At 44.7% G+C, this 576,716-nt stretch overlaps 2 protein-coding genes, 1 long non-coding RNA gene and 1 pseudogene across 5 annotated transcripts; 2 read left to right on the top strand and 2 right to left on the bottom strand.

The window, feature by feature from the left end:
• Positions 1–161,636: 161,636 nt before the first annotated feature.
• DDX1 (DEAD-box helicase 1) lies at positions 161,637–197,115 on the bottom strand. Of its 2 annotated transcripts, none has more exons than XM_047745108.1 (26): positions 197,010–197,115; positions 194,154–194,205; positions 193,797–193,860; positions 192,619–192,648; positions 191,689–191,785; positions 189,754–189,801; positions 187,051–187,134; positions 186,738–186,821; positions 186,289–186,365; positions 185,320–185,392; positions 183,591–183,667; positions 183,363–183,477; positions 182,502–182,640; positions 177,501–177,561; positions 174,537–174,635; positions 173,369–173,458; positions 172,451–172,639; positions 171,546–171,597; positions 169,650–169,796; positions 165,636–165,727; positions 164,233–164,305; positions 164,007–164,079; positions 163,884–163,926; positions 163,041–163,136; positions 162,638–162,758; positions 161,637–161,965 (listed from the first exon to the last, which is right to left on the bottom strand). In XM_047745108.1, exons 1-26 carry the CDS (start codon positions 197,023–197,025, stop codon positions 161,835–161,837), a joined length of 2,223 nt encoding a protein of 740 aa, XP_047601064.1. In that variant the 5' UTR covers positions 197,026–197,115; the 3' UTR covers positions 161,637–161,834. The 2 variants fall into 2 exon arrangements, with proteins under 2 accessions (XP_047601064.1, XP_047601063.1); XM_047745107.1 differs by lacking the exon at positions 197,010–197,115 and adding an exon at positions 195,322–195,430.
• Positions 197,116–197,732: 617 nt separating this feature from the next.
• LOC125108780 (uncharacterized) lies at positions 197,733–200,710 on the top strand. Its single transcript, XR_007130009.1, has 3 exons — positions 197,733–198,043; positions 198,620–198,916; positions 200,635–200,710. It is a non-coding gene; the product is annotated as an uncharacterized LOC125108780 (long non-coding RNA).
• An 18,846-nt stretch (positions 200,711–219,556) lies between these two features.
• Positions 219,557–549,372, top strand: NBAS (NBAS subunit of NRZ tethering complex). 2 transcript variants are annotated; one of them, XM_047744603.1, is made up of 52 exons: positions 219,557–219,731; positions 221,887–221,941; positions 224,065–224,101; positions 227,062–227,139; positions 227,497–227,544; positions 233,758–233,801; positions 243,682–243,815; positions 246,118–246,251; positions 247,941–248,039; positions 271,129–271,267; positions 278,876–278,944; positions 290,655–290,783; positions 299,454–299,517; positions 300,438–300,631; positions 302,074–302,331; positions 303,103–303,228; positions 306,399–306,550; positions 307,832–307,969; positions 308,228–308,306; positions 314,033–314,137; positions 314,753–314,889; positions 341,424–341,507; positions 347,517–347,670; positions 352,483–352,668; positions 354,227–354,400; positions 363,620–363,753; positions 368,668–368,730; positions 370,885–371,007; positions 374,903–375,005; positions 379,092–379,321; positions 382,622–382,734; positions 389,884–389,997; positions 395,495–395,608; positions 397,953–398,110; positions 398,901–398,990; positions 416,170–416,334; positions 419,645–419,758; positions 420,297–420,420; positions 438,047–438,123; positions 438,504–438,641; positions 450,829–451,058; positions 454,607–454,717; positions 463,947–464,197; positions 465,697–466,031; positions 494,215–494,433; positions 497,520–497,722; positions 499,755–499,844; positions 511,030–511,225; positions 524,916–525,055; positions 531,147–531,285; positions 537,211–537,339; positions 548,946–549,372. In XM_047744603.1, the coding sequence occupies exons 1-52, from the start codon at positions 219,615–219,617 to the stop codon at positions 549,219–549,221; spliced, it is 7,113 nt and encodes a 2,370-aa protein (XP_047600559.1). In that variant the 5' UTR covers positions 219,557–219,614; the 3' UTR covers positions 549,222–549,372. The 2 variants fall into 2 exon arrangements, with proteins under 2 accessions (XP_047600559.1, XP_047600558.1); XM_047744602.1 differs by having other exon boundaries at positions 531,141–531,285.
• On the bottom strand, positions 268,234–269,010 carry LOC125108583 (60S ribosomal protein L12-like; annotated as a pseudogene).
• Positions 549,373–576,716: the final 27,344 nt, after the last annotated feature.

Genomic DNA, 576,716 nt, shown 5'->3' with positions numbered 1-576,716 from the left:
TGGATGGTGGGATGAGTCATTCATTCGTCCACTCCTTGCATGACGGGGAGCCCAGCCTGGCCCTGACTGAGCCAGGGAAGGGGCTGAGATGAAGACGCCTGCCATCCACACACTTGCACACAAAGCAGAGTAAGAAGAGGACACAGCAGAGGGAAGGAAGAATTTCCGTGGGAGCCCAGAGAAGTGGGAGGTGGAGGGGGGCCGGGTGAGTATGCATTCTGAGGGCTGTGGGGTTTGGGCCGGTCAAGTTCGTGCTCTCCTCCCATGTGCCCTTGCTTTCAACCTTCATGTTCCACCAGGGTCCCCAATGGGCACGTGTCCTGAAGGCTCTAGGGAGGACCTCAGGCCATGGCAGCCGAGGAGAGGCCTCTGGTCTGCAGCAGGTGAACACAGAGGGGGCCTAATTTTTGCACATGGCACATAAAATCTAGGTTCACTTACCTTTTAGGGTTGGCGGGATTACAGTGACCACCTCCCATTTTCCAGATAGAAGACTAAGGCCCAGAGACGGAGGGTGCACGGCTCAAGGTCACACAGGAGGTTAATGGTGGAGCTAAGGCTCTTCTCTCCTCATCCAAGGACAGTCTCCAACCCCCATAATAAAATAGGTCTTAGAATATGCCAAATGAGCTTAAGCAAACTCTCTTTTGGCCTCAGTCTTCTCAACCATAAAAAGAAAGTTTGCTGCTGACTTCTAATCAACCTTCCAGCTGTATTTTCTAGATCTCTACCAAAATATAGACTGGCAGGCAGTCATTCAAGTTTCAGGGAATATAAGTCTGCTTTTCACTTAGAATAGAACGAATGTGTCAATGGATTTTACTCAAACACAGAGCAGTCGTCCATTAGTATTATTAGTCCGTTTGGAGCCTTCGGTGGCCTGGCCCGGGGGACCCCTGGGTCTGTCTTAGACAGTGGGCACTGGGGGAGCTCGAAGCCTTCCACGTTCGCTCATTCATCGAGCCCACCAGCCATCACTCAAGCAGCAGACATCAGCAACCGGACCCTGTCTCGTCTGGTGCAAGCCGCTTTAAAAGACCCACAGAAATTCAGTCAAACAAACCACCAGTGGGCGGGCCACACCGAGAGCAGGGACCGTGTCATTCATTTCGTACCTTAAGTGCCTGCACGTCGCACATGCTTCGTAAATGGTTGTGAGTTGAATGCACTGTCAGTCGGGGAGCTCCATACCGGACTGAAGACGATGGGCAAGATCACCTAACCTCTCCGAGCCTCTCTTTCCTCACGTCTAAAATGAGAACACTAATAACAGGAATGTGCAGTGGTTCTTAGGAGGTTCCAACCAAAAGCACTATGTGCAGAAAGACCTTGCGAGTGACAAAACCCCAAGGAAAACATTAGCTCTGCTGCAGGCCTGCGGAGTGATAGAAGTCCATGGGGCTCCCGGGATCAGAGGGACACATTCGGCTGCGCATGATCTCGGGGGAGGGGAGGGGGAAGAGGGGAGGTGGAAATGCCAGAAGAAATACAGTATTTAGGGCGCCTGGGTGGCTCAGTGGGTTAAGCCGCTGCCTTCGGCTCAGGTCATGATCTCGGAGTCCTGGGATCAAGCCCCGCATCGGGCTGTCTGCTCAGCAGGGAGCCTGCTTCCTCCTGTCTCTCTGCCTGCCTCTCTGCCTGCTTGTGATCTCTCTCTGTCAAATAAATAAATTAAAAAAAAAATCTTTAAAAAAAAAAAAAAGAAATACAGTATTTAGAACCTAAAAGATAAGATATACTCTAAGCTCTGGCAGTTCATTTGTTTGCTTTTCACCTAGAAAAATAATAATAATAATAATAATAATAATAATAATGGCTAAGTGAAAGATCCTGTGACCTGAACAAGAATTTTAGTGAAAAACGAGCTTTTCTTTTTGTGGCTTCGGTGTGGCCAAGCTGCGAAGAGGTACCTCACCTCTCCTGAGCCCTTGAGATGCACAGGCATGCTTGGTGCCTTATCCCATTCAATTAGGAATTTGAGGGAGATTCAAAACTGCCTTCCCCGTAGTCATTTGAGTTCTGGAATCCAGGGATCTGGGAGGGCTCAGGTCAAAGGTTTTCCCATTATTAAAGTGTCCAGAATGACAGAAAGATCCAACGCCTGCCGCCTGACCTCCACCTCCACCTCTGTCCCTCCCCTCCCGCAGCCCCAGCCACGGTCTTATTCAAATAAACAGTCCTGGGTCCCAAGCGGGGGTCCTTCGAAGCCAGAGCAGAAATCCTAATTGTGGTTAATGAGGCCCGGGGTTTGCTCTGACTGGGCTGTTTACTGAAGCAATTTCAGTTGGCTCCTTTTGCTCCTTCTGGGCAGAGACCGCAGCCACCGGCCAGCCTGTTCAGGATAAATGTCACCACGGACAGCCGAGGGTCGGGGGCCTTGGACTAGCTCCCACCCCCTCCCGTGTCACCTCACTCTGTGAAAGGAGCCTAGGAATGAAGAGCAGGAAGGCGCAAACCTTGTCTCTGAGGTCTGGGAAGGCAATAGTTGGAGAAGGGACAGCACTGGGAAGGCGGGGGACAGGGGTGCCCTGGGGGCCCGAGCCCGGCTTCCCTTGGTCAAAGGAAGGGCTGGTCCCGGAAGGCTTCTCACCTGGAGGCTGCAAGGTGGGGTACGGAGCCCTTTCTTGCAGCTGCATTGGTGAGGTGGCCACCCCAGGGGGCTGTCCCTCCCCTCAGCCACGTGCAGGGATGACAGGAACCTCACCACCCCCACTTCTGCAGTCTCTGAGCAGGGGTGGGGGGCGACTGCAAAAATCACAAGCTGGTGGCCAAATCACAAAGAAACATACATTCTAGGTGACGATCCGGTGGGCCGGGCGCCCTCTGAAATGGGAAGTGCCCCACACCGGGGGGCTCCGCGCAGACCAGCACCCATGCTGCTTTGTCTTGGCTCCCACACCTCAGAGAGCAGCAGCAGGGGAAAGAGAAGGGAGCTAACATCTCCTGAATGTGTATAAGCACGTATTTTGAAGGATCAGTCCTTATTCCCAATGTGCAGAGAAGGAAACTGAGGCTTGGCGAGGCAGTGACTTACCCAAGGTCACACAGCGAGGGGACCAGAATATATTCTGGAATTACGTATTCACCCACCAATTACTGCCTGAGCGCTCACTATAAGCCAGGCATGGTTCTAGGTGCTAAGGCTCTATCTGGGAATGATCAGGGACCTGGTTGCACAGAGACGGGATTCCGGGCAGGGAGGCAGCCCGCGAACACGTTGATCTATAATATAACATCACATCTGTAAGACTCAAAGCTGTTCTCTCTCTCCCACAATGCACAGCTCCCCTGCAAGCCCTGAGCATCTGGCCTTGGACGATTCCCCTGATCCCTTTTATTTCCAGGGGCCCGACATCCAGGCTTAATAACGTGCCGCCTATCCACACGCCCTCCATAAACCCTAAATGCTCCTTTGGGGTTTTGTGCCATCCTCACAAAGGCAGTCACGGCATCAAAGAAGAAGTCTGTTCTCTTGATGCCTGCACAGCAGCTGTCCTCAGCAGGCCTGGAATCCTCCCCAAAACAAGTCGGCCCCTGGGGTTCTCCCGTCCTTCCTGGACGTACCCTCTGAAGTTCCTAGCGAGGAAGTTCTGGTTCAGATAAAGGTTACCCAAATAGCTCCAGCCGCCTGAAATGTGGTGGGAGATTTACAGGAAGCAGGGAGGGGTGGCACTTCCAGGAGCCGTAAATCTCTCCTGCCCGAGGCTGGGGAAGAGAATGCACCGCCGGCACTAAATCAATTTCATTGGCGTGCTCCGGGGTTTCTGCACTTGGAGGCTGGGCCCGGGGTGGGAAGGAAATAGTTGTCAAACATCGGGACTGATGAGGACAGACGCCGGAATCAGAGGTTGTGATTTCCTGTGGACCAGAGAGTTGGCGTGGTCTTGGCCTTTCCTTGGGGGTCTCGTTCCCCCAGTGCCTCTGTCCCGGGAGTAAGGAGCAAAAGCTCAGTGGCACTGGGTACCAGATGGCATCAGTCGTCTCTGAGGTCTTGTGGGTTTTTTCACAAAGCCCCCTCCACCTGGGCTTCCTCCTCCCAGCCGCTTGCACAGCTGGTTGCTTCTCACCAGGCACGTCCTAGCTCAGACGGCCCTTTCCAGAGAGAGAAAGCTTCTCTGGACATTCTACCCGAAGGAAGCGCCTAGATCTGACTATGGTCTCAGTATCTTTCTGGCCTAGTGCCTTCACACGCAATCCTATCTTACAGAATCTTGTGTATTTAACCACTGATAACAGTCTGGTAACCCGCACTGTGCCAACTCCATGAAGATCGACATGTCCGCTACTGTATGCCTGGTCCCTAGTGTAGGACTTAGAATATACTAGGTGCTCAATAAAGACCCACTGAATGACAGACCTAACAGGTAAGTAAATTACCATCCACTCTCAGCTTCCTCTCACAACCAAAGTAGCAGAGCTGGTGGGGGCCGGGGGCTAAATGTATTTATCTCAAACATGAGGAGTGTTGAAAGCTTTCACGGTGTGCACTCGGCCCTGGAAAAGATGTTTCTGTGTGCATCCCATACAACAGAAAGACCCTCACAGAAGCAGTGAATTCCCTGTTACATCTGATCCCTGAGGCCACGTTCTTGGGCAGGCACAGCTGGGATTGCTGACCCCCGGCCCATTCCTCCTTCCTTGTGTCTTACTCTTTCCTCCAAGGGCTTTTTCCAACTCCCAAGGCCACGCTGAGCTGCAGTCCAGTTCGATCTCTTCTCCTGCTCTTCTGCTCTGACTCTGCCCCCATGCCATGGTCTTCCTGCTTCCCAGCCCTTCCTGCTATAGACTGGCCACGGCCTTTGCACCTCTCGGCCTCTCTCTTTGGTGTAAGAGCACGACCCTCCCTGGAGGCAGGGATCCTGTGTCCTTGTAGTCAAAGGCTTTGGAGGTCTTCTGAGCCAAAACTGTCATTTTCAGAGGGACACGATGAGCCTCAGAGGGGGACTGTTCCAAGGTCATCAGTCAGTCAGAGGCAGCCCTGGCCTAGGGCTGGGTGTCCTGACTCCCAGGTTGGGGTTCCTGTAGTGAGAAGGAGAGGAACCTGGCTGCCGGGAAGGGACCAAATGGGAGGAGGAACCCTCTCTCAGCTGTAGAGCCTCCCGGTCTTGTGGGTATGATGAGGGAAAGAGCACAGCATCGGGTTGGAACAGACCTGGTCTCCCCACTGCCCGGCCTCGGACGGACGTCGGCCCCCCAGGTTGCTATGCAAAGCCTCCCGGAGATGAGCCTCTGGAGGGGAAAGAACAAGGAACGGGCAGCACCTGCGCTCACTGTGTGCTCAGTCAGGGTTACGGCTCTCCTCTATTGCTTCCTTTTCCTCCCATTCAGTTTTTCGGTGCTTCTTCTCTCCCTCCCAAAGATCCTATCCGCCGCTCCACGTATACCCCAATTTGCCCCCAGTTTCAACTTCCCACATCTCCCCCGTGGTCCCTGCTTCAGGGGTGTGCCTCTCCTGCTATTGATCTGATTGAAAAAATTGTTTTAATGCCCAAGGACCTCTTCCAGAAAGCCTTCGAGGATTGCCAGTCCCTTTTTGGTGGGAAAAGTGTCAAATAACACGTTCAGCTTCTCTTCCTGGTTACAATTCTAAGTAGCCGGCATTTTTCAGTATCCAGTTCATTCCACTGACACACGTTATAGGAACGATCACCCACTGCAAGAATATGGAGTCAGACCAGACTTGGCTCCTTCTCGCTGAGAGCTCCCAGTCTAGCGAGAGAGACACAGGAGCAATGACATAACTGAGCGGGGTCGCTGCATTAGCGCTGGCTGCGGCAACAATAGCCCTCAAATGTCAGCTGCTCGCACAATAGAAGTTTACTTCACACTCATGAAACGTCCAGTGCACACGCACTGGTTGGCAGGAAGCTGGGCGCAGGCACAGGACCTGCCAGGGAGTTGGGGAGCTCCCCCAGGAAAGGAGGGAATGAGCAGTTCAAGGGCAGACCAGCTGAGCCGGCTCGGGGGGTGGCGGAAAGCTAGAGTTCAGGCACTGAGTATGTGCTCAGGGTCGCCCATCCAGGCAGACCCTACGAGCGGCTTTCCTTAGAGTGGACACACACAATACTCAAAAAGGATGAGAAGGGACACCAGTTGGGAAAATCTCCATTTGCCTTTCTTGCCCAACTCTTTGCAGTCTCTCTGAAGACGAAGTCACTTTTTGGAAAAACCACAGTGTCCACTTTCTGTCCTTGCAACAGGGTTAGATGAAATCCCAAAGGAGGCTGGGTTCAGCTCGGATCTGTAACATCCGCCTGGGCAGGTGAGGGGCAGGGGCGGGGGAGGGGCAGGGAGGGGCGGGGGAGGGGCGGGAGAACTGGAAAAGCCAGAGAAGCACCTGCTGGCAGGTGCGGGAGCACGTGATTGGCAAGGCGAGGGCCACCCAGCAAAGTCCACCGCTGTTCTGCAACATGGAGTTTGCCCGCCTCTGCTCTCTGGGCCAAACCCTTCACGATTCGGCTCTCTGGTCAGCCTGTCCCATGAGGGTGGCCTGGCCTGGGCCCAGATGATCTCACTAGGCAGACCAGGGGGGTGGGGAGCTCCAAGAGGAAGATTTCCCCAGAATCAAGTAAAACCCAGCTCCAGGACCTTCCATTCTCAGGCTCTCATTCCTCCTCTTAGACCCACAGATTGTCTTCGTCCCTCATCCTACCCTCCAGGAAACAAGGGGAGGAGGGGCCCACCCATCATACAGCAAATTCAAGGCAGGTCTGGGATTAAAAGCCAGCTCTCCTCAGATGCGGGCTCGGGCTCTTCCCACTTGGTTTTGTCAAATCTGTTTACAGAAGAGAAAAACCAAAAGAGCTGTATTTCTTCCAACTTGGTTTCAAATCTCGAATCTCTCCGAGGTTTTCCTGGTGAGACAGAAGGCACGTGGGAGGGTGGAGGAGGGGCCCTGCTTCTCCAGGACCGGAGGTGTCAGGGAAATGTGACACGAGGAAATGCATTTGCACAGAATGAAAATGGGGGAAAGGGAGCAATTTTCAAACCTTCAAGCAATTAGGAAGAAAGGCATCTCAGGAAATAAAAAATGACCCTTTCAGGAATGTTCTTTCAGAGAGTGAATGAGAAGCCCACACATCTATTACATAAAGTAAATAGTCTGGTTACCTGATTTTCTGCATAACTGATGGGGGTATCAACATAAGCACGCTGGCATTCATTAACAGAGCTGGAAAACTAGTTTTAACACTTGCTACACGCAAAAGGAGGAGGAGGAGGAAGAGAGGAAGAGGAAGGATGGAGGGAGGAAGGAAGGAAGGAGAAGGAAGGAAAGAAGGGAGGGAGGAAGGAAGGAATGGAGGGAAGAAAGGAATGAAGGATGGAAGGAAAGGGGGAAGAGAATCCAGGAAAGAAACCCTCCCTGGAAGGAACTAACTTCAATGCACCACAGCTGGTTGTGCCCGGATCAGAGAGGCCTCACTCAGCAAACTGCTCCTCTCACCCGTCCTGCTTCGGTCTGCCCCTCTCCACCCGTAGGACACTCAGGAGCAGCTCCTCCAGGCCCCCCTGCCTGGTCCCCTTACCCCGGGGAGGGAGCAAGGAAAGGCCGAGGAGAGGACAGCCAGGCGGCTTGAATTCCACTCTGCCACTTCTTTGCCATGACCTTGGGCCTTAGTTTCCTCCTCTCCAAAATGGAGTGGAGTTCAATCCCAGGCTCAGGAAGTCATCCCCACGGAGAGCTTAGCCACGGGCCAGGCGCGTGCTCAGTGCTCTATAGAAGCGGCCGCTCCCCGTTTGTGCAGACACCTGCCGGCCCCGAAGAAGTCCCCAGGCCCTGCAGGGCAGACAACGCCGAGACAGCATCATGGGCTCCATAGGAAACGCTGGCAGCAGAAGCAGAGATGCAGGGGAGAGGGGGGCAATTCTCTCTGCGGGGAGGGAGGCCGGGTGTGCCTCGCTGAGATGCTTCTGCCGGGGCGGCGCTCTGTAGGGTAAGTGTAAGGGAAGGGGAAGATGCTCCAGGCGGAGGGAATGGCCTGCACAGAGGCTCAGAGGGAGACCCGAGGAGGGTGTGGGCAGCAGACTGCTGTGACCCTGGAGGTGCACGGGAACAAAGGAAGGGCTAGACTCGTCTCCTGAGCCAGGACAGACTGAGGCCCACCCTATGCTAGGATCCAAAAGTCACAGTCACCTGAGAAAGGCGACAAGGAGTCTGGTCTGGAGTCCTAGGGTCTCAGAGGTGGCATTGCCTTCTGCCAGAAGCTCGCCACGCACAGCCCCACCCTCCTCTGGGTCGGAACGGTCAGCCTGCTTTGTAGCTGCCCAGAAAAAAGTTCCACTTGCCCAAATTGGAGACCTGGCCGTGTGGCAAAGCAAACAGAATCCCCCTAACATCCAAGAACTTGGAACAGGGCCCAAGGAGAGCCCGAAGGAGCCAGTGCTTTTGAACACAAAGGGGGGAGCTAATGCCCAGAGAGGGAGGGACATGAATATGGCCCTGCGGGGAGTTGGCAGCTGACCCTGACCCAGGCCAGCTAGAAGCCAAGTCTCCAGATTCCCAAGCCAGCGCTCCGATGGTGGTGCAGTGCTGCCTCCCAGCCAGCACCACTGGGCCACACGGCTCCCTGCGGACGATGGAAAGGGCTCCCCCAGGCTTTGTGCAGGACACAGCCTATGCAGCCGAATGGGGCAGACCTTCTCCAGTGGGTGATTCTGATGTTGTGTGGACACAGAGCCTGATGTCATTAACCATGGACAGGAGCTAAGAGCTCATCTGGTCCAGGGTCAGGACCATGGCCTGTGCCCCACCCTCACCCTGCCCGTGGCCGACACCACTCATTCATCACCGTACACTGTCCAGCTATGCCAGGAAGAAGCCTCCCTAGTCTTCTCAACATAGGGCCTGGGACAGCCACTGCCAACTGGTTCACTCAAAACGGGTTTGTTTATTCAGTGCTAGGCCCCGCTCCAGGTACCGCTTGAGGCTGTGATGACCCAAATCCACACGATGCCATAAGGCAGGTCCGTGTCATGCATGAGGATGCTGAGTGGGCTGACCCTTCCTTGGAGACCCCGCAGCCAGCCGAGGCTGAGCCAGGCCCCTGCCCACACTCGCAACGCCTCTCATCTCCCCCTGCCACCTCTCGGTGCAGACCGAGAAGCCCCAGTGCCATGGGTCTCCCTGCGCCTGCCCTCGGACTTGTCACCGTGGACGTACACTGTAAACTCAGTCCTTTGAAATATCCTTCTTGCACTTGGCATTGGCTTCTGCAACTGTGCAGTTTCAGAACAATATGAAAATCAGCATTTCATCAAGATGTAAAGCTGGTTAAGTGAGATCTTGAAATCCCTAAAATTATTCTTCCCGGATCAAGCGGAACAAAGGATGCTTGCGTTTTAAGCATTCCTTTTGGAAAACTGAAATCTGTATCCGTGAATTTCTAACAAATGAGCCCAAGTGGAGACAGTCAAGAGATCTTCCATCCTGGAGGGGCTTTTCCACTCTTCCTGGTGAACAGAGTCCTGTCGCAGTGGGGGGCGGTGGGGGGCAGTGAGCGCTGCCCAGCGAGGAAACTCGGGAGCGGGAACTCGGAGACCTGTGCCCTTGCTGTGTGTTTCTGGATAGACCCCTGGCTCCGTGTGGGTCCACGTTTCTCCATCAGTCCCATGAAGAATTGAAGAGGGTGTCTATCGGTTCCCTCCCACCCATGGCTGTCTATGAACGTGGCCTCTACCTCTGCATAAACTTGGACCTGTTTGATGGCTTGGGACCCTTCAGGAAATTCAGTCCCCTGTGCAACAGCAGGGATGATGTCTGTACCCAGGGGGTAACTGGGTGGTCAGGGAGTTCAGCGCAGACCACACCCACCCTATCCCAGGCCTTCAGAGAGCTCCGTGCCAAGGGAGAGCTTGGAGGTGGCCCTAGCCCCCTTCTCTGTGAGGTCCCTCCAGCTCCTGGAGGGAGGCACAACCAAACAACTGGCCACAGTGACAGCAGTGACAGCTCGGAAGAAGGATTCGGACAGAAGGAAGAAGGAAGATGATTCCTGGAACCTTGCGGAACCTAGAAACCATCGCAGAAATTCAACGAAAAGGCACGCTAGCAACAAATTCTACCTGTCTGGAAGCCAGCGTGGGTTAGAGGAAAAGACACATGCTCTGTGACCTGTCAGTTCTCCTGCCCACTCCCTGCACAAATGGAGATAACATTACCTACCACAAGATTGTTCCAAAGATTTAAATAGGTAATATATATAAGGCATACGATACGGTTGCTAGCACACAGTGAGCACCCCATAAATGTCTGCTCAATTAAAATGGAGGCTTGCACGGTGTTAACGATGCTTTGGGGAAACGGTGGATTAAAGGAAATTCTCGTCATCCTCCACTCCTTTTCTTTTCTCCTTTTTTCTTATGTTAGCACCTGCAACCAGAGAAAAGATTGGGATTTGGGAGAATTGTCTATCTTCTCAGCAGGCTCTGTGTCTGCACAACATCAGAATTACCCACTGGAAAAGGGCTGCCCTGTATGGTTGCACAGGCTGTGCCCAGCACAAATCCAGGGGGCACCCTTCCCATCATCCCCAGGGCACCGTCACCTGTGCCTTTGCAACCTCCTTGACTCTGTGTGTAGGACCCTGGGTAGTAAAGAAGGGAACTCTTCCCTGGGGGTTTCTTAGTCATTATTATTATTGAAGTATAATCAATATACAGTGTTATATCAATTTAAGGGGTACAATACAGTGATTCAAATATTTTCCACATTATTCAGTGCTCTGCACAATAAATGAAACCTTAGTCCCCTTCATCTTTCTCACCTATCCCCCCCAAACCCCTCCCCTCTGGCAACCACCAGTTTGTTCTCTGTATTTAAGATTCTGTTTTTGTTTTTTTTTAAAGATTTTATTTATTTATTTGACAGAGAGAGATCACAAGTAGACAGAGAGGCAGGCAGAGAGAGAGAGAGAGAGGGAAGCAGGCTCCCTGCTGAGCAGAGAGCCCGATGCGGGCCTCGATCCCAGGACCCTGAGATCATGACCTGAGCCGAAGGCAGCGGCTTAACCCACTGAGCCACCCAGGCGCCCAAGATTCTGTTTTTTTAGTCTCTTTTTCCTTTGTTTGTTTTGTTTCTTATGTTCCACATACGAGTGAGATCCTGTGGTGTCTGTCCTCCTCTGACTGACTTACTTTACTTAGCAAAATACCCTCTAGCTCCATCCATGTCATTTCAAATGGCAAGATTTCATTCTTTTCATGACTGAGAGAGTGTGTGTGTGTGTGTGTGTGTGTGTGTGTGTGTGTGTGTGTGTGACATCTTCTTTATCCATTCATCTATAGGTGGACATTTTTCAGGATTTTAAAAAAGATGCAAACAAAAATCAAAACAAACCAAAAACCCCATTCCTTCCTTTACGTCTTTGGCTCTTAGCAAACAGAGTAGGTCCATAATATCTGTGCATTCCCACTTTACTTCTCAGATCAGGGGCCTTTGAGATGTCACTGGAGTCTTGCACATGCTTTCCAAGAAGCATTTCTTCCCTGCCCTCCTCTCCACCGCACTGGGTCCGCTGTGCCTCCCCTGCTCCCCACACCCCTAGTCTTGCTTCTCTAAAAGTGCCTTCCAAGCTGGCTTGCACAGTCCATCTCCCCAAGGCAAGGGCCATGCCCTGTTTCTTTCTCAATGCCCAGCTCCTCCAGCCTAGCCCCTGGCCAAGAAGAGTGGTCCATGAATGTTGAACTAAATTCACCTGACTCGGGTAGATTCCATTTATTTAAAATGTGCACAGTGGCCTGTCAAGATAATAACGTGGGGTTGACTGTTCGGTGCCCACCGGGAGCCTCTGTGAGTGGTAAGAGCTTGGCAGGGCGGTCTCCCTTCCCCGGTCCTGAGGTGGGCTAGCATGAGTCTGAGACGGAACGACATTCTCGTGGAGTCCTTTGTCCTTGTTCTTTTCTGAATGGCCAGAGGCAGCCTTCTAGCACAAGGGTCTGAAACAGTAATTGGACCAGCCCCGTCTCCATTGTCGGGGAGCCTCGTGCAAGGATGCTATGTGAAGACTTCAAGACTGATGGAAGAGCCATGACAGAAGAAAGTGTCCAAAAAGGCCTCCTGGCTCGTCTTCCTCCTTCTTCTTTAGGATGATGACAGAGGGGACTGCCACTCATCTTGGAAAGGGAGCAAGGCTGGCAGAAAAAGCCTCGGTTTTGGAGTCAGAAAGATCTGAGTTCAAAATCTGGATCTGTCGGGCACCTGGGTGTCACAGTCAACTAAGGGGTCTGCCTCCAGCTCAGGTCATCATCCCAGGATCCTGGGATCAGACCTTAAGACGGCCTCCCTGCTCCGTGGGGAGCCTGCTTCTCCTCCCTCTCCTCCTGGCTCTTGCTCTCTCGCCATCTCTGTTTCTCTCTCTCTCTCTCAAATAAATAAAATCTTTCTTAAAAAATTCTAAATCTGGATCTGTAACAAGTAATGTGACCTTGGGCAATTCTACTTACTCTCTCTGAACCTCGGTTTCTTTATCTTTAAAGTAACAACAACAGGGGACCCCTGAGTGGCTCAGATGGTTAAGTATCTGCCTTCAGCTCAGGTCATGATCTCCAGGTTCTGGGATCAAGCCTCAGTTTGGAATCCCTGCTCAGCAGGGATCTGCTTCTCTCTCTCCCTCTGCCCTTCCCCACGGCTTGTACTCTCTCTCTCTCAAAAGAATAAATAAAATCCTTTAAAAATAAAATAAAACAACATAACATAACTAACATAACATAACATAACATAAGGATAACAGTACCCACCAAAGCGTTGTTGAGGATGAGAAAAAGAATGCAGGGGCCTGGTGCACGGGAGGTACTCAGCAAGTGGTCCCTTTGACTTTGTTGTCTTAAGGTGACTTCAGACAAGTTACATAATTCCAGTTGGGGGGTGCAACCTGCCTCTCGAGTGGATCTTAACTAAGTAAGCTGAGGACATCCGGACAGTCTGGGACTCTCCCTGGCTACATAGGACCTGAAAAGAGGTAAGTCAGGAGAAATCATTTCCCTGTAAAGTGCATCTGAACCCCTTCACCCACCCACCCCCAGGCCTGTCCTCTCTGAGGATACATGGGTCTCCTGGGAAGGGAGTGAGGACAGGGGGCAGGGCCATTGCGCCGTAGGATACCCAAGGAGGAGGTACGTTGGGACTTTGGCATCCCATTGCTGGATCCCCTCTGGTGTTATTTACCCAGAATCTGGTACAGACCCTTAAAGCTCTTTATATGTTAATACTTCCCCAACTTTTTGGTAAGTAATTCTCAGATCAGTCCCATTGGCAGACATTTCCCGCCCCCACAGCCGTGTGGGTCCTCCCCACTGGCACCAGGCAGCTCTCAGGACTCTGTCCGTACCCATTGGCCTCATTCATACCCTCCCCCAAGGCGTAGTCAAGCTTCAGTGCAAAGCCATGTTCTTGTGTTGGACACCTGCAACCTGTCTTTCAAGTTCAAGAACTTCGTGGGCTGGGGAATGGGGTGATGTGCCCACAGTAACTGTAGACGGGCAAAGAAATGACTCCAAGCCAAGACCTTCACCCTGAACAGGCAGCCTCCGTCAGGGCGTCACGTGGAGCAAGGAAGCCGAGGGTCACCAGGCTGAAAACTTGGAAGGACCAAGGCGTGGAGCTGGATTTATACTGGCCGAGACAGGGAGACACGCGGAAGCTAAGAGAACAGAAAGCTGGTTTCAGGAAGAGATTGCAATCCCTTTATTAAAAAAGGATTTTCAGAAGCTTTGCCCTGTGTTAAAAGCGCAGTCTTCCTTGGATATTCCCCCTAGACCCTGAAGCTATGATTTCTGTTGCTTTTCAAATTATTGTGGATGTTGGATTGTTGTTCATGGGATGAAACATGGGGCAGAGACCAGGCCTCGTGGCCCCTTAGCCTTGGCGACCTTGTGCCTTAGGCTCAGAGTGTAACAAAACGCCTTCTCCCACTCCCACCTCGACCCCTAGACCAACCACAAGCTTCTCAAGAGCCTGGTGAGTGTCTTCTTCTGTCCCCGAATCCCCATGAACATTGGGGGCTCAGTATATGGCGTTCAAGGAGCCAGTGCTGAGGACAAAGGTGGAAGAGGGCTGAGGGCATGTCCTCGGCCCCTGCTCATTTTTCCTTCCCACCACCTGGTAGGCCTCCAGAGGGCTAGCACATGCTGGAGACCTCGGTCTAAAAAGGGACTGGGAAGGGCAGAGAGGAATGCCAGTGCCAACGCTCTTGCCAGGTCTGTTGGTAGAGTGGAGTTTGAGTTTGAGGAGAAAGGGGCCCTCCAGGAAGTGAAACCACACGGGGCTCGGGGCTCAAAGACAAGAGGAAAAAGTAAGACAATGGGCTGGAGGTGGAGAAGGAAGGCGAGAGCGGGGGGACAGGGCAGTCCACACCAGGACTGGGAAATGTGAGAGATGGAGGGAGGAGGCAAGGCAGGGCCCCTGGAAGTCGCCGTTACAGGAAAGGCTCAGCCGGGCTCATCTCCGACGTGACGAGCTCTAGTTCGTTGAACAAATATACAAGAGCTTTCCAAAGAGGGCCGGTACTTCAGTCAATGGTTCCCCTCCAACTTCCTCTCTTTTTCTGACACAGTCCTGAGGCTTTATCTCTGGCCGTGTACACAGCATTCCAAATGGATCTGCCTGATAAGGCCTAGTTGGGACAAGACCCTTCTCACCAGGTGACTCCCTCCTCCTCTCCCGGTGTCCCCTCCCACTTCCCCTCCTTCTGGGTGAGAGACAGCCGGAGCCATGTTCTGAGGATGGCTGGAGGCCCACTTTCGTGAACAAAGCAGTGATTTCCTCCAGCACCACCATGGCCCACCCCCTCCCCAAGTCCTCAGGGAAGGGCAATTTGTGGAAACGGAGCTGCTGGGTAATAGATTTCTCTGTCAACATGATGAGTGAAAGAAAGAACGAGGTAATTACCAGTAATGCACTTCAATTATGGCTCTGCCTCCCATCCCCCAACCCCAGCTCCATGTCCCCATTTAATTTTCATTTAAAACAAAACAGTTGCCACAGACCCAAAGCTAAAAACAGAAATCCCTTTCAGCTCCTGGCAAATTAGCAGGACTGTCTTATTATGGAAGCCGTGGGCGACGAACTTCTTCTAGAGCAATACAGGAAGCGGGCCTCCCGGTCACCCGGCATCCCCTCCACTCTCCACGCCATTCTCCAATGCTCCAAGCAATTAACCTTGTCCCTCAGGACCTCAGATCGCCCTCCCCTCGCAGGCCCGGCTTAGCCTCTTTCAAAGTCCTTGCCTGAGGAATTCTGTCAAAAATCAGTAGCACCTTGAGGAGGCCCGAGGTCAGGGGACTTCCTTGCTACACAGGAAGGCATGTTCTATCAGAAAAGGGAAATGTTCTCAGTCCCTCAGATCTTGGGCGACTAAAAATAAACTAATAGGCCTTAAATTAACGTTTTCTTTCCCCCCCCTTCGCCCCCCACTCTCCACCAAGACTTTTCAGCTTGAAGGAAAAGCATTTATTATCTGAGAGTGACACACAGGAAATTAGACTTATAAATTGTGCTTAAAATGTTATAGTTTCCAACTTTCTTTAATGCTAATCTTAATGCTAATAGGTTGTGAGATATGTGTTTTGACTTGAGAGAATTTTTTTCTTTTCTAATTAATTCTCAGCTACACCACATGAAACATTTGTGTGGAGGGGTTCCAGGAGTTCGCACACTGTTGGAGAAAGGGCCTCTTGGCAGGGTTCAAATGGCCACTGTCCTCGAGGGGCTTCAGGAAAAATTCTTCTCAGTAGTGGGAGTTCAGTCCATCCATAGAGTCAAGGGCACTCGCTCACAAATGGCAAAACACAAAATGAAGTCTTGGTGTTGACATTCCATTATGACCTCAAGTTATCCACACAACGCCGGTCTACCCCATCCTCTCTCAGGTACTTTCTGAAAGCCCTTCTGCTTCCCTTGAGGAAGCTTACCCAGCGCCCCACAGTTTTCTTCACACCACGTCCCCACCTGGAACCCCACTCGATGCCTCCATTTCCATGTCGATTCTCACCCCTGTGGCTCTTGTTGAATTATTTTTGATATTTGTTCATATCTACTCTTCAGTACCATTGTTACGTGAGCAAGGCTCGGGCTACACCTGGGAAACACCTTCCTCCAGGGAAGGGACTGACATCCCTGTGTTCAGCAGCCCTCCAAGATGCCGCGGTCACGCAGTAGACACAAAATCCATGCAGTGGCTTCAGGGCGCCAAGAATCCTGGGTGTCACTAAGTTGACGTCGGTCATCCAAGACAGGAGGATGGTGTGAGATGCGAGAGGAGACTGTTTTCATGGCTTCCCAGATAAGCCATGACCTTCTAGAAGGTTTGGTTGGATGGGTTGAGAAACTTACTAAGCCTCCATTGGTGATTTGGGAAAAAACATTTTCGCATTTTCTTTCCCTCAAGAATGAAAATAAAATACGTGAACTCTAAGAGTGGAAGGGATTAGCTCATTTTTCCCCAAACTACTTCCCCTTTCCTCCCAGGCACAGTTATGCCACCTTTCCCAGATTCCCTTGCAATTAGTCGTACTCTCGTGACTGATGCTGTCCAACAGAATGTGAGGAGTCATGTTACACATCCCCTCCAGTCCTGGCCCTCAGTGGGCTTTCCCTTTCCTCCTCTGCTGAGTGGACGTGGGGGATCCAGAGGAACACTCCAGACTCTAGAGGAGGGTCGAGCCCCTACATGAGCGATCCTCAGCTGGGGATGATTTTGCCACCCAGGGGACACTGTCATAACCATGAGTGTGGGTGCCCTGCTGGATCTACTGGATAGCAGCCAGGAACACTGCCAAGTGTCCTGCAAAGCACAGGACAGCCTCCTACAGCAAAGAACTCCGGGGCTCCACAGGGTCGGTAAGCCACGGTTGAGAAACCCGGCTCGACATGGAAAGAGCCTGGGTCTCGGAATCATTATGTGGATGCCTGCCAGCCTGCGCTGTCTTTGGATGCAAGCAAAACATGAACCTTTATCGGCTGAGTCACTGAGAATTGCTAGCAGTTAGGGGGTCAGCCCCCTCGGATGAACACCTTGCTCACGGACATTAGATACATACCTTGAGACAGGAGGCATACTTGTCCCTTCCAGGAAGCCCTCCACGCTCCCCCAAATCCGAACCAAAGAGCATTCCGCCATGCTTGCCAGCAAACCCAACGCCTTAGATATCTACCGCCAACCCCTGCTCTGAAGAGTTATTCGTGCCTCTGAAACTCGCTGTGAGCCCTTTAAAGCCAGGAACTGAATCTCAGCCAAACTAGGATGGATGTGGTCAGCTTTTCCAGGGAGCCTGCAGACAGCTGGAGATAGAGACTTTGATATGCTCTAGTCCTTCCCTCAAGGACAGTTTGGTCCAGCAGGAGAGGAGCTTAGAGACATGATGGAAGAAGGCTAGATGATGAATGTTGTCCTGGACATGTGTGTAAGGAAGAATGATTTTATAATCTGTCACATGACCTTATGGTTTCCTCCCATCAGGACACACTCCCGGAAGCCAGGCCTCCTGGGCCACACCTTATGGGAGTGGTTGGGAAAGCTGAACGGTAGCTAGATCCCACCCACACGCTGGTCAAGGTCTTCAACAAGGCCCGTGACCCCTGTTCTTCTCCCCATTCCCTTAACCCCATGCTGGTCCATGCGCCCTCTGCTCTGTGTACCTGGGTGACCGTGAGGGGGTCTCCTGCCTGTGGTCATGCACTCAGTAAAGACCCGCATAAATGTGTCTGTTGCAGATAGCACTCATTGCTAGAGCAGAACTGTCACCAAGAGCGGCCTGCTTTTCTGGGTGCATCTTCCCATTGCCATGATCTGGTGGGAGCACAGGCTGTCAGGAGGCAAGCACTGAAACAGTGCAGGCTGCATGGGAAACCCAGGGTAGGAGTAGCTCCCCTGGCCCCGGGGGACAGAAACACTTTCCAAATAGAAAGGACCCTAGGTTAAGATTTGCAGGAGGAGTGGCATTGGGAGGGCTAGGGTTAGGAAGTGAGGAGAAACAGGAAACTCCATGTTTGTGGGCCCAGAAGAGAGCTAGAATGTGCTATTTGGAGGAACAACAGGTTTGTTGGTACACAGAGGTTGAGAGAAGAGTGGCAAAGGCTGGGGTTGGCAGGTGACCAAACCACACACGGACTCTCTGGGGGCACGGCAAACTCCAGACAACCTTCAGCAGGAGCAGTCACCCGACCTCTTGGGGCAAAGCTGGAGGTAAGAGATGACGGCCACCAGATCACTGTGCCGAGGGGGGGTCCACAAGGAATACTGGTTCCAGGCCAGTTTCAGCCTCATCCTCCCAGCAGCTGCTAGAGAGACATGCTGAGACACTCACCCATCATGGCGCTCTCCCACTCCGAGTTCTTCCATGGCTCCCATCGCCTATAGGACCGAGTACTCACTCTCTACAGTCAAGGTCCCGCAGAATCTGCTTTGCTGTGTCTTCCTACACAACATCGTCTCTCATTATCACGAAGCCCAATCCTTGCTCCGGATAATTACGAATGATCACCTTCTTTACAAAATTAAGTCCTCTTTATTTCTGTCCACACTGATCCAGCCAGCCTCTGTCTCAGCCCCACAGCAGGGGGCTGAGCGAGGGATAAAGCAGTGAGTAGAGGGGGGGTCTGGAGTTCTAGGCCTGCCTCGGTCATCCCTGCCTTGGGAAATGGGTGTGTGCCTCTGAAGGCCAGTTTTCTCTCTTGTAAATGAAAATCCACCACCTGCCCCCTGGGGCTGTTGGGAAGCTCAAGGGAGGTCACACGTGAAAGGTATTTGGAAATAGTAAAGGGCAGGATTTCATTTCACCCTAAAAATGTGTATTTCCCAGAATACTTGATGTTTTGTGGTCTGATGTGTCTACATTACCACATTCCTTCCCCACCCCCCACCCCCGGGAAGGGTGGGGAAGAACAGAATGGAGGTGAAAGATATCTTGCAATGCTCCTTTCAGGCCAGGGCACTCATATCTGGCCCACCTCTCCTTCCTGGGCACCTGGCAGGACACCTGAGCTGGGAAGTGAGGCCATGAGAACAGTCTAGCCAACAAAATGGGGGCAGAATGGTGACAAGAGTCACTTCTGGGCTGTGGAACTTAACGGCCCCGTTGTGCTGGGATGACCTTAGATGTCACATGTAGAGATGGCGGCCTCAAGGGATGGAGGGAGTTGGGCTCCCTGAGTCTTGAGAGCTCACATAATTTATCACTCAAACTAAGACACTTTTGAGAATGAAGGAGAGGGGCCCATGATCACTTAGGTGGGATCGCAGTTGTAAACCAACCTGGCCCCAGGCAGTCCTTACATACATGGTCCTCCTACTTGGGTTGGAGGATAGCGGGGAGTCCCCGCTCTCCTGCACCAGCATCGGAGCTGACGATTTGCGCTGTACCATGCCACCGAATGTTCGAGGTTCATCTGTCAGTGGCAGTTAGTGAATACTTACCTGATTAATAGAGTCACACCATCGGATTCCATTTCCACAAACATCCGTGAGGCAGGCATTATTCCCCCAGGTAACACAAAATCAAAAGGAGGAACTTGCCCGAGGAACTTGCTAAGATCACACAACTAGGCTCAAACTAGGTCAAAACTCAGTTTTATGTGATTCCGAAGTTCACGATCTTTCTTCCACTCTGTGCTCTTGTCTGCCTCGGAGCAAAGCTAGACTTCCCAGCACCAACAGACCGATGGAGGCCATGGTTTGAAAGTGACATGTCTTTGCCCCCCGCCCCCCGTAGCCCCAGAAACACAGATCCCTTGGCTTCTCCCTCCATCTGTAGGGTTCTGAAGGGAAGTTCCCATATTTCATTCAAAAAAAAAAAAAAAAAGATCAAACGCCCTCCACCGGTGACTTTAACTTATTTATGGGTTAGATTTTTTTCCCTCCCTGGATCATTTCCTTTCATTCTTGCCAGAACTCCTTGCCTGCAATCCTCCCCAGTTATTAATAAAAGAAGGCAAACAGTAGCGAGGGCAGTGGAACGTTCTTGGCTCCTGCTGATGTGTTTAGTTTGTGTTGGAAGCAGATGTTTTCACCCTGATCACAGACACTTGCCAGGCCTTTCACATCTGTCCTGTTTTCGGATGAGGACAAAAGAATTCAGAAGACCATGTCTATTTCCAACCCAAATAAAAGGTAATGAAGAATAAGGATGGCCTCCCACATCGTGTATGACCCCCACGAGATTGTCCAGCTCTGTGCGGGACGCGAAGGACCCCAAGGTGAGCCGGCCAGCCACAGACGGTCACCCAACGCCCCTCCTACTGCATCCATTGGCTGGGATGGTTCGGCCTTTTCTGGCGTGGGGATGGTAGATGACTGCCCGGGCCCGGGGTGTATTGCTCACATTTGACAGCAGGGGTAAAATATTTTCTGTGTCTTTTGCCCTTTTTTTTTTTTTTTTTAAGTTCTGAATTAAAACAAAACTCAATGGAGAAACCTGGTATGTATATTTAGGCCAAGTACACTCCACAGATCTTTTGCATGAGGCCTTCCGTCCCCAGAAGCCAGAAGGATTGTCACCCATCGCCCTGTCCCCACCTCTGCCATGCCAGTTAACGCGGGTGATTTTGCCCTGGGTGTCCGAGTGGACAGCTCTCTCCCCCAGCAGAACCAAGGTGAAGCGTTCTCTCCTGGTCACTGTCATTTACCCATTACGATCTTCCGTTCGCTGGCCCTGAGCAGGAGGAAACCCTGGGACTGGTCCCAGCTGGGGCAAGAGGACCCAAGAGCCAGGCCACCGAGGCTGACCCCAGGTTGCCGCGAGCTTCCAGAACAACACAGGAACGGGGAGCATCGAGGGCCGGGCGGTGTCCAATGAGGAGGTCCCTGTGGGGAGAACCCAGGCCCGGGGCAGGCAGGCAGGTGCAGGGACCCCCAGCATGGGTGCGGGTAGGAGAGGAAGGAAGACATTTGCCGAAAAGCCGCCAAGTGCTCGTTTCTAATGCCAGCTTTGTGGCCCACGGGCATCTTACCTGGTGTAAGTCCCCTATACTGGCCAAACCAGAGCTGCTTTGTCTGGAAAAGATGTTTTCAGGGGAGAAGTCTTCTGCTTTGTTGAGCTCCAAAGGGGGCTGTGGAGTCAAGTGAGACAACAGAAGGGGAATGGCCGGGGCACAGGTGGGTTCGTTCAAGCTCTGAGGTAATTTTAGGATTATTTGCATGTTGCCAGGAAGGTTCGGGGAACCATTTGCATCCAGGGATGCACCTAGGCCTTGACCCCATGTGCTCCTGCCTGAGTGCGTGGGCAAGACTGCGTGAGTGCACACGCGGGTTTTGTTCAGTTCCGGAGGGAGCCTGGACCAGCAAGGCATTGAGGCCGCCAATCTGCGTTCCTGTGGCATTGGAGACTTGCCTCCGCGGAGGGGCGCAGGCCCAGGCAGCCTTCCCCTGGGTCTTGGCCAGCAGCGGCCCTGAAGGGTGAGGCTGCGTGCCCAGGGTTCCTCTCTGGGGCTGAGTCTGGCCCTTGGCCGCCTGCCCCCCACGAGCTGGCTCATTAGCATGTGGTCCCGTGGGTCCCCGTGATGGGGGCCACACAATGAGGCAGTTACGCCGGTGGGGCCTGCTCCATCACGTGGGCTCCATTCATCCCAAAGGACCCCCAACCCCCCCTCTCCCCCCACCTCCGGAGCCCACCCTGGCTTGGGAAGGCTCAGAGCCCAATCCTCCCCTGGGGGCAGCTGAGGGGCTGTGCCATGCGTCATTGTCAAGCATTGCTCAGATTCTTGGGGGAGGAGGACAGAAATGCCGGGTGGGACTTCCTGGTGGGGCCAGCCAGAAGCGCACCGCCAAAGGCATTGCTGCCACCCCTGAGGGTCGGCTCTCTTCCTGACCCTTTATTCCGCTCATGCCACCCCAAGCTGGCCTGTCGCCCTGGGCGGATAAGGAGTAGCCTGGGGACAACCATGCCGTTTTTGTCAGGTTCCATTTTCTGCAGACCAGCTTGTCTGGCTGGCTGACAGATGGTGGGAGTCCCGGACTTGCCGGCGACTCACTATGTGACTCCGGCCGAATTACTTTGTCTCCTGCGCCTCAGTTTCCCCTTTGTAACATGAGGATATTCATTTCTGCCTCTCGAGATTGTCGTGAGAAATTAAGTCAGAGGAAGCCTGCCAAGTGTCACCACCCCAGTGCTGAGTCAATGTCAATAAGGGATTGGGGAATTGAAAGGAGGAGCAGCCGCTGGGCAAGGCATCTTCTCTCTCCGGCCGGCTGTCCACCTGGGAAGGGGGGTGACTGGCCCTGCGCACCCAGTACCCAGTGCTGTGGATACGGCTGAAGGGATAGACCCGGAAACGCTTCATGCCCCGGAACCCTACTTTGACTTTGTTATATGCTCTGGGGCTACTGAGAAGTTGCTGAAATGATTTCAAAGCTCTTGGCAATCACTGCCCTTGGGTGGGTGTGGGGGTGTGAGGCTAGGGGTGTGTCTAATGCCAAGGGCTACACCAAACACACACGGCACACAGCTCTGGAGTTCTAAGGGTCCCATCCGGTGGGTCTTCCCCTCAAAGTGCAATTTCCCAGGTTCACTGAACCCACACAGACCCTTTCATGCATGTGTTTCTGATTCTGATTTCACGCGCTGACATCACTGAATCGGTATGCCCGGGGTTAGGCTCATGACCACCGAGCTGGGAGCGTAGGAATTTTGGTGCCAGAAAAATTGGATAATGTGGGACATTCTGACTTTGCTCTCCAATTTCCAAATCCTCCTGGGACACTTCTGAGCTTTTCAGAGGCTGTGGTCCCTGTCACTCATGTACAGAGAGAATCAGGCTGGGGTCCCAGTCACCAGGCACCTGGGCCCTCACCGGCATTGCCTCCGCATCCAGGAAGTAGCCAGGATTTCATGGCGGGGGTCTCAGTGTGCAAAGCCCTTCTGAGACCTCTGGGTGTTGTGCACACAATCTTCCTGCTGGTCCTGGGACCACCCTAAAGCCGGGAGGGTATTAGGGACATTGGCGGGGGGGAAGGCCAGTTGGGAGTCCAAGCAACATGCATTTGAGAACCGGCTTTGCCCTTTTGGGAATTTTCATGGGGGCAGGGGTTTCTTCTCTCTGTTACAGCATCCCAGTTGGGAAACAGGCTACATGCATTTATCAATGGGTTTTTTAAAATCTTTGTTTGCATAGTACCTAGCACAACGTCTTGAAGCCATAGCTGTGCTTGTGTTTGGGTTTGTCAGGTCAGTACTGAGCACGTGGGACCACGCGGGGAAGAACGAGCCACTTGTTGAGAGAGCCCCAGACCAGTAGAAGCAAGACAGTGACGTGTGTTCACACCGCTAACCCTAAAACAAAACAAAACTGGAGCCAGAGCCAGGGGCTGAGAGAGGGCAGCCCTGGGTGCTGGGTGCTCGGTGCTGAGTGCTGAGTGGGAAGGAGACAGGTGGACTGTACCCATCAGAGAGAGGATTTCAGGGAAAAGGGGAATTCTAGGATGGAAGGGAATTCTCAGACAGCAGTAGAGGAAGGACAGCAGATGACTCAAAGCACGCGTCCTTTGTGTCCACCTGCCCTGCTCACACTCCTCCTGGGTTCAGGGTGCCCCAGGTCACTCTCTCAGCCTCCAAGTCTTAGTCTGGGCAAAGCTCTTTCTGACTCCTGCCCTGAGCAGCCTCGGAAGCTCCAGCTTATCCCAGAAGCCCCTTTGCTGTAACACTCACGACCCTGCAATGTTTCATCTACTTTGTCTTCTGAGAGCGGAGCATTCTTCATGCTGGATGCCAAGGACGACCAAGGACAGCCCCTCAAAGCAGGGCAGGGTGCCTCCCAGGTGGGCCGGGGGCTGAATAGCACAGACATGGGAGGGGGAGTCAGGCAGCTTAGTGATAGAGCCAGACCACGGGCAGCGGTATGAGGGAGCATTTGTATGAGTGTGTGTGTGTGTGTGTGTGTGTTTCATTCATAATGAGAGAGAAGGATGGAAGGATTAGGGCCAGAACTCCAAGGGGGTCTTGGAGTTCAAACTTCGGAGGTTGGGCTTTTCCCCAGAAGCAACTGAATCAGCTCAGCTTTCTTACAAATACAGACTCACCACGTCACCCTCTCCGCGCCCCAGCCAAGACCAGTGCCACCTGGTTCAGTATCCCAAGGATTTCCTCCAGCTCCTCCTCCTTCCCTCCCTCCCTCCTTTCCTGCTTTTCTTCCACCCTTTCTCTAGTTCTCCTTTCCTTACTTCCACCAATATTTATGGAAGTTGCCAGGTCCAGACTATTAACTCTCAGATTAACCAGATAAAAGCCTTATCCTCAAAAAGGTCACAGTCTGATGGAGAAAACGCATCAACACAAGCAAATAAGACAGTGTGTTGCATTGTGTGATAGAAGTAGATTTGGTGGGAACATGGAGGAAAGTGCATAACCTAAGCCACATAGTAATCCGGAAGACTTCTTGGAGGAGGCCGCCTCTAAGCTGAGACGAGCGCAGTTGAGAGTTTTCAGCAGGGGGAGAGGAGAAGCTGGGAGAAGGTCTTCCAGGCAGGGCGAAAGGAGTGTATGAAGGTGCAGGAGTGGGGAAGGCAGGGAGTCGGGGTGAGAATGGGAGGTGGAGCTGGGGTGCGGAAGAAGCATCTGACAAGACATGGGGAGCTGACCGGCCACAGCCTGAGGGGTCTTGTGCGCCAGCCTCGGGAGCTGCCGAGACCCAGGGCCACCTCGGCGCCTCAAGCAGAGGAGGTGATATGGTTTCTCCTTGACAGAAGCTCAGTCTGGCTGCCATGTTGCAATCGGGAGATCAATTCTCTGGACCACCCAAGGGTATGCGGACGGCGGCAGGCCCACGGGGGGGCTGGCCTGCCGATAACACGAGGATGGCAGTGGCCAAGTGAAACAGACCTAATGAAACGCATGGGCATGAGGCAAGGCAGGGAGCAGGCAGAGCTCTGGCACACCCTGAGGGGGTGGGGGGTGCCAGAGCCCAGGATCAGCCCTGAGAGGAGGAGAAGACCACCACCAGGTGACCCACACCCTCCCTCTGGACAGAAACTGGCCAGACTCCCACACCAGCCCCATGTTGGTCTTCCAGGGGTCAGAATGAACTGGGTTTTTTGTTTTGTTTTGTTTTTCTGGCAAGGCCACATGTCTGATCCTGGCCCATCTTTGGGGACCTGGTTATTAGATCATTTGTATCTATTTGGGACCTCGTGCCCTCACAGGCAGCATCCCCCAGGGGGCTGGATCCCAGGCAGGTGGTGATTGCCCACCTATGTGTGCTGGGCTGCCTTTGGTCATGGGGGTCTCCGGTCCGGCATTTCCAGCCAGACCTAGCAATGAGGGCAGAGGGCTGCCCAGGGACCTTGGAGTTGGATAGTCAGGGCACTTCAGACGCCCTCTGGCACTCGTCCTCCACCTGGCTGGTGCAATCACGGAAGCCTTCCTTCGGGAGGTGCTGTTGAAGCCAAGACTGAGAAGTGTGGGACGCTTCTCAGTCGGGAAGGAAGGAAGAACAATGGTGGGTTCAGATAAAGGAAATTAGTTTCGTCCCACAAAAGCAGAAAACAGGTTTGTTGCTTTCCCCACCTGTGAACACTTGCTGGGGGGATGGGAGAAAGCTAGGAGAAAAGAGGTCCTCACACAGTCCTCCTATCTCTTCTTAGGGAGTCACCATAGAATTTGAGGATCCAGGAGCTCAGAGGTGGCAAGACAGTGGTGGCTGGGGCAGTCAAGGAAGGCTTCCTGGGGGGGAGGGGCTGGGAAAAGGAAGGCAGGCCCGCCCTGCATTGTGGAGCAGCAGGAAGCAGGCCCAAGTCTTCCAGGAACCGTGAGCCCCAGAAGGTGGCCTTGGTGGCCAGGCTGAGGGGCTGCATGCACCCAGAGAGCCAAGGTCGGCCTCTCTCCATCCCTCACTGTGTATTTCCAGCTCTGTGGTTTCCTAATTTATTTGGCTTGAAATTTGTGTCAAACTTTTTTTTCCAGGTGTAATTGAAACCAACCCTCCAAATGCCTGTTCATTCCTGGGGGAAATTAAAGGTGATTTCAAGCAGGAAGATCACAGATTTCAGAAGAGCGGCTGGGGAGGCGGGCGGTTGCATTTGGGACTGGATGGTGGGGCTGCCGGAGCCCCGTTTGGGCAGATTAGCTGCAGCTGATTGCACTTTCCGGAGGGAGGGCCCCCCAGGATGAAGTGGGGAGACACCCATCCTCCTCCCCTCCTCCACACAGCAGAGGTGGGGAGATCTACAGCCCCAGCCCCTGCCACATGTGACCCCTCATCTCAGAGGGAGCGCAGCGGGACTGGGGGTGGTCAGGGAGTTAGAGAAAGCACCCCGCTCTGATGGGGCTCCCTGAAAGCCCTCCCTGGGAGCCTGTGTCGGGAACCCAGAGAAGGAATGGAAACCTCGCCCAGGAGCCGTGGGGAGGATCCCATGAAGTGAGATGGCACCCGTGAGCCCCCAGGGGCCGAGTCATCGGGGAACCAACAGACACCAATTGAATCTAAGTTGGCATCCCCGCCCTTGAGGGAAATGGCTTCTGGTTGAAAATAGGGACTCAGCCGGGACACCCTTTTTCCTTAGAAAGTGAGGGCTGGCTCCACACGTGCCTCAGAAACCAAGCTATCTTTTCCTCCCTTTGTTGCCTGGGAAAAAATACTTTAAAAGGCTGCAAACTCGTCTGGGCACTGGGCCCCGTGAGGACCACGTTCTGCGCGGCTGAGACTTTACTAAGGACCATGGTCATTCGGACGTGGTTACTGTTATTCCCATTCCACAGATGAGAAAACTAAGATTGAGAAAAGCTGTGTTATCTGTTCTAGGACACAGGGCCAAGGGGTGGCAGCGTCCAGCCTGGGCCCTTTCACACCCAGCGAGGAGCCCCTTCTTCCCGGCTGGCTTGGGGACGCGGGGACACGCAATCCTGACCCACGGATGTGGTCCCTATGCGTGTCCGCAGCACTGAGCGCAGCACCACATGCCGGGAGGCTCTGGATCAAACGCTCCACAACGGAGCTGCTTCCGCTCCCTGTCCAACCTCAGCCTGCCTCTCTGGCCTCAACCCTCCTGCCCCCAAGTCTCGGGCTTCTCTCCCGGTTGCCCACCCTCCTTACTTTCCCAGCAGATGGTCTTGGATGACTCTGTTTCCTACCCCCCACCCCCCAGCCTGGGACCCTCCTCCACAAGGACCACACAAAAGGCAGGGGTATCCCTCTCAGTCCCCCAACCCCCAGAACTGGGCGAGGTGTTGGTTTCCCGTACCTGAAGAGCCGTCTGTGTCTTTAAGGTGGAAGTCTGGAAGCTTCTGGAAAGAAGACTTCAGCTTCTTTTAGCTCTTCAGCTTCAAAGGAAGCTTTTCAGGGGTCAGGGGTCTGGGACATGAAATTGGCTTCCTCAAGCGGAAGTGAGCTCCCTGCTGCTGGAGGTATGCAAGCAGAAATTGGCAAGAATATCACAAAGGGGATTTGGGATTCAGCTGGGAGTTTGCCGTGGCTACCTTCCCTCACCTCTGCCACCCTCCGGAGGAAATTCTGTCCCAATGGGACAGCACGGAGGATTCTCTTGCTTGCTCCTGGTCTGGACCCACGTGGGATGACGCTCAGGCCTTTCTCCACTTGCCACGGGTTATTGTGGTGGAAACTCGCACCAGTCTACTCTCCCTCCAAGACCCACAGTCTGCCCCCTGCCCGGCTACAGCCAGCCGGGGATGAACACTCAGCCTGCTAATCTCATCCAGCTGTCCCCCACCGGCTCCTCAATCCTCGTGCCTGTCCTCTACAGGGAAAGCTTCATCTGTTGAGCACATGAATATGAACTTGGACCGAAACTCTCCTAAAGCTTCCTGCTCTCCCCAAAGGCTGTGCATGCCCATGAGAGTGCCTCCAGCTTGGTGCCTGGACCCGAGTCCTAACATCTCACCTCCGCCTTTCCTCCCCACGTGACCTTTGCCAAGTCACTTAATCTCACCGAACTCCCGCTTCCTCATCAGCCCTGGGAAGGCTCCATGATCTCGGGTAGGACTGCTCAAGCTGTAGGTGCATCAGAATTTTCCAGGGAGTCCTGTTAAAACACTGATTCAGCAAGCCCGGGGTGGGGGCCTGAGAGTGATGCATTTCTATCAAGCTCCCTGTGGTGCCCACGCTGGTGGCCAGAGGGTATCTGGGTTAAAGGCCAGGGGCATGGCCAAGGGCAGCACAGAGGTTGAGAGATGAGGTTCTAGACCATGGCACCTACTTCTTGGCCATGTGACCTTGGAAAAACTCACTAAACTTACTATGCCTCAGTTTCCCCACTTGTGAAGTAGAGATAGTTTTATTAACTAACCCCATAAGGTTTTTGTCAAGATTAAGTTAATTAACACTGTCCCCCAGATAGTCCTGCGGCCTTCCCCTCCTTCTTCCCTCTTCCTATTTCTTTCTCCCAGCCCCAGACATCCCAGCACACTCCCGAAATATCCTCGCAGCCCAGACTGGAGTTCTGGAAGTACGGCCTCTGAGTTCATAGCAGAGCATAGGGCTTGAGCAGAGCCAGGCAGTGGAGGAGGCCCAGGAGAGGAGGTAGCAGGGCCCCGGGCTGTCATTCTTCCCTGGGAAGATGGCCTGGGTCGTCTGGACCTCCCATGGAACCAGAAGTCCCGCCGAAGATCTACTATGAGAGCGAGCCCACGGCTGTCGCTCTGGCTACAGGGATCCTTGCTGGCTCTTTCCCTGCCACAAACCTAAGCTCCCAGCCTCCCTGGGGCCCTGGGGCTTCAGCACAGCCCCGGGCTGGGGGTGGGAGCCGAGCATGAAGTGTCAGAGATGTTGGCCTCAGGGATGGTCCTGCACCCTGTTGCACAGGCTGAGCGGCTGAGGACGGCATCTGGAACCCAAATCCAGAAGTCCTTACACCTAAATCCAGCATTTCCTGCTCCTTCCCGTAGATGCATGTATGGTGGGGGACACCAACTTCCTCTGCTCCAGTGGGGACCCTCAGTCAGCCACTGACTCCCCAGTGGCAGCTACCACTCTTCTCTGGTGCTTCTGACAATACCCAGGACAGAGTCAAGCCTCTGATCAGCTCTGGGCCACACAGCGTCAGAATCACAGGTCAGCTTGTGTCTGCACCACAGCACGACAGAGAACCAAGACAACGGACCACGTGTGTGTGCACACACTCCTTGGAACACATCTGTGCACAGTACAGGCACCCCGGATAGAGAGGAAAATACGGTGGGCTCCTGACCTCACCTTATTCCCAACTGGATAGTTATGGTGGAAACAGAAAGAGATCATTTGACCCCTCTAGGACAGGGGTGAGCAAGCTTTCTCTAGAAAGGAACAGGTAAAATATGTTTCAGCTTTGTGGGCCATAAGGTCCCTGAAGGACCTACTTACCTCTGCCACCGTAGTGTGAAAACAGCCATAGATAATACAGGTAAAGAAGTGAGCATGGCTATGTACCAATAAAACTTTATTTACAAAAACAGGCCATGGGCCACATTTGGCCCTGGGGCAGTAGTTTGCGGCCCCCTGACCCAGGGCATGGGTTATAGAAGAAGTAATTTGGAGACACCAAGAAGGAGGGATTGGTTACCCCTTGGGGGGTGATGAGGTGCTGGACAGCCTTCCAGGAAGGAACGACGGGCTGTTCAATAGGCAGAAACTGAGGAAAGAAGGAGGGAGGGGAAGGGATCCCAAGCCCGGGAAATAACCTGAGGAAAGGATGGTCAGCATGAAATCACAGGTGTGTTCAGAGCACATGGAACAATCTAGTTCATGCGGTGCCTTGGTGCTGTGCACCGGAAAGGAGAACTCTTGGGCCGGCAACTCCAGGGCCTCTGATTGGAAAGAACTCGGGGGCCAGGAGAAGGAGTTTGTGGTTTACTCAACAGCAACGGGGAGCCACGGTGGGTGCGCAGGAAGTTGTCTGCGGAGAGGTGTTGACATGATTACGGCTCCACCTTTGATCGGCTGAACACATCTGGTGACAGTGCCATCCAGCAGTCCCCTCTCCGCAGGCAGCATGGCAGAGTGCCTTCGGGATTGGTGGAGCCGTCATCATCATCCCTCTCTGGGTCTCTGTCATGCAGATGTTCCCACCGTGTGGCCCAGGTGGGAGGGTAGTGGAGGGAAGAGTCAGGCGTACCTTGTGAGTGCTCCATGGGGACACAAATCCCTGTGACCAACATGTCCTTACCCCTCCTGATGAGTCTTTTCTGTGTAGGGATGGATTGAGCACCTACTGTTTGCTCACGGAGCACCACAAGGAGAAAGCCTTACACCGGGCTCTTGACACCAACAGTCCCATCAGACATTATTGTTCTATGCATTCTTAGACAAGGATGCTGATAGAGGAGACATTCTGATTTAGTAGGTGCCTGCTGGACTCAAGCTTCTCTGTCCTAGACACGGAGGTCTGGTGTTATGGGACAAGGCCCTGTTTTTCTGACCTACATGTTTATACTGGTTCCTCACTCACTCTTCGGGTAGGAGAAGACCTGAACTCTGGAGTTGAGCTTCCCCACCTGTAAACTGGGACTACTGGGCCCACCTCACAGGATCTCCATGAGAACCGGAGTATGGTTGCCGATGCCTGCCATGATGCCTGGCGTGTAGTGGGTGCTCGGTAAACGGACCCTGGAGAAAGAAATGCGGGGCGACCTCAGATCGCAGACTCCGCGGTAGCAACTATGCAAACTTCTCGCACTTCCTTCCCGGAAGCCTCTGCTCGGGGGGAGATCTTTGGCTGACCCCGGGACCAGGGCAGAAGGCCTCACTTCCATGTGGTTACAATTGGCCCTTTGAGGGGCCAACAGCCGGGGGGACGGAGCCGGCCTCCCCCCCACCTCCACATCAAGTGGTCCGATTAGAGCCAGCCACCGGAGTGAGGCATCCGGGGGCAGAGGCCGGGCAGTGATGGATAACCCCATCCAGGGACGCGCACACAGGGCTATTTTGGGGCCTCCTGCCTGGGAGGCGGCCTCCTCGGGGCATGGGGGCCGCTGACCTGGAAACAAATTAAAGGCACATCTGTTGGGAGGCCATTTCCAGCAGTGGCTCCAAGGAGCCGCCTGCATTCCGGGAACAAGGGGGCTGTGTGTTTGGTGAGCCAGGCGCGTACCGTCCATGCCGAGAAGCAGGGGCCGGAGCCTCTGGCCAGGAAGGAGCAGCCGTGGGGGATGTGAGGCCTGAACAGAAAGGAAGGGCCATTTCTGGGCCAAGTAAGTCTTGCTCCTCTAAAGAGGGAGTTGTTTCATTCTTGAGTGACTAAGGACACAAGATATCAGGATATTGGGTGTTGAGGGTATCCTAATACTCCGACAAGTGCCACATCAACACTTTCTGCTTGAAGAAGCCTGAGGAAGAGCTCTCTCCTTCAGCCCTCAACTGACAGTCAAAGCCCTTCCTAGGATCACGTGTGGACCACCTTGGCTCAGGGCCAGGAATTCATTGCCCTCCAAACTGGGCTACAGAGCACCTAAAGATGCTTGCTTGTTAATAATAAGATAATATTTTTTCTCAGGGACCCCCATCCATGGCCTCAGCGCGCCTCTGAGGTATGTGCTCAGTAAGTGTTCTACGGATGGAAGGATGAAGGAGACTGGATAGATGAAGGATGGATGGATGGATGGATGGATGAAGAAGGTTATATAGAGAAAGGATGGGTAGAGGGATGGATGGATAATAGAGACTAGATTGAATGAACAGCCTGTGCTAGACACAAAGAACAAAAAAGAGACGATAAAAAGAGGCCTCAGGCACAGCCCCTGGTTTCAAGACTCTGCATTCTGTCCACATGAAAAGAAATCTAACATGAGCTTCCCTATGCCAAATCATCCCGGTGCATTCTTTAAGTCTCCGTACAAACACTTGCTCTGTGGAAGCTTCCGTAACGGACCTGTTTCCTCCCTCTTCCTGGGGGAAACGAAATGACAGACGTAATCAGAGAGAGAAGAGTTATAAGTTCTGGGACCTTGGGTCCAATCACTGCATTTGGGAGAAACAGGGCAGCCAGCTAGAATTTCTCCAAAAAGGAATTCAGGGGAAATGTTTTCCTGTTTTGTTGTCTGCCTATGGAATTTGAAAACCTAGCGGAGTGTGAAGGTCTCCATTGACTATGTTCATCGATCCATTCATTGAACAAATACATTCTACAAGCACTCTGGGCCAGGCTTTGTGTGAGGAGCTGGGAAATCAGCATAAATCACCAGACTCCTGCCTTCAAGGACCCACAGTCCGCTGGTGGGGGCAAGGCCGTGTGATGGTGGCCACACTCCACACTGCCCCGAAACCACGGTATTTGAATGCGAATCCTGGCTCTCCCGCCACCTAGCTGTGTGGTCTTCCACAACGGTACAGCCGGAAATGCAGAGATTTCCTGGGGCTGCCCCTTCTTGATCAGACTTAGTGGCGCAGACTCAGGGACAACGACCTTACGATGGAGGTGGCATCTCAGACGGACCGCGCTGTCTCAGCCATTCCTCTCACGTATGGGCACCATGTCAGGCCTGTGTGTACCTGAACTCATCATCCCCTAGGAGACAGGTGTGGTGCTATGCTCACGTCACACACGAAACAGACTCAGCAAGGCCAAGTAACTTGCCCGAAGTCACACAGCAGGGCCGGGCTGCACATCCAGGGAGTCTGGCTTTCGGCTTTGCCATGCTGCTGCGGAGAATCTGAAATAGGGTTACTCCCCACTTCTGTGCTCGGCTCTGCTCCGTGGGGGATCAGGACAGTCTCTGATTCCAGGGAGGACATCGTGAGTGAGCGCACGCCGTGAGCTCAGAACAGCACCAGGCTTGCTGGAAGGGCGGGGAGAGCCGGCCGGTAGCTTTCGGCTGAGGCTCCGAAGCCCTACTCTGAGCATGCTGCTCGGTGGCCTCAGAGCGCTGTGGCCTCCCTCAGTGTCCCCTCCGAGGAACCGGTTCTGTGCTTGGGGACTGATGAGCCTTCCACTTCGGTGGTAGTGGCCGGGGAGGGGGGCGGTGTCTGTGCTTTGAGGGTGGCATGTGGTTTGAGTTTGAAACTTTACTTCCTCGAAGTCTAATGAGCCTCTGAAAGTGATTAAGCAGAAGACAGAAAGGTTAAGCCAACGCCTTTTTATCGGAAGAAGTAATATCGAGGCTAATGTCCCCAAATCCGTTTCCCACAGCTCCTGCCATCTCTCCCAAGAAGGGGCTATTTCCTGGTGGGGTGGAAATTTGAGCCCAAGTCCCCACACATCCAGGCCAGATGAGGGGCCGGCTGACAGCCCCCGGACCACCATGTACAGTGGGCTCCTTCTTTTCCATTCTCAGGGAGCCGGGCTGGGAGCCGAGAGCCCTGGGTCAGGCACTGAACAGGCCCCTTCTCCCCCCGCTGTCCTCAGGGACCAAGCCTCCCCCCTGCCCTTGTTCTGCCTCTTGGCTGGGGGGACACTTGTCCACACGGACTTCGGACTTCAACATTTATCCCTTAGAGGGGATAATCTCCCTTACAGAGATGCCCCATTCCTGGAATCCCAAAATGAAAGTTTCCTGGCACCAGGCAGGGATTGCTGAGGGAAGCTTCTGCTCAGACACCAGAAAGTGGGTTCCCACCCAGCCCAGACAGGAGCCCCAGGGTGGGCAGATGAGGCAGAGAGATGCCTCGACTGCCCCCAGGGGGTGTGACAGATGGGTGATTTGTCGATCACAGGGCAGCGGAACTGTCCCTGCAGGCAGGTGAACAGCACTCCACGCCTGGCAGGGACAGAAAGGGTCAGCCACCTCCACTTTTCCCCTGGATCCTGCCACTTCCCCAATCTGGGGGTGCTATTTGAAGTCTCCCTCCAAAATGCTTCCTTCTTCCGAAGCTTCTCTGTAACTCCACAGTCTCTGCTCCCCTTGGCCTATGTTCCCACGGTGGTGCCCTTGGCCCTTCGTGAGTCTGTCTTCCCGGGAGGCTGAGAAAGCATTCCCCAAATTTCCTGAGGGGCAGGACTCCGAAAGCGCTCCTTTCTTCACTTGTTCTTCGAATATTAGCGTCTTAGACCTGACTGGAGCCTTCCAGATCATAGAACCATCCCTTCAATGTGCAGATAAAGCCCAGAGGTCCCTCAGGGGACCTGCCCGAGGTCACACAGTGAGTCAGTCACAGTAAGCCCCAAGAGCCTGCCTGAGTGCTGGTGACTGTGCTCGTGACCTGAGTTGGCAAAAAAAGGCCGCAGATATGTTGGAACTTGAAGTGGGGAGTGCTTATGAGCAACACGTGCTTTGTGTATTGTGTGTTGTGTCGTGGATGTTGTGTCTGTCGTAGCTGGGTTTGGTGTGTATGTGTGTCCATGGTGTGTAGCGACACTCACTTGCTACTGAGTAGGGCAAGAGCGGATGGGGGTTTCATATGGACCAACGAAGTTGTTGGGACCATCAGGCAGTTACCTTTTCTGAGCAGAACATGCTTTCTTAGGGGGGCTCCAGACCCCCCACCCAGAAAGCATGTTCACGGACAAACTAATATCCTTCTATGTGATGGGAACACACCCGTGGGTGGGGGTACATGATACGGCAGAAACGCAAGGTAGGGAGGACATGGTTAAGTCCCCGACAGGGAGGCTGGTGGTCAAGATGCTGTTCCTACAGAACGTGGTTTGAGCGGAATCTTGAAGGATTAGAATAGACAAGGTTCTCAGAGGAATAGAACCATGTGAGCTATAGATGCAGAGAGAGAGAAATTTATTATAGGAATTAACTCATGCAGTTATGGAGGCCAGAAAGTCCCACGATCGGCCCTCCATAGCCTGGAGAACAGAAAGTTTGCTGATGTGATTCACTCTGGGTTGGAAGGTCTGAGAACAAGGAGCACCAGCATCTGAGGGCAGGAAAAGATGGATGTTCCGCGTCAAACAGAGCAAATGCTATTGAGGGTGGGGCCTGGAAGGTAAGTTTTCCTGCAGCTGAAGCTCAAAAGGAACTTATTGTCATGGACTCCAGCACACAGGCAGCTCTCAGATGTCCCGGAACACAGCTGTCCCAAGTCCTTCATCAACTCACATGCAGCCAACGCCGGGCACGGGGACCTCACTACTCTTTAGAACAAACGTTCCCAGCTTTTAAGCTCAAATGTATTTCTGAATAGTGCATTGGGAATCTTGGGACAACTCCTGTCCATTTTAGGGTGGGAAATAGGACCACCATCATCTTCAGGGCAGAGGGCTTCTTTTTGAGCATGGAACACAAAGTTAGCCCTTGTGATTGTCTAGAGATGGTGAGAGCTAGTCACCGCTAACAAGTGAGGAAACTGGGGGTCTGGCCCCACCCCTTCCTTACTGGCCTGGTGCCTGTGACTTCATCTCCCCAGGCTTCAATCTGCTTATCTGAAAAAAAATGAGGGTAATCTATGCCCATTTTATACAACTGTGGGGAAGAGCAAATCGACTCTGTAGTCCACTGTGAAAAGTCGGTGGCACTCTTTCAGTGCAAGGAATTATCGCTAATAATGTGATGATTATCATTAGTTTGGGTGGTCATGAGAGTAATAATAATTCATCTGTAGAAACTTTCTAAAGCCTAGGAGTAACTTAGAGCACAAAGCCAAGGTAAACAGGCATTCAGCCTGCTGTAGGGGGGTGGGGGGAGACGATAGCCTAGCCTTGGGGAGATTTTTCTGCCAAGCTGCCTTCCTCAAGGGATAAACCTCTCTTCCTTGGAGGAGTGAGCTCCCCATTCACTGGTGGCATCCAAGCTGCCCTGATTAGCCCCGTGTCTCCGAAAACGTAGAGGGCATTCCTGTCCCAGGGAGAGGCTGTTCGGCTGCATGGAGTAGCAACCAGGGTCTCTCAGAATACTTCCCCCAGAGGGTGACTCAGACCGTAAGCCCCTTGCTCCGGTTCCTAGTTCCTACCCGCCACTCTCCCCACCCGGAGCAGACCTTAGCAGCTCAGCCCCGCTCTCCCGCAGGGTGTGAAGACAGGGGGTCCCGAGCTCTGCTTGCATTCCTCTGCTGAGCTTGAGAAAGCCGCCCCCTGCCCACACCCCTCCAGCCAGCTAGAGTGTCGGGGTGGTCAGCACCCGCCCCCCCGCCCGACCAGGAGATGGGAAAGAGGCCTGGGCGACCTCCCGCGGCCGTTATCTGCCCCCATCTGTAAACAGCGCCCGGCCCTCCCCGGGCTGCCTCTGCCTCACACTCGGGGTGACAGGGTGTTTGGACATTCGGAGACCCTCACCCAGCCGCCTTTGTTCTCCAGGCTAATGAAGGGACTGCTAAAACCTCACTGGCCAGATAAGATGACAGGGCAGTCTTTTAGGGTTATGGATGGTACACAGAGGTGACAGGACGAATTCCTGTGGGCAGAGGGGTCCCAGGGCACTGTCTTTTGTCCAGAGGGGAGCCCATCTGAGCTGGTATGAGTTTGGTCCTCGGCCTCCAAACAAACACTAGCAGAAAGCTCGGAGGGGGATCCAAGAGACAGGCACTTGAGGGGAGCAAAGAGCCTTGTGCCCCTGGGCATAGCCCAACCCACCCGGGAGCGGTTGTGGCCACCTCCGGCCCCCCTCCAGACTGGCTCCCCACTGACCCCTCCCTATTCCTGAGAAGAACCCCATCGCCTTCTGTGCACGGGAGCTTGCAAAGCATTCCTACTTATTTTTACTTCCTTGTCACAAATCCTTGGGAGTTAGGAGGTGCAGGAGGGCCTCTGGGTGACGTTATCTGGTTTGAACTTGGGCTCCATCCCTCGCCTTCCCAAAGATAGAGAGTCTCACGTAGCTGTGGTGGCACCGCCGTGAATTAGCATATTGGGAAATGCTTGTAAGCCGCTGCCTCCTGTGTGCGCTCTCATTTATCTCTCTGTGGGAGGGCCGCTCAGGAGGGACCGTGCGCCCTGCTGCCTCCAGCCCCAGCGAGCGCGCGGAGTAGGAGACGGGCCATCGTGCATGTTTGTTGGCGGAGCACACAGTTGCGGGGGCGGACTCCAGGGCTCTTGGGCTCTGCCAGGGAGGTAAGGGGGAGCTGGTTTGGGGCCCACACATAGGTTCAAGGGTCTCTTGCTCTGGCTTTGAGGGGTCTGCCCCCCACACTCCCTGGGGGGCATCTCTGGCTGTGGATGGAAGGCCTGTTCCCACTCAGCCACCAGGCGCTGGGCCCACCCTCGGCTTCCACGCGCCAGGCAGGCCAGGCCCCACCGGGTGGGTCCAAACTGGCACCAGCTCAAAACACAGCCTCCTCCCTACCCCACCCCCGATACACTCACACACTCACACACACACACACACACACACACACACACACACACACGTTCCCAGAGGGCTCTGTTGCGGCTGGTCTAGAGAACAGGGACGCTTCCTGGGACCCGCACAGCCTGACACCACACAGGCATCTCCTCGCTTAGGTTTCCAGAGCAGCCTCGAAAGACCAAAGGGGAAGGAGGGCCCATCACAACATCAGTGCTGGAGGTGATGGTCCACTTAGGGACAGATGGTACCATTTCTATTTTGTTTTCTTCAACACTGAGTGATCTCTTTCTGGCACTGTCCATTTCGACAGAATCCTGTTCTCTTGCAGTAAAGTGAATGGACAGTCGGTCATTGCAAGGCAAACAATTGCATGTGGAAACTGCTTTCCCCCCGTTTTGAGACCCCTCAAATGGCCTGCCTTTGGGCCTCGGCCAGCACCAGGGCTGGAAGCCCCACCAAGGAGCTCAGCTGCCTTGCCGAATCTGCCCACCCCCGGGGGACACAGGAGGGGTTGGTCGGGGGACCGTCAGCCTGGCCGCCCAACCCCAGGCCCACGGGCGGAGGCCGACAAAGGCCTCTGGGGCAGAGTCTGCGGGTAGGGTCAGCCTGATGCATTATGTAACGAAATAGACTGTGACAGAGAACAATAAACACTGCGCCTGGCAGAGCGGTGCACTTTCTGGCCATGGCCCCGTTGGCGGAGAAATGCTTCTTCACCCACTTTCTTCCTCCCACTGACGCAGCTGCAGGAGGTGACACTCCTACTCAGGGAAGCTCCCCTCCTGACCTCCGTCCACTTGGCTTTATTTAGGAAGAGCCTCTGCCTTGCTGTCCTTGCGCTCTGCACGGCCGCCCCAAATCCACAGGCACACTGAGACCACAGCCACCCTTTCTCCACCAACTGCAATGGCTCCATGTTGCCCCAGGATGAACACCAATGGTCTCGGTTGGGAACCCAAGGCTTGGCCCAGTTCCCGCGTCACTTTCCTCCCCTCAGGAGCCAATGTGATGCCCACCCTCCCGGATTCTTCCTCCTCCACAGATCTAGCTCATCTTTCAAATTTCCAACAAAAACTCCCCACGGCACTCACCCCCTCTGTACACTTATTTCTTCCTCCAAAGCATATTCCTTACGCATTCACTTTGTAGTTGGCTTTGATATGTTTGTCTTCCCATGTCATTGTTGGTGGCTTGAGCAAGAGGAGTGTGACTTATTCATCGTCGTGCACCCGTCCCTGCTCTGAGGGAGCTCAGATCAAGGCGGGGGAGGGGTGGAGGGCAGACATTTAACCAGATGCACGCAGCCAAGTTTTCAAGGTGCCGCGGCAGAAGAGCGAGCACGTAGTGTATTTGCTCAAACGTCAAGGTCATGGTAGCTGTTGGGCAAAAGCGAAGAGGGGGATACGTGTATGTAAGGGACCACAGTGGTTAGTTGAGTATCGCTGGGATGTTCCTGGGGGAGAGGACCAGCTATGTGGGCCATGCTCACGATGGGTCATTGTCCTGTAGGTGATGAGAGTCCTGAAAGACTTTTTTCACTATAAATCATAATAAACTACCTTCATATCAGTAAATACCACAAACCCTCACTTATCGGAGTTTAACTTTCCATTCATCTAAGAGAGCCAAAAGAGCACCAGTCGAAAGAATAATGAGCAACAAAGGAAAAAGAAAAACCTGGGGAACTCAGGGCATACTCTAATTGGCCACTTTGCTGACCAGAAGATGCACCCCCAGCAGATGTCAAGCCCTTGGCTCTAAAGGTAACAAGTCAACAGGACAAGGGGCAGGAGAGAGGAGAGGCAGAGAGGTGACAGAGGGCAGAAGGTGGGGGAAGGGCTGGGTGAGATTGATCAATAACTTCAAACAAAAGGAAATCAAGTTGACAGACTGATAACAGGCAAGGTGTATTTCTTATCCTTTGCTTCATTCCAAAAGACACTTGTCAAGGTAGGGAGAAAAAAAATTTAAAGAGCAGATGTTAAGAGAAAGAGTTAACGAAGTTGAGGTATCCCAACCTGGTATGAAATAGGTACGGCGATACCAGAGCTGTTGACAAACACGGGGGAAGCCGACATGTCACAGGTAACTCATTCTGCTTTCTGCCCGCCCAAATGCAAATATAGAGAAGAACGACTTAGGTGGGGGAATCAATGGTGAAGTCAGTTAAGCATCTGACTCTTGGTTAAGGCTCAGGTCATGATCTCAAGGTCATGGGATTGAGCCCCACGTCGGGCTCCACACTCAACGGCGAGTCTGCTTGAGATTCTTTCTCCCTCTCCCTCTCCTGCCCTCCCCTTGCTCTCTCTATCTCTGTCTCTGTCTCTTTCTCTCTGAAATAAACAAATAAAATCATTAAAAGAGAGAGAATGAATCAATAGGTAGGAAGAAAACTCTGTATATTTCAGGTTACTTCCCAAATCGCAGACTAGACCAATCTTTGGAAGATGTCTCCTTCCCCTAACCAAAAAGCCACCATCATTTGGTAACACACTGATTGACTTGCCAATTATTTAAAAAATGTCTGGCCATCCTGCCTGAAGGAAAATGCTATGTCCATGTCCCAAGTCTTCCAACCCATACACGCAAGTGCCTGAAATAGAGCCAGACAGATAGTGGACGACGGCAAGGATAGGCTGGTAATAAAACGTGGTACATACACCACGTGGATACTCTTCAGCCCTAAAAAGGACCGAAATTCTGACACAGACTAACATGGGTAAACTATGATTTATATATTGATAATCCCTATAAGAGTCAAAGTCATAGAGACAGAAAGTTAGTGTTGCTGTTACTGTGGACAGGGAATGGGGAGTAACATCCTGTTGCTGGGGAGGGAGTTTCAGACCAGGGCAATGAACTAGGTCTGCAGTGGATGAGGGTGACAGTCAGACAACCGTGCGAATGTTGTACTTCACGCCGCTACACTGTACGCTTAGAAATTGCTGGAGGCACCTGGCTGGCTTAGTCTGTTGGGCGTCTGCCCTCGGCACAGATGGTGGTCCCAGAGTCCCAGGATCGAGTCCCACATCGGGCTCCACACTTGGCAGGAAGTCTGCTTCTTCCTCTGACCCTCCCCAATCTTGTGCTTTCTCTCTCTCTCAAGTAAATAAATAAAATCTTTTTTCAAAAGATGAAACGGTACGTTTTATGTTATATAAATTTTACCACGGGGGAAAGAGGTGCTGGGAGATCAACAGGGTTCAGTGAGAGGAGCCGGCAAACACGCAGCTTTCTCCTACCGTTCGGCTCGCCCCAACCCAGTTTTCTGGGTTGACCAAAGAGTGACTGGGCTGTCCCCTTCCCTTCACCATTTACATGGGTCAGAAATTAAATAGCCGGCCAGCAGGTAGGGCGGTACCATGGGCTGACAGGAGCACCCGGGCCCCCCCAGTGTCCCAAGGGGAGAGGGCAGGGTGCCTCGGGGCCGGCCAAAAGAACGGGACAAATGACACGGTCTGCAATGTCAGCACATGCCCAGGGAGTGTGGACATGCTCCCCTCTAAAGCTGCACGGGGAAGCCGCCCCATCTCCTCAGCGGGACAGACCGTCATGTGAGGCCGGGGGGGCGGGTCCCAGTTTCTAGCGTTCATGCCAGGCTTTCACTTCCTTGGGGTGTGGACTGTGCATGTGGAAGGGAGACGGTGCACACGTAGAAACTCCCCCAGCTCCCACCACCTGTGTGTCGCTGCCTGAGCAGAACTGGCCACATGCTGACCTCCTTCTCTCCCCGCACAGTAGAGACTCACACCCTCATTGCCCGACATTCTGTCATCCCCCTCATTTCTTGCTGGTAGCGCCGCCCGTCCCCTTCCACTGTGTCTGTGGTCGGGCCCTGCCCCACCATGGCTTGTCTGGCGGGGACAATCACTCTGTGACTCAGAGTCCCAGAGCCTTCTTCATTCCTTCCCTCCTGGAACCCCCACAGTGGTCCCCGAGGTTGGCGGTGTGGGGTCATTTTTCCTTGACGACTGAGGACCCTCAGGCTGGCGAGGACTTGCCCCGACACGCAGCACGAACCAGTCAGACCTTCTCTCCAGTCCTCCCCAGCACCCCTCCCAGGTTTGTATGCAGCTGCCTCAGTTTCCCCTCTGGACCTTTGCTTGATCAGTCAGTCCATTCAGACTCTTAGGCCCGTGAGAGGCAGAGCACATCCCCTCAGCCCCCAAAGTCTTCCTTCAGAGAAGTGTCGTCCCCTTGGAAGCTCTCAGGCCTCCCGCCCCTGGGCTGCTTCTCTTCACATTGCCGATCCGTGCGCCCCCTCCTCACACTCAGGCAGTGCGCCCGAGGCCCTGGACTCCACCGAAGCCAGCTTACGATCCCGTGTGACCAGCACTTGCCTGTGGAAGCCCACAGGAGCCGCGGGGGTGCTGGAGCCCAGCCAGCCTCACTCCCAACCTCTCCCTTCGTGGGGGGATCCAAGGCCGCCAGAGGGACGGCGTCTTCCTGGGCTGCATTTAGAAGCCAGCCCTCACTCACTCCTGTCAGTGGCTCACCTGACTGGGACAAACAGGCCAGGGAGGGGTTGGGGGGAGAGGTCATGAGACAAAAATGCCTTCGCAGGGACTGGTAAGGGGAAGGGTGTGCAGTCCTGGCCCTGAGGACAGTCTGCTGGGCCAGTGGGAGATCCGGGTCCCAGCCCTGATGCCGTCACCGTTGTGCGAGGTGACTCAGAGACACCGCTGTACTTCGTGACCTTCAAGCTCTGGGCCATCCTGTCCCTCCTACTGAAGAAAGTAAGGCACAGGGAGCTCTTCAGGGACAGAGGAAGTGCTCGCCACTCAGACCTGAAGGGTGGCTGTCACATTCTCCGTCCAGCCCAGGTGTCCTTCCTCACCTGAACTGCCACCATTTGAGGTACAGAAGGGACCCGGAAGGAGCTGACTCGTCTGGGGTGACTAGAGGGGCCCATCGTGAGCAGGGCCCCCACAGGATGTTCCTGAATGGGGAGGACATGCTGGGGGCTGTGGGAGCCCAGAGACTGGGCCCCTAGCCCTGCCCCAGGCTTCAGTGGGGCCTGTCAGGGCCCAACGGTGGACGAGGGGGAGCAGAAAGCATCTTGAGGCAAGAATCAGGACCAAGGACCGGGCAGGATTTGTCCCTGTGAGGGAAGTTGGGGAAAGCTTCCGATTCCTCCTCAGGAACGCTTTGCTCAGTTGGCCCTGGAGGAATCACGTCCTCCCTAGCTCTACCCTGATTTCTCTCCTTTACCTCTGGAAGGGCAAAGGCCAGCGCAGTGGCCTGGGGTGCTCCAGAAGGAGTGGGGCTTGGCCTTCTCGGCATTTCTGCAAAGCAAAGATGTTGCTGCTCTGAGTGTTTAGCTCTGAGGCTGTGTCTTCCCTTGCAAGGTCAGGCGCCCAGAAGGGACATGAGGGTTACAGGCATGGATAGACCCAAGCACATCAAGAAAAACCACATTCAGAATCAAGTTTCCAAAGCCCGAGGGAAATTGGACCAGAGGAATCAGTGTGGAGATCTGAGAGAAGAAAATAGAAGGGCCCGGAAGTGAGCAGGAGGCAGGGCGGCCGGCGGGGACGTCCTCGAAGAAAACTCTGTAGCGGAACCCAACCACCCCCTTGGTGGCTCCTGCCAGAGGGCAGCTACGGCCAGCAAGGAGGGACCTCAGGCAGGGGCCAGGTTGAGAACAGAGAGGCCGGAGTGGGGCTGGCGCTGGGCAGAGGCATGTGCACCTTATTTCCACCCTCCTGGCTACAGTTGTCTTGTGTGCAAAGCAAGGGGCTGAATTCCACGGTCTCACAAGACTTTCCCAGTCCTGGTTTCCTCGTTTCTGTGATTGCAGAATTCTGATAGGCCTGGAGTGGACAGCTCATCCGGTCCCTGAGTCCAGCCCCAGCTCACCGCTTCCTACCTGTCTCACGTCACATGTGCCCTTTAAACCCCTGAACCTCAGTCTTCTGGGCTGTAAAATGGGATCGTCACGGTAGCCTCCCTAGCAGGAGTGGCGTGAGGATTCGGTGGGAAAGTGCTTTTCAAGACCCGGCACAGTCACTACCTGACCCACAGGAGGGCCTGGAGAGAGGGGAGCTCCCTCTCTGTCCCGCTTCTCTGTTTCTCCCAGCTCAGTCATTCCCCCAGGAGGGCGAGCTCTGTTAAGGGGGAATCGGGGGCAGGGGGCGGACTGGGGCGAGGCAACTCAACTTCCCTAAGTCCTCCAGCTGCCCTTGGAAACGTTGGCACAACTGAGGAGACAAGACAAGCCTGGAGGGAAGGTGGTGGGAGGGCCTGGCTCCAGGCTGATGGGGACGGACAGGGAGGTGGCCGGTCCCCTCGCAGTGTATGCTTTGCTAAGTCCCACAGCCAGGGTTCCAGGCCGTGGGTGCTGTGCCCGCCACTGAGTCCCGACAGCGGCCAGCTGAATAAGATCCTGCTGTCCCCAGTAAACTCGCAGACCTCGAGTCTCAAGGAGTGACCCGAACCTTTCCTGCTGCCTGGGGCCCCTTGAATGCCAAAGAGCGAAATGGACAAGAGAGACCGTTTCCGGACAATATCCTATTAACACTCATTACCCATAAAACGGGTAGGTTTCAAATAGCCAGATAATTGAGGCCATTGGGTGGAAAGGGGCTGAAATTACCTGATTAATTGCCTCACTTCTGGGCCTCACGTGTTTAGACACGGCCTAGGAAAAGCTGTTGGTGCTTTGAAGTCTCGCTACACTTTCCCTGTCCCTCTGTTTCCAGTCTCGGCATCCCAGCCTTGCTTCCTGCTTTGTCCGTGAGCTTGCACACCTCATCAGTCAGCCCGGGGCAGACATAAACTTTTATTTTTCATTCTCATTTTAAAAAGCAACCCCATCTGGCCCTTTCCTGGCTTTTATCTACACCCGCGGACCACAGGTTCATTCACGTATTTGTTCATTCAGGAAAAAATGGATTGAATGTCTCCTACCAAGTTCTGATCTAGGCTCCAGGGGCTACAGCAGCAAAAAATAAAGTTAAAAAAGGAAAGAAAGAAAGAAAGAGAGAGAGAGAGAGAGAAAACAAAAGCAAAACCAGAAATAGAATGGGGCCACCCAGTTCAAACCCAGGCTCATCTCCGGAGGGTGTGGGCAAGTGATTGAACCCCTTCCAGCCTCCGTTTTCTTCCTTGTAAAACCAGGGCGATGACAGTACCTGCCCCTGGGGGTTATTTAGAGAATAAAAGGGCACATTATCTAAAATTAAAAACAAAATGAAATTCCCTGCTCATATGGAGCTTACACTCTAGAGGAGAGAGGGGGACGAATAAACAGGCGTGCGTACGCTGTTCCAGATGGTGATTAAAGTCTAGACCCAGAGGAAGGCAAGGTGAGAGGGGCGCTGTGTCACATCTGGCGGTCAGAGGAGGCCCGAGCTCAGGGGCGGCTGCAGCCTGCGTGGGCTCCGGAGGTGGGGGGGCCAGGGGGTGGGAGGGGAGTGTAGGTTAGAGCTACAAGTCCCACTCCCAGAGAACCCCTCAGTGTGGGGGAAATCAAGCACTGGTCACTCCAGAACAGGAAACGCAGAGCCCTGAGTGGGGAGCACAGGAGGCGGGCACGGATGCAGCCAGGAGAGCAGGGAGGAAGTGCGGCCTCGTGGGCAGAGCCTGGACAGTGTCAGCCCCATGGGCTTTGCCCCTCCCAGGCCTTACCCTTCCCTAAACCCCCAAGAGCCAACCCTGAAATGTATCAGCTGTCAGGGTGTGTTTTCAATGAGAAAAGAATGGAGAGGCTTTTTTTTTTTTTTTTTTTTAAAGCAAACCCCTAGAATAACAGCTGGTGTCCTAGATGATGCATCAGCATAACCCCAGGAGGCAGGCACAGTCCCCATCCTTGTTTTACAGGGAAGGAAACTGAGGCTGGGGCGTGTTCAGTCGCTTGCCCGCTCTCCTGGCAAGCCTGGGTTGGACCTTCCCAGGACCCCGCCATGCTTCGGGGTGTCAGGCAGGGAATGTTTCTGTCACTCTCTCCACATGCTGGAGAAGCAGACAGGACAGGGAGTGATCTCCCAGGGTACAGCTGGGGAAACAGAGGCAGAGCTGGGAGCGACTGGTGTACAACGTGGTAGTCTGTTTGGATGCGGACATTCTAACTGAGGCCTTCTGAGGCCCATCCCTGGTTTGCTGGTTCCATGCGGTAACCAGTAATGCCCATAAGGAAAAACAGACCTTCTCTCCCCAAACCCCAGGCCGGCCTCCTTCCAGGGGTCGAATTCCAGAAAAAGAGGTAGAAGGCTAGGGCTGCAGCTGAGGGAAGGGGCATCGCCAGGAAGGGACAAGGTGTCCCCTCCCCTCCCTCCCCTTCCCAAGACTGCCACTCCCCATGGCCAGGGGGCAAGGGGTCTGCTGCATGGGGGCAGACCGCTGAGGGAACTTGCCTGGACAGCTTTCCCCTCACCCCACCCACCCACGTCCCTGCTGCTCCTTTCCCAAGGGGGAAGAGAATTATTTGTTTTTCCTGTTGCCCTGATTTATGGGCCACTTTGTTCTTTATCTATTTGCACAAACTCAGTAAAGTGACCCTCTCCTTCCCAGAGGCCAGAGATTCTGTCAACACCTCGGGGTCACAGGTCAGTCGACCTGCCCAGGGTGCAAGGGGTTGCGGGAGGTCACCTGGGGATGGAGGGTAGATACCAATTTTGCTCAGCCGGAGCGGCTCCATGGTGGGGCTCCTGAGGGGGAGAGGGAGGAATGATCTCGTACAGAACTCCTATGATGCACCAGGTCCTGAGTCCTTCTGGATCCTTCTGGGTCCTTCTACCCATAGTCTTGACAGGCAGACGATCTGTGTCTCCATGTCACAGACATGGGAACCGAGGTCTGGAGATGCAGGGATGGGTCATCGAACATGACACCAAGCGGGAGTCACATCAAGGTCTCCTGCTAGCCTCACCATCTTCCCATCACGCATGTCCAGCGAGACACAAGGACCAGGAGGGCTCCACTGACCGGGACAGATTTATGCCTCTTCTAGCTGGGGGCTCGGGTCAGAAAAGGCAGCCCAGCTCACCGTCTTCCTCCTCCTGTCAGGGACCCCAGTCTTGTCCTCCCCCAACGCCTCTCCGTGAGTCCCGGGACTTCTCCATTCCAGGGTCACTGCACTGTGTCCATGCAAACGCCAAAGGAGGACAAAGTTAAGCCACGCCATGGGCAGACTTCACCGCAGACATTTGCAGGCATGTTGGAACCCCTGTCGAGCCTCCAGCCTCGAGCCCCAGTGAGGTTCCTAAAGGCTCAGTGAGGAGCCCCATCTGGAGGGCTCTGACAATGGCAGGTGCCCCCCCCCAGCCGTGTGACTTGTCAGAGCCTTCATCCTCCGCAGTGACGTCTGCGGTCAACAGCATGGACCTCACAGGGATGCGGACACAGGTCCCAGGGAGCGACACACAGGAGTGCTCTGTGAACTGTGAGTGATTTCCTTCCCCTCCTTTCGCAGAAGCCGGGACAGAGGCTCAGGGAAAAAAATGGAGCTTAGACAGGGCAGCCAAATGGACCCAAAGTGGTATTGCCGGAGATGTGGATTCACCAAACTGTCCCGAGACCACAGCTCTAACTCTCCCTCTGGAAACGTAGCACCAAATGGATTCACCAAACACTCTCAGGAAGTTTCGGGAATCTTCCAAAGACCTGCCAGAGCCAACCAAAGCTAACCTAATGTAATCCAGGCTCTTCCAACTCATCCCAAGTCAGCCTCTCGGAATTCTACGCAGGCCAGCCATCTGAACTCCTTGAAGCCTAGAATAACCAAAGAAGCTCAGGGCAATAAACACAGTTCAGTTAAATTTGACCCATACCAGTCCAATATTTCCATCTCAACAAATTCCATCGGATCCCAGTTAGTACCCGAACAACCCAATCCAACATAACCCAACCCATCCATTCAGCTTCTTTCAGAACAATCACCCTCGCCCGTGCTAATCCAGTTCCGTCTAATTCATACTGATACGACAGCAAATGCTTCCCATCCCAAACAGTACAGTCCAACCTATCATGAGCAAATGTCTCTACACATATCTTGAAGATAAAAACGCTTTTTAAAAAAAGATTTTATTTGAGAGAGAGAGAATAAACAGATTGGGGGAAGGGCAGAGGGGGAGGAAAAGCAGACTCCCCGCTGAGCAGGGAGCCCTACCTGGGGCTTGATCCCAGGACCCTGAGATCATGACCTGAGCCAACGGCAGACACTTAATCAGCTGAGTCACCCAGGTGCCCCTAAAAACAATTTTTAAAACACGAGAAATCAAATCTGAGGAAAATCACTTTGTGACGTTTCCAACCATTTGGGTTCCAATAATTCCTTCAAGGTAGGTCTTTTTTTGGTCTCTACAGCACGCTATTCTCATTCCAGCCTCTCCCTGGGAACCTCTCCTTCCTCCTACTCATATCTACCCATCAGTGTCAATGCCTTGGACAACGCTTGCCTCTGACAAGGATGACTTCCCCAGAGATGGGAGCACGTGGTTTCTCTCTCCATTCTCTTCCCTCACGTTTCCTGAGACCCTTCCTGGCTGAGGTGAAAGCTTTGACTATGGTGTCCTTCACTGTTAGTGTGAATGGGGTCTTGCCTAGTCACAACGTCTGGAACCAAGGATCAGAGCCACAGTAAATTCCACATCCAAAATTTGGCGATACATGTACTTTCAATGATCATTTCGACCCCACACATTTTTTTTTGTTCTACCTGTTGTCTTTGTCTGGAGAATCTCACCATTTCAAAGGATGAAGTTCACTTGGGCTGCTCTTTCCTCATTCTTGCTGGCTTCTGATTTATTCTTACTCTGCAGCTATATTCAGTTCTAAAAACCTGTCACTCACAACCTTAATATCCTTGGATGGCTCCCCAATATCCTTAGATGGCTCCCCATTTCCCTTGACATAGACCAGACTCCTCAATAGGGCTTCTAAGGTTTTTCCAGACACGTCCTTTACTCCCCCCATAACCATCAGCTTCCACTGTCCTCTTCCCTCCACCTTTCTTGGGCCTTTGTATTTACTGTCTCTGTTAAGGGACTGTCATCTCTACCCCTCTCCATCCAGTTAGTTTCTTCCCATTCTTCAGTTTTTAGCTTAAGAACCATTTATTTCAGGAGGACTAGACTGGTTTCCCTTGCAGTCCATCCCCGTATCATCCTACCTTTATCAACTGCACTGTAGTTTCCCGGGTAATGACTCTCTTTCCCCACAGTTATAAATTCTATGATGGCAAGAACCATGTCAGACTTTTTCCTTGACATCTGTGTTCATGATCCATATTGAATGAATGAATGATTGAGCTACTTTGCATGGCCTCTGACCTAATTATGAAGTCTCCAGGTCATTCATTCACTCATTATTTCTCTTAGTGTTTTAGCAAGAATTCCTCAAATACATTCCCCACACCAGACTCTGCTCTGAGCTCCAAAGAGTTTTCCCTCCTCACCCGTGCACAGGTCTACGTGCTTCCACACAAGGATTTTCCAGTTTACCAACACGCTCCACCATGTGGAAGGACTGACCTCGCCCCCAGCCCTGTGAAGACACAGAGGGGAAACACGGGGCTGAGCAGCTCAGATGGGGTGTGTAGATAGGTGGGGGTCAGGGAAGGCTTCACAGAAAGAAAAACACTTGAACGCCTCATGGAATGAGGGGCATTTTGTTAGGCTGCTAAGGGAACGAGAACATTCTAGGCAAAGGGAGAGACTCCACAGCCCAAGGTCTGGGCCGCGACCCAGGAGGGCACTAAGAGAGGGCAGGATGCAGGAGAAACAGCAGCATGTGGTGAGGGACAGAGCTGAAATTCAAGCCCAGGTTTTCCCAAACCCACAGAACGATCTCTTTTTCCCTCCACACCGATTTTCAGGGAAGCTTTAAGAAACCCCATATCTTGGTCTGGGGAGAACTCTCACTTTACTGAGGTTACTTCTAAATAGGCCAAGTAAATATCTGAAGCAATTATTCAGGTAATTAATGTTAGAAACACTCCCACAAAGTTTTTTTCTTCTCCATTATTAGCATATTTGAGGTGTAAAGTGGTGGGTTTTTCACTTAAATTATCTGGTTAATTGTCTTGCAGGTGTAGACACATTCTCAGAGGGAAAAGACTGCCAGAGCCGTGGGCCCAGACCCCAGCCCCAGGCGCCTTGGCACAGAGAGACTTTTGTGAGTAAACCACCTTGTAGAAATCACGGTTATTACTATTTGAGAACATGAGAAGCTGGAAAGTTGGCCTGTGCACGAGTGCAGAAAGTGTGCCCCTCCCTACGCCCCACCACCCCCAGACCAGGAACTGCCTGTATGGGCAGAGGCACTAATGAGCTCCCTTATTTCCAAACCATTATTTCAAAACTGACCTGGTAGGAAATTTGGCCCCTGGAAAGACCGCCAGGGGCTCTGAAATTAATACATTTAGAGAATGTTTAAACATCAGAGATGAAGAGCTCTTAAAATCATCTAAGCAAACCACAACCCCCCTCCTTTTATAGATGGGAACACCAAGGCCAGAGAAGGGCAGTCACTCGCCCTGGGTCACACCAGCTGGCCTGTCCCCACCCCATCGCTGTGTGCAGTCTGACTTTGTCCTCCAGTGGAGGAGAACCTGCCACTTTCCCCTCCTCTGTGCCCTCTCGGTGATTTGTCCCGGCCAGACGTGGGGACTGGGAGCATCCAGCAGGGGACAGACACATGGACTCTCATTCTACGTCGTTGGCCACACCTGTCCTCACTTTCCTTCCACTGTCTTCAAGAAACCAGGCATTTCATCTTCACGGAGGTTGGTGCTACTATCCCCATTTTACAGATAAGACAGACTGAGGTTCATGAAGTCAGGTGACCTTGAAAATCCCCCAGGGGTCGTAATGGATTTACAAGTCTGATGGATTTGTAAGGCAGTGTTACTCATTTTCCCAATGGTACCCCACGCCCCCAACCCCCATGTATCTGATGACCACAAGCTGGTGGGCAACACGACCAAATAAAGGAAAAGAGACTACGGGGCCAGGGATAAGGGCATGTGACTTTGGGAAAGCTCCTTCCTGTCTCTAGACCTCAGTCTTGCTGCCTTTAGAACGATGCTATACAGCCTAATACAAACCACGGCATGAGAGATGAACACATGAGCCACTCCCCAGGGCCCTGCGGCAGCCCTCATGGAGGGAAAAGTGCCCTCCACGTCCCCTCCCTTGGCTCCTTCCCTGGTTCACTCCTGACATGGGTTTTCATTAGGGACCTATTATGTACCCTGTGCTCTGAAGCTTTCACACCTGCCAGCGCTATCATTCCTCACGTTGTTATTATCCCATTTGTGGGGAGAGAAAATTGAGGCTTAGCACAGTTAAGTGACTTGCCCAGGGCTGGGCACATAGGCTGCGGCAGATCTGGGACTGGTGTTTGGATCACGTGACTCCAAATTCAGTGCTCGTCCCCCAGGACCAGGTGCTTCTCCTCGCTCCCAGCCTGAAGCTGCCGCAGGGGTTTCTTGATGGCGCGGGCAGGTGCACGGACTAAGGTGAACTGCGCTGGGGGCCGCGGGAACAGACACACATTTGCCAGGATGCTTTTCCACCCCAAGGTCCAAGGTCGAGGGCCAGAACCTTCCCGCTGCCTTCAGGTGACCTCAGTAAACGAACCACGGGCCAGGCTACCAGTGAAGTCCAGCCAGGGTGTCCTGCCCTTTGCTGTTTGAACTTAGAGTCAGCTGAGGCCCCAACATGCCAAAAATGCCACCAGCTGTGGCCTGGGAGAAATGCCCTCCATGTCCCCACGGAGACCGACCGACGCATCAGGAGCCCCTGGTTGCCCGCCCTGCTGAAAGAATGGGCATTCTGGAATTCCGCCGCCCGCGCACCATGCTCCCACACTGTGCTCCCACACGGCCCTCCCGCGAGAAGCCCGGACAAGAGGCGGATTCACTTTGGGCACAATAGACACACAGAACGCTCGGCCGCCCCGCGTCTCCGATCTGATACTCGGTCCCTGCACCCCGCCTCCCCAGACCAGATCGAGTGTCAAACAGGCCAGGCTGGTTCAGAGTCGAGCCCTGTTGCCTGCTGCGCCCTGGTCTCCACATACCGCAAAGAGGCTGGAGTTGGAATCCGAATTCCAGGGTACGAGGCCGGCCAGCTTGCGTTCATGAGCTCCGTGACCTTGGGCACTTCCCTGGCCCTCCCTGGCCCTTACTAGGCCTCTGTTTCTCCCCCTGTAAGCTCTGTCCTATAAGCGCTGCTGTGACGCTGGAGGGCCCATGGGGGACGATCTGGGTTTAGAGCTCTGGTGCTGAGCTTCTCCGTACAACACGCTTCTCCTTTGGAAGCCCCAGTGGTCAGGCCTTGCACACAGCATGTGCCCTGTAACCGTGTTGAATGGATGTCTGTCATTCTCTTTGGCCCCCAGAATCAGAACCCTCCTTCCATGTATTAGCCACGCATCAGTGGTGATGGAAGGCAGAGAGCCCACCCCCACAACACGGTCTGAACAAGACCAGCCCCGACTGCCAGCTCAGAGCACGTGCTCCTGGCCTGGTCACGGCCAGCAGCAGCTGCCTAGATGGGAGTCAGGGTCAGGGAGGCAGGAAGCGGGGTCAGGTGGGCACAGGCGGCTGTGTCCGTGACCGTGACCAGGCTAGTCCCTATTGCATCCTCGAGGAGCAATAGTGCCTGGCACGTAGGCGGAGGCATCTGTGTCCCCGCATTCATTTCTGCCATTGGATCCCCACCCCAGACCTCGGTCTCCAGCCCTCCTGGACTCTCTGACCTTTTCAGTGAACTCCCTCTGTGTTCACATCGGCGGGGATGTTTGGGGGCTGGCACGTAAGAACCCTGACGGCTAACCATGCCACCTGTGTTCCAAGTTGTCGAAAGCCATGGGTTCTGGTCTTGTCCTTGTCCTCACCCTCTGTGTGGCCTTGAGATTAGCGCTAACCTCAGAGCCTTCGCCGCCTTCTCAGTAAAATGCAAACTGCAACGCGACCCCATGGGAGGGCTCGAGAGAGTAAAGGAGGCCACGTACGGGACAGCTGGTGGCCTGAACACGCCGCAGGAAGAATTCTTCTCCCATGGGGAGGTTTTGAAGCATGGATTGGCGCCGTCCGCGTGAGCGGAAGCCAGCAGCTCTGCAAGCTCTAGAGGGTGCATCTCAGTGCAAGGTCCGGGCCTAATCCCCAGCGAAAGATGAGAACCACCGCGGACCAGAAATGACTTGCCCGAAGCCCGAATTTGCACCCAGGTACGGACCCGACCCCCAGTGCCTCCCCTTGCACCTGACCGAGCCGCCCTCTCTAGGAAACTCGACGTCTCTGTATTCTCCCCGCGGGCCAAGGGACTTCAGTGGGAGTTGTTTGCTAATTGTTCTTGTGATATTCCAGAAATATGACAACCTTCTTGCTTATTTTGCACAATTTCTTCACTCCGTACAAATGTCTGTTCTAAGAGGAAAAAAACTGAAGAAAAAAAGAAAAAAAAACCACTTTAGTGGGGAAGAAACAATTACTGCCTATAGATAATTAGGGGCTGTTCTGGTGCCGGAGCAGGGAACGCGCTGAGGAAGTTGACAAAGACAATTCCATGAACAAAGAAATGATTGGTCTCACTTTCTCCTGAAGCACAAATAATTTGCAATTTTTTCCCCATCCTCACTAGAAAGTGAAATCAGCCAGCCTAAGGTGACCTCAGGCCTTGGAAAAGTCTGAATCACAGGGCAGAGAAGAGCCCTTGGACACCCTCCAGCCCGCACCCTCGCTGTGCAGGAGAGGAAACTGAGGCCCCCACAGGGTAAGGGTCTTGCCTGAAGCCCACACAGCCAGGCAGGGGCAAGGTCTCGAGAAGCCCACAGTCCAGGGCATCGCAACCCAAGGAAGGCTCCCATGTCACCAGCCCACCATCAGAACCCATTTAGCTGCAAATACAGTGGGCCACCATGTGCTCCCTGCCCTTATTCATGACATTCCTGCCGCTTAGAGTGGCCTAACCAACTCCTTGACAGTCCAAGTCAAATGTCACCTTCTCTGGGAAGCCCTCCCTCCCTGGCCAGTTAAAAAGAACTGTGTTTTCCTTCCTGAGCTCCCATTCCACAGACCCTGTTCTCTCTCTAACTGTTCCAGACACATCACAATGAAGTATACATTTCTGGGTACTCCTCTTCCTCTCCTGATAGGATCTTCCTCTCCTATGAGTCGTTAGAAGGCAAGACCATGTCCCACTGTAACCCTAGGACCTGACAGCATTCTTGGCAAAGAGTGGGCTCTTAGTATTTGTTTCATGAACAAACGAGACTGGTTTAGCAACCTTGCAGAGTCTCCTTTGATTTTAAAATCCGTGAGTCCAAATGAACCTTTGGCATATCTACTGTCCCATTTCCCTGCTGTCTTAAGGACATGAGTGAACAGGGGATCGATTCCTTTGCACCTCTCTGGGTTAAAACAGCAGGTTGGTCTTTAATTCTATGCAGGCTTTAATTCTACACCGGGCTGGCCCTCCTTGGGTCATGAGTCTTCCGGAGATTTGTGGGCAAGTGAATTTCCCTACATCGAGTTATATTCCAAACACACTTGAACAACCTCTGTAAGGGAATCCCATCAGAATTCCTCCAAAAGGCAAATGTCTCAGTCTTCGCAAAGCACAATAGGGCACCTGGGCCCCGGGCCCAAACTGGAAGTCCCTATACCCGACGTGTTCTCCTCTCCTTCCGGGGTAGGGGGAGATGTTTTCTTGTAGGCAACACGGGGAAGGGAGGGAGCCTCAGGACAGATCAGGTGGGACATGGCCCATGTGCACTAGCTCAGTGGTCTTGAGAGATCACCTGATCTCTCCGAGTTCCACCTTCTTCCTCTCTGAGATCCATAACTTCCGGGAGAAGAAAATGAGATATTTCACGGAACGATAATGGCACAGACTAGCCCTCCATACACAGTAGCTCTGCAAACATTGTCAAACGATAAATCACACTGCAATCATAAGCTGTTCGAGTCAGGGGTCTGTATCCGTGGTCCTTTGGTGACAGCAGAGAAATAATATATAATAATAAAAGGGAGACCATCAATCCCAAAAAGATGAATGTGAGTTAGAGCATACTCTAAGAAGGGAGGGTTGGTGCTTTAAGAGGCAGACTTGAAAACTAAACTGTTAGTGAAACTATTTTCTGAAACCTGCGAACGAGCTGCTTCATCCTCATATCATAGGCGAGGCCATCAGCAGCGGGGTCTCCTCCCCCCTCTCCCCACCCCAGCAAGTCAGGCGGGAGCCACTTTAGGGTATAGACAGCGGGGGACACACTTTCCTCTTTTTTTAAATCATGGAAGTTGAATGATCGTATCCAGTCCTCTCAGACATTTTTACTGATTCTCCAAAATGAGGAACCATGCAAATTCAAAGTGCGCATAGAATCAAATAAAAGCATCGCTCGGATTGAAATCTTTGCTGAGGTCTTGGATTTGCGGGCACTTGAATGTGGCCAGTGTCTTAGTCCAACCACGGTAACAAAAATGCCACAGCCTGGGGAACAGATCCGCCACCGAAATGGATTTCTTACAGTCCTGGGGGCTGGACGTGGGAGATCAGGGTGGCGGTATGGTTGGGTCCTGGTGAAGGTCTTTTCCAGGCGACAGACGGCCCACTTCTTGCTTCGTCTTCACCTGAAGGAACAAGAACGCTCTCTGGGTCTTCCTCATGAGGGCACTAATCCCATTCCTGAGGGCTCCACCCTTGTGACCTAAGCACCTCCCAAAGGCCTCGCCACCTGATGCCATCACCCCGGGGGTTAGGGTCCGAATATATGAATGGCGGGGGAGGTGCCTACAAATATTCAGACGGTGACAATCAGTGAAAAAAGAAATTTTATGTTATTTGCACTTTATTGTTCTTTACTATGTACTTTGTGTAAAAGGTTAGGCTAACACCTGACACCATTCAAGTCCTCAGTAAACATTAAGCTGTTGTGTTATTAATGTTCACACTGAGTTTCAATGTGTACCGCTGCTGAACTCATGCTAAAAAAGCAGAATGTCACTACGGATCGCAGATAAGCTCTTAAGAGCTGTGGGGCACTCACTCACCTCGTGCCGGTCACAGGCATTCTCTTGCTTCATCCTTAAAATCACTGTTACACAGATGAGGAAACGAAGACCCAGCAGGACTCGGAGACCTGCGCCAGGTGAAGCCCTTGGGCCGAGCATCTGATATTATAAGCCTTCACTGCCCCCACAAAGCACTGGTCCCCACATGGTCATCGGACGGGAAACGTAGGGGTCAGGGACATTCAGTAACAGCCCCGCAGTCCCACACCCGGCAAGTGGTATGGTTAGGGTGAACGTGAGAACCAGAGGACACATCGGGATTCCACTGTGCCCTCGTGTGTGAGTTGGCGTGGGCTGCCATGAGCATGTACCACAGAGCGAGCGGCTGAGGCAACAGAGCTGTCTTCTCTCACAGTTCTGGAAGAAGTCCAAAGTGAAGGCGTTGCCAGGGTTGGGTTTTTCTGAGGCCTCTCTCCTAAACCTGTCGACGGCCGCCTTCTCTCTCTAGCCTCACACGGCCTTTTCTTTGTGGACGCAGCCTTGCTATGTCCTCCTCTGTTATGAGGACTCCAGAGAACCTGGATTCGGGCCCCCATGCTCACAACCTAATTTTATTTATTTATTTATTTATTTATTTATAGTTTATTTTTTAAAGATTTAATATATTTATTTGTCAGAGAAAGAACAAGGGCGCAGGCACGGGGAGCAGCAGGCAGAGGGAGAAGCAGACTCCCCACTCGCTGAGCCGGGAGCTCGATGTGGGACTCGATCCCAGGACCCTGGGATCATGACCTGGGCAGAAGGCAGACACTTAATGGACTGAGCCACCCAGGCATCTCCTTCACTACCTAATCTTAACTTCATCACCTCTGTAAGGACCTTAGCTCCAGATACAGTCACATTCTGAGATACTGGGGGTTAGGGCTTTAAGAGAGCCCAGATTAAAGGGCACAGTTCAGCCCATAACATCCCTGACTTCACAATGAAGGTGACTGAGCCCAGAATCGAAGTTGAGTATGTGCGTTGGGAATAGAATCAGCCTTCTGGAGCATCATTTGGGCTCTTTCCACCACGGGAAAACCACTGGGTTCCGTTCCCTGACATCGCCACGCTCTCCTGGCTGACCTAGGAACCAGCCACGTTCCTAGATGCTTCGCATAAATTCCCTCCCTAATCCTCAGAACGCCACATCATCGTGCCGCTGCCTCTGTGAATAGCTTCAGAAAAGACTGTCCAAAAAGCACACATCTTGTTCTTCATGCAGAACAAAAGAAGGGTCTCACCTTAACGGGAATTCGGTCCTGGGTCATCAGAATAATGCAATTTTTCAATTCAGCAAATACTTATGAATTCTTCCCACATGCAGGAGCTGGTCTGGGGGCTGAGGGTATATCAGTGAAAAAAGCAGACCAAATTCTCACTCTGTGAGACAATTTCTGGAGAGAGACACCAAACACATAGCTCTCTTCTACAATAGGTGTTAAGAAGACAACACAGGGAGAGGTGATAGGGAATGATGGGCAGATGCCATTTTATATAAGGTGTTCAAAGAGACTTTTCAGGTAAAAGATATGCTTGAGCCGAGACTGACATGAGAGATCAGGCCAGGCAAATATATGAGAAAAACAACATTTCAGGCACATGCTAAGGTCCTGAGGCAGGAACACACATGGAGTCTAAGGACAGCAGATGGGTAGGGTGGCTGGAGGGGTGACCTGGGGGAAGAATTGAAGAAGATGAGCTCAGAATGCTAACAGGGCTATGACAATGAAAAGCTTTGCAGGCCATTATAAGCCCTCAGCTTACATTTTGAGGAGACAGAAGAGGAGGAAAGTTTGAGTTAGAAAGTGACATGATCATCTGACTTATTCTGTTTGTATTTCTTTTATTAGTGGTGAGGTCGAGACTCTGTCCATAGGTTTAAAGCCATTAATATCCTCTTTTCTGTAAATAGTCCAAACACTGCCCCTTTTCTTTAAGGTGAACGATAATCAAATTCACACAGCATCCAATTAACTATTTTAAAGTGAACAATTCCGTGGCATTTAGTACATTCACAACGTTGTACAACCACCACCTCTAGCCAGTTCCCAAACATTTTTGTGATCCTAAAATAAAAGCCCACACCCATTAAAAAGTTGTTCTCCATTCCCCCAGCCTTCCCCCACCCCATCCACCAGCCCCTGGCAACCACGGATCTGCTTCTACGGACTCAGTCTATTCTGGATAGCTCACATCAGAGGACTCACACAATACACGACCATTTGCGTCTGGCTTCTCTCACGAAGCATGTCTTTGAGTTTCGTCCAAGCGGTAGGATGTGTCATTCCTTTTTAAGGCTGAAGGGTGTGTACCTACCGCATTTTGTTCATCTGGTCACCCACTGATCAATGTTCAGGTCATTTCCACGTTTAGGCTATCCTGAGTGCTGCTGCTATGAACATTCACGTCTGAGTGTTTGTCTAAGTGCCTAGTTCCCATTCTTTAGGGCAGACACGAGGGATCGACACCACCAGGTCATCCGGGGACTCCATGTTGAATTTCTGGAAGTAACAGCACGCTGTTTCCCACAGCCGCTGCTCCGTGTGTCCTCGTCACCAGCAGGCCACCAGGACTCTGGTTCCTCCAAATCCTCACTGACACTTGTTTTCACTTTTAAAAAGTGATTATAGCCATCCTCGTGAAATCTGGAAGGGCATCTTGCTGGGGCTTGGGTTTTCATCTCCCTAATGATTAATGACGCTGAGCATCTTCGCATGAGCTTTTTGGCCATTTGTACAAGAGGTTATGTTCTTGGTATCACTCTGGCTATTGTGTGGCTAACAGACTGGGGAGGTATGAATAGGGCAGGGTCCGGGGGCACCTGCAGTCATCCAGGGGAACCTGATGAGGGCCCAGGCCGGGGGTGGCCCTGAAGGGGTGAGAAGGGGCCAGGTCGCACTTTCTAATTTGAAAGTGGAGCCAACAGGGTTGGGAATGAGGGCCTCACCTCACTGGGTTATCACCTTTTCCATCAGTTAATGGCCGAAGACGCCCCAGTGCGGGGACCCTCTCCCCCATCCAGAGGGATTTCCCTCCTGCCCTCTTCTGCTGAAAATCACATATCGGGCAGAGGTAGGTGCTGAGAGTAAGGAGGAAATCTGAAAAAAGAAAAGATTCTAAACTCTCAGCAACAATGAGGCCCTACAAGTGGCTTTGGCAAGAAGCAAAAAGGGAGGGATGTCTCGGTGGCTTTCTGGGTTTTGTTTTTTTTTTTCAAACTGATGCAATGCCTGTATTATCTAGACGAATAATCGGTCCCTTGTCTTCAGCATTTGGCAGCTCCCAAAATACTTTCACACTGATTATCTCAGCAGACTGGTTCTCTCTAGTTTACTGATGGGCAAACTGAGGCCCCAGGATTTGAGCCAGAATTGAAGCTCTTTCCCCAAAATCTTGGAGAAAGGACTTCACAGAGAAAGTGCAACTCACATAGAACAAATATTCAACCACAGCGATTTTCCTGAGTCGGGCACCCCTATCTCCTTATATAAATGATACTGTGACTTAACCACAAAAATGATGGCTACCATCTTGTGAGCTGCTTTCCTCTTGACTGTCTTCATGTCACCATTTCATTGGACTTTCCCAATAACATTACAAAATGTGTGTGATTAGCATTCCCATTTTGCAAATAAGTCAGCAGAGCCCCCAGAAAGATGACTCAAGGTGCCAGGGCAGCGTGGGAACAGGATTCAAGCCTGTTGAATGAATCAGGTGACTGAATCGAGGTCCCACACTGGCCACTCCAGATCTTGGGATCTAGCCCAACCTCCATGGGGTCTTGTGCCTACAAGTTACCAACCCAATGATCTCAGCCAAGCCACTTAGCTTCCTCGATGTTTGGTATTCTCATCTACAAGGTGGGGATAAATATAACTTCTTTCCTGAGCTGTCGTAGAAATTTAATAACTTAGCCAAGGACCTACTGTAGTACCTGGCAGAGAGTAAGCATTCAACAGCAGCTCTTAAGCTGAGTTGAATTAGCCCTTAGAGCTGGAACAGGGGAAGGCAAGGAATGTAGAGAAAGCGTCAAGGCGTGCAGTGGGAAGGGGACAGGTTGAGGAGAGCTGTGTTACCCTGCCCTTCAGAGGAGGGGATGTCACCTTACATGGGCATCAAGTGCTTGAAGGCCACCCATCATGCGCGCTTCTAGGTGAAGGGAGGCAGCTTGGAGCCTTCGTGACTGCAGGTACCCATGCCCCCCCAGCCTCTACCACTTCCTACCTGACCACACATCACTCTCCCAAACCCCTGCTCTAGCTCCTCCTGCCCATCAGACTATACCTGTCACCTTGGGGTGAGGGAAGGCACAGCCACCATGTCCTCCTGCCCTTGAGGCTTTAAGGAACCCTCCACCACTGCCCAGGGATGAAGGATGACAAGCTGGCCACATGTGCAACTCTAGATATCTGTGTAACTCGGGCAGTTGGGGTGGCCTCTCAGTGCCTCATTTGCTACCTCTCTTCAGCTCAATTACCTCCTGCTCTAGACCTCTTTCCTTACACATAAAGTGGAGGAACCCAATAAACAAGTAGCACAAAGGAGGGAATATCAGCCTGACTTTGGGTCACGCTCACCACCACTCGGAAAACGCCGGCTCGTTGTACATTTCAGCGAACATGTGTTGAATAATGAATGAGTCACGGGAGCCTTGTTCAAAGAAGAGAGAACACCATAGCTGACTCAGGATAAAGGGGTAGGAGATGCTCAGGCAGAGGGGTCACCTTGTGCCAGGTGACCTAACAAATCAGCGGAAATGAGATCACGGGGGTCTGCTAGGGATGACCTTTGACATCCTGCGATCCCTGACTGCCAACCACAACCAAAAAATGTCGTAGCCCCATTGTAACCAGGCGGTTGTTGATAGCTGCTTGTTTTTGATCTTCCTTGGAACCCAGACAGGATTTGCAAGGGGCCGGGATCACCGTGCCAGTGCGTGCACCTGCCTCTGGCTTGGCATGTGATTGTTTCTGGAGCGGTTGTCCAACGGCCGGGAAGTGCCTATTTCACACTTGGTTGGAAGGGACAAAAGAACTTAGGGGCCAAAACAGAAGTCGGATTGTTACATTGTTCTAAATAAGAATGTGTTGAGTGGTTGCCAAAGATTCAAAAAGGACGAGAATGGACGCAGTGTGTTTTGCTGCTGGAGAGCGCAAATATTATTTTTGGAAGGTGTCCTGTAGACACACCCTCCACCTCATGTCAAGAGATAAAATGTCTCCGTTAATGTGCTCTTGGCATTGAGAGATGGAGGGATGGAAAGACCTTTAGGCCACGAGCGCCAACTCAGAGTGGTGGAGGCAGTGCTGGGAGCCGGGGGACCAAGGGCCGAGCCCTAACCACACCTCCCTCTCCCAGGCCAAGTGACTCGGAGCACCGCACGTCCCCGCTGTCGCTGGTGTGTTCTCAGCACTAACCAACAAGGAGACCCCGGAAGTGTGCCCAGCATGGCCCCCATGGCAGCAACCTGGTCAGGCTGACCCCCTGGGGGACAGGGGCATGGGTCATGTGGACCTGAGCTGGGACAAAAGGATACACACCTCAACGAGAGGCGAGAAGCAAACGGTGACACCCTACAACAGTGAGGCACACGGTGTCCGAAACAGTCCTTCCCCTCCGCAGACCCAACTTCTGCAGCCGGCAGTCCCCGTCAAGGATGGCCAGTGGAGTATCCTGGCTGTGGTCCTCGAAAGCACCGGGAGGCGATCAAGGTGGGGACTCTGAACTCAGCTTTTCCCAGCAGAAAACTGAGGCTCCAAGAAGCCACATCGACGCCACTCCTTGTCCAGGCATCCTCTACCCCTGTCCTGCCTACCTCCTGGGGAGGCAAAGCCCACCTCCGAAAGCTCACCTTGTCTGAGCTTTGGGAGGTGGGCTTTGTCTGCTGCCTCGGTGGGGGCTTCAGGTGGTACGGATGAAGAGGCCTGAGAGGCCCATCACTCAATGCTTACAGGCCTTGTTGGAGGGACCTGTCAACTCCAGCCCAGCTTAAAGGTCTCCCTTCTCCCTCCCAGCTATCAGGTGTGTATAGGGCTTGAGGGAAGGAGATAGAAAAGGGACCTTCACTATCCTAGAGCTTTTAAACCATGCTCGGCTCAGTCCTGGCCACAGCCCCAGGGGGTGGGGGGGTGGGGGAGGAGATGCTTTTGTCCCCATTTTACAGACAGAGAGACAGAGGTTTAGAAAGAGGTGCGTTTTGCACTCACTCACCCCAAGTGTAAAGTGATGTTCATGTATCCAGTGTTGGAGACAGGAACATCAAAAACCAAACTGCTCCCATCCCATATCAATCCATTTTTTTTTTAATGGACTTCAGTTTTCAGAGCGGAGACTGCACAGAAATTTCCCATTTACTCCCTGTCTCTCTGCACGTGCTCCTGCTCCTTTCAGAAGCCCAGGAAAACCCTCCCTGCAGCCACTCCCTGTCCTCGGGCGAGGGAGGCAAGTCATCTGTTCCACCAAAGTCCTCCAGATTACTGACATTTTCCGTTCCAGGCGATTAGCTTTTATATTTTTAGCCTCTTGTATTGGTAGTATAAGGTGGTTTATAAGCGTTCTTCACTTCTTTAATGAAGGAGAGGCAATGAGGGCCAGCTGGTTGGCTCAGTCAGTTAAGCGCCTGCTCAGGTCATGATCCCAGGATCCTGGGATCAAGCCCTGCATTGGGCTCCCTGCTCAGTGGGGAGTCTGCTTCTCCCTCTGCCCCTCTCCCTGCTCGTGTGCACTCTCTCTCTTTCTCTCAAATAAATAAATAAAATCTTTAAAGTAAATAAATAAATACTCCAACATTTTCTTAAAGAGGAAGGAGCTGAGCGGCACATGCAGGGAGGGCAGGGACACCAGGCTAGCAGCCACTTCTCAGGCTCTCCTCCATTGAGCCAAACAGCTCAGCTCTGGCCTTGACTGGCACGCACCATTCAGCAAAACCAAAGTCCTGCCATTCACAGAGCTACGCTCCTGATGTGGCAATTTGCCCAGCATCCCTCTTAGAGACCTCACCTCCCCACCTTCGTCCCAGTTGGCTTACCCCTTTATCCTGCCCCCCTCCGAAAGAAGTCCTGGTAAATCTCTCCATTTGATTCTACTTCCTGCATTTCTGAGCCCCGCGCCGGTAGATCGGCACCCCACGCGGCTGTTCGACTGTCCCTCTCTCCACCCAGCTACGGATGCAGCAGCCAAGTACAAAGACTGGTGACCTCTTAAATGTAACAAGTCAATACCACACAAACACACACACGGAGCTCTTTCTAGAATATATTTCCAAATGTTTGAAATGAAAGAGCTCCCTAAAAGTTTTTAAATCCAATTTCCGGTTAAACAGCAGAAGGCACAGAATCTCCAAAAGGTCAAGAAACTGATCAAGGTCACACCCAGGAAATAGCAAGCTGGGAGGTGAGCCCCGGTCTGCCTCTGTTGTAAGCCAACCGCTGTCCCACAGTGTCGCCGGCGTGGCTTCTGACATAGGGGGACATGGCAGATCTGCTGGCGCATCAGCCTTCCCTGTGCCTAGTCATGCCTGGGGAAGTGAATGAGTCGAGAAGTGACCCAGGAAGGTCTAGGTCTCAAAAAAAAAAAAAAAAAAAAAAAAAAAGTCTGGCTAAGAAAAGCAGGACGGGGACACCAGGGCATGGCTAGGGTGGCTGAAGGCCCCCGGTCGGAACCTGTTCAATCCCTCCTCCCTCCAGTCCCGCCTAGACCTTCCTGGATGTGGGGTCCCGCTGGGGTTTGTGGGCCTGTCCATGCAGCCCCAGCTCTGAGATACAGACAACAGGAGGCCGGAGACAGGCAGGTCCTAGACTCCTGTGCACACCCAAGAGGAAAAGCTGTAAAGAAGTGTATTTTCATTTAACACAGGAAAGAGGTAATAAGTATTAGTCAGTGGAATGAGGAAGAAACAATGAGGGCCCCATCCTCAGAGGCAGGGGAGCAGGAGAACATAGTGGAAGGGGTACAGAAAGGAAGTCGAGTCAGAGAACATCCAAGGTCGTCTCCTGTTCCGAGATTGCACAGCTCTTGGAGGAGGGGGCAGGTGGCGCTGGTACCCGAGCTTCCCTGGTTGCCACGGTGACTTGGCCCAGGGAACTCAGCCTTGCAGGGGGCCAGAAAACAACCTATTCCGAGAATCATTGTCCCGGAGCTACACGGGGCTCCTTTCCACGCACGGTCTTACTGAGTTGGTACCATAACACTATGAAATGGGTGCTTTGGGCCCCTCTCTTCCCATGGAGAATGTGAGGTTAAAAGACTTTAAGAAGGCCGCCCTCATATCTGAAGCCAGCGGGGCTCAGAGTCGGGATTCAAACCCAGACAACCCAAGTCTACACTTGGTGCTTCACAATCAGGCTTGACCGCTACATGGTGGCTCAGTGTCATGCTCCATCGGGGTCCGAGAGCCCCACTGGAAGTCATAACTTGGGGAATTGGAAACCGAGTCATCCATGTTGACGACAGGACCTGATTAATCCTGGACTAATTTTAGATTTCCTCACAATCGCTCATCTGAATACAGAACAGCTCCTAAGGGTGATGTTGGCGAACGCTTTGTTTTTGTTTGATTGGACCAGAGAAAAGGACAGCAAAGGAGATGAGGTCATGGGTATATTACCACCCACTCGCCATTCTGCTCCTTTGAAGGGTTTCAGGAAACCCTGATAGGGAACAGCGCCAAGAGTCTCCATGAGTTTTTCCAGCTAGCGCTCAAGGGTTGAAGGAAAATTGAGCTAGCCAGCCTGGGCTCCCTGATGTCTCCAAAGAGTGCTGAGTCCAGCTGTGCTCTCCAGGCGCAGTGGCGGGCACGGTGCCAGGGTAGGCGAGGGAAAGCAGGCAGCGGTCCCTCTGGGACTGTCACAAACATGCCTGCACACGCGTGCAGCCCACACTGTGCCTAACGCACATTTCCCATTTTGTACATATTGCGATGGATGTGTGAAAATAATCGTGGCAAACGTGATCTCGAATGTTGAGATTTTTATTATTATTATTATTATTATTATTATTATTATTTTTAAGTAGGCTCCATATGTGAAACCCAACTCGGGGCTTGAACTCACAACCCTAGGTTCAAGACCTGAGCTGAGATCAAGAGTCGGATGCTGAACTGACTGAGCCACCCACATGCCCCTCGAATATTGAGACTTTAAAAGCAACATCCAGGTGGGTTGTCTTTATGTAAATCATTGTGTCACCACAAAATAATAGTTGTGCTCGTTGCATGCCTGCTCTGCAGACATACTACACATCTTCCGGCTGTTCTGAGATTTGACAGGCGGTTAGCGGAGGGTGGGGGGCTCCTCTGCTTCTGATTGACAAAAGCAAAGCCTTGCCGCACCCCCGGCTGCCTCTGAATCCTCATAGGATTTGCGTTACCTTGAGTGGGTCCTCCCCTCCCTCAGCCTCACTTTCTTCATTGATAAAAAGGGGAGACATCCTGCCTGGGGGCCGTCAGGGTGGGGGAGGGAGCAACGCGTGTGGATCTCCCGGCACAGGGAGTGCTCAGCCAAAGGCAGGGGAGATGTCTAAGGTCTCCAACCCAGCAAGTCCTTCTCTCCTCTAATTTCCAGGTGCTTTTTAAATGAGAAGTATAAAGAGCCACACAAAGGAAATCACATTTAGATACTGAGCAAAGTGCCTTGTAGAAAAGAACAACCACAGAAGAAACCTGTGCCATCTCAGAAACTCCAGGACCTGGGGCCACCCGGTCTGAGGGACGCTTCAGAGACCCTGCACCAGACAGGAGCAGGAGGAAAGGGAGGAGGCAAGCTCACCCTGAAAACCTGCTCCCGCCTTAATCCACCGCGAGAGCTCACAGCTATTAACCCACACTGTTTTCCAGTCGAGGAGATGAGGTTGGAGGGACACATGGGGGAACTGTGCATCTGCCTGAGCTTGACCTGCCCCCGTCGGCCAGGCAGCCTTAGGAACGGGGTTTAGATGAAAGAGATTTCAAGAGCTCCCTCCTTCCAGAATTTTCCACAAGCTTTGCTGGAGGAAGAGAGCAAGCTAGCTAGCACTGTGCTCTCCCCTCTGCCTGTGAGTAGTCTGGACGAGTTCCCTTAGAGGTCTGAGGTCATCAGAACCAGTACAGTCTACAGAGACCATCAGATCCAGCCTTCTCATTTCTAGAGTTGGGGAAACTGAGGCCCAGGGCGGGAGGAATCTGAGAAAGAACATTTGATCCCAAAACCAAAAAATCCAGAGTCCTGGCATGGCCCTGGGGCCGGAGAGCCCTCAGTCACCAAACAGAGGGGGTGAAGGAGGGAGGGGATGCCGTGAGAAGCTCCAAGACTCAGCATCCTTCCGGGGCTCACCTGTAACGCATGTGGAGGGATTCGGGAAGCTCCAGTGCCCTTCCTTCCGGCCTTGTTAGGCCAAGATCTTCCTTACCACCAGCAACACCCCCCACCCCCCCACCCCCCCCACCTCCCCCACCCCGCCAAAACCAGAAAGAGTCAACGCCACCTCTCAGCAGCACAGGTGCCCCGTCCTCATTCTTCCTGGGCCTTTGATTGATTAGAGGAAAGATAACATTCCAGGGGGCTGGTGTGGGGAGGCCCAAGAGGTCCAGATCAAGGCACCCAGCCCGCCCCCCACCCCCACCGGGTCTGGGGCTGTTCTCTCAGCTGTCTGTCCATCATGGCTCCAGGCACTCCTGCCCCCATCCCCCGGAATGCTAGGAATCCCCTCCCAAACTCAAGGCTCCCCTCTCTCCAGAACCTCCCCCTCCCCCCCAGGCATCCATCAGCTCTGGCCTTCCAGGAATGCGCTCCATCCTGGCACCACCAGGGCCAGGAGCCATCGGCTAATCCTAGGCACATTCATCACTGTGTGTGGCTCAGGGGGGACCCCGCAGCAGGCCGGACGAGGCTCCTGCCCTGACCTGCCCGTTTGGCCAGGACAAACGGGTGGATGGAAGGACAGCCACGGTCTGCGGGGGCGGGAAGGGGGCCGAGTAGGACACCGGACACAGAAGACCGAGCAAGAGAGCCGTTCTGGGCATCTTGCCAAAGCCTCTATATATCCAGAAATCCCGATGTTCAGGAAGCTCGGCTTGTTTGATGGGGAGGAGGGTGAGGAGGAACGATGGCTTTTAGTGTTGTTGGTGAATAGATACAGTGGGCCAAGGGGACAGTTCCATGGCGACACAGAGAGCTCGCGTCAGAGAACGGCCAAGGCAGCGTTCTCTCCTGCCACTACCTCCCCGCAGCTGCCCACGGAGGGGTCTGAGTCCCGGGTCCCGTCCTGCGAAGCCCTGCATTTCAGGGTTCCTCGCCTCCCATAGGCCTTGCCCCGTGCTCCCGCCCTGCTCCACGGGGCAGACGCTCGAGCTGTCAGTGCCCTCCTCCCTCCAGCTTCCCACAGCCCCTTGCCCCTTGCCTCTACACTCTTCCTAATGACCTGCCATTATCCTCGTAGCTGTGTGTCTTCTGGGCTGCACGAAAACCCTGCGATGAGAACAGCACAAAACTTATGAACAACGTGACGGCCCCAAACCTGTCATTTTCTAGCGCCTGTGTGACCCTAGCTGTGTACTGAACCTAAGATTCTATTTTTTTTTTTTTTTGTAAAATAGGGGTAAGTAGGACTGAAGACCTGCCAGCAACAACATCTAAAACCTGTATCCCAATCATCCCATCGGAAAGAAGCTGAGACATCAGCAGAAACCGAGTGTTTGCTACTCCTACACCCGGAGCCTGCGCAAGGGTTGTGTCCTCATCCAGGACCTGAGTACTGGAATGTCTCACGTCTTTATGTCTCTGGACATCCCTGAAGCTAGAACCTAGAGAAACCTGCACTGTTCAGTCTTCACCCAGGACATCTTTGCTTTAATTAATAAATTTAACAAACTTTACTGAGTATCTCTATATGTTGGACATTGTGCTGGGGGGTTAGGACACAGCAACAAATCAGCTTCTTTTCTCAAGGAGGCAGATTCGTGGACAGGCAGAGTGTGAACAGTGGAAAAATCCTAGGAAGGGTGAGCAGTGTGCCCTGGATGGGGAAAGGCGTGCAACCAGGATGGATGCGGGAGGGAGGTATGCAAAGAGGGCATCCTGGAGTAAGGTCCATCTAGAGGAACACTCTGGCACAAATAAGGGTGAGCCAGGCAAATGGGAGCCAATGAGAGGGAACACAGAGCCCCAGCAAAGCCTCCACCACTCAAGACACATGGGGCAGAGCACTAGGCCCCATGACAAGCCTGCCCCCAATGGGCTGCATTTCCAGGGAGCCCTTCCAGCCCTCTAGCCTAAGGAAGCCCTGTGGCTGGGAGACAGTTCCCAATGCAAACCATCCAAACCCACAGAGCGCTGTCTCTGGGCTGGCCCAGCCTCCAGAGGAATGCAGGAAGGGTGGAGGGCACACAGCCTTCAGCTGGGGTAATTTTAGACACATTGTCATGCCTGCCTTGGGCCACCTCTCAGCCAGGTCCTGCCTGAGCTGGGAAGGGCTCCTGGTCTCGAGACCTTGAGAGGATGTGGGTTTTGGAAGGAGGCCAGGCCAGCAGGATGGGAGGCCAGGCCCAGTCAGGGCCCTTCCTCAGTGGGAGCCAGACGCGGGCAGGGGCTTTGCCCCCTAAGGCCCTGCTCTGTACAGACCCTGATGCATCCCTGGTCAGTGCCACGAACGCTGTGGCAGCCCCACTGACTGATAAGGTGCCCCTAAAAGGAAAACAAAGCAGATAAAAGGCCATTTGTTCAGTTGTGGAAGGATCCTGATGCTGAGAAATAGGGGGATAGGCAACAAAACGGGAAAGACAGGCAAGACTTGGAGCAAAGGCATGGCACCCAGAGCACCTGCTGGCTTCCAGGCTTTTTCAGACACTGGTTGCATGAGCTTGGACAAGTCAGCAACCCCTCTTTGCCTTAGTTCCTTCATCTATAACATGAGCTCAATAGAAGGCAGGGGGGTAATAGAATCTCTCTGCTAGGGTGTGAAAAAAATGAGTTCGTCCATGCAAAGGGATTATCAGAATGTCACAGGATCAAGTAAGTGCTCCATAAATGTTAGCCATGATCAATTTCTTATTAAAGAGTCGCATATATGAATCCAGATCCCCAGCTCTGGTCTCGGTTCTAATCCCTTCCTCTCTCCCGGCCTGCGTTCCACTCTCCTCTAAAATGAAAGGTTTTGAATAAAATCAGAGCTTCCTCTCCAGGCACAGGGAGAGAAGGCACGCCCTTTAAGGTAGAAGGTGATTTCTCAGACTACAAAGTTCTAGGCTGTTCAGTCGTCCTCTAGTGACTCTGATATGCCCCCTCAGGGCACAGGCACCTGCAAGGAGTCATTGCACATGGACACAGAGAAAAACAAAAATGCTGGGGAACCTCCCAATGGGTGGGAGCATTTGGAGAAAAGAAGATCAGACGGGCATTATGGAAAACAGCATGGAGGTTCCTCAAAAATTTAAAATTAGAACCACATATGATCCAGCTATGTTACTACAGTACCCACCCAAAGGAACCAAAACCATGATCTCAGTGAGGTGTCTGCACTCCTGCACTCATTGCAGCATTATTCACTAAAGCCAAAACATGGAAATCAGCTCAGTGTCCATCAACAGATGCACGGATGAAGAAAACCGGTAGGTGCGTGCGCGCAAATGACGGCGTATTATTCGGTCATAAAAAGAAGGAAATCCTGCCATTGCCAACGGCAGGGATGAACCCAGAGGTCATTAACTGAGATAAGCCAGACAGAGATAGACAAACACCGTACGGTATCCCTTAGATGTGGAATCTTAAAAAACTGAGCTGATTTCATAAAAACCGAGAGTAGAATGGTGGTTGCCAGGAGCTGGGGGGTAGAGGTGGGGGAATGGAGAGAAATTCATCAAAGGGCCCAAACTTGCAGTTACAAGAGTAAGTTATGAAGGTCTAGCAGAGAGTATGAGGACTAGAGTTGACAATGCAGTATCGTACACTTGGAATTTTTGATCTAACCATTCTTACCACACACAGAACAGAGCCAACTATATAAGGTGATAGACATGCCATTATATTCTTTTTTTTTTTAAGATTTATTTATTTAAGAGAGAAAGAAGGGAGCAGGCAGAGGAGGAGTAAAAGAGAGTCTCATACAGATTCCACACTGAGCTCAGAGCCCAATGTAAGGCTCAATCCCAGGACCCTGAGATCATGACCTGAGCCAAAATCAAGAGTCGGATGCTTAACCAACAGAGCCAACAAGGTGCCCCATGTTAGTTATCTTGATAATGGCAATAATTTCTTGATATATACGTATGCGTCACAGCATCAAGTTGTACACTTTAAATATACACAAATAAATTTGTCAACTATTCTTCAATAAAGCTGGAAAAAATAAACATCCGTGTCCCTAACCTAGGAGGGAAAAAAAAGGGCAGGAGAGAAGAGATTTGAGTTCTAGAATGTTCTGTGACTATTTTGTAGCGTGGATCTAGACAAGTTCCTTTGCAAAGCTTCCGTGTTCTCATCCTTGAGTGGAAGGATGAACACTACTCTCACAGCGAGATGATCATAGGAGAATGCACCCTGCAGAGCATTGCACGAGACAGAGCTCCCCCTGGCTCCAGGCCTTTGTAGAGACTGGCTGTCCCTCCATCTTTTTCATCTTTATGACCCGGAAACAGTCTTGCAGTTCGCTCAGGTGTCCTCTCCCCTGGGGTTCCTCTCCTGACCCTTGACCCTTGCAGTGGAAAGTCCCCCTTGAAGGTGGGGACTCTTTTGTGAACACGTAGACTCTTCTTACATGTGTGAGGAACCCCCTTTCTGGATGCAGGCTCCTAACTTGTTCTTTTCAAACTCTGACTTACAATTAGGCATTCAGAAAGTAAAAGGAGATGTTTCATTACTAGGATATAGCTCTCCTGAGAGACACGTGCTCAGTCAATCAGCAGTAGGCACAAATATAGTTGAGATAAAGAGGCAAATGGGCTCCAATTCTGAACAATGAAGAGTACGCAAAGTCTGCTCTGTCTCTCCCACTGAACAACTAAGAAACCTGGACAGAATGTATAAAAACATTACACTAGGAGACGCCAAAACTCCTCTCAGTAATAATAGATAGAACTAATAAACAGAAAATCGGCAAGAATGTTGAAAAACTGAACCAGACATCAGCTAGGTGGGTCTAAATGACATTTATAGAGCACTCCACCCAACAGCAGAATACGCATTCCTTTCAAGTGTACGTGGGACGTCTACCAAGATATAATTTACCCTGGGTCATTAAACAAGAACCTTAACAAATTTAAGAGAACTAAAATTTTGCTGGTATATTCTCTGATCATAATGAAACTAATTAGAAGCCAGTAACTGAAAGGTAACTGGAAAATCTCTAAGTACTTGGAAATTGGACAGTATGTTCCAAATAATCCATGGTCAATGAGGAAGCGTCAAGGGAGATTAGAAAATCTTTTGGGGGCACCTGGGTGGCTCAGTGGGTTAAAGCCTCTGCCTTCGGCTCAGGTCATGATCCCAGGGTCCTGGGATCGAGCCCCACATTGGGCTCTCTGCTCAGCGGGGAGCCTGTTTCCCCCTCTCTCTCTCTGCATACCTCTCTGCCTACTTGTGATCTCTGTCTGTCAAATAAATAAATAAAATCTTAAAAAAAAAAAGAAAATCTTTTGAACTGAACATAAAAGGCAACATGTCAAAATCTGTACTAAGCAGCTAAAGCAGTACTTAGAGGAAAACTTAAAGCATTAAAATGTTTGCACGACAGAAGAAGAAAAATCTCAAGTCACAGATCTAAAATCCCACCTTAGGAAACAAGAAAAAAGAAGAGCAAAATAAGCCAAACACAAGCAGAAAAAGGAATATAATGAAGAATAAAAGTCAATAGACCCAATGGAATTAAAACATAAAGTAATAAGAAAATCTGTTAAAATGAGCTGGGTGTTGAAAAGATCAACAAAATTCATAAGCCTCTACAAAGACTGATAAAGGAAATGAAAGAGAAGGCACAAATTATCAAAATCAGGAATAAAAGAGGGGAAAGCACTGGGAGAGCACAGACATGTGAAAGATAATAAAGAAAGAGTACAAATAACTCTAGACACATAAATCTACCATTGCGGGCGGGCACCTGGGTGGCTCAGTCCGTTAAGCACCTGCCTTCAGCTCAGATTATGATCCCGGGGTCCTGCGATTGAGCCCCATATGGAGCTCCCTGCTCAGTGAGGAGTCTGCTTCTCCCTCTCTATTTGCCTCTCCCCAAGCTCATGCGCTCTCTCTCTCTCTCAAATAAATAAATAAAATCTTTTAAAAAATATAATCTATCATGTTAACATTTGAATGAAGAAACCCCACAATCATATCAACTGATGAAGAAAAAGAATTTGACAAAATTTAAGACCCATTCATTTAAAAACACCTAGCACACTAGAAATAGAAGGAAATTTCTTCAGTCTATAAAAGGACATCCACCAAAAGGTAAACGCTATTTGTATCCTAAAGGACAGGGACCACAGCAGGCTGGAGCTATGGAAGACACCCAGGGGTGGCAGGACAAGCTGAGGATTTAAGGAAATTAAAACAGGTTGGAGAGCTTAGGAAACAGGAGGCCCCATGAGGTCAGCTAGAGAGAATGCCCACGGAAGACGTGCTCTGGCTGGGTCCCAGAGACCCTCAGAGAGGACATGCCTCCTAGAGCCAGGGGCTTCATGGGCACTGTGTCATCCAATCCTTGTGACCATCCAGAGAGAACGGTGTGACTAGGAGGAGTTGTGACCTCCAATCTACAGCCACGGAAGCTGTGGCTCAGCATGGTCATCTTGGACGCTCGCTGAAGTGCCCCCACTGATACACGGCAGAGCTGGGATTTGGGGTTGGGTCCGACTGCTAAGGGCATGCTTATTTCCTCTACAAATTGGCTACCAGACAGGCTACATACAGAATCCTCCAGAGGCATTTTTAGAAATGTAGAGTCCAAAGTCTCATTCTAGACCTTCTAAAAGAGAGTCTCCAGAAATGGGATCTAGAAAGCTACAGTTTCTAAATCTCCAGGCGATTCTGAGGTGCCTGGCAGTTTTATAGAGACCCGTAGGAATCACTGTCCTTGGGGCCACTTCCCTCTTGGCCTATACCTATACCTCAGGATCAAAGCCCGGAACTGCTTTGTTGCGAATCATGGATTAAAGATCACACCAGCTTTTCCATGCAGGCCATCGTCTGGGGTTGGGAGAACACATCCAGCATTTATTAGCTATGCAAGTCATTTCATTCTCTAAGTCTTGGTTACTAGGTCTGTAAAAAGGCAAAGTAGTATTACTCTTGTGTAGGCATAGGCATCAAATATGATATAGACGCAAAAATCCTTCGCATCACACATTTTTCAAGTGGCCCACTGCACGGGCCTACAGAGATGATCAGGACACAGTCCCCGACTTCAGGCCCTTGGTGAGTGGACATTAGACCTCCACAGAATGATCCAGAAACCCAGGATCCTTCCATCCTAGAACTCACTTTCAGCTTAGGGAAGGAGCGCATAGGACTTCTGTTGCATTTGTTTGATTTTCCTGTGATGACCGGAACTGGCAGGATCACTGACATTCCTTTGGCTGGAAGTCTGTCCTGTGGTACCGGCTCGCTGCAAGAGAGGCAGAGAAATGTCTTGTGTGCATAGAGAGAAGAGGGAGCTGTGGCCGCCAGGCCCTGGGAGACAGGATGAGACCCGGGAGAGATGCCATTCGGATACTCTCTGCATCACCCTTGCACACTCTTCAAATGTCCTGGAGCTCATTTATTTTGTTCTTAAGGGGATTGGTATCATGAAATCAAGCCCAATGACATTGCAAAAAGAGGACCTGGTTTGCATTTTCCTACAACAGGAAGAGGAAATACATTTCCCCCAGGCAAAAACAGTTTTCTCTGATCAGCTGGGTGCTTCTCTGAGGGGAGACTTTCCCAGCACTCCAGGTCATGTGGTTCCTGGGGGAGCCAAAGACATACCAGGGAAGTACCAGGAGCAGATGGCCCCCTGCATCCCCCGTCCTCTCCCATCCATTCCTTCCCTCCATCTTTACTGACATCTTTGTCCCAGATGGGTCCAAGAGAACCAAGTCTGAGAAGGGGCACTACGGATCCCCTGAGAGAGAGAGGAAATCTCTGCCCTCTGTCTCCTCCCTGGAAGGGCTACTGTTGTCATCTCTGATGGGACCCAAGGCAGCCACAGACAGGGAATATGGGATTGAGCTGATCCAAGCAGGTCAACAAAGATAAGGCGGTTATGAGGCTGGACTTCTGAGGCCCTTGAATCTGAATTTGCTCCCCAGCTCTCTCACTTCCTAACTGGAAATGGTGAACAATTAATTAAACTCTGTAAGTCTCAGTTTTTTAATCCACAAAATGGGTCTAATGTAAGGTTCAAATAAGAAGCTATGTGAAGGCACCAGGGCCTTTAGTACCATTCCTACTGTGGCCTTTCCCTTACAAACGCCGTGCTTATTCCTGCGATCCTTTCTTCCTATAGTCATTCCCTCCCTCACTCCTTTCTCCACAGAGCTCCTAAACACTGACCTTGGGCGAGGCCATATGAGGAATGGGGGGACTCCCTCCCAGCATAACAGGGGAGCACACGCCTGAATCAATCATTACAACACGGAGCAGTAAGTCTCGTACGGGGCAGGGGAGTAAGATCTCTGCCCAGGGAGGCAGAAGAAGAAGGTCTTGGTGATCTTTAAGCTTGACTAGCTCATCGGGTAGGCAAGCTGTTAGCAGGGCATTCCTGGGCAAAAGAAGATCAAGGGCAAACATACGGAAGCATTAAAATTGCATATGGCATTTTTGAGAAACAGGAAATGTCCCCTTGTGGTGGAGACTGAGGCAGGAGATGAGGTGTTCTGAGACTACAGGGGGCCAGATTACCAGGGACCACATGCTCCATGGTAGGGACTTAGAACCCAAACTGAAGACACGAGCACCACTGAACTGCGTGAGGCAGGGATGTTTCAGTAAGTTCCTCCTGCAGCCAGAGTGGACACCAGTGCCTACAAGACAAGCCTGGAGACAAAGGACTCTTCAGGGGTCCGTCATTTCAAGGATGGCAGCTGGGGAATGCTGTGGCCCTGGGGATGAAGAGGCATTAAGGGGAACCATATTTCAAGCCAGAGCTATTTTGCCTTCAGCGGCCCCCAAAGTTTCAGCATCACCTTCTCCGGGAAAATAACCAGCAACCATGGGATGCTACTCAGAGGTCATCCGCCACCTGATTCAGGTCCCATGATCTCCCTTGACTTAAGGCCACTGGTGAACATGCACTTGGAATCCCACAATGCCATCTGAATTTCACACCTTACATGTGATTTCATGAATTTCATGAATTTCACACCTTACACTCCGTTTTCTCCAGGAAAATCATGAAGCAATACTTATAACCAAGACGTAAGATCTCGGACTACAAATCATCCTTGATCATGGGCATTGACCATTCCTTTTCTCCCACCAAGATGCCCCAGCGAGCAGAGGCGTGGATGTCAAACCCAACCCCTGTCAACTCTCTGCTCTCACAAGCGCCAGGACCGTAGATCCCCTGACCTCAGTCTCTGATTTTTAAAAAGCGGGGATTATAGTATCTATTCCATGGTTCCGTTTAGTCCTGCCTAGCCCATGGCCTGATGTGTAACAAATGTTCAGAAATGCTTGTAGCACTGTAACAATGGGCTCTCCCGGCCAGAAAGGGCTTTTCTCTATGTGACTTGACTGGGGACCATCAGAGGGCAAGTAAATTGCTCCTCAGGGAAGATGGACACATGCAAGCAACCAACTTCTTCTGTGTCCATGTGCAAGGAGCCCCGTGGGTCAGAGGGCTCTTCCAATCCCTGAGGCTAAGGGATGAGCCCCATTGAGGGACTAGCCCTTTACGGGACAACACCTGCTAGGGGACAAGTCCCCGAAGGCACCAGACCCCGATAGAGCTGCCTCCTGCCTTCCTGGAGAAGTTTCGATCCAACACCCGCCTTCTGGGGAGCAATTTCCCTCCTCCTTCTGGGAAACGAAAAAGCAGCCAGATGCATGCTTTAAAAATAAACCCTGCAAGAGAGAGAAGACTATCATGTGTTTGCTCCCAAGCTGGTCTGAAATATTTGAAATGCGGAGAGACTCAAACTGTCAGGAATCAGCAGAGCTCTTAGGTTTGTTTCAGCATTTGGGGTGAGAAACAAAGGGATCCGAATCTCCTCTCGAAAGCTTCCACACAGCATCTGGGATTGCCCTAACAATAGGCATGTTTCTCCATCAAAAGAGAAAGTCAGATCAGGCTCCGCAGACAGTAACCGCTTCACTGATTGGACACACCCGCGACCCGCCGACATCACACAGACAAGGCTGCTGGGCCGTTTAAACGGTTAAGAAGACAGAATCTGCCCTGTGGTCAAATGAAGAGAGATTTTTAAAAACACATCTAACTTAGAGGTTTACATCAAACACTCCAGAGCCTGACGGCCCAAGTCTGAGGCCCTCGCCCCACCGCCTCCGTGTGACCTTGAGCTAGTGGCTTACCCTCACTAGACCTCTGCGGGCTTCGACAAAATTCATTGAGCAAATATTTGTAAAGCACACTGTCTGGTTTAGAGCAAGGGCTTGTAGGTGCTTGGGAAATAATACACAGCACTAAAATTAAAGGTGGATAACGGCCAGCCTTTTCGAGGTTTTGTCTTGCATTCACTGGGTCCTTTACATTTCCGTCTTAGCAGATCATGAGTATAGATTAACCCTGGGGATCGCTCAAGGTCCTGATGAAGGCCTCCAGCCGCACCCCTGTGAAGGGAGTCTCTAGCTCAACCTTCACTCCTCAGGGGCCTTACTCCTCAACACACAGAGCAGGAGGAGGACTCCTCTTTTCCAATGGAGATTTGTCAAGTTCCTCACTGAGAGGTTCTGATCAAGCAGGTTTTACAATCGGACAAGCCCAGGAACCACTAACAGCACACGGAATTCCTTCCCAATTAGTAGGAGTAACAGGGGTCATCTGGCGGCTTTCTTTCGGGCCCGGATTCGAGCTATTCCTTCTCTCACCCAAGTGTCCAATGCCAAAACAGAAGGGAATTTCCTGCACAAAACCTCCCTTAGGAGAGGCAGGACAGTGGGTCCTGGGGAAATCAAGGCAAGCCCGTCCTGGGAATTTCATCCTGCCCGGAGCTCCATTCAGATAAAACCTCCTACCGCCACAGCAGCGCCTGGCAGAGGCTTCCCGTCGTCCCGAGTGGGTTAGGCAGGAAGGAATCACCCAAAGATATTGACAAGCTCGGGTAAGAAGCTTTTCGAGTTTGGGGTTTTTTGTTTTTGTTTGTTTTTGTTTTTGAGAGAGAGCAAGTGCAAGCTGGAGGGGAGGGGCAGAAGGGCAGGGGGAGAGAGAATCCCATGCAGACTCCACGTTGAGGGCAGCGCCGGCTTCCGGCTTCCATCTCAGGACCCTGAGATCACCACCGGCCCCAAATCCTAGAGTCAGAAGATCAACCGACTGAGCCACCCAGACACCCAGCTTTTGGGGTTTTAAATGTATTTTTAAAGACCTTCTCAAAAGAAAGATGCAAATCGGGGTCAGAGCTCGTTGGAAAAGATCGAGATCTTTGGGGGTTTTGGCAGAGGCTGGACTTCAGAGACGTAACTGGGCTGTTTGGAGACATGTGACCTAGCCACGCCCCTGTCTTTAGTCCCCTGACCAGGACAGTTTCCCGTCTGTAAAATGGAGACCACGATAACGCCCATCTCACAACGACATGCGTATAGTGGCTGGAGAGGCTGGAAGATGAAAATCACATGGGGAATGAGGTCCCAGTCACACAGATGACACTTGGAACCAGGCCACGTGGACAAGCCGGCCACTCAAAGGGACAGACAGAGCCCATGTCCCTCCTGCTCAGTCCCTGCAGCTGTGTCCCACACCTGCACCATGTGGGGGACGTGACCTAGTCCCCGGGGACAGCTGAGCTGGGCTTCCTCTCCAGAAACCAGAAACACTGGGCAGCTGCAGGTGTCCCAAACCATGTGGGACCTGGCAGAGTGGTTCATTTATGCCAATTACACGGACACCCCGCCTCATGAGATTAAGGCTCATGTGTTGTTTTCTTTCTGCCCTTTTGGGAAAGCTGAGATGAACTCAATCCAGTCTCTTCATTCATTCATTCATTCATTCTCCAACTGAGCACCTGATACATAAGGTACCCCGAGGGTATAAAGGAATAAATACCAGCCTGGCTCGGAATTCCAGAGGATCCCAGTCTGGTGGAAAGAGCCAAGCAGGAACACGTGACCCGGGATAGTCAAGTAAAAGTGGACGGGTTTGCAAAGGACCCTGGACACGGGGGCGAAGGGATGCGTTCAGGAAGAGGCACTAAACTGGGCTGACAGCACAGAAAAGTGGAGGCAAGAGGTTCCCGGCAGAGGAAGCAAGCTGATCAAACACAGGACAATGAGAGGTGATGGGTGGGGTGGGACTCAGGGAGTGCGGGGGGGGGGGGGGGGGGGGGGGCCAGGGGTGACAGGGATTGGAATACAAAGCTCGAGAGCTGGAGGAAAGTGCTCCAAAGTTAGGGACCTGCCTGAGATCAAGGACCTGCTAAGCAGTGCTGCGTGGGGGGAGGGGGGAAGCCCCCCCACCAGCTCTACCATGGAAGGGTCGGCTTCCCACACTGGCTTCTGCAAATGGTGAAGCACTGGGCCGATTGTCATTTCCACAGGCAGCTCTCTCCTCGTCCTCTGCCCCCACCGGCACCTGGCTGAGAGCCGCCCGGCCTCACACTCGCCGGCTCTGCACTCCTGGGCTCCGGCCCAACGCCGCGTGACTCTGGTCAAGTCACGTTCCTCTGTGACTGTGATGCCAAGTTTTCACATTGTGAAATAGAAACAGTAGCACACAATCCTGGGAAAGTCAAGGGCAAGAGTGAAGCACATTACGAGCCATAGGGGGCCCTCGGGCTGTGAGGAGCTAGAGTAGAGGTCGTGGTTCTCTCTAACCCATGCTGCAGGGTCCAGCACCCCAGAAACGAGAGACAGCTCTGTCCTCAGGGGACAGAGGCTGACCACCCAGGGACCACAGGGCTGCATGGTAAGTGTCCAGACAGAGGCTCCCCAGAGCCCGTCTCAGGCCGTGGGATGCTACAGGAGTCTTGGGAAAGGAGGCACTTACTAAGCTGGGCTCCGAGCGCCCCCGGGAGTCAGGCCCTGAGGAACTGGGGCAGGGTGGCCCAGGCAGAGGACCGTCCCAGCAGGTGGAAGAAGGCCGGTGACGCAACCCAAGGAAAACCTGAAGGAAGCAGTCGGCCGGGGGAGAGTCCTTGGGACGTCAGTTTGCCAGGCTGGGGAGCTGGGGTTCCTGCCTCCGAGGAAGCAGGGGTGCCTGACAAGTGACTCGTGCTTTTAGGGCCCAAGTTCCCAGGGGGCACCTGCGGGCCCCTTCAGCCCGCAGGTGCCCCCATGCTTGCTGCACGGTACTAGCCCCCAGGACACCTTCGAGGAGCACTGGGCTGGGACGTCCTTCCGGCCGGCGCCTCTTCCTCCCAGGCACGGCCGAGGTGTTTGATAGCCATTGACTGATGAAGAGTGCCGGGAAGGCCTGTGAGCAGTTCCGCCCTTGGGGGGGGTCTCCCCTGTAGACGTGAATCAACCAGGCTCAGCTCAGACCCCGAGCAACGTCCGCACAGGGCCTTCAACTCTGTGCACCTGTCTCATCGCACTCTGATTGCATTTCTTTCCTCTCCCCGGGCCCGCCCCTCTCCGAAGCGGCCCAGAGCCCGGATTCCTGTGGACCCACTGCCATCCCCACAGGCCAGCCCCGGACCCCTCGTCCCAGCTGTGGACCTGCTGCCAAACCACAGTCACCAGCACTTGTCACCAGGCTGGCCGAGTGACCCGGCTCTGTTCCCAGCTGGCACAGCTGGGGAAGATTGAGTCAACAGGGTCCCATGTCCGCGACTTGGGGTGGAGCATGACCCAAGGGCCACAAGAAATAAATGACTTGAGGATGATCCCAGCAGGGAACTCTCTAAAACCTCAAAGTCTCAGGGAGGGGAAAATCTTGAAGGGCTTCTTGCTCGCACCCTCGTCAAGAGCTTCAGGAGCTCAGACCCTGGGGCCACACTGTACTGTACAACCTTAAGCAAGTTGGCTACTCTCTGTGCCTTGATGTTCCCATCTAGAAAATGGGAGTAACCACAGTACCGACCTGAAAGCATTGTAGGGAGAATCAAATGAGTTCATTAATGTCCTCATCAATAAAGTGGACATGGCACATGGTAACACCTGGGGAATGTTAGCTGTTGTCACTGTCGCCAGTACTGAGAGCATTTCTGGCTCTACCAGAACAACCATCCATACACGAGGCTCTAAGGTGTCTGTCCCCGGGGCTTGCACAAAACACGAGTACTCTTTCCACCCCGGCAGATAAGAGAGATCTCTCTTCTGGCTATCTCTCCTCAACTCCAAGATGAAGCCCCTTGCTTCCTTCTAAAGATCTCCAAAGGCAATGTCTCCGTGTCTCTTTACTGCCCTGGTCTCTGTCTTGTCATGACTTATTAATTTGTCCACCCTCCACTGAAAACAGGGTTCCAAGGATGTCACTGTGGTGTCAGCTGCAACTGTCATTGGCTCCCAGTTCATCCATTGATCACAGTCCCTCTGACCCAGCCCCACATCCCTTTCCTGTCCTCCAAGGGGTAGCACGGGAAGGACACCATCCTTCTGCAGAGTCGGCAGGCCCCTTGTGGACCCAAGAGCCAAACGCTGAGCTCACCCAGGGTGAACGGAGCTATGAGGTCCAAGAACTGATCAGAAAGCTTCAGAGACCAGAGGCAGATTTGAAAGAACAGAGAGAAGACAAATAGAAGACCTGGGTCCTCCTCCCACTTTGACACTGACCCTGGAGTGTGACCTTGGGTAAGAGACACCCCTCTGAGCCTCCCCCCTTATCTGCTGGGCTTGATAGCTGAGGCTCTGTCTCCCACAGACGCTGTCACCCCTCAAATGACTGTTGCCCAGAGCCCTCCATGCATTCCGCTCACCCCAAGGGTTAGGACACACACAGGTCCCTCTCCCCATCACTGGGGGTGAGAGCACTGCGGAGCTGCATTAGAAACCGCCCCCAGGTGATTCTCTGATGCAGTCAAGGCTAAGAAGCACACGTCTGACAAAGGAAGGACAATTGGGACTGCTCTACGCCTTCTCCGGCTGCTGCTTCACCTTCTGTGACATAAATCTTGTCTCTCCAGCTAGTCTGCAAGTCCCAGGAAGGAGGAAGCCAGGTTTTATGACTCTCTGTCCCTCAGTGCTCTAAACCCAGAGCTTGACATTTAGGAAGAGGTTGACAAATATTACTTCACCCTTAATTGGTGGATACCATTAAGATTTTCTCATTCAACCCCACGTCTCTATAGCACTGAATAAAGTCTAGGAATTCAGTGACTTCTATTCCGAGGAGGGGAAGGAAGCTTTTCCCCTATTCAAGAGCCCATGGTTAGGACCATGATAGATCCAGGAGGTCTCACGAGTGGGACTAGATTCCCTCCTCCCAGCCCTGCCCAGAGGGAAGTTAACTTATCCGACCTACATGGCCATCCATCCATCTCTCACCCAGGCCCACGGTCAGCTCCCTAGACAGCTGCCAGGATGACTGTTAATGACAGACACTTGATTATCCCCCATGTGATTCTGCTCATGACGCCAACTACAGAAGCCTCATTCCCCTTTGGCTTGGTCTTTTTTTTGTTCTCTATTCAGACTGGCCGGGGAGCCCTTCCTCAGGGTGTGACCTCCTCCCAGGTGGAGGACCACGGCCAAGTCTCAAGGAGGAAGAACACCGGAGGGCAATGCACATCTTGGGATGGTACAGTCCTAAAACAATAGTGGGTATATTAATATTTAAAAATATATGGCTTTTGGAAAAGGTCATGATAATACACCTTGTTTACGTAGGAGGTCTCAAGTGTAGAAACTAAATGTGAGCCTGTTGGTTTCCTGTGAACACATCAAGCTTGCCCCTACCTCAGGGCCTTTGCACTTGCTGCCCTCATCACCCAACATGCTTTCTCCTCCTACAGCCACATGGCTTATACCCTTACATCCTTTTAGGTTTCTATTCCAATATCGCCTTAGTAGAGAGAGTTCCCATGTCCACACTACACAGTAGCAGTCCTCTTCTGCTCTAAGATGGTCCCTAACCCTCTCATCCTGCCTTATTTTCCCCATTTGACATGCCATCAGTGTGTTTATTATTGATTTTCTCCTCTTTTTGTCAGTTTGTTAACTTCCAAGGCCCCCAGTGCCAAGCACAGAGCTTGGCTAATCACAGGCACTTGACACAGAGCTAGCAGATAAGTTCCTTAGTAAGGAACTATTTGGGGAACTAGGACACTGGACTAAGTCATTCCAGTGTTTAATCTCAAGTACTTCAATCTGCTCAGTGCTAGGCCCTTGCTCAATCACTCAGGCTTTCTTTCCAGGAAATGTGAGCATTTCTCCTGTCTTCCTGACGCTACAAGCATGAGGGGATTAAATAAAGTAAAATGTATAAGAAAGGCTTTGTACAAGTAAAGCAGGCTGATGTGAGAAATGGCGCTGTCACAATGATTAGATATTTTTAATACCTGACTCAGGGAGAACTGAGAATCCAGGCCAAGGACCCCCAGATTAGGAAGGCCCGGAGAGGGACACCGGCTCATCCAGAGCCACCGAGCTTGCCCTGGCAGCTCCCCCTTGATGCTCCCTAGAGGCTCCATTCTGTCACCGTTGGTAGGGGTCCCAGGCTGCTTGCGGGGTGTGTGACAGCACACCAGCATTGCCAGAAGTGTCCTCCTTTGAGGGAGTAGTTTCCACCATGGGGAGCTGCGATCGCATCCAGCCAACCCCCCACAGGCCCCCTCAGTCTGCAGGTCAGCACCCAGGAAAGCTCAGCATAGATCGCTCTCAAATCCTCGTTATTCCAAGAGGCAGACCACACACCAGACAGAGCCTCATCCAGTTTCCACCTCTCATAAAGAATTACAAAAGGGCTGCTTCCACCCTGGGACCTTCCTCATAGCATCTGTCCTTGTCGTGGAGGCGCTCACCTACCGCCCGGAAAACCCCAGCTCCTGGGTCAGCCTGGTGTCGATTTTCACTTTGTCTTCCACCACCCCGTGCTTACACGTCCCGCAGCCACCTTGCTCCCGTTGGACCCTGGACGGGATGGAATCGTGCCCCCCACCCCCAAAGTCCCATCTTTCCCAGAACCTCAGAACGGGACCTGACCTAGAAATGGGGTCGTTGTGGGGTATAATTAGTCACATGACCATGAGCTCAGACCGGAACAGGGCAGGCTCTAAATCCTCTATGACTCGCGTCCTTGTAAGAAGAGGCAAAGACAGGACACAGTTAGAGGGAAGAAAGCCAGGTGACAATGAAGGAAGGGATTGGAGCGAACGGTCTATGAACCAAGGAATGCCACCAACGGGAAACATGGCCTTCCTATGGGCTTCCCATACCTCACGCTGCCTGTGTCCCACCCCTCCTCTCTCACAGCTCCTGCGTCTTGCCAGATTCCCTCCTCCCTGCCATTGGGGCTGGGCTCTGTCCCTCACGATTCATGGGCTGAAACCCTCACATAGCTCAGCATGTGACCACATAGGGAGATAGGGGCTTTACAGAGGTGGCTAAGCTCATACGAGGCTGCTGGGGTGTGTCCTGATCCAGTCCTATCCGAGTCCTGGTGAGAAGAGATGTGGACACAAACACGTGTGGCCATGGCAAGAAGATGGCCATCCACAAGCGAAGGAGAGAGGCCTCGGCAGACGCCGACCTTGACCTCACTGACACCTTAACCTCAGACTTCCATCCCCCAGAGCCATGAGAAATACGTTTCTGTTTTAAACCACCCAACCTGCCGTATTTGTTAACAGCAGCCCCAGCCCGCTAATATATTTCCCGCCTTGGCCGTGCCCTCCCAGCCCCCCACCACCACGCTCTCAGCGCCACCAGCTCTGAGACCACCGCTGTCCCCCTTGCCCCGTCATAGCCACCCCCGATTCCCGCGGCCCCAGAGCTCGAGGGCTTCCTAGGAGCCTGCGGACTTGGTTCAGAGCCAAGCAAGCAGCGGACCCTCTGGGTAGCCTTGAGAAATTCACTTCTCCCTCTCAGGGCCTCTTTCGTCCTCCAAATTGGGCAAAGCATATTCTGGTGAGGGTTACGGGTCATTCAGACCGGACACCGGTTTGTTAAAAGGTGAGAGTCCTGGGGCGCCTGGGTGGCTCAGTGGGTTAAGCCACTGCCTTCTGCTTGGGTCATGATCTCAGGGTCCTGGGATCGAGCCCCGCATCGGGCTCTCTGCTCAGCAGGGAGTCTGGCTCCTCCTCCTCTCTCTCTCTGCCTGTCTCTCTGCCTGCTTGTGATCTCTGTCTGTTAAATAAATAAATAAAATCTTTAAAAAAAAAAAAAAAAGGTGAGAGTCCTGGCGGAGAGTTACCTGGGCAGCCACAGGGGGACGAAAGCCAGGAATTACCCAGTGCACTCGAACCAGTGAACAACACACAGAGATGCGAGTTTTGGACCAACAGATGTGCTAGTTCAAGAACTGGAACCAGAAACCAAGATTCGAAACATTCTGGACCACGTTCTAGGTTACTTCCCTTCAGATTCAGACGTCGTGAAATTTCCACTCCCTGGTGACCCTGGAGGGACATGTGAGATGCGATCCGTGGTGAGCTCCATCATACCGCACAGAGAAAAGCAAACGGAATGGACACACACTGAGCTTCCTCCCCGGGCCAGACACAGTCACATAAGTCATCTCATTGGACTACAAACCGGGTAGAGCCAATATGGTGCCCATTTACACAGGAGAAAACAAAGCTGGATGTGACTCAGGGTCTTGCCTGAGGCCACATGATAGTATGATAGTCACCAGTACAGCCTGGATCAGAGCCCACGACAGTCCGGCTCACAATCCGTATTCTTCCTATAACACCGTGATGTCAGGCACCATGCTAGGCATGTCTGGTAATAAAAGCGGAAGTGCCCACCTGGGGGTGGGGGTAGGGGCCTGGCGTCCCCCGGGGACATTTGGCGATATCTGGAGACATCTCGTATTGTCGCAATTTTTGTGTGGGGGGGAGGAGCAGGGAAGGCCATGAAGCAGGCGACAGCGCACAGGACCCCCCAACCATAAGAAACGTCCATCAGTGCCAGGGTTTAGATATTCTGTATTAAGGGGACACCTGGGTGGCTCAGTGGGTTAAGCCTCTGCCTTCAGCTCAGGTCGTGATCTCAGGGTCCTGGGATCGAGCCCCACATAGGGCTCTCTACTCAGCAGGGAGTCTGCTTCCCTACCACCCCCCCGCCTGCCTCTCTGCCTACCTGTGATCTCTGTCTGTCAAATAAATAAATAAAATCTTAAAAAAAAAAAAGAAATTCTGTATTAAGGTGATGACCATAATCACCTTACTGAAAAGCCAGAGGCTGAGTCAGGCCTAGAGAGAAGACACTGACATACACCACGCCACGGATTCCCACAGCAAACCGAGAAGGAATTTAGGATGGTTTTCAGGTTGAGGAGACTTGAGTCTCAGGCACAGCACGTAAGCTGAGACAGAAAGACCAGGTTTCAAACCCAGCCTAGCTGAGGCTAAACCATCCTTCTTTATACACTGTGGTGCTTCTTCAAGGCAGAGAGAGGAACGAGGTGTTTCTCAGAGGGTCTCGGCTAGGGAGAGTCCCCGGAAGACCGTGCTCTCAGGAGAAAACAGCTGAGCCCTGCGGTCAAGTAAGACTGGGGCTCTTTACAGAAGGTCTCCCAAGAGGCCGCACTCCTAATCCTAGGGGCTGTGAGAACCTTCTCCAGCTTTGTTGGACAGCCAATCGTCCACACTGTCTTGTCCCCACTCTGCTTCCATAATGAATGAATGGTCTTTCCCTTGGCCTTGCACTTGACAAGGGACTTGGGACTTCTAAAAGCTGGCGTGTGGCTCTGCACACGGCCTCGGGACTCCTTGAGATCGTGAGTGATGCGAGGCTGCCTACAATAAATGGATCTTTATTTGCACCGTGGGGCTTCGTTTCCTACAGGACACCAGGCGGGGTGGTATTCTGGAAGACGGTGCAGGGACAAAATCGTGGCGTAAGTAAATCCCTCCCTCCTCTTTGAAGCCAGGTTTGCCCATCTGCAATGTGAGACAAGGAGATGAAATGGTCTGTCGGGTTCTCCCCTTAGGGACATTTCCCGAGTCTATCATTCTGGAAGCTCCACAGGTTATCACTGCAAAGAAGGATCTGAGCCTGTGGCTTTGGGGAATTCTAAGTTTCTAGTTTCCAGTCCAAAAATAAACAGGCGTCCAAGTTCAAAGAGCCGTGCCTCCCCCGGGGAGAGCTCGCATGGCAGCAAGCAGCCTGTCCCGGGAGGGTCTCAAGGAGCCTAGTGTGAAGAAGCTAGAGCCACGTGAAATGATTCCCCTGAGTTTATACAACCTTGTCTGTGTGCGGGAACCGCTCCAGGCACACTGCGGCCGAGGCGTTAGCAAACCCAAAACATTTGGCCACTTCGCCAAACCCTCAGCGCCTTGTTCTCTACCTTTGCAGAGTGAAACACGATCCGCCCCCGCACCCCCCGCTCCCCACTCCTTGGTCAGAGACTGTGGGTGAGCAATGCCGGGCATGACTCCCAGATTACCCCTGGTGTCTTGGCACAATTATTTAACAGCATCCCATCCCCCCCTCAAGAGTCCCAGATAAGCCAGATAGATTGCAAGATAAATTATGTGGTCACCCGATCCAGAAGGGGTTAGTGCTACCAAGCGTGGAATCCGGAAACCAAGGCCATCAGCTGCACAGCCCCGCCAGCCTTGTTTGGCAAACCCGATATGAAAGAGAGAGAGAGAAATCCGAAATCAACAAAGCAGTAAACGTGTATCTGCTCTGAAATGGGCAGAACTGCCTCCAGTCTCCGCGGCACCGACTCCAAGGCTATGACCGACTTGTCTCATTTCTTCTATTACTCTCCCTTCCCTAACCTCATGCAACCGTAGAGGGGTGGAAAGAGGTACCTTGATTCTATGTTAAAACAGAGAAGGAAACGGACGGGCGGTGAACCCCTGGAGAGAAACCAGGACAACACGGGGTCCTGGAAACCAACAGATGTGCTTTAAGAAGTTATTTGAGATTCATTCCCTTCTGAACAGACTCCCGGCCTGCGATACCGGGAAGATCCAGTAGCTGAAAGAAACACATATTCAAGCTAGACATTTCACTAATGAACCCAAGCAAGCCAACCAGAGAGGGCTTCTCCCCCTGGGCTCAGCATCTACAACGATTTAATGAGTGCTTGGACACGGAAGTGAGGGGTAGGCTGGTCTATGGGGGAAGCACCCTGAGGACAAAGGTAATCTTAAGTGACAGTTAAGTTAGGGTCCACAGGACGGATGACCCCCAGAAGCTGGGTGATGGACGCCCCCCGTAACAGAATTCAAGAAAGCAGCTACAAGTGTGAAATCTAGTTCCTCGTTCTAGCCTAAGGACTCCACGAGGAGCTATAGGGCGAAGACTGAGGGGCTCCGTCTGTGCAAGGACAATGTCAGTGAATAGGAAGGAGGCCGTCTGAGTAAGCGAAGACAAGTAAGTGTTGCGTTGAGAGAGATAGCATGCCTGGAAGAAGGGATGAGAGGGCCCCAGCCCACAGCAGGCTGGACTGTTCTGACCTGAAAAGGGGACCCAAAGGTCAAGTGCCAAGCAGACCAAACAAAATCCACCCCCTGCCAGAGAAGGTAGGGACATGATCCCATCTATTGTGGGGAAGCAGGAAACCCAGGGGGCAGCGTGGATGAGGGATACAGGAGATGCTTTCGGCCCAGTGTGCCGGAGGATTTGAGCAATCTGAACCATCCAGAGCTGGCACCGTGTACCTTGATAGATGGTGAGCTCCTTGTCACTGGAGGCATGCAAGCAGGGGAACTACAAGCTGCAAGCTGTTGGAAGCAGGAGGGTTCAAATGGTCCATGGGAAACATCAGTTCATCTTCAGGGTCACGTCCCGCTTAGAGCCTGACACACAGCAGGTACTCGAAAATATTTGCACCATCAATGCATGGATGAGCTAGCTAGCTACTTGGCCGGGGACCCCTCACCTCCCAGGCCAGGACCACCATGATCAGACCAACAAGCCATCGCCACCTGTATCAGGGCGAATGGATTTTGTCTTCCCTCCTCCCCTCTTGGGGCTGCCATAAACATCGTATCAAAGGAGAATTTTATGTTGTGAAGATCACATGAATGGAAGGATTTGGCTCTGAAAGAAGAGGAGAAGCCACGGTCTAAGGCCACCTTCATTTTTTATTCTCAGCCCCAGAGTGAAAGTCTCGTGGTGAGTCTCTTGTTCTCATCATAGCAATCCAGACAAGAAAAGGACCCCCAAAGAATTTGGCTCTGGCCTTTTCAAGGAAAAGACATGGAAGTCTTCAAAGAGAGATAAAGTAATTTGTATTTATATGAAGTCAGCAAATTCTCTTTTTTTCTCCCCAGTTCCCACAATTTAGACTGTTAAAAGAACCGTATTACAAAACAAACCACTCTAAATAAAGAGAGGAAATCAATCCCAGTTTAGACCTTGTTTAAAGAAATCATTTCAAATCCCACACAAGAAAAACATACACAGGGCCTGATAAATGCCCTGGAAGCCGACGGGACCGGGGAGGAGCGTGAGGCCGTCTGGAGCAGAAACGTAAACACACGCGTGCCGAGCGGAAAAGCGTGACCAGCTCCCGTGGCCTCGGGTGGCCACAGGATGGGCCTGGCGGGTGGGGTGCCCAGGGGCCACGAGGGGAGGCAAGCCTGCGGGGGTGGGCAGGAGAGCCCGGAGTCCTACACCCCACTCCCGTCAACACGCCACCATCCCACCCCCACCCCCCGGGGAGACGGAGGCCAGGGGACCCCGCCTGGAGACCTCCAGGGAGCTTCAGCCGTCTCAGAAGAAAGACCAGACCCACTGGCCAGGGGCGGGGGAGCCCGGGCTGGAGCGCGCTCACGAAGTCTCTGAGACCCCAGCTCTGCTCTGAGCTGCTGTGAGATTCATTGTCCTTACCAGCCAGACACAGACAAGTGAGGACCCCAGGCCCAGGCCCGCGGCAGCAGGTGCATGGCAAGTGCTCAGCGAGGTTCTTCCCCATCTGGCTCCATCACTGACCCCAACCCACGGCCCCACCACCACCGAAAGCCTCACAGCCCCCCAGTCCCATGGAACCTCCTGCATTCCCAAAGTGTCGCAAGGCTTTGCCTTGGCATGGGCTCTTCTCTCTGCCCAGAAACCTGTCCCCTTCTTATCCCAACACAGTCCTAGCCAGCTAGCCCATGTGCTCGGAGCCCGGTCTGAAGCTCCAGACTAGAAGGAGTTGCTCTCTGGATTTTTATTCCCATCGCATGGCTTTGCACGCTGGGTTGATGAGAGCCCCTTTCTTGATGGTCTCCCCTGCTAGGCCGTGAGTTACCTGAGGGCAGGGAGGAGGCTCTGCCCCTCCACGAATCTTCCAAGTTTATCAGGGAGACTGGTAGAGGGAGAGGTGGGGGGCCAGGAGCTAGGGAGGGCGTGCAGCCTAAAGGTCTGGTCCTGAGAGGCAAGACCAAGGAGGACATACGGAATGTGGGCTAAAAAGGAAGCAAAGGACCGGAAACCAGGAGCCCCGGAGGCATTCCTGGCCCAACCTCAGCATCCACTCGGACCCCTTCCTAAACCAAACATCCCACACCCGAGTCTTCAGTGCATACGGCTTCCTCCCCAAAGACACTTCCCCTCTCAGTACCTGTCCTCTGCCCCTTGCGAATTCCCTTTTCCTCCAAGGAACCTCCCCTGACCCTGGGTTGAGCTCATCATCTTTGGCTTTGAGTTTCCTCCAGCATCTCTCCTCTCATGGCACCTCCACTGTAACTCCTTGTGTGGCCCTTTGCCACCCTGGCCACTGATCTCATTGAAGATTCCCAAGGACCTTCCACAGAGAGCTCTGGTGCCCAGGACTTTGGGTCAGGAAACAGGTTCTCTGGGCAAGGCAAGGCTGCTCCTCCCGCCGCATGTCCAGCAGGTGGGTCCTCAGGCAGATGGCCCTGAGCTCGCTTCCTTAGATCCTGTTGTCTCAATGTTGTGATGTTGTTCCCAAACACGCCAAATTTAGCAGCGACCGTCCTGTGTTCCCTCTACCACAGGAATACAAGAGAGGGATCATCTGGAGCCCGGGATGGAACGTTCAGCTGGCGACAGAAGGTGTGAAGACACACAGTTAGATTCCTGTTAAAAAGTCCTGATAAATTTCTCCGCTTCGGAATCGATTGCTCCTGTTCATGCAAATGCCCTGTGTTACTAGAAGTTTTCATTTCTCTAGCTTGCAGCCAGGATGTGGGCACACTGGGAGTGATGTGCTAGGAAGGAGAATACCAAATGCCTGCACAGCGCAGGCTCCCTCATAGCTGTGGAAGGGATGAAAGGAATGAGAATGAGGAGAAAAGACTGAGAATGATTGCAGAAGCCCCTCAGGCCAAGTTAGAGACCCCCCCCTCTTCCTCGATCCCCACGATCCCCTCCTAGTAGCGTCAGTCACTCCTGCAAGGCTGTCCGTCCACCGGGCTGAGAACACCACAGGGACACGGTCAGCACCCGCCTGCCCCTGGCTCCCATCTGGACCCAGCATCAGACTCACGGTTGGGCCTCAGTCAGTCTTTGAATCAACAGCATCAACAACTCCTAGATAGCGCCAGGGAGAAGGAAGAATGGCGGGCAGACCACCGCCCTCATGAGCCTCCATTTTCTTGCCTGCAGAGTGAGGTGTGAGTCTGGGAAAATCTGTTCTCGGTACCTCCGTGGCAGCTCTTACATCATTGAACTGGTTCGTTTGTTTTTGTGCCTCTCCTGTGAGACTGACTCTGAGCCCCTCAAGGTCAAGGACTGTAGAATTTTTGATCCTGTACTCCCAGCACCCAGCACAGTGCTGGCGTCTAAGAACGTTCTGCAAATTTCCATCTGACTGCAATTTCTTGAGGCCCAGGTTCCCGATTCCCGTGTCCTTTAGGAATAAAGCACGTCCAGGCCAAATCTTATCCTATCCTGCGTCACATGGGTAGGAAGCTCTCCTCACTCAGCTGAAACTCTCTGTGGCAGCATCCGGGCCTGGCACTGTGGGGAGAGAGAGAGAGAGATGCAAACAACTTGATTCCTGCCCTTAGGGAGCTCCCAACCAGGCTGAGAGAGGGAGACGGTCATGGGATCCAGCACCCCGTGGTGGTGAGCACAGATCTGGGGTAAGGGGCTTTCTCTGGGCTACTGGCCTGTGGGATGATGATATGTTCCAAGAGAAAACAGTTTCGCCTTGGAAATTCCAGGAAAAATCTATCTGTGCTTGAAAAAAAAAAAAACCAAAAAACAAAAACCTCTCTGAGTTTAGCGGGTTATTGGGACTATGCCCTGGGAGGGCAGTGCCTTTACAAGCTAGAAGTTCCTACCTTGAGTCAGGGCAGGGCCTACACCCCTGGCTGGGGCTTGTCTCCTTCCTAAAAGGGCAGATTTCCCTTCCAGGCCCGGGGAAACCAGGAACGCAGCTGCGTGGGCTCCATCCATGGAGCGTAGACTCCTGGTGAATTGTGGGACCACCTCCAACAGCCCCATGCCCAGAAAAAGCTCGGAGCCGAAAGAGCTGCTCAGTTCCCAGGGTGGCTCACGGATCCAGGAAGAAATCAGTCCCAGGGATGGAGGTTCTTTCTGGGGCCTCATTCCTGTAGATCGTCATGTGGCCCAGAACCTAGCCCAAACCTTCTATGTCAGGTGGGGTCTTGCTGTGGGCCTCAGAGACTTTGTCTGGAGCTTCGTCTAATAGACAGGTGACTGGGGGGGTGAACCCAGGGGGCAACACAGCTCAGGAAGCAGGAGCGAAGGCATGAAACAGCCCCCTGAGTAGGTCAGGGCTGTCTGCAGCCTTGCCCATGGGGACACCCGAGAGATCTGCAACTACTCCCATCTCTCCCCACCCCCCAAGGGGTCATTGAGACTCCAGGTCCTAGCCAACGGAGCCTAACTCACTGTTCCCTGCTGTGTCAGAGCAGGACAGGGAAAATCCAGCTCATCAGCTTCCCTAGTGGAAGGATGTTATCTGGGTTTGTCCTTCCACCAAGACCATACATTCAGGGTAAACTGATCCCCACGGGAAGTTGGGTTGTTACCATAAGGGGTGGTGGATCTGGGCAGCCAGGAGGACTGAATGGCCCTCAGACGCTGCACTTAAGGAATCCTGAGGGTCTCCTCCATTTGTGGCTGGTCCACAACAGGACTTCAGGATTTTGCTGAATGAATCAACAAAGAAAGACAAAAATCTATGGAATGGAGGTAATAGTTTTTCTCTTTTTTTAGGTTATTGTGCGTGTAAGGGGTCATCTGTGAAAATTACAGAGGAGAGCATCCAGCATAAGCACACACTCCCTAAAGGCTAGGAGTAAATATCCAGTTCAGCCCATCAACACACTACAGCGCCGGTGTGGCCTGTGCCCAGTGTAGACCGAAGTGCACAGAAAAGGGACTCAAACGGATGATGTCTGTTAAGTGGAAGTGGGGGAGAGTCCAATTTCATAGCCATCATCTGGCAAGAGCAGACAGTCCGACAGCATCAAGGATTACAGATACTGGAAAACCAGAGGACCTCATCTCCACTACAGAGAGTGCGTGCGAACTTTGTTGGAGAACAATTTGATGATATCCAGTCATGGTGAAGATACATATACTCTATGAGCCAGAAGTCAGAGCTACATACATATAAAGAAGAAGTTTCCGGATGGATTCCACAAGACATATATAAGATATTTGGAGGGGCGCCTGGGTGGTTCAGTGGGTTAAGCCTCTGCTTTCGGCTCCGGTCATGATCTCAGGGTCCTGGGATCGAGCCCCGCATCGGGCTCTCTGCTCAGCAGGGAGCCTGCTTCCTCCCTCTCTCTCTGCCTACGTCTCTGCCTCCTTGTGATCTCTCTCTCTCTCTCTGTCAAATAAATAAATAAAATATTTTTTTAAAAAAAGTTATTTGGAGCCATTTGGTTTTGAGAGGAAAAATCAAGGGGATGAGTGAATATAGATAGACAAACTGTAAGCTAGTCGTGTTATAGAGTCCTACAGAATGAAGGAGGTAAAGCCTGCTTTTAAGCCTGAATGAGTCTCCCAATAATTTAGACCCATATCCTGCGAGGACATTTCCTAACAAGGCAATCCATCCCAGATATGACATATATAGGTAGTTATTGCCTTGTTTCTTAGGAAAACTGTGGAATATGTCTCTCTTTCAAACTTTCCATATGTTCCAAAGAGATTGTGGCCCATTCCAATGAATTGGGAAGATTCTATTCTGTTGACAAGTTAGAGACCAAAACAATCAGTAAATATCAATTCTTACAATGGTAGGTAAGTGCTAAGCCAAGGACATGGGTTGGGCAGGCATGGTGAGAAGATTCCATGCACACCAGAAACCCCAACACGGATCCTGGGAGCCTGCATCAGGATTCCCCAGACCTGCGTGTCCTAGCTGTCTCGTGGGGGGCAGGGGAGAAGGCGGGCATTTCAGGAACTTTCTGGTAACATCCTCATACCTTTCAACCTAAATCCTTCCTTCCTACCTAAATCTAGCCCACTCTCCAGAGCTCACCCTTAAATTCCATCAGCCTTTAGAGGCTGGCCACATACTTAAGTGACACATGATACACTCTCTAGGTGTCCTCAAATCCACCTTAGGTGGCTAGGACAGTCTGTGCATGAGATGCTGGGACAGCGGCCACACTTGGATAGAGACACGCTCAGGATGATTTCAGTACACGAACGTCCTTCTGTAAGGTGCCTGTAGGTCTGGTTTGGGTCGGGACATTCGGCATGTGCAGCTAACACCGTACACATGTTATAGAGAAATTCCCCTGGTTCAATCAGGATTCTGATTCCAGAAGCGATGGAGGGGGTCTAACAGGGAGCTGAACTCTGACCAAATTCAAGGAGGTTGTCCCTCCCCCACCAAAACCTGTTATGCCCCTATATTCCCTCTTTGGAAGATGGCTTCACCTTCCATCAGGCTACCCAGTGCAAAACCAACAGGTTTTCCTAAACACCTCCTTTTCCATCAGGGGCTAAGGCCCCTGCTGGCCCTGAATTCTTCCCAGCTCAAGTCCGTCCCGTCCCACGGCCGTGCGTCCCCTCGCACCCACACCACTGCACACTCTGTAATGAGCTCTCCACCTTAACCTTCTCTCTCCCTGCGGCCCCCTCTCTGCACTTCAAGGACTGCGATCCTTATCCACCAACACATCCCACAGGAGGAAATTCCAAGCTCATAAGTATCCTCCATGATCCATCCCTGCCTCCATTCCAACATCAGCTTCCACCGTCTCCTTTCTTGCCACATTCTGTATGGAAGTGCTGGGAATTTCTAGCATTCTCCACACTGTTCTATACCCCTGAGTTTCAGCGTATGTTGGTACCTCTGACTGGAAGACTTTTCCTCTCCTGTAGTCCTCCTGTTGTGCCTCAAGACAGCTCGAGACCGATTTGCCTGTGGCGCCTCCCTGCCTTCCACCTCTACAGAGCACAGCACCTGTCCTTCCTTGCCCGTCCACCTCCCTCATGGTCAATGCCACTGGGTTGTTTATCTGTCTGCCTCTCCCACCAGACGGCTTGTCGCTGTAGAGTTTGCTCAGCGTCTGTTTATGTCTCTAGCCCCACCATCTATGACAGAGTTCAGGAAATGCTTTTAGACACATTTTCTAGAAATTTAAGAGGAAAATTTGATAGTCCTTGGCAACTCATTAATAATTTCTACTGAATTCAGCAGGACTGGTCTTTCAGGAAGAAAAAAAAAGTCAGTTCAAACTCAAGAACCTAGAACAGAACAGACAGGAGACCATGAATATGGGTCAAAGTAAATGGTTTAGAAGAGTCCAGGGAAAAGATCCTTATGAAGAATCCTTTAAGAATTGGATGACAGTATGTCAGCTTCTTTCCTAAAAAATAGACTCGTGTTCATATGTACAGCATTCAAAAGCTCATGGCTATTCTTAGAATCATGGGCCCCAGGTGCAAATGCTGGGCCCGGGTCAGAGGCAGAGTCCAGATTCTCATGGAACAGTAGGCCCCCAACTTCTGGGTTCCTAGGAGCCTGGGGTATAACTTCCCAGAGCACAAGCTCCGAGCTGGTGAGCATCAGATCCCCAAGAGCAGTGGTCCTGGAGCAGGAGGGGAAGTAGCATTATTCTATCTATCCCTCAGCTCTGGTCTGATCCTCTGTTCTGCCGACACTCCCATAGAAGCTATGGTAAAAAATTTCACATGGTTAGGGGTTTTTTCCCTGATTTTATTTCATCAATTTCTAAGGTTTGTGAGAGGGAGGGAGGGTGAGAGGGAGAGAGAAAGAATGAGCAGGAGGAGGGACAGAGTAAGAGGGAGAAGCAGACTCTCTACTGAACATGGAGCCCAACGTGGGGCTCCATCCCAGGACCCTGAGGTCACAACCTGGGCTGAAGTCAGATGCTTAACTGAGTGAACTGCCCTGGTGCCTCTGATCAATTTGAAAGGCAAGCAGAACTGGATGCGGGTGTGTAGAGAATGAGGGAGATCTCCTCCTCACTCCCCACCTTGAACCTGACAGGAGAGGTAAGACACAGATATAAAATAATAAAGTGAGGAAGGAAGTGTCAAGTTTTAAGAGAAAGGGCTAGCCGAGAGGAGCAGGGGTCTGGCCTGTCTTTTTGAGGGCCTGCTGAATTTCTCAGTATAGAAAAGGAGGGAGGGAAAGAAGGAAGACAGGTCTCCATGCCACGAGGCCCAGGAGAGCAAACGCCACGAAGTAGCAAATGTCAGGTGCACCAAAGCCCGGGATGCTAAGGACACTGCGCCCTGCTGGTTCCTGTTCTCCTCCTGGGGGGCGGGAGGTTGCTGCCTCCGGAGAAGCCTGCTAAACTTCTGAATACACATCCCCTGCCCAGCCTCCCGACTCCCAGCTCACTAGCATCCCTTTCTCCCCACTCGGAGCAGCAGATTCAGTGAGAAGATAGCAGTGAGGACGAGGGTAGGGCATGTCAGTCACCCAAGGGCAGGGAGCAAGTTTTGGAGGAGCCCTTGGCCTTGGAATCAGTTCTCCAGGCTGCCTGGGGTCCCCACACCATGGTCTCTGCTCTTGGTGCACCTCCCACCAGCTCCTAGAGGGGCCGCAGTCCTATGCTCCTGCTGGGCTGTCCCCTCATGAAGATGGGATTAGTGGTGTGAGGCAAGGGGACATCCACGGGTCCCCACAATGCCGCTCAAGTCACCCACCCTCCAAGAATCAGTACACACCTGAGAGGCACATCTTATCAGTCATTCTCACTTTAGCATGATGGAAGAGAGGGCCGTAGAGACGAGATTTTGAGGCATGGCCAAAAGTCTCTGAGTCCTGACTCTGCATTTACTAGCCACGAAGCCTCAGGAAAGTTACTTAGCACCGTAGGTTTTGGCAGAACCCAGACACCAACCTTTCTGAATCCTCTGTCCCTTACTGTCCAGGCCCTGGGGTTCTCTCTTCTCTTCTTGTGTCTGAGCCCCCCTTGCTCAGCACTGGGCCACCTCACCTTGCTCTCCAGAGCCTGTTCCCATGCCATGCTCTCTACACCCTTCAAGGCCATGCCTTGGAGGGCAAGACAGAGATCTTGACCCCTGGTTTCAGAGCTCCTGCATGCCCCCTGTGCACCCCCAGTTAACCTGAGGGGTATGTCCAGCCATCGGTCTCTTGGTCAACCAAGCTTTGGCACCGAGTGAGTCCCCTGGCCCTGTTCCCGGCTCTCTAAGGATTCCCTCCAGGGCTCTGGGGAGCTGCTCATCTAGAACTATTTATTCAGGCAACAAAATGATTGCCACCAAACTGTCAACCCCACCTTCTAGTACTTGCAGGCTGCACACCTCCACTGCCTCGGGCTGTCCTCCCACATCACAGGTGAGTAAACCAAAGTCCAGAGAGTCACACAAGGAAACGGTGACCCAGCAAGGACCAGAAACCAGGTCTCCTGACTGCCGGTCCCGGCTGTGTCCCCTGAACCTCCCCGCCGTTTCCCTGGTCATTCCCACAAAAGCTCTCGAATTCACATGCTTGGCAAAGAAGGTTCCACGCCTTCCCAGCTTCCCTCCCAGCGGTGTTCTGAGAATGTGCCGAGGCAGTGAGTGTGACAGCTCTTAAAGGAGCAAGAGGTGTTATAGAAACACGAGTCTCAACGACAGCCAAACCTCTGCGGGCACGTGGCTGCAGGTCACCTTCCTCTCTCTCTCTCTCTCTCTCTCTCTCTCTCAACTGCAGAGGAGCATAAAGCGGGGCCCTTCCGGAGAGAGGCTGCTAACACCTTGAACATGAGGAAATCCTTCCACTGCAGACCAGCTCCAAGCTGAACAGAGAGAATTGTTCAGAAGGGGCTCTCATTTCCTCCTTCCTCCCCCCTCCCTCAGGCAAAGTATTCAACAGGCACTAATTTCACTTTATAAATGGAAACTGAATCACCGCATTCCAGGCTGGAAAATGATTGGAAATGAGAGTATGTCCGAGGTCAAGACCTAGCCACTTCCTCTCTGGACAGGAAGTGGACCCTCCAAATCGTCCTGCAGGGCCTCTCACTGATAAGAGGCTGACTTTGGCCCTGGACTGGGGGAGCTCTCTGCTGTTTCCAAATCACACTTTAAAGGAGAGAGAGAAAAAAGAAAAACCCGGATGTCCCTCTCTAAACAGGGATGTCAGCTCAGGAAGGAGGGATTGTGCAGCTGCATTTTTGCGGGGGGTTGTCGACAGCATACAAATTGTTTAAAATCTGTTGTAAACACAGGCATAGAGTTATGGTGAGTCAGGCAACAGTGCTGGGTTCTCTCTCAAGCACTGCATCAGGCCTCCCAGAGCCACCAGGGCCCGGCTTACACAATTGGCTATTCCATATTTGAAGATACTGGGAAAATCGGGCCTCTGAAAGACATGACTCACCAGGCCCTGAGCAGTGATCAGCAGAGATTAAAGGGGCCCCACGCCTGTGGATGGACCTGGAGAGCAATGCAGGGAAGGGGGCTGGGAATTGGAGCTACGTTTGCTGGTCTTCACTGGTCTGGGAATGCTTAAGAACAAGGACTGGTCGTCTACGTCCCAGCTCCCAGCTCTGGGTGGGACACAGGGCCCTCATTAGCAAATGCTGTGAAGCAGACCAGGAAGGTAAAGAGCATCATGTGTTGGCTCCTTTGGCCTACAAACAGCCCTAGGTTCAAATGCGGACTCTTTGTGTCTTGGGTGTGGGGTCTCGGATCAAGTCACTTAACCCCGTGGGATTGCCACTTCCATGCCTATACATCGGGCCTAATGCTGCTGTTGGGATGAAAGGTCATGTCTGGAATTGCAAATTCATTTTGGTTTGGAAAGCCTAATTTGTTTCTTCAAATAGCTGTTGAGTCATTCTCAAAGATCATCAGCCCCTATCCTCGACAAGCCTAGATCTTAGTAAGAAGAGGCTGAGACAAATATGTTTGCCCGTTATGGCAGCAGAGCACATACACCATAAAGCACTTGGGGACTACAGTAAAGAATGCATAAACAGGAAAACAATCACCAAAGGCAACCCCCATTAACGTGCCAGCAGGTTTTCTCACTCATTTTTTTATAAGTGATTATGCCATTCTGTACTGGTTTCTATTGCTGTGTAACAATTTCCCACAAACCCAGCGACTTAGGGCAACACCCATTTATCATCTCACAGTTCTGTGGGGTCTGAAGTCCCAATGGGCTCAACCGGGTTCTCTGCCTAGAGTCCTTTAGGCCCAAGTCAAAGGGTCAGCCAGTCTTGTGTTTTTTTGGTTTTGTTTTTAAGATTTCATTTATTTATCTGACACACAGACAGAGAGATTACAAGTAGGCAGAGCAGCAGGCAGAGAGAGAGGGGGAAGCAGGATCCCTGCCAAGCAGAGAGCCCAATGTGGGGACCAATCCCACGACCCTGAGATCATGACCTGAGCCAATGACCTGAGCCGAAGGCAGAGGCCCAACCGACTGAGCCACATGGCCACCCCCAGTCTAGTGTTTGGGAGCTGGGATGACTGTCCTGCAGACTCATTCAGCTGGTTTGGCTGACTTCGGTCTCTGGCGGTGGCAGGCCTGAGGTCCCTGTTTCCCTCTGGCTGCTAGCAAGGGACCTCTCCCAGCTTCTAGAGAGGCTTCTCTCCAGGACTTGCTTGAAGTCTTCTCCATCTTCAAGCACAAGAGCATGTCAAATCCTTCCCATGCTTTCAGTCTCTGACTTCTCTTACTGCCAGCCAGAGAAAACTCTTGGTTTTCCAGGTGCATAGAATTACATCAGACCCACCTGAGTAATCTCCCTTTCACCATGGAACATAACATAATGCCTGCCATGAACAAAGGTCACTGGAGCCACCATACACTGTGTACCCAATTTGTGTCCCTTTCTCTCCCCTTGCGCCAGAGTGACAATGAGAGTGAATCATCACACTGGCTACTTATGGCTGGAAGCTGTTTGGGCCACACCCTGCCTGATTGGCCAGTCATTAACTATTTTGAATATAGCCCAAGCTTTTGCCCCACTAATGACTGTCTTTTCACACATGAAATGATTGCATAAAGTTCCATTGCATGGATGCAATATTATCTATTTAATAATTATGCTAACAAATAGCCACAGTGTAGAAAGTATTGATTGTCTCAGTAGGGATGGCAAGCCACTGACACTGGGGAATAACCTGATCAGTTTTGTATTTATAAAGATTACTCGGTCAGAAGTGGGGATGGTCGACAGAAGGGAAACCACCAGCATCAACAGAAACAAATTGGAGGGCCCTGCAGGTAATTCAGGTGGCAGAAGTGTGAGTCAACTCATGAAGTCACTAAGAGCAACAAGCTTTCAGTGACCCATTTATCCAGCAAACACTGAGCACCTATTGGGCACTCGTCATTATTCTGGGCCCCGAGAACACACAGTGGTAATGCACTCTCCCTGAGAAACTCACAGTGTAATAAGTAAGAGAAACCTGTGCATAGCCCAAAAGCCAAGTTCTAGGTCCTCTGATGGTCTTTGTACAAAATCCAGTGAGGGCACAAAAGAAGGGGCGGCCCATTCTTCCAGGGAGCAGAAAGAGGACAGAGGGGAGATGAGAAAAGGAAAGTCTTAAAAACAAAGGTGTTATGGGTTAAATTGCACACCTCCCCAATCATATATTGAAGTCCTAGCCCCCAATATCCCAGAATGGGGCCTTACTCAGAGAGTGGGTGTTTATAGAGGGAATCAAGTTAAAATGAGATCATTAAGGTGAACTCTAAAGAGAGCAAGTCTGGACACAGACGCACGGGAAGAATGCCATGTGAACATGAAGACGAAGAATAGAGTGGTGCTTCTAGGAGCACCAATGACTGTCAGCAAGCCAGCCAGGAGGGAGTGGGGCACAGATCCTTCCCTAATGCCTTCTGAGGGAGCATGCTAACACCTAGACCTTAGACTAGAAGCATCCAGAATTGTGGGCCAATAAATTTTTGTGGTTTATGCTATTCCTCTTGTGGAGCTATATCACAGGGGCCCTGGGAAATGAATATAGTCAGCAGACCCAGGGAAACCTATTTGAGGGCAACACCATGGCATAAACCAGCTGGTGAGCTTGGGGCACGAGGCATGAATGGGGAAGCAGAAACTGAGATGCAGAGGCAGGCCGGGGCTGGACGACCTGCAAAGGGCTGCACCTGCTGAATCAAGGACATTGGAGTCTGTGTCTGGAAGGTGCTAGAGGCACGTGGAAGAATTTCAGCTGGTAAATGCATAGGGCTTGGTCACCAGTGGCGTGTGAGACAGGTGGTGTTTTAGATGACGCCCAGCTTTCTGCACACAGGTTTTTCTAAGTGTCTTTCATTTCTAAAGGAGGGAAACACAGCCCATCCGTCGAAAGGAGCTTGTTTCCCGAGTCGCCAGGAGCAGCAGCTCCTCTGGGTTACTGTGATAGCATCTACCATCCGATCTCAGGCTGCCTCCTCTGATAACCACTGCTGTCCCTGTCCAGAAAAGGGAAGCTAAGACTATCACTGTCATGTGCCCTCCACAACCCCACAGGAGAAAAAAAAAAAAAAAAATCAGTGTTTCCATAATCACGACTGCCTTGGGAGCTGCCAGGAAATTCCAACAGGAAACTCCCATTTGGAAGTGTTTTGTTTTGATTAGGATGTGTTTATTCCCCTCCAAGGATGCGTTTTGGCACTGGAACTGAGCCTAGTGCTTGTGCCTAACAAGGCTCGAGAAGGGCATTAGCTGCTTCCAGAGGCGGACCAAGGGGCCAGAGGGCTGCAGGCTGCATTCAGGGAGCACCCCCAGGCTGGCGTCTGGAGAGGCATCCACAGTGAACCAGGATAAGCCATTTCAAGAAGCACCAGATGCCTTTTACTTCAGCCTGGGACTCGTGGGGCCCGGAGGAGCTCAGTTCCTGCATCACTGTTCTAATCACCCTTTGGCTTGGTATTTACTTTAAACAAAGCTCTAGGAGGAGGTGAATCCGCCTCAGCCTTTGTTTAGAAAGCTCCTGCTTGAGCTCTTCCCAGATCAACTCCACCTCAGCTTCCAGGCATCAGGAAGGCCGTGCCCATGGTCAGGACAGGATTCGAACCACAAGACCAAATTCCACAGTGTCATCACCCTCACCCCCAGCTGCCCTGATGAAGCCCACCAGGCCTCCGCTCCTGCCCGCCATGCACTGCTCGTCAGGGCCCCCCCCCCGGGTAAGGGTCCCAGAGCCTCAGGTCCGGGGATATCCTGCAGCTGCCCCAGCACAGAGCCCCCCAATTCTGTCTGGGGGATCAGGGGCTTTTGGCCTTCTAAGATGGCTGTGATCAGACTCCCAAGTCCTCTCCTTCCCTAGACATTTTCATTGGTGCTTCACAAGCAAGCCTCCCAGGCAAGAGTAGGGATCCAGGGCACAGTCTTTGGCTCCAAGGATGAAGAGCAGGGTTGGAAATTCCATTGCCCACTTCCTTCAGGCTCCCAAGGCCGCTCCCTGGTCCAATGTTGAGGGGATTCTAATCAGCTCTCCATAGCACAGCTGGGGTTGGGTATTGTGCATTCGAAAGGACCAAAGTCACAACCAGCATGCCCTTCCTTCTCAATATTCTAAGATTTTCAAACGGTCCATGAGGCCCAGGCTGCAAGGGACACGGTGGCTCCTGTCTTTGCCCCTCATCTGGGCTGGGATGCCACAGGAGCCAAAAGAGTGAGACTCCCACTGAGTTTCTTCAATACTGTCACAGAGAAGGCTCAGAGATGAAATTCCAAAAGAGAAAAGTGAGTGACTCCTTACTACTCACGTGCTCCCGCCTCCCTCGCCCAGCTTCCTGCTTGCCCGGGCTGTTCTCAAACATGGGTTTTATTATGAGTCAGGTGCGATGAGGCCACTGAAGACATAGTTTGTTGCTCACACATTCTAAGAGGAGGGGGCCACCACACCACAGAGAACTACATGAGGAAACACCAGGGTCGCTCAGGAGGCAGATGGGGTGATGTGAAAATGTGGGCCAAAGGTCTTATCATGGTTTTCATGGGAAGGAAGGGGAGAGGCAGGTAAATTGGCCTAGAATTGGCTGGGTTGGATCGTTTCGGCAGGCTCTGGGGCATGGGGGCTGGCCCTGGTTGTCTGGTATGTGGCCCTGGGGTATCTGAGAGGCTGATAAAGGAGCCATTGGGTGTCAGCTCTGGATTGGTGGGTTTACGTAGGACAGACACACTCAGTGAGTCATTTACTGTCTCTAGGAATTAGCTGACCCTCAGAAGGGTGTCCTTCCAGGGTTAGCCAAGCCCAGGCATCAGAGCATCAGAATAAAAAGACGTGCTTAATATGAGGGCTCATAGGACCGAGAGCAGCCTTGGTGGTGGATGCCAGCGATCTCCACACAAAGGCTATGGAGCATCTGACAGCAATCAAAGAGGTTTGTGTAGCCTCAGCCTCCTGGGAGTCTCAGGGCAGTTTCGGTAGGTAGTTGGGGCAGAATAAATAATCTGCATTTATAGGTGATTAAAAACGTAGTGAATGATGTGACTTTCCCAGGGTCGTGCCCAGCAAGAGTAGATCTGGGCTTAATTGCAGGCACCCTTGGCAATGTTCACAGAGTCCTGTTTCAAGTACATCTCCCGGCCTTTCTGGGAGAAGAGGAATAACCAGGCAGTGGGGAGGCTGGACGGTGATCTTGTCCTTAAGACTGTCTTTGGAATGGCAGAGAGAGAGATTGTCAGAAAACATCTGTTTTCCATTGGCTACACAGATAGCTACATCAATAGCCAAATAAGTATCTGTTTAATTGAATGAAGGTCATTAAAAGACAATGAACACTTGAGTGACTTCATCTGTCAACTGAATCCTCTCTCTCGTTTCCCACCTTGTAGTTAATTCAACTTCTCATGCTTCGTGCCCCTCGATTCAGTTCGATTGAACACTTACTTAGTGCGGTTTATTCTGTGCCACGCTCTGTCCTAAGAGCTGGAGACACAGAGAAAGTAAAACCCTACATCTGCCCTCAGGATACAGTGGTGTCAAGGGAGGGGTGACGCCACGTTATAATATGTCTGCAATAAATACCAGTGTAGGGGCGCCTGGGTGGCTCAGTTGGTTAAGCGTCTGCCTTTGGCTCAGCTCATGATCCCAGGGTCCTGGGATCGAGTCCTGCATCAGGCTCCCTGCTCAGCAGGGAGTCATCTGCTTCTCCCTTTCCCTCCGCCCCTGCCCCCTGCTTATGCTCGCTTTCTCTTTCTCTCTATCTCAAATAAATAAATAAAATCTTAAAAAAAAAAAACACATGAGTGTGGACTGGGTATAGTGAACACACAAAGAAGGAATAATAAACTCTTTGGGCAATAATATTCCTGCAGAAGGTGACATCCAATTTGACCTTTAGGGACTTACTTAAGCATTCATCAGATAGATAAGAAAATATTCTCAGTTCTGTCCATGGGAATAACATGTGCAAAGACCCAGAGTAAATGGAATATTTTTCAATGAATCATTTTTTATTGCTCTCAACTGCAAGTAAAAAATTCCATTACAGGTGACTTAAACAAAACAAATATGTATGCAAAAATAAAACATTAAGCTAAATTTATGTCACATAATAAGTAATCCATAGGGAGGGCAGTTCCAAGGTTGGTTAATTCAGCAGTTTAGTGGCATTACCACAGACCCAGATTCCTTCTTTCTCTCCTGCCATCCTCAATGATAGACTTCTATTCTCAGGCTTGTCCCCTCATGGTCACAATATGGCTGCAGTAGATCCAAACATTACAGCATCATATAACAACATCAAAACACCAGAAGGAAGCACATCCTTTTCTTGTGCTCCCTTTTTACAGTGTGCAAACCTTCTCCAGAAGGCCCCCAGCAGACTCCTCGTTGGCTAGAATTGCATCATATGGCCATTCCGTGATTTAAAAAAAAAATTATTGGTCCAGGAAATGGAATTAGCACTCTTGGTTCTTAGACTACTCACACTTCTTTCCTAGGGGCTGTGGAAGGACCCTACTTCTCCATATGTACATGGCCTCTAATACCTGAACAAATTGGTATTCTGTACAGGGGATACTGGTAGGCCACAGCTATTGCTGTAAGGCCTTACTTAGAAGAGAGGTCACCTAGGCTCTGGCTCTCATGGTGTGATGCTAGGCAATCATGTCCCCTTTCTGAGCAGTTTTCTCTGCCTAAAATAGGGACTCCAATATATGGCTGAAAGCTTTGCTTAAATGAGCCAGGAGGTACGGAAGCACAGAGAATACAGCCAAGGCCAAGTCCTAGCAGGAAACCCACCCAACAGTCTCTGGTTTGCCTTCACGTGAGTGCTCTTCCATTGGCCCCACATGGTGGAAGACACCCAGACCTTTGGCCTTTCTAGAGAACCGCGCTCCACTCGTGTCTGATTGCTACAGAGATGTCTGGTGCTCAACAAAGAGCCAAGCGCACCTCTAGATCTCCAATACCTCCCACAGTTAGGTTGGGAAATGTGAGTGGGTCCAGTGACCTGTGGCTTCGCCTTAACAGCATTCTGCATAGCTCACCCTCAACAGCTCCCTGAGGGGCCCCAGGTCCAAAATGGCAGGGGGACAAGGTGACCCACATCTCTGTGTCATCTGATGCTTTGTCAGCTTGTGAGCAGGGTCAAATTAGTTAACTGGTATGAAGAGCTTCATAAACTAGGAAGTGTTATATAAATGTGAGCAAATAGTAGAATTGAAGGTAATAACAGCGTTAGTTACAATGGTACCAGCAAAGGTGGTGGGAGGGGCAGTAAGTCTACAGGCTGCAATTAGAGGGGTGAGAGCATCTGAGGCAGAGGTGGAGGGAGAACCACAGGTGTGACTGCATGGCAGTGGTCTTATGGTCATAGCAGCATGGTGGTGAATATTTAGAAATAAGCTAAAATCTGTACAATAATGATAATAGGAAGAACGGTGAGAAAAGTGGTGGCAGTACAAAGGCTGCTTGCTTCCTGAGCAATGAGGGGAAAGCCAACATGGCAATGCCTGGGTCCTGCCCAGAGCTGTCCCTGTTTCTCTCATCCTACGCTCTGGACAATTATTTTAATCATGCACCGGTCTGGCCAGTCTGACCTTTGGAAACTCTGCCCCCTTTCAAAAGAAAATGCTTGATTTAATTCACAATAAAGAGACATTTATAGATCATCAATGCCCTAGTTCATTTGAGTCCCTATAACAAAAGACCCCAGACTAGATGGCTTAGAAACATTAGAAATTAATTTCTCTTAGTTCTGGAGGCTGGAAATCCACGATCAGGGCACCAGCAAGGCTGGGTTCTGGCAAGAGCCCTCTTCTGGGATGCAGATGGCCAACCCCCTGTTGTGTGATGCTCAGATGGCAGAAGGAGCAAGGGAGCTGCCAGGGGGACTCTTTTATAGGGGACCTAATCCCATTCGTGAGGGTGTTGACTTTACAAATAAAGCTATCAGTTATTTTACCACCAAAAATGAGTTTATTTGGGAATAACGGACAATTATAGTCCAGGATCTACAAACTCGAGCAAAACCATAGGCAAGCCAGGAGAACAAAAGAGAAGAGCGTGGTTTTTCAGAGGAAAGGGGGGAGTTGGGAAGGCTGTTGTAAACAAAAAGTCATTGGAGTAAACTGGGACCTCAGAGTACACTGGCTTCTCATTGGCTGAGCTGTAACTGTCTCTCATTGGTTGGGCTGTTGCTGGGGGAGGAGGAAACCTCTATTTTTCATCCTGCTAGGATGATAAAATAGTAGCTAAAGGGGTGTCAACTTGCGCAGTGCGTCTCGTCCTGTTGGGTCTCCAATTGGCCCCCAGTGGTAGGGCCCGTCCCCCTTCTGGCTTTCTGACTCCTTTTTAAAAGGGTTTCCTTTTATTGATTTTCAGAAGAGCTCCACCCTCATGACCTCCTTACCTCCCAAAGGCCCCACTTCTTAGTATCACCTTGTGGGGGTGGGATTTCAACATACGAATTTGGGGGCAAAGAGAGACAAATTCCCTCCGTAGCAATCAGACTTCCCAGATGAAGTATATATTTCTAAGAGTTGAGTTCCAGCAGACTGTTCTATAGACGTCCAATTAAATACTTATTAAATTTAGTTTGGCTGTTTGCTTTACATATTTTGGAACAAATAAATTTTTCAGGCCTCAAACATTTTTGTACGTCCTTAGAAAGCTAATAGAACCTGGACCCTGCACTTAGGTTAATGGTCAAGCAACTCTGGCCCAGAGGGCTATTCAACAAGGAAAGAATGCATTATTTCCACGCACAGCCCACCTTACCCCTGGCCCCCAGGCCTTGAACTTGACTGGCTCTGAACTGAGGAGGGTACCAGAAATAAGTGGCAACAAAGGAGAAAGCCAAATACAGGCCCCTTTCTCTAATAACAAAAGCCCAGGAAGCTCACACACACACACACACACACACACACACACACACACCAGTGCACCCCCACCCCCACACATGCTCCTCTAGGCCCAGAAGTTGGGAAACCAGGGCTGTCATCACCTGTAACCAGCATGCCAGGGCCTCCTGGGACAAGGGGGGATCAAGGCCCAGCCCTAATGACTCATGCGTGCCCAAGGACCCCACAGCCCTGTGGGCCTCAGTGTCTTTCCTAAGAAACAGCAACAGTAATTACTATTCTTAAGAGAAACAAAGGGAGAAAGACAAGTGGCAACAAGAGGTCTTGCTCTCTGGCCTGAGCAGATGTTTCTATCAACGCCCTTCTGCAGAAGGGGCCCCTAAGCCTGGGGGCCAGTTCCTAGATGGAGTCCTAAAAGTTTGGAGCTGCTTGGGAGTGGCCATCTGAAGGTGCTGGCGAATCCAGGTGAGGGTCTGGGCACCACGGTCAGCTGCCAGCCAGAAGCCTCCAGAAGGAACCTCACCAAGGTCTTGGTGAAGGAACCTCAGACTCCAGAGTCTTGTTAGACCCTGGAAGATTTCCTACTCGAGGGGCAGCTCACAAGGAGAGCCAAAACTCATTGAAATGGTCAGCACAGCTGCTCATGTCTGGCCTGAAAAGAGTAAAAGTGAAAATTTTCCATGGCTCCTGTTTCCTACGAGGCAAAATACAAACCTCTAAACATGGCACCCAGGGGTGTCTATGATTCGCTCCTTAGCCTTATAAAAATTTTTTAACTTTGACTTTTGTATAGGCCAGGGACTTCCTACTTACTCCTCTGCCTTTTCTCCTACATCTCAACTACACTGAGCAATTTGTTCCTCCAGGTCCAGTCTTATATCCAGACTTACCCATTCCTCAAGGTCACGTCCTCCTTGAAGCCATCTGTGATCTTCTTTTCTACTGGGCCTTCTGCTGGACCCCACTCAGCTCCTAAGGAGCTGAAAACTTAATGTGCACACAAAAACATTCGGAGGGATGTTTCTAGCAGCCAAAAGTTTGGGTGATCATGATGTGTCAGTGCCGCACCGGCCGGGGGGAGGGAAGACAGATGCTGAAAATACGGGAGGCTATGCCTATTGGGTTGAGGGGGAGAGATCTTGCGCCAGATTTGCCACAACTTGGAAGGAACCAGATGTCATGCCGTTGCTGAATGGATACACAAGTGTGGCCCATCCAGAAAAATGGGGGATTACCCGCCTCAAACGAAAAGCTGCAAGACACGAAAGCTACAAAAAGGAAATGTAAATGCCTATTGCTACATGACAGAAGCCAATCCATAAGGGCTGATTCTAACTCTAAGACATTCTGGAAAGAGCAAGATGATGGAGCTGCGGAAAGATCCACAGCTGTCCGGGCTTGATGGGGGAAGAGAGAGGGATGAACGAGCAGGCGGGACAGAGGGTTCTTGAGCTGTGGCCGTGCCGTTACATATTTGTCCAAACCCACGGGACGTGCCACACCGACAGGGAAGCCCACTGTAAACTCTGGACTTCGAGGGGCAATGATGCATGAGCACGGGCTCATCACCTAGAACAGGTGCTGCCCTGGTGGGGATCGGGGGGGGGGGGGGGGGGAGGGGCACATGTGGGACAGGAGGTATGTGGGAAATCTCCATACCTACCTCTCAACTTCACCATGAACCTAAAAGTCCTCTTTAAAAAACTTGTCTGTAACAGAGGAGCAGGGCTTTTCTCCCCCAGGGAAGACACCCCCCCCCCCCCAGTCGGGGCTGCAGAATGGCTTTGCACCTGCCGGTAATCCTGACCGTGTGTATCACGTTGGGTGGATGGGCCAGCCATTTCATTACTTTGTACTTAAGGAAATGCCTCCCAGCTCTGCACTTGCCTTTTTAAATTTCACAATTGCTAAATCCACTCCCAGCATTTTTTTTTTTATATCAATCGAAAGCAGTGTGGGGATCAGCAGCAGAGAACTCCCCGTGCAGCTGGCTGGTGAGTCCCCTGGGGCCAGGGGACCCATGGAAGCCCAAGGCAGCCTCTCCAGGGAAACCTGGTCCCTTAGTCGGATCAGCTGAGCTGGAGTTAGGGGAAAATTCTCACCATGATTAAAGGCGAGTCCTTTAGTAGTTGACAGGTTCTAGAGGACACTCCACTAGGGACCAGATCTGTGTGGGTTTAAATTCTAACTGTGCTGATTTACCCCTCTGGGCCCCAAGACCACATGCTGGCTTCTCCTCTGAGTTCCTGGGGGGTTGGGGGGAGGCTTTTTCCTCTATTTGGTTTTATTTACCCTGCTACCAAGCACAGCACCCAGTCCACAGTGGACCTGATGTGAAAGAGTGCGGAACAGGATGAGGGACGGGCAGGACATCAGTAACTCAGAAGGCCTGCATTAACTGAAAGGGGCGAAACACCCACCCGGGTGGGAGGCTCGCTGCCTAAGAAGAGCCCTGGGGTCCTACACTGGGGTCTAGCTCCATCTCTGCTGCCTGGGTGGCCATGGATGGGCCAATGCCATGGGGAGGCCCTCCGCATGCTCACAGGCAGGGTGTAGAGATCAAATGAGATCCTGGGAGTAGAGGGTCCTGGGGTCTGTGAACTCTAGGCTCAGGGATACAGAAGTTTGGAGGACAGAAGGACCATCTGCTGAAATTAAGCTGCTTGGCTACTCCTAGCCTCTGTAACACAGGTGAAATGCAGGCGAGCAGGTGGGTCCCATGTGCCTCCCATACGGAGGCTCCATCTTTCTATGACTTCATGGCCTTCATGAAGCTGAGTATGATAGCTTCCAGGCTCTTTGCCAAAGGGTCAATGTTGGGTTATATTGTCTAATTTTCACAGTAACCACCGCGCGCCCCCCACCCACCGCCTGAATCAGGACGAAGATCGCTCTTTTACGTATGAGGAAACTGACCGGCAGGAGCCAGGGGCGGAGCCAGCATTTGAAATCAGCCTTTTTGGCGGACCCCATCACTCTTGCTCTCTTTTCCTCATTTCCGTCCCATACGGAAATCCACCTTCATGCACATAGACTAAGTGTCCAGGAACCACCTGCTCAGGGCACTCCCGGCCATTTGCATGAATGACTTTCCCGGGAAACGTCAGCCGTCCGACCCTCCTGGCGCTGCAGTGGCTAGGGGTCCGGGGCTGACGAGAAACCAGCCACATGGCTCAGAGAGAGCAATGCTGGTCCAGGCCTGGAGTGGCCTGAGCCGGAAGGCCAGCTTGTGGCTATCATCTTCAGGGCCGGCTGTCCTACAAACCTTAGGGCTTCTTTTGGTAGAGTGAAAAAGGAGAAGACGATTGCAGATCTGTACCCCACCTCGCCTAGACTGAAGGATCAATGCTGCTAAGGGCTCAGTTTTCCAACCTTGGCTCCACTGCGCCCCCCCGCCATGCCCCCCGCCACAACCCCATGTCTACGCCAGCCACTTGCTTCGACCTAGAGACCAAGGCTCGCGCCAGCCTCCAGCCAGGACCCTCCTCCCTTTTACTCCCACTCAACAGAACTCACTGAGCTTTCTCTGTTTGCAGTACCAAGGATCCAGAGGTGACTCAGACATGGTTCCTCCCTCAAAGGAGACCGACAACAAGGGACGGTGGCAGTCTCATGAATGAAACAACCTGTCTGTCCAGCTTCTCTCCACACCCCTGCTGCCTTCTCGACATGAAGGTTACAGAGATTGTGCGAGGTGAGAAGAATGAAGGGAGAGGGAAACCAGCCTTAGGGCAGATTCTGGCAATTTGGAAAACTGAGGCAGGGAGAGACTTTGTGCCCATCTGAGGTCACCCCTCCTAGAGGAAATGGAACACTTGGGACCAGAATGAGAAGGGTGAGGACCCCCCCGGACATAGCTACCGTCTCCAGGAGACTACTTGGTAGGCCATCAGCTGGACCCCTCCAGGCCCCCACCCTTGAAGGCCACTGGATCCGTCCCCCTCTAGACGGCATGCTTGTGTACAGTGGCGTAAAAGTGAGGCTCCCAGATTCCAAGCATCAGCCGATGCTACTGTTCAGCAACCGTGTGGGAGCCAGACCATAAATAGTGCCCCTCTGAGACCCAGGGAGCAGGTTGGTGCCCTGAGCCCAGGCTCTAGAGGGCCCCCCCCAACCACCCTCTACCAGGCATGGAATTGTCTGGAGCCAGGCAACATGCTCACTCTGGATCTATGCCCAAACCTGCTTCCTAGACTGTGCTCCAAGTACCAAGCCGCTGGAATGCCATGCTGTCCGCATAGCTCCGAGCCTGCTTCCAGAGTCCATTCCTCTAAGGGCTGACCTGGCCACTGGGGTGCTTGCTTCTAGTCCGAGGGTGTCTGGGGTCAGGGCGGTCAAGGTGGACATGGCTTGGATCTGGGAACTAGAATGTTCAATGAGCTCCCCTCCCACATGAGAAAGAGCCAGATTTGTGGAAAGAGAAGGGAGGCAGGCTGCAGGCCTGGAAATCTCAGTCCTCCTCTGACCTCAAGCTTATCCAATACAAGAGGAGAAATTATTTGCAGAGCTCTCCCAAACTGCCCTCCTCTCCACCCTCCTCCCCTCCCTTTAGGCAGGTGCTGAGCAGACAGCATTTGCTAAGCAACCAGGAGCTCCTGGGCTGTTTCTCTCAGGTCTCTTCGGTTGCCATGGAAGCTGTTCTAGAAAACCTCTCTTGCCAACAATGAAGCCTTTTTTGTCGGAGCCTGGTTCTGAGCCCCTTGCCTTTTAGTCAGAGGGTGATGGGGGCGGGAGAGGCAGACGCTCCCGGAAGTGTGGGCTAACCACGCTCTTGCCAGACCCAGACTGTCCCCAGTCTCTATCTGTGGCCCTGTTTGTCCCTCCTCCCCGCCCCCCACCAAAGAGATCCTGTCTCTTAAACCTTCTGTCCTTCCTCCCTAGACTGTCTTCTTTGCCCTGGGCTTCCGGCCAGCCTGTCTGTCCCTGGGCACCATGGCTTTACCTTGAGGGCGTGAAATCCTTCATGTGACCGGGCGGGAAGATGAGGAAAACCAGTGCTCAGGGTGAAGTACCTACAAACACCCATTTTGCTTCTGCTGAGATGAGCCATCTCTTAGCAGCAGCCCAGTGCACTACTGCGCTGAAGGGGCCCCTATCTTCTCTCCCTGTGTTGCCAGTGGCCCACACGGCCATCAGAGCTGCGCAAGGGGACAAGGCCCCAGCGTGGGGAAGAGTAAGAGGGAGAATGTTCGCTCTGCCACTGGGGCTTTAGCCCACCCTGCCCCGTTAGGCAGCGCTCTCCTTCCTCAAGAAGAAAGTAAAACCTTGATGCAAAAGGGACCAGGACCACGAAAAATCGGCCTTGGAGGAGGAGAGGGAGCCTGAGGCACTGGAGCTTGCCCACCTGTGCCTTCTTCCAGGATGCGGGGGAGCCTGGAGTGCAGCAGAGACGGCAGGGTTCTCAAGTGTGCCTGCCCCAGGGGGAGGAGCCGCGCCACAGACTTGCTGGGTGATCTTGACCAAGGGCTCCCGTGGCTCTGAGCCTAGGCTTGCTCATCTTCCAAATGGCATTGACAGTTTCTCCCTGGTATTGCTGTGAGCTCTCGAGATCTGTGCCGCCCAGAGGATGCCCTCCGTCAGTGCTGGTGCCCGTCAGTGCCGGTGTGCGCCCCTGCAGGAGCTCTGTGCCTCCTGGTGGCTGCAGCCGTGCGCGGTGCGAATCGCGTGGTGGCTGATGGCACTGAATGGCGCGGAGCTGTGATCGAGCCTGATGGCTTTATTTGACTGATCTGAGTGTGTGCTCCTCCGAGGGCAGGGAGCTCATCGGGCCTGTTCCCAGATGGAATGAATGAATGTCCTTTCAGTGCCAGCAAGCGACTCACACTCGGGTCCTTGAGCCCAGGTCCCCAAAGGCAAAGATTCTTATTATAAAAGGGGAAATGTTTTTGCAAAGATGAGAAATAATCTGACATGCTCATTTCTGAAGGCTGAATTGCTCGAGCGAAGAGAACACAAATGGGAAATAAGAAATAAAAGCCAAAAGAGACAAAGCCCAGCAAAGCCCAGTCATATTGGGCCCCTTGAATATCAGTTTGTGCTGCTCCCTGCTGGCTCCCCAGGGATGGCTTCCAGCACGAGGACAGATGTCCCCTGCCCATTTGCAGCAGGAGCTCCATTCATCACACTGTTCCCTTCTTGCTTCATTGTGACTTTGGCCAAAAATACCTGTTGAGGATCTGCCTTTCTTCTCAAAGGAAGAATCGGAATTGTCAGGTGAAAGAAGTAAAATGTGCTCATTTAAAAAAAAAAAAAACCTCCAATAATTGCAAAGGGCTCAATTAAAATAACAAAAAAGCGATTGCAACTGATTTCTAAAAAGTCTGAGTTATTGTTATAATTTTGCTTTGAATTTGAGATTGAAAAGCTTCAAGAGGAAAAAACTATAATGAATACAGCCTTTAGCGGATTCCTTCATTTTTAAAGAAACAACTCTGTCCTCTTTTCTCAGATCCTAAGAAACACAGTTGAATATTTGAAAATGTATTTTTTATTAAAGACCCGGTTGCAGACTCTTGAGCATCTCTTAGATTTCAAAGCTAGAAAAGCCTCAGAGTCCCAAAACTCCAACCAGTTCTTTAGTGAGAAGAACAGTGGCTTGGATTCAGAGGGGCCTGGGTTCAAATCCCAGATTTACCACCGGCTGGGGCCAGCCTCAAGCAAGTCATGCACTGCTCCAAAGCTCTGTAAACACTTCTCTACAAAATGCTGATGATAATTTCTACTGTGCAGAGTTAGGACAAGGATTGCCCAGTACAACATATGCATACCTTCAGAAGAGGGTCTGGGTGTTTTTCTTGGGAAGAAGCATGGCCAGATCATCGGTGACAAGAGACAGAGAAGTTCCCAACTTGCTCAGCAACTGGCTTTGGGGGAATGAGCAGGAAATGACGCTTATCCAAGCCAGGCTTTGTCCTCTCTCCAATCCACCAGGATTATGGGTGTTAATGCCCCGCCCACCCTTGGCGGCCTTATACCTGCCTAAGCACATCAGTACACCCACACCACACACCTGCTTCCCCCAGAGGTTAGCCAGGTTCCAAGGCAGTCATGCAAGACCCTCACTGCTCCTCCACAGCCTGGGCCTGTTCCTGCACTCACTCCCAACCTTGAAGCCCAGCACCCCTACTCCCCGCCGTTGCAAGGACCTTACGTTAGGACCCGGGCTGCCCTAGAGTTCAGCTTGGCCCACCTTTTTTCCTCCCACTTGTTTCAGAGAGGACCCCTTGTCCTATCCCAGCCTCTTGGAGTAGAACCATAGCCCGACTGGGCCATTATGAATTTCTCTGGCAATTTTCTGCAGGGGAGGGAGGTACGACTGAAACACTTCCTTATGGGGTCATCTACGTATTTACGGTAGGTGTCCTTGGTGGGTTTGGAGAATGATGGAGAGATTACAAGGAGGCTGGATACCCCTTTCATCCCTGCTGCCATTGTTGACCCATCTGCCCTGATCTTTAGAATCCTTATTCACAGCGGCCCTTCCGAATCGGCAGACGCATCCATGGTTCCTCCATCAAGAACTGTAGGAAAAAAGACAACTAATACTCACCACGTCCTAAGGAAAGAACCTACTGGTGCTCTTCTGGACATTCCATATTTGAGTATCTAAAGGCTTGTGCCTTGTGTCAGCCTAGCTGAACTGGAACTACATTTCCCAGAATTCCCTGCCATACACTCTTCAGATTCAGGGTCGTGTATGGACATTTTGGGGAGATGTGGATGGTTGGGGTTACGCTCTGCAGGGGCCTGGGGCCAGACGCTGTTGTTGCCCCTACGTGTTGTCACTGATGGGTGCATTCACCCTGCTGGCCTGGGGTGGCAGCAGCCACAATAGCTCCTGCTGTAGCAGGGTCTCCAAATCCTGGCCAGGTGTATGCACAGCTATGCAGTGAAGGAGAACAACTCACCCCCACAGGCAGCCCGCATCATGAGGGACCGAGCACTGAGGATCAGATGCAGACTCTGCTTTCCCTGCTGGTCCAGTCTGACCTTGCTCTTTCTCTACTTCATGCTCAGGCCTCCTAGTTCTGCTGGGTCAAGCCCATGGTCGTACACGTATTCATGAACTGCTTGACCCGCTCCCACAGTTGCCGCAACATCTAATTGCCTACTTTTTTAAAATCCTTATTTTATATCACTCACTATGGTTCTGCTCTTTTAGGGAACTCCTAACGGATATAGTTGGTACAGTACAATGGTTAAGAAGGTGGTTTCTGGAACCATACATCCTGATTTCAAATCCTGATTGTGCCACGTCACCTGCTAGCTGTTGACCTTTGATCTTACCACAGTGTGCCTCAGTTTCTTCGTCTGTAAAATGGCAGTGAGTTGTCTACCTCATAAGGTGGTTGTGAGATTTACATAATTGATAATGTGTAAGCTACCTAGTATTTACCACCTCTTAGAACACTTACTCCCATCAGGTTGTCCTTAAAAACCCATGCTGAGATAGGTATATTGTTGTAGTCATTGTTCAGGGAAGGGAAATGCAGCAAGGTTCAGTGATTTACCCAGGGTCACTTGGATAGGAAGTGACAGAACTGGGGTTCGATCCTGGGGCTGTTTGCTTCCATACTGCTCTAGGCAAGGGAAGGTACTCCCTTCCATCTCTTAACTCTAATCCTTATGGGAAGGTGTCTGTTTGGAAAGCTGCCAAGCTTCTTGTTCCATTAAGGACTCTTCATCACTTTTTTCAAGAGTGGAAATATTCATCTACCCAGGCTTCTTGGAACAGACTCAAAGATCTTGAGGAAGAGAACATTTTCCCTTCAATCTTGAATCCTTTTCAGAACACAGCACAACTTCACTCGTGACTAATCTGGAATTTCAATTCATCTACATGCACTCGTTCAGCTCTGTTGTCTGTCCAATGTGGTACTAAATGCTATGGGAGAAATAAGCACAGGTGGTATAGTGGGAGCTGGGCTTGAACTTGGAAGGTAGACACGTGTCTACTTCCTCTGCAGTCAGGTCTCCATAGCAGAGTCGGACGGAGACCTACTTCGGTATACTTATTACAGTGGATTTCTGGTGGCTCCAAAAAGTCATGTGCACATCCTAATACACACACCCTGTGAATGCAACCTTATTTGGAAATAAGGTCTGTGCAAAGGTCATTAAATTAAGGATCTTGATATGAGGAAATCACCCTGGATTATTTGGGTGGACCCTAACTTTGGTGACAAATGTCCTTAAGAGACAGAAGGGGAAAAGACACAGATGACACAGAAGCAAGAGGACAGAAGTCCCAAGAACATGAGGCAGAGATTAGAAGTCAAAGAATGCCTGGAGCCACCAGAGGCTGGAGAAGAAAAGGGAAGATTCTTTCTTAGAGCCTTTGGGAAGCACAACCCTGCTGACACCTTGTTTCGGGCTGCTGGCGTCTAGAACCACAGGAGAATACGTTTCTGCTGCTTGAAGTCACCAAATTTGTGGTAATGTTTTCTATCACCCTTAGGAAACCAACACAATTATCTACTGCACTGTAACAAATTCCCACAAACTGAGCAGCTTAAAATGACACCCACTTATTATGTTGAGGTCTTGTAGATCAGAAGCCCAGACACAGCACAACTGGCTTGTTTTCTCGTCAGAAGACGAGGCCGAAATCAAGCTGTCCGCTGGCTGCCCTCTCAGCTGGAGCCCCGAGTCCTCTTTTCACCTGATTGTGGGCAGAATTCCGTTTCTTGTGGTTGTCGGACTGTGGTCCCCATTTCCTTACTGGCTGTCAGCCAGGGCTTACTCTCAGCGCCAGGGGGCGACTCATGGTCCCTGCCACATGGTCTCTTCCACCTTCAAAGCCAGCATGGTGAGCTTTCCTGGGAGCCCTTCTTCATGTCAAATCCTTCTCTTGCTTCAAATCTCTGTCATGACCTGTCACTCACCTCTAGACACAAGTATGACGGTCTCCCATGATTAGAAGAGCCCCACCTGGAATCATCATTCTTTCTTAAAGCTGACTGTGCCGTGTAACACACAACATATGCGCCATAACATAACCTAGTCCTACCAATTCCCATCCTCTTCATAGTCCTGGGGATTATGCTGGGTGCCCTGGGGACAGGCATTCAGGGAGCTTGGAATTCTGCCTATCGAGACAGGTATCAAGATTAAATGTGATAATGGTTGTGAAATCGTCTTCTAAATAACGACACTGAACACACACAGAAGATTGGTACTGCTTAAAAATCCATACTTATTTTGAAGAAAAAAAACATTGATAGGACATAGGCTTTGTTGTCTGGAAGAGACATGAGAGAACGGTTGGAAGGAAGGCCTCGCTCAGCATCCCAAAGAGACAACGGTGATGGACTAAAACGAGGACAAAAGTCAATGCCAGATACTGGTCTAAATGTATCAACTCATTCCTCCTGACAATCCTCACGAGGGGCTATTAGTATAAAATCCATTTTATAAGTGAAAAGAAAAATGAGTGCAAGGAGATTAAATAACTTGCCCAAAGCAACACACACACCTAATAAGCAGCAAAACCACGAGTTAGCCCCAGAGGGTTTAGCTCCAAAGGGTGTGTGTGGTCTTGGCTGGTCCACTGCACCTGTCTCTGGCTGAGGGGGCCACCGAGGCATGGGTGGAGGAGGAAGTGTTGCATGAGGCATACCTGCTGGGCAGGCTGGGAACCGAGTGTCGGGGGCATTAAGAGGACAAGGGGGTAAATGAAAGTAGCAGGAAGTGGGGACCATTCCAGTTGAAGGGTTCAACCTCACATAGGCAGAAATGCCTACTGGGGAGATAATGCATATGATTATGCAGGTTTGAAGGAAAGCTGGTACAGCCTGTCTGGAATGAGGTTATTAACTACCGCTAGTCAGTTCTGTGGCCATATGTAGCCTCTGAAACCAATCCTGGATTAAGTCAGCTTCATCTCTGGGACACAGAAACATTCAGGCACCATGAACATAAAGTTTATGCTGGGATTTGGTATCACTATAGCTCCCTAGTGGCTTTAAACAACTATTGGAACCTCTGAGAATAGGAATGTTGTGGCACACTGCGTTTTCTAAAGACAGTCACGACAACACAGCCCATCCCCCCATGTTCTTCCTACAGTGTGACTCAGGGACCCAGTTCCTACTCTCAAGTCCCACTCTCAGACTGCTTGACCCACAGTAGCTGGTAGCCTCCGATTGTCGTTCCTTGGGATGCTTGTTCTGGAAACCCAGCCACCATGCCGTGTGGAAGCCCACATGCCCACACAGAGGCCCAGGTAGAAAGTCAGCCACCATTGGCACCAGCTTGTGATCGAGCGCTCTTGGCGTGGAATTTCCGGACCAGTCAAATCACTCCTCTTGATGCCACATGGTGCAGAGATGACCTGTCTCTGCTGAGACCTGTCTAGAATACAGGCATGAGGGTACACTCAGTGATTCTTGGTGGTTTTAAGCCACAGAGCCTCAGGGCAATTAGGCAGTGACAGATGACTAGAATAGATATTTGTACCTGGAAGTAGGATGTTACCATAATAAGATCATGAATTGTATGACCCTGGGTTTCAGACCAGGCAGCAAATACAAGGCTAGAGGACCTCAAGGAGAACATTACTGAAAGATGAAAGGGCCTTAAGACGCCTGTTAGTGAAGGCTGTGGGGAAAGTCATGAAAATGTTACGGGAATCCTGAAATGACACAGATCATTGTTATAGAATGTTATAGAAGGTTTGGCAACGTTGCAGCCTGCAGCAACATGGAAAGTGGGAAGGCACCTGATGACCTCAGTGGGCTAGCTAAGGTTGCCGGGCAGAATATTCAGAATGCCACCTGGCTTCTTCCCTCTAGTTATGATACAATGTGAGAGGAGAGGCACGAGTGGAAGGAGCCAGGGCTGGCTGGGTCCAAAAATCAAACTGTTTTTCATTCTCAAGTCTTTCCAGATGGCAAAGAATTCTCAGTTAAGAAAGGGGCTCAGGCCATGCATAAATCCAGGTGGGACTATCAGATCTTCGGCTAAGACCTCAGGAAGATGTCCAGTAGTGCCTCGTAGAAACTCTCAGACAGACAAAAGGTCCTCTGAAGATTTCCAGGGTTTGCCCAAGTCAAATCAGCTGTTCTAGCTGATACCACATGGCCCAGAGAGGACACATCCCCACTGAACCCTCCCAAATGATCAACTCGTGAGCGCAGTTAATGACTGTGTTATTTTAAGCCACTGAGTTTTGAAATGGGCCATTATGCCTCAAGAGATGAACAGGACAGACACAAAGCCCTGGGCCCCCGTCTCTGCCCAGTTCCATTGCCACAGTGACCTCTGCCCTCACAGCAAGAGCTCAGAGAGTCCTGTCTTGGGCCCCTCAGAATCTGCTATGGACAAGCTCTGCTTAGATCTGGAAAACAGCAAAGTCTCCTCTCATTCTGTGGCTTTTCTGAATCCAGCAGCCCGAACTTTTGCTAGAGAGACACATGTATTGAGTAGGGTCACGATTGGCCTCCGGGGATCCAGCCTAAGGAAGTGTGTGGCAGGAGGGGCACAGAGGAAGCTGGGATGGGACCAAGGCAGGAAATGCCTTGACCTGAAGAGGCAGCTGGGTGTTCCCTCTTGGGATCTTCTTCCTCCTTTCCTCTTTCTTCCTTTGAGCAGATTCCAATGGGGCATCTGTGAATTATCTCTGGAGAAAACACTTAGCATCCTCCTCCTTCCTGCTAGGCAAGGGAACAAGACTGCTCCTGGGAGAGGTGTGAGGAGTGGAGCTGTGGTAGCCTTTACCCTCTCCCCCAACCCCCAATCTGTGATTGAACAGCTACTGACGTGGGCCTCCGTCATGCTAGAGACAGGGATGCGTATAAATCAGATGCATTTCCCACCCTCGGGGAGTCATCTGTCCAGTGGAGGAAGCTGGCAGGGACATGGACAACCACAGGAAGATCTTTGGGGTCTTCGCGAGTCACATATGGAGCCGGCAGAGGCCCAAGAAGGGGGTGAGGAGGGCCTGGACCCTGGAGATCGATATGTGGGCAGGGCCTTGAGAAGCCACTGTAGATGAATGGGGGTCGGGGCAGCGGGGGAGGCTGGGATCTCAGTGATGAACTCCTCCCTCCCCTATACTCTGAGCTGAGATCTCGGCCCTCAAGACTACTGCCAGTTCCCTCCAGGCTGTGTTTCTGGGCTTTTGTTGAAGCTGTTCCTTCCACCTGGAAAGCTTTTCCCCACCTTCTCCGATTCATTTGGTCCTTATCCTCTGACGTAGGTACCATTCAGGTGAGGAGACCAAGGATCAAACTGTTTAAGGGATTTACCGATCGTTTAAAGGATTTACAGATGCAGCATAGAAATAGAGCCATAACCTAAATGGAGAACACAAAACCTTTTTAACACTTGCAGCCTCCGTTCTTTTGAAAATTATTAATATGAAAAGACGATGCAGCAAAAATAACAAAAATACGAAACCAACAAAAGGATCCTCTCCCAGGTTCCCAGCAGACTTCAGCTCTGTCTATAATGTGCTACTTCTTTTGAAGACATGAAGCGAGCCTGCCACAGTATTGGGATTTGAGAGTCAGGTAATGAATAAATATTTGTTATTCTGTGTCCTTTTCGGTGTGTATAAATGCTTTCATTGTATTTTTTGATAAGACAATTTAATAAACCCTCAGGAGTCAGGCCTAATATATTTCATGTTCAGATGATTTAATTCAGAGATCATCGTACAGATAACAAAGGTGGTTTCTTTGTTCTGGGTACACTGACAAGTAACCTCAGGAAATCAGAATATAAACAATAATATCTACATGAGGTTTAGATATACCATGGCAGTCTCTCTCTGCCCCATCCTACATTCTGTGTTATTTTTCTCATTTTTGCCTCTGGTCCTGGTTCTCATGGAGACAACATTTTTCATAAATTCCATCACGATGTGTATTCTACTTGCACAACATACCTCTGTCATTGTTTTTGGTCTGAAGACTGTGGTCTGAATAATCCTCATAATTATTTTTCTTAATAGCTACAGTGTACTATAACTCATTAAGAGCTTCTTCTATTATAGCTCCCTTCAATCGTGTCCAGCTTTGGGCTCTTCTGGACCCACTTTCATAAATGTCTTTATGAATACAATTTTTTATTTATTTTGGAAACTGTATCTTTATATACCATATGAAATGTGTGCAATCACACTCTCCCCAGTTGATATTATAACAATTTATAGTGTACAAGTGTATGTTTTACCTCATTCTACCTTTATTGGATACTTGCATACATTTATTGCTGGCCTAGGGATTTCTTCTGTCTTTAGTAGACCTATCTGGACCTTTCATGTTTAGAAGATTTATGCTTCCCACACACATTTCGGGAGATCAGGTACCCATAAGTGAGCAAAAGAATTTCATAATCTGTACACTAACGCTGAAAAAAAGAGTCCGTACTTTGCTATTTCTACCACCTTGGATTCTTTAAGACACCAAAACGAAATGTTATTACACCCCATCCTAGTATGATGGTGCAGTGTTCTTCTTGATCGTGGCGGAGTGGGAAACAGCGGGGAAAGCTAAATGTAGGGAACAAAGGTGAAGGTATATAGAGTGACGGGGAGGACAGCAAGCTGGGAGGGAGGAAGCCACTCAGATCTTCCCCATCACCACCACACGACGCCCCCTGGCAGGAGCATTATTTTACTTGGAGGAAATCCACAGTACCTTTGTTTGTTCTTTAGGTAGACTGAAACCCAAGGAAGACTAAGAATGACCCCTCTGATAGGCAGAACATTATAAAACATGTCTTCCTGCTACTGGAAGGAGTTTAGGCCTATCTCACTCCCTTGAAATACCTATTCCAAAATTCTCAAACTCATTTTAAATAATTCAAACACTTGGAGGTATCAGACTACTAATGAACTGAGCGTTGGTTTGCAAAACATAAGAAGGAAAATTCTGACCTGTTCTAAATTTCTCTGACTAACAGTCTCCCTCAGGGATAGGCTCTGGAATTCCTTGACTTCAGAATTAGGCAAGGATCTTAGAACTCTGACCCAGCTTTCCAGCACAGGGATAATGGCAGTGATAATAGATGGGACATGGTCACAGTGGCCCTCAGGCTAGAATATGTCTGAGGGCTGAGGGCACTGAACTACGATCTTGGAGTCCAAGTTCAAGTTCACACTCAGGCTCCAGCTCATTGAGATGGGTGGTGAATGACCTCCCTGCGCTCGGCTATAGTTTCTCCATGCATAATATGTGGCCAGTAAATACTGCCCTGTCTTCTTCCCCACGCTACTGGGAGGCTCAAGGGGACACGTGCTACAAAGAAATGCATAGGTTAGGGAAGGTGATGGTGAAAACCAAAACACGAATGTCTTTAATCATGTAGAATGAAAATAATTAAAAGAGTAAAGTAGGATTTTTGACAAACCTTCCGCTGAAAAGAAATTTTAAGACAAAGGTCCTGAATGACATACCTCCCCAGCATGGTCCAGCCCGGTGGGTCAGTAGCTCTGAGGTTCTACGGTCAGCCCTGGGAGCTGCACGCAGGTTTCCAGCTGGGTTTGTGGTCACAATTTTTCTTTACTGTAGAGTCCACTTTTAGGAAAGAATCAAACATGTATTTTTATACTACTACCTCAGGAGAATGATAGATGCCTCTTTTTCTCCCTTTCTCCTCATCTTCCACCACCACAGCCGCTGAATTGTGGAGAAGGAGAAGTACACCATGGCCGGGAAAGTGGGAAGAAGATGGAGAGAAATGGTCCAAAGTTGAGCCAAGAACTCACAGTCTGGTGGAAAACACAAGAAAATAAACTACTGCATGACTGTGTTATATTTGCTTTAGACCAGCAAGGAGTCCCAGGGAAACTGCAGATTCTTAATTGTATGGAGGTAGGATGGAGCATTATCAGAAAATAATTACCTCACTGAGACAAGGTAATTCTTGACCCAATTTTGAACAATGAGGCAGCACATGCCAGTGACATAAGGGATAGTAGAGGCATCCCAGACAAGGTAAGCAGTGTGAGCAAAGGCCCGCAAGCCTAGACTGGTATGGAATATTTAGGTGAGAGCCCATGAAATATGTGTGATGTGTGTGTGGGGATAAAGTTAAGAAGGGTTACACTTTGCTGCAGTAACAAACATCCCCAAATCTCAGTTGCTTATAAGGTCAAGGATTAGACAGACTACATGTCCATCATGGTCAGTGATGGCCCTCCAGGTCACCTTCCCTCCAGGACCTTGGCTGATAAAACAGCCACTGTCTAGGACTACTTGTCCAATAGAATAAGCATTAGCCACAAGAGGCTGTTTAAGTTTTCAATAGACACATGTGGCTAGTGGCTACCATATCAGGCAGCATAGATATTATAAAATATTTCCATCATTGCAGAAAGTTCTACTGCATGGCTTGGTCTCAGAACAGGTGTCTGCAAACGATGGCTGATTGGCCAAATCAAATCTGCTCTTGTTTCTATAAATAAAGTTTTATCGGCACCCAACCATGCTCATTCATTTGTGTATTATCTATGATTGCTTTCACATGACCGTGGTAGAACTGAGAAGCTATGAGAGAGACCATGTAGCCCTCAAGATTGAACATGTTTGCAGACAACGTGTTGACACCTGCTTTAGACCATCACCCCAGTTGTCACGGTAAAGAGGGGGAAGGGACCAGCTGGTTAGCACTGTTCACAATGCATAACTAAAACTAGTTATTTGGCCCCAGCCAACCATATGGGAGTCAGGAAGTATAATATTTACCATTTTCCCAGAAAAAGAGGAGCCTGGAAACCCTGGGCATCCGGTGACAACCATAGGGTACATGGCTGGACAAAGCATAAAGTAGAACCTAGTCTACAGGACTCAGAGGATTGAATGTCACACTGAGTGGGTGAGGAATTATCAGAGATTTTTGCTGAGAAAAGGGAGGGGTCCATGATGCATATCAGCACCAGAGGCTGCTGGGAAGTTGATCAGAGTGACCAATACTGGCGGAAAGGAAACCGGGGAAGAAATGGGGGGAAGCACTCGAGAGAAGCATGACATGGCCCCAGCTCCAGAAGCTTCCCCAGACCTGGACTGTTCTCAAGGAACCCACAGTTCTGCCCTCACCAGGTGGTAGCCCATTTCCAAGGCAGAGACTAACAACAGGCACTCATTCTCAAAGCGACATAGCCATACAAAGAACCCTCCCAACAAACCCAGAAGGTAGGGACTATTTTATCTCCACTTTCCAAAAGAGGAAACTGAGGCCCAGTGGGATAACTAACCTGCCCCAGGAGGGGAGCCAGAATCCAAGCCCACGCCTCTGGCTGCTCTGGGGTCCCGTGCTCAGACCAAGTCCACCTGCCACCAGCATGGCGCAGGGATCCCGGGTCTGGCCGTCCTTCAGGTCCTCTGCTCGGGCTCCACCGACGCAATAGAAAACTACCCAAATTTATGGATTATGTGGACTGTTGCCTTTTACTCTCCAAAACACATTAAGTGATTTTGTCTGGAAATGTTTTACAAGCCCCAATTATGCCTCCTACATTCCCTCCCCAGTACAGCCCAGGTCCCAGCCAAGGCCGTAAATGAGCCTTTTCTTCTTTCTAAAGCCTCTTAACTCTCTGCCCCCAGAGAGGGCTGGTTCTCCCCGAGTCTGGGAAAAGCAAAGCTCCCGTTCTGGCCCACGGGGAGATTTGAGACGGACCGTCATGTCTCAGCTCTGCTCTCCCTCTTTTCACGAGACTCTTTAATTAGGTTCAGAAACATGTTTATGATCCTGAGAACCAGCCCGTGTTATATTAGGCAAGTTCAAAGCTCCATTTCCCTCAGCAACTCTCAGAACATTTCAGTCAACTCAGAGGCCTGGCTCAGAGCCAGCTCGGAACCAAATCAGACTGTGGGCAAACAGCGCCTCCAGCACCCCTGCTCGGGGCCGCTCAGAGGGACAGGGGGCTTCTAGGCTTGGACAGAGCTGGGCTTTCACACCCGCCCCTCTCTGCCAGCTGAGTGACCTTGAGCGCGTTACTAACCCTCTCTGACTGGGGCATTCTAATTCCGGGACCCTGCACATCTGGAATTTGGAATGGGACTTACGGTGGCCATGAAGATCGTGAACGCCAAAAGACATAGAAGGTTGGCTGTCTTCCTTCTTCCTTGCTGGGCCTGTTCCTGACCCCTCTAGGGGCCTGAAGGGGCCACGCTCTCAGGACAGGCAAGCCACCATCGTGCACGGGAGCCCGGACGCTGGTCCATTCCGGGAGATGCTCTCCCTTCCCTATGAGGATGTGGGCTTCTCATGGGGGCCTCTGCTCCGGGTGGCACGAAGACCTTCACAGTGCCAGGAAGCATGTCTCTGCGGCTAGAGGACGACCCGCACAGGCCAAATGACACAGTCAGTGTAGAGCACTGCGCGGATTTCACGGACACGGGCCCATCTCATTCTCACACAACGGTCGCTTCTCAATATGGCTTTATCGAGCTAAGATCCATGTGTCGCACGACTTGCCCCCCCCACCGACAGCACACAATCCCGTGGGTTTAGGGGGTCACAGACTTGCGTGGCCACCACTGCAATCGCATATTGACTGCTTTCATCACCCTAAAAAGAAGCCATAGCCACTAACACTCACTTCTCCTTTCCCCCCAGGACCCTCCCCTCCCAGCCTAGGCAACCACTCATCTACTTTCTGTCTCTGTAGATTTGCCTATTCTGGACATTTCCTATATGGTTTTTCGTGTCTGGTTTCTTTTCCTTCACATAATGAGTTCAAAGTCCATCGACAGGGCAGCTCGTCCAGCTGTCTCCCTCCCCTCTTCTGCCCCCTGCTCCCCGGGTTCCCCTGCCTGGTCTGGGTGGGGCTGCAGCCTTGGTCCCCTCTTTGAGAAGGCTTCCCAAAGCCCCGGTGCCCCTCCCTCCGGAATGCTATGCAGGCCATCTGGGGGGGAAGGGGTGCACAGCCCGTCGGCCGGTGCCTACTGCCCCAGGAAAGACATTGCTCAGTTATTTCCACAATTTGAAAGGTTTTAAGACAAACTGGCCTGCTGTTGACAGCACTAATTCCTTTCTTCCTCTCCAATGCTCCTGTCTCTTCTCTCTCTCTCTCTCTTTTTTTTCCCCGAAAGGAATTTTTTTTTTTTTTATGTTGTGTGTATGGGCCCTTTCCCTGCCTCCAGCTGTCACTCCGGTATGGCGATTGATGGCAAGTAGCACTTACTGGCCCTCGCTGTATTCTGGTTGCTTTATACACAGCACGTCAGGTACTCTCCACGCCCAGGCGCCATCATCCCCATTTCATAACCGAGGGCACCGAGGCTCAGAGAGACCCTGGGATTTCTCAAGACCACCCCCGAAGATGGCAGAGTCAGGGCTGGACCCTTATCTGTCTCGATTATTCTGCCTCCCGGGGGACCAAAGTCTGTGACCAGCTGGTGGCGGTTCTGACCATCTCTCCCCAAGTCTTAGGTGCGACCAGACTCATGGCGGACTGCTGCAACCGTCTTCCCTGTGCACATCCGTGGTTGCTCAGAGAAGGTCCACGCCAAGTTCTTCCTGACCTCTGTAAGGAAGAGGCCACAGAAATGGCTTCGCTAGTTAGTAGAAATTCAGAGAAAAGTATTTAAAGATCTGTGTTCCCATCACTTTGTTACAACCACCAATGAAATAAAACATTGATATCCTCATTATTCATCTCTGTGCTCCTCCTCTGCTTCCAAAACCTTTGATGGAGGCGACTACCCACAGGAGCGTTTCCTAGCTTTTCTTTCTGCTTTTTTCCAAGGAGCCATAAGGAGTCCGTCCACTGGGCTGTGGGCTGGCCCCAGGGTCGTTCTCAGCAACCCAGGAAGCCAACAGAGACAAAGAGAGTGGGATGGATGAGGACAGAGGGGCTTCTCAAAACACACTGGCAGGTAAACTAGACAAAGAACCAAGGGGCAACCTTGGGGAAAGAGGAGAGAGTAACTTGCTTGAGTGTCCATTGCTATGTAATAAATCACCTCAAAGCTCTGCGGCCACAGTCTTTAATTATCTGTCCCTGTTTCTAGGAGTTTGGATTTTAGAGCAGTCGGACTGGGGGGGGCCCTCATGAGGTCATGGTCAGATGTCAACTGACCTACGAGGGCCGCTTACGCACTTGCCTGGTGAGTCGGTCATAAGTCTCAGCCAGTCTTCATGCCTGAGTGTCCTCATGGCATGGCATGGGCTTCCTCAAGTGAGTGATTCCAGAGACCAGGGCAGGACCTGCAATGCTTGCGTGACCTCAGCTCGAAGGTCACTCACCATCACTTCCGCCATATCCTATTGGTCAGTAGGGGCCAGTCCTGAGTCAGTGTAAGAGGGGACTGACCGCACAGGGACATGAATAGCGAGAAGCAAGGATCACTGGGGCCACCTTGAAGGCTAGCTACCACAACATGCACTTATTAGGCCTCTACTGTATGCTGTGAAAGATGAACACTGTGGGTAAAAATCTGTTATTGTTTTCTCTTTACTCCTTTAAAATCTGCATGCAGCACTGGCATTTTGCCCGTGCAGAATAATAACTCAATAAAAAAGTTGTATAAGTGACCAGTCCTTTCAGATTTTATAACCCATACCCTCCAGCTTCCAGTCCCCTCTGTTTGTAATCAGTGAGACAACTGAGAGGCCCAGAGCTGTTAGGCAACTTGCCCGAGGTCACACAGCCAGTAAAGGAATGAGCTGTGATTCAAGCCCAGGAATCTCTGACTTCCAAGCCAGCGTACTTGCTGCTCCACTGGTCCCCGTAACAGACATCCTCCGTCGGTAAGGAGGATGCTTCCAGCCTGCCACGCTGCGTGGACCTCAGACCTGGATCTCCGGCAGGAGAGAGCCTCTCAGGGGCTCCCCTCCAGAGCTGAGGCCCCTGAGGGCTGAGGCTTGCCCCCAGGCAGTCAGGCCAAGCCAGCCTCGAGGAGACCAGGGAAGGCATTGAGTCATGTGTTTATACCGCTTCCAGTCCTACTGTTTTCCTCTTCCTGTGTACAAGTCCCAGCAGACTGTTGGGACTCTCATCCCTCAGGAACTTCCAGTTTCTGAGCCGGAGTCTCCAGCCGAGCCAAGGAGGAAGGATGAGGACCTCAGGGGACTCAAGGAGCCGGAGCCCACGCTTTGGTGAAACCTTCCTTTCCAGTGGGGCCTGGAAATCCCCATTTCCTACCGCGTCCCCGGCAAGCTCCTGGGCAGACCTTCCAGCGGCACCGGACTGGCCCCCAGCCCAGTCCGGGAGGCCCTTTCCTCACGGAGCAGCGGAGAGACGCGCAGGTCGCGGTCAGACCAGCGGGGTCAAGTCTCGGCTCGGCCACTGGCCAGCTACAGTTTAGCTAAAGTCAACTCTCTGAGCCTCAGGTTGTTCTGTTTAAAGAGAGAGGGCTTCTCCTGTCTCCTGTGGCGCTGCCTGGGGAGGGGGCAGCATTTCTCTCTCGGAATCGTGGCCGCCCTCTGCCCTCTGGTGAAGCCCAAGATGGCGGAAAAGGGGACCGAGAAGCTCCTCGGTGAGGCCGATGGGTCAAAACTAAGCACAACTGGAGGAAACCCAGAGGCATGGCTGTGCACAGAAGACTCAAGGGCCAGATCTTGATGCCCAACAGAGCTTATGGGAGTACAGGAGGACCAAGCACATGCCGCCCAAGGGCTTCCAGAAGTTCCTCGTCCACAAGGTCCAGGACTGCAGAGGGCCCTGGACAGAGATGGCTCCCGGTTCTCCTCTGAGAACCACAGGACCGTCATGGAACCAACAGCCCAGCCGGCCCTCAGAGTCTCCAGTCCTGATGCCAGGCTGCCCAGCGAAGACAATGAGTAAACAGATGGCCTATGTGCACATCGTATTTGTGTTAATAAAATCATAAAACTACAAAAAAAAGGGGGGGGGACCATTTAGGGGTAAAAGTACCCTGCCATGTGCAATGGTGACCTCCACACACGGGAAGGGGTCTGATACCTGGGCCCACCTCCTCCCTCGGGGAAGAACTGCCTAGGTGGGTTTAAAGACTAGAAGCCACGCATGTTACGGGCCTGCTCATGGGAAGCTCACGTTGTCTTCCTGTGCGGTCCTCCTTCCTCCTCCACATCTACCTGCCCTTTTAACTGGGCGTCGCTTCCAGTTTCTAGAATACCAGCCCGCCAGGCCCTGGAGCTTTTCTAAGATGGGGACACATTGTAAGTCAGTAACATAGGTACCCCCCACCACACACACACACACACACACACACACACACGTTGTGTCTCTTCCTGCATATGTGTTCACAGCCACTGATGCCTTAGTAGACTTTACTGATTTCAGAATTAGCATTTGCCGAAGAGGTTTTGTGTCACTTGATTCTTCTCACAGGCTCAGGACATGAAAAGTTTATTGAGCGAACGAAGGAGCGAGCACAGACACCTTCGACACTTCGAGAAGAGCATCAGGTGGGCCGGCCCAGGGCTAGCGGTGGGGAGCAGAGCAGAAGCTCAGGCCTGTTGGTGGTCTCCGGTGTTGATGGAGGAAAGTCAGCAGAGCCTCACCTCTGCCCTTCCTCTGCCCCCCTCCCCTCACACTTACCTCCCTCTGTCTCCCCACGCTACATCCCACGTGAGCCCCTAGCTGTTTCCTGGGGAGCGGGGGACCCAGATCGGTGGATCCCAAGAACAGCACAGCGGCCAGCCCTCTCTTCATCGCCCCAGGCTGGTCTGCCATCCCGCTACCCGCCACCCTCAGAAGATGGTGACGGTTACTCTTATATTTTTAAATAACACCCTGGTTCCACACGCTCCTTCTAAACTGCTGTCTTGACCAGGCGAAGAATTTTCTTTTTTTCCCTAGAATGGAATTTGCAACGTGTTTTCTCAACCCACCCCCACCAGACTTGAGTGAAATGAACTCTGGGCATGCCTGCCTCTTCCAGCAAGCCTCGCCTGATCTAAGGACAGTCATTAACTTGTTATTCTAAGTAATCCTCTGCTGAAAGCTATGAGCCGCCTGTGGTGGACCAGAGCTGGGTTTTCGGGCACAAAAACGTGGGACTTGGCGGCTCCCGGGACAGACAGCTTCCCGGGAGGAGCGACGTAGCCCAGAGAGGCAGCCTCCCTCCCGGACAGGACAGAAATTGCCTTTGCCAGTCAAGACTGTTTTGGACTGGCCATATTACATATTTTTGTCCTTGCCTGGGAAATATTTCATCAGCCCCCGACTCACTAACATTTAGGTCACCGTCATCAACAGAGGCAGAATTCCCCATCTGTCACCTCAGATCAATTGATTACATACCCTGCCTGAAATCCTGAAAACTGGCCCAACACCGGGTTCTTCCTCACTTGACCATCTCCTGCCAGTTCCTCCTCTGATCATCCCTAATCCTATGAAGCTCCTCGAAGCCAGGAAACCTATGGGCACCCTGCTGTGCCCCGTGCCCACGCATCCTTCCGAACTCACAGGAACCTTCCTGATAACGGATTCACGCTGACTTTCAGGGCAATTCACATCTTCCAGGCCGACCGCAGTCTTCCCGATCACCTTCCTCCATCCCACCCGCTAGCAGGCTGGAATTATGTGTTTCTGTCTGGTTTTCCCTGCCACGCACCCCCGTCCCAGGAACCCACCTCCATCATCGCTAGTCGCCTAAAGTCTGCACCTGGTGGGTCTTGAACACATGTTTTGTTGAAAAACTGACTGAATACACATCTGCAGGAGGGGGGTGCTGGGACAGGATGCTGTAACCCACAAAAAGTAAAAAGAGAATGTCATTCCAGGGTTCCAGACCTCTAGGAGCATAGGGGCGTGTAAACTCAGGAAAACTCAATAATCCATAGTCAAAAGTGATAAGAAAAAATACAAAGGGACACAGGGCAGGGCTCCAGTTCCGGGGAGCTGACAATTTCGTTTCCAGAAAAGGACTTCCGTATGCACATAAAGGATTTACATTTCACAAATCTGTGTGCTCCTGGCCAAGCCGGCGCCCAGATGCAAGGGAGGAGGCCATCCCTGCGGGCTAGGTGGTCAGGGAAGTCTTCTGGAGAAGGTGGGACTTGGCAGGATCTTGAAAAATAGGCAGGACTCAGAGATAAAGAGGCTTTCCAGGCACAGGGAACACAATCAGAGTGAGCACAGTAGAGGCACAGGAAAATGAGTTCAGGAAATTGCCCCTAAAAAAAAAAAAAATTCATCTTAGTAAACAGTTCTGTGAGCTGAGAAGCTATGGGGGGGGGGTTGGATAATGTATGGTTTTTGTCATGGTGGTGGTTTTCATTTCTAATGAGCTTAAGGCCTTGATCAAGGGTGGCTCTACCAAATTTTCTCCTGATTGGCCAATGGTGCACCCCCCAAAAACACAAGGGGTAGAGCAAACTGTCTCTTCATACTTTGGTTTTAATTTAATATATTTGCCTAATATTCTTCAGTACCTTTTGCTAAAGTTTAAGGCAGCATCGGGTTCGTGGAAAGACCCCAGGTCTGGCCCACTTGGGTCCAGCCTGAGTCCACTTTTCTCCAGTGAGGATGCCATGAGTTCACCACCATCCTTGCCCACAGTTACCCACTGCTGGTTTGGGTGGCAGGCACTATTCTAAACATTTTACAACAAGCCTGTACTATTTTATCATCCCCAAGTTCCAGATGGAGAAAAGTGACATATAGAGAAGAGGTAACTTCCCCAGAGTGATCTGTAGCTAATAAGTGGCGGAGCTGGGATTTGAACCCACGTCATTTGACTCCGTGGTCCTCCCCCTGAACCATTCCAAGCCTCAACTCCTCATCTATGAGATGAGCATAACAATCACTAAACGCTCAATGTCGTTTTGACATGGCACAAAGCTGTGTCACTCCCCGAGTGCCCTTGAGATTGAAAACGAAAGTCCCTTTAATGTTTCCAGAAGCATCACCTTCTCCCACTCCTACAGTGATACATATCCAGCCCAAGCACGAGCAGACTTTGCTCTTGTCTTTACCATTCTCTTGGAGCGTGTCTGAAAAGCTGTTCCGTACACTTACCAGTTCCCTGCTACCCACAAATTCTTCTCCTCTCCCACCCTCTGCTGTCCCAACAAGCAGCCTTTAATGGGCAAACACACAAGGAGCTGCTGCCTCGCAGAATTCCAGCCCAGATGCTCAGCGTGCCTGTTCTGATTTCCCCCTTTCAAACATCAGGAAAGTTTCTGGAGGAGACAGGGGCTGTTGCTGACTGGCGAGGGCTGGAACGTGCTGGGACTGTGCCACGCAGAGGGACCAGGAGGTTCATACTGAGACCACCAAACCTCTCTCTTCTCGCCCGTACCTGATAACCCCCCTCTGAAATAATGATGGAGCAGAGGCCGACAGGCATTTTGATCTTTTGCAAGCAAAGACCTGTTCCTTCCTCGTATGGAATTTGATGTCTCCGATAACAATAAACACAAACATAGGTAGCATTTTTTCTGATGGCCTGCTACACACTGAGCACCGTTTGAGGTCGTTCACATCAACCTTTTAATTGAACGATTGCAATCTCTCCTATGGACTGAGAACTGTTCCAAGCTGCCCCACCCCACCCCCATTTCATATACAAGGAAACCGGCATCTCCCTTCCTTTAGTGACCCCATAAATAAACAGCGCACGGTGCCTGGTGCAGGAAATGCTCTGTGTATCGGGGAAAATCATTCACCAAGACAAGCACGGATGTTAATGTCACGAGCACTGTGTGGTGGGACACATTATCACCAGCTCAAGCGTGAAACGCTCAGCCACCCCAGGCCAGGAAGTGTAAGCACGGGGATGAACGGATGGTTTTCCCATGCCTCCCTTGCCTGCTCCCAAGGGCTGAGCCTGCCCAGAGAGAGAGCTTGACCTCCTCCTTTGATCCCTGGGGAGAGGTCACCGCATGGCTACAATGCTCTGGGAAAACGGGCAGGTGGAGGTCAAGCCTGGAGGGTGTGGCTAATAGTAATGGAGTCCTTGCTGCAGGGTTGTGTGTGTGTGTGTGTGTGTGTGTGTGCGCGCGCGCGCGCACACACACACATGCTACTTACTTGGGCATCCCTGGGGCCTAGATGCATGCCTGGTACACAGCAGGCCCCCAATAAATACTTGAATGAGTGAGTGAAGGAAGGAACGAATGAACGGACTTGCAGACAAGCGATCAGTGAGCAGAGTTGGGATCTGAAGCCAGAGCTGAGGTTTCTGCAAGCAGCTCCCTCCCAGGGATACACAGATACAGATGAGGCAGAGGCCTGAAGATCTGTCCCCGGCAAAGGAGAGAGGAGGAAGGGTCAGCCTGCAGGCTGCCACTGTGCTGTGGCCAGAGCACTGGTGAGATCTCTGCTGACCCAGGTCCTGACTCTGTGACCACCCTGGATGGTCCTCTCTTTACCCATATGTAAAATGGAATTGTTAATGCCCACCTGCTCCCACGGAGAGAATCAGATGAGATAAGGCAGGCAACATTGCTTTATTAATCACAAAGGGAAATTAAATTCCAGTTGAACCAAGGCTCCCCGGCCCACTCTCCCTCATCCACGCAGAATGCGCAGTGGACACTGCCGGCTATCCCATCAGGAGTTCCATTGGTTGGCAGGGCTTTCACACTACACGCATCTACGGGGGTCCATCATATAGACAGCAGAGTCTATTGAACCCCCTGCACTCCCCCAAGGAACGGTCAGTGCACAGTCTGCACAACTGGACCCAGTAGCTCTAGATCAGGGCCTGTTTTTGGTGGGACCATGAAGTCAGTACTCTGATGGGGGAGATGATAAGAAAGTAGTTCCCTACCACTAGGAGCTCTGGGAGAGGAGGCAATCTTTCCAGAGAGCAGGGCTGCTGAAGTCCCCCTGGACCTGGCAGGCTCCTGCAGGATTCTAGAATCTAGATGGGCTCCTCTGCTTTCTCCAGACCCAAGGCTATGCCTGTTTTTCTTCTCATCCAGTGATAGGTGAGTCCTTAGACCAGTTTGAGGGCGTGGCAGAGGGGGAAGAGAGCCTCCACCCCCCACCCCTGGGGCTGCTGACTCCTGCTGGTCCCCACACCCTCCTCAGCACATGGCCTTGCTGTGTGGATGAGGGAGCTCAAAGTCAACTCATGAGGCCCTAAGAGCCTGAGGGCAGAGACCCACTCAAGGTTATGAGACCAGCAAAATGGAGCTCTGAGGCCCAAACTGTTTGTCATTATTCCTGGTCCCTTTCTTCCCACAGTCCCCCCAGCATCTAGACGAGCTCTGCACTTGGCCGGAATGCCCAGGGAGGCAATTTCACCCACTGCCAAGACACCCAAATGTATCAAAAGTTCAAGATCCTTCTGCTGGCTGGGAATCTACAGGTGGGACCTGGGGAGAGGACCCTGGGGGGGCATCTTGGGATGTGCACACCACAGTTCCCCCGGGGCCTCCCACACTGAGGCTGAGCTTTCTGGGGGTGGAGAGCTTGGCCCAGGGACTACCTCACCTCACACCTTGGGGCCGCTGCTCAGGATCTTCCACACCTGTTGGGAAGCCCACCGTTCTGATGGCATCAGCCCTCTTCCCAGACACCTCCTGCATGGCCTTCCAAAGCCCTTGAGGGAAGGAGCCCTTGCAGGGAGGGGAGGGCCCGGCCTCTGGGTGGCACCCTGCCGGTGGAGGGGCTGGGGGGAGGTACGGCGAGTCAGGTGCAAACCTCAGCCCGACCCTTGCGCGGCCTCACGCCCATGGCCCCAGGCGTGGTATCAAGGTTCCGCTCCCGGGGGCCCTTGGAGCGCTCGCAAGGGGCCGGGGTCCCAGCCCCTCATTAGGCAGAGGCCGCTCTCACGTAAGGCCTTTAATGTGGTGCGGTGGTATTTTTCAGGCTGCTTTTCAGAAAGAAAAAGTTAATAACGTGAAGGCTTTATTACCCCTCTCTTCCCCCCTCTGAGACATGCCCTTTGGTAGTGGAACGCCGGGACCAGTTAGGGCCGAGGCCCGGGGAGCTCCTTCTCTCCGGGAAGGGCGGTAATTACGCGCACGGAGGGGCCGGGCCGTAAAGAGGCCGCGCGCCGGGCCTCCACCTCGGAGGCTGGGGGAGACTAGGTGTTGGCCGACGGGCCCCGCTCTGCAAAGCAGAAACATATGGGGAATCCATTACCTGCTCTACAAAGGCGGCGGCTCGCTAATAAACATATTTACTGGGTTAAATAAATACGCCGAGGGTTGTTAAAAGCCTGGCCTGTGACTTAAAGTCACCAACATTTTTCATTTGTCAGAAAGGGGCTTTTGGAAGCTTTCAGGCGGCCTGCCTTCCTGCCCGTGTTTATGCCTCCACGGTGCCCCCTCGGCTCCTCCTGACCACGGGGAAAGAAAGGGTCTTTGTCTAGCAGCGTGGAGACCCTACGGGTAGGCAGGCCGAGACACACAGGCTGTGTGAGCCGCCGGCCCCAGGCAAACGGATCCCTGCCCAGAGTGGGTTCGAGCCCCGGCCGAGAGGAAGGACCTCCGCACACAGGAACGTGTCCTCCGAGAAGGTTCCCTCCGGATTTAAAAACCAGCGTCCACCAGCAGGACGGTGGAGTGCTGTGGAGTACATTCACGGCTCCATCCTCTTTTTTTTTTTTTTTTTTAATACCGTGGTAAAATGCACCTAACATAAAATCCACCATTATAACCCTCTTAAAGTGGCACTTAGTACATTTCGCCATGCCCTGCACCCACCAGGACCCTCTATGTCCAGAATATTTTCATCACCCCAAAAGGAAACCATGTACTCCTCCGTCCCGTCCCCCTCCCCGCCAGCCCCTGACAAGGGCTAATCTGCTTTCTGTCTCTAGAGATTCGGCTGTACTAGCGCATCTCGTGTGGATGGAACCACACCGTCTGTGAACTTTGAGTCCCTCCCTCTTCACCCGGCATGTCCTCGCAGTCCATCCGTGTCACAGCGCGTGCTAAACACTCCATCTGGTTTCACGGCTGAAGATCGCGCCGCCCTCTGGACATGCGGCCTGGTGGTGAGTCACCCGTTGGTCTCAGGACATTTGCGTTGCTGCTACCTTTTGGCTACGGTGTATGGGGCGGCCGTGACCTTGTGCAAGCTTTTGTCTGAACGCCTGTTTTCAATTCTTTGGGCGCAGACCTAGGAGTATAATTGGCGAGTGGTAGGCCCAGGCACCTAGTTCCCACTGCCCCCCCCACAGAAGTACTCCATCACTAAAGGGACAATCCACGTAGTATAGACTGAGAAGCCGAGGGATTTATGGTCACACCGAATCTGTATGTCACGGTTTTAAACCCTGGCCCTTCAGACCATGGACTAACTTACTCTTTCCAGAACCCCCAATGACTTGAGAATGTAGAGGGAATGGCATGAGGTCTGATGGCCCCAAGAAGGTCTCAACACATTGTTAAATGACATTCTAACTAATGCCACGCAGCTGGGGACCTGATGGCCTGGGCAACACCTGCCCGGCTTGGCAACCCACAGATCCCATGGGAGAGGGGGCACCAGAAGTGTCCGCCTGGCTCCAGCCAGTCAGGGAGGAACAGGGCTTTTCCCATCGCACGCCCACCGACACCACGCTAACTAGCCAAAAGGGCTTATTTTCCTCCAAAAGTTAGCCCATTAAAAGGGCACTCATTGATTCCAGAAATGGGGTAGGTACTGTGGTACTGTGGTACAGGTGCGTTCTTCGGTGTGAGCTGTTATATGTGTAGCACCTCACCTTTCGACCCTTTCCATGCTAAAGGAGTCTACAGTATCATGCCCATTTCTCCCCTGGCTGTGTTCTTTATTTTACTTTCTCATATAGAGTATTACTCACACCCCGAGTAATAATTTCTCTCAGCATATTTTATCCTAATCTTCGTTTTTTTCTTTAATCCTTTAGCTTCTTGTACATCAGCCACTTCCCACACGCACACACGTGTGTGCACACACGCATGTGCACACAATACATATACACACATGCATACAGAAGCACACACAAGCACATGTATGCACGTACACATTCAGACACATGCACACACGCACGTGCGCACACATACATATACACACGCACACAGAGACAGACACACATACACACAGGCACATATATGCATGTACACACCCAGACACACGCACACACACACACAGACACACGCATGGACAGCTAGGCCCGCGCGTGCCTCTGGTGACCGTCCTTGACCTCTCCGACCACTCATCAGTCCCCACATTCCGGCAGATATGACAGAAGCAAGAGGAGGAGCCTGGGTTTCAGTTTCATGAGTCTCAGGCTTGAAGCCCAACTGTGATACAAGCCACAGGAGTGAGGTTAAGCAACACACATCACCGGTCTTTGCCTCCACTGTCTCACCTGGGGTGATGACATAACTCGTGCAGGCTTGTTCGGCTAATTTCATTAAGTCACGTTTCTAGAAGCCCAGCAGCTAGCACAGCGGTTGGTTTAGCCCATGTAGTCAGTATCCCATCTTCTCTCTTGTTCTGACGCAGGAAGTGAAGCGGTGTTGGGGGAAGGGTGATGGGGAAAGGAACCACATCCATTGAAATTATTCCATGAACTGTGGAACGTGTTACTCCGTGTGTATGTCGTCGAGATCCCAACCATTATTCAGATACTATAACTTCATTATAACTTAATCTTACTGTAGTCTAAATTATAGATAATCCGAATTTCAGGGGTTTGGGGAAAACTGAATAAGCTGAAGGTTCCACAAAATTCTGTCAGCTGCCAGGAAAGAAAACTTTCATCAACCCCAGGCCATTTAGACTGGACACAACTTTCCAGCTTAAATCCACACTATCCCACTCTTTTCGCCGTGAAGCTAGTGAGTTTGCTGCCGCGGTAAACGCCTTCCTGTGGGAACAGAAAAAGGGCGAAAGCAGAGAAGGCGTTTGCGATAATGAGCAGAGGTTTGCCAGCAATCTGATGCTCGTCAGATTCCCCAAAGATGAGCGATGAGCAGCGAACCCCCTTCTTTCAAGTCCTGTTTATGGTTGGTTAAGTAAGCAATGGAGTCATCTGTCACCTCCGCTCTCCAGCCGGTGAGTGGAGAGAGCAACAAGCCAATCTGATGTGAAATGATTTGGACAGTAAGTAAATAAATCCCACCTTGATAAGCTGGCCTCTGTTGCAGCTCTCCCACGGGCCCGACACATTTCGATTAAGGACTGATGAGGGCTTCCCAGGGGGAGGCCAGATCGTCCTTTTTCCGGGAGGTCCTTGCAAACAGAGGCTCGTCCGTCGGCAGTCGTTTCGGTGGAAGAGGGGAAGAGGGGAAAGGGGGAAACCAGGCGACCATTGTAGGTCTTTTCCCCCAAGACGCCTTGGGGACACTGTCTGATTCCTATCAGAGGTGACTAACTCCCCTCTGGAGTATGGATTTACCCACATTTCTGCTCTCTAGACACATGGAGGATAGACAGATGTGTGGACAGGGGAGAGAGCCGCACGCTTGTTTCGCCTGGCCGTCTCCGTAAACCCGGCTGCGCAACGTATCTGCTGTCTGAGTGGCTCGTGGCCGGGGCAGAACACAGAAATGCAAAATCACTACTTTACTGGGTAAGGAGTGTCTCTCCCTGTTTGGGGACTCTTCCTGTGCTCTTGGTGGAAACTTTTTCTTTCCCAATGAGAGGTGGAAATGTTTTATTTATGTGCAGCTTTTCCTAGGTTTGTACCTATTTCCTAATCACCAAGCATTCAACAACATTGCCCCAAACCAAGAAGCCATTTCCTTGAAAATGCCCCCAAACTCACAGCTTGCATTTTGTTCGTGTTTTTGAGCTGTTCCAAGCACTTTTCTGTATCTCAGGCTGAAAGATGTCCCCTGGCACGGGCGGTGCTCGCAACCACACGGAATTCACTAGACAGCCAGACTGCTCTTGCTTCCTAGCTCTCCACTGACCCCGTCATGCTAAGTCCTAACTCTCTAGGCTTGCGTCCTAGCTCTCTACTTAACCAATGATGGGATCGTGGGCAGACCCTTTAAGTACTCTATGCCTCCTTTTCCTCCTGGTACAAAGGGTGGGTGGTATTAATATCTAATCCATGGGCTGGCCCAGAAGTTTACAGGAATGGACTCATGTCAAACACTTAAACAACAGTGAGGATTCACTGATGTTCTTGCAACTCACAGCAGATTTCCAAACAGATACAGCTCCATTTCTGGCAGGTTTCCCATTTGGCAGAAGAGGCCAGCGATTCTCCAAGCCACGTGGTGAGGGGGTCAGCCAAGCTTGGGCTAGAGCCCGAGATGTCCCCTCAAGGCCTTTTGCAGGCATCGAATTCATGATCAGCCTCTACCGTTACTGCTCGATATTGAGTGAGCTAATTGTGGTCCAAGGTTATTTATTACTGAAAACTCCCAGAGCGTTGCAGGAAAATGAGAATTTCAGCCGTTGTTCAGGCCCAGAGCACGGGTGCGCAGTCACAGGCCTCGTCAGCAAAGCTCTAGGTACCCCGGTGACGTCAAGCTCCCTTCTCTTCCTTTCCTGTTTGGATTTGGATGGAGTGGTACTTTTTGCTTTCTTTCTCCTTCTTTTTCTTATTTTACTAAGAGGAAAGGCACTTTTCAGAAACATAGGGTTTGGTTTTTTAGAGGTTAATTATAATACATGTTTATAGTGTTGAAAATGTAGGAAATCGATGAAAAGCAAAAGAAGAAAAAAAAAAGTGGACTATCCAAAATGCTATAGCTCAGAAATCAGTGCCGTTCTGGTATATTCCTTTGCAGTGTTTTCTCAGTGCATGGGATGAGCACATGTACATTTCTTTCTTTTACGTAATTTGGATCTTGGTGGTGGCGGTGCATGGGGTGGTTTATGGACGTATTGCCAGCATTTTGTTAGCTCACCTTTTAACTTCTTTGGAGTTAATTCTCCAAAATATAGATAAAACAGCAGAATGCGAGGGTGTAGAGCAAGGACGACTTGGGTTTGAGTCCCGGCTCGGACACCTGTTAGCTGTGTGACCTTCAACAAGTTACTTAGCTTGATTGTGTCTCATTTTCCTCCGGGTAAGACCAGAATAATAATACACAGCCCAGAGGGTTGACATGCTTATGGAATGGAAAGAGCTAGTGTTAGAAGCAGCAGTGTCTTGAACTTGGAAGACAATGCTTTTACTTTGTGAGTCTGGACTAGAGCTTTATCCCACGTAGGATTTCTGGTTGCAAGCAGACACAAACCAGTACGAACCAAAATGTAGACTTTCAAGGCTGTTGACTGGGATACCTAGTCTTCCACGGGGCAGGCCATCTAGATGATGTCTACAAGCATCACTTGGGTGCCTACCTTGTACCAGATACAGTAACTACTTTAGGGCCCTCTCACACTCGTGTCCTTTGTCCTCATAAGTTCCTACAGAGCAAGTATCAGGATCTTCTGTGTATTAGGTATCTGAGTCTCAGAGGGAGTAAGTGATTGTTCACGATCACAGCTAAGGAAGTCATGGAATCAAGACTCAAACTCAAGGCTGACTTAGTGGCGTGACTCCTTCATGCCGGCCTGCATTCATCCATCCCACATCGCACAGCGCTCACTCTGGGCCAGGCGGGGGGTTCTTTGGTGAGCACACTGACAGGATCCCTGCCAGCATGGAGCTTACAACCTAAATGTCCAGTTACCACACAACTAAAAATGACACGGCAGCAGTAATGTGAGCTCTGGAGGAGAGGTCTGTGGTGCTCTGAGAACCTGTCCTAGGGATGCCTGGGTGGCTCAGTCAGTTGAGTGTGTGCCTTTGGCTCAGGTCATGATCCCAGAGTCCTGGGATTGAGCCCTGAATCCTCTGTCTGCTCAGCGGGGAGCTTGCTTCTCCCTCTCCCTCTGCTTGCCGCTCCCCCTGCTTATGCTCTCTCTGTCAAATAAATAAATAATTTTTTTTTTAAAGAACTATACAAGGGATTTGACCTTGACAGGGAGGTGATGGAAGATGCTCTTAAGGAAGTAATGCCTGAATGGAAATAGGATGTGAATGGAGTTGATGGCCAAGCCCTGGGGGGTGGAAAGGAGTGTTTCTGGAAGATGGAACTGCTATGTTTCTATGGGAGAAAGAAGCACAAGATTGTGAGAACTTACACCTGCCAAAGGATGTATCTGAAATGGGAAAAAGCAGGGAAGGGTGGAGAGGTGCATCTGAGAGAGGAAGGGGCAGGTCATATAAGGTTTTGAAGTTAACCCAGGAGCTTTGGCTTCTCCTAAGGTCAATGGAAGTCTTTTAAAGGTTTGCAAACAGGGAGATGACATGGTTAGATTTCACTTCAAAGATAACACTCTGGCTTCAATGCGGAACATTGGAACTGGTTTACCAGTGGGGCCTATAACAATAGCCCAGCATGGCAATGACCAAGGATCTGGAGAGACGTGACAGTCCCATGAGATGTTTGGGAGATCAAACGTGCAGAGTCTGGTGATGGATCGGTTCTGGGAAGAGGAAGAGAGGGAGGGCTTGAGGATGATGCCGGGACTCCAGCTGGTTTAATTCACATGATGGTGGTGTCCTTCGTTAACCAGGTACATAGAAAGATTCAAATTTGAGAAGGGTTTTCAGCAGTCTGGGGTATGTTAAACTTGAGGTTTCTTTAAAATACCTCCTCAAAAGATATTGGACAGAAAGCAAAATATAGCGGTCTGGAGGCGTGGGACAGAATCATGTAAGCAGACATCACCACCTATGGATAAAGGATAGGGGACACTTGTCATTACTTTGGCTCTCTGTCCCCCACCGAACCCCCTTCTCATGTTTGGAGAGTCCCTCATCTTATGAGGCAAAACCCACCTGCCCCTGTAGAAGCTGAGAAAACCAGCTTTGGGCTGACCTACAACCGCTTAGACCCAGGCCCACATCTCCCAGGACCTCTGCGGTCCCACCAGCTCCTGATTCGACTTGGCTTTGAATCAGCTCCTCCTACCTTGCAAGAGCAAGTCTTTCTCCATTTATAGCGGCTTAGACCAAGGTGCAAGGGTCAAAGGAGAGGTTGTATGTTGTTTGATAAGGAGAATGGGCCAGCAACAGGAGTCAGGAGGACCTCCTCTGCCACGAGCTAGCCATGTGGCCTTGGATAAGTGCCTCCCATTCTTGCCTTGGCCAGCCATACAGGGGCTGGGGACCTCAGGGCTCTCTAAGGCCCTTACCATCCCTCATAGGCTCTACGTGTGCTTGCCTTCAGCAGCCCAAGGACAACCAGCAAGAGCAATTACCTAGTTAATTCAGACAGAAGAATTATCTTACTGGGATGAGAAAGCAGATTTTATTTTCCTGGCCCTGAATAATCAAGATTGTTCATCCCCAAAGCTGTAAATATGCCACCCAAAATAGTAAAGAATGGAAAGAAAATGAGCTCATCAGCAGATCGGAAACAAAGTTCCCTTCTTTCTCATTAACAATAGATTTTTTTTTTAATCTACATTTTTCTTCAGTATGAACTTCTTCTCATTTTGCTTACCCAGTCTAATGTAATGAAACATGGCCGGGGGTAAGAGTTACTGATAATTGAGACAAAACAGAAGCACTTTGGGCCCTGAGTGGTTTTCCTGGAGAATAGTCCAGCGCGGTCCAATAGAACTTTCTGTGGTGCCAGGATTCTTCTCTTCTGTGCTGTAATTCAGTAGTTACTGGCAACATGGGGTTGGTTCAACCATGTGGTTGGTGGAAAGAAAATGGTTCAACATCAAGCACTTGAAATGTGGCCGGTGCAACTGAAGAACACGATCTTTAATTTTAATTAATACACATGTAAATTGAAATAGCCCCATGTGGTTCGTGGCTACGGTTCTGGTCAGGGCAGAAGATGTCTGCTGCTAAGTGGACCTTACCACGGACGTGTTTTCCGCCCCCACGTGAAGCTCGAGGCAAATCTGCATTTCCGGAAGCTAGTCATTTGGAGTTTGGGGACAGGGGATCAGGGGATGGGGACAGAATTCACTCTTTCCCGGTGCTGTGTGTGGGGTTTATTAATTGTCTCCATGATTGCTTTTGAAAAAAGACTACCTCTCTGAACCCAGAATGAGGAGCTCTGAATTTGAAGCCGTTTATTAGGCTGAAATTTATGTGGTGTGAAATCTGTTAGATCATTTGCTCATCGGTAGGTTGTCTAGAAAAAAAGGCCCATCTACAAAGGCTTTTCAGGGTGAGGGTCACTGGTGTAATCAGAAACATACCAAGCCTGGCCTCCAGCAAAAGATTGTGCGCTTTCAAGTAAATTTTGAGTTTGTGAAGTGGCCTTTTGAAGACCTTGCCATTGGTAACATTTCCTCTCTTATTAAAAAAAAAAAAAGGCAATTATTTTCACTATTGTTCAACTTAACCGAAAGGTAGAGCCTCTGGTGGTTCAGGTTGGAAGATACGGAGCACACGGGACTTGCTGTGCCTGCAGGAAGCCCTGGAAGCCAACAGGCAGATGCTGGGATCCAATAAGAAAGTCTGATTAAAATTCAGACAAATCACGCCATAGGACCGGCCAGCCAACGCCAGGGGTCAAAGACATGGCTGATACTGCAGTTTATGAGAGGAAATAATTCGTCTTGGTTGGAGATGGGTTCATTCCTCCCACAGACACGGACCGTGGGCCCCGCCAGGCACTGAGCAGGGCTCTGTGGGCAGAACCATACCCCCACGGAGGAGGCCCAGCCTAAGCCAGGCAGCGTGCTGGCCCCTGTGAGCGTGTTTACCAAACCCACTGGATCCTAAGAATTACCTGAGGTGCATTTTGAAACATGGATTTTCGGGCCCTTCTCTCCAAACATCCCGAGGCCATAGGTCAGAGGCAGGCCCTGAGATTATGTGGTTTCATACTGCACCTTTCAAAGGCTTTTACTAAAGACAATTTGAGAATGTTCTCGAAGTGAACGCATCCTCTCTCCGTCCATACCTCTTCCTCATCACTTCCTTCAGTCCAGCGGGAATGGAGGGGCTGCCCTGGGCCCTGTTCCCTCTCCCTCACCACATCGCTAAGTCCTGCTGAGTGTCCCTCCTTTGTCACCTCACGCTGGACTAGGGCAAGTCCCTTGCCTTCCTTCCTCAAGTCTTGATTCTTCCCTCTTTAAAGTCATTCTCCACGGAACTGTCCGCAGGAGCTCTTCAGAATACAAAGCTGGAGGGGTCTCTCTCTTGGTCATACTACCTCGTGGCTCCCACTGCCGGAGAACAGAGGGACCTACAGCTCCCAGTGGCCCCCAGAGCCACCCAGCCTGCCCTCCTCGCCCCCTCTCCTCTGCATCCCACCTTTGAGTCATGGATGTTACTACTTCACCTCCAAGGCTCAACCCACACACACCACCTCCATGAAAACTTTCCAGATCCTGCCAACTCTTGTCACCCGTCTGCCCGCCCCGGCCAGGGCATGGACGGAGAGAAAGGGAAGTGGGACTGGAGACTGACAGAAGCCAACGGTCCATGTGGCCAGAGCGTCGGGCACGTCAAGGTCACAGTGGGATGTGAGCGGGGACGTAAAGGCAGCATGAGTCAAGAAGGACATTAACACCAGGCGCCGAGGTTGGCTTTTATTCTGTAGGAACGGGGAAGAAGTCTGGGTAAGAGCTGTTCACCTCAAGGAAGGGGCACAGGCAGCCCAGGGTGGGGAAGCAGGGGATGAGGGGGTTGTTATTTTTCCATTTGTTTTTTACTTTGTATTTTAGGAAATATCAAAAATGTTTCAAAAATTGGGAAAATAGAATAATGAAACCTCATAAGTATCTGGGGACTAAGTGAATCTGGAACGTTCTATCCAATCAAGGGGGAACAAGGGGAGTTTCAAACTGACATATTTCAGTAATAACCACCGTTGCCCAGCCCCCCCCCACCTGCCCAACAGGTCCCGGCACTCCTGATTCACACCTTCTTCTGGGCTTCCGCCTAATTGGGAAATCACTGCCCAGAGAGAGAGAGAGGGGAGTAGCACCCTCACACTAGCATGGGCTCACTGATTGCCTAGCACAGTGGACAGGAGCACACTGTCCTTCTGTCTGATCACGAGAGGTGTGCAGCGCTAGAGAAGACGGGTGCTGGGCGTGCGCATTTGGTGGGCACCGAGGTGGGCTGGAACATGGCAGGTGGTGGAGGGAGGGGGCGGGCTGGGCACTCAGAGCCCCTGGTGCCTTACCACAAGCCTGGAGGCCTCAGGCAGACACGCAGGGCCCCCAGGGAAGAGAGTAACAGGCTCAGACTGTGTCTCAGGAAGAGCAGGGTGGCAGCGTAGAGGCCCCAAGCCTGGAGCCTGGAACCCAGTTAGGGAGCCTTTAGGACCATGTCCACGAGAAGGAGGTCACTGAAGGGAGCACTGTGACAGAGGACAGGCAAGGACATGTGTGCCAGAGGTAAGGCGAGGAACTCTGCAGGCCTTTCTCAGTGATCATGGCCACGGGGGCAGTCGGGGACAGCGCCGGCTCCCTCCCTAGAAACCCTCGGGACTCCAGCCCCACCCCCTCGGACTCCATTAATGCTAACCACCTGGCACCTGCCACCGGGTGGCCTGACGCTGGCCAGGCCTCCCCAGGCACCTTTCATGTGACATTCCTCCCTCTTCGGCTTTCACAAGACGAAGGGTTACTGCCCGTGGCGCTGGGAGATGAGAAGCAGGCCCCAGGGGTGAAAGGAGATCTGCCGGGACCCCCGGCGTCCCTGGGGCAGGGGCCACTGCTCCGGAGCTGCCTGAGCTGGACCGGAGGTGTGAAAGCCACGGAAGGGGTCCATCTGTGCAGTCACCTCCACGGGGGGGGGGGGCCAGGGAAGCCTGCTCCCGGCCGCCCCATCTTAGCCCCGGTGTGTCACCAAACGGCCGGGGAAGGTCTCCTAACGACACCCGAGCTCTTCTGAGACACACAGTGGGTCGCCCGTCATGGGGGGATGCAGCCAGTTTCCCTTGGAGGACACCCCACGGAGCGTGTTTGCAAACCCTTCCGTCTGTGGTCTCTCAACGCGGGGATTCAAGCATTAGGGACCACGACTGGTGCGATGGCTTTAGGGGGGACATTATTCAGAAGGTCATGAGTAATTTGAGGCACAAATCTCTTCAAGCCAAGCTAACCCAAGAAGCAGGAAGAGAAGAGGGAATTGTCAGGTAGAGCCAAATTCAAGTCCCAAGGCTGACACTTGGCATCCGAGTGACCTTGGTAAAGTCACGGAACCTCTCTAGTTCCTTGGGCAGCAGGAACAGCCAGGCCCACTTCGCTGGGCGTGGTGAAGGTGACACGAGCTGATGCTGGTGACATCCTCTTGGGGAGGGCTGGCGTGGGCAAGGGCACTAGCCTCACTTAGGTGTCAGCCATCCATCCGGGCTTTTGGGCGTCCAATCCCTGCTCATCTCCTGGCATCAGCACAAGGTCCTTCTTGGTGTGCCTGTGTTACAAGAGGTAGTGTTTAACTCGCCTCACATCGAGCAGCCAGGAAGGGGCTGCGAGCTTTGAAACTGGGCTCGGTCACTCTACCCCGTGTCCCTGACAGTGTGCGAGCACGGACTCCTAAAGGGACCCCGATCCGAAGCTCGACCTCAGAAAAGGCCCAGACTGGGGGCTGAAGCCTGCGAGGGCTCGGTGTCTGGGTTCCCAGGGTGTGCGAGGGGCACGGCTCACCCCCGAGGGGCAGCAGGGAGGACGGGATGGCGGTGTTGGGTGTCTGTGGGAATTGTCGAGTCCACCGGTCATTTGGAACTGGGTCTCTTTGAGGGCTGATTTACGGGAGCTCTGTCTGGAGGCTGGCCTGTTTGATCTCCAGCCTGAGGCCTGAGTGCATTGGTGCGGCCATCCGCGCCCCGACCCCAAGTGACTCCCGTTACCAACCTGGGCCTACCTTGGCCTCTCAGGGCTAGACAAAGGGATGGGGCTGGGCTTACAGGCCTGGTGGGCCAGCAGCCAGGGCAGGGCTGGGAGGGGGAAGGATGTTCTTCGGGATTATTTCCAGGGACGCAGAGCAGGGTAGCTGAAGGGACAGGAGCTCCAAGACAGAGATAAGAAAGTTCCAACCCCAGGCTCAGACTCACCAGGTGACACTTTGGGAACATTTCTCAGAACTTCCTTAAGCCTCCCATTCCTCATCTGTAAAGTGAAGGCACAGTATGGCCTCCTCTGAAGAAATCTGGGGTCAGTAAAAAGAGATAATGAGCCCAGAGCCCCTGCTTTAGGGAAAGCACTCGATAAAACGTACCTGTCATTGTTCTCATTGAATCGGGAAACTGGCCCTGGGACAACAGCCCGATTTCTGATCGTGGGCCCCGAGTTCGAGTTTGCACTGGTTAAATGAAGGGGAGATTCATGAGCACCCCGGCAGCCCAAGGTGGGACTGGAGAGCTAGCTTGTGATTCCACCTCTGCCTTGGCTCTACCCGGGGTGCCCCTGGGCCCTCTGAGCCTAGCCACGGGGCAGGCAGGGGCCCGGACTTAGATGACGCTTCTCCGACTTCAGACTGACGGAAGGCCCACCTTGTTGGCAGCATTGGTCTTGCCCCATGAGAGTTCTCAACTGTCTCATGGCTTGCTTATCACCTAAGTGATGTGCAGGGCAGCTTGAAGAGGCTGGAGAGCTGGAAGAGATAGTCTTTCTTAAAAGGGAGGGGAAAAAAAAAGGCTTACCAGCAGCAGCAAAGCAGGTGCTATGAAGCCACCGCAACTAGTCAGATCAGGGCCACCATACTGGGTGAGGGACACGTGGGGCACTTGCAGGCCACAGAGTGAAAAAGGCCCCCCTCAGTGCTGGAGGAACTTGCCCCTCATCACTGCCACCTCCAGGGCTAGGCACACCTGCACGGGTCCCAACACATGAGTGCACATGGGTCCTCAATACAGAGTCCCTGTGGGGTCACGAGTAGCCCAGCTTTGTGTAAGACCCAACTCCCTGCTGACCAGAGATGGTAAGACCAGACGATCCCCCCTGGCCCTTCCAGGTTGACTATCTCAGGTTCCTGTGCTCTCCCCTGTCGCTAATGTCTCTATGTCCCCTCCATGTGGTAAGTCCTTAGAAGTGATAAAGGAAGAGAAAGGCCCAACCCTGCCTTTGAGCCCTGGCGGGGTGCTGTGCCCAGAGATGGTGCTTGATGAGTGAAATGGGGCACAGGATAAATGTGGGACTGAGTTAGGAGAGACAGTGCTAACATGTGATAAGAGAGAGAGAATATTAGAGAACCCTATTCACATCCTGTAAAGCAACAAGACGGTATCATTGGGTGCTGGAGAACAGGAAGGAAAGAAGGAGGCTGGGGGCCCCCAGTGCCTCAGGCAGCCCTGGTCTCCCCTCTCCCTGCTGGGGGCTGCCAGAGACAGCCCTGCACCAAAGTTGGCCCACTGCTCAGTCTGTCAGCTGCTGCATGGAAAGATGAATCCAAGATTAAATGAGACCAAAGACTCCGTGGTCAGAAACCGGGAAGAGGAACATTTTCCTGTATGAGGTAAAAAGCGAAACACCTTGGGGGGCAAGGACAGACTCAAAGCTGTGGAACCCTGATGTGCTGGGACCAGCAAGGTAATCTCTGCCAGGACCAGGACAAGCCACAGATTTGGGCCCAAGACGCAATTTGAAGAGGACGGTCTACTGGCTGGGAGGGGTAGGGAGTGCGGTGGCAAGACAGCTGAGCTGCTCCAAAGACCTGACAGCTGCCAACACTTAAGGCCACCCTAGGCCACATGAACAGAGGTCTAATGTCCAGTTCCGAGGAGGTGAGGAGCCGGCTGCTTTCCACACCAGCCAGACCCTACTTATAGCATTGTGTCAGCGCTGGGGTCCATCCCTTGTCATTTTAAAATTCAGAGCAAAGTGACCGGGACAAAGAGGACCTTGAAGTCATATTAAAGAGACACAATTGAACAGTGCTGGCTCTTTGGTCTGAAAAGAAGCAGCCCAGAGGCAGGTATTTCTGAAGGACCTCCAGGGGTAGAGAGTTATCTGGCTTGGGGGTGGAAGAGTGAAGAGCAACGGAGGGAATTATGGGAATCCGTATGTCAACACAGAGCTATAATTTGTCCAGCAGTAAACTCATGGCCTCGCACTGAGTGAGCTCCCCATCTCTGGGAGCATGCAACTGGGATGTGCAAATACCACATGCATGGTTGGAGGGGTGAATCCCTGTATCTTTCCCTGCATCTTTGAGGTAAGATTCTGCGGTTAAATACAAATTCTTCCCCAGGTTGCAATGCAAAATGTGCCTGTCCAGATGCAGAAACACCAGCTCCCCTCTCCTTTCCAACAATGTGGGCTGTACATGCTCGTGAGGTCCAAGGTGCCAAGCCTCAGGTCCACAGCAGAGGTGATGTCACTGTGGAAACACGAACATTCCGGCCCACACCTTTCCAGGTCACGGAGCTGTCCCTACAGCAGGAAGAAGCACTTCCTGGCTCTGGTCCCTCTCAGGGCTCCCCGGCCTGGTATCCTGTTTCTCATCTGGCAGGGCATCCTGTGATGGTCACTGGGGCCGCTGGAGCCTCTCAGGGGTGCAGGCCTGGCAGAGCCCTCAGTGCCGACCAGAGACATCCCAGTGCTTGGAGCGGCTGGAGACTGGGCAGGAGCTGGCCCCCGAGGACAAGCTGGGGAGCGGCCGCCCCACAGCGGGAGGAAGTGCCGCCCCAGAGAAGACCCTTCTGCCTTCGTGGCACTGCCCTCGGTCTCCCTGAGCTAACTCTCTAGCAAAACCCCTTTCCCAGTGTGTTGGATGCTGCCCCTGAACACAGCCCGGCTCCCGCCACGTGCCAGGCCACGTGGCCAGCGGGAAGGTCACCACAGAGCAGGCAAGGACAGAGGTGGTCTCAGAAACTCAGAGGCCTGGGGGTCTGTCCCTGAGGAGGGTTTTGTGTGGAGGCAGCTCCACATCCAGTGCAGAAAGGGGTGTCTGTCCTCCAGGAGGAACAGGCAGGGGCCTGAGCATAGCCTCAAGGAGCCTGTCCACCTTGGAGCCCCTTCCTAAGGGAGGACTCAGAGGTCTCTCAGCTCCAAGTTTAGGGAATTTAGAGCCTGAATATATGGGGTGTGGCTTCACCGGCCACAGGTCATGAAGTGATCAAGATCATAAAAGACAAAAAGTGCCCTAAGGAAGTGGGACAGACCATTCAAAGGACTGTGTCCAATGTGCCGATGGGGAAACTGAGGCACTGGTCAGGCTAGCTGCTTCTTCCTCTCAGTTCTTTTTTTTTTTTTTTAGATTTTATTTATTTATTTGACAGAGAGAAATCACAAGTAGGCAGAGAGGCAAGCAGAGAGAGAGGAAGAAGCAGGCCAAGCAGAGAGCCCGATACGGGGCTCGATCCCAGGACCCTGGGATCATGACCTGAGCCGAAGGCAGAGGCTTTAACCCACTGAGCCACCCAGGCGCCCCCTTCCTCTCAGTTCTAAGGCCCATCTCAGTAGCGTCCCAGAGCAAAGCCACCAGGCTATAGGTCTCTGCGGTCTCAGCCATTCCCGTCCCGCCAGGACAAGCAGTCACCCTTCCGTGAGGTGCCATCCAGCTCCTGAGGGCAGCGGGGCTGTCCTTCCTGACTGCCCACCAGCGCTAGCGCCCGGGACTGGCCCCCAAGCTGGGGTGTGATTGCCTCTGGGTCCTGCATTTGCCACGTAGTGTTTTCAGGGTAGAAGGACTGCCTTCGCCTATTCCTAACCGACGTGCTAATCCCCCAAGAATCCGGTGTCCTGGCCAACCACCCCCTCCCTGAGGCTGACTCTGCGCCTCAGGTCCCGCGGGCGGCCACACTCGACCAAGGGCAGCGGGGCACTGCTTTCCTCAGCAGCGGCTGAGGGAGATGCCTCTTCACCTCAAAGGTTCAGACAGAGACGGACATGCCCGGATGGACATCTCCCCGCCATGTTGTGTGGAAGGAAAATGGACCAACAGCTACAGGTGCCTCAGGACACAAACCCCATTTCAGCTTCTGATGTCTTCCCTGATTTCCAGGGCTCAAATCCCAACTTGCTACTCACCAGCCATGGACCGTGGATACGTTATCTAACCTCTGTGAACCTAATCATTTTCATCAGTGAGTGTCCACACCCCCAGGGCCCATCCGGAGTAGGTCTGGGTCTATGTCACCCAGGCCCCAGGCTCCTCCTTCCAGCTCTAGCAACTTCTCTTGGGGGACCTTCTTCTTTCCTCATCTCATTCATTTATAGGGGGGTTCTGACCCCAATATGCCCAGATATTAAGAAAGGAAGAAAGGGAAGGTGGGAGGAAAGAAAAGAAGTGGAAAATGGAGAAAAGTTACATATTCTAGCCTCCCTTGCAGAGGTGTGGCCTCAAGTTCTGGCTGACGAGATGTGAACAGAAGTTGTCGGGTCAGACTTGGAGAAGACTCTTCAAAAGGATGACAGGCAGGGAGTTCCCTTTTGCTCCCCCCTCCATTATTTTCCCCCTTCCTGATGTTTTTAGTGCACATACGATGGCTGGAGCCCCAGCAGCAAGCTTAGACCATGAGGCATCTTTGAGGATGAAAGCTGTGAGCTCAGTATGGCAGAGCAGAAGGAAGCTGCGTCCCTTGAAGATAAAGGACCAACTACGTCAGCTTCAGGCTGCCTGCCTCCAAAACAAACAGCGACGCCTCCTCTGTGGTTAAGCCACCATTGTGAGCATACTGCTGTATGTAAAGGAACCTAATCCGGATGTCTCATCAAATTTTTACATTACTATTCGTTGATCATAGGGATTTATTTTATTCTAGTTATAAAATAAAATTTTAAATCTTTGTCCAGCATTCTGGATAGTGCGTGTGTGCCGAATATTCTGGTGGCAAAACAGTGAGAGACACGGACATAGAATGAGGAGAGGGAGACATTTTACAATTATATCACTTTTTCTAAAAGAGAAAAGAAGGGGGAGAGGGAGGGTATTATTTTACTGATTTTATGGTATGGAAATGAGAGGTTGTTAATTTTCAAGTTAGAATTAAGGCTTATATTTCCTTATGCTTAATTCTGGCCCCTTCCACCCCATCAACAGCAGGTGGGAGGGCTCTAGGCGATCAGAGTAATTCCTCCACGTCTTCCTGCCACGGAGCCTGAGTGGATCAAAAGGCCAAGAGAATGAGGAGACTTTTCTCCTTGAGAATAGCTCCTCGGCCCCCTGAAATGAATGAGCAGCTTCTTTATCACACTATCCCTCCAGCTCACATTCCCCACGGTTGGTGAGGCAGAAAATTCACAAGAACAAAGCTCTGGCCCTAAAAAGATCTTCTTTTCAATTTAGGGTCAATTCCACATTTGGGGCTTCCAGGAGAGTCACCTTTAAATTAAGAAAAGAAAAAAGGGGGCTGTTGCACGTAAGCCGGGGAAATCACACACATGAATGTGCACAGCACCCGCCCTCCCGCCCCGCACCACACACACGCCCTTCATGGGAAACTCACAAATGGCGCTCCTCGAGCGGGCTTCCAGGAGGCAGGGGTGTGCCAGGAATCAAAGGACCCGGGAGTCCCCAGGATGGATTCATTGCCCTCCCCGATGCGAGTCCTTGGGCGACTTCTAGGGGACTCGTCTAGTCCTTGAAAATGGGCCAACTGTCTGCCTCCTGCCTTCATCATGTTCTCCAGCCAAGAAGATGTGCCGTTAGTGAAGGCATCCCACCTTGTCCCCTGCCCCCAGGACAGGTGGCCCTGTCACTCCAGCCTGAACATGTGGTAGCATTCTGCCATATAATCTACCTGGGATCACAGTCCCCCCTCCGCCATTCAGGACGTATCAACATGCACTTGGGTTAATTAAAGTCAACATTCTTTACATTTCACCCCTTGTAAAATGTCAGAAAGCTAGACTCCACGTGGAGGCTGGTCTGGCTCAGCAGGGGTATGACTGCTGAACCCTTGTTCCTAACCTATCAGCACGGGGCGGGATTCAGCTCCCGGTGCTGTGGGACCGGCTGCCCGCTCTGAGCCAGCCAGCCATCAGCAGGGCTGGTAACCGGGGCGGAGAAGAGGGCGGCCAGGCAGCCAGTCCACACCCAGGGGCCAGGTCAAGGTGATCGAGTTTCTCACTCCAGTCAGAAGCCCCATCACCCCTGGCTCCAGGGTCATACACTCAATCTTGGGGCTTGAGCTGTAACACGGTTCATTTCTGGGCCAAATCCCTGAAGCTGAAGGTTTATTTTTAAGGACAAGCAGTTTGCTGTTTTCAGCGTTTCTCATCAGAAATAGTGCAATTCAGCCCGATCTGCATGGGAAGCATAATTTATCATCTCACACAGATGGTTGACTAAGGGTGGGGAGGAGGTTTACTTTCCATTTTAGTTCAGCAAACATTTCCTGAGCCCCTGAGTGTGCCAGGCACAGGCCACGGCAGTGGGTCTCATAGACCAGGCAAGCTCCTGATCCTTGAGACACAGTCTAGGTAAGAGGAAACAGTGTCCACCCCCCAACCCTGCCCGGTCCAACCCCAGCTTTGTCATCAGACAACCCTGGCTGGGAATCCTGGCTCTACCATTTACTATCAGGGTCACACTGGGAAATTACCTCACCTCTTTCTAAACAAGGTTGGTCAACTCTGTTGATCTTTTCAAAAACCAACTTTGGTTTTATTGATTTTTTGTTCTCTATTTCACTAATTTCATTTCTAATATTTATTTCCTTTCTTTTGCTTGCTTTGGGTTATTTTTCCCCCAATGCCTTAAAGTAGGTTAGGTTGATTTGAAACTCTCTTCCTTTTTAATATAGTCACTCACAGCTATAAATTTCCCTCCAAGCACTGCTTTACCTACATCCCCATAAGATTTCCTATGTTGTGTTTGTTTTCATTCCTCTCAAAGTACTTTCCCTCTTCCCCTTTGATTTCTTCTTTGATTCATTGGTTGTTTAGTAGTGTGTTAATTTCCACATATTCATGAATTTCCCAAAGTTCTTTCTGTGACTGATTTCTAGTTGCATTCCGATGTGATTGAAGAACATATTTTATGTAATTTCAATCTTTTCAAATGTGCTTGAGGCTTGCTTTATGGCTTAGCATAGCATATGGTCTGTCTTGGAGTGTTCCCTGTGCACTTTAGAAGAATGTGTGTTTCGCTGTTGTTTGGTGGAACGTTCTGGAGATGTCTGTTAGGTCCAGTCAGCTTATAGTGTTGTTCAAGTCTTCTATTTCCTTATTCATGATCTGTCTAGTTGTTCCATCCATTGTTAAAAGTGGGGTATTGAAGGGCCCAAGCACTACTGTCAACTTGTTAGATCACGTCTTTGAAGGAATAATGATTCCTGCCTTGCAGAGCTGTAGAGACCAAGAATGCAAAGCATGGTGGCACAGCCTGCCACACAGTGGCTATCGCTGCTGTGTCGCAGAACTACTGGACAGAGTATAGCACGGTGGTACTGAGGATGTCCTCCAAGGGTGGTTCCAGGTTAAGCCAGGACAGCTTCAGCCTGAAAAACATAAGCTCTCTTAAAGAGAAAGATGAGGCTCACAGCCTGTCTTTTTCTGTGGCCTTCTAGTCAAGATATGCAGATCTCCTGTCCAAAACACAAAAACTGAGTAGCAAACAATCTTAACTTCCCAACCTTATATCGTTAGCTAATGTCTAAAATTCCTTCATAGAAGGTTCTTGTGATAATTCTTCCATCCATCCATCTAAACTTCCTTCTCAACACATGTTTGTGAACTTTGTCTGGGCCAGACTCTGCCCTGAGGACCGAGGATACTGAAACCAGACCTGCTGTAAAGGGCCTACCCTACCTGGGGAAAGACACGGATATGTAAGCAGGTGAATAAAATGTAGGCATATAAATTGCTGTCATGAAGGAGCAAAAGGTTTGCAGGGCCCAGAAGAGGGAAGCGACCTGCCTGGTGTGGGAAAGAGAGGTCGGGATCAAGACAGCAAACAACCAACATTAACAAAACTGACCAGATCACCAGCAGCGGGAGCCCCATAACCCTCCCTACCTTGCCGGTCCTCTCAGGTAGGAGGAGGGCCCCTGGGAGGAAAAGGAGGAAAACAAGAGGATGTTACACAAAGTGAGTCATCAACCTCAAATAACCAAGAACTGCAAAGGCAGAAAGTTCTTGACTTGGAAGTTTGCCAACATCAATGCTGCAAAAATAACCATGATGAATTTACATATTTCTGTGTGAGTATCGGTCCACCATTACACTGAAATCTTAGCCATAGGAAATTGGAGCTTTTGGCCCCATATGTTCAAAATCAGGCTCATATTTTGGTCAAGATTTTCTTGAAGAAGCGAAAAGCTCTACTTTCCTGTTGAGAGTGGTGCTGGTGTTCCATCCTGGCCTGGCGGGGACCACAGAGGAACAGTTCCTGCTCAGGATTGAAAGGCAGAAGGTTTCGGGTCCCTGTCTGTTCGGGGTCTCAACCCCTACGGAAGAACTGCTGCCACCAGCTAAGTCGCTGGACACTTGTCATAGCCTAAAACTTAGCAAGTCACTAACACTTGTTGTATGCCCACTCGGCACACGGCAGGGAGAGAGGAGGGAGCCCAGACACCCACCCCTCCCTGGAAGAACTGCCAAGCCACCTGAACACACCGGAGAAAGAGAGTCATAAGACAGTTTTTAAAAATTAAGAGCCACCTAAAGTGTAAGGACCACCCGAAGGCTTCCTAGGGGCAGAGCTTAGGATGGAAAGCCACAGGTGCCGGGCCTGACAGACAGCTTAATGGACTTGGACTCACCTCTCTGGGCTTTGGGTTTCTTATCTGCACACACAAAAAAAATTTAAAAATTCAAAAAAATTAAAAAGAACCTTGGCTCTTACATGAGGCTGAATATAAACCATTGGGCTCATGGCAGGCATTCAAAAACGTGGTGTTCTCTTGCCCCCACGAAGGAGGTAGAAGTGACTCAGCCCCGTAAGGATGGGTGGCATCCTGACAGGCAGGGGGGAGGTGGGAAGGTCTGCCCGCAGGCAACAGCAGCCCTGCAGTCCCAGCTGCGAGAACACAGGGGACGCAGGGGGTAAATGCTTGCATGCAAACTTGGGTTGTGCCGCTCACTTGCCAGGGCATCCTAGGCAACCACTAAACACTGTGTGCCTTGGTGTTCTCATCTGTAAAATGGAAGAGCTAATAGAACTTATCTCTTGGAGTGGTTAGGAGAGTTCTTCAACATGAGTAAACACAGAACAATAGCTAGCACATAGTGAAGGGTCAACCGATGTCAGCTATTTTTCTTACATAAAGAGGGGTGTGAGGAGGCCCGATTCAGGAGGAATGGCAGATATGGGAGACGACAGTAGGAGGGCTGGTACCAAATTTTAGAGAACCCTCAGTGCCCAAGGTAGTCTGGACTTAATTAAGGCAATAATGGCCCATTGCAGGTTCCGGAATGGAGGCTGTCATGGATTCATTGCAAGCTGAAAATGATAGACTCAAATGAGTTCCTGTCATAGCTTTACATGACACCAGAAAAGGCTGTTCTTGAAGAGTGACTCAAGTCTCCTCCCTCCTCTACCCCTCAAAGATGGCATTCTTGGGGAAAAAATGCAGAAGACAAACGACAGATCATGTGTCTGCTCATTTTCCTGGTCTCTCATTTGCAACCCCAAGTCATCACTTGGTCTGCAGGGAGACTGGCACTCGGGGCATCTGATCATCATTCTAACTTCTCAAATTAAACAGCCATGAGCTACTTTCTGAAGTGACTAGGCTCATTGTTTGGGCTGCCTGTCTAAGCCCACACATCCTGCCCGCACCCCCACCCATCCCCACCCACGGGCAGGCTAAGCCAACTAGGATCATTCTGCAAATCTCCACCATGCTCTCAAAGGGCAATGTTGTAATTCCTGGGATCAGTGGGTAAGTGGCAGGAAGATGAGTGGGCGCTAACACGCTACCCCACCTCACTTCATTCAGGTCTGGGCCTTTAGAGACAGGCAGAATCAAAGGAAGTGACTGAGGAAGTGCATTCTGCATTCTAGAGATGGTAATGAGAATGGCAATTAGCATTAATGCAATCTTGACGTGTGTGGAAGTTCTTTGTACAGAGAACTCCAAATGCTGGGTTGGAAAGAAAGTGGGTGCTGTGATCTTATAAGTGCTTTGTAACAGAAGAAACCACTGGAGCACAAACTGTGTGCCCCCAACTCCTGGGGAAAATCCTAATGCACATTTCTTGGCCTTCAGGATCCAGAAGAAAAGACCACAGACTCTGACAGATGTAATGGGAAATAATTCCTTTGAATCTATGATTTGCCTAGCAGAAGGGGGGGGGGGGGGGGGAAGGAAAGTCAGGTAATCCTTAACTGACCCCAAGTGGTAAAAATATACCAGCCCAAGTGTTTAGGGCTTTGTGGGTATTCACGGTGTGACATTAGCGCCACCTGGTGCACTTACCGGGGAAATGACAAACCATAGAACCACAGGAGAGAGCACAGATGGGTCCTGCTGCCTTCAATCATTTTGTAGAAAAGTATTACTTCAGTGCGGGGTGGTGAGCTGACAGTGGTAAAGTAAATAACAATTTATGGACAGAAGGATATGATGGAGTTTGTTACTACAACCAATAGAATTAACGTTTTAAGTGGACAGAATTTAATGCTGTGAGTATAATCCAGTGTCTCCAAATTGCTAGCCTTCAAGTGCCAAACAATACCTCACAGCTTCCAGCGTGTATGACTACAGGCTAGCAGTTCTGCCCCAAATATGTCCAAGAATTCTTGGGAGTGCCTGCTAAACCTGACTGCCACCAAGCCAGACTGTCATTTGGTTTAGACAACTGCTCAGGGGTTTTCTGGTCCCCCACCCTAACCCCTGCAATTAGGGGTCCTAACCAAATCCCACACCTTCCAACACCATTTCGTCAAAACACAGCGCCTTCCCTTTAATACCCAATTCCTACTGACATACCTACTTGCTAACAAGACAGCAAATTTTTGAGGATTTCAAGGGGATCCCCACGTAGAAAAGGAAACCCCAAACTCATTATCAGACCCCATTGCTCCCACACTTAACTGACCCATTCCTCCCGGCAATCTCTCCCTGACTCCAACCTCCAACCAGGCAATTCCTATTCTGACCAGGATATCCCGTGCCGGACCCTCTTCCCGGAGACCCTGACACACCACAAACAGCTGGGAAGCCCTCAACACCCAATCTATCGCCTGCAGAAAGAAAACCTCTGGCTGCCTCTTCAAAGTCCTACTTTGGCAGTAGCCAGTATTTATGCTCTGATTGGGATTTAAGGAAACATACAGCTAACAGCCAATCAGAGCCTTTTCTGGTGAATAGGATGAGTTACCAAGCAGGGGAACAAGATTAGAGGTACAATAATGGGTTGAACCAATGATTTCAATAAGTCTATAAGGTAGCTCCGTTTTTAGCAAAAGCAAAGTGGCAATGCCAAAAACAGAAGGAAAAGATTAAAACATCCTTAAAAGACTTGTCTGAATCGTCAAAATCACTATTTTGAAGGAAACATCTGGCTACAAAATTTATTTTTAAGATAATCTCAGTTTCTCAAAAATGATAGGACACCATTTTTATATATTTTTTTTTTCTCTACAATAACCTCCACCACATAACACAATATGCAGGGTTCCAGCCTGAACCTAAACTCTATTTAATCTTATAACATGTTTCAGCTTGGGTGTATGCAGAGGGCACACCGATCTGCAAAGGAATCAAGAACTATCCAGAGTCAGGCTCCATTTAAAGCAGAGACTCGAGCCTCGCAGCGGCTCACCATCACCTGGGGCAACAGGCACCACTCCAGAACAATAAAATCGGAGTTTCTAGAGGTGAAGTGCAGATATTATTAGCATTGTCTTCCAGAACTCCCCAGGTGCTCCCACTGTGCAGCCAGGGCTGAGAACCACCAGCCTACAGAAAGAAACAAGGTATCATTTTTAGTATAAAGGTAGCCGACCAGCACTGAACCACAGATGATTCTTGTACAGCAAGCCTCTCAGCTGTCCTTCTGAATTATCTCGCCTGGATCTTAGGGTAAAAGACTATAGTGAGAATTATAGCTCTAAGAGCCATTTCTCTGGAACAGTGTTTCTTGATCTGTGGTTCAAGGTGCATCTGTGCCGCGATCTTCGGAGGAATGTGTTAAAATGCCGATTCCCAGGTCCCACCTGAGACCTACTGATCTGTGCATGTGATTAGCTAACAAGTTGGGGACTGTTGCCAGGGTCAGATCCAGGCCTGTCTGACTCCAGGTTCTTTCAAATTCCCCTCAAACTGTTGACCAGTAAGAGTGGGATCTCTGTCAGGAAAACCAGAGCTTTAGATGACTTTAAATGAAAGGTAATTATTTAAAGCAATAGAATGGAAAACAACAGCAAAAATTCCCCTTCCACTCCTCCCTCCAAAGGAATCCTCTATCAATTACTTTAGAGGAGCCAAATAATATCCCTCCCTTTCCTTCCTGTTCCACCACATTCTTTCCCTTCTAACGAATATTCCTTTTCCCCCAAATAAGGTCACTTGGAAAAATCCCTGGTAGGTGTCAGCATCTATAGGAAAATAGTAAAATGTCTATGTAAGTGAATCTACCCCAGATCACATTTTACATTTACCTACACAGTTCTCCTATCTTACCTTTCTCAATCAGACTACAGTGATGTGCATAGTTCCCTCCTAAGTCCGAAGAATAAGGTAAAAAATGTTACCAAATGGTTCTACCCATTTAGAACTGACTGGAAACCGCCCCCCCCCCCTTTTTTTTTAATCCAGGCTATTATCAGTCACCGCTACACACACTTCTACCTTGGAAAAAAAAAGCAGTTTTGCACCTGATTTACAAGCTGGATCATTGTACAACAATGACGGTGGTGGTGAACGAGTGTGGTGAGAGGAAGGAGTCATGTGAAGAGAAGCCACATGTAAGATTTGGGTGACCTCTGCCCGCTGGCACCAACTCACACACCACACCAAGAACAAGTATGAAAACAAACTTCCAATGCAACAAGTGCCATTTGTAAAATACACTGTGCAGAATATTCTTCCTGTCTTGTTAGTGTCCGTGTCAACCAGTACAACCCTTGCAGGAAGTGATCTGGTAATGAACCTGAAAAATGGTCATAAGCATCACGCATTTTAATGCAACAATCCAGTTTCTCGAATCCAGTAGCAAGCAATCCAAAAGAGATCAAACATGTTCACAGCAGTGAACAGTATAAATACTATAAAATATGGGACGAGCACCTCTTATGTGCTGGACTTCACTGAATGCTTAACACAACCCTTGAATGATGAGAATTACTTTCACCATTTCTATAAAGAAAGAAACTAAATCTCAGAGGAACCGGCCTCTGTCATCTGGCACGTATGGGTTAGGGCCAGAATCACCCCCTCGGGTTCACACCCGCCTCAATCCCCTTGGGGCTCATGAGCAGTAAGAACGCAGCAGTCATGTAAATAACAGCAGCACATTCCACAGATTACGGAGCCATAAAGTATTTACAAGGGAAATACTATGTCAAATGAAAATACAAAACTGTGTGTACAGTAGGACCTAAACAGTATACCAAAAATTTCACGCACAAAAAATGAACTAACATGTTAGTAATTTCCTCTGAGAGTGGGAACAGAAGTCAAAAGGATGGAGGGGTAGGCACTGTTCTAACCAGAAATTTTCACTTGTTTGTAATAGGAAAATATGTGCTAATGAGGTAAGCGAGATTTTGGCAATTCTATAGCTAATGCCACTGGCTAGAGTCTTTGAGACTCAGTTCTCTTTAACACAATGGATCCATAAAGATACCAGCTCACTTAAGTTTATTAATATTTGAAATTGAAAAAAAAAAAAAAGCCCCAAACACAAAACCAGTCACTATGAAAGTATAACCCTACCATAAATCAAAGCCTGAAGCTAGCTTCGAAGAGACAGAATGAAAGACTAGATAATGAGGAGGAATGTGGCAAGACCGTTAGGCCCCAGGCTGTGCAGGGTATGTTGAAGGTGGGGCAAGTCTTTGTACTTCTGTGTAGCGGGGAGACTGACAGAATTCCAGGCACAAGGTATGTGAGTATACTTACAAGCTCTTACACGGTAAAGGCTGAAGCTATGAGTCAGAAAGACGAACAGGTGATGGTTAGTATTTAACATGTCCCGGGCTTTCGTGCACCCCTCGTGTTCTGTATTAGCTGGGGTAGAGGCTTAACCATACGGTGGCTCGGAGACAATAAAGTTACACGAACAGGTGGGCCAGCCAGAGAGGGTAGCAGCTCCCCTACAAGGTCCTCCGGGTTCCTTGTCCCTCTGCCATTCCCAAAGTAGGACACTTTCCTAACGTGGACACAGGCTCACTACCACCACCTCCGAGGTGCAGCTTGAGCAAGGAAAGGGAAGGCAGAGGATGTGAAGTTGTCGCATCACTTCGACTCGTACCCCACGGACTAGAACCTGGGGAAGGCAGTCCCTAGCTAGTCAATCCTACCGATGAAAACTCGGAAAGTTCTGTTTCTAAAAGGAAGAAGGGGGGCAAATAGAACCCTCAGGGCTCAGTGACCATTTCTTTAAGACGTTCAACAGTTCTTTACATTCTTAGCATGAATCCTGAGGCCTGAAGGAATGGGTATCTGGAGGCAGGGACTAAGAGTAAAGGGAAGGGTTACCGGTGATGTGAGTAGAAAGGGCCGGCCAAGTCTCCCGACAACCCCTCTGCTGGTCTGGGCACACAGTTTGCCCTCAGAAACTCTGTTGTGCAGGTCACTGCAGTTGGACAGTAATTTGCATAGGAAAAGCCAAATACCCACTTCCGGTCTCCATGCCTCCCTGGTCTACCCATTCGGACCTGAGGATTGTCTTCTAATGGGAGACAAGAGTAAAAACTGAGACAGAGGAACCCAAGTTCTAGCTCCACTTCTCCAAACCAGGCCACATGGGCATGCATTCCTCCAAACCGTGCTTCTGCCTCTATAAAATTCCTCCAAACCGTGCTTCTGCCTCCCCCAGCTCCAGTATTTAAATGGTCCAGATCTCAGTCTTTTCCTTGCTGTTATATTGGTTAAAATAACCCCTTTCTAAAGCAGTGATTAATATGCGTGGACACTGTGGAGCGCTGTCATCGCACAGCTCCGAGATCAGCTGGGGCGGTTCTAGGACATCTCCAAAGAACGTGGTCTAAATGTGAGAGGATGCTATTCTCATCATTTCGCACAAACTGTGACTGAAAATCTATGCAATGGTTCTCCCACTGTCTGAGTTTCACTCAAGATTTTGTTTAAAGAAAATATTTCTGTGCTAAAAGGTTTAGAAACCATCATACAAGAATTTATAATAGCCTGTGTTCTTAAAGAATCCTAGCACAGGAATAAGACTTTATAAACTAAGAGTCAAAAGGCACAAAGTAACAATTCAATTTTATCTCTTCTCTTTTCCTTTTGGTATTGTAGACAAAAGAGACTGGAGAAACATATTCCAAGTACTATGTTTAATTTTACAACATAGAGGAACAGGGTGCCTGGGTGGCTCAGTAGGTTAAAGCCTCTGCCTTCGGCTCAGGTCATGATCCCGGGGTCCTGGGATGGAGCCCCGCATCGGGCTCTCTGCTCAGCAGGGAGCCTGCTTCCCCCCTCTCTGCCTACTTGTAATCTCTGTCAAATAAATAAATAAAATCTTTAAAAAAATAAAAAATTTAAAAAACATAAAGGAACAGTAAAGTAGTTTTATCTTTATAGTAACTATCCTCTGGAAAGAAAGGTTCTTAGAAACAAGACAAACCTTCCAAAACACATCTTTGCTATAACCATCACACACTACTCCTCCTCAATCCTTAGACAAGGAACCTTTCTTACCTCTCTAAAAAACTCCAGGCCCCTAAAACTAACCAAGTGGTCCTCCTGCCTTAGGATCATCCAATTTTCTTTCCTGTCATGAGTCTCCTCCAGCTTCAGCATACACCTAGGCAACTATAACCATCTCAAGAACATCTGCATTTGGGATCTCTTCCTATGATAAATTCTACCCAAGATAACCACTGGTGGTTCCACACACATCCTCTGCCAAATTCACATACCCAGAAACTTTACTTCGTCAACCCATAGTTTTCTTGAAAAAGAAAACCATCAAATATAAGACACAAACCTTCATAAAAATATAGTCATCAAATTTATTATTCTCATTAGGTTGCCATTTTATGAAGAATTCCTAAGATTAATGTTTCTTGACATGCAAGAGTCAGCATTAATAGCTCCTGTTACTATAAATACTACTGCTTGGAAGCAGTACAACTGTTCTAGAGTTTGAGGACTACAGACTTTTATTATTCAAATCTTATTCAGTGTATGTTAAAATCAGAAGGTTCGGAACAGCTGGTTAGGAAGGTAGCCAAGATGCAGGAAAGATGTCTGAGCCTCCTTTTCAAGGGCAGCCAACTCTTGAACCGTAGGTGCCAAAATATCCACATGGCCTTTATAGTTTCCACCTGCATCACACACACAAATTATAAAGTAATGTAAATGACATGCTTGAAATAACTTGTCAGCAATACTTTGACTCAATTACATCCGCTCATACATTGCTTCTAGCAATAAAAATGTACTACTGGGCAAGTCATCTCCACAAGTGAGTTCTAAAGACGTTAAATCCATAGAAATGAATGATCAGGCCTCACTAACAGTGTCCCAAAGCCCCTAGCAACCCCTCCCCCTCTCCTTTTTTTTGGTTTGGAAACCACTAGCTCAGTAGCCTGAATCTTAAAAAAAATTTTTCAGAAATGAGCTAAGGGCATTCCAGGCAAAGGAAACAGTATGCTGGGATACCACTTGAAATTAAATCAAATGTTTTCAATTCTTTGTTCAAAATCGCCATTATACTTGTTTCCTAATAACTCTAAAAACGTTCAACTATTCTTTGTGACATTAATACCTCAAGAGAAACAACTATGCTTCTGTCCTTCATTCACATACAAATCACACAACCCAAAAATGCTACAAGACACATATGGATAAAATGCTATGAGAATAATGAGGAAATGATTAATAAACTAAAAATAGACACTAACCATGATGAGATGAAATTACTTTCTTCTACACACAGACGCCCAAGAAGGACACATTCACATTTAGAATAGAAATAAAAGTAACTCAAAACTCACCACCAGCAGCCCTTTTCTGACCATAGGTGACTTTCCCGTCAAATTCATCCACTGGTACCTTTATATCTGGTTCAACCTGAGAAATGGTGCAATTCAGATGCTCTTCTATCTCAGACAGCAACTAAGAAGGGAAAGGAAATATAAAAAGCATTTTCAAATAAAAATCTCATTTTGACAGAGTTGCACTTTAACGATGTCCAATAAAACTAGGAAGACTATAATAGTATAAATGGAAGTTAGATTTCTGAAGAGATAAAACTCACAAGTTACCACTTACAAACTATAACTAACATTATAATCAATTACTACTCTTCCTCACATCTAACAAATAGAGCTAAGGTATTACTTTTATAATTAATTGTGGTCTATTGTTGCCAATTTCAGTACATTTCTTAGGTCTTACCTGCATCTCATTGTACCATATAGTACAGCCACCGTCTTCCTTGAGCCTTGTGTTATAACACCCTTTTCCACGGCTGCTACATACATGGTACCAAACCTACATGAAATATGGAAAAAATATTAACATATATGGAGACTGCAACCTGCTAGATATTTTTATGCTCAATTACTTTTTTTTAAATATTTTCTATCCCCAAGGACAAGAAAAACAGACTGTAGTATTGTATGTCATCCAATGACTTCCACCCTTCAGGAGCTCATTAACTAGGTCTTCTAAAAGACTTCATTTTGAGAATGATCCTGAAGTTTTCCTAAAATGCATGCCAATTACAGAAAGGAATTCTCAGATAAAAACAAGGATGAAAAAGTAAATACTGGAGAATACTCTATCAAAATTATATCAAAAAGTAAAGTCCAAATGCTTTCTATAATAAATACCCAAAAGCAAAATGAACAACTATTTTGGACAATGAGCTTATGGGAGTTTCTTATTCTTGCAACTGTTCGGTAAAGTTGCATCAAATTATACTGCAAAATCCTAAGTTACCACCCTCTACCACAAAAGTTCTCTGTGGCATGATGTCAGGGAGGGTTTAAATAGTTTTTGGTGAAATCAAGTACACTAAGGCGATTAGTGAAAATTATATTTTGCATTTTTCCTTTCTAAACTACATCCTACTGCTGGTCCATACAAGACTACAGAGAAAAAAGATACCATTAAAAAGTTCACTTATATCCATATGCAACTGAATTCAATGTAAATGGAAAAATCAAACTGCTCTTACTTCCAACATCTAAAACGACAACACAAACAACGAATGTAATACAGCACTGAAAAGATTACCTTTTCTTTCTCTGTTGCTACCAAGGAAATGGCCAGACCCATCCTGAAAAGTTTTAGAAGTCTTTATTAGACTTTATTCCTGAAGCATACAAGCATTAAAAGAAAAAAAAAATACAGCAGTACCTTTCAGCTCTTCCTACTCTGCCAATTCGATGTACATAGTTTTGCTTTTCATCAGGCAAGGTGACATTTATAACTGCAAATGAAAGTAATTATTAGCAACTGCCATTAGTTTCTAAAATTTTCAACCATATTAGATGTTTGATGTTCTAAATATTTCAAAAACACTAGAGGGTTTACTTTGAACTCCATAAAATTTAAACTGCAGTTATAAAAACTTTCTTTTTACCATAAGGAACACCATGAATATCAATTCCTCTGGCGGCTACATCTGTGCAAATCAAGAATCTTACATCTCCTTTCTAAAGAAAACAGAGAGGGGAGAAAGGAATTTATTACGACATATGCTAAAAAATAAATACAAATACTACCATTCCACTAAGACCACTAACTAATGTGTTACTATCAGATTAGAGGTCCAGATACTCATAATTCACTGGACCTTGTCTTAAGTTTTTAAGTTATGATCTACTAAAACAAGACATTTAAGGTGAATAAATCAGTAATTGGATTCATTTTTATTTGCTTTTTTCTCACACCAAAGATAAACTGCTTATAATTTGGATTTATCTTTAGAAATCCTGACTGGTAATGCCAAAGAAAGTTTACAAAATTAAAAAAAAAAAGGGGGGGGGAGAAAATAGGAAAAAAAAATGTTAAAATATAAACATTATCTTTACCTTGTATTAAAATAAATTCAGAATACCAGGCATTTTACCTTGAGGTTACACTTTTTGTGACAACAGACAAAATTCTAAGACAAGGGAACAGAGAGTGGGCCCCAGTGCTCTCATCAAGGAAATACAAATTAGCCTTTGGACGTCATTTGTGCTTCAAGGCACAGCAAAGTTAGAGACAGAGTGGGAAGGAATGCTGACCTGGAGTCCAGCGTACGAGCCTGGGTAGAGAAGGGCAGACATACACACACTGAAATGCGACTACACAACATGCTCCCATATCCACACTCTGCTCACGTGGAAGCATAATCCAAAGTTCCTAAGCTCAGTACTTTCCACCTTCTATTCATACGATGGGTCTGAAAGAAAATGCTATTTGTACTCTGCACTGGGGTGAACACACGGTAAACAACGAGAATGCTGTGGGTGAAGGCTCCTGCCCTTGTGTTCGAGACGGCTCAAACCCTCCCCACCTCCACTGAGAGCTAACCCACCTGTCTGCGGGCTGCCAGCATGAAAGTGGGACAGTGAGCCCCAAACAGTTACAAGTGTTTTTAATCCCACAAAACCGTACTCTTGCTACCTCTCTTAAATTAATCTACAAATTAACTTTGCTATGGGTATTACTACGAACAGTTAAAAAAAAAAAATAAGACTCACAGACATGGTTTAACTATCCCATGACACTTCTCTTAAAAATATCTACCTGAAAGAATTCAACTAAGACTTAAGTTGAAAATTCTTACCATAGCAGTGTTGCACGGAGAACATATAACTGACCGTTGCGTGCTAAAGATGACTAAGCCCTGTCATCAAGGATATATCAACAGAGCAAAAATCTTTTGAAATTTCTAGAACAAGAATGGCTTTAATAATACTAACTGTAACTGGTTAAAATTGACTACGATTCCCCCCCTTAACTATTAAGGAAATGCAGTCAACTAAATAGCAGTACCTTAAATCTTTCCAAATTTTGCTTCCTTTCATGAGGCTTTCTGTCCCCGTGAAGACAAACACATGAGAACTGATGTCCTTTTTTATCAGGTCCTGGTGGAAGGCACATTAAACAGTTAACCTTGGAAAACAATACACCAAAGACTGTATCAAAAAACCAAGAGCATTACAACTACAATGGTGCCATATAATTCCACAGAACTCTACACCCCAATTTGCCACAAACCACAGTTAACACAATTTCTGTCATAAGTGAAATGCCATTAAAATAAACTCCAGGAGCAATAAAATTGATTTACTTTGAAGGACATTTTTAAGTCACTCTTCCTGATGTATAGCAGACAGAACAGTATACCAGATGTGTTACTAAAAGGAAAACCTATGTGTATACCAGGAACCTCTCCCATCCCATATAAAGAAAGCTAAGAACCAAAAAAGTAGACAAAGAGAGATCAATCTTGGAAGAACCAAAATAGGCATGATGAACTTCAGGCCCTTACTAAAGGCCACGCCCACGAGCCTACCCTCCTCAGAATGTCCTAACAGCTTCATTATCTGGTACCCTGGCCAAAGCAGATTAGGAGCAGCAAACTCCTAGTAGGAGTAGGATGGAAAGGCATATACACTGGAAGCCAATTCTAAAAAGGAAACTCAAGTAGATACAGTAAGAAAATCCATCCAGTCCTGATCAGAGTAAGGGGAAACAGCCGTCTAGAGCTCAAAAGAACCCGTAGGCTTCAGCAGGAATGCAGAGTAACAATTACACCATAACTAACTACTCTCCATAGTAAATTTTAAGTTCAATAAAAATTACTTCAGAATTCAAGAAAAATATACCATGAAAGCTACCCACCCAAAAATGAATACAAGAACTAATTACGCAGAGCATAAATAATAGCTAATCAGAACTTCGAGAGGCCTACCCCTTAGGCCTTACTGCATTCTGAATTCAAGTGGTTTAGGGAAGTATCACACACACACTCCTACTCCCCAGTCGAGCCGTGTATAGAGAAAGGAGGAATCCTTTATTTTCCTCTGTTAAACCTCTGAAGTTCTGGTATATACTGTGTTACTTTGGTAACCCAGGTGTCCCGAGCAATGGCATTTCTAACCAAATAATCAAATTCTCCATTCAAAACCAACATGGACAGGAAGAAGTATTACAGAACAGTCACTATAACTAAAACAACCAAGCAAGGCTGTTTGCTATGACTTGGGGCGGCGGGGGCGGGGACGGGATGGTACTAAACTGTTCACAGTGATGAGCAATATAATCTGTTCCTCATCAGTTCAAACTTTTTAAACTGTTTGAGTTTTCTGGCTCCCTGACGTACATCGATTATAAAAAGAGATGTGTTTGGGGCCCCTGGGTGGCTCAGTGGGTTAAGCCTCTGCCTTCGGCTCAGGTCATGATCCCAGAGTCCTGGGATCGAGTCCCGCATTGGGCTCTCTGCTCAGCAGGAAGCCTGCTTCTTCCTCTCTCTCTCTCTGCCTGCCTCTCTGCCTACTTGTGATCTCTGTCAAATAAATAAATAAAATCTTTAAAAAAAAAAAAAGAGAGAGAGAGATGTGTTCGAGTTCTCCCCACTATGAAAGCAGGATTCATCTGTTACCTTGTACATCTGTCAATTTTTGCTTTATCTATTTTTCAACATTAATTTTCAAACATAGCAACAATGAAAAGATTCTCAAAATAAATAGCTGTATTTTCACCTCCTAGATTATACCACTAACATTTACTATATTTACTTTACTGCTTGTCTAGCTCTTTTTCTTTTTTTCTTTTTTTTTTTTTTAAGATTTATTTATTTGACAGACAGAGATCACAAATAGGCAGAGAGGCAGGCAGAGAGAGAGGAGGAAGCAGGCTCCCTGCTGAGCAGAGAGCCCGATGCAGGGCTTGATCCCAGGACCCTGGGTTCATGTCCTGAGCTGAAGACAAAGCCTTTAACCCACTGAGCCACCCAGGTGCCCCTAGCTCTTTTTCCTATGAATTCATTTTTATATTTTTGATGCATTTCAATATAAACTGCAAGTACCTGTACAGTTCAGCATGCATCTCACTAACTAGAGTGCAGTTATTTGTTTAGGTTTTATGATTTTCCTTCAAGGTGAAAGTCACATACAAGGAAATGTACAAATCTTAAGTGGATGTCTGCTGAGTTTTGACAAATGCATGCACCTATGCAAGCCCAAAGTCCTATCAAGACAGAAAATATGAATGTCACTCCACAAAGTACCCCCATTCCCATTATGCTGGGGAAAAACCACTATTGTGGGTTTCTTCCCCTTTCAGATTAATTCTGACTCTTCTAGAACTTCACACAGATGGAATCATACAGAATATAGGCTTGTATAAAGAATCTTCCATTCTACAAGATGTGTGAGATTCACCCACAGCTGCTGAGTCCACCAACAGTCCATTCCTTTGTATCACTGAGCGGTATTCCAATGACTAAATATTTCACATCTGGTTTAAGCCATTTCCCTACTAACAGCCACCTGGTGTATCTTCAGTTTGGGGCTATTATAAATAAAGCTGCTATGACCACTCTTGCTCACAGCTTTTGTCAATAAATCTTGGATAAACTTTATTTATCTCAAGTAACTAGGAGATGAATTACTAAGCCATAAGATAGCAATGTTAATTTTATTTAAAAATGTAAGACCAGGGGCGCCTGGGTGGCTCAGTCAGTTAAGCGTCTGCCTTTAACTCGGGTCATGATCCCAGGCCCCGCATCCAGCTCCCGACTCGGCAGGAAACCTGCTTCTCTCTCTTCCTCTCCCTCTGCTTGTGTTCCCTCTCTCACTGTGTCTCTGCCAAAATAAATAAATAAATAAAATCTTTAAAAAAAAATAAAAATTAAAAAAAAATACAAATGAAAATGGAAGCCCTTTTACCGACATGGCTGTCCAGCAACAGTGTGAGTACTCCAGCTGCTCCACAACCCCGCCAAAAAGCGTCCTTGGATTTTTAATCTAGCCATTATAATGAGCGTACAGTGCTACTACGCTGTGATTTTGCATGTCCCTAATGACTGAGATGTTGAGCATCTCTTCATGTTGGTTTATATAAGGAGCATAACACTAGAATCATCCTATACTCATTGTAGATTAAATATTTGATTACATAGTGACTTTATTTCTAGTTAATATTTTTGTCTTAAATTCTACTGCATCTCTTTTTTTTTTTTAAGATTTTATTTATTTACTTGACAGACAAAGATCACAAGCAGACAAGAGAGGCAAGCAGAGAGAAGTGGGAGTGGGGGGAAGCAGGCTCCCCGCTGAGCAGAGAGCCCGGTGTGGGGCTCGATCCCAGGACCCTGAGACCATGACCCGGGCCGAAGGCAGAGGCTTTAATCCACTGAGCCACCCAGGCGCCCCTACTGCATCTCTTGTTAATGAAGCTAGACCAACTTTCTTTTCACTAGTGGTTTAGATGATACATATATTTCTTCAGCCACTTTCGATCTCTCCATGTCCTCAGGTTTTAAGTACATCTCTCATAAACAGCACACAGCTAGATTTTATCCGGTCTAACCACCTACGCCTTTTGACCAAGGACTTACATAGCGTTTACTTACTCAGATTTTTTTCACCAGCCATCTTACTCTGTAATTTCTAACCATTCTGCTATTTCTTATTATTTTTCCTCTTGCTTTCTTAGCCTTTTTAAGATATTTTTTTCTCCATTTATTGGCTTAGAAGATATACATTCTATTATTTAATGATTATACTTGAAATTTTAACATTAAAGTTAATCAATACCATTACCCTTCTTGCAAATGGCAGCAGGGCCTAGAACACTGTAATGCACCTGTACCTGCGTGGAAAGCCCTCACTGTCTGCCTGGGGCTTATCCTATGAAAAAGTACTAGATAAGCACAGATACTTACAATGCACCATTGCTACTTTAAATTCTGTGCATGCATTCGAGACTGTATCAACATGAGACTAATAATCTATTAAATGAGGAAATAAACACAATTTATTTCAAGTGAGGAAACATTACCTCCTCCTTGTTGCATAAAATATTGCTCCAAGTTATCACAGTCAATTTTGGTTCTACAGAAAATAATTGCTTGATCCATCTTGTGTTCCTTGATCGCCCGGACAGCATACTCCCCCTTCAGGATTTTAATAGCTTCAGACCACATCTCTTGAATACCATAACAACAACAAAAACATAAAAAGAATTTCAATCTAAAATTGTTATAAACACACATAATTACAGTCACAGTCTTACTGCTTAACTCACCTACAACACTTTGCTTTAATAAAAAATAAGTGAGATTAGGATAGGATGAAATGATGAGAATATCCATTTACTCATTTATTCCTATTTCTGTTAATGTGCATTTGTGCCACCTTATGGGCACGAAAACACCTATAATCATACCTCTTATGAGGGAAACAGACATATAACCACAAGCAAACAGAGCTTCATACCGACAACAAAACTCTGTTCCTATCTCTCATAGACAACTAATCATATTCTGCCTTGCATTAACTTCCCTAACTGCTCAATAAATGTTTACTCAATTATTTTAACCCCTTTTAAAAATAATCAATGTATTTCTTAAATTTAACACCAGAAAGTTCATACTTCTAAGGAATAAAAAAACTGTATGTCAAACTAAGTCATTTCTTAGCCATCACCCCCCATCTGTTTCAGTGGGAAGCTAATGCTACAGTTACCAACTATCTAATGGAAAATTTTAATTCTGTAACCCACCATATTTCTAAAGTCTCTCTAGTCATATCTAATTGTTATATAAACTAAGCAAAACATTTACAAGAAAAAATACATGAAGTAACTATTTTTTCTTTATAAAATGTATTTTCAAACAGTGGGAGGATACATTATTTTGAATCATCAGTGTCTCTGCTCTTCTCCAACAAAAAGGCTATTTGAGCATGCACTTTATAAATTTGGAACTGTACATAAAACTGAATTCAAAGGGACTCTATTTAATCAAGATTTCAGAAAATTCACCTTTCAGATACTTGTCATAAACCTACCCATGAATCCAACCGTGAAGCAAATGCAGTCTCACCCTTCCCAATGACCCACGTGAGACATCAGACATCAAACATGCAGCCTAATGGGTCTGAGATCTACTCTACGTTCGACAAGCACTATCCTTGCAAAAGAATGTACACTGATAGATCTTTAAAATATTATGAACCTGAAACAAACGGTCTCTGCTCTGCAAATAAATATCTTCACTGAATTAAATGTTCACCTTTTTAAAAACCAATAAATAATGATCTAATGATATTCAGTTTAGGAGGATGAAAATGGCCTAGAGATGGATGGTGGCCATGGATGCAAAGTAGGAATGTACTTCATGCCACTGAACTTGATCCACTTGAGAATAGTTAAAACGGGAAATTTTGTGTTAGATATACTTTACCATTTACAAAAAGAATAGATAAACTATTTCAAGATAATTTCTGTATCTTTCACAAAGTTGTAAGCTAAAGACATTTTCCTTTGTTACTTAATTCCCTCAATGAAGAATCTATGTGACATTTCTCCTGGAATTCAGGACCAATATAAAATCTGTTGCCAGAGAATTTTGCTAATATCCTATGATAAAAAAGAATTCCAAAATCCAAAGTATGTGTGACCTAGCTGTCAGGAGACTAACATCTGAAATTCAGTGATTAATGCTGCTCTTAGCTGACTGATATCAACATTTCCCTCATTTCCTTATTATTTTTGGCGCTTTTATCTTCAGATTTCCTGTTCTAATTTTATAGGTCACCTCAAATCCTTCATGAGAATAGATGGGGCATAAATTTAATTAAAACAAACCAATTCGTTTTCAAAATCATTCAAAACCATTCATTAATTCATTCACCCATTCATTCATTCACTCACTTAATCACTCATTCAACTTACCTGAACTATTAGCACCAGGCCTTGTGTTATCTTTTGCATGTACATCATCAGTCTATTAAAAGAAAAGGTTAACAAAGGGTAGCAAGTGGCTAAGTAAGGGTTCCAAAAAGGTATCATTTTTTTAAAGGGAAAAATGTATCTAACTTTAGACTGCATTTCAGATGTTCGTCTTTAGAGTATGTAGGCAAAAGCATTCTTCAGATTTAGAAAACCCTTTATTAACTATAAGTCTAAGACTAAGCAATTTTAAATGTAATAAAAATGCAAAGGTGGCTTTTAGAATATTATATACTTATAATATACAACACACCCTTATTTTATAAAGGTAAATCTAAGAACAGTGGAGGAAAAAAACACTAGGTGGACACATGAAATTTATTTTTAGGAAAATAAGGAACCTCAAGAGGACACTAAAATATTATTGAAAAAGCATCATTGTATCTGAAATTAGATCTAGGTATATATATTATCCGACTCATTTATCAAAATTACATCAAGGAAGATGATCATTAAAAGTAACTCTTATAGAGGGGGCACGTGGGTGGCTCAGTGCCTTCGGCTCAGGTCATGAACTCGGGGTCCTGGGATCAGGTCCCGAATCAGGCTCTCTGCTCAGCAGGGAGGCTGCTTCCCCCTCTCTCTCTGCCTGCCTCTCTGCCTACTTGTGATCTGTCTGTCAAATAAATAAATAAAATCTTAAAAAAAAAAAAATTAACTCTTACAGAGAAAAAAATAAAAGCCCATCACTTATTCTGTGCTCGCAAGGCCTAACCTCTTGCGGTCACTGGGTGGACTTCTCTTTTCTCAGGTACAGTATCTGGCTATAAGCATCACTAAGAGCCCAAGGTTAAGCTAGTTTATGTAAGTTTTATTCCCCACAAATGTTAACAGTGTAAAGTACTCACTCTAATGTGGTTTTTCCCAAGCCTTTCCCAGAGTCTGTCAGTTTTGGGATTCACCGGGACAACCACATGGTGTACAGTGTCCGGAACGGAGTCCTCTCCTTTTAAATCAACCCAGGTGGGAAAATGCATTATCTTCTCAGACAGCTTCTTCACATCAAAAGAATGCAAAGTAGCAGAGCAAACAATCACCTAAGAGGGAAAAAAAAGTTTAGATCAACTTTTATTTTACAGTAATAATTCTACCATATGAATACTAATGTGGGCCCCAAAGTATGTTAACCTGGAATCTACAGATGAGTTTAATACCGAACCCTAAGGCAGCAACTGGTGACAGAACTCCGGGCCGGTTAATCTCTCTGAACTACAATCCCCTCGCTCACAGTCCGTCCCCTGGCTCACAGTGAGTCCCCTCGCTGCTACAGAAACCATGCCATCGATTCCACGAGGTCCTACAAAGACTAAGATGAAGAGGTTACTGTTTGTTCCCTTCTCTCCCCCTTAAAGCCTCTTCTACCTCTCAAATTCTTCCTAGGAACTAAGGGTGAGAAAAATCAGAGTAATATTTTGAGAAATAATGACAACAGCTGTTTTCAACAGCTCACGATATTGCCCCCTCAAACAGGAAGCAGCCCTCACAGTCCGGAATATAAACTCTAAATGCTCTGTAGAAAAAAACAAAGAATTTTTTACTTATCATCTTCTGTGGCACCTAATTTCCTCAAGTTCCCTTCTCCTTCATTTCTATGAGCAGCTTTCAAGACGTTTCTTTATGTGTACTATTTACTCAGGTAATAAAGAAAATGTTTTATACAGCAGTTAACGTAATCAGAAGACACCAAAACAAAATGTAGAACAAAACAAAATAAGCATTATTTTGTATATGCACATGTATTTTAAGATGCATCCGTCATTTCATACCTGAAGTCTTTTCCCATCAGAGGTAATTTGAGGAATCTGATTATGAATCCTATTTATAAAATCAGAGTAACCTTGGGAAAGAAGCCCATCCTGAATGAGAAGCAAAGAAAAGCATAAATTTAATCAATACCTGAATCTTTCTTTTGTAAATCAAATGTAGAAAGATAATGGGAATGTATTCATAAGCATACATATCCCCATATTCTCAAAATGATTATTTCCCATCAGATAAAGACAAGTTATAAATTCAACTTTAATTCCATGTGACTAGAATATGGAAAAGCTGACCATAAACAATCCAAAAACTATACTCCAGTATTCTAGAATGAATACTAGAGATTGCAGTTTCTACCACATATCCTTAAACATATGATTTTAATATGAAAAAACGAAGACAAAAGTCCTCAGTACTAAAAAACTACCTCATACTGAAAATACTTTGGAAGTATGTCTCAAAAGGTTCCAAGAAGATGGAGAGAAGGGAGTTGAGGGAAATTGGAAGGGGAGGTGAACCATGAGAGACTATGGACTCTGAAAAACAACCTGAGGGTTTTGAAGGGGCGAGGGGTTAGGGGAGCCTGGTGGTGGGTATTATGGAGGGCACGTATGGAATGGAGCACTGCGTGTGGTGCATAAACAATGAATTCTGGTACACTGGAAAGAAATTGAAAAAATAAAAAATTTAAAAAAAAAAGAGCTTCCAAGACATTAATGTTCTTAGACTTCACATTGTGCAACTATGACATGAAAAAATAACTGTAATGTGTAAAATAATCTATGTATCAACAAAGATAGCTATTTGGAGTAAAAAACAAATCTACATAGTATATAGTGACAAGAGTGGTTAAATAAACCATGAAATATCCATTTAACAGACCACTAGACAGCCTTTAAAAACTATTCACAAAAAAGGACATGAAATACTTAAGAGACTTTATTAAGAAAAAAAAAAGTTTTCCTAGATTCACATAACTTGATTTACCATGTAAAATAGTATTGATATAAATACAAGGAGTGGATGAAAATATACCAAACTACTAGTAATGATTATTTCTAGGTATTGGAATCATGACTGAATTGTGGTTTTTTCCATCATTTTACATATTTTTATCTCCCGAAACACAAGCAAAAAGAAATTTTTTTAAAGTATGACTATATTTCAACATACAGCTTCATCCAGGACCAGGAATCTAACTTGGGATAAGTTCAGCTTTCCAGTTGACACCAAATCATCTAGTCTTCCTGGAGTGCCAACGACTATATCTACCTGAAAAATATCAAAAGCACCTAATGAAAACCAAACTACTATTCTGATCACTGTAAAAACAGCAACAAACGGTGGTTTACTTACGGTGAAAACACGCACACTGAAGCAGCCATCATCAGCTCAAAATTCTCAGAACAGGAACTGTAGATAATGCCCTATTACCAAACCTGTATTTGTTTTGGAATTAACGTAAAGATTTTGGATAACTAATTTTGACATCCTTAATTGTTACGTACAGTCTAATACATAAAATTTGTATTATGTGAGTGAATGAATTTATGGGAACTCTGAAATCCAACCAGGATTCAAATGCCAGCTCACCACCCAGCTGTGTAACCTCATCTCTTCTACTTTCAACTTTCTCTTTTTTTGAAATGGGCAACACCTTTGGAGATGCAAGATGGCTCTGACAACTGATACAACACCATGCTAATGTTTTAAAACTACTGTTATCATCTCATGACCACGAAAGGAAACACTACTATTATTGCTTCCTTTTTTTTTTTTTTAAGTAGGCTACATGCCCAGTGGGAAGCCCAAAACAGCCCCAGTGGGGCTTCAGCTCATGACCCCAAGTTCAACACCTGACCTAAGATCAAGAATCGGATGCTTCACTGACTAAGCCATCCAGATGCCCTAAATATTCATATTTTTACATGAGGAAACTGAAGTTTAGAATACTAAAATCACAAGAACTTAAATGTTATAAGCGTCCAAACTGGAATTTCAAACTTGGTACAAACAAGAGAAAAGGTCTAACTCAAGAACAAGGTTTATTTTAACTTTTTATTATAAAAATTCTCAAACATACTCAAAGGGAAGAGAATAATAAACCCCACACCAGTACAATGAACAGTATTTTACATTCACACATGCATCTTTTAATCAAGTTCACAGTGATAGGAATATGGATTTTAAAGTAAGTGCTACCTAGGGGCTGTAAGATGTTGGGCAAGTGACTTAATATTTAGTATAAGTCCTCTTCCTAATCTATAAAAATGGGGAGAGTGTGGTGCCATTTCATTAGTACTGGAAACTATAAGCAAGTCTCAGTTCAATGTAGAGAATATTGCCTGAAAATATGAAGATAAGGCCTATTTAATGTATTAAGAACCAGCTATGTGCCAAGCACAGTGACAGGTCCTATACATAGCAATGAACAAAATAGCCTTCTGATTCTTTACTCTTTATTATAACATCTCCTTACGATAAGATTCCAACCCACATGTGAGTCTCCACTCTCTCAATTTCAGCAGCTAAAGTCATCATGAAAACTCACTTTATGTGAAATATATACACTAGGTCTCTCAGGTTTAAAAAATGATAAGCTGGAAAAACCTGTATAATAGCACCAATTACTCCTCTGGGCCTCAACTGCACATGTTGCTTAACTGTGCAACCTTTTAAAACTGTAAAACTTATACAGTTCTACTCTCTCACTCCAAAGCTGACTTTAGCCCAGGACAAGACACAACACAGGACCATGGCTGAGCCAGAGGATGATGGGAGATCACAGGAGGAAAGATGGAAAGAGCGGAAAGAGAATGTATTAGATTCCCTAAGCAGAATGGACCTGAAGGTGTCAAGAAAGCCACAGAATAAAACTACCTTTGGATTTAGCCAGTACCAAATTTTAGATATGAATGACAGAAGCATACAGAATTCTCTAAAATCTCCACAGCTGGAAAACAGGAGTTAAGAAACTTAATAACTTCTGAGGAAAATGGATTTGGGTTTGAGGAGCCAAGAATGGAAATGAACATTAAATCTCTTACAACCACTAAAAAATATAGCACAGCAAAGAACATATCAAAGCAATATTACTATGTTAAAATAGTATTAACAAGTACAGTAATAGGATTCCTTGCTTTTAATATGTCATACCAGGTCAATCTAAACCACACAGCATAAAATTTCATTTGACGGGGGCACCAAAGGAACTGAAAGAAGTGGACATAATTCCTCGCCATGACTCAGTATCATGTGGGTTAGATTAAATAATAAAATATTTAGGGAAGGAAATGGAAGAGAAATTTGAAAGGGACAAGTTACTTCATACATATAAAATATTTTATGAAGTCCTATCTATATCTAGCTCCACAGGATTGATGAACCCAGTTAAGAATATTACCTAATAATAAGGATCCCAGCCCTAGCTTTGTCCTCTGTAACTGCATGCCTGTGCAACCTTTTTAAGACTCCCCTGACCCATATCTGAACTCATCTCCCTCCTCCTGAAGCCAGAGTTTATCACTTTTCACCCGTCCCTTGAGTCACTGCCAAAATGTCCACATTCTCTGCAATCCACTTGATTTCCATTTCTATTCTTAACTCCAGTTTCTTTATCTCCAAAAGAAAGGATTCTTTTTTTTTTTTAAGATTTTATTTATTTATTTGACAGACGGAGATCACAAGTAGGCAGAGAGGCAGGCAGAGAGAGAAAGAGGAGGAAGCAGGCTCCCTGCTGAGCAGAGATCCCGATGCGGGGCTTGATCCCAGGACCCTGAGATCATGACCTGAGCTGAAGGCAGAGGCTTAACCCACCGAGCCACCCAGGTGCCCCAAAAGAAAAGATTCTTAATTCATGAGAAAGCAAGAAGAAAATCCTCAAGTACTCAAAAGGTAAACCAAAAAAAAAAAAAAAAAAAGTATGCTGAATTTTGCATGAGGGGTTTGGAAGAAACTACCGTGCTGTATACTCTTGGGAAAAGAAAGGACATACTTGCAACATGTTTTTGAACAAATTTTGTTTTGATCTTGTTCTAATTTCAGACTCACTTGATTTTTCCTGAAACACAACAGAAGTACAACTGCCAAAATGACAGCTCATAATGTAACCTCTTAAAAATTAAAAGTACAACTTACCCCATTATCTAAAACAGAGAGCTGATCCCGTGCCGCAACACCTCCAATTATCAGAAGCTCCCTGAAATAAATACCATAATGATAACATAGAAAACGATGCAAGCTGGCTGTACTGTTTGATTGTATCCATTTCTTTTCAGTGGACATTAAGGGTGAGTTAAGTAACTGAGAAATGTACAGCAGAGGCTGGAGAAGGGTGGAATTTAAGGACGTCAGTCGCTGCAGCCGCATAAATGCTAGAATAGGCCGTGCAGAGGAGCACATGAACACTCGAGACCCAGAAGACACCAGTTCTCATTCATTTCCGTGTCCTCCTGCACTAGGCTAATTCCCAGGGCTCCAAAATCTGCTTCCAATCTACCTTCTTGAACATTTGTGGCTGCGTGTGTATAAATTATATCTCTGAAATACGTAAGTATCAATTGTTAAAAGTGGCCTCCAGATGGGATAACTAAAAACTGGGGAACCAGGTGAAATACTTATTTTTCACAGGATATTCTTTCACATTGTTTGAATTTTTCTCATTCCAAGTAAAATTTTTTTTAATGTTTAGGTTAAAAAAGATCACGTTATGCCAAGGCAATTTTATGTGGGGAAAAGAACAGCCTTTTCAACAAATGGTGCTGGGACAAACGGATATGCACATGCGAAACAATGAGGTTAGACCTCTTCTTTATACTACATGCAAAAATTAATTCAAAATAAATTACAGGCGCAATTACAAAACACAGAACTGTAAAACTCTAAGAAGAAAACATGGGGGTAAATTTTCATGACTTTGGGTTAGGCAAAGTCTCATCATATGGGACACCAAAAACAAAAGCAACAAATGAAAAAAATAAATCAGACCTCCTCGATATTAAAAACCTTTGTACTTCAAAGACACTATCAAGAGAGTGAAAATATCCATAAATCCTGTATCTATAAATAGTATCATATGCGTATCAGAATATATAAAGAACTCTGATAACTCAACAAAACAACAACCCAAATGAAAAATGGTAAAAAAATGTGGACATTACAAATGGCCAATAAGCATAAGAAAAGATGTTCAACATCATTAGCTATTAGGGAAATGCAAATCAAAACCATAATAAGATACGATTTCATACTAATTAGGATGGCTACAATCAAATGAGAGGTAAGTGTTGTGGATTTGGAGAAACTGTAACCTTCACACATTACTAGTAGGAACGTAATAATACCATGTTGTCACTTTAGAACACAGCTGGGTGGTTCCTGAAAACATTGAACATGAAGCTACTATATGATCCAGCAATTCCACTCCTAGGTATATATCCAGAAGAGATGAAAATGATGTCCACCCAAAAACTTGCACACTAACGTTCATAACACAGTGGCCAAAAAGTGGCAACAAGCCAAACGCCCTCAGTTAATGGACGCATAAGTAAAAATACGGTCCACGCGTGTAAATGGGATGCTTTTTAGCAATAAAAAAGAAGCACTGATCCACACTGTGTCATGAACGAACCCCTGACATCACGCTAAGTGCAAGTGGCCAGTCACAAAAGAACATGTATCACACAATCCCATTTATGTAAAATGTCCAAAACAGGCAAATCTACAGACAGAAAGTAAATCAGTGGCTGCCTCGGTATGGTGAGGTCAAGAGGAAACCGAATGGCTGTTAACAGGTACAGTGCTTCCTTTGAGAGTGAGGAGAAAGTCTAAAAACGGTTTTGGTGACAGCTGTACAACTCTGTGAATATCATAGAAAAACTAAAAGCAACCAGAACACTTTAAAGAGTGGGTTGTAGGGTATGTGAATTAGATGCCACTAAAGCTATTCACGAAAAGATTGTCTCCTTTTAAGCAAGCAAGATCACTTCCTGATATAGCCAGTAACTTCCAATCAGAAATATCTACCATGTATCTTCCTTTATTAATTTTATTCTTAATGACCACAGTCTTTTAAAAAATCCTAGAACACACTAAGAAAGTAGATGACCTTAACACTGAGTCTTGTAACACTACAACTGATTAAAAGTTGGCTTTATGGCTTCCTATCCTCATCTTGAACAATTTAGACAGAAGAAATACAAAACACAGAGTGCTTTCTCACCTATGAATGTCCATTACCTTGGCATATTCTCTAACCACGTACCATTCTAGAGCTGTTTTATTTCCTAAATATGGTAATATTAGATACCAGACTATCTATATAGGAATCACCTGGAAGAGCTGCCATTCTTCCTAAAGAAGACAAAAAAATTCTAATTCCTATCCCCTGGAAATTCTGATTCAAAATATCTAAGAGAAGAATAAATATCTAATATTAAATATCTAAGAGAAGAATAAACAATTTGTATCTTTAAATAAAGTCCCTAAGTTCCCCAGTTTGGAAACTATGATCCTTAAATCTATCATTTCTTCTGCTACAATACTCTTTTCCACTTTCCTTATCAGTTATATTTATCCCTATAAATTTAGCAGAAGATACACACATAGCCCAATCTATCCTTGTGTACAAAGCACTGTAGGCTTGAGGAATATAAAAGAACAGCCCTTGACTTAAGGATTACAAAGCTAAGCTGGGATGAGCAAAACTATGCATATTTAAAACAAGAACGCTAACACATGACAGTGTATAAGGATTAAGGTGAAGCACACACAGTCAGTGGTATCCAAGGAGGGAGAAAGGACTGGGCTGGTGTAGCTAGGCTAGCCTCGCAGACTAGGACTTGAGCTGGGTTTTCAAGGAAGGCTCATTCATACAGAATACCAAAATAAGTAAAACATAATTTTACCTTTTTTTTTTTTTTTAAGATTTTATTTATTTGACAGAGAGAGAGAAATCACCTACGCAGAGAGGCAGGCAGAGAGGGGGAAGCAGGCTCCCCGCTGAGCAGAGAGCCCGATGCGGGACTCAATCCCAGGACCCTGAGATCGTGACCCGAGTCGAAGGCAGAGGCTTAACCCACTGAACCACCCAAGCACCCCTACAATTTTACCTTCTTAATAAATAGATTTTATTATTCATCTTCCCTTCCAGTCCCTGTCCATAGGTATGTTAACCTTTACACATAATTACAGCACAAAAATCCATTCATATTAGCATTTTACATTCTTTCAAAACACACTCTCTTATGAAGAATTCCAAGTCCCTGACATAAAGCAGATGCCCTGGTTGTTTTCCTACAGTGACTTTCCCTATCATATCTCCAATGCATTTTACCCCATTTACTCCATTGTTTCTCTCACTTTCACACAATCCCCACACTCCCACACTTAATCCTGTGAAAGCAAAGACTGTCTCACTGTTATGCCCCTGATCCGGAGCCTAAGACCCCACACATAGTAGGGTATTCAAATAATTCCCCAATGAGTGACATATGCATCAGTCCTCAAAACAAAACTAAGAATTATTTCAACTAAAAAACTGTATCAAGTATAATTTATCCCTGAGTAAGTTTAACTTATAAGAAAGATCAGTATTAAAAAGATGGTCCTGGGGCACCTGGGTGGCTCATTTAGCATCTGCCCTCAGCTCAGGTCATGATCCCAGGGTCCTGGGATCTAGTCCTGCATCTGGCTCCTTCGGCAGGCAGGGAGCCCGCTTCTCCTCCTGCCCACCGCTTGCTCTCTCTCGTGCTCTCTCTTTCTCTGACAGACAAATAAATAAAATATTAAAAAAAAAATGCCAACAATTCCAAATTTCTGAAGTTAGACAGCGGTGATGCTGGCACAACCTGACTGTGCCAAAAACCACTGAACTGTACACTTTAAAATGGTGGGTTTTATGGTGTGAGAATTATGTCTCAATAAAAAAGGTAATTAACAAAAATCAAGTAACAAATCAACTCACACAGTAGTTTATAAGGCATGGCCTTCCTCAAGACAAAAGGGACTGCTACTGAGCAAGGAGCTCCACAGATCACTTCACTTACGGTCTCCCTCCAGGGGTTCCGGGAGCCCTCTGACTAGGCAGTGACCAGTGAAAGCCCGAATGGAAAGTTCTCATTCCTGTGAGACAGGCTAGACTCAGCTTCCCCAAACTGTTTACCAACATGTAGGAAACAATGATATTTTCTACACAAATGAAGTGATGGATCTAACAGTGAATGAAATGTTCCCTTAAAAAAATTAATTTCTGGGCGTGGCATAGTCAGTTAAGCTTCCAACTCTTGGTTTTGGCTCAGGTCATGATCTCAGGGTCATGAGATCAAGCTCCGCTTCAGGCTCTGTGTTAAGGGAGGAGTCTGCTTAAGATTCTCTTTCCCCTCTCCCTCTGCCCCTCCGCACCTCCCACCCCTGCATGCATGCATGTACTCTAAAATCTTTAAAAAAATACAAAATAATGGAGTGCCTGGGTGGCTCAGTGGGTTAAGCCTCTGCCTTCAGCTCAGGTCATTATCTCAGGGTCCTGGGATCAAGCCCCACATGGGGCTCTCTGCTCAGCAGGAAGCCTCCTTCCCCCACCCCCCTTTGTGTGCTGCTCTGCCTACTTGTGATCTCTGTCAAATAAATAAATAAAAATTTTTTAAAAATACAAAATAAAAAATTAAAATTACTGATATCGTTTTGCCAACCACGGCATTTCATGTAAGAGAAAAATCTCAATTTACTTATCTTTGAACAAACTTATCAAACAAGAGTTTCAGGGGTGCCTAGAAGGCGTCTGACTCAGCTAAGGTCATGATCTCAGGGTTGTGATATCCAGCCTTCTATCAGGCCCTGGGCTGGGAGTAGAGCCCACTCAAGAGCCTCTCTGCCCTTCCGCCACCCCACCTCTCCCCACCACCGACCCCAGCGCGGGAGCACGCAAGCTCTCTCTTTCTCTTTCAAAACAAAACAAAAATATTAAGAAAAAAATTTTATATAAAAACTACTTGCTACTATATATCAAAGTTAAAGTTCCACAATCACACCTGTGCATATGTGTGCATACTGAATTTCTACCTCATTTTTTTTCTTACTCTTCTTCCAAAACACCTCAAACCTAAAAACAACAAGGCATTTGAGCACAAAAGGAAGGTTTACCTTAATTTAGGATTATCAACATATTTCTTAAACTGCTTGACGTTGTTCAAAGTTTGCTCAGCTAACTCTCGGGAGGGCTCGACGATGAGAGCTTTTGGAGCATTGGGGAGAAACTTCGTTTGTGCCACCTGCGCATTACCTTAAGAAAATGAAAACGATGGGAACATGTTCAAATCACATCTCAATACCTTTAATCGTAAAGCATGAGCACAAATATTCCAGTATCAAAAATTCCAATGACTGTCAAAAAACTACAGGATATGGTCATAAAACAAAATAAAGCTAAGATTCCTAAAATCAACTATATAGCTTCTTCAAATTTACTTGCAGTGATTGCAACTGATCATATGTTTTGTGATAAAGTAAACAAGCTATGAAATGTATTTACTTTAAGTAACTGAAATAGATTAGCCAACACAATGGTAAGAGTATGAGCTTTCAAGTCCAACTGCTTGGGTTTAAATTCAGTTCTACCACTTACTTGCTGTGTGACCTTGGGCAAGTTACGTCAAGTCCCTATTCCTCGAGGTCTTTGTCTGTAAAATGGGAAGAGTACTACCTTATAGGGTTGTGAAGATTAAATAATCTATGTAAAGAATTTAACACAGTGCCACAGCACTTAATAAGCACAATTTTATAAATACTAGATTCCATCACCATGATCAGGCTCCCCAAAATGCCTAAACAAAACCAAAATACTCAAGAGTTTATGAATCAGGTTTTGAAACTGAATTTTACTGACGTGTTAAGTAAAGATGTGTGACTAAACCAGCACAGGGACCATGTGTAACTCACTCACTCAGAGAAGCCTCCTTACTGGAGTTTTTGCCAGTGCCCATTCTTGCAATTCAGAAGCAATACCTGTGTGCTGTGATTTGACAACACAACTATCCGGTGCCTTGGAAAGAGCAACAAAACCATCTTTTGGTGGAAACTTAAACTCTTCTTCACCAAAGTTAAACTTTAGTTCAGCATTCTACCACGGAAGAAAGGGAGAAAATGAGAATTCTTAACCTAACAGCGAACTAACCAGTACAAAATAAAGCAGATCAAAGTAGCTTATAATCATGGCAACATTCTTCTGATTACCTTCAAAACACAAGCAGGAAAGAGGGCTTGGTTCTTCATATGTGGTGGTATTTCAAAGGCCAGACCAAGGTCTTTTCCTAAAAAAAAAAAAAAAAGAGGGAGAGAAAGAGACTGAGGAAAACAAAATGATCAGAAAAGAACATCTGTATGCTCATATCATCAAATCTCTCAACCCACCCACATTCATGTGTTTCCGTCCTGCTCCCATGGCTAAACTGGGCTGCCTAATGTCAAACTCTTCACTTTTTACTTCACTCCTACAAGCGCCCCTTCTCCCACTCTACATTTTTCCCTTCATAATGGATCACTTCCATTAGACACTTCGACGAGACAGCCCATGGCACACAACCATACTGTAACATTAAAACACAGACAACCTCCTTGAATCCACATCTTCCTCTATCTTCTATTTTTCTTCTCCCATGTGTAGTAAAACTCCCTGATTTCCACTGTCACTGTGTCATTTCATTTCATCCCATTCTCATCACTGAAGTGACTCCCAGTCACACTCCCCCAACTCACCCATCAAGCTCACCAAAACAGAGATCATAAGTGATATGCACTTGCCAAACCCAGTGCTTAATCTTCATCTTTCTTTCTAGGCTACACCCATCGGAAGCACTGGATACAATCTGATTCTTCCCTCCTTCAAATACTTTCATCACGTGGGCTACAGGACTTCAATCTCTCGATGCTCCTCCTCCTTCACCTCTGCTAAGATTCTCCTCAATTTGCTGGCTTCTAACCAAAAGAATCCCCAGACTCGGATCCTTCCTACTCCTTATCTACTCTCATTCCCTAGGTAGGGAATCCAACCTTCTAGCTTGAAGTATCATCTATAAGCCTTTGTCTCCCAAAGCTGTACCGCCAACCCTGACCTCCTGCTTTACACATCTGACCACTTATACTTGACTTCACCACTTAGATGTGTAGTAAGTATCTCAAATTTAATATGCCCCAAATACAATCCCCAGCAACCCACTGGCCCCCTATCTACCACTACCACACATGCCATTCTGTTTTTAACACAGAAGCCATGAAACAGTGAAAGTGAAGAGAGAGGATATCAATTCTCTCTCTACTCAAAACCCCAATGGCTTCCAATCTCACTCAGAAAGTTTGTATCATGGCCTAAGAAAGCCCTGTATGGCCTGACCTCACTACCTCAACTGACCTAACATTCCACCGCCCTGATCCATGCTCACTGTGTTCCAGACCCACTGGCCTCCTCAATGTCACTCAGACACCTCAAGCACACTTTTATCTCAAGGCCTTTGCATTTACTGTTCCCTCTGCTTGAAATACTCTTTAAAGATTTTTGTACAGCCCACCACCAAACTCATTCAGATTACTACTCAAATGGCACCTTATCAGAGAAGGCTTACTGACCACCCAGTACAAAGTAGCATACCCCTAAACTATTAGCACCCTCCATCCCCTTACCCTGATTACACTCCTTTCAATGTACTTTTTCCAACCTAACATACCCTGCATCTCTCTTTCCCCACCAGTAGGTAAGCCACAAGATGAAACAATGTTTGTCTACTCCATCCTCTGTTCTAGATAGAGCACCTCCTGGTGTGCCTGGCATTGAGTAAATGCTCAAAATATACTGGTTCAAAAGAAGGGCAGGGAGGGAGGGAGGACTGAAGAAGAGGGTAAGAGAATTATAAATCACAAATATTGGGTATCTTACCTTCCCTAAAAGACAACCCATTTGAAAGCTTACCATTTTTGGAGAATTTGACATGCCCCTTATCTATATCGAGATAACATCCAATGGTATCATGCATAGTGAATTCCTAGAAAAGCAGAAAGTGCAGTGCTATTAATAGAAAGAAAAATCGTAAATTAAAGCTAAAAGTTCAGGGGCGCCCGGGTGGCTCAGTGGGTTAAAGCCCCTGCCTTCAGCTCAGGTCATGATCTCAGGATCCCGGGATTGAGCCCTGCATCGGGTTCTCTGCTCAGCAGGGAGCCTGCTTCCCTCCCTCTCTCTGCCTGCCTCTCTGCCTACTTGTTATCTCTGTCTGTCAAATAAATAAATAAAATCTTAAAAAAAAAAAAAAGCTGAAAGTTCAGTACAGCTGCATCAAAAGTAGTCAGTGCTTCAAAATAGTTCCTTGAAGCCCTAATGGTGGTGTTAAGAAGAGCCTATTGGGGAACCTGGCTGGCTCAGTTGGTGCAGCACGTAACTCTTGATCTCTGGGTTCTGAGTTCAAGCCCCACGCTGGGAGCAGAGATTATTTAAAATAAGTCTTTAAAAACGAAACAAATTGCTTATTACAGCATATCACATATCATAGCAGAGGCGTCTTGATAGGCTTTTTAGAATCAACATGATATCCAGGCTCATCCTCCTTACTACAGATTAAGACTTGACAAAAAAACATTTAGATTCACCATGATTAAAAATAAGAGAAGAACCTATACATTCAAGTCAAAGCCAAAATCAAAATAGGTGAAAATAGAGACAAAGTAATATATTTTGGAAAGACTAATAAATGGCGTAAGAAAAAAATATGCAGCTCATTTTAAACATTTCTTCACGGAAACCCAAATCTGAACTTTGTGTGGAAAATGTTCAGAAAATCCACCTGAATTTCAGAGTCCCTTTTATACTCCTAGACATGTCACAGTGATCAAATAAGTACACAAGAAAACTTACTAATGCTACGTTTGGGTCGATAATACAACTCACCTCTCCGTAATTATCAAACTGTTTATTATGGGATTTCTTTCCTGTTCCACCAAAGCCAAATCCAAACTTGTCGGTACCTAGATTTTAAAATGTATTTTATTTATGTGGTTAAGAGTAAAGATAAAACTAAAAGCTCCGTACAAATCTAAAAACTACAAAAACTCGAAGCATCTATGCAGTTTCGTGTGGTACATATTGCTGCATACTAACTGTACTCTGACTTCCCTCATATTCTTAACCTTCTTCCTCCTGTTTTACACTGTAATAGTATATATTTTTTAGTACTTCAAATCTTTTTGGAACACAGTGAGGTATACATAGATTTATTATTTCCAAATCTTGAAAATAGAAACTTGTGTGGTTAAGATTATTTTGCTCCCCACTATCATAAAATGTCAACAATCCACAAATATAAACCAGGAAATTCAGTTTATTTCAGAAACACTCACCTAGGTCTAAGGAAGCCTGCATGGAAGACCACCCGACTCTGCATAATCCTTGGTCATGACAGGACACTTCGTAGTAGTGCTTCCCTAGAAGGGCAAAATACTGTGAGATTTATACACACCTGTGAACCATTTACCATGAAGCCCCCTCCCTACGATTTGAATTACAATTTGTTATGTTCCAAATGAAGAACTACAGATCTTTTTGTAACATTAGAAATCTTTTCAGATCCTTGATTTAAAGCTACTTGAAGAAAGTTCATGTATTAATACATTACTTCACAAGTTGATACAAGTGCAAATGCTATTTAAATACCTTTCGTTAACCCCTTAGTCGCTCTGCATCCATGCCACTCCTTCACTTCTCTGCTCTGACAACAAAGACCATCGGACCCAATTGCTGGATGAGAAAAACACAAAAAACCATTTCAGCAGAGTATATAAATTAAGCATCCTGAAACGAGTATCATTCAGTCTCACCAACAAAATAATTGCTTCACTTGACTTATTGCCATGTTCCAGACACTGAGACTTACTGATTCCTGAGTAAAAAGAGCTTCCCCAGGGGCGCCTGGGTGGCTCAGTGGGTTAAAGCCGCTGCCTTCGGCTCGGGTCATGATCCCAGGGTCCTGGGATAGAGTGCCACATCGGGCTCCCCCTGCTCGGCAGGGAGCCTGCTTCCTCCTCTCTCTCTGCCTGCCTCTCTGCCTGCTTGTGATCTGTCTGTCAAATAAATAAATAAAATCTTTAAAAAAAAAAAAAAAAAAGAGCTTCCCCAAAAGTAATTATGCTTATTAACCTCTTGGAGGGCCTTGGCCAGTAGCAGACGAGTTCCTGTACTGTTACCTGTTAACTAGGACAAGATTTTAGGGCATCAGGTCTGGAAAGGAATCAACACAGCACCCAATCTCACTCCCACTGACAGTGTAGCTGTATCAGCAACACAAATGTGTCTAGATGACCATTCTCTAGAGTCTTAAAGGAACGGACCCTCAGAGGGGACGCAGCACTCACTCATCAATACCTGTGGCTTTGATTTTAGGCTTAAATTAGAGCTTCAGCGAATACTACTCTAAAAGGAAAACAGGAGTATCTCTGGCTTGTTTCCCAATCCACCGATCCAGATCCATTAAGAGAAAGCAGGACAAAGACAAATAAATAAACCTTGTTATTTGCTAATATGAGGACCCTAAAAATTATGTCCTATATGGCACCTCGTGGTCAGTCACCACACTTACTAAAGCTTACTGACTCTAAAAGAAAGCACATGGCTTTTGTCTGTACTGGAAAGAAACTCTAACTTCTGTCCTGATTCAGGCTTGTAACCCATATTCAGCCCCTGAATGTAAAACAAACTTTCAAGAAAAGCATCTCATCACACATCACCAGAAATTAATTTATTCAAAGTATAAATCCTTATTCATAAGGGTACTATATTCTATAACTGTGAACTTTTTAAAAAGTTCTCCAAGCAATGGCAAATCCTTAAAATTCTTATACTTAAAATTCTTATGCACGTATACAGATATACACCTGATATAAATTGAGGTCATATGGTGGTCAGCAGCAATTTGCATGTTTTTGTTTGTTTTGGGCATGATTCCTCTTGCCCACTCTGCATTTCTTTGCATTCTGCTTTTCTGACTCACCAACACTTGGTGGAAATTTCTCCAAGTCAACACTGCAGTTCTGGCTCACTCTCTGTATTGGCTACACAGTAGTCCTCCGATACAACCTCATCTGTGTCAACCAATCTTTTAGCAAGAACATTCATTCTGTTGTCAGTTTTTTACCATTACAAATAATGCTGCAACGAACAACTTGGTATGTATAGCCTTATATACTGGCACGGTTATTCCAATGGGCTAGACCTTCCAGAAGTAAATACATATTTTTAATTTTAATTGGTAACGCCAAACTGCTTTCCAGAAAGGAAGGAATTTGTTAGGTTGGTTATCACTCTATTCAGCTCTTACCAATCAAATGGGTATAAAACGAAATCTCACTGAAGCGTTAATTCCCATTTCCCTACTATCTATAAACATTATTTTTGGATGTTTATTGTCATTTGGATTTGCTCTTCGGCGAGCTGCCTATTTGTATCCTTTGCCCACTTTCATTATTGGTGATCTTCCTTACCAAAATAAGCACCTCAGTCTGCTACCTATGCAAGAACCCTCACCAGTTCACAAGTATTCTTCATAGTTCATCAGCATTGCAAGTGTTCTCTCTGTATTTTTTTTGTGGGCTATCTTTTCCACATATGTATTTTTTTTTAATTGTGTACAAATAAACCTGATCTTTTACAATTTCCAAGTTTCCTCTTTGGATTAGGAAAATTCCCCCGCCTCAAAATTGTACATGTACTTTTCTACATTTAAATTATATACATATGGGCGCCTGAGTGGCTCAGTCCATTAAGTGTCTGCCTTTGGTTCAGGTCATGATCCCAGGCTCGGGGGGATCCAGCCCCATGTGGGCTCCCTGCTCAGCAGGGAGTCTGTTTCTTCCTCTCCCTCATCCCTCCCCCTGCTGTGCTCTCACTCTTGCACTCTCTCTCTCTCTCTCAAATAAATAAAATCTTGTTAAAAATAAATAAATAATACATGTATGTATATTTAAATCCTAAGTACACATAGAATTTGTCTCCAATTACAAATTAATTTTACATTGCTCCAGACGGAGCATCAATTATGCCAGCATCCTTACTAAATCAATCATTCTTTTTCCCACTGAAATACTGTTTCCTGCATGTCATCTTATCACATATACTAGGATGTATCTCTATTATATTCCAATGACTAATTTGACTAGTCCTATGTCACTACTCAACTACTCAAATACAGCAACTATATTCTAGTATCTGGTAAATTAAATCTTCATTTAATACTATTTTTCATTTTTATTTTCACCATAAATCTACATTTAATACTATTCTTTTTCATAATTTTCTTGGTATCCTCAGGTAATATTAAAAACAATTTCCTTACAAATAAGCTGCTAAAATCTATCTACTTACCAAAAGCAGATCCTCTGTCATATGGGTTCATTTGCCATTTGTTGAGCACTAAAATTTAAATAAGTCACACACAATCATACGAAATTAAAAACACTCTCTAAAAAATAAAATATATTTTATGTGATACCTTAATTCAGATTTATACCTAGATTTAATATGATTTTACCAATTATTTGGAACATACAAGTAAACATTTTGCTCTTTTTAGTAAAGGCAAAATTGAAAGTGAAAGCCAATAATTATTGCCCTTGGGCTAAAGCCTTTTCTCCTCACTTGCTTCACAGCACTTGGTAGTAGATGGCACTGATCTCTGTCGTAACTGTGAAGGCACGGATAAAATGAAGCTTTGGTAACTAAATACATTGAAATAAACAACCAAGTTGGGCCCCTGGGTGGCTCAGTGGGTTAACCCTCTGCCTTCAGCTCAGGTCATGATCTCAGGGTCCTGGGATCGAGCCCTGCATCAGGCTCTCTGCCTGCCTCTCTGCCTACTTGTGATCTCTCTCTCTGTCAAATAAATTTTAAAAATCTTAAAAAAAAAATTTTTTTTAAATAAATGACCAATGTATCAGGATCTAGGTTAAGTATCACTGTGTCATTTTTAAAAGAAAAGCAAGTCCTTTACGTCACTATCACATTCGAAACTCACAATTTTTTTCCCTCCTCACTTGCATGGAACCAGCATTTTCCTTCTTTAAAACATCTTAATAGTCTATGCATAACTGAAGAACTGTATTAGCTAGAGAACTCTATATATACTCTATATATACTTCAGGCCTAACTTCCTGCCCAAGGCAGAAATCTTTTCTTGATTACTTGTGGCCCAACAATATCTACCATCCGCTTAAACACTCTGATGGGGAAGTAACTTACTCTTGAGGTTCTCTTTCTCATTGCTCCTTCTAATTACTAGTAAGTTCTTAAACAGAAGTCTTCATTAAATTATTTCTAATTAGTCCTGGTTCTTTCTGAAACAGTTATTTTCTCTCCAGATCCCTTCAGTGATTTTACAATTATCTCCTCTCCTCTGTACTTGTTTCTCTATGTTTAGACCTCTAGTGTCTTTGCTCCTCACAGGCCATGATTTTTGAAACTACTACCTCCTCTGGAAGCATTCTCTTTTACCGCCCCCTTTCCTAAATGAACTATCCATTAGCTCACAATTTATTTATGAATTCATTCTATGAACTATGCAACACTGTTACTTTCAAATTGGTGAGAAATGTTGATTTGGCAAGTTCATTCCACTTAAGCTTGCTATTTTGTCACAATTGCGTTCTGTACCATGAAACAAATGTGACTTAAAATACAGAACAAATTTTGTCAAAATATAACAAAATAGAACCATTTAATGAAAGCAACACAATTTACAGATGAGGAAACTGATGTAACATAATCCAGGGCATAGACGGGACTGGAAATCCTAGTAAAAGGATGGATCTCCAGGTAAATTGGACTAAACATAATGCACTTTCAAATTTACACTTGACATTTTAACTTCCTGGACTCCTTTCTTAAAGGAAAAACAATGCATGCCTCCTTCCCCTGTGGAAGAAATACGTCCCACCATCATGGACTCTAATTCCATCAATTTTTTATAAAATCCTCAATACTTTTGTAAAATACTGTACCAACTTATCTTTAATATTAGACATAAAAGTCATTAAGAAAATCATTAAAATAACTAAATATAATTTCCAAAATGCCAGAGTTTTCTCAAAGAAAGCACTGTTAGTATTTTAGGAGAGACAATCTTTCACCATTTATGCTGTAAATGGCATTTAGCATCCCTGATTTCCAGGGCACCAAATGCTAACAGCCCTATCCCCCAAACATTGACAATAAAAATACACACTCTCACCTCCCATCTGTCAATGCCAGGAATAAGAATTACTATTTTTACATAGAAGGGAAATATTAATATGCAAAACTTACCTGAAGCACCAGTTTTAATTGTTGTTTTTCCTTTTTTGCCTTCCTGTTGGTCTTTCAGAGTTTCATATACTATCTGGATAACTGGAATACTGAAAGCCTATCAAAGAAAAAATAGTTCTCTACATTAGTATTCATATTAATGACAATTTAACAATCAATGTTACAAAAGTTACACATGCGCATTAAATAATTACATATTCCAGACTGCTACTCTAATTTCATTTGCCCAAGTCCAAAATACCAGCAAGATAACAAAAGAGTTGATTAAGTGAAGGAAACAGGAGGCAGCTGACAACCCAAAACCATAAACAATGGGGACTTTCAGAACAAACCTAAAAAGGAAAAATACTGTCCGGTCTGACCAACCCTGATCCAGGCCAATAAGAGAGCCACCTCTATTTGCAGCCTCTTTATTACTAAAGCCATTGCATTAAAATTCAGAAATAAATACAAGTACTAAAGATACTGCAACTCTTTATCCAAGATCAGTTTGTATCTGTACTAGTCTTAAGCCTATACTCCTGCAGATCTTATTTCAGAATTAGCTGACAACTAAAATATCATTCTCAGTGACAAGCAATCAATTCCTCACATTTTGGAAATGGTTGTTTTATTAAGTACTCAAAGTAAAAACTACTATTCAAAATTCGCTTTAAAAATCAACTCTTACAGGGCGCCTGGGTGGCTCAGTGGGTTAAGCCGCTGCCTTCAGCTCAGGTCGTGATCTCAGGGTCCTGGGATCGAGTCCCACATCGGGCTCTCTGCTCAGCAGGGAGCCTGCTTCCCTCCCTCTCTCTACCTACCTCTCTGTCTACTTGTGATATCTCTCTGTCAAATAAATAAATAAAATCTTTAAAAAAAAATAAAAATAAATAAATAAAATAAAAAATCAACTCTTACAAAGTAAGTCAACTTAAGTTCATTACTTACACCAGTTTTTCCACTTCCTGTTTCCGCAGCCTAAGTAGGAAAAAAATAATTGAGCTTACAAATTAGATTGTCAATTTAAAAAGTCAAATTAACATGACAGTATGGAGAAATCTTTAAGACTTGACTGGCTACTATAATTTTCACAGTGCCTCTAGATTCCTCAGGTTTCTTCAGTCAACTGTGACTACTGCCAATCTGGTCACTTCTCCCACATCCCTCAACAATCTGCTCTCCCCTCTTCTTTCCCATTGCTACCATTAAAATCCAAGCCCTCATCATTCTAATCTAGATTATTACAAAAGTATCCCAGCAGAATCTAATCTCTGAGCTGTACTACAAACTGCTACCAAATCAGCCTTCATAAATACACAGTTCTAACGATGTAACAGCCCCACTTAAAAATTTCCACTGACCCCGGGATACCTGGGGGGCTCAGTTGGTTAAGCGGGCTAAGCATCGGACTCCTTGTTTTAGCTCGGATCATGATCCCAGGGTTGTGGGATGAAGCCCTGCATGGGACTCCAGTCTTGGTGGAGTCTACTTGAGATTCTCTCTCTTCCTCTCCCTCTGCTCCTCCCCCACCCACAGCTCATGCAGGCATTCTCCCTCTCTAGAATAAATAATTTTTTTTTAAAAATTTCCAATGATTCCCCCCTGCCAACAAATACCAATTCTTTAACGTGACACTTGAGAAAGAGTCCAAATAATCGGGCCCACTACATACTTCCCATCTTCTCTCAAGTTATACGCACCCTCCCCACATTTTATGCTACATCTGATTAAATTACTCTGGGATCATATCCTGCATTCTCCTACTCACAGTTTTTACTGATATAGTCTCTACTTATGGAGCATTTCTCTTTCATCTTTGCTTTGTCCAAAATATACCTCCCCCAAATAGAGCCACTTGTGTGACAGACACTTCTCTGTGTACCTATCTTAATATGCTACTGGATTTAAGCTTCTCAAAGGTACAGACTGCATCTTATTCATCTCTGTGTTCCCCACAACTTCTGCCTCATTACTCTGAATACAGTGTATGTATCCTCAATGTGAATAAAAGTAATTTGGTGAAAATACCATTTCTAAGCCTATAGAGGAGCTCTTCAAGTGGGTCACAAACTGCCACAGAATTGTGTGTCCTCTGCTCCCAAATACCTCCCCAAAAGCAAACATACCATAAGTACATCACCGCCGCCAAGGATCAAGGGGATAGACTCAGCCTGGATATCAGTTGGGAGACTAAAAGAATATTTTGAAGAATTTTAGTTAGTAAAAAGAGAATCACCTATGCTAAATAAGTTATGTTAAACGATAAACTTAAAAGAGAATTTTATTTGGTAAACAGCACCAATCTTTTCCAGCTAAAAATACATCAAAGTTGAAAAAGGAAGCTTTCTATAATTTAGAGAATCTTAAGAAAAACTGAATTTTAGTTACTCAACTAGATTCAAAAATATCTAATAAGATCACTAACGACTGCTTAAATTACTGAACACTGTTGTCACAGGTACATTTAAGCTTTATGTACTTACAGCCAATCCATCTCTTCTACGGCTTGAGCAATCTCGGGCATAACACCCATCTCTGAAAATAAAAATGCACTTTAAAAAACTGAACATACTAAATGTAAATAATACTTTTAAAATTACTGTCTAAAGAAAAGGGAAGAGTTTTTGGAGCGCAGCTGTTATTTAGTACCTCCAGAGTATGGCACCGTTGAAAAGAGTATAGTTAACAGAGTTAACAGAGTTAGTTAACAGAGAAAGACTTGCGTTCAACTACAAACTCTCCCTGGCAACGTGACCTTGAGCAAGCTCTAGAGCTTACGAAGCTATAAACCTGTTTTCTTCTGACAAAATCACTAATGTGATCTAGGTTGTAGAGCCACAGGAAGATTGTGGATAGTGATATGTGATGCATCTGACACATAGTTGTCCCTCGATACACAGTAGCCACCAGTGAGTGCTTCCTTCCTGTGACTGATGAAAAAGCCGGAGAGGTTTCTCAACCAACACTTTGGTTGTTTTATAGAAAGATAACGTGGAAGTGATGTGCCTTGACTATTCGAGGACCACCTGATTAGCCTCAGTGATCGGAGAAAAGTGAGCAGACCAGTGGAGAGAGGGGCCCAGCCTTACTGGCAACCATAATCAAACTCTGGCTAACTAAAAATGGAGGCGCCGGGGTGAAAACTTGGGTAACTGGAAATCACACCTGAAGAACTATGATTCTTCACTGTTCAGGTATTTGAATAATAAATTCACTTTGAAGCCAGTCTTAAGATTGTTTCTGATTGTATTTTGTCCTTTCTCAAATAGTTACACATGAAGTAGTTGGACTGTGTAAACCTCTTTTCCAAGTAAGTGATTTTTAAGTCTGCATTTACAAAAATGAAACTTTTATTATTATTATCACAAAAATACACATTTCTATTAGAAAATTAACAACACTCAAACATTCCTAAGCCCCTGAGATAGCCAATTTGGAGATGTTTTATTTCTTGTAATGTGAAACGGCACAAATCTACACATTGAACATATGCACTGGAAAAACAGCTTTTTTGTTGCACATGAAAGGAATCATACTAGCAATTAACACAAGAGGTACAACACTAAAACTTCAGTACCTAGTCAACTCATTAATACAAATATTAACGATAGGGGAGAGTATGAAAATCTTTTTCAAAAAAGACTTTCCTACCTCTAAATTTCCTCCAGGAAAATCCACAGATCAAAAACCTAATGAAGATCTGAAGCTGTATATCCAAGCAGGCCTTTCTAAGAACTGGTCCCATTAGATCCAGCTACATCCTCGCTCTAAAATCCATAGTGCTTGAAAAAAGGTAAGCGATGCTCTTAAAAAGCTGCGGAGTCTACCGCAAGCTGAAGTCGCTCGTCACACTGTTAGACCGCAAGCAGCAACCACAGACCGCTTTCAGCAAATTCTAGATGTTCTGTTCCACTCTGGTCATGTTCTCTGCATGTTTGCTTTGGAACCATGTTTTCTCTAAATAGAACACTTTGGGGTGCCTGGGTGGCTGGTCAGTTAAGCGTCTGCCTCTAGCTCAGGTCATGATCCCAGAGTCCTGGGATCGAGTCCTGCCTTGGGCTCCCTGCTCAAGGGCGGAGTGTGCTTACCCCCCTCCTTCTGCGTCCTGTTCATAATCTCTCTCTCTCTCTCAAATAAGTAAATAAATAAAATCTTTTTTAAGAAATAGAACACTTTAAGGGAAAAACAGGAAAGCTCATGTTCTGGGATTCCATGTCTTGACTTCCTATCACAGACTCTTCCAGTCCTTTACCCTAACGTTCCTGAAATCTGGGCATGCCTCCGGAAGAAGCAAACCTGTAAAATGACAATCGGGAACTGCTCTACACACCCGGGCTCTAGAGTCTTGTTTTAGCGGGGCTGGGGAAAGAGAGCCGGCCAGGCCAGCACTCCGGGCGGGCGCCGCTTTGCCTCCTCTTCGAAGATCCACGCACACAAACCAGAACCCCCCCCCCCTGGTGACTTAAAGATGTGGAATTCCTCGTGTTTTTATAGCAGAAGCGGGAAGAACGTACGGCACCGTGCTCCCTCTCAAGTCCCCCCAACAGGCTGAGGCCGCGGGAAGATCACAGGCCCAACGGGACACAGGGCTGTTGCACACGATCCGCGCCCTTCCTAGGCAGGACACCGTGGCAGCTCCGTAAAGCTGCGGATGTAAATAGGACGACGACGAAGAGGGAAAGATCACGACTCCGGGGTGAAAGAAACCACCTCGAATGACGGCTGGGCATCAAGGACAGGGTCGCGGAGCCCACAAAGAACACGTGAACTTGCAAACCGTCCGCAGCGCGAGTGTTTGCGGGCGACCGTGCTTCGGCCGTCACGTTACCGCGGTCGGCTCGGCGTTTAACAAACACACGCCTGACGCGTGCCTGGGGCTCTCCGTCCCGCAGAGGCCTGGATCCACGGGGGCAGAGGCAGGGCGGCCCGGTCCGCGGCGCCTGCCCACGCGCGGCCGCCGGCGGCCGGGCCGAGCCCAGCCCGAGCACCGCTGCCACGTCAGACCGGCAGGAGGCCTGGCGCGGCGCCGCCGCCCCGTTTCCGCGGCCGCGGGTCCCCGGGCCTGCCGGCCGGCCGACGCCAAAAGAGAAAGACGACGGGGAGCCGGGGGCGCGCGGCCGGGACCCGCGGAGAGAGGCACTCGCCAACCCCGAGGCGCACCGGCCAGGCCTCCCCGAGGCCGCCGCGGGTCCCCCCCCGCATTGCGGACACCGCTGCGGACAGCTCCCTCCCGGACCGCGCCGCACCTGTCCGCCCCCACGGCTCCCGGCCGGCTGCCCCCGGCGCCCGAGCGCGGATGGAGCCGCTCGCCCCAGCCCCTCCCCGCTCCCAAGACGCACCAGAAAAGGCCGCCATCTTCGCCGGGTCGCGCGCGGCTCCGCTTTTCCTCCCTCCCTCTCTCCGCACTGACACGCTTCGCAGTGGCAGCGCGCGCTTCCGGCCTGCGGTCTGCGGCTTTCCGAGTCCGGGCAGGACCCCAGTCCCGGGAGAACGGTTCCGGCCTAAGAAAAGGGCCGCCCGGGAGCGCGCCGTGCGTGGCCCAAGTGCAGCAGGACCTCCTCGCCTTCCACCGGTAGCCAGGACCGGTGGTCGTCATTAGCCGTGCTAATGGTTACCGTTTACTTAGAGCGTGCCCTCGGTCATCAGGACCACTTTAACACACATGAGGAAACAGATGTTATATGATGAGGGGCACCCGGTGGCCCAGGGTGATCTGATGGTAAAACAGGGCCCTCTCCGCGTCCCGGTTCATCACCCCCAGCCTCTGATGATCCGCGGGGCTTTGTGGTGTGTGAAGGATGGAGGAGACGCACTGAGCTCATTGCCCAGAAAACCTACACTACGGAGTGCCTGTACCCAAGACATCCACTCGGTGCCTTTGATGGAAGGTCCCCAACCTCCCTGCCCCGGTGTTCCACGTGGTCCCGAGCATTCCCAGGTTATCTGACCGCCCTGCGGCTTTGACTCCTTTCTCTTTGCAGGGAGAGAAGAATGAGTGAGGGCTTAATGCTCCCCACACCTCCCTCAGGTAGTGTTAGTGCTTTTAGAGGAGGACAGGAAGAGTCAGGAAAGTTAAGGAACTCGTCTGAGGCCACACACAGCCGCTCAAGGGCCCGTAGGATCTGAGCGCCCTTTGCTTCAGGGCAGGTGCCTGCTGTACCACCGTTAGGCTGCCCCGGGATGACACGGAGGAAAGTGAACCCCTCGGGCAAGATGCGTGGATGGAGTTAGAGTTGCTGCTGCAGGACCCCCGCTTCCTGAGCAGCAACCTGTGTAACCTGCACAAGTCTGGGCTTCGGGGCACTCACCTGTAAAACAGCCCGGAATAGTAGCACCTGCCTTACAGGGTTGTTAGGAGGATTCCATAAAACAGGTAAAGCACAGCGCGTGGTAAGGATTGGCAAGTATTAGTGTTACTGTTACATGTGCAGTGTTTGTTACATGTTACATCTTCAGGGTTTGCCTGAAGCTCCAAAAACCAAGGACAATACATTCGGCCCCAAGCTTCACATCCCCAGGGGGCACCATTTACATTATATTCTATATCCGCACACACGTTTTATATATAATTCTGCAAAAGATACCCCCTAGGGTTATGCAATGTAGCAATTCGGAATAGATGTCACATTCTAAAGACAGACAGGAGATCATCCATCACCCAGGACTTGCCTTTAGCCAATCCTTGCCTTAGCCAAGAAAGGATTGAAGGTATAAGAAAAAGAGATTTCTCTGAAGAGAGTTGCTGACATCCTATGGCATTTTTCTTCTCTCAAGACAGAAAGCGTTTTCCAGGGGACTACTCAGAATTTTTGATCTCTGGGCTTTGGGAAGCATTAGACGTGCTGTGAGTAGCTGTGGCAGGCTGAGACAAAGGGAAAGACAAGGTTGCTGACAGAGCAGGTCACATTACCAACACCTGTGGGCGAACCCGTGTGACCTTTCTCCCAAGGGCTCACTGGACCTGTGGGAACGGACTTGAAGTGGTCTTCAAAGGAAATGTGCTGCAGAGAGCTGCTGGAGACGCTAAGTGACACGGCAGGCAGGCTCCCAAAGAGCCCAGTTGAATTCATACCTTCTAAGCAGTGGAGAGATATCACCTACCTGCCTCCTGTGAGTTGTACCTGGAAGATACCAGCAAAAGAATCTCCAAGATAACCACAGAAAGTACACACTTAGAGAATCAACCTTGCACATGACTGAACCAGAGAGGACCGGAATCAGATCACACGGCAGCAGACAGGTGAAGGTAGGTATCTCCCCCACCCCCACATGACTTTATCTCTCCCCAGACCCCAGAGAAAACAGCTAATGGGAGAGGGGAGAGCAGAGCCTGACCCCACACCCCACCCTACTGCCAACCCGGGGAGGGAGGAAGCTACAATTTTGGTTCAAGTTGTGAATTTTGATCGTGACACTAGACTCAATAATTTAATTACAGAAATGAGGCTGTCATTGGGATGGAAGAAAGCAGACAAGTTTTCATTATCTGAGAGTAACCAGAAAAGCTTCAGAAGATGCCAGAAGTTCTATCTAGGTCAGGAAAAGAAATAGCCCGCAGAGAGGGTTTGAAGGGAATGAATGATGTTTTCAGCTTATGCCCTATCAAGTTTAGCTCTAACATACTACTTTGATAAATATCAGTGTGTGGGTGTGTGAGTGGGCAGGTGTGTGTGTGGTAATACCCTAAATAATGTGCACTGGGATAAAATGTGATTGACTGCCCACTTTGGCAAGTAAGGACAAGGCCAAGCAAAGAAGTGGCAGGCAACTCCTTCGCTAAACCAAGAGGCAGAGGATGGGTGCCTTCAGACCAGTATGCTCTGGTCTACTCTTCCCAGAACAAGCTGATAACATGGAAGCCTCCTATCAGGGAAAGTCCTAGAAGCCCAGAAATCCACCCACTCCGTAGATCGGTGGGTGGGACGACAACCACCACCAGGTGGCGCCAAACTGCAGCTAAGCCTGGTGAAGTGTGCACTGGTTTTAAAACAACCAGCTGGGGCTTCTCCTGGACATTTATTTCTGGAACCTCACATAGAACCCCACATCTTATACACTGGGGTCTTTTGAACCCCACTAATCATGTTGTGGTGGAATTTTACTACATGATCCAGGTACCCAGAAAGACTGTGCTGTATATATTCAAGTAAGCTGTGCTACAGTCCTTGCAGAACATATGGTTGATTTTGCAGCTACTGAGACAGGCCTAGGAAACATGCCCTTCAGACACCAGGACAGTGGAAAGAGAAGGAGTCTAATGAAGGACTCTGTAGACTGGCCACCCAAAAGTCACACACAGTTCCCTTCCCTCTTGCTGTTCTCTATTACACAGACTGGGGAAAAGAAAAGAAAAGAAGAGGAGAGGGGCGCCTGGGTGGCTCAGTGGGTTGAGCCGCTGCCTTCGGCTCAGGTCATGATCCCAGGGTCCTGGGATCAAGTCCCACATTGGGCTCTCTGCTCAGCAAGAAGCCTGCTTCCCTCTCTCTCTCTTTGCCTGCCTCTCCGTCTACTTGTGATCTCTCTCTGTCAAATAAATAAATAAAATCTTAAAAAAAAAAAAAAAAGAGAAGAGAAGAGAAAATAAAAGAAGAAAAGAAACCCATCACTTTTGCAGACTCCCTTGTAGAGAGAGATAGCCATGAGCCCTGGCTCTGCTTGGAGAAGTGTAAATGGAAGTTCCATGTAGGGACTTCTTAAAAGAGAAAGACCTAACTGGCATGGCTCTTCTTCCTTCTGGGACATGGACATGGTGCCTGGAAAGGTAGCAATGCATCTTGGAGATGAAAGCTTCCTGCTGTGGCTGTTGAAACAAAATAGGAGGCGACTGGGTCCTTGATGACAATGACAATCCAAGTTGCCAGCCCTGCTCTGGTTACCTCTGGACCTCTTGCAGTTTGAGAATGCCTTATGTATTTAAGCCACTGATAATTCTCTCCTGCTTGAAATCCAACCCATTGCTAATAGGCACAGAAAAGAACGGAGATGCAAAATTCACCAGTATGGATTTAGTGTAATGCGTCATTCAGAAAACTTTTTCAAGGGGCACCTGGGTGGCTCAGTGGGTTAAAGCCTCTGCCTTCAGCTCAGGTCATGATCTCAGGGTCCTGGGATTGAGCCCCGCATCGGGCTCTCTGCTCAGTGGAGAGCCTGCTTCCTCCTCTCTCTCTCTCTCTGGCTGCCTCTCTGCCTACCTGTGATCTCTGTCTGTCAAATAAATAGATAAAATCTTTAAAAAAAAAAAAAAAAAGAGAAGAGGGGCCTCTGGGTGGCTCAGTGGTTAAGCCTCTGCCTCCATTCAGCTCAGGTCGTGATCTCAGGGTCCTGGGATTGAGCCCCACATCGGGCTCTCTGCTCAGCAGGGAGCCTGCTTCCCCTTCTCTCTCTGCCTGCCTCTCTGCCTCCTTGTGATCTCTCTCTGTGTGTCAGATAAATAAATAAAATCTTTAAAAAAAAATAAAAAAAAAAAGAAAACTTTTTCAAGTGATCTGGAGTAGAGCAAGAAGCAACCAGTTGTGGCTCTAAGGAGGAGGAGACATTTTGGCCTGGGGCATGAAGGCAGCATCAAAAACACTCCTTGAATACATGGTCATCTCCTCACAACCAAGAATAAGAATGAAATGTGTCCTATACAGTGGAGGAAGTGACCCTGAATCCAGCCCGGGAAATAGAAGTCCAGTCAGCTTCTTTACTTTGTCCTTTCGATTGACACCCAACCCCCTCCCCAGATCTCAATCTGGTTCCTGATAAAGATAAAGCAAACTGCCTAGTTCCTAAGGATCCAGCCCCCGAGAAGATGGAAGCAGTGGGGAGAAAAAGTCGTCTTAATGTAAAAGAAGTAGATCAGAAAATGTGATGTCTTCATGATGAAACCCAAGTCCTTCCCCTTATGATACAAACCTACTCATCATTCCAGCCACGAAACCATAAGCTTCTGCCTCCTCAAATGCAGCCCTCCCATCCACAGGTTAGGAGAAGAGCGGGCTGTAGAGGACTTGGCTTTGGATCCTGAATCCTGCTTTCAGCATTCCTGATGTGGTCAACCTTCCATTAGGAAACCCCCTTCCCTTTGATATAGTTCAGGGTTGGTGAGGCTCCTGAATCCGCCCTCCTTAGGATGGCGCACACCAGATCCTCTGCGCCTAGTGCCTGCTTAGCGCCAGCTCATTACCTGGAGTCATTTCACCCTCCAGCGTATTAAATGCTGTAGGATTCCTTACCGACACCAGATTGCCTCCTGCTGCAATGTGTTTGCTTATGGTCCCTCCTCTCCCTAGCTAGCAAAACCTTTCTTTTTTTTTTTTTTAATATTTTATTTATTTATTTGACAGAGAGATCACAAGTAGATGGAGAGGCAGGCAGAGAGAGAGAGAGAGAGAGAGAGAGAGAGGGAAGCAGGCTCCCTGCTGAGCAGAGAGCCTGATGCGGGACTCGATCCCAGGACCCTGAGATCATGACCCGAGCCGAAGGCAGCGGCTTAACCCACTGAGCCACCCAGGCGCCCCAAAACCTTTCTTTTTTAGTGTCGGTAACTTATTGCTGTGTAATATCCTCTCCAAAATGAATCCAGCAGCCAATGTCTTTGCTCATGATTCTGTGAGCTGCCTTCAGCTGGCCTCTGGCTGGGCTGGGCGGTCTGAGAAGACTTCACTGCTGTGTGGTACCACAGCGCCCCCATACATGGTTTCCTCTCTCCGGAGGCCAGCTAGGACCTTCTCACAGCACAACTTGTCCTGGGAAGACAGAATTCCTACATGGTAGCTGGGTTCTGAGAGGTTGTGTTCTAAAGATAGAAAGCAGACCATGCATATTTCTTAAATCAGCCTGGGAAGTAGTAACTGTCACTTTGGTCACATTCTGTTGATCAACACAAATCACACGGCCAGCCCAGATTCATAAATAGGGGAAATAGGCTCTGTCTTTTGAGGCGTGCTTGGTAAAGAGTTTACAGACATACAGAGGATAATCACGCCTGTCTTCAGGGCAAACTCCTGGTTGTTACTGAGATTCAGCTAAGCTAGTGCCCAGCAGCAAATCCTTTTTGATGCCAGTCTCCAGCTAGTTTCCCCTGATATTTATTTCTCTTTTTCCTTATATTCCTGACTCTTGGCTGGATGTATGGCTTCCCAGAATAAGGACTCCCCAGCCTCCCTGGGACCTAGGTATGGCCATATGCCTGTGTTCTGGTCAATGGCATATACACAAAAGGGAACTTAAGGGAGGTGATACATTCTTCTTACTCTTCTTCCTTTCTGTTGGCCGGACTGTGGGTGTGATGTCCGGAGTTGGAGCAGCCATACTGACCTGAGAAGAGAGCCATATATTTAAGACGGCAGAACACAAAGAGAGTAGTAGCTCGAGTCCTTAATAAGGACTTAATAAGGTATCTCTTGCTACAAAACAAGGTGCCCCACAATCTAGTGACTTAAAACAGTAACCATTTATTCTCACTCACAGTTTCTGTGGAACAGAAATTCAGGAGCTGCATGGCTGGCTGGGCACTTCCGCTGGGAGTCATTCCTGCTATTGTTGTCAGTCTGCGGGCGGGGATTGCAATCATCTGAGGCTGGGGAGAGAGGCTCAGTTTGTAAAGGTAGCTTTGCTCTCATGACTGTGTGGCCATTAACAGGAGGCTTCTGTTCTCCACATAGACCTCTTCCTTGGCTGCTTGCAATGTTCTTGTGGTATGGCTGCTGGTGTCCCCTGCCGAACCCCACTCCCTTACCACCGGAGCAAGTGGTCTTAGAGAACAAGGTAGGGTGAGGATATCTTTCACACGCTAGCTACCAAATTCACACAGTCACTTCTGCAGTATCTTATCGGTCACAAAGGCGTAGTCACTGTGGAGACACAAAGAGGTGTGAGTGTCAGTAGATGAGGAGCATTTGGGGGCAGCCATCTTAGAGGCTGGCCACCACAACCCCTTGCTTTCCTAACAGACCCCTGATCTATTCAAGTAGCAGGTGGTAATCCCTCAAAATCAGGAAACAATATATTCATAAGGCATCGTCTGGGACAAATCGGGTTCCTTCCAGACCCAGGCACTGTTGTCATTAAATTTGTTGATGTTAGCTTATCCTGTTTTTCTCCGTTTGCCTGACTCAGAAAGTGGTTTGGAGAGAGGGAGGCTCACATTTTTTTCCCTCTGAATTTCCTCCAGCTTCTAAGCTGAGCAACAATCATTGAATTTTATGCTTTTGTCAAAATAAGCTGTCAGAAACTGGTCCAGATCTATTAGAATGCAACATCATTCTCGCTGCCCCAGCATTCACCTTATGGTGCAGCGACCAGAGGGGGCCTGGCAAACACACATAAATCCAGAGATCTATAATTCACTATCCCCTGAAGAAGTAGCCATAAAGTCCATCACTCCAGATATATGGGGAGAGGGAGACAAAGGACAACCCGGATGAGTTTCAGAGGGACTGTAAAACAGAAAAAGAGATCTCACTAACTGTGTCAGTCTCTTTATAAGCAAGCCAGGCAGGGACATGATTTATGGTTGGGTGCTGACTGGCCGGCAGGCATGAATGCCACTCTCTCTCCCATGCCCGCCATCTTGAGTGCTCATCAGCCCCTGTGAGCGATGCTGATGGCTCTGGGGGAGATGGTGCCGCACTTGGGAGCCCGAGCAAGAGAACATGGCCTGGAGGTTATGGGTGTTTAAGAACAGACTGTGAACCAGAAAAATGCTCTGAATCCAGCTGCCCATGATCCGCCAGGACCCCTGAGTTCCATTACCCACGGAAGAGAGCCATTTTACATCTGCACACAGGCTTCAGGCTTGCTTTCTCAGCCTCCCTCCCAGTGTCCTTGCTTCCCTGCCCCTCCTCTCTGTTTATGAAACCGATCACAGGTTTTCTTATTAACAAGGTCTGTGGTTTTCATTTAAAGCTGACTGAAACAAGACAATGTGCTATATTTATTTATTATTTTTTTAAAGACCAATAAGAAAGATGGCCGAGAAGTCTTCAAAATGCCTGGGGAAAATAATCATGAATACGGAAATTTATACTACCTGGTCATAGGTTCCTATGATATTGCTATAATAAGGCTGGGAATTCATGGAGGCTGCCTTAAGTAGAGCTCTGAATCGTGTTGTTCCAGGTACTTTGGCTGCATAACAAATTACCCCAAAATGTGGTGGCATAAAATACCCATTTATTATGCTCATAGATTTTGTGGGTGAGAAACCTGTGCAGAGCACAGCAGGAATGACTTACCTCTGTTCCTCAATACCTATCACTTCAACTGAAAAACTTGAGGACTAGGCACTGGAATCACTTGAAGGTTCCTTCACTCACATGACATAATTGATGCTTTCGTGTCATTAACACCCTGGCGGGGGCTGTTGGCCAGTTGTGGCCTCTCCATATGACTTGGACTCTCTCACAACATAATGGTTATATTCCAAAGGCAGCATCACAAGGACCAGGTCATCTTTAATGACCAAGCTTCTGAAGTCAAGTCGTATCCCCTCCTCCCTGTTCTATGAATTGAGGTATTTACAAAGATTTGTTCAGGTTCAAGGAGATTCTAGATACTACCCCTTGAAATGTGAGTGGCAACACTTCATTACAAGAAAAGCATGTGGGACAGAGTGTAAATTTGTGTGGCCACGTATTAGAGTTCTCCAGAGAACAGAACCAAAGGGATATAGACATATAGATAGAGATAGAGATAGAGATAGAGATAGAGATAGCTATATAGAGAGAGACTTAAGAAATGAGCTCATGCAATTACAGAAGCTGGTAAGTTCAAAATCTACAGGATGGGTTATCAGACTGGAGAACCAGGAACGGCTGATAATGCAGTTCAGGTCTGAGGGCTGTCTGCTGGCAAAACCTCCTCTTCCTTGCCGGAGGTCAGCCTTATGTTCTGTCAAGGCCTTCCACTGATTGAATGAGGCCCAACTTTACCCAGACAATTTGATGATAAAATTAAGCACCACGAATCCACTCCTTGTCAACTCAGCCCCCATAGGTATCTTCTTAAACTACATGTAATCTCCAAACAAAGACCATGACAAGGTTACACTCCCAGCTAATATGATACAACTATCCTGTGCACAACTGAAAACTCACTAACCCTTTCCCCAGATGAGGATGCAAAGTCCTTGCACTCTTTTCAGTATCTTGTAATTTTAATACCATGATGTTAAGTTAACGAAACTTAAATACTGGGACATAAAATAAATCCATCTTATGTTATAGGATGAAGGGATAATAGAGGGAAGGAAATAAAGATATTTGCTTAGACTGTATATAACACATACACATTCATCACAAAATGGGGAAGAAATTCTCATGACAATTGCAGTCACATTTCTAAAGCTGGTCACATAGTCATAGCTGTTATTTACAACTCCCTTCTTCCCCTACCCACTCCACATTTCCCTGCCTGTACCTCATGCCATCACTGAGGCAATATCCTACTGGTTACATGGACAAGCCCTCTTCTCTGTAGGGGAGCTACACAAGGGCATTGGATAAAAGGAGGCTGGAGGGTGCCTGGGTGGCTCAGTGGGTTAAGCCGCTGCCTTCGGCTCAGGTCATGATCTCAGGTTCCTGGGATCGAGTCCCACATCGGGCTCTCTGCTCAGCAGGGAGCCTGCTTCCCTCTCTCTCTCTCTCTCTGCCTGCCTCTCTGTGTACTTGTGAACTCTGTCTGTCAAATAAATAAATAAAATATTTAAAAAGAAAAAAAGGAGGCTGGAATTGTTGGAGGGCATTTTTGGAGACGAGCTCCTACACCTGAACATAACAAATATTTCTCCATTCCTCAGATGTCAAGTTCAAATACTCAAATCCATACAAATAAGGCCACAGCAGTTGGATCTGGACTAGATTAGGGAGGACTATGTCTGTCAGATGAAGAAGATTGGTTTAATCTGGAAAGTCAGTGGTTCCCAACCCTCAGTGTGCATCAGAATTACCTGGACGGGTTGCTAAAATGCAGACATGGGGCTCTCCTCCCCAGAGTTTCGGGTTCTGTAGGTCTGGGGTTAGTAGACCTCTCATTGGCATCTCTCACAAATTCTCAGGTGCTGCTGCTGGTGGTGGTTGTGGTGGTGGTGGTCTGGGGACCACAGTTTAACAACCACTGTTTTGGGTGAAGCAGATTTAAAGCAATGGAGGTGGGGACATGATCAGATTTTCCTTTTCTATAACTCTTTCCGGTGGTCTTGTGAAGAATGTATTTGTAGATGCACAGGGGATCCCAGTAGCACACAAAAAAAGTAACAGAAACTTGAACCAGGACCCTGAAAGAATGTCGGTCCGGAAGGGAGAGATAAGGGCAACATCGTTAAACTGGCAGCGCTGGAATTGCCTGGGGGCAGGGTGGCAGGGAGAGGAAGTGGGATACGCGAGAGAGGAAGAAAGGGATTGGTACTACTCCCAAGTTTCTGGAGGGGATAACTGGGTGAATGGTGTTAGTATCAATTGAGAAAAAAGATTAAAGGTGGGGCAGCAGGTTGGCAAACAAGTCTATTTCTTTGGGATGCTGCCAGTTGCCTCCCTTTGGAGCCTTTCCACTGGATCTCTCTCTCTCTCTCCAATAGCATAGCCCAGGCTTCTTGGCAGCTCAGAAATCTAAGAGGGAGAAAACAGAAGCTACCAAGCCTTAAAGTCTAGGCTCAGATATAAGAGCAGTCACGTACCGACCCAATTCAGATTCAAGAGCAGGGGACATATGCACTTCATGCATTCATTCAGGGGACTATATCCCCCCACGGAAGGACTGGAAGACTTGTGGGTCTTTGGCCTAGACCTCTCCTATTTATATAGGCTCTGATGGAAAATGGGCAGAATTCCATACTTGTTTCTCTCCCTCCCCACCCCACCCCCCAATTTTTATTTGAGAAGTCTTACATAATAAATGCTAAGGCCAAACGAATATGTACTATGCCCTCACTGCTTGTTTAGAAGAAATTTTCCACCTGTACATTTATACTTAATCGATGAGGCCACTGATCTTTAAACCCAAGTAGATCAGAATTACTCTGGGGAGCTCTTTAAACTGCAGATTCCTCAATCTCGCCGTGAGGAATTTTGATTGCTCCCATTTGAAGTGGAGTTCAGAAATGTGCATTTAAACACGTTTTGATGTATGCGGGCATCCATGGACCACATACGTAGAGAGATGATTTTAGAATTGATTTTTTTATTCGAGTTTATCTACTTGGTCATGTCGAGCTTTAGTCTTAGATGTCTATTTTATTTATTTTATTTCATATCTTATTCTATTTTTTAAAAAATTTCTTTTCTCACTTCTTGAATTGTTAAAGATAGAACAAGCCAGACACTGGTTAAAGTAGTGAGGACGGGTTTTAGTCAGTAATACATTGTTGCATTAGGGAAGGAGGTCCAGAATGAACTAGGCTCAACTTTGATTTATACAGACTTGGCTGAACATTTTTTTTTTTTAAGATTTTATTTATTTATTTGACAGAGAGAGATCACAAGTAGACAGAGAGGCAGGCAGAGAGAGAGAGAGAGGGAAGCAGGCTTCTCGCTGAGCAGAGAGCCCGATGTGGGACTCGATCCCAGGACCCTGAGATCATGACCTGAGCCGAAGGCAGCGGCTTAACCCACTGAGCCACCCAGGCGCCCATGGCTGAACATTTTAAAAGGAAAATCAGAGACTAGGGAAGGGAACCAGTGGAAGGTTGAACAAAGTCAGGGAAGTGAAAAATTACAAAGGGTTGGTCCGCGTAAATGCATATTAGGCCACCTGTATCACTTAGTTGGCTATCATGGAAGTTAGGATTCTGTCCTCACACAGACACTTCTGAGACAGAGGCCCTGTCCTTTCTGAGGATTACATTTCAAAAGGAAGCTTTTTCCTTGAAAAAGACACTCCTGAGTTACAGTAGGTAATATGTACATCTCAAAGGGATAGAAGAAAGAATTCACAATTGTAAACGTTTTAGGGAATGAGAATGGGTGGTCAGGGACCTATGCCAGGTGTTGGCTAGAACAAACAGTGGTAGCTCTTTCTAACAGGCACTTTGGGGAAGAGGGGACGCTGGGACCATCGTGGGAGGTATCTTGAGCTGTTAGAAACTTTTATTAGTGTTTAAGCCTTTAAATGGTGGGGGGAGGGGTGGACACAATCATTTGTGCTGAGAATCTACATGTTTTAATGTAGACTCAGAGGAGGCACCTGGTTGGCTCAGTCTGAAGAGAGTGAGACTCGGGAGAACATCCAGAGTTTGGTCAAGGAGGGAATTTTTGTCAGAACAATGCCTTATTCTAGGTCTTCCTACTTTAGTGAGGAAACCAAGACAAAGATAGATTAATTAATTTGTGCAAACCAATAGTAGAACTAGTCAGTAACAGCTGTGATTCAAAAGGAAGTTTTTCAGAATCTAGAGTCTAGGCGCCACCTGTGTGGCTCAGTTGGTTAAGCAACTGCCTTCTGCTCAGGTCATGATCCCAGAGTCCCAGGATCAAGTCCCACATCGGGCTCCCAGCTCCATGGAGAGTCTGCTTCTCCCTCTGACCTTCTCCCCTCTCATTCTCTCTCTCACTCTCTCTCTCTCAAATAAATAAATAAAATCTTAAAAAAAAAAAAAGAATCTAGAGTCTATGCCAGAGGCAGAGAAGACACTGGAAGGTTGTACAAGTCAAGATCCCCTGGGGTAGAAGAGATGCCGTACTACACATGTGTATTCACTGCAAAGCTATTGGGTTTTATCTCCTAGGTTCAATGTCAATTCCAGATCAATTCCTAGCATATCAGTATATTTGACTTTAACATACTGTGTTCTTCCTCAGTGACCTAACTTTGGTAAAGATTTGTGTCTCGCCTCAAATGCCTTTAATTTTTCTTTTGGTTAATCCCTTTAGGATTTAATTAGGTTGGGAAGCTTCTTTTAAAATCATTAATCTCATGTCTGTATCAGGGTATAACAACTTAAACTTAAAAAACTTTGAGAGTTTAACACGGAGTATACATTTTTATCTAAAGAGAAACCTAAAATGATAAGGACTTTACCAGGAAATGGTTCACTGCATGAGATTCCACTGAAGAGGTAACATCATTTAAATTGGAAGACATTTAATAATTCTACCTCAAATGGTTCTTAATCCTTGGTGTTTAATTTAGCTTTGGAGAGTGTGTGTGATCCTATGTAATAGCTTCTAAAAAGTTAGTGCTTTGCTCTACCAAACACATTACTAATCCCTAATCGGCTTCATTGAATCCTTGTTCTGTTGGTTAATATTCCCAGTGTAGGTTTCCATTAGCAGTAACTCAAGGATAAACTGGACTTGACCATAATTTCAATACAACCATAGGAAAAAATACTCTGGGCTATCCAGAGAAATTTTCCTTGAGAAAATTACTATTTTATTGGAGAAAATAGATGACTTTTAAAAGTTGCAGTTTCTCCTTTAACCAGAAAAGGGTTAATCTACAACGGTGAGAACATAACCATGAATAATTCATGCAGTCAAGAAAAATGTATTCAGGGCCAACCTTCAAGCTGGGTTTGTGGAGATTAAAAAGCCATTGTTCCTGTCCACCAAAAAATTATGGTATTTTGGTTCTGTAGTTGCCATTTGAATTCTTGAATTATTGGTGTTTTTTGAGACCCCCTAGGTGTCTCCAGTCTGTGGACAGGAATGGTAGTCATCATCGTAACATGAAGCGCTGTCATGTCACTGGTCTTGCTTCTAGCTGGTAACAAAGGCCCCCTAAGCCATTTGTAAACTCCCCTCCCAAATATTTCTGGGGCGCCCCAGAGGTGTCCTCTCCATGTTGGCAAACAACACCGTTTCTTTTGGATGCTGACAGTTGCCTCCCTTTGGAGCCACTGTTGCTTTGCTGTCTGTGCTCTGTGCATCCCAGCTGGGATCCCAGTGGCAAAGCTGGGGAGAATGCCTTCCCCCACTGTGTTTCCCTCTGCGAAGTTCAGGAGGTTCATTTCAGATAATTGGTCAGACAAGACATCCTGAGAGACTCACAAACACTGAGAGTGCTGGCTAGAATATAAAAGCAGAAGCACAGCTTTAAAATAAGTGGATGAGTTTGTGAGAAGGAAAAGAACCTCTGAGTCCTGACAACAGCCAGGAGAATTCCCAGAAGAAGTAGTGACGTCACAGGAGCCTCAGGGATGAGTTTCGACTTCAGGGCTGGTGATGGAGGTGTGGTGGGATGGAGAGGCTGGGTCAAGGCCTCAGACTTGGGATAGGAAGGGGAGTTGGAGCACTGATCAACCTACAAAAAATTAGGTTCCATGATGAGTGACCCTATTAACATAAAGTCTCCTAAAACAGAGCCAAACAGCAAATAAACTTGTCTGCTCAGCCTGGAATCTGAGTGGCTACAAAACTCTCCTTTGAGTTTTTGTGGCCACGGCCTGCCTGAATTTACAGTTTTTGTAACATCTGAAATAATTTAGAGTCTTAATTTAAAGGGGATCCAAGACTCATGGGTGCCTTGCAAAAGTGAAGGCTAGTCTTCTCAGGGGAAGTCACCATCCAAGCCAGGCCTCTAAACTCCCAGAATGGATTCCAACCCACAGTTATGAACACATGCACACACAGTGCACAAAGAAACAAGTCACCATGAGCAAGAGTCAGCAGGAAATTTAAGAAAGGCCCTTGAAGACTTTAGGTATTGGAAATATCAGGTAAAGAATACAAATTATATTTGATGTATTTCTAAAAGTAGGAATGGAAACATAAGAAGCAACAAACTAACAAAATGACTAGCATACTTGATTTAAAAAAAAAAAAAAAGGACTTCCAGAAGTAAAATATCTTTACTAATTGATATTAAAAACCTGATGGGAAAATTACACATAGATTAGCCTGAAAAGTGAGCCAGAGGGAACTGGAAGAGAGAACTGAAGAACTTATCCTGAACATAGAGCAGAAACACAAAGAAATGCAGGGTGTGGGAGGGAGGCTCTGGCTAAAGGGGCTATGACGTCCCTCTTGGCTCTAAGGACAATGGTGCACAGGCAACCTTTGAAGATGTAATGACTGAGAATTTCCAGTAAGTGGTTCAAACAATTGAAAGGAGCAGGGAAGAAATCCCAAACTTCTGAAACCACTCTTAATAAACCAAGGTGAGACAGGGAGTATGTTGGATGTGCTTGCCGTATGTGAGGACACACACGTGTGTGTGTGTGTGTGTGCTCCCATGTGTGTGTGAGTGATGTTAGCTTCATGATTATTGTACCACCTTACTCCAGTGGCAGGATTTTCTCTTTACATTGGTCTATATTTGTGCATTTATTCTTTACCTGCTTCAAATTGATAGTTTAAAAATTTCCTTTATTCCATTCCATCCTCTGGTTTGAAAGACATATGTCTTCTTTCTTTCTTTTGAAGGAAATATATAACAACAGTAGGTTTTCCTATTGAAATCTGGAGTTATTTAATATCAAGTCCTGCTCCCAAATGTATAATAACAGTATGTTTTCTTATCAAAATCTGGCATTATTTAGTATCAAATCCTGCTCCCAAAGGACTTTATCACACTTGTTATTGGACTCCCTTTCTCCATATCCCTCGTTCGCCCTCTGTAAAGTGGCGGATTTAACCACTTCTCAATCTTTTATGGTAAGAGTGTTCATAGGTAGCACAGCTGAAAGGTTTTTACACTGAACACTCGTGCACCCAGCCCTCAGATTCTACCGTTAGTATTTTCTACTCTTGTTTTATCACATCTTTCCATGTATTCATCCTCAATCCATCCATTAATTCATCTTATTTTTGATGCTTTCAAGTATATTACAGATCATCTACCTTTGTTTTTAAACCAAATGAAACAGAATGGCCAGTTACTTGTAAGTCAATATTGACTAATTTACCAAGATAAATGAATTTATCTAAATTAAATACATTCACTTTTTCTTTCCTTTTTTTTTTTTTTTTAACCAATTTATTTGCTTGCTCTCACACTTGCTGCCTGTGCTACATGTGGGTCTGGTAAGGCCTATTGCCCAGGTGGTTGTTCCATATGATTTGTGAGTGAGGAAATGGCGGGGGGGGGGGGGGGGGGGGAGTAATGGCCTATATGAATTGTGCAGCAAATTAGAGGAAAGGAGCTTTAAGTAAGGGGCTAGAGGTTTTTTCTTAGGTAATACCATACATGAGCTTTATGATGTCTATTTGGCTGCCAAGAGATTTATAGAATTGACTGGGGTTCTCCAGGCTTTCTGGAGGAAATAGAATGTTCAAAGTTGCTCTGAATATTATTTTATCATTACGACTAACATTCTCTTCATAAAGAGCTAGTTTACCATTCAATCTAGTACAAATGTATGACACTTGTAACAGGTAGCATTTAAATGCCCAAATTCAGGGCTCCTGGTGGCTCAGTTATTTAAGTGTCTGCCTTTGACTCAGGTCATGATCTCGGGAGTCCTGGAATGGAGTCCCTCTTGGGATTGGGCTCCCTGCTCTGTGGGAAGTCTACCTCTTCCTCTGCCCTACCATCACCTCCCATGTGTGTGCACGCTTTCTTTCCCTCTCAAATAAATTAATAAAATCTTTTTTAAAAATGTCCAAATTCAATTTTATTATGCAATTTCAAACTAAAAATGGAAGCAACTTCATATGATGCATTAATCTCTTTAAGTCTTTAATATGCAGAAGCATAATGGGTTAAATGCTGAATCATTAATGGCTTTTGGATTAATAGGCTTTTTAGCTGATACAAGCTAAAACACAGAGCTCCTACAAAATGAACCTATCAGTTAATGATGGCTCTACATGGAAGAATTAATAGGGAAAAAACAATTCCTTTATGTAAGGTAGTGTTAAGTAAATTTTGTTTGGTTCTAAGGTAGAAATGTCTATTTCTATTTCAGCAAAGTGAAGGAGAATTACATTTTAGTTCCTTTGAGGTGTAATGATATGATGTGAAGGATAGGAAGAAATGAAACATTTTTTTTTATCTTTTTCCTTCCCCTCATCCAAGGCTTATAAAAACATCAAATCACTTCTCTTTAAAATATCTATTTTGGAATTGTCTCAATTTTTATTTCAGTCTTATTTCGTTAAGCCGCTCACAGAGTTACTATTTGTGTTGGTAATGTGGAAAACAAATTTTTCTTTTGAGAAATAACTTAAATTATAATTATAATTATAATTATTATAATTATTAAAATTATAATTATTCATGACTTAAATTGTATTTTATTATTTTTTAAAAGATTTTATTGATTTATTTGACAGAGGGAGAGAGCAGGAGAGCACAAGCAAGTGGGGAGTGGCAGGCGGAGAGTGAGGTAGAAGCAGACTCGCCGCAGAGCAGGGAGCCAGATTCGGACTGAATCCCAAGACCCTTGGGATCTTGACATGAGCTGAAAGCAGATGTTTAACCGATGTGCCCAGACTTAAACTACCTTTAAACCAGGCCTGGACTCTCAGCTAAATTAAGAATTTGTTGGATGGAGGCGCCTGGGTGGCTCAGTGGGTTAAGCCGCTGCCTTCGGCTCAGGTCATGATCTCCGAGTCCTGGGATGGAGCCCCGCATCGGGCTCTCTGCTCGGCGGGGAGCCTGCTTCCTCCTCTGCCTGCCTCTCTGCCTGCTTGTGATCTCTCTGTCAAATAAATAAATAAAAAATCTTAAAAAAAAATTAGCTTTAAAAAAAAAAAAAGAATTTGTTGGATGACCACGGTAATATGTGGCAACCAAACTCTCATATATAATATCCTTAATATCTACCCCCCCCACCCCCCGACAGAACACGTTGACAATTCTCCCACTCCACGTGTTGGTACTTGTCATCCAGAACAGTTCATTTCCACTTTCAACCATCTAAGAGCTCCATCTGTCTTCTCAGTGACATGCTATGATGTGAAGAAAAGATCAGAGGATCAAGACTTGAGGAAATGTGTTTGAATTTTGGCTCTGTTGTGATCTGGCATTGCCCCAAGCTTCAGTCTTCTGTGGGGACGTAAGAGTTTTGTAAGCCATGGTTACTATCAATGTATTAATATAATAATACCATTTATGTTTTATTAATACTAATTCGAATGTGTCAGAAGCAACATTGCAGAGATCCATACCCTAAATAAGGATTCTAAATGAGGGAAATTTGCAAAGTCTATTGTAGGAATGTTGACAGAGGAGTGGTTTGAATGCATTGACATTCAACTCAAATTAGCCTCAGGTGAACTCCCTGGGTCCCGAAGGAAGGACGCAGATGTCACTTATCTCACACCTGTTAATACCAAATGAGGTCTTTATCTCTTCTCTGGTTTTTTGTTTGGTTGGTTGGTTTTGTTTTCATTCTCATTGGCTTCATTCTCTTTCCCTGCAGAGAAGGTTCTGTACACAGTAAGAGGGCTGCTAAAACTCCCAATTTGTCTTTTTTAAACCCTGTGATCTGAAAAGGAACAATGCTTTTCCTCCACTTCCACTGTAAAGTCAATCAGTCCAGGCCAGGGAAGAATTCTCTGCCCAGTGCTAGAGGTCAGGGGAATGGGGCTTTCTGAGTGGAGAGGTTTGGATCAAGGAGGCAGAGCTTGAAGGGAGATTGAGGGAAACAGTTTCTCTGAAAACTAATGGCCTGGGCAGGCAAGGATGGTCGCTGTTACTCCGTCCGTCACCCTTAGAGAATCAGGAAGAGTCTTGCTGTCTTTATGAAATACCCATGCCTTCTTCACAGTGTCGCCACTCTCTTGTTCTAGTTTAGTGTGCCCATCATATCAGCTTGCCCAAGAGAGTCCTGTTTCATGCCTGTTTTCCTAGGTGAATTATTAAAATCATTCCTTTTCATTCTCAAAGTGTCTCAGTTTGGACAGTTAATCATATAGTTACTGAAAATAAGATCCATTAGTGACTTGAGTCCCCGCGCCCCCATCTGTCTTAAATCATCCTGACCCTTAAACTCAGCTGAATTTTGATTTGAAATTGATCTCTTCTCTGTAGATCTCCTCTGCGGAAGGTCTGATACTGTAGATTTGGACCTCTTCTCAGGACCTCTTTATTCTTCCCACCTTCTTCCCTTTTAGTGGGCACCTCACCTTCTTCTTTTTCCAAGAACTATTCCAGAGTTTAAGTAGTGGCGAAGAGGGCTTCCTAACCTGCTTATCCATCTGCTCAGAGCATGTCTGGGGGTAGAATTTTCCTCCCAGAAATTGCTCCAATTTAAACGTGCAGTCATGTGGTGTGGTTTCAACCCATGCTTGCTGTTTCTTTAGACCGGGAGCTCCCACGGATCAGTCAGGCGTGGCCTTAAGTCTCCTGTTCTGCTGTATAGACTATGGCAAGTGGGGCTGCGTGAGGACAGATAAAGCAATTTACAGTGTGATGATGCTAAAAGAAAACCATTTTCTTGGTGGTATGTTTGCACCTGTTCCCTTCACATACTGAGCTGTGTCAGCTTGGCCAATTACCTCCTGGCTGTTTGGGCGCTGATCCGCTGAAGGCGGTGAAGGGCATGGAGGAAGCAGAGAGCAATCTCAGTCTCTGTCCCAGACTCTTGGATGAGCCGGGGAGGAGAGGAGAGCCGAGGAGACTTGGTGTGCAGGACGGGGTGAAGGCAGGACCAAGGAGGACTTGCAGCTCCAGGGGCCACCCTCCCCGTGTATTTCCACTGAATGGCATTCCTGCCTCTTAATGCTCTACCGCATGCCACATCTGTGTGCACATGTCTGGGGTCCGCGGTTGAGAATCTGATAAAAAAACACCACTGCTCTGAAGAGAAGTACTTTGGGGGAAACAAAGTTTGAAAAAGGTTCTGGGGGAAGTTTTTCATTTATTCAACAAATACATATATATCTTGTCCTGTGCTCTGTGCCAAATTCTGGTGTATATTCTGGGGATATAGTAGCGAGGTATATGGCATTTGTGAGATAGAAGGAAAATACAGTTATGGGTCTTTTCCCCTGGTTCCTGGCACAGAGCTCCTAACATCCTTATATTCCTTAAGGGATAATACTAGGTGTATCTTTTGTTCCAATATTTTTCTTTGACCACATGCCTGACCCAGGGCTTCTAAAACCTTCGTAAACTCCTAAGTGATAACAGCACTAGGAGTGTCTTGTTTTAGCAAAGCGACTCTGAGTGGGCTTCTAGATGACTCTTTGATGGCAACAGGTCACCAGACAGGCCAAGCCATGATTAGAAGCTTGGACTTTTCAGCACCTTTCTCTGGAGGGAGGAGAGGAGTTGGAAATGGAATTAATCATTGATCATGCTTAAGTGAGGAAGCCTGTATAAAATTTTCAACAGTCGGGGTGGGGGGAGGGGTTGGAGAGCTTCCCGGCTGGTGAATACAACCACAGGAGGGGGTGACACTCCCCAGCTGCACAGGACCATAAGTTCTTGCACTTGGAACCCTCCCAGACCTTGCCCTACGTACCTCTTCATCTGGCTGTTCATCTGTATCCTTTATCATATTCCTTAATAACCTGGTAGACCTGTGTTTTCCTGAGTTCTGTGAGCTGCTCTAGCAAATTAATCGAACCCTAGAAGAGGGGTCTTTGGAATCTGACCTGTAGCTGGTAGTCAGAGGCACAGATAATAAGGTGCTCCCGTGGCCCGTGTTGTTAGCACGCACTGCTTACACAGAAGCACCTGGGCTTTCCACTGGCATCTGAAGTGTATGGGAGTGTGCATGTGTGTGGGGGCAGTGTTGTGCGACTGAGCCCGAACCTGTGGTATCTGATCCCATCTCTGGAAGAGAGTGTCGAACTCTTGGGACAATCCACTGGTGTCTGAGAATTACTTGATGGTGTGGGGGAAAACCTCCACACATTTGGTAACCAGAACTGTCAGAAGTGTTTGGTGTATCACTACATTTGTATATTTAGGGCAAATACCCAGTAGTGTGATTGCTGGGTCATAGTGTAGCTCTATTTTCAACTTTTTGAGGAAACTCTATGCTGTTTTCCAGAGTGGCTGCACGAGCTTGCATTTGGAAGGGGCATGTACACCTGAATGTTTATAGCAGCAATGTCCACAATAGCCAAACCATGGAAAGAACCTAGATGTCCATCAACAGACGAATGGATAAAGAAGATGTGGTATGTATTAGTATACACACACACACACACACACACACACACACATATACCATGGAATAATATGCAGCCATCAAAACCCCCTGAAATCTTGCCATTTACAAGGATGTGGATAGAACTAGAGGGTGATATGCTAAGCAAAGTAAGTCAGCCAGAGAAAGACAATTATCATATGATCTCTCTGATATGAGGAATTTGAGAGGCAGGGCAGGGGGTTGTTGGGTAAGGGAGGGAAAAATATGAAACAAGATGGGACTGGGGAGGGAGACAAACCATAAGAGACTCTTAATTTCAGGAAAAAACTGAGGGTTGCTGGAGTGGAGGAAGGTGGGAGGGATGGGGTGGCTGGGTGATGGACACTGGGGAGGGTATGGGCTATGATGAGTGCTGTGAATTGTGTAAGACTGAGCCCCGAAGCAAATAATACACTATATGTTAATAATAATAATAATAATAATAAAGTGTTTGGTGTAGGTAGGAGGTTCATAGGAAAAAAACATGTAGTAGGGAAGAACTGGATTTTCCCTACACAGGGAAAAAGCTGATTTTTTTTTTTCTATTTTAGTAGTGGTATGTATATGGTAGTGCACTCTGTCCTGGTGGAGCCTACATTTTAGTGAATGGGGACAGACAATACAAAAATAGAATGAAACATACATTATATAGTGTTTTTGGTGATAAATGTTATAGGAAAAAAAAAAACTGAAGGTAAGAGGGGATCTGGAGATCTGGAGTTCAGGGAAGGTGGTTACAAATTTAGAAATAAGCAGTCAGGGTAGGCTTCCAGAGAGAAGGTGTCATTTGAACAAAAACTTGGAAATGAGAGAGAGAGAGAGAGAGAGACAAATACCTGGTAGAAAACCTTCCAAACAGAGGGAACAACCCTTGCAAAGTCCCTGAAGGGAAGTGTGTTTGCTGTGTTCCCAAACAGCAAGGTCAGTGTGGCCGAAGGTGGTGGGTCGAGCGGTGAGAAGCAGGAATGAGGTGGGAGAGTAAGGGGAGTGGGCAGGTGATATAGGGCAGGCTTTGAGGTCATTTAACTTTGCAAGAAATGGGATCCCTAGGCTTCCCAGCTGAGGTTTTTAATTGCATTACTGCCGAATGCATCTTAAGGGATATTATGCAATATAATTCCTGCAAGAAATCTTCAGTATTTGTGTTTCTTTTGAATGTGACACAGTGCTAATTTCTTGTACACTGTATATTCATTAGGGTTACATAGAGGCACTCGTTAAATGAATAAATGAACAAATGAACAAATGAGGCTGGCAGTTTAGTTCCAAGTAGGTCCTCAATGTTTTATTTCAAGTTTATTGCTTCCATACCCTTTTCCCACTTGGGTTATAGTCAGCTGCCTGCTCTTTCAACTATGCATTTTTCTGCCTGTCTTTGTTCACCCAATTTCCCCTTACTTGAGATGCTCTCCCGAACCTTCTCAGCTTGATTCAAATTCTACTTACAAAGACAAGCTCCACTCCTCCAGAAAGCTGGCCCAGACTCTGACCTTTGTTGGTTTTTCTGAGCTCCTATAGCATCGTTCCTCTGACACCTTTCATTGGCTTAATCTGTTGAGTTGCATCATTTTTCTACTTATTTAAAAACCACTGTTAGCACTCTTTGTATTTGGCCACAGAGAGACAAATGAAAGCTAGCATCTTAGATACTTGTACCATTTCTGTTTTGGAGAAGCTGTCTGGATAGGAGTGGTTCAGACATGTTCATCTCACGCAGATTGATAAACAAGGGGTGCCCCGAGACCCGGACCTAAGTCGTATCCCTGACAAGCAATAGTCACTATTTCCTGCTCTTAAAAGGGTTAATCCAGTAGTTTCTTTCCACGCCCAGTTAACCACACCTCCTTCCCGTGAATCAAAAGCGACAGCGGCCTGGGAAGTTTGTCCTTTGCGAGATGCCGTAGTGCCCCCGCTTCGGTTGCTCGGCTCCCGGGCGAACATGGCGGCCTCCGAGACGGCGCCGGCTGTGAATCCAGCCGCTGCGGAGGGAGAGGAGGAGACGATTCTCTATGACTTGTTGGTCAACACCGAGTGGCCCTCGGAGACAGAAGTGCAGGTGAACCAGGCTCCTCCAGAGCTGCGGCCAGCCTGGCGCGGGCGCTGTCCGGGGAGAGCCACGTAGCAGAGCCACGTAGGGTAGTGGAGCCGGGTGGGAGGGGGAGCAGGGCTCCGCCGTTTGTGCTGTCGCCGTGGCAACGGCGCCGCGAGCTAACGGGGGTCTGGGTGCCCTAAAGCGGAAGGTACCCGAGAGCCCCACCCGGCTTCAGAATTTGGTCGTCGGGGCAAAACCGCGGGCTCTGGGGCACGAACCTTCCCATTCGGGATCTCAGTTTCGCTTCTCCTCAGTTTGGAGGGGAGGCACAAGGTTGGACTCCAGGGTCCTCCTGTTGCCTGGATTCTCGGGGGTCCTTTCCTGTAGGCGGCGAGGCAAGAGCTGACCGGGGCTGAGCTCTCTGCAGCGGGAGAACTTTCCATGACCCTACAGCCCACTCAGCATCTGGAGGGCCGCCGCGGAGTGCGGCATCAGACCTTTACCCCTCCTTGGTGCTGAATTGCACCCATTCCTGTGCATTTCAGTAAACAAGCATTTAAAGTGCCAGTGTGTCCGTCCGTGTCTCAGATGCTTTACGTGTGTGTCCGTCCACTTCCCAGATACTGTGTCGGGCGGTGGGCATGGAAAGGTGAATAACTTTTGTAGCGTCTGCAGTCTAGATGGGAGACCATCCAGTGAGCCCTTTTTGCTACTTAGTGTAATTGCGCTGTGATAGTGCTTTGAACAAAGCTACAGAGAAGAGTGAGGAGCTGCTGACCTGGCGTTGGGTTCCGCCCTGAAGAAAGGGTTCAAGGGGTTCGTAACCTTAACTGGACCTTGGGGTTTTCAGTTGTTGCACAGAGAGGGGACTCCCAGCATAAGGTGACCAGTAGGAACCAGGAATCCACATTTATTCAACATATGTACTGAGCGCCTGTCATTGTTTTAGACTCCGAGGATGCAACAAGATTCAGAAGGACTTTTATTAAAGGTCAAGGAGTCCTGACCTATGGACTCTTTATTACAACACTTTTCCTGTTTCTTTACTGGAGAAACTGCTCATTCTCCGTTCTATAAAATTTGTAGTTTTTCTTTAACCTTTCCATTGCAGTTCTCTGCTTGTCTTGAATAGTGTATTTTTTTTTTTTTAGGCTGTACATACTGTTTTTCAAGTATTTACTTAGTTTCTGTTGGTCTTGAACAATGTGAATATTGTAGGGTATGTAGTTAGGATGTTGTATGTAGTATGTTGCTGCTGCTATTGGTGGAAAAAGATTGCATATTCACTCCTTAGCACCCATTGGTTCTTTACTGGAACGTTGCAGAATGCTTCACATGATAAATCGATTAAAAAAAGCACAGCATCAACTTACATTGAAATGTCATAGCACTTCTTTTTGGCTTTGTTCTGGTTCGATTGATTTCACCTATCCCTCTTCAAGCTCTTGGAGGACAATTACATCTGTTTCATCTTCATAACCCTCCCTAGGACCAAACTGTGTATTACTGATCAGTGGATAATCAATTCATGTTAGTGGAGTGAAATATCTTTTCTGTGCTTTTTGGTTGTATCTGTCTGCACTTCCTGTATGTCCATGTTCCTCTCTTAACAGCACATTAGTACATCGTATTCATTATTTGTAGTGCCTGCTATTGTTTAGTTTAGTGTTTAGTCTGTACTTGGGAACTATTTAGTATACCACTTGTGTATCAGTGTGCGTGTTGGTAGCCTTTTCTCTGTGGATATACAACAAATACTCAAATTTGCCTGCAGGTACGAGTTTATTAATCCACATGAGCACTTCTCCTGCAAGCAAAGATTACTTTAGGCCTCTCTAACCCACCTAAGTAGACTGCTGAACTGACAACCAACATAGTCTTTGCCCTTGACAACTTCTGTCTCTGGACTGGTGTTTTGATATTTGGTGTTTGAGTTTCCACCTTCAATCCTTGTCCTCCCCTCAAAATTTGGTGGGATAAATGCCTATAACTCTACCATGCTTACTTTTGCTGTCGCAGTTTTCAGTCCTGCTTTTACTTCTTTTGTTTCTAAATAGTGGTTTTTAAATATTGGTAACTTGTACCCTGCAATGAATATTAGCAAAGGAAACGTAACCTTACGTATTGTGTAAGTATTCCTAGAAAATTCTCAAATGTAAATTCTTTTTTCCCATTGCAGTCTAGAGGCAACCGAAAACATGGTGCATCCTTTATCATCACAAAAGCGATTAGAGGTAAGTACAGCTTATTTTTCTCTATATAATGATAGATATTTTTTTCATTTCATTTATAACTTTACTGTTTTTGAAACTTTAGGAAATTTATTTACTAACTTTTAAAAAGATTTTTATTTATTTGTCAGAACACAAGCTGGGGGTAGCAGCAGGTAGAGGCAGAAGTAGGCTTCCTGCTGAGCAAGGAGCCTGATGCGGGACTATATCCCAGGACCTTGGGATCATGACCTCAGCCAAAGGCAAACACTTAACTGAGCCACACAGGTGTCCCAAAAACTTTAGGAATTTTAAAGCGTTCTTTTAGACTTATAACGCCAGATAAAAGTGAATAGTATATATGTTAACCTGAGTTTAATTTTATATATATACATATATATGTATATATTTTGACTATATATGATATGTGGATGTATTCGTGCATATATGTGTATGTATACGCACACATTTTTAATCCAGCTTAGAGCTGAAGTATGGCTTAAGGTTAACTATTATGGATGTGTTCTAGAAGAGCTGCAGAAAATCAAACCCAGTGTCTCAGAGTCTGGACACAGAAAGTGACAAGCTGTTTTAAGTGGTTTATATGATGTTCCAGCAACATCTGGTTAGAGTTATTCAGATTAAAATTTTGATTAACCAGAGCATTCGTGTAACTCCTGACAGACTTTGCATATGAGCTCAGGGTATCTGAGAAAGACTTGAGCACTGGTTGCATTAAGTTGGTGCCAGGAGAACTTTATTTATATTTATTGATCTAATCCTTTATTAGATCAACAAGGTAGGTGCTATTAGGACTTCATGTTTTTAGATGAGGAAACTTGCCCAAGGTCACTCATTTGGAATTTGACTGCATTGTCTTTCTGGCTCCAAAGCTCATCCTTGTAATAACTGATGAATTTGAACTGCCTACACAGAGCAGATTCAGTTTCAAAGGAGCTAAGTACTTGAAATTAACTCTAATTTTATCTTCTTTTATAAGGACTAGCATATTCAGTTCTCATTGTGATGAATGTTTTAAAATTTTGGTAATTAAGAAAATGTACATAAGTAATAAAATTCATATAGAGAAATTCAGAGGCTATGGATAACCACAAATTCAGATAAATAATTTCTCATTTTGCCACCTGGAGGGAGTCTCTTACCCTTCATTCTTTTTTTTATTGATCTACACCTACATATTCACATTCCCATATACATTTTAAATGAGATCATATAAAACATTATTTGTCAATAGTGTAGTCAATCTTAAAAGCAAACTGTCAGTTATCAGCAAAATGCCTGTTTATTCAGGAATAACAGAATTGCAATTCAGGACAAGCAAGTTATAGTAAAACTATAGCTTAGTCCAACAAACAGAGGAGAAGAACATTATTTTCTGGAAGAGGAGGAAGTTGGGAGGGGTTGTTTTGAATGAAGGTCGAGTGGAAAAAAGCTTTCAGGGTCATGATGGTTTCTTATCCCCTGAGTTGCAGGGGGAGTCTGTTTCTTGCAGGCAGTGTGATAGTGCATTGGTACAGGTACATCTCTTCCTTCTTGGGGCCTGTAACTGATGATACTTTCCTCTTGATTCTCCTGTTGAGGCCTGACACTCCTTCCTATAATCGATGTTGAGAGGTCCTGCTCCCCCTTCTAGCCTCCTGACTCAAGTGAGATGTCCCCTTATTTTCAGTGTGTTAGAGATTTTGTTTCCCCTGGACTTCTGCATTTTAAGTGTTATTATTTTTTTTTAAATCTTTGGTATAAAGTACAAAATAATATCTTAATTTGTATACAAATATTTTGGTTTAAGAGGTGATTACTATGACTTCTACTCCTTGGTTTTATTAAAGCCTCTTTGGTGACATTTAACATCTCAAACCACATTTCCCACATTTCCTTTTTGTACTCTTAGGAAATAACTTGAAAGTTTTGAGTAACACATACTTGGGACTTAATATACAGAAATGTCTGATGTTATAAAAGTTACACTGTATATTAGATTATATTCTTTTATTTTAAGAATTTTGTTCTCCATATTTTGTAATGACTCACTCTGCAGTATATTTTAGACTTATCGCTGAAGCTAATTTGAAAGCGATTCCTAGACAATAGCTGATTCATATTTGGTTTTGTTATTTTTATTACAGATCATTTATTATTTTTACGCCAATACATCTGGTACAGGTAAGTGTCTCTTCCGAATGTCAAATACAATATTATCCTACTTATGACTTAAGTTTTCAGAATTGAAACTTCAGGTTGTGATACAGATGCTGACATTCCGGTGAATGAAGTAGACCTTTTCAAATAGTTGCTACACTGACAAGATATCTCAGTCAACTTCGGGTAATTTTTGTTCTTTAGTTATTAGAATATCTCTGGAGGACTTCTGGTTTCTCTGGTGAGTGTTGTCAGCCTTATCTTGAATGCCCACATGATGGGTCTGGAGCTTGGGGATCTTTTTATTTTATTTTATTATTATTTTTAAAGATTTTATTTATTTATTTGACAGAGAAAGATCCCAAGTAGGCAGAGAGGCAGGCAGAGAGAGAGAGAGAGAGAGAGAGAGAGAGAGAAGCAGGCTCCCCGCTGAGCAAAGAGCCGGATGCTGGGCTCGATCCCAGGACCCTGAGATCATGACCTGAGCCAAAGGCAGAGGCTTAACCCACTGAGCCACCCAGGTGCCCTGTTGGGGATCTTTTTAAACACAAGTTTGTTCTTATTGTAATAACAGTTCTTGTGGTCAATATTCAGTCTCCCGAGCATCAGGGAAGGTCCTTTGTGTTTCAGTTCTTGGATCCTTTTTCATTCTTTTGAGTGTTAAGTCTTTTTAGGTGTGAGTGTTCAACCTTCAAAGGAGGAAAGAAGTGATCGTTTTGACAAATGATATAGTTGTGCTTTTAGACAGGTGTATAGGAATTGTTTCATAGATGTTTTTAACACAGATTGTTTAAGATTATCTAATCTTGGGGTGCCTGGGTGGCTCAGTGGGTTATAGCCTCTGCCTTCAGCTCAGGTCAGGGTCCTGGGATCAAGCTCCACATCAGGCTCTCTGCTCAGCAGGGAGCCTGCTTCCTCCTCTCTCTCTACCTGTCTCTCTGCCTACTTGTGATCTCTGTCAAATAAATAAAATCTTAAAAAAAAATATCTAATCTTAAAAGCTTCAGAGATAATAAAGTTTTATAAAAGCAACCTTTGGCTCTTCTCTAGATTAGCTCTGATTTTTTTTTTTTTTTTCATCTGCTGTGTGTGTGGTGTGTGTGTGTGTGTGTGTAAATTAAATTTCTTATTGAATTTTATCTTCTTTTGGAGGTGTGTGTCCAGTATGATAGGGTAAAGAGTTAAGAGGTGCTGGAGGGGCAGGGATGGGGAGGAATATTTGAGAGGTGGGCTGTTTTTCCTGAGCTCACTTGGGTGGTCTAGCTTGCTAGTCCTGAACATCTTGTAAGGGGAAGTATGGGCAGAAAATAATGTCAGTATACCCCAATGCACCATGAAGTGATTATTTAATCTTCTACATGATATATGACTTTCATAACTAACCTAAAGTTAACTGAGAAAAGTTCAGCTTTTGCTCTTGAGTTTATAGTAAAGAAACCTAACGGTTTTGGGGGCAATATTTGCTTCAGGTGGTTTTTTCTTTTAAAGTTTTTTTTCTTTTAATTGTGAATTATTATAAACAGACGGAGAACTATAGATGCTATGAGTCTAAACAAGTTTATTATAGTGTTATCTGCATGGGAATTAGGCAGTTGTTGCTGTTTTGTTCAGATAGCCTTTCCCTCTTTTTATGCAAACTGTTACAACTCTTTGTCCCCCTCTGCTACTTCCCTCTAGAGGAAATTGTCATCCTCAAGTTGATGGTATCATTCACATGCATGTTTCATATCTTTGTTATAACAGTCCTGTACTACCGTGGTATAAAATATTTGTGTTTCAGAAATGAATGTAAATATGCTGAAAGTCTATTACTGATACTTTTATCCTACTTTTTTGTTTTCTTTCTTTTTTTTTTTTTTTTTTTTTTAAGATTTTATTTATTTGACAGAGAGAGATCACAAGCAGGCAGAGAGGCAGGCAGAGAGAAAGGAGGAAGCAGGCTCCCTGCTGAGCAGAGAGCCTGATGCGGGGCTCCATCCCAGGACCCTGAGATCATGACCTGAGCCGAAGGCAGCGGCTTAACCCACTGAGCCACCCAGGCGCCCCATATCCTACTTTTTTGTTTTCTAATTGCCATAGTGTTTTTCCCTTTTTTCCCACCAGCTTGTTTTCTTTATTCTTCTTTTCCATCTATTTTCTTGATTTGCTCCTGTGTTACTCTTGATTTGTTGTATCTGCCCACGCATTGACGGTGAATCCTTTCCTCCCGTCTTTTGTGAGTGATGTTATTGTGAGCTTATGCATGGTGATTCTCACACCCCTTGAGTGAGTTGAAATTGCCGTCTGATCTTGCAGGTAGTAAAGGCTGGGGTTTTTCTTTTTTATGGGGATTTCATTCCCATCCTCTCACAGATCAAATTCCAGACAGAGATGGTATTCTTGAATGACAATGACCCCCCCCATGTTGAAGTTTGTCTAGTTTTATTTTCTCTGAGAGTGCAGTCCTGTGAAGGGGTCAAGGGTGGTGCTGGCCATGCCAGCAACTCCCTTCCAGCTCTTGTTCTTTCTAGGCCCCCGCAGCTCCTTTCCTGTCCCAGGTGTTGCTTTCTCTTTTGAGTTCTTGTACCTCTACCCAATTCTAACTTTAAGTTCCTCTTTCATTTCTAATACTTGAGGACTCCTTTTGTTCTTATGAGTTTAGCTGTATACTAGAATTTGCTAGAGGTGAGTCAGGATTTCTAGGTGTGTATAACAGGAAGGGTTTCTTACAGGCTCACTCTGCTATGTTACTGGTATGTTTGATGTCTTTTCCTTAGAAAGGACATAAAATTTATGTATTTGAACATACTACCATGTTTTTCTGGAAAAAGAAAGATGTATGTGGTCAACTTTTAGATAACTAACTCTTTTGGGTTTACCAATATTCAAATCTTCTAATGGAAAAAATCTTATCTTCCTATAGCTCTATATGCTGTTTATAATATTTATTTATTTATATGTGTCTTTCATGATTAGATTTTAAGTTGGCTAATGTGTTGTTTCAGCCCTGTGCCTTTTTTGCTCCCTGATGGACTGGTTCGTTTGGTTAATAAACAGATAAACTGGCATTTGGTACTTGCAAGGTAAGGTGTTAAAAATTTGTGTTTCTCTACCGGGATTAGAACTTAAATTTCATTATGGATATTAATTTTGGGTTCTTTTAGCTTGCAGTCTTGATTTTATTTTATTTTTTTTATTGCATGTGAATTCACTTCATCACATATGACTGGGTATCTTTTAAATGTATTAACTCAACTATATTGGATCATTTTTGAGTACGCTTTGGTACTTTTATACTACTTTAAGATCAAAAGTTGGGTAATGGAAGATGTGAAAGCATTTAAAAATGATTTTTAACTTCTTAAAGTTATTCCATCTTTGTTGAAGACTGCTACAAATAATTATATAGAATTTTTTTTTCTCATTCTCTCCCATGAAAGCAATGGAAAACTTTTGGCTGCTGTTCAGGATCAGTGTGTAGAGATCAGGTAATTGTTAAAGTTATTCGTATTTAAAATGTCCCTTGAGAAAATTTTACTTGATTTATGGGAACTAAGAGCTTTGGAGGGGTGAATTTAAAGGGATTTTACCATTAGCGCACATAATTTTGTGAGGCCTCAAACATCACTTATGTCAATTACAGGGTAAGAGATACTTTGTCAGAATAGCAGAGTCTACTCCCCAATCAGTCTGCTGTTACCTGAGAAATGTTACTTTTTCAATAGACCAGGCATATCTTCAAAATTTAGAAGGCTTTCTTATTTGACTAGTTACTGCTAAGTCAGCTAAAGCAGATGATCAACAAGGTATTAAAGTAGGGACCACTTTGTTCTGTTGGCATAAAGCTCTGGATGGAATATGAGTCTGCAAAAGACAAAGACTATGTATTACTTGAGGCCAGTGATAGTCTGTCATCTTGAGACATTCAATGGTTATTATATTCACATCTAGAAGGCTTCTCTAAGCTGGGCTTTCCATGTACTTTATTTTTTTAAATTTTATTTTTTTAATTTTTATTTATTTATTTTTTTATTAGAGAGCAAGAGCAGGATGAGGGGGAGCGGAGAGGAGAGGGGAGGGAGAAGCAGGCTCCCCGCTGAGCAGGGGGCTTCAGCAAGGCTGGATCCCAGGATCCTGAGATGGCAACCTGAACTGAAGTCAGGTGATCAACCGACTGAGCCACCCAGGCATCTCCCCATGTACTTTATTTTAAAGTCATATATCAGTTGTAAAAGAAATAGCAACAATAGCAACTAATTCAGGAAAACTGGTTAATGTTTTTTTTTTTTTTTTGAAATTACAAATAGCGCAGATTAAACATGTTGCATTTCTAAAATTAGAGGCTACTCCTTCAGGCAAAGTGTAATTCCTGGTATTTAAAAATAAACAATGAGAGGGGCTCCTGGGTGGCTCAGTGGATTAAGGCCTCTGCCTTCGGCTCAGGTCATGATCCCAGGACCCTGGGATCGAGCCCCTCATTGGGCTCTCTGCTCAGCAGGCTTAGCAAGGAGTCTGCTTCTCCCTCTCTCTCTGCCTGCCTTTCTGCCTGCTTGTGATCTCTATCAAATAAATAAATAAAAAATCTTAAAAAAACCCAAAAAACAAAAAACAATGAGACTAAAATTTCGGGATGTCTAGATACCAGTCCAGACTTTTTCCCAATACTTCATTATTCTTTTTTTGACAGACAGAGATCACAAGTAGGCAGAGCAGCAGGGAGAGAGAGAGGGGGAAGCAGGCTCCCCGCTGAGCAGAGAGCCCGATGCGGGGCTCGATCCCAGGACCCTGGGATCATGACCTGAGCCGAAGGCAGAGGCCTAACCCACTGAGCCACCCAGGAGCCCCTACTTCATTATTCTTGATTAAACATAGTATAATGAACACTCAGTTGTTACCACACTGGTTTTAGCTTTCTGTTTGTGTACTTTCTTTTTCCAGTTATCCAAACAGAACTGGACCCCTCCACTTGTGGGGGAGTAGACAGAGGTTTGCCCCCATTGGAGCATCAGCTTCAGATGTGGAGGCTTTGTTTCCTGATCCCTCGTACAATCATCAGGATGGAGATGATTGGCAATAATGACAGCCTTTCAAAACTACATTTCTTAATTTGGCATGGCTTTGATAGGCAAGTCCCTCTTTTTTTCCTGTAGCATCAGTAAGCATCAAGTTGGCACAATTTTTGGACTTCCGTTTGTAGGATTGGGCGAGTACTTGCTATTGCGTTTGTTGCAGGAATGTGAAATCTATCTTTTTGAGAAATACGCTTATGGTGTGACTTTATATATAGCAGTTAATTCTCAAAATTTCCATCTTCCTCCCATGAAATGAGAACATCAGTGGAATGATCTTAGGTGTTACGGTCAGAATGTGCATGTGGGGATGGGATTGGTAGGCCAGTGAAGAAGAGTTTGACCAAGGATTTATGGAACTTGTTAATACAATTTTTGATGAGATGAAAAAAAAATTTGCTTTTATAAAAGGATTTGCCACTTGATTGTTAGAGTCTAAAATATTTATAAAACTTGTAAACATATTCAACTCTAGGAACTCACTCATGTATTTGAGACTAAGTGGTGAGGGAGGATTTCTAGGCAATGGAAGTATGCTCATCAGGATCTTATTCATCTGATGCATAATTTGCAAAAGGTTTTGATAACATTAGTATATCTAAGGAGTCTTACATGGTGAGGCATGGATTCCATCAGGAAGCTTTTCGGGAACACACTCCCTATGGACCCATCCCTCCCCCTCACTGCTTAAGTACTAATCTGCTATGCTCCTGAAAGCAACACTGTTATACCTAATGGTAGGCTAATGCTAATGGCGTTGGGCACTCTTATAAGTGCGTTGCATGTGCTAATTCATTTAATCTTTGCATCAGCCCTGTGAGGTATGTATTGCTATTTTTCCCCATTTTAGAAATGAGGAAGCTGGCACAATATGGCTAAATTACTTGCTTGAGGATTTGAAATCTACCATTCTAGCTTCAGTGTTCCTGCTTTGAACCACTGATCTCTCCTACCTTTTGATCATGTTGTTGAGCCGTATATGCGTGTATGCTTACATTCTGGTTCCCCTGGTACAGTTAGGGCCTCTGCTTTGCACAACTCCAGGGTTGTCATTTTTTTAAAATTCCGCGTGAGTGGGATCTGGTGTCTCCAAGTCCAGTGACACTGTGTGTTCCTTGGAAGCAACCCCTGCCCTTTTTCCCTTGCAGTGCTAGAGAGAGAGAGAAGGAGATAGAGCGCGCGCGCATGCATGCGAGAACATGCACGAGCAGGGAGCAGGGCAGAGAGAGAGGGAGAGAGAGAATCTCCAGCAGACTCCCCGCTGAGCATGGAGCCCAATGCAGGGCTTGATCCCAGGACCCTGAGGTCATGACCCAAGCCCAAATCAAGAGTCAGATGTTTAATCGATAGCCAGCCAGGCACCCCTCCCAAGTAGCTTTTATCTCCTTGGATGTAATAGGCGCCTAGTTGATGTTTGGTGAGTAAGTAAGGTGTTTGTGAGTGGGATAGAAGAAGCAGATGCTGGGAGGATATTACAGGGTATAGTCCACTGACTTGCTCAGAGCTGGCAGGCAGTTCCCTTCGCTGAATTTTGTGGGTTACTACATTTTTTTAGGAACCTGAAAGGAAGAGTGTTTGAGCAAAGATACAGAATGGTTAGGAAAGAAAAAGTGCCGGGTGGATCCTCAAAGTAAAACCTTATGCACAATGGCTATGCCTGAGTTTAAGACCTTTGTTCTCACTATTGCACGTTTGTTTTTTGTGCTATGGTGAAGGCACATAGAAGGTCAGATTGACTCCAGTAGTGCTAGTCGGCACGTGGGATTCTGTCACTATTTGTTGATTGTATTCAAATATGAAGGAGCACTCTAATGTCTGAGGTCATTATTTCATACTTGGAAGCAGTCATAACTAGGCAGTGTTTTTTGAGGAGAAAAAAATGAAAAGCTGAAACACATATTATTAGTTTTAGTTGAGAGAGAGCCCTGCCTTTTGCAACACTGTACCAGGGCTGCTGTTTCCCAGCATGTTTGTAGTGAGTGGCCGATGACTCCCGTCATTTGCGCCGATACCGCACACCTAACCTGCTTGTGTGTGGGCTCATGTGGATAAAAAGCTGACTTCTTGTGAATTGCTACTTTAATTTGTAATTTGTCAGTAATGACATATTATAAGTATAATATGTGTTTCCTTTTTTCCTAAAGAGTGAAGTAACAATTTCTTACGATTATGGGCTGCTACAAATACAGGAACTAATTAGGAGCCATCTCAGAACACAACAAAAAGCATTCAAATAAGGACTCAAAAAAAAAAAAAAAAAAAAAAAAAGAGATCTTCCCCCAAATTTGCTTAAGTGGATATATTTGTGAAGTTTTGACAGAACAGAATTTGTCTCCCTCTTTCCATTTCCCCAGCAGAAGAGCAGCTATTATTTGTGATGATATTAAGGATGAAAGTAATAAACACTGACTTAGGTCTAGTTTGTGCTAATTTATACATAACATCTTTTTAAATCCTTCCCTAAGCTATGAAGTTGCTCTTACCCAATCTATGTTATTGAGAGGAAATAAACTCCTGTTGAATATTTTGTCCAGGTTACCCAGATGAGCTGAAATCAGGTCAGCCTCACTTCAAAGACCATGTTCTTTCTTTCTCTCTTTCTTTCTTTCTTTTTTTTTTTTTTTAAGATTTTATTTATTTATTTGACAGACAGTGAGAGAAGGAACACAAGCAGGGGAAGTGGGAGAGGGAGAAGCAGGCTTCCTGCCGAGCAGAGAGCCTGATGTGGGGCTCCATCCCCAGATCCCAAAACCCCAGGACCATGACCTGAGCCAAAGGCAGACACTCAACCAACTGAGCCACCAGGCACCCCAAAGCCCGTGTTCTTTCTGCTGTATTCTACTTGGAGGACGAATAGTCAATTTCTTGAAGAAATTTATTACTGTATTTATAATTAGCTTTTGTCGGGGCGCCTGGGTGGCTCAGTGGGTTAAAGCCTCTGCCTTCGTTCGGCTCAGGTCATGATCTCAGGGTCCTGGGATTGAGCCCCGCATCGGGCTCTCTGCTCAGTGGGGAGCCTGCTTCCCTTCCTCTCTCTTTCTCTGCCTGCCTCTCTGCCTACTTGTAATCTCTGTCAAATAATTAAAAAAAAATCTTAAAAAAAATTAGCTTTTGTCTGTCATATTTTAATAAATATTACTTTTTACAATTTGTTTTAAAACTGATGCTTATTATTTTTACCAATATTAGAAAAGAGTTAAGTATTTAAGAAAGAAGAACTACAAATTACCTACAGGTCAGCCAAAATGCTATATGTTTTTTGTACCTTTTCTGTGTGTGTGTGTGATCTTCAGTCCAACAATACATTCTGTACAACATTCTTTTTTTTTTTTTTTTTAAAGATTTTATTTATTTATTTGACAGACAGAGATCACAAGTAGGCAGAGAGGCAGGCAGAGAGAGAGAGAGAAGGGGAAGCAGGCTCCCCGCTGAGCAGAGAGCCCAATGCGGGGCTCGATCCCAGGACCCTGGGATCATGACCTGAGCCGAAGGCAGAGGCTTTAACCCACTGAGCCACCCAGGCGCCCCACATTCTGTACATTCTATTTGATACTTATTTTCTTGATAACTTATGGGAAGATGTTATATTTTCAAATCATGTACAGTAGTAATTGCATAATATTTCATTGAGAACATTAGGAAAATCTAATCTTCTACTGGCTGTATTTTCTCTTTCATAAATTAGGCTGCATGAATTTCCATGAGATTTGTGTGTATCTGTAATTATTTCCCAGGGATAACTTCATTAAAACAGTTGAACTGCTAGATCAAATTACTGTGGGCATTAAGGTTTTTTGAGAATTGTTAATTATATTCTAGAAGGTTTACCAATTTTTATTTTTAAGCATATAATAATTATATTACTTTGATAAATATTTCAAGATCACAGATTTTAAATGGGTCACAGGTAACAACTATGGTCACCTAACAACTATGGTCACCAAACTATTTGATTATTAAAGCAAGACTTTTTTTCCCTAAGTGATTTAAAGTTCATAATGTGATACAGACCATGGTTCTTGACCAAGATCAATCTGTGGAGCTTTAGAAAATATCAGGGCGCCTGGGTGGCTCAGTGGGTTAAAGACTCTGCCTTCAGCTCAGGTCATGACGCCAGGGTCCTGGGATGGAGCCCCGCATTGTGCTCTCTGCTCAGCGGGGAGCCTGCTTCCTCCTCTCTCTCTGCCTGCCTCTCTGCCTACTTGTGATCTCTGTCTGTCACATAAATAAATTAAAAAAAAAATCTATAAATGGTGTTTTCTTTAAAAAAAAAAAAAAAAAGTTGCATCGGCCCTGTTCCGTGTTTGTTGAATCAGAACCTTTGTGGAGGCGCCATGCATCTGTATTGTATTAAAAGACCATGCTTCATCTAACTTATGCTTATGTATATACTTACATACAATGTACACGTACATAAACTATTCCAGGTGTTGCTCTGTTTCTGGGGAAATAAGTTTGGAAGAAAACGTTGTCACCAATGGAAGGGTCTTATTTGAGCACAAATCCATGTCTGAGAGAAGGACTGGTTTAGTGTTGGGCAGACAAGTTGTCTAACATTTTTGTGGGGTTTCCTCGTATGACAAAATAGTGTTGGGGTGAAACTGTTGGCTTAATTTTGCACATATTTTTCAGGTCTGCAAAAGATGATTTTACATCTATTATTGGGAAATGTCAAGGTAAGAGTTTCCAAAATATTGGGAAAAAAATGAAAATTTTAAATTTACAACAGTTAACGGTATTCCTTAGAAGGCAGAGTAGATATTAAATATTGATAAGGATTGTTGCCACTCTGTTAAAATAATTTTAAAACTTCTTAACCGATTTCTCTTACTGCCTTAAATGTTTTGCTTTGTCCATTTTGGACATTTTGAAGATATTTGAAATTGAAACTGTTTTAAGATAAAAGTCTATGTCAGTTTTGGGATAAATTATTTGTGTCTGTAGTTTTTTTTTTTTTTTTTTTTTAAAGATTTTATTTATTTATTTGACAGAGATCACAAGTAGACAGGCAGGCAGAGAGAGAGAGAGAGGGAAGCAGGCTTCTTGCTGAGCAGAGAGCCCGATGCGGGGCTCGATCCCAGGACCCTGAGATCATGACCTGATCAAGCCGAAGGCAGCGGCTTAACCCACTGAGCCACCCAGGCGCCCCTGTTTTGTTTTTCAATGTAATCTCTCCACCCAGTATGGGGCTTAAACTCCTGAGCCTGAGATGGAGTCACATGCTCTACTGACTGTGCCAGCCAGGTGCCTCTAGGCTTTTATTTTGAATTCAATGCAAAAAAAAAAAAATATGTATAAGTCAAGAGTTGATTAGATACAGACCAGTAAAAAAAATCTGGGATTTGCTTTTTCTTCTGATGTATTCAGCACAAATTACTATCATTTATGTATCCGAACCATTTTGCAGGGTACTAGGGATATGACTGTGAGCAAAAAGGCACGGTCCCCTACCTCTTGAGGTATAGAGACACTCAGAATATAATAACTAACTTTGATAAATCTGATGAAGGAAAAATATAGAGCAGAGTGAGTGCTTAACCAGGGCTGTGAGATGAGATTGTTGAGAAAAAGTGACTTTGGAAAGCAACCTAAAGGTTGAGTCGAAGTTAGGAGAAGCCAGGGGTTTGTTTCTGTCTGCAGGAGTAGGTATGAAAAGGCAGAGGGAATCTTTTTTTTTTTTTTAAGAATTTATTTATTTGACAGAGAGTGAGAGAAGGAGAGAGAGCACAAGTGGGGGGAGCAGCAGAGGGAGAGGGGGAAGCTGAGTAGGGAGCCTGATGTGGGACTCGATCCCAGGATCCTGAGATCATGACCTGAGCGGAAGGCAGAGGCTTAAGCCACTGAGCCACCCAGGTGCCTCGGCAGAGGGAATCTTATGGGAAGAAAATAATTAGGAAGGTGCTGTTAGGTAAATGCAGCTATTCTCTGTGTTCTACTTAGGGACCTGCAGTTCCATCTGTCTGACCTTGGGTCAGTTTAAGTGTCCTAGTTGTAGGAATCCTAATGATGGTAATCGTGGTTGTTGTGATGATGACAAACATTTGGAGTGTCCTTACTGTGTGCCAGACACTGCTTTATATGCATTTTGTCATTTAACTGGAAGAACGTAGTATGTGTATTTTATCTCCAAGGTAGCATAAGGGTAAGATGATAAATCCTTGACAGTGAAAGAGCAAGGAGAAGGAAGACATCGATAGTTCTGAAATCCACAAAATGATTGTAATATAGAGGATTTCCCCTCAACTTCTCTGTGGCAGTGGTGGTCTTAAGCTCCTTGTCAGATGTGCCATTAGTGAGTGTGGCTCAGGGCAAGTTTCCCTCTCATCTTTCTCATTTTTGTTCATCCACATGTGTTCAGAAAATTACAGATCAGATGTGTGAAAGATGTTTTCGGTTTTCTTATGAGTGGTGATATTCTATTAGTATGTCAGAATTGCTGTACTTCTGTAATTCCACATCTGCTATTTGATAAGATAGTAATAGTTCTTATGGAGTTGTCTGTACGCACAGTATGTATTGTAACTTAAAAACAAATATAAAACTGCCTATTTGTTTATATAAATTGACCTCTTGTAATCTGTTCCTTGGCTCTGTCCCCTGGATTGTCAGTGATACCATTGTCCGTACCAGGCCAGAAGTCAACACATTTTCTCATTCTTTTTCCTTCTCTTTTTTCTTTCTTTGACAAATATTAAGCTCCTGCCATGTGCAGGCACTCCTAGGTGCTGTGTATAAAATGAGGAGTAAGCTACAGGCGACCTTGACTTAAGGGTTTGCAGTCTGTCAGGGAAGACAGAAATACTTCACTGCAGCTGTGCTGACACAATGGGGAAGCATCGCCTTTGTGGAACTTCAAGCCCTGGGAACCTGTGAAGATGTCTCCGGCCTCTGCTTCCGCCATCACAGCCCTAGCTCAGGCTTTTAACATTTTTACAAAGTTGTCCCCGCACTGCAATAGTCTCCTGACCAGGTTTTCTTCTGTTTGCCTCTCACTGATCCACACTTCACACCGCTTACCAAACTGATTGCTGTTAAATGGGAATTCCGTTCAGTTATCCTTCAGATCTGGCTTCCTGCTTTCTAGAAATGTGACCCTGGACAAGCTGCCTTACTCTCTGAGCCTCAGTTACCTATCATGAATGGCGCAATGTTACAGACTGACTTGTGGACAAAAATAACATAAGCTAATATATGTAAAGCTCTTAGGATAACGTCTGACACATACTAAGTACGTAGGAGACTTTAAACTTCCTTTACCGCTGCCGCTACTAGTCCTGTTCTGCCTAAAATCTTCAGTTGTTCCCCATTGACTGTAGAATACTGTTCATTTTTTCCGACCTTTCAGTCAGTCTGTCCCTTAAGATCCTCCTGCCGTACAGCCCGTGTTCTAGTACAAAGCAGCTCGTGCTTTCCCAGCTCCATCGTGCTTTTCATGCCTTGGTACAGATGGTTCCTTTTGCCTAGAAGCTCTGCTTTTCTATTTAATTAATGAGTCTTGCGTATTTTAGTTCAGGCATCCACTCTCCTGGGAAACCTTCCCTTCCTGCCCGCTTCCTCATCATTTGGACATCCTTCTTAATGTTTTCCTAGGACTGGTTTGTGCATGCATCACCACACTCAAGCTAATCTTTTTTTCCCCTTAATTGTTGATTTGCTTGTCTGATTGCCCATTAGATTGGAAATTCTCTGAAGGCAGGGCTCCCATCTTACTCAACTTTTTTTTGTTCCTGACGCCCAGTGTGCTGTCTTACAGAGTAGTCACCCAATTCCTGATGCTGTCAAGTGGGTAATGGCACTTGGGAACTATTACAATGATTTTTATGAGTTTATGTATCAACAAAGTATATTTGCCTACTCCTGTGAGTTAATTCTAGAAATTTATGACTATATATATATTTATAAAAATTTGTGTATATGTATATAAAATGGATAATTGTCATGATATTCAGGGTTTTTATTCCTTATGCACACAAATGTGTATACATACCACAAAGAATAGAGAAGGGGTTCTGTTTGGTTAGTATTCTGTTGAGAATACTAGGAGAGCAGTGTTTGTGCAAGCTCTAGCATCTTCTGAATTTGCTTTCAGTTACCTCCTCACCGATGCTTATGAAAGTAGACCAGACCCAGTTTACATAATGTGTAAGGATCAAGAAGTTCCCAGAAGAATAATTTAGGAATAGGTATTTAATTACCTTTTTCCCAGTGCCATACTTTTGTTGGGTGAGGGCTTGGGGAGCCTGTGGTGAGCTGTTGAGAAGCATGTTCAGAATGTTGGAGTGATTCAGACCTGCAGGGCCCTTTTAAGTTGTGACTTTAGACACTCACTCTTAGCCAGTGTATAAACTTAGAGATCTGCAAGTTAACACGAAAATGGGAAGCTTAACCCTCTGTATTTCACACAAATTATAATATATTTGTTAGAGGTTTCAGTGTGTACAGTTAATGTGGCAGCATGGATGGGATAATAATGCTTTGAGAACTAATGTTTTATTTTGTTGGCTTCCAAATGTGTGAATTTATGACCTTAATGCTGCATTAATGGCTTCTTTCCATTTCATATAATTTGAGGTAATGATCATTTGCTTATTATCTGACTCATCTTTATGGGAATAACTCTCATATGCCAAATGATATTTCCTATGTATGCTTGGAGAGAAGGAGCCAGATTGTTGCTAATGCATTTTTTGAAACTACAGATTGCAGAGTCTGCAAACTAAAACAGGAATTATTTAGTTCCACTTTGATATTTTTCCATTATTGCTTTATAAAATTAATGCCATTTGAGAATGTTTTAAATGGGGTTGCAACTTGTTTTGGCTCTGTTTGCCAGGCCATAAATATTAGTCTTCTCTTTCTGCCTTGAATAGGGACCTAAGTAATAGCATATGGGATTAGAAGTTAGATTTTTTTTTTTTAGAGCTGTACTGTGTTAAGAGATTTTTTCCATATTTCTGATTTTGAGATCCCATAAACCAGAGCTTCCAGTGCTAAGGAGCAGCTTGCCTGTTGTAAGTATGCTGAGATCCCGTCAGCCCATTGGTGGCCCCGTGGGCCCCATCACAGCCCATGCTCAGATACTGTCTTGTATATTTTTGTATTTCTAAAATTGGCTTGATATTTTATAGTTTCCATCATATTTTTGTTGAGATTCTCTGTATGTTCCTTATGTTTATACCTTTGAATTCCCAAATACTTTAATAGCTGTTTTGAAGCCCTTGTCTGCTTATTCCTTAATTTGTATCATTTCTGGGTGTGTTTCTGTTGGTTTAGTTTTCTCATGTTCATGGATATTTTCCTGCCTCATATAGCTAACACTTTATTTTTTAATTTATTTTTAATTATATATTTTTAGTTGTGATCAATTTATTATATTTTAAAAAATGCTTTATTTAAATTCAATTTAGTTAACATATACCATATTATTAGTTCCTGGGGTAGAATTTAGTGATTCATCAGTTGCATATAACACCCAGTGCTTGTAACTTCTTTATTTTTTATTTAAAAAAATTTTTTTTTAGGTAGGCTACATGCCTACCTACATACATACATACCTGGAAACCAACACGGGGCTTGAACTCATGACCCTGAGTTCAACATCTGAGCAGAGATCAAGGCTTAGATGCCTAACTGGCTGAGCCACCCAGGCACCCCTTATTTATTTATTTTTTTTACCTTTTTATTTTTTTTTTCTAACACTTTAAATTATATGCTCAACATTATGGAGCTGAATTACTAAGTTTTGTTATCTTCCCTAATAGAGTATTGAGTTTTGTTCTGGGATGTGGTTAATTTTTTTTTTTTTTTTTTTTGGTGGATCAGATTAATCTTTTAAGGCTTCTTTTTAAGTGTTAGTGGATATGGTTAATAGCTTTTACTTTGGGGTTAGATTAGTCCTCCTTTAAGGTGTAGTCTTTCTGGGATCTCTTATGAGAACTCTGAGTGTTCATTGACATCTCTCCACTCTGATGGGGTGGAATTCTAACATTTCCAAATCTTCTTCAAGCTCGGGCAGTTGTTTTTCCCCAGTAGTCTTCCTATTCTTGGCCCTGCAGAATATGTGTGTGTATGTGTGTGTGTGTGTATGTGTGTGTGTGTGTTTGTGTGTTTGTGTGTGTGTGTCTGAAGACCTAGTGTTCATCTCTGCAGATTTTATAGCTCCTTCTCTGCCTCACTCCCCTCTGGAATGCTGCCTTGCAGATTGTATTTAGTTTAGTAGCTCTAAACTCCATCCTTTATCTGCTGTGTTCACTGAGACTTGCAGACTTGCACGTGCTGTTGGAGGTCCCTTTTCATGCACCATGGTCCAGAAGGTGCCTACTGGCTGAGAGTAGCTTCTCACAGTGATCACAGTCTTGCACTGCCTGTTGTATAACAAGAAAATAGTTATTTTGACCTGTTTTCTTTTATGGTGGAAGATCTAATCTGAAACTACTTACCCTGCTGTTGTTTCTTTAAACGACAAAAGCAGTACATTTGTGTAACAAATTCAAACAATACAGAAGTAGAAAAAGTAAAAATAAAGTTTCTTTTCAATTTGAATTTTTCATAGGAACTTAATAACTTAATATAAAATTTTCTATACTTATATAAACCTATATGTACGTGGATTGACTTTTTTCTTTAACAAAACAAGATCATCTCGTACAAGTTGTTCTCCAGCTTGCTCTCCCTCCGACTGTACTGATGTCTTTCCCAGTCTGTACGTGCAGATGCATTTCAGTCTTTCAAATGTAGCCACAGGATTCCATTGTAAGAATGTGAACCACATGTTTTTTATTCCCTTCTTGATAGAAATTTAGGTTGTTTATAATGGCTCTCTTCTTCCTCTCTCTTACCCATCTTTGCCCCTATCCTCCTCCCCCAACACTGGAAAAGACCTCCTGTTTGTCTGCAGGTACAGTATTCAAAATAGCTACTGCTGCAGTTCTTTCCAGAAAGTTCCACCTATTTACACAGCTATGAAAATGTCATGATGGAAGCCATTTCTTTTCTCCACTGTCAGCACCATATGTTACCTATTTAAAAAATATTATGTTCACAGGCAAAGGAAGAAAAAAAAAATCTCATTTTCAATTTGCATATTTTTAGTTATTAGGTAGAGCATATGTTAAGTGGCTATTTTTATGTTTTTTTGGTGAATTTTTAGAGCATATCCTTTTGCCTATATTCCTCTTGGATTACTTGACTTTTTCGTATTGGTGTGATAGTATGAATGTTAACTCTTTATCATCTGTGTTGCAAATATTTTCAGCCAATTGATTTTCTTTTAAATTTGTTATGGATTTTTTGTTTGTTTGTTTGTTTTATAACTGTATTTGTCGCTTTTTTTTTCCCCCGTATAATTTCAGGGTTTCTCTTTGTGGTTAGACCTTTCTCATTCCAGGATTGTAACCATTTTTCTCATGTCTTTACTGACACTTTTATTTCAAACATTCAAATATTTAGCCTCTCAGCAAGCTTTTATAGCTCCGCTCTTTGGCTCTTGCTCACCAGACCAGATTGTACACTGAGCCCTTTATTTTGCAAATGAGGGAGCTGCACCTCCATGATCTCCCCAGGGTCGCACCCCTTCATTTTATGGCAGTGCTAAGAATGGAACCCAGTGTTCCTTGCTTCTTAATCTTTCTCTATTTCCCTTTCCAGTCTGGGTGGGTGAGCACCGGATTAGAATGTTTTCCGTTAGCACTTGAGTGCCTGATACTACTACTAGAGTGCTGGGCACTGGGGATGCAGGTATGAACAGAATGGGCCCAGCACCTGGCATTTTGGAATTTATAGTTCAATGAATAGACGATAAAAAGTAGACACACACGCATGCGTAATTGGGCTAAGAGATGTGAAGGACATCAACTCATTGGATAGTGGAGAATAATGGCGACTTGAGGCTGCTTAGGCGGCATGGTCAGAGAATGCCTCCCGTGGAAGTGGTATGTATCACTAAGAGATTTGAGAAATTTAAAAAATCTTGAAAAAGTTGAGACCTGGGAGATGGAAAGGAGCCAGGAAAGGGCTCAAGGGAAAGGGGCTCCAGGCTAAGAAAACAGCACAGATAAAAGCACAAGTTGAGAAAGAGCTTGGCAACTGGGTGGGTTGAAGGGGCCACAGCCGGTACAAGACGTGAGTGAGAAGAAGCAGTTTCACTGTGAACGTGGCAGGTGTCAGATGGCAGGCTCAGTTTGCCAATAGCCTTTCTGAATACTTTTCAGTTGACCCCATTGACACTGGCTTTGTACAAATCTAGACCGTTCATTCCTCTCCAAAACCACACAGCTGGAAAAGTCCGGTGATAAAAACCGTGTTTTTACATTGTTATGTGAAATCTTACTTTGTAATGAAAAAACCTGTCTTTATCTGGGTCAAAACACATGCTGATTTTTCTGGAGCTACTGGTTATAACTAGAAGTAATAGTAAAAAGAAATCCCTTTCAGATGAAACTTATTTTAGATAAAGAATGTGGTACATAAATCTGTTTATCCTATCAAAATGAGATAAGAGGAAAAAACCTGTTATCTCAGGTAAAACAGTGATAATGGAAAAATGTTTCTGTGTTTCTTTAGCACATGAATATATTTCAGGGCATTAAATTATCTGGTGTTTGTGTAGCATCTATGGGCAGGCAGGTCTTGTTTTCCTGTATTATCATTTTGTGCCTTTGTTTACTTCCAAGCTTGATTTTTTTTTGAAGCTTTATAAAGATGGAGAACTGATCTTTTCCCTCATTTTATTCCCATTAAAAACATTGTTTTTCTAGAATGTGTATAGTGTTTTGTTAGTCTTTAATATATCTACTAGACCTTACTGTGTCCAAGGGGCCCTCTTGGAATTTTTTTGGTATTTACTTGGATTTGGTATTCACTTGGATTTGGTATTTACTTGGATTTATTTGGTATAAAGAAACTCCTTGATGTCTGGCATACTTTCCTCCCATACAAAAAAGTTTATTATGTGTATTACAGATATAAGAGAGAAGTCTGAATTCTAAAGTACTTCTTCTAGGTGGGGAGAAGACCATTTATGTAATTCATGTTTAATTGGTAGTCCCTGGGAGATGGTAACCTCTTACCATTACCTTACCCTGTTAGCATAGATTTTCCTGAAAGCATTAGTCTTCACTCATTAGTGAAATAGTAATCACTTTCCATTCCAGGTTCTAGCATGGCAGTGTGGAATAGGACAGTGTCGTTGGATTTCATGGAGCTCAGAGGCTCGTAGGGGAAATAGTCCTGTAAACAACAGAACGTGGTGTGATAAAGAATTTTGTACAGCCTATTTGGACACAGAGAGGAGAGCAGACAGTTTCGAAGAGTGCCAAGGGAGGAGGAGGGAACCATTTGTTACCACAGGTGGTTGTAACAAAAGTGAACGCTTTGCAGAGTACTGAGGAAGAACATTCTAGGCAGAGGCAGCATGTGGGTGAAAGACAGACCCCAGTATGCATGGTTTGCTTATTTGCCAGGTGGCTGTGTTGTTGGTGGCTTATTAGCTGGATCTCAGGAACCTTCTGGGGCAGGCCTGAGGCTCAGTCCAAACTCCGACTGAGAGGCAACGTGTGGTAGTGAGATGCTCACTGTTTGGGAAGGCGGGACACGTGGGTTCTGGGCTTTCTTTGCTCTCGACTCTCAACTCTGGATGTTCCCTTGTCAGTCCCCTGATCATCTGTAATCCCTGCTGGTAAAGGGAGGGCACTGGTTCTACTGGTCTCCTCAGTTCTGGGATTCTAATGCGGGGTCCCCATTAGACCAGTAGAACCAGTGCCCTCCCTTTACCAGGGAGCATGACCTTTGAGCATGACCTCAAAAACCTCTAAAAAATTTAACAGAGTTTAGAGTTTCACAGTACCCCCACCTTTTTTTTTCTTCTTTATTGCTGACAGCCTTTCTTTTCATTATTGTACTGAAAAATTCAGAGCAGAAAAAAGGTGTTGGTTTATTAAGGTTGATTATTAAAATATTAGACTTGGGTTGATTAGGATAGTACTCGATTTACCTAATCCACATGTTGATGTGTGATATGTGTGTATATACTACATACTATACTGTGTGTATATACTGCATACATACTACATACTACATACTTCTCCAGTGCTGTGTTTGTATAACCCTGCGTCGTACGTCTTAGTTACCTATATTTGATGTATTTGAAAGATAACAGTTGAAATGTTCATTTTTTGCTGTTAGAGGAGCTGAACTCATTTAATTGGAATTATTTTCTCCCACACTCTCTATGCTCTTGATCTGTCTTAATTTCGTAAGTATCTTGAGGTGTGCTCTTCTGAGCTTTTGCTAACTAGGGCCTGTGCAGCATTCATTTGACCGCTGGTGTCAGTCGTCTTGGCTTCTTAAGTAAGTGGGGCAGAGTTTGCTGTGGTTTATGTTTACCAGTCTTACTTGGACTGGCTTTCTGGAAAGAGTTCTTTTCTATTGAAATGAAACATTAGAAATCCTTTGGAAAGGATGTAACATAGTTGAATAGTTGGTTAACATCTACAGTTACTGCAGCTAAACTATCTGTATAACACATTGTTAAAAGTACTTCTTTTCTTTTCATTCTAGTTCCGAAAGACCCGAAACCCCAGTGGAGGCGTGTGGCATGGAGTTATGATTGTACCCTGCTGGCCTATGCTGAAAGCACAGGAACAGTGAGGGTGTTTGATCTCACGGGAAGTGAACTCTTTGTTATTGCCCCGGTATGTGCATAACCTTAGACCGATTACATAAAAGACATTCAAAAAAATATATGAAGGTACTTGAGTGACCAAATGTGAGGAGAGGGGAAATTGAACCTGTAAATCTGAATAAGTTGTGAACTTAAGATACTAAGAATCTAGTAGATATCTGTACGTGAAACATTTTTTTCTCTCCATTTTGTAATGCAGTAATCAGCGGTAATCCATCAGTATGGAAACATAGTGGTAAGTAAATACTAAACAGAGGTACAGAAAAATATTAGGAAGTTCTAGTGAGGGAAAGTAGTCAGTGAGCTGTCACAATAGAAAAAGCTTTCCGAGGAGTTAGGATCTGTTACCCTCAAGGGGATAGGAATTGAAAGGGAGAGTGGAGAAAAAAAAATTAATGATGGTAATAATTTGTATTTGTATAATGTTTTATATTTTATTAATGAGTTTTATATATATATATATATATATGTATATGTATATATATTCTTAGTTCATATTCACAGCAACCCTTTGAATAGATTGACCAGATATTATCCAGGTTTTACAGTTTAGAAAACTGAAATCGAGAGGCAGTTGAATGACTTTTCCCATGGCAATCCAGTTAATAAGTGTTTCTTTCAGGAATCCAGTGCTTTTTACTTTGTATCCTTCTTCCTTGAATGAACAAGGTACAGAGGCAGGTAGAACCACAGGGCTACCTCTGGTTGCATCTTAGGATCAGCTGGGAAGCTTTGTAAAGAAAAGAGAAGCAACAGAAAAATTACTTGATTGTCTAGGCTCGACCCACGGAAATTCTCATTTAATTGATGAGAGTGGGCTCTGGGCATTAGTATTGTTTACAAATTTTTCAGCTGATTTTTAATGAGAAGGTAGGGATAAGAACCTGTGATATAGAGAATGATTTTTGTTCAGAAATAATGACTGGAAAAACTTGAAAAAATGTGTTAGGCTCATATTACGGAAGTCCAGGGGAACCAAACTAACAAGTTTGCACCACTGTTTTCTAGACTAGCGTTGTCTGATAGAAAAGTAATGTGAATAATATATATGATCACGTTGTAATGTTAAATTTTCTAGAAGTTCCGTTAAGAGTTGAACAGGTGAATTTATTATATAATCCAGTATATCATAAATATTATTTCAATATGCAATGTAAAGATTGTTAATGAGATATTCTACTTTCTTTGGTACCAAGTCTTTGAAATGTCCTGTTTCTTTTTATGGTTATAGTCTGTCTCAATTAGGACTAGTCCTATATCAAGTGTTCTATAGCTGCATGTGGCCACAGTATTTATTTTGTGGTTCTAGATAGTGAGGTCTAGGCATTCGGTGTGGTAAACCGTAGTATGTGTGCTTCCCAAGGTGCACATGCCTTCATGTGCTTAGCAATATAGCCTGATACTTAGTTCATGGAAAAAGGTTGCCATTGAGTGAATGTTTTAAGTGTCTTTTCCTCTTAGTTACTGATGGGCAAATGGGAAGTAATTGATGCCTTTTTAAAAAAAATAAGATTTATTTATTTGACAGAGAGCATGTGGCTGTACGCTTCCCAGGGGAAGGGAGAGTGGGGAGGTGGGCAGAGGGAGAGAGAAACACAAGAGGACTCCATGCTGAGTGCAGAACCCAACTTGGGGCCAGATCTCATGGCCCTGAGATCAGACCTGAGGTGAAACCAAGAGTCAGATGCTCAACCAACTGTGCCACCCAGGTGCCCCAAGGCTTTTTTTTAAAGCATTGGTTATTGCTGGCAGTGAAAGTCAACATTTGGGAGCTTATATCTAAACTCAGTATCTTAGAATTCTTTGAGGCTGGGGCACCTGGGTGGCTCAGTGGGTTAAAGCCTCTACCTTCGGCTCGGGTCATGATCCCCACATCGGGCTCTCTGCGCTCAGCGGGGAGCCTGCTTTCCTCCTCTCTCTCTCTGCCTGCCTTTCTGCCTACTTGTGATCTCTCTCTGTTAAATAAATAAATAAAATCTTAAAAAAAAAAAAAAGAATTCTTTGAGGCTGAATGGTGGCATTACCCCTCACCACCCCCGCGAGAAGCACAGTCTCAACAGACATTCTCGTATCTAGGCAAATCTGTCATCTAAAGGGTTGTGTGGCGATAGCCTTTGTCGGGAGGGCAGGTCTAAAGTTGGATGTCTGGTTCTAGGCGCTCTGATTTGCATGATTCTTCAGTTATACACAGCAGTTCTGGGACTGTCTCAATGTGTACCTGGCAAGGCCAGTGTCTGGGATGTCTTCCAACTATGCATGTGTTAACTTCTATCTGGTATCTTCTTAGTAACTTAATTCACCCTCTTTTATAGGCATCAAGTTTACCAGGTGATCTGAGCTATGCTATTGCTGGGTTGATATTTTTAGAATATAAAGCCAGTGCACAGTGGTCTGCAGAGCTCCTGGTCATCAATTACCGAGGAGAACTTAAAAGTTACCTTGTAAGGTAAAAATACATTTTATTTATTTATTTATTTTTTAAAGATTTTATTTATTTATTTGACAGAGAGAGATCACAAGTAGATGGAGAGGCAGGCAGAGAGAGAGAGAGAGAGGGAAGCAGGCTCCCTGCTGAGCAAAGAGCCCGATGCGGGACTCGATCCCAGGACCCTGAGATCATGACCTGAGCCGAAGGCAGCGGCTTAACCCACTGAGCCACCCAGGCACCCCTAAAAATACATTTTATTTGGGAACTCCTATGTGAAATAATTTGTTTTTCTCTGGCTTAGTCAGATTTTGTTTTGTTCTTTCAGCATTTTAGTGTGGAAAAAAACTGCAAATATAACAGGAAGGTTGAAACCATTTTATAGCAGATGCTCCTATACCTTCACTTAAATTCCATAATTAGCATTTTACTATACTTGCTATTCACATTTCTGCCCACCCCTCTGTCTAGCCATTAGTCAATGTTATTTTTTAATGGATTTCAGAGTTAGTCCTTATATACTTAAGCATGCATGTCATTAATTAAAGTTTAAGGTTTATTTACAGTTTTCTCTTTTGAAATAAAATTTGCATACAGTGAAATGTACAAATCTTCAGTGTGCCAGCCAGTGAGTTACGGCAAATGCAAATACTGTGCAATTCAAACCCTTATCAAGATACAGCACATTATCATCATGCTAGAAAGTTCTCTCATGCTCCAACCTAGTAAATCTATGTACACCTCCCCACCTCCCCCCCGCCCAGCTTAACCATCCTAGATAAGTTGTGCCCATTCTGGTAATTCACATAAATGGACTCATAGAATGTACTCTCCTGTCTGAGTCTTCCTTCACTTAGCATATTTTGAGATTTATTTGATTTATTTGTATTTTTTCATGTATCAGTAGTTTATTCCATTTTATTATAATATAATGTATTTCACTGTATGAATATTTCATGTGTCTTAGTTTGAGGTGTTACAACGAAGTACTGAAAACGGGGCCGCTTATCAACAACGGAAGTTTACTGCTGACACTTCCCGAGGGTGGAAGTCTGTGTTCTGGGTGCCAGCGTGGCTGGGTTCTGGTGAGAACCCTCTTTGGGTTCTTTGTGGACTGCTGACTTGTCTTTGTACCCTCACGTGGTAGAAAGAGAGCTAGCTAGCTCTCTGGCCTCCTTTCTGAGGGCAGTATTTCCTTTCGTGAGGCCTTCATCCTCATGACCTAATTACTTCCCAAAGACCCCATTTCCAAATACCATCACACTGGCATTAGGGTTTTAACATATGAATTTTGTGGGGACACAGACCTTCAGTCCATAGTGGGATCACAAACATTCAGACCATAACATTCATGATTTGTTGAGTCATTCTTCTTTTGATGGACTTGTGATTTCCGTTTTGGGGCCACTATGAATAAAGCTATTATGACCATGCTTTACAAGTATTTATGGATGTGTATTTTCATTTTTCTTGCGTCACTGTCTTTGAGTGGAACTGCTGAATCATAGGGTAGATACAGTTTATTTGTAAAAGAAACTTCCAGACCTTTTCCCAGCCTTTTTATATCATTCATATTCCCACTAATTACGTGTCAGAGTTGTTTTGTATTCTCAGCAGTGTTTGGTGGCGTCTTCTACATTACAGACACTGTAGTGGGTATTTTTTGGCCTCTCACGGTGGCTTACTGGTGTTTTTTCTTCTTAAATTTAGTGTTGGGACAAATCAGAGCTATCAAGAGAGTCACTGTTTCAGCTTCAGTGGTCATTATCCTCGTGGAATCAACACAGCTGTTTACCATCCTGGTCACAGGTGAGCAACCGTGTCTTCTCCTTGGCGGAGTGTGAGGTGGATAGAGATGTCTTGGCACAGTTTCAGAGAGAAGACGGTGTCCACTCTGCTTAGTTTGGCTTCGTTTGTTCCTCTAGTGCATAGTTATCTTAAGTATCTGTGATACACAGTGGTAGCCGTCTTCTGAGCATTTCTGATCGTTGGGCTGACAGAGCTCTGAGCCACATAGGCACTGGGAGTATTCGCCACGGAAGTTTTTCTCTTCAGTTTCTTAATCTTATTTTTCTCATCTGGGAAATGAGTATGTACCTAACTTCTAGCGCTCTAGCGTGTTGAGAGAACTCACAAAAGGCTGCCTCTGAAGTGCCCTTGCATAGGAGGGCTCCGTCCGCATGCCTCCCCTTTTCCCCTCCTCCCCTCCTCCTCTCCTCTGCAGGTTAGGGCTGCTTCCCTCATGGCACAGCTGATCCCTACACCTGTGGCCCATTCTTCATAGATGCCACTTCTCTGCGTATCTGCCACCTGCATTGAGGGTTGGTTGAAAATTGGGCATCTTCTACTTCTCGTGATTTCTCTCCTTTCATTTTGTTATTTTGAGGGTGAAATTTACATCTGTTTTATAAGTTATCAAGCTAACTTCTTGATTCTCTAAATGGGGAGACTATCAAGTTGTAAATCAGATAAATGTAGCTTAAATTCTGAATTTTGAGACTCTGTGTCTGTTTGTGAGTCCTTAAGCTCTCTGACCCTCTGTGTACTTGCATACCTTTTTCATCAAAAAGACTTAATTTTTGTGTTCTATTCAGTCATAGGTCTGTCCTTTTTATTCAGAATTTTAGGATTATGAAATGTTTATGTTGCAAAAGAACTGACACCCACCAGAGTCCTCTTCGCGCTCTTCCCTCATCTTTCCCTACGAGGGATAACCACTGTCCTGAATTTTGTTTTTATCATTTTTTTGCTTTCTTTTTAGTTTTACCACTTATTCGTATGTGGTTGTGCTGTTTGACTTTATATAAATAGAATCATATGGAAGACACACAAGTCTTGGTTTGAGGCTTGCTTTTTGATGCGTGTTTTTCTACTTCATTCAATTTTCACTGCCATTAGGATATTTCATTTTATGAATATGCTGCAGCATATTTATTCATTCTCCTGTGGATGAAAATTTGGTTTGTTTCCAGTTTTTTTTTTTTTTTTTTTTTTTTTTTGGTTATAAAAATAGTTCTGCGGCCAAAATGATTATGCATTCCTCTGACACGTGTGTAAGAGTTTCTGCAGGGTATAGAAGCAGAAGTGGAATTGGTGAATTGTTGAGTAAGTACAGCTTCAACTTTACGAGGTAATGCACATGTTTTTCAGAGTGGTTCTGTCGGTGCGCGGTTCCATCAGCCATGAAAGTTTCCGTGGTTTCTTATTAGTGCTCTTGGTATCAGACTTTCAAATATTTGCTGATCTGGTTAGATGTAAAAGAAGATCTCATTGTGGTTTTAATTTTCATTTCCCTGATTACTGATGAGGTTGGATAGCTTTTTATGTTATTGGCCATTCATGTTTTGTCATCTATGAAATGTGTTTTTTTAAAAAATATAATTTCTTAATTTTTACTGGGTGTATGGTCTTGACATTCTTTACGTGATCTGGATTTAATTCTGGATTTCGTGTGTATTATTTTCTTCCAACATGTGACTTCTTAAAAGATTCACCTTTTTTGAGTTAGATATGACTTTAGTTTTGGCTGTTAAATAATCTTAAAAACTGACCTTTTCACCTAATTTCTTTCCAAAGATAACTACTTTGAGCTACTTTGTTTGGCTGTTTTATTTGATACCGTCTGTTGTTTTCATACACAAAAATAAAATGTTTATGTTGTTACTTCTTGATTTCTCTGTTTTACACATTACCTCTTAATGTCTCTTCATGGAAGATGTTCTGTTTTCTTACTCTGTCCTCACACAAACCTAGCCTTCTCTTGTTCTCCTGTTCAGTTGTGATTTTGTAGTGTAAATATTACGGTCATGTAGATGCTCTTCACAGATGAGACAAGAACCTTCTGTAGTATTGCGTGATTGCCTTTTCATTCTTAGTCATTCATTCATTCATTCAGTAAACATTTATTCATTTCCTGCTCTGTGCCACGTGCTGTTCCAGATGCTTGGTTAACGCGTTATTGGAACTAAACTTCTAGAGGGGGTGACAGAAAACAAACACTGGACATAGAGTATTTGAGAAACTGATAAGTGCTGTGGGGAAAAAATGAACAGAGGGTGGAAGACAGTGGCAGGGTGGTGAGTATATTATGGGTTGTAATTTTTTCTTTAAAGATTTTATTTATTTATTTGACAGAGATTGCAAGTAGGCAGAGAGGCAGGCAGAGAGAGAGGGGGCAGCACGCTCCCTGCTGAGCAGAGAGCCCGATGAGGGGCTCGATCCCAGGACCCTGGCATCATGACCTGAGCTGAAGGCAGAGGTTTTAACCCACTGAGCCACCCAGGCGCCCTATGGGTTGTAATTTTAACTAGGGTAGACAGGTTACCCTCACTGGGAAAGTAACATTTGTGCAAAGGCTTGCAGGAGGTAAGGGTATTCATTACTTGGATATCTGGAAAAAGAGTGTTCTGTGCAGAAAGAATAGTGAAAGCAAAATGAGTTAGGAGCATACCTGCCATTTTCTAGAAACCGCAAGGAGGCCATTTTGGCTGAAGCTGACTGAGTAGAGTAATATATAGATGGCACAGAGATACAACCAGGCTAAATCTTGGAGGGGCTTTGTTGGCTAGAGTAAGGCCTATCTGGTAACTTCTTGCCTGTATATATTCTTGTGGTTAAATTCCTTCTCTCTCTCCTTCCTCTCTCCCCGCCCCCCTCCTTCCCTCCCTCCCTCCCTTCCTTTCTTAGTTTGCAAAGTTTTTAAATATGCTTATTATAGATTTAATGATGAACTCACTCCCGTTAGCGTAGATCCTACACCATATATGTTAGATATTCTGTAAGTTTCATCTTCTTGGAGTCTTTCTCAGAACTTTCTGACCTGCTGTGATATGGGTTTGCCTCTGCCGCATAGCTATTTCCTTAAGAACTCCTGTAAGAATTCACTTTACCATCCTGAGGATTGCTTTCGTATTTTTTGTTGCATCACCTGTTTCCTGGGACCTGTGTTTCTTTGGTTTATTTTGCTGTTTTGGTGAACTTCTGTAATTCCCTGAGGAAGAGTACACGGGAAGTATATAGTTTTTGAGGCCTTGCCTGCCTGAAAATGGCATTTATTCTATCTTCATGCTTAAATGATAATTTAGCATGGATAGAATTGTAGGCTGGAAATAATTTTCCTTTTAGAATTTTGAGGATATTGCTCCATTGTCATCTGGCTTCTAGTGCTGCCCTTGAGAATCCTCATGCACGTATTTTTTCCTCTATTTTTTCATCCTCCTTTTTTCTGGAAACTCAGATTCTTTTTTATTTCCCCACAGTATTCTGAAACTTGGTCGTGTTGTGTCTTGGAGTTGTTTATTTCCATACTGTTGGCCCTTCGGTTTGAAAACTCACTTTTGGGAAAATTTAGTGAGTTCTTTGATTGTTTCTTCCCTCTGTTTTCTTTTTTCTCTCTGAAATTTCTGTTCTCTAGATGTTAGTCTTATTGAACTCACCTTTATTCTTATTCTCTTTTTTCCCCCTTTATTTTTGTTGAGAAAGAAAAGTAAAAATTATTTTATTCTTTCTATGTAAATGTATATACTTAACGAATAAAGTAGTTTGAAGCACTTTTGCTTCAAATATATAAATTATATATATACTATGTATAAATATATAATATTTTATATATATAATATATATAAATATATAATATTATATATATATAAATATATAAATATAATGAATTAGTGATATGTAAGATATACAATTTAGAAAGAAAAATCTATATTCTGGTTAATTTTTTTCTGATATATCTTTTTTTTTTTTTTTTTTAAAGATTTTATTTATTTATTTGACAGAGAGAGATCACAAGCAGGCAGAGAGGCAGGCAGAGAGAGAGGAGGAAGCAGGCTCCCTGCAGAGCAGAGAGCCCGATGCGGGGCTCGATCCCAGGACCCTGAGATCACGACCTGAGCCGAAGGCAGCGGCTCAACCCACTGAGCCACCCAGGCGCCCCTTGATATATCTTTTAAAATTTTCTGTCGCTCTTTTTTTTTGAACTAGGCATTGTGATTTTTTTTTTTTTTTTAAAGATTTTATTCATTTGACGGAGAGAGAGATCATAAGTAGGCAGAGAAGCAGGCAGAGTGAGAGGGGGAAGCAGGTTCCCTGCTAAGCATAGAGTCCAATGCGGGGCTTGATCCCAGGATCCTGAAATCATGACCTGAGCTGAAGGCAAAGGCTTAACCCACTTAGCCACCCAGGTGCCCCACATTGTGATTTTTTGTTCCAGTTTTTCTATTTCTCATTTCTAGATGTTTTCTGTAGCTATTTTATGAATCTCTCTTAAGGGAAGAAAAGAATTGAAATGAGTATTCAGTGAGCTACTAGTTTCTTTTTAAAGATTTAATTTATTTATTTGTCAGAGAGAGAGCACAAGCCAGGAGTGGCAGGCAGAGCAGGCAGAGGGAGAAGCAGGCTTCCTACTAAGCAAGGAGCCCAATGTGGGACTTGATCCCAGGACACTGGGATCATAACCTCAGCCGAAAGCAGCTACTTAACTGACTGAGCCACCCAGGCATCCCTGTTTTGAGGTACACAGTACGTACTCAGGATATGATAGTAGTGGATAAATGTAATATTATTAATTTTTTCCTTTTGATTTGTTTGCACTCCTGCCTTAAAGAGTCTGTTTGCTGTATCATCCTTAAGAAATTTGGAAATCGGGTTGCTTGGGTGGCTTAGTTGGTTGAGCATCTGCCTTTGGCTCAGGTCATGATCTCCAGGGCCTGGGGGCAAGTCCTGCATCGGGTTTCCTGCTCATCGGGAAGTCTACTTTCTCTCTCTCTCTCTCCTTCTGCCCCTCCCCACTGCTTATTGTCTCTCTCTCAAATAAATAAATAAAATCTTTAAAAAAAAAGAAATTTGAAAATCAGTTGCAAGTCTAGTTAATTAAAATTTTTTTTTTTTTTTTTTTTTATTTATTTGTCAGAGAGAGAGGGAGAGAGAGCAAGCACAGGCAGACAGAATGGCAGGCAGAGGCAGAGGGAGAAGCAGGCTCCCCGCCAAGCAAGGAGCCCGATGTGGGACTCGATCCCAGGACGCTGGGATCATGACCTGAGCCGAAGGCAGCTGCTTAACCAACTGAGCCACCCAGGCGTCCCTAGTTAATTAAAAAATTTAAAAAATTGTTTATTTTATTTTGCATATTGTTTTCCAATCTGAAATAATAGACCTTTGTTTTATTTTATTTTGGATACAGTTGAGTGATCACATGTACAGTTAGAGGTCTTTACATTTCATAAAATTGAATCTAATTGTATTTGCTGCATATTACTGCCATTTTCTTCAGACATTTCTTTTTGTTATAAAATAAACACGTTACAAGTATAAGAAAATTGTGTTGTTTTTATTTTGTTCTTTCAACTTCTTAAATGAAGTGTGGTCTCTTATGTTTGTTTTTATAGCTCAAATACCATATTTCCTGGCATAGATTCACATTAAGTCTTGAACTTAAATTTTGCTGTTAGAAAGGGGGTAGTGTGTGTTTTGCTTTCCCCTGCTCCGTTTTCTGGGGCGAATTTTGTCAAGCCCAGACGGTGCATGTATTGTTCCCATGACATTCCGCTTACTGCTTTGATTTGTGAGGTGGGCCTGTTTCTTTGCAACTTCTTTGATACTGTGTTTTATTATGTTCAAGCCAGGTTTTGCTCTTTATTCTTTTAAGGCCTTTTGTTTGTTTTATTCAACTTGATTTTGTTGTTTTAAAGCCTAGGTATTAATTAATACCTTTCTTGGTACATAGATACTTTTAAAAAAAATTATATTTTACTTTACTTTCTTAGCACATATATACATTTATAAAAATTTAATCTATTATCCATTAAAAAGTGCATTCTGTTAGAGGGATTGGAAGTCCTCAAGGCATTATATTCTCCCTCCACCCCAAGATTTTATTTATTTATTTTGAGAGCAAGAGGGAGAGAGAGCATGAACTGGGGAAGGGGCAGAGGGAGAGGCAGGCTCCCCGCTGAGCAGGGAGCCCAGGGTGGAGCTTGGTCCCAGGACCCTGGTCCCATGACCTGAGCTGAAGGCAGATGCTTAGCCCGCTGAGCCACCGAGGCACCTCAAGGCCTTATATTCTTGAATGAGAAATAATATACACACACACATACACACACACGTATATGTAATATATATATTTCTAATGTCTGACATACATTTTCTCTAATAAAAGTTTATACAAATATATATGTGTATTTATATTGTGTGTGTGTGTGTACTGGAATGCAGGCTAGAAATATGTAAGGGTCTTAAGAGGGTGCAGGTACGGTGATGGGGATCCAGAAGAAGGAGATCTTCCTTCCTTAAAAGATCAGAGAAGTATGGCAGGCCATTGCTTCAGACAATGGCTACAGTCTGGGCATGATGGCTATTCCAGGCGAGGTGACAGTGTGAACAGTGACAAGAGGAAGGGAGCTACATGGGGAAATTGCAGGTGGTGTAGTTTGGCTGACGCTGTAGGGGGTGTGTGGCAGGGGAGGATAGGTTGTGGTGGGAGGTGGGGTCTTGGAAACCCAAGTTGAGGTCAGATAATTGAGACCTTGAGTGGCAGCTTATTCTTTAGGAAACTCAGATTTTTGAGAAGAGAAAATAGGATTGTCTATACTAAGAGGAATATTGATTCAGCTGGGAGAGACTAGAAGCTGGGTGACTCTTAGCTGATAACGGCAGGCCACAGCCAACGAGAGCCTATTTGTTTTCTTATATAGATTTGCTCTTCTCAGTTTGTGTAACATTTTGGGCACGACTTAGGTATAGATCACACTTTATTTTTTTCTATTTTGATGAACTGAATCCTGTATCTCTAGTTAGAATGTCGAATATCTGAAGGCAGAGAATGTGTAATGTACATTTTTCTAGAAGCCCTTGCCTCTAATATAAGATTCTGTTTTGCTGATTGATAACTCTCCCTTTGTGGGTTTCTTGGATAAGTAATTTTAATTTCCTGAGTGGAAAAGAAAGATTAAGTTTCTTGATTTTTTTTCTTTTCCCTTTTTCTTCTGTTTTGTATTCTTATTCATTCCTCCCATTTCTTTCTTTTTTTTTAAAAAGATGTTGTTTGACAGAGAGAGAGAGAGAGAGAGCGAGCATAAACGGGGAGAAGCAGACAGAGGGAGAAGGAGAAGCAGGCTCCCCGCAGAGCAGGGGGAGCCCGATGTGGCACTCTATCCCAGGACCCTGGGATCATGACCTGAGTTGAAGGCAGTCACTTAACCAACTGAGCCACCCAGGCGCCCTCATTCCTCGCATTTCTGTTTTATTTTTCTTGTCCCTTTTAAAAGAAGTCTGTTTTATATCTTAATCTTTCCCCGTTTTGTTTGTTTTGCCTAGTTTATTTCATACGGACTACTCCCCTGTCTTGATTTATTACAAAGGTCAATATTTGATTTCTTTTTTCCTGGCAGGATTTCAGGAGGGTAAGTGGGGCTCACTTGGCGCCATAGGTTTGAAATGATCATTCACTAAATGCTTATTACATGATATCAATTTGTCACAAGTCGAATTCTCTTTCTTACTCTTAAAGCTTTCATTTTATGGCCCAGGAGCTATGCAAATTGTAGGTGTTTTTATGGGGGGGGGGGTCTCTGTAAAATTTTGGAATTGTAACTATGTATCAAACCACAGAAAAAAGGCCTGTTCTGGGTTCTGCAATCACATATGCTTCTTTCTTTCTTCTTCTTCTTCTTTTTTTTTTTTTTTATTTGACAGACAGAGATCACAAGTAGGCAGAGAGGCAGGCAGAGAGAGAGGAGGAAGCAGGCTCCCTGCCGAGCAGGGGGAGCCCGATGTGGCACTCTATCCCAGGACCCTGGGATCATGACCTGAGCCGAAGGCAGAGGCTTTAACCCACTGAGCCACCCAGGCGCCCCTCACATACACTTCTTGATAGCAGTCAACTGGGAGATGGATGACTGGATTAAAATTTCAGAATGAAAATTGCTATAAAGCACAGGGTATGTGTAAATGCCCTGTTGTGCCTGACAAAAATATTGCTAGGTTGTTTGTTTTTTCCATTATGCAGTCTTTTTTAAATGAAAGAAGCTGAAATATTCATCACATTTTTATTTATTTTTGGTTACTCTAGTAATGTGAGCCCGTGATAAAGATCATCTACAGGGATCTTATAAATGTGAAATAAATCAGCCAGAGTGGGGTTGGAATAAATTGGTATTGTATAAAGTCAAGGTTTTATGAAATTCATTGTTTTGCCTGATGCTGCAAGCACTGTTGAAGAAGAAAAATCAAGGTGGTAAATTGGGGAATAGGAAACAAAAATTAATTGAGCAGCTTCAGGTTAACTCTGTGGATTTGCTGATTTCGACCATTTCCTTCTTTACATGCCCTCACTGCCTAATGAATGTATTTTGTTCCCCTCCCTCAGACTCCGTCCTCTGCCTGCTCCCCTTTGAGACTCACCCCAGAACCTCCCTGCCTTATCATTTCTGTTCTTCGGATTCGCCGTTAATAGTGGTTTAGATTACACCTTGATTCCAACTAAGGAATTTCTTGTCTCCTCGGTGTTCTTAGAGGGGACTGCAGTCAGCCTGTAGAACTGTGTGCTCAGTGGGGATTCCCACCTAGTGCCTCTCTCTGGCCGTCTACAGTCGATTTTGGGAGTCCTAGTCACAGAGAAGGGCACGCAGTGTGAGCTGAGTTCTAGTGGAAGACTTTATCTGTGTATTTTTAAATGACATTGCTTCCAACAGAATATAGCTTTTTGTTTTTAATTTCATTGTGAATTTCTACAAGCAAAATGGTACATACTCTGGACACCTGGGTGGCTTAGTCGGTTAAGCCACTGCCTTCAGCTCAGGTCATGATCCCAGAGTCCTGGGATCGACAAATAAATAAATAAATAAATAAATAAATAAATAAATAAATAAATAAAATCTTAAAAAAAAAAAGTTGGACATACCCAACTTTAAATGTCCAGAAGTTTCTTGATAACTACACAAAGAGTGTTTGAAGGTAACTTCTTTTAGACGCTGATTTACATTTCAGCAGTGGCAAACAATAGAGAATATGTCTTCTTTCTCTGACCCCTTTGAGAAGCCACCCATGCGCAGAATCCTTGATGAGTTTTTGGTATTGATCCTAAGTGTGTCAGTCAGTGATTTGTTTCTGTAAGTGTTCATAATTGTGCAACTGAGCACTGCCATTCGCTTAGGGTACTTCCATCACCCCTACTTTCTCTCACGTCCATGAGTTTTATGGAATGTAAACTCTCTATCAGTAAAACTGTAGTAAATAAGGAGTGAATAAGAAAAAAAAACCCCTACACAGGCATTCATTTGAACATTTTTGATGTTAAGAAAAATACTCAGCTTTTTTTTTTTTTTTTTTTAAGATTTTATTCATTTCATTTGACAGACAGAGATCACAAGTAGGCAGAGAGGCAGGCAGAGAGAGAGGAGGAAGCAGGCTCCCTGCCGAGCAGAGAGCCTGATGCGGGGCTCGATCCCAGGACCCTGGGATCATGACCTGAGCCGAAAGCAGAGGCTTTAACCCACTGAGCCACCCAGGCGCCCCGAAAAATACTCAGCTTTATGTTAAGAAAGATACTCCTGCTGTCTGTGGGGAAGAGCCGTGACTAATAATGTGTGTCACAGTTGTGCAAAGGGAGAATCCAAACATTTGGGTGGTGGCAAAAATTTTTTTTTTCTCTCAGTCAGCTATTTCAGGGCAAATACAGTTTATACAGAAAGAACTCGAGACAACATTTTTAGGGAATAATAAGCTATGGTTGCCTTAAACTAGGTTACAATCAGATTATGAAGGTCTCAGTTTGAAGAGTAGTTAGGAATCGACGCACCAGTTGGAGGCACTGCTGATCTCAGGGAGGCTCAGGGTGGACTGGGACGTGGTCTCCAGAAGGCTCTTCATTTTCAGGGGAGACTGAGGAATACCAGCAGGCACTGCAGCTTCACTGTTCATGGGCTATGCCTTATGTAGGTTGACTTGGTCATCTCCTGTGGGTTTCTGATTTCCCCTACACAAAATCGTAGCCATAAATATATGAGCCCTTTATACTCATGGGGTAAAGGCAGCCGCCCAAATAAAACAGTGCTTGGTGGGAAATAATGTTTGTTGTGTGAATGAACTCTCAAGCGACAGAATGATAACTTCCACTGTAACAGAATGGAAGGAAAACAGTCTTGGAGATAGAAAGGGTGCTGAAGGGCCACAGTCTCTTCTTAATACATCACTTTCATCTAGGGAAGTTGTACATGGGTGCCTCAAATGTTTAAATTTGATCTTGTGAAGAGGGTAGTGTTGAGTGTTCCCTACCTTAAAGGTTTATCCAAGGGCTTAGCATATTTTATTCTACTGTGAGGTAGAACTTCTGTTAAGATCTATGAGATGCACGTGGAAGCCAGTCAGTGGATTTTCACAGCCATTACATTGCTGTAACATTGCCCATCTTTCTGGTTCCTAAGGTCGTACGTATTCTCTGAGAATCATGGCACTGCTAAGTGAAAAGATGTGCTCTTTTGACAGCTGGAGGACCAGTTAAGGATAAATGGCGTTAAGATATTTTTCATAAACCGTAACTAAATAAGATTAATGATTTTATGAAGGATCACTTCTAGAAAAGGAGAGAGTCCTTTAGTTGTGATCATTGCTGATTATCTCCCACCGCAGTGAGAGAGTGCATTTGGCCTTTGATAATGTGGGTGCTATTGGCATTTGAGAGATGAATGTGTAGCCTTGTACCTGAGAAGTGTGAATGTCAGTAATTGAGTTGACCTTCTATTAAGGAGTTTTTCATTTTGCCTCTCAATTTCTCATTTCTCCAGCATGAGAAAATTCTCCTTTTTCTGAGTGCAGGTCAGTTTTTTGAGGAGAAGTGAAGGGTGCTGTAGTCTGTGGAGAGAGCTGCATGGTCTCGTAGAGGTGAAAGCTCTTGGGTATGAATAAGGGACTTCTGAGCTTCACAGACTAAATTTTTTGGTTTTATAGGCTTTTCTTTTGGGGAGACGGGGAAGTCGGGAGTCTTGGCCATAGCCTGTGATCTGTTTTCATCCAGAAGGTGTTAGAGAGAGGTAGTCATGTGTGACTCCGAAGTGTCCTGGGCCTTAGCAGCTTCCACCTGGCTGGCTTTTAAGTTGAAGATTTCATGTTTGAAGAGTCTTTGAGAGGAGGGGCTCATTCCCTTTATGTTACAGTTACATAGAAATAGGTCTTTGAAGACCTTTATAAATTTTTTACTCTGTTCAGCTGGTAAATCTATCATCTGGTTCCCGCTCCCCCTTGCCTCATATTTTTCTTTTGGAGTGTTTTGGTTGTAGTTTAATTTGATATAACTTTTTTTTTCTTTTAACAAATTTTTATCAGGGAAATGTTCAAGCATACACAGAAATTCAGTGACCGGTATAACGAATCTACTTATTACCCAGCAGATATAACTTTTTAGGCAAGATATTTTGTACCTTGTTTATACCCCGCATCTTCCAGTTATAAGGACTACTTTATAATTCCTCTGCAAAGCTTTACAAAAATGCAATTTTAGGAAGTAACTTGGGCCAGATTGAATTTTTTCTTCTCCCTGGAGCGATGCTAGCTGTTGCGCATTCCCTTTGGGAGTAGAGAGCTGAAAGAAGACTCCTGAGTTATATTTAGCTTATTTTATAGGAATGAGGGAGTGTCATTTAATTATGTTTTATGGACAAATAGAAAATTAAAACAATGTTTCTGACCTAATAGAATGTGTACTGGGTTAGGGGACAGGCGATCTGAATCCTGTTCTTGATTCTACTTATTAGCTGTGAAATTTCAAGGTAAGTCATTCTTTCTGAACCAGGTGCTGGCATTACGCTGGGCACAGACAGTACATGGTTTTAGTAAGCTGCTCATGTACTTACGAGGTCTGGTGCAGACTACAGGCAGCATTTAACAGAGGAAGATTGTGGTAGGGGGTTTAGTAGAACGCATTCGAGACAGACCCATTGTCAGGTATACTTGGCAGGCCCCAGTATGGGTTCAAAGACCAAACTTCTTTTCCTGGGAGAAAAGTTTGAGAAAGAGTTTAGTAATTGAACTACTTATACTGGAGTAGAAGGGGAATTTGGTTTCAGACCCTGGGTAGTTCTGGAATCAGGATCCAAGGTAGACATGGAGTGGACCAGATGGGCGGATGCTGAACGTACTGGGCTTTTGCAGCCGTGTTGCTTAAATCCGTCCTGAGGATTGGGAGGGAATGAAGTCTTCAGATGATCACTGGCAGCAGCTGTGGGTTGAGGGAAGGACACAGGGTCAAAGACCTCTGGGAAATCTAAATGAACTTGTTAATTAGTATTTCTGTGGACATTCTGCTTACCGGGGTAGCAGTTCTCAACAAGGTCTGGACAACAGAATCACCTATTGGAAAACAAGTTTTAAATATGCACATACCGAGGCTGTGCTGTTAGAGGCTTGATCAGGTAAGGTAGCATCTGTTTGTTATAGGGATTCTGACCCCCCACCACTTTTACTAAGACTTTGAAAAATTAAATAAAATGAATAAAATTGTTTTTCCTATCCTTGCTATTGAAGTTGCCCTAATGGAGGATAGGAATAAATTTCATTTGAGGTGTTACCACCTTTCCATAGCTTATGGCTGCCTAGGATATTGGATCAAGAAGCGTTGTGAGCCCAGTTCTGTAGTTTACCGACTCCCGTTCTGGATTACTCTAGACCTATAAAAATTCTTATATTTCTCAAAATACCCCCCCCCCCTTTTTTTCTTAAGATTTTATTTATTTATTTGACAGAGAGGGACACAGTGAGAGAGGGACCACAAGCAGGGGGACTAGGAGAGGAAAAGCAGGCTTCCCGCTGAGCAGGGAGCCTGATGTGGGGCTCCATCCCAGGACGCTGAGATCATGACCTGAGCTGAAGGCAGACGCTAAACAACTGAGCCACCCAGGCGCCCCGGTAATCATTCTTATTTAAATATTTGGTAAAATTTCTCTGGGAAGCCATCTGGTCCTGGACTCTTGTTTGTTGGAAGATTATTGGTTACTGCTTCAGTTTCTTTGCTCTTATGGGTCTGTTCAGGCTTTTTCTTTCTTCATCTTTCAATTTTGGCAGTTTATATGTTTCTACGGATGTATCCATTTCTTCCAGATTGTCTAATTTGTTGGCATATAATTGCTCATAATATTCTCTTATAATTGGCTGAAGAGTTGTATGGATGGGAGGCATGAACCAGGTTATTTGTTTGTTTTTTTCTTCAAACCTGTCTTAGATGAAATTACAGTCTCGTTAACCTCTGGGACTATAAGTACCTTCAGGGGGGAAAATTTGGTTTCCTTGCACAGCATTTCTTATACTGCCAGCACAGTCCCTTGCAAAATTTGGGTACTTCTTAGATGGACATGGAATTGACTTAACCTGAAGTTCTTAAGATTATAACTGAGACATTTTAGAGTCCTTTGCTGATTACCATATACTTAATGAATCTTAGTCTTCACAATTCAGTAAGACGGTATCCTAACTGCTCTTGTGTAGATGAAACTGAGCTCTGAGAGGTTGAGACTCTGTAAGATGATGCAACTGTTATGTGGTAAGCTCGTGTCTTCTGATAATCACACTCTGTAGGCTTTTCTCTATACCCGGGATTGGAAAACTGTGGCCTGTGGCCAAATCTGACCTGTTTCTGTGTAGTCTGGGAGCCAAAGCTGGATTTTAACATTTTTTTAAGGGTTTGGGGAAAAAAAAAAAGAGTATCTTATAGCCCATTAAAACTATATGAAATACAAATTTCAGTGTCCACAAATACAATTTTATTACAATTTGTCACACTTTAAAAAAAAAAAAATATATATATATATATATATTATCTATGCTTTTTTGTACTAGGACAGAGTAGTCTTGAAAGAGACCATTATGGCCCACAGATCTTAAATATGTGTTGTCTCTCTCTTTTATTTTAAAGACTTTATTTATTTGACAGAGAGAGTGAACGAACACAAGCATGGCGAGTGGGGGGAGTGACAGAAGGCAAGGGAGAAGCAGGCCTCCGCTGAGCAGGGAACCTGATGTGAGGCTCGATCTCGGGACCCTGGGATCATGACCTGAGCTGAAGGCAGACGCTTAACTGACTGAGCCACCCAGGCGCCCCTATTCTCTGTTTTTGTTGTTGTTGTTGTTTTTGTTTTTATAGAAAATGTTTGCTGATGTCTCCTCTGTGCCAGCCAACCTTCTATCTGGGTATGGGTTCAATTCTGCTTAGAAGATGTAAAATAAGGAGTATTGAACTTTATATATAGATTTCCTTATACCCCCTGGTTCTAAATTCTAAATTGTATTTTAAGGAGTTTCTAACCAGGTACCACTCAGTTTTAAATACATTAAATGTATAATTATTAAATTGCTAGAAAAATGTGATGACTTTTATTACTAAACTAAGCACTCTTTTCCCATCCAAGAAAAACCCTCATTGTTTTGCCTTCAACAGCTAACCATTCATGAAAATCAGTTTTCTGTGATCATTCCTAAATTGGATAGACTGAATAGTGTCATGCTTCATAATTTGTTTTCTAGTGAACTGTGCCCTCCAGAGCTCACATTACAGATTCAAGCATGGTATAAAGCTGTGCTCTCATGTGGTCTCTGTACTGGCAGCATCAGAATCACGGGAGACATTGTTAGACATGTGGACTCTTGGACTCCATCCTAGGCCTACCAACTGTAGACCTCTGGGGAAGTGGCCCAGCTTTCCGCTTTTACAAGCACTGTGGTTGATTCTGATGCATACGTGTGTCTGAGAACCACTGATGTAAGGAGTCACGATTTTGAATGTTTTCTTCCTATAAGCCCTTTATCTAATAAATAGACATAAGCAGAATTCTAAATTTTGAAGTGGTAAGATTTTTGAAATAAAGAATGTGTAAGCTATACCAAAAATGAGTTAAAATGGGGAAACAGTTTCCATTATCCCAAGAGAGGACTAACTTCTAGCTGTGAAATAGTAGGTAACAATTTTTGAGCCCTTGTTTTGACAGGCACAGATCTTAAGCACTTCTTAAGCTTGAGACCTGCAGTTTCTTCTTTCTTCCCTTTCTGCGGGTTGTAAGCTGCAAGCCCAGTGGTCATTGGAGGAGCGGGTACAGGTGTCTCCTTGTGTTCCAGACTTCCATCTTTCCTTCGCTTTAAGGTTTTTTTTTTTTTTGGCTTTAAGAAGTTTTGAGCCACTAGATGGCAGAGTCTTCCAACAGTTATTAGATGAAAGACCCTTCTTAATAAACCATCTGTGATCCTTCTTGGAAATAATTTGTAGTGTTTCATTTAGCTTTCCCAGTTCATCAGGATCACGTGTGGTGTGGTGCTGAGGGACACACATTCTGTCCCTACCTCCCTTTCTTCTGATGGCCTTGACCACCCCACGTCACTGCCCCTTGTTCTGCGCCGGCCTCTGCCTTTACGCCCGCTCATTGAATTCACCCCTTCTGGTGTTTTTGGCTTCATCAGTCACAGTTTATTTTTGTTGTCTGATCCCTGTGTTCCTGCTCTGAGCTTTAGACTCTTAGCCTGTTAGAGCTGGAAGAGAGGTTCATCCATCATTTGGCTCAGCCCCTTCATTTCTCAGGTGGGAGAGCTGAAGCCTGGGGAGGTTAAGCCAAGGACAAGGACTGTGTCTTATTTATCTTTGTGCCCTGTAGTGCTTTGCACGTAGCGTGCAGATAGAGGTTTCTTGAGTGGAGCAATTGTGGTAAACGCTGTGGAGAATACAGATACAATCTCTGTGCCCAAGTGGCTCCAGGTTTACAAATGGAGGCATGACTTCAATGACTGTTCCAGTATACAGAGAGAAGGTGATAAGTGCCCAGGGAGGGAGCAAGACAGACTATTTTGTAATGTTAAGGACCCCTTGGAACTTTGTCTCCTGATCCTCCTGCTTCCTTTTATGGACTAGAAGCGCGCACCGCGTTCATTTTTCTCCAATCACGCCATTTTACAAACTAGACTCTGTTTTCTTTGACACTGAGTTCCCTTGGCTTAGGATGCTCTTTACCCGTTCCCTTTATCTGCCTGGGAAATTGTTTGAAGAGTAAACTTTTTGCTGATGTTAAGCCTGTGAAGCTTTTCTTGGCCTTTTCCTCCATGCAGCTTACTTATCTGTCCTTTGGACTGTCTTTTTTTTTTTTTTAATTTTTTTTTTTAATTTTATTTATTTGTCAGAGAGAGAGAGGGAGAGAGAGCAAGCACAGGCAGACAGAATGGCAGGCAGAGGCAGAGGGAGAAGCAGGCTCCCTGATGAGCAAGGAGCCCGATGTGGGACTCGATCCCAGGACGCTGGGATCATGACCTGAGCCGAAGGCAGCTGCTTAACCAACTGAGCCACCCAGGCGTCCCTGGACTGTCTTTATGCCTAACTCCAAGGCCATTGACGGGGTCCTATGCAGTAGTGGCTTGTGTTGACTTGTCCTATCCCCTGGGAGTGACTGTGCTCGTTTTCATTCCTGTGTGTCAATATATCTCCAAGGCCATCTGAGGAACGGAAGTTAGGGACAGGAAGCGCTCCCCTAAGCACCACACCATGTTGATCCTGACGAACTGGGAAAGCTAAATGTGACACCACAAATTGAAGCCAAGAAGAATTATAAACAGTTTATTAAGAAGCTTCTTCAGTTGCTTAGCATAGTCCTCATTGCTTAGCACACAATTTGCATGTAGCAAATATTGGTGGAATATAGGGTATGTCTTTTTTTTTTTAATATTTTGTTTATTTATTTGACAGACAGATCACATGCAGGCAGAGAGGCAGGCAGAGGGAGAGAGGGAAGCAGACTCCCTGATGAGCAGAGAGCCCGATGCGGGGCTCGATCCCAGGACCCCGGGATCATGACCTGAGCCAAAGGCAGAGGCTTAACCTACTGAGCCACCCAGGCGCCCTAATGTCTTAAGATTACATTTGTTGCAGAGGTATTAGAATCTAAGACCCAAGATTTTCCTATTTTCCACAAAATTTTGAGGTCAAAGATTATTGGGCAAGTTAATCTCTTTCTCTCTCTGTCTGCCTCCTTCCTTCCCTCTTTTTTTTTTTTTTTAAGATTTTATTTATTTATTTGACAGAGAGAAATCACAAGTAGGCAGAGAGGCAGGCAGAGAGAGAGGAGGAAGCAGGCTCCCTGCTGAGCAGAAAGCCCGATGCGGGGCATGAACCCAGGACCTGGGATCATGACCTGAACCGAAGGCAGCGGCTTAACCCACTGAGCCACCCAGGCGCCCCAATTCCCTCTTTTTTGATAAGAAGTACAGTTTTAATTCATACACCTCATGTGCTTTAGTCTAGAGAACTTAATTTGTACTCTGGAAAATCTGTTTTGGTTTATTGTTTTATTTTTATTTTTACTTTTAAGATTTTATGTATTTATTTGACAGTGATCACAAGTAGGCAGAGAGACAGGTAGAGAGAGAGGAGGAAGCAGGCTCCCTGCTGAACAGAGAGCCCGATGCGGGGCTCAATCCCAGGACCCTGGGATCATGACCCAAGCCAAAGGCAGAGGCTCTAACCCACTGAGCCACCAGGCGTCCCAGTTCATGTTTTTATAGAAAAATTTTTAAAACAATTACTTCAAGATGTGATTCTTAAGGTAAGCACCTAAGAGCCCTGTATATTTATTTTGTATATTTAAGGAAGTAATGGTTACCACTGCATGTAAGTATTCTGGATGGAGGAAATTACTGCAACAGAACAACATTAATGTTAAAACCTGGTGGTGGGTACTAAGGAGGGCATATATTGCATGGAGCACTGGGTGTGGTGCATAAACAATGAATCTTGGAACACTGAAAAAATAAAGTAAAAAAAAGTTATTTTCTACAGTATTGTCTGTTTGTGGACTTACTTTCTGTGAAAATCTAATAGTCCCTTCAGGAGTAAATCACAGAATGCTTAAGCTATAGCCATTAATGTATAAACAACCTCAAAATTGTCACAAAGTAAATGATATGCTAATTTTATTTTCAGTATTTGGCTAGACTTGTGGCGTGGTGTTCTGTGTTAGAGCCAATTTACTGAATTTTCTCTCCTGGATTTCATTAACTGGAAAATTTATGTACATAATTGGGGATACTCTATCTTGATGTTCTTCTTTTTAGGCTAAAGAGAGAGAGTGATGTAATGAACACCTAAGTACCTACTGAGAATTAACAAATACTAAGATTTTCTTTTTTGCTTAAGGTGTGTGGGTGTGTGTACATACACATATGTGAATAAAAGGCAATATAAACAAAACTTCCTACTTCCATTGCTTTGTCTCGCTATCCCTTTCTAGAGGTCACTACTCAGGATTTTGTTGTGTAGCCTTCTCTATCTATCTATCCATCCATCCGTCTATCTTTCTACTGTAGTTACATTGCATGTTTCCCTGAACAACTTACTGAATTTATCCATCCCTTGTAAACATTTAAAATACTTCTAATTTTCCCTTATTATAAATAGAGCTGCATGAAATATTCTTTGACCAAGAGATAAATATACCTGTACAAGAATTTCTCTAGCGTTTCCTAGGAACAGTTTGTGGGATTGTTAGGTGTATGTGTTTGTTTGGTGTTGTCATATCACTCACCAAAATGATTGCTCCAGTTTACAATTTCATCAGTACTTTATAAGAGATACTGTGTCCTTAAACATACTCTGTATTGTTTTACTGATTTTTTTTTTTTTTTTTTGGTAAACATAAACTATATGCCCAGCATGGGGCTCGAACTCACAACACCAAGATCAAGAGTCGCATGCTTTACCCCTGGGCCAGCCAGATGCCCTTAAATCCTAAATCTCTGCTGTTTTCATCCACATTATTGACTTGGATTTCACCTTTTGTGACTTGCTTTATTCTTTGTTTTTCTTTTGAGCTGATTGTGGTATGTAAATTGCTTGCTAATACTATTCCTCTTACGTACTTTCCTGGTGTGTGATTTATCTTTGTATGGATAGAAGTTTTAGATTTCAATATGGTGAAATTGGAAGGAGAATGTCTTAATAACACTAGGTAGGAAAGTATTTGCAGGCCAAGGTGCACAAAGCACAGGTCATAAAGGGAAAGATTATCGGTGTGGAATGGAGTGGGCTTTTCTTAGACCTGTACATGCCCTTGTGAATTTTAGACTTGTTTAGTTCTGTCACATCAGTTTCAGTTCCATGAAAGATTCTGTTGGGATTTTATTTGAAATTGCATTCAATTTATAGGTTAAGGAGAATTGACATCTTTAAGGTTTTGAGAGTTTGTCGAAGAGCATGGTATTTTTCTGTCTTTATTCATGGCTTTGTCTTTAACTAATACCTTGAAATTTTTTCCCCAATACTTTCCTTTACCAGATTATCAGTTTAACATTATCTAGTGCTGTCTTTATCAGTGAATCAACCTCTTCCCCCATTTCTCCCCATCCCTGTGGCCATAAGCTTTCCCCTTCTCCCTGCCTCTTCTGGTACTTACTGCTGAAACCTAGCAAGCATTAGGACAGGTGGAGGGAAGTGGAGTTGGCTATAGCACCTTTCCCTGTGCTACTTAAGGAGAAAGGTGGAGTTTTAAATTCACTCAGGAACCGTTTGTTCTGTTTGCTGTGCTGGGTCTGGGACTTCTCTCCCCTCTTTTTCATTGACTGTTTTCATTCATATTACATCATTTTACCATCTAGTGAGGACAGTACATGACTAGTGCCATCGTTCTGCTTCTTTTTCTACTCACTCCTCCATTGGGCATTAATAGAGGAAAGGTTGTTTGGAAGCAGATACTGAATCTCTTTTGTTCTTGATGGAGTTTGTCATGTAGCCAATTTGATGTGTGCATGGCTATGGTATTTATCAAAAATCAGAGAGAGGAAGTATCTTCTAGTATTAAGACCAAGAGCTAAAAAAACCGAAATTTTAGTTAGCTTTGTATCTCCTTCAGTAGTCAGACAACTTAGTTCTATACATGTGTATATATGTATGAACATATATAATAAAAATATATGATATTTGTTACATATCATATATATATATTTTTGGTTCTCAAATAATCCTTTATTGACATATTTTCTTTTGTAGTTCTTAACTAGTGGGACATTCCACTGCTTCACTGTTGATGTCATCTGTAATGTCATGAAGTGGTCACTGTTGATATTCTCTGTGATGTCACAAGGATGGTGACCGTTAACATTGCAGCCCACAGATTGGGCAGGGCAGTTTCTAGAATCTCTCTAATGGTTCCAGAGAGTTCTCTGGCTAAGGAATGGTACTGCATCAGTTGGGCAGGGTTGACAGTCTCATCAAAATGACACTTCCATGGGGCGCCTGGGTGGCTTAGTGCGTTAAAGCCTCTGCCTTCGGCGCCTGGGTGGCTCAGTGCGTTAAAGTCTCTGCCTTCGGCTCAGGTCATGATCCCAGGGTCCTGGGATCGAGCCCCGAATCCGGCTCTCTGCTCAGCGGGGAGCCTGCTTCCTCCTCTCTCTCTCTGCCTGCCTCTCTGCCTACTTGTGATCTCTGTCTGTCAAATAAATAAATAAAATCTTAAAAAAAAAAAAGTGACACTTTCACCCTGCTAATGTTTTCCTACTTCTTTCTCTTGGTAGTTCCTTGAGGGCTTCGATAATCAGGGCAGAGGCAGAAGGTATGGTTTCAGTCTGGGCCTGTCTGTTCTGAATGGTCAGTTTCACTGTCATCCTCAGACCCCTCTAACCACCAGTTGCCTTGGTGGTATTGTCACCAAACTTTTTTGGAGATAAACCCAGGGGGCCAATTTTGGGAACCAGGGCGTGGCACTAACTTTGCTACCTGGTGCACCTCAGGTCTATCTTTGATCTCATTGGGCTCAAACTCAGGTGGCATGGTGGAGGCTGCGTCCGGATTCTGGATGACTGGAGAGACTGCAGCTTTGCTTCTGCCAACGCAAAGGCCGAAACCTACGTCTACTTTTTAAATCTGAAAATTAGATAGGTCCCCTCCATGACATAGTAGTGCAGATTAAATAATGTCCAGTTCCTTGAGAAAAGAATTATACTGTTCATGTAAATATATACGTTGTACATTGAGCCGAGGAAAGTTAGTTATCAGGATCTGCTTTATCCTGGCCTTTTGGGGATCTGTTGAATTCTCAAACAGTGTTTTTATTTTTATTATAATTATAGGTTACTAATTTTTAAAGATATGTTTTATGAATCACATATTTCCTGTTTGAAAACATTGAGATTAAATTCAGAAATGTAGATATTCAAAATTACCTGTTGCGTTTTTATTTATTCAGAGGACTGTTTTGTGTGTGTGTGTGTTAAGTAATCTCTATGCCCGGTGGCTTGAACTCATGACCTTGAGATCAAGAGTCTCCTGTCTGCTCCACCAACTGAGCCCCATCCAGGTGTTTCCAGGGTTGTTGTTGTTGTTGTATAAACAAATTGACTTAAAAAATTTCTTTGTGGAATATTTGAAGTCTGTTCTTACAGACAATAGATAATTGACTCCTTTGTGCCAGTCATTCAACAGTCATTTCAACAGTCATTTCGTGGCCAATTTTGTTTCACAGATACCTATGAGATAGAGAGCCACCCCCACCCACCTGTTCTGGATGACTTCTAAGTAAAGCCTTTTGATACGCCAACACTGAAGAGCCGTACAAAGTGTTGTTTTCTTTTACCTTCCAACTTCTATACAGAACCTGATGTTTTTTAAGGTTCGGTTTTACTATGAGCATGGTCTAGAAAAAGGGAAAGGCTGACTTGTATGATGGAGTGCATCCTCTTATAAAACGGGAATGTGGTGATAACAGTACTATGTGTGTTTTGCTTTAAAAGGAGCTTGATAATTGTTTTCTGTCATTTGGAACAGTTGTAGTTCATGCTGGGGGAGCATCAGATGCACAAGACCAGTGAAACCTGTGTCCTGTCTCTTCCCTTACTGTATTGCCTCATTGTCATTGGGAACAAAAATAATTCACTGGTAACTGTAGTGCTTCCTTTACTAGATCAGAACTTTACTTCCCAACTTTTCTCTTTCTTAGATGGATGATTATGATATCTATAACATAGTTCCCTGCCAGATTTAGTGAACATGACTTTAAAAATCATGACTGTTTTTGGTGACTGGTTAAAAATACTGTGTTGCATTCTAAGAGAGTACATCTTAAAAGCATTCATCACAAGGAAAAAAAAATTTTTAAACTGTGTATGGGGTGGATATTAACTAGACTTATGGTGGGGATCATTTCACAATATATGCAAATTTTGAATCATTGTGTTATACACCTGAACTAATATAATGTTATATACCATCTGCACCTCAGTAAAAAAACAAAAAACATGAGTTTTATTATTATTGTTTTATTATTATTAATCAGTTTGTGTAGTGTCACAGAGCCTTTGAACTTTTAGTATGTTAGACTGTTTGCCCTGTTGGTACCTCCTCTCTAACTGCTAAGGAAGTAGAACAAACAGTAAACAGATCATAATGTACATCTGAACTGTTAAATAGTCTTGTTTCAGTATAGTTAGACCACAGAGTTGCTGTCATGCAGGGTACTCCCAGCTGCCTTCGCTAACACCTGTAACTGTATACAACCCACTGCTGTAACGAATAGATACATACCTGGGTGTGGTGACAGGTCTGTGTGTTCAAGTTCACTGGTGTCGATACAGTTTTTTCAGTGTTCAGTGTTCAACCTTAAAACATTTTTACTCTTTGTAAAATTCCCATCTGGATTTCAGGTACTTGAATGCTTAAGCCTTCCTCTGTATAAGTGAAGGTGAAAATTCTAATTGAAAAACCATTTGCTTTTATTTTCCTTCTAAAATATTGAACTTCTATATATACAGTATATAGTAATTTTAGTATATAGTACTTTTGCTTTAGTTTTCTTTGGGAAGGTGACTGCTTCTGCTGTCCTTGTTTTGATGTCCCCTTATTCAGACCACAATATATCAGTTCTTCTTATTTTTCTGGTTTTTTTTTTTTTAGACTTTTGCTGGTTGGTGGATGCGAAACTGCTGAAGTGGGCATATCAAAAGCTTCTAGCTATGGCCTGTCTGCCTGGAGAGTTCTTTCGGGATCGCCTTATTATAAGCAGGTTACCAATGGTGGAGACAGGGTAACTGCAGTAAGTATCTGGCATTTCACTTTGTGACTAGGCCTCAGGCAGGAACAGGATGAAGTACTTTGTCTCAAGCGAGGAAAGTGACTTCATGTGAAATTTTAGTACTTCTTTCTAATGTCAGAGTTATCTAAAGTGTTTTTGGTTTCACTTGGTCTCATTTTTATTAACAACATTGGCAGATGTTAGAAAAAGAACCTAACAGGAATCCTGTTACTTGCATTTGCTTATTGAGACATTAATGTTTATTCAGCATTTTTTATGGGCTGACAACTGTCTTGACTCCTGTGGTGTGTATTAGCTCCCTTAACGCTCATGACTTCTTGGGGTAGGTATTGTTACTAGCCTGTCTATTGATGAGGGAGGTAGAGTGTAGTTTAGTAACTTCCCTGGGTCACCGAGCTAGTAAGTCGCAGAGTCAGAGTACAAACTCTGACACAAGTACCCCTATTCACGTTCTTTACCGCCATGGCACACTTGCTGATACTTTGGTCTGCATTCACGTGGATGACACCCAGCCTTTCATCCCTTTGTTCTGTAGCAGAGCCCTCCGGTATGCTGTAATAGTCAGTACACGCTAGGTTCTGCTGTGATAATCAAACCGTCCCATGAACAGATGAAAACTCTGGCATTTCTGTGGGTTACCCTATAACCATTCATTCCTTATTTGTGGCCAGGTCTGTTCTTGGTGCCATGACTCCCCTGGACAGTTTGTTCCAAGTGATGACTAGAGAATCCACGCAGGCTGACAACCTCTTGAGGTTCAAGTATTTCAGTTTATAGGAGGGAAAAGAGAGGGTTAAAAGGTGGAACTTTTCAACTAGAACTAACATTACCTGTGCTCACAGTTCATGTGTTCTAACTATTTGCGTGGTCCTTTTTACCTTCAAGGGCCCTGGGAAGTAGTAGTTCTGTGTGTCCAGAAAGGCAAGATAAAATACTGTTTCCCTATGCAAACTGCTGGAAGTTAAGCACTCAATCACGGTTAGGTATCATGTGCTTAGCACATTGCCTTACATATAGTGGACACTCAGATATTCTCAAATGAGGGAAGAAACCGAGAACTTAAGGAAAATATGACATAAGAGAATGTGTCATGTTGTTTTTTCCTGCAGTGAATGTATTTGTTCTATTATTTTTGTTTAAAATGCACTGATTTTAAATTAATCCTCTAAAACCACAAATGGTTAAAAGTTTGGTATAAAAAAGGAAATAATGAAGATGTACTTTTTCTTTTTTTTTAAGATTTTATTTATTTATTTGAGAGAGAGAGAGAGCATGAGAGGAGAGGGGTCAGCAGGAGAAGCAGACTCCCCACCGAGCAGGGAGCCCGATGTGGGACTCGATCCTGGGACTCCAGGATCATGACCTGAGCCAAAGGCAGTCACTTAACCAACTGAGCCACCCAGGCGCCCCTGAAGAAGTACTTTTAAAAAGAAATCTTAAGCAATGACTGAAAGCTTCATTCATTTTTTTTTTCTTTAGCTTTTGATATATTTTGAAGTATGTGATTGTGAATTTAACCCAACAAAGTAGTTTTTTTTTTTTTTAATTAGCTCACCTTACTGGTTTCTATACCACTAGGTATTATAACAGTTTGTATTTCTGCATGAATTTATAATCGAGGACTGTGCTTTGTGCTTTTCCTTCCATGCTTTACCCCTCTATCCATTCTAGATCCTGCCTCTTCTTCTGCAGGGTGCAGGGAGGAGTCCGGATTGAGTGTTAGTAGCCACACTTCACAGAAAAGGAGCCTAAGACCCCAGAACTAAAAATAGGGGAACACAGGTGGAACAGATCTTCTAGTCACTGTTGAGTATCTTTCCCCACTCCCCATATGAAATTATATACAGATCAGTGGTCCTGTCAGATTTATCTCTGATGATTATCCATAATTCATAAAGAGGTAGGAGTTGTTTATACATATTAAATATACTATTTCACTTTTGCAGGGTTAGTCCTGTTTCTCTCTCTGATTTAATCCATACCCAGCTTGTAGTTTTTTCTGTGATATCCACCAGGGCAGATCTTGGAGTTTGAAACTGTTTTGGCTCTTGAATCAAAGTGTGATGTCTGCAACTTATTTTTAAATGGTTTAGTCAAAAACGTAATTTTTAAGTTTTATTTAAGTAATCTCTACACCCAACACAGGGATCGAATGCATAACCCCAAAATGAAGAGTTGCACACTCTGTGACTGAGCCAGCCAGGCGCCCCAGTCAGACCCATAATTTAAAAGATGTGTGTACGCACACAGAGATAAAGCAAGTGTGGCAAAGCGTTCATAACTGGTGAGCCCAAGCAGAAGGCATACTGGTGTTTTGTTGTGCATTCACTTTAGCCTCGCCATAGCCATGAAATTTGTCAAAATTAAAGGTTGAGGGGAAAAAAAAGAAAGAAAAAAATAGGTTAAGTGTGGAGAATTCAAGGAGAGAGGCAGTAGGCAAATGGTGAAAGTCCATTTCAGTACGGGATAACGGGGCATGTGTGTGACAGAATGGCCTGAGAAAGGAAGAATCCCAGAGTATGGTCGCATACCGTGAAACCTTCCTTCACCTTGGCTTGATTCTCTTGTGCTTTCACTTTGCTCCTCACTGAAGTATTAGAATCTGCTTTGCTATGGTCCTTCCCTCTCTAGCTGAAGCTCCGGGATTGCAGTCTCTTAGAAGAAAATTGCCTGTGCACTGACGGAATAAGTGGGGGAAAAACATTAAATTGCAAACTGAATGCTCGGCTGTATGATTAATTTCTTCAAATGCCGCAAGTGTATTTTAATTACGTTAGTGGCTATTAAATGTGTCCTGCTGCTAAACTTACAGTCATTCTGCATAGCCTGCCCCTGCCTTGAAGTAATTTGAATTACAGGATTAGTTCTTTTGTCCGGTGGCAGATACTGCCCTCATCAAACTCGTTTGTTTAAGGTTGCTGTTGTGTTGGGTGGATATTGATGGAAAAATGCTGCTGACATATACATTCTAGTCTCTCCCAAGGCTGCTAGGTTGTAAAAAGGGACTTTGCAAGATTCAATATGTGCACTGACTAAAGTTTCCACATTAATGTGAGATAGTTTTATTTATTCATTTGTTCAACATTGAATCACTGCTCTGGTAGTAGGAAGGTAGCATCCCTCAAGGGGTTTTACTGTACTGGAGGATGTAGCCATATCCACAGATAGGGGCAGTGCACTGTAATAGTTGCATTCTCTACTTCAGTAACTGGGAGATAAGAGAGAACCCAGACTTGGGAGTCAGAAGTCTGGGATTGGAATTCTAGTTCATCACTTACACTTGTGTAGTAAGGCTTTTGACACAAACAAGCTAATATATGTGAAGACCCTTGGTAAGCCATAAAATGATCTGTAGTGTTCATTATTATTATCTGTATTTTTAAGACCAGAATTTTAGAAAATATATAAAAGTGAACAAAACTAATTTTTATGTTATTGCCATTGCTGCTTTTTGGGTGAAGGATGTTTTTGTGGAAAGAAAACAGGCTTTTTGGAATCCTGTTTCCCTGAGAAATCCCATTTCCCTCAGAAAATAGAAATAATCAGAGAAATATTTTCACAGGATCCCACCCCCTTCCTGCATCTCTGCCTGTACATGGTACCTTTCTCTCATTTTTACAGACAAACTGTCTTTGTACCAGCTAAGACCAACCCATCTGTTTGTCCTCCAGATCTCACACTCTTGCTTATTGATATTTTTCCTGCGTCATGAATTTTGCTGTCGATTAGATTTATCAGCACACAACATGCTTTTATTTTTCCGTCATAAAAACTGTTTGTTTCATTTGGTTTTGGGGGATTTAGACCCCGCTAAATCCTGTTACCACCCCCCATTTATTTCCCTTTCTTCAACATGTTCAAGAGCTGCCCGTATTTGTTTACACTTCCTCTTTCTTTTTTCTTTTTTTAAAGATTTTATTTATTTATTTGTCAGAGAGAGAGAGATCACAAGTAGGCCGAGAGGCAGGTAGAGGCAGAGGGAGAAGCAGGTTCCCTGCCAAGCAAGGAGCCCTGATGTGGGACTCGATCCCAGGATGCTGGGATCATGACCTGAGCCGAAGGCAGCCGCTAAACCAACTGAGCCACCCAGGTGTCCCTCTTTTTTCTCTTGAATTTGAATTCACTTATGTGGGAATTTACCTCCGTCATTTCACAGAAACTATCCTGGTGATGTTATCAGTGCCCTCCAGTATTTTACGTTTATCAGTTTTATCGGCTTCCTTCTTTTGTCTCTCTCTCTCCCTCCTTCTCTCCCTCCTTCTCTCCCTTTTTCTCCCTCTCCTTCCCTCCCTCCTCTCCTTCCTTTTAAAAAAGATTTTTATTTATATATTTGAGAGAGAGCTAGAAAAAACATGACTTGGGGAGAGGGAGAAGCAAGACTCTCTGCTGAGCAGGGAGCCCAATGCGGGACTCCATCCCAGGACCCTGGGATCATGACCTGAGCCAAAGGCAGACGCTTAACCAACTGAGCCACCTAGACGCTCCTGTTGGTATTCTTTAATCCCTGCTAATTGCTTTTACAAAAATCAGTTTATTTTCCTTTTTCCCTTTCTGTTCTCTTCCTTTTTAAAATTGTGTTATTGCTACATTGACAAAACTTGTAATTTTTGCACATTAGTTTCTACCTTCATCCTCACCTTTCTTTAGTCTTCGATGTCCGTGTCTTTTTCAGAATGCCGTTACTTCTTTTGTTGAAATGTTTCCAGTCATCTCTTGGTTGGATGAAACTATTTTCTAGTAGATGTGGTTTGGTTTGTTTTTTAAGATTTTATTTTTAAATAATCTCTACACCCAACCTGGTGGTTCAACTCACTACCCTGAGATCAGGAGCTGCATGCTCTACTGGCTGAGCCAGTCAGATGCCTCTCTTTTAGTAGACGTTCTAAGAAGGTCTCATAGGTAAAGGGTTCCTTAAGTTCTTGGATGTTCAAAATTGTTTTCTAATAGCCTGAATATTTGAAGGAAAAAGTGTCTGGATATAAAATCCTTAGCTTACCATTTCTTTCATTGAACTTAAAAAATAGCCACTACTCTATTATTGCTTTACTTTGTTTGTGGAATTTGAAACTTCTCACTTACATTAAATTATTTTCCCTACAGGCGCCTGGGTGGCTCAGTGGGTTAAGCCGCTGCCTTCGGCTCAGGTCATGATCTCAGGGTCCTGGGATTGAGTCCCGCATCGGGCTCTCTGCTCAGCAGGGAGCCTGCTTCCCTCTCTCTCTCTCTGCCTGCTTCTCTGTCTACTTGTGATCTCTCTCTGTCAAATAAATAAATAAAATCTTTAAAAAAAATTATTTTCCCTACAAAGGGAAACATAGAAATAACATACAAATGTTATTTGGCCATTTTGCTTAAATTGCCTTGAGGATTTTCGTTTTCTCTGTGTGAAATTTAATAGCTTTCCTGGGATATTTCTTGGAGTTGATTCTTTTGGAAGGGGGGCTGATTTTCTCAGGTACCCCTGCTGGCTCTTTCAATGTATACATTCTTTTTCTATGTCTGGTGAGCTTTCTTAGATGATAACTTTGACAATGTTTTTAGAGAGATGTTATATCCCTTGGCTACCTTCCCTTGTCTGTCCTTCCCCGGCCCTGCAGTATTTTTACAGTCTGCTTTTGCTCACCACCAGGCCTTGTGGTAGGTGTCAGGGGGACATGGGAGTTGGCAGGAGCAGTAGAGATGACATCTGGGACTAGGTGATTTTTGTTTTTCTACTTAAAATTGTTTTGAAGTTTGGGTTATCTTCAGTCTTCAAGTTAAGTTGAGGGCACTTTCTCCCCCCCACCCCCATTTATTTGAGAAAGAGAGCACATGAGTAATTGGAGCGACAGAGATAGAGAGGGAGAAGCGGGCTCCCTGATTTGGGGCTTGATCCTAGGACCCTGGAATCACAACCTGAGCTGAAGGCGGATACCCAACTGACTGAGCCACCCAGGCGCCCCTGAAGCCATGGTTTTCTTGTAGATCAACAAGTCTTTCTTCCCCTCCCTCCCTTCCTTTGATCCATCAATCCATTCATCCATCCAGTTAATCTCTGCACCCAACAGGGGGCTTGAACTCATGACCCTGGGACCAAGAGTTGTACACTCTACTGATAGAGTCAACCAGGCACTTCATATTTTCTCTTCTTACTCTTTTTTATTGGAGGAAATATTGGAAGATATGGAGCTAGGCCATCACTAATGGCTTTAGCTACTTCGAAGTTCTGGTAGGAAAAATTTTAACCTCAACAAAACGGTACTCTTTTTTTGCCCTTTTCTCTTAAGGGAAAATTCATATAATATAAAATCAACCCTTAGTCTTCTTAAAGGATACAATTCACTTGCATCGAGTATATTGACAGTGTTGTGCAACCACCACCAGGATCTAGTTCCAGGATATTTTCATCACCCCAAAAGGAAACCTGATACCTATTAAGGTATAAAATCCCTGTTGTTCCTCCCTCCAGCTCTTGGCAGGCACTAGTCTATTTCTGTGGATTTACCTGTTCTGTTTCTTATAAATGGAATCATGAAATACGTGACCTTTTGTACCTGGTTTCTTTCACTTAGCGTGATATTTTGGAGGTTCATCAAACCTGTAGCATGTATCAGTGCTTCATTTCCTTTTGATGACCGCACAGTATTCCATTGTGGGGATATACTACATTTTGTTCATTCCTTCTTTCATGGTCATTTGAGTTGTTTCCACTTAATAGTATTGCTGTGAACATTTGTTTGGTATGGTATTTTTGTTTAAATACCTGTTTGTCATTCTTTTGGGTATATACTTAGGATGAAATGACTGGGTCAAATGGTAGTTTCATGTTTAGCTTTTTGAGAAACAAACTTTTCCCCAGCAGCTGTACTGTTTTATGTTCCCTCAATAGTGTACTAAATTCTCTGCAGCTCCAACAAAACTTGTTGTTTTCCGTTTCTTAAATTATTGCCTTCTCCCCCTCTTGCTTTTATAAATGTATCTCTTAAATCTAAAGATGAATAGTCTTGTGTTATATTATTTCAAATGCTGGTTTCTAAATGTTGATTTTTGGGGGGGTTATTTTTCAAGCATAGGATCAATTCCTTAATGAATGAAATTTCTACTAGAAATTTTGACTTTTCCATAATGATGATGGGATAAAAATGATAACCTGGGGAATCTCATTTGAGAAGAGCTTGAGTGGCTTCTAATTCACATAGATTGTAGTACACTTGTTATGTGTGCGTTTAAAAAACAAAACATTGGAGTATGGGTGTATGTTGACAGATTTACCATTTGGATTTCTTTTTTCCCCAAATAAAAATAGAGTCTCACCAAGATCTTGGACACCTACTGATGATTTTCTCAACTATTTCTTTTTTTATTTTTAGATTTTATTTATTTATTTGTTGGGGAGGGAGGGGCAGAGGGAGAGGGGGAAGCAGACTGCCCAGGATCCCAGGACCCTGGGATCATGACCTGAGCTGAAGGCAGAGGCTTAACGAACTGAGCCATCCCGGCTACCCTATTTTCTCAACTATTTCTTAAAATACTAGGTTTGCTATAGTTTGCATTTCATGATAAAGGAATTTTTACAGTGAGAAAACATTCCATTAATTCTTCTTTGTCTGATGTGCATTTATTTTGCAGGTACCAAAGACATTGGGATTATTAAGGATGTTAAGTGTCAAGTTTTATAGTCGCCCAGGACAAGAACAGGTAACTCATAAGCTTAACCTGTGCTTCTCAGATATTTTCACCCTGAGTACCTTTAAAGGACAATTGAATGAACCTTGAATATACTTCCATCTGGATGTGCTCTTAATTGCACAGTATGTGGGCATATACATAAGTAAAAATTCATGGGACTGTTTGCTGAACTTTCTGGGTTTTACTATATATCATTATCTCAATAAGGAAACTTAAAAAAAAAAAAGTGAAAAAAATGAACCTAGTCCTTTTAAATCTGGGTCTGTAAGCCAAGGAAATCTCCTGGGATCATTATATTATCTGAAGTTTTTCGTTTTACAATACTTGTGAATTTTATATCCTTGTCCACAACATATCCTTTTCAGTTTGTTTTGTTAATTAAAAAAAAAATGAGATTATTGAAGCTCCTAGAAGAAACAAGCCCTGTTGATTCTGGGCTTCAGGTACCATTGTTATATTGTTTTTTCCTCAGTAAGAGATGCATGGCTCTGTGGGAAGGATGTTTGTCGGTTTCATCCTGATGTGAGTGAGACACTCAGGAGTGGCCCCTGCAGTAGATGGTTCTATTCACTCTGTGTCTGGCTCTTGTAAGAGTCTTGGCCCATATGGAGGCATCAGATCATTCTCTTCCTGTTTTGGGGAGAACCGGACAACCTCATTTTTCTGTTTCTTCAATTTTTTTTACTAACGCAAAGTAAATTGTAAGAAAAATACAGAAATCATAAGAACTAGGATGAGCATTTTGTTGCTGGGTTTGTATTTAATATATTTAAAATTTTGAGTTCGTTATTTCTCTGCTCTTGACTTCAGCTAAATCCTATATTCTGGATTGGTTTGGCGTGCTATCTGTAGAAGCAAGCAGTACCACTACTGTTTATGTCTGGAAAGTCACTTTCTTGTTGAATCCCGTATGTTTGTACTATTTTGCAGTTAGCATTCTCTTCTGTCAGTTCGTGGGGTTTGTTTTCATTTTGCAGATGAAGAAACATATGGGAGATCAAGTGACTTGGCCTCTACCTTGTATTTGGTTCTTTCTAATTTACTATGTTGCCTCTGTTGGTCTGTTACCAATTTAGTGCACAAGAGTGTTACTTTGCTTTTTCTCCCTGCATCCTTTCCCCGTTCTCCTTAATACTATTTAAATTACTATCTTTTTTTTTCTTCATATTTTTAATTTAACTTCTAGTTAGTTAACATACAGTGCAATGTTGGTTTCAGGAGTAGAATCTACTCCTAAGTTACTATCTTTAACAAAATTTAAGGGGCTCACTATGTTTTTGTTTTTAATTTTATTTTGTTGACTATAATAAAACAATAACATGTCATTTCAGTGTTTATTCTATTTTTTTTTTTCAATCAATCAGCAAACACTTCCTTTGAGCCTGGGCATAACGTTAGAGCAGAGAATAAATAGGTGAATAAATGGCATTGTATTTTCTCAAGGAGTCCTCAGTGTAGTGGGGGAGAAGGTTAGAGAAGCGGTGAAATAGCACAATATTACACGTTTTCTGACCCCTTCTGTCACATCATATGAAGTACCACTGAGGTGTGGAAGAGGGAGCCTTTCATTCTGGAGGGGATAGTTGATTTGGAAGTAAGAGTTCCTCATGCAGAGGGAGGAACTCTGGGCATTTCCAGGCTGGCAGTATCATGTGGCAAGTTCTGGAAGGGTCAGAGAGCAGCGCTGGGACTCTGGTTGGCTGGGCTGCGGGACCCACAGACGCTCGCTGTTTGTATCTGGTGGCTTACTTCACTTGGACCAGCGTAGCTGTCGTACGTTTAGAACAGGAATTATTTGGGAATTGCTACTCATGCGTCTCCTTTGTATTATACCCTGTGTAATTGTTAGATACTACGTTTATTAGTTGATTTGCGATATTAATAAGCAAATGTAACTGTTCAACCAGTATAGAAAGACCATTTAAAAAAAAAAAAACAAGACCTTACCACCCGGGAACTTCAGTTGTACGTTGCCTTGACCCTAATATTGGCAGTTCTCTTGTGTGGAACGCGACTCTTTGTCCTCAATCAGAGTACCCTCTGTGATTGAGCACAAAGGAGACACAAACAACTCATTTCCTTATATTTTGATCTATCTTAATGGCACCTTGTACCAGGATCCTTAAAAAGATGTTATGAAATTGGTATTCTTAAACCAATGCCTTCAGTAAATATCTGAATGTTACGTGCTACCTTATTTGTACCTGATGGTTCCTAGCCTGGAAATAATTATGGGGGATAGATTTTTTTTTTTTTTTTTTTTTTGCGCTGTACTTGTAGAGCTGAAAGGCCTCATATGGCTTATCTAATAATTTCTTATTATTGTGAAAGCTTTCTAGCTTATATGTACTTTCACATGATCTCACAGGAAGCTTGCATTATTGGCATTATGATGCCTATTTTATTTTAATTCAAATATAGTTAACAGTGAGTGTTATTTCAGGTGTGCAGTATAATGACTCAGCAATGTTATCCATTACTCTGTGCTCATCATCAGCAGACACTTTAATCCCCTTCACCTATCTCACACGTTTCCTGCCTCCCCACCTCCCCTCTGGCAGCCACCAGTTTTGCTCTGTATTTGAGTCTTTTTGTCTCTTTTTTCTTTATTTTTTAAATCTCATAAAGTGAAATCATATAGTATTTTGCCTTTCTCTGACTTACTTCACTTAGCGTTATATCCTCTAGATTCATCCATGTTGTTGCAAATGGCAAGATTTCATTCTTTTTGTGGCTGAGCAATAGTCCAGCATTTACAATATACCGCATCTTCTATATCCATTAGTGTATGGATGGACACTTGGTTTGAGTCTCTAGCTTGGCTGTTTTAAATAGTGCTGCAGTAGACATAGGGGTGCATATATCTCTTTGAATTAGTGTTTTCATTTTCTGGGTAAATACCCAATGGTGGAATTACTGGATCACATGGTAATTCTATTTTTAATTTTTTTTATTTATTTATTTTTTATTTGACAGAGAGAGAGATCACAAGTAGGCAGAGGCAGGCAGAGAGAGAAGAGGAAGCAGGCTCCCTGCCGAGCAGAGAGCCTGATGCGGGGCTCGATCCCAGGACTCTGGGATCATGACCTGAGCCGAAGGCAGGGGCTTTAACCCACTGAGCCACCCAGGCGCCCCTATTTTTAATTTTTTGAGGAACTTCTATACTTCGGTTTATTTCTGGGCTCTGTATTCTCCTCCATTGATCTATGTGGTTGTGTGTGTGTGCGTGTGTGTGTGTGTGTGTCGGTACCATACTGTTTTGATTCCTGTAGCTTTGTGTTATATCTTGAACTCTGGGATTGTGATACTTCCAGCTTTTTTCTTTTTCAGGTTCCTTTAATTATTTGGGGTCTTTTGTGGTTCCATATAAATTTTAGGATTATTTGTTCTAGTTCTGTGAAAAATGCTGTTTCTTTTTTGATAGGGATTACATTAAATCTGTAGGTTGCTTTGGGTTGGGTAGTGTGGACATTTTAATAATATTGGTTCTCCCAACCCGTGAACATGGGATATCTTTTCATCTGTTTGTGTCATTGTCTATATTTTTCACCAGTGTTTTATAGTTTTCAGGGTACAGGTCTTTTACCTTTTTGGTTAAGTTTATTCCTAAGTGTTTTTTTGTTTTTGTTGTTGTTTTGGTGTTGTTTTGGTAAATTAGATCATTTTCTTTTTCTTTTTTAAGATTTTATTTATTCATTTGAGAGAGAGAGCACAAGCAGGAGGAGAGGCAGAGGCAGAGGGAGAGGGAGAGGGAGAAGCAGACTCCCCACTGAGCTGGGAACTCAACATGGGGATCGATCCTAGGACCCTAGGATCATGACCTGAGCCCGAAGGCAGAAGCTTAACCATCTGAGCCACCCAGACGCCCCAGGATTGCTTTCTTAACTTCTCTATCTGCTACTTCATTATTAGTGTATAGAAATGCAACAGATTTCTGTATATTTTGTATCCTGTGACTTTACTGAATTCATTTATCAGTTCTGGTAGTTTTTGTGGAGCCTTTTGAATTTTCTATATATAATATTATGTCATGTACAAATAGTAAAAATTTTCTACTTCTTTCTTACCAATTTAGATACCTTCTATTTCTTAACTGATTGCTGTGGCTAAGACTTCTGGTACTATGTTGAATATAAGTGGCGAAGTGGACATCCTGGTCTTGTTCCTGGTCTTAGAGTAAAAGGTTTTCATCACTGGCTATTGATGTTCATTGTGGGCTTTTTGTAGATGGCCTTCATATGTTTCCAAATAACCAGCTGCTGGTTGTCTGGCATATAATATTATCTTTCAAAGAATATATTAATAAAAGCTATATATGTTCTTCTATAAAGAATATTGGCTTGGAAAATTTTTTTCCCAAGGACTTTCTCTTTCCTACAGACTTTTGCAGTGTTTACCCCGCCTCTGCTGCTCCCAGGTTTGTTAGCCATGCTTTTGAGAATGATAGATTGATTGATTGATTGGGGGGGGGTCAGACTTATAAACCATAGTGGGCAAGAATATCTCCGGGACTTCTTGAGGGCAGAGGTTTATGTTTTGCTGGTTCTTGGCTCCCCAGAGTGTAAAATGGCGCCTGACACGGGATATTGTATTACTGAGTTTATTCAATAAATAATTGTTGAATGTTGGAAGGGCAGGGCTTATGAATTCACCTTTAAGGCTCCGTAGTAATTCAGAACACTCTCAGTGTATGCACTACAGTTCAGTACTTTAATTTTAATAAAGCTTGTATATTTGAAAGGTGTAATGAAATAGGAAATCACTCATTTTTAATTGTTCTAAGTAGATGATATGCAGTGGAAGAAAGTGAGGCAATTTAAACTGATCTCAGTATAAAGATCTGATATTTAACATTTAAAATAATTATGGTTTTAGAAAGGACAGTTAAAAGTTTTATTGCAGTGTTGAAAGCAGGCACAATTCCACTCTAAATATTGCTGCCAGTAGTAGAAGGCTTTAATTAGTGCTTTTAATTAAAAAAAGATCAAATGGACATTTGAGCTAGTGGTTTAATAAATGAGAAATAGAGGTGGAAGTTAAAGTCCTGTTCATATTATTAGTTTCAGTAGTATTAGGATCGCATTACCACGCAAGAGAATCAATGAGGTAAGAGGAAAGTACCTTTTGAAAAGTTTTGAGAAGAGATTTGAGACAGGGAGGTAAATAGAATTGATCATTAAAAGGGCTATAGATTAATTTCTGGTGGAAGAAGACCATCTACTGTGTAAATGGTCTTTGTCAACCAGCTTACTTTGTCCCATGTTGCCTACACAAGCTGATAACTTACCAAGTAATTATTTAGTGAGACTGCCTTTCAGTGGCTACTCACAGAATAGAGTAGACTAAAGCAGGTGGTAAGTGATAGTCATCATTTTCTTTCTCATTTTATTTGCCTCACCTTTATTGAGGTATAATTCTAAGATATTTAAACTGTACAGCATGATGATTTGGTATATGTGTACAATATGAATGGATTGTCCCCCGTCGAAGTCACACATTCATTACCTCACATATTTACTTTTCTGTGTGTAAGGATGTTTAAGTCCTACTCTCTCAGCAAGTTTCAGTTACAGAATGCAATGTTACCAAGTGTAACCATCATGTTATACAGTAGATCTTCAGAACTTCTTCTTATAACTGAAGTTTCTACCCTTTTACCCAACCTCTCACTCTATACTTCCTCCCTCCCCCAGTCTTTGGTAGGCAACTAGTTTCCTACTCTCTGTTTCTAGGAGGTTTTTTTGTTTGTTTTTGTTTTTTCTTAAGATTATCCATAAGTGATGCCATGCAATATTTGTCTTTCTGTGTTTGATGTATTTCACTGAGCACAATGCCCTCCACGTTCATCCATGTTGTCACAAATGACAGGATTTCCTTCTTTGCTTAAGGCCAAATGATACTGTGTGTGTGTGTGCGGTCCACATTCTCCCCAGCCTTTCTTTCTTTCTTTCTTTTTTTTTTTTTTTTTTGAGATTTTATTTATTCATTTATTTGTCAGTGAGAGAGAGAGAGTACTCACAAGCAGGCAGAGTGGCAGGCAGAGGCAATGAGAGAAGCCGAGCAAGGAGCCTGATATGGGACTCGATCTCAGGACCTTGGGATCATGACCTGAGCCAAAGGCATTGGCTTAACCAACTGAGCCACCCAGGCGTCCCTCTCCCCAGCATTTCTTTTTGATGATAGCCATCCTAACATGTGTGAAGTGATATCTCATTGTGGTTTTGATTTGCCTTTCTCTGATGATTAGTTGAACACCTTTTCATGTACGTTTTGGTCACTTATGTGTCTTTTTTTGAAAAGTCTATTCAGATGTTTTCTTCCATTTTTAAATTAGGTTATTTGGGGTTTTTGCTAGAGTTGTTGGAGTCTCTTGTGTATTTTGGTTTGTAATATCAGATATTTGGTTTATAAATATTTTCTCCTATTTCCTAAGTTGTCATTTCATTTTATTAATGGTTTCCTTTGCTGTGTAGATGTTTTTAACTTGATGTAGTCCTGTTTGTTTATCTTTGTTTTTTTTTGACTTTGCTCTTTGTGTCGAATCCAAAGAAATCATTGCTAAGACCAGTCAAGGAACTTATCCCCTGTTTTCTTATAGGAGTTTTAGGGTTTCAGGTCTTATGCTCAAGACTCATCCAGTTAGAGGAGATTTTACTATATGATGTACATTATGGGTCCAGTGGCTATCCAGTTTTTCCAATACCATTTATTGAAAGAGTATCCTTTCCCCACTGTGTATTATATTGTTGGCTCCTTCATTATAAATTAGTTGACTGTCTATGCATGGGCTTATTTCTGGGCTCTCTGTTCTGTTCCATTGATCTTTGTGCCTGTTTTTATGCCAATATGGTATTATTTTGATTAACATAGATTTGTAACAGTAGTTTGAAATCAGAAGGTGTGATGCCTACAGCTTTGTTCTTTTCTTTTCTTTCTTTTTTTTTTTTTTTTAAGATTTTATTTATTTATTTGTCAAAGACAGAGAGCACAAGCAGGGGGAGAGGCAGGCAGAGGAGGGAAGCGAGCCTGATGCAGGATTCCATCCCAGGGATCAGGACCTGAGCCAAAGGTAGCTACTTAACCAACTGAGCCACCCTGGCATCCCAGCTTTTCTTCTTTCTCAAGATTGCTTTGGCTGCTTGGGGACTTAGGATCTTTTATGATACCACACAAATTTTAGGATTATTTTTTATGTTTCTGTGGAAAATGACACTTGAATTTTGGTAAGGATAGCATTGAACCTATAGATCACTTGGGACACTATGGACATTTTAACAGTATTTTTTCAATCCATGAACATGGAATATCTTTCCATTTATTTGTATTCAGTTTCTTTGATCAGTGTTTTATGGCTTTTCTTATACAGTGCTCTCACCTCCTTGGTTACATTTATTCCTAAATATTTTATTCTTTTTGATGCTCGTATAACTGGGATTGTTTTCTTAATTTCACTTTCTAATAGTTCACTGTTAGTGTATAGGAATGCAAGTGGTTTTTGTATGTTGATTTTTGTGTCCTGCAGCTTTACTGAATTTGTTTATTCTGACAGCTTTCTGGTGGAGTCTTTAGGGTTTTCTATATATAATACCATGTCATTTGTAAAGAGACAGTTTTACTTCTTCCTTTCCAGTTTGTGTGCTTTTTATTTATTTTCTTGCCTAATTGCTCTGGTTAGGATTTCCAGTCCTATGTTGAATAAAACTAGCAAGAGTGGGCTTTTTTTTTAAAAATAATTTCATTTTATTTTTTCAGTGTTCTAAGATTCATTGTTTATGCATCACACCGAGTGCTCCATGCAATATGTGCCTTCCCTAATACCCACCACCAGGCTCACCCATCCCTCCACCTCCCTCCCCTCTAAAACCTTCACCTTGTTTCTCAGAGTCCACAGTCTCTCATGGTTCATCACCCCCTTCGATTTCCCCCAATTCTCTTTTCCTTTGCTTCTCCTAATGTCCTCCGTGTTATTCCTTATTCTCCACAAGGAAGTGAAACCATATGATAATTGACTCTCTCTGGTTGACTTATTTCACTCAGCATAATCTCCCATCCAATTTTATCCAAAAGTTGGGTATTCATCCTTTTTTGATGGCTGAGTAATATTCCATTATATATATGGGCCACATCTTCTTTATCCATTCATCTGTTGAAGGGCATCTTGGCTCTTTCCACAGTTTGGCGATTGTGGCCATTGCTGCTGTGAACATTGGGGTACATATGGTCCTTCTTTTCACTATATCTGTATCTTTGTGGTAAATACCCAGTAGTGCAATTGCAGGGTCATAGGGTAGCTCTATTTTTAATTTTTTGAGGCATCTCCACACTGTTTTCCAAAGTGGCTGCACCAACTTGCATTCCCACCAGCAGTGTAAGAGGGTTCAAGAAAGGAAACAATAAATGTTGGAGAGGATGTGGAGAAAGAGTGAGCTTTTTTGTCTTGTTCCTGCTCTCAGAGAAAAAGCTTTCTGCTTTTCACTGCCAAGTTACATATTCTTGACCAACATTCCAGCTGTTTTAATGATTAAAATAAACATGACATTCATATTTGAGGAATATAAAAAAATTCAGACACATTTTAAGTGAAGTGAAAATTACAGCTCAATTTTATTGCTTTTGGAGCTACCTAATTCAGATAGAGAAGATGAGACCAAGATTATTATTCACTTATGCTGAGAAATCTTAATATAATATGAGGAATTACAGTTTGAAGGTTTAAGGTTTATTTTTATTATGATGTGCAGTTGATTGAAAAGCCATTTCCTCTTACTGCCAGAGCACACACTCTGAAATTCTCTCCGTGGCCAGCCAGGGAGCATTTAGACTTCTCAATCTGCAGACTCTGTTCACAGAATTTAGCCCGGATTTTCTAACTGTGGCTTTGGATCTTGTGTATAACAGTTACTGTCAGGATAATAAATTATTCCCTGAGCCAGAAATACTCTGTGCTATAGACACTCAGAAATGTTTCTACAAATAAAAGAGGAGTTTTTATTTCACAAGGAAAACACTGTGTGTCTCAGGTAACATAGGTGACTTGTCTATTGCTGACTGACTGTAGTTCAGCTGCCACTGAGAACCGTCTCTTCTCGCTGTGCATGTGTATGAAACTTAGATGATTTGGGGCTTTAAAGAGGTGTGTGCTTAATGTATACACATCTCATGTCTGGGATCTGCCTGAAAACACTTTAGGGGGGTGCCTGGGTGGCTCAGTGGGTTACGCTTCTGCCTTCAGCTCAGGTCATGATCTCAGAGTCCTGGGATCGAGTCCTCTCTGCTCAGCGGGGAGCCTGATTCCCCACCCCCCGTCTCTCTCTCTGCCTGCCTCTCTGACTACTTGTGATCTCTCTGTGTCAAATAAATAAATAAAATCTTTAAAAAGAAAAAAAAAAAGAAAAGAAAACACTTTAGGGGAAAAAATTCCCAAGATTATTGTAGTGATTTGAGAAGGATTCGTGAAACAAGTATGGAATGTTGATATTTGTTTATAAGCTGGTAGTTGGGCCCATGGGTAATCATCATACCATAATTTCTACTTCTGTGTCTGTGTAAGTGCACATTTCTACAACAAAATGCTTAAAGCAACGCTAAGTTTGCAGTGTGGCTATCATAGTTTCAAATAAACTAAGGGGATTTAAGAACTCACCAGGTTAAAAGCTAGTGGTAATATTTTAGTTAATATATTTACTATTTAATGTCTAAGAAAGAAAAGAAGGAAGGAAGGGGGGCGGGGGAGAATGAGTAAAACAAATGATAATTTAGCAGCTTCGTTCGGTGTTTTCTAGCTCACAATGCTGTTGTTAAATTCTTCACATTATTCAGTATTTGTTGTTGTTGTTAAAGAGATTCATAAACTTCCTCTTTACTTTCAGAGCCCTTTGAGGGGAGTTGGTTAATGAAGCATTTATAACACCTGGGAGTGATCATACAGATCACTCATGACTGATTATGTAGGTGAGGAAAACAGTAAAGTGTACTTGACCATGACTTCTCCCGAGGAGCATGCCTGTGGCTCCTGGAAGGTCTACGGCCCAGGGGAGGGCAGTGATCATGGCGCAGTGGAAGTGACCCTGGTTGGGATTGAAGATGCTTCCAGCTCAGGGTCTGCGGTCTGTACTTGAATGATCTTCAGCAAGTCTTAACCCTTGAGGTCTTCAGTTTCTTTCTCTATAAACTCTCAGTGACGGAGGGAGAGTTCTTCTAGCTAATGAGAATCAATGCTTGTGAGGCCCACCTCACACCAAATCTCGGGGCTCGTGGACCAGAGCTGTGAATGGAAGATGCCCGGCCCTTCACCTTCCGCTCCTGACTTCCGTTCCGTCACGGAGGCGGGGATGGGGTCTATTTAACATGGTGCTGTTAGTGCTTGTGCTTTTATTCCTTCTCTTTCTCAGGCCTTTGTATTTTAGTCTCTCTTCTATTTAATTCAGGCATTCTGGACTAGACGCGTTATACCCAGTTAAAGTGATCTTAGTCCTCAGTGAGGAGATTAGAGGATGCTAATCTTTTCATCTATCTACTCATCCCGCAGTTTCTCACTTTCTGAAGTCATTCTTTTGTTTTTGATGGCTAATATATCTTAGCCATTGTAGACCTGAGGACTTAAACTCTAGTGTCTGTAGAGACCAGATGGATAATGTAGTGAATTGAGCCAGGCATACTTTCTCTTTTTTTTAGTATAGTCACATTTAGTTTTTGCTTCGATAGCTGATACTTGGCCTTAATCTTGGGGCCATAACCAAGAACAGTGGGGGCTTTGGCCAACTAGAAAGCTTATGACCCTTTTAAGTGTACATATGCTACCCAGTCCCACCTGATTCATTGCCATTTGATGGTGGTGGGCCTTATGTTGCCAGATTTTCTAAATGTTAAAGACAAATAGGGTTGTACGCTGTTGTTTGGGTCTGTTTTATTATTTGTGGGTCAACTACCTTAAACCCTGGTTTTTATAAATGCTTGAAGGGCACTAGATGTCCAAACAGTTTTTGATTCTTCTCATTCTGCCTAGGAAATAGGCAGGAGACCTTTCTGCTTGTGTGGTTTCTCTTGTGACTGAGCAACCTAGTATTCTGATTGGGAAAGGAGTAGAGATTGTTGGGACGCGAGTAGGACTGTGCACACTGAGGTTAGCCTTGTGAAATGTGTGTGCTACAAAGTTTTTCTTTTCTGAAGCAACAGTTACATTCCTCAGATTTACCAGGAAATCTGGAAAATAAACACTCTCAGTGTTCCTCAAATTCAGGAACGCATTTCCCCCCTTTCCTTCTGTTCCCATCACCATTGGACCCGCTTTTCTGCCAACTCTCTCTTCCTCCTTTCCCTTTCCTTTTGTCCACACAGCATGAATTTGTGCCTCTCTGCGATAGAATATTCCAGACATTGTGTACATACAAAATCTTGTGAAAATGTGGACGCCCAATTCAGGAAATTCACAATCTGGCCAATATCAACCCATAAAGAGAGTATTTGTATAATGCACACATATTTGGGTTTTCAGCTATATGTAAATTATAACATTGTAAAAGAGATTACAGAAAAACTCCTGAAGGAGTTTCTTTATGCTGGAGCACATTATAGTGTTATGAAGTTGTTCGAACCCTTAATTATGAGAGATCATTTATGACATGGCACCCCCTGGAGAGTGTTATTAAATTCTGGAGGTTACTTCTGTTCAGCTACAAGTTCCTTGATCTGACATTAATGTCCTATAATTACTGTATAGGATGGGATCTTTAAGATGAGCCTTTCTCCAGATGGGACCCTCCTTGCTGCCATTCACTTCTCAGGGAAACTAAGCATCTGGGCCATCCCGTCTCTGAAGCAGCAAGGGGAATGGAATCAAAATGAGCAGGTATGTCTTCTGATTATTATTATTCTAAGAATGATTCTCACTTAAGGGTGAGTACTGACAGTGGTAATTTCATTTGGTTGACATTTTACTGTAGCACATAGCTATTATTTATTCTCATCATGCCAAAGCTTTAGTTATGTAGAATATTACCAATATAGTAGGATAAATTAAGAATAGAGTAGCGGCTGTGCGTAAAGCACTGACTTTAATTTGTAGTGAAATACACTTTATAAATGGAGTCTAATCTGTCCACCAACCTCTCATTTTTTTCCTCTTTCTCTCATAAAAATACAGAATGGAGATACTAATTTTTTAGCAAGAGTCAACTAATATGAAGGCTTCAGAGGGTCAGTATTCTAAAAGGGTTCCAATTCTTCCACATGTTGCAGTGCTCCTGTAACATTGGGCTTACGTAAGGCTTAAGGCTTGGCTCTTCACTCAAAAGGTAGATAGTGAAGACATAGTCTGTTAATTTTTTAGTGTCTTGAAATGACAGATTTTAAGAATGAACACGTTCAGTTATTTCACAACAGATTCAATATCTGTTATAATCTAAAATCCTGATGGGCGAATAAGGACTGCCCATAAATGCTATGTATTGTGTTAGAGTGAAGCTTTAAAGAAAAATCTTTCCCAGTTAAATGCAACTTATGTTCTAGATCTTTTACCCATCTGATGACTGTTTAGCATTTCAGCACTTAAGGGTTATACTTCCCCATACCCCTTTTCTGTAAGAATATCTTGTCACCAGCTTTGGTGGCTGTTTTCATGACTCCAGGATTGGAGCCTATGTATGCCCCAAATGGTCTGAATGGATTGATGTCTTTTTTCAGAGTTCTTTTTAATGTCATTTCATCCGTTAAACTGAGCTATTAAAAGAATTTTCAAAAGCAAAGAGTGTTTTGTTATTCCCAGAATAGCAGAGGGAAAGAGAAACTTGTCTCTACATTTTCTTATACTTTTCATAGACTTCTGTTTGTTTTCACCCTTCTTCAGTTTCTTTGTTTTTATACACAAGTTTGGGGAGATTTTTTTCCCTCTAGTTCCCACTCACCTTGAATTTAATTTGGTCTCCACATGTCTACAGCACTCTCTCACTGGATCTAGATTTGTCCTAAACAGAAGAGGCGCTCCTCAGTCTTCAACCTCAGCAGCTCAATACAAGGAACATTCTCTCTCTCTCTGCAGAATAAATAGCTAGGTTGATTTATATCTTCCTCCTAGAAGTAGAGTGGATCAACTCTAAAACCATTTGTGTAACAAATACAGCCACACACACTGGATTATTGATCCAAAAAGTACCGTGTGTTTGTCATGGTTATTGATGTATGGTGACAAATTTGTCATTTGGGAATACCCTGTTCTATTATATGTGTGAAATTTTACATTTGGGCGATTTTTTTTTTTAAACATTTACTAATTTTCTTGAATTATTTCATTCACTTAATAGAAATACTGGTGAAGTTCAAGGCACACTTAGTATTTCATTTTGTTAGTATTCCAGAATGGCCTATGTGTATAGTGCAAAGTCTGTTTAGGCAAAATTCATTAGTATGCTCTTTCGTTTTCTGAAATTCTGGATATCCTTCTTTACCCGAAAGGACAAAGTGTATTTATTATAGTCCTTATTGGCTTATATTCAAGTTTTTAACTCGTTAGACATCATTTTGACATTAGTTGCCAATCAATATCAGTATAATTAATTACTCTTTAGTTCATTAATGTTATTCATTAGATTTTTATAATGATTCTATCAGAAGAGTTAAAAATTGTTTAAAAATCTTGAATAACTAAATGTAAATATCTCCGTAGTTTGGAAAATGCCACCAGAAAATGTGGCGAGAGGGGCACCTGGACGGCACAGTCAGTTAAGCTTCCAAGTCTTGATTTTGACTCAGGTCATGATCTCAGGGTCATGAGATCGAACCCCAAATCTGGCTCTGCCAGTGTGGAGTCTGCCTGTGACTCTTTCTCCCTCTCCCTCGGCTCCCCTCCCACCATGCTAAAATAAACAATGAAATGAGAGAGAGAGAGTGCGAGAGTGAAAAAGAAAGAGGAAAGAAGGGAGAAAGAGGTTTATGGTGGGAAGAGATGAGTTCGTGCCAGAAGTTGGTCTTCTGTGTCCCAGGGAGACTCTTTTGAATTCTGCCTTGAGAGGTTAGAAGGGCGATGTGTCAGGAATTGCTGTGGAGAGGTCTTTCTGTTGTCCTGCAGTGAGCTTCCATCTTGCCCCTTCTAGCTCTGGTTTAGCACCCCCAAACATTCTGCAGAGACCATCTCTTGATGCAACTTGGTTCTCAAGCTAGTTATATCTGTAATTACAACCTGACCAATGTTTAGGATGATAGATCTGTCTTTTCAGATTGGGTTGCTATAAATTCCCTTGAATGCCTAAGAAAACTAGAGAAAAAAACAGGTTTAAGGGCTCACAAAACTGAAAACCAGGGACCCGGTTGCCATTACCATGGACATTTGCAGGTGGTAGATTCCTTTGCTGAGGGAACAGTGGCTTAGTGAGAATTCCTGAACCTAATCCTACCTTTACTGCTATTTCTACTGGGGCTAAGCACATGACCTCATTCCACATTTCATCCCATCCTGGGCTGGTGGCTGCCAACCCCTCTGTTTTCTTGCTGTAGCTCAGCACATGGAAAGACTGTCGCTGAATAGAATAGATTTTATGCTCCAAGATCCCTGCTCATTTTAGTCTGAAAAGAAATTTTGTCCAAAATTGAAAACACAGAAAAACTTAATTTCATCTAATCTTTTCTTTAAAATTCTAAGATTGTGGTCAAAATGCAGACTGTTTTTTACCTCTCGTCTCTTCTCATCTGGTCATTATGCTCCTTCACACTTGCTCCCTGAACTTTCCTCTCCCTGCTCCCTGCTATTGTCTGATCCTTTCTACTATTCTTTCTGAACCTTTATTCCGTGATAAACTCCTATGAGGCTTCATCATTTTCACAGAAAGAACACTCTGGTTTCTTTTGATACACTCATTTCAGGCTTATGTAGCTCAATAAGATTGCAGTTTATCTAGACAGTATTCTTACAGCTGTTGTAAAATTTGCTGTAATAATAACCACAATTATTACTTATTGAGCACTTACTTTGTCCCAGGGTTACTTAGCAAGTAAGCAGTAGAGTTGAGATTTGGTTTCATCTCTCTCTGACTCTGATGTACGTGCTCTTTCCATGACCCTGTGGGGAAGTAAATACATTTTTAAAAAGGTGGAAAAAACATATTTATTAGGTTTTTTATTAGGCTTTATTTATTTGATCTTTAAAAGAATAGAGATAAATCATTTTTCTCAGTGAATGTAACACAGATTTCTTCAGTCTTCTCCGATGTGTTGAACTCTTGAGCCCTCGTTGGGGTATACCACCAAGAGCTAGAGTAAATAATTGACATAGTTTCTTACTGGTAAACCCTTAAGTTCACAAGAGATACATACAGTACTTAGGATGTACTGGGAGATTATGTGAGGGTGGTAACCCTGTGTTCTACTTTGCTTGAGTCTTTCAACTGTATCCTGGGAGTTCATCCCCTTGGATTGGCTGTTTTGGATTTGGGTATTGCTATATGAAGGGAGTCATTGAAATCTAATGTACTATGGTAAGTGCTATAAAGCTTGTGTGTAGCAGTTCTGTAAAGAGCGAGCTCTTAACTATATTCATATTAATCATCATAAAATAATAGAGTTCAACTAGTTACTCCTTACCAAGTTTCAAAGTAGAAAATGCATTAAGTCCCAGTGCTTGCCCTTAAGGTGTTCACAGTCTTGCAAGGGAAATTATAAACAAATCAATAAAGGAATATGTTAATATTATGAAAAGATAAGCTCAGAGGAAGGACACGCTATCCAGTTGGTAGAGTCGGGGGTGGGGGAGAAGGACCTTTGTGAGTAAGTAGTGTTTGTATAGTAAGGCTTGGCTGTCCACCCTGAGCGACTGTCACCTATTTCAATTGCTTCACTACAGTCCTAGTTAAGTGACAAGCGTTTTCGTATTTTAATGGATGGAACTGGTGCTAAAGGAAGTAAACTTGTATCACTGCACATTAGAATCAAGATTCCGGTTGGACTGGGGTTCTCTGACCTCATAGGTTAAGACTTTCCTTCAGAAGATCTTCTGCAGCCCTTATGTTGAGAGGGGCCGACTTTCATCTGGGCCAGTTAGACACTAGCGATGATATTAATGGAAAACGAGAGAGAGTCCTTGCAGTTTACGTGAATGACACCACTGGAGTTGGGGCGTTCATTTGTGCTGAGACCCCGGAAACGTGAAACTATAAATAAGTCATTTACCAAATATATTGGGGTCATTTTGTGTACTCATCACCGGCTGAGAAACTTCCAACAGTGCTTCTTTCTCAGTCCAGCAATAGTCAAGGGACCTTGGGTCAGCCAGGTAGGACAGGGCTCTGCCTCTCCATGTGGCTTTTCAAGGAAATGAAGAGCTGAGCCGATGAGTTTGATATCGATTACATGGTAATATAGAGTGTGTAGTCAGCTTATCATTTTGGCTAAAACATCACCAGAGAAGAAACTAGAGTTATATTGCCTCTACAACCTTAGCCTCTTCTACCAAATTGTGAATGCAGCTCATTTGGGGCTGGCTTTGTGTAATTTGTCACTTTATTAGTTTTTCATAATATGCCTTGTGTGATTGAGTATTTTCTTTTTAAAATCTAATGATTAAAGATAGTTGTGGAAGTGCCTATTCTGATTTACTTCTCTCCAGTTTTGAGTTGATTAAATACTTCAGCTTTCATTGTCAATATGAAAATCCATCTGGCTAGAAATCTGTGAGTATTAAGTTTTGTTCATGTCTGGAATATAGTAAAATTGCCAAAGTGATTTTCATTTCAAACATTTCCCATATGTTATGTTTATATATTTCCATCTCATTTTTGGCCTTAATTTTTGTCTGAAGTTTTATTATTTTTCTATTTGTATTTCTTAGATGAAACAGAACAGATAAGTTTCATTTCTCCTACAATTTTATTTGCTCTTTTTCACACTAGTTGGTATTGAGCAACTTTGTTAAATGGATCAATCAATGAAGAATAAGTGGGAAGATGACAGTTAATGTGATTAATCTTGATTTAAGCCACAGCTGTTTTCACAGCTTCATTCAACTGTAAGCTTCTGGAGGATAGACGCAGAATATACATTTCTTCCATGGGGTCTAACATAGAGCTTGGCATATTAAGTACTAATAAGTGTTTGTGGAATGAAAAAAACCCACAAAAACATTTGACAGGTTGCTTTTATGCTCCTTGGAGGCAGGGCCTTCGTTATGTTTAGCTTCCAGCCATTAAAAAGAATCAGCAAATAAAATTCCTAAATCTGAAGAAAATGTTGCTGTAGCCATGAGAGCCTTTCTGTATAAAATCTTTTAGTGTATTCCTAGGACATTCTCCTCTAGGCTGCTGCTGTACCGGAAGTGGGGGCACCTCGGGCTGTTTTCAGACACGAGGTGCCACGTCCTACTAAGCAGAGTGACATGAAGGTTACTTCTCCACATATGTCAACATGGTCCCAGGGGTGAGTACCCCTGGCGTGCTTTCAGGAAAGTCCTGGGTTCTTGGTGACTCTGCTTTCAAAGCACCAGCCTACAGAGTGTTTATCAGATGTCCTAAAGCACAGCCAGATCATGGGTCCCCTTACTGACAGAGTTTTTAGGGACAAAGGTTGCTAAGTCTGGTGCAGTTTAAATAGTATGGGGGAAGCAGTGGGAACATCAGCTTTTTTGGGGGGTGGTGAGGTACCTCTTAATCCTCTTTACCTATTTTTGCCCATCTCCCCCCACTCCCACAGCTACCGATTTGGTCTCTATTTATGAGGCAGTTTATATTTTCTTCCTTTGTTTTGTGTTTTAGGTCCCATATATATGAATGAAACCGTATAGTATTTGTCTTTCTTTGTCTGACTGACTCCACGTAGCATAATATCCTCAAGGTCCATGCATGCAGCCACACAAATGGCAACATCTCACTCTTTCGAATGGCTGAGTAATACTCCGTTGTATGTATATACCTCCTCTTTTTTATCTCCTTTATCAATGGACACTGGGTGGCTTCCCTATCTTGGCTCTTATAAATATTGTTTCAGTGAACCTAAGGTTTATATATCCCTTCAAGTTTTTCTTTTTTTTCTTTGCTTTCTTAAATTTTCTTTCATTCAGGCTTTCATAGCCTGAAGCAGAGTGAAGTTTGGAATTTTGTTTGAGCTTTGTTCTTAAATATACTGTGCAGATAATTTCATCAGACTCACACATACTGTGAGGTTAAACATTTAGTTCACATATCTAGAGTGAATTCTAGGTGTACTGCAAAGGTGATAGCATGTAGATAGTTAGGTGTATATCCAGAAGAATTTAAAACAGGTGCTCAAACAAATGCATTGACATACGTATTTGAGCAGCACTGTTCACAATAGCCACAAGTGGAAAAAACCCAAATGCCCATTAATGGAAGGCTGGAGAAATCAATTGTGGTTAACACCTATGACAGAATATTAATAGTATTCAGCCATAAAAATGAATGAAGTACTGATACATGTTATACTGTGGATGTACCTTGAGAATGTTACGATACTTTAAGCTAGACACAAGAGGTTACATGGTCTGTGAATTCATTTATATGAAACATCCAGAATAGGTAAATCGATCTGAGGCAGAAAGCAGATTGGGAGTGGCTGAGGGGAGATGGAGTGGGAAATAACTATCTGCTGGGTTCGTGGTTTTATTGTGGGTAGATGGAAGTGCTTGGAAACTGAAAGGAAGTGACAACATGGTGAATATACCAATAGCCAAATGCTCAACCAACCGAGCCACCCAGGTGCCTTCTGACCTACTTTCTTTTTCCTGAATAAATTTAGTTGTTTTTAACCTTTTTTGTACTTTTGTTCATGTTATATTCTCTGACTGGAATGTCTTCCTCCACCCGTGTTCCATGTCCAGATTTTATCCAGTCTTAGAGCACCAAGTGTAGCACTTTCTTTGTACCTCTTTAACCCCCTCCCTCTTTCTCAAGCCTGTATTCAAAATGGTCTCTTCATCCTTTGATACCGTTGGTACTTTTATCTGTACCTCTTTTTGGGTAGTTATCAAATTTGAACTTGGGTTGTAGTAAATTTTATCTGTTTCTTAGCTCTCTGCCTACTTGAGTTGTGGGGCCTACGATATCTGGTTTCTTTTCCCTCTCTCACAGTGTAAGGGCACCGTCTGCTTTGACTAAGGAGCAAAAGAAACCACACTTCTTAGAGGGTGTAGGAATACTAGTTCTACATCAACTCATTTTCCTATACCTTAGGCATTCTAATTGGAGTGTAGGGATTTAAGAGATTAATCCATTCCCTAATTCAGCATTTAGCTATTCTGACAGGTGAGCACCATGATGGGTCTGGGAATATGAGGACGACTGACAAAGCTGTGCATGCAGAAGAACAAATCTCACCTTCTGGTTAGAAATTGAAAGCACAAGACACACCCATTATTGAAGCCATCTGCATGGAGCCATATTGGTTTCAGGGGGACCGAAAATGGCTGAAGTGCACTATGAACGATCAAATAAGTTCAGTTAGTTGGTTATTTTCACTAATATATACCTTCTGGTATTCTAAGTCTTGGAAAGCTAATCTTTTTTATGATAAAATAAACCAGGACAATCTATTTCTTGGCTTTTATGGTAACTTTTTGGGTAAAGTTTAAAGAATTATGTCTTCTGTTCTCGGGCTGCTCTGAGTGATTTATAGTGGAGATCAGGAAGTTCTCTTAGGCCATGGAAGGAAGTATTAATTTTCATACTCTAAAGGGTTAGCCACTGAGAAATTGTTAATAAGACATATATGCTTGCTCTGTTACATTAGATGAAAAAGCATATTTTGATGAAATATAGCATTTTTTTTTAGGCTTACAATTTTAGATAAATAGACAAATGATTTTTTGCTGGCCTTTTCCCATACTGTTAAAATTCTGAAAATGAAATAATGAGTCAAGAGGATGTCCGGCAGTGTCTTAGTCTCAATTGTTTTATGATATTTGAGATTCTAGAAGGTGGGTGCGATATTATGTTCCATGAAATTAGAATATAAATAGATCAGGTTTGAGGATTGCGTGGCTATATTTTTTTACTTAGTAAATTTTTAGTCCTGGGAAGTCAGAACAGCAGGTAACGGGGAGTTGCAGAGCCTGTCTCAGAGCTGGGGAGCCCGAGACCTGGAGAGGTTGCTCAGCTTACAAGTTGTGGGAGTAGGACTCGCATCCAGGCCGACATTATTTACAACAGCAGAGTTGTTCTCCTCCCAAAATGTAAGTGTGTGTGTGTGTGTGTGTGTGTGAGAGAGAGAGAGAGAGAGAGAGAGAGAGAGGGGTGCAAACTGTTCATGTATCTTGCTCTCATTTGTATTAATTGCATACTTGCTATCTTCCTGTTCTTGTGCATGCTATTTTCTTTATTAAATTGAGTCACAGTAGTTGCATATGCTCATTTGAAGTGTAAGAACAAGATTATCGAGAGGAATAGATTTCAGCTAGGTATAATTAAGAGATCGAAGGAAAGCATTTCCATATTTTGTTACTTCAGAAAATCCACAGTTCTCGCTATTCTCTTGATTTTCTTACATTGTTGACTCAAGAAGTCTTATGCATATTTTTCATATTTAGCCAGGTTATGATGACCTTAATCCTGATTGGAGACTCTCTGTTGAGAAGAGGAAAAAAATCAAAGGTGAGTTGTATGAAGTATGATAATTTAAACCTTAAGAGACTACAATTGTATAGTAAAAGTACTCTTTGGACGATATATGTAGGGGACAAAAAAAATCTTTTTCTTTTTACTCTCCAAGGTTCTCTGGCTGAGGCCCTGTAAGATTAGATTGACACAAGACAGGTTAACAGGAGAAAAACAAACAGATGTTTCTAGTGTGTACCTTGAGCTTACACGTGGGAATACCCAGAAATGAGTTAACTCCAAGGGTTCTTTGGAAATTGGTCTTATTTATAGAGAATCTTGGCAAAGGAACAATAAAATTATTAAGAGAAGTGACAAGATAAAGAACTTTGGGTTTCTCAAATTTCTTAAAATATTTATGTCACAATGGCATATTTCTGAGGTAGTGATTCTGAGCTCCTTCCCAAGTTTAAGAGGAAATCAGCTTGGAAAACTGTTATATTTCTTTTTAAATTTTTATTAAGAGTATAATTCTCTCATATTGCTTGTCTGAAAAAGGATATATGAACATTTTCTAAAGCCTTTTTTTAAGCCTTATGTATACTTTGCATCAACCTTATGATATGTATACTTTGATATACCTTATGATATGTATACTTTGTAACAAACTTTCAGCTTACTCTGTTGAAAATGCTGATATTATCCCTACATTCTTCATTTTTTAAGTGGAAAGACCTAAGAACACTTACTCTTGCATCCTTAGAATTTTGGACTTTGATAAATTGTTGACACTTAGATGTTTATTAAATAAATTACCATTTTGTAAAAATTTGAGTGATGACTTAACAATTTATTTTTTCTTACTTAACATGTTTAGGGCCCAAATACAGTTTTTAAATTGATCTTTGGACTAAATGTGTTGTATTTAAGCCACGTTGATGGACGGACTTGTATCGATTTTTTTTTCCTTCCATTAGATAAAGAGTCCTTTTACCCGCTGATAGATGTAAATTGGTGGGCAGCCAATGCAGTGACTCTGGCTCGTTGCTCTGGTGCTTTGACTGTTTCATCAGTGAAAACTTTGAAGAATTTACTGGGAAAATCCTGTGAGTGGTTTGAACCATCACCTCAAGTCACTGCTACCCATGATGGAGGATTTTTAAGTTTGGAGGTAATGCTTTCCCTTTTAGAGAAGCTGGTGTATTGGAAAATAAGCATGTACTTCACCAAAAATTTAAACACCTGATTTTAATGTAAATTTAATTTTTTTTAGTGATGGCTGTCCATTTATCTTTATTGAAGTATGGCTAACCATTTGATTTTTAAATTTTAGCAATCCCATTATCTAATCTTGTCCTTAAAAACAAAAATCTGCTATTGGAATCAGAGATTGAGTGCAGTATAATAAAGATGTATTGTTTAATCGATTAAAAACCTTGCATTGGGGGCGCCTGGGTGGCTCAGTGGGTTGGGCCGCTGCCTTCGGCTCAGGTCATGATCTCAGGGTTCTGGGGTCGGTCCCGCGTCGGGTTCTCTGCTCAGCAGGAAGCCTGCTTCCCTCTCTCTCTCTCTCTCTCTCTGCCTGCCTCTCCGTCTACTTGTGATCTCTGTCAAATAAATAAATAAAATCTTAAAAAAAATAAAAAATAAAAACCTTGCATTGTAGAAGACTGAAGAAAATGGAATCATTTTGTTCTTTGTAAAGCATTTTTTCTTCATTGGCATGATAGTTTTTTTTCTTTTTTTTTCCTTTTTCTTAGATTAGATATCTTAAAATGTAAAAGGTATTTCTATTTAAATATGGTCTTTAACAAACTCTTTCCATGAAGTTTGGGAACTTAAAAATTCTGGTTCTTTTTAGTCAAGAAAGCTTGTTTGTCTCGTGTCAAAAGACTGGAAAATAGAGGCTATTGATTGAAAGTTATGTTTTGGTCATTAAAGATTCTTATTCTAAGCCTTTCAAGGTTAAGGACCTTTAATAGTTTTCACATCAGTGCAGATTCACAAGTATTTTTTTTTTTTCACAAGTATTTTTTACCTCAAAGTTTGTTACTGAGTCTACAGATGTTATTTAAAGAGAACCATGGCTTAAAATTGAAGGCAGCTCTATTAAGTCTGGGAATGAAAGTTATCTTTAACAGTCAGGCTTTCAGACTCAGAAGTTTGTGAAGCTGTTAGACATTTTTTCTTAAAAAGGGAAGGAGGGCAGGAGAGCCATTCTCAGTAAAGCAAATAAATACCTTCATGTTCGTTTTCTAAATAGATGAAAAAATCCCGTTTCTCTACAGCAGGTACAAAAATATCAAAAGTGAAGGAATTAGCATTCTTTTTATTTTCCTAAAATAATTGCCAGACCTATATTTGGGAGATTATATTAATGAACCATTATGAAAACAGGGTTTAGTTTTGGAGATTTGGAACCAATAAGGCAATGGATATTTCTGGAACTGTTGATGGGTATACTGTTTGTTGTTGGGTTCCTCTGAAGTCTGTTCTTTGTCTTCACCATGTGGCTCATCGAACTGGAATAGAATTAAAAATATTTTTCTCATGGACTCTAGAGCTTGTCTTGAGTTCCTCACTACTGATTTCACATCTCCTTTTTCAATTTAGTGTGAGATTAAACTTGCCCCCAAACGATCTCGTTTGGAGACCAGGGCTGGAGATGAAGATGAAGGGGAAGAGGACTCTGATTCTGATCAGGAAGTTTCTGCCAAGGCTCGCTACTTTGGCTACATCAAACAGGGCCTGTATCTGGTGACTGAGATGGAACGATTCGCACCTCCGCGGAAACGCCCGCGAACCATCACCAAAAACTACCGCCTCGTGAGTTTACGCTCCACGACCCCAGAGGAGCTCTATCAGAGAAAGGTGAGGGAACATGCTGTCACTATCAAAGTTCTCACAGGCCTCCAGATTTTATTTCAGTGAGAAAAACCTAATTGTTTTTCTTTTTTTCTTTTTTTGAGAAAAACCCAATTTTTTAAAACAGAAATTCCAAGAGGGATTGTCCTAACATTGATGTGTTAGAAATACCAGTAGGGTAGAGCTTTGAAAATAGTGCTGGCTTTTGTGAATTGAATTGAATTGAAAACAGTGATTGAAGGATGAATCCACTTAGACTGTCCACTTGTGGCTTAGCCAGGTGTCTAACCCTAACCCTAACCCTAACCCTTACCCTTGGTAAGTGCCACTGTCTGCTCTAACTGCAGATGGTGGGGGAAGAAACGCAAGCTTGCTCTCCCGTCAGGGGTTTGCTTGGGAAGCAGACTGAATCCACACTGAGCATTCCAGTTATCTCTGTTGTTCCTGCTCTGTCCTGGGTGGGCCCTGGACTAAGAGTCAGGCTGTTGGCTGTCCTTTCCTGGTTCTGCCGTCGTTTTACTCTATACATGTGGGCACTTCAGCTGTCTCTCAGCTTTCTGTTGAGTGTGGAGAGAAATATGTGCTCTGTCTGCTGCTCAGCAGGTTGGTGGGCTTTTGGTGCCCCCCCCCACCCCGGCCACCGTGCTCATGAGAATAGTTAGCAATGGGTCACGTGCTCCAGAGGGGAGGGGATTATCCTCATCTATGACCTCATCATGGCGACACTGCGGACCAGTCAGTAATGTAACCTTCCTGTTCCCATTTCCTTGTCCCAAGATTGAAAGTGAAGAGTACGAGGAAGCCTTGTGTCTGGCCCAGACCTATGGCCTGGATACGGATCTAGTCTATCAGAGGCAGTGGAGGAAGTCCGCGGTCAACATCGCTTCCATTCAGAATTACCTGGTATGTTTAAATATTTTGGTAACATGGTATAATTCAAATGTATGGCTTTTTTTTTGGGGGGGGGGGATGCTAGGGCTTCACATTGGAGCATTTTATATTGCTGACATTTCTATAGCCGAAGCATGTTTTATTCAGTGTGGAGAAGTTATCTTTTATCTCGTTGTATTGGCCTTGCAGCTGGACTTTGTGATGAAGATGGGGGAACAGATAGTCACTGATAAACGAGTTAACTGCCTGGTTTTACTGGTAGTTAAGTACCAGTTAACTACTTTGCCTAATCCTTTCTTTTCCTCCACCTCAGTTACCTTTCTTCGCCTGCATCATTCAGGGTTGCCTCGGGAGCCAGAAGCCACCTAGTAATTTGAACAGGGAAAGTTTTAATATGGAGCCTTATTTTCTAGTGAGATTTACTATAAAGGGGTAAAGAGAACCCTAGGGAGTACCTTCGGGCTGAAGGAGCATCCCTAGAGAGGAAGCAGACTTGGAGGGGAGGCCCGCTCCCTTGAGATGGGATTCAGACCTTACTGACCTTTGAAGGAATGGTTGGCATCTTTGGGATGCCTCGGGCCAGGGCTGGTTCTTGGTTGCCAAGATTGGCAGGTAGGAAGAGGTAGGATGGATGGGCAAGCTGGTGCCTGTAGCTAGGGTGCCCTGGTAAGCTGAGGCTGGGGGGTTGGAAAACCTCAGAGAAGGAACCATGGCCAGGACTGAAACAAACAAACAAAAAGCTTCTAGTTTGCAGATGGGCATCATCTAGGAAGACTCCCAACCCCCTGGGCATTGGAGATTCACTGAATCTGCCTGTGGGGGTAACAGCTGAAATTCAGTTGGACGTTGTGTTCAGCGGGAATAAGGGCAGAAGTAGCCCCTTCCAGGGGTCCCCTACAGGCACTGCTGGCTGCTGAGCCATAGGGACAAGTTTAGAACCTGAGCACATTAGGGCTAGAAACCAGAGCTTTTCCTCTGCAGTGCCCTCCAGCGCCCTCTCTTGATGAAGCTTGATGTTCTGTCAGTTGCAAAATGGAGATGCTGTCCATCCCATGAATGGCCGTGAGGAGAGCTCTTGAAGCTGAGAGGCATTAGATACTTGCCATATCAGGCTTGCCAAATTCGCTTTCTTTGTTTAAATCTTGCAGCTGGACTCTTCCTGCTGCCCACTGCCTGGGTTAAATTTGTTACGTAGCCTGTGTATTGGAACCCTCGACACCTTTGTGAGGACACAGTTGGATTTATGGCATGTTTTAAAGAGGGCTTGACTTCTCATGTGACGTTAAAAAAGGAAAATGCCTTTGCATTTAGGAAGATCTAAGAAATGTTGGGGAAATTTCGTGATAATTTTAAAATTATACATAATTGTATATACATTTATGTATAAAATTGTACATAAAATTAATGTACGTGAGTAATTAAAAATAACATAATGTGAGAAAGTTTTAAGAAGTTAATGCTTCAACCAAATCGGAAGACAAACTGTTAATAAGTAAGACACCGGAGAAGAGAGAGCATGAGAAGTAATGAAATAAAGGAGGAAGTTCCTTGTATTTCCTTTAGGAGATCAGAACACCAAAGCTGTATTATCTTTCTTTTGTGACTCAGGACAGTGAGTTGTGAGTTTATGTGTGCCCATTCAGGGCTTTTTCTGGAACACAGTGAAGGACAATATTGGTCCCTGACGGAGCTGACAGGTGTTAAGAGAGACAAAGCAAGTACATTTTTTGGAGGGAGAAACACCTAATTCAGCTACATAAGTAGACAATTAAGAGTAAAAGTACTAGGCGAGAGAAGGCGAAAGGAGCACAGGAGAAGCATAAATTGGCCTTCCCTTTTAGGGAGCCTATAATCTTTCTGATAAGATTCATGTCTAAATATAAATAACCATACAAGAAGATTCCAGATAAAGGCTGTGGGAACCCAGTGAAAGTAGCAATCATTTTAGACCCAGTGGTTCGGGAAGGCTGTAAAGTGAAGACACTTTGAGTAGATTTGAGAGACTTCAGAACAGGCATCCTGGAATTAGAAGAGAGGAAGCTGTTCTTCATGGGACAAATGGTATGAACAAATTCAAAGGAAATGAGCTTGACTTGTGACATCGACTGAATTTGTCATAATCTTCGTTTCATGTCTACATTAGTAGACTTTCAGTCCATACTGAAGCTTATGAGCCCCCTTATGAGCTCTGTAAGTCAACCCATCTGCCGCATCAGATATTCAACAGCAGTGAACTTTGGGAAATACGATTAGAAGATACATTGACTTGGGTTCTGAAGGATGTGGAAGGCTTGTGATGACTTAGGCTTTTTATCCTTAGGGTAATGGGGAAGTGTTGTGGATTTTTGACTCTGGAGGCACAGAAGTAGATGGTGTAGAAGATGAACTGGCATGGAGGGAGAGTGTTGGTGGGAAACCCTACTAAGGCAAAGATGTCATAGGTGTCATGTGGTGATGCCATGGACTGGTATGGAGGCCATAGACGTGGAGAAGGGAAAATGAGTTAAGAGGCATATGAGGGAAGAACTGATGGAATGGAATGTATAAAGGAATGCAGGGTAAGAGTCAAATCTTACTTAAAACATATAACCACCATGACCCTTTCTTGGAAGAGGCTAAGTCCAGGGATTTGGATGGAGTCAGAGGAAGCAGTTGGGAGGTAGGAATGGGCCCTTGGTCTTTGCAAAGAACAGCACATCATGGCTTTTATGATGAAATTATCATCTACACTTTGTGTTACATCTCATGGTCAAGTAAATCTAGAACGTTGATGTGCTATGCCTCATTAGTTTTGTTTCAAAGTGCAGCATGCTCGTTACAATAGGCTATATCTTATCTTGCTTTTCTGCTTGCTCTTCTACTCTATTAGATAGCCCAGATGCAAACTAATAAGCAGCTATAAAAATTTGGGTAGATCTTTTTTATGTTTCTGAAGGAGTCCTGAACTTTGTGTTTCAGTAGAAGAAAAAAAGGAAACTGTAGGAATCTCCTTGTCTATATCCCATTCTAGTCACCATTAGGGAATTAGCTTTTTCCTGTCAAGCTTCTCTAGCAGCTACCTGTGGCTAAGGGGTTAGGTAGCTCTACTTCCTTAGGTCTAGCTTTATGATTCTAGAAGGCAGTTGTCCTATGCTATCAGATGTCCTGGGTTCTTTAATGCCGCTGTCTTTTATTGTATCCAGAGCAAAATAAAGAAACGATCCTGGGTTCTTCATGAGTGTTTGGAAAGAGTTCCTGAAAATGTGGATGCTGCGAAGGAGCTGCTTCAGTATGGACTGAAAGGCACAGACCTGGAGGCTCTGGTGGCTATAGGGAGAGGAGCCGACGACGGCAGGTGGGTCATAGAAAGATCGGGATCCAAGAGTAAAGGTGACTTTGTGAAAATATTAAAGCTGAGACATGGCAGAGGGTAAACTTTTCTTTATTAGGTTATCCTGTAATGAGACAGTTGCCTTCGATCAATGCTTCTCTTATCTGAGGCCACAGCTTTCTTTCCTTTGAGTTAAATGTGTGTATGTATGATAGCTTGATGCTAAGAAAAGAGCAGATTCTACAGACCTTTATCGGATGCTGGCAGTTTCTAGCTGTGGGCTAAAGGCACTTACCTGGGAGTGCTTCCCAGTCAGGAGCACCCCTTTGGCAAGCGTGAGCTTCATTCATTTTGTTTGTCTTGGCTTCCTACCTCCTTTAGAGAATTCGAGTGATTAAATCCTGTGTCTTAGGAAAGCACTTTGTAAACTTGTAAGTACCACGCAAATGTCTGTCTATAATAATAGTAAAGTTATTTGACAGGAGTCATTGCTCGTTAGACATTTGGAATTTTTTTAAAGATATAAGTGTGATGATATATTTAACAAGTAAGTACTGTAAATGAGACTGACGTTCATTGTCCTTTTCAGACCTTGTTTTTTTGTACTTTAATTAATTAATTTTAAGTAATCTCCATGCGCAGTGTAGGGCTTCAACTCATGACCCCAAGATCAAGAGTCCCATGTTCTATGGATCAAGCTAGCCAGGCACCTCATAAATTTATTTTACTTTTATTTATTTATTTATTCATTTATTTTATTTATTTTTAAGATTTGTATTTATTTGAGGGGGAGTGAGCATGCACAAGAGGGAGCAGGGGGAGGGGCGGAGGGAGAGAGAGAAGCAGACTCCCTGGTGAGAATGGAGCTGGGCTCCATCCCAGGACCCTGGGACCATGACCTGAGCTGCAGACAGACGTTTAACTCACTGAGCCACCCAGGAGCCCCTATTTATTATCTTTTAAGTAAACCATTTTGAAACCTTAAATAGAAGTGATTCCAACTGTAAACTCTGGGCAGCATTTTCTCGATGGGCTGTTTCACACTGGATAAGTATAAACCTCACATGTTTTCCTAAGTAGTTGTTATTGTCATGATTTTAAAATTTTTGTATGTGACGATTAGTGATGACTTTTTGCCCATCCTGTGGATATAATGAGTGAATCACTTTCCTTGCAATACAAAAGCTTTCTTTCAAATAATTGGTTCTTTCTGTGTCTATGGAGAGCAACTTAGTGATAAAATCAGCCCAAGTGGGGGAAAGCAGCTTTTACTAATAGCTTTGGGTTTGTTTTTTTTCCTTTCAGATTTACATTGCCTGGTGAAGTAGACATTGGCAACATCCCCTATGAGGAGCTGTCACCACCCAGTGAAGAGCCTGCCAGGAATAAAAAGAAAAAGATCAACAAGAGACGAGAACTACTGAAATTAGTGAACTTTGCAAAGTAAATGGTTTATGACTGTTTGGTACTTTCTTTAAAATAACTGGTCACTCAAGTGTGCTCTTCACGAGGATTAATTGCTCTGAATTGTTCCAGCAACGCAAACCAAATGCAGTTGGTGCTATTTTACCCTCGTGCTTTTGTGTACTGTTCTGTCACTTTAGGGCTCAGTGGAACATTGTTATTTTTATTCTGTTTTAACTCCTAGAGAAGTGCGCTTCTGTGTTAATGTAAGTGGCCTAACACAGCTATTCACAACAGGTTAACGCTGGAACAAAAGGAACTCTGCCGCTGTAGACGGAAATTACTAACCTACCTAGATCGGCTTGCAACTTATGAGGTAAGGAGTAGTTTTAATCAAACCAATTAAGTTTATTCAGTCTATCATTATAATGATACTGCTGCCCTAATATCTGACGTTCTTGATCTTTTTAACTATGTATGTTTTGGGGAAAAATTCATTTTGTGCAGAAGTAGTTTCTCTTATATAACTGCTTTGGTAAAAATTAAGAGACTGTGGAAGGCAGAATCATGTTAGTCTAGGAGCAGAAAACACTTTAGCCACTTCAGTGTATCTGTGTTTTCTAGGTATGTGATGCTTTTTATTTACTTTGATTTTACATTTTGATTTTAAGGTTATGGCATATAGCTGTCTCCAGTACTGAATTTCGGTATACACTGGGTTTTAGTAATCCTAATATGAATATTTCTGACTCATTTTATTTTAGTGACTTGCTAGTGCATTGAATTTAGTTGGTTGAACTTTGGTCCTAATTATGGCCAAAATGAGACACTTCAACTTTATTATTTTTTTGTTTGTTTTTATTTTTTATTTTTTATTTATCTTTTAAATTTCTTTTCAGTGTTCCAGAATTCATTGCTTTGCATCACACCCAATGCTCCATGCAATATGTGCCCTCCATAATACCCACCACTAGGCTCACCCAACCTTCCACCCATCTCCCCTCCAGAACCCTCAGTTAGTTCCTCAGAGTCCACAGTCTCTCATGGTTCATCTTCCCCTCCGATTTCCCCCAACTGTCTCTCCTCTCCTTCTCCCCAAGTCCTCCATGTTATTCCTTATGCTCCACAAATAAATGAAACCATAGAATAATGACTCTCTCTGCTTGACTTATTTCACTCAGCATAATCTCCTCCAGTCCCACCCATGTTGACCCAAAAGTTGGGGATTCATCCTTCCTGATGGAGGCATAGTATTCCATTGTATATATGGACCACATCTTCCTTATCCATTCGTCCGTTGAAGGGCATCTTGGTTCTTTCCACAGTTTGGCGATTGTGGCCATTGCTGCTATAAACATTGGGGTACAGATGGACCTTCTTTTCACTACATCTGTATCTTTGGGGTAAATATCTGGTAGTGCAATTGCAGGGTCATAGGGTAGCTCTATTTTTAATTTCTTATGGAATCTCCACACTGTTTTCCAAAGTGGCTGCACCAACTTGCATTACCACCAACAGTGTAAGAGGGTTTGCCTTTCTCCACATCCTCTCCAACACTTGTTTATTGTCTTGTTGATTTTGGCCATTCTGATTGGTATAAGGTGGTATCTCAATGTGGTTTTGATTTGAATCTCTGTGATGCCTAGTGATGATGAACATTTTTTCATGGAGACACTTGAACTTTAAAAAAGGTATACTTTATTTTTATTTCTTTAGGGACACAAACACTGGCTGTTTCCAACATTCAGATGTTGTTAAAGATATTCCAGCAAAAATACATAGTTTAGGCTGCTTTTTCACATGACCCTCACAGCTGACATTACCCAGAAATTGATATAAATTCCTAACTTTTAAAATTTGACTTCACTTGCAGATTACTTCTTCCACCTGTGTTAGTCCTTTCTGTGGAAACAGCTCTCTTGGCCCTTGGTACTGGCACATAGCAGGTGCTCAGTAAATGTGACCTCTAATATTAATGATGCTTGTCCCCAGAATAATGGAGATATTTAGTACTTCTAATGCCTATAGGCAAATCTAAAAGCATTTGATTTCCTATCTGCTAATAAAATAAGTGTTTTCAAACAAAATACCACTGATAAAAGAGGGCTGTTTATGGTTACTAAAAAACATGATAGTTATACAAATAAGTTGCAAAAAATTCCCAATACTTTTATCTATGGGTACAACTAGTTTGATTGTTGGATGGCCCTGTTATTTTAAAGCCTATTGTTTTACTGTATTGGAGTTTTATTTTGAGGTAATATATAAAAGCATGTTATGAGCTGCAGAAGGCAGTACAGATAGGGTTTATTATGTTGTCTTAGCCTTTGTTTTACTAAATTTTATTGATTTGAGATCTTGAAGAGTTCCACGAAATGTTCAGAGTTTGACTATCCAGTTAATTTTCTTTCATTCCCCTTTAGGTATCGAATTGTTGTTTCCCTATTTGACAGTTGGAAGTATGTTCACTAGTGCCTGGTTTAAAGTATTTGTTGAGCCCACTTTCTTGGAGAATTAGGCTAATTAGGCTTTCGAGAAGTAGGTGAAGTTGATGAATTTGGTTGTTAAAACTTAAAAATGAAGATGTTCAGACACAGTAGCTTACCAGCTAGATAGTAGTAGAGATAGGCATTGCATTTTAATCCTGAGGCAAGCTTATTTTATGAATCCTGTAATAAATTAGATAAAAGTAGATTCATTTCTATGTGACAGAAGTGCCTGGTAGGTACCAGCCATCATGGCAGTGCTGGAGATGGAGATAAGAACAAAGAAGTGTCCTGGAGTCCACATTATGTAGGCACTAAATGGTGACAATGAGGTGTGTAGAACTGAGGAAAGAACGTGGTGGAGAAGGACATTCCGTTTTTCCTGGGGACGTCCTAGAAGACACTATATAGGAAGTGCCATCCCAACTAGTCCTTAAAAAAGAAACAAAACAAAAGCAGGCAAATTTAGGGGACTGGGGAGTGCTCTAAGGCAGACATGGGAGCAGAAGCTCCAGAAAGGTGTAGGGGTTTTGTTTTGTCTTGGTGGCTGCTGTATCCCCAAGCTCAGACCGGTACCTGGCTTCTTGAGGAGCTCAGCAAATATTTGTTGAGGCAATTGATAGGTAAGAGACTACCTTAAATACCGGCACGTTTGTTGAGGACTTACTGTTTGTCGGCCACTGCGCTGGCTACTGAATCCGGATTATTTCCCAGCAGTCTTTCAGGCAGGTAGTGTTTTCCTTCCAGTGTTATGGATATGAAAACTGAGGATTGGAGAAGGAAAGTAATTTGCTTAAGGAGAAAGCAGGAACTCACAGCGAGGTCTCCTGGATTCATTAGCCTGTGCTGATAATCCTCCTGCGCTCTATGAAGTAAGGGGGTGGCGTGCTCCTGACAGAGTGAGCTGGTGGGGGGAGCTGGGCTGCCAGGGAGCGCAGCACAGATCGAAGGGAGAAGGGGGGTTAGAACAGTTTCTGGCCACATTTGAGAGGTCTCTCATGCCGTGTGTGGAGTGGACTTAAACTGCCAGAGGTGGAGTGAGTTTAGGGAAGAACAGAAAGTGGGTAAGGGGAGACAGTGATTGTAGGTGCCTCCTTCTGGAAGTTTTGTTTCAAGGTGCCAAGAAGATAATGTATGTGAAATTGAGAATTTTTTTTTGATGGAAGAAGTATTGTTTGTATGCTAATGAGAAGGAAGCAGCAGAGGGTGAGGAGGAATTTATCCAACAGGAGAAAGAGGCGATAATGGCATGATTATAGAAATGGGATTTGGAGCATGAACAGGGTTTGGGGAGCAGATGGTTATAATTTTTCTGTTGTAGCTGAAGGAAGGAAATCCTGTTGGTAGAGATGCAGGTAGATGTGTGGTTTCAGTGGGTGGAAAACGAATATCCCATCTCACAGTGTCAGAGTGTATGAAGCAAGTTTTCAGTTGAGAATGGAGACAGGGATAAATGTTGGAGGTCTGGAAGGAATGAAGGAACTGTGGAAAAGTTTCTAACAGAATAGGGGAGAAGACTTGTTAGGGAAATGTAGTACCATTGAGGGACGGCAGATTTGAATTGAATTTATAAAATGTCCAACCTTCCCTAAAGTATACAGAAGAGTATAATGAACCTGGATGTACTCACTGCCCCGTTCAGCCATTTTGTGGATCTTGTATCTTTTACTCTCCACTCCTCCCTTTTCTTTCAGCTAGTTGTTATAAAGCAAATCCTAGACATCTTATCACTTCACTCATAAATACTTATGTGTCTGTAACTGGTAAAGAATTAAAAAATAACCCAATAACATTATTATTTCTAAGAAAATTAGTAGCAGTTCCCTAATATCATCTCCTATCCACTTCATGTTCAGATTTCCCTAGTCACCTCATAAATGGTTTTACAGTTGGTTCGTTTGCATCAGGATTCCAACTGTGCTGAGATCTTGAAATGAGAATTGTCAGCTTGATTTTGTGGTTATTTTTTCAGACTTGTACCTTGTAATCAGGGTTCTTAGTTGCTTTGGATTAAGGATGAGGTTTTGCCCGGTGAGTATGATGAAGGGAAAGAAGCAAAGGATTAAAGAAATCTCTGAATGGTGGACCAGGGACTAAGCTGGTTGGAAGGGATAAGAGACTTGGAGGAGAAAGAGCAGGTGAAAAATGTAGGGTCAGTGGGCCGGATGTCTCAGTGACATTGCGGAATTGCTGGAATGCCATATGTTGGGTTGAGCTGGTGGGTGGAGGAAGGATCAGTTGCTCAGGAATCCATTGTTGGACATGGAGATGTCCCAGAGACTTCCTTCGGGTGATGATAAAGATCTAGGGAGCTGGTAGGAGGCATAACTGGGATGGAACAAAGGGAACGGTTGTTGTGGATGGGGAGTCCGGGAACTGAGAACATTTTTGAAATGTTTTCTTTCTTGGTTTCCATGAATATGGGTTAAACAGCCCCCAGCGCCCCCATCCCCTCCTGCCCTTACTTCTCTGCTTCTCCAGCTCCTCCTTCATTTGCTTTGCTCTTCAGATGCCTATTCCTGACCTTCCCTTGTCCTCCACCACATCACAACACTTTTTTTTTGGCGGGGGGCGGGGGGTTGATCCTTTAAATGATGTTGCTCCTTAAGGCTGTTTTCATTCAACTTGATCTCCCTTGAAATCATACTCACTTGTGTGTTAGTAAGTGTGGCATGTATGTGACTCACCTCACTCTAGAACTCTTGCTCTATCCACCTGCCTTCTGGGTGGCTCCTTCTAGATGTGCTAGAGTTCGAAGCCCAACATATTTGCAAGTGACCTTCTCAACACCCACCCCCGCCCCCCATCTCCTCCACACCTCCTCCTTGTCTCTCTCCTACCTCAGTAAATTAATTCAGTCAATAAGTAGTTATTGGTTACTTATTATATGAAAAGTAGACTGCTGGGGATCTGGGGTTCAGCATTAAGCATGACAGACAATGAGCCCTGAGTCATACATTGCCGTGGGCAGATCCTTACCTGCAGTTGTCATGGCCAACCTGTTGGTGTTTTATGTCCCAGCTTTGGGGCACCCCCCGGGAAGCCTTCCCCGTCTTCCCAGGACGAGTTTTATAGTACTGTCCTGTGTGTTTCCCTTCGCCTGTTCCTGTGTCCCTTTTTGTTTCCACGAGATTTTAAGCAGTTTGGAAGGCAGGAAACGCATCCTGCTCATGACATCACTGTTGCCTATCACAGTGCCCCTAGCGCATAGTAGACACTCAGTAAATATTTGTTGAAGGAATGAACGGTTCAGGCTGCGTTTTACATCGATCGCCAGCAGCCGTGAAGTTAATGCAGGTGTTCATAATGCGCTGCCGTGTATCACAGTCGCTTACTTGTTTGCAGCAGGTGGTGGGTTTTGGTTGTCTTACTGTAATTAATTTTTTACTGCCCATTTCATTTACTTCTTAATTTTTTTTTAATTAACAGTATTTATAAATACAGCTATTTTCAAAATAAAGGCAAGAATGCAGATGTACTACTTCAGTTAACAGTTGATAGTTTAATTAATTCAAGGCTTATTTATTTAGGGAGGCAGAGTTGTAAAGGTTTTTAATATTTTCTTGTCAACCATATTTAAAAGCCTTTTCATTATTAAGTCTCTGTTTCCCCTCAGGAAATCCTAGGAGTGCCTCATGCATCTGAACAGAGATATGATGCTGAATTCTTTAAGAAGTTCAGAAATCAGAATATTGTTCTCTCAGCAAGAACTTATGCTCGGGTAATTTCTTTTTTGTAAATAAAATAATTATGGTTATTAACACTTTCTAAATCTCTGAGCTGCACAGTTAATGTTATTGCATGCATTTACCATCATTTTTTGTTTTAATATTAATGTAGAGAAGATGGAATTATATTTTTAAAAATGTTTATTCATTGTCCCTCTGCCCCTCCCCCTGTTCATGCTCTCTCTCTCTCTGGCGAATAAATAAATCTTTAAAAAAAAAAAGGCAGGGGCACCTGGGTGGCTTAGTTGGTTAAGCTTCTGACTTTGGCTCAGGTCATGATCTCAGGGTCCTGGGATCGAGCCCTGAGTCCTCGGAAAGTCTGTTTCTCCCTCTCTGTCTGCCCCTTGCCTTGCTCATAGTCTTTCTCTTTCTCTCTCAAATAAATAAAATTTTGAAAAGTGTTTATTCATCATTCTGAATTTTAAAAGTAAGTGATTTTTATGACACTAGATTGAGAAATGTGATGCAGACTACAAAGAATTAGAAATATTTCAAAGTACTTAGAACTGCGTAAAAAGTTACTTTTAGGTGTTTGAACGTTGTCCTACAAAGTCATTCCTTTATTTCTAAGGCTTACAATGGAAACTTACCCCTTGCTGTTTGTACAGGAAAGTAACGTACAAGCCCTAGAAATTCTGTTCACTTATCATGGATCAGACCTGCTTCCTCATCGCCTTGCCATTCTCTCTAACTTCCCAGAGACCACTTCTCCACATGAATATTCTGTGTTGCTGCCTGAAGCTTGGTATGTGACTGGGTTTACTGAATTTTACCTTCTTTTTAAATCATAACAGTTTTTTGTTTCATGCTAAATAATTTGAATTAAATAAAATTAATTTTAAAGTAATCTCTTTAAACTTTTTTCTGATTGTAAAATTATTTCTAACTTATTTTTAAATGATCTCAAAGCCAAAATGTGTCTAGCATAGGAGGATCACCTTAACTTAATGAACATGAACCTTACTTTTTATTTTTTTAATGAAGGCCTTCTGATTTTCCTGGTGTGTACTCCATATGTTTTTATGGTTAAGAACAGTTGTTTTTGTTTTTTGTGTTTCTTTTCTTTTTATCTTTCTTTCTTTTTTTTTTTTTTGGTTAAGAACAGTTTTTAGGATTACTGTCTTTGAATTAGATCTTTTAGAAATGAAGTAGTTCTGAAAATATCAGGTGGTAGGTCCAGGGGACTCAGAAACGTCTGAATCTTGACTCTTAATAACTGTTTCCCCCTGTGAAATTGCAGTGGGAGAAAGATAAATGGGAAATCAAAGTTCCCTTTAATTATTAATTGGACTGATGCTCTTTATCTCAGTTCAAGGCTATTTGAGAATTGGGTCACGATGTGGGACATAGACTCTAAGTTCAGTGGTCCTCATTGTATCACCCAGTAGGCTTGTGGAGGCCAGAATGTTTCTTCATGAGAATGAAGAGAAGAGAATAAATTTGCCTCTGTGCCTAGCTCAGAATGGGTAGGTAGCCTATTAGCTCCAGGCCTGAGGCCAAGAGGAGTGCGAAGGATACTCCGCTTGTCCGTTACTGCACTGAGGTCAAAGGCAAGACTATTCGCCGTGACCTTTTGCATCCAAAGAGTGAACTAGGTCAGTAAATGTGAGACTTCTACGTCTACTAGTAAATGTGGCTCAGTCACTGATTTGCATGATTTATATCCTTTGGGGATTTTTTTGAGTTTGCTTATCTTTACTTTGAATCGCCAGTCCCTGTGCTACTTGTTCGTGTTGCATATGTTGAGTAACGTGTGAATTGATCTATGAAGTCTGCTCGTGATCTTCAAACGCTCTAAGAGATTTGGACCATTCCAGTTGAAATCATTGTTACAAATTTTAGGTACTGGCAACTTAACTCTTTTAAGGGATGTTACTGGAATTTAGGGGATCATTCAGCTTCCTTCTTTCTCCCCTGTCACCCCCACCCACTATCCTATTTGTAGGCTTGGGTATCAATGGTGAAGATGAACATTTATAGAGTAATCAGTAGGTATTTCCTACATAGGTATATGTGGTTTCCACTTTTGGTATTATCCCTCTTATTACCGAGAACTGAGATTTACAGAGGTTTAGTAGTATAACTTTGTATAAAGTACGGCCGAGATTTGCAACTTACATTTGTTTGTAGTTGTAGATCAGGAAGCTCAAAAAATAAGTTCTAAATTCCTCATTTTGTACTACTCTTGGTACTAAAAAAAAAGTCTTTGTCATGATAAAAGTGAACAAAAAGAAGTTTAAGGTGCTCTTTTCATTTTCATATGATTTCTTTTATATCCTTATAGTGATATGTAAAATGTATTTTGTGAATGTATATTTATAGGTATTTTTGAATATAATTTTGTTGTTTTCTTGCTCTCTGCAAAATAGATCTAATCTGAATATAAATGACTTTTTTCCACTATAAATTGTTAGTATAGAGAAGGGCTTTCTCTTAAAAAAAGATGGGGGAGATCTACCATCTCTTGAAGTTTTTTTTTTTTAAAGGTAATCTGTCCTTAGATTTGAATTCATTTGTGGTTATTGTCTCCTGATGACTGCCTAGATAAACATATGATTTTCTGAGATTTCACAATTGGTATGCAAAATAGTTTTACAATGCCCAGTGCTGGGTTATCTCTGAATGCCCTATGCTTCCTTTACTGGGGCTGCTGTAACCAACTTAAATTGTGACAAATACTTGAACTATACCATATTATAGCAGAGGGTAATAGAAGATAAGGTTATTCAGAATCATCATGTTGGGATATGTTGCTTAGACAAATTTTGAAAAGACTGTTTTTTTTAGGAGTCTTTATATTCATTTTAACGCATTAAGGAAATAAAGATTTTTGTTTCTCAAGAAAGTCTCATTGAGTGTAGTTTTGCTCTAATTAGAAAGAATGAGGAACAACAGTAGGTTATAACAGTAATGTCTGTCTCCTTATGATTTTATGTGGCTGCAAAGCAAACCCGTGGTTATGTTTCAGGCATAGCTTCTTCTGCGAGGTCTTCCATACACTTGTTCCTTTTCCTATATTTTCATCATTCTTTGTTCTTGTACTATAACCCTTTTACAGTGTGTTTTTAGTTATTTTTAGTTCAGCTTTTCTCCCTCTTGTTTCTGATTTTTTTTTAAGATTTTATTTATTTATTTGACAGAGAGAGAGAGATCACAAGTAGGCAGAGAGACAGGCAGAGAGAGAGAGAGAGAGGGAAGCAGAGCCCCCTCCCCCCCCCCCCCCCCCCCCCCCCGCCAAGCAGAGAGCCTGACTTGGGACTCGATCCCAGGACCCCGAGCCGAAGGCAGAGGCTTAACCCACTGAGCCACCCAGGCGCCCCCCTTGTTTCCTTTTTTAATGAGCATCCAACCTTAACCCAAATCTAACTCTTTAAGGTGGAGACCATCTCCTCCAAATTTTTGGATTCTCATGGCCTAGGGTGGTGCTTGTGTAGTTGAGTCTCTGAAAATGTTTGCTGGCTGGGTCAATTAGGGCTCTCTTGTGTCCATTTATAAGAGAGGTCAAAGGCTGTCCCGAAGAAAGGACAACAGAATAGACTTCTTACCTCTAACAATGGAGGCTCCCTGGTTAGTGTCTCACTGAGGCTCCGATGGCCTTAATTCCTGAGTCCAGTGCTATCTTAGGGTTAAAGCCTGACTCTTGCCCAGCTTGAAGTTTCATTCTAATGGATGCGTGGATCAATAAGACCTATTTAGAGAAATCATTTCCTTTTTGAGGAAATTTATTCTTCTTCGGATACTTGGTATTTATTTTCCAATCACTTTCAAGTCAGAGCAGCACAAAGTGTCTGTTCTGTTGGAACCACAGTGCTCTCGTCCCCACTCACGGTGAGCTGGGCGCTCTTTGTGTGCCTGGCTCTGTGGGAGGGATTCTGAAGTGAGCAAAACATGCTTTCTCTTTAGCAGGAATTAATCAGGTATGTTTGAGGCAGCAAGAGAATTTCCTGCGTACAGCATCGTGCTTTCAAACTGAGAAGAAATAAGAATTGAGAAGACTCTAAATACATTTGCTGCCTTTTCTGCCTTTTTTTTTTTTTTAAAGCCTCTTCAGTTGCATTGTTTGAAAAGTAGTTTCTCTTCCTCATTTAGTGCCTTCAAGGACGGTAGAACTTTCTGTACACGTGCTCGATTTTCTCAGAGTGTACATACTGCGCAGCAGCTGCGCCGTGTCATCCCGCTTTATCAGCCTGTCAGTCCCTCCCCTTGTATTTTGCAAGAAATGACTTTTCAGTGACCTGTTAGATGGTTAGATGGTTTGAAACCAGGTACCCACCTCGAAGTGTATGGCTCCCAGAGGCAGAGTGGCTGTGAACTCTGCACGGTCTTCAGCTTGCCCTTAGGATGGTACGTCCAGTCCCGCGTTTCCTCTCCTCTGCCCAGGACCATGCCATGCCTGCTGCCACCCTGGCGCCTGGTGGCCACTGTGCCTCCTGCCTGGTGCGCCCTTCTCCCATATCTTCGGGTGACCGGGCCTCTTACTTCTTCTGCATCTCCTCTCACAGGTCAGTCTCCTTCTCTGACCACTCTCGTTCCGTAGCCTCGCTCCCTCCCACTGCTTGCGCCCTGAGCAGGTGTTTCTTCCCTGTACTCACACCTAACATATCCTACGGTTGTTTGTCTTCTCTACTCTGTCTCATCTCCCTTGGCCACCCTATTTATGATTTTACCCTCACTTTAAATCCTCCTTTCCTGCCTTGTTTTCTTCCTAGATTGTATCACCCCTACCTTAGTTTGAGTTCTATTTACTTATCTTGTTATCTACTTCCCACTTGTGTTTTCTTCCCTTCCTTAGCCCCTGCCACATTTAGAAGATCACCTGGCACGTTGCAGGTTCTCAGTAACCACTTGTTGAGTGAATAAATGAATGAATGAGTAGCAGATCCATAAGGAAAGGACCTTGTGTCTTGTTCACTGTGTAGAGTGTACATGGGAGGGTAGGTAGGGTTTTGCATTTTAGAGTCCAAGCCATGTAATACCTTGAGAAGTAATAGTAAGTTACGTCAACAAAGTGGCCTTTTACTTGCCCCGTGTTGAGATTCTGTAGGCAGAACTTTCTCTCTGGCATTTACCCGAAGTTTGATGAACCAGTTTTGTTTGAACCAAATTTGATGAGTGTGATTGCTGGGAAACTTCTGTGGCATGTGTTAATTTTGTGTGTGATATTGTCACTCTTAAATTATCGTGTGTGTTTGACAATGATGAAATGTGAACAAGTTTTTCTAAAACTTCGAAATTACATTTTCTATCCTAGACGTCTTTTCTTAGCTATCTATCATTTGTTATTGCTATAAAATGTGTATACTTCATATTCTAGTTGACTATTTTAGTTGAAGTACAAAGGTGATATTTCTTACTATATTAGCTTCCACAATTTTTGCTCATAGGTTTTTATAAAAGGGATTTTTTTTTTTAACTTTCGGGATTTTTGGTATTTATGGAATGTTTTAGAAAGATTATTTAATTTTTTTATTTTATGCCTCTTTTCCTATTGTAGAATCTTTCTAGAATGGTGGAAGTAACCTAGTTTAAAAAGTTGTATTTTGAATAGTTGGCTGTTGAAGTAGGATCAGAGTAAGAGCTTTGATTCTAGAACCAAGGTGTCTAGTTTGTGTTTTTTGGATACCTTTTCTTAGATGTCCTCTCACTTGTCAGATGGGCATGATTGTAACACCTACCTCTTCGCATTGTGAGAATGCCTAATGAGTCAGTGTGTATACAACACTGAGAACAGTGTGTGGCATCGAGTAAATGTTACGTGTTAGCAGCCGTCGTTAATGCAGAATCCTGTAGTTGAGGGGTTTCTTATTGGAATTTCTTATTGGAATAATTTTATAACTGTAGAAAAGTGGAATGGAGAATACAGGGTGTTTCTGGATACCCTTCACTGGGCTTCCCCTTTCTTCCCATATAATCATAGCACATTTGTCAAAACTAAGACACTGTCACTGGAGTAGTCAGTTCTGCTATAACATGCCATAGGCACTCCTAACGATTACTGGCTATGCAGAACCTTGCAGTGAAAACCATGGCACTGATGGGAAAAGCGGGATTAATGGTCCAGCACTCAAAAGCTTTGTTCAGTGAAACAAAGTTAGGAACCTAAATGAAAGTCCTCACATATTTTTATATGTGTTACATGGGTAACAGACATCTAAATGCTAAAATATGGCACTTACCTTAAAGCCCTTAGACTTTGTATGTGGAAGTGGGTGTTGGAAGAGTTGCACTTGTGCGTTATTGGGGAATGGAGGAAGCGGGGGTGGTAAGAAATTCAGAGAAAAGTTGTGCCACCAGCTGTGGATGGTGGGGGGCTTCCTAACCCATTCTGGAAACTGAGCTTGCTGGTAGATGTTTGGGTGTCCCTGCACGCGTAACCCGACGTGGCTGGTTTTGTATTTCTGTGTGCACAACATTTGTTATGGATGAAATTGGGTGTCAGCAAATGTGAAATTTGTGTTATGGTCAGATTGTTCCCTCGTATATATCATTTGAACAAATTTGCACCCTTAAAACAGTACAGCGGAACAGACTACACAATACTATTAACTAAGTGACAGATTTATTTGGATATAATTAGTTTTTCTGCTAATACTCTTTTTCTGTTTCCAAATCCAGACTAGGATACCACATTGCATTTGGATTTCATTTATTTTTAATATGTGGAAATAAACTCTGCCGTACATATATGTCAGTCAGGAATTTGACACCTGTATTTGCTAGATAATGAAAATTGTCGCTTATATTTATATTCCTGGATTATTTCCACATCAGTAAGGAAAGATTGCATTATTTAGTGTATTTGGGGATATTGCAATATTTAAAATATTTTATAGTTGTAAGTGATAAAACTTGATTGATGGAAGTCAAATATCCAGAAGATATTTGCCCTTGTCCTAGACAAGCTATTACGGTAGTGACTTGGCAGTTTGTTTGCTTGTAAATATCTGAGTTCAGTGAGATTATTTGGTGATTGAAAGTTTGGAAAGCGTGCTATAACATGCAGATGGATTATACTTGTGTGAACCATAAAAGTGTGTTGCAGATGTTTGTTTCTTTTCTGAATTTGTGATTGCGAGAATTATTTGTTGACTTCTAATCATTCTCTGCCTTCAGCTCCACAGTAATTTATGCGACATCCCATTAAGGCTAAAAATCATAAGGGGTGGGTAAAAGACATTAAGTCATTTGCTGTTTAGATCATGGAGGATGTCAGCCTACATACCGGCCTATTTAGGAACTGCCCTTTCTCTAGAGCATAGAAATAGAAAGCACTTTCTTTCACCTGCGTTCATTGAGAACAACACTGCAAAACAGCACGATAAATTATATGACCGGCAGAAGCATTTCTCCCTATGACCTGCAGACCCAGGTCCTCTTTGCGTCGCGCATTCTGTAACACATGTTTGTCCCTGGCATTTTATTCCTTGCTAACCCTGAATCATTCCTGCTTTTCCTAGGCTGTAATCCCTTTGTGGTGCTCTCTGCCCCACTTGATAATGCAGCAAGGTTTAAACTAACTGTGTTCTTTAGCAGTTTGATTCAGAATGAATATGTCTTTTGTGCATTTGTAGGTCCTATTTTTGGCTTTGCATTTTTTTTTTTTTTTTTTTTTGGCTCTGTTAAGTGTAGGGATAGTTAAGACCTTGTGGCCATTATAAACTTCTTATGTTTTTAGAAAAAATTTTAATTGTAAAAAATGCATAACATTAAATTTACCATTTTTAACCGTTTTTCAGCATACAGTTCAATAGTAAATACATTGACCTTGTTCAGCCAATTTCCAGAACTCTTTATCTTGTGAAGCTGAAACTCTGTGCCCATTAACAACTCCCTATTCTCCGCTCAACACAGCCCCTGACCAGCACCATTCTGCTTCAGGTCTGGATGAAGCCGTCTACTCTAGGGGCCTCCGAGCAGTGGAATCGTGCAGTGTTTGTCTTTTGTGGCTTCCTTATTTCACTTAGCCTGATATCCTCAAGGTATAATACACTTTCAGTGAAATTAATATTATGATTAAATAAAATTTAGAGTGGCTTGCCATCTGTGGGTCATTTTTCTGTTGATGCTACAAAAGTACTTCCCAAATGAAGTAAATTCATGAAGATGAATTCTACTTTGAGATGCAAGGTTACCATTATTGCCTAACTTCCTATGGAAAACCTTTTCTTCATCGCTTGGTCATAAAGAGGGCGTATAAACTGAATGGAACTTCTGGTATCCCCTCTAACACTTTGTTTTCTAAATCTTGGGTTTGAGTAGCCAAATATAGAGACTTTTTCTATAATTACAACAACATAAAATTTATGTCCTAAAATAGCAAAGCATCAATATGTATTTTATTAAAATTCCCAGTAGGATGAATTTGATTTCAGTCAAATTGATTTTCTCTTATAACTTTATTTTATTTTATTTTTTTAAAAGATGTTATTTATTTATTTGACAGAGAGAGAGAGATCACTAGTAGGCAGAGAGGCCAGCAGAGAGAGAGGGAGAAGCAGGCTCCCTGCTGAGCAGAGGCTGAGATCCCAGGACCCTGAGATCATGACCTGAGCTGAAGACAGAGGCTTAACCCACTGAGCCACCCAGGTGCCCCATCTCTTGTAACTTTATAGAATTTATTTATTTATTTATTTATTTATTTATTTATTTTTTTAATAGAATTTTTTTTTTTAAAGATTTTATTTATTTATTTGAAAGACAGAAATCACAAGTAGGCAGAAAAGGCAGGCAGAGAGAGGGGAAGGGAAGAAGGTTCCCTGCTGAGCAGAGAGCCCGATGCGGGGCTAGATCCCAGGATCCTGGGATCATGACCTGAGCTGAAGGCAGAGGCTTTAACCCACTGAGCCACCCAGGCGCCCCCTCTTGTAACTTTAATCAGTAAAAAATAATTTATCCTTTGATAATCAGATGAGACTGTTCCCATTCTTCATAATGGAAAGATTAGGTAGAAGTTTACATTTTACTACACTGCAGTTTCAAATTGTTGATGCTTTGAAATTTTACATTAGTTGGTCATCTTTTTTTTTTTTTAAGAAATGATTTGAACTACGTTTTTAATGAAGTCAGAGTTTACCCTAAGCGGCTTTTATTTTTATTTATTTATTTAAATTTTTATTTATTTATTTGACAGGCAGAGATCACAAGTAGGGCGAGAGGCAGGCAGAGAGAGAGGAGGAAGCAGGCTCCCCGCCGAGCAGAGAGCCTGATGTGGGGCTCGATCCCAGGACCCTGGGATCACGATCCGAGCCGAAGGCAGAGGCTTCAACCCACTGAGCCACCCAGGTGCCCCCACTAAGCGGCTTTTAAATCCAAGCTGTAAAGTCTTGTTTATTTTCCTTGAAGGGCAACAGAAGACCGTACCAGAATCAATTAATGGTGGCTAAGTTTCATAGTTTTAAGGATATTCTGGAATTTTCTCCCCCATAAGAAACATATTAATGTTTCTTTGAAAGCAGATGCTGATTTTTGAATTTTAATCTTTTTTAAGTGAAATTTATAACAAATCATGAGTACCTTTGGAACTGATTTAAAGATTAACGCATTTCTATATTGCTTTATCTTATTTCGTTTTCATGGAAAGAACAGTTTGAAGAAGATGGAGGAGTCATTTGAGATTGTGTGATGTGAGTCAGATATGGTCCCTGTCATCAGATAAATGTAGTAGGGAAGATATCAGGCAGGTTAGGTTAGATAAAACTATCTTTAAAATACATGTTATAGGGGCGCCTGAGTGGCTCAGTGGGTTAAAGCCTCTCCCTTCGGCTCAGGTCATGATCCCAGGGTCCTGGGATCGAGTCCCACCTCGGGCTCTCTGCTCAACGGGGAGCCTGCTTCTCCTTCTTTCTCTGCCTGCCTCTCTGCCTGTTTGTGATCTCTCTCTGTCAAATGAATAAATGAAATCTTTAAAAAAAAATACATGTTATAGGACAAATACAGGTAGATTTGGAGATAGGAGAGGTTACTTTCTGTTACAAAGGAGATAAATCAGGAAAGCCTTCTTAGAAGAGGGAAAGTTTGCTTTAGATGTTGAAAGTAGAGTGTGATTTTTGATATTGGGAAGTTTGAGAAGGAAAGAGTCCTCTATTTACTTATTTATTTCGATTTTATTTATTTATTTATCTATTTAAAAGATTTTATTTATTTATTTGATAGGCAGAGATCACAAGTAGGCAGAGAGGCAGGCAGAGAGAGAGAGGAGGAAGCAGGCTCCCTGCTGAGAAGAGAGACGGATGCTGGGCTCGATCCCAGGACCCTGGGATCCTGACCTGAGCCGAAGGCAGAGGCTTTAACCCACTGAGCCACCCAGGCGCCCCAAAATTTTATTTACTTTTTTGATAGAGACACAGTGAGAGAGGGAACACAAGCAGGGGAAGTGGGAGAGGGAGAAGCAGGCTTCCCATTGAGCAGAGAGCCTGATGCGGGGCTCAATCCCAGGACTCTGGGATCGTGACCTGGGCTGAAGGTAGATGCCCAACAACTGAGCCACCCAGGCACCCTCGTCTGAATATTTAACATGAAGTTGTTTTACCCACTCAGTCTTCACCTGGACAAAAGATGTTCTCAGTGAATTTGTTAGTTGAAATGAAGTGAATTAATGTACAGGATTCCCAGTAAACAATCAGGAATCTGCTTTTCCTTATGTTTTTACGTAGCCTACTCCTGTTCATAAAGATTTCTTTTTCTTCCTTGAAATTGTTAAAAAGCAGCCTCTGTTGGTCATTCTATTGGTCATTCCCATTGTAATTTTGTTGTTGTAATGGAAATATTGCCTAAACTGTAGCCTGGATGATGAAGTAATTATGGAAAAAATTGGGGCCTTGCATTCACTTGTTTGATTCTCAAGAGAAAAATAAAAGTGTTTCTTTTCCCTTTAAAATTGAAAAGTTGATTAGTTATCTAATCAAAATTCAATTCCCATATGTGCAGTTTATTTCTGAACTGCTGCGAACAAAGAGCAATAAATTGGTTTGTATTTTAGGCTTGGAATAAGTATTTGGCCTTCTGTGGGGAGAGGAGTATAGAGAGTACTTTCCAAAATGGGCTGTGTTGGCGGTTTCCGAATCCAAGACTAACCTGGTGTTTGGATCAGAAAGGAAAAGCTAATCGCCTCAACTGTCTGGGAACAGGGTCTGGAGCTGGCACTGAGATGATTGGTTTGCTTGTCTCCTGGCATTATGGGCCTGTTAGATCTTGACTCAATTAGTTCTTGTCTTTCTATTTATATAAAGCAACAAAATGCATTTAGGGTAATTTCTTTGATTAAGAAGGTGGAAATGAATTTTATTTCGAGGATTTTTTATGGCTTTGGAAAGTATGTTGATACTGATATTTGTTATGTATTTAGATCTGAGAAATACTAAAGAAATGAAGGTGTACTGATTTGTTCATTTCCTCTTTTGAGTATGGAACTTTTAAAATTTTATTTATTTATTTATTTATTTTTTTAATTTGACAGAGAGAGAGATCACAAGTAGGCAGAGAGGCAGGCAGAGAGGAAGGGAAGCAGGCTCCCCGTTGAGCAGAGAGCCTGACGTGGGGCTCGATCCCAGGACTCCGGGATCATGACCCGAGCTGAAGGCAGAGGCTTTAACCCACTGAGCCACCCAGGCGCCCCGAGTATGGAACTTTTAAAAAAATATATGAACCAATTTTATGTTTCACATGTAATTCTCACAGCATATTTAAGGGATAAATAGGAAAAGGATTGTTATCCTCCTTTCAGGGCAAAAATTTGAGAGGCATTAGTAGAAATAATATGTTGAAATAGGGAGTTATTTTAAAAAATAATTTTAATTGCACTGTCATTTTAGTGTATATGTAACACTGTCAAATTTTTTTTTTTTAATTTTTTATTTGACAGAGAGAGAGATCACAAGTAGGCAGAGAAGCAGTCAGAGAGAGAGAGGAGGAAGCAGGCTCCCCGCTGAGCAGAGAGCCCGATGCGGGCCTCGATCCCAGGACCCTGGGACCATGACCTGAGCTGAAGGCAGAGGCTTTAACCCACTGAGCCACCCAGGCGCCCCTGTCAAATGTTTTTAATATGGCTTAATGCGGTTCAAAGTTTCTGATTTTACTTGAAATTAAGATCTATTTGAGAGGGTACTTGTTTTTTAAACTAACGAACTCTCCAAAAAATCTGTTACTAGATTCAGCACTACCTTGTGGTACAAATGATACTCTTTTCATGGAGATGAGATTTTTCTTTCCTTATTCATTTTCCTCCAAACTTTAAGTACCCTGCGTAATAATTCTGAACATGTGATCCTTAAGTAGATTATAACATCTTCTGAATGGTTGAATTACCTTAGGGAAATAGTCCCTATAATTCTTCTTGATCACACAATGTCTTTTCTAGTCAAGATTTCATTAATATGTAAATACTTGTCTGTAACAGCAGTGAATCTCTTTATCACACTATATTTAATTAACATATAAATAACCCTGTGGACACTTTCCCAATTTCTGATATAGACAAGCCTGTTTAAATATTGTATTTGTAATAAGAAAAATTCTATTAAGAATCAAATTCATATTTCATACACAAAATCCATGCATTATTTTAAGGAATGTTTTGACCTCCATATGTACCCAATTTTTAATCCCAGAAGTTTTGATACTATATGTAATAACTGTAGGAAAAAAACTCCATGACTTATGTAAACGTTGGGATCACGTGACATGGTATTGCCATCTATTTGAGGCAGAGAAATGGACAGTGGTACTCTAGGAAAGCAAAGGCTTTTCGTCAAAAACACGGGTGTGTGTCTTGCTCCTGATACTTTGCTAGCTAACTGATACTTTCCCAAATGTGTTACATTTGGGAAGTCATTTAGCTTCTCTAAACTTGAGTTTCTTCATGTGTGGGATGGGGACATTGTGGAGGTATCCTGACGCTCGAGTAACGTGAGCGATGTCCCCTGCCACTGTTGGGAGCATGGGGGTGGCGTCCGGTGTCTGCCAGTGGTTAGAGTAGCTGAGGGTATGGCAGGGCGTGGCAGCAGCACCAGTGTCCATGGTGTCATGTCACAGATATCTTCTAGTTCAAGCACATGGAGGAGACTTACAAGAGCCTGATGAAGGAACAAAATGTAAAATTAGAATAGGGAATATCCGTCCTGACGACAGTGACGCGGTGATGCTCATCTGGGACAGCGCCCCTTTCCTGGAATCAGGTGCCTGTGGTTCCGGATGATCAGTCAGGGGGTTGCTTAGTGAACCTTATTTCGAATGCAATTTTAAAGGTTTTATTTTCGCTTTGTATTGAATTCTGTATATAAGAAAGTGAATAAACCGTGAATGTACAATTTGGTGAATTTGTGAAGGAGTTGAAGAAGAATGACATTATCAGCGTCCCTTATGCCCTGACCTGTTTACCCTCTCATGGTCCCCTCGTCCAAGAGGACCACTACCCTGTCTTCTGACGCCACAGCTTAGTTTTGTCTGTGAAAGAGTTGGAGTGGCCTGTGTGGGCTATTTTGCCTAAACTCTGGAAAAGCATAATTAACTATTCTTACCTCTCAGCAGAGCTCGGATTCATGTTGTCTTTCAAATTAAATACTTTTCTAATGCTGGATGTACATTGGCATTTTGTCTTTTATATTTAAAGTGTGTTTCTTTTTTTTTTTTTAAAGATTTTATTTATTTATTTGACAGAGAGAGATCACAAGTAGACAGAGAGGCAGGCAGAGAGAGAGAGAGAGGGAAGCAGGCTCCCTGCCGAGCAGAGAGCCCGATGCGGGACTCGATCCCAGGACCCCGAGATCATGACCTGAGCCGAAGGCAGCGGCTTAACCCACTGAGCCACCCAGGCGCCCTAAAGTGTGTTTCTTATAGAAAATATACAATAGGTCCTTGAACAATGTGGGTGTTACGGGCACCGACCCCCAGTGCAGTCGAAAATCCATGTGTAACTTTTTTTTTTTTTTAATTTTTATTTTTTTTTTTCAGCATAACAGTATTCATTATTTTTGCACCACACCCAGTGATCCATGCAGTCCGTGCACTCTACAATACCCACCACCTGGTGCCCCCAACCTCCCACCCCCCACCCTTCAAAATTCTCAGATCGTTTTTCAGAGTCCATAGTCTCTCATGGTTCACCTCCCCTTCCAATTTCCCTCAACTCCCTTCTCCTCTCCATCTCCCCTTGTCCTCCATGCTATTTGTTATGCTCCACAAATAAGTGAAACCATATGATAACTGACTCTCTCTGCTTGACTTATTTCACTCAGCATAATCTCTTCCAGTCCCGTCCATGTTGCTACAAAACTTGGGTATTCATCCTTTCTTTCTTTCTTTTTTTTTTTTTTTTTTTTTACAGCTTTATAAACATATATTTTTATCCCCAGGGGTACAGGTCTGCGAATCGCCAGGTTTACACACTTCACAACATTCACCATAGCACATACCCTCCCCAATATCCATAACCCCACCCCCTCTCCCAACCCCCTCCCCCCATCAACCCTCAGTTTGTTTTGTGAGATTAAGAGTCACTTATGGTTTGTCTCCCTCCCAATCCCATCTTGTTTCATTTACTCTTCTCCTACCCCCTCAACCCCCCATGTTGCATCTCCTCTCCCTCATATCAGGGAGATCATATGATAGTTGTCTTTCTCCGATTGACTTATTTCGCTAAGCATGATACCCTCTAGTTCCATCCACGTCGTCGCAAATGGCAAGATTTCATTTCTTTTGATGGCTGCATAGTATTCCATTGTGTATATATACCACATCTTCTTTATCCATTCGTCTGTAGATGGACATCTAGGTTCTTTCCATAGTTTGGCTATTGTAGACATTGCTGCTATAAACATTCGGGTGCACGTGCCCCTTCGGATCACTACGTTTGTATCTTTAGGGTAAATACCCAGCAGTGCAATTGCTGGGTCATAGGGTAGTTCTATTTTCAACCTTTTGAGGAACCTCCATGCTGTTTTCCAGAGTGGTTGCACCAGCTTGCATTCCCACCAACAGTGTAGGAGGGTTCCCCTTTCTCCGCATCCTCGCCAGCATCTGTCATTTCCTGACTTGTTAATTTTAGCCATTCTGACTGGTGTGAGGTGATATCTCATGGTGGTTTTGATCATGTGTAACTTTTGATTCCCCAAGAGCTTAACTACCAATAGCCTGCCATTGACCGGAACTTACCAATAACATAAACAATCAGTTAACACATATGTTGTATGTATTATATACTGTATTCTTACAGTAAAGTAGGCTAGGGAAATAAAAATGTTATTAAAAGATCATAAGGAAGAGAAAACAATTGCAGTACTGAATTGTATTTATAGGAAAAAGAAATCTGTATATAAGTGGACCCACATAGTTCAACCAAGTGTTGTTCAGGGGTTAACTGTAGTTGAAACTTGCTGCTTAATCTGGTAATCTCTGCCTCTATGTTGTCATGCTTTGGCTATTTATATATGGTGCATAGTTTAGTATGGTTCCATTCAAAGATGACCATCTTGGTATTTGTTTATCATTTGTTCAATTTATTCATTGTTTGCCTTTTTCTCTTTTGCTGCCTTCTTTTGATTTGGTTATTCTTATAATTCTATTTAATCTCCTTTATTGGATTATTAGCTATCCCCCCCCTTTTTTTCTTTTGGTGCTTACCCTAGTGTTTACAGCATAGGTCTTTAACTTATCATAGTCTACCTTCAAATAATGTAATAGAACTTCATGTATAATGTAACAACCTTACCCCAGTGTTTTTCCATTTTTTCTCTCTGCTGGCTTTTGAATGATTTTTGGCCTCTATTTAACTTTTACGTATGTTATGAACGCCACCATACATTTTTATCATTTCTGCTTTAATCAGGTACTTTTTAAAAAATTAAAAATGTGCTTTGTACTTGCACATTTCCACTGCTGTTCATTGCCTTTTGTAGGTCCAGATTTGTATCTGGTATCAATTTTGTTCTGTCTGAGAGGCTTTCTTTGGCATCTCTTTTAGGACTATTCTGCTGGTGATGTATTCTCTGCTTTTTATGCCTGAAGAAGTCTTTGCTTTGCCTTTGTTTTGGAAAATACTTTTGCGGAGTACAGGATTCTAGGCTGTCATTTTTATCCGTTCAGTTCTTCAGAGGTGTCAGTCCGCTGCTGTCTCCCATTGTCCTCCATGAGGCTGGTTGTCATTCTTACCATTTCTCTTTACATCGTGTGTCTTATTTTCTTTGTTTTTAAGATTTTCTTTGTAACTAGTTTTGAGCTCTTGGATTGCGATGCACCTTGATGTGGTTTTCTTCGTGTTTATTCTCATTGCTACTTATTGACTTCTTTGGATCTACATCGAATTTAGGAAATTCATGCCAATTATTTCTTCCAATATTTTTTATCTCCCCCTGTCTCCCTGCCTTAGTACACACACTCTTTCCTGGACCATCACTTATATGTGTGCTAGCCACTTGCTCTTGACTTACTACAATTCTTTTTTTTTTTTTTTTTCCGGTCATTTTCTGCTTTTCATTTTGGATAGTTTCTATTACTATGTCTTTTGTAAACTTGACTACTCTTTGCTTCTGCCTTTTCTGCTCTTAATGCCATCGGTGTGTTTTCATCTGAGTGGCTGAGTTTTCATTCCTAGGAGTAAGGTTTGGACTTTTAAAATATTTTCTATTTCTATATCATGTTATTGGTGTTTCTTGGTCTGGTTTAAGAAATTGATAATTCTCCCGGTTATGGGCCATGATTTCCTGCTTTTTTGTATACCTGGTATTTTTTACTGGATGCCAGGGATGCAGGTTTGTTCATCTCACTAGCTGAGTTCCTATCACTGTTGTTATGGAACCTATTTTTCCTTTCCCATAATGCATTGTTTATTTCATCACCGTGTGTGTGTGTGTGTGTGTGTGTGTGTGTGTGTGTGTGTGTGTCTCCTATAAGGTTGGCTTCTCTGTGAAGTTGATCTAAGTGAATTTCTTAATTTATAATCAGTAAAATTTGTAATGGGTTTCCTTGATTTGAAAACTATAGCAAGTGATCTAGCAATGCAGTTATAGGGCTAATGATTTGATATTGTGTCTTGTTATAAACAATCTCGAGCCTGTTTTTTTATTTCAGGGTCAAATCCTTCTCCTCTTCTGTGTCCTTCCTGCTCTTCTTGTTTCTGATTGTGTGAATGAGTGTTGGTTAGGTAGTAGGAATCTATACTTAAACATAATTAGACCCATTTCCTTCAAATTCTCTAATGCTTTGCTTTCTTTCTCTTCCTGCAATCTCTAATTTAACTTTGAACTTCATCAGCAGTAGAGATGTGTTAGAATTCCTTGCACCACAGATACTTAGACCATTCATTGTCTTCCCAACTACAGCCTGTGGAATTGACATCAGAGTCTCTCTGTCTTCATTTCTGGGATTTTCATTTCTTTAGTTGCGATTGTCTATTGTCTGCAGTGTAATTTGGCCTAGATCCAAAGAACTCATGGTGGTAAAAAGATTTGTACCGCAGTGTCTTAGGGCAAACCACCTTTTGTGCTTCTTTGTTTATCTAAAGCTCCGGACCTTTCACATTTCTCTGTGCTTCTGTGTGTTCACACACGGGCACGGAGCCACCTGCGGTATACGGCTTCTGCGGTGTTGCTGTTGGCATGGGTCTATGGTAGGAGATTGTACAGTCCATTTCAGAAATTTTAAATCAGAAAAATTTAAACAAACCCTAAAGCACATTGTCTAAATCTTTAGCTACAGAAAAAGCGTATCAATCTTGAGCTGTACATACCCTGTGGTTTAGTGGTTGCTTTTGTTTACTAATTTGTTTTTCCTTCTTCAGTCCTTCAGTTCGTCCATCTATCCATCTATCTGTCCATCCAGTAAGTATTTAGCAGGGTTTAAATGAATGCCAGGTATTGCTCTAAGAATATAAAAATGACTCAGACTTTGAAGGAGCGTCTAGTTTAATAAAGGAGCAAGACAAATAAATAATTGTACATATCTTATGTGACTTTTGATTATATCTTGATAAATCCATCGTTGAAAATACTAAGTTGAAAGTTCATTTAATACACCTATCCTACTGAATATCATAGCTTAGCTTAGCCTACCTTAAACATGTTCATAATACTAACCTACAAAACCTATTTTATAATAAACCTATTTTATAACAAAACCTATTTTATAATAAAGTGGTGAGGATCTTAGGTAATTTATTGAATACTGTACTGAAAGTGGAAAATAGAATGTTGTATGATTACAGAAGGGTTGTAAGTAAATTGGGTGTTGTCCTTAGTGGTCGGTCACATGGCTGACTGGAAGCCGTGGCTCATTGCTGCTGTCCAGCATCGTGAGACCATATCATACCACGTAACACTAGTCCAGGCAAAGACCTGACCTCAAAATTGAAGGTACAGTTTCTACTGAATGCATATCCCTCTCATGCTGTTGTAGAGTAAAAAAAATTGTAAACTGAACCATTCTAAGTTAGGAACCATCTATAATTCTGTGCAGTGATAGCAGTAACGGGAGTACATACAAAGCTTAGTAATGTGGAAGAAAGTCAGGTAAGCTTTATCTGGGAATATGATAGAGGGTTTCTAATTGTTTTTCCTCAAAGAATCACCGCATTGATTGAGTCAATTAAAGACAACATTGTAAATATGCCTGCCATGAATCAAACTTTTTTTCTATCCATTTGGATGAGATTAAATGCTGAATTTATAATTTTTAAAAATTCTTTTTAAATAATCTCAATCCACTTTTTTTTTCCTTCCTATTGCCACTATACAACTTAGTTTCTGAAGTGTAAATTTTTCTTTTTGAAGAGTTTTTTTTTAAAGTTAGAGTCATACAAAGCTTCCTTTTTGAAAGGAGCGTGCTGAATTACTTGACTGAATCATTTTGCTGAGCCTCTTCTGTAAGTTAGCTCCTGAAGGTGTAAAGAGGCCCCGCTTGGAATGACTTGCGTGCAAACACCACAGCAGCAGTGAGGTAAATGCTGCAAGACTATCACAGCCTCAGTTCTGTAGTCTTAGTTGACTTTTATATTTCTCATTTATTGTTCAGATTACATTTTTTTTCTTTTTTAAAGTTGAAATACAGTCAACACACGATGTTACATTCTCTTCATATTGGTGTCAACATCAGATTGGTTTCACAGCATTGCGATTCGACAAGTCTATACCTTATGCCAGGTTCACCACAAGGGCAACTATCGTGTGTCATCTTCCAACGTTGTCCCACCGTTGACTGCATTCCTTACATGGTGCTTTCTGTTCCCGGGACTGACTCATTCCATAACTAGAAGCTTGTATCTCCCACTACCTTTCACCCATTTTGCTCATCCCCCGACTCACCTGCCCTCTGGTCACCATCAATTCTCTGTGTTTATGTTTTTGTTTTTGCTTTTTTAAAAAATCTCAATTAGCTAACATTCAGTCCATCATTAGTTTCAGATGTAGAGTTCAATAATATATCAGTTGCATATAACACAAAGAGCTGTGTTTCTGCTTTTTTGCTTGTTTACTCATTTGTTTTTTTTTGATTCTACATGTAAGTGAAGTCCTGTGGTATTTGTCTTTCTCTGTCTGACTTATTTCACTTAGCATAATACCTTCTAGGTCCATCCATGTTTTCACAAAGGGCAACATCTCAACCTTTTTTATGGCCGAGTAATATTCCATCACATATATGTACACCGTATCATCTTCATCTGTTCATCCATTGATGGACACTTGGGCTCCTTCCATATCTGGCTTATTGTGAGTAATGCTGCAGTAAACATAGTTTACATTTTCTTTGGGTAAATACCTGGTAGCAGAATTACTGGATTGTATGGTTTTGAGGAACCTCCATATTGTTTTCCACATTGACTTCCCCCATTTACATTCCCACCAACAGTACACGATGGTCCTTTTTTTCTCTACATTCTTGTCGATACTTGTTATTTCCTATCTTTTTGATTCCTAGCCATTCTGACAGGTGTCAGGTGATATCTCATTGTGGTTTTGATTTGCATTTCCTTGATGATAAGTGATGTTGAACACATTTCTCCTGTGATTCACTAAGTTTTATATCTTGATTAAATCTTTACAGTTCTTAAAAGGATTTGTTGTTGTTGTTGTTATTTGTTTTTGAGAGCTCTGATATTAGGATGAAGAGAATATCAGGGGATATGTTTCTACTGATCATTTATTCATTCACTCAGTAAGTCACGTTCTGGAACCAGGCTGTCTGGGTTCAGATCCCAGCTGCAGCTTTTTAGTTGTGTGACTTTGCATTGTTAGTAAACATTCCTCTGCCACTGTCTTCTCTCTAGTAAAATGAGAAAGAGAATGTCTGTCTGTCAGGGTGCTGACTTTATATATGTATGTATATGTTGCTTAGAACTTTGTATTTGTGCTCAGACATAAGAAGTGCTATGTGTGAAATGCCCATTCAGTGAAGGTCTAGAGGTGGGAATATATGGGATCTTGAAGGGTGATGATGGGGAAGTCACACTTGCTGTGTCTTGAGATCTGCATGGGCATATTTTGTTGTTTCTTTTAGTTATATGAGTAAAAGGAAGATTGAAACATTCTTGTTTTCCTCCTAATCCTTTGGTTCAAACTCTCTTAGCATGATAACCTTACATAGGGTCAGGGTTTGTAAAGTACATTGATACAATTCATAAACAGTTTGGTACATTTCATTAGTTTTGTAGTTGATAAATTCAGATGTCATATACCTTTATCTTTGTCCTGGTAGGCTTCACTGGTTTAATTAATAGAGCAAAGATTTGTCAGGGTCTTGTTATCTTTAAGTAATATTAAACAAGAGTTTTGCTGCTGTTCAGTCTAAGTACCAGAACGGGGATTGAAATTGACTCGATTTCTCTACTTCCCTGATGGTGGTTGGCGCACTGTAGTTTTGAGCTCCCCCCCTGTGTGAAATAGTCCCCATAGATGCTTAGTTGACTCTAAGATCTCAAATCTTTCAGTATTGTCACATCAAATATGTGTTCGCCCTTCCTGAATGTAAAACTGGCAACTCTGAAACTATAGTTGAGTTTATGGTATAAATGAAAATTATTATTCACCAGTTTTAATTCACCCCTATTTCCCATAGGTGCAGTATTATAAATATGAAAATCATGACAAAAACATTTAAAAAGAAACATTTATAAATATTTGTTGTGTGTAGCACCACATGCTGAATGTAAAAATTGCTTCATAAAAGTTTTGGGGATTAAAAAAAATGTTGTCTATTTTAACTTATTCTTATTAAAGTGTATGCCATGGAAGTTGGGTTTGAGGATGCCTTTTTTACCCCTAGTAACCTTCCTTGTAGCAAAGGTAAGTATTCCTCATTGTTCTGAGCACTTTGAATGCCTCGTCTTCAGAATTAGGGTCCTCTCTCCAAGGGATGGGTGAAGTGCTATGGGTCAATCTTTCAATCACTGACCTCTCTAGTCATCTGTTGCCCTTTGTTCTGTTGACAACAAACACCTTGGTGAAGAGTAGCCTTTCTCACTTAGGTTTTCTGGAAGAATTTTCCTTTAGAGTTTGTGGCTGTCCCTTCTTAAATGATTTTGCCAACTTGTTCTCAGAAATAATCAGATCATCCTTTGCTCCTGGTAACAAATTTATTTTCAGACTCTGTTTTAAGCATTTGGGAGAGGGATGATGCCTTGTGGATATTGTTGCTTATTTCTACCTCATAAATCGGCTCATCACTTCTCATTACTGCGAACCGTGTTGATCAGGATATACTCAGGCTGGTGTCATCAGACTTTATTGCGGTTGTTAGGTATTTGTAAACACAATCATTGGCATTATTTATGCAGTGTTACTATTTATCATAAGGTAGATCTTGAAATGTCACCCAGTTTACGTATATCTTGTGTTTTACTCCCCATGAAAACCGTCTTGCTGGTGTTAGGAATAATGATGATTTTATGATGGTTGAACACTTGCCGTGGATCAGTACTGCTCTAAAGTCTTTGGACTTGCTAACTTGATTGGCAACAAATCCAAATGAGATTAATACTGTTATTCTTTCTATTTTACTGATGGGGAAACTGAGGCACAGGCCGACTGAATAACTCCCATCAAGCTTACACAGCTGTGTAGGGTGGCGCCTGTCACAGAGGTTAGACTTCTAAGAGCATCCTCTTAATTGCAATGGGTTAGAACTCAAGAAGACATTTGTCTAGTCTTGTCTTCATTTGGGGCAGATAATATTACAGTATTTGCTAACTAGACGAAGCAGCTGGGTCCCAGGGGGCCCGTGAAGTAGCTGGTGGAGGGGGGAGGAGAGTCCAGGTCCTGGAGGTGGTATTTTTGCTCTGGTTTCTCGTATACGTCACTAACATCGAGGTTACAAATGAAGTTTCCAAATAACTCCTTAATCTCCTGTATTCTCTAAGTCCTATATTAGTGACAGTGAGTGCCGTCGGTCCAGAGGAGAACTCCCGAGTGACGCCTTTAGACAGCTTTTTTCCAGCCTGGCCTTCTGAATGACAACAGCGTTTTGACTGGACCCCGCGGAGTTTCCGACCAGTGTGATCTGCTCAGTAGCCGTCACCACAGTGTAGCTCTGCATGGGCTCAACTTAGGATTCTTTCTTGTCCTTTATTTACCAGAACATTTTCTTCTATGCTAAATAATAGAAATAAATAGAACTCCACATCTTAATACCAACGCATAAAAGGTGGCAATTAGTAGTAACGCTCGGTCTGTTTTGCCTTTTGTTCCCATAGAACAAAAGGCATAGAACACGAACAAAAGAACTTTCTGTAAGTTTATTCTTGAAAAAATTTCTTTGAAAAAAAAAACATTTAAATTTAGTGTGAGAAGTAATTGGCGAGAGAATAGTTGAACATAATAGAACTCGTAATATTCTTTTATCCTTTCCTGCTGACAGATAAATGTTACCTTCAGATGAAACCAGCAAAGTTTATTGTTTGGAATAAAACAATGGACAGGATTCTAATAGAAAGAATCTTAAAATTAAGCAGTCATTATTTTGTAAAGAGATCATTTAAGTTTACCCTGTACTTCCCTTTTTTAGTGGGGGTTGATGCACTTAAAATTAAGTTTTAAGTCTTCTCAAGCCAAGCAGAAACAGTACAAGACAAAGATGAACTAAAGTGTATGTTAATGTTTTGTGTTTGTGGAACTTGAGATTCAGAGTGTAACTTCTGCAGCTCCCCAGACTTCCTACAGTTCTTTAGAAGGAAGCAGTATGTTTTCTTCTAGCTTTTTTTTTTTTTTTTTTTTTTGGAATCACAGTTTCACCTCGCCCAGTGACTGATTTACATGACTAGAATGTTTATTGTGAACAGAATTAATGAAAAAGGTTTTCTCTGAATTTTATTGTATGTGCTGTCACTCTGCTTACCTTATGAGAGAATTCAGTAGCTACCATTTGGGCATTTTTAAAAGGGTAATGATAGAACCAGTTGGTTATTTTCAAGTGTAAAGAATGGTGAGATTTAGGGAAATGCGCATTCTGAAATATTTTCCCCGCCTGAACTAGAACATGACCTGTCTTGCTGCCTGGATGGGCTGTGCACCACTGCTGGTGTGGTGTACTCTTTCAGCAGCGGCGTGGTCTGTATTAGAAAAGTGCTCTTACTGTCAGATCTGCGGATTCCATATAGATAAATGTACTTCTTTGGCACATCTGTTTTTAGGAACAGATTATCCCCTTTCATTGCTTTATGCCAATTTTGAATTTCTGTGATACTCCTGAGAGCACTTTTTGAAAAAAAAATTGAATATAGTTGACAGTATTCACTTAAAAAAAAAAAATCTTTGTGCTTTAATTTAGTAATTCAGGTAACACATTATTCTAGAGTCTGCTAAATGCCAGGCACTATTTTAGGTATTGAGGATATGGGCAATAGACAAAACAAAAGTTCTGCCCTCAAAGAATTTATATTCTGGGTAGGGAGGAGATCGTGTTTTTGAAATGCAGTTATTTGAAGCATGATAAAAATCTACAGTATTTTTACAGCAAGTATTTTAAACTCCTAAAGTTTGTTTTAAAAGAGTGTGCTTTGCAGAAATATCCTGTAAGAAAAGAACACAAAGAAAGTTTTTGTTCTTTGCTTTTATATAAGTGTTGGTGATCAGACCTAAGGTCCCGCCGTATTTGGTAGGGGTTAGTTTCATCATATTAGTAAGCTATATAATATTGAGTTTAGTTTTTATATTGTACTTTAAATATGCATGTAAATGGTCTTTACTGGGTTGTCTGAGTTAAATTTCGGGAAGGCTCAAATGACCCTCTCCCAGCCACCTACGCATCTTGCCTGGTGGCTCTTAGGTATGAAGCAAGGGATGGTAGAAATGAGAGTGAATGGATTTGCCGTTGGGGGCTAGATTGTAGCCCTGGTGCCCTTTCTAGAGGGGTGTACTAGTTAGAAGTCTAAATTGTGGATTCTAACTTGGGTTGAAATCCTGGCACTGTCATGTAATAGTTTTATGAGGATGGGCACATTCACTTGGGCCTCAGTTTTCCCATTATAATATGAGGAAGAGCCTGTCACCAGCTACATTAGATTGGTAGGACTAAATGAGATATTGTATGTTCAATGCGTTTCATCCTGTCTGGTCCATAGTAAGAGATCAATAAATGTTAAAGATAACTGTCACCAATCATCACAGATACACTAACAGTAGTACAAGTAGTATACTGTTATTACGTCAGTGGTGATCAGCACATTTAGAAACATTTAGTTATGCTTTGCCTTGAAAATGCAGCAGAAATACTTTATTAACTCAGGATTCTTCAGGCCTACCTTTTAGAGTGTACTTCTGAGCAGAACTTGTCATTACTACATGTTTTGATAAAAATAGGTATGTTTTCTTACCCATTTCTGTTCAGTGGAGCTTAACAAAGTTTTATAGCTTTCTAGTCTTTAAATACCAAATGAATATTATTTTGCTGAGGGTCCCACGCCACTATTAATCATTTCAGTAATAACCCTTGTATCTAATATGTACTTTGTGTAGAAAGTACAAATCTTGACTTGTAACACATTTTTCTAAAATTCTTTTTGAAAGCATTTTGTGTAGCTATGGAACCGTGTCTGCTTTAATTAGAAAAGGCAGTAATCGTTTGTTCATTTTTTGTTTTGTTCCTTGTTCCTCAATTCACTGCTCTAATTTATTCTTCTGTTGGAAGAGCAAGCATTATCATCCTCATTGTATCCCATGTTCTTCTTTACTTTCCATTTCGGTAGCCTGTGATAAAGTATTAGTTATTGACACAGAGGGAAATAAAATAGTTTTTTATTTGGTGACAACTGAAATAGTGTGATTTTGGCATCTCTGCTGAGTAATCCTCCATGTGACGCAGAAACTTAAAAATATGAACTCAGCTGCCTTCACAAATGTATCTCTGATACACAGTTTGCAAGGACATTATGTGCTAGCTGCCAAGTGGGTAAAACACTGGGTTTATAAAATAGAGTGTAATACATTTCTTCTTGTCTGTATCTAATGGGGAGCTTTGACTTTGGAGAATTTGCACCAGTAATAATCAATGGACAGGGATGCTGTTGACTGATGGACGGCACGGCCCATTCTCAGACCTTTCAGCTTCCGTCTTCTACCTGAAACCACCCAGGGGGCTCCTGTTACCTCCTACATGAGAACTAATCGCTTCATCGATATTATATTCAAAAGTTTACAGAGTGTTTCTTGGGCAAGGCATGTTGTGTTACCTTGGCAGAGAAAAAAATGCCAAATACAACTTATTATAAAAAAGTGCAATCCTTTCCCTGAGCTATGTTAAATTTTAGAAAATTGCAACTATTATTAATACTGAGAAACAGGAGGGAAAATGTTTCATTGAACTAGAAAGCTGGGCAATTGAAATTTGTTCTTAAAATTTTTGTCTTCTTAATTCAGAAGGTTTCAAATGTCATGGGCTTATAGAATGATAGCTGAAAGGGGCCTTCCAGGTAATGTTTGAAGTGTTTCGCTCTAGAAAATCTTGTACCAGAGACCGCAGGGCTAGGTGCGAGGCTGCTGGATTTCTGTGCTCCATGCCTCCCAATGCGTGTGGCGTGGTGCTCTGCTGTTACCACACTCCACTGTCCATATCTCGCTGTTCATTCTGAATTTCTTCTTTTTTTTTTTTTTTAAAGATTTTATTTATTTATTTGACACAGAGAGATCACAAGTAGGCAGAGAGGCAGGCAGAGAGAAAGACGGAAAAGCAGGCTCCCCGCTGAGCAGAAAGCCCGATGTGGGGCTCGATCCTAGGACCCTGGGATCATGACCTGAGCCGAAGGCAGAGGCTTTAACCCACTGAGCCACCCAGGTGCCCCCTTGAATTTATTCTTAATTCCATCCTGCCAGGCCTTATTTTTTCTCCCTTTCTTAGTTTTCCTCTTCATTTTTTAGCGATGCACTTTCTTTACAGTTTTACTGAGAAATAAATGACATACATCCCTGAGTAAGCTGAAGGCACACAGCGTGATGGTTTGATTTCCATACAGTGTGAAATGATTACCGCAATGTATGTTCAGCTAACATCCGTCATCTCCTATAGATAAAACATAAAGGGAAGAAAGAGAAAAAGAAAAAAAAGAAAGTCCTCTTTGTGATGAGGACTCTCAGGATTTGCTGACCTAATAGTTTTCCCTATATCGCGCAGCAGGGTCAGCTCTCGTCGTCATGTACTTTACATTCCTAGTACTGCTTCTAACTAGAAATCTGTACCTTTTGATCACTGAGTGTTATTTTCAACCTGCAAAATAATTTCTCCCCTCTTAATAATTACTTGACCTCAGGTCTGTGCTGTCATATATGGTAGCCACTATTTAAATTTAAATTAAACTTTTATGTGGCTACTTAAATTTTGATTAACACTAATTAAAATTAAATAAAGTTCTCTTAGCCATATTTCAAGTGCTTAATGCATGTGCACCTAGCCCCTGGTTACTATAGTGGATAGTGTAGTTACAGAACATTTCTACGATCCCAGTAAGTTAGACTATAAGATTTTTGAGGGCAAGGGGCCAATATATGTTGATAATAAGAACATAAAACTTAGGCTCTTGATGTTTTAGAATGTGTGAATGAATGCACACCCATGCTGTCCTTTAGTTCCTTGCCAACTTTTAGTTTTGAAATAATATCCTTTTCTTGGACCATTTTCTGATTGGAGAGAAGTCAACAATTTGGTATTTTCCATTTACATGGTGACTATAGTATGTAGCATGGACCATTTAATATATCACAAGCAGGAGAGGAGATTTAAGGTTATAGAAATACTTGTTGCATCATGTTCCTTGTGCAGCCAATCATTGAGCTAATGTAGTATTTTAAATGCTTTTTTTTTTTTTTAAAGTTATAATGGTGACTCCTTGGTGCTCATTCCTTGGCATGAACACAAACACCGAGATAAAGACTGGTGCGAGGAGCTGGAGTGCAGGTAAGGATGAGCCTGTGCGAGGGACCCTCATTTCTCCAGGATGCATGGGTAGAAGGCCCTGTTGCAGTGGTGTGCGGTAGGTGACAATGCACTTGATAGTCCCTGATTTACATAGTTTGAGTGGAGTTGTTTTAAATACTTAATTGTTACATTACAGTTCTTTTTTTTTTAATGACTTTTTTTTTTTAAGATTTTATTTATTGTTTATTTGAGAGGAACACAGACAGAGATAGTGAGAGAGCGTGAGCAGGGAGGAGAGGGAGAAGCAGGCCCCCTGCTGAGCAGGGAGCCAGATGTGAGGCTCCATCCCAGGACTCTGGGATCATGACCTGAGCCGAACGCAGAGGCTTAACTGACTGAGTCACCTAGGCGCCCACATTACAGTTTTTTTTTAATGGAAGAATACAAAGTATTCAAAAAAATGATCCTGATATACCAACTCTTTTCTTTTTAAAGTATTCCCTTTCAGTCTTTGATACACAGAAATAAAATTTTCATGGTTGTTATTATGGTATGCACACAATTTTGTTTCTGATTCAATTTGAATTTTTTTTTTGGTAAGACTTAACCTTAGAAAGCCTCAGAATGTGGAGTTATCCACTACTGGCAAGGGGGTGGGAGATGAGGTGTGGGACTGAAAGCATGTGAATTCCCTTTTTCTCACTCTTCAAAGTCAGATAAATGGTCCTTTGCCATCTCTCCTTCCATATTTCCTCTACATGGAATCAGAGGTTAATATTTTGGATTCATGAGCTGAGGCTAAGAACCTTCAGATTGATCCAGAAATCCTCCAGATTCCTGGCACCAGGCACAGCATAGGATGGGGTTGGAGTGCTAGAGTTGAACATCAGAGTGCTGAGTGAGAATCTATGTTCTGAACATTGAAGCTTTGGTTCCCTGCCACCTCCTAGGTCCTGGAGTGTAGACATATTCCCCAAGCAGAAGTTTGGAGACTTCTTTTCTGGAGAGATGGAGTAGCTTCCGAGAAAAGGCCTCTAGATACTCACATATTGTCCCAAAAGCTTTGTGCATTACCAGGTTGAAGTGAAGTCAGCAAACGGACAAGTCCTGCCACAGCCCTGGAGCTTCCTAGATGTCTGAGGACAGGCGCCGGCAGGTGGCACACGTAGAAAACGGAACTGAAAGGCAGAGACCACAGAAAAAGGAAACTTCAAAAATTAATACTGCCCAGGAGATAAGATAGTACAGTTGTGAAGTAAAAAAAGGATTTTATAAAATAGGAACGAAGAACTCTGAGAACTTTAGGGAAGAAAAAATATGATAGTTGGTGTCTAAAAACTAGAAGCGTTGAAAAATAAAAGCAAAGTACTTCTCCAGAAAGTAGAATAAAAATATTATAGAGCTCGATAAGAAAGCAAAGATAAAAAACAAACCTAATATTCAAATTATAGGCATTCTAGAACGAGATGACATAATAGAAGTGAAGAAATTTATATGAAACATTTCAAGCCTATTATTTAGAATCGAAGGCCAGGAGTTTTCAGATTGCAGTGTCCACTGCACTGAAGTGTACTGTCACAACCTTCTAGAATATCCGGGCTGCAGTCTACCGGAGAGAAAAACATACTACATAAAAGGAAGTTTGAATTAGAATGACCTGAGATATCTCCAGAACAGCAATAGAAGCTAGAAGAAAAACTTCTGGTGGAAAATCTTTTTTGATCAGTATTCTTAGATCCAGCTAAAATCCTCAATCAAGTATGAGGTTAATCATGTAAGGTCTTGTAAAATTTACCACCCGTGTACATCTCATTTCAGGAAGCCATAGAAAACGTGTTTTATTAAAATGAAGGAGTCAATGGAAAAAAAGAAAGCCATTAGATTCAGAACTGGGCTCTAACATAGGCCGTGGCAACGGGAGGGCCCAGGATGACAGCTGCGTTCTTGTCGGGTGAGCAAGCAGCCGTCACAGACTGTGGAAGGGTGTGGATGGCTTCAAGAGCCAGCTCTCTTGGAAAAATTTTAAAAATGGAACAGGAATATTACCTGTTATGTTTGACTATTGGGAAAAATCTTTATATTCTTTCATATTTTGCTGTTAGTACATCTTTTAGAGAATTTGGAAAACATAGCAATGAATTCATAGACGTCAGTGGGCAGCACAGGAGGACACTTGGCATTTATTAACTCCAGAAAATGAAAAGTTGTTCAAAAAGAACAATAGTTGTGATAATGTACCACTTGGCTCAGGAGAAGATAATCATAATCACATAGTCATAATAATGCAAAGAATTAGTGGTTTAATTGAAATTGTGATGTTTCCATAGTGGAAGAAAAGAGTGTAGGGAAAGTGGATGGTTGTGGTTTAAGACAGCTGAATAGCACATAGGGTAGATAAATCAGAAATAGTCACAAGTACGTACCGTTTAGATGCACAGAGGAAAATCCAGGAAGATGGCTGACAGACATGAACATGGCGTAGAGGGCGGCAAGGACGGTGGTAGTATGGACTGTGTATGGAACTGCTGGCTTTTCATTTGATAGGGGTCTTTTCGTGCTTTTTGGATTTTTGAAACTATGTATACTGTCTGATAAATGATAAAAGCCCTAAGCGGTAGTGTAATCATTTGGAAGCTCTCTTAATGTTACTGGTAACGTTGGCTGTTTCCTTTCATTTTATTGTGGTTTGGATACCTGAGATCATGGAGTAAGTAATTCTTAGTTACCTTTTTTACTCCAGTAAGTTTTAGTGTTGTGGCAATTGAGTGTCCTGCTGTGTTTTTGCTGTTTGCTTTTTAAAAGTTGTTTTTAGGGGTACCCAGGAGACACAGTCAGTTGGGAGTCTGGCTCTTGGTTTTGGCTCAGGTTTTGACCTTGGGGTCGGGCTCTGTGCTGAGCAGGGAGTCTGCTGGAGATTCTCCCTCTGCCTCTGCCTCTCCTGCTTGTGCTCTCTCTCTCTCTCTCTCCAAAATAAGTAAATCTTCAAAGTTTTTAATTTGATTTTCATTTTTTAGTCAAAGTTATATATATTTGCAAGTAGATTAAAGAGCTAAAATTTCTACAAAGCTTGTTGTTAAAAAAAAAAAAAAAAGCAAAGCCCAAACCTGAAGCAATTACTTTTAATTTTTTCAGGTGATAGTTTTGCTATTAACTCCGTATCGCGGAGTAATAATTGTGTTGGTACTTGATTCCTTAGTCCTGGCCGTTAACTGTGGGCTTCCTAGAACGGAAGGTAATGGTGAGCACGTACCCTGCTCCTTCCGAGCGTACGTGTGACGTCCTTCACGCCGCTCCCTTTAATGATCTCGTGCTGTCATTTCAGGGGAGTCGCGGGGGACAGTGGAACTTAAACGTGTGGTCTTCATCAGCCGTATTGAATTAGAAGTCATCACTTAGCAACTGTCAGGAGAGGTTGAAGAGGTAGAGAAACTGATGATGGTGCGAGGTCAGGGCCAGTGGGCAGGGTGATAGGCAGAGGCAGGTGAATTCTCTCATTTCCAGATGGGCTTTTGAGAGAGTAGTGCGGGCAGACCACTGACCCATCCATCCCGTGCTTCCCGGCCTTTGTGTTATTCTAAGTAGATGAAAGGCAAGAGGGCATTTCTTTTCTGACCAGCTGCAGCAGGCTGAAATGTAAGCAGGCTGAAATGTAAGCAGGCTTGCTGTGCCAGAACCCCCAAAACAGAAAATGAAAAGTCAGGAGAAGTTTGATAGAGGAAAAGATGCTTTTGAAGATGGTACAGATTTTCAGGATTACAGGACGTATGGTGTTGCTGTTTCTCTTAATTGGTGTCTGTCCTCTGCTAGATACAAGAATACCGAAGGAGGCAAAGCAGATGCAGGTCCTGTTCTTGTGAAGTTTATACTCTGGTGGGAAAACGGTCCTGCTGTACATGACCGACGTGATGGGTGCTCGGAAAGCCCGGGCCGGGGGGCGTGGGGAGCGTGTCACAGGGAGACTGCCGCTTGGAGGCGTGCAAGGAAGGTCGTCCTGGCAAAAATCTTGTGAAATCTGAGATTTGAAGAATGAGCAGGATTTCATTTAGCCTCGTGGAGGACAAGTTTGGCAAAAGAGAGCAGGGTGTGTTCTAAGCAGAGAGGAGAGCATGTTGGAAGACACTCAAGGCGATGTCCCCTTCGAGGACTAAAAATAAAGACCTACCTTGTTGAAGGAGCCAGAACAGAAGTGAGATTGGCACCAAGATGAGGCTAGAATATTTTACAGCAGATTTACAGGGTATAAAAGTAGGCACGGGGATGATAAAGTCATGTTTCTGTTTTTATAAAGATAACTGTATTACCCAAGGAGATCCTGAATTCAGTTTTGATCTTGTTGCATTGGAAGTGCCCGTGAAACATGGACGAGCATAGGGAGATTTGGGGGCTTCTGAGTGGAGTGTGGCTTGGGGGTCAATAGCGTCATTATTTCATGTGCGGTAGCTCATGCGGTAGTCAAAGGCGAGATCAGGGGCGAGATGAAGGGAGAGTCCGGCGTGAGCAGGGAGGAGAGAGCTGCATGGGTGTGGCGAGGGGCCAGGATGCAGGAGTCGGTTGGAGGAGGCTAGTCTGATGGAGGCGACCCAGAAGGAGCTGCCAGGAAGATGAGAGAAGGCAGACAGCCCCACATACCAGACTGAGGGAAGCCAGTTTCTGGCAGGAGAAAGCAGCGAAATTCTGTCCGTGATGAGAGGGAAATATTAAGGACTGAAAAAAAGTATCAGAGGACCTCAGAGTTGCTCATGGGTATTTTTTCTCTGGTAAAATGGGCAGCTTTAAAGATTTCGGGGGAAATGTGACTTTTTTTTTTTTCCTTCATGACAGTGATGGGGGAAAACCACCGGTCAGACTGTTAATGGAGTTGTGACACTAGCTGAGCGAAGGGGTACCAGTTACAAGCCCAGCAGGTTGTCTGAGGCCTGGGACTAAAATGCCCAAGTCTTTACGGGCTTTGTCTGCTCGCGTATTCCAGCTGCTGATAATTCCAATAAAAATTCTACCTGTAAATGAAAAATGAGGCAACTGTTCCAGGCCACACGAACTTCTCTGTGTACTTAATTTATATTATTTTGAATACCCTGGCATTGTATTCTACCCATTTTATATGACTTAAATGAGTCTGAGATTAGGCTTAGCTCAGTAATTAATGCAGAGTTTCAGAGCTTTCAGCAGTGGAATGTGCTTCGGTTCTGATTCCAGAGGCCGCTGCCTGGTAATGGTCACCGTGAGAGCACCTGTCCCTTGCCGCAGGCTGGCTCAAATGAATGGTGTCCCTAGCGGCGCACAGCAGTGTTCCATAGGTCGCTTCGAACTATCTTGGTTCAAGTCCTTTTTTTAGTCCTTGATTATGGAGGGCAGTTGGCCAGGATCCTCCTCTTAAAGACTCCTCATAATTTGTGATCCCTGGGCTGTTGTCCTTGGGTCCATTCCTCTGGGGGTTCTTCTTTACCTACGGCGAGTGGCACAGAGCGGTCCCGTACTTCACAAATGTCAGCGAGGGGCCACATTGTGACACTGACTAATGGTATATTATAGATGCAAATAAGGCGTATTCCCTCTGATTTTGATGAACATGGAAAACAAGGTTTCTGAATTTATATTTGAGTTAGACCTACCTGGAGGTGTTTTTCCCATATGAGGTCTGGCTGGCCATCGCAGGGGGCTTGATTTAGTGCGCCTGTGGCAGGCTCCCAGCCCTGTGCGTTTGGTAAAAGCCTCCCAGGGTGATTTTGATTTTGTTAATACTTAGTTGATTGATTTGTGGCATGGCTCTTTTGATTTACTGTCCATTCTGATTTTTTTAATTGGGAAGTCTAATAGGAAAATAAATTAAGCATCCCCCAGATGTCCCATGTATCTTATAAGTGTGCCCACAGATACGGGAAAACACATACAACCCCCCACCCCCCAACATACATACACGCATACTCCCTGCCTCTGTCACCGCTCCCTCCCCATCTCTGTTCTGGCTCTCTCTCTCTCTCTTTCACAAAATTCTAATTTTTCCCCGCATTCCAGTCAGTTACTAATTGTTTCTTCTGTGGCTTCCAGAATGGTGGTTGAGCCGAGTCTCCAAGATGAAAGCGAATTCTTGTATGCCGCCCAGCCCGAGTTACTGAGGTACAGGACGCCGGAGCTTACAGTGGACAAGGTTATGGACTGGTATCAGACCAGAGCAGAGGAAATAGAGCATTATGCCCGACAGGTGAGGGGAGGATGACAGCGGATCCTCTGTACCGCACTGGGGCCTTAGGACTCCGTGTGGGTCCTGGCAGCCAGCCAGGGAGCCAGGGATCGTGGGTTTCGTTTGCAGAGATAAAGTGAATATGTCTTACTACTTTTGTTCTCTCCTTCTTTGCCTCACAAACTTTTGTGGCTTTTCTGGGGATTCTTAAAAAGCAAATACATAGAAGAAAAATGGCTCAAAATCTTTCTCTAAAATGTAAGTTGCAAAATATGATACATCCTATCCGTGATTTTCCATTTATTTATTTTATTTGTATTTATTATTATTTTTTATTTTCCATTTATTTTTAATAGGCTTAATACCATATTGGTGGAAATGACTGTATCAGCCCAGAAATACTTGACCAGCTCCCTCTCCTAGTGCAGTAATGCAGTTGGTTTTCATTTTGCTTTTTAGGAACCTTGTTTGAGGCTCTCTCTCTCTAATTAGTTTTCCTCAAGTCTAAGCCTAATTCCCCTCAGTTCCCCTGTGCCTTTATGGAGCTGCAGGGGAACCACATTGGACAATGGAAGAGAGGGATGAGGATGTACTGAACCTTAGGAGGTCTGAATGCTAATCTCAACTCTTCCACTAACGCACCTCGTGACTCTGGATCTGTCACTTACCTTTTTTGCACGTGGATTTTTTTCATGGGCTTGGTTCCTATACCAAGGGCAGTGAGAACAAAGAAAATACATAGGCGAGAATATTAAAAATTCTGCTAATTGAGTGCAATAGTTGTCTTCATCTTAGAGAAGAGAAGTTGGCAGTTCAGAGGAATAATGGCAGAATGTACATTGAAATCTCATTCAGGGTCTGGTCATTGGATGCCTTTTTCTTTCTACTTGTAGTCTTGGCCTTGGACCACCTATCCTACCCTCAGTTTTTCATTTGACAGGAAGGGTGATTTCTAAAAAGTCTGATGAGCAGCAGTACTGTGGGATGGAATTTGCACCTTTGTTTACATTTCTACTTAGTGGTTGGTGCGGCCCTGTGTCTTTGATTTTTTTTTTTTTTTTAAGATTTTATTTATTTGGGGCGCCTGGGTGGCTCAGCGGGGAGCCTGCTTCCTCCTCTCTCTCTGCCTGCCTCTCTGCCTACTTGTGATTTCTCTCTGTCAAATAAATAAATAAAATCTTTAAAAAAAAAAAAGATTTTATTTATTTATTTGACAGAGAGAGATCACAAGTAGGCAGAGAGGCAGGCAGAGAGAGAGAGAGAGGGAAGCAGGCTCCCTGCTGAGCAGAGAGCCTGATGCGGGACTCGATCCCAGGACCCTGAGATCATGACCTGAGCCGAAGGCAGCGGCTTAACCCACTGAGCCACCCAGGCGCCCCTGTGTCTTTGATTTGATAGTCTCCTTGAATTTCTGCTTAATCTGACTCCTACTTTTACTGTTCATAGAGTTGAAGAGGAGTTACTTGTTGGAGCTGATGGTGATATTATAGATCAAACTTTTGGGGAGGGTGGGCCAAGAATATTTTATTGACTTTCCAGGTCTTTGAAGATGGCTGAGGACCACAGTACATTTGAAAATGTTTAGAATCCTGATACTGGGATGAGAAAAATCTCTGGAGGTGCTCTGGCCTAACTCCCTGTGTGCTTTGTACCTTGAGTGATAATGATGTGTAAGTGTAGGTTTATCGATTGTAACGAGCGATCCACTCCAGGGTGGGCTGTAGATAATGTGGGAGGTCGTGGGGTAGGTGAGGGTAGAGGCTCTGGGGGAAGTGGCTGGACCTCTTCATTTTTGCTGTCAACGCTGCCCTAAAATGTGAAGTCTATAAAGAATAAACGGAAAGGAAACTATAGAGCTTTCTGAAATTTAAGTTTATTAACAGTCTAGTAATAATCCCTAGACATCTTGAATTCATTGTGTGGAATTAGGAGTAACTATAAAGAGAAGTGATTTGGGGATGCTTTGTTTAGCCTTCCTTTCTTTCTTTCATCTCTTCCCTTTATATAAAAACACTCCTAATAGAAGCATTATTCTCCAGCTTCATTTTATTTATTGATGCTTCATGTGGCTTATGCTACAAAGTGTTATCTAACATAGTTTTTATCTTTTTCATTTTTAGAGACTTAATTGATGTGGGACTTCTTTTTCCTTGGTGCCTGCAAATGCCTTTTAGCAAAACCTGTTTGTTGGATTAGGAAGTGTGTAGAGTAGTGAAATTTATCCAGTGAGGGCTCGGGGTACGTGGCATAATTCAAGTTGCATTAGAGCCTGCTTTCATTTAAGGTGTCAATAATTTGGTTTTAAAACATTTTTACCTCTGTAAGTATCTGGGAAAGCAACAGCTTCATAGTTGATACGAGGAAAACAAATCTGGATCACAAAATTGGAGAGTGTTACAAATGGTGAATGTGCTGTATGTGTTAAACCATTATTAGCACAAAGTTGTGTTTTATGCATCAGGCTTTCTCATGCTTTCTGAAAATTCACCTGTGATAGTTTTTTTTTTTTTTTTTTAAATTGGTATACAGGTAGATGTGTTTTTTCAGATGTGAACTGTATTTTTATTACTAGAAATTAGGTAAAAAATATTTACCTGTTGAAGTATTACCAGATCACTCCTGTTTGGCCTCAAGCCTTTCCTACCTATAGTTTCCCCCCACCTTGTGTTTCCTGGCACTGTTCTTTCTAAGTGAAAATGCATTTCTTCTCTTTTCATTTCATCTGTACCGGCGGGCCCTGGGGCTTTGAAGGGCTTTAAGGGCCGTCCGTTAATATTGCTCCGTGTTCTTCCTAGCCCTGCATGCACTGCCGCTCCCTTCTCTGCTCCTCCCAGCCCACCACCATCTCATTTGCAGATGTTTTTGCTTTGTGTTTTACTGGGGAACCTGAGAACTCCGTTCCCTTAGTCCTTACTCTTTCCAGCTTTTCCCAGAGGAAGAGATCTCCTCTCTTGCATCCAGGGTACTGCTTTCCTTACGTGCTCTGGATTCCACATCCTGGCCTGCTCAGGGCTGTTCTGCGGCTCTTGGCTCTCTCCCCAGTGTCTTCAACCCCTCCTTCTCTACTTTGTTCCTATTTTTTTTTTTTGGCCATAAAGTTCAAACCACCTCTGTTTTATAAATACAACGCAAAAACTGAGAGTCCTAATCTCCCTGGCTTTGGTTGCAGCTGTCTTCCCTCTGTCACAGCTCAGCTCCGAAATAGTCCCCTGTGCTCTCGGTTGTCACTTTCTCAGTGATCCTTTCCTCCTCATTTGTCTGGAGTCTGGCCACCCCTGCCACGCCAGGGAAACTGCTCCATGTCCGATTCCCTTCCTCTGTTACTTCACACATCGTCCTCCGAAACCACTGCTTCCTCTCCCGCAGTCTCCTCTGCGCGGCTTCTGAGGGGTCTTAGTGCTTTCCCCCTTGTCCTAGGCTCAGCCATCTGTTTTCGTCTCTGGGTGGCTCACATCTTTTGGCTGGTCCCTTGAATTTTGCTGTCCCCCAGGGGGCTACTCTTGTCACTAGTTCAGAGTCTTCTAATACTAGTCACTGTGGTTCTCCCCACTGGCCTCCTTGTTTTCTGGTCAGTTCCTTTCCAGCTCGTCATTCAGTGAATACTGAGTATTCCTTCTCAAGTGTGTAAACCGACTTATGACATGCCCCCGTGGAAAGTCTTTGGTGGTATTTGCATTTCAGGATAAATGGCAACTCCCTTAGCTCAGGGAACGGCATTCTCCGTTCTGCGGCCCCTTCCTGCTGCCTTAGCCATGTTTCTGGTCGCTTCGCTTCAGACCATCTTCTCCGCCTTAGGGAACTAACCACACTCTCACAGCACATCCCGCGTCTCGGCCTTGCATGCTGTGCTCCTGCCTGCCTTCCTCTCCTTCCTTCTTGACCTGCCTGTATCCGTGGATTCGTGGAAGTGCATTTCAAGTCTTCCTCCCCGGGGAGGCTTGGTGACGGCTTGGGCTGCGCGCCTTTCCTTGAGATCCCGCTCGCCTCGCTGTACTTCAGCCTTTGACGTGACAGGTCAGTTATCCAACGAGGTGGAGAGATCACTGCAGGAGGGAGACCTCTTCTTCCTCAGTTTCATATTCCTAACCGTGAGAATGGTGCTCGGTTCAGAGGAGGCCCCCAGTACATAACGGGTCGTCTAGGAGTAAGGGAGTAAGTGAGGGGTGCGAGGTGCCGGGAGCGAAGGTCACGTTCATTGATTTTGCCATCAGAAGTCCGTCCTTTCATCAACCCAGTCAAGGGTTAGGGACACACATTGCTGTGTCCTGAGCATGTCTACGAAGATCAGTCCTCACTGTGGTCTAAATGAAACGTAAATATTTGCATTGAGACAGAGAAGGTGTCTTCCAGAGTTCACCATTCAGCGAATGTTTTCTGAATGCCTTTTCTCTGGGGGGCGCCGTGGAAGGATAGGTAGGTACTGAACGGGGATGTAAAAGCAAAAATGTTTGTTTCCGGAGCCAAGTGATAGAGTGAAAGTAGGATTGATTTGGCATTACCACTGACTAGCTCCCCCCGCGCCCGCTTGTTAATGTGGTGAGAATTAAATTGACAAATATATGTAAAACTGCTCTTAAACTGTCATGCTTTATGAATTTAAGATAGTTGTCTTTCTTTTATTATCTTTAGTATTTCTTGCTGATTGTTTTGAAACAGCTTGACAATATATTTGATGAAGAACTCTACTGTTTTTACACTAAGTAAATGTACGTTGCTGATAATATAATTTTATATAAGGTGATTAGCAGAATTAGATTCTGTGCTGGAGGCTTTTACTCGAGAAGATGTGAGAGACACAGAACACTGAGATTTACTGTCGCTTTTCTGTTTCAGGTCGACTGCGCGTTGTCACTCATTCGACTTGGAATGGAGCGGAACATTCCTGGTTTGCTGGCTCTGTGTGATAATTTGGTTACTCTGGAAGCTTTGGTTTACGAAGCTGGGTGTGATTTCACCCTGACCCTGAAAGAACTCCAGCAGATGAAAGACATTGAAAAACTAAGACTACTGATGAGTAGTGTAGGTTTTATTTTAACTTTCTTCTTAAGCATTCCCTATGTTCTTTGATTAATGTGGGTCTCAAAGCTGAAGATAAAATGTCTTCCAGACCCAAGCGCTTAGTAAATAAAGGAAGGTTTCTTGTCTTAAAAAATAAATAAAAATAAAAAATAAATAAAAAATTAAAAAGAAATTAAAAATAAATTAAAAAAAATCTGATTTTTGAATAAATTACCGAAAGTATCCCCAAATTATTTTGGCTGTTTTTATACCTTGCTTGCCCTTTATTCATACTCCTCTGTATAAAACTTTTTTTTTCTTTTAGCTAGGCATATTTCTAAACTAGCTGGCTATTCTAATAATCATGTTTCTAGTCCTTCATTATGTTAAATTTCCCAATTACTTAAATATTTCACTTACACAGAAATACTGGTGTTTATAGGGCTAGGTGCTTGTGAGAAGAAAACATCATGGCTCAGGACTCATGATCTTAGGAGAATTTGCCCAGCACTTTGAGATTCTTCGTGGGTCACCCTGGGGTGAAAGTGCACTCCCGCACTTTAGGACCTGGTTTCTTCCGAGCCCACTGAATAGAGAGACATCCCTGAGACAATAATGGTGGCGCTGCCGGGCGCTGTCAAGGGACACCTCGTGTAGTCTTTGCTCTTGGGCAGCCTGGTTCCAATGGGCTGGTTGAGGGGAGGAGCCACGGCTGCCTCATGTGCTCTCTTCTCTCCCTGACTAACTAACTTCCTCCCTCCCTTCTTTCTTCTCTTCTCTTCTCGTCTCGTCTCGTCTCGTCTCGTCTCTTCTCTTCTCTTCTCTCTTCTCTTTCTTCCTCCTGTACTTTCTTTTTCATCTTCCTTCCTTTTTCTTCTAGTCATCTTGCTCCCTCAGATGCTCCCTTCCCTTTTGCTTAGTAATTTTTACCCCCGAGAAACCCACCCAGTGAAAACTGATTTGTATTATAGGTAAGACTCCTTTTACAGGACTTAGGTGGATCTTCTGGAATAAATAAAAGAAGGAATTGTGTAATGTCAGGGAGAATGAGTAAAATCATGTGTGTCATTTGGAGTTTTGTGAAGGTGGATGTAAAGGAGCAAAACAAAAGAGGAAAGGAAAACGGAGAGATTCTGGGATTTTATACAGAAGACGGTCCTCAAGTGGTTCCCTTCTAGAGCTCTTCAGTGCTCCTGTCTCTGTCTCTCTGCTTTTTTCTGTTTCACTCTTCCTATGCATGATCACTCTCTCTCTCTGTGCGCACGCGCGCGCGCGCACACACACACACACACACACACACACTCACATTTTTGGGGTAGAATCTCTCTCTGCTCTGGGAGACCTCATGTTGGAGTTGTAGTAGTAGCGTGTTGGTCTTCCAGAGCGGGGCGTAGGTTGTGAGGGACCATGGTCATGCTGGGTCCCTCACAACTCACTTCTGAGGTGAGCTGGGGTATCTGTTATAGTAAGCGTTGGGCTTCTGTTGTTTCACGTTAGTTTGATCATATGTGAGGTTTAGAACTTGTTGTCTGGAATAATCAGGTATTGAATGTGTTTTTTTGGTTAATTGTGTTTTCAGTGTTCTGAGGACAAATATGTGACAAGTGCGTACCAGTGGATGGTTCCTTTTCTTCATCGTTGTGAGAAACAGTCTCCTGGTGTGACTAACGAGCTATTAAAGGAATATTTAGTAACGTTAGCTAAAGGGGACTTAAAATTTCCCCTGAAGATATTTCAGCATTCCAAACCAGATGTAAGTAGAAACTAACTTTTTAAGAACCTCTGTGCTGCTTTCTCTGCAGAATTAGGTTTTATTTGCCAATTTGTTATAATAGGATTTATAAGTAATTTCCCTTTAAACGAAAGGAAACGGTTGTCATGTTATTCTTTTCTTTTTTTATTATTATTTAAATTTTATTTAACATCAATTAACATATATTCTTTTTAAAAAATTTTTTTAAAAGATTTTATTTATTTATTTGATAGAGAGAGAGATCACAAGCAGGCAGAGAGAGAGGAAGGGAGACAGGCTCTCTGCTGAGCAGAGAGCCCGATGCAGGGCTCAATCCCAGGACCCTGGGATCTTAACCTGAGCCGAAGGCAGAGGCTTTAACCCACTGAGCCACCCAGGCGCCCCAATTAACATATAGTCTTTTATTAGTTTCAGAGGTAGAGTTTAGTGATGCATCGTTTGCATGCAACACCCAATGCTCATTCCATTAAGTGCCCTCCTTAATGGCCTTTCCCCCAGTTAAGCTATACCCCCACCCACAACACCTCCAGCAACCCTCAGTTTGTCTCCTAGAGTTCAGTGTCCTTTTTTAAAAGTATCTTATTTATTTATTTGATAGAGAGAGAAAACACGCAGAGCATGAGTAGGCAGAGCAGCCAGGGGGAGGGAGAAGCAGACTCCCCGCTGAGCAGAGAGCCTGTTGGCAGGGCTCGCTCAATCCCAGGACCCTGGGAACATGACGTGATAACCTGAGCTGAAGGCAGACGCCCAGCCATCTGAGCCACCCAGGTGCCCCTAGAGTTCATTGTCTTTTATGGTTTGCCTTCCTCTCAATTTGACATTTTTTTCCCTTCCCTTCCCCTATGTTCCTCTGTTTTGTTTTTTAAATTCCACATATGAGTAAAATCATAGGTTCTCATGTATTCTTTAAACATGTTTCAATTCAGTCCATTTTTTTTAGGAGTTCATGTTTCTTTATTCCAAAGTTTGTTGACTTTCTGTTTCTATCGATTATATGTATTGATATATATCAAGACGAGAAAAACTAATACTTGATAGATAATTGAATTCTTATTATAGACATGTTCTATACAAGTGTTAACTCATTTAATCCTTATAACAATCCTATGAGGTGGGTATTGTTATTAGTCATCGGAGAGAAAAATTGTGATACAGAGCAGTCAGGCAGTTGCCCAGGGTCACACAGTAAGGAGTGGAGTCTGGATTCACAAATGGGCTGCTGCTTCTTTTTTTTTTAACACATGGGTCTTCTAATTTCACAGCTGTGTTCTTCATCATTAAGCTTTACCCTAACACCAACAGAAGAGGAAAAGATTCTTGCCCCTTAAGACCTTCAAAATATTTATGAAAATCTTCATATTTATGAAAATATTTATGAAAATCTCATAAGGAAATCTATAATTATTCTTAATAATTTTTATATTCGCTTGAGAGTACTATATGGTTGACTCTCAAACAATGCAGTGTTTGGGGCACTAGCCCCCCACCCCCTATGCAGGCGAAAATTTGTGTATAATTTTTGACTACCCGCCCCCTAAACTTAACGATCAGTAGCCTACTGTTGACCTTACCAATAACATAAACAGTTGATTAGTTTTAGAAAACGGTAAGCTAGAGAAAGGAAAGTGTTATTAAGTCATACGGAAGACAAAATGCATTTACAGTACTGGATTCTGTTTATGAGTAAGCGGACCCTCGCAGTGCGGGGGTCAGCTGTATTTATAGGTCTGTACTTCTGCGGGATTCAAATGGTTGTTCAGATTCAGTGGCCGTAAATCATTTTAAGTGCAGCATATTTTTGCGAAGTAAATACCCTCTTAATTTAGCCATAAATCAAATGTGTTGTTTCAAGAGACAGTGGCTCCCTTTCTGTTGGAGGGGCTCAAGCAGGAAGTGGGATAGCACCGTCACTGTAAGGCACTGACTTTGTAGTCCTCTTTAGAGCCTTGGATTGGGTTTCAGGCAGAAGCGATGTAAGGCCCCTTCCGATCCTAAATTCTAAGTGAGGGCACTTCCTTGGGCTAGCCTGTGCTGCAGTCTGAAGTCCTCTGAAGTATATGGCCACAGACCATATAACCAGGATAAAAAAAAAAGAAAGCATTGCTTCGTTAACCTTACACATTTTCTTCATTTCTGACAAAGGGTTGTTTGTCAAACGTGTCTCTGTTCTTCGGCTGTTTAAAATTTTCCATCTTCTCATAGGCAGTTGCCACTTAGTATTCTGATTTTGAATTTGGGGTGGTTTGCTGTGAGCCGAGGGTGTGTTGCTTCTGACAGCGGAGCACTGTTCGAGCAGCAGGATGGATTGAATATGAATGTTTTATGAGGAAGAAAGAAGTGACTTTAAATTCCTTCCAGTAATCTTGTTTGTGATTCTTCTTCCTTACAGAGCCTTGGAAATCCTTTGTGTGTCGTCAGCTTTTCGTTGTTTTTACTTGATAATTTAGCATGTGCCTTTTGAATAAAACATGCAGCCATTTGCTTTTGTTGAAATATCTAAACATCAAAGCAGAAAACAGTGGGGTTGCTGGGCTCCTCCTTTCCAATCTATCCTCTTTATCTCTATCAATATTATCTTTCCTCAATGGAAATTTGGTCATGTCATGATCTGTGGGAAACCAGTGTCTACAAGTAAATGTTGGGCTCTCTGGAGGAGCTTAGAAGGTTCTTTGTGGTCTGTCTCCAATCCGTCTCTTTAGCCTGATTTCCCTCTGAGAGTGACTGTGCTAGTCCACTCACACTGACCTTCTCAACCTGTCTTCATGCTGTCTGTCTGACCTTTCATGCCTCTTTTTGCTTTTATAGATGATTTCCTTTGTTTGGGATGGTCCGCTTCCCTTTTCTTCCCTTTACAGACACCTGCCTGTCCTTCGGGATTCTCTCTGCTAGGAGACCTGTGACTTCTCTGTGTGATGACAGGTCTTGTCCTGGCCTCTGTAATAACCCACATCACACTGTGTCATAATTCATGTTCACGTGTTTCTCTTTTCCTCCCTTTTTTTCCCTATGTGTGTTCTCTATGTCTCAGTCTTCTGTGTATTACCAGGAAGTCAGCGCTTTGCAGAGAGTAGGTGCTTAGTACATTTAGTCAGGGCAAATGATGGGTGAATGATTGAAATTGGGTTTCATTATGATGCTCTAAGACCACTTGCTAATGTTTGTTTGCTTTATTAGGATTGTGCTTGGAGCACTGTTTTTATTTTATTTTACTTGACTCTTCACGGAAAGAATGTACCTTGGATCTGCCATGAGTCAAGCACAGTGTTTATAGAATATAGCAGGAAATAGGAGCAATGATTTCTGTATCAGACAGCTCAGGCTAAGTTATGCTGCATTAACAAACCATCACCAAATCCGAGTAGTTTAGAATGGCAGACATTCATTTCCCACAGGCACAGTATAGGCTATGGTTGGGCTTCTGCTTTGTTCCATGTCTTGTTATGACTTGGCTAAAAGAGCAGGCCCCTTTCTAAGCTGTGGCCCAGGACTGAAAGAGCAAAGCAAAACCATACAGTGGCTCTTAAAGCTTAGCTTCGAGTGCGAGTGCTGTCAAGTTACATCCTCTCACGTTTCACAGGCCAGAGGAAGTCTGAGCCAAGCCTGTTGTTAAGCGGGGGGAAGCATAATCCTTCTTGGAAAGAAAGGAGTGAGCACTTGGGAACAATAATACAAACACATATTTATCCTTTTAACCGTAACATGTGCTTCACTCTTCCTCTCCTTTATAACATCTTGATTTTAAGCACTCGTCTGGCTCACCTGTGATGTTAAGCTGTTGCTCTTTATTTGCATGGCCCTTTGGAAAGTGGAATTTACAAAGGAACTTAAGCAAGTCTGGATGGAGGTGATTTGGGAATAAATATTCTGCTTTCTCGTATTGTTCTCGGTCTTCTGTGCTAGCATTTCTTTTTTCTTCTTCTTCTTTTAATGTGTTGTGTATGGGAACTATGGGCTTTAAAAAAAAATAGAGTTTTCTAGGCCGAACCCAGATACAATGGATTAGAATTTGGGGGATATGGACCTGGGATATGCATTTGACAATTTATCCAGTGATTCTGATAGAAAGCCTCTTGATCTGTGTTACAATTATTTCCGACTGTTGTTTTGCTGTTCCTCCAGTTCTCATAGTGGCGAAGGTCACTTTCATCTGATCAGGAATGGAACTGTGTCAGGTTCTAAAACGACTCTCCCGCTCCCAGTTCTACCATGTTCCTGCAGTGCAGTACTCCAGGGCCCTGAGTTTGGAAGCTTTGGGTGCAGACCTAGGCCTGTGTGCCAGCAGTGGTATAAATGGGAGAGTCTACTTAACACTTTAAACTCTTGTCTGCAATTTCCTGCTTGCCTGCTTTGGGCCCACACTCCTTAGGGAATGGAAAAGTGCCTCTAGAACTGTGCTATTCAGTATGATAGCCTCTAGCATGGGTGGCTATAAAAATTAAAATAATAAAATAAAAAAATTCATTTCTTCAGTCTCACTAGTTTTCTATTTCTAGTAGTTTGTAGTTACAAACAATGCTACAGTGAATAACCTTGTTCATACGCATTTTTGTGTCTTTGGTATAGCTTCAAGGTGTATTCCTTGAAGAGGGCTCCTGAGCCTAAAGGCAGGGTCATGTTGCCAGATTTCTCTCCAGAGGGCTTGGTCCGCTTGACTTTCCCAACAGTCATGTAGGAGCATCCCTATTCTCTACAGCATTGTGGACAGAGTATGTTGCTGTATTTTAAAAATTTTGCCAGTGTGGTAGGTGAAAAGTGATATTTCAGTGTTGTTTTAATTGGCGTTTTTTATTTTATTTTATTTTTTTTAAAGATTTTATTTATTTATTTGACAGACAGAGATCACAAGCAGGCAGAGAGGCAGGCAGAGAGAGAAGAGGAAGCAGGCTCCCTGCTGAGCAGAGAGCCCGATGCGGGGCTCGATCCCAGGACCCTGGGATCATGACCTGAGCCGAAGGCAGAGGCTTTAACCCACTGAGCCACCCAGGCGCCTCTAATTGGCGTTTTTTAAATTATGAGTGAATTAGAACATTTCCTCATATATTTGAGGGAGCTCTTTCTTTTTTGGTGAATTGTCCATCGTGCCTTTCCCTCGTTTTTCACTTGGGCTTTTGTTCCTTTGTGATTTATGTTTGTAGAAATTGAGATTTATTGGTGTAATTAGCCTTTTTTTTGTGGTATGTATTGTGTATATTTCTCCCAGTTGGTAGGGTGTCTTTGGACTTTGTTTATGGTGATTCGTGTCAGGCCAGAATTTTTATCTTTTTATTTATGTGTAGTCAAATTGAACAATCTTTTATTGCTTCTATATTTTGAGTCATGGTGAGAAAGCCTTTTCCTACTCCAGTTAAAGGAGAATTCACTCATTTTCATTCAGTACTTTCATGTTTTTATTTTTATGATAGATCAGTAATCTACTTGGAGTTCATTCTTTTGTATGGTGAGATGTGGATCTAATTTTTTTTTCCCCCAGATGGCTACCTAGTTGTCCCAGCACCATTCATTGAAAGTTTTGTCTTTTCTTGAGTGATTTAAGATGCCAGCTTTGTCATATACCAAATTTCCATTTGTTCATTCATCTCATTCTAGAGTTTTGTTTTTGGTTGTTTTTTTTTTAAAGATTTTATTTATTCATTTACAGACAGAGATCACAAGTAGGCAGAGAGGCAGGCAGAGAGAGAGAGACAGAGGGAAGCAGGCTCCCTGCTGAGCAGAGAGCCCGACATGGGGCTCGATCCCAGGACCCCGAGATCATGACCCAAGCCACCCAGGTGCCCCTCATTCTAGAGTTTTTATATTGTTACTGGTTTGTCTGTATACTAGGGGCACACTGTTTTATTTTGTATCTTACTTTATTTATTTATTTATTTAAGAGAGAAAGAAAACAAGCAGAGCCAGACACAGAGGGGGAGGGAGAGGGACAAGCAGACTCTGTGCTGAGTTCAGAGCTCCATGTTGGGCTTGATCTCACGACCCTGAAATCATGACCTGAGCTGAAATCAAGATGCTTAATCAACTGAGCCATCCAGGTGCCCCTAGAGTGCACTGTTTTAATTATAGAGATTTTATAATGGGTTTAAAAAATCTGGTAAGGGTAGTATTCCTCTATATTTTTTTTCCCCTAGGTTTTTTGTTTTGTTTTGTTTTTTTGCTTGTTTTTTGAACTTTTAAAAAAGATATTCTTACATGTTTGTTTCTCCATCTGAACTTTTGAACAACTTGGCTAATTCCATAAAATAGCTTGTTGGGGGGCGCCTGGGTGGCTCAGTGGGTTAAAGCCTCTGCCTTTGGCTCAGGTCATGATCTCAGGGTCCTGGGATTGAGCCCCGCATCAGGCTCTCTGCTCAGCGGGGAGCCTGCTTCCTCCTCTCTCTCTGCCTGCCTCTCTGCCTACTTGTGATCTGTCAAATAAATAAATAAAATCTTAAAAATAAAAAAATAAATAAATAAAAATAAAATAGCTTGTTGGTATATTTACTGTGATTATATTAAAGTTATAAATTGGCGAGACCAATATCTTTATAATGTTAAGTCATCCTATTCAAGAAGAGGGGGTATCATTCTGTTTGTTCATGTCTTTTTTTACTGTCTTTCAGGAGTGTTTGAAAATGTTCCTCATGTAGGTCATGCACATTTCTTGCTAAATTTATTCCTAAGCATTTAATTTTCTGTTTCTATTTTAAAGCGACTTTTCCCTACCTTCACTCCTCTGTTTGTTGTTTCTGTATATGAAAGCTGTTAATGTTGTATGCTAATTTTGCATTCTGCCACTTCACTTATTTTTTGTATTGCTTCGTTCTCTGGGGTTTTCCAGGTATCATATTTTGTCATCTGTTCTTTATCTAGTTATGTGTAGTGCATAATTTTAAGACCATTTTTAAAAACCAAATTATAATTTTTTAAAATTTTACCTTGCTCTGCAGTATGGAAAATAATCTGCTGCCCATGGTGGGGAAGACTTACTGATTTTAGAGGTGCTCTCTTCTATCGGCTTGAGGTGGGGCAGATGATGGTTTAACAGTTACCACTGAGATATTAGGACAGGAGTGATGGAAAGAAGAAGTGTGTCTTACACTTTATGAAGTTAGGCATCTTGTAGAGTTGAACAGAGCAAGAAATAGTAGAAAGTGTCTCAAAACTTTGAGCATTACAATTCATGTGCATAATAGATTGTTTTAAGAAAGATATGCTAAATGGCCCAGGAAGAGAACAAAAAGAAGCCGTAGGAATACAGAGAGGAGAAGGATCCGTGTTTGAGAGTAGTATGAGGACGTGTTCATTAGACCAGCATTTATGGAGCTTATGGACAAGACTAGAAATCCGGGAAAGCCCGACTGAAGTCAGGGCAAATAGAGATAAAGTGGGATTCTCAGGGAGGCTTTAGATAGGGCAAAACTAAGTTTTTGAGAAGAAGTTCCATGCAGGAGTAGAATAAGACAAAGAGACAAAAGACTAATATCATGTTTACATAAGGCAAGTAATTTAATTTGCATGAACTAAAATTTGCCTAGCGGTTCATAGGACAGGAAGGGTGAGTTGGCCCCAGGCCGTGAAGGAACTTGGATGGAAGGCTTATTCTTTACCTTTCACAGTGTAGGCCTACTAAGGGTTACCAACAAGGTTTTGAACAGACGTGATCCACTGTGGATTCTAGAACATTTAACTTCCAAGTGATACTTGAATGTTGCAGGGAGGGAAAGATAGGAAGCAAGGAAATCAAGGGAACCATCACAGAAACACAGAAACACAATGTATTCCTTTCACTGAAACTGCTTTCAGTTTTTTCCTTTTCCTCTATGAGTTGTTTATGACTGTAGTTTTCCTCCATCTCTCCCGTTCTTCCTCTATGTGAAGTTTTCCTGCAAGAGCGTGAGAGACCACGTCGCTTCCCGTGGGCCCTGGGGCTGGCTGCCTGCATCAGGCTCCCGGCGTGACCATGACCAGCTTTACGCCTTGAGCAAGTGACGTGTCCTGTCAGTGCCCCAGCCTCCCCTTGGGGAAATGGTTTGAGGAATTAGGAATGAATGCTTGGGAAGCACATAGAAGTAGCACTTGGGACACGATAAGAAATCGGGAAAAATAGTGATTTTAATTAATTTTTAATAATAATTATTTTTACTGTGTTCTGGCGCTGTTTCACCAGTCTGTCACTTGGCAACCTTGGATAACTCTGTCACATGTTGATGTCAAATTAACGCCATGTTTTTTTCTTAACCCCTTGAAGAAAGGTATAGAACTCCATTAACTCTGCTGCTTCGGAAAACTTCACTTCCCTGTTACTTGAATGTTTCTTCTTCGCATCCATTGATATGATTTTTCTACTGAGAAGATGCCTTGTTTGGCAGCTTCTCTCTATCACTTTCTTGAGTTTCTACTAAAATGTCGAAAGCCACCAGATCTTTATTATGGAAATTGCTTTAAACGTATTTTATCATTGAATAGGGCTCTGAGAGCATAGGTTCAGCTTTCCATTTTGGTGTCTTCGGTAATAATGGAAGCATTCTTCATGTATTAATTTCATCCTCACAACAATGATATTAGGAAGGTGTTAATATCCAGTGAGCTGAGAAGTAGAGATGAGAAAAACAAGGCACAAATACAGTATGTTTGTAGTCCGGAAAATAAGAAAGAAAGTCTGGTTTGCACTGGGAAGTTTGTATCCTGTAGAGACAATGACCCGTGGTAGCCGGCTTTCTGCATCAGAATATGTTCTGTGATTTGAATATTGCTGCACTGCAATGAGACTTCTTTCGAATAATGTCAGTGCTGTTTAGTTACATGACTAATATATAATGCATCCTGAAAAATAGTAGGTTCAAACATCTCTGAATATTAGTTAAGGAATTTTATATATTTTTGTAATTGAAACACATAAAATTTGGCTTTAGGGGTAGAAATGCTTTTAATGAATTGCCTTTTTAATTCGCTATGTTTCTTCTATCTACTTTATCCTGAATGGGTCATAAATTGAAGAATCTGTTTTTAGCAGATGCGAAGCTTATGGGTACAAATGATCTTTTCTAGCTGATTCTGTAATTCAAATGTGATTTCATTTAGAATTATTAAAGACCCCAAAAGTCTGTAAGCTAAAGAAAAATCAAGATTTGTTTTTGCAGCTGATTAATTGCACTGTTTAATATTCTATTGACAGTTGCACTGGGCTATGGAAAACCTGACTGTAAATCTACTGACGTTTAGTACAGCATGCTTTCTTTTCTCTAGCTGCAGCAAAAAATTATTCCCGATCAGGACCAGCTGATGGCAGTAGCTCTGGAGTGCATCTACAACTGTGAACGAAATGACCAGCTGGCTCTTTGCTATGACATATTAGAATGTCTTCCACAAAGAGGATATGGGTGAGAACCTACCGCGTGCCAGGCTTATTGTCTTTTCATCTGACCAGCTGAAATGAAAATGTTGCTTCCCCGAGGGTTCATTAGACAGAATTTTGGGCATATAAAAAATATACGGAGAAGAAAATGGAATCATCTGCAAACCTGTTGCCTAGAGATAAACTTGTTTTTCCAGCGGTGTTTGAGCAATCACTATAATTTTGCCAACCTTGATCAATTATCCGTCAAAGAACAAAAATATCACCACCACCACAACAGAAAGTACTTTGCATCTAGCACATAGACAGTGATGTCTCTGTTTTAGGTTGTTTCTTATTAAGCGTTTTTCATATTTATGAGCTCGTGGTATTCTGCGAATTATTTGTTCTTGGCCCTTGCCTATAATAATCGTGTTCAAGTAGTAATGTATGAATATACATAATTTTATTTTACTTTGTTTTTCTTTGTTTTTTTGAAATATAATTAACACACAGCACTGCGTAAGTTTGAGGCGTTCATCGTAATGACTCGATGTACATCATGAAACGACCACAGTTTAGTTAACATCTGTCATCGCATGCAGATACAAAAAAAAAAGAACAAAAAGTTTTTTACCTTGTGATGAGATCTTTTACTTTCATAACAACTTTCAAATATAACATATAACAGTGTTTTTGTTGTTTTCAGTTGGTTTCCCAAATTGTTCCTTGAGTGGAACATGTACATTGTATGTCATTGTCCCCCATACATACTTATCTTAGACCTGGAAATTTATACCTTTTGACTGCCTTTACCCATTTCCCATGCCTCCCACTCCCACCTCTGGTAGCCACAAATCTGATCTTTTTCTGTGAGTTTGTTATTTTTGTTGTTTTGGGTTCTTCTTCTTTTTTTTTTTTTAAGATTCCACATATAAGTGAGATCATTATACAATATTTGTCTTTCTTTATCTGACTTTTTTCACTTAGCTTAATGCCCTCAAAGTCCATCCATGTTGTCATAAAGGACAGGATTTCCTTTTTTTTTAAATGACTTTCATATTCCATTGTGTATATAAAAATGGCACATTTTTGTGATTCATACATCTTTTGATGGACCCTTAGGTTGTTTCTTATCAATCTCGGCTACTGTGACTAATGCTGCTCCCTTTCTCTTTTCCTTCTAAGGAAATTTTAATTTTCTGTGAACTGAATGATAGAGATCACCAAGTTTGCACCCCATTGTGAGATAGTTTCATGCAGTCACCAACGGTACTGCAATCAGATGTGAGTTTGATGGATAAAGGATATTTGCGTGGGACCGAAGTATTACCTTAGCAAGTTCATTTATTTTTTTTTTTTTTTGCCATTTCAAAGGGGAAATTTAGCTTTCGAAAATAGAAGCCGACTGCCGTCACCTTTAATTAAGCTACCAGATGTGCTGTCACAATCAGCCTGGTGTTACATGCCTCCTGTGAGGTGCCAATCTGAAGTAAAGGTGTTCATTCTTACTCTAGTTAATCCTCTGGGCCGAGCTTCAGGATTTCAGGTGGATGCAGAGAAGGGGGAACAAGTTAAATCACACCATGAAGGAAACGGTCAAGTAAATGCAAAGTGTGAGACACTCTCCAAGTCAGGTGGTTTTTCCACTTTGTGAAAAGTCTGTGTCATAGAGGTGCTGATCCAAGATCAAGGAGTCGGGGGGGTGCCTGGCTGGCTCAATCAGGAGAGCATGTGACTCTTAATCTCAGGGTCATGAGTTCGAGCCCCACATTGGGTATAGAGATTACTTAAATAAACAAAAATTTAAAAAAAGATGGAGTCCAAAGAGACATAATCCTCTCCTAATTTTTAACTATAAAGTAACATATGCACATAATGAAAGTGAAGAAATTGAAAAACTTGTAATTGATCAACAGCTGTTTGCTGGCCCACCTTCCCCGTGTCTCCTCACAGGAAACACCAGCTTAGAGAATGTGTTTCTTCTGGTCTTTGCCTGCCTCCTCTAAGACAGCTCATGTTGTGGCTGCATTTTTACGTGATTATGGACTTCCATTTATGGAAGTCTACCCATCCCCCATACCTACTTCTACCGGTTTTTCAGTATAGTTAGGGTAGCATTTTCATCATTATATTATGTAAATATTGTTTCTGCAGATCTGGGTATGATTATATTTCCTTTGTATGCAACTTTTTGTTTTTCCTGGTTTTCTTTTTCCCCCTTCGTTTTTAGAAAATTCCTTTTCCTTTTTTGTTGTTTTGTTTCCATTTATCTCCTTCCCTCTTCTGATGGAAATAGCTCTTTTCTGTAGTCAGACATATCTTAGTTCCTTCCCTTTTTCCCATTTTCTCTCCCTCTGTACCTTTTGAAACATCCTTCTTGGATGTCTTTTCTCTTGCTTTGATGTGGGTTAATTGTTCCATATTCTGTACAGCTGCCATCCTGAGGCTTGGGTTTGCCTCTCTCTCGTGTTACATATTGCATTTCTGAAATTTCTTTTCTCCTTCCTTTACTTATTCTCTCATTTTGATGGAACACAATCTTCACAGTTTCCTGTCAAAGATTACATGGACGCATTTTTATTTTAAGACTTGTTCCAGGTCAAAAAGTTACCAGAATTGCCCCCTGAACTTGGTAGAAACCTTGGCTATATACAGTTCTAGGTTTATAACCTTTTCCTTGTGAGTTTTGAGGGAACCAGTCTTGTCCTCTCCTCCCAGGATTGTCAGTTAGTCCTACACCATTGTAAATCACTGCTTTATAGATGGCTTCTTCCTTTTTGGATATTTAGTGCCTCTCTTCATCTCTGATGTTCTGAAATATCGTAAGGATGTGTTTTATTGTGACTCTGAATTTGTTATGTTGTTCATTTAGACAGCCTGTTCCAATCTGGAAAATCCTGCCCTTCAGAGCTTTGGGAAATTTTCTTACATTCTTTCCTTGATAAGTTTCCTTGGTAATTTTATTTGTACTCCCTTTCTTTTTCTTTCTCTATTTTTTAATACTTCTTTATTTACTGCCTTTTTTATTCTTTTTCCCACTTTTTGATCTTTTGTTAAATGATCTGGGAGTTTCTTCAGTTTTATCTTTTCATCCATCTTTCGAATTTTAAGATGTATTTTGACTTTCTTATTTAAATTCTAAGAACTTTTAGAATAAGATAGTGTCCTACTCTTGTTTCAGAGTAGGAAACTCTGTTCCTCTGCTCCCTGCACTACATGCTTTTCCACCACAGTCTCTCATTTTTCATATCCTGGTTGTTTGTATATCTGCCTTTCCTGTTAGGGACTGTCCTCCATGTTGAGTGATTCTTGATCATTAATTTATATCTAAGACACTAAGAAACTGATTGGAAGCCTTGTGACAAGATAAAGCCTTTTAAATCGCCTCATATGTGAGCACCTAGCTTGTCCTCTTGTTTAAGCTTTGATTTTTTGTGTGTGTAGATTCATCTTAGATTCTAGTATGTTACAGAAATGTTGGGTAGTTTAGAGATCCTGATCATTCATCGCCTCATCATGGATCTCAGTACTGACCACCCAGAAGGAATCCCAGCAGTTAGGCTTGTCAGTGGTAGAGCTGAATGGAGATTGTGGTAGCGCTTAATATGTCTTTGCCTTCCTCCATCTAGGGTTAGGGAGTCTTCATGTAGGGTGCCTCAGCACGTGTTTATTACCCAGACTTACAGAGATATGACCATAGGTTATCTCACATCCTTAGTAAAGACTGGCAGGAAATAGCAGGTGTGCCTCTGGGAACCATAGGTCTCTCTCTGAGAGCTGTGGGCTGTCAGTAGGCAGCAAAAGGCTGGTAAAGGTATTGTATGGACAGATTTTGTAGCACAATGTCATTACCCATCATTTAGAAACCTCAACCCAGTGGCTATCAGGGTGTTAGTAGTAAAATTGTTCTCCCTAGAGGGTAACAAGAGATGCAGAGGCTTCTCTTAATGTCTGTGACAGAGGGCAGTAGTGGTGGGAAGTCTTTTCCTTAAATGGCCTTGCTGGGAAACTTGATAGTCTGTCTTTCAGCTTTCTGCCTCCTTTGTTGTCCTTGAATCAACTCGTCTAACTCATTGACTCTCAAGTGACACGTATAATTTTTAGGAATAAGTGTATTAGACCTTGTTTTTCAGTAAGATCAAACTAGCATAAATATCAACTAGAGCTAATCTGTTAATTTTTAAACAGTAATTTGCCTACCATGAAGTATCAATGAATGATGATATTAAAAGAACATATTTTATGTAGACATTATAATTACAGAATTAGTGTGTTTTTGAAGAGTGTGTAGGCTAAGAAATGCCTCTTTTTCTTGGCTTCAGATTAATGGTTTCTTTTGATCTAACAGAGTTTTTTGTAAATACAAAAATAGATTGATACTCTCTTGTTTTCCATGTATTTCTTAATGATTATGTTTCATATTTACAGTTTTCTAAGTAACATTTTTAAATTAGCCTACTATTAAAATATAGAGCTTCCAAATATTTTCTGTGATTCTCTTCATACCAAGTTCATCAATTTTATTCTGCCTATGGTTCGTCATTCATTTTTAGTAGTTACATGGTTATTTACCAAATGGTAAACTGTTATTTTTTTTTATCACTTAGGAAATGAACACTTATTTAACCTAATTAATTTTTGTGCGTCTTATGTAGGCAACATATTCCACTGGCTAAAAAAAAAAATCTATGGTAATTATGTTTATGGATGTCAATTCACAAAGGAAAAACCCTGTATTCTTTTTTTTTTTTAAGATTTTATTTATTTATTAGAGACATAGAGCACAAGTAGGCAGAGCTGAAGATGTTCAGAAATAAGACCAACATTTTGCCTGGCAGTGTAATATTGTTGTATATTAACTTAAGGGAAACTATATCTTTTTTCACTTGAGTATTATATTCTATGTAAAAAACTACTACTAAAACTTAATTTTAATTTTTTTCTCTTAATCTTTCAGTCATAAAACAGAGGTAACAAATGCTCTTCATGACATGGCAGACCAACTGGAACAAATTCTCAGGTGAGAAAAATGTTAGTCTGTTGGCTCTGTGCTGATGCAGGAGGTCTGCCCAAGAAACGTTACTTTTCATATGTCCAGTGGTCATTTGCAGTTTGACTTCCTATTTGTTTGACTCTCTTGGGAGTGAATTTTCTTAATACAGATGTACCGCTAGCTGTGGCAGGGTAATTAAGAGGATTTTGAAGACTGGTGGACCTGTGTTCAAATATGGGCCTGGTAACTCAGAAGCTGTGTGATCTTTGAACCCCAGGTTTTCTTGTTTATAGTATCTAACCCATGAGCTAATGGGATTCATGTTAGAGTAACCATTTAAAGTGCTTCCTACCCATGAGATACACAAGAAATGTTAGTTCCTGCAACAGTTATTATGTCTGTCAGCAAACAATGTTTATTATACTCCTGACTTCCGTTTTTTGGGCATATTACCTCTGATAGGATATCTGGATTAGATCAAACTGCACTAGAGCCTTCAAGTAACTCTACAGTAATATTCTTCACTGTCAGAATGAAGCATTAAACTTTCTGTATTGGAGCCTGAAATTCCTAATTTGGCATTTAGGAAGTCAAATATATTTTACTAGCATTTATATGTGTATATGAAGATGCTTGAGTAATTTTAAATAACTGTATTAAAAATTTTAGCGCTAACAAAATTTTTTCCAACACATAATTATAGAATTATAAGGTAATACCATCACTTTATAGTGGTGATATGAATAGAAAAGTATAATTATTTGGAGTCTACTAATTAGAAGTTTTATTCATTGAATTTAAGGGACTTGAGCATAAAAATATTTCAAGTTGTATTTAAGGAAACAGTGTTTTTGTGCCATATGTGTATGGGAGTTGAATGAAGAATCATTCACTTCCCTCAGGACCTCTGTTTCTATATTTATTACTACCTTGCTGCTTGTTACTTTGTGTCCTGAAAGTTATACAGTTTTTTTTTTTTCTTGAAAAATTCTTAATAAATCAAGTGCTTTCTTTCTTTTCAACCTTAGCTTATTTTAGTTTGGCTGTGTTTCTCCTATCTCTGGTGTCCTTGAGAAGCTGAACATAGTTTGAGTAAAGTTTAGTGGATTAAGTCAATATAGATTCATTCCTTACAAATTTGCATGATTACCTTTTTTTCCGTAATGAAACTGAGAAGAGTGATCTCAAAAAGATATGGTGAAATAAAGAGGTATTTCACAGTATTTCACAGAATTTCATGGTATGTTCCTGGGCGTAACCATGAGTGTTCTCGATATCACATTATGCTCTTACTACCTCAAGGAAACAGTTATATGTGGTCAGTTTCTGGATGATACCTATGTCTTTCCCTGGTTAGTTTAAGTTACTGACCTTTTAAAATAAGAATTTTTTTCCCTCTTCCGCCTTATAGGTACTAATCACTGAAAAATGTTTTAGCATATGTGATGTCAGGTGACATGACCCATGAAACCTGTCTTTAGGATGAGCTACTGAATTCTAGCCAGTCACGCTCTATAAACCCAGTAGTAGTTAATTCAAAAATGTGATATTTGGTGAGGTCAGCCATCATATATGTATGATGCTGATGATTGATTGGGGAATGAGATATCTCAAGAAGGTTCATCTGGGACAAAATTTGTGACATACTTTTTTATTTTTATAGAATAGATTCTGGAGGGAGATTGAGCCTTGTTGTTTGGCTCAACAAACATCAACAAACAATCAATCAAAACAAACAATCAACAAACAAAGCCTTGTTTCTTTGGCTCCAACTCTAAAATTGTTTATTTCTTTTCTAATGACCTTGCCTCTAACAAATTACTCACAGGATTGTTCAGAGTAAAAGCTGAGTATTGAAATGATAGATTTGATTGTTTTAACTGATTTGATGCTTTTAGAGTAGAGGAAAATAATAAAAAAAATTTAGATAAAGATATGTCATATTTTTTTAAAAATGGGTTACTAATTCCAAGTACATTGTAGTTAAAGTACAGGAAATAAGATTTGATATATGATTATTAGCTTTTTTTTTCTGAAAATTAATGCAATATGTGAAATTGGGTCATTCTATAAGCTACTTTTTGTTTTTAGTACTATACACCTACGTGCTGCTTGTATGTTTAAGACTCTCAGACTTTTTTGTTTGGTATCAAGACTAAAAAATTCCTCTCTCACTTTTAGTGTGTCAGAGCTCTTGGAGAAACATGGACTTGAGAGACCAGTTTCATTTGTTAAGAACACTCAGTCTAGCTCAGAAGAGGCACGCAAGTTGATGGTTAGGCTGACCAGGCACACTGGTCGGAAGTAAGTAATGAACAAAATTAATTGACACTTGTATATGATTAAAAATAAGTACTGTTCTCTTTTTTTTTTTACTTACTTGATTGATTTATAATTGGCCAACACTAAATTCCATGTATTAAGTGTAGAATTTGATAAGTCTTGATATTTGTAGATACTTGTGAAACCGTCTTGCAATTGAGGTAATAAGTATGTCACCCTTAGAAGCTTCTTCTTGCCCTTTTATATTCCCCTTCCTTTTGCTTCTCCTGATCACCTCCTTATCCCCTCTCTAGACTACTACTGATGTATAGTCTATTCCTATATATTACTTTGTATTTTCTGTAACTTTATGTAAATGGAATCTAGTATAGATTTTCGTTTGGCTTCTCCCACTCAGTGTACTCATTTTGTCATTCATCCTTGTTGTATCATGGATCAATAATAATAATTCCATTTTATTTATCGATCCCATGACCCTGGGATCATGACCTGAGCTGAAGGCAGAGGCTTTAACCCACTGAGCCACCCAGGTGCCCCTGTTTATGGATTTCTTGGGTTGTTTTGAGTTTTGGTTTTTACAGCTTAAGCTATGGACATTTGTGTACTATAAAATATTTCTAATTTTTAAAATTATAAATAGAATTTTCTTAATTTCAATTTTGGATTGTTCACTTCTGGTGTGTAGAAATGTTGACATATATTTTTTTGATTTTGATATATTGAGCTTGTGTCTTCCATCCTTGTGGGGCATCTGTATTAGTTCCAGTAGGGTTTTTTGTTTTTGTTTTTGTTTTGGATATTCCGTGGGATTTTCTGTATACAATATTATGTCCCATGCAAGTAGAGACTGCTCTACTTCTACCCAAGCCCTACGAGAGCTACACTTGTACCACCTAGATGGCTCCAGAAATCCCAAGCTCACCCAACAGTAGTAAACTGCTTACGGAATGCAGCCAGTAGTGGCTTGCTCAGGGAACTCTCCTTCCTAAGAAACCCCCTGGCATTTTATATCTGTCTCTCTCCCTATCTGTCTTTTTTAACAGTGAACTATAATTATTGATGTGTGTGCCTTATGTTCCTTTGGAGATGATAAGCTTCTCTAGGGCAAGTGTTATAGTTCCCATACATCTAATATGGGACCATCTATATCAATCGCCCTTTCTCAAAAATTATTAAATGAATAATTTAAAAGGTTTTGGCAACTCAAGTCTTAAGATTTTTTTTTTTACAGCTAGAAACAAATGGTCAGTATTTCTGATCATGCTAATTCTACTCTAGTACCCACTCTTCAAGAAAGCCTTGCTGTTAGAGCTAGAACACTTCCTGTGTTTTCCTTGAGTTCCTCAAACACTTCTGAAACCTTTGAAGTTAATCTCTACTCATGCTGTTATACTCTAATATGTAAGAGAATATGGCCTCTTTTCTCAAACTAGTTAATTTGAAGTAAATCTTAATTATTTCATATATGCCACCACGGCTTGGCCTTCAGCATCTATGGGAATATTCTTAGGTATATTCTAAACGGTAGCAGATTTCACCGAATCTGCACAAATCAAGTTTTACCATCTTGAGTGCAACACTGTTTCTCCCTGGAAAATATCCCTCAGTTCCAAGGCTGTAACTAATACATCAATTTATACTTAAGGATCTCTCTGTTAATTTGCAACTCTCTGGTATAGTGCCTTCAGGTTCTACTCTTGGTTCCTATTTACTGAATGTATTCTGAAAAGGCCATTGTAAATAATGTCTTATAATTTATTTTAATTAGAACCTGTACTTACAGCTAGCCATGTGTGAGAAAACATTAATACCATCTGTCCCAGTGTTGATGGCTTCCAGAAGAACAGCTGGGCTATGAGAATTTGAATTCAGCTAGACAATACCTAGGTTCGATTTTATCCAGCTGGTGCAAGATGGACACTCTCTGCATCAAACGTTTTGCAACTTACTTACCTGCAAGCCAGATCTGAAGGAGCCCTCCAGTTCTTTGAAGTTCCCTAAAGAGTTCATGTATCAAGGTCTAACTAATGGACACACTTCAGGGATTATCGTGGAAGACATGAAAATATGTCAGTTTGTTTTTTTCCATTTGTATGCTGAGATTAAAAAAAGTATTCTCTTATGCTTTTTGCATAGGTGATAGAAGTAATTACTCATTTTGTGTGATAAATATAAAATACTATAAGCAAGTAAAGCATATGTTATTAAAAATTTTGGTGAAAAATTTCATGAAGACCAGAAATTTCATAGGAATGATCTCAAATACATGCTTTTCCCATAGCAATACTATTATATGCATATAGTCTGTTTGCCCTGTTTCTAATGCATAAAAAAGGGGAAGAGACTTGGGAAAGAAACATCGAAATGGTATTTGACAAGCACAAAACAAAATAAAATCTGCCCTTTCAAACAGTGATATTCAGGATTATGTCGAGCAGCAAGGTTAGCAAGTAAATATAAATAATGGTTCCAAATTCACATATATTCAACAAAGGTGAGCTTCTGGGGGAAGCAGAGAGAATTACAACACTTTCTCCCTCCTGCTAAACAATATTAGTAATCATGGATGTAACTATAGAAACCAAAGAAATGTGTTTGTAACTTTCAGATTCATTCATTAACATTTATTGAATACTATTTTATACCAGAAAAAATGGGGGGAGTATCTTTTCATACATTCTAGTTTTAGTTAATCTTCACAATGTACAAAAAGGGAACCTAGCTCAGAGAAATTAAGAGACATATTCAGAACCGTACAGGTAATGGGGCTTGTCTTTATACTTAGGAACGTCTTGCTTCAATGCCTGTGCTCTGTCAGAATCAATCTCCTCCATTTCTTATCACTCTCCAAGATGGGCTTTAAGTGAGGAAACTGGAAGTCAGGAACCCTAAGTGTTCATGATTATGCAGCTACCATGTGTCTGTTCGTGAATTTGTTACCAGACGCTCTCCCTGCTGCAGGAGAACCTGAACCATGAATTCTCTAACTCTGTAAGCCTGGGTACCCACGTAAAATGCTATCTGATCAACAAGACCGTGTGTGCCTCGTTGGTTGTATAAACCTGATTCTTGGTTGATAAATTGCTTCTTACCTCGAGGAACTGGAAATGGACTGGAAAACCTGATAGGGGCTTTGTGCTTTGGGCTTTCCTAAGTGTGGTCACTGGCTTGTCCTTGAGGAGATTCTAAGAACTGTACCTGTGGAATTATTACAAAAGATAGGTTCTTGGGGGGCATGAAACTCCTTCCTGAGTTAGATGGGGCAGCTCTTGCTATATTATATTATTATATTATATTATAAGATTCTCTCCTGGCACCAGGGCTGTCCCCTGGGATGTGCATAAGCTTGGTCAGTCACTCTGTGGACCCTTGCAAGGGCTCCCACTGAGACAGCCACTAGTGCTGCGTTGCCGATGAACTGGGGTCCCCAGCCTCTTGACTGATGCCAGAGGTGGCCTCTGGTGGCCTTCCAGGTCTGCACATATAGTTGAAGTTAAGGAGATCCCCTGTAGGGGTTGCAGTCTGATAGAGATGGAATTGAAACCAATTCTCCTGTGTCCCAGTGCTTTTTCTGCTAGATCTCAGCTGCCCTACCTTTCTGTGCTTTATTTTGTCTTGGAAACTCATAGCTTGTTTATCTTTGCTATTATCACTTAATGCCGTTCTAGTTCTGTGTCTAGGTAGCCGAAGACCAAGGTGGCTCGGGCAGTGTCTCTAGCATTGACACAGGGCTGTTCAACTTTTCCTTCCGATTGACGTTTTTCCCTGGAAATTCAAATGAGATTATTCCTATTGGTCATTTGGGAGCTGTGTGAGATATAGAATGGTGATACCAATTTTTTTTTTAACCTTTGGCCAATTGAAGAGAAATTTCATGAAATCTTTTTTTTTTCTCCCTCCCCCCGCCCCCAACCAGGCAGCCTCCTGTCAGTGAGTCTCATTGGAGAACGTTGCTGCAAGACATGTTAACTATGCAGCAGAATGTTTACACCTGCCTGGATTCTGATGCTTGCTATGAGGTAAGTTCCTTGTTTTTAGTTTGGGAAGTTTGGCTGTTACAGTGTGTTTCCTGGACACAGAGGTGGTGACCATGACCCTCACTCTGAGTAATACCATTGAGTCATAGCCGTGAATAGAGCAGTGCTTTCTTGGTTGAGCACTCACGTATCTTACTCCCGTCCCTCCGTCTTCGATCACTGCAACAGCGTTATCCAGCGAGTTAATCCTCAGCTAGGAAACGGACTCCTGGACTCCTCTCACTTCCGTGGTCTTGGTGGTCACTAATGCCTGTTTGATGTAGCTGGGAAAAGCCTTTCCAATCTGTCCTATCTCTGCTAACTTGCAGTTCCTCCTCACTTGTCTCCCGGCTTCCACATTTCTAATCTACACTGATTCAGGGCATTCTTCTAAAACACCTTTTCACGACACTCCCCTTCTTAAAATTGGCTGCTTATTCCATGTCCGCATCAGAGAGTAGCCGTACTTCCTAGCGTGGTGTAGAACGCCGTGGCAGACGAGCTTCTGTGCCCGCTCTCCCCCCGCGCCACTCTGCACGGACAGGGGAGGCCATGTTTCCCCCTGCTCCACCGCACCCCCCAGACCTGCCCTGACTCTCCAGCCACCTCGCGGCTTCACCTCCCATGACTCCACCTGCCTTGTTCCCCCGAGCCTGGATCTGTTCCCCTTTCCTTTTTCTGAAAATTGCTGGTAATTTTCACGACTCACTTCACTAATTAAGCCCTCCAGGATGCCTGCCTTTGTCCTTTCATGTAACTTGTCTCTATTATAGTCTTTCTTTCAAATGCAGTAACTGGTTTCCATGTGCGGTTTTCCCTGTGGTCAGGAGCCCCTAGGTAGGCATTATCATACTCGTGTTCAGCCTCCTGTCCCCCCAGGGTCTATTGTCCTGTCTGGAACACAAAGGCTACTTAAGAAATGGCTGCTAATTGACGCAGGACTGTAACCCAGGGGGCTTTAATTAATGTTTTTGGAGGGTATGTATCTTACCACCAAATTACTCCTAGTTCTTGTGGAAAATGTGGAAAAATGATCCAACTAACTTATTGAATGAGATAAAATTTAAAAGCAGGTTTTTGAGTTTTTCTTCAATAAGCCAAATGTGAAATCCTTTAGGATCTTTTCTAGCATTGCTCTGCTCTGACATAAAGTGTGACCCCTTGATAAAAGAGTTCTACAAATAGGTCTCTATTTTGTGAAATTGGTTGGTATTTTTATTCATGGTGATTTTAACAAAAGAGTGCTAATATAGACTGTTGAGAAATGGTTTTATATTGGAATGTCAGGTTTTTAAATTCTTGAAGGAGTGTGAAGTTTACATTGATGATTGTACTCTCAGACCATGTACATAAAACTGCCAGTAGCTTCCCCTTTTGTGTCTAAAGTGAAACTTGAATTCCAGTTCCAGGAGAAAATCTGTATTCACATGGGCTCCAAAGCCTAACCATCATTTATACGTCTGCAATAGTGTTTTAAGTTGGAACGGCATTGTTTTGCTATTTTCCTATTTCTGATTCTGATTGGAAATTGGCAATAAATATATTACACTTGAACTAGCTCATAACAACTTGACTTATTGTTTTTGTTATGTATTTTTTTAAGATTTTATTTATATATTTGCGATAGAATGAGAGAGCACAAGCACCGAGAGCCCTAGGTAGAGGGAGAAGCAGACTCCCTGCTGAGCAGGGAGCCCGATACAGGGCTCCATCCCAGGACTTGGGGATCATGACCTGAGCCCAAGGCAGACACTCAGCTGACTGAGCCACTCAGGCGCCCCTATTTTGTTATATTTTGTTATATTTTAACACCTTTTTATTAGCTTTGATATTTTAATGATTTCTGGTGGTTAGCCTCTCCTTTGAGAGAACATTTGAAAGCGCATTATAACAGCTTGAAATGGTTATAGAGGAAGGTAATATGGACTTGGCAAATTATATTTTTTTTAACTTACTTTTTAAATATTACATTTTAAATACTATTTTAGTAGCTTTTAAATTATGCTATGTTGTTTTGCTGACTTTTGGCTATTATAGTAGAGGTTGCTTTCTTGGAAAATAATTTGAAAGCTCAATGGCACAAATTTTGAGAAAGTTAAAGGTTCCATTACAGCATGTAGAGCAGAAATCTATATTGTTCATTTTAGCAAAAACTTAAATTTTAGAGTGAGTGAATTGCATTTCTCAATCTTAGACATTAACTCTTTATGGCTTACTTGAATAAACCAAAGGAATAGAGAAATTGTCATATCTAAATCATTTGGGTCACTTGGAGTAAGCCATTTTCACCTGTCAGATATAAATGATTAGGGTTGTTCATTAGTAATTTGCTTTCTGTCACAATAGGTATTTTGTAGCAGATCCCTTATAGATGTTAGTAATTTTATCCTTATCATAGTCATTTTAATAAAGCCCTGTCTAAAAATACTACCTTCCCTAGAAGCCTAGAAATAAGTGAAAATAAGGGGATCCTATGAAAATTGGGTAGTCTTAATTGTAAGAAGATTCTTGATTCTCCATGAAATCTGCCTTTCATCTCTTGCTTCTATTTCTGTGCTGTCCTCATCCAGCAGATGATGGGGTGAACATTCTTGGAGAAATTCTTATACTAATTATATATTGACATTATTAGTGTAGATCTCTTTGTTTAAGACTTTTCTGGACTAGGTAATGAGTAAATATTCTCAGTTACACAATAAATTCTATGTTAATTGATGCTATTAGTTGCCTAGTAGAATACAATGATATTTGCACGAATACCTTCCATCAGTGGCTCTTGTTTTATTTAAATAGTTTTTAGTCTGCACATTGGAAAAAAGTCAATGTTGTATTTATAGCATGACAGCTTAGTTTGTAAGACTAAATTCAGATGCTTAAGCAGTTATAAATTATATGTGTCGTATTCAAAGATTTTCTTTAAAAAGTTAAAATGTTATAGTTTAAGTGGAGTGGGCCCTATTGAATATGGGACCGTATGTCTAAGGAATCCTGTTTTTTTAAAATAATTTTTTATTTTTTATTAACATATAATGTATTTTTAGCCCCAGGGGTACAGGTCTGTGAATCGCCAGGTTTACACACTTCACAGCACTCACCATAGCACATACCTTTCCCAATGTCGGTAACCCAACCACCCTCTCCCTACCCCACTCCCCCCAGCAACCCTCAGTTTGTTTTGTGAGATTAAGAGTCTCTTATGGTTTGTCTCCCTCCCGATCCCATCTTGTTTCATTTATTCCTTCCTACCTCTCAAACCTCCCATGTTGCCTCTCAACTTCCTCATATCAGGGAGATCATATGATAATTGTTTTTCTCTGATTGACTTATTTCGCTCAGCATAATACCCTCTAGTTCCATCCACGTCATCGCAAATGGCAAGATTTCATTTCTTTTGATGACTGCATAGTAAGGAATCCTGTTTTTAATGAGTATGAATTCCAGATATTTCACTTAAACATTCCTTGTGATACATCAAGATACAATTGATCCTTGAACAACAATGGGTGTGAAGCACAGGGGTCTACTTATATGTGGGTTTGTTTGTTTTTTTGATGAGTATTTTCTCATCAATGTATTTTGAGAAAATGTATTTTCTCTTCTTTATGATTTTAATATTTTCTCCAACTTACCTTATTGTAAGAATACAGCTATAGAATACAGCAGATACAAAATAATGTGTTAATTGGCTGTCCATATTATCAGTGAGGCTCCTGGTCAACAGTGGGCTATTAGTAGCTAAATTTTGGGGGAGTCAAAAGTTATAGGGGGATTTCTGACTGCATGGGAGTTCAGCACCCTAATGCCCATGCTTTCAAGGATCAACTGTGTTAGGCTTCCAGTTGGTTTGTTCCATTAAGTTATTTCTTCTTCCTAGAAGACGATTTTGTTTTATTGAGGTGAAATTTACATAACATAAAATTAACCACTTAGCGCGCGCTTCATTGTCATTTAGTGCATTCACAGTGTCGTGCTACTGCTGCTTTTAGGATGGTTGTATTTTTAATTGATTTCATTGGATGTCAGAGTCTTCATTTCATTGAGAACTGAATCTGCCCTCTTTAACTAATTAAAGTTTCTTCTTTCCCCCAGATATTTACAGAAAGCCTTTTGTGTTCCAGTCGCCTTGAAAATATCCACTTAGCTGGGCAGATGATGCACTGCAGCGCCTGTTCCATAAATCCACCCTCTAGCGTAGCCCATAAAGGGAAAACCCAGTACAGGGTCAGTTATGAAAGGAGTATTGACTTGGTCTTGGCTGCCAGCAGAGAGTACTTTAATTCTTCTACCAGCCTCATGGATAGCTGCATGGATCTGGCCAGGTGGAGTAATTCTGTATTCTTCCATGGGAGCGGGGGGACAAGTCAGAGTACACAAACTCCATTGTTGGTTTTTATTCTTTCCTTTACAAAACATATTGCCACAAGTACAGATTGACTATACTGTATGGGGCACAGTTATTCATTGCTTGCATACAGAAAGATAATTACCTTATGAATATTCATCATCCTTCTTGTGACCGCTTTTCTCCAGCATGCCTTCCCAGTCTTTCTTGCCGATTATCGGTGAGATTGTACATTGCTTCTGTTAGAAAGGATTCATGCGCTAGCCTGTAAATTCAAGTTCTAGGAATTTGTAGTGCATCGAGGCAGTGGCTGTCTGCTTTACATGACTTGTGCTCTGTTTAGGGTTGAAGGACCTGATTGGATGATAAAGCTCTGAAGTCCCTCCCTGGTGGAAATTTCTGGACTGTGGATTCAGTTTCTCTCTTGGCCTGTTGTACTGGAAATTTAGTGTCGATATTTTTATTATTCTTTTTTTTTTTTTTAAGATTTATTATTTGAGAGAGAGTGTGTGAGCATGTGGTGGGGGACGGGCAAAGGGAGAGACAGAGAGAGAGAGAGAGAGAATCCTCAGGCAGACTCCCTGCTGAGCACAGAGCCCAGTGTGGGGCTTGATCCCATGACCCTGAGATTGTGACCTGAGCTGAAACTAAGAGTTGGACGTTCAACTGACTGAGTCACACTGGCACCCCTTTCTACTGTTGATTCTTATGAGGACATTTGCCCTTTTCCTCTCTTACATTTTTTTTTTTTTAAAGATTTTATTTATTTATTTGGGAGATAGAGATCACAGGTAGGCAGAGAGGCAGGCAGAGAGAGAGAGAGGAAGAAGCAGGCTCCCTGCTGAGCAGAGAGCCCCATGTGGGGCTCGATCCCAGGACCCTGGGATCATGACCTGAGCTGAAGGCAGAGGCTTTAACCCACTGAGCCACCCAGGCGCCCCTCTTACATGTTTTAACCATGTTGTCAAGTTTTTATATATATGATTTATCTTTCAAATTGCTATTGAAAATCTTTTAAGATTTTTATGTTTTCTTTTACAGTTTTTGTCTTGTGTGTTATCCTTTGAGAGACCTTTAATTTCCAAGACCATTATAATAATTTTTCATTTTTTTTTACTACTTTGATAGTTATATTTTCACATTGAAATTTTAAGCCCATTTGGAATTTATTTTGATGTAGTGATTGTGTTAGCTACTTAGATTTATTTTTTTCCATCAAATGACTAGCAGCTAAAAGCTTAAAGGAAACTTTTTTCCCCAGTGATCTTAGCACAGAGAGAACCATGTTTTCTCAAACGATGTTATTGAACTTGACAGAGTTGTTAAAAATAGTGAATTTTTTTTCTTCTCTCCTAAGGGATTATATTTCTATTTCAGATGATGAAAATATCAAATAGAATAGCTTTTGAAACTGGGAGTTGTGTTTGACCTAAATCTTTTTGGCCGATGTTCTCACAGATCATTTTTAAATCTACACTTCCAATATTTCCCTTTTTCTCCCACAAGGACACGTCTTAATTTGGAAAACATGTTGTATGTGTATATAAGGTGACACCAGACTGATGATGATCTGTGAGCTAGATATATTTAAATGTTCACAGTTATATTTAATACCAATACATTCTTACTGATTAAATTATTATGAACTAATTTTTCAATTGAGGAAATAATACATCCATAGGATAAAAATATTCAGCAGTACAAAAAAGGATATGTATTTACGATAATTCTTTTCATTCCTGTTCCCCTAACTTTACCCCTCAGCTATCTTTTTAAATCATTTTCCCATTTATCCTTCCAAAATACTTTCTTCAGTGTTATCTTCCTCTTTCTTAAATCACAAATGAGTGCTTACAACTTGTACGTACCTTTCTGGATCTCCTTATTTTCACTTACAATCTATACTGACGGTTTTTTTCAAGAGGGCGTGTCAGCTTGATCTATTCTTTTTGATGGTTGTAGAATATTCCATTGTTTGACTTTTCTACAGTTTATTTAATTCATGATAAAAATTCGTCCTGTTGTATTGTAAAAACACTGGTAGTGAACGTCCCTAATTATGTGTGGGCATGTGGGCATGTGCTGCGAGCCTATGTGTGGTAGAAATTGCCGGAACTGGGAACTTGTGGGTTTGAAGGTAGCGCGGTAGTTTTTCCGTAGCTGTTGCACGTAGGCTCGTCCCTTGTTGCATTTGAATCAGCAGCATGCGTTAGTGCTCATCTCGGCTCAGTTTTACAATTTTGCAAAGCAAGGGAGGCCTCCATCCATCGCTCGGTCCTGCAGTGCATCCCAGGGCCCAGGGATCTTCATCAGACAATTCAAGACTTTAGCACCATTAGCCTTTCCTGGCCCGATCTCTGCCTCTTTCTAGTCCTGCGTCCCAGCGTTCGCCACAGGCACCTTTCAGAAAGTAAGTTTATTTGTTAATGAAAAGATCTCTTAAGTGCACTTTGTCTGGATTTTTAAAAAAAATACTTAAAATACTCGACAGGTGTTAGAGATTCTTGGTTTAGCCAAGTCTCTTTATCCTGTATTCATCTCAGCACTGCATTACAAACGGACTCTTCTTATGATCAGAAAAATGTCCTTTGTGCCGTGTCTCAGCTTATTCTTTTTTTTTTTTAAAGATTTTTTATTTATTTATTTGACAGACAGAGATCACAGGTAGGCAGAGAGGCAGGCAGAGAGAGGAAGGGAAGCAGGCTCCCTGCTGAGCAGAGAGCCTGATGTGGGTCTCGATCCCAGGACCCTGGGATCATGACCTGAGCCGAAGGCAGAGGCTTTAACCCGCTGAGCCACCCAGGCGCCCCTCAGCTTATTCTTTTAACGGAGTTGAAGTTGTCACCAAGCAAGATGTTTATTTTTCGTAGAAGAATAACTGGAAATTATCTGAGTTCTGTCTCCCTTTTTAAACCTTTCCTGTATGATTACAGTAAAAAGAGTCAGCAGTAAAAAGAGCGTTGAAGGCAGTTAATGTATTTTGCTTTGTAACGTGATACCGTTCCCTGCCCTTGGTACAGCCCTGCACAGATCACTTCGCCTCTCTGAGCTTTGATTTTGGCTTCCTTAGGAAGTGGGTGATGCTATTTGCCTATCACACAGGCTTGCTAAGAGGATTAAGTAAGGCAACAGAAAGCGTCTAGCAGGATACCTGGAATGTAGGAGGTTTTTGATAAATATGTGTTGGATCTCATGTTGTTGAATATAGAAAGGCATCTTAGCCAAGCATCTGTTACTTCTTTTTCCTTTTTTTTAAAGCTGATCTTATTTCCTCTAGGTGCTGCTTACAGCTGATGACTGACAGGCCAGCTGCCATTCAGGAGGAGTTAGATCTTATCCAAGCCCTTGGGTGTCTCGAAGAGTTTGGGGTAAAGATCCTGCCTTTGCAAGGTGAGTTTTCTATTTAATGTTGCATTACTAACTTAGTATTAACTTACTTTGCGTTGACTCACTAACATAGTTCCTTTGTAGTTGTTTGAACTAAGGAGTACTTTTGGTCATTTAATCCATTAGCAATAGATCTGACCCTCTGCCCCATTTTTCAAAGGAAACCTTAAGTGGAAACCCAAAGAAGAAATATATCCAACATTTTATCATAAATTTATTTTGTAAGTTCTCAGTTATATCATTAAAAGAAATAATGCCAGTCAATTTTATGGGATAAAACCAAATGGGTATTGTGGATTAGAGTTTCGGATCTCCATCAATGTTGATGTACAGTTTATTTCTGTATTTTGTTTCACTTGCATAGATTTGGAAGTAGCTAAACATGATCATAGATGATTTTTTATGCTTACTACAGAATATTCTTTAATTGTGTTGATACTATTTTATTCAAAGGAATGACAGGAAGTTCTTGTTTAGAGTTTAATTACTAGCGATATCTTAACGTTGCACAAATTCTTCTACCTAAGTGCACACGTCTGTGTAGTACCACCCAAACAAGCATGCTGATATGCAGTTGTGTGTCATTATCTCCTTTGTGCTATGAGGACAGTGTGTGTCTCCCAGTGTCCTGAACTTTACCTGACGGGTGGGTGGTAGACTTCCTATTGCCTTGAACTCTGGACCTCAGTGCCCTAAGTGAAGTGGGTAGCGTGGTTATCAGCAGTATGCTTGGTGCCTTCCATGTAATCTCTTTTCTTCACTCTTAACCCTGGAAATGTTTGGGCTTGGGAGTGGGGGAGGTGTAGCGAAGTTCTTTCTGTTTCTGGTTTTTGATAAATTTTCATGAGAATTATCTCTCCTCTTCTTCCTCTTCCTCCTCCTCTGCCTCTACCTCCTCCTCCTCCTTCTCTTCTTCCTCCTCCTCTTCTCCCTTTTCTTCTTCTTTTTTTTTTTTTTTAAACTCCCGGTAACTTTGGACAATAGGGTCCTGTTACAGGTTCCTCAGTGTCTTTGTCATGTGTTTTGAGGGTTTTGAGTCAGATGGATCTTAGGAGATATAAGTCATTAGACTCATTCTCACGTTTTCTTGTGGGTTTCCATTATAGTTTTACTAAAAATTAAAGCTCTGCTTGTCAGATAAATTTATTAGACTTGAACGAGGTAGTATTTCTGCTACCTTGAATAGCATTAGAAATAATTTCCACATGATTATACATATCCTGTAGCATCTTAAGTATGGAGATTGTTAAATTACTGGAAAATTCTATTTCATAGTATCATTCCTGTAACTTTTGAGCCCAAAGCTTTTAAAATTGTGGGAACAAATCAGAGTTACTAAAAATATTTTCATTTTGTTCTCGAATGTGTTACCTCATGAACTGTCTCCCCTGAAACACATGTTCAATCAAGAATTCAGTGGTGGGGGAGTCCAGAACACTATGATGCTTGCCCTTCTTATATCTAAGGCCAAGTCCTTATAGCTTTGACTCTGTGTATATGTGTGTATTTTTTTTTTTTGAAGATTTTTATTTATTTATTTATTTGAGAGAGAGAGAGAGAGAGAGAGAATGAGAGGGGAGGTCAGAGGGAGAAGCAGACTCCCCATGGAGCTGGGAGCCCCATATGGGACTCGATCCCAGGACTCCAGGATCATGACCTGAGCCAAAGGCAGTCGCTTAACCCACTGAGCCACCCAGGCGCCCCATATGTGTGTATTTAGCTACTTATTTATTCCGGGTGGACTAACATAATACAAAAAACCTCTTCTTGCAATCCCCCAAATGCTAAAGATTTAGTTCAATTGACTTGAAATAATAAATAAAACTTTAATTTTCTGTGGTGCCCAGTTAGCAGTATTTTTGCTGGCAGTATTCGTACATCATCTGATGGGTTTGAAAATCTGCAACCAGCCTGCTACCGTGCACTTACTTCTGAGGAATTTCCTGACTGAAGTGTGTGTTAAGAAAGACATTTGCTCTCATGTCTTGACAGCTTTCCAGCTTGATCTATTGATTTCCTATTTAAAATGAATGTCAGGGGCGCCTGGGTGGCTCAGTGGGTTAAGCCGCTGCCTTCGGCTCAGGTCATGATCTCAGGGTCCTGGGATCGAGTCCCGCATCGGGCTCTCTGCTCAGCGGGAAGCCTGCTTCCCTCTCTCTCTCTCTCTGCCTGCCTCTCCGTCTACTTGTGATCTCTCTCTGTCAAATAAATAAATAAAATCTTTAAAAAAAAAATAAATAAAATGAATGTCAGAAGACCTTCTAGATGGAAGATGGGATATTGCCTTTGTATCCTGTTTGTGTTTATGTCGCAGATACACTTTAGGTGTAAGCTGCTTTTGTACTTCTTGGGAATACTGGACAAAGTAACTTGATACTTGAACATTCACGGTCCGGGTATTTTTGTAGCACGTGTTGCTCATTTTGTCACTTTGCTTCGTTTTAAGGCCGCCTTTGCTTACACTCCAGGAGTTGCTCCTAGTCACCAAGGGAGGGCTAGTGGTACTAGCTATATTCTAATTAAGGAGTTAATAGAAAACAGGGACAGAAATATGTAAAAATGGGTCCTTACGTTTGAGTCTCCTATGAAATGTTTGTGTGTGTGCGCATGTGTGTGTTTTCCCCCATAATTTGGATGTTATGTTTTGTGTAAATTATTCTTACTGTTCACGTGAGCAGATTTGAGATGTTTCAGTTGTCCCTCATGCTCTTTCTGTAGTAGGGTAAATCGTTTTTTAGTCGCCAAGCATTGTGGGTAAAGCCAGCCTGGAGCCTTACTGCTGCATAACTGGACAGGTATCTGACCTTGCTTTCTGTGTAAGTTTCCTCATTTACAAAATGGGGATACTAAGAAGCACTTTCTAGAATTGCTCAGAAGGGTTAAGGCCACGTGTGCACAGTGCCTGGGACTTCGTAAGAGCTCTAGTCATCAACTGTCATTTTTGTTACTTTTCATGGAGGTCCTCATTTCTAACTGGTGGTAGAATTAGAGTCTCTTACCTGCTTTCTCATTCTTCCTCTGTTCTCCTCTTTCCACTTGTTTTCTTTCCATTCTGAGTTAGCTTCTTGCCCTATTCCAGAAATCGAAATGATGAAGGGAATAAGGTACATTCTTGACTTGGAAGGACTGACCCTGATGGCAAGACAGAGTCACACTAGTGTCATGTACGAGTTTGAATTCTGATTCAGCCACTTTGAGCTGTGTGACCTGTGGCCATTGTCATGTTTTTGAGCTTCACCTTCCTCAGATGGAGGTAATCATAAAAGATTCTCTAGCTGGACCTGAAAGTTGTGTCTGAAGGACTGAGCATTTTTGCATGAGAGGATTCCATACTTCATAAGCATTTCTGCGACTAGGTCAGTAGCAGTAGCAATAGCAATAACTAACATTGATTGAGTGATTTTTTTTTTTTTTAAAGATTTTATTTATTTATTTGACAGAGAGAAATCACAAGTAGGCAGAGAGGCAGGCAGAGAGAGAGGAGGAAGCAGGCTCCCTGCTGAGCAGAAAGCCCAATGTGGGGCTTGAACCCAGGACCTGGGATCATGACCTGAGCCGAAGGCAGCGGCTTAACCCACTGAGCCACCCAGGCGCCCCGATTGAGTGATTTTTATGTTCTAAATATATTTATAGATTTTTTTTTTTAAGATTTTATTTATTTGTCAGAGAGCACAAGCAGGCAGAGTAGCAGGCAGAGGCAGAGAGAGAAGCAGGCTCCCTGCTGGACAAGGAGCCCAATGAGGGACTCGATCCTAGGACCCTGGGATCATGACCTGAGCCGAAGGCAGTGGCTTAACCCACTGAGCCACCCAGGCGTCCCTATTTATAGGTTTTTATTAATTCTCAAAAATACCTTATGAAGTAGTGGCTATTATTGTTTTCAGCTTCCAGATGATGAAATCAAAGTTCAGGGGGTTAAATAGCTTCCTTAGGGTCACGCACACGTGGAGCTAGAATTCAAACCTGTATTTGTAAATGGTAGACCATTCTCTACTGACAAAATGGTTGTGAAACTAAGATTCGAGAAGGAAACTCAGGTATTCTCACTCATCAGCTAAGTGACTTTTGAGTAGTGTCACCTGCACCTGCACAGTTTAGATTTGTACTTCAGCAGTGGCACACAGAACTGCCTGTGTTGCTATGTGCCTTTGATGCCATTCACGAGTGACCGAAGTTGGTATTTTGCGTCTGTGGTTTACTGGGCATGGTTCACTGTCTGTGTCTCGTAGAAGGTGTTGATGAGAGTGTTTGGCATGTGTGTAGCTCATCTTCAGATTCTCCTTTATGCATTTATGTGTGTGCATGTGTCTGTGTGCATTATAGTTTTTTTTTTTAAACACTGGATATATACTTATGACATCCGCAGGAAAATGAGAGACCTTCAACTATTAAAAGATGCATACATGTTTATCCCTATTATTAATTCCATTTGAAAAGGAATGTTAGGTGTCAAAGAAGACTCCTTTCCTTCATAGAAATATAATAATATCTAAGGCTTGAATTTACCTAACTGAGAAATTACATTTTGAAATATAATTTAGAATGTCTTATGATAAGCAGTAAGAGAGAATTGGTATAGTGATTGTCCAGAGGCTCAAAAAATAGTAAATAAATAAAGTAAAATGACATTTGAAAATGACAACTGCATTCTCTTAGAGTCCCACTCTCCAAATTTACTTGATTTATTTGAAATATTAGTAATTATGCAAGAATCAGACAAAAAAAAACTTGGAACTTCAGAGAAAATGAGGATCCGCTGCTATGTACGGCTTTAGTTTTCTACTTTGATTTTATGGAGCTAGAAAAAGAATGGTGACAGTAAGGAAATCCACTTACTAGATTTATTAAAACTACAGTTTCTCTAAGAGTACCAGTATTCGTCAACTACAGCTGTAAAAGCATCTATGAAAACCTCAGGCTTTTTACGTATGTGGAGTGAGATCTGTGGTGGGTGTTGTTTTGAAATCAAATTAGAAACATGTAGAAAGTACCTTTCTCATAGTAATTGAATCTGGAATATTGAAGTAGTAATACACATTTCCTTAAAATACATATAAGAAGAAGACCCCAAACAGTAGCGGATGTTGAAGGAAAAGTAAAAACCCAATTTTTTGATTGAGAAAAGTTACGGAAAAGTTTGAAGTGTATGGTATCAGTTAATTTTTGCTAGACTGTGCTATTCGTAGGGCTCTCAAAAGCCTCTGGGGGTGCCTGGGTGGCTCAGTGGGTTAAAGCCTCTGCCTTCGGCCCAGGTCACGATCCCAGGGTCCTGGGATCGAGCCCCACATCGGGCTCTCTGCTCAGCAGGGATCCTGCTTCCTCCTTTCTCTGCCTGCCTCTCTGCCTACTTGTGATCTCTGTCAAAAAAAATAAATAAAATCTTAAAAAAAAAAAAAAAGCCTCAATGACACATGAGAGCAAGTTGATTTCTTGCTTCTTGCTTACAGGCATTTCTGCCCCATTTCGTGGGAGATGGCATTCTCACGGGAGGGGCGAAGGTCAGTAGTGGGGTCCCATGGTGAGTCTCATGAAACATTGGCTCAGAGGTGGCATATGTCACTTCCACTCACATTTCATTGCCCAAGAAATCACACAGCCAAGCGTAACATTAGTCAGGTGGGTATTTGGGGTACAAATAATTACAGTGGATACTGGGAGTAATAATACAATCTACCAAAGTCAGAGTCAGATGTACACGTTGGCTGTGGCGATGGTGAAGTAAGTAGTTGACGTCTGTATCTACTTTACGCTTTATGGTAAAGGTCACAAAGCATGACTGTACTAGCAGATCTATAAATAGCCATTGTAAAGGAACCCAGTACACACTGAAGTATTTAGGAGTTAAAGGATAGGATATATGCAACTTATTCTTAAATAGTTCAGAAAAAAACAGACTGTGTGTATGAGTGTGTGCAGGTGTACGTGTGTTTGTATATATGTATGGGGGGGGCTTCTGTGCATGGTGGAACGTGTGCATGTATACATGGAGCAAATTATTAACAGCTGATTATTCTTGACAAAGAGTTCTTTGTACCATCTGGCAACCATTTTGTAAGTTTGAAATTAAATCATAATGAAAACTTAAAAGAGCTCATTCCAAAGAAAAACCGCCATCTCTCTCCTTTATCTCCCCAACACCTGGGCCCTCTACTGCCTCTAAGAAATTTTGGGGAGAACACAGAATGTATGGGAGCTAGCCATGGATTGGGGAATGGACAAAGGAATGAAGGCTTAAAAAACATATAAGGAGGTGGGTTGAATTCTGGTTCCATCATTTTGTTCAGTGACCTTTCCACGCTTTTTTTTTTCTGAAGATGATAAGCACCTGCCTTGTCAAGTTCTATCTTGTAGGATTAATACATGTAAATTACCTACAACAGTGCCTGGGATGTAGGCCGTATTCGTGTAATGTCAGCTGTTATCCTTAGAGTTGCTACTGTTGTATTTCTGGGGGCCCAGGCGCCCAGGTAGTGCCAGCCTTCTTAAATGTTGACAACTCTCCCTTACATAACCATTCCTTCCTAGCGTATGTAGAATAATCTTTACTGAAGTTTCTCCCCCCTCCCTTTAAGTGTCCTTAATTACCTCATAGTGTGAACGGATATGATCGGACATGTTTTATTTTCCTAATATCTGGCTTAAGCGAGCAGATTGAACCTGTTTGGGAAAGGGTGGTACATTGGAGCAGTGAGAGCAGTTTGAGGATTCTTACCCTTTAAATGGGGGTGATGAAGTAGAGGTGGAAGATGCATGTTTGGAACATGGAATGGCTTTTGGGGTGGGGGGGCAAAGTCAATGAGGGCTCTGGTGTAATAAGAACAAGTATATGAAGTTTTCAGAGACAAACACTGAGTTCCTTATAATTTTCCCTATGACCCTACATGGCACTTGAAAAGGTGACAGTTTTCTTAGCTTCCAGATACCGATGCCTTTGCTGTTTCAGAAGGTCGGTGACAGAAGAGCCTGGCCTAGCTGTGTGTTATTTATTCAGAAGCAACAATAACTTTAATGTTTTAAAAATAATTGTATCTTTCTTAATTCTTTTTGATCTGGAGGCTAAGAGTTTACATCGTGTTGCTTACCTAAACTGGGACCGTCATGACATTCCTCGGCGATGTCCCTGGTTACAAGTATTTAGTCTTTCTCTTGCAGTGCGACTGTGCTCTGATCGGCTCAGCCTCATCAGTGAGTGTATCCGCCAGTCCCCCACATGCTACAAACAGTCTGCCAAGCTTCTGGGCCTTGCCGAGTTGCTGAGGGTAGCAGGTAAGTTTTGAATGCTGAATTGCAGAGGAAGGTTTCCCTGCCATCCTTGACATCATCCTGGGCAAAGGCCGGAATATGTGCTTGCCGGTGTCAGAATGCCACTCTTGACCAAGGATTTATCTTTTCTGCAAAGATCAGCGTGTTAGAGGAATGTGTCCCCATACCGAGCTGCTGGTCCCTCTGTCCTTTAAGCATTCAGGGTGCTAGGAGGTGGTTGTGAGGTCAGGAGTAGAAGTTGGGATTAATATTTGTAATCAGAAAGCTTAAATATAGGGGCGCCTGGGTGGCTCAGTGGTTTAAAGCCTCTGCCTTCGGCTCAGGTCATGATCCCAGGGTCCTGGGTTCGAGCCCTGTGTCAGGCTCTCTGCTCAGCAGGGAGACTGCTTCCTCCTCTCTCTCTCTCTGCCTGCCTCTCTGCCTACTTGTGATCTCTGTCTGTCAAATAACTAAATAAAATCTTAAAAAAAAAAAAAAGAAAGCTTAAATATAGACAAGTCAGCCCTACCACTCACCTTCAGTGTCCAGATTTGGTGTGATATTTTTGAGTTTGTGCAATTTCTTAGAAGAACTTGTGCATTTACTATTTGGTGGGGTTTGCACATAGGTGATCGTGCTTCATCATCTATTAAATGGTAAGGATGATGGTATTTTTCTCATCTTACAAGGGGAATTGAGGATCAGAGAAGTCTTGCTTGGCAGGGTTAAATAGCAGAGCCCACTCCCAAAGAAAGTCGGACTCTGCCTTTCATGCTTCTGTAACCGCACTGTTCTGCCGAGCAGAGTCTCTTAGTCATTTTCTTTTGTATTTTTGACTTACAGTTACCTCTCCCTGAACAGTTGCTGGCCAGGGGCGCCTGGGTGGCTCAATTAATCATCTACCTTTGGCTTCAGTCATGACCTCAGGGTCCTGGGATTGAACCCTGTGTTGGGCTTCCTGCTCAGTGGGGAGTCTGCTGCTCCCTCAACCCACCCCGCTTGTGCTTCTCTCTCTCTCTCTGTCTCAAATAAATAAAACTTAAAAAAAAAAAAGAGAGAAACAACAAACAGTTGTTGGGCAAATATTTTATAAGCTGTGGTTTGAAGTTGAGCTCATCCAAACCATATATTGTAGACTCAAAAGTAAACAGGATTTCTGTTTATATTCTGAACTTTAAAGAAACATATATTTAGTGTAGTAGGGCACATATATTTATTAATTTTTAAAATCTTAATATGGAGGACTCATTCTGAAGGTTTGTAGTTGTAGTCGATTTTCCTGAGTCACTTGTCCGAAAGTAGAGAGAGCATCAGCACCTTTACTCGTGGGTCTGTTGGCAGATTTGGAACCTGTTACCCATCGTGAGGCATCTTGGATGGCAGAGGAGAGGTTGGATTTGGTCATAAGGTTGCCTTAGTCCTGACTGCCCCATACATTTGCAAAGTGACTTTAGCTCCAGTTTCTGTCTTGGGAAGATAGGAACGATACTCCTGGCTTCACCCTCCATGTTTCCAAGGACCCCCTGAATGAGTGAATGCTAGAAAAGCATCTTGTAAACTTTGAAGCAGTCTGATCATCACGAAAGACTTTCATAAGGAAATTTCTCAGAAACTAAGGAAGCAGCTCAGGGACGCTGTCAGCACTTTTTATATGCCTACAAAGACCAATTTCCATTTTTATCCTCTGCCATGTTCACATGGAAACAGGATTATCTGTGATCTTGGTAAATTGTAGGAATTTTTAATGGGATTAACAACCTTTCAGTCCCCTTCTCTGCTCTTTTTACATATTGGCTCTTTCATGATGTACAGCGGCCTCTCGTTAGCTACATTTTACTGATGAAGAAATGGAAGCAGAGACAGGTGAGGTAGTATCACTGTGCTGAGTAGTTGGGATATAAGGGTCTGGTATGCCCAGCTTCTGTCCTCTGGGAATTCAGAATCTTTGAGGGCTGAGAAAGCAGATAATTACGCTGCAGCACGGGATGGGGTGTGTGCTTGGCTTCTGCATACACATTTCATAGAGCTTGGAAGAAAGGCAATGCTAGTATTTTGCCTAGCGAGGAGGGTAATTAAGAAGGGGATCCCAATGCTCGTGACATTTATCTGAAGCTTGTAGGGCATTCTGATGATCTACTGCTGCTTTATAAACCACTCCCAAGATTTCATGACTTGGAAACAAAATCATTTAATTTTTATCTCTCTCAGTTCTTAGGGGTTGACTGGGCTCAGCCAGGCAATTCAGGATCTTTTATGAAATTGTACCCAGGTAGTGTCTAGGGATGGATCGGCTCATCTAAAAGTTGCTTTATCCATGACTGGCACCTGGTCTGGGAACACTAAAATAGCTGGGGATACAATAACCACAGCTGAATCTCTTCTTTTTTTTTTTTTTTTTTTTTTAAAGATTTTATTTATTTATTTGACAGACAGAGATCACAAGTAGGCAGAGCAGCAGGCAGAGAGACAGGGGAGGAAGCAGGCTCCCTGCTGAGCAGAGAGCCCGTTGCGGGGCTCAATCCCAGAACCCTGAGATCATGACCCAAGCCGAAGGCAGAGGCTTAACCCACTGAGCCACCCAGGCGCCCCTGAATCTCTTCTTTGTATGGTTTCTCCTTGTGGTCTTTCCATATGGTGGCTGCAGAGTACCATGATTCTTACGTGGTGACTGACGGCTCCCAGAGTCCATGTTCTGAGAGAAACTAGCAGAAGCTTCTTGGGGTTTTCTGATCTAGCTTTGGAATTTGGACAGTTTCATTGCCATCATGTCTTATTCATGAGGCAATCATATGGGCCCTTTCAAGTTTAAGGGAAGTATGCATGGGCTCTGCCTGAAGACTTGACTGGGCCTGGATAATCTGCTTCTGAGCTGGCTTACTCATTAGGTGGTTGGAGGAGACTCGGTGTCTTTTCCTGGCTGGTGGGAAGAGGCATCAGTTCCTTGCCACATGGACCTCTCCACAGGGTTTCTTAACTGTTCTGTCAACCTGACACCTGATTGCCCCTCAAGCTGTTGATCCATGAGAGAGTGAGGAGGAAGCTGTAATGTCCTATATAATCTAGTCTTGGAAGTCACACATCATCATGTCCACCTTATTCTCTTAGAAGTAAATCACTAATCAGTCCCCATCAAAGGGAGGGGCAACGAGCTCCATCTTTAGAAAGGAGTGGCAGAGAATTTATGGACATAGTTTCAATTATATTTCATATATACTCAAAGCCTTGTTATGCCACCATTAATCTTCTGTTTTTCAGACTAAATATCTGAATCATTTTCTTTAATAGATGTCTTGTCAGGCCATACTCTTGACCGTTAAGAATTCATTTTGCTTGATGGGGGGGGGGGGGGGTTGGGAGGGGGGGGTGGGGTTATGGATATTGGGGAGGGTATGTGCTATGGTGAGTGCTGTGAAGTGTGTAAACCTGGCGATTCGCAGACCTGTACCCCTGGGGATAAAAATATATGTTTATAAAAAATAAAAAAAAATCATTTTGCTTTGTTTCGTTTGTAATATTTTTCTAGATCATTTTATAGACTATTTTTTGTTACGTTTTTCCCATTTACTCACCTGTTCAGTTTGGAACTTTCTAGAATTAAAAGCAGTTTGAACTTTGGAGTTCAGGGTGACTAACCCATCTTCCTATAAAAGTTTATATTAACAACAATAATCTCGTTTTAAGCTTTTATACTTACCTGAGTTACTTCTTACTATGTCCCTTATAGCAGAGTTATGACACTTATTTAGAATGTGAGGAGATAGGAACAAATAAGTTAATTTATTGAAGATTTCATAGTTAAGAATTTTCTCACTTTGAAACTTTTATTTATTTAAAGATTTTATTTATTTGTTTGACAGAAGAGAGATCACAAGTAGGCAGGGAGGCAGGCAGAGAGAGAGGAGGAAGCAGGCTCCCTGCTGAGCAGAGAGCCCGATGAGGGGCTCGATCCCAGGACCCTGGGATCATGACCTGAGCCGAAGGCAGAGCCTTCACCCACTGAGCCACCCAGATGCCCCGAATCTTTTATTCTTTGTTTCCTCATTTTTTTTTTCGTTGTTGGATGGTGGTAATCAATGGACCTGTTACTCAGAGTTAGCTAATTAGGAGATTTAATTATATTTGCAAAAATGCCTTTAGAAACCTAGTCACGTTGTCTCATAAAAAAAAAAAAAGAATCGCCCCTGGCCCTTTTCATTTTTGATTTAGATATTCTGTAAATGAAAACATTTCAAGAGTATTATCTAGGAAATAGGTTTTATATTAAGTGTGATATGTGCATTTATTATTGAGAAAGTTTTTACGTATTCCATTTCCAGTGTTACAGAACATGGGTTTATTATTCTAATGATAGTATTATGAATCATAGTGTTTATTCATTTTTTAAAAAAATCTTTTTCGATTAGTTGAGGCCAATATGTGGGTTTTATTTAAACCTATGCAGTACAGGTTGGAGATTAATGGTGACATATTTTTAAACTGATTTCAGAACTTTCTATGATATATTTTTTCTTCCAAACCACATTGTAGCCTAAAAATGCAGGGGCCATTGGGTATTTTCTTTCTTTCTTTTTTTTTTTTTTGAAATATCGAAAATAATTTTAAGGTTTCTTTACCTCATTAAAATATAAAACATGTTTTACTTTTTTTTTTTTAGTTTCAAGTATACACTTTGTGCTTATGTTGTAACTTTGAATTATTTGTCTTATAGTTGAAAATCACATTCTGGATAGAATCTCTACTTGTTTCACTGAGGATATATTTTTTTGAGCCCCTGTTACATGTGTGACTTGATGCCAGCTACTGAGAGTTTAACAAGGATGGAATCCTTGTCTTCACTTAAATTCTGATAGAAGATGTAGATTTTTAAAATGATAATCTCAATAAATTGGTATTCACAGAATGAAAAGTAAAGGAACATGTAAGAGGGACACCTAAACCACGTGTTTCTTGTGAAGAAATCTTACATAGAGAGGTCAGAGAAGGACATAACATCTAAGTTGACGCCCAAGAGTCTTGAGAAAATTAAGATATTTGTATTAACGTAAACTGAATTTTGTTATGTGTTCTTAGAGCCTAGATGCTTAGGAGGATAAATAAAAGGTAGTACCGTTAGAGAAACTATAAAATTCTCTCTAGTTTACTGTGTAAGTCTCCCCACCTTGTTATTGTCATTTATTAATTATAATTAGAAACAGAACATTCAAAGGGCATTATATAAAAGAGGAAATAACAAAAACTTTCAAGTTCTTGTTGGGAGGAAAACTTTTCTCTACACACTTAGGTTGGAATGGTTGGTCTGGGACTGATACTAGTCATTGATCTCTTAGGAGACTGAAAGCTAATTCCAGGAATAATAAATAGATTGGAAGGTCGAAGTTGCTGTGACATTTGTCCTATAATCTTTTAAAAAATCAGTCTAAGCTCTACCCTTTATTTTTTAATTAATTAGAAACACAATGTTAATGAGCTCTTTTATCAATTGACGCTGCCACAATCTTTAAGTGATTTGCATGTGTTACAGGTGAAGACCCTGAAGAAAGGCGTGGACAGGTTCTGATCCTTCTAGTAGAGCAAGCACTTCGTTTCCATGACTACAAAGCAGCCAGTGTGCATTGTCAGGAGCTGATGGCCACAGGTGAAATAGACAAATTACTTAACACTTGGCTCAGGTCCTTTTTACGTGGTGAATAATGGAAAAGGTCTCTTCTGAAATCAATTGGCCTGATTGGGAAGCCAGCTACATTTTCTTCAAAAGACATGAGAAACATTTTATGAGCCCTGATCAGTATGTATACCATGGGCTTATATATTAATATAAGTACTTTAATGGGCTTGGAGTTACATTTTAGCTGAGATTTTGGTTGCTTTCTGTTGCCTAATAAAAATATGCTCATAATTTTAAGAACGCTTTTATGTAAAATATTTTAATGCCTTTTCATGTATTTGTTATATAAAAGAAAATTTAAAGATTTTGAAGTATCTATAATTCATGAGTAGTTAATATCTCTAGTCTTTGTTTTTAAAGGGATAGCATAGTGCTTTTCAAACTGATGTTGAGGAAATAGGAAGTAGTATGCAATCCTTAAATTTTCTATATGGAAATTCAAAGTCTGTTCTCTGGAAGATCAGGTTTTTTTGTTACATAATCTCACTACGAAAGAAGGTATTCCCCAGTGGGGTTGGAAGTGATGTTGCCTTATCATAGACTCTCTACTAAATGATCTGCTTTCTCTGGCTGTGTCTGAGTATATGAAAGCCCAAGCAATCTTTTTACCTACTGTCTGTGCGCTTTCATAGCGAGCGGTTAAAAATGTCGTGCTTCACCTCATGGTAAGTCATGGAGCTGTGCATTTAGGAGCATTGCACTTTTTGTATATGTACTGTTAAAGAAAAATACTATTCTGACATTTCTTAAGGAATACTTAAGGAAGTATTTATAAGGAAGACTTTATTTAGGACTTTTGCAGTAGATGTTAAAAGTATTGCAGTAGGTGAGAGAGGTCGACTTAACTCCAAATACAGAAAAGACAGCTGGGGACTTAAAGCCAAGGAGCATAGGGAGGGGTCAGTGGATATAAAACTCCGTGAGACATCAAGTTCAGTGGGATTCTTGCTGATCTGACAGGATTCTTGCTGAAAGGCAGGCCTGGATGATCAAATTCAAGGATGAGAGAGGAGGAATTTGATCAGATATCAATAGTCATCAGTTATCAAGGGTGGGAGATTGTCTCTAAATGGGCTTTGTAGGATTATCGCCGGGGCTGGACTATGCAGGCTCAGTCAGCGTGGGCCAAGGGGTGGGCCTAGTTGTGAAGAGATTTCAAAGGAGCCTGACCAATGTTTGGTCAAGGAGAGAATCTTTGTGAGTACATCTGTGAAAATGTTTAAAACTCTGGGGGAAAAACTCAATGCTTTATAACCTCAGCACTAGAAAATCAGTTTCATAAAAAAGCTATATTCTGTAATACTATGTTAATAGTAACTAATTAGTATTAATATTAGCTAATTAATATTAGCTAATTATAATTATTTAATATTAACTAATAAGCCAGTATTACTATTAACCAATATTGGGTTTGTGACATTAAGTTCAGAGTAATTATGGTGTTTTTGAGAAAACAGTTTATTGCTTTAAAATTATTTAGAGAGTTTTGTAAGAATTTTATTCCCATCAGTGTAATACCCGGATTTTTACTTTATGTATCTATAGAAATTATTCTGGACCAAGGCCTTTGAACTTAGAAAAAACAAACCCTTTCAAACTAGAACTTGGTACTTAAAAAAAACAAAACTCTTTCAAACTAGAATTCCTTCAACTACAAATAAAAACATATTTTACGAATCTGGAGTATAAGTGTGTAGGACAAAGATCTCTGCTGGGAGCCAGGGCTGACTATATGCTTTGCTCTGTCCTTGGATCTCTCTCTTCTGTAAAGTGAATGATTCTGTGTGGCTGCCTATAGTAATTTTTCTTTTCTCACACTTCGTAGTTTACAGAGTGCTTTTAAATAGAAATGTTATTTAATCCTTCAACAACTCAAGGAGGAAAGCATTGTTCTTGTCCCTTTGTAGTAGTAGAAGTGTGACACGTGGAACTCTCTCCAGCTCACACAAGTGCTTAGTAGCAGTGTTGGGCCATACGCTAGGGTCTTCCGAAGTCAGATATCCAGCTTTTTACTCAGTGTCAAAGCTAAGTCGATTATTTATAGTCATTGCTAGGTATTCTAAAATGAAGCAGAGCTTATCAGAAAAACATGTCTGGGATATTGCTGAACTTTCTGGATAACAGACAAGTCTAATATTTCTTTCCTATTTTAGTTCCTCACGTATTTCTGGTTATGAAAATGTTATGTGTTACTAATGACCACAGTTGTGCTTTGGTGACACGAGACCTGAGCAGAAAGCCGTTGCACTTGTCCTCTCAGCGTGGAGACTTTTCTTGTGGAAATCAGGTTTTTTTTTGCTTGCCAATTTTGCAGGTTATTCTAAGAGTTGGGATGTTTGTAGCCAGTTAGGACAATCCGAAAGTTATCAGGACTTGGCCGCTCGTCAGGAGCTCATGGCTTTTGCTTTGACACATTGCCCTCCTGGCAGCATTGAACCTCTTTTGGCAGCTAGCAGCTCTCTCCAGAGAGAGGTAAGCGTTCCCAGTAAAGTAAATCTCGAACCGTATGAAATGTATTTTGTTGGGTGTGTGGATCTGAGATTTGTGATCATTTTTTAAAATGATAGAATTTTAATTTATGGAAGAAAAGTAGCTTGTCACTTATCTGAAAAGGGATTTGAAGATATTAGGATATAAAATAGTGTTTTTGACAATAAACAAAATAGTGTTTTTGGCTTATAGTAAGGAAGACGGGGTCCAAGGCAAGTATGAGAAAAAACAGGAAGTAATATTAAGAAGTAAATTATTGAGTGTAAATGGGGAAGTTAATGTTGAGAATAAAACATAAGAAATGGTCGTAGGAGTCCATAGGAGGAAATCACAGGAGTTAAAGCCAGTGGTGACAACATTCTCTAGAGGCCTTTTGGAAATGGCAGGGGAAAGAGTGTTGGTTGGGGAGATGCTGAATTTCCTAAAATTCACAGGATAGATCTCCCTGAGGGTGGCTTAATGCTCTTGTTGCAAAAATATAGGAAGAGATCAATGCAGGATATAAGACTATGGGAAGCGCTTCTGGAACTCTCATTTCCGTGTCCTTGTCATTCTGTACGTTGTATACCAGCTTTTCCGCCGCCGGCTCCCAGTTCTGAAGCCGGGCAGGTATTCAGAAAGTCCTGAAGTAAGCCTGTTCCCAAAAAACTGTTCATTATGGAATAGCAGATTTTTTCTCAAAAGAATCATTTTAAAATTTCCAGTCTACATTGTGAAATGCCGTGAATTCAAAAACACAATTCCTTCATAGTAGGTCATGTTCTCTTTCCAGATTCTTTGTCAAAAAGTGAATTTCCAGATCCATCCCGAAGGCGGGGAGAGTATCAGTGTCTCACCGCTCACTGGTAGAGTGCAACAGGAGGTGAGTTAGTGTGCCTGGGGCAGGAGATTGAAGCCGGGCCGGAGTGGAGTGAGCTGGGCATCGCCTGGCCCTGCGGATGGGGTGGAGAGACCATTTTTCTTCCAAACTTTTTTTGCGTGTTTTGTCAAATGCAACATTCATACATTAAAAAAAAAAAAGTACACGAAAGTGTTCAACTCAATAAATTAGCACAAAGACAGTATCCATGAAGCCACCGGAGAAATAGTGTACGAGCAGCCTTCTTCATGTCTCCACACACTGTCTCCCATTTTCATTTCTGGCCCTTCTTTCTCCTTCCAGAGATCACGGCTGTCCTGACACCAGGTCTTTGTGGCCTTTGTTCTTGTTTTGAAGAATTTTAATGCCCCTTCACACCTCTCCCCATGTGGTGGTTTAAGTTCACCGTTTCTGTACGGGACAGAAGTAGCCGCCCCCCATATCCTCCGGGAGACTCGTCCACGCTCTTACACATTTATCCTTGCTGCGGTGGAAGATTGCCATGTGCGCATCTCCCAGCACGTTCCGGTGAGGACTGGCGTCGGGGTCTGTTCAGTTTCGGCTAAAACTACAGCTGCGTCATCATGCGCTGCACGTCGCTGTTGCGTGGCTCATACCTTGTCTCTGGCGTCTGCTTCCCCAGCCCTGGAGGTGGATGCTAGCACGTCCGTAGTTGCAGCCTCGCTCAGGAACCCCAGATGATTTTCCAGAGTGGTTTTACCCATTGCATTTTCAATAACAGCACTGGGGATTGCCGTTTATTCCGAGTTAGCACTTTGACATTGTTAGTTTTTTTAAAAATTTTACCTCTTCTCCTAAGTATTTAGTGATACTTATTTATGATCTTGACTTGCATTTTTCCCGTTGCTAACGAGATGGAATTAGCTCAGGAGAGATCCTCTTTTGTGAGGTACCTGTTCCATTCTCTTGCCAATTTTCTACAGGATTTTTCTCCTTTGCCCTCACCTCGTTGACATTCTCACGAATAATAGTCTGTCTGAACCACCGAAGTATGTACCTGCCTCAGGATAGTTCATCCTGGGAGACAAAGGAGGGTGTACACACCCCCTGACACCTTTTGGTCATGGTTGGCTCTGTGACATTTCCCTTTCCGTGAATGTTTCTAACAACATAAAATTAGCATTTTCTTTTTTAGGTTGAAGAAAGTAGCCCACTTTTTGATATTCTATTAAGGTCAATTAAGAGATGATAATCCTCTTTATAGATTGGTTTTCCACAGGCTTTTGATATATTTGGAGGAAGGAAGTTGGCCAATTTTACTACCTTTCAAGGTCCAATTGAAGACCCATTTTCAATGGCACCTTCTTTATTCCAAGTTTTGTGTCTCTTGAGCCTTTTATCCCCCTCCACTGGTTCAGCCGCATCTCTCATCCTTCTGTCTGTCTCTTTAGCATCATCTTCTTTCATGCCTGGGTTCCAGTCCTACAAACATGCTCTGGGTTCCACTCCTACCGAACTCACCACCACTCTCTGGCTCCGTCACACCTTTGGTGTCATTTAATGCAAGTTTTCTTTCTCCCTCTGCTGCCTTCTTGCCTTGTGCTCTGGTCATCCTTCTTACCCCCTGATCCTGTCTGAAGTATCATTTCCTTTGGAAAATTTTCCTTGACTCCTCTAATTATTCCTCCTTCTTTATTTCCCACATACTCTCACGTCATTGTGTCAGCTCTTGTATGGTAACTAGAAGTATGCTGTTTATGTCTGTACTCTCTGTAGAGTGGTTGTTACATAGTGAACACCTAGGAAATGTTTGTTAATGCTCACTTGGAAGCTTCACTGCATGAAGATTAGTCTGTGGTAAAAATTAATTAGAAAATAGATTTTAGCATAAAAATAAAAGGGATTTCTCAATTACTTCACATATATGTGCTGTGGTAGCTACTGAGATCCTATTATGTTTTGGCCCATGTGAGGGTTGTATCATTTCTCTCTTCAGCTTAGAATTGCAAAGTATTTCTGCTGAGTTCAGCTCTGTAAGTTTATTCTGAATCCCCATCCTTCTTTATAAAATCCAGGAAAAGCCTTTGTGACTTTTGGGTTCCCTGTTTTCTCCTTCTACAATGAATTAGGAAGTGTCAACCTGGCCCTTTAATGGCTTCTTTGGAATGGGACATGCTGTGTCACTGCAAGTGGACGTGTATTTGTCCATTAGTCTCCTTAGTAAATGAAGGAGACCACCAGTCAGCTTTAACGCATTCTACTTAGCAAGGAAAAAGAATTCTTCCAAAGTATTCTTTTTTTTTTTCCTTTTCCTTCTCCTTTTTTTTTTGGTAGCTTCTTAAAAGCTTTTTTGTCTTCGTTTGTCCTTTTTCAGCAAGTTGTAAGAAATCTAGATCTCCTGAAATGTAAATTCAAACCCTCAATGAACTTATTACAGCTTTGATTCTTAAAGCACATTTTGGAATATTATAGCTACTATTATTAGATGAAAATGCAGTGCTTAGCTGTAAGATGCTGCATGTTACACATTAACAGTAGATATAATAACCGCATTAAATATAACCGCAAATGAGAGCTGACGATATGTGTAAACTGCTTAATGCTCAAGACTTTCATTACTCACTTGTGAATATACTAATTTTTATTTATATATCCAGGTAAAGTAAAGGTGTAATTGCTCTACAGTAGCATTTGCATTAGTTCAAGTGGAGCCTACAAGTTTGAAGATATTGGCTGTTGTCCGCGTGAACAAGATATTACTTTATAAATAGAACAGAATGCATATTTTGTGAATAACTACCAAAATTACAGTTTTCCAGTTTCTTATTAATGTTGGTTATTATGTTTTTTAGATGTAGCAATATACCACCATTTAGAGCGTATTAACGTTTGTTTAGCTAGTATTTGTTATATCACTTAGCCAATGGTGTTTTCCCTCAGATAAATCTAATTAGATTTGGAAATGGATTATGTATAAGGTTCCCATTAAAAAATCATTTTCACTGTGGGAAAACTTGTTATGAACATTTTAAGTAGCTATATAGATTTATACAACTGGACTAATTAATGTTTAGAACTGGGGCATAGGCTAAGCCTAGTGATTTTGGATTTATAAAAGGATTGTTTAGAAATATCTAGAAGTGAGCAAAATGGCAGTTGTCCTTCAGTATCAGAGACAACCCTTTCTTTTTCCATTCACCAGTTGATGGACATTTGGGTTGTTGCTACTTTTAGGCTATCGTGAATAATGTTGCTTTGAACATTGGTGCACACGTCTCTGAAGGGAAATGTGCTTTGATTTCTTGTGTACGTAGGTAGGCGTGGAACTGCTGATTGCATGTATATATGTGTTTAACACTTGAAGAAATGGCCAAATTGTTTCCCAAAGGGGCTGTACCATTTTCCTTTCCCACCAGGAGGAGTTAAGATTCCTGGGGCACCTGGGTGGCTCAGTGGGTTAAAGCCTCTGCCTTCAGCTTAGGTCATGACCCCAGGGACCTGGGATCGAGCCCCATGTCAGGCTTTCTGCTCGGCAGGGAACCTGCTTCCCTTCCTCTCTCTCTGCCTGCCCCTCTGCCTACTTGTGATCTCTGCTGTCAAGTGAATAAATAAAAAATCTTAAAAAAAAAAAAAAAAAAGGATTCCTGTGTCTCCACATTCTCATGAACACTTATTACCTGGCTTTTTCTCAAAAGCTATTCTCGGGGATGTATGTGATATCCCATTATCATTCTGGCATGCTTTTCCCAAATAACTAATGATAATGAACATCTTTTTATATGCTGCTGCTTATGGAGCTGTAAGAGTTTTGTTGTGGTGTTTTGTTTTTTAAATTCTGGGTATAAGTCCTTTCTCAAGTATATGATTTGAAAATATTTTTCTCTCCGTCTATGACTTGATTTTTTTTTTAAAGATTTATTTATTTATTTATTTGACAGACAGAGATCACAAGGAGGCAGAAAGGCAGGCAGAGAGAGAGAGGGAAGCAGGCTTCCTGCTGAGCAGAGAGCCTGATGTGGGACTCGATCCCAGGACCCTGAGATCATGACCTGAGCCGAAGGCAGCGGCTTAACCCACTGAGCCACCCAGGCACCCTATGACTTGATTTTTTAAAATTTTCTTAATGGTAGCTTTAGAAGTGCAAAACCTTTTAATGTTGCTGAGGTCCAGCTTATCAATATTCTTTTATTGCTTCTGCTTTTGGTGTTGTAGCTAAGTAATTGGTGCCTAACTCAAGGTTACAGAAATTTATCCCTGTGCTTTTTTCTAAGAGTTTTATAGTTTTAGCTCTTACATTTATTGAAAAGTAAGTAAAAATAAACCACTTTTTGTGTGAAATAACCTTAAGTTTGAGGAATATCTACATTTAAAAAGATGAATTTAGAATTTCTTACCATGCATAAAAATTAGTTCAATGGGATGGTTTTTGTTTTGTTTTGTTTTATGTTTTATGATAGTTTATTCCTTCTTGAAGGATTTTTTTTTTTAAAAGACACATTTATTCAGAGTCATGATCAGACTATTACATTTAGCAATCAACAGCATGGGTGCAAAAAAAAAAACAACTACATTAAAACCCTTTGTTGGAATGCTTTTCACTTTCCACAGAACAGAAACTAAAATAACCTGTTATACAATTAGTCACAAATACAGTCCTCGAGTTTTTTTGCCCATACACATGAGTATTGTCTAAAACATGTCTTCTTTGTAGCAGCTAGGCCCTGCCACCACTGTGCTTGGCTGAGTTCACAAATCTGTTGTAACCTGTAGCTTCCCTGTCACTTCTCTGGCTCTCTTCTCCTGCTAAGCTTTGTTTCCTGGCAGTAATTAAAACCTTCTGCCACTGCCGTAGCTGCTGCTGCTGCTGGAACCACCATAGCCACCTTGGTTTCATGGTTTGGCGAAGTATTGGCCTCCACCACCATAAGGGCCAGAGCTTCTGCCTCCAAAATTGCCTCCTTTCATGGGTCCAAAATTTGAGGATTGATTGTTGTAATTGCCAAAATCATTATAGCTTCCGCCACCTCCAAAGTTGCTTCCATCATTACCAAATCCGTTATAGCCATCCCCACTGCCACCATATCCACCACCACCTCGACTGCCACCAAAGCCACCTCGACCACTGAAGTTTCCTCCACGACCAAAGTTGTCATTCCCACCAAAACCACCTCCACGACCACCACCAAAGTTTCCAGAACCACTTCGACCTCTTTGGCTGGATGAAGCACTAGCCATCTCTTGCTTAGAGAGTGCTTTCCTTACTTCACAGTTGTGGCCATTCACAGTATGGTATTTTTGAATGACAATCTTGTCTACAGAATCATGGTCATCAAATGTTACAAAAGCAAAACCCCTCTTTTTGCCACTGCCTCGGTCAGTCATGATCTCAATCACTTCGATTTTCCCATACTGTTCGAAATAATCTCTTAGATGATGTTCTTCAGTGTATTCTTTAATGCCACCAACAAAAATCTTTTTCACAGTTAAGTGGGCACCAGATCTTTGAGAATCTTCTCTTGTGACAGCCCTCTTTGGTTCCACAACTCTTCCATCCACCTTGTGTGGCCTTGCATTCATGGCTGCATCCACCTCCTCCACAGTGGCATATGTGACAAACCCAAAGCCTCTGGAGCGCTTGGTGTTTGGGTCTCTCATTACCACACAGTCCGTAAGTGTTCCCCATTGCTCAAAATGGCTCCTCAGACTCTCATCAGTTGTTTCAAAGCTCAGACCTCCGATGAAGAGCTTCCGCAGCTGTTCAGGCTCTTTGGGAGACTCTGACTTAGACATGACGGCGGTGGGAGGGGAGACTTTAACGATGCTTACTCGGCGGCATCCACGGGCAGAAAGCCTTCTTGAAGGATTTTAAGTCTCATGTTTGGTATGCACAAAGACAAATTAATATTTTGAAGTTTTAAAGGAAACAGTTTCCTCTGGAATGGATTTTTGTTACAATTATCACTTTACTGTCTCTTTTCCCTTGGTGTTTTGGAATTTTGGTTTTCAAGCTCATTGTGGAGACATCCTGTTCAGTTTACTTTTTAGCTCCCTAGACCCTGTCTAAGGATTCTGTAGTTTTGTGGTTTTCCTTAATCTATACCCTTGGTGCTTCAGTCTAGAACCATGTCCTATAGTAGCTTTTGACATGGGACTCCCTCTTGTAATGTTGAGGATCTATGAGAAATAAAAGTGTGGAGCCAGTGAAGGGTTTGGGCCCTGTCTTAGTTCTCTGTCTCTCTAGACTTACAGTTTTACATAAATACATAGTCCCAGGCAGTGAGTCTGAGCTTCTTACCAGGGATCCTTTCAATTCATAATTCTCTAGAAAGGAGCATCTGGCAACCACTGCCAGCATTGGAATTCTGAGCCCCCAGATGTTGAATTCCATTGAACTTGAGTGCTTTCCCACCCTTTTCATCAATTATCCTCAGTATTTTGGAGCAGAGTGAGCACACTGAAACATGAGTTCATTTCTCCATCTTAACTGGAATTCATAATTTTTTTTAAATTGCAGAAATTAATATAGGCTCTTATTTTAGGAATCCCTTTAAGAGGAGACACGGTTCAGATAATTGACATTATGTGGTGTATTTTATTCCTAAAAGTAAAAAAAAAAAAAAAAATGAAATGTGAAACATCTGTGATAAAATATTAACATTTGTTAACTTTTGATAAGTACTGGAAATTTGTGGTAACTTTGGTTTTTCTACTTTTTAAAAAATGTGAAATAATTTAATAAAAAATAAATTAGTATGATAAATTCTTTCTTCGTTCTTTCTACCTATACCATGAATCTCACTGCTTAGAGGTAAAACATATTTAAGTTTATTTTAAAAAGTTCCAGACTTTTTTTTGATTATAAAGAGATGTGCAGCTATTGTCTGTCTCCTGAAGAATTATTATTTTATCTTATAAAATGGAATCATACTGCATATAATAACTTAAAGCTAATTTTTTTCATGTAATCTTATTTGTCTTGGATATATGCTTTTCTCATTATATACAGACCATTTCTATAAGGGTGGGTTAGTGTTCATTTGATGCACAGACAATGATTTATTTACCTTTTACTTTGTTTTTGAACATTTAGATTGTGTTTGATTTTCCTCTATTTTAGACTGAGCTGCACTGTGAGCCTTTTATGTACACATTTTGCATAGTTATACTAGCATTGCTCTGGAATAAAGTGGTAGAAATGGACTCCAGAGGTAGAGAATTTCCTGTTTTCTTGTGGCGTGCCCTCCATAAGTTTGTGTAAGTGCTGATTCTGCTTTCTCCACTGTCGTGATGCCAGCACATCACTGGGAACAGACTAGGTCTTCATTAAATTTTTTTTTTTTGGGGGGGGGAATAATGTTGCCCAAGGAATATTTTCTTTTCTTTATTTTTTTTTTCTAAGATTTTATTTATTTATTTGACAGACAGAAATCACAAGTAGGCAGAGAGGCAGGCAGAGAGAGAGGAGGAAGCAGGCTCCCTGCTGAGCAGAGAGCCCGATGCAGAGCTTGATCCCAGGACCCTGGGGTCATGACCTGAGCCAAAGGCAGAGCCTTAACCCACTGAACCACCCAGGCTCCCCCCGAGGAATGTTTTCTATGGGAAACTGAGTTTATGGTAATATGTGATGTCCGCGTGCGGGATGAGAACACGGCACCAGCACGATTCAGAACACTCGAGCATGTCAGTCTGTCAGTCAGTACTGGTCAAAGGTGACCAGAGGAGGATGTGCACTGCCTGTTGGTGTGCTCATGGCATTATGTGTTTGCTCGGTTGCCTGCTTGGTGGTCAGGAGTGTGCAGCCTGTCATTCTGATTTGCTCGGAGAATCTCTGTCACAGATTCCCACTCCTCACAAAGGCTTAGGGTAGCTGCCTCCTTTCACACCTCCGTTGGTATTCCCAGCTTTGTTCTTTCATCTCGCCCTTTCCTCATAGGGCTCATGCATTTCTAACATATTTGTTTTGTTTTAAGTTTCTTTGACTCTTTTCATAACAAAGAAAATACGGTTTTTACTTTTTAATTAGTCTTGCCATTTAAATCCACTTGAAGGGGCGCCTGGGTGGCTCAGTGGGTTAAGCCACTGCCTTCGGCTCAGGTCATGATCTCAGGGTCCTGGGATCGAGTCCCACATCGGGCTCTCTGCTCAGCAGGGAGCCTGCTTCCCTCTCTCTCTCTCTGCCTGCCTCTCTGTCTACTTGTGATCTCTGTCTGTCAAATAAATAAATAAAATCTTAAAAAAAAATCCACTTGAAAAGATAACTTTCTGTAAATAATATTTTTTATTTTCAGTGAATTCTGGGGGATTCGACAGTTTCCTTTTTTTTTTTTTAAGATTTTATTTATTTATTTGGCAGAGAGAGAGAGAGAGAGAACAGGCAAGGGGAGCAGCAGGCAGAGGGAGAAAGAGAGGCAGGCTCCTGGCTGAACAAGGAGCCCGATGCGGGACTTGATCCCAGGATTCTGGTGTCATGACCTGAGCTGAAGGCAGCTGCCTAACCAACCGAGCCACCCGGGCATCCCCCTTTCCTTTTAAGAGGAGGCCTGGTGACAGGACCACTTGGCCCTGCAGGGGCTCATACGCATTCTTCTGGGGGACTTTTCCTCTGCTTTTGTTTTGCACTAGCAGTGGCCTCATCTCCTTTTTCTCCTGTTACCTTTTACCTACTCACCACCAGTCTCTTTCCTCCTCCCTGTTTTATCACAACAGCTTGTGTTTGGATCACCAGTGACCTCTTGTCGCTAAATTCACGGGTCACATCTGCCTTTATCTTATTTGACCTTGGATACATACTTGTTTCAGGGATAACCTCTTTGTCTTCGTTATGCCTCCTTGTCTGCTTAGTCTCATCGTGTTTGCTGGTCCTTCCTCATTTCCCCAGCTTAAGTGGTAGATACCCTGGGTCTCAGTCTTTCAGTCTCTTCTCTGCTCATTCCTGAATGTTTGCATCCATTATCATCACTTTAAATATCAACTTTGTGCAGATGAGTCCCTGCTTATAGCTGGAGCCCTGGTCTTCTGAGTTCCAGGCTTGTACGTGCGACCGCCAACCCAGCATCTGTACTTACCTTTCTTGCGGACTTCCATCTCAGTGTGTTCAACGTGAACCGCTGATTTTCACATCCCATGCGTACCCCCAGGCCAACATGGCGCTCCTTCTGTGCTGTGTCCTACATCAGAACATGGCAGCTCCATCTTTCTAGTTATTTAGGTCATAAACCTTGTTGTCATCCTCAGTCCTTCTCTGTCCTACATAACACATGCGTTCTGTCAAGAAATCCTGTCGGCTCCACTTTCCCAGTGGACTTGGAATTGGGCCATATTTTACTCTTACCACGGCTAGCGCCCTGGTCTAAATTCTCCCGGTGTCTCACCTAGAGTTTGATGGTGGTGTTCCGTTTGCCTGCCTGCTCGAGTTCTTTTCCTTGCTACGGTCTGGACTCAACAAGGCAGCCTGAGTGATTCTTCAAAAATATATCAGATTGTGCCACATTCCTTAGAGTGCAAATAAGTTTTTATGATTTCTTTTTTTTTTTTTTTTTAAAGATTTTATTTATTTATTTGACAGAGAGAAACCACAAGTAGGCAGAGAGGCAGGCAGAGAGAGAGGAGGAAGCAGGCTCCCTGCTGAGCAGAAAGCCCGATGTGGGGCTCGAACCCAGGACCTGGGATCATGACCTGAGCCGAAGGCAGCGGCTCAACCCACTGAGCCACCCAGGCGCCCCAAGTTTTTATGATTTCTGTCCTACAAGGACACCCACTATCTGTCTTCCCTACTAGCAGTTTGACTTGATCTCTTCTCTCCTGCCCTCTGCCCTCTTTCCCTCAAATTTGGCTTTGCTCAGCATACCCGGTCTTGACCTTCTTGCCATTCTTGAAACGTTCCCGTCAAGTTCTCCCTCCAGGTCCTTGTACTTGCTCTGTTCCCCCTGCCGTGTTCTTTTCCCGCATGTCCAGATGACTTGTCCTCGCTTCTTCCAGGTCTCTGCTCACATGTCTCCGGTCTCCTCAGTGAGAGCTTCTCTGGTTTCTGCACACACACTTCCACACACTGTGTTTTTCTTCCTAGCTCTTCCCCTATCATTGATCTGATAGACTTCTCTGGCGTGCTTTCTATTTATTTTTTGTTTATCTCTTCTTGGAATGTAAGGGGAGATCTTTGTGACAGGAGCAATGTTTTGTTCACTGCTATTTTCAGCATCTAGAACAGTGTCTGCTCTTGTTATACTTAATGTTAAAAATATTTGTTGAATATGTGAATAAAATAAATGAAGAAATTTAAGATGTAGATATGATGGGTTGGGGTAAATTCTGTTATTATAAGGAGAGGAATATTTGAACGTGGTCCAATTTGATAAGTTCTCAGTTCATTGGTGAAATAAAGCAAATTTCCTATTTGCCTTTCTTCCCTAATGTAGTGTGAGTTCTTTGAGAGTAGGGACCATATCTTAATCCTCATGGTAACTCTGTTGCCTATCACTGGGTCTTAAACATAATAGGCATGCCAGAAGTATGTGTTCAGTAAATTTATTTTGTGGATGCATTTAGAACTGCAAATCATTTATCAAAAGTGATTTAAAAATTGGGTATGGTAAAATCATATGCCTCTATTTTTCCTAACTACATGCCTCTTAATCTTTGTCCAAGAATGCTAGGAGATTCAAGAAGGTTTGATTCTCAAAGCCTCTGACATCATGTGTCAAATTTGGTGTGTGTGTGTGTCTGCTTGTGACTTTGTTCATGTGTGTGTACACATGTGCACATTTTTTCTGGAGAAGGGACTTACAGCTTTCATCAGAATAGTATAGGGGATTCATGACTTGCAAAGGTGAAAACATCTAAATTGTAACCTGGCCTGTTAATTAGCAGATGAACTAAAGCAGAGTCAGACTTTATAGTGAGTGATTTATTTCGTGGGGATTTTTCTCCTGCTTCTTCTGACAGATCCTTCTAAAAGTAGCAGCACTAGTAATAAAGACTGCATTTTTAATATTTTGAGTTCAGGGTGAAATTTACTGTGTTAGGTACAGGGAAGAGCTTTGGATCATCTAACGATTGTTGGAGGAGATGAGATAGTGGATGAGTTCAGTTTGAGAGCTCTTTCTAATCTTTACCTAGCTTTCTGTGTACATCAACTCAGTTTATGGTGGGCAAACAGAGTTTTCTCGTTAAATTAACACATGTTACCAGACACCAGAGAAAGCAACTCCAAAATGGCTTATTCATTACAGTAATGGTTCAGCAAGGATCGTTTCTGTAAGCCAAACTTGACATGGGGAGCTACTCTTGTTCTTATAAACCTGAGCAGTAGTGGGGTCTGTTGGAGAATCTGAAAGATACTATTAATGCTTAGTAAGTTAACCTTTGAGCTATGTAACACACTTGACATTAATGAGATTTCATGTTAAATTTTATGCTGGGAGTTGTTGATTTGGTTTGGGGGGATTAATCTATTTCTGCTCTTACACATTCTAAATTAATTAGCAGAGTGCAACTATGAATATAAAAGGTGCCAGGAGTAATCATTTGAGGAGTAAATTTTGCCTAACCTCTCTTTTCTTTCCCCATTACATGTAGTTGAAAGAAAACTATTTTCCTCATTAATTATTCTAGTTACAGTATAATCTTGGTAGACTGTCCTCAAGTTTGATGCTTCTTCTGTGGTCCAAATGAGCCTTTGATTTTACTTTATCTAATTCTCATTAGGGGACTTGCTTACAATCCTTTTATCTTACACATTTCTGAGCATGTGAATTTCATTTATCTTGTGAAGCAGACTTTTAAGTTTTATACATCTGAGATTTCCTGTCTTGAGTTAGCCTATCCATATGAACTAGAAGTAAAGTTTAGGTTCATTTTATGAAATGGAATAATTGTTGTATAGTCTGTTTTTTGATATTTTTCAACTGACTTGATTTTCCTCTGAGTGAAGTGGCATTGTGTTTAAGTGCCATATTTCTTACCTTGTTTGTATTTTTAGTTCTATACTTGATTAGTTGATGACATTCAAATCCTTCAGTATTCCCTCTTGATTAAGAAGATGAACAAGATTTGAAAATGTGGCATGAAATCTTATTTGAATAACATTTAGCTACTATAGATGAAATATATTAGGCTTTAGAAAATGTTGAGTGCTAGAGATCAGACCCAAAAGAGGACATAATTCCGTTCATATAAAGTATAAAAATAGACAGAACTAATTTATGCTGCCAGAAGTGCGAATAGCATTTATCTCGGCCCTGGGAGTGGCTGAAAATGACCACAGTAGCAGCTTCTGGGATGGATGCTGGGACGGTGGTCTGTGACTAAGTGCTGATGTGTTATGGTTTATCAAACTGAACACATTTTTTAAATATATCTTATCCTTGAAAGGTTGCTAAGCCTGGATTAAAGACAGGAAGGGAGAATGTTTACTGGCAGTATTGTCTTTGTATCATGGAACTGTGAGTAAGTACTATCTTTTTTTCTCCTAATCTTTGGAATTTTTCAGGCCATCTTTAATGAGATTTTAGTTTTATAAGACAGAAGAATAAATGACCTTAAATGTGTATGTGTGTGTGTGTGTGTGTGTGTGTGTGTGTGTAATATGTCAGAACCCTATGAAGAACAAATGGACCACACATTTCGCTAGCCAGACCTGGTCAAGAAGAGACACCCCTAGGCCAATTGCCCGTGGGCAGAATATTCCACTTACTGGCTCTACAGTTTACTTTCCCATCATACGGTGTCCTCTTACCAGGCTGCAGGAATGATCCAGCAGAGGAATGATCCTGAGGAATGATCCTAGGAAGCCCCTTCCTGGTACCCGACACACAGTATGCATTTAGTAAATGATAGCCATTATGTTTCTTAGATATTGTAACCGGGACTTCTGTTAGACAGAAGGGGAAAAGGTGTCTAGATCTTTCTTAGTCCCCTCTGTGGACCTGGTCCTCTGTTCATTCTTCCTCAGTAACTTGTGTTGCTCCTTTTACCCCCACCACACCCCCGCATCTAACCCTGCTTAGCCGACCGTGAACGTTTGCTTATGTTCCCGACTTCTCTTCTGTTCTTGTCTTCTTTCTCTCAGGTCTTCACTAAGGCCCACCTGGTGACCGGGGACTTTATTTCTTAGAAAGTTGGATTTCTCTGCTTATCTGATTTACCTCAGGCCCTTTTCCCTTTGAGAAGGATTAGAAATAAAAACACTTACACTTAATGTATTCATTCAGGTAGGCAAATACCCCATGGTGACCTCACATGTTCGTGGCATTATGATCTTAATTCAGTCCCTGATGAGTTGAAACTTGGACTCACACACCAGCCTCCTAACTGGATTCTTGTGCTGGGCGTAATATTTTTAAAACACAAATCTGATTATGTGACTTCCTTTGTTGCGAGTCCTTCAGTGGCTTCCCACCTGTCAGGGCGACAGCGGAGGTGCTCTGGGCTGCTCAGCGGGGCTTTTGCTCCAGTCCCCTGTCCTTCCTTCCATCCTGGTGTTCTGCTCCTTGCCCTTGTGTGCCAGCATCTGCACCTTCTCTGACTCACTCAGGATTCCTCCGGTTGGCTGTGTTGTTTCATTTCATGCTCTTGCGTTTGTGTAAGTTTGCCTGAAACGATCTCTGCCATTCCTCCTTTGGAGGCCCCGTCTTCTTTCCTGCTGGAATATTACCTTCTCGGTGCAGTCTTCTGTGATCGTGCCTCCGGGAGGGGAGGAATGGCCTCTCTTCGTGTTCCCATAGTGCTTCACGTGCACCTCGGCTGGAGGAGGCGATATTCCCCTGCAGTGACCGGTCTGCTTCTCTGCCTCCCTCCCTAGTTTCGGAGCAACTTGGGAGCACAGACTGTGTCTTACTTGTTCATATCACCTCAGTGCCTGGTATCGTGCATGACACTGAATTAAGAGTCACTCAGCAACTGCTGAGTAAGTGAATGAATCCTCATTTGTTTCTGGGTTTTTAAGTAATTCAAAAATATAGCCAATAAATTGAGATGCTTACTATATATTTTATGTATATTCATATACATATATGTGTGTATATATACACACACACATACACAGACAGAGCTGTATCTATGTATCTATATCTGTATAAAAAGAGAGAATGTATACTTCAGATTCTTCTGAGCTTTATTTCTGGCCAAGAACTATTTTTGGCAGTGTTATTCACAGAGGGACGCATGGAGCTGTTTCCACTCTGTGCACAGTTATTAGGGGGAGAACTCAGAAGCCGAGGGAAGCCGAGTATACATGATTTCCAGACCCTTCAGTAGCCCAGAGAGGAGACCTCAGGCCTCCTGGTGGGTCGCGTGCACGATGACCAGTGAGCTGGTTGTCCGGCAGAAGCAGGCCCCCCTCCATAAATGCAGGATGGGAACTGGGATAACGTTGCTGCTGTGCCATTAGAAGCACGTTGGCTAGGGTTGTGGCCTTCTTAGAAAAAAGGGGCCTCTGGAGTGCAGGAGCTGGAATCAGCTTGTTTTTCTTCTGTTGACTTAAGTCCGACTTGATGAACCAGCTGTCTGTGGTACCAGAGCGGAGAATAAATCAGCCTCCACTGCTGTTCCTCACACAGTGAAGAAATTAAGGAAAGAAAGGAATTGTAGTAATGCTACCATGAGAACTATTTGTGTTTTTTGGTGTTCCCTTCCAGTTTTGATGCCTGGGACACAGGTGAAGCACTTTGTGCAGTCCTGGCCCGTGGTGGGCTGTTGTCATTATTACGCATGGAGGGAGAATTCTGTTTTTACCTACGTAGAACTTTCTACCCTGTCCTTTCAGAAGCATTGGATAATGAGTCAAACCCCAAACAGTTGTTTTTAGCATGGTTGCCCTTATCATATACAAGCAACTTAACATGATTGTTTCCTTATTAACATCCATATTTTTAATGTTGTTTTCGTAATCAAATTATAATGATTGCATTGGGCGGGTAGTTTATACTTTTCCCAATGGCCAAAAAGCCCATAGGAATCATGATTTTTTAAAACTTTTTTTTTCATTGAGATATATTTGACATAAAATGTTGTGTTAGCTTAAGATATACAGCTTATCGAGTTGATACTTTTTTTTTTTTTTTTTTTTAAAGAAGGCTCCACATCGCCTGGGGAGCCTTCGGAGCTTGAACTCATGACCTTGAGATCAAGAGTGGGACACTCAATTTTCTGAGCCACCCAGAGGCCCCTGATTTGATATATTTATATTGCAATATGGTTGCCATTGTAGCTTAGCTAACACCATTACTATGTCACATAATTATCATTTCTTCTGTTGGGACACATTTTTTTTTTTTTTTTCATGTTAAAAGCAGAGTTTAGAAAATCTTAGGAGAAACAGACTGGACAAATTATAAGCATTGGTTAGTATAGCTTAAATTCCTTTTCTTTTGCAAGTAAGAGTACTGTTCACAATAGTTTCCTAGAAGTTAAGTATCCTAACATGATGATATTTGTTTTCTATTGCTTCTGTAACATATCACTACAAATTTAGCCACTTAAACAGTCCAAATTGATTATCTTTTAATTAACCATGGGATAAAAATCTCGCAGCCTTGGGTAGGTCTCTCCTTAGTCACACATGGACAAAATCATGGTGCCAACAGGGCTGTGCTCTTTTCGGGAGCCTCTAAAGGAGGACCGGTTTCCATGCTCATTCATGTTATTGACAGAGTTCAATTTCTTGTGGTTATAGGACTGAGGTCCCCGTTGCCTACCTGGCTGATGCCTGAGGGCTATTCTCAGCTTCTAGATGCCACTCACATCCCTTGGCTTGTGGCCCTTTCCTCCATATTCAGAGCTGGCAATGATGGGTTGAGTCCTTTTGTGCCCCAGGTTTCTCTTGCTTCTGCCACATGACATGTCCCAGACACCCTCTCTGTGACCCTCGCTGGGAAAGGTTCTCTGCTTAAAGTCTCCTGTGACTAGGTTAGTCCCACTCCAGTAATTTAGATAATCTCTTCACCTCAAGGTGTGTGTCCTTAATCATATCTGCAAAGTCCCTTTGCAATGGAATGCAATGTATTCCCAGCTTCCAGGAATTAGGACGTGGACATCTTTGGGGGCCCATAATTCTACTTACCATATAAGGCAGCTGTCAGTTGGGTGTACAATAGTGCATTTGTATCCGGAGTATTTGTGATATGTGATGTCCTGGCAATTACTGAGTGATTACATGGTTTACGTTTTTGAGTACTTTTATAATGCATGAATAAGTGATACGATGTGGACCTAAGTAGCCAAATGAAGCCCTCCTGTCAGTATCAGGAAGGCTGTTGAAATGGAGGGACTCGGCCTTAACTTTGCTTTCATTTAAACAGGAAAGTTAAGAAAAAATAAGTGGAAGTAGATAAACACTAAACCAAGAACTTTGTTTTTGTAGAACAAGTAGTGTTTTTCTTTGATCAAAAGCAGATGTGGTTGTTGTCATTTCTATTTAAAATAATGTTAACGTATTAGCATTTTTCTCCACATGGAATCTCTCAGATGAGTAAATGGAGAGTCAGAGTTTTAGCTGATTGCTTCAAGATTGGCAGGAGGTTTCATGTTATAAACCTTTTAAACACTGTTAATCATCCACTTATTTAGATAAAAAACAAAACATTTCCTTTTTTTTTTTTTAAAGATTTTATTTATTTATTTGACAGAGAGAGAGATCACAAGTAGGCAGAGAGGCAGGCAGAGAGAGAGGGAAGCAGGCTCCTCCCCACTGAGCAGAGAGCCTGATGCAGGGCTCGATCCCAGGACCCTGAGACCATGACCTGAGCTGAAGATAGAGGCTTAACCCTCTGAGCTACCCAGGTGCCCAAAAAAACAAAACATTTCAACATTAGTAGGTGGGTCCTCCAAATCCTCTACCTTTGTAGAGGGGTCACTGTAGTGCTGTTTGAATGAATAATTTATTTCATAATAATAAATATTTTCAAATGTCTAAGAAATTAACCTGAGTTTCTCATTGGTGGGATATTAGATTGGTAAAAAAGAGCCTATTTGCTTCATAAATGTTTCTGAAGGGGATTATTGGACTAATACACAATGATGGTTTTTCCTTTCCCCAATTTCTTTTGTAAATGATCCAAGGAGGTAAAATATGCCAGTAGTGCTTTGTTTCACGTTTTTTTGTTGCTGGTAAAGATGGTTTTTTAAATTTCTCTTCACGTCTGAGAAGTGCAAGTAGTCTCATTATCACTCTCTGTTCTTCTGACAATGTGCATTTTTTGCTTTTGCCATTTTCCGTTTTAACCAGGGCGAAGCCGGTGTTCCTGGCAGCAACTCTGACCTCTTCCACTGGAGCACAGCGGCCACCATGAAGGTCCTGTCCAGCACCACGACCACCACCAAGGCCGTGCTGCAGGCGGTCAGTGACCGGCAGTGGTGGAAGAAGTCCTTGACTTACCTTCGACCGCTTCATGTAAGCAAGGCCTCTGTCTTTTTAAAATCCATCTCGGGGCTTCTGTCAAAGCATTAGCACTGCTTCTCAGTTGTTTTCCTGTTGTAAACAGGTTTCTCTTCTCTAGGTTATTAAATAATCTCTTAAAAAATCGAGGCCTCCCATCAGATAGGGGAAGAGTCACTCATTTTATAGAATGGAACCTATTCCCATAGGGTGCTTGCGAAAGACACTGATAGAGATTGAGGTAGGGTTGGGTTTGATGTCAGAATTAAAATTTAGTGGGATGAAAAGGAAAATGATTTCATTGGTCCTTACTTGATTTTGCTGTATTCCTATGGGCCAGTAGTGGAGGAAAAGCCCTGGAAGCGGGCATGGGGGCTAAGGTTATTGGGGCTGCTGGAACGATAATAGCACTTACTGTGGGGCTTAAACAACAACCATTTCTTCCTCATGGTTCTAGAGGCCGGGAAGACCAAGATGAAAGCTCTGACAGATTTAGCGCCTGGTGGGGTCGACTTGCTGTGTTCTCAACATGGTGGAGGGTGAGGGAGCTCTCGGTAGTCTCTTATATAAGGACACTAGTCCCATTCCTGAGGGCTCCAACCTCATGAGCCCATCACCTCCCAAAGGCCCCCAACTCTTATTTTTTTAAAAAAAGTATTTACTTTTAATTGAAATGTAGTCAACGCGGAATGTTGCATTAGTTTCAAGTGCACAATGTAGTGATTTGACAACTGTATCCATTATGTAGTACTTATCACAGTGTAAGTACCATCTGTCATGACATAACAATGTTACAGTACCTGTGACTGTGTTCCCTGTGACTTACTCATTCCCTAGCTGGAAGCCTGGACCTTCCAATCCCCTTGACTCATTTTGCTCATCCCCCACCCCTTTCCCTCTGGTAGTCATCAGTTCTCTTGTTTATGCATCTGTTTATGCTTTTTTGTTTGTTTGCTCATTTGTTTTTTAGATTCTACGTGTAAGTGAAATTGTATGATATTTGCCTGTTTTTGACTTACTTCATTTAGTATAACACCCTGTAAATCCATCCATGTTGTTGCAGATGACAGGATCTCATTCTTTTTTATGGCAGAGTAATATTCCACTGTGTATATACACCCAAAGGCCCCACCTCTTAATACCATCATGTTTTGGGGGCTTAGAATGTCAACATGTGAATTTTAGAGATGACGCAAACATTCAGATTTTAGTAGGTGCTTTGGGTTAAGAGAACAGTATAACCAGATTCTCTCACCCGTTCTGGAAGCAGAGGTCAGGATGAGCAGGAGAACGATTGACTGTACTTTCTGTGACCAGTGAACCTCTTGCCTCCCAGGCTGTCTTCCCTGTGCTCTCACGCTGCAGTCCTTGGTCTTACTGGAAGGCTTAGAGGAAAAAGAAACATGCTTGTTTATAAATTCACCCCAGACACTCACTGGGTGTATCATTCATGGCATTCACACTCCAGATATTCCTCAGGCGTTTTCTGTGTGCTAGTGATTGGGAGTAGAGTTGGAAAACCCTTCACGTGCGGAGCCTGTATTTCAGTGGGGGAGACGAAGAAGCCCACCAATAAAATATTTGTGTAATACTGTAACAGTAGATGGTAGTGAGGGCTGTGAGGATAACTTCAGGTTAAGGGGAGTTGATTGGGCGAGTGACGGTCTGATTTAGATCGGAAGGTCGGTATCTCAGGGGTCACTCTGAGAGGAAACCTGGCTAAGCCAAGTAGAACAAGTACAGAGCCCTTTTTGAAGGAAGGTGCTTGACATCTTTGTAGAGCAGAAAGGAGGCTTGCGTAGTATGAACAGAGTGAACAGCAGGAGAATGATAGGAGATGAGATCAAGGAAGTGGTGAAGAGGCCAACATCCAAAGCCTTGTAGACCAGTGAGGACCACAAATTTTGTTCTGAGTAGATGGGAAGCTGCTGGAGACTGTAGGTGATGCGGTTGTGTGATCCAGCTTTACTTTTCCTAAGATCATCAAAGTGCTGTGTGGAGAGCTGGTGGTGTGAGTCAGAGCAGGGGCAAAGAGGTCCCTGGTCTAGTGTTTGGCGGGGGTGGGGTGGGGGTGGTGGTGGTGGTGGTGGTGGTGGACCAGGGCAGCCGTGAAGGAAGTGGGAGATGTATCTTGCGGACCTGCGGATGGTCTGGATGTGGGAAACACAGGGAAGAGGGAAAACAAGAGTGACATAGCCAAGATGTCGATCCCACAGACTGAGGTGGTGTTGCTTGACTTGGGGGCAGGTCCGCACGTCTCTTCTCATTGTGTGTATCACGCTGGGTATGATGGTGGTTACTGTGGTTACTTTTAAATGACTCGCGTCTTGGACTTTTTGGGTGTATGTGCCTCAGATGAGTGCGTAATCCCATGCCTGATACCAGATCGTTTTTGTAAAGTGTCAGTTGTCGTTCTTGTCATCATTTCCAGCAGTGCCTTCGTGGTTTCCCGAGGCTGTGGTTGGCATCCAGTGAGGATCCCCAACCCTCCCCCTCCCCCAACCCTAATCCCTAACCCTAACCCTAACTCGGAGGAATGGGTGACTGTGTCTGACTTGGCTCTTCCAGTGAGGAGCTTTATATCTGAGGAAGGTCAACCTGAAGACGGTTAACTACTAGGGATCCAAAAGCGCTTGCCAGCGAGGACGGCTGCTGACAGGTCTTGAAGGCAGTTGTGGGGCGGCAGGGGATGAGGCAAGGGGCGCACTTCCATCTTGCCTCCAGCGGGTGTGGTTTCGGCAGGTGAGGTCCCAGCTTGGCCTGGAAGCAAGGTGGCATCTGCCGAGGCAGTCAGCTTGGTTTAGCCCCTTGGAGTGGACGAAGGGCTTAGAAGCTGGTAGGACACGTGAAGTAGATCCTGGTTGAAGAATTGGCCCTTAATGTTGATGGACGTTGAAGAACTTTAAATATTATTCTACATGGTTCAGACTTGCTACCGTGGCCTGCTAGTCTCATTCAGAGCTGCTCACGGCGTGCGGACCGCGGAACGATATGCAGGGAATGACGTTTTGGGCAGGTTACTCTGACTGTAGTTAGAGAACTTGCCGTGTGTTTAACGCTGATTGCTTCTTTGTTTTTGATGCATTGATGTCAGAGTGACCAGGGAAATCAGAAGCACCGCAGGCTGAGGTTGAAGTGCTGCTTTTAGACAGTGGGTGCCGTTCTGACCGCTCCACGGGGCGTCCGTGTCATGCTGACACGCTCTGCGTGGATCCCACCGGGCACGTGGATCCATCTCTCGCCATATAACCCTGCCTTTGCCTCTCCCCATCTGCCCCCAGCGCTCTTTCCTTTTATCCACTGTTCTTGTCTTTGTTCTGTTTAGGGGCAGGAATTCGGTGGTGCTTATCAGATGGGAACCATAGCCAATGAAGGTCTAGAAAAACAAGGCTGTCATCCTTTTTATGAATCTGTCCTCTCCGATCCCTTTGTCACAGAGGTAAGAACACAGAGCCAACTCTCATGCTGTTTTAGGCATTTTAGTATAAACAAAAATTAAAATGTTCCTGAGAATGTACTTCTTTAGCTTCATTCTTACTCATGTTGTTCATTGGTTTTATGTGACTTTTTTGAAAAATGTGTATATTTTTAAAAGATTTATTTATTTATTTTAGAGAGAGGGAGCAAGTTGGGGGAGGGGGAGAGGAAGAGGGAGAGAGAGAATCTCAAGCAGACTCGCTGCTGTGTACAGAGCTGGATACTGGGCTTGATCTAATAACCTGGGGATCATACTAGAGCTGAAATCAGGAGTCGGATGCTCAACTGACTGAGCCATCTAGGTGACCTGGTTTTATGTGACTTGTGTATGTTATAACATATTATGAGATTAAAATCTGTTTTAAGCTTTACATAAAATGATATGTTTTAGTGAGAAGTCATCATTTGAATCATCAAAAAATATAAAATCCTATGACTCTTCTAAGAATATCTTAAAAAAAAAGCGATATCTACTAAAAGATATAACTGCTTCTGTCTAGTCTACAGTGACCTATGACCCCCACCAGCATGTTCCAGGGGAAAGCTTTGCAGAGGTATTACTAAGAACTGGAAAACTGGCTGAGGCTAAAACTGAAGGGGAAGAGGTATTTCCAACAACAGAAGGTATGGAAGAAGGTTCTAGTTCCCTGACAATGTGTAACTCCTATTAGGGAAACCATAAATGAAAAACGAGTGAATGGGAGTGGGGAAAAATAATAATAAATTTTTCTAATTCTGAATAGTTTAACTTGACACCAACATGCATTTATTTAAAACATTTATTTGAGAACCTTCTGTTTTCTGGATACTTACTAATATTGAGGAGTTAAAAGGATAAGTATGCTATAATTGAAGTGATTCTTACAGGTATTTCTGATTTTGTGTGTTAATTAAGAACCCTTAAGTATTTGCTTCACAGAATGTAGGTGTATATTTCATCTTAAGAATTTTCCTCATGCCTGCATATCTTTCTGTGTAGAATATTTTGGAAAGAATTAAATGTATGTAAGTTCACCAAAGATAACCTTTCCATTTGTATCTTTATTTCTCTTTAGTCTCCCTCCTTCTTCTTAAGGTTCCAGGATAGTTTCCTTGACTTTTTTTTTTAGTTCCCACTCTCTCTGCTCTGCCCTCTTTAGTGAATACCTCATGATAAAAAGGCTGCTGGAGCTCCAGCTACCTCTCTATATCCCAGGCATCGATAAGGAGAAAAGAGAAGGAGGGCAAAGCAGTCTTCTTGATAGTCCTATCCACACCTTCCACTTAGGTATTTCTGGCTGTCTCTCGCTGCCAGTAAACTTGGGTGATGTGGTCTTAATCTGAGCACATTGCTGCATGGAATAAAATGTGGGAAAATGTGTATAGGAAATAGAACTGCCGTTTTCGCAGAAAACCTGTCACTCATTTTTGGATAATCCTTCTTTCAATCAGTATTTATATGTAATTGGGAAAAGGGGAAGCAAATACCGTTGTTCTGTCCCCTATGGAGGCCTCTTGAATACTAGAGGTTTTTACTGAGTATACCATGTCCCTTCAATTCTGAGGTGCTTGCTTTTTACCTTTATTTCTGAATCAGGGTATCTCGCAGTTGATGAGGACATTTTGTTTTTCTTATCCAAAAAAAGCTATTGTTACATTCACGGCGCACTTTACAAATAATGCTGAATATATGTGAAGAGTAGAGTTGCACTGCTGTTTACCCTTTTTTTTTTTTTTGACTATTTTAAGTTTTTTTTATAAACATATATTTTTATCCCCAGGGGTACAGGTCTGCGAATCGCCAGGTTTACACACTTCACAGCACTCACCATAGCACATACCCTCCCCAGTATCCATAACCCCACCCCCCCTCTCCCAACCCCCCTTCCCCCATCCACCCTCAGTTTGTTTTGTGAGATTAAGAGTCACTTATGGTTTGTCTCCCTCCCAATCCCATCTTGTTACATTTATTCTTCTCCTACCCCCTTAACCCCCCATGTTGCATCTCTTCTCCCTCATATCAGGGAGATCATATGATAGTTGTCTTTCTCCGATTGACTTATTTCGCTAAGCATGATACCCTCTAGTTCCATCCACGTCGTCGCAAATGGCAAGATTTCATTTCTTTTGATGGCTGCATAGTATTCCATTGTGTATATATACCACATCTTCTTTATCCATTCGTCTGTAGATGGACATCTAGGTTCTTTCCATAGTTTGGCTATTGTAGACATTGCTGCTATAAACATTCGGGTGCACGTGCCCCTTCGGATCACTACGTTTGTATCTTTAGGGTAAATACCCAGCAGTGCAATTGCTGGGTCATTGGGTAGTTCTATTTTCAACATTTTGAGGAACCTCCATGCTGTTTTCCAGAGTGGCTGCACCAGCTTGCATTCCCACCAACAGTGTAGGAGGGTTCCCCTTTCTCCGCATCCTCGCCAGCATCTGTCATTTCCTGACTTGGTAATTTTAGCCATTCTGACTGGTGTGAGGTGATATCTCATGGTGGTTTTGATTTGTATTTCCCTGATGCCGAGTGATATGGAGCACTTTTTCATGTGTCTGTTGGCCATCTGGATGTTGTCTTTGCAGAAATGTCTGTTCATGTCCTCTGCCCATTTCTTGATTGGATTAGTTGTTCTTTGGGTGTTGAGTTTGCTAAGTTCTTTATAGATTTTGGACACTATCCCTTTATCTGATATGTCATTTGCAAATATCTTCTCCCATTCTGTCAGTTGTCTTTTGGTTTTGTTCACTGTTTCCTTTGCTGTGCAAAAGCTTTTGATCTTGATAAAATCCCAAAAGTTCATTTTTGCCCTTGCTTCCCTTGCCTTTGGTGATGTTCCTAGGAAGATGTTGCTGCGGTTGAGGTCGAAGAGGTTGCTGCCTGTGTTCTCCTCGAGGATTTTGATGGATTCCTTTCTCCCATTGAGATCCCTCATCCATTTTGAGTCTATTTTCGTGTGTGGTGTAAGGAAATGATCCTATTTCATTTTTCTGCATGTGGCTGTCCAATTTTCCCAACACCATATATTGAAGAGGCTGTCTTTTTTCCATTGGACATTCTTTCCTGCTTTGTGGAAGATGAGTTGACCATAGAGTTGAGGGTCCATTTCTGGGCTCTCTATTCTGTTCCATTGATCTATGTGTCTGTTTTTGTGCCAGTACCATGCTGTCTTGATGATGACAGCTTTGTACTAGAGCTTGAAGTCCGGAATTGTGATGCCATCAACTTTGGCTTTCTTTTTCAATATTCCTTTGGCTATTCGAGGTCTTTTCTGGTTCCATATAAATTTTAGGATTATTTGTTCCATTTCTTTGAAAAAAATGGATGGTACTTTGATAGGAATTGCATTAAATGTGTAGATTGCTTTAGGTAGCATAGACATTTTCACAATATTTATTCTTCCAATCCAGGAGCATGGAACATTTTTCCATTTCTTTGTGTCTTCCTCAATTTCTTTCATGAGTACTTTATAGTTTTCTGTGTATAGATTCTTAGCTCTTTGGTTAGGTTTATTCCTAGGTATCTTATAGTTTTGGGTGCAGTTGTAAATGGGATGGACTCCTTAATTTCTCTTTCTTCTGTCTTGTTGTTGGTGTAGAGAAATGCAACTGATTTCTGTGCATTGATTTTATATCCTGACACTTTACTGAATTCCTGTACAAGTTCTAGCAGTTTTGGAGTGGAGTCTTTTGGGTTTTCCACATAGAGTATCATATCATCTGCGAAGAGTGATAGTTTGACTTCTTCTTTGCCGATTCGGATGCCTTTAATTTCCTTTTGTTGTCTGATTGCTGAGGCTAGGACTTCTAGTACTATGTTGAATAGCAGTGGTGATAACGGACATCCCTGTCGTGTTCCTGACCTTAGCGGAAAAGTTTTCAGTTTTTCTCCATTGAGAATGATATGTGCCATGGGTTTTTCATAGATGGCTTTGATAATATTGAGGTATGTGCCCTCTATCCCTACGCTTTGAAGAGTTTTGATCAGGAAGGGATGCTGTACTTTGTCAAATGCTTTTTCAGCATCTATGGAGAGTATCATATGGTTCTTGTTCTTTCTTTTATTAATGTGTTGTATCACATTGATTGATTTGCGGATGTTGAACCAACCTTGCAGCCCTGGAATAAATCCCACTTGGTCGTGGTGAATAATCCTTTTAATGTACTGTTGAATCCTATTGGCTAGTATTTTGGCGAGAATTTTTGCATCTGTGTTCATCAAGGATATTGGTCTGTAGTTCTCTTTTTTGATGGGATCCTTGTCTGGTTTTGGGATCAAGGTGATGCTGGCCTCATAAAATGAGTGTGGAAGTTTTCCTTCCATTTCTATTTTGTGGAACAGTTTCAGGAGAATAGGAATTAGTTCTTCTTTCAATGTTTGGTAGAATTCCCCCGGGAAGCCATCTGGCCCCGGGCTTTTGTTTGTTTGGAGATTTTTGATGACTGTTTCAATCTCCTTACTGGTTATGGGTCTGTTCAGGCTTTCCATTTCTTCCTGGTTCAGTTGTGGTAGTTTATATGTCTCTAGGAATGCATCCATTTCTTCCAGATTGTCAAATTTGTTGGTGTAGAGTTGCTCATAGTATGTTCTTAAAATTGTCTGTATTTCTTTGGTGTTTGTTGTGATCTCTTCTCTTTCATTCATGATTTTATTTATTTGGGTCCTTTCTCTTTTCTTTTTGATAAGTCTGGCCAGGGGTTTATCAATCTTATTAATTCTTTCAAAGAACCAGCTCCTAGTTTCGTTGATTTGTTCTATTGTTTTTTTGGTTTCTATTTCATTGATTTCTGCGCTGATCTTTATGATTTCTCTTCTCCTGGCTGGGTTTAGGGTTTCTTTCTTGTTCTTCCTCCAGCTCCTTTAGGTGTAGGGTTAGGTTGTGTACCTGAGACCTTTCTTGTTTCTTGAGAAAGGCTTGTACCACTATATATTTTCCTCTCAGGACTGCCTTTGTTGTGTCCCACAGATTCTGAACCGTTGTGTTTTCATTATCATTTGTTTCCATAAATTTTTTCATTTCTTCTTTAATTTCCTGGTTGACCCATTCATTCTTTAGAAGGATGCTGTTTAGTCTCCATGTTTTTGGGTTCTTTCCAAATTTCCTCTTGTGATTGAGTTCTAGCTTTAGAGCATTGTGGTCTGAAAATATGCAGGGAATGATCCCAATCTTTTGATACCGGTTGAGACTTGATTTAGGACCAAGAATGTGATCTATTCTGGAGAATGTTCCATGTGCACTAGAGAAGAATGTGTATTCTGTTGCTTTGGGATGAAATGTTCTGAATATATCTGTGATGTCCATCTGGTCCAGTGTGTCATTTAAGGCCTTGATTTCCTTGTTGATCTTTCGCTTGGATGATTGTCCATTTCAGTGAGGGGAGTGTTAAAATCCCCTACTATTATTGTATTCTTGTCGATGTGTTTCTTTGATTTTGTTATTAATTGGTTTATATAGTTGGCTGCTCCCACGTTAGGGGCATAGATATTTAAAATTGTTAGATCTTCTTGTTGGACAGTTCCTTTGAGTATGATATAGTGTCCTTCCTCATCTCTTATTATAGTCTTTGGCTTAAAATCTAATTGATCTAAGGATTGCCACTCCTGCTTTCTTCTGATGTCCATTAGCATGGTAAATTCTTTTCCACCCCCTGACTTTAAACCTGGAGGTTTCTTCGGGTTTAAGATGAGTTTCTTGTAGGCAACATATAGATGGGTTTTGTTTTTTGATCCATTCTGATACCCTGTGTCTTTTGATTGGGGCATTTAGCCCATTAACATTCAGGGTAAGTATTGAGAGATATGAATTAGTGCCATTGTATTGCCTGTAAGGTGACTGTTATTGTATATTGTCTCTGTTTCTTTCTGAACTGCTACTTTGAGGGTCTCTCTTTGCTTAGAGGACCCCTTTCAATATTTCCTGTAGAGCTGGTTTGGTATTTGCAAATTCTTTCAGTTTTTGTTTGTCCTGGAAGCTTTTAATCTCTCCTTCTATTTTCAATGATAGCCTAGCTGGATATAGTATTCTTGGCTGCATGTTTTTCTCATTTAGTACTCTGAATATATCATGCCAGCTTTTTCTGGCCTGCCAGGTCTCTGTGGATAAGTCTGCTGCCAATCTAATATTTTTACCATTGTACGTTACAGACTTCTTTTCCCGGGCTGCTTTCAGGATCTTTTCTCTGTCACTAAGACTTGTAAATTTTACTATTAGGTGATGGGGTGTGGACCTATTCTTATTGATTTTGAGGGGGGTTCTCTGAACCTCCTGGATTTTGATGCTTGTTCCCTTTGCCATATTGGGGAAATTCTCTCCAATAATTCTCTCCAACATACCTTCTGCTCCCCTCTCTGTTTCCTCTTCTTCTGGAATCCCAATTATTCTAATGTTGTTTCATCTTATGGTGTCACTTATCTCTCGAATTCTCCCCTCGTGGTCCAGTAGCTGTTTGTCCCTCTTTTGCTCAGCTTCTTTATTCTCTGTCATTTGGTCTTCTATATCGCTAATTCTTTCTTCTGCCTCATTTATCCTAGCAGTGAGAGCCTCCATTTTTGATTGCACCTCATTAATAGCTTTTTTGATTTCAACTTGGTTAGATTTTAGTTCTTTTATTTCTCCAGAAAGGGCTTTTATATCTCCCGAGAGGGTTGCTTTAATATCTTCCATGCCTTTTTCAAGCCCGGCTAGAACCTTGAGAATCATCATTCTGAATTGTATATCTGACATATTACCAATGTCTGTATTGATTAGGTCCCTAGCCTTTGGTACTGCTTCTTGTTCTTTTTTTTTGTTGTGAATTTTTCCTCCTTGTCATTTTGTCCAGATAAGAGTATATGAAGGAGCAAATAAAATACTAAAAGGGTGGCAACAACCCCAGGAAAATATACTTTAGCCAAATCAGAAGAGATCCCAAATCGTGATGGGGGAGAAAGGGGATAAAAAGGGGTTCAGAAAGAAAAAAAAAACTATTAAAAAAAGCTGATAAAAAATATAAAAAGGAAAAAAAATATATATATATTAGATAAACTAAAAAACGTTAAAAAAGAAAACGGTAAAAGTTTAAAAAATTTAGCAGAAGAAGAGAAAAAAAATTGAAAAAAAAAATTAAATTAACTGCAAGGCTAAAGAATCATGGGGAGAAAACCATGAGTTCCGTGCTTTGCTTTCTTCTCCTCTGGAATTCCGCCGCTCTCCTTGGTATTGAAACTGCACTCCTTGGTAGGTGAACTTGGTCCTGGCTGGGTTTCTCGTTGATCTTCTGGGGGAGGGGCCTGTTGTAGTGATTCTCAAGCGTCTTTGCCCCAGGCGGAGTTGCACCGCCCTTACTCGGGCCGGGCTGAGTAATCCGCTCGGGTTTGCTGGGTTTGCTTTCGGGAGCTTTTGTTCCCTGAGCGCTTTCCGTAGAGTTCTGGAAGACGGGAATGAAGACGGTGGCCTCCCCGTCTCCGGCCCGGAGGAGTTGAGAGCCCGGTGCCCCACTCCTCAGTGCACCCCCAGAGAACAGCGCCCAACCACTCCTGTCACCCTGCCCCCCGGCCGCGCTCCGAGCTGACCGAGCCTGCGACCGGTTCAAGGTAACCCGGAGCTGAGAGTCACTCCTCGGCTCTGTCTCTGTAGCCGGCTTCCCTGTTCTAATACCGGTAAGCTCTGCGACACTCAGACACCCCCGATCCTTCTGTGACCCTGTGGGACTTGAGCCCGCACTGACCCCGCCTGGGCTTCACCCCAGTTACGCCTCTGGAGCGATGTCCCTCAGCGGAACAGACTTTTAAAAGTCCTGATTTTGTGCTCCGTTGCTCCGCTGTTCGCCGGGAGCTGGCCCCTCCCCCCGTGGTCTATCTTCCTGTCGCTTTGGATTTACTTCTCCGCCAGTCCTACCTTTCAGAGAGTGGTTGATTTTCTGTTTCTAGAATTGCTGTTCTTCTTCTCTTCGATCTCCCGTTGGATTTATAGGTGTTTGCAATCTTTAGATAAGCTATTTAGCTGATCTCCCGCTACCTGAAGTAGTCTCAGCTGCTGCTTCTTGGCCATCTTGACTCCTCCTCTCCGCTGTTTACCCTTTTTATCATTCTTTATTACTTCTTGCTTTTCTTTCTTTATCTTTTAAGCATTTTTTCAATTCCATAGACATTAGTAGCCAACATTTACTTTGTCTACAGTAAGAGACTCTCTATATCAAATGCTATTAGTACATTATCTTACTTAATAACAGACCACCAGATACTTACCATTAGTCCTATTTTAGAGATAAAGAACCATGTCTCAGAGACGTGAAACCATTGTGGTTTTTGCTGTTGCTGTTGGGAGTTACACAAGCCAGTGGTTGGTTGAACATCCAGATTCAGCTTTGTCTGATCACTGCGGTGGGGGTCCTGCCCACGTTTCAGCCATCTCTGCAAGGCACTGTGCTAGACCCTGAATCAAGAAATGGAGTAACAGGGACAAAAACATGCCCGTGGTGTTACTTATTTTGGTATAGTTCTATTGGTATATTCCATTCCAAACTTGCCAACCTGTTAACAATTAGCATTTTTGCAAAGTGGAGTTTGTGCTGAGAAGATAAAATTGTCCCAAAGAGTAAAAATAACTCACAGTGGAATTATGGTTTATTCCCCTTTCAGTGGACCACACGTGACCTTTCCATACAGTGAAGTTCTGCAGGTAGCAGAGAAATAGGAGGTGTCCTCTGTTTCACACATGTGTTCCTCAAACGTGCTTCTGCCTAAGTGATCTTTAATTATTTGCTTATGGGTCAAACTTGGATTCTTGAGAGGGTTTGCATGCATAGACGCTAAGACCTTAAGAAAATAGTGGGTTGGGTGTGGAAGTGTATGACCCACTGATTGGCATCATAATGACTGAAATCATAACCAGGAAGTTCGGAAATACTGATTCACACAGTTTTTTTTTTTTTTTTAAAGATTTTATTTATTTATTTGACAGAGAGAGAGATCACAAGTAGGTAGAGAGGCAGGCAGAGGGAGAAGGAGAAGCAGGCTCCCCGTTGAGCAGAGAGCCCGATGCGGGGCTTGGTCCCAGGACCCTGAGATCATGACTGGAGCCGAAGGCAGAGGCTTAACCCACTGAGCCACCCAGGCACCCCAACACACGGTTTTTCTGTTAGTTAGCCTGCAGCGTACAGATGTGTGAGTGTGAGCAGCTCTCACACAAAAGGCCTGCTTTGCAGAAAGGCAAGATAAAGGCATCAGATTATAAAGGTCCAAGAGAAGGAAGCCTTCTCGGCACAGACCCTCTCAAATTGCTTGTGAAGGCTTCTACTATTTTCTAGAGCTGTTTGCCTAGAGAAAGTGAAAGGCCCTTGTGAGGCACAGATTTCTGGGTTGTTAGGCCTCCCCTTCTCACAGGGTCTTTAGGTATTGGGCCATCTCTCTACAGTTGGTAATTTGGTGATCATGAAACATGAAGCCAATAGGTGTTTTCCAGGAGCTCTTGCGGTAGGGGAAGCATACGTGATGAGGAACCAGGGCATCCCCGTCCCATTCCTTTTTTGACCATGTGTTCATTATTCATGGAAGGAATGGTCCTTCAGTGTCCCTGTACTTGGAATGTGAAGTTAAGGAAGACATGGTCCTGTCTTGAGAGGGCTTACTGTTAAGGCGAGGAGACAGACTAATTTGTGTACGATAAGGGCTGTAACAGTCCCACAAGAGGCGCTGCGATTACAGACGTGTGACATCGGAGTGGAAAGGGGGTTTGAAGAGGCTTCTGGGAGCTGGTGATACTCGACCCGGGTGTTGAAGGATGAACAGGGCAATGCAGATCAAAAGAGCGGGGTGGCTGGGAATTGAGAGAGAGGTGGGTTGGGAGAGGGACAAGGGGCGTATTTTGGAAGAGGAAATAAAATTCACAGAAGCAAAGATGGCAAACATCACGGTTTTCCCAGGATTTGAAGATTATTCTGATACCTGGAAAGGAGAATATATGTGGGCAACCAGGGAGGAAACAAGGCAACACGAGGCTGGGAAGCGGGGTAAGGCCTCTTGTGCTAAGTTGAACGTTTTAAATGAACCTTCCACGGAAAGCTGTAGGGGTTTCAAGCAGAAGAGTATTATTGAGTTTTTCTTTACCTCATTATCTGTAAAATGGGCACAGTAGCTTGTAGGTTCTGTCCGTGGACTGTTGCTTGCCAGTGGTGATGATGGGCCCTCGTGGGCACCGTTTCGTAGACGGGTCCCCAGACTGCGTTAACGTTCTCAGAGTCCTCGCTGGCGGTAGCCGATCCAATTATCAGTTCCTCTGGTTTCCAAGGCCGGCGGCTATCATTCTCCATCCTTGTTTCACACTAGAACCCCTTAGGGAATTCTTAAGAAGTACTAAAGCCCGGGATCCAGTATAGACCCTGTATTTCAGAACCTTTGAAGTGCGGCCCATGTATGACATGAGTTTCAGAGTAGCAGTTTGGTTGTTAAGCTGTGGTTCAGACCCTTTGGAACTTTCACTTAACATTTCCAGCATCTCCCCACCTCCCGACCCCCTCATCATGTCTCTTCTTCAAACTGACACACTTGCTTTCTGAGCCTCTCCCCCGATCGTCTGGAGAAAGCCGCCCAAACCTTTGATGTCTGGGTCTGGGCTCTCCCACCTGAGGGCAGACCCCGAGTGTTCTGTCTATTTCTAACACGTTTCTAGGGCTGCTCGGGTTTTCTGTGGGGCGGGTGCAGTGTTCCTCCACGCTGACGGAGAGTGGGCATGGCGCGCGCATCACAGTCACTGGGGCCGAAGTCCCTGGGAGGCTGCGCACCGGGTGAAGCTGAATGCGAGGCCCCGGGGCGTGTGTGCTCCTCTTAGTGTGTCTGTGAGATTTTCTGGGACTGCAGGTGTTTCCTTTCAGTCCTGGTGTTTCTTCACATTGTCTTTTCTGACCCTCAGATTTTAATACTCCACCAAGGGAAAGAATCCAACTCGATTAAAGCATCAAAAATTTTTTTCCAATTTTTTTGAATTGAGTGGGAAAAGCTTTCAGAACCCTTGTGTATATTAAAAATGGAATTTTTGTTTAAAATGTAGAAGTGATTTTAATAATTTTCCTTTACATTTGGGGTTAAAATTGATGATGCCTGTTTGTAAATACTGTCATATTAGGTATCTCTTGATGACACTAATATATCTGAAATAGATATCTTTGGCTACTTTATAATATCAATATTTGTCAGGAACTCAGCAGAATTAAAGAGTGATACAGGTTAAATGACCCAAATTAAAAATTGTAAAAATATGACTTCTGACTTTGGTTCATAAGTAGGTCATGATACAAATTAAACTTTCAACATGATGTGACTTTTCAGAATTTTTTAATAAAGTTGATGAAAAGGTTTTTATGGAGACTGGCTGAAGAAAATTGATCATTATTTATTTAGCTAAATGAATGATTTAATGGCTAATGATTTCCAAATCAATAATATGGGCAGCTTTCCTACGTGAATTTAGTTCTGGAATTAAATTTACCATAGAGTGCTTTCCAGAGGCGGTGAGTTTGCACAGAATTAGTGCGCGGAGGCTTGGGCATAGATTTCATCTGATTTTGGCTGTATACCTTGTTTAGAAAATGAATTATATTCAAGATTTTAGAACTAGCTTTGCAAATTAAATTCATACACACTGATAAGTGAATGTAGGGTAGGCTTTTTTTTTTTTTCGTATACCTTAATGTTAATTTAAAATCACTGTGACTCCCATCTGTGGCAAGTGTGACATCTGGTGAATCCCAGTGAGACCCCGTGAGATCAGTCTACTTCACGTTCTCCTTGATAGTTTTGTCAGATGTTGCCTCAGTGGCTTGCAGATTCAAAGACTGAGAAACTTCCTATGTGTGGGGTTTGATTTCCACTTTGTAAGAATCCTTAAGTCTCTGTGCTGCCTATAAGGTTTTGGTGCCCAGGGACATGACCTCATGTAACTCTGATTACCTTCCAGAGGCCCTGTCTCCACATCCACCACGCTGGGAATCAGGGCTTCAACAAATAAATTTTGGGGGAGCACAGACATATAGTTCATAACACCGTCTGGACAGATGAATCACCTCTCTTGATTTTGGTGATTTGTGTTAGCCTTCCGAGCCTGTGTAAAAGCAATGAGGTAATACTACCTCCTTTGTGGGTTTTTTTTTTAATTTAATTTTTAATTTTTTAAATTTCTTTTCAGTGTACCAGAATTCATTGTTTATGCACCACACGTGGTGCTCCATGCAATCCGTGCCCTCCATAATACCCACCACCAGGCTTACCCACCTTCCTATCCCCCCGCCCCTTCAGAACCCTCAGATTGTTTTTCAGAGTCCATAGTCTCTCATTGTTCACCTCCCCTTCCAATTTCCCCCAACTCCCTTCTCCTAACTCCCCATGTCCTCCATGCTATTTGTTATGCTCCACAAATAAGTGAAACCATATGATGATTGACTCTCTCTGCTTGACTTATTTCACTCAGCATCATCTCTTCCAGTCCCGTCCATGTTGCTACAAAAGTTGGGTATTCATCCTTTCTGATGGAGGCATCATACTCCATAGTGTCTATGGACCACATCTTCCTTATCCATTTGTCCGTTGAAGGGCATCTTGGTTCTTTCCACAGTTTGGCGACCGTGGCCATTGCTGCTATAAACATTGGTGTACAGATGGCCCTTCTTTTCACTACATCTGTATCTTTGGGGTAAATACCCAGTAGTGCAATCGCAGGGTCATAGGTTTTTGTGATCCTTAGAGCTAATTCTTGCAAAACATTTTTCTCCTATCTGGCTTGTCAGAGCAGATATTTTAAAAATGATAGGTATTTTTGCTTTATAATAATTGTTGTTGTTGCCTAAAGCAATGGCAGGAGCCCAGTGCAGAGTTTCCACTTAAGTCATTTGCGTGTCAGACTAATTTGGCTGGTGTATAGAATATGGATAATATCAGTTAAAACCATAAATTAATGTTGGTTCATATTTACAATTTTAAATTACAATTTAATTTTTATTCTTTATGGGGCACCTGGGTGGCTCAGTGGATTAATTTTTATTCTTTATGAAATGGGAAACCATTGAAGAGGGGAGTGTGTTTATGTGTGTGTGTGTGTGTGTGTGTGTTTTAAGTTGTTGAGACATTACACTAGTGCTTGATTAAAATGAATAGAAAAGTAGTATGAAAGTGCTGTTTTAGAATGGATTGGGAGGAGGAAGACTGAAAGCATCAAGTAAGATAGGAAGGTTGTTAAAGAGTCCAGTTTTTAAACTAGAGTGTGTGGCTCTGAAAATATAAAGTGTGGGAAAGAGTTTTTTGGAAATGCATCAGCTTGCTTGGACGGCTGATGGTTGGGAGCAGAGAATAGAGTGAAGTCCAAGATGATTCTAGGATTTTAATGTTTTACTAGTGGGGAGAACAGTGCACCATTGTCAGAAATATGAATGGTACTGGGTAAAGAATTAGTAATGTGGGGGAATGTTTGAGTCCTAACAAGCACTTGGTGATGTAGGTCTTATGAAGTGGCCCGGGGGTCGGGACTCTGGAGATAAAGGTTGGGGAAATATATTGAGGTATTGGCTGAGTTCTGCTGGAAAGATCTTGTGAAGTAGGGTTGGCAGAGAGTTGTGAAATAATCTGACCGAACTCCCACATTCCGCGGTTGAGGAGCGGAGGGTCTGGTGACACATTTGAGGATTGCTGCTGGGGAACCCTGGGACCCTGAAGCCAAGGAAGGACCACGTGGCAGTGCCTCGTACTTTGGTGAGCCCTGAGTGGAAGTGGAAAGGAGAGAACTGTTGAGTTTGTTAGAATGGAGAGCTCTCGAGGGAACATTTTTTCCCCCCGAGAATGGTGTGATTTACTTACGTGTTGAAAGGACTTTCTCTCATTCTAAATCCCCTTTGTTGATTGAGGAAAACAGCTACCTTCCTCCACAGAGAGGTTGTGAGGAATAACTAGTGGAAATAAGTTGAGTGCCCCGTGCGAAAAAGCTGAGTAAGGACAAGGGTGGTCCCAGAGGTGGGGCAGCTGATCGGGAGTGACTGTGATTCTGCTGGTGTCTTCCCAGTGCAATTAGTCTACACACCTAAATGCAGCAGCTAATTCACTAATAGCTATGATTTATATAAAATGGAAGTAATCACCTCTGTTACCGCCATGGCAATTACAAATGGAAGAACTGATTATCTGTCATTTTGGGGGGAAATCGAAAAGTGTCCTAAATGAAGAAATGAGGAAAATTATTTGTTTCCACAAATCTGTAGTTCATATGGGTGGGGGAAGGAGCTTTCTAGGTGCTTTCTATATGCTAAAGAGATGAGCTGCACTTGCTTCATTTAATCCTAGTTTACATGTGAGGAAAATTAAGGCTCTGATCTAAAATCCAAAATGCTTTGAAAACCAAAAGGACTTTTTGTAACTTGCTTGACATCAAAACCTGAACTAAGCTGACATGAGGTTATTTAAGTCTTTGCTTTATCTCGTTTAGTGTGAGCATTCGAATGTTTTACAGCAGAAATATTAATGTCTTTGATCATTGGGTGCTCCCAGACCGGCTGAAGGTATCATATAATATGTGGTACACTTAAGTATAACTTGCTGAAAGTCCTAAACATTCTGAATTTTGGGACACAAAATCATGCAGGAAATGGTGGGTCTCTGTTTTGATCCCAAAACTTTCTGAGGATCGTTTTCTTCTCACCATATCATTCTGGCTCATTAGTTTATAGATGTTGTTTTAGTTGTTCTAAAATGTACCTGGAATTTTGGGTTTATTTAGGTATGGCAAGACATCCAGAAGTGGAAATGTTTGTCATGAAGGAAGAAGTTTATATTCACAGACCCAGGAAACAGGAGGCAGGGCAGGCCCCAGGGCCCCAGGGGGAAGCACTTGGGTCAGCCCAGAGTCATAGGCAGAGGGTTGAGGGGAAAGCAGGGGCAAAAACCTTTATTGTGTTTTCCCTAGGTAAGCTTAAGAAAGCTTAAAATAGATGGTGTGAATCATTTCGTTAAGACTCCAGGCTAGAGAGCTGTCTCAGTTTGTCCAGTACCCAGCCCTGGGCTGATGAGGGCAGAGGAGTGTGAAAGAATGTAAAAGCCTGTGAGAAAAGGAGGTTCAGAGTATTGGCTCTGAGTTGGTTGCTTTGCATATCAAAGGTGTGCTCGCAGGCAACTTGTTTGCGAAGGGCAGTCCTTGCAGGTTTATCAAGACCCCCCAAAATGTCAAAGCATTATAATAAATATATAAATAAATAAACACACTTTAAGTATGAAATAAAATCTATGTGGATATTATTCAGTCAGAGCAAACATTTGTTGCTTGGTAAAAGTAACGATGATTCTTTCGAATTCCATCTGAAGGTGATTTTTTTTTTTTTTTGAAGGTGACTTTTGTCATACTTTGAGATCATGAAAATTAGCTGTTTTCTCTTTCCTGCTGCATTAAGCTTTGTATGCAATGATATATGTTCCAGAAATGCTAGAGATCATCTTGTCAGTTGTTTCTAAGAAATAATATAACTATTTAAAAAATAAACCTACTGAAACTTAGGTATTTCAGATGAAGATCCTCCCCTTGAAAGATATTTCCTGGGGACTATGCATTTATTTCAGTGATGTCATCACTGTTCTTTTTCCTTGTTTAGTTTGTTGTTGGGTTGTTTTGTTTTGGAATTCCTTCAGAGTCTGTAGCATATTCACTGGAATGGCTTCTGGAGTATTTTCATCTATTGAGGGTGCTTTGGTTTTTGGATACAGACAAATGCATGTTAAATGGAGTGAAAGATTAAGTCAATTACATGATTTAAAAAATACTGGATCTGACTGGAAGAGAATCAGTAATGGGACTGATGTTCCCAGTGGGCCTCAGAATGGCCCCAAGCACAACTCTAAGAGGTGTGGACCTTCAGTAACTAGGGCAAAGCCACACACCTGAAATATAAGGCTTCTGAAATATAAGGCTTCCTCGGGGAGAAAGAGCTGATATTGATGAGTGGGTTCACATACACTTATTTGAAAATTGGCTTCCTTTGTTCATAAAGAAGGGAAGTATCTGAAAACAAAATGGGGGTGAGAAGAAAAACTAGGTGAGATGCAGTCGTAGGTCACTTTGTAAGAAACTACATAAGAAAGGAGGTAAACAGAAAGAATTATTAGTATGTGATACTATTGGAATTTTTTCCTCCCCTCCAAAATATGGTTCCTGAAGGACTATGAGACAGGTATCAAATGGTAGATAGAAGTCAAGTGGCAGCCCTGGAATTGTGTGTGTGTGTGTGTGTGTGTAGTATACAATTTCTTTTTTCTTTTTTAAGATTTTATTTATTTGAGAGAGAGACAGTGAGAGAGAGAGAAAGAGAGAGAGAGAGAAAGCATGCACAAGCAGGGGACTGAGGGAGAAGCAGACTCCCCGCTGAGCAGGAAGCCCGATTCGGGGCTTGATCCCAGGACCTGGAGATCATGACCTGAGTAAGGCAGATGCTTAACCAACTGAACCACCCAGGCACCCCCGGTATGCAATTTCTGCACACTAAGTAAATCTTTCTCATACCTTCCAGAGTGTTCTGTAAATTAAACTTACAAGTTTCTTCTTGCTTTATCTTCCGGTGTCCAGAATATATAGCTAACCCCTTCATCCTTTAGTTTTGATAGTGTTCTAGAACACACTCGCTTCTTTGCTCTCATAACTATTGGTACAAAATTTGGTTTAGGCCCTTTGCATTGTAGTTTTTACTTATTTGGAGACTTTCTTTTGTTCCAGTGTGTTTATCCCAAATGGCGGAACCTGATTCTTGTTAGTGAAATGTCTGGTTCAGAGAAGGTTCTCACTAGTATGGAATGAAGGAATGAATTTGCAGATGGGCCTTGAAACGAGTAGTTTTTGATTAGGAAACCTTCTGATATTGTATGATTCCTTGGAAGTCCTGAGGCTGACCGGTGGTCCAACTTGGTTCATAAGGTTGGAGAAATCAGAGAATATCAGTATTTAAAGAGGCAACATTCTCTCTGTAAGGCACAGTGGAGAAAGCTCAGTTTGTTCCCCCATGAGTCATCCACAAGAGATTTTGAGTTTTAAGTCAAATTTGGACTCTTGCTGGTGGTTCCTTAGCCCACCACCATCTCATTGCCCAGACTGCCAGCTAAGCCCAGATTATATAAATGACTTAAATTTCAGTTCAAGAAAGACACAATTAGGAGGGGATGCCTGGGGGCTCAGTTGGTTAAGCGGCTGCCTTCGGCTCAGGTCATGATCCCAGCGTCCTGGGATCGAGTCCCACATCGGGCTCCTTGCTCAGCGGGGAGCCTGCTTCTCCCTCTGCCTCTGCCTACCACTCTGTCTGCCTGTGCTCATGCTCCCTCTCTCTCTCTCTCTCTTTCTAACAAATAAATAAATAAAATCTTTAAAAAAAAAAAAAGAAAGACACAATTAGGAAGGTAAATCTTCTGGAAAAAAAAAATTATATGGTGTATTTCCAAAGTCGAATATCATTTACTTTGGATTATTCACATACTGTTCTCCTTCATTAGTGCAGATCATGAGAGTCTGTGTTCTTTAAAAATAAAGGATTTACATTGTGATTACATACGACTACCTGGTATTTGTCACTAAGACTCTAAATGAATGGAGTATTTCCTTATTAATGCAAACTGTATATAAACACAGATTTTGTTGGCAGTGTGCTCGCCTGAAGTAGAGCCATGACATTGATAGGTCGTTGCTTATATAAAAAATGTGGGAAAGTGGTTACTAGTTGGGATCTATTTGAAGATATTATATAATCAAGGCTAGGGTTTTTTGTGGAGTGGGATGAAGAGGGATGTTCTTGGAAGGAACAAAACCATCTTCACTGTAGTAATCAAAAGTCTGATCCGAAATGTGCACTCACAGCTGTTTTGTTGCTTTGATCTTTTGTGCTCGTATGCTTATTTTCCCTATTAAGCTGTCCTTGATATACATAATTTTATAGCATGGCCTGGGTTTTTAAAACCGAAAGATTAGCTGTAAGAAACCATTGTCACTGATCTGTTTGTACTTAGACTTTGTACCTGCATTAACAGAGTTTTCTCTTATTTAAAAACATAACAGCGCAGTTTGAGTAAGGCAAGGTTACTATTTAATAACATAATTTCCTGTGATCTGTATTTGGGTAGTGTTAATAGACATTTGTAAAAGGTCTTAAAGAGTCCTCCGAAGCTAATTATCTGTTGAAATCATACAGGACTAAAAACATGGCACTTAGTAAGTAACTATGAAGGTCATGTAGATCCTCAAGTAAAATGATGCTTTTTTTTTCTTCCTGCCTTCAGTTCTCTTGCAGCTGGCAAGTGATGCTTTACCAAATGACATGACCTTGGGTCTTGCTTATCTCCTTGCCTTGCCACAGGTAAGTTTCCCCTTACCAAGAGAGGACTTCATGAGTAAACAAAAAACCGACACTGGAGATTTTTCCCAGTAAATTGGTCATTATAGGTTTCAGTTCCTTTTCATTGTTCTTATGTGCTGGAAGGACTATGGTATCGGTATTCTGAGAGCAAATGCCACCATTTTAGCTGAAGTCTTAATTTCAAATCTTCTTTTACCCTCATAGGACCTGCCTTTATAGTATCTTCTGCATTTGAACGTGGTCCTCTTAAAGTTGAGCTTGAGGTGATGCGGTGGAAACTTTGAGCTGAAATTCTCCAGTGATGACTAGAAATGTAATAGTTTATGATGATTTCCTTAACTTCCTTTCAGCGGAGTTTGTTCTGTCATGTTCCTTTCTAGGTGTTAGATGCTAACAAGTGCTTTGAAAAGCAGGCCCACTCTGCTCTGTCTCTCCAGTTAGCGGCCTATTACTGTAGCCTCCAGATCTATGCCCGCCTGGCTCCGTGTTTCAAGGACAGGTGCCATCCTCTCTACAGGGTGAGTCCTTGTGGTTTCCACTCGATTAACAAGCAGAGTTAAAGCTTCTGTAAAATCGTTTAAACATGCATTTATATCTTTGAAGGGACTGGTGTGCTTTGTATCCAGAACCTTCTCCCCGATGGGTTTGCCCTTGCCTTTGCTCTGTTGGACAGAGTTGTTTTTCCAGGCATCACGAAGAGGTAGTTTCCAGTGTGTATTGTGAATGCCGATTCTCCTTGCAGCTTTGCTGTCGTTTATGTTATTTTGCAAAGTGCTTAGAGCAGGTTAAAGTAGTAGGAGAGGAGAAATGGAGAATTGGCTTTTTAACCCACTCCCCAAAAGGAACATGGCTCCAGCTTAGGACAGTCGACACTGTAGTTCTTTGAGCAGCGCTGTACTTTGATTTATTTTAAAGCCAGAAATAGGGGAGTAGTAGGTGGACAGATGAAATCTTGAAACCTGTTATTCCCACTTGCTGCTAAGCTCCAGACAATTTTGATATAACTTTATTGTTGATTTCTGAGCCAAAGAGTCTAAGCGTGGCCTTGGGTTACATGTGCCACCTTTTGTGGACACAGAGGTATGACAGATGCCACGAGGTTTACCTGTACATACCAGTTTTAAATATGAGCCTTGGGAAATTGTTTTTTGTACTGGAGTATTTTAAGAGAATTGCCACCTTTAAGAGTAGATAAGCAAATAGATCAGACTTTCAGATCCAGTGTGTGTACCAATAAAAGGTTCCGTATGCACTGAGGCAGGATTCTTTCTCCCCTGACTTCATAGCACACTGTAAAGAAGGAATTTCACAATCCAAATGTGAATGAAAGTTCTAGCTGTCTCAGCCACCCAAAACATAGCTAAGCACACGAAAACATTCCATTTGTGGCAAAAACCTGTGGCTTTCCTTCATCACTTTTTCTTTAAAGAGAGTAAGGGTGGTGAGGAGGCTTGGGAGAACCATTTACGACACACAGGATAATCTCCCACAGGCTTAGACGTGGGAGATGTTATTAGATGTGGACTGTCCTCTGGCATAGTTTGATCACGATGACATTTGGCCAAGAAAGGAATGTTTTCTTCTTTTTCCAGTTAATAAAAGATACTTGTTATTTTGGAGATTCTGGATTTATTTTGTTTTGTTTTTGATAGCTACTGCCGCTTTGTACAGTTACTTTCTTCCATGCTCTAGTAATTTTCCTTTGTTCTGTTTTTATATCTCAGGTATGTTTTTATGTGAAATAAGAAAATGACCTACTGTGCTATAAATTGAGGGAAAGAAGTGATTACATAGGTGGAAATGTGGCAGGTTTCCTTCTGGAACAGTGTACTTAATGGCTTTCTTACATTCCATCAGATGGCTGACAAAGAATGTTCACGGCGTGTTTGCTGGAGTCTGCTTCTAAGTACCCTATCTTTCATTAGTGCTGAGCATGGACCCAAGTAACCATTTTCTCTAAAGCTCCCAAGTGTGTTGAAACACAGTGAAGCTTTACTTTGACCAAAAGCATTGTGCCTTGTTATAAATACAAGTCAGTCACGTCTTCAGAATGTACTCGACTGAGATTTCCAAGTGGGTACCGTGGCAATGGGATCCACCTCTTTGGTTCCCGTGTACGTGGTCTGTGTTAATGATCACACTGTGTGCCCAGCACTGTGCTCCACTTTCCGTGAATACAGAGGATCGAAAGGCTGGCCAGCTGGGTACCTCGTGTGTGCCCTGGGCTCTGAGCGTTAACATGAAAAGACGGTTGTGGGTTCCTAAGCCCAGCACTTACTATAAATGCATAGAAGACAGTTGCGTACATGGGGGTGGGAGGATCTCCCTGAAAGAGCACAGCAGGCCCATGCGGCCCAGACCACGTGTCCATCCTTGAGGGGCCAAAGGACTTGCTGCAGAACCACATTGTGGCCCCACTTCAGTTTCTTGACAACCTAATTAAAGTAGTCCTCTTGAAGGAAAATTCGAGGACAGCATGTATTTTTCCTGTTTTCCCCTAGAGTAAATTATTTCGTACCAAAAGTTAAAAGTCCCAAATCATGTACTGTTTCTGAGAGAGGTAACTTAGGAGAAGACCATTAAATTCCACCCCAACTTTTATATCTGAAAATCCATTTCCTTCTTCAGATGCCGCAGTCGCTCCATAAGGAACCCCATTTAAAATGTCCACACCTGCAGCATGGGAAGAGACAAAGCAGAACATTGAAAGCTAAGGGCTAGAAGCAAAGGTGCTTTCATCTTGGTTTCTTCTGTGTCCCAGCAGCTCTTTTCACTTAGTAGAAGTGGGAGCATTTTATTTCCAGGTCTTGTATTTTGTATATCGAGTGCCTCATGTGAAGGACCTAGAGCTTGGCATCATGGTAAGACTAGTAAGACTTGTTCCTGCCCCTTTTTACCCTTAACTCCAATTTCTGTTTCTTCCTTCCAGCTTCTGTCCCCTGCTACTGCCCTTCAACTCTTGGCCCTGTTCCTGTCACCATTTTCCTATCAAACTATCTTTTCCTTGGAAGAGGTTCCTTGGAGCTCTCCTGTCTTGCCCCAGCCCTGGGCTTCTGATTCTTGGTTGTTAGACTGCTCATACCTCCCTTCCCCCACCCCGGCCCATGGCATGGTCCCTAACATCTGCTCCCCTTCTCCTTTTGGGCTCAATAGCACAAGGCAGCTACTGTTCGGGGTCATTGCTTCAGGAAGCAGCATTAGATCCTAGAACACAAGCCAGTAAAGTCCATGTGATGCAGCAGTGATGCCTCCCAACATGATTTCTAACTTCTTGGCTGCTCCATCAGAAACAGGTGTGCCCTCCAGTAGGGTTAAGGCAGCACCCACTCAGGAACCAGCTCATTCTCCAGGGACTTCTTGGCAACTCTCTGGAAAGCATTGTGTTGGTTGGTAGTCTCAAAGGAGATCTGAAGAGTTAGAAAGTATCCGTGATTTTTTTTTTTTTAACATCAAGATACAAAGTCGTTCTGAAGTTCTTCCAGGTAGATGTGTTCATAGGGAGTTAATAGATGTGTGAACACCTCTCCAGTTGTTTTCTCCTCTCTACCCCATATCCTCAAGTTAATTCAGTCTCCATGTTTCCTTCACCCAAACCACTGTAACAGCCTGGTAAACCTCACCCTGTCTTCATTTTTGTTAGTTTGTATCTTTTCCCAAACATCTGTCAGAATGGCCTTTCTGAAGTGGAGACTTGGTCATCCTGCCTTCTGCCTCAAATTCCTCCGTGATTTCCTGTTGTCCTGGCGAGATCTGCACGTCCCCCACGGTCTGACCCCTCCTGTTTCTCCAACTTCATCTTCCTTTGTTCCTGCTACACTAGGCCACTTGAATCTCTTAGGTGTCCTGTGTATTCTCTTTCCTTGTCTTCAAACTCATACTCTTTGCCTGTAATATTCGCCTGCAACATTTCTTTGCTTAGCTCCTTGGTTCAGGTGTTACGTCACTGGGCAGACTTCCCGCTGCCTGCCGCCATCCCGCCGTGCTCCCAGGCCTGTCTGGTGCTCTTCCGTGGGTGTTGTCCTGCCCTATACTTACCTCAGTCATAGCTCTGAAACACTCTCTTGTTTGGAATTTAAGTACTTCTCATCTCCCTAGATAATGAGCTGTTTGAGGCCAGCGTCTGTGTTGTATTTGTTGGTTTTCCCAATGCCTAGAGCAGGACCTGGATAATAAAAGGGAGTAAATAAGTATTCACTGGGTAAGTTATTGAAAACTAATGAGCAAATCTGTAGCACATGTGAAATGATTGAATCGTGTGTGTGTGTGTGTGTGTGTGTGTGTGTGTGTGTGTGTGTGTGTATTTGTTCAAGTATTTATCAAGTGATTACTTTATGCCAGGCCATGTTCTAGATCCTGGGGAAATACGAGTGAACAAAGTACGTAAAAACCCTTGCCCTTCCTGGACTTACGTTCCATTGAGGAAAGGACGTCATAAGCAAAATAAGGAAATAAAATATATACTTTGTTAGATGGTGATAAGAGCTATGAAAACAAAAAGCAAAGAAGAATGAGAAGTATGTATGTGTAGAGTACAATTTAAACAGATTCGGGGAAGATCTCAAATTGAGAAAGTGACTTTTGAGGAAAGACAAAGAGATGAGCGCAGCACCACAAAGACAGGAGGGGGAGAGCGTTCCACACAGAGAGAACAGCAGTAACGACAGTATTGAAGTGTCCCTGTGCCCATGTATGTACTGTGGGATTTTCTCACAACGTATTGGAGATGGTATTGAAATTTTAAATTTAAATTTTAATTTTAAATTTAAAAGATTTTGAAACTGAAAGTGTTGAAGAGTTGCTTAACTCCAGATGAAAAGGACAGAAATGCCATCTATGAGCTGACTTGACTTTGACCAGTAAGGTTTCCTTTGTTTGGCTAAGAAGTATCGAAAAGAGTGTGTGCGTGTGTGTCTGTGTGCATGCGTGTGTGTGTGTGTGTGTGTGTGTGTGTGTGTGTGTGTGTGTGGAGGGGTTGGATAACAGCAAGGGTGAACTTAGGGTCTTGCGTTTGGGAATTGTCCGTGGGCAGGAGGAAGATCAGACTAACCCCGAAAAGCCATTGTTTCTCTTACAATGGCCCTTGCATTTGTTCTGCCCCTTGACCCTTTGAGCATCCCCATTTGGTGGAAGGTAAGACTCCGAGAAATCCAGTGGCTCGCCTCAGGTTGCTGTGGTAGGAAGGGAAGCCTGTGACTTCATGCTTCTGCTTCCCAGCTCTGCCTGCTTTGACTTGGACCCGAGCGTCTCTGGCTTGGAGGCCCCATGAGTCATGTCCAGCCGGACGTTCCACTGCGGCTGCCGGTAAAGTCGCTCTCCCTCGCGTGCTAAGGGAACCCCTCGGTGATCGGGCTGGCTCTTCCTCACCCCAGCGGCCATGAGCCTGACACCAGCTTTTTCAAAGTTTATGTTTTAGCTCCTCAGAATTTCTCTCTGAAGTTAACATCCTTTCTCTCACCCCTGTGCCTGCGCAGATGTAATTTCCCCACTTAAGTGCCTCCGTCTTCTTCCCACTCTCAGCATCTAAGTCTGAGCTCCAGAGAGCCTCCTGTGTGGAACCTTCTCTGCTCCTGAGCAGACCTGGGCCTCTCCCGTGTCTTACTGCTCTTGTGCAGACGCCCTGTGAGCGGTTCTTTGTGGTGTTGTCAGCAATGCACGGCTGTCCCCTCTCCATGTGGCGATCTTATTTGGGGGCAGGGACCCATCTCTGTCTCTGAATCCCCAGGACCTCACCCGCTGTGGTTCCTCAGTGGCTGCTGACTGGTATCTGCGTAGCTTCGGGAACCATTAGCTGCCATGGGTCGGGGCAGCCTTCAGACTTGGGTTTTGGGAGCTCCGGCTTGCTTAGGTTGGTGGGAGTCAGACAGGCCACCAGAACCGGATGTCGTAAGTACACAGGAGGTGTCCATGGACCACCTAACGGCCCATGATTCCAGTCTTTTCAGCATCTTCCTTTGCATAAAACAGCACTGCTGAGTTTGGAATTAAATATAACAAACTCCCGATGAATCACCGCAGAAATGGAAATAAAAGTGGTTTCCATTTGTTGCCTACGCATAATAGCACTCAGCGGAGCTAGCTTTCACTCAATTGTCACTTTACCTTGTTTCTGTTTTCAGCCCTCCCATTCTCTCCTTCCACCCCGTGTAGTTCTGAGCTGCGGGAGGATAACTTAGGTAGATTTCTAGGTTTGAATGAAAGTACTGATAGAATCTTTGGGGTTATTTCTGACAAAGGACCTGTACATCCTGATGGGAAGCCCCGCCTGGAGCCGGCCAGCCGGCCAGCCAGCACAAGCCCTGGAGCTCTCCTAGCTTATCTGTGGAGGAGGCCATCTTGCCTCTACTTTTTTTAGTGACAGAGGACAATGATTGACAGACGGTCAGCTGGAAAGAGTCTTCTCTCCTCATGTTTATCCTGATTGACTTGTTTTTATATTTAAGAAATAATACACACATGGCCATAAAACCCAAATGATGAGAATGGTAGACAGCAAAAAGTCAGTGTTTCCCTTTTGGTTCCTTCCAGAAATAGTTTATGAATATGCATATGTATGTCACAGTTTTATACGCAAATGTGAGTAGGCACATTCTTACCCTGATTTTGTTTTCAATTATACCTTACCTTTATAATTATTGTAAATGCATCTCGAAGTGTGATCTTTTCTAGCAGTCTTTTTAAAAAGTTTCAGAAGATAAAATCGGTTATAAATGGAAACATGTCCTTTAGTTTATATGCTAGAGAAGCAAACCCAGCAGGGGATGGAATTCAAAATTTTATGGTAGACTATTTCTAAAATGTGGTTTTTTTAAGCCACTAATTGAAAATACTAAGTAGAAAATTATCTCAAGCAAATAACAGCCCTAGAGGGGAAACACACCACCTGTTTAAAACTTCCCAACCAATATTACCAAGAAATGGAGACTATTAAACCCTAATTGATTTATTACCTCTACTGGTAAGCAGTAGATTAAGTCATGGGGCATTCCGTAGTCCTGAATATTTAGGCATAATTTTTTTTTTTACAGGGACTTGACCATATACTTTGAAGAAATTATATTTTATTCACCCCCTGAAAAACTGCATTGCCAAATTTTGGGGGGAAAATTAGAATAATTTAATTCTCCATACTTTCTGTTCAAGTTTTTGATGCCTTTTTATGTTGTTAGTTTTTGTAGCCTGTGATGTTTTGTAATACCACTTTGAATACTGAATAAGGCAGATTTTGAAGCTACCTATAAAGCCCTTCAAAAGCTTCCTAGAAGCCAAAAGCTTTCATACCCTTGGATCATGGTATTGAGCTTCATTGGGAAAAGAGAGAGCTTTGACTATATCCTACACACACAAAAGCAGCGATTTCGGGTGTCAGTTTGGAAGGAGAACACTGATGGAGACCTGTTGGTAGCGTAGGGAAAAAGGGCCTGTTGTTGTGGACAGGGTGGTAGGTGAGAGGCAAGAGGTTTGCCTCGGTTCTTCGCTAGCAGCCCGTAGCTGAAGCTGCGTGGAGGGCAGATTGGCATCTCTGAATCGGGAACCATAGTCTCAAATGCACATGACTGGGTTGTACGAGGGTCAAATGACATTCACGTCAAAGTGCTTAGACACTTGAATGCCATACACTTGGGGCCTGAGTGAATGAATGAAATGAAGCTTTGTGGGGAGTAGGGGGTTGCTTTGGAGTATTTTGAGAGAAAGTGTAAGCTCAGGGGAAGAACTGTTATTAAAACTTAAATATTGGAAGTAATCACAACCAGTAAAGTTCCTTGAGGAAGAGCTGGAAGCAGTAATGATGATGGTAAGAGGATAGTTTGCGTAGAGGGCTAGAACTTACAACATGCTAGTCCATCTAGCCTCATTTATGAAGATTCTATAAAGAAAAAATGGCTTCAATTTTAATAATGGAAAACCCCGAGCTCAGGGAGAAGAGCCAGTAATCAGGGTATCTGATGCCCATTCCTGTGGTTTTTACCCATAACTGATTTTCCTTTTTCTTAGAAGCCCTTGCGAGTCGTCCCTTCTCATTAGTATTGTGTTTTACACAATAAATTGAAGTTTTGAAAACCTTTCTGTACATTTAACAAGTATTCGATGATCCATAAATTTGAAGACATTTGGGAACCTATCATCAAAGAATTAATTATCTGCTCCTAGCCACCACCATTATTAGGACAGAATTTTAAAACCAGACATGTTTATGTCAAGGGGTTGAACAAAAAAGGATATTCTAAACTCTGTCTGTTGTCATTAGGGAAGAAAAAATGAAAGACTTGCAGATACAGCTTGAATCAAATATTTAGTTGGGCACCTACTATTGTGTGTCCTCTAGGGTCGCTTGTGTTTACACTTGCATATATGTGTATAAAAGGGATGAGAGGGAGAATGCACATGTGTGTTTAAAAAAAAAAAGCCAATCTAGATGTAGTTAATGTACAATGACAACATTAAATCCGTTAGTGAAAGCTGATCATTTGTAAAAGGACTCTGATACCAAGTCTTAATTACATTTGGTGGGAGCTCTGCGTATACTGGGCTTGCCAAGATCCTTGTAATTTCAGGGGGCGCCTGGGTGGCTCAGTTGCTAAATGTCTGCCTTTGGCTCAGGTCATGATCTCAGGGTCCTGGGATCAAGCCTTAAATGGGCTCCCGAGTCAGCGGGGAGTCTGATTCTCCCTCTCCATCTGTCTCTCCCTCTGCTTATACTCTCTCTCTCTCTCTCTCTCACACACACACACACACACACACACTCTTTCTTTCTCAAATAAAAAAAAATTTTTTTAAGGATATTTATAATCTCAAGAGCTACGCCTTCCTTGTTGACCAAGTAGAAAAGGGTAGTTTTGGGGGGAGGCATTGTGCTTGGGAGTCACAGGCCACCCTGCTACTTAACCCAGTGGCCTCGGTCAAGTGTCTCCTTTTGCGTCTCTAAAATGTATGATACTAGTAGAATCTGGTCCCACAGAACTGTTAGTATTAGATGAGATTCACTACATGTATGTTTGGTACTACACCTGTCTCCACACCGAAGACTAAAGTATTAGATATTTGTTCTTAAATAGTTCTTAGTATAGTGAATGTGTTTGATGTATAAAGAATCTGAAATAAAAAATACAGAGGGGCTGGGTAATTTTGACTTAGTAAAGGAAAAGACATTGAAGTTGTTTAAGCTGTGTCGGAATATATTGGCCTTAATTCATTAGTCTGTGGTTGTACTTGGAGCGAAGATCTGCTCTGAAGATTTAGTGGTGGGATACATGAGAAAAATTCCACACCTGGAGGAATTTCCAAGGATTTATTTTATTTTCATGGTTGAATTCCTATACATTCATAGCATTTTAACCTTAAAAGGGGGATCGTCTGGTGATGTTCCTTTGTTTTACATCCGAAGAAACTGAGCCCCTGGAGAGCCATGAGAAAGGATCCCTCTCTTGGCTCCCTCTGTGAAGTTCCTATCACTCTTGGTCTGAGACCTGTAATGGTGCTTATAATCAGAAGCCTTCTGTGGGTTGCTTCTGTGTATGTGTTTGTCTCTCACTGCTTTTTAATTCCTTGAGCGTAAGCTCTAGGTCCAGTTTGCTTTCTTAGAATGAGGGAGATAAGGGTACTTTAAAATACTTTGTTTTACTTGTGCCCCATAACAAAGCATGAGGAGGCTGTGCTTATTGACTCCTATGGGTGAGGAAACAGATAGGAAATAATTGCCCCAAACTGCATCCCTACTGAGGGAGGGACCTGGAGTGTGCAGTACCACTGACCTGAAAGCCACTACTGCTGTCCCCGCACTCCCCTCTTACCTCATACCTGATTTGTGCAGAGAATCTGCTGTGCTCTGGAAAAGACAAGCTCATGAAGTATACATGGTCTCTGCCATAATTTAATAAGCTGGAATTGAATATTTCTGAGAAAAAGCAATGTAAAATAAATTGTATAGTGGAGGTACAATTAAAGTGAGTGGCTTTGAGTAAATCCCACAGTCCCATTCATTTTCAGGATACCTGCTTCATGCCAGGGCTTGGTTTGTGTGTTTTATATATATTGTCTCTTGGGTTTCACACAACCATGCAGGCTGCGTTTTACTGCCATTTTGTAGATGACACAACTGAGTATGTAGTTGTTAAGTAAGTCAGCACGAGGTCATCCAGCTAGGACCTTCTGTGGGTCCATGCTGATTTCGCTAAGCCGTGTCATTTTCTTCATTGGCAAAGACATGAAGATGAAGGTCGTACGTGGAGACTGGAAACTTTCTGTGGGATAAAGAAAAGCCCACACAAATGTAAGTAATTACGCTCAGTATTGGTTTGTGCTACCATTTTGGAGCTCTGCCCTCTACTGGGTCTTGGGATTTTTCCATAAATTGTATCCGAATACAAAGAGAATAGAAATGAGAAGGCGTTACACAATCGAGGTCAAGTGAAGAGTGTGTAGGTCACTCTCCCCAAACAGGTACCAAATCATTGAGATGCCAGAAAACAAAAGGTAAAACCTGAATGTGAAGAAAATTTGTGTGAAAGCCTCGAGACATGGAGGTGGTGAGCTTCATGAACAGGAGTGCAAAGCAACAGCCTGGCAGAGAGGGGCTTGGAGTCCCACCCAGAGATAGGCTGCATGGGTCTGGCCTCTCCTTCCCAGTGCTTGAGGCAACTGCAGACTGAGGGCTTCGGTCTGAAAGCACAGGGTCGGAGTGACTATGGGAGAAAGCTGTCCTTCTTGTGGTGAATGTGGTTTGTAGCTGGAGTGCAGAACCGGGCCGCAGGTTGCTCTGTGAAAGGACGGCTGTAGAAGAGCTCTCCTGCCAGCCTGAAGCCCTGCTCGTTGCATATGTGCTCTCGCTCTCTCTACCTCTAGGCAGAACCGTGCTAACCAGACGAGGTGTGAGGAAACAGACAACAGTGGTACCCACTGGGGGGCAGAGCAGGTGTAGACCGGCTGGCTGGCCCTGGAGCGGAGGCCCTATACCACATCACTTCTGGCCTGGCTGAGCCCTTGGTGTGTGACTTCGGTGCTGTCCAAGGGTTCAGTCAGTAAGCAGAAAGGGGGTGGGGGTGAATGTCAGCTGTAGGGGTGGCCCTGGGAGCTGAGGCGTGGGATCCCCTTTGCCTGAAGCCATGGTGAGAAATACCATCCGTATGCGGCAGATTTCCACATCTCTTCTAATGGCAGGTAGATTTGCTGCTTTCGTGCTTTCTTTCTTTCAGGTCTTAGCTATGTAGGCCTTAGCACCTGTTGTACCCTTTACTGGAATTGGTCTCATTGGTTTTTGCTGGCGTTTTTAACTGCTGATACCTGAGTAGTTAGTCTGGGCATTAACTCTTCCAAGAAGGTGCCCCGGAGACTTGGCCCACACCCAGCTTGTCTGTATTCCCATGGCACCCCGTGCTCATTTGTGTCACCCCATTTTACAACTGCTTGATTGTGTCTCCTGATAGACTGCATTCCTGGAGGAAAGGGTCACATCTTCTTAATGCATCACTTGGCACAAAATAGGTGCACAAGAAATATTGGAACAAATGAAAGATGGTCTCGTACCTTACTTTGGAGAGGTGGTTTTCAATCCCAAGTCTTTTGACTTGAGATACCCTTAATCTGTGGTTTTTGCAATAGAACTGAGCGTATGCATAGCAGTAGGGAAAAAACATGGACTTTTTCCTCAACTCCACCTCCTGGAACCCAAGAAGATTTCTTTAATTGGTTTTTATCGGCACTCCCAGACTGTTCCCTAATAGGATCAAGAGAGAAATGTCAGGCCGGGTTTGGTAATATAGACTCGATGTTGACAAATCTCCTTATGTAGCTCAGAATAATGGCTTACACATTAGAAATGCTGACAGCTTACTATAATTAGATGTGTTTCTGAGAACCAAAGGTAGATTCTGGAGTTTTTTCCTTATTTGCTTATATTAAAATATAAACCATGTCTTCCCAGGAGTTGGGAGTGATGGAGATACTGTTGTTCAAGTATCAGGCTCCCTGTTAAATATCCCAGAATTTTTCATGGTTGAGCTGCTGTTGCATCGTTGACGCCCAGACCAACTTTAATGTAAATAAATGTGGCCAATTGATCACTTATTTTTCTTTCCTGTCAACTGTTAGATTCCTGGTTTTGTTCTATTTGAATAATTTTATTGTTGTTAGGGAAGCTATTAAGAATTATAGAACAGTATCCCAGTGAGCCCCAAACTGAGCGGAGTAAAAATTGGTTGGGTGCTCCCTTATACAACTAGAAGTTTTTATGATTTCAGGAGCAGGGGTGGGTTTTTCCGTAACTTACCCCTGCAGAAAACACTCTTCTACTTAGTTCTCTAGGCATTTATAGTGGTGGTATTGGAACTGCTATTTTGTTATCGAGAATACTTAGATGGTTCAAAGAAACTTTATCCAGGGGCACTGATGACAAAAATTACTTCCAGGGTGAATTATAAATGATCAGTCTAATGTAGGATGATGGTAGTTGAAAAAAACAAGTGGACATTATTTTTTAACTAGTTGGAGATTTTTAAGGAAGAATAGAGCAGGAGTCCAGAAACCTCCTTCCAGACTTGACTCTGTGTCTTAACTTTGTGGTCTGAAAGTGTACCACATCTGCCATTGATTGCTCAGGGTGGTTGTGAACCTTGATGGAACAGCAACAGGGGACGAGCCGAACACTGCCCAGTAGACATGGTCTCTTACTGTTACTTTGTTCTGTTTTTGTTGTCACTCTTTTTGTTACAGACTGATCCCAAAGAGCTAATCAAGATGGTCACCAGGCATGTGACCCGATACGGACATGAAGCCTGGCCGGAGGACCTGGTCTCTCTGACCAAGCAGTTGCACTACTACAACGAACGTCTCCTGGATTTCACTCAGGCTCAGGTCCTTCAGGGCCTTCGGAAGGGGGTGGATGTACAGCGGTTTACCGCAGACGACCAGTACAAAAGGGAAACTATCCTTGGTTTAGCAGAGTAAGCAACACCTTTGTCTCACGAAGGGATGGATTTAAAATGTGAAAGAGGGGCTCCTGGGTGGCTTAGTCGGTTAAGCATTCTGACTTGATTTCAGCTCAGGTCATGATCTCAGGGTCACGAGATCGAGCCCCGCTTCAGGCTCCACACTCAGCAGGGAGTCCGCTTGAGATTCTCTCCCCCTCCCTTTCCCCTTCCCCGACCTCCCTCTCTGTCTCTCGTTTTTCTTTGTGGGTATGGAATGCCCCTTGTTTTTAATACTGGTCTCCATTTTTTAGTTTAGATCAAATGAGAATTACTTACCTGTCAGAAGGTAGAGAAAATGGAGGGTAGGGGGGAAAGAAAACACAAATTAAAAAAAAAAAAAGTGGGAAAATGTGTTCGCCCACAATGGTTGTTATTAAGTAGAGTTGTTTTGTTTTTAATACCACAGTTTGTGGAGTGCTTACCATGTGCAAGGAGCTGTGTTAGGTGCTCTATAAACTATATTGTAAATGTTATTCAATCCTCAAGGTAACCCTATGACATAAAATGTCATCCCTATTTTATAGCTGAAGAACGTGAGGCTTCAGAGTGTTGAGTACTTGGCCCAAGTTTACATGGGTGGTAGGATCATCACTGGAACGTTGAACTTGACTTCTCACGTAACAAAGCCATCCCCATCTTCGTGGTGCCTCCTGGCCTCCCCATACTGCCTGATTGTGTTCCCAGGAAGGCACCTGCATACGGTTCCGTCGAGCCTTCCAGCCTTTGAAACTAAGGTTAAATTGTGCCTGTATTTAATGGTTTTTCTTCCCTCTTGGTACAGTACTTTAAAATAACAAAGATGGTCCTGCTTAGGGAAGTGAAACTTGTTGTTTTTCATTATTATCATTTAAATCTTTAAGAAAGTGGCAAAGTAGACTTGGCACTCTGTAATGAGTTTGTATTAGCCCGAGCTTCTTTCCTGCCAGAAGACACCCCAAATTCTCTTTAGAGTAGGCAGGGAATAGAGCGATCAAAGAAAAGATAGAACAATCTGTCCAAGGATTTAGTTACTTAAGAGAAGTACGGAATCACTTTTTCTTTGCCCCTCTGTTCTCCTAGAGATTAATAATTTCGTTAGAGTCGTTTAATATCTAATTGGAAAGTGACCAAGGAGGTCATTTAATCCAACCTCCTCACTTTTGGAAGAGGAATCTGAGGAATCAACTTTACAGAGTTTTTCAGGGTCACACGACCAGGGTGGTGAGCCTCAGCTTCCCATTGCCAAGTCCAATGGGCTTTTCCTCCAGGCATTTGGGAGTCCTTGGTGCCATACTCTTGGTTTCTTAGAAGAGGATTATTACGTAGAATAAAGGTTAAAAGGTAAGGCATATCTTAACATCGTCTATTACAGTTTGCTAGGGTTATTGTCCTTGATTTTCTTTTTTAAATATCTAGCTAGTATATGCTATGAAGTATGTCCTAAAGGACAAAGACCTGCTTTTGACGAACATGTAATAGAATCTTCTACACAGTTTGTTCCTTAGAAAAATATACAACAGCGTTTGAATGGCTTGTTTAAAACGTCTGAGCATCCATGGCATTTCCGAGCTAGCAATTCTGATTTAGAGATGGGAGTTTGGTATCTCACATACAAGAACCTGTGAAGCACCTGCTTCCTCGTGTTCCGCAGTTTTACCTTCTCTACCTTTAGTTGTACGCAAGGCGACCATTCTTCATTTTCTTACTAATTGTGATCCATTTCCATGGCATCAGTATTCTGGAAGTGCAGTGTATATGTCCTTCATTGCCTGTGTCTCTTACATGATCGCTTGGCAGTGGTTAGTCAAGGTAACCTTGAAGAGGGCACAACATAGCTTGGTTGCTTTCCCCCTTATCAGGTGATAACACTGTGCGTACCCGGTGAACACGTTCGTGTCATCAGGCAATGATTCAGACTCCCCTAACAGAAAGGATGAATGGCTAATGGTTGCTATCCCCAAGGATTTCTCATTCCATCATGGGGAGAGGTGTAGGTACTCAATAAATACTTTAAGAAATTTTTTAATTGACAGTGTCCTGGTAATTCTTGCCATGACGGACTTATTCCATCCCTGGGCCTCCTTTTTATAGTCCCTGAGCCAAGAATGGTTTTTGCATTTTTAAAGGTTTGTGGAAAAACAAGAATAAAAAAAATAATAAGAATTTGCTACAGAGACCGTATGTATGGCAGCGAAGCCTGAAAGATTTATTGACTTGCTGTTTACAGAAAATGTTTCCCGACTCCTGGCTAATCAAACATATAAGTAAATGTCCTGGTTTTCTTTGCTAGGGTGTATGCAGTCTTAGCAGTATCATTTAAAAAGAACAGAGATTTCATTTCTCTGCCTGTGGTTTTGTCCACCAATCCTCCAACCAATAATTTGTCTGCTTGGGGATAGAGGGGCCCCATAATAGTCTTTCCAGAATGGCTTTAATGTGGGCACCCTGGCCCAGAATTATTATTCTTTTTTTTTTTTTTAATATTCTATTTATTTATATGTGTTAGAGAGAGAGAGTAAGAGGGGAGAAGTCAGAGGGAGAAGCAGACTCCCTGCTAAGCAGGGAGCCTGATGCGGGATTCAATCCTGGGGCTCCAGGATCATGACCCGAGCCGATGGCATTCGCTTAACTAACCGAGCCACCCAGGCGCCCCCAGAATTCCTGATACACCTGGAGGGCCCATCCCCTGGTTTAAACCTTCCATGGGCTCCCCACTGCTAGAGGATAAGGCGCAGTCCCCTTGGCCGACCTCCCCTCTGCCTCCTCTCTGGGAACTGCCTCGCTGCTGTTCCGCTTGCGTGTCCTCCAGACTTGAGCTCGGGTTGGCAGTCACTGGCTCATCTCTGCTGTCTGGATTTGAAGTCCTCGCTGGTGGCGTCCCCTCTGTTTTATTTAATTGTTGGTTCACCTCTCACATCGTCCGCTAGGGCTATGCTTTGAGTTCCTCAAGAAACACCTGGTTTGACTTTCTGTCCTAAGCAGCTACCCAGTGCCCGGCACTAGGAAACGTAAACGTTTGTGGAGTGCCCACCTCTGCTTTCTCAGAATGTAGCTGCAGTGGAGAGGTGTTTCCTTTGCACTGTTTTTTGACTACAGGCTTTGGTGTCTAGACCAGAAAATTTTCGCGCTCGGTACACTTTGGACTGGATAACGCCTTGGGGGAGAGCCGTTCTGGGCACTGCAGGAGGCTCGGCCATCGGCCGTGCCCCTGTCCCCCACCCACTAGACGCTGGTGGCCCTCGCCGCGTCCGCTCCCGCTGTGATAATCAGACACTGTCAGATGCCCCCGGGGGTGCAGAATCCTCGGCTGAGGACCACGGGTCTAGACTGTTCCTTCGTCAGTGGCAGTGCGCCAGGGTGAAAACGGAGCATTAGAATTTCTTGGAAGTACTTTTCCTGAATTACTGTGAAACGTCGTCTTAAGGACTGTGCCGACTGTACCCCTCGCAGCTGGAGAGAGTCCTAATGAACGTTTTCTTGGCTGATTAAGGTAATGTGTTTCTCTTCTCTACCTTCCCCGTGGCTGATGGACATTCTCGAAGAACACTTGAGGAAAACGTCTACAGCATCGCTCTTTCTCTGGCGCAGCGTTACAGTGTCTCCCGTTGGGAAGTTCTTATGACCCATTTGGAGTTCCTGTTCACTGACAGCGGGTAAGCACACGATTCCTGTGGGCGTTTATTCCCGTTTTCTCAGATTCCATTTTAGAAGGATCTTGAAGTCGTAAAGTACAATGTCACGTTGCCTTTTGAGCTATAGTAGCCCAATATCTGGACATTCTGTCTTTATATGTTTCCTATGCACATTTCGGTATTCCAACAATAGTCTATCACTTTTTGCCTTTCAGTAATAATAGTCCCGAGTTACATTAATATTCATGCATTTATGCAGAGGTAGGTTTTCTGTTTTTTTTTTTTTTTTTTTAACTGAGAATCTGCTGCCTATGAGGAACAGTGTTAGACACTTGGGTTATAAGAGTGAGCAAAACAGGCATCCCAGCTGTCTTGGAAGCTGTAGTCTAGTGCGGGAGACAGACTGTCATTGAATAATGACAGACAAACGTGAAATTACAACTGTGACAAGTACTACAGAAGAGAGCCCAAACGGGATTTGGTGAAGTTAAGGAAGACTTTCCTGAGGAAATAATGCTGGAGCTGAGATCTAAATATTGCATCACAATTGTGTACACTACAATGAGAAGGAAACCATTTTCTAGGGAGACAAAACAGTTAACGTGCTAAAGCCTTTTGACGGGAAGTAGCATGATGCGTGTGAGGGCCTGACAGGTGGACAGCATGGCTGAGGTCCAGAGAGTCGGGAGCACAGTGTGAGAGGGCCCTGTGGAGAAGCCCGGAAGCCAGGCCATGGGCAAGACGGCAGGCCTATCACTTGAGTCATAGGAAACTATTGAAGGATTTTGTAAAAGAGAGAGAGGTATTAGGATCAGGTCTACATTTTGATAAGATCACTTTGGCTCCCATGTTGAGAAAAAAATTTTAGGAAAACCAGTACAGGCATATAAAAACCAGTTAGGGAGTCATTGGAGTAATAGACTGTAACAGGTGACCATAACTTGGAGTAGGGTTTTGAAAGTCTAGAGGGAGAGATGATAATGGCTTTCAGAGATATCTAGAAGGTGAAATGGTTAGTACTAAATGCATTGATTGATGAGGACCAAGGAGGTACGAATTCAGTGAGAGGGGAAGGGTCAAGATCGGCTCTAGGATCTTACTGGGTCTGCCTGTTGGGCTGTGACATCTTTTGGTGAGCTAGGTAGCCATAGTTACCAACAAGACATTTTGAGGGGAGTGTAAAGAAAAGATAAGGAATTAGGGGAAGTTGCACACCTTGAAATGCCTAAGAGGAAAGATCATGCAGACAGTGGATCTTACTGCTCTGGAATTCAAAAGAGAAGGAGAAGCCGGAAACACTAATTTGGGAGTTATGTGCACATAGATGATAAATGAGCTCTGTTGTGGGTGTGCTTTGGGAAAGAATATGAAATGGGAAAGGAGAGAGACGTGAGACACACCTTGAGGACCTTCCCCAATTAATGGCACATGGAGGGCTCCCAGCAAAAGGAACAGGAGAGCGCAGGCGAGAGATAGGATGAAAGATGGGGCCTCTTTGTGCTAGGGAAGCTGTGGGAAGAGAGAGCTTAAGGAAAGGGAGGGAGTACTGAGTGGGGCCAAATCCTGCTGAACAGCCAAGAATTGCTTATAATTCAGCATTTTTAATTTTTATTAAATCTTTAAAATGTTAGCATCTATGCTCTAAGTATTTGTGAAATTGCTACACGGGTGATAGTGTTATCTATGAGAAATATTGCATGACTTCACCATTTTTGAACCGCAATAATATGTTCAAATAAATGTTTCTTTGGCATATTGGCATTTAAAAAATACCTTGAGGGGCGCCTGGGTGGCTCAGTGGGTTAAAAAAAAAATACCTTGACATTTTATTAAATATTTTTTTCCTTTCATTGAATGTTACATAAAAGGCTGTCGTATCTGTACAAGCAGGATGCTCCGTTGGTCTCTGAATATATTATGAATTATCAGGCAATCTGGGAATGTGCAGGACTGTTCACAGCGTATCATTACAGCTGATCGCAGTGTGATTATGCCGGCACAGCGATTACAAAAGCAGGAAATCATTACCTCCTGGCGTCACTCCTTGTGAGGGACAAAACACCTAATATTGATTCAGAAGTGGTGTTTAGTGCTCGCGTTCTTCACTTAAAAGATGCGGTTTGCCTGACCATTTAATCAGACTCGGTAACATGGGGGTTTGAAACGAGCCTGGTTAATACAGTAGGAACGGCCGGGCGTTCACTCGTTGAGTCAGTGCCTGTGGGAAGGTAATGGATCAGAGTCAGAAGAAAGATAACGGTCTTTTCCTTAAGATTCTGTTTTCTGTCCCTTGTTTTCCTATCCCTTTAAAAAGCCGTTCTCCCTGCCAAGTGGATTTCCCTGTGTTTTCTGTGCTCTTTCCTGCTGCTTGAACTCGGGGGTGTTCCCGGCTCAGCTCGCGTCCGGGAAGGTGCCCCGACAGGGCTGAGTGAGGCCCCCAATGCGACAGAGCATGACCCTCCAAATCAGGGTAGCTAGCTCAGAACCCACCGCCTCGCTCTGGCTGGGTGTCCCTGAGCGAGATCATTCGATTCTCCGAAACTCATTTTCCTTAACTCGAAGGTGTCATAAAAATTAAACGACTTCACGGTAAAGTAGCAAACCTGCGTTCCTTTCACAGTCGGTGCTTCACGAGTGGCGGTTATTGCTGCGATTTCACTCCCCGATGAAGGAGATAATGGTTGTGAACACCCACACTTGAAGTCTGGTCTCCTTCGCCCTCTTATTGTTCCTCCGGTTTTTTCCTTCTCGGGGGTGCTGACTGCCCGTGATGGCTTCCAGCGGACCCCTGTGCCTGGCGTCCGCTCCGGCCGGCCCCGCTGGCCCGCCCAGCCTCCTCTTCTCCGGGCCTCGTTCAGGGCTGCTGTGCCCCCAACCGCAGCCGGAGCCGCCAGCTTCCCTTCTGGGCTGTTCGGCACCTGCCGGTGGGTGTTACGTTGCTAACGTCCAGTGTATGGTGGCTTCTGGGGCCAGGCCACACTTCGGGGTCTAGGTCCGCTGCCCGTGATCGTGGCTGTGCAGCCGTGAGCAAGTCTCCTCGTCCTCTTGAGTCATTGTTTTCTCAGTTATCCGACCCTCATGCTTACCTTGTAAGGGTATAGAGGTGAGAGAAAGTCTGTGGCGGGTTTGCAGCCGGGTGGCTCTGTACTGCTGTGGCGTTATTCCGGTACTGTTCTCGTCCGTGCTGCTGACTCCGTGAGTGTCTTTCAGTTTTGGACACAAGATCATTTTTGGAATACCAGAGGCTGCTTCTGGGTGATCGAGTAGGACCACAATTGTTCATTCCTTAAATATTACTATTTTTATAGTGTCTTCCTAGTCTGAGTTTCGGTTTAAGTGCTGGGTAAGACACATCATTACCCTCATAGAGCCTATGTTCTAATAGGGGAGACTCCCCCAAACCCCAGCCCCCACCACCCCAACACATACACACACACGCACTTAAAAATAGCCCAAACATAAATTGCTAGTCATGGTAAGTACCAGAAAGGAAATGTACAAGGAGCAGATAGCAGTCTAGGCAGAGGGTTCTGGGGCCAGGAAGGTCTTGGTATTTTCAGTAGCTACGGAAGACCATTGAGCTGGAGCATATGGTGCCTGTGAGCACAGGAGAAGTAGATAGGGACGAGAACTGCCTCCTCTATCATCCTTGGTAACACCCTCCATTTCCCCCCCTTCTCTCTCTCTCTTTAAATATTTTATTTATTTGAGAGAGAGAGAGAGGGCGCATGAGAAGGGGGAGGGTCAGAGGGAGAAGCAGACTCCCTGCTGAGCAGGGACTGGATCCTGGGATTCCAGGATCATGACCTGAGCCAAAGGCAGTCGCTCAACCAACCGAGCCACCAAGGCACCCCCATTTCCCCCTTGTTAATTAAACAACAGATCTGAAGGCCATGCACCCTACACGTTCAGTTCATTCTGCTAGCCAGCCACCTTCTAGTCACCCGGGTAATTACCCAAGGGATTTTGCTTGGGTGTTGGAGATCATGATACCATCTTCTCTGTCGGTTGGTTTAGTACTGTCTCCTTGAGGCCCATGGCTGGGGCCCCTGGTCACAGGGAATCTGCGCACTGCTGTTTTTCACAGTACCTTTTGGTCTCAGGTACAAGGATGAGCAAGGGCAAGTTACAGCTGTGGGAAGATGAATACATTGTAAGGTGTTTGCCTTTTTTATGAATTGAAACAGAAGATGCGCAGGACCTGTGCCCCAGGGTTGCTGCTGCTGAGAGTGGGGTGTGTCCAGAGAGCCAGATGGTAAAGGATGCTGAACTCTGGCCTGTTCTTCCCTTAAGCAAGCCTGGAGTAGTGTGAGAATATTTAGTCTAGAGTGGGGATTTAAGGCAGCTCTGCTTGTTCAAACTAGGTCATAATGTTGAAAATTAAGACAAAATAAAAACTCAGGACCAGGAAAAGTCCATATTAGAGGAGGAGGGTTGAATATAGATATTCAGGTCCTGGGTTTTATACAGTTGTTCAATTTGGTTTTGATCTCTCTTTCGGCCTAAGGTGGGGAAGAGATCATGACCAAGACTGTGATTTGCCTTGTGCATAAGAAGAAACCTACCATTCCTGAAAGTGGAAGAACTAATTACCGCTATTACCAAATTGGAAGCAAAGCCTTCCTTACATCTGTAACCCCCCTTCCAAGTTGTGATCATTAAGGCCAGTTCTCCCCCACAGAGTCAAAAGCTCCTGATGCTGGCATAAAATGTAAGCAGAAAATGCATTCTGGCTTGTTTCCATCTTGTGGAAGCAATCCTGCTAACATGTCGTCCGTAGGCGTCCCCGTATGCAGGCCTAGGTTTCCTCATCTTCAGAATGGCTGTTCTCATTCCATTTGGCAAGATGGCTGTGGGATTTAAGAGATTTGTACAAAATACCTGGCATGTAGTAGATGCTCAAAAAAAAAAATGAGCTACTATTGTCACTTCGGGAAGCAGATCATATGTGCTGAACCCATCCTGTGACCACTGTTAGCCTAACTTTGCACATCTGATTCTTGAACAGTTGTTTTTCAAGTCGACATTGACATTAATTATAAGGCAGCTGCTTTGTGAGACGTGAGATGATGTGATACTTAATGCCTAAGGGCTCCATACATGGTACCTATGACTATTTCTGTGCCATGGTGTTTTTAAATATTTTTTGCTAGGTTATAATATGGGACTACATAAACTAGTCAGAACTGGAGGGGTTGGGATTGTCACTATAGCAGAGATGAAGGCTGTCCTCATGGCTTGCCCCACTGTACTCAGTTCATATAAAACATCCCACAAAGAGGGGTGCCTCCATCGGTTCAGTGTCTGACTCTTGTTGGTTTCAGCTCAGGTCATGCTCTTTGTGGTGAGATTGAGCCTCATGTCAGGCTCAGTGCTGGGCCTGGAGCCTGCTGAAGAGGCTCTCCCTCTCCCTCTGCCCCTCCTCTCTTTGTCTGTCTGTCTGTCTGTTTACCTCTCTAAAACAAAACAATACAAAACAAAACAAAAAAAAACTTAAAATATTCTGCAGAGGATGTCACCAAGTAATTGTCTGACAAGAAATAGACAGATACCATTGGTCATGCCATCAACTCTGTAGGTGAACTTGGAAAGTTAAATTCCATTTTTCAGTTTGCAAAGACACTTGGCCAAAATGGTGGCGAAGCTGAAAAACGCCATGATGATTTTGATCTCCTCTTTCTTCCATTGCCATGTTCAGCTGTGAGGCAGCACAGCAGATCAGGTCAGCTACACTGAGTTCATTCTGGGGTGTTTGAGTGGTGAATACCTTGGATGGTTTCCCTCAGGTCGGAGGGGGAAACTTAGAGGGTAGAATTGTCTCTTTCCACAGGCATCTCTGGGTAAACCTTGTTCACCAAGGATTGTAGTGATTAATTTGGACCCAAATGTCTTTAAACTTGTAGGATTAGTCTTTGGCAGAAATGACTGTTAGTTGCTACATATGGATTTGTGCAGCCCTATCCCCATCCCTTTCTCTCTGTCTTTCCCAATCCCTCCTTCTACCTCACTGTCCGTCCTTCCTCCTCTCCCTCTCCTCAGTATTCCTCCTCCAGGTACTGGAACTGTTACCAATCACTCTCAGACTGAGTAAAGAAAAAGGTGTTTAAATAAATTTGTTTTCCCATACAAATATAAGTTCTTTCAATACATGCTGTGCTTGAATCACATTTTTGGGTGATTGACAACTTGAAGCCATTACAGAACACTAATCAAGGGATTAGTGCTCGTAATTTATTCCTTGTGCATTGGGTAAAACTAATGCTAGTTTCTTCCTGTAGTTAATCTCTGAAAGTTAAATATGCACTATATTATATAAGCTGCTTTATAGCTTAAACTTGGCTCCAGAAGAAGCACTTAACCAGTTTTTAAGGGTAATCATTAATTTGATTAGTGAAAAGTCCATAGTGGTTTCATGGTATTTCTTCCTACTCTCCTGAATATGGGGTCTTTGGAATTGTTTTCGAAGCAGAGATGTCATTTCTTGTTCCAAAGGGAAGATAACAGCTTTTTTCAATGGAAACTATTACAATGGGTTATTGATTACTGGCATCTGTAAAAGATCTTAGCACATTGCAGTTTGCTTTAGAGGGAGGTTTTGGTATTTATCATGTGTCAGTAAAGGTATTCAAGTGTCTGTCTTGACAAGATAATTAGGTAAAATTGTACATCGGGCAAACTGAATTTAGGCACAGAAGAATAAGTGGGTGGGCAAGAGGGGAGGTCATGCTGATTGAGAGACGCTATATTCCAAATGAAGCCAAACTCCGTGAACTCAAACTTGGGTGGTTTAGTCACTGTCCATATTGTAGATGAGACCGTCTTGAGTGTTCTGTTTTATCGGTATGTTAGGAATGAAGTATGACAGGAGAACTCTTTTAGAGTAGTGCTGCTGGGAGAGAGGACTGCTGTCTGTGTTACAGAAGAAAGTCCTGTTTTTAGATGGTTGGTAAGGCAGGTTCTTGACCTTTGTCAGTCGACGGTCGCTTTGTGATAAGGTAAGCAGAACACGCACTGGGTCCAAGGAGACGTGGTCCCTTGGTCTTAGGCGAGCTGCTTCACCTCTCTGACGGCAGTTTCTCATCTGTAGGTTGCTAATTACTTAGGTTTAGCTTGTCTTGCGTAGTAATCAGCAGCATAAGTGCATGTGTGGTTCTCCCCCCTTCCATCAGGCCTGCCGTTCTGCCTGTAAATCTTTGTCAGTATGAACTGTCTTAATGGGGTTACGTGGTTTCTTATTTACTTTTTCAGACTTCATTTTGCAAATGATGCAGAGACATAATACATTCTGTGGATCACTTTCACATACCACTGTGTGCATAGTCTCTTTCAGAGATGACAACGCGTACTTTGAACAGCGATGGTGTCAAGAACACGTTCCGACGAGCCATTCATTTATACTCTGTGTGTGTTGCACAGAACTCGCACTTTCTTGTCTCCATACCTCTATGGTACTATTTTCACTTCATTCCTTTTTATAGTGACAAGCTCAGGTACTTTCTTCATTAAGCCTTTTGTTACCATTGACAGCCACCTCCCCTGAAGTTATAGTGTTCGTGATCCTCCTCTTAATGGGAATACCATTGTGTGTTCTCTGTCTACCCATAGCATAATTTTGCATTGTTGTTGAACTCTAAGTATTATAGATCAACTAGACTTTTAGACCGCTGGATGAGAGCTCTGTGTTGTGAACCTTCATGCCCTCCCCAGTGCTGAGCGCAGTGCCTGGTCCGTAGAGGACACTTAAGTTTTCGCTCATCCATCCATCTACTTGGCACTTATAAGATACATGTTGAATGTTTCTTTTTTACTCATATAAGTGCTCGGAACTGAGAAACTAAAGATAAGGAAGATATGCTGTCATCTTTGCCATCAAGTGATCTGTAGTCTAGTAGGGGAGACATACAAGGAAATGAAAAGCTAAAGCATGTTATAATATCAGAGTAGAAGGATGCCTAGAGGAGGCAGCCACGGAAATTTTTATAGAGCAGGGACATTTTTATAGATAGGGATATTTTTGTAGATGCTCAAATTGTGTCTTAGCAGAAGAACAGGATTTCTCTTGAAGTGACAGGTTAAAAGAGCATTTTTTGAAAAAAAATGACTTGGTATTTTCACTTTGTGGATTGCTGCTGTTATCCCCAGTATTATCACACACTTATAAAAACCTAAAAACATAATTTGTGTTAACTTTATCTCCATAAACCAAAAACATGTCCTGGCATTTTCTGAAAATGGGAGTTCCAATAAATAGGGTGCCATATTCCAGAGGAGCTGCTTTTCAACTGTAAGTAATCTAACTTTGATACTGCCAGTAGTCTCGCTGGCTGCCCCCACATATCCTGTTCGCCAGAGCTCTGGAGACTGGGCATTTCTGGGACTGCTGAGGGCTGCCTGAAGGACTCTGAAAATTAGAGCTTGAAACTTCTTCTGCATGGGCCATTGGGGTTACACTGGACTGGAGGCATTATGTTCTGTCCAGGGTAAAGCCAAGACTGAAATTAAGTCTTCCCCCCAAATAAAAACTGATCAACCAAACCAAACTCCTTAAAAATTTTTTTCAATAGTTTAAACTGAAGTGACCTTTTTATGTATGTATGTATGTATGTATTTATTTAACTTTTTATTACAGCATAAAGACATTTAAGTCAGGATGAAAAGATCAAGATACGTGTTTTATTCAAATGGCATTCATTAATTCAAGTGAAAGTACACGTATCTGTTCTTTCCTGTTTTAATTGTGTTTGAACACTGCCAAATTTGGGTCTCCAAGGCTCTTGGAGGTAAAACTTCTATGCCTCAAAGTTGGAGCTGTTTCTTCCCTCATCATTTCCTAAATTCCTGAAATGATAAGGTTGTTTACGTTTCTGTAATGAAGCTCAGATTTTACGTGGTTCTTGTGACATGCATAAACAGTGCATTGTGGAGGTAGACAAGTGTGGGTTCATGTCCTGGCTGGTGTGCACTGGGGACTCTCCCATCTGAAGGAATGTGGCGTCATGCCTACTTCACAGGGTTGCCGTGACCCACATGAGATAACATGAAAATGGTATAATAATAGGCATCTAACAACATCCCTTTCTCTTTATGTAAACTGCCTGAATCCTGGTGTTTTACTGAATTTGATTCGCAGGAAGAAGGAACTTTGTAAGATGCAACCTTTCTCCTTTGGTATTTAAAAGAAAAAAAAAAAGAGCACATCATTTAATAAGGGAACCAAATCTTAACATAATTTCTTCGTCCCTAATTTCAGCTTGTCCACAGTAGAAATTGAAAATCGAGCCCAAGCCCTTCATCTTTTTGAGACTTTGAAGACTGATCCAGAAAGCTTTCATAAGCACATGGTCAAGTATATTTACCCCACGATTGGTGGCTTTGATCACGAAAGGTTGCTGTATTATTTCTCTCTCCTGGAAAGCTGCCACTGTGCGGATTTTGGGAAATACACCATTAAGCCAGAAACCCACATTCGACTGCTAAAGAAATTTAAGGTAGTTGCTTCAGGTAAGACAATCATTTCCCTGCTTGAACTCATTCTTTAAATTAAATCTAGGGATTAATTTTTTTTGTACACACTCATGTTTGTGTGTTGTGGCTGACATAGATCTAAAACCACAGGATTCAATGCTAATTAACTTTTGTTATTATCTTTCCAACTCCTTTACTCACTGTTGCAGGAATTAAATAGCAACGAAACTGTAAGACATCTATTGGAAGCAGCACAGTAATTTAGAGGAGCCCTGGTACTAAAATCCAGAGTTTTTGACTAATCCTCCAGAGGGTTATTCCCTACTCCCCGGGGTTTTATTTTACCTTATATGAAGGATAAGACCGAGAAACTTTACAATTGGCAATTTGGCATAATTTCACTTCACTGGAGCCTCTCAGTTTTTTTTTTTTTTTTTTTAACATATTCTTTTTTTTTTTTTTTTTTTTTTTTTTTTTTTGACAGAGAGAGAGAGATCACAAGTAGGCAGAGAGGCAGGCAGAGAGAGGAGGAAGCAGGCTCACTGCTGAGTAGAGAGCCCGATGCGGGGCTCGATCCCAGAACCCTGAGATCATGACCTGAGCCGAAGGCAGAGGCTTAACCCACTGAGCCACCCAGGCGCCCCTGGAGCCTCTCAGTTTAAAGTGTGTGTGGAACCCTTAAAATAAGTGCCTTTGACCCTCTGAGACCTGGTGGAAGTCTTTAGAATGCCATCTGTGTGTCCTTACGCTCATCACTAAGAATCTAAGCACATTAATCCGTCTCCCGTCTCTGTGCTATAGAACTTACAGGGCACTTTGAAATCTGTATCCTTTCGACACCTGTAGCAGTTGTGAGAATTTACTTCAGTTTATCAGCGGTTTACTGAGTAACCAAATTACAAATTTGGACCAGACACAGAGGAAAAGGAGTAAGATCCAAACCCTGGCTTCGGGCCTTGGGCCCTCGGGCCTTTGGTAGACATTTCGGGCCCTTGGGCCCTCGGGCAGTGGACGGGAGGCCAGATGAACAGCAGGTGACTAGAGGGGCGCCTGGGTGGCTCAGTGGGTTAAGCCTTTCGCTCAGGTCATGATCTCAGGGTCCTGGGATCAAGCCCTGCATTAGGCTCTCTGCTCAGCAGGGAGCCTGCTTCCCCCTCTCTCTCTGCCTGCCTCTGCCTACTTGTGGTCTCTCTCTCTGTCAAATAAATAAATAAAATCTTAAAAAAAAAAAAAAAAAGAATGCAGTGCGGTGAGTGCTGAGTGCACTATTGGAAGAAAATGCGGGTGCCCTGCAGGCTGGCAGCCTGGGGGCCGTGGTTGTCTCGTGTGCCCCCCTTGAGGCGGTTCGAGGAGGACTGTGCGGCTGATAACCCTGTGGGCTGGGACCGGAGCTCAGGTCTTGGGACCCGTGTAACAGACACACTGTCTGCTGTAAACCGGCCAGTGGACTTTTCCCGCCAGCCACACAGAGGGCTGCGGATGTGTGCGAAAGTTCTTGGAATGAACCTACTTTTTTCTTCTTTCCTTTCCATTAGGTCTTAATTACAAAAAGCTGACAGATGAAAACATGAATCCTCTAGAAGCTCTGGAGCCAGTTCTTTCAAGTCAAAATATCTTATCTATTTCCAAACTTGTTCCCAAAATCCCTGCCAAGGATGGACGGATGCTTTCCCCGAGTGCTCTGTACACCATCTGGTTACAGAAGTTGTTCTGGACTGGAGACCCTCACCTCATTAAACAAGTCCCAGAGTCCTCCCCGGAGTGGCTCCGCGCCTATGATGTCTGCGTGAAGTACTTTGATCGCCTCCACCCAGGCGACCTCATCACTGTGGTGGACGCAATCACGTTTTCTCCAAAAGCTGTGACCAAGGTAACTGAAAGGATAGCTCACAGTGCATTGGCTGCTTTAGAAGGAATGGAAATTGCTCTTAGGTGCGGTAGATTGTTTTTATTTACTTTCTCCAGTTGGGGAATACTTCCGTGTTTGACTTTTTAGTTTTTTTTACTAAGCATGAGGTGTTCTAATTGGGAAATCATTTTCCTCTATCACAGATGTGCAGTTGTCTAAATTAGACTCCACAACTGTTCTCATTTACATGTACATTTTATACATGTTATAGTTCTCCTGTGTCATTTGATAGTAAATATTCTGTCCTGTTCTTTCCAGTTCATAAGTGGGAAACACCTCCAGTGCTCAGCCCATGGTGCCCGCATTCAGAGGCAGGCAGACAGCTTACCTAGGGTTAAATTGAGCACTTAAACAATTCCGCACGAATGCCATGTGATAGTTTATGGCTTGGTAATAGAATTATCCATGGAAGTCTATGTGGATGTTTTCTAATGTCTGTTCTATGCTTAGGTCTTAGCCCCTTTAGCTGGACTCCAGATCTTGCTCTGGATCCTTCCGACAATGTATAGTTTCACACAGAGTAGATAACTTGGGTCCCTCTCCTCCCCTTCTTGCCCTCTGCTTGGCCACAGAACATCTCTGCCCAGGACAGTCTCCCACCTCTGCTCTCATCTGCTGGGCTTTCTTGCCTTTGGAACTTCCTCTTCATCTGCTGGTGCCTGTCTTTGCTGCTGCTCTCTCCTTCCCCAGGTTGACTGGCAAGTCCACCCAATATCTTATCACAAGAATATTTACTGTGGCTAATATTATCTTGAAATTTTACCATAAAGGCTAAGAATTCAAGTCATTCATTTAGAGATTGGCACAGGTAGAGGTTCAAACATCTGTGGGGATTCCTAGGTCTTTTTAAACTTTTTTTTTTTTAAGACTCTATTTGAGAAAGAGAGCACAAGCAGGGGGAAGAGGGAGAAGCAGACTCCCCACTGAGCTGGGAGCCCAATGCAGGACTTGATCCAGGACGCTGGGATCATGACCTGAGCCAAAGGCAGATGCTCAACCAACAGAGCCACCCAGGTGCCCTGGGATTTCTAGTTCTAACTAACTTGTTAGATCGACAGTTGTGGCTAACCAAGGATATCATTTCCTTATTATTAGAACTCAAGTACTTTAGTTAATAACTTGCTTTTAAATTTTATGAGGACTGCTATAAGAAGGAGATGATCATTTTTGTTGTTTTTAAGGAAGAAACTAAAGATTTTAAAGGAAGATAGCATTATACATTTGAAAAGAGTACAACTTTTGAGTCCTGTAAAACCTGGCTTGAACTTTGAACCTGCCACGAGTAGGTGTGTGGTTCGGACTGAAGAATCTGCTAGACCTGTGCCTCCTCTGGCCGAGTTATCTGTGGTACAGGTCATATTAATCCTCCCATTCTGACAGGTGAGGAAAGTGCAGTTCCACAAGGTTAGTTTGGTAATAGAGGAGCCATACCTTGACATCAGGAAGGCTTTTTCCCAGGGTCTTCGCTCTTAACCTCCCAACTATAGTGTGTCTAAGACGTCCCAGAACAAGCAGCTGGAGTCAAGAGTCCGGAGCCATTCTAGGAGCTGCATGAGGACAGGGACCGCAGAGCCCCCAGGATGCTTGGTCCTAGTGGAGTGGCCCGTCATGGGATGTGTCCAGAGCAGGACTGAGTCTAAGTGAAGGAGGCCAGGCGGGAACCTGGCAAATGTGGGAAAAGACAAGCGTCCAGCAAACACGGGTTTTGAAATCTCCCAAGAATGAGAGGAGGGTCACAGTTCTGATGGGGTATGTATTAGCAATGGTGGAAGAATGAAGGGAAAGGAATGAACCAACTGTGGGGTTGAAATCCAAGGAAAAGTCTCTGCGGGTGGGACCATGAACCAGCAAACAGACGAGGTGGGAAGCCAGGAAGACAGAGGGGCCTTCACTCCAAGGCCCTTTTCTTCCCCTTAAAGCTGAAGCAGTTTTTCAATAGTTTATGTGAGGGTAGCAACAAAGACCAGCTCCCTGGCAAGGCCATATGCTAATTGTGAGCCTGAATATGGAAATGGACAGATGGTTCTAGATTTTCCAGCAGCAGTTAGTGACTCATGATTCAACTGAAATTTGGCCGTAGAATCCACTCAGGGTGTTCATTTTTATTGATGATGTTTTCGGTCTGAGGGTGGCACTTACAGCACATTCTCCTCGCCTTAGTTTCTCACTTCTACCTCCAGCCAGCCCCCCACCCCCTGCGAACGTGTGACACAGTTTGTGCGGATAGGTGCATTTTTCCCAAGGAAAAGATGTCTGGCTGGCCCAGTAAAGAGTGAGGTAATTACGGCGTTGCTTTCTCCTAGTTCAGGTGCTGTAATGCTTAGCAAGGTGCTCTTGTCTAGTAAACCGTCTCAAGAGGTGGTCTGCTGCTGAGTCCCGTAAACTGCAGAAAAGTGAGGCAGAGGCATTTAAAGTTCATTTTATGTCTCCCCTCATTTTATTTATGCTTTATGTTTTCCCTTATGTTATTAATTGGCAAGCTTTTAATTTTCCATGGAGAGAGGAAAAATAAAAAAGTTTAGATCCAAGGCTTGTTTGGAATCACACAATACTGGGCTAGAATGAGCGAGAACGAGAGAAACTCAAACTGAAATACAACCTTTACATGGTGGAGGACACAGCTGGAAAAGGAAGTACCGCTGGATTTGGCCAAATTTGCAAAACACCGGATGTTCCCACAGCTCATACATGATGTTCAAAATGTAAAATAAGTATATACTACTCATGTGTAGTGTGCAGTTTTCAGATGTATACCCACATTTATTCAAAACCTAACTTAACGGAAAGAGCCAGCAAGCTAATTCTAGAGTGCGTACCAAGAGCAGCACTTGTTCCGATGCTAGAATTCAGGCCAGAGTGTCTGCAAAGCCTGCACTTAGTACCCCTCCCTCTACAGAATAAAGCAGAGAAGGCCGTTTTCCTTCAGGATAATTGTCATTCAGTTGCCATTTGCATTAGCAGAATTTGTGGAGATTCTGAGGAAGATATTCACGCCATGATGTGATGTCGTGTAGGCAGAGATCGAATTGGCGTGACACTTGCGGTGATGAATATGCGAATGTCTAAAGTTCAGAGCGTTTGGTCCAAATCTCAATTGTTTCGTTTTTGTGGAGGCAGGTAAGAGTTGCTTTTCTACTGCTTTTCCAGTTCAGGAAGTAGAAACAGTTTTTAGAAGACTCAGAGAGCAAGCTAGGGGGGTTAGAAATCCAGGAAAATGGTCAAAGAAGCCAAAATTGAGGTCGAAACATGCTGTTCTTGGTTCAGATGTGATGGGATTCGATAAGTGGGGGCTTCTGGGAAATCCCAGCCTTTTACGGTCCTCGCATGCTTGGGATTGCTGGGAGAAGTGCGTCCATACGCAGGGCCACTGGAAACACTCCTCTGACCTGTGAGATGCTCCCTGGGAGTTTGCTTAGGACCCTTCTTCAGAATCTCCAGAGAGTCCTAGAACTAGAAGAGGCCTTCTGGCTTCCTGCCTGGTGCTTCTCAACCTGGAACTGGATGGGTCCTCAGCCCACCCTACAATGAGCCCATTGTTCCAGCTCCCATCACATCCCACCAGGATATCAGATTGTTTTTGAGGGGAACATGCTGTCTCTGTTGGGTTACAGTGGGGAGACTATTTGGAACCTCTTATCTAGTCTGACCTCTGACCCTGAAGCATCGTATCTATTGATAATCCAGCTAGTCTGTGGCCATACCAGCTACTACCCCGTGTGTGTGTGTGTGTGTGTGTGTGTGTGTGTGTGTGTGTGTCTGTAAAGGATTTTTCTTTGGGCTTTTTATAGTTTCCACTTTTGGGTTCTGGTTTCTAGAGCTATGGAAATAGCATAAGGGAATCTCTTTTTCATATTATGACTGTTCTTGAAATATGCTACTGTTTCTTCCTTATCCTATTATCCAGAATATTTGATATAAAAATCTGGAAGAGTAAATTTGTCTTAAAAAAAAAAAAAGACCTAAAAATCAAATGTATTTCCTAAGTTTGTCTCAATCAAAGGCTGCATGATAGCAGTAACTTCAGGGCCTTCATGGTGCTAATATTCTCTCTTAACGAAGGATGGCAGCACATTTTTCACCATAATGAGCAATCAGTGTCTGAAAGCACTGTAAAAATGTTTAGATAATGCATATTACCTAATTGCATGGCATGATGTATGACTTTCTGAAGCACAGACCCAATGTACATTGTGTAGATTCAGCCCAAATCACTAAGGATTTAGGCATCAGCTATGTGCCATATACGATATTAGTTGCCACTGACAACATTCAGATGTAAAAGACATTCCTAAGAAAGTTAAAAAAAAGATCTTTTTTAAAGATTTTATTTTTAAGCTCTACACCCAACACGAGGCTTGGACTCACCACCCCAAGGTCAAGAATCCCATACTCCACCAACTGAACCTACCAGGCGCACAAAATGCTTTTTCTTCTTTACAGTGAAATTATTATAACTGAGGACTACAATCTTCATGAAATTAGAAATACCGTGAGGCAAGGGATGGTGCCTTTTATCTAATTCTCCATTTCCTAGCACGGCATGACGTAGGAACTCTGCAAGTGTTGTTTTAAGCAATTATTATGAAAATTGGTGATTGTAAAACCTTTTGATCTCTGGGTGCCTTAACGTTCTTAAAAATTATTGAAGACCCAAAAGAACTTTTGTTTATTAAGGTTTTATCTATTGATATTTATCATATTAGAAATTAAAACCAAGATATTTTGGAAATATTTAATTCACTTAAAACTTTAATGACAGACCTGTTACAGGCTGACATGAATAGCCTATTTGAATGGAAAATAAGTATTTCCAAAGAAAAAAGGTTAATGGAAGACTGACATTATTTTATATTGACATGTGTTGCTTAATAGAACACAGCTGGATTCTTGTGTTTGTTTCTGCATTTGATTTTTCTTGTTTGGGTTGAAGTCAATGAAGAAAATCCAGCCTTACTCCATTGTGAGGTCGGAAAAGGGAGAGGTGCTTTAATTGCCTATAACTTGGGGTGTTCCCATTGAAACTCACCAAGTGGTAGATTCTTAGAGGCCAGTTGCAACATGGAACCTAAAAGTACATCATTGAACCCTGGTCCTCCATCCCATTGAAATCACTGGCCCATATTGCACTTTGAATGGCTCTTTTACCCGTGTGTGGTTTGTAATGTAACGCATTAGAGCTTTGGAAAATAGTGATCCACTGAGTTATGCAGATCATCCGAATGTTGGTAAATTGCATTCTACAATATCAGCAAAGTCACGGGCATTAAAATGAGCGCTCATCTCAGCAGACGAGTCTTTAAGTATTGGGAAGCTGTCAGTCTCACAGTGGTAGATACAAGTTTTCCAAAATTCTAATTTTTTGCTTGACAGCTCAAATTTTATCAGTGGCAGCAAGTACTATGAATTGTTTTCCTTGAAGTGACAGGCTCATTTTGTTCACTTTGGAGAAAATGTTTGCTGAGTATCCAAGTCTAAACAACCAGAGTTTCCTATTAGTTGTTCTTTTAAGCAGAAATGGTGATCCATGCAAAAAGTAGCTACTGCAGCTCCTAATTTGAGCCATCACACAGATGCTTTCTCCTTATTGCGCCTTTGGTGTACGGTGAAGTGCTTTGTGTGTATATCACAGAAACTGGGGGAAAAAAAGTACACTCAGTGGTTGAGATTTAATAAAGTTAATCATTTTTACTCTTCCATGAGGAACATCTTTAAGTGAAAATTTGCCAGGGGAGAACACAGTGGCTCTTAGTCCAGTCTGGCGATGTGTGCGAAGTGCTCACGGTTTTATCCACCATTGTTTTTTTACCAACCTATAAATGTCAATATAATGAAAAAAGATAAACAATGTCTTCGTGTCCTCAAAATCATTTTGACTTATCAGACTGCTTGAAAGAGTCTTGGACTCTTGTGGTTTGTGGCCCACATTCTGAGAACCACCTTTGATACCTATGTGAGAGGTCATTTCAGTTCCCTAAATATTTATAATATAAATAAAAATAATGAAGATACTTTCTGATAAGTGCATAAAGGATTGCCTTAAATTTTCAGTTCCTTAAAAAAGATTAATGTCTCTCTCTTTTTTTTTCGTTAAAGTTGGGGAGAGGGACGGAGTGGGAGAGAATTTGCAGTAGGCTCCATGCTCAACGCAGGGTCTGACGCAGGGCTCATTCTCAACCCTGCGGTCATGACTTGAGCAGAAATCGCATTAGATGCTTAACTGACTGAGCTACCCAGGTGCCTCAAGGCAGATTAATTTCTCATCAACTTTCCAGATGTGGAAATATTATAAATAATTTGAAAATGCAAGATGGCATGTGTGCCTGGTAATGCCATTACACTACCCTTTGAACTTGTGAATTGTACGCTGTATTTTTTTTTTCCTTTCTTCAGATTTTACTTTTTATAATTTTTTTAGCTAGCACATTTATATTGTGAATTATATTGTTAATCAAGCTTAGCAGGGAGTTCTCTGGGAGATGTCTGAGAGACGTATCAGAAAGGAGAAGGGACTTGGAGTAAGGGGGCATCTCCTAAGGGACCCTCAACTCTGTTTGTAGGCAAAGATATCAGATCAGAGAAAAGGTGATTTTTCTGGGGTCTCATTGTCATAGAGTTTGAGGGTGATGCTTGGTCACCTTCCTCTCCTCTTTCACTAACACCCACTTTTACAATTCAGAAAGGTGAAAGCAAAAATATCAGTAAGTAAGTGTTAATAACTATTGTTGGAACAGCTGGCATTGGAGAGTGTGGCCTGGGTCTGTGGGGCCAGTTTACATGGAACTTGACCCATTAGAGCTGCCCCGAGGTCATTCTATAAAGAGGTCAAGAATAAGCACCTGCTGTGGACAGGCAGGCTGCAGACAGGAGCATCCACATTGCCCATGGCTTCTTCAGCCACGGAGAGAGGGAGAGAGATGCCACAGGTGTTCCTCCTGTAGTTTCCTGCCTATTGTTTGGAGTGAACTTTTCTCCCTGTCATGGGAAGATGCGGAATGGGCAGTGGGCTTTTTTGCTCAGCTGTTTTACAAAAATTGTTTTAAGAATTCTTTGTGTATTTTGTGTAACTTTGCAAAGCAGGAGTTTCCAATTTTAATTTAATCCATTTTCTCACAGATTTTTTGGCCTTTGGTGTTGTATCTAAAAACTCACAGCCATATCGAAGGTCATCTAGATTTTTTTCTTTTGTAATCTTTTAGGAGTTTTAGAGTTCTATGTTTTACATTTGGTCCTGTGGTCCATTTTGAGTTAATTTTGGCGTAGGGTCTAAGGTCTGGTACCAGATTCATTTTTTTGCGTGTGGCTGTCCAGTTGTTCCAGCACCATTTGTCACAAAGACTATCATCACCCCATTGTATTTCCTTTACTCCTTTGTCAAAGATCAGTTAACTGTATTTTTGTGGGTTTTATGCTATTTTTTAATCATACTGGCTTCAACTACGAAAGTATTATAAAATGTTTCCTCAGTGTTACAAGATAACTAAATGTTAACTTTCTTCTCCCCTCCTCCTCCTCCTCCTCCTCTTCCTTCTTCTTCTTCTTTTTTTTTTTTAATCTTATGAGTGTTTTTCCCATTGATATCTGGTTTTGGTTTAGTCATCATTTGACTTCTTTGATTCTGAGCCGAATGAGTTTTATTCCTGCCAGATACACTCAGGAAATATTTATGTGAGCACTTTCTCGTTGCCGTTGTTCTAGGTGCCGTAAACAAAAGACTGCCAAGTTTGCCTTTGAGAAGCTCATGGCTGATTGGCGCAAATGTGTGCATGTGTAACACATGAATTATAAGTTAATATAAAAATTACTATTTACGGGTTTAGTAAATGCTGTGTCTAGGAAGGAAGACACAACATTCACTGAAGACTTTCTGTTTTATATATTTGTTAATACTGGTACCCAACAACGATTACTTCAGGATTTTCAGATGTGCAGTATATACTACTCTCATCTGACTTTCAGCTTGCTTGTGCGTATTATCATAGTCATAAACGTTATCCTTGCATTCCTGCTCTTGAATGCCTTTGCTTTTAAGGAGCTATTTTCTTTTGTTTCGCAGGGTGAAAGTTTAGTCCGATAAGCATATCCTATCTTGACAAAAAAGCAAAAAAATAGGAGCTTAAGAGATAAGCGTAGAAGAGAAAAACCTAAAAAGGATTTTTTTTTCCATTTTGACTGTCAAAGGCACAGAATAAATGGGAACAGAGAACACTTAAGGTATAGAGAATACAGTTTTTGAAGCTTGATGTAATATAACATGATTTACTCATATATAAATAAAATATAGATAATCCTGAGAAAAATGACCTCCTATTATAAAATTCTAAAGAAAGGAAAGGTTTTCCTTTCCTTTTTAAAAACGTTTACATTTTACATGGTGTTTTTATTTCCAAAGTTGATTATTTGTCCTTCCTGTCCTTTTTCCATTTATTAAGAGTAAAAAAATCCATAAGTTCCTAGAGAAGTCAATCTGATTTTCCCATTTGGCTTGGGATCTTCTTTTTTTCAAGTATACATCATTGGTTAATTTGTTCATTCATTGAACAAATATTTATTGAGTGCTGGGGAAGACAGCTTATAAGATGGCCTTTAATCCCCTGTGTAATCCCCTCTCCTCGAGTGTGGGCTAGATTTATTGATTTTCCTCTAATGAACAGAATACAGCAAAAATGATGGGTTGCCACTTAGAAAATTAAGTTACGGAATGATTGCGGCTTCCTTCTTAGGTACTCTTTCTCACTTTCTCTTGCGTGATTTACTCTTGAGAAGTGTAGCTGCCCTGTGGTAAAGAGCTCCCTATGGCAAGAGACCAAGGCTGCTGATAACCATGTGAGTCAACATGGACGTTGATCTCCTCCTGCCACCCAACCAGGCCATCATGTGCACCTACAGTCCTGGCCAGTCGTTTGATTATAACCTCAGGAGAGACCTTGATCCAGAGCCACACCAGATTCATGATTTACAGAAACTGTGAGATTACACTTTTAAGCTTCTAAAATTGGGTCATTTGTTATACAATGATGGACAAATCTTTGTCAGTGCCTACTACGTATCAGGAATTGTTCTCAGTGCTGGCCATATAGCACTGAACAGAATAGACAAACACCTGTGACTGTAGGGAGCTTTGCATTAGGGATAGGTGGAAACTAGACAATAAGTAAGAATGAGGAAGTTCAGACATGTGAAATGGCAATCAGTACAAGTGAAAAATAAACCTAGAAAAGACTCAAGATGCAGGATGGCTACAATTTAAAATGTAAAATGGTCGAAGAAGACCTTACTGAGAAAGTAACATTCAAGCAGAGACCTTAAGGAAGTAAGGTGGCAATGGGCTCTTTGGTTGTTAAAGGTCACATGGATGGGGAAGTAAAAAGTCTTGATGGGGGGCAGGCTGGAGCAGCGAGTTGTAGGTGGAATGGTAGAAAGAAAGGATATCGCTTAGAAGGCAGTTGTAGTTTCCAAATAAAAGATGGGAGTCGTTGGATCCAGGTGGTAGCAGTAAAAATGGTGAGAAGTGGTCAAATTCTGGGTTGATTTGGAAGATAGGACCAAAGGAATTTTCTGATGTATTGGAGGTGAGATGTGAGAAAAAGTTAATCCAGGATGATATCAAGATTGTTGTGACCAACTGCGGAGATGGAGGTGCCATTTTCTAAGATTGGGAAGGAACAGCTTTTGGGAGGGGTAGTCAGGAGTTTGTTGTGATATTAGAATTGATGTGACTTCTTAAGATGTCATCACCATTGGAAGAAGCTGGGTCATGGGTACTTGGGATCTCTCTGTACTGTTTTGCACTATGTCTTGTGCGCCCATAATTATCTCAAAGTCAATAATTATTTTTGTTTTTAAAATATCTATATGACTTTTAAATATCCAAGTGGCTGTTTGACAGGCAGTTGTGTAGATGAATCTGGAGGTCAGCAGAGAAGTCTGGACTGCAGAAACAAATTTCAGAATTGCCAGAGTATAGAGAGGAGTCAAAGCCAGGTAGCTGGATAATATTCCCAAGGGAGAAAGTAGGTGAAGAATAAAAGCAGAGCATGAAGCCACAGGGCACTCCGTCCGACATTAAGACTTGAGGATAAGGAAGAGCTAACAAAGACTGACAGACTTCTAAGATTTTTTTTTTTAATATAATAGTACTTTTATTCATTCATGGAAAAAGACCTAGTGATGAATGGAAAAAATGCTTTTCGAAGGAGAGGGGAGAATTTCTGCTGTAACTGATGAGAGTGTATGGGGCCTAGAGCCCAGAGGAGTGATTGACCTTGGACAAGATCCCTGTCAGCCTCGCACAATGACAGCAGGAGGGAGGCAGAGCTGAATGGGCGCAGATGTGGTGGTAGGGGATGGAGGCCATCGGCTTCTCCTGTTTCTGTTTTCTCAGTCAGCAAAGAGACAAAGAAATAAAGCTGAGTGTGAGGAAAAGATACAAAGCAGTAATCGTTTAAGAGAGGGAGGAAAATAGGGAAATGCATTTTGAGCACCTCTCCCAGTGTTTACTTATGAGCTCTCAAAATGTTAAGTCTCTCATCCCTAGAATCTGCATGTTTTGGACAAACCTACCTCCCCTCCAGTGCCTTGGCTTTCTCTATACTTGACCCTCATGTTTGCCCTCTACTTGCCAGATGCCCATTTTTATCCTTAATAAGATTTTTTCAGTTCAGCCATTTCTGTATGATGAAGTACAAATATTAGGGTTTCTTACCTAATGACCCAGTACCAGTGTAGTGATTTGAACCATGCTTGGGCAGTAGTACATATTAAAATTGATGTTGGCTGTCATTGCTAATGATGTTGCCACTGCTGGTGCTGATCCCTATGCCGGTCCTGTGGAGGAAACCCAAAGGAACTGTGAGATTCGATCCCTGCCTTCACTGAGGTTACAATCTAGGAACACAAGGCAAACATGCATAAAAACAGAGCTAAAATTCAAGGTAGCATAAAAGTGATCACGGAGTTTGAGTACCATAATTTCCCCCAAATAGTTCAGGCATTATCCTCTCCAGCACAAAGGTCGGATTCCTGAAGGATAATTGTCCCAAGTTTTAATAAGGAACAAGTGTCCTATTTTCACACCCAGGTCTCCTGGTTTCAAATTTGACATTGATTGCATGACACAGTTCTGCTCTCGGACACTGTAGCAGAAGTAAGTAAAGTCCAGGACATAATGAAGTATTTTTGTAGGTTCATGAGCCCATGAAAGGTCTGTCTTAACCTTTAGGAAGTTGGAGAGTTTGGTCCAAATGGGCCTATGTTATGAAGAGTCTCCGAAAGGCACGCGTATTACAGTTGCCCCACACGTGCACCTGAATGTTTAGAGCAGCAGTGTCCACAGTAGCCAAACTATGGAAAGAACCTAGATGTGCATTAACAGGTGAGTCAATAAAGAAGATGTGGTCTATATGTACAAAGGAATACTATGTAGCCATCAAAAGTAATGAACTCTTGCCATTTGCAGTGATGTGGATGGGAATAGAGGGTATTATGCTGAGCGAAATAAGTCAACCAGAGAAAGACAATTATCATATGATCTCTCTGATACGAGGAATTTGAGAGGCAGGGAGGGGGTCGTGGGGAGAGGGAGGGGAAAAAAATGAAGCAAGATGGGATTGGGAGGGAGACAAACCATAAGACTCTTAATTTCATGAAAAAAACTGAGGGTTGCTGGGGGGTGGGGGAGGAAGGATGGGGTGGCTGGGTGATGGACATTGGAAGGGTATGTGCTATGGTGAGTGCTGTAAAATGTCTAAGCCTGTTGATTCATGGACCTGTACCCCTGGGGCAAATAATATATGTTAATTTAAAAAAAAAGACTCTTAATCTAAAAAAAAATTGCCCCAGACAGGATCCTTTCTGATTGTGTCACTATCCAGTGTCGAGCAGCCTTGCGGGACAGAACTCTCAGACACCCAGCTGGTTATCGTCCATAACGATATGGCTCTGTGGCTGCCCTCGGTTGCAGGGCTGATCCGTGGTCCCACAGCTGAGGTCAGATTATGAAGAAGTTTGTTGCCCAGCAGATACCCTATGTTTGACAGACCCGTTTTGGCTGCTTCCTCGAAGGTTGTGGACATTCACTGTGAATATTGGGATATGCAGAAGTCTAAGAGTTGGCTCTTAACTGTCTGTCCGCGTCCCCCCATAAAGACAAGGGGAGCTAATCTCTCCTTCCAGAGTCTACCATTGACCTCCAGGCCATACCCAAGTACTAGTAGGGGTGAACCAGTTGCCTTCATGGACCTATTCACATCCAGCCTTCCGAACAGAGGCCAAGAGAGAATGATGATGTAAAGCTGCACTGTTAATGGTCCAGGCAGCCCTGAGAAGTAAATACTTTATCACCATATTAACAGAAAAGAAAATTAAGGCTTCAGGAAGTTGAAGAACAGCTTCAGTGTCTTGTGAGCTAAAGATAGCAGTCAGGATTTACATAGAGGCCTGCTCCCAAGATCTTGCTTTCTGTTAGCAACCTTGCCTGAAAAATTTGGCTGCAAAAGCCCTTCTGGGGCGATCATGATTATTGGCCTGACAGCAAACTGAAAGCTCATTCTCTATGGGTGCTCGGAAAATTATTTCAAATTGGCTAAAGTAATAATTAGTAACAGAGATAGAATACTGGCCAGTCTGATCCTAAAGAGGGATGCCCCTGCTCCCAAGGAGGGGTCTGGCGGGACACCCAGCCCACGTGTGCTTCTGCAGCTCTCGCAGGCCTTCTGCTTAATCAGCGCGAGAAGGAGTGCACACTCCTTCCCGTGAAGCATGCAGGCTCCAAATCCACAGCGGGTGGAAATCGTGAGGAAGACAGAGGAATAAATAAACAATCTCAGAATAATGTGCAGTAAATACCAAAGCGTATTTTAACATGAAAAAAAGCAGCGGGGAAGAGAAGTCTGAAAATAACCTCCCTCCTGAAAAGCTCTCCTCTGGCAGATTTCTCAGCTCTGAGCTTACTGTTCAGCTGTAGCTGTTCAGCGACGTGGGCTCCCTTTACTTCTCCATTCTTCGTTCATCCCATCCACTCCATGCTCTCATTTGAGGACCTTTTTAACTTCTGCCTCTGAATTGCTAGTCTATAAATACTTTCTCTAGCCTGTGCAGCAAAGGAACTTGGAAGAAAGAGGAGTGCCCTCTCCTCTTGGCTGGTGCCTCTGTTTTTGCGAGCATTGGTACCCACGGGAAGACCCCGGTCTAACTGCCCTCCCTCCCCGCCACCCCCCAGAATGCTGGTTGTGTTTGCCTACTTGCCAGCAGGGGGTTACTCTTCAGAGAGGAAGTTGGCCAACAGATAAATAAGTGAAGGATTCATAACTGAAGATTTGATCTATGATTGGTGATGTGGAAAAAGTGAGGTAGACATGGTGAATAGTTGGGTCAGCGGAGCTGGGGTATAGCCAAGAAAGGCCCCAGAGTAGAAGAGATATTTGAGCTGAGTCCTCCAATTTGTCATGAGTAGCATGGAGAGAAAGCTTAGAAGGGGAGGAACACTTCAGAGAGATTTAACAGTTTTAATAAAAGCATTTAAAAAAAGCTTAGTACCTTCAGTGAACTACAAGAAATACAGTATAATGAAAGCATGGGAAGGAGGCTCTGGAGATAAGGCAGAGCTGGCTAAGAAAACTGTCGTGTCCTGGCTGAAGAGTCTAGACTTCATCCAGGGCATGGACCAGGCATAAATTTTAATAATGTCAGGTACTGACATTGTCAGATTTTCACTTTCAAAAGATCACTTTAGTGATGACGGGAGAAGGAGCAGAAGGTACCAGCCTGGGGACAGGGAAACTCCAATATGAAGACCATTGTGACATCTTTTCTTCTTCTTTTTTTTTTTGAAATTGAAGTGTAATCAACATGCCATGTTTAGTTTCAGGTGGTAACATAATGGTTCAGCAGTTCTGTATGTTATGGGGTGCTCACTGCCATAAGTGTAGTTATGACCTGTCACCGTACAGTTACTGCACTGTTACTGACTGTACTTCCTATGCTGCACTTTTCAACCCCGTGACTTGTTTATTTCATAGCTGGAAGTTTGTAGCTCTTGAATCCCTTCACCTGTTTTGCCCATCTCCCCTATCCTTTCCCCTCTGGCAACCACCAGTTCTCTCTGTATTCATGTGTCTGTTCGGTTGTTTTGTTTTTTAGATTCCATTTGGTAATTGTTTTTCTCTGATTTTTTTTCACTTAGCATAATACCCTCTAGGTGCATCCATGTTGTTGCTAATGGCAAGATCTTATTCTTTTTTCTGGCAGAGTAATAGTCCATTGGGTATCTCTACCACAATCTCTTTGTCCGTTCATCCATCAGTGGACACTTGGGTTGCTTCCATATCTCGGCTATTGTAAATAATGCTGCCGCAAACATAGGAGTGCATATATCTTTCCAAAGTTTTTGTTTCTCTTGGGTAAATGGAATTGCGGGATCATATGGCATTTCTATTTTTAGTTTTTTGGGCAGCCTCCATGCTGTTTTTCCAAAGTGGCTGTACAACTTTACATTCCTACCAACTGTGCAGGAGGGTTCCCTTTTCTGCACATTTTCTTTAACACTTGTTATTTCTTGTGTCATTGATACCAGCCATTCTGACAGGTATAAGGTGGTAGGATCTCACTATGGTTTTGATTTTCATTTTCCTGAGGAGTAGTGATAAATGTCTTTTCCTGTGTCTGTTGGTCATCTATATATCTTCTTTGGAAAAATGTCTATTCAGGTACACTGCCTGTTTTTTAATTTCTTTTTTGGTGTTGGATTGTATTGAGTTCTTCATGTATTTTGATTATGAACCCCTTATCAGATAACTCATATACCAAATCTTACCCCATTCAGCAGGTTGCCTTTTTGCTTTGTCGATAGTCATAGCAGTGTCTTCAGGGAGATGATAATGGACCAGGGTACGGTATCAACACCAAAGTCATTCAATTTGTGATAATTATTATAGCATAGGCATGTATACTGTATCTATTTGTTTTCTTTCTTTTTTTTTTTTTAAAGATTTTATTTATTTATTTGACAGACAGAGATTACAAGTAGACAGAGAGGCAGGCAGAGAGAGGAAGGGAAGCAGGCTCCCTGCTGAGCAGAGAGCCCGATGTGGGGCTGGATCCCAGGACCCTGGGATCATGACCTGAGCTGAAGGCAGAGACCTTAACCCACTGAGCCACCCAGGCACCCCTCTTTTTCTTTTTTTTTTAAGATTTTATTTATTAGAGGGAGAGAGAGAGAGAGAGAGCATGAGCATGAATAGGGAGAGGGGCAGAGGTTGAGGGAGAGAGAATCTCAAGCAGACTCCCCGCTGAGCAGGGAGCCCAAGGCAGGACTCGATCCCAAGACTCTGGGATCGTGACCTGAGCTGAGGTCAGACACTTGACTGACTGAGCCACCCAGGTGCTCTGTATGTGTATGTTTTTATAGTGCATCTTTATAAACCTCTTTTGAGGAAAATCCACATACTACTTAACCTTTTTTTTTCCCCCACTGAATCGCCTAGCAAAGTTCCTTAGAGTATAACCAGTTTTTGTCCAGTATACCTGGTCGGATGAGGTATTTTTAATGCTACCTGTATGTGTAAAGACTATGAGATATTGATGCCAACGATGATCAGATGTTAAAAATTCTCATGAGGAGGGCGCTTGGGTGGCTCAGTTGGTTAAGCCTCTGCCTTCATCTCAGGTCATGGTTTCAGGGTCCTGGGATAGAGCCCTGAGTCAGGCTCTCTGCTCCACAGGGAGCCTGCTTCCCCGCCCAACCCTCTGCCTGCCTTTCTCTCTGTCAAATAAATAAATAAAAAATCTTAATAAAAAGTTCTCATGAGGAGAATAGAGAAAAACAATTTTAAATCACTGCTGATCCAGGGCAATATGAGGTTTCATACATTAATTTTGTAGCTCCTAAACATGTTGAATTGAAATAAATTGATGGATCTTAGACACAGCTTAAGTTCTTTTAACAGTGGCATGGTGATGGAGAAAAGAGACAGGTTTACGTAGTCAGATCTTTTGAGTTTCCATCCAGCTGGATCTGGGGAAAATTACTCTATCATCTGAGTCTTTCTCACTGTATAATGGGGAACAATCATCACCACTATATAAATAGAGATTAATTTTAGAATGTTTTTAGACACAGATAAAAAATCCAATTAAATTGGCTTAATTGACCAGAAAATTTACTGGCTAATGAACTGAAAGGTCCAGAGGTGGGGCTGACTTCAGGGTTGGCTGACCCAGCAGCGTGTGGTCATCAAGGAGCCAATTTCTCTCCATTTCTGTTCATTGCTGTCTTACGGTGTTAACTTCATCATAGGGCTCTTTGCTTCAGTGTGATGGCTGGAAGTAATTGGGGCTTCCTAATTCACATCCAGCCAGAGAGAGTGAGAAAGCTTCCCCACAGGAACAAAACAGAAATTCCAAGTTTCCTGCTGATAAGATCACCCCCGAACCCACCCTTGGGGCTCTGGTATGCCAGGTGCTGAACGGCATTGATCGGGATTTGCCCGGATTAGTAATCACCATGCGGAGAGGAGTGAGATCCACTGGGTCCCAGAGCAGCCCTGAGTGGGTCGTCTGTGGATACACGGCCAGCTCTTAGTCCACGTGGTACTGAGTGGCTATAGGGAGGATGCCCGTGATATCTGGAACCTGGACCCTGAGTAACTGTGGTGAGGATTAAATAAAGTAGCATATATAAAGATCTTGGGGCAAGTAGATGCACAAGGATTGTTCAGTTCCCCTTCTGCTTTGTGTTGCTCTTTCTATTTTATTCTTACTTACAAGGTACAAAAAAATGTTGGAAATTTTTTTAGTCCAACTTCAAAGCTCTAGCAGATGGTTTTGGTTTTGAATGACCTTCTGTAGTTTTCACTGTTGGGTTAGGATCTGGATTTTCAAATTCACATTTGGCTTTGATATAAATTGAGTGGCTCTACTTAAAATGATCTTAAGTACAATTTGTATTGTGTAGCCCATGCATGCATAGGGAAGGAAAAGATTTTTAAATGGAAAATGTGAATGAGTGCTTTTAGATCTTGTTAAATCCTATATATGCACAACAGCAATGATGGTAGTATTCATTACCGATCACAGTAATATTTCATCTCTTTTCGAACATTCTTCATGCCTTTCTCTATTAAGATAAAGGTGACCTTCAAGCTATTGAAAAACTTAGCTGATGTCATTGCCAAAAGTGAATAGTAAAAAAGATGGGGCTATTCACACTTGATGAAAAATAATAATATTTCTGTGGTTATTCTATGAGGCAAAAGGCAGAGATAAAGTGGCCTCTGTCCTGTGGTATTCATTTTTATTATATAAGCAATTGATAGCAAAAGCAAAAAAGCAAAGTTATAACACTGATTTTCTGTTAAGTATATAACTGAAGGTGACAAAGTACGCATTCTTATTTTTGTGATTGAATATCTAGTTAACTGTATTAAAGCAAAATTTCTGAGACTTCTCAATTTTCATTTTCTGTTGCATAATATTTAAGATACTATTTTGTAATATTTTATATTTGTAATTTAAAAACAGTGCTTAAAGGTGTGCCTGGGAGGTGCTGTGGTTAAGCTCTGATTCTCGGTTTCAGCTCAGGTCGTGATATCAGGGCCATGAGATCAAGCCCCACGGGCTTCTACGCTTAGCAGGGAGTCTGCTTGAGATTCTCTCTCCCTTTCCCTCTCCACCCTCCCTCCACTCTCTCTCTCTCTCTAAGATAAATACATCTTAATAAAAAAATAAAAACAGTACTTAAAAGTTATCGAAGTAGTGAGAATAAAAAATGAATGACCTGGGTCCTGTTCTGAAGGATCCCATAATCTAGTAAGGAAAGCAGACATTGAAATAAAACATATATCAGCAGTCAGTATCCGTATAGAAATAATAGTGTGCTATTGGTAAAAAATTAAAACAAAATTTCTTCTTTAATGGAGTCACTTAAATCTAACTTGGGCAATTTGATACCCCGTTTGTGGCCTCGACGTTTGCTGGTCCCGCAAGTCATCCTGTTACTGTTGGAGCCGCTTTGCAGGCGTTTTAGAGACGGAGTCATACCCACTATTGAGTCCTGTAGTTAAGTGTTGTGATCAGCTTTCAAAACAACCCAACCAGAAAGACTAGACTGTAGATTCACATCAGAAACTATCAGTAGGCTGCTCACTGCTGTGGGGGTTGTGTTGTTTCAGGAAACTTTTGTTTTTACTATATTCATCTATAGATACGGATACTGAGTTTTGCTATGCAGTGAGCTCCTTACTCTGGGTCTTGGACAAAAAGGTTTGGAAGCTGCTGGGCCCGCTGATGGGCACCTGGCTTCATAAATCGGGCCGGCGGGGAGTGCATACCGGGGCAGCTAGCCCAGGACAGCATGTTGATGTCTTAGTTCTGTTACATGTATCATCTAAATTCAGCACTGCTGCCTTCTTTCATTACCCCCTTCCCCAACCCCAACCTCTCTGGGCTCTTGTAGTGACCTCCTTACTGCCCCTCAGTGGCCGTCCCAGGAGCCACTTGCAGCCGTAGCCCACGGTCACCGTCAGCCAGTTGATTGGGTCCTTTGGCAGTGTCAAGTCCCCAGAACGTGCGGTCCCGGGTCACATGCTTCCATTGCCCTTAGAATTAACTAAGAGAAGCTTTTGCAAAAGATAGGTTTCTTCCCACCAATGCCAGTGCCTTCCTTAACTCCACATGCAGAATCTTAAGTCTAACAAGGGCTCCAGGATTTTCATTTTTGCAGTAGTGCTCAGTTATTGCGGTGCGGGTGGTCTGAAAATCACACTTCGGGCAGCAGTGTTCAAGATAAAGGCACCGGCATAGCTGAGTTCTGGTGAGAGCCCTTTCCCTGGTCCATGGTTGGCACCTGCTCCCTGTGTCCTCACAGAGTGAAGGGACAGGGAACTCTCTGGTGTCTCTCCTAGAAGGCACTAATCCTTTCACAAGGGCTCTACCTTCATGACTGAACCACCTCCCAAAGGGCCCGCCTACTAATGCCATCACTTCCAAGGGGGTAGGATTTCAGCATATGAATTTTGAGGGGACGCAAACATTCAGACTGTGGCCCTTGATATCTAAGATTTTTTTAAATCATAATTTCAAGTGGGTACAAAGGATGATGTAATTATCTGTATTTTAAATATTGACATTAAAGCCGAACTGTTACATAGCTTTGTATCCAGGGTAATCCACAATAACAGTGATTTGTTAACGACCACCGTTTAAAAAGTATAAGAACCTTTAAAAAGTATAAGAACAAGCACATCTTTAGCATTTAGAAAAGTTGCATCTTTCCTTTCTGTCCAATGATTTGTATGTATCCTCTTGTCAAAGAGAAACTAGCTGGGCACTAGTTAAAGGCAACAAAGACAGATTTTATTTAGTGAAAACTACTGCAGCAGGAAGGACAGGGCTGGCTCCTGGAGTTCAGCTTCTCCAAACAAAAGGCAGGAGACTTTCAGTGCTGGGGTGTGCCAAAGGACGGGCCCAGCCTGGGTGGGGTGGGGTTGGTGCGTCCATGGACTGGGGCATCCATGTTTGGTGATTGACACTGACCCAGAAGAGAAACCGGCTTCTGGGGTCTTTATGACAAGAGATAGTGGTGCGCGTTGGAGCTGGGTGCTCGACCCTCCCACAGGATCCGGAGCAAGGGCAGGTTCTCTGAAAGTTCGCGTTTCAAAGAGATACTTCCAGGTGATAAGAATATAAGAAAAAGAGTAAGAACTTACTCTGTATTGAGTTATTGTTTCAGTCATGCATTTGATCAGAACAACACAGATATGTTAACTTTTGATAAACAAGAATCCTAAAATTAAAATTGTGTTTAAAATATACCTCTTAATGAGATGCATGGGGTTTTAAACGTTGCTTTTTTAATTAATTTTTGTGCCCTTCAATGAGTGTTACGTATTGCTAGATTGAAATTGCATTCCACATCGGTTCTTTATATTTTTATGGGTTTGAATATTTAAAAACCTTGTTCACAGTGCTTGGGGAAAGAGTTTGTCATAGGAGTGCCTCTCAGGTGTCTGTCCTCCGTTATCAGCGAAAAAAATCACATCATGATCTATGGTTAAAAATTATTTTTAATGATTTATCAACTGACAGTTCTATTAGATCTTTCATAAATTTTGTTGAAAGTACAAGAACTGGAAACTTTGTGACATGAAATAAGAAACTCATTATCTAGTTGTTGGAGTCCTGTCACACACCAGTATTTTCGGTTGTGCCTTGTTTTGTGCTCTGGAACTTTCTAGACTCCAGGACGATGTGGCAGTCAGATTCAGGAAGAGTGTGATGCATGTCTGTCTTATATAAGGGGAGCAAGGCCTATGTGAATGGCGAGCTGAGAAAGAGAATAGGTTTGACACCTTGACCTCCAGAATGTTCTCAAGATCAGATTTAGGACAGAGGATTTGGGTAAGGTGAAGATTTAGAAATGGATTCCCTTAGAACCATCTACACTGCTATACCCTTCAGAAAAGCTTTGTGTTGTGCTGCTGGCACACGTACCCCAGCTGAGAACCACTGGCCTAAAGGAGAAAGTGTAAGTTCCTCCCCGTGGCACCCCGGGGACCCCAGTCCCAGCCCGCTTTGCGTCTCTTCCCCCGAAGGACAGTCTTCTGCCCAACCACACACACAATTTCCGTTCCGGCCGCCACAGGCTTTTCCTCGCTCCTAGAACAGTGACTGTCTGGGTCTGGCGTGGGAGTTAGACTGGAGAAGGAGGCGTCTAGCTTTTCGTGGCAAGTGGTTTGGGCGGGGGGCTAGCCACAGGGCATCAGACTCCTGGGATTGTTTGCTGTTTTTCCAAAAACGCTTCTTCCTTTTTTCCGCAAATACACCATTAGCTGCTGCTGTGCACCCACCCCTCCGCTCCCCTTTCTCTGAGGCAGTGAGCTCCTGGATTTGGGGGAGGGTATTCTGAGGGTATTCTAGAGTCACAGGCACGGAACACTCTCTTTTATAAAAGCCTTTTTAAAGTTCTCGGGCTGCTGTCTCTGCCTGAAATCCACCCCACCCGCTTCGTCCACAGGAATTATGCTCAGTTTTCAAGTCCTGGTTCAGCTTTTACCTCCCTTCTAAAGACTTCCTTGCCTTTCTAAGACAAACTTCTTTTTCTTGATGCACCCACGTCCTTCGTTTGTACTCGTTGCATTTTATAAGTGCTTATCTTTGGGTTGGCTTTCCCAGGATGATGGATGTTCTTCCAGTGTACGTCCTGTGTACCTCCTGTGCCAAGGCCAGGGCTGACATATGGTAAGTGGGGGAGTGTCCGTGCTTGAAAAGGAGGAGGGAGAGATGGAAGATTCTCTGTCTTCCTCCCCCTCTGCCCCTCCCTTTACTTGCGAGTGTGTTCTCTCTCTCTCAAATAAATAAAATCTTAAAAAAATTATCTGCTGAGCAAAATTGATCAGCTTAAGGAAGCTGCAGATGAGGAAAGTTGTCTCGGTGAATTTTGGGCCAAGCCGTCACCTGAAAATGATAGTACTGATCCTGTCAACTTCTGCTTGAGCTCCTTCCCCTGGCGCCTTCCCAGCCATGGTGGTGAAGCCCTGTCCCATCAGCCTGACAGACAGGCCCTCCGTGTGGTCACCGCTGCTGGGTTCCTCCCCATCCCCTGACGGCCCTTCGCACGCACACTCCGTTCCAGCCAAGCCAGCCGACTCCCAGCTTCCCCTCTTGCTCCTCCGACCTGCGGCTCTTGGAATGCTTCTCCGGTCCTCATGCCTCCTCACTGCTGAGCATTCTCCTCAGGAGGGGCCGCTGTTGGCAGGTGTCTCCCTGCCTCCCTGCCTCCCCGCCTCCCAGCCTTTCACTTCCAGGCAGGACCAGGCTCCCTTTCTGAGGCCTCAACCGTGCCTCCTCCTCATCCTATTGCTGTTCTGTAAGGATCACGCTGCTTTGTCATGTCTTTTCTCTCTCTTTCAGCCTAGCCTTTCCCTTTCCTGGGGGCGGGGACCTGGTTTAACTCTGTGTCGCCAGCCCCCTGCCCAAGGTGACTGTACAGCATGTGTTCACCAGGTGTGAATCAGAGCAGTACGCGCCAGTTCAATGTCCTTGTGTCTCTCCTGGGCGGCCGCCCTGTGCCGATGGCCTACTTCGGGTCCCAGTTTGTTCCTTCGTTTGTTTCAGGTCCTTTAAAATATCCTTTTGCAATTTTAGTCTCCAAAGGCCTTCTCACGGGAACAGGTCATTGCCAGGTCCGTGGCAAACTGGAGTCTCTCGGCCCAGTCCGGACCGCAGGTGTCTAGGGACGCCCAGAGAGCATGTCACTTTCCTGTGCTTCTCAAGGTTCTCTTTCCCCTCCTCTGTTGATCAGAGTTGAGGGATTTAAGAGTCATTTTCTATTTGTCTGCCATTGCTGGACATTGTTTAGGTGCCAGAAATACAGAGATTTTAAAAAACACAGTTTCTGGGATGCCTGGGTGGCTCAGTAGGTTTGCCATCTGCCTTTGGCTCAGGTCATGATCCCAGAGTCCTAGAATGGCGTCCTGCATCGGCCCCCTGCTCTGCGGGGAGCCTTCTTCTCCCTGTGCCTGCTGCTCCTCCTGCTTTATGCTCTGTCTGACAAATAAGTAAAATCTTAAAAAAAAAAAGAAAAAAACACACAGTTTCTAGCCTGGAGGACCTCCTTGTTTAGTCAGGGAGACGTACAAGTACCTGGATGATTTGAATGTGGTGTAATTCTTCTTGATAGAGGTAGGCACAGAGCGCCTTAGGAACGCCTTGAGTGTTTATGACCTTGGGGAAGAGATCATGTCAGGGATGCGTCCAAATGTGTGAGCTCGGAACTGACTCCAAAGGCACAGATGAAGGGAGGCTTGAAAAAGAATGATACTTTTTACTCTGATACCTACAGGTTCATATTTTTCTTCAAAATAAGATTCTTCGACAGTGTGTTTTCAAACAGGAACTGAATAAGGCATTGTTATAGAATTGCAATCCTCAGTGTACGTGTTGCCTTCTGTGGCTTCTAATTCCTGTACCTCAGATTCCGTAACCAGCCTGGCACTCAAGGCCACTTACGGTTTATTCTCAATTCTCCTTTCCAACTAGAACTGTTTAATATTGTAGATCGGGGTCAACCAGCCTTGGCCCACAGGTCAGATTCAGCCTCCTGGCTGTTCTTGTTATAGCCCTTAGCTCTGATTTGTTTTTACATCTTTTTAAAGGATTGTAAAACCAACTAACCAACCAACCAACCAACCAACCAACCAACCACAGACTGTGTAACAGAGACCATTTGGCCTGTCAAGCCAGCATATTTTCTACTCTTTCTAACTGCAGTGCTCCCTAGTGGTTATACATGTATCGTATGCCACGGGTCCCTCCTCCCCCCAACTCTGCTTCTGCTCTTCTTCCTTTTAAAAATGGGGTCATTCATCCATTCATTCACTTCCACATTCTACAGATTGGGCAGTTGTTATGAATGAGCCACCATTCTGAGTTTTGGGTTCTGGGATATAACAGTGAGAGACAGCACATGGAAACATAACATGTCAGTTCTGAGGAAAAACTAACACAGGGCAAGGGGAGAGAGAGGGATACTGGTTAAGGGTGCAGGGAGGGCTAGCTTTTCTAGAGTGGTCAAGGGAGGTCTCTCTGGTGAGGTGGCATTTGTGCTAAGTCCTGAGGAACAACCGTGAGGATACCTGGGAAACATCTCAAGCAGAGGGACTAATGTGCGGAAAAGCACAGAGGGACTGCACAGAGGTCTGTCTGTCTGGTGTGGAGCAAGAGTGTCAAATAAAAGGGAGGAAGAAGGATTAGACAGGGAGGGTGGGGCGAAGAACAAATCCTAGCGGGCTTCATAGGGCTTTGAAGGCTGAGTTTTTACTCTGAGTGAATTGGGAAGCTGTTAAATAGATTTGAGCAGAGGAATAACACGGTCAGATTGATGTTTTTTAAAATATCACTTGGCTTCTGGGTAATGCTGGAGTACCCAGTTTGCCCCAGGATCACAGTGGCTTAACACAATGAAGGTTGATGTTCTTTCGTGCTTCTGACCCCGTGAGAAACTGTAAAGGGCTCTACCACAAAGCCGCTAGGCGTCCAGGCTGATGGAAGCTCTCCCGTCTCGTGTTGGTGCCATCTGGGACCTGCACCGTGCGGACTGTCGTGGCTGGGAGAGAACGGAGGCTGGGTAATGATGCGTGGGAGTCCTATCTTGCCTTGGCTCAGAAAAGAAATGTGTCTCCTCTGCTCAGACTTCCTTGGCTGGAACGTGGCTCATGGTAGCTGCAAGGGGATTGACAGCTGTGGTGGGGCCCGTGGGATGCATCTGTTGGGTGAGCACTGTGCTCTCTGCCCTGTCAGGAGACCAATTACAAGAGCAGTTCAAGAGAGGTACAAGAGAGGCTCTGTGGCTTAACCCTGAGGGGTGGCCTTGGACATGGGGGAGACTGGGTAGAGTCCGGTGGAGTAGAGACTGGGTAGAGTCTTTCCAAGGTGGACCCAGTAAGATTCGTGGCGATCAGGGATACCTCCTCAATTTCTTGCCTCCCCGCCATCTTGTTTCTTACACTAAATTCGATTTCTTTGAGCCTGGCTCATGTTTTCTCTCATTTTTCCACAGGGCCTATAAAATAGGTGTTGAATACATACTTACTGAGTGCCAGAACAGTTTAGCCCCTTAAGTTTATTTTACAAAATCTACATCTTTAAAAAAAATAGTTACTAATCGCTGTCAGGGAATAGTTTTACAAAATCTTTGATTTCTCGTTATAGAAATATGTGTATGAATGAGGTGTTAATGCCATGGGCTTCAAAATAGAAGGTTTAAAATAAGAGTACTTTGTGGCTGCTAGAGTCAGTGAAGAAACCGCAGTTTTTCACCCCGGTGGTACATTTTGTCAGTCTTTTTGTCTTTTACTATTTGTTTTCTCTATCATGGAAGAGTTTAAGGAAAATAAGTCTGTTAGGTTTATTCCATGAGAAACTTGTATTTTTTTTTTTCTTTTTTTAAGTGGGCTCTGTGCCCAGCTGGAGGCCAGTACGGGGCTTGAACTCATGACCCTGAGATCAAGACCTGAACTGAGATCAAGAGTTGGTTTCTTAACCAACTAAGCCACCCAGGTGCCCCAAAACTTATACTTCTTAGTCTCACCCTATAGTCTTTCAGTGACAAACCTGTTTATATAAAGAGCAAAAAGCTTAAGTGTCCAATGAAGCAAAATGCCCAGTCCTTCTATCCTCTGTCATTAACATCACTCTGCCTCTTGTACGGGCCCCTTAATTTAGGGTTGCATTTGTTTACACTCTATATTCTTAGTAACTGTTGGGTTATTTAGTTACTTTGAAAGATTATTAAAAATAAGGGGTGAAAAGACTTTTCTGATAACATTGGTGATGAGGTCCAATTATTTAAACTCCCAGGAAATTCACTTGCCTCTAGTGGCCATTCTTTGGCCGTTCCGTAGCAGGTTCCAGGAAAACACAGATGTCAGTGCAAGGCCTAGACTCAGTATTGCTGGGCAGCTGGAGGCTCCATGCGTAGAAGCAGGTGCTGATGCACTTGGCGGTTGGGGCAGATGGCCCGCTGGTGGACGAGCCCATCTGAAGAAACAGATGAGTCCAGGATGACTTGGATGTGTCTCAGTGTTGAAACAGGAGTTGGAACGTGCCTTGCCAAGAAGAGAGGAGAGAGCATTTTGCTGAGAAAAGATACCTAGTGACACCAGGAAATGATGAAAAGTTGGGGTATATGGAGCTTAGAGTGGGGCTACAATTATATTTGAGACTAGAGGAGTAGCTAGGAGCCAGCTCGTGGAAGTCCAGAAGTACCGTACCAAGGGATTTCCCAAGCTTATGAAAAGGTTTTTTTCTAGAAGGGATTACATGGCAAATTGATTAGGAAGAGAAATAAGACTGCCTAGTAGAAGGTGGCCTGTGTACTCTATCAGTTGGTCACATTACAAGTCAGCTTCAATTTGTTGAAGCTTATGGCGGGTAAGGCATTTGCTGATTGTTCTACACATGATCTCATTTAAATTCTGGAAATGACATTGTATGGTAGATGACATTTTTCACATTTCACACATGCGGTCAGGTTGCCTCATCCCCCAGCAGTGAACGTGAAGCAGGGGCAAGTGTTCTTCCTCCTTACCGGCGGCTCTGGGGTGGCTGACAATGGCACATTAAACCTTCGACAGCCACGATCTCATCTGGACCTGTCCCTGGACACAGAGACCACCCGTTTCTCCCAGGACGCTGCTCCCTGGACGTGTGAATTGCCCGCCCTGTCCCTGCTGAAAATGCCCTGTGTTGAAAGTCTTCCACACCCCTCGGTCAGCTAGGAGAGAAGACATTTGGGCAGCTGGTATAGCCAAATCGCTCCCAAACCCGGCTTTCTTGAGGAGACAAATATGAGTGAATAGAAAGGAAGGGTTTGTTCCACCATATTCTTACTTGTCTTTGTTCCTGTGGAGCGTCCAGCCAGCGCGCACCCATTGTCTCTGTCAGAGCCTGTGAGGAGGGGGACACGGCAAAGTAGGAGCTGTGTGATGTGCGGGGAGAGGGCAACCAAGGCACTGGGGCTGGCTTTTACTCTTGTCACTCACTCGAGGAACCCCACCGTATCCCAGAACCTCCCTGGGGCTCAGTCTTTCCATCCACATGATGGGCAAAGTCAGGAGGGCTATCCAACCATGAAAGTTCTATTATCTTCTGTTTCTCCACAGAAAAGAGTTCACAGTGTATGCGAGGGAAGAGAAAAATATGAGGGATGCTTGCCTGTCAGTGGGGGCTTCTGATTTTGTCGTATGTCATGAGTGGTTGGAGGTAGCAATTTGGCTACAGAGTTTACTGGAAGCTGCATTTGCAGGGCACATACTTAGTTACAGTTCAGTGGAAATCGTACTTTCCTAAAGTCACTTTTTACCCATATGAATATGGGGTGAAGAAAATGTCAGTCATCTGCGTTATACAACATGAATTCTGCATAGAGTGACTTGGAGCTGCTGGGAAATGTGAGGTTGGGAGGGGCTGGCCTCCTGGCATGGTCACTGACGCCATGTTGTAATGCCCGTGGCACTTTTCAGAATAACCAGAGACACACAGTAACTGATTTTTAAGAAATAATAGTGAAGATTTTGTCCTGGGACTCTGTCTGTTTTTATTTTATTTATTTGAATTAACACAACATCCTTTGACTCCTGCATCCATAACAAAATGACTGTCACATATCAGAATTCAATAAATACTTGGTAGGTAAAGAAATGATTACGACATTATTTTAGAAAATTTGGGAAGTTGAGAACAAAATTGCTAATAATCCCAACATGTTACCATTAAATCAGTAATGTGTGTGTGTGTGTTCAACTGTACACACAGGGTTAGCTTGGACTTTAATATAAGCATGGCATACACCATTTTATGATTTCTGATTCCTAAAATTTAACATTCTATGATAAGCACTTTCCAAATTGCTGTCCTGGTTTCATAATTCTGATTTTATTTTATATATTTTTTAAAGATTTTATTTATTTACTTGACAGAGAGATCATAAGTAGGCAGAGAGTCAGGCAGAGAGAAAGGGGGAAGCAGGCTCCCTGCTGATCAGAGAGCCCAATGTGGGGCTCGATCCCAGGACCCTGAGATCATGACCTGAGCCGAAGGCAGCAGCTTAATCCACTGAGCCACCTAGGCGCCCATAATTCTAATGATGGCATTATGTTGTATCTAGTAATTTATCATAAGTTAGTTACCATTTCTTTTATTATCAGGCAATTAGATTGCTTTTGAGTTTTTATTTTACAGTCTTCTTCCAGTTAAAATCTTCATGCCTATACTATTTTCTTCTTTTTAATTATTTCCTCATAATAAATTATCAGCACTGGTCATTGTGGTTGTAGAAATGACTGCTCCTTTTTTCACTGTAACCAGTACTCTGTTTGAACGCTGGTTTCCTCCTATCACCACCTACTTTTGCATATTAGCTTAGCATTAAAAAAAAAATCTGTATTTTCTAATTTAATAGCTCCTCTGGTCCCTCATGTTGTTTTCCTCAGCGAAGGAAAGCTAATATCACATAAGCCTGTTCGCCTGTTCAAGTCGTCTGCTAACCTGCCACTTTGGTTCTCTCTGCCTCTCTACTGTCTCACGAAATACGCCGTCTCTGATAGCACGGGGCGGGCTTGTCTCACTGGTCCAGTCCCTTTTTGTGTTGCAGCTGTCTGTGGAAGCACGGAAGGAGATGACCGAGAAGGCTGTTCAGACAGTCAAACATTTTATTGAGAAGCCGCGGAAAAGAAATTCGGAAGACGACACGCAGGAAGCCAGTGACTCTAAACTGACCTATGCGGATGCCCTGAGTCATCTGGAGAAATCGCTCGCTCACCTGGAAACCCTCACCCACAGCTTCCTTGTTTCTCTGAAGACTAGTGAGCAGGTAATGAAGTGAAAACTTGGTCCCCGTGCTCGCTCGCTCAGAGAACCTAAGCACACGCTTTCATTTCTCCTTTCAGGCCCTGTTAGTTGTTTTGCTAGGGTTTGCGGCCTTGCAGATAGATGTCTTTGAAGATGGTCCTCAACCCTTTGTCTTTTAGCTTCTTCGGTCTGTCTTGTTTTGTCTTGTTCTATCAGTTTTTAGTTCTTTGGAAAGGATTTGAGGCCACTTACGGGGATTTAGTCTCTGGCAGGGAGGAGGTGGGAGGGGTGGCGGGGGGAGTCCCTGGAGTTGAACCCAGGGTGGGTGCCTGGGGGAGGGAGCAGTCACTGAAGCTGAGGAACCGTCAGGACGGCGGTTTGCAAGTCCGACGAGCTGGTAGGCGTTTTGCTCTCTCAACTGAAAAAGGATAGATTTTTTTTTTTCCCCTCATTTTCAGAAAAATTCAGAAAGAGCCATCCATGCCTGCTTCAACAGGTTTCTTTTAGTTATATGCACTCATCTTTTTTTTTTCTTAATTTCTTGTTTTCAATGTCATTTTATTATTGATAAGAAGTTTTTTGGCTAGTAAAATTTTTCCTACTTAGTTTCCAGTTGCAACTCTCGTGGTGTCTCAGAAAATGCTCTCAGGAGAGTGGGGAGCCACTGCCCATGAGTGGACGGGAGACCCAGTGTGTTAGAACAGCTCAGGGGAACCCTCTGTAGCTTTTGTAGCTTTTCCTCTGTACCGTCGCAGCCAAGAGAGTTTTAGCTCTTCTTTTCCATAACTGAGACGTTGACAGATCCATCCGTAAGTGGTTTCCTATAGGTGAAAACAATGTTTAGATGTCTAAGTAATTTTGCATTTGCCCCTTTAATGTGGATGGTAAATGAAACCATAAGTGGCCACTAATCTCCCTTTTCTTTTTCTCAAACCATACATATTGATTGAATTGTATTCTTGGCTTATAAAGAACTATTCCTGATAGAAAGATGGGTCAGTGGAGAGCAGTTCAGATAATGAACAAATAAATGGAAGGCTTCAAAATTTGTATGAGACTCATAAATGCCAAGCCCTCATGGAAAAGATGATGAGAAGAATTCAAAAGTTTGTTAGCAGTTTTATTTCATTTTGTGTTTTTCAGTGCTATTAGCCAGTCTAATGAATCACATTAAATGATGTACAAGCAGTAGAAAAGGCTTTGCAGGGAACAGATTGGCTTTACCAACCCGGATTTTATCCTACTGACATGTACGGTGCTATAATCCATAATTATGAGAACTATGGTAAAATTGGAATTCTTCAAGTAAACGTGATTATACTTACTAGTATAAAATATTAAATACTTATCTTATTTTTTTAATTAAATATACTGTGCTCAAATCTGGAGAATTGTCATTCTTGTCCTTGGAACAAGTATTGTCTTTGAGTGACTAGAATAATGGATATGAGGCCAAGGGAATCATTAACGGAAACAGCCGTTTGTTTCAACTAGGCTGTGATTTAAAGCTACCAGTGGCTGCTTGCAAATGCCGTTCAGTCAGACCACGGATGGTCCAAGACAGCAGACTCCTGTGGACCTGTTGTACTTTTATTCGGGCGCTTTTCGTAGCAAACACTGGAGATCACTTTCAGCCTCATACATTTGTCCCTTTTACAGTCAGACCTTAATTTTAACCTCTTTCGTTATACACCAGTGAAAGAAGATTCCCCTGGACCCTAGGTTTAGTGCAGTCTTAACTAGAGGCCTTTATCCCGTGTAGGCTCAGGTCCCTCCTGCTCAGGACGGACACGAACAGCTGCTCTGTTGAACGCACGGGCACCTTCTTCTGTTAGAAGTTTCACAGCAGAGAGAAGAGTAAAACGAAATGTCCTGTGCCCAACTCCCAGCCTCACCAGGGATCAGAATGTGACTTCTCTTCTGCATATTTCCACCTACCCTCACCCCGCCCCCCCGTGGATTATTTTAAAGAAAACCCCGCTTATTGTTTTACTTTAATCCATAAATACTTGCACATCTTTTTCTCGAGGATATGTGGAAACACACCACATAAAAAAAATTAATGGCAATTCTTTTTTTTTTTTTTTTAAGATTTTATATATTTATATGACAGAGACAGCAAGAGAGGGAACACAAGCAGGGGAAGTGGGAGAGGGAGAAGCAGGCCTCCCGCCGAGCTGGGAGCCCAATGCGGGGCTCGATCCCAGGACCCTGGGATCAGGATCTGAGCTGAAGGCAGACGCCTAACAACTGAGCCACCCAGGCACCCCAACAGCAATTCTTTAATGCCATCAGCTATTCAGCTAAATGTTTGGATTTTACACGGTGGGTCTGAAAGACTAGAGAGCGTCTTCAGGATAACTTGAGAAACTACACATACCCTGGAAAGCATTTTTAACACTGAATGACTGTCAGTGTTTGGTGTGATGAAAGCCAGTAGCTTGTGGCCTGTTTTCGCACATTATTTGTTGTCACATTTGTTCTTACAGACGTTATCAGAGGAGCGGGCGGTGTGGCCCAGGGGCAGGGAGATGGAGTCTTTCGGATTCTGACCCCCATTCCCCGAATCACTGGCTGTGTGACTTTGAGCATGTTACCGTACATCTTTGGTTTCCAGTTTACTTTTCAGTAAAATTGAGCTAATTAAAACTCCTGGCAGGGTTATTAGGTGCGTTCAACCAGGTGACACACGTGTACTACCTGGGTTTGCGCAGCAGGCGCTCGTGGGTCTGAGCTGTCATGTGGTTGTAGCCTGGTCACAAAGACAGAGAAACTAACACTTCATAAGCTTTACTTTGGACCTGACGTTGTGCTGGAAGCCTGACTTCTGTATTCTCTCATTTAATGTTCACGACACCCCTAGTCACAAGAATCTCTGTCCTCACCCTCATTCTGCAGCCACGGAAGGCCCACAGACTACGGACTACACTACAGGCTGAAGCAAGGATCTGTCCTCAAGCCTGGTGTCCCTGGAGCCCAGGCTCTTACTAACCACTGCCTGTTCTTCAGTGCGGGTTGGAGAATCTTCTAAACGTGGCTTTTACTGTGTGATGTAGACCCACTGGGTTCCTGTTTGATTCTCAGGTGTCGCATGCCATGTCTTTGCAGGAAGTGCTGTGCAAATATGGCGACCTCTATGACCTGTCCCGGTCAGAGAGAGAGAAAGTTCATGACCAAGCTGTGGCCATGTGTCTAGACGGCCTCCCTCTCAGAATGATTGAGCAGCTGCTGCAGGTGGCTGTGGGCCCTCTGGACATCTCGCCCAAGGATGTGGTGCAGAGCGCAGTAGGGAAGATTGTGTCCACGTTGAGGTAAGCTACAGGGGTGATGGTTTGCCAGGAGTAGTGTTCATTTCACAGTAACGAAGAAGAAATTCCATGTGTGTAGAAGCATTTTATAAACAATGAAGTACTTTATAAAAGCGAGAGATGATTGTGAGATCTCTCAGACTCTTGGGTCTTAAGAGATCTTGAGAATGGAGAACCATGAAAATGCTTCCCCACTGGCATTGCGTGTAATGTGTCCTAAAATGAACTCCTGTCTGGCCCCACTTCTCCTCCGGCCCCAGCTAATTCTTGAAATAGGGAAAAGCCAACATGGCCCGTGCAGGAGGTAGCAGAATGTCAGGCCATCTTGGGAACCCAGTTGGATGTTGGCCTCTTGCCTTTTCTACTTCCCCTGCTTTTGTAGAGGCTGCAAAATGGTTCCCAGAAGCCCCCCCTGAGGTAGACAAGGCAAGGCTCACCACAGACTGAAGGAGTTAGACATCTGCTAAGTGTCTCCGAGTTTTATTTACCTGCAGTTAATGGCATGAAACCAGCAGTTGCGAAGCTCTGGCTGTGTCCGTGTGCCCGTGACTTCCTGGGAACGCATCCGGGAGGGCTGGGGAAGAGGGGAAAGTTAAACTCGGAAGAGAATGAGGCATGAGGTGCTTTCTGTGGATAATGCAATTAGGCTGAAAGATTCGGTTGTGTTAATGTATTCTCCTTTTAAGCCTTCTTTGTAATTCTGCATTGCTCTTGAGGAACTTTTTGATTAAATGCATGTCAGTTTTCCACAGCCGAACTGAAATCAAATGAGCCTTTATCAGTTTAATTACCTCAGCCTCATACAGTTTTCACCTTAATGATCTGCGCTATCTGGTAATTTGAGAGAGAGAGAGAGAGAGAGAGAGAGAGAGACTGAGAAATAAAATATCATAACATTTTTTAAGAAATAAAAATCGTCAAATTAATAAAGCTTTGTTCTATTATTAGCTTATTGTGTTTTGGTGGTGGTGGCGACTGTGAGAGGCCCCTGCTCGCCTCCCTCGGGCGACGACAGACACTGGGTGGCCGTATTTTGCATCTTTTGATCCATAGCTATCTTCTGATTGTTTCTTAAATCAAGATTTAGATGAGCCTCCCAAAAACAAACATTTTGAAAACTTAGTGCTTTGACGAATTTAGTTTATTTCCTAAAAAATTACACATTGTCATGAATAATTAAAATATGATATTTTTACAGTCATAAAATCCTGACATAAATTATACTTCTCTCTCTTTCCCTGTGCCCAGTTCCATTTGTAAAGACAGCTCTTCTCTTATAAATGTTACGCTGAGCACCCAGAAGACGTTCAATAAATGTGAATTAAATCTTTCTGCAGTGGGAGCCAAGGGAGCTTCAGGACTTCAGCCACCTCCTTTTCAAAGGAAAAGAAATTGCTATTGATGGCATCCATAACATTTACCTTCTAGAAAGTTAGTACAATTGAGTAGGCCTAGAACAACAAAGGCACGTAACGAACTGAATCCAGCAGTTGATTTCAATCCTATCACTTAAATTATTCACTAAAACTTATTTTCTTCTCTTGCTTTTTCAAAATTCAGTGGCATCCTAGACATACACATTTGTAAAATGGGCATGATAATAGTACCTCTCTCGTAGACTGCTGGGCACTAAATAGTAGAATGTATGGAAAGCACTTGCACCCGGTAAGTACTGCGTAAATACTGGGGTGTTTTGTTTTTTTTTTTAAGCCCATCTGGAGAATTTAGATGATGATATATTTAATGCTTCAAAATAGCTTTGACTGTCCATTAAGTGTTTTGTAAATGACAGGAGGCAAGTAGATTTTATTTTCTTGCTAGGAAAGGGAGCACATATTAGACCAGGAGCTCCTCAAGGGCAGAACACATTTCATTTCTGTATCTTTAGCACTCGCAGACCCCATACACCCGGCGTGGCTAGGAGCCAGCCGCGTCCTCTGCCGGAATCCAGCTGGGAGCCTCTGGGTGTGAGCGCCACGCTGCTCCCCGAGGCCGAGCCCTCTTCTGAATCAGTTCTGTCTCTCTCCCTTCACAGTGGACACAGTGCTGACCTCGGTGGCTCGGGGGACCCCCTCCAGGTCCTGGAAGGTGTTGTGGCAGCCGTCCATGCCAGTGTGGACGAGGGGTAAGCCTAGCTCCGCGTGTGTATGTCACCTCATGGCACCCCTCAGAATCTCAGGACTGCTTTGAATACCACTGTTCATGACACCGACAAGAACAAGCAACCTTTCTAGGCGGTTTTGAAGGAAGAGCTGAGGACTTTCTGCCTGAGGAGTGCGTCTGGAGTCATTGTTTCTCCAGCTGTCCTCTTACCCCGTCAGCTCTAGCTGGACACTCCCTTCTCCCCAGAGCCTTGTTTGCTGGGGAGAGCATGGTCTCCGCCCACCTCCTTCCGCATGCAGTGGGGAGGGGGAACTGCTTTGAGCTGCCTGGGAGAGAAGGGATTCACATCTCTAGGAGGTTAGCGGGACTGATGAAGGAAACTTTCTGAAGTATATGTATTATTATTATTTTTTGAAAGCTTTATATCCATTAGGTCCGCCTTGCCCCAGGAATATGACTATACAGGCTTTATAAGTCTAGAAAGGTGTGTGTCTCTAATGCCATTTTAGAGACACACACTCTCTAAAGTGACAGAGAGAGAGATCACAAGTAGGCAGAGAGGCAGGCAGAGAGAGAGGGAGAAGAAGGCTCTCCGCCGAGCAGAGACCCTGATTCGGGGCTCAATCCCAGGACCCTGAGATCATGACCTGAGCCAAAGGCAGAGGCTTAACCCTCTGAGCCACCCAGGCGTCCCTCTAATGCCATTTTTTAAAGCTTAAATTCAATTAATTAACATACAATATATTATTTGTTTCAGGGGTGCAGGTCTGTGATTCATAAGTCTTACACAATACCCAGTACTCACCACAACACATACCTTCCCAGTGCCCATCACCCAGCTGCCCCATATCCCCACCCCTCTCCTCTCCAGCAACCCTCAGTTTGTTTCCTAAGATTAAGAGTCTCTTATGGGTTGTCTCCCTCTGGTTTTGTCTTGTTTCATTTCTTCCTCTCTTCCCCTAAAATCCTCTGCCTTGTTTCTTAAATTCTGCATATCACTGAGATCACATGATAATTGTCTTTCTCTGATTGGCTCATTTCAGTTAGCATAATGCCCTCTAGTTCCATCCACTAGATCCAAAGATGTGAATCTTTGCAAATGGCAAGATTTCATTTTTGTTGGCTGCATAATATTCCATTGTATATATTCTACCACATCTCCTTTATCCATTCATCTGTTGATGGACATCTGGGTTCTTTCCATAGTTTGGCTGTTGTGGTCTAATGCCATTTTTAGAAAGAATTTTTCATTCAGGTGCAGTAATAGTGACAGGAAGAACAGCAACCACAAGTTGTGGTTACGTATTTGCCAAAGTTTATGACATCTTTCATGTGTCTGATATCCATGTTGTCCCTGTAAGGCCTCGCCCCAATTTTCTTATTTTATTGAATTTTTTTCAAATAATCTCTGCATCCAATGTAGGACTTAAACTCATGAGCCCAAGATGAAGAGTCACCTGCTCTACCAACTGAGCCAGCCAGGCACCCCTGTTTTCTTTTTTTAATAGGAAATATGATACAATAATAATGAAGAAATATTTGTGGAAACACCTCATAGTTCATTCAGTAATGTACTTGTTTTCATTTGCATATTACCTTTCATTATGGTGCAAGTACACATGTTTTTATATAGCTTCAACCAAAATTCATATTCTTCTTTTATTTACTTGCTACTGTAATTCTTCCCATTTGTTTTTGTAGATTTCCTCGTGATTATTTCTTTTCTTTTTTTTAAAGATTTTATTCATTTATTTGACAGAGAGAGATCACAAATAGGGAGAGAGGCAGGCAGAAAGAGAGGAGGAAGCAGGCTACCTGCTGAGCAGACAGCCCTATGCGGGGCTTGATCCCAGGACCCTGGGATCATGACCTGAGCCTAAGGTAGAGGCTTTAACCCACTGAGCCACCCAGGCACCCCCCATCGTGATTATTTCTGATGGTTGCGTGTGTTGTTGCCATTTTCCAGGAGGCCTTGCCCCAGGTCATAGGCCGGGGGAATGGAACCAGGATCCTGGCCAGCCTCTGAGTCCTAATTTAGCCACTCAGATGCCTGTACGGGGCATTTCCATGTTTTGCTTCGTGCCTGAGGCTTGAGTGGAGGAAAAGAGGATAAGCCGTATAGGTGAATCTGGGAAAGCATTGCAGTCAGCCCTCTACGCACTCAGCCTTCTCTGTTGCTCTAAACCCCTTGGCTTTGGGGTCTCGAAGTATAACGAAGGTGTTTTACACCTCTTATTTGAAAGTGGAATGAAATGATCTCTGTGTTCACTGTGTGTCATACCCCTGTGCTGCCTCACGAGGAGTTAGATATGGGGAGGAAATAGCGTCGCTCCTGAGACGCTCAGAGGCTCACGTGGCGATGAGCCTTCCTGGAGCTCTAGTTGCCATAGGACCGGGGGCGAGTTCTGTACAGGGAGCAAGGTGGACGGGGCGGTTTATTCGGTCTGGGGACGTCAGGGCAGGATACCCAAGGGGTGACATTGGTCCTGGTCCATGAAATGGGAGTCAGTGAGGAGCAGGAGCTGGGGAATGGTACCCCAGGCGGAGGAGGCAGCCTGCGCCCTATGCATGCAGCAGGGAGGGAGCAGGTGGAGATGCTGCATGGGAAACCCTCAGCCCCGCTCCAGCGGTGCGTCCGGTGTCTCCGTTCTGGTCCAGCCTCTGCCTCGCCCGGTGACTGCTGTCTAGCCACGGGATGACACGATCTGAACTGGCAGTAAGCCCCCTCCAGTGGGGACATGGCTAAAAGATTAGAAGGCAGTATTCTTCTTAGTGAATTTCCAGCCAGAAAACATAGGGGAATCCAACTTGGGTTTCTCACATACAGACTCCTTTTTTTTTTTTAAAGCTTTGATTTCCAAAAAGGAAGACATTGGGAAATGGAGAAACAGAGCAAGATCTTACTTTATTTTTATTCCAGAGACACAGCATGACAAAGTCTTCTTAACAGGAAAACTTCAGTGAACATTTCTTTCTTTTTTTTTTTTTTTTTTGCTTAAAAAAAAAATGAAGGAAGAAAAGTGAAGTCATAACTTTCATTTCTGGCAACTGTATTTTGAATCCACACAGTTAAGCCTAAATCCTTCGCTTCGCTTTCTCTTCCCAAAACACTGCCTGGCAGATCTCATAGGGGAGCCACTTTCCTTTCAGGGTAGCTCCCTCTCGGGGAGGGTTATGGTTACCGAGGGTAACCCTCTCGGTCACTCATTACGTGGCCCGATATGGCCGCCTCACGCCCAGGAGGCCCGCCAGACCTGTGTGTCCCCCTCGCCCTCAGGCCATACCCTGCCTCCCTCAGTCCTCGCCCTGAAACTTGACCGTGCACTGCCCTCTCTGGCATGTGTTTGGCGAGTGAACCCCCCTCTCTTCATGCACACTCTCCGCTCTCACGCAGTCACCTGCTCTGAGGCCAGGCCCACACCAACCCACAGCGCTCCTGGCAGGTAGACCGCACGGAAAAGTCAGAATTTGCATGTGTGTATTCATGGCTATCGCCAAGTGTTTGGTTTTGTGGCTAATTTTTAGACAGTTTATATCATCATCAGCATATCCTCCTTTAACCTTTTATATGGATACAAGTCTGATTCGCCTTTGAACTACAGCTTCCGCTTCATTCACAAAGCCCTGTGTCCCTCCTCTTCGCCTGTGCTAAACGTTGGCCTCATGCAAGCACGGCACCCAGACAGGCCGCCGGGGCGTGTCTGGACAGACAGACTTCCTTTCCAGCAGAACCAATTCTTGCCTCTGGACATCAGGGCTAAGTACTGTAAGGATTTGAAATAGTGTCAAAAAATCTTTTGTAGCATCTACAATTAAAGATGAGATTAAGGTAATTAATTATTGAGAGGCTCAGGCACATACATTGAATTTTATGTAAGTGTCCTTTCACTCATGTTTTATGTATGTCTGTAACATATTTTAAGAATATAAATTTCCTGGTTGGGTTAAGAATTAGTTGATTAGATTGCTTAAGAAAAATGGGCTTATAAACATTAATAGCTAAAACAATTTTTCTAGAACAATATGTTTGTTAAACCTAGAGCTAAGAAAGGATCATCATGCATTTAAAAACAAAAAAGTAATGAACGTCGATGACTCAGTGCTGAGATCTTCAAAGTGGCTTTTCAGGAACCCACTTAATCCTCACAACAATCCTGTTACAGTGTTGTTATTGCCCCCATTTCAGATTAAGACATGATGCTCAGACAGGTTTGGTCGTGTGTCCGGGCTCACCCAGGTAAGGACTTGCTCAGAAGTTCCTCTCACCTCTCATTGAAGAGCCTGCAACGGACAGGACTTCTCAGATGCCACTGTGTGCAGGGATTGCCTGGGGGTCTTCTTAAGACACAGATTTTACTTGAGTAGGTCTGGGTAGGGCCTGAAATTCTGCCTGTGTAACCAGCCGCCAAGTGCTGCTTTGTCCTCGGACCGAACTTGAAGGAGCAAGGTCTTGGCATCACTTCCCCCCTTTTTCCCCGCCTTTTACATCTCCTTCCCTCTGCCAAGGCCTCTTTTCCTCTTCTACCCCTGCACCCCCCACTCCTCTACCTTTAGACAGCTTCTTAACAAGAATGAGCAACCCGTGTGAACCAGGACATTAGTGATTCTCAAAAGGATGTGCAGAAATAAATCCACTCAGAGAACAGACAATTAATGTGGAATTCCTCTGTGCAACTATTTAAAAAGGAAGAAAGATTTCCTTCAAAACTATTGAGTATTTTGGAAGTTGTTGTTTGTTTGTGTAAATTGCTACTTAATCACAGTCCGGGTTCAGCTGTCTGAGGGCTTCCTGGATATTGAACAGTGTCAGATCTTTCAGACTTCATTGAGCTCTTTGGTATTACCTGGGGATTTCACAGTATTTTTAGAGCTTGGAAAATAAAAGAAAAAAAAAAAAAAGGAAAGAAAGCCCACCAAAGTAAATTGAATCTGATTTCTTCTTAGTCTTCATGCTCTTTGGGGCAAAATAAATCATCAGCTGTCGCCTAGGTACCCACAGTGCACGAGCATTGTGTGCTGTCGTCCTGAGCCCTGCTGATAGCCATGGTCACCAGTGAGGCTGGCGGGTCCACTGTCCTGCGGTATTTCTCAGGGCCACCTCAGGCCATACTGAGGAGTTCAGAGCTGTCATTTTTGCCTCATTTTAGCAAGATGTGCCCAGGCTTTTACTGATAAATGAACCTCAGGAAGAGATTCTGGGTTGGCATACATTTGGGAATAGCCACGAAAGGGTGGTTATTCGTGTTTGCCCAAAAGTTCAGACTTGAGATTGGAGTTGTGTGTACATCAAAATTATTTCCTTTGTAGGAATTTTTCTTTTGATAGAATTTGATCATGTTAATTATTTGTAGGAAGTCACACTTTTTCCACTACGGCAAGGCTATTAGCATGTTACGAGTTCATTTATTTGCAGTTCTCTTATTCCTGGCCGAGCGCCAATAATGGAAGCTGTTACACTCGGGAGAGTCTCCTCCACGCAGCTCCGAATGCAGTGAGGCAAGTGTGTGCGGCATGTGGATCAATGACCCGAGTTGTGGGGTCTACGTAGAACAAGAATATTGGGGTCTCTCACTGTTCACTCACTTAGGTTTACTTGCTTCCCCTCCTCGCTCCCTTCTTCATCTCGCCTAGCCTTTTACACATCAGGGTTTGCACACGTATTTCCTGCGGAGGCCAGGCAGGTGACGGGAATGAGCGAGGTGGGCAGGGCTTACAGAGAAGAAGGAGGGGGTGGAGGGTGAGTGGAATGAGCGCTCACGTGGACCTTGTCTATAGGAAATAGTGGCCAGTGGCTAGTGTGTCCTTTTCATCCAGCTTTCCAGGGGGACCTGGTGTTTAAGGGAGTAGATGCAAAGAGATTTCATCACAAGGAAAAACATTTCTTTTTTAATCTAAATGAGCTGACGGATGTTAACTAAAGTTACTCTGGAATCCTTTTACCGTACATGTAAGTCAAATCATGATGCTCTACCCCGTCAGTTTATACAGTGCCATATGTCAGTTCCATCTCAGTAAAACTGGGGGAGGAGATAGAGGAGCTGGAAGAATCTTGATTTCCTGTAAAAATTTTAAATTTTGAAACATTGGCATATACCATACAAACCAACACAAAACTTCGGCTGCCAGTTTGTAACTTCCATATAGAAGATATGACTAAGTGACCTTCTGTTCCCTTCAGGCATTCAAATTCTATGACATTTATGTTTATACGAAATCATAGTGGTCTGTGTTTTTTTGTTGGAATGCATTCTTTTCCTTCCCCCATTCCCAAATAAGAATAATAATTTTATTTGTGTAGTGTGTCATGATTATATAAAGTGCTTTTGTATTGACCATCTTTTTTAGTGAACCTTAACAATGTAAGTTCAAGGTTGAGTTATCTTTGTAGGAATATGCCACACAGAATCTGAAAATTCTTTTACCAAGGATTAGCTTATTAATATTCTCACAATCTGTCTTTTTACTTTGATTCAGTAAGTGCTTTTGTTTGGCTGACATTTCTCTTCTATTCCTTTTGTGAATATCCTCTTGTTCTATAGAACACCACTTTTCTCAAATTAATCATTCAATGAGCGTATTTTTGTTGTTATTGCTGCCGCTGGTCTTCTCTGCTAATAGAGCTATTTCAGAGGACTCCTTATCTTTTGGGCCAAAACCGATTGTGTGAATGTGTGTTTCCTTTAGTGGTTAATTTTTTAAAAACAGTGTAGTAAGTTACTCTGTGCAGTATAATAACCTCCTCCCCAGAAAAACCTCATTATAGAGAAAAAGATGGAAAATGGCTATTTGCAGTGAAACTATGTGGAGTGATTTTTTTTCTTTTATCTGTTCTATAACTTTATCTGTTTAAAAACATTTATGTAACTTTTATAATAAAGTAATAATGTTCTCTTTTTATTCCTAAGCTCATTAAATCCTCTCTTTGCCTTCATAAAATACTATATGAATGGAATCATTTTCCTTCTTCCTGTTCTGTTTTTTCACATTATGAAAGTCATAATTGGTTATCTTTCACCTATTTACTTCAAAAATTTCAAACCCACAGGAAAGTTGCAAGCATAGGAAAAATACCTGTACACTCTTCCCCTTGATTTGTCAGTTTGTTGCCATTTTATCAAATTTCTGCTCTTTCTCTGTCTCCATATATGTGTGCAGGTATATTTGATGAGTCATGAAAGTAACTATGGATTTTATTTATTTATTTATTTATTTATTAAAAAATATTTTATTTATTTATTTGACAGAGATCACAAGTAGGCAGAGAGGCAGGCAGAGAGAGGTGGAGGAAGCAGGCTCCTCACTGAGCAGAGAGCCCGATGCCGAGCTTCATCCCAGGACCCTGGGATCATGACCTGAGCCAAAAGCAGAGGCTTTAACCCACTGAGCCACCCAGGTGCCCCATGACTATGGATTTTAAAAACTCAGACTGAAATGAAAATTTTAGCCATTTTGCAGTGAAAATCTTTAGGAGATGGTATCTAGGTAATGTCCTTGAGTGACTTTTCCCACAGACCCGCCTTTCATTTCTGTGTCATCTTACTGAACACCAGTATTCACGCGGCTATCAGTGAGGCTTGCCTAGAACACGGTGCTTCCAAAACACAACACTTCTGTTCTAGGAATGAGTTTTCCTAATTTTATTATGTATTTAAAACGATCAACCCAAAGTTACAGCAGATTTCCCCAAAATATCAAGTATTACCAACCGCATAATAAATTCTAATGTAAATGAAATCTAACTCAATATAATGACTTGGAAAAATAATAATAATCTTTCTATATCTCATCAGTATATGAATAATTGTAATCTTCTGCCACCGTGTTCTGGAACGTGCTCCTGTTTGGTTTGGTAGCACTGCGTAATAATTGATGAGGCATTAAGATCGTCCAGGTTCAAATACTGGCTCCACTCCTTATTTGGTGACCTTGGACATTAAACCTCTCTGTGGTTGTTTCCTCATCTGCAGATTGGAGATGATAACAGAATGCTCGAAAGAGAGTAATGATGAAGTGTAGAATTCATAGCTCCTTGTAACTCCATAAGTCACTGTTTTCATTCTTGTTCACCATAGTCAGGTCTTGGGTAATTGTCGTACTTCCAGCCGCAATCTTCGTGACTCCAGCTTCTTCTTGTGGCTCATCCTACCTGCTCCGCATTAGGCACGAGGGTTGCAGGGTCAAAAAAATCAGCTTCATAATATGTGAAATTGCTTCGGACTCCAGGCCAAAAATGTGCTTTAAGCTCCTCTTCAATATACCTAATTGGACCCCTGCAGGCTTCACCCAAAAGGGCCTGAGCCTGCCCCAGCCTATACACTTCTCTGATCACTTAACATGATTATGACTTTTCAGTACTCAGAAATCCCCCATTGTTCTCATTCCATACAAAGTTAAGACCAAAGGTCCTCGATGATAACGGTTGCCCCTAATTGAAGCACTTAGTTATCTCTTGATGTATTATGTGCTTTAAATTGATCACTTAAGCTTCATGGGTGAGGGAGTGGTATCCGTCTCCAATTTATAAATGAGGGACGGGGGCTCAGAACCATGAAGTGGCTTCTTGGTCAGCATCGTGACGTCAGGGAGAGGTCAGTCTGGGAGCTGAGTCTGGGCCTGACAGCAGCCGAGCCTGGGCTTTCCAAGCATGATGCTGCCTTCACAGCCTTTGGCGTGTGCTCTGGGCCACCCACTCGAGGAGACCTCTCTTACCTACCTCAGCCTGTCCCTCGTTTACCACCTGGACGACTGTGCTCTAAGCACCCCCTGAACATACGCTGTCCTTTTGAGTCGTTGGGTTCTTTTCTTGCTCTCCTCTTTGCCTGGATGGTTTTTCCCCACATTTCCATGTACGTCCATACCATTTTGTCCCTTATGGTCCTGTGCAAATGCCACAGCCTCTGTGAAGCCTTCCCTCCTTCTACTCACTGCTTCTCCAAAATGATCATTCATATTTACATAATTAGTAATTTGAATAATAATCACTTTAAAAATCTTTCTGCACCGTTATCAGTTCCTCGAAGGCAGGAATGCTGTGATTTTCATCCCTGTATCAAGCACAAACTGATGTTTGGGTAATACCAATAATAACCATAATGATCACTGTGCGGACGATGGTGACTATTTATTAAGAACTTCCCCTGTGCTGTGTACTATGGTGAAGTACTTCATGTACGTTATCTTTGTTTCACAGACTCCAAGAGACCCACTTACAGGACCTATGTCTACTTTACTATAAAATGGGGATGGTGCCATCCATGATTTTTATACGGGGCCAGGGTTCACAGTTACAGCCCATTCCCCCAAAACGCTTTTCCTCTGCCTGACATTGTCTCCCTACTTTCCACATAGATTTCCGGGAAATCCTGGTGGCGGTCTCCTTTTCTTGTACCCCAGGTTTGCCAATTTTGACCCATAGCAAGGACCCTAGGTAAAGCTAACAAATGACGTCGTAGATTGAGAAAATGCTTGAGCCAGTTAGCCATGGTGTTTAACTGTTTCTTTTATTCTGAAATACAAATAATAAATTATCTTTTTTTTTTAAAGATTTTATTTATTTATTTGACAGAGATCACAAGTAGGCAGAGAGGCAGGCAGAGAGAGAGGAGGAAGGCGGCCTCCTGCTGAGCAGAGAGCCCGATGTGGGGCTCGATCCCAGGACCCTGGGATCATGACCTGAGCCGAAGGCAGAGGCTTTAACCCACTGAGCCACCCAGGCGCCCCATGACTTATCTTTTTAATTGGAATTTCCATGAAGTTCTATTGACAAGTATATTATAGAATGCGTACTAACAGGAACACTCAGTGGTAATTGTCGAATCTTTCAGAATTTCCTGTGGTCTTGTTAGGTCATGGAATTTGGGACTTGGTGCAGGTGATTTATTGCAGGAAGCCTCATAAGGATGTGGTTACAGCAAAACCTATGTGATTCAGGGCTTTATCACTGCTCCCCAGGGCCTTGTGCAAGTGAGGTATCTGTATGAGACCTCTTCATAGTAACGAGTAGTAATTCATTGACATCATCATCAAACCAGTTGCTCTCCTGAGATGGCCCATTTGGGATTACAAGGGAAGAGATTCTAGAGCTGGATAGAAAGTTGCACAAATATTTTTTTCTCTGCAGCTTTTTAGACTTCACAGTACTTCTAATAACCATGCATTCATATTTTATCCTTAGGGTAGTATGAAGCCTGATGCTCTAACCCCATATGGAAATTCTATCACAGAGTATAGTGGTAGAAGGAAAATGGGCTTGGAGCTTGTATTGCACTGTTCTAGATATCTGTGGACATACCATATTCCTTCTTTGAAACCTGTTTCCTCATCTATAAAAAGAAATTTACATGTACAGCATAAGGGCTAACAATATTAATGATATTATCTATTTGAAGGTTACGAAGAGAGTAGATCTTAAAAATTCTAATCTCAAGGAAAAAAATGTAATGATGTCAGGCAACGGGTGTTAACTAATCTTATTAGTAACCATTCCACAACATATACGTATATCAGATCATTAAGTTATGCATCTTAAACTTACACAATGTTATGTGCTAGTTATCTCTACGACTAGAAAAAAAATTTAAAATAAAATAGAATTTATAATATCTACTTTGCATAGTTACTGTCAACTAGTAATAGTTTATATAAAACTCAGAATGATGCCTGGCTCTCTGTGTATCAGTAACAGAAATAAACCATACTTCTTATTACACTTTGTCTAAGACACAGAGTCGCTAAGAATATATTGATTATTTTCCATCTGCTTCATGCAACTCAGTGTGATACTGCTCAAAAATTACATTTATCTTACATAGTTTTAAAAATACCTCGTATGCCATTTAAAACCTAAATTTATCGGGGCGCCTGGGTGGCTCAGTGGGTGAAGCCTCTGTCTTCGGCTCAGGTCATGATCTCAGGGTCCTGGGATCGAGCCCCGCATCGGGCTCTCTGCTCAGCGGGGAGCCTACTTCCCCCTCTCTCTCTGCCTGCCTCTCTGCCTACTGGTGATCTCTGTCTGTCAAATAAATAAATAAAATCTTAAAAAAAAATAAAAAAAAAAAAACACCTAAATTTATCTTAATAGGAAAAAAAAAAACGGTGTCACCCAACAAACAAGGCTTTGGGTCAATCACTGCATTTGGTTACTGGGATTTTTTTTTTTTTTTTAAAGACTTAACGAGTTTCTATCTAACCCTTTTTTTGCCCTTCAGAGAAGACTTGGTTTCCTCTGAGGATCTGCTGGAGTGGCTGCGGCCCTTCTGTGCTGATGACGCCCGGCCTGTGAGACCTCGAATTCAGGTGCTGCAGATTTTGGGACAGTCCTTTAACTTGACGGAGGAGGATGGCAAGCTCCTTGTGTTCTTTAGAACAGAAGCCATTCTCAAAGCCACTTGGCCCCAGAGACAGGTAAGGGAGCATCCGACTGCTTATCAAATGTTTTCTCTGTTAAAAATCATCGGAGGTATTTCTTGATTACTTTGGATGATGCACTAGTGAATAATGAGCTTGGGATGCCACCCGTCCCCTGTGTTCTCAGTCCAGCTGTTTAGGAGTTAAATATGCACAACAAAGCTGGTTTGGAGTTTTCCATCGGTTTGAAGAGGTGTACGCACTGGAGGTGGTGTCTCGTTCACCTCCCGTGTGTGGATCATTTTTCTCTTCATAGGATGTAGTCAGGATTCTTCACAGTACGAGTTAATTACCGCAGCTCTCCCTGTCCCTGGAGAAACGCGGATGGAAAGGGAAACACAGTGTGCAGTTCAGCTCATTCATTTTTTTCATACTCTGCCCAGGCAGGCAGGTGCCCTCCTCTCTCTTCTGTACCTAGAGCGATAATGTAGCACACACAAGATCTCACCTTCCCTGACATTTCACACTTAACTTTGAATTCCACACATTTGAGCTTTAATTATGTATTGTGTATTATTATTGTTACTGTCATTATCATTACTATTAAAGTCTTGTCTCCCCACTACTGTGGAAACTGAGAAGCCCTGGAGGTTGTATTATTGTCTTTTGAATTCCCCTGAGTATGCTGTGCCCATACTCTGAGCTCAGATACTTGTTGATTGAGGAAATGGGAATGCTGATTCCTAAATCAAAGAAATAGGGTGGTCATTGATGTTTGCTTGACCTCTAAATGGATGCGTCCTAAAAGACATAGGATGTAAGCATTAGTCACCTCAGTTGAGTGCCTTAGCCTGAAGGGTAGACCATATACCAATACAATAAATCTTCCCATATAATCTACTCTGTGAGAGAATTTCCTGGAAGTCTGACTGCAACTCAATTTACCTTCTAATTTTAAAGCTTTGCTCTTTAATTAATATTTATGTCCTTATTACTGCATTGAAAGAACAATGAATTTTTTCTTTTCTTTTTTTTTTTTTTAAAGATTTTATTTATTTATTTGACAGAGAGAGATCACAAGCAGGCAGAGAGGCAGGTAGAGAGAGAGGAGGAAGCAGGCTCCCTGACGAGCAGAGAGCCCGATGCGGGGCTCGATCCCAGGACCCTGAGATCATGACCTGAGCCGAAGGCAGCGGCTTAACCCACTGAGCCACCCAGGCACCCCATGAATTTTTTCTTTTAACAATGAATCAGATATTGAGAATATCTTGAGACTCATCTCAGAACATCTTCCTAATTATTATTCTTATATATTCTTATTTCCGTATTTGAGAGAAAGAGGTAAATACTATTCTCTGTCTTTAGAGTTAGAAAATTGGATATGTGGAAAAGACGGACTTATCAGAGGTTCTGTAATCTTGCCAAATTGCTGAAATGGATTGCAACGTACAGAAGTCACTGGTCTCTGAATAATACTCTTTCTGAAGCCCCATGACCTTACCAGCATATTTAATCTCAACATTGTGCCTTGAATTACATTAAGAGATCACTAACAGGGGCACCTGGGTGGCTCAGTGGGTTAAAGCCTCTGCTTTTGGCTCAGGTCATGATCTCAGGGTCCTGGGATCGAGCCCTGCATTGGGCTCTCTGCTCAGCGGGGAGCCTGCTTCCTCCTCTCTCTCTCTGCCTGCCTCTCCGCCTACTTGTGATCTCTGCCTGTCAAGTAAATAAATAAAATCTTAAAAAAAAAAAAGAGAGATCACTAACAGTCTTCTTAAAGAGCAGTCTGTGGACACAAATGCAGTAGACGATGAACTATAGTCCAGGTCTCTGGTGTGGTCGATGTTAGAGGTTTGCTGGTCTTAGCGACAGGAAGATTCACCTAGTATCTCCCAGGTAAGTAAGCTCAGAATTAGGTCATATTATTTTTGACACACGGGACCTTGGATTATAACTCCTTCTGAAACAAATGAACTCTCCTACTCTCAGGTGCTTTTCTTTTCTTTTAAGATTTTATTTATTTATTTGACAGAGATCACAAGTAGGCAAAGAAAAAGGAGGAATCAGGCTCCCTGCTGAGCAGAGAGGCCGATTTGGGGCTCAATCCCAGGGCCCTGGGATCATGACCTGAGCCTAAGGCAGAGGCTTTAACCCACTGAGCCACCCAGGCGCCCCTCAGGTGCTTTTCTGACAGAAACGCCAGTTTGCAGGTTCTCAACCATGCTCAGTTTCCTCTACCTTGAAGGCTGGAGCCGGGGTGGGACAATGAGGCCATTTTTTCTGATTGGAGCCTCGCTGCATGTTATGACCAGTCTCTATTCTTGGAATATTACGAAACAATGTGGAAGCCAGGGAATGGGGAAAACATCTATCTTCTCTGTCATGTTGAAACAGTAGAGCAGACCCTTTGATATTTGGGGCAAAATGCTTCAGAAATAGTATGAGGGGCGCCTGGGTGGCTCAGTGGGGTAAGCCGCTGCCTTCGGCTCAGGTCATGATCCCAGGTCCTGGGTTCGAGCCCCACATCGGGCTTTCTGCTCGGCAGGGAGCCTGCTTCCTCCTCTCTCTCTGCCTGCCTCTCTGCTTACTTGTGATTTCTCTCTGTCAAATAAATAAATAAAATCTTAAAAAAAAAAAAAAAAGAAATAGTATGAGCATAACCACTATTTCTTCTTTAAGCTTTCCTTCACTTTCCAGTTACCCAAAGAACAATTTCCAACGTTTGTAGGATTCCAGTGACTTCTGGGTATTTCTGAGATTTCAATTTCTTTATAGAGACACGTTTTCCAAAAACAGGATCTAAGAGAGCTTAGCCTTTGTTAGGATTCCTTTTCCGTATGTTTTTCCAAACTGACTGGACTGTTTGAGCACGGCCTGGCTTCTCTCCTTCTCTGTGTGTAGATCCTCGTGTTACTGCTTTTTTGGGCCCTTAGAAAACACCTCTCCCAACATCTCTGACTCAAGTAAAATTCACCTCATGCCCCCTTACTCTTCTAACATTCTCCCCCTTTTCCTTTGTCCTTGTAGAAGAGCAGTTTCTCTGTTCTCGGAAGCCAACGAGCTGAGTTTCTTCAGGTACATAGTAAAGGGAATATAGAAACGACCCTCGTGGCTGAGTTATGCCATTCCTCTGTAGTCTTCCTCCCCAAATACGTTAAGTCAGTGAGTGTCTCCTCCTCCTCCTGTAAAAATGAAGTATTCTGTGTCAGCCTGGCGTGGCCGATCTTAATCTGTTTTGGAAGGCACGTGAATTTGGTCAGGAAACTCTGCCTATAGCTGTAAATAACCATTTGCTACATGGAAAATGAACGCAGAAAACTTGTGGCTTCACAGTGGAAATAGCTTCTAGAATGTTACAGAACTGTGCCCAGAGTTTACGTGGGAGGTCATCTCCATTATTGTTTTTACCTTTCACTAGAGCAGTAGAAAGATCAGGGCCTGGTGGACAAATCCTTTGTAAGCATAGGTCTTGGCCACCCTCCCTCCTCTGTTGCCTTACTGCCTTAGAGAAGATTCCAAAACTGTGAGCCTTGTCTACTTGGTGTGCAAAGTGGAACCTTGGGCTGGAGGAGGAAGAGCACGGTTTGCTTGCTGTCATTGCGTCCACGCACACACTAAACTCTACCTCGGCTCTCTATCCCAGACTCCTAGAAGACCCCAAAATGTTGACTGCACAGGCTCACATATTCTCTGTTCTCTATCCCTTTCTTCATTCTCAAAGGTAGTATTCAGGGTAGAGGCAGATTCTTACCGAGCAAAGATAAGAATAGATAATGATATTGCAATGTTCAATTACCAGAAAATGTAGGACTGCTACCTTTGCTGTGGCTGGTAATCCTCTTAGGCAGACTTTGCATACATCAAAGAGGGACTTAATATTTAATTATCCTCAAGGTGCCCAAAGTAGTGGCCCCACAAATCAATGTGTTGCTGGGAAATCAGCCAGCTCCTGCGAAATTCCACACCGAGTCTGTGGAGCCTGCTCCCTCACTGGTTTGCAGAGAGACAGCAATTTCTAGTTTTCTCATGATTAGTTAACAGAATTAAAAATTCAGAGGCCCTCATTTTTCAACTGCTTGAAAGGCCTCCTCCCCATTCCGGAAAAGTGCCCTGGCATGGAGGGCAGGGGCCAAGGGAGGGAGAGAATGTGTGGTGGGGAAGGGATGAATGTATGGTGTTCATTCCCTTGGTACCATTTATCTGAGTTTTTCAGGTTTTGTAATTTTCTAGTTAACTGGTGCATGAAAAATATGGGCCAAAATACTGATGTTTCCTCAAAAAATTCCATACCCCTTTACCTTATTGTTTTTTCTGTTTTTGTATAAAATAGGACATGTGGGGGCTCCTGGGTGGCTCAGTGGGTTAAAGCCTCTGCCTTCGGCTCAGGTCATGATCCCAGGGTCCTGGGATCGAGCCCCACATCGGGCTCTCTGCTCAGCGGGGAGCCTGCTTTCTCCTCTCTCTCTCTGCCTGCCTCTCTGCCTACTTGTGATCTCTGTCTGTCAAATAAATAAATAAAATTAAAAAAAAAAATTCTCTCTCTCCATCTCTTTCTCTTTAAAAAAAAAAAAAATAGGACATGTGGCTTAGAGTTGCACCCTTTAAATTTCAATCCGTCCAGATTTGTAGTTACAAGTGATCACCAGAAAAAATTAGTTTAAGAATACTTACTATCATTATTTTAAGCATGGAAATAAGCATTGGCCATGGAGCCCAACGAGGACGGCTTGAACTCACAGCCCTGAGATCAAGACCTGAGCTGAGATCAAGAGTCGGGCTAGTAACCAACTAAGCCACAGGTGCCCTAGTTTAAGAAAACTTCTTATTACAGATTCCTGCATTTTGCGTACTTTGAAACACACAAGGACATATTTAACTCTTCTGATTAGAGGCCAGTTTGGTTTCATTTGCCAAAACATTAACAAAATACACACTTCTTTATCAGAGCTCAGAAAATGAACTGTAGGACAGGTTCAGTATGCAAAGTTAGACTTAGTTTCTTGCAAAGAATTTACTGTTACCTTAAATGTCTTCAAAGCTAAGACTCACTGCTATAAATGATCTGCTTAATCAAGCATAGCTTAGTAGTTGATGTTAAAAATATACATGCCTACACACATATATCCCACACGTAGAAATTATCCATACACATAATATATCTTTAATAACCGTTGAAACTGAGTCCTGGAACCAGAGGAGGCTTTCGAAAGCCTGACAGTTCTATAGTCACATTTTCTAGAAGAGGACACGATGTCCAGAAAGAAGTTACTTCTTCTGATTTTAGCTTAAATGTCACCATTTCTAAAGTGGCTGTATCCTAAAGTAGGTCCTTAGTCACAATCTGTATCATAATGTCTTTAATTTTCTTATAACCATCACTGTCTGCTAAATCCTCCCTGCCTGTCCTTCTGTCCATTATATGATGTCTTTCTTCTTCCATTAGAATATAAATAATATGAGAACAGGGAGCATACAGATATTCTCAGTATATAGTTGTTGAATAAATGAATATTAAATTTTTTAAAAACTTATCTAAGGTCACCTTTCAATGGCAAGGCCAGGGACCCCTGAGTTTCAATTTGCTGTTCTTCCCACGGTAGGGAAGGATTAGACCATGCTGTTTCCTCCTTATATGCAAGCAAAAATGATTTGCTTGGAATAATGAAGAGCTTTCCTTGCAGAGTGGCCTGGTGCTTTTAGGTTGTTGTTGCTGTTTTGTACTAATTTGCTGTACTCTGCTGACAGTGATTTCTGACCAGCCAGTTGCTTCTCAAATGGAAGCAAATGAGTCACAAGCAAGCGTGTTTGTCCAGATATAAGCAAGAGGTCTGAAATGTTCTAATAGAGCTTGATGTGCTTTTCTCCTAAAATATATTAAAATTGAGAGAGCATCTGTGTTACTGGGTTCTGCAAATATTTGGAAACCTTGGAATGCCCCTCTTTTAGGAATAAGGGTTTTTTCCCTTTAAAGATATTCGCTCTTGTCCTAGTTATCATGGGGGGGAAGAGGGGACCATGGATTGGGTATGAAGTGCACGTTTACCACATATAATCTTTAGAACAGCCTTGCTAAGTCATTACCATTCTCTGGTTGAGATGAGGTCACATAACCTGTTGAGGTCGCCCAGCTCGGGAGCGATAAAACTGGAGTTCAAATCCCGTCTGATCCCAAAGACTGTGTTCTTGGCCCTATACCGCACTCCTTCCCACCTGCCAGGGAAAGATACTCAGCACTAACGTTTGGGTAGCCTTGAACTACGTAGAGTGTGCTCTGCTCACCTTCTCTCTCTGCTGTGCCGTTGCCTGGATCGACTATGACTGGGCATGAGGAATGAGGAGTTTGATTCGGAAAACAGAAAGCACTGCTTCATCTCTTACCTTTTTTCACTGTCTCCATATAGAGCACGGTGCGTGTTCACTGCTGCCCAGAACGTTCTGAAGAATGGCGTGCCTAGTAAGAGCTGTAGGTGAACTGTTCATGGAGGAGTCTCCAAGCACGGATTATGCACCGTCACCGTGCTGTACTCTGGGGCTAGACAAACAGACCAGGCCATTAATAGGGAAGTGTTTGGGCTCGTCACACAGAACTGCATTCAGATCCCACTGTTACTTACCACTTGCTCGCTCCTTGACCTTGGAGATGTCACTATGGGATAGTGCGTGTAAATCTCCAGCTTCAGTCCAGGTAAATGGGCCCTGCTGGTGTGGGGACTCGGATCCAGTGGAGCACATAGATACAGAAGCAAAGAAGCAAATTCTCTGAAGACTGCAAATGCTATGGAGATGGCTACACAGTGCATAGGGTTCAGCGGAGGGCACGCAGCCATCTGTGTCCGGAGGCAGTGAGGAAAGCCTGCTCCCAGGAGGTGAGCCTTGAGTTGAAGGCAAGAGATGAGACTGGAAAGAAGCAGACCAGACTACTTCCAGTGTCCTGCACGGGTTTCCCCTTGACAGTGCTAAGCCCTCCCCGCGCCCCCCCACCCCCCGGGAGAGGGATGCCTGAGAAGCAATGTGATCAGATATGCTTTAGGAAAAGCTCTCTGACCTCTGCATGGACAGAGGGCAGGAGGAGTGCCGGTCAGTGGCAGTGGTCAAGTGGCCTGAATTTGGCCTTGAACTTGGTACCAGCTATGAAGATAGAGGAGGGTAAAGAAAGCTGAAGGGGTTACTGCCAGGGGCCTGGGGGACTGCTTAGATGTGGCGGGGACAAGAAACACATTTGGGGTCCCTCTGATGTTGGCCTAAGTTGCTGAGGATGAAGTGGGCACTAGGAAAAAGCAGAGAACAAACCCGTTCTGTTGAGAAGGACACTAAGTTCAGGGCTGCGTTCTACACCTAAACAACACTTCTGGGGCTCGGGGTCTTCGTGCTGAGATACGAGGCTCTGCTTATCCCCTTCACTGGGCAGACTTTCTTCACAGCCTTATAAACGTCGTAGGTCACAGTGACCCCTTCCTGGGACGCACACTTGGGTTTAGTATGTGTCACTGGGTGACTGCTCCATCCCAGGGCTCTCCTCCCAGGATCAGGTCAGCTCAGGACCTGCTTGGGCTCTCTGTAGCAGGAGAATCACATCCAGGGCCTTGAGCCCAGAGGTGTGAGAACCTCAGCAGCCACACCAGTCGTGCTAACCTCTCCCTGAGCAGTGCTGTCTCTGCGTTCCTTTTAAGGAGTAGCGAGAAAAGTCGAAGGACGACAGGAGAAGAGGCAGGAAACATTTCAGCGTTTGGATGTTGGAGAGTGGTGAGGCTATGGCGCAGCTGGGGGTGCCTTCTCTGTTTTTTACTTTTGACTTTTTGTTTGGAAAGAATTTCAGGTTTACCCCTCAAATTGCATAAATCATAGAGGCAGTGTAACAGCTCATCAACTCCCGTGAAGGTAAGAATATGGTGATTAATATTACCACATCGAGAATGATCCTCTACCTGATGGTCATTATTTTCCATTCATAAGTGTGCATTGATGTGCATTTACACTTGTTTCATACTCACAAATATCTGAAGGAAAACAAGCCACAGTGTCGGTGCTCTGGGAAGATGCAGATTTCAGGATGAGGCCTCGGTTTAGGGAGACCACGTTCACGTTCAGTGGCCACAGAGACATGTCAGGGCAAAGCTGTTTTCGCCAGAGAATAGGTGACTCCGTCCACTTTCTCAAGGACAGCGACTCTCCGATAAGGAGGCTGCATCTACTTGTCAAATGGACTTACAGCAAGGGCTAAAGTCACCTAATTCAGTGAGGACAGAAGCATCGCTTCCAGAGACAAAAGGGAAAGAGATATCTTCATGTTTGAGTCACACTTGAATTTTGCCCTTTAAAATCCTATGATGTTTAGTTAGAAGTGTCTGTGTGGGATCATCACTAACCGATCCCCTCCCACCCCCGCCCGCACGGACTGGGAAGGAAACAGTGGCATAGATTACTTTCTCTTTCACAGGAGTAAAGGGTAGAATCACACAAAACTTAGAGATGAACTTGTGCGAAATGGCTGATTATTTTCACTCATCTCTAGCAGGCTACTGTGGAGCCATTCCAAATCCTGTCTTGTACAAATAAATGAGATTTTAACAAGAGATGCACATTAACCCATGATCCCATTATCCTAAAACAGCCACATTTCTTCGTATGCTTTTTCTGTCCTGTCTGATCTATGGACCCGATTCTTATTAGAACTCACAGCACACATCCAGCTCTCTGCTTTTTTATATGTAGCTGTCACGTAAAGAATTCCTGTCACTTACTACGTCCTCCCGTCTGCCAGTCACTAGACTAGCTCCCTTAGCCACATTCTCTTATTTAATAATCACAACTATCACATGATGTGTGTTATCTTCGTCTTACAGAAGAGGCAGTTAAGCCTCAGAAAGGTCCAGCAATGTCTCCATAGTATAATGTCTTTCCCTGTTACTGTGACTTTATCAGCACTGTTTTGAAAGCTGCGTATTCCATCAAAGTGCCCTTTATCATTATTTGACCGTCTCCTTGGGGGGGTATGTTGAAGCACTTGCTAGCCACCTGCCGTTCAGTTTTCCTCGACGCTAAACTGTGTTCCGTGGTCACTTCCTCCTGTAGCTGTTAAGGCACATGGTTCAGGTCTCTGTACACCTCACACTTGCATTGGAGTGTCCTAGCAGTCTGTATTTTAATAAGAACTGTGATACTTTCTGGAAAAGAGAAAATCTGATTCTTTCCTCGGTCTGCATTCGCGTTTAGCCTGCACCTTGTTTTCAGATGTTTTGGGGAATTTTAATTCCCATGGTATTAATATCGATCTGATGCTTCTGCACCTTCTGTAAACCTTTGAGACCCATGGCTTTCACTTTTATTGACTCAAAATAATACTTTCCTCTTTAATTACTTTGCAGATAATTTGCCAGATTTATAACATCCTGATTTTCTTCAATGTAGAATTAATTTTTGTAGCCGTGAATGCGTAACGTTACTAGTTGTGATACGAAAATATATTGGGCCAAAACCCATGTCCTTTCTGTTTGAAGACGTTTCTTTAGCGGTCTTTAAGATGAAGGCTGTTCGTGACAGATTATCTTTTAGTTTTCTTTACCCGAGAATGCTTTCGCTACCCCTTTTTATCCTAAAGGTTAGTTTTACTGTATATAGGATTTATAGTTGACCGTTCTTTTAACACTTGGAAAATATTCTGCCACTTTTTTCTGGCCTCTGTACTTTCAGATAAACAATGACCTGTTACAAAAATCACTCTTCTCTCTATAGGGAATGTGTTGTTTTCTTCCTGGCCTCTTTCAAGATTTTTTTTCTTTGTCTTGAGTTTTCAGGTGTTTAATTATGATGTGTCTGGGTGCAGATTTCTTTGGGTTTATATTGCTTGGGGTTTTCCCAGGTTCTTGAATCTGTGTGTTACTATCATCCACCAAATTTGGGAAGCTTTAAAATGTTATTTCTTGAAATACTCTTTAAACTCTACCTTCTTTCTCTCCTCCTCTGGAACTCTGATGAGAAATGATCTTTCCTGGACTATCTTATATTTTTTGGTCAGGAAATACTGAGTCTAAGTGTCCTCCTTCCCTTGGATGAGGGGATATTAGACACTGTGCCTGTGTTGTGCCCCCAGTCCTGTGGTCCCAGGCTAGTTAGCTTTTAGGAGTCCTTTGGTTGTCTTTTTTGTTATTTCCAAAGTTTATAATTGTGCTTAGCAGGGAAGAATAGGGGAAAATAGGGTCAGAGACATTTCGTTTATCAGTTTATGTTTATCTTTTTTGTTTGTTTGTTTGTTTTAAAGAAATTGGACCGATTTTTTTTTTTTTTTTAGATTTTATTTATTTGTCAGAGAGCACAAGCAGGCAGAGTGACAGGCAGAGGCAGAGGGAGAAGCAGCCTCCCCACTGAGCAAGGTGCCTGACGCAGGACTCAATCCCAGGACCCTGGGATCATGGCCTGAGCCACCCAGGCATCCCATGTTTGTCTTTCTTTATGCCGAAATTCACTTTGAGTTTTGGTTACCTGAAATTATTTTTAAAACCTTAGAGGACATAATGAACAGGACAAACTTATCTTAGTGAATTTAGATAAATTTAGGTATTTTAATATATAGACACAAATTCTAGATTAGCACTTGTGTATCAAAGTATGTAATGATTATCCAGCAAAGCATATTCTTTCTCAGGCTTTAAAAAACACGTACTCAAGTCCGTTTTCAGGCGCATTTTCTTCTCTCACGGAGGGTGAGGCTTTTGCAGCTACTGTGGTAGAGAATTTAAAATCGCTTTCTTTTTTCTTTTTTTTTTTTTTTTTTAAAGATTTTATTTATTCATTTGACAGAGAGAGATCACAAGTAGGCAGAGAGGCAGGCAGAGAGAGAGGAAGAAGCAGGCTTCTGAGCAGAGAGCCCGACGCGGGGCTCGATCCCAGGACCCTGAGATCATGACCTGAGCCGAAGGCAGCGGCTTAACCCGCTGAGCCACCCAGGCGCCCCTAAAATCGCTTTCTTAAGAGTTGAACAGTGTAAACATTTGAAACCCTTTATGATGTGAGAGGGAGTGTACAAGTGTGCCTACCCAAAATGGGCAATTGTGTAAACTGCTCTATTTTTCACATTTCTATTTTAAACATGAGGTCAATGCTCTGAAAAGTAAGTTACTAATAATTGAAACGGTTAATGAATTTTCAGAAGGAAATGTTTCGTGACAAAAACGCACTTTTCAAAAGTCTGTGTCCACATGAAGAAGGTGTTATACAAAGAAACTCCTAGCCAAACACATTTTAAAAATGGAAACTTATTGGCACACTGATATAAAAACAAACATATGAAGGTTTAATTGATAGGTTTTTTTTTAAGATTTTTATTTACTTATTTGACAGACAGAGATCACAAGTAGGCAGAGAGGCAGGCAGAGAGGCAGGCAGAGAGAGAGAGAAGGGGAAGCAGGCTCCCCGCTGAGCAGACAGCCCGATGTGGGGCTCGATCCCAGGACCCTGGGATCATGACCTGAGCCGAAGGCAGAGGCTTTCACCCACTGAGCCACCCAGGCGCCCCCTAATTGATAGTTTTTTTTTTTTTAAAGATCTTTCTCTCCCTTAGGATACACTTCATGTCCTAAAAATTGACAAGCTGTTAGTTTTTGAAAAGAAAGAAACCCAAATGATACTGAAAACAAGAATCACTTTTTTCTGATCTCTTCTGCTTCCTGGTAGGCATCAAGTAACCTGTGGTAGACTCCACGGTCCATGTAAAGGAGAAACCCCTTGTCATTCATTCTGCAGGAGTTAATTATAGCAAGTGGAGTATGGACTCTGCTTGCAACATTACAGACCTACCATTCAGTTGTTTTTAAATACATTCAAAACACAAACCTTTTCTTCAAATAAACCTAAAAACTTGGATTTTAACTCAGAAAAGAGCAGCCATTTACCAACCCCTTTTTCCCGCTGCTGACCATCAGGCACCTTCTCAGAAATCCTGAGACTTTGGGGGATTCTTGGAGTCTGTTTAGCGGATGAGGGAAAGGAGACTGAGAGCAGGACTGCACTGAAATCACGCAACTACCCATAAAGCATTATCGGTCAAGACATAATGTCAATAAACGATGCCCTCCGCCACCCCGCCCCGGGTCTCTTTTAATGATTTCCTTCTCAGTGGCATCTTCTTTATAAGCCTCACGTCCATCTTCAGTAACAAAAGAGCCAAGAATTTGGCTCAGAAATTCATGGAGTTATGGCCACTCCATGAATATTTAATATCGCTATTCTGGGCTAAGATATTTTATAAATGATGGAATGTCTTCATTTATTCATTGGTTTATCCATCTGTTCAGATACTCTGTAAGTGCTGGGCATCTACGGTCCGTCAGGCGTTATGTTAAGGAGGAGGGGAAAAACCAGTGAACAAATGAAAGTCTCTCTTTTCAAGGAGTGTCCACTGTGATGGAAGGAGAAAGGCAATAAGCAAAAAGATACGTCAGAGCTCATCTGGCTTGTTGAGTCCTCTAGTTCCAGAACATCCTGATCTGATGATAATTACGTATCAGCTCTACTGCTTGCCGGCCATGTTACCGGGACAGAGAAGGTGGTTTCCTCATCTGTAAAGGGAGGTTAATAACACCCGTGCTGTTCTCCACCCAAAGCCATTTTAAGGGTGAATTCTTCCTAGGTTCTGAAATTATTTCAAAAACTATAAAATGCTCTGGGGTTAGTCCGTGGAGAGTGACATGGGGCTTCAGGCAGGTTTTGAAGGATCTGTTGGGTTGCCGTGTGAGCTCCGATTGCCATAGTAGTTATCAGCCATTTCATAGTATGTATCAACTCTTGTGGAAATGCAGAATTCATGCTATACCCTGTTCAGGTGGCTATTTTGGATTAGAGCCAAAATGACCACTAAATTAAATGCTTTGGAAACATGCATTTGTATAGACAAACTAACAAGTGTACAGGTAACCATCCGTTCTCATTATCCTTTCAAGGTATCTATCATCATCTGAGTCTCAGGGACCCAAATGTAGAGAGTCTATGTTCAGAGAGGCTAGGGAACAGGAAAAGCAGCTGTTGGCTTACTTTTATAATTAAAACTGTTTTCTAACTTAGCATAGCAAAACTGTCAGCCGCAGATGCTGGAGGTGCGATTGGTTTCAGGACTGCCTCGATGTGAAGGACGTATCATTCAGTTATGCAACGGGAGGGCAAATTCGTGTTCTTGACTTGGTCAGAACTCCTTCTGCCTTAGAAATGGAGATGGGAATAAGAGAATATTTTGTTTGATTTTGATGTGTCACGAAAATCCTATGACGAATGCACTTTAGTCAAATCTTTAAATTTCAAATTAGAGCAATTGTCTAGACAACGTGAAAACTTAGCAATAATCATGCTAAAATGAGAAGTAGAAATGCATTTATGATAATTTAAATGAAAAAAGTTTGACTAATGTTAAGTATGATGAACTATTATAATTTCATATACAATAATTCCGTATTTTAACATAACGCTTATTAAATACCAATAAGCCAGTCCTCTACTTGTTTGAATTTACTTTTGTAAAGAACGTTCAGAAACTTACTGTAATTTGTTCTAAACAATTATTTAACGTAAGGGTAAGACTTAGAGCTTTTTAAAGATTTTGAGGGGTGGGGGGTGGTTAGGGTGGTGGGATGAATCTCACCTCTCAACACATGGTAAAAATTTTCAAGAGTGCTTAATCAGAATCATCAAATGTGAATTCCTCTGTAAACCAGTGAAGTAGCCTCTGCCACCAAGGTCAAGTGTGTATTTCCACTTCCAGGTAGACATAGCTGACATTGAGAACGAAGAGAACCGCGGAGCCCTCTTCACGGAACTCCTGGAGTCCAGCCACCAGGAGGCGGAGTTTCAGCACTTGGTTTTGCTCTTGCAGGCTTGGCCACCTATGAGCCAGGACTCCGTGTAAGTGGTAACATAAAGTTACATCTCTTTTGTCTGCTCTTTAGTTTTAAAAATTCAGTACCTTCAAAAGAAATACATAAAATCAGCCGTTTAGCAGAAAGGAGAACTGTTTATTTGAGATATTGCACTTTCTTTCCATTTCTCCTTGCCCCTACATGCAGATATTTTACTCAAAAATACCAGACCGTGCTTAGTAATAACATCTGACTTAGGGGCGCCTGGGTGGCTCAGTCAGTGAAGCGTCTGCCTTCGGCTCAGGTCATGATCTCAGGGTCCTGGGACCAAGCCCTGCCTCCTGCTTCCTGCTCAGCGGCGAGTCTGCCTTTCTTTCCCTCTCTCTTTCTCCTTCGACCTTACCTCCCCCCCCAACTTGTTCTCTCTCTTTCTCCTAAATAAAACTCTTAAAAAAAAAAAAAATCTGATTTATATAGCGACAAAATCATTGTGTTCTAGTATTTTCACCAGGAAATGTTTCGAGTCCCTTTTAACACAGCTTGCCGTGCTAACTTGAGAATCCGTACGGAATAAATTGATAATTCGCATTTATTGAGGACACACAATGTTATGTGCAATTTACATATATTACCAGTTCACTGTGTGAGCCTCCCCAGAAGGCAGGAGGAGGAGGGAGTGGAGACGCAGAAGGTAAATGACTTCAGGCGTCCCGCAGCTGGTAAGTGGAGGAGGCGGCGCTCTACCCACGCCCGGCCCCACCCACGCCCGGCCCCACCCACGCCCGGCCCCACCCACGCCCGGCCCCACCCATGCCCGGCCCCCTTTGGCCGCTGCGCACCTCCGTGTCCTGCTGAGCTCACAGCTGCCGCTGGCGGCCGCGCTCAGCGGTCCTGCAGTCCCCGAGCTGCCGGCCGAGGCTTCCTTCGGAAGAGGTGCCCAGCTTTTCTCTGAGCACATACGCTTCTGTCATGAACTGCTGCTCCTCACTGGCCAGAAATAGAAGCCCCCGTGGCCCAGTTTCAGACACCTGCTTGCCCCCTGCCCGGTCTTTTCCTCCCGTGCTCAGCAAGCCCAGGCTGCCTGCGCCAGGGCACGGCTCTGGGCCTGGGAAGGAGATGTTCCTGGAGATAAATCCACCTGCGAGCAGTTTTTGAAGGGCTCCTCAAGAACATGTAGCAAGGACTCTTTCCCTTCACCCTAGGATGAGACTGTTCTAGTATAGAGTGGCATCTTTGTTTTGGGTCCAGCCACGTGTCTGTAGAAAGGGGAAAGAACGTTTCTGAGATCTCTGTCATTTGTGACGTGTGTGCCACCCGGATATGCAGCTTTCGACGTGACATTCTTACCTCCACTGCTGGAAACCCTGCAGTACAGGCTGTCCCATCATAAAACCTTCAGTTTCCCATGGGGCGCTGCACCGAAGCAGTATTGCCGTTTGGTCCTGGCTGTCTTGGCAGAGCTGCCCTGGGACTCCCAGGGGCTTGTTAAAAGTGGTCTCCCAGCAACGCCTGCGTGGCTTGGTTGGTTAAGCAGCTGCTTTCAGCTAAGATCATGATCCCTGGGTCCTGAGATCGAGTCCCACATCAGGCTCCTTGCTCAGCGGGAAGCCTGCTTCTCCTTCTGCCTGTAGCTTTCCTTGCATGTGCACGCGCTCGCTCTCATTCTCTCTCTCCCAGTCTCTCTCTGACAAGTAAATAAATAAAATCTTAAAAAAAAAAAAAAAGGGAGAGAGAGGGACAGTCACCCATGCTTGGCTTGCTGAGTCTAGCTCTCCCCTGAGAATCTGTTTCTAACCAGCTCCTCTGTGACGATCATGTGCGGTAGATATGGCCCACTAATTAGATTGTCAGTAATGCTTTGCTTTTTTAGCAGATGATTAGGGTTGCAGTGTAGGTTTCCTCATGCCCTCAAAATGGATCTCTTGGTCTAAAGAGAATTTCTCAGTATCAAAGTACACTGCCCTCAGTCTATTAGTTTACTGTGGTTTTACGGTTTCTTGTACTTTTAGAACAGTGACCATTTCAAATCACTCACTTACCCACAAGAAGTAAAGTCAGCTTCACTTAAGACATTTATTGCATTTTAAACATTTACTACATTTATAGATTTAAAAAATCTTAGTTTTTAGAGGTACATTTTTTGAAAGCCAGTATAAAGTGAAATTTGTAAATTGCTAACCTGTGTTTTTAAAACCTCCTTTAAGGGATGCATGGGTGACTCAGTCATTTAAGTGTCTGCCTTCCGCTGAAGTCATGGTCCCAGGGTCCTGGGATCTAGTCCCACTTCAGGCTCCTTACTCAACAGGGAGCCTGCTTCTCCCTCTCCCTGCCATTCCTCCTGCTTGTGCACTCTCTCTTTCCCCCTCTCTCTCTGACAAATAAATAAGATCTTTAAAAATAAATAAATAAAAACCTCCTTTATTAACTCATTAGAATCAAACCATTACTGGTCCTCTTAACTCTCCTACCAGCCATACCTCTATCTAAGAGGGGACCAGGGTAGGTCAAATAACGTCTGTTTTGGCTTTTTTCCTGGGCCAAATTGGTGTTTTATCACAAGAGACTCTATGATGGGACACTTTCAAGATTGTGTTTTTTTTTTTTTTTTTTTAAAGATTCTATTTATTCATTTGACAGTGAGAGGAGAACAAACAGGGGGAGCCGTGGAGGGAGAGGGAGGTCAAGGTCCTTGATTCCAGGACTCTGGAATCACGACCCTAGTTGAAGGCAGACACCCAACCGACTGAGCTACCAGGCGCCCCCAAATCTGTTCTTAAGAGTACTTTTGAGTACCTTTTTTTGGTTGTGACAAAACCAAAAGACAGTATAAGACCAGTATATGACTTCAGCATTTCGGAATAACACCCCCATAAAGGGAGGGAGGGGAGAAAGAGTGGGAAAGGCAGGAAGAAGGGAAGTAGAGTGTGACAACGATTGAATGTTGCCAGTTAACACAGTAAACTTAAAAACTAAGAAATTTGCTTAATCCACATGACTGCTAATTTACTGAACCAACTTGGGTGTTTTCGTTTTTTGTGCTTTGTTTTGTAAAATATAGGTATTTTAATAGTGTGAGTTATGTGACTGTCATACATTTTGTTGTTAATGAATTAATATTTAAAATTTTGTTTCAATTTTTAAAGTTTTTTTAATTTAAATTCAATTAATTAACATATAGTGTATTATTAGTTGCAGAGGTAGAGGTCGGTGATTCATCAGTCTTATATAACACCCAGTGCTCGTTACATCACGTGCCCTCAACGTCCATCACTTGTTTACCCCATCCCCCACCTTCTCCCTCCAGCAGCCCTCAGTTTGTTTCCTATGATTATCTCTTATGTTTTGTCTCATTGTCTGATTTCTTCTTGTTTCATTTTTTCCTCTCTACCCCCATGATCCTCTGTTTTGTTTCTTAAATTCCACATATGAGTTGAGATCATTTGATAATTGTCTTTCTCTGAGTGACTTATTTCACTTCAAATTGCAAGTTTGTTTTTTTGTTTTTGTTTTTTTTGGCTGGCCGAGTATATTCCATTATATATATACACCACATCTCCTTTATCCATTCATCTCTCGATGGACATCTGGGCTCTTCCCATAGGTTGGCTATTGTGGACATTGCTGCTATAAATATTGGGGTACAAGTGCCCCTTTGGATCACTACGTTTGTATCTTTAGGGTAAATATCTAGTAGTGCGATTGCTGGGTCGTAGGGTAGTTCTATTTTCAACTTTATGAGACATCTCCATGCTGTTTTCCAGAGTGGCTACACCAGCTTGCATTCCTACCAGCAGTGTAGGAGCGTTCCCCTTTCTCCACATCCTTGCCAATATCTGTCATTTCCTGACTTGTTAATTTTAGTCATTCTGACTGGTGTGAAGTGGTATCTCACTGGGGTTTTGATTTGTATTTCCCTGATGCCTCATGATGAGCATTTTTTCATGGTTTGTTGGCCATTATGTATGTCTTCTTTGGAGAAATGTCTCTTCATATCTTCTCCCCATTTACTGATTGGATTACTTGTTTTTGGGTATTGAGTTTGGTGAGTTCTTTCTAGATATTGGATACTAACCATTTATCTGATAAGACATCTCAAATGTCTTCTCCCATTTTGTCAGTTGTCTTTTGGTTTTGTCAACTGTTTCCTTTGCTGTGCCAAAGCTTTTGATCTTGATAAAGTCCCAATAGTTCATTTGTGTCTTTGTTTCCCTTGCATTTGGAAACATATCTAGCAACAGGTTGCTACGGCTGAGGTCGAAGAGGTTGCTGCCTGAGTTCTCCTCAAGGATCTGGATGGATTCCTGTCTCACATTTAGGTCTTCCCTCCACTTTGAGCCTATTTTTGTGTGTGGTGTAAGGAAATGGTCCAGTTTCATTCTTCTGCACATGGCTGTCCAATTTTCCCAACACTGTTTGTTGAAGACACTTTTTCCATTGGGCATTCTTGTGTGCTTTGTTGAATATTACTGTAGAGTTGAGTGTCCATTTCTGGGTTCTGTGTTCTGTTCCATTGATCCGTGTGTCTGTTTTGTGTCAGTGGGTTTTTGGTTGTATTCCCCTGGAGGGCAATACATGGAAAGCATAACAGATCCATCCTTGTGGGAGATTTATAATTCTCATCCAGTGTATCAAAACTGGCTGGTGAAAAATACATTTTGGTAATTCATGTCCACACCGCATGGCCCATTGGGGTGCGCTGTTTGGCCAGCCACTGGTTCCGCTGCCTTGAGGCGGCCCATTAGAGAAAACCCAGGAGAGTGGAATTCAGCCTGTGCAAGAGAAAAGCAGAGGGTGAGTCCTTGAGTGTAAGAAGACTCCCCAGTCCTCCAGACCCTCTCAGAGCTTTGTTCATCCCTTGAAATAAGCAGTATTCTTTGTCCTCACACAGTGTTCGTTTGAGCCGAGATACAAAGGCTTTGCCAAAGGCTAGTATTGTGAGTCCCTTTGTCATTGTTACACCTGACATTTTTCTTAGGGGACAAGGAATGAAGTCCTTTGAAGGGAAGAACCACCTTAGGTGTTCAGTGTCTAGAATCTAGAGCTGTGCTAAGACAACAGACTTACAAATAGTAAAATTGTTTTAAATAACACTATAAGCAAAATTGGTAACCTGTTCCTGGGGCCATGGAATGAATGTACCTTTAACGTGTTTCTGGAAATGTAAATTGTGAAGTTTGTATGAAACACGGGGTACTGACATCCAGAGAAGGGAAACAAAAAGCAAACTTGTATGCTTTTATGTTTTAGAAATAAGGAAACTGAGGACTCCTGGGTGACTCTGTCCATTAAGCAACTGCCTTCGGCTCAGGTCATGATCTCAGGGTCCTGGGATCAAGCCCCGCATCAGGCTCCTTGCTCAACGGGGAGCCTGCTTCCCCCTCTGCCCCCTCCCTGCTCATGCTCACTCTCTCTCTCTCTTACAAATAAATAAATAAAATCTTAAAAAGAAAGAAAGAGAAAGAAAGGAAGAAAAACTAACTGCATGAAGGACACAGTGTAATCTCTGTACCGCTTGCCTGTGCTCCCAGGCTGACCTCCGCTGTGCACTGCCCTCGCTGTCCCTCACTCCTGCCCTGGCCCTGAAGTCCTTATCCTAATCCTAGGCTCAGCAGAAGCCAGTATTTAGGTGGTAAAGACTCAGATGTGCCTTCTATTGAGAAGGCACAATTACAGACATCATTCACTGAATAAAGCAATTTTCTTAGGAAAATATTAAATTGCTTTCTCAGAGTGAGGAAACCTGAGGCCCAGAGAGGCTGAGTGGCTTCCCCAGCACTGACCATCTGGACTGAGAGCGTTGAAGTGACTCCCCTGAGACACCCAGGTGGGAAGCCAGGGAGCCGGCCCATGACCCCGATGGGAGCTCCGGCCTCTGGGCCGCTGTGCTCTGAAGGTCTGCCCGCAGCCTCCACACTGCTGGGCACTTGGTGATGCCCCCTCGAGCTCTTTTTTCTCCGGGAGATGTTCTCTTTTCTGCAAGAGGGACTTGAAGGAACACATCCTCTAGATCGTGATTGCCATTTGCCAAAAAGCATTTTACTTCACGAGGTGGCAGTTCTTTTCTTAACATTTCGCGTCCCATTTGTTACATTAACCATTCATTCCCAGTGCCTCGCGTTTTTCTCCCTTAGAACCAGCATAACCAGCAATCCGTGGGTGAGGTTGATGACCGGGATGCTGACCAGATGTGCAGCGGAGAACAAGGACGGACTGGGGAATGAGATCTTGAAAATCTGCCGCTCTTTATACAACACCAAGCAGATGCTCCCTGCAGAGGTGAGTGGAGAATTCCAGTGGTTTTCCTGGGGGGCAGCCCTTCCCTGATCCAAACTCTAGGAGAAGCAGCGTCAGCGACTGGGCTTGACGAACACTGAGCGTAAGTTATCAGGAGGCAAAGGCCCATAATTTGGAAGAGATCAAACGAAGGACAGCCATGCCGAGAGGGTGCTTCGAGGAGGTTTTCTCTCTGTTGGAGGCTCTGAAGCCTATTCCCTTTACAAGCCCCAGAGTGTAACTCAGCCTTTAGTTCCTGTTGGAGGCCCTCTTATGTCGAACTGAAGCTCCCATGCCCGGGGTCTTGGGAGCCAGCCCGTGTGCTGTCTCTGCCCAAACTGGGCCAGCTGGTAACAGAGCGGTAAGCCCCAGTGCCCCTCTCGTCGTGAGATTACATGACCACAATATGTTTTCTCTGTTAACGTGGTCGAAACACAGCCACCTCCACTTTGACCATCATTCTCTTTGATCCCATAATTTGGCTGTCACTGAGGTGTTTGCCTAATATATATATAAATTTGTGTATTCTCAAATAAGCACATATTAATTACAGCTCCCTGCTGTGAGCCCGACCTCAGCAGTGTATTGTTGGAGCAATTTTTACATGTCTTAAATGTAAGCATTTGGATAATGGCACTAAATGGATTAATTGGTTTTCAAGTTTCTGCCACGCAGGAGATAAAATAAAATTGTAAATATGATTCTTTGAATCCTCACTGTAATCACTCAAGGAAAATATTCTCATTAGGAATGTACATTTAATGAATTGCTTTCTGATTGAGGGTCTGAGTGTTTTCTGATTGAATTTTAAAAAAAATTTTATCCCTTGAAAGAAGTCTTCCAACGACCAGAACGACAAAATTCTTCTGTAAGATATTGAACCCTTTATACCCCGCCATGTGGTTTGCTTGCATCATCTCCTTCCTTACCTGTGGTGTGTTGGGCTGTATTGTGAGCCCCTGAGGGTTGCAACCATGGCTGCGTCACCCCTCTCTCACCCGCGGCGGGATTCAGCATGCTGCGTGGAGCTGGGGACTCCACGCAGTTTATCGTCCCCCCAGGGTGAGTAGTGTATAAACAACGAGGGTTCATCTTGACCTTAACATCAGCTGAGATCAGGCTTTGTTAGATCAGGACCAAATGCCAGAAGGGCCCCGCCAGTTCTGCTGAACCTTGGTGGGGGAAGCACGATTTAGGGTGGCAGGCTGGGTAACGGCGCTGCCCAGCACCCACTAGCACTCTCGGCCTCCTGCTCCCACCATCCGGTTTAACCTTCACCACCATCAGGAGGAGGTTCCTTGACCTTCATTTTTCAGCAGATGTAACAGAGGCTCTGAGAGCAAAGGTCCTGTTTCAGGTCACTCAGGCAACGGATGGCGGACCTGGTCCCCAAACGGAGGCCCTGCTTGAACGCGGAGGAGAGAAATACTTTCACGGGAGCCGCTCTTAACACCCCTGGGGTGCTCACGTATTGAATGTGTTATACGTAGTTCTTTAAGTTTTACTGTCATTTCCCCCCTCTCCTAGGGTACTTCTTCAAGAATGGCCTGAAGTCTGTAAGGCCTGGATTATTGGTGTTTTAGGTGGAAGGGTGTTCGGATCTCCACCATTACCTGGAGGAGTTTGTTAGCTCACTTAAATGTCCTCCTCGGTTTGGTTTTGCTACAGTTAGTGCTGAGGCAGGGAAGGGAAGTTAGCTGAGAACGCGGCCACAGCATCTCTGACCTTGACCACACACTGTTAGCTTCATAATCAAGGTTAGCAACAGTTACGTGTGTTAGCATTCAGCCACCTGCTGATGGATGACTAACACATCCGAATGTCCAAAGTAGTATTGAGTACTCTTAGCTTGTACTTGAAGTTCAGGGGGCGACCTTCTAGGACATGGAGGAAAAAGTCTGTTTTTTTTTTGTTTTTTTTTTTAATATTTTATTTATTTATTTGTTTGACAGAGATCACAAGTAGGCAGAGCAGTAGGCAGAGAGAGAGGAGGAAGCAGGTTCCCCGCCCATGGGTCTGCAGTTTTCTTGGGGATGTCAGAAAGGTACCAGATTGAGCCCCATTTTGAAGTAGGTCCTTATCACTTGTCTATTCCAGTTTGATGAGACAAGGGGTAATTATCATCAAATGAGTTGTGTTGCCACGGTTTCTTATGTTTGTTTTTCCTTATGCAGCCTCAGTGCTATCTTTTAACTGGGTACATGTACAGATTTTTGTCTTAGGATGCCATGATTAAAGGAATCTTGCCAAGGTTATGTACTATTTTTGTTGATTGTTAACTGTGCTCAAATGTGAGTTAAAATTGTTACAAAGGAAGGAACACTGTAATTAAGAAATGGAAATGTCTTGTTAAGTTTATTTTACAGCATTTGGAAATTACACAGTCTAATTTCAGAACTTCATAATGTTGAATATCACCGTGGTGGGAAAATTATCCATGACTCACTTTTTTTGTAACCCAATACCTTTGGTTGCCTTACTCTATGGTTTATAAAGTACATGTGCCTGTCTGGGACAGGGTACTTAAAAGGACTTAACCTTTTGCTTCATCTGCATTTCCCATCCCCCCACTAAGTTCCCATATTTAGAGATTTTTTTCGTTCCTCATGACTCTTGAGAACGTCTTTACCTGATCCCTGCTGTTGTCTCTGGTACCTGTTTACTTCCGGTCATGCTGGCTTTGCTGGTGGAAAATATTACCAGAAGGATAAAATCAATGTTGCTCATAGGTCATGTGTCCTACAGTCTGGAAAGGTCTGTATTCTCCTTCTTAGCTTGCATCCATGGCAATATAGGAATCAGGAATCAGGAATGGGAGATATTCAGAATGAGAAATTGGCATAAAACAGATTCTCGGCATTTACGATTTAAAATTCCAAGTTCCAGCTATTTGCGACTGGCCCCAAAGGTCCCCGGTTTCATGGAGGTACAGCCAGAACCAGCAAGAGTCACAGGGGCATTGAGTCGGGTGGGTGGGAGTTAGACGCCAGCCGGTGAGTGAGCCTAGCTAATCTCCAGCAGCTAAGTCTCAGTGTGATTGTTCCTTCTCGCAGTCGAGTTACTTCTGATAATGTCTGGAGTTCGATTTTCAGGTCAGATGACACCCATCCCTGTACACCTTGCCCCACGCTCCTGCCACAGGCCCTGCCATGTCTTCAGGCGCAGGATGCCCCAGGATGGGCAGGAGGACTGGTCCCACTTCTCTGACACCCAGCAGCCACAGGAGCCATGCCCCGGGGCCTCACCATAGATGACAGTCCCCTGGATTCTGGCCTGGCCTTGGGCCCAACATACCTGTTCCTCTGCATTCGAGGTCTCTTATTCTGTATCTTGATGGCTAGACAGGTTTGAGCTGGGAAGGTACCTGTGGGGTGCTTTTTGGTTCTCTTTGCTATTTTGACCTTTCTTAGAGCTCCCAAAATCCCTCTGTAAAACTCCTGATACACTGTCTTCTTGCAACAGAGGGGAAACTATGCAGAGAACCTAGTATAGTCGTTAAATAAGGAGTATTTAGCCAATCACTGTTAGCTAAGAGATTAAAAATACTCAGCAGCTCAAAAAGGACTTCTCCGTTCTTAGATGTCCTTGATTTTATCCTTCAGGTAATATTTTCCATCAGCAAAACTGTAAAGGCCATAATTCAGCAAGTACCATGAGCAACAGCAGGCATGACCTAAAGGCATTCAGAGTCATGAAGGGAAAAAAAATCCTCTAAATATGGGAACTTAGGGGACAAGAAACGGGGATGAAGGAAAAGGTAAGTCCCTTTAAGCACCCTATCCTAGACAGTTAGGCCAACACACTTCCTCACCATCTGTCCAGGTTGTCTGCTCCGAAGGGTATCCAGGTTATTTTGATAAAACTTGTCCTCAAAGCTGTTGTGCTATGCTTAGTCTAAGTTATCATAAAGTGCTGAGAAATACCTCTTTACCTAGTACTGATAACTTAGTCAACGAGTAGATATGAGATGAGAAGGAATTATATACAAGTATTTTGAGGTATAGTATATACCAAGCAAGTCTGGAATACAGAGAAGGGAAAGTGAGGCAGATGAACAGATGAATAAATGTTTATGAAGTATGGTGGAACGGAGGAGTGCTGGGCCTGGGAGATCAGAGGTGTCTTTGTAAGACTTGGGGTTTTCCTATGCCCTTTTAGCTGAGACCCTGAGAACCAGTAGGGGTCTCGCAGGCAGAGAAGCAGCAGAGGTTAAAGCCCGTATACAGACCGTGAGGTATGCGGGAGCTCATTGTGTCTGCTTCACCTCCAGGACGGTAGCCACGGCCATGTGTGGTTACTGAAATTTAAATGAAGGACAGTTCAATAAAAATTTAAAAACAGTGCCTCGATTACACTAGGCAGATCTCACTAGCCAACATGCGGCTCCTGGCTGCCGTGTGGGACAACAGAGATCCAGAAAACTCCATGGTGGCCGGAAGGGCTCCTGGGCACCGAGGAACGTGCAGGTGGGGGAGCATTGCTGGGACATTCCAAGAGGGGGAGGGAGACCAAAGCAAGTTGGTGGGTGACAGCTCTGTGAAACTGTCATGTATGGGAGTTTCTGTTTCATCCTCCCAAATATGCTCTGCAGGTTTTGGCATCTCAGGTTACAAATCTGCACTTCTCTTTGGCCCAGACACTCGGTGAGACCATATGACTGTGTACTTTAGGGCTCACAGAGGACTTTTCTGACATAGGATCCATGACTATTGAAGTACACCCCTCACAAACCTGTTACCCTGCCGGTGTTGATCAGTTTCACACAAGGTCATGTAGCAGGACCTTCCAATCTGAAACTGAAGGCCTTGCTGATCTCCAGTAGACATGCTAAGGGGAAAGGTGAAAACACTACAGTGAGTGGAATGCCCGAGAGGCCTTTATCCTGGGCTTTAAATAGGAGCTTCTTGTTTTATCTCCACTTTATAATAATGCAAAGAAATTATGAAAATGTCATAAACTTGAGTTTTTCTTCTCTGATATGCCACTCTTGGAGGAGTGCAAGAGAAGATCAGTCCCATGGCATTGGTGGTGGGTAGTGATTTCTCAGTTCTTTCAAAAACAGCCCTTGCTTTGTATAATGAAGTTGCACTCATTGTCCGGTCCTTGGTCCAGATGTTCTGTTCTTTCTGTTACAGCTAGTTAGGACACCGGGGAGCACACAGCTTGGTAGGGAGGAAGAGCTTGCAAATTTATTGTCTATTCTCTTACACTTTCTTTGTGAAGGATTATCATTTGTTATCTTATATAAAAGTCTGCTCTCTGATGACAGGTTCAGCTAGGATAATAAAACGCTGAGGACAAAATTCAAATGCCTATGTGGAGATCCAAATGCATTTTCATTTTTCTGGACCACAGATAGTTTTCATGAAACATTCAGTTCACCTTGACATTAGAATTATAAACAGGTTTTTAAATGTTTAAGTTGCTGGCTTTTCTTATTGCAGAAGACAACTAGATATTGTTGATAATAACAACTGGTAATAATTTTTATCATTTGTTAAGTGTCTAGAAGATTCTGAGCATTGTATGTTATTATTCATTAACGCTTATTCTCACACACACACAAAACTGCAAAGCAGATATAATTACCTCCATTTTGCTGGTGAGGAAACTAGAGCTCTGGAGAGATTAGAAGAATAGACCACAGTCCTCTATCCATCCAGGGGGACCCTGGGCAGCCGTGAAATGCAGTGTCTGGTGAGTATCAGGTGAATATCTGAGAGCTCAGGAAGATATTTACTGTCTGTTGTGAAATGAAGGAAGCAGGTACCAAATGCTAAATCAGCGTGGCCCTATCTGTGCTCCATACACACGTAGACACACAACACTCCTATGAAAAGATGTGGAAAGAGACCCCAACCAGAGTAGTGCCTGGGATACGGAGTGCCTCCTGCCTCCTCGCTCACCTGATTGTACCTGCGGTTTCAGGGCGTGAAGGAGCTGTGCTCACTGCTGCTCAGCCAGTCCCTGCTGCTCCCAGCCCTGAAACTTCTCCTCGAGAGCCGGGATGAGCACCTTCATGCCGTGGCACTGGAGCACGTCACCGCCGTTGGCCAGGTATTCCAGGGGGACTGACTCTCGTGTGTGTTTCCAAGAAATGAATTTGCATTGTCATTCTCATAAATAATATCCATGATTCATCTCAGACCATTTTCTCTGCAGTGTCCTCTGACCACATTAACTCTTTCTGTTTTGTCTAAGAAGTAAATGTGTATTTTATAAATATGTACTGAACTCTTCCCATGAACCAGACTCCGTGTTTATGTGCTGAGAATACAAATCCGAATAAGGAAGCAGTTTCTCTAGAGAAGCAGCCTATTAGACCCTTTAGGGAAATGTCACAGCCGTCAAGGACCAGTGGACATGTCCTCGCCACTTGAAATCTGGATCAAGGGAATTTGTCGCGGTGGGCAGGCTTCTGTGCCTGGACGTAGGTGTTTGGTTACGTACTAATTAAAGGTGAGACGGTGGCTACAAGTTACGTTTACTGGAGCCATCTGAAGTCTCAAGCTCTTATTTCCTCTGGCAAACTAAAGTGCCATTGAAGCAGTGTCTTGGCTTGAGGAATGACGTACTAAAGTCGAGGCCTGAGATTTCTCCCTCAAGGCTGGTTGTCTTGTTACCGTGATTAAGGAAGAAACTTGTTCTTGCCTTTTAAAATTTTACACTTTGGGAATAGATAGCTCAGGATTGTGTTTTAATGAATTTGTGTTGTATGAATGTGTTGTATGTATTACTGAAACCCTTCTGTAGGGAGACCATTTTTTCATTTGAAGTTTTGTGAGTGTGTACACACACCACACACACACAATTTTAGGTGTGTGGGTATACTCATGCATGTGAGTTTTTCACAGAAATGTAAGGCGATGTTTTCCAGGGACCAGAGAGGGGAGGAGAATTCTAGAGCGGAAGATACAGACTTGCTAAACGAGACAGTGAAGAGATTTAATAACAACGGATACCGAAAGTTAGGTATATGGTTACAGAACACGGACCGTAATTGCATTTGGAAATGGTCATAATGAACAAAATGAGAAAAATCTAATGCGTTTATTCATTGAGATGTATTTCTGAATTCTGTAAAGATTTTGGGACTAGCCTTCATTATCACTGAAGACTGGTCAGGACAGGGCTTCTCTGGAGACTAGACGGAAATAGAGAAAGCAGGGGACCTGCGTGTGTGCTGGGAGAGCAGGGGACCTGTGTGCTGGTAGCCCGCCCGTCCGTCCGTGCTAACATAAACATTGCATTATGTGGGGAATTTACAAGAAGCTAAGAATTACGGTGGATTCTTTTTCCTTAGCCTGTTTTTTTTTTTTAATTGTAAAGCCAAGAAATCAGGAAGAAGGGAAAAACAGAGGAAAAGCAGACTGCATATTTTCAGTGCTGTTCCTCCTCATCACCACTGTACCCTGTATTAGTGTCGCTGCTTAAGTATTCCCACTAAATTCGCCATGGGCCTCTTTGAGAATAAAACAGTGATGTATCATACATTGCCTTTCCATATTCGTCGTGCACAGAGCTCGCAGTGCAGTTCGAAATTGCATAGGCAAGTGTATCAGTTTTCATTTTAAAGATTCTTCATCTCCAGTGCATCTCATAGAACTGCAGCTAGCTCTGGGACTCCCTAACGGCTGCCCACCACCCCTCCAGACACGACCCCACCCCCTCTAACCTGCCCACCCCTACACACACACACACACACACACACACACACACTTTCAGAATAAGAAACCAAATGGGAACCTTGCAGCACCCAAGTCATTTTGAAGTGGTGCTGATGTACCTCTGTACCACTTTGATCTGACGTGCAGCCTTGTGCTAAAACTCTGTGGTTTTGAAATAGGCCCGTGGCCTGAGGCTGGTTTGCCTGGGGTTGTGATGACAACAGCAACGCCTCTGCGGCCTCTAGATGCAAAGTTTCAAAGCAGAGGAGTCAGTTGCTGAGCTGAGTCACTTACCCGCCCCCAAGACCCTCACCTGCGGGCACTGGGTCGTGAGACTTAACGGTAACCTCTCCAGCTGGGGCTGGGTGTCCCCGTCAGGTAACCCGTCTGTGACCTTAAAATGTGTTCATAAAAATGCCGAGTATCGTCAGACTTGGTGCTAAAGTTTGGCAGAGTTTTCCAGTTCTTATGTATTTTTAGCTTTATTTCGAGATGATTTTAACTTTGTCTTCAACTGTGGGAAACACTGCGGCGAGATCCGTTACGCCCTTCGTCCAGTTGCCAACAGTGGTGACGTCTGGCGCAGCCGCAGTGTGGCGTTCTAGCCAGGACGGGAGCAGACGGACTCAGATTCCAGTCATTTGACACGGCCTCATTTGGGGGGGAGTCTGTGTGCGGTATCGTCGCATGGAGATTTGTGTCACCCCCACTCTGGTCAAGATACAGACCGGTTCCATCCCAGGGATCCCTCGTGCGACCCCTCAGAGCCACGGCCACCTTCTCCCTCCCCCCCGACCTCCCACCAGCAGCCTGTGGCAGCTCCTCACCTGTTCTCCACCTCTGTCACTTTGTCATCTCGAGAATGCTAGCTGTCGTTCGTCACTCTCTCCCGGCACCATTCAAAGGTCATGTGACACTTCTCTAAGGGAAGAGTTGCAATGGGCCTTTTTGCAGGAATCCTCACCCGCCATTTTAATTTTATTTTATTTCAGTTTTTTTCTGACTAGCTGTTTTAAAATCCTATGTGGTATTGCAGTGGAAGATATAATACATTTGCTTTCTTTTTCTTTTTTTTTTTTTTTTTGCTTTCTTCTTTTGTGTTTATTTTGCTATTCACTCCGTCCGTTAGGAGAGGGCCTGAGTTCACCGGTGACTTCAGTTTCCCCCTTACGATTATGGACGCTAGTTCCTGTTGACATTAAAAGAAAAAGTGTCCAGTACAGGGACTCTGATAGGCAATTGCTCCTGCAAACTTGTGGGCCGAGGTGGAAAAGCGCCCCCCTTGCTCGCTGATCACATGTGTTATTCCACTGTAAGCTGTGAGATGCTGACAGCTTTGTGAGTGTTTACAGCTGCACGGATGGCACGTGAGTGCTGGTGCCCAAGATTGTACCCGCTTCACCTCTAATAGCAGTGCTTGCTTCCTTCTCAAAGCTCTTCTGAAATTTGCAGACCTCTAGTGTTGAGTGTGTAACCTCTTACAGCTCTCAGTCTCTTTCCTGAAGAAATGGAAAGTCTGTCTTAGAGATTATGTTGTTGATGAGTAATTAAAACCCTGGTGTGGTGGAGATCTTCTTCAGCTAGCGGTGGAGTTACGTCCCAATAAATCTATCATAATTTGAGAATATCATAAGTCAAAAATGCATTTAATTCATCTAGCCTACAGAACATCGGAGCTTAGCCTCACCTACCCCACGCTCCAAACGTTTCTGTTAACCTACGGCAAAATCAGCTAACACAAAAGCCTATCGTATAATAAAGTATTGAATGTCTCACATAGTTTGTTGACTACTGTACTGAAGGTGAGAAACAGAACGGCCGTGTGGGTGCAGAAGAGGGTGGTCCGCGTATCAGATGTTCACCCTCGTGGTCGCGTGGCCGGTGGGCAGCTGTGGCTTTGCCCAGCCTCATAAGAGAGATAGCACTGCGTGTTGCTAGTCCAGGAAAAGAGCCAAAATCCAAATGCAGTGATGCCTACTGAATGTGTGTTGCTTGTGCTCCTTCGTAAAGTCAAAAAATCCTAAGTCGAAGTTAAGTCGGGCTGTCTGTCCATCAGCCCCAGTGAGATGCGAACTCGCCTCCAAAACCTTACTCTGTCCAAGAAGGAGATTCCTGCTGCCGTGTTCAGATCTGATCTCTGGAGGATTTTCCGCAGGTCGAAACTCATCACTCATTTCATCAGAGGAAGCAGCTGTCGATCCATAACAGTTCTGTAGACTGAAGAACAGTTCCAGATTTGTGCTGGCTTCTGCTCTTCACGGCTTCCTTCTCCTTAGTACTGCTCAGTGCCTCGACCTGCACCCTCCTGCCCGGGATCGGTCCTGGACTACGCCGCCTAGTGAGAGCGTCATTCAGGGGTTTCAGAGGGAGGGTATACGGCCTAATCACACCTAATTAAGCATTTCTCTCTGAAGCTAATAACCACCATCTTTCTGGCACCAACTCTTTGCCAGGCATTGTAGTAGGCACAGCCTCACTTTCTCTTCTTAATAACCTTGTGAGAAGATCACATTCTAGTTTCGCAGATGAAAACACAGAGACTCCGAGGTCACCTGGCTAGTAGGAGCCGGCGTTGAAATTGAAACGCTGGACCTAATATTCAGAGCCTGTCCTCAGCTGTGCCATGACGGGGCACGCTGTCTTACGGTGGATGTGGGTTCTCTCTGCAGAGAAATGAAATTGCTGGAAGCATCTCGCATCATATTAGCTCTGAAAGAGATTCGGGCAGAGCTGATCTAACAGCCTGGCCACCACAGGGCTTCCTTTTTCAAACCCGCTCAGACTTCGAGGTCAAGCGCTCTTGGGGGCCGGGAGCTCACCACGTCCCGGGGTGCCCCCACCAGTTTCTGATAACCCTCGTGGTACGAGAGCACCTGCAGATTGAAAGCTGCACCTTTGTCTTGATCGCCACCCTGCCCGATGGAGCTGCTCAGAATAGTTGCTTCTGGGGACCGTCCTTCGTGTGTTTCAGTATTGGGGAGTCTCAGCCCCTTTCATCTTGCCCGGAAGGCATAGGAACCTACCGGCAATACTGACAGTGCACCCATGTCTGGGTTGGAAGGAGAGCCTCCAAGATTCCCAGAAGTGCATCTTTACATTAAAGATGTTATACAGAACCAAGAAGCCCTTCTTTCTTTGTCTCCTCTTTAACTCTATCCAGGTTTCCAACCACTTCCTCCTTAGTGAGAGTCTCTTCCACTCTGGAGGGCTTCCTCAAAACCGCCGTCTCACACAGTTCTTAGCTGGGTACCTCTGGGGACGGGCAGCTCACTCCCTGTAGGTCAATCTATTCGATTTCTAGGCTGCACGGATAGTGAACAGCCTGGTACTGGGTGTCGGGGTGAGGTTTTTTGTGAAGATCAAGTAAAATAACATCTTATGTTCAAAGGAATTACGGGGAGAGTCACATGTGAAACAATTAATTGCACAGGAAATGAAAGTAGGAAGGAGGTAGGTACAGAGTGTGGAACCAACCAAACTCGGGGCCCTCCATGCAGCATTTGCTGTGGTCATAGAGGTGAGCAAGCTTGGCATTTCAAGATTCTCTCCTGTTGCTAGAGCCTAAGTTAGGTGATTTGTCCTCGTTTTGGTTTCAGAAGAGGTGTACTGTGAAATTCCATGCTGGGAGGGGGGCTAGTGCTTCTGCGGAAGTGGAGTCCGAATATCATTCAGACAAACAGAGAGGCAGAAGAAACCCTGTGGGCACTTTTCTTACCCAAGTATACAGTTGTGCTGCCCTTTTATTTCTCTGCGTTTGTAGTTGGTATTTAATAACTTTTATTAGTAGCACTATATGTAAACCTGAGACAAATATCCTGTCCTCAAGTCAACAGTGAAATAATATTAAATAATCTTCTTTAAAATAATTGGAATGAGGCCCTGCATACATTATGCTAGTGGAATTTCAGCTTACCTCATTATTATAATTACTCTGCGTTTGGTATAGATCCATAAAAATCAAAGATTTTAATTCAGAGAAGGTTCATTACCTGTTGTGGAAACCGGAATTAAGCAGATAACATTTTCATGACTTGGAAGACAGTAGCGCTTTGTGCTTTAATAGATTTCTTTCCCAAGATCTTCAAAGTTTCATTTATTCTCAAAAATTAATTACAGAAGAAATAATCAGTGATCGAGATGGCAAGCATTACCCATTTTATGATACGTGTACACCTTCCCCTTCTAGAACATGCTTCATGCCTTGTTTGACTGTAGTAACTTGGGCCCTCTACTGAACTTGAACTCTGCACCAGGCATTGTGCTGGGCACTTAAAAGCATAGGTTATCACAGCCCCTAGACGCTGTCTGTTTTTCAGATGTGGAATCTGAGAGATTGTCCTTAACAAGGTCACACAGCTGTTCAGCAAAGAAACCAAGACTAGAAATTGGTCTCTAGCCCAAAGTCTGTCTACTCTTCCCAAGACCAGACTGCCTGTCACTCGAATTCAAAAGTTATTTGATCAGAGGAATTAGATCAACTAATCCTCCCGGACTTATTTCATATTTATTTCCAACACCCAACTGAGTCCAGAAGTGACAGAACATATTTTTTTCCTCAAGCTGGGAAGGCACCAGTCAAGCAAATGTCAGGGACGAGTGGTTTTCCACAGACAAATACTGAAGTAAGTCTTGATCAATTCAAAATTTACATATTTTTAAAAATAAGAAAAAAATGTGTATATATATCAGATCCTTTGAGGAATTGTAACTTTTGAGCTTTAAAGCAATAGAAAAAAATCATAAAGGAACAGTTCTTTTCCTGGCAATGTAAAAATGTAAAACTTCTATAAAACAACAAATAATCCAAACAGAATTGCGAACAGTTTAGAATGTTCATTATAACTAAAATCAGGGTTAACATACAAAGAACCCTTCCACGTGGGAAAGAGTGATGTCACAACTCTAGTAAAGGAGCGAAGGGTTTGATGCTTCCCACAATAAGAAACAAAAATGATAGGAAAGAGTGTGGGGGGAAACAGACCTTGCAAATAAACATTCAAATTAAAGCATCCTTGATGTATCATTATGCATCTCCCAAATTAGCAAAATAATTTTGTTTTCAAAATAGTAACTGCCAAAGCTGAGACGTTTACAGTGAGACTGACACACTCCTCCTTGGATGCTCCCCGTGTAAACCGGACGGTTGGCTTAACTATGGCTGCACCCCCATTCGTGTCCCTGCCCAAAAGGTTTCAGGTCCTCTTTCCTGTGTGTTAGTGTGCGTGGGCTGCGGTAACAAAGCACCACAGACTGGGCAACTCAAGTCACAGAAGTTTATTGTCGCACAGTTCTGGAGGCCAGAGTCTAAGGTCAGGATGTCAGCAGGATTGAATTCTCCTGAGGCCTCTCTCCTTGGCTTGCAGATGGCCACCTTCACCCTGAGTCCTCACAGGGGTGCCCCTCAGGGGTGTGTGTGTGTGTGTCCTCTCCTCTTTTTTTTTTTTTTTTAAAAGATTTTTATTTATTTGACAGAGAGAGAGAGATCACAAGTAGGCAGAGAGGCAGGCAGAGAGAGGAGGAAGCAGGCTCACTGCTGAGCAGAGAGCCCGATGCGGGGCTCGATCTCAGGACTCTGAGATCATGACCCGAGCCGAAGGCAGAGGCTTAACCCACTGAGCCGCCCAGGCGCCCCGTGTCCTCTCCTCTTGATGAGGACACCAGTCAGACTGGATTAGATCTGCCCATGTGACTCATTTAACCTAAATTGTCTCTATAAAGCCTCTTTCTGCAAGTGAAGTCACGTTCTCAGGTCCTGGGGGTTAGGACCCAACATGGCGATGGGGGAGGGGCACAGTTTGTCCTGGAACACCCTGGTTAATGCCTTTCTGGTAAGTTATCCTATGGGAGTGATTCCAAGAAAGCACATACAGAAAAAAAATCATTGATAGTACTTCAGTAATATCAAACATTTAAAAACAGCTAAAATATTCCAAGCAGGAGAAGTTAAATAAATGTTATCTATATCAGTAGACAATTTTGTAGCCATTACAATTTTTAATACTAAAAACTATGTAAAAGCAATAAAAAAATTTTTAACATTAATAAGCTAGACTACAAATATTGTATGATTGTGAAAACATCTCTGTGCACATGGAGAATTACTGGAGAAGAAAGGAGGAAAACGTCATTTTCTGGTGGTCCACATATAGACAATTTGTTTTTTTAAACTATTTCTCCTTTTAAAGTTTTTTTTTTATTTATTTGACAGAGACAGAGATCACAAGTAGGCAGAGAGGCAGGCAGAGAGAGAGGGGGAAGCAGGCTCCTTGCTGAGCAGAGAGCCCGACGCGGGGCTTGATCCCAGGACCCTGGGATCATGACCTGAGCTGAAGGCAGAGGCTTATTAACCCACTGAGCCACCCAGGTGCCCCCTAATACTACTTTTTTATTTTTAAATTCCAAAAAGGAAAACAAAGTAGGTTAGGGGTAATGGGTGGTAAGACAGCATCAGACTTTTAGGGCCTTAAGTTAGAATTTTGGTCAAAAACAAGAATGGGGAAAAGTTGAGGCTTAAAAAATTACTGTGGCAACTCCGCAGTGGGACAGTCATGCCCAGGAAGGCTTGGGGGGCTCCAGGCACTCTGCTCCGCTGACAACCCAGCTGGCCTTGGCTCCCCCGAGGCAGGAGGCCTGGCAAGTGGAGAGAAGCAATTTTGGCTCTTGATGCCCTCAGGCCATTCTTCTCTTCTCTGACCCTCAGGCTCCTTTTCTTTAAGATGCAGTTGTTGGAAGGAGTCTTCACAAAAGCCATCTTTCTTTCTGTAGTCTCTCATTCCCTATTTTGTCCCAAATATGCACAGAATAAGTATTTTCCTTGTATGTGACAATTACAAAATATACTCTGGCCATTCTGTATCTTTTGCAAAGAGCTGGAAACCAAGTACAAGGTCAGAGAAAGGAAATGAGGTCAGCTACTTCCATTTTCTCAGCACCTGATGACAAGACACTAAGCCAGAATTTCTGCCCCCCTCAACCTTGGCCTGGCCACTGCCCCAGCTCAGTGCAGGTCAGCAGTCTCAGACTCGACCTTTCTTGAGGGGACCTCTGGGTGGGCCAAGGGGGCAATTCTGTATTTGATTTCCATGACTTCTGCCTTAGGCTTCAGGGAGTACCTAGAGAACTCTTAGTGGACGCCCGCCTGTCCCTGCCCGCCTGCCGCGGACTCCCACCTGCCAGCGCACGGCAGCTCTCTGGAAGGTCGGGGGCGCATCCAGCCAGAAACCGATTCTAAGGAAGCCGTTGCACTGGAGAAAAGCGGACAGAGACGCGAGTGAGAGGGCCCGTAGCAGCAGGCGTTGACAGAACCCCTGTCTCCTCCTCAAGCTGGACAAATCCATCACTCCCTTCCTAGGGGACTTTCAGGCCCCCAAAGGGAGGGATCGTGCGTAAACAGAATAATAAAGGTGTCCTAGCCCTGAAGACTTGTTCAGGGCAGCAAAGAAGGTACTGCCCTGCGGTGTTTGGATGCTGAGCCTTTTATCTGTACATTTTATCAAACATTTGCCAGGAGCATCCTGGCACACGTTCTGTTCCCGCCTAGAGGGATAGGTGGAGGGATTCTTTCTTGTGAAGGGAGAACAGAACAATAGCACGCACAGTAACTCAGGCGCCCCGCGTGTGTGTGTGTGTGTGTGTGTGTGTGCGCGCGCGCGTGCACGTGCGGGCGAGGAGGCAGCAGCGAACAAAGAAAGGATGAGAGCGGTAGAATGACTCATTCATTCGTGGATTCATCCCACACGTCTTGCCGAGCCCCTAGCATGTGGCCAGCTCTATTCTGGCCATCGGGGTTGCGGGGGAAACAGAGAAAAGACTTCAGCTCTGAAGAGGCCGTGTTCCGGAGGCGAGCAAACAGGAGGCGAGTCCGGGATGAGGGCTGCTCGTCCGGCTCACCAGCTAGCAGCCCCGAGACCCTCGGCACAGGACTTGACCTCGCCGGATGGGATCTTTCATCCTTCAACGGCCGTAATGTCCCAAGGGGATGCTTTAAGGTTGAGACCGAGCGCTCGCTGGCACGTGGGCAGCCGTCCGTCAGTGTAGACACGGGGATGGTGGGGGCAGCACCCACATGGGGTCAAGATTCTTGTCCGCTCGCTGTGAGGCAGCAGGAGGAGGGAAGCTGGAAGGCGAGAAGAGACACGGAACCCCTCAGCAGCCTCCGGCGGGGAGTGTTGAAAGCACCCGTGTCGCTTGCAGCGGAAAAGCTGGTCCGTCAAACCACCTTCCCGTCCTACCGTCCAGTCTCTGAAAACAAAAGCAAACAAGAGCTCCCGAGTTGAGTTCAGCCGAAGCGTCTTCCTGAGCCGAAGTGGCTGAGACGCGTGTGCTCCGGCCGACAGAGTGAGAGGCCCAGGCTTGGCGGAGACTCTGCTGTTCCAGAATCCAGCTCGACGCGGGTTCTCTGCAGGGATCGTGTTCTTGTCCCGTTCTTGCGCGGTTTACAGAAATGTGACCGTGTTCACGGATGCAGGTTCGTTCGGCCATGGAGCGCGTGTTGATTAAACTGGATGCCGGACCGGAAGGAGGGTCAAACCTCCGTGCCCTCCAGAAGCCCCCAGGCTGGCGGGGGAGACGGGTGTACGGATGACGACGGAGGGTTCAAGAGCCACGGAGTGTGGAGGAAGGAGGAGTCAGAGGTTTGGGGAGAGACTTAGGGAGAATGTCATCCCGAAGGGGTGGGGGCCTTGGGGCCGACGTTTCTGTTGGTTTTAAAGGATCACCAGGTTGCAGGAAAGATGGATGCTCTCTGACAGTGGGTCATAATTCCTGTTCCCAGAGTGGCTTTTGTTTTCATTCTTGAAGCCGGTGGACACAGTTGACCTCCTTGTCATGGAACACGCGGGAAGACCACGCTGTGTTCAATTGTATAGTATAGCTGGTCTACAGGTTAGGTAATTGGCTTTGAAATGCCACATTAGAGGTTCCTACAACCAAAACTACTAACAGCACGCAGTGACATTAAGAAGGACCGTCATGAAGCTGGTTTGTGACACCCCGGTGTCAATGAGGGGCTCGGGGTTTTGGGTGTGACTAATGTTGACTTCATTTCTTACAAAGAACATGGACAATAATATTAAATAGAAACGCTTAGGCTACGTGTCACAGCCATGGAGAACCACACAGAGACCAAGCCGTAAAACGAGGGAGCAAACAGGATAGCCAAGCTGAAAACAAGCCCCATGACATTGGTCTCCAAAGCGATATAAAAATGTCTTAAAGGGCTGCCTGGTGGCTCAGTGAGTTGAGCTTCCAACTCTTGATTTCAGCTCAGGCCATGATCTCGGGGTCATGAGATCGAGCTCTACACTGGGCTCCAGGCTCAGCGTGGAGTCTGCTTGCAGACTCTCCCTCTTCCCGCTCATGGGCTTGCACACATGAGTGCTCTGTCTCTCTCCAAAATACATAAATCTTTTTTAAAAAAATCTTAAAAAGGTAAGTTAGGTACTAAGCTTTCTAGAGGCTTAAGCAAGAGTAGCCTACAGCCCTCCTGTCCGTTACCCTCTTTACATCAGCGGCGTTGACGGATGTATTTTCTCAGCGGAGTAGAAGAAAGGTCTTCCTGTTCTGGAGGGAAGGTTTTTCACGTGGCTCTACGGACAGGGGAGGTTTGGGGTTCCAGGACCTGGACCGTGGTGAAGCTCCAGGGACACGGTCCATGCGCCGCAGGTAGCCCGGGCTCTGACGTCGAGGCTGACCCACACGCAGCTCCTGTGCGGGCCTCCTGACGGCCACCACGTGACATGCAGTCCTCACCCCTCAGGTCCCTCACCTGGGACGGCTCAGGCCGAGTGGGGAGGAGTCGGGGGAGTGAGGCGGACGCACTCTCGGCCGCGGGGGACGGCAGATGCTCTGCGGCCCGTAACCCGGGCCGAGGGGCTGAGGCTGGTGGGTGGACGGGCCGAGTGGAGCGGGCGGCAGAGGGGAGGGTGTGCGTGACGAGTCGGCTGGCGAGGACAAAGTGAAGTGTCGCTCATGTTGTGCCTGTCTCCTTTCCTAAAGGTGAACGACTCGAACTGTGACCCAGAGCTCCTGTCCCTGCTCCTGGACGCCGGGCTGCTGGCGAAGTGCGTCTCCACTGCCTTCTACCCGCACGTCGTCCGGCACCTCCTGGCCAGCCCGCGGCGAGGGCCCTGGGACGCGGAGGGGCTGGCCGGACACCTGCGGGACGCCGGCCACGTGGCCGAAGCGGGGTCGCTCCTTCTGGCCGTGAGGGGGACGCACCGGGCTCTGCGGACCTTCAGCGCGGCGCTGAGCGCGGGGCAGCACTGGGTGTGAGCCCGGCCCGGGCCTGCGTGGCCGCGGCTCCTCAGCCGCCCCGCGGGAAGGAGCCCCCGAGCCGACGGCCGTCCCACGGGCGTCGTGGGAACCTGTCCACCGTCCTCCGCGCTTCCGACAAACCGCAAATAAAGCTGTACATGAGCGACGAGCGGCCTTCTCGCTTGTCCTTTCTCGTTGGCGACCGGTTAACCTACTTTCTCGCTGACTCAGAGACCTGACCCTTCCTCCTTATTTTGAGCTGCCTTTTCGGGTAGAACCCAGGGAATCAGGACACTTCGGATGTGGTGGAGGCGGGGGCTGCCTTTGCAGGGGAGAGTGTGTGTGGAGCGGGCGGTGGCCGGCGTGGATGTCCTCGGACGGAGGAAGGCCGTGTCGGGTTGGGGACGCAGTTCGGCTCTGGGGACTCCGGCGCTCTGAACCGTCGTCAGTCAGTGGAAAATGAGGGTTGTACTGTTTGTGTCACCGTTGTTACGTGAGGTTGTGTGTGAGAGGCTCTGTGACACGCAGCGTGTTACGTCCTCCCCGCTCACCAGGGTTGCAGTCCGTGAGTCGTGATTGTGAGGCCACAGCCAGATCCCAGGGAGCACCTGAGGCGCCTACTGAATTGGGGTCCCCGCACATACCAACGCCACATACTAAGGTTGGCAAAGTTGCGCATCTGGAATCTGGATAACCGGGGCGGGGGGGGGCGGCTAGCAGCACCGCTGTGGGCTCTTACCCTATGGGGGGGTGTGTCACATGGAAGGAGTGTCCCCTGCGTGGGGGCAGAAGGACTGCGATGCGTGACTCACTGGCAGTTGCTCCCACCGCGGACGTGGGTGCCTGAAGGTGGAGGCTCAGAATGGAAGTTCTGGGCTTCGCTCTCGTGAGAGCCTCACCAGATTCAAGCCACAGCAATGGTCTGGGCGGCAGCTGGCGGGCCCACCCTCTACGAATAATGTTGCTTTACCTCACAGTCCATGCCACCGTCTTCATCACTGGCTTTGCCTCCTTTCTACTCCTATGGGTGTAGCCACAGAATGCTTGAACAAAAAAAAAAAAAAAAAAAGTTTTCATCATCTTTGGACAAGATTTAGCAGCTTCATTGCCCAGCATCTGCCTTCTGACCCGTGGTCTACTCCTGGACTGAGTTCCTTGTCCAAACCTTTGGTAGCACCTAGAATTTGGGAATAGCTTACACAAGCCTCTGAAATGTTTTTAGAGGAAGGGGGTCAATATTTTTCTCCCCAGTCAGGTAACACCTGTGTGGAGAGACCCACAAGGCCAGAAAGGCCTTCCTGGGACCCTGCGGGCACCAGTTGTACCAGATGGCACTGATCGAGCCACTCCCAGGAAGTGTGCCTACTGGTCACTTGGGTCTTCTCTAACCTTACAGCTCCCTTCCATCATTTCAGGCGACCGAAAACATACACTGAGCAGTATTCTAAGATAATGTAGTCCATTTTAATGGGATCCATCCAGAAATGTTTTTCTTCACACTGCAGAATTATAGGCCCTAGACACTAGTATAACACCATGACTCTCTAGATAAATAAACCGAGGGCCAGAGGGTCGAAGTGACTTGTCGTCACTGCTGCCCAGCGTGGTCTGGGCCCTGCTGGATCCCCCGTCCACCCTGGGACTCCTCTCCCTCCTTGGTGCTAGGCCCTGCATCAGCTGAGGGAATTCCCCACCCCAAACACAGACCCCATGCTTGGAATGCATTAACTCATGTCATCATTGATAACCTTATAAGGAAACGAGGAGCAGAGAGACTGTTGTTTGTTGGACACAAAGCGGGAGGTAACAGAACCGCGAGGCAGGGGGAAGCGGTCTGACTCCGAACCTCGACTGCATGCTGTGTGCATTTCCGTCCTCGTGGCACCTCCTTCCGGTGCCAAGGGACCCGGGTGAAGTCCCTGGCGGACATCTGAATAGCACTACGCTCTATTTTCCATCTTTCTTTTCCATTCATGAGCTGATAATATGGCAAAGGGGCTCTAAAATGTTCTTGGAGTCTTTCCAACTGCCTGCTGGTATCCCAGCCTGTTCAAGAGCTCAGACACCGAAATGCCCAGACGCTCCCGCTTCCCACACAGTACCCAGGAGCCTTCGTTCAAACCTTCCCTGGCATTCCACGTTTCCCAAAATGTGCACATGGCTTTGACCCCCATGAATGTTCTCTGTAGACAATTTCGGCATCTAGCTAGCATATCGAGCTTGCTGAAGGGAGGATGAGTCAAGGACCCGAAGTGCTAATATCCATTTGGAAGGTCGTCAGGACCCGTGGTTAATGATCGTAGCTGCGTATTAGAATCACCTGAAGAAAATTTAAAACCTACTGATGCTGAGCGCCCCCCACCCCTCAACCCGACCAGTGAGAATTAACTAGGGGTGACGGCTGAAGTCATGGTAAACCACAGCCAGCCGGGGAACCGGACTGATGTCACTGGCTCCTTGTCTCTCAGTGGCCATGTCTGTGGCCACTTGCCTTTCACTCAGAAGCAGACGAGGAATGTGACAGGATCTAACCTGGGCCTGTCTGTCCGTCAGCCCCGCTCTGGAAGGGTCGAGAGGGACTGGAGGGAGCTCTGTGCTCTCAGTGACGGCCATCAGTTGGGACGCTGTCTCTCTTCTTAGTAACTTTAAAGTAGTTTTCAACTGGATATGGCTTAGAAGGTGAGAAAATAGGAAAACAGACTCCTAGGTGTTAGGGGCTTGAAAAGAAGGAAAGGGCGTGTCTTGTATGAGCAGCCATGCTGTGGGCTCTCTCTGCACTGACGGTGGGACCAAGCAAGGCTTGGTCCCGTGGTCCCGATGGTGCTGGAGCCTGACACTGATGGTGCCAGTCCTGGAGCCGTGACGTGGGGAGCCCGCTTGGGCTGGGAGCCAGCAGGGAGCACAGCAGACTGGTGAGAGTACAACACCAACTCGGTTCCGATGGTGGTGGTGAGGGCCTGGAGAGTGAGTCTCTCCTTGCCGGGGGAGCTCTGGAAGGGTGCCTCAGGGCACAAGGGGCCGACCTCAGAGACCAAGGCCTCCACAGCAGTCGGGCAGCAAGGGAAGCCATAGGGGGTGTGACAGAGATGGCCCTGGAAGGAAGGGTTCTAGTGGCAGGCCTCACCCACCAACGGGAAGGGCCTGGACTGGCATTTTCACTGAGCCGGAGGCAGCTCCATCACCTGATGGAATTCAGGTCCTGACGAGCCACAGGCCTCAGCCACGCGGAGCCGGCATGGCTGAGGACGAAGCACTGGCTGAGGCTGCATCTGGGTTGGAGGGCCAGCCTGGCTGCTCTGTGACTCTGGGCAAGGTCACTTGGTAGCTCTCTCTGTGTCCTGATGACACCAACCTGCTGTGGTAAGGCCTGGCTTCAGCAGGGGGAGGGCTCCCTGTGGGATGTCAGGACAGGGAGGGTATGTGGGAGGAGGCTGGGGGTCAGAGTGGACCACCTGCACGGGCGGGGGCAGGGAGGGGTCTCTGAGACCCCCGGGGCCCTCCCTAAGTTCCTGTGCTGCTCTTGGGCACCTCGAGGGTCACACACCCCCACTAGGCCCCACTAGGCCTGAGCTGGGCTGAAGGCAGAGCTGTCAGGAGGCTCGCGATGCTGTCATTCTGGGAGGAGCGAGGAGCCACTTTGTCTACAAAGCAGGACCCTCAACGGGGCGTCCCAGTGTCTGAGGCACGGGGCTGGGGCTGAGCCACACAGATCTGTCGCCCCTCAGGCTCCCGCAGCCGGTGGTCCAGGCGCAGGGGTGAGGCCGCCCTGTCCCAGGGACAGAAGCGCAGCACAAATGGCTCCTTTCTCTCTGCCTCTTCCGGGCCGTGAAGGCCTCCAGTGCTGCGTCTTCGGCGCTGCCTGTGGCTCCCGACGCTCACCCTCCGATGCCGCTTCCCCCGCCTCCCTTCTTCGGGTGAGCCCTGCTGTTCACCGCTTCTTCCCCGGAGCCGGACAAGGCCTCTCCGGTCCTTTGATGAACTCGCCTGCAGCCCATTCTTTACGCCTCCTTTGTTTTCGCTACAGGAGCGTTGCTCTTTGCTCCTACAAGCAATAAAATAACGCAAGGAGCAATGCAGCGAGCACCTGTGTGGGTGCGGGGTCTCTGCTATGCCTTAGCGCTCAGCCCCCACCTGCTCCGGCCGAGCAAGTAGGTGCTGATCCCCGGGGATGTTCGAGAAGCGCGGTGGGAGGGGTTAAGGGCCTTGCCCCTCGCCCGGGGTTGCCCTGTCAGGGAGGGTCGGGAGCAACACCCCCCCCACCCCGGGTCTGATTCCGAAGCCCAGCGCTGGTGTGAGTCCACACTGCTTGAGAATTCCGGCTTCCCGGGCCCTGCGGGTCGTATCAGCGGCCACGTGCTCTGATTCGGGGGGCGACCGCAGCCAGAGGGTCTCCTTGTGTGGAAGGGATGACCTGACCTGTTGGCCAGCCGCTCATGTTCACTTCTTAGCAAAGTGGAAGCTTTTCTCCTCCTTCCCGAGAGAAGGATTTAGAGAAAAGGCCTCGTTCTGGGGGACCCCACACAGTTGGTAGAAAAGACCTCAGAGTAGATGGGATACGACTGGTCTCTTTGTGGGGGAGGAGGAAATCAGCCTTGTGGAGGGGAGGGATCCCTGGGGGTGGGGGGGTCCTCCAGTGCTGCATCCCAGCCACCCCCCCTGTCCAGACCCCTTGCTCAGGGCCCTTGACAGGTGGTTTGGGCTCCGCCAGGGGGTGTCTCACACAGCGGCTTGTCCCCAGAGCCGCAGCAGCAGCCGTTTGCAAGTCCCACTGTTGGTCCTGGGCAGGGGTGCCTCCTGAGCCCGCCGCTGTGTTCCCCAGAGATGCCGGGCATCTCTGTGTCCGGGGGCCCCGGTGGTGAAGCTCGCGGGAGGGCCGCTGAGCCCTGCTGGCCTCCCATATCCTTTTCCGCCCGTGGGGGGTCAGGTGCCTGTGTGCTCCCTGACGCGGCCCTTGGCTACAGCAGGTGCAGGGGCTCCACCCACCTGGGTCCCAGGCTAACCTACCCAGTGCCCTGCCCTCCCCTACCTCTACTCCAGGGCCCCCCCAACAACCACCAGAGCCCGCTCTCTAAAAGCCATGAGCAGGTGTTGTCTTCAGCCCCCAGTCCCCAGGCTCCGCAAGCCAAGCTCCTGAGCACGGTCATCAAAGCCTTTTACTCGGTGCCTGCTTTGGTCGCTGTTTTTTCTATAACGTGCCTGCAAGTTATCCTCACAGCAAAGATGCTGGACGTCATCATTCTGAAATGCATTCTAGAGAGTGTAGTGAGCCTCACGCCCAAACAGTAGCCCCAAATCACAGAGCTGGGGGGGGATGGAACGGAGATGAACCCGGTGTTCTGTGAGGCTCAGACTCCTACTTAGCCCCATGTCCTGAGTAGCAGAAGCAGTGTGCGTGCCTAGATTTGGTAAAAAACAAAATAAAACACATACCCTAAAGTTTACCATCTTTTTAAAAAATTTTATTTAATTATTTGACAGAGGGAGAGAGAGATCACAAGTAGGCAGAGAGGCAGGCGGGGTGGGGGGGGGAAGCAGACTCCCTGCTGAGCAGAGAGCCCAATGTGGGCCTCGATCCCAGAACCCTGAGATCATGACCTGAGCTGAAGGCAGAGGCTTTAACCCACTGAGCCACCCAGGTGCCCTAAAGTTTACCGTCTTGACCATCTCCAAGGACAGTTCAGTAACGTCAAATATACTCACGTTATTGTACAACCAATCTCCGGAATGTTCTCCTCTTGCAAAACATTCCGTTTCCATTAGACAAGTCCCCTTTCCCCAGTCCCCAGCCGACAGCCACCATTCCCCTTTCTGTCTCGTAGATCGGATTATTCTAGGAACTCCATGGGAGCAGCTTCATACAGGATTTACCTCTTAGTGACCGGCTGCCTTTGCTCAGCATGATATCCTCAGGGCTCCTCTACATGGTAGCACATTTCAGAACGTCCCTCCTTGTTCCGGCCGAGCCCTCTCCCGCTGCGTGTCGGTGCGGACGGTGAGCCCAGCGAGCCCGCCGGAGGGTCAGCGGGGAGGAATGAGCCGTGAGTGGTCAGTGTCCGAACATCTTGTTCACAGTCTTCTTCTAGTCTAGACCATAAGGTCGGTCTATGGCCCCTGTCTGGAGCGGGGAACCATCTGGGCTCTGGCTGGCATACGCCCCAGGCGATCACGGATAAACCCAGGAGGAGAGCTCACTGGCGCACGGGAGTCCCCGCGGTGAATGGATCCCGGGAGCACAAGCCTACAGGTTGCAGACGTGGGTTAAAGCCTCCCTTGAAAAGGTGGCCTCTGACCTGCAGACCCATGCCCAGCGGCAGGGGCAAAGGAGGGAGAGAGGGGGTGGGGCGGGCTCCCAGGGAGGGCAGGAATCTAGACCCCAGGGTCTACCTCCATCACGGTAAGGAAGAACCACTCCTAGAAGAATCGTTTTAAAACATGAAAGGTGGTTTTTGGTCTTGTTTTCAAATCAGAAATGATATTATACTGGATTTATACAATATACAATTTCAACATGGAATGGTCTTAATAATTTTCTTCTTTGATCCAAATTGAAGAGCTGAATTAATAATTCTCCTAATATAGAAGCTTCTTTTACTTGCCTCTTTTCAAATTCTTTGCCTTTCTCCCATGAGGTCTAGGGGATGATTGTGAATCATTTGTTTGCTCTATGCCTGGATGCAACCACAGTATTTGAGGTGAAAGTCTTACTTTATTTTTCATAATGGATGAGACTGGCTTGTAATGTTTGTGCACGTATGTACCCTCTGTATCAAGGTCTGAGGTTTTAGATGAACTAAATCTAGCTTTTTAAACTGAGACGTACTGGGACGCCTGGGTGGCTCAGTCGGTTAAGCAGCTGCCTTCGGCTCAGGTCATGATCCCCGTGTCCTGGGATCGACTCCCACGTAGGGCTCCCTGCACGTCAGGGAGGCTGCTTCTGCCTCTCTGCCTGCCCGTGTGCTCTCTCTCTGACAAATAAATAAATTAAAAAAAAAAATCTTAAAAAAAATAAACCGAGAAGTACTTTTAATGCTTTAAAAATCACTGACCTTGCACAATTATTAACCATATCTTGAAAGTTTGAAAGAACTAACTCGAAACCATTTAGACTTAGTATCTTTTACGGAGTTAATTCTGGCATTTTCAGGTTTGTCTTATGGTAATCTGTCTGGTCAGGCTGTCCGCTCCTTGACTCAGTTGGGGAGTAATTAGTATTTTTCTCAGAAGCCCTCCATTTCTTGAGATTAAAGATCAGAGCATAAAGTAATAAAATGAATCCCTCTTCATGTCTGTATTTTTTATTGCATACAATTGATCATTTCTAATTTTGTGTGTTAGGACTTCCTCCTTCTCTTCTTTGATTGGGCAAACTGAAGTGTGGCTGGGCGTTTTGGGCGGTTGAAAGGTCACGACTTTCAGGTTGCGATTATCACGTTCGCATTCCTATTCATTCCGACATCCCGATTCCGATTGCTGTTAAAGTTGTTTCGGTGTTGTGTCTGTGACCTCCATAGACATCTGTCCTTCCCTTCTAGTTTCTGGCATTTTCCCCACTGTCTGAGAGCGCCTCCCGACTTCTGTGAGCGGCTTCTTCACCTCCAGCGTTCGGTGCTCATCTCCCCTTTCAAAAGCCCAGCGAGGTTCTGCCAATGTCCGCCACCACCTCCTGGGAGACCACACTGATTTCCTGGAGGATGAGGGATGGAGAGTCAGTGTTTACTACGTTCCCTCAATCCGGTCCCATCTGCTCCGTATCTAGCTGCTAATCCTCTACGTCTGGGACAGGTGGATGGTCTTGCCTGGGTTGAGTCCGGGGAGAGGATCCCCCCCGCTTGGTTATCCCTTATTGATTGTAGTACGTGCGTACAGCCTGCCAGAGCTCCCCTCTGCTGGAACTCGACGCGTCATCTCCAGTCCCTACAGCTCTGGGAGGAAGGGGTTGTTACAGGTGAGGGAACTTAGGCACGGGGAGGTTGATTCACCCTGCTGTGAGTACACCTGCTACGCCTAAATCTAACTCCTCCTTCTCCAGAGGTTGTGATGTGGTGATGTCGCCGGTATTGTTTGTGGGATGTGGAAAGTCATCTCCCAGCCTGGTTTCCTCCTTCCTTGTGCCTGATGCCCCTTCTGAGCCTCTTCTGGGGCAGGGAAGGCCTTCAGGTCCCAAGAGCAGGAAACGAAGGATCTCTTGGCAGAAGGGTACAGTGACAGCCGCTGCTCCAAGTGGAGGTTGCCCCTGCTGTAGAGGGCATGGGGGGAGGGAGAAATGTGGATGCTCTTAACAGAGCACAACTCAGAGCAGTGGGGCCGGGGGAGCGATTGTTTACTCTCATAACCAACCGCAGAAGGGTCAGGAGGCGGCAGACCTCTGGGAACACAGGATCTAGGAGCTCAGACACCAACAAGAGTCCCTCTTACTCTTTACCGACCAACATGAGTTTCCCTGCCTGCTGAACTATCTGCTGCTTTTCCACACGGCAGGGCTCACTGGCCACCTGGAGCCCTGGGTAGGCTTCATCTTAATGGCTGGGCCACCCAGAGGAAGGGGAGACTTCCGTGCCCCCTTCCACCAGCAGGTAGATCCCGGGAATGACCTCTGGTGGGGTCAGAGCAGCAGCAAGGCAGGAGAGGGGCTGGGGGCTGGGGCCTGGTGGTGCCCCTATTTGAAATCTCCTTTGGATGGTGACAGGGAATGGGCATCTGCGGGCCCAGAGAGGGAGGGTGGGAGGTCTGCATGGCAGAGACCCGATTTCCCCAAGCCCGGAGGTTTGCAGGCTGGCAGAGCGGGAAGAGCGGATTCGGGAAGCCGTCCTCCCTGTGCCATTTCCTAGCTGTGCGACCCCAGGCGAGGCCCTTTGTGTCTGCTGCGAGCACTAGGAGGCCCCTGTCACCTGGTGACCTTTCTTACATTTAGACTTTCGGAAAGGGAGAGCAAAGCAACCCGAACCCCTTGGCCTTGTCATTCCTTTCAGGAACACCTGCAGGAGTTGCCATGGCAACGGGATCCGCAGCCTCGCTCTTCTCTGCCCCCCCCCCCCCCGGCTTATTAGCTTCTGCTGTCTGTCAACTGCGGGGCTGCGATTGGCGGGGCCCGGAGAGCTGCCCGGGAGAGGGTAATTGCTGGGTAAGGTCAGCATTCTTGGTCCTGGAAGAAGCTTGGAGATGTTCTGTCCCCAGAGATCAGGGTCCTCGGAATCAACTTGCAGGATGACCTGGCAAAGGTGGGGAGCAGCAAGGTCCCCGGGGTCTCTTGGCCATTTGTGGGTGCGGGTCCGACTGCCCAGGGTACAGAGAGGTCAGAGCTCGGGACTCGGGCAGCGTTACTCCCGCCCCTCCTGTCATCCTGTGCAGGTCTCAGGACCATTCCCAGCCTCGGACCAGCAAAACAGCAGGGCAAGGTAAATACTGTTCTCCTCACTTCGCAATCAGAAAACGGAGGTGAGGACAGGGTCACCCTGTGCGTAAGCCCCAGCGGTGGGGAGGAAACTGCCGAGTTCTGTCCCGATCCCTGCTGTTTCCGATACAGTCCTCGGCCCCGCCCTCCTGCCCTTCTCATGACCAGCGTGGCTTCTGCAAGTGGCACCTGCAGACCAGCTGTCATCTCTAGCGCCACAAAATGGGCTTGATGAAGCTTTCTGGGAAATACTTTGATGTTTCGCTTCCGATGGAAAAAATACCTCCGTTTGATGGTCTGCTCAACTGGGTGCCTGGTCGGTATATTAAGACTATGATGGGCACTCTGGGGGGTGACAAGGCAGTTCGGCAAGCAGAGGTCCATGGGCGGGGGGCACACTGGGAAGATGCTTGGAGCCAGGGGGTGCGGCCCCTGGATCTGTGGGTGAGGCCTTGTCTGCTTCCCAGGGTCGAGAAAGAGGCTTCTGTTGAAGCCACACAGTCGTTCGACCCTCTGCTCGGGGGCAGTATCGTTCTCAGCGTTGGGTGAAGCAGGTCATCAGGTGGGGCCTCGTGTCCCTGCTGACCTGGACTTGGAACCCATCTCCCGTTATCACTCTGGTCTTGGGTTAATGATGGTAGGAGACATGGAGGTGAGCGTTTCCCAGGTAGGGCACGAATCAGAGCAAAGCTCTTAACCGGGCGATCCGCTACCCCGTGGGTGGCATTTAGGGGCTTCCGGGGGGCTCCAGGAATCCCTGAAATCACGTGCATTGCACAGTGCGTGTGCACACGTGTGTGGGAGAGAGGAGAAAGGATGCCCATGGCTTTTTCTGGATTCTCAAAAAATCCAGAAAGGTGAAGAGACACTGAGTAAGAACTTTTCTGGGGGAGACACAAGGGGCCGACTGAAGACCTGGGAGCCCCAGGGATGCCCGGAGAGTTTGTGCTCAGCGCGGAGCCCGTGTGGAGAAAGACGGCTGCAGTGGTCTGTGCACTTGAACTTCTGGGCCACCTAGCTTTGCCCGCAGACGCCCAGAGAAAAACAGAAACAAGCTTTGCAAAACCAACCCACACCCTGTGCCTGGGGACCTGCCACCTGCCTGGGGGAGAGGTCCCACCCCCCACCTCCTGGGGATGTCTGGGCCCTACTCAAACAGCGCTGTCTTTCCCTGCAGCCCTGCAACACCCTCCCCACCCCCACCAGCGTGGGGAGCAGCCTTCTCTCACCTAGGCTGTCTCTGTTCAAGGGAACAAAAAGAACTCAGAAGGCAACAATTTTTTAGGCAGGAAATGGTTGCTTTTTATGCTCGTCAAGCGTCTAGTGAAATTCAGAATAAAACCCACCACTGTGAAAGAGAATATGGGATAAAAGGAGCTTTTATTACCCTGGGTTCTGCCTCGTTCGAGATGCTTACCTTTCCATTGTGAAACATAAACCTTCTATGTGTCTTGGCACCAAGACACACCCGGTGATGAGTTGTTGTTGCTTTCTTCTCATAGACCATCTGGGCAACCACGCCGGGATCTGGAGGGATGCTCGCGCGGTGGGAAGGGAGCAGAGAACAGCGCTAAAACTTTTCCAACAGTCAGTTTTATGCATGCACGGCAATTGCTTCTGCGGGAAGACGGAGGAAGAGTTACTGCGTCGGAGCTGCCGAGCCTTGTGAATGTCGCCCCATGAAATGCCGCGTCCGGAACACAGCCCGGCTTGGGAGTGGGCGGCTGGACTGTCAGGAGCCCGGGCAGGACACCCCCTGCCCCCGGGGCTCAGAAGAGGGGCTTCTGGTTCCCCTCGAAGCCACTGGAAATGGCTCCCTGGGGACTCACATGGAGTATGGGGCAGGAGGGACCCTCCGAGGCAAGGGATGGTGGCCTCGGCATCTCCCCCACTAGGCGGAGGCACCCGGAACCACGGTGTCTCCCACTCTGCCACCTTGTGTCTGGCTCTCCTCCTTCCTGTAAATCACCTGTCAGTCCTCTAGATAAAGGAGTCTTTACGTTCTTAAAAAAAAAAAGAGATGTTGTCCATCTCTTAGTAGAGATGTAGGGGGAAGGAGGTAACAAATGGCTATTGAGTCCCTACTAGGCACAAGTCAGGCTTTTAAGGTCCTGACATATGTATTTTTCTCTAGAACTTAAATTCATTCTAGGAGGCAAAGATTTTCGCCCCGTTTTCCAGTAGAAAATTGGGGGACCAAGTGCTTGCCCAAGGATATTCAGTGAGTTAAGGGACAGAACCCCAAATGGAGCTTCTTTGCCATATAGTATGATGATATTTTAGGAATTAATTCTTCAGCAACAAATCTGCAATATCTTGGAGCACTGGAAGCATCCTTAGGAGTCGCTCAATTGGGCTGTCCTTTTTTGGTGGGGGTCCCTAAGGTTTGAGGGAGCAGCAGACTGGGTCACTGGGAGAAAATTCACCTGTGTCCCCAGGCCTGATTCCTGCATGGTGTCCCCAGGTGAAGTGCTAGAACTGGAAGGAACGGACAGCAGTGATGGGCTGGTGGTGGCTTTTAGGGCTGGAGCGTGCTGTGTTGGGACGGGCCTGGGCTCAAGTCTTATTCCCAAGAGACCCTGATAGAGTAGTTGCTCAACAAATTCTCACGAACTTGACTCACACCAGAAAGGAGAAAGTGCACAATAATGAGTTCACGTCTCCAGATGCCAGAAACCGACTTTTCCAGCTGGTGCTCTCTACGGGAATGAGGCGGGTTGCTGAAAGGCACAGCCAAGAAGCAGACCCTGGCCAGTTGTGCAGCCCCAGTGACGAAGAAAAAGGAAAGCTCGGCGTCCTTCTCCCCACCGAGATCCCAGGAACAGCCCGGCAACCTTGCTCCAAGCCCAGCACTGAGCTGGGGATCCAGTGTCATGAAATTCATTTCCATCTGTCAACGTCTTTAATTAGGTGGGGGAATTTCAGGGACTGTGTCTGGACCTAGAGAGCACCCAATATATCATTTTTCAAACTTGGAATAGGTCAAAATAAAAATATGCCAACTTGCAAGCTGATAGCCCAGCCCAGCCCTGATGCTTTAAAATAACCATTACAACCGAACGAGGAATGTGAGGAATCATCGGTGCACAGTGTGCCGGGCTGGTGGGACATGCTTCACGGCGCTTTATTTCTAGCTGGGCTTGGGAGTGGCAGCATCAAATGCTACCATCTGTACGAAATGCTACTAGCCTCAAGAGTCCTTTATTTCCAAGCTCCTAAAATCTTAATGATAACACACATTAGTACAGCACTTTTTAGTTTATAAAATGCTTTTATGGACATGATCTCGTTTAATCTATGACTTACAACCTCCTGCACCTCGCAACCTCTCTATAAAAAAAATTACTTTCATTTTACATAGAAGTTGGCCAAGAGTTAGACGAGTTCAGGTCAGTTTCCCAAGGTCATGCAAGTGGTACTTGGCCGAGTAAATCCTTGAGTTTGGGTCTTGTCACTCTACCCCCCAACATTATGCTCACGTCTCGAGCAATTCTAGCAGATGTTAACGTGTGAGTTGAATACTCCTTGTGACGGGGAGCTCACTCTCGAAGGATGTCAGCGTGCTGTTGAACAGCTCTGTTGGACTGTTGAGGCAAAGGCTGCTGCCATGTAAAACCCACTCGTGGCTCTCCCTGTGAGAGCGACTAGAGTAGGTTTGCTCTTCTACAAATTGGCATCGAGAGGGACGGCTCCACGTGGCGAATGGCTACTGGCAAGCACACTGAGCAGCTCCTCCTTCCTCATCTTGCTTATCAAGCGTTTGAGTGAAACAAGCTTAACTCTGCCCACAGCACATTTCTGAGGTGGGACGGCCAACGGTGTCACCGACCAGACTCTTGCATCCGGCAGATCCCCGTTGACAGATTTCTGCCAAGAATGGACATCGAGCTAACTGGGCTGAAACTTCTGCATTTCTGTCTGCCCTCGCTTTTGGAAATCATTCTCCATATTTTTTGCCCGAAGTGGCTCTGAAAACCCCAACAGGTTCCTCATGGTCTTGAGTCCATAACCTGTGTGTGTGCTAGACACTCCCTTTAACTGCGTTTCACATTCTCTCTTCCCACCGGCTCTGGATCTCAACCCCACCTCCTGTTCTCTGGGCCTTTGCCGCCATAAAGACGGTTCAGGGGGGCGAAGCTGGATGTGAAGGGAGGCGCTGGAGGGAGTCCCCTCGGTGGCCCACCTGCCCCAGCTCCAGAGGAAATGCTCTTTTTGCTACAGATTTCTGGAAGAAAGCTACAGGCCCAACGTGGACTCGCTTGCGTCCAGAACAGCGAAGCAAGACGTCATTGCGGTGTCATCCTCTCCAGGCCTGGAATTCCAAGCCAATCCATCTGGAATTTTCTGGTTGGCGCCAATGAGGTAATCTGTCACATGGACTCTCCTGGCCTCAAAGGAAGATTCCCCAGTAAGATCCTCTTCCCTCCTCCTTCAGGGAAGGGGACTTGGCCTGGATCAGTCTTTCTTTTCTTTTGCTGATAACTTCTTGCCTTACCTTCCTTCGTATAAAAACCTCCGATTCGTACTTGCTAGAGGGAATTCCGTCTGCTTTGTGACTCACTTAATAAAGCCAATCAGATCATCGGAGTTACTCGGTTGAATTTTCTTTTTTAACAAAACGTAACGACGAGGACCGTCGGTTAGAGGGCTGGTAAGGAGCAGCCACTCACTCCGGGCTGCTTGGGAAGAGGCCTGTCAAAACCCTCGGTCTGGCGGAGCCCCGGGAGAGCAGGCAGGCAGGCAGGCCTCACACTCCTGCTGTGGTGTGTGACACACTCACTCGGGGGGGGGGGGGGCGGGGGGGTGTCTCCTCGTTCAGACTCTCCTAGAAAGACTCTGGTCAGCTGTGTCCTCTACAGCCCGTGCTCTGCCTGGGTCCCCCAGAGCTTCTCTTAGCAGGGCCTCGGGCGATGTGGTGCTGACTCCTCTCTGGCGTGGGTCTTTGGTCAAAAGCGTCCCCTGGCCTATGAACGCAGCTCACAGCCTTCCAGCCAACCCAGTGCCTTCATTCCATGAAGTTCTGCACGAGCCCGTCCTGCTCTAGAATCCTGGGAATGGTACAGATTTGGACACTCTCTTCTTGCTGTAATACAAAGCTCTTATTTTTATTATACTTTTAAAAAAATGTTTTAAGTAGGCTCCACGCCCAGCGGGGAGCGCATCACAGGGCTTGAACTCACGACCCTGAGATCAAGACCTGAGCTGGGATCAAGAGTCGGATGCTTCATGGACTCAGCCACCCAAGCGCCCCAAGCTTTCATCTTCTAGTAAGAGTTTGGATGTTCTATGAAAGCTGATCAAAGAGGAAACAGAGGCTCCAAGAGGTCACCTGACTTGCCCCAGGTGAGTAGCTTATAAACTGGAGAGCTGGACTTTGAACCCAGACCTCTCTGATTCTTCTTATTCTTTCCCGTGTACCTCACACATGCCCGGTGAGCTCCCGCTCCTTCCCTCCTGCCAGCTTCACCCCTTGGGTGAAGGAAGGAAGGAAGGTAAATTTCCTCTTCATCTTATGGACAATTATGGCAAGTCCTGCCCAAGGCTGTGTGCAGTGAATTCAGGGGCTCTGCTCAGAGAAAGCCAGGCCCCTGCCCCGCCTCCAGCAGGGCCTGATGAGTCCTCTTGGAAACTTATGGTTGAAATTTGTGGGTCTAACCTTACAGCCTGCCCTGAAGGCACAAGTGGTTTGGTTGTGCCTTCCTGGAATAGGTGAGGTTTGGGGCAGGCTAGATGTCACTTGCTTACCAGGGACCCTCCAGGCAAACAATCCCAGCTACCAACCAGGCTCATCACCCAGACTCAGGAAACTGCCCTGATGGGCCACAGAGATTGGGATCTGAGACAGATTTCTGTCCTAAAATGGGAAAATTAGCAGCGGAGGGTTCTTCCTTAGTCATTTTGTCTGGTTGCTGTGAACTTCGATAAGGAAATATCATCTCTCTAGGCTCTGTGAATCTTCATTCCTTCCTTTCTGTGTCTTTTACACCAGTTGGGATGAGGTCAGCCTTTCAATCGTCCTTCTGTCCCGTCGAGGCTGGAGTTGGGTATGCAGGAGGCCCCGGCTTCTGTCCTCCCACGGGAGACCCTGGCTCGGCTCTCCAGCGAGGACCTTGGTGCGGGGGCGTCCTTCCACTGGTGCCGCAGTGTCATCTCCTGTCCAGCTTCCCAGGACCAGGTGAGGCCCCATGTCCTGCAAACCACGCGCAGCCTCTACGGCCCAGCCCACTCTCCCCCGAGTGCATTTCCAGACCTGGAACATCTTCCTGTTTGTCTCTGTCTCGTTCTCCAGAACGTGAGGCTTTGCCTTCTCCTGGGAGCTTGTCTGGGACACCCCCAGACTGGGCTGAGGGTCCTGCCCCTCACCTTCCCCCCTTGTTTGGTTGCAGGGACCATGGCGATGCCTGGCAGCTGTCTGTCCTCTACTATACAGGGACCCCTGACTGGCCGGCCCTGAGGCTGTCTGTCCCCCTGAGTCCCTGGTATATGGTCTCTGGTTACTCTCATGAACGGGGGTGCACAGGGAAGTTTGGTTGCTTTCTGGCTGTCTCACGTTAGTCTCCCCACCTCGGTCTGGCTCCCAGGGGCCCAGCGAGCGGGTTTGAGGGGACTTGCTATCCCTCCCGCCCTTGGCGCTAGGAGCGGAGGCACACACCTTCCCCTCTGCCTTTTTCATTCTCTCCAAGTTGGTGTTTAGCTTAGTCTAGCTTCAGGCCCCACGTAAGATCTGCCAAATTTCTCCTGGCCTGAGCCTGCTGTCCTCTATTTAAACTCAACAGGAGGCCCAGGAAATGGATTGCTGGCTCCTAATTCACTGACGAATTGATGGGATAATTATGTCTCTCAATATCCCAGTGACCGCCGTGTGTTTTTGGGGGTGACAGAAACAGGATATGATGGGTAGAGGCGGGCTCAGAGCTGCCTTCATTGAGCAGAAAGGGGGCAGAGATCGTCAATGTGTTCCCGGGTGGGGAAGCTTCTTCACCTTCCAGCCTTCCTTCCGTCTCCAGGAGGGTTTCTGGAACACAGCACAGTCAGCCCCAGGACAGTATCTGTGCTGAGGGCAGGCGCAAAGCCTCCATTCAGGGACGTGTCCTCCTTTTGTGAGTGCAAACCTGCCACCCAGGGACTTCTGTTCTGTCCATTCTGACCTCCAGGGTGACACAGGGTAGCCGGTTTCTTTATACTCAGAATGCTGGTCTTTATTTTATTTTATTTTATTTTTTAAGTAGGCTCTGTGCCCAGCATGAAGCCCAGTGTGGGTCTTGAACTCATGACCCTGAGATCAAGACCTGAGCTAAGATCAAGAGTCAGACGCTGAACCGACTGAGCCACCCGGGGGCCTCATCAGAGTCCTGGTCTTCAGATGCTCAAAGCTAGTGCCTGAATGCACAAGACCACAGGGGACGGTGCTGACAACCTTGGTAGCCAGGACTAGAGAGACAGGTCCTCTGGCTCAGAGGAGCTGCACTGGCCGGACTGGACAGGCAGCTGGACTACAGTTCGGGAGGGGGCACTGAGCCGTGTCCCCTCCACAGCTGGCCCGCAGCCCTGGGTGCACAGCCCCGTAATGACCCTGGGCACAGTGTTCCTGTGCCCCCCATCTGGTGGGCTTCCAACACCACGGGGCTGCCTGCGGAGCCAGCCCCTCCCTGCAGGCCACAGGGTTCTGAGCTCTGTGCCCGACTTCCCCTCGCCTCCTTGCTCTGGGTTCTCGCCGCCCCCTGGGCTCTGGCTCATGGGATGGTTTCTGGCGTCTTCTCCCAGCGACGCGTTTCCACCGAGAGGGCAGGTCTTCGCTTCCCGTGAACTCTCATCCCCACCGCCGCTTCCCAGGCCCCGAGTGCTCGCTCCCACCTGTCCCCTTTGGACTGGAGATGGGGCGTTCGTACGTCCTTCTCTTACGTTACCTGGATCAGGAGCCGGACTTCTGCTGAATGTCATAACAAAGGTCTCCTGGATCCTTTTTTCTCCTTTCTCCCAGGTCTTAGAGGAGATGTGTGTCCCATCTTATTCTGCGATCTGATTTAACTCAGCTTGACCTCTTGATTCGCTGTGGTCTAGGCTGGGCTTTACACACATTTAATCCTCACCAAATCTCTGAAATGGGCACCGATATCATACCGAGTCCGTCGCTCGTCTCCACAGCTAGTGAGAGGCAGACCGGGCAGTCTGGCTCCTGAGTCTGGCTCGTAACCGCTGCTTCCTCCCAATCCAAGATGGGTTAGTTTCTGTGTTTAATTCATTCCTGGTAGTTAAAACAGTATCTAGTTCATTATAGACGCTGGATAAAAATGTGCTGAATGAGTGAATAGGTCATGAACAAGTGAATGAGACTTGGTGACTCTCAAAGGAAGGGGTCGTTTTGTGTAGAGATCAGCCGTCCTCAAACTGAAGGGTGCGTCAGAACCCCGTGGGGGCTGCTTCAAAGTCGGAGGGTCCTAGCCCCAGAATTGCCAATTTAGCAAGTCAACACTGGGAATTGCCATTGCTTGCTTGCTTTCTTTCTTTCTTTCTTTCTTTCTTTCTTTCTTTCCTTTCTTTCTTTCTTTCCTTTCTTTCTTCCTTTCTTCCTTTCTCCCTTTCTTTCTTGAAAGATCATGACCTGAGCCGAAGGCAGAGGCTTAACCCACTGAGCCATCCAGGCGCCCGGGAATTGCCATTTCTAAAAATTGTCGGGTGCCGCTGGTACTGCTGGTTGGGGCCCCCTTTTGAGGAGCATGGGCTTAGAGTATAGTCACGTGTCCTTTCTCAGCAGGGGCAGGGAGGGTGGCTGACAGGTGGCCGACAGTTGGCGCAGCCGCCGGAACTCAGACTCCAGCTGTGCCTCTCCCAACAGTGTGACCAGCGGCTCCGGCTGGCCTGGCCCCTTCCAGTATCCTGCCTCAACTGGAACGCTGCATGTGGTGCGGAGATTAATTCGTAACACACGCTGCCCCTTCTAGATCACCTCCTGTATGCTAGGCACCGGTGCATACCCCCGAACAGCCACACTCACACTTGTATTTTTACTGAGACATTCTATGTGAAACTCTCAGAATTCTTGGGATCTTCGAAGTTACATCATAAAAATCACAAGGCTTGTAGGTAAATAGGGTCAGAAGCAGACTCAAAATCTATACTGATCGGAAATCTGGCAAAACCATAGAATTAGTGGTGAAAACACCAGCCGAGTACTTAGCTGTGACTTCCTGGGCTTGCCACCAGCCGCACACGCCATTCATTCTTTGCCACCATAATGGTAAGATTAGGTTCCCGAGACCATTTTTTTAATCCAAGTTAAAAATCCGCTTGCGGTGTAGCCTTCTTCATTAGCCGGCTGTTTTAGTACAGGGGATGGACTTCACTCACAGCTCTGTGGAAAGCATAGTTGTTCTAGAAGCCTCTGAGCTACAATCTGCTGTAAAGAAAGGCACGTCCGCCCATTGTCAGCTATTACCAGGAGGCCTTCGTAAACTGGATTGCCTTCCGTGAACACTCTGGCCTGCCTCACTTCAAAAGTCTCATGCTAAGAACAAATCCCGCAAACCACCGTGACCCCCTGTGTCATAAGATGGGACTGGTTCTGGGTTGGCAAAGTCTGGATTTGAACTCAGAGCCGGCCGACAGCAACGTCCCCTACTTTCTCCTGTCCCACCGCCGTTATCAGACAATGAATATGCAATGAGCGAAGCTGCAGCCCTGGGCCGGTACTGTGTGTTGTGCGCAAAGTAGAGGACAGCATGCCCGCCCGGTGATCCTCTGCGACGCTGGGGGCTCCTCGAGGGTCAGGCTTGTGTCCCGGCCTCCTGTCTGCCTGCAGCACCTGTGTCATGGCCCACGCCGAGCACTGCTCAATCCAGTATTTATGAATGGAATCCTGTTCAAGTCAGCAATAAAAACAAGTCAAAGGTAGAAGTCATTCCTTTAGTAAACAGATCTTACATTTTCTTTAACGAGATTGGGAGACTGCCTAGCGGTATTGGCGGTGACATTTTTGAAACTTTGGCCTGTGATAGGCTGACTTCCCTGGAAGAAGTTCTGGAAACTTCCTTGGTGCAGGTGGCTCAGGGAGTTTTATCAGGGCCCTGGGGCAGGGGCCCTCCTGGGACAAAGCTGTGCTGCCTGGATTGCAGAGTGCATGTGGGGGCATTGCGGGTGTCCGTGTGCGGGAGAGTAACTGTGGGCACTCTGGGACCAGGCTGTGAAAGAGACAACAGTCTGACCGAGGGTGGCTGGAGGGGTAGATGCAGCCCTGGCCAACCTCTGAAGGGCCCCAGAGGAGCAGAGGCCATCCTCGTGGCCCTCAGGGGCAGCACAGAGCTAATGACTCAGCTCCCAGCCTTACCCCCATTCTTCACGTGCTGGGGCTTCTCCCGACTTTCATCCTCCTCCCAAAGTTCAGGTGACTCGCCCACGATATGATGAGGGCCTCGGCATGAAAATGTCACCCCATTAATCAGCCTCGTGTGCTCCTTGCCCTGCGATCCGAACGCAGTGCACAGTCTGGGCACAGGTCCGGGCCGGGTCCCGAGCCGCACAAACACTGGTCCGCATGACCACCGCTCCCCGAGCTCAGAGTTCCCATTTGTAAAATGAGGCTCTTACGTAACTGACTTCACAGGGCTGCTGTCGCCTAAAATGAGGAATTCCAGAAGGGTGCCGAGCAGATGGCCAAGCCCTGTGGGCAGGGGCACAAAGAGGTAGACCACAGTGGGCTTCCGGAAGCTTCCAACCTATCTGGGGTCACAAGACACGCTCTGAAGGCAGAGAACCCTCAGGGGCACAGTCCCGCATGCCGATGAAGCCACGGAGAGAGACGCTATCCATCAGCTGGTTTCCTTCCGGAACTCGTGCCCCCAAATTACTTTTTTGAGGGAAGGCGGGATGAGTATCTGGGTATCCTTTTCTCGGCCTCTAGTCATCAAACTGATTGGAAAAAACGGAGAAATGATCTTTCTAAAGTTGCAACATTCTCGTTTTCCTCCGAGTGCCAGAGGTAGGCTCAAAAATGTTAAGCAAAGATGCTCTTGCTCTTGAGAGCTCTGGGGAATGGGGTTTTCTTCCTCCCACCCCAGGCGTGTTTCTCACGCCCCTCCTGCCCCATCCTCTGCAGACACAGAGCGACAGAGCTGGACAGCAGAGGGACAGGAAGCGCTCCCAGACGCCAGTCCTGGGACCAGCCCCCAGACAATGGGGTCAGAGCCGCAGGACTGAACCTGTACTGAGAGTTCTGGATGGAGCACGGGTGCCAGTCAGCCGCGCGGGCAGACATCTCTCCGACGGGCAGGTGGCTGGCAAAGCGTCCCTCCAATGTCTGCCTGTCAGTCTGGCGGTGTGAGCCTCTCCAGGTCTTCAGCCCATTGTCCCTCCATGGCAGGGGCAGCTAAGTGCTGCTGACGTCGCCTGCAGGAGACTCATGTGGGTGTAATGGGGATGATGTTCCCGGCCAAGAGGTGCACATGCCCATCCCGGACGCCACATTCCTGCTGCTGCTGTGCGCGGCCCACATACCTGTGTCCCCACATGGCACTGGTCCTGGGCTCTCCTTCCTGATGCGGCTGTGTCCCTGGGTTCCTAGGCTTTGAGCTCTTTTGCAGTCATCTAGAGGCAGGCGCCTGAGGGTGGATGCCTCCAGATTGCGTGCCTCGCACCTTTCCTGAATCTTCTCCTTGCAGGGGCGTCCGTGCCCCAGCACGTGGTTGGGGACAAACGGGTATCCCGTACACCATGATCGTGCGTGATTCTGGATTTATCCTTGGACGTGAGTGCAGCGATGGGAAATGTCACAGCCTCACGCTGCTTTTAAATATGCTCATGACTTCAGAGTCAGTGGGAATTTGAATTTCAAGATCTCGTTATTTCTCTTTCCAGGAAGATAAAAACAACAACAGCAGCAACAACATACAGATGTAGTAACATCTGGTTTTCTGGGATGCCCGGCTCAGTCATGCAGGACACGAACGCTGCTGCTGTACCCACTGCCCCTTTCTTTTTGGGGGAAGAGTGTAATATAGTAAATGAAACACTGGTTTTGAATTTTTGCCTCTCTGCTGGGCCTGAGTACACAGATGTTCCCTATAATAATAATAATGAAAAAACAGGTTTTGCGGATAATCAACAGTATGTCAATATTATACATAAAATATTTTGGTTCTATATCAAAATGAGCCTAGCCTTCATGAAACCAACTTGAAGATACTTTCCCCACTTGAGTTTGAAGGGTTAACTGAAATTACTCAGAACAGAATGACATCATCTCAAGCCTCTAGAGTAGAATATGGAGGTAGAAGCCAAGGGAGGGGGCCGTGCCCTCATCCTGGAATGGAGTGGAAGGAGCCGGTGAAGTCAGAAGCCTGAGGTTTGTTCCAAGCTCTGCTGCTCTGATGGCAAATCCTGGATGAGACCACGAGTTTCTCCGAGCCTCACCATTCTCATCTTTAAAATGGGAGCAGCCATCCTACATCGCTCATCACCGGAGTTCAGTGCGCCGGCGCATGGGAATGTGCCGAGCTCGGAGAAGACTCTCTACAGACAGGTGCTGAGTTTGAAGAGAGAGAGGCTCACAGTGGCGGGTTGTACCAACTCAAAGCTCCAGAGAGTTACAGAGGAGAGTGAGAGAGAGAGAGAAAGAGAGAGAAAGAGAGAGAGGGAAAGAAAGTGAGCAATTGATCCAGAAAAACCCCGAGAGAGATTTCCTCCAAAAGAAATATTTTGCACAGAAATAAGACCACTTCAAATGGCACCAGAAATAATGGTCCACATTTATTGAACTCTTACGAAATGCCAGCCCCTGTGCATTTGCCCTGGAGAAGAATCCCCGGTCTCCTCCTGGGGTGGGTATACTCCTGGCTGCAGGGGAAAACTTGGGGGCTTCCCTGAGAAATCTTTTATTTTCAACCTGAGCACCAATGCATTATACCATTCAATGTTCAAAACGACCCTAGTTAGTAGGACTCTACAATGAAATGCTTCCCATATACATTCTCACTTTTTTTTCTGGATTCTCATGACTGTCTTTTAGGTCACAGTTAAAAGTTAAGGGACAGGGGGGCACCTGGGGCAGGCAGAAGCCTCTGCCTTCAGCTCAGGTCATGATCTTAGGTTCCTGGGATCGAGCCCCGCATAGGGCTCTCTGCTTAGCAGGGAGCCTGCTTCCTCCTCTCTCTGCCTGCCTCTCTACCTACTTGTGATCTCTGTCAAATAAATAAAGAGAAAAAAAAAAAGTTAAGAGACAGGGACACCTGTCCTGATGACCCCATCTGGCATTGTCCCCTACAGTCATACAGGATTTCTGCTGAACTTGCCACTGGCTCACCAAAGGCATTTCTGAAATTTGAAAATAATGATTCTTCCTATTCGAGTAGGGTTTCCTTCTATTTATCAAATGCTTTTCTGTAAAAAGTTTCGTGTATATAACCTTGAACAGTTATTCCCCTTTGCAAATGAGGACCCTGAGCCCCACAGAGGTTAAATGACTTGTTGAAAATCATCAAGTGGTAACGGTCCATAATCCTGAGGAACCTGGAACCCCCACCCCCTTCCACTGTGTTCCAGTCACTACTATTGCATCACAAGCCACCCCAAAAAGAGTCATCAGCAAGCCCCGGGTGCTATGCCCAGGGATCGTGTGGGTCCAAAATGTGGGAAAGTCATAACAGGAAGGACTGTTTCTATCCCATGTTGTCTGGGGCCCCAGCTGGGGAGACTGGAGGGCTGGGGTGACGTGACATCGGGCAGGTCGAATTATCTGAAAGCTCATCACTTGTCTCCTGGAGGAGGCCAGCAAGGGCTGTTGGTCAGGGCCCCTACAGGTGGCCTCTGCCTGTGGCTCCTTGGGCTTCCACACAGGGTGGTGGCTGGGCTCCAAGAGTGGGTGTCCCAATATGAACTGAGCAGAAGTCCTACTATCTTCATGACCTCACCTGGGGAGTCCCATAACCATCCCGTCCACCGTAGCCACAGTCCTGCCCAGATTCAGAGAGGGAAAAGAGGTCTCTGATCCGTGGGAAGAACGTCCAAGTCCCAGGGGGATGTTACGGAGGCTGTCTTTATAAAACACAGGTTAAAAACACATGCTCTAAGACCCCCTGTTGAGGGAAGCAGGCTTGCTGCCGTCAGCGGGGTGGGGGGTGCTGCTTTGGAAGAGTTATCTAGGAGGAAGGGGGCAGCCACTGTCCTGGGGGCCTTCCCCACACTTGCTATCTTCAGAGGAAGGACGCTTGGGGGCCAAGGACCCTTGCTCAGTGTCCAGGGCATGGTTCCTCTCCCGCTTACTGAATGGGGCTACTGAGTGGTACCACAGCAGGCAGCAGGAGTTTCTGAGCTAAAATGTCTCCTTTCTGCCTAATTCCACAGAAGATTGGAGGTGGCTTTCCATAGAGCATGCGCACGCATGCCTCCCACACCACGGAAGATCAGAAACCAAATGCACATGCAGAGCATAGAATACCGCGACTCACGTTAAAATCACACTTACTGTCCTAAATTCATGCTTGCAGCTCTCAAACACCGGGTGAAAGCTCTGAGCTCTCTGGACGTCAGGGCAGAAGGGCCAGGCCTGCCGGTGAGATCGGAGGGGCTCCCCGCTGACCCCATTCTCTCTCCCCTCTTGTCTTTCCAAGCATTGCACTCGGCTGTCCACCCCAGCTTTCCAGTGGTCTTAAAAAGCTTCTTACTTTTTAAAAAGATGATCATGGCCTGTGTTCGTGACATTTCAGAAGAAGAAAGTAAATCGGAGAGGCCCAGCTGGGGCCATTGTCATGCTGTGGTTGAAGGCTCCGAAAAACGCAGAACATTCCTCATTGTCTTACGGCTCACACTGGCCCCCCTCCCGGACTCCAGGCCAGGGCACTTGAGCAAAAACACTGCCCACCTCCTACCCTCCAAGAACAAGCCGGAAATCAGCAGAAAAATTAAGATGTGAAAAATGAGTCTGACGTCTCAAAGGCAAAGGGGAGAAAACAAAAGATCACCTTCTCTTTCTCTTTTCCCTTCCAGGGAAAGGTGAATTCTTTGAGTGACTTCTTTGTTTCATGCTGAGCTAACTAATGTGTCTTAATTATCCTAGTCTTTTTTCCTTGCAGAATAAATTCTCTTTATGATTTGATGGGGTCCATTTCAGCAAATGCACAAAAGTGATACATTCTGAGTCCGAAGAAATTAGCCATGAAATGAGTATTGTCTGAATATCAGTGGTTGTCTATTGGGTTTTTTGCAGAGGGGGGGACCTATTTATTTATTAATTATTGATTTGAAGACAGAAGTCCTATGGGTTCAGTTCTGAGGTCTGAGTTTAGGGGAGAACCAGGAACCTGGGGTTCCTTTCCAGGCGTGTGGCCTCAGACACAGGTGCTTCTAGACCCTGTGTTCCTTGTCATTACACTAGGCCGTTCCCAAGGGTAAACAGGGTAGTGTTTGAAAAGCAGAGCACAGGTCCTGGTGCAGAGCGGAATGTTCCATGAATTCTAATCACTATTCTGTCCATAGACAAATCCGATTACATCAACCTTCTGCTTAAAATGCTCCACGGACCCCCCTTCCAAACATTGTAACTTGACCTTCACAGCATCGTCGGAACCTGAATTACCTCTCCAGAACCATCCTTGAGTTCCTTCCTCAAGCCTCAGTGAACGTCTTCCAAATTCTAGAAGGTTTTGGGCCCTTTTTCTCTTTAAGGAGAGAAACAGCCTCTGCTGCTTCCCCTAAGCTTCTCTTCCCTCCTCTCTTGATGCTCTATCTCAGGTGTGTGATTTCCTCCAGCCCCAAATCTGGGTGAGTCTGTGGCCGGTGCTCTCTGCCCTAGGGTCTTGTCTGTCCCTTGTAACCGCACTAGTCAGACAACTTCGTGACCCTGTCTGTTGTGTGTCGGTGGTGGTGGTGGACAGAGTCCTCAGATTGACTTTGGAATCTTGAGGAATAACTGTGAGTACACGTCTCCCTCTCAGGGGTAGAGAAGTGAATTGCCCTGGGCAAAGATGGTGTTTTTATTCTGACGAGAAATTGCTCAAGAGGCTTGTTCCTTACATAAACATAAAGTTAAGACCCTCCTCCCATTTGTTCTTGGCGAAAACCGAACGAGCCATTAACCCGAATGCAGATGTTTTATTTGGAAAAGTTCTTCTGCTTGGAATTTTAAACGGCAGGGTATGTTTTAGCTAGAGCTGTGTTTCAAGAAGCTGGTGCATTCTTCTCACATCACATCTCATGGTGTTCCTTGGCTCTGTTTGAGTGTGGGATGGACGTCGGTGCAAGATTTGCTTGACCTGGGGGACGTGAATGTTCTTATTCACAGTAGTTTTTGGCAGACCATCAAGACTGAGATACTAAGGGTCACAGAGAGACAGGCAGGCATTACCCCGTCTGCTGCTGGGGAAGAGGCCATGAACAGCTTGACTAGATCTTGATGTACTCAGGGGATGCTATTTACCTCAAGACGTGTGGGATGGCTAGACCAGGGCTTGGCAAATTATGACTTCGTAGACCAAATCTGGTCCGCCACCTCTGTTTATAAATAAAGTTTTATTGGAACGCAGTCACACGGAGTCATTTACGTATGATCTAGGGCTGTTTTCATGCTGCAAGGGTGTAATTGAGCAGCGCAGCAGAGACCATAAGGCCTACAAAGCCAAAGATAGCGACTCTGTGGCCCTTTCTGAAGACAGTTTGCCTCCCCCTGGCCAATACCCACTGTGTTCTTTGACTGTCTGGTTGGGGGTCATGTCTGTGGGTGGCTATGGGGTCCTTCCTGAAGGAGAAGACATTCCCACTGGCAGCTGCCCTAACAAGAGGGCTTGCCCAGATTGTAAATGAGGCCAGGACAAGCAGATGCTGCTCGCAGAAGGGGGCGTCTTCTTCCTCTCTCCACTCAGGGCCCTAACCCACTGCTTTCAGACCGTCTGCTTCTCCCTTCAGGCCCCCGTCACAGGCCCTGGAAGGGACAGACTTGCTAGTCTTTCACTGTAAGAATGGCAATTGGTTCTGGTGCTTTCTCTCTTGAGCCCACTCGGCCTGTGTGTGCTGTCTCTTTACAGGGTGTTTCCATAGTCTGTAGCAAGGGAGGGAATTTTATTTTTTAAATATTTATTTATTTATTGGGGAGGGGTGCGAAGGGGAGGGGGAGGGAATGGGCAGAGGGAGAGAGAGAAAAACCCAAACAGACTCCAAGCTGAATGCAGAGCCCAATGCGGGGCTTGATCTCACAACCCTGAGATCAGACCAGAGCCAAAACCAAGAGTCAAATGCTTAACCACTCTCCTACTCATGCGCCCCAAAGGGGAGGGAATTTTAAAGTCTCTGAAAGAAGACCATCTTCCTGTTTGGGGTGAGAGAAGGAAGTGACCCCCTACCCAGGATCATGATGCTGCAGTACTTTCTGGGTACTTACAGACTTCCCTCCACCCACCACGCTTACATCTCTCCACACCCTCCACCCTAACCCACCCTACTTCTCATCTTGTAAAGAAGGGTGGGGAAGGCCACTGCAATCTGCCCCCAGTCCTGGGCCCCCTCGTATGGGTGCTCCGTCGCTGCTGAATTACCCGCACACCACCAGCAAACCCCCTCATGCCCAAGAGAGCATCGCAAAGACGGCTAGCTGGTCTACCGGGCGTGTTGTCAGCGTTTGAGAAGGGGGAAAAATTATTATTAATTTCAGACTTCCTCTGCTTCCCAAGGAGCCGGCAAGCAAAATGTTGACCAACTTTAAATCAATCGTCCTTATGTAGTGAAATCCAAGTCCCATCCCAGACTCCCTGAGGCCACCCGAAGGAGCAAAACTCACAGTCCCCTCCTTAACTTCAAAATGTCACCTTAGGATCTCAAGTGCGTAAGAGCTCCTGATGGGGAAATCTTTTATGATTATCCTTTATGCTGACAACAGCTCTAAATTAGAGGGTGCAGCTGACTGAAATGAGCTTAATTTTCCATACAAATGTGGGCTCTTGGAAAGAAATCACTTTTTCAGGTCTAAAAATCTATTTTATCTCCCCTAATTAGGAGAATATGTAAAGCAAGAGCGGGGAGTAGTGTTCAATTTGCCATAAAAAGCAAACCCAGTAGTTTATAAGATCACACATTCCAAACAAGCTCTGGCCCATTAAAGGGATCATACATAATTCAGGACCCACTTGTTACTGTGTGTATCA

The sequence above is a fragment of the Lutra lutra genome, chromosome 9 (genome assembly GCF_902655055.1).
Source record: "Lutra lutra chromosome 9, mLutLut1.2, whole genome shotgun sequence".
Lineage (NCBI taxonomy): Eukaryota > Metazoa > Chordata > Mammalia > Carnivora > Mustelidae > Lutra > Lutra lutra.
This window is presented reverse-complemented; position numbering and strand designations above follow the sequence as displayed.

What these genes read in the sequence shown, in the direction of transcription:
- DDX1 (XM_047745107.1), bottom strand. Translation starts at nt 195,415, where the DNA reads ATGGGACCAGTTCTTAGAAAGGCCTGCTTGGATATACAGCTTCAGATC. An exon ending in GCCTGGTGCTAATAGTTCAG is followed by an intron (nt 169,797 to 171,545) that starts GTAAGTTGAATG and finishes ATGGTATTCAAG; the next exon opens with AGATGTGGTCTGAAGCTATT. An exon ending in AGAGTAGGAAGAGCTGAAAG is followed by an intron (nt 163,927 to 164,006) that starts GTACTGCTGTAT and finishes AAAACTTTTCAG; the next exon opens with GATGGGTCTGGCCATTTCCT.
- NBAS (XM_047744602.1), top strand. Translation starts at nt 219,615, where the DNA reads ATGGCGGCCTCCGAGACGGCGCCGGCTGTGAATCCAGCCGCTGCGGAG. An exon ending in TAAGACTACTGATGAGTAGT is followed by an intron (nt 352,669 to 354,226) that starts GTAGGTTTTATT and finishes TTGTGTTTTCAG; the next exon opens with TGTTCTGAGGACAAATATGT. An exon ending in ATTTAAGGTAGTTGCTTCAG is followed by an intron (nt 464,198 to 465,696) that starts GTAAGACAATCA and finishes CCTTTCCATTAG; the next exon opens with GTCTTAATTACAAAAAGCTG.